Below are 470,328 nucleotides of genomic sequence, written 5' to 3'. Positions count from 1 at the left end.
CGCTAAGCATCAACTTCGGCTCAGGACATGATCTCAGAGTTCGTGGGTTTGAGCCCTGCGACAGGCTCTGTGCTGACAGCTCAGAGCCCAGAGCCTGCTTTGGATTCTGTGTCTCCCTCTCTCTCTGCCTCTGCTTGTGCTTTATCTCTCTGTCAAAAATAAATAAACATATATATATATATATATTTTTTAAAAAGAATGGAGAGACCAAGATGGCGGTGTGGAGGGAGACAGGCTGTGATGGCCTCAAATACCACGTGGAGGACCTTGGACTTTATCCTCCAGGCTGTGGGAGAGTACTGAGGGTCTGTGAGGAAGGGGTAGGCCTCAGAGGAGGGTTCAATGACCACTTTGTCAAGGAACATGAACCCACATGAGGGAATAGCGCAGTGGACCTATAGAATGCATCCAATGCTTTCAGGTAGGAAAAGCAAGGGTTCACTCATCTGCCCATCTGGTTAAAGGGACTTCTTCACTTTGGTAGGAAATAGCAGCGAGACCCAACCCAGGTTATTTAGAACTTTGATTCAGTGTCTTCTTTCTCAGAAACGAATTCAACATTTTCTGTTTTTGTTTTTATTTTTTTTGTTTTGTTTTTGTTTTTGCTTTTTTTGTTTTTTGTTTTTGTTTTGTTTCAGCTGTGGACTTGAGACTGGAGCTGCTGTCCCTTTCAGTTATTTGGTCTGTATCTTTATATATTCCCTGCCCCCCCCCACCCCTTCCTTCACTTCCTCCCTCCCTCCTGATGAAGAATTTTGGGGTGATAGTGGGGTTCGTGGGGTCCAGAGCCAACGGCAGAGAAAGAATTCTTGAAGACATCTTTGGTGCAAAAAGGTGATTTTATTGAAGTCACAGGGACAGGACCCGTGTACAGAAGAGCTGTCCTGGGACCCTGAGGAGAGACTGGTTATATACCATGGAGATGGGGGAGGGAAAGTCCGGGGGAAGTTTCTAGTGAGACTTTCATAGGCTAAAGAAGACTCCGGAGGCTACCTGAGGCCTAGCTATTGTCAAGCTATGGTTGTTTTTCCCTCTAGCGAAACATTAGCATTAAGACAGCAGGGAGTTTCTGGAGAAAGGTTTTACTCTGCCTGCCTCAAGTATTTGTCAATGGGCTGTGTGCAAGTTATAAGGAAATTTAATTCTATCTGCCTTTTCCTTCTTGCCTTTGTTCCCCACGTCACTATGGGGGGGATGATGGAAACTTGGGTCCTGCAGGACGAGGATCTCTATCAGTTAACCCTTTGTTTCCCCCCTTTCCTTTGTTTCTGGGCAGCCGGAAGTGCCTGAGGAATAGCACACATATCCCACCAGGTTGGGGGCGGGGGGGGGGGGGGGGGGGGTGGTGGTGCGGTGTTTGTGGCCTGTCAGCTTGCCTTATCCCTTCCTTCATTCTACCTTGCCACTTTCCTTTCTTCCTGCCTCCCTCTCTCCATTCTTCCCTGTTTCCCTTCCCACTTCCCCCTTCCCTCCCTCTCCCCACCCCCACCTCCTTTCCTTCCACATTAACTGCCCATTAATAAATGCAGGCAAAAACGCATTAGTAATTCTTCCTACTATGGCCTGTGTGCCTTCTAGTAAAGGCCTGTGCCTTTTCCTGAAGTTTCCTGAAATCATTCATCCTTAGATGAGGCCAGCTAGGCTGAACTCCTTTGTTGGTAAAAACAGAAGAGAGTAAAGAATGGAAATAAGCCTCAAGCTGGGAATTAGCCCTCCTCCTCATAGAATTAGGTTATGGAGGGCCCCAATATGGGGAAAATGTGGATCAGAGTTTTGTGGTATAAGCCATCAATCAAATAGGTAATCAAGAGGCAGACTTTCAATCTTGGCTCTTCTCTCAACACAGTGTCTACTGCCATCAGTTAACAGGTTGGTCTTTCTTGGAGACAACATTGGTTTGGTTAGCAATACAGGGACCTGCCCCCCCACCCCCACCCCGTCCCCCACCACCCCGGCTGCCAATGCTGGAACAGTGAGGCTGCTCCCCGAGGTCCAACTTTCCCTTCTACTTCTATCCTCAACTTGCAATTTTACACCTGTCTGTTTGCCAGGCCCAAGAATGGGGTCGTCATAAGGATTTGCCGGCCACAACAGATCTTAAAAAGCAGAGTCTCATTATGTCAGAGCTAGAAAGGGCCTTAGAGATGAGCTTCACATTCATTCAGGATATTTTTAGGGAACACCTGTTTGCCAGGCTTTGCTCTAACTTCTGGCCCTGGCACTCAGGGGAATAAAGAATAGGGCGCACTGTTCTCTGGATTTCCCTTTTTGTCTTGGCCACTAGAGACATTCTGAACCTCTTCTCCATTGAACAGAGCCCACTGAATTTTTCAGAAATTCCACTAAATTTTCGGGTCTTTCAGTTATCTACTTGAGACAGGTCTTCTCATTTAAAATTGTTTCATTTGTGTCTGTATGTAGGTTTTCCAATTGTCTTATTCTCCTTCCCTCTGTCCTTCCATCCCTTCCTTCCTTCCTTCTTACCTTCCCTCCTTCCCCTACTATTCATTGCCTACTATGTGCCAGGCTTGGCTGGGGCACTGAGATAAATTAAGTGGCTTATAATCAAGTAGGAGATAAATAAAAAAAGAGGAGTGACTATGGAAAAAGAGTCAGGTGTTCATTGGAATGTGAAAGCAAAGTCTAAACCCCTCCCCCACAAGACTCCTCCCCCCAGATTGCAGTGGCACTTTGACTTCATGAAAGTTCCATTCAGTTAAACTGTCCTTTGGCCTGTCAAAGCCTCTCAACACTTGCATCCCTTCAGAGACACAGCACTGGCTTCTCTCCGTGTGTGTCTGAAGGTAGTTTAAAACCCGAGGCTAAGATCTATTTTCTCCAATGTTCATCATTTCCCCCCTTCTCCATGTGGTTTTTATGGGGCTTGCTCCACTCTTCAGTATGAATTTCACATTGACTTGGGGTCAGAAGTTTTCTAGGGGAACAGAAAAGGAACGGAAAGGGAACAGGTAGCCCTTTCTGTAATACAAGCGTGAGGAGAAAGTTACTTTGAGGAATTGGCACAAAGGTGGATTTCCCAGCCAATTTGTGGCTGAACAGGGCCTGGAGGGATACAAGGACCCATGTAGATCATCCAAATCTTGAGGTCTAGTTACATGCATCTATTAGGCAAAAAAACAGTAGGACGTCAATCTAGTGTTCTTTAGGTAAATTTTTTTTTGATCTACTTCTGTACTGCAGAGGTGTTTACTGAACAGCTAACTGAGGCTAAATTTAGAAGTCAGCTTTAAGTAGTTGGACTAACCTCATGCTTTTGATGTGATTGGTCAGAATCATTTTCAAGAGAGTACCGCTATCCTTAGTTTTCAACAGCCCCAAAAGAAGGTCACCTTGGAGAAGTGGTTTTCAATGGCCATTCCCTCAGAGACCATGCTCTCAGCCCACCCTCAAACCATGCACATACCTCATATACCCACAAAGCGTCTCTGACCTGTCCAATGTAGCTCTTGCTGGTTTTCACAATCCATTTCCAAAGCTAAGCAAAACAAAGAGATCACTCTCTTGGCTGATAGGAAATAGTAGTACTACGTTTAGAGAAAAAGCCAAGGAAATAAATATATGGATTTCTTACTCCATCTTCCCCTACTACTCCCACAAGAACTCAATCAAATTCTAGAAATTGTTAAAATTTTAAAAAGTCAACGATGAGGTGAAAGGTAGTGACCAAGATTAAGCCTTAAGAAAATACATCCAAGAGCCCAGAAAGTATCTGTTGTGAGTGCTGAATGCCCAGAGTGCCAAGACCCAAAGCAAGAGTGGAGGGTACAAAATCTCCATTCCCTATTTAGATTTCCTTCAAAATTCAATAAAGTAATAAAAGGTCACAAATGAGATTTAACACGTACCTTAAAAGACCCCCACAAACAGCAGTGGGAAGGGAAATACTATGAATCCACATGACTATTAGGTTTTATGGAGAAAAGGAGATTGGGTGATGGGACGGCATTGGGCAATATTCTACCAAGCTTCTGAGTTAGATTTTGTGACATTTTTTCCTAATCATATTCATAATCAGAAGTTGGTCAGATCTCTCCTTTTCCCTTCTCTCCACCTTGCCATTTCTCTTCTCTCCTTGCGTTTATTTCTCTCATGACTTAGGGACAAGGTCTTTGGAGTGAGCTGGTTTGGGCTTCAGTCTTGACTTTGGCACTTACTAGCTTTGTGACCTTAGGCAAATTAATCTTGTTTGGCATGTATTTCCTCTTCTGGAAAACAGGAATGATAATCTTTGTCTCACAAGATTACTGTGAGCTTAAATGGAGCTATTATATGCAAATCCTTCATACTTGTTGGCACCTGTAGGCTCTCAATAAATACAGGTTTTCTTCCTAGAAGAATGGCTTATTTCCAAAGCTAAGCCTTGTACTTGTGCCCTCAATAATCCTGTTCTTTTCTGATTTTCCTGTTCTTTCCTCCTCTCTTACATCTTCAACCTTCCTAACTTCTTGAGACTTAGTGGTTCCCTCCCTGTGACTTGGAAGTTGTGGGAAAGGATCAGTCAGGCAATGAAATACCTGTGCATTCTTTAGAAAACTTGGATCCAGAGATGGCTAGAAAAGGATTGGTTGCTCTGGGGTCCATTTGTCCATCCATGAGATAAGGCCATGAGAATGGGTAAGAGCCTTCTACCCAAGCATGAGGAGAAAGAAAGACTAGAACCTTAAGTCACACCAAAGGAAGAAGCAAAACCAGCAGGAGTTAGTAAAGTAGGGGTAGGGGGAGAGACGCAGAAACCAGAGCTAGGGCTAGAACAGGGTGGGAGATTTTTGAGAAAGAAGTAGTAAATAAAGCATTCGTGTGAGGTCTGAAAAGTGTCCACTGAGCCCGGGCTTGTCATTTAAGAAGTGACCTGTAACCTTTGCCAGAACATTTTCAGTGGTAGAGGAGAGAGGGGCTTGGTTGCAGTGAGCTAAAAGGGGCAGTTAAAGGGGTAAGCAGAGGCGATTTCTTTGGCAAACTTGGTGGAGAAGATGAAGCAGTTGCATGGGAAGGTGGAAGACCAGTGGGAACTTTGCTTTTTCCACAAGTGTGGATAGCAGCACTGGGCACAGTTTAAAGCTGTACAGAGGGTACCTGTTGAGAGAGTTTGAGAATACCAGGAGAGAGGAAGCTCTGGGGAGAGGCAGGGTCTCGGGTCAGAAAAAGGGGAGAGAGGCTGGATGTGGAGAGCTTTGGTGGTGGGCTAGCCTCAAACATGAGGATAGATTACATTCCTTGAAGGAAATGGAGTGAGGGTGGACGCGGATTTGGATACATTCATAGGTGCAGGGAATCTTGCCTGAGCCTTTTGAGGGCTTTACTTTCCTTCTCTGAAGTAGGAAGACAGAATGTCTGCTGAGGGCAGGAAGCTGGGGATGTGATGGGGATTTGGTAAAAGTGATGAGGGTTTGGAATAGCTGTGGTGGGATATGAAAAGGTTGCCTGGGACACTGAGATCCCAAGAGAAGCTGCAGATCCTGGATGGTGACTTTCTCAAGCAGTGCTCAACAGCACAGGGGTAGGAAGCAAAGAGAGGGAGAATGTTTGGACTGGTCCAAAGTTGGATACGGGACAGTGGTGGGGCTGGAAGATAAGAAGGGGCTAGGGCATTGAGGATGTCAGGAGGGGTTGGGAAGGATTCACTGTGAATCTCACTATGAGTCTTTCCAGAATAGGAAGAGAAGCCACCGAGAGAGGTGTGGCTGGGAGGGAAGAAGAGGAGTACAGGGTCAATGAGACTGAAGAGCTGGTATAGACCAGGGAAGAATTAAGAGTTGGATGGACAGTGGGAGATGGCGGCCAGAACTTGGGATTTAACATTTCAAACATTTCAAACATTTTAGGGGTTGGCAAGGCCCACACAGAGGGTCTGGCTGTTGGAGGGATAGAGTTCAGGCTTTTCCAGCATACCTTTATTAAGCTTGCTTATTGTTCAAGCCAGTACCATAACCACACTTGTCTGCACCTTAATGGAGAAATCCACTTGTCCAAGAAATCTTTGGTAGTGGGGGGCAAGGGCGTTCAAAACACTTTCCTTTCCCCCTTGCATTTAGGGATTCTGAGTATGAGTCCCTTTGTCTTTCTCTCTTCTCTTCCTTTTATAACATTGAGTAACTTTTAAAAAAGGTCACCCTGACAATTACAGGAAGTTTACAGACTTTTCATATGTGAGGATATTTTCCTTTATCTTAATTCTTAGGTTCTTGTCCAGCTGGGCAGGTCCAAGGTTTTGCTTCTGGCTATGGTTGTCTGGGACAACAGAAAGAATATCCTTCAAGGGCAAGCACAATCTTTCACGTAGGTGACAGAAGTTGGCTTCTTACCTGTCATAGAGTTGTTGTTGTGTGGTTTGACCCTCATCCTGTCGCTGGGACTGTGATTCATTGCTGGATTCTCAGGTTCTGCACTTTTTTCAGGGAATCTGCTGTTTCCTGTAAGCAGTCACTGCAGAGGAAGTATATGTTTTTGCTAAAATTTCCCCTTGTGGCCGTTTGCTCTTTCCTCAAAGCTTGCAAATTGAGAAGGCAGAGGAATTGTAAATGAGTTCTGAATTTGGGCCAAGTGGAATCCAAATCCAGACACCATGGAGCTTCTGTGATTCTTCCATAAATAACTTTCCCTTTCTGGTATGGTAGAATGTTCCCTCAACTGGAAGGACAAGTCATGTGGGCCTCAGTGTCCACTATGGTCTGAGAGTGTGGGGTATGATCTCTTGTAACCTTGATGAGCTATGGTGTAGGGGTATCTGAGCATACCTGTATACTTTTATCTATTTTATTTAAGTAGATATTACAAAGGAATGGGCATCTTTGATAGGTTCAAGAGTAGGTGCAAATACTTCATTAGAAAGGAAGTAAATGTATCCTCCCTAGGCATCCTTAATTCATGTATGTCCTATAATCATATAACACTAGAAATTAGGAACAAAGGAGTCTTGTTACTGTGACCTGTTGAATGAATCTGCCCTGTGGTTTATAATTGCATTTTTAGTGTTGAATGCAGAGAGAGTCTAGTTACTGGTTTCCTAATGCCTTCAGCAGGCATTAATCAACTACAGAGGCATTGGCAATATAATCTCCTTTTCTCCTCCTGAAAACCCTTCCTCTTTTTCCCAACATTTTGGATTCCAACAGAAAGTAGTTTGAAAAATCAATGGCTCTGTTTTAGTTTTGTTCTGGTTCTGTTTCTGGAGTGGTTTTGGTACCTGGTTTTCTTTTGGTTTCAATATGGTGAGAATATGGAATCTAATTTTTTTTTTTTTAGCCCTTTTAGCTTCTGGAAGGACCTGGGATATGCCCTCTACTATATGTCACTTCCTGTCTCTTTTGTGCTCTCTTCCCTTTTCCTTCCACATTTTGCTGAATATTCAGGGCATGAAAGTACTGGAATTCCTTCATAATATACCCTGGTCAGGGGTGAGCTCTTTACCACCACGTTAAATTTTGCTTACGTTGGACCACCATCAGGCAAATTTGACTTTAGTGAGTTTTTTCAATCAATAGGACCCAGAAGATGCCAAGGCCAGAATGGTCAAGGTTCTTGCTATCCAAAATATAGACCATGGGGGGCGCCTGGGTGGCGCAGTCGGTTAAGCGTCCGACTTCAGCCAGGTCACGATCTCGCGGTCCGTGAGTTCGAGCCCCGCGTCAGGCTCTGGGCTGATGGCTCGGAGCCTGTTTCCGATTCTGTGTCTCCCTCTCTCTCTGCCCCTCCCCCGTTCATGCTCTGTCTCTCTCTGTCCCAAAAATAAATAAAGAACGTTGGGAAAAAGAAAATTAAAAAAAAAAACAAAATATAGACCATGGCCAGTCACGTCGGGGACATTGTGTAGGAGTTCCTTAGAAATCCCCAATCCTAACCCCAGCCCAGACCTAAGAATATGCATTTTATGAATATATATACTCAGGTGATTCATACACATGTTAAAGCACAGAAAGTACTGACTGAGATGGCATGTTAGAAACCCATTGGCCCAGATAGCATTTTTTTTCCTTTCACCCTGTCTGATTCATGACTGCCAGAGTTAGTCTGCTTCAGAGGCTGTTGGTCTTTGGTTTTTGTTTTGTTTTTTTTAGTTCAGAGAGGGAGAGAAATGGGGACCATTGGAAATCTGTTGAAGGACAACAGAAAGCCCTCTTGGAGGTACTGGAATTATGGGAATTTGTCCCATCTGCTTGGTGTCCCAGTCTGCCATCTTGCTGCCAATCTCTTGTGAAGTGCTTGGATGTCACTCCATCCTGAGAAAAGAAAAACATGTAGGTAGAAAAAATATATGACAGCTCTGGCTTCCATCCTAAGATTTATAGATGCCAAATGCAGCCTAAGAATGGTAATTACCAATGGGTTTTCAGGATATGAAGGATAAATCTGTTTTGATAACTCTTATTAATTACATATTAGCACATTCATTTTGGACAGCAGTGTCGGGAAACTATTAAGAGAAATAACATTAGTGTGTTTTGTGGCATTCTGGCTATAGGCAGGACATTCTGTCTGTGGTCTCCTCCTGAGGCTTGGGTAAGTGATGACCTGGGATGGAACTAGAAGAGTCTTTCAGCAAGAAGCCTTTCTCTTCTGTACTGCACTGTAATGTGGTGAGATGCACTGACTGTGACGCTTATGATTCAGAAGGTGAGGACACGGTGATCCGTCTCTTAAATGAAACCCACATCACTTTGGTGGCCATAAACTCAGATAGTCCTTGTTAGTGACTAAGTGTTTGGGGGTATGTGAACACATACAAAAACCTTGGATTGAATATTTTGAATGATCATTTGTCATCCTTTTGAAACATCCATGTTCATTTCATGGGCATCCATCACTCCCCTCTCCACTCCAGGTTGATGAGTTGAATTACATGCAAATATACCTGGATTCTTTGTCTCTCAGAGACATGTTCCCTCAAATGCCCACACTGGCAGTAATGGGGGACTGGTAACAGGTTTAAATCAATGAGGGACTTCTTTTATCTCTCTCTATTGTCAAATTGCTTACAAAGAGAAGGGCAAAAGACTGAGGAATCTCCACAAATCAAAATTACAAACCTCAGGTCTTATCACACATACTTACACAATTTCAAGAAAGAACAGTTCTTCATTAGTTTAAAAACACATGCTCAATATTAAATTTGAGTAGCATCAGGGGGAAGAGAAGTAACAAAACACCTGCAGTCATGTCTGTGCAAAAATAATATATTTTAGTTTATATTTAGCTTCTCCCTCTCCCAGATTTATCTACAAATACATATAACGCATATAATATTTATATTGTTTTAAAAAAATTTTTTGTTAATGTTTTTTTTTTTTGAGAGAGACAGAGACAGAGCACAAGCAGGCGAGGGGCAGAGAGACATAGAATCTGAAGCGGGCTCTGAGCTGTCAGCACAGAGTCTGACGTGGGGCTCGAACCCGCGAACTGTGAGATTATGACTTGAGCCAAAGTCAGATGCTTAACTGACTGAGCCACCCAGGTGCCCCTATATTGTTTTAATAAAAATGTTACCATGGTAACATACTTTGCCTGCCTTTGCATTTAGCAATGCATTACATTTTCTCACATTAATAAATACCCTTTGCTATGATGTTTCATGGCTGCACCCTATGCAGTTTAGATTTCTCCAAGAAATGGGGATAACAATAGGTATGGGTCTAATTAAAATGAGGAACAAGAGAAAAAAAGCCTCTTAGTCCCAGGAGCATTGCATTTCACTAAATTCATTTCTCCTGGGAAATCATATGACTGAATGGCAATTTGGTTTCTTGTTTTTGTAACTTGTTATGACTACACATGTAAAGTTGCATACACTTGACTCCATCTATCATTTTTGGAAATGATTTGGGGCTCCAGACGTTTTCTTGTTACCAAGATTCTCAGATGTCTCAACCTCCATCTGCTTTCCATCTGCTTCTTGAAGTACCTGATGGATGCATATGCAAAGCCTAAATTATGTAAGTGGATACGGAGTAGGGAGACAAACTAGCTGAGGAGAAAAAGCATTCGTTCTTCCCTATCTCGGTTTGTAAAAATGAGCCGCCCTTTTTGTTGCCCGCGTTTATTTTGGACGATGGCTTATATAGGTGATCTGAAAGTTTGCGACTTTATGACTTTTAGGATATGCCAGATAACCTTCCAGAAGCAGAGCTGGTATCATGAATCTCCCCAGCTGGACACACGAATGTGGTTGCTAACTTCCCAGTGGAGAACTTCAAAGTACATGGCCCGGCACATCATGACCCCACCCCTGTCCGCTCTTATTTCATGATGCTTCCCTACAATAATCTTGCAATCCATGGGTCCATTCGTACTGGGGAGACTAGCTCCTATGGGTCTGGGGAAATCCTTGACAGGCTTCCTCCTCCAATAGGACCCTCCTTCTTTTTTCTTCCCCTTGTAAATCCCACCCATCCTTACTCAAGATTCAGTCCTCCATGTAGTCATGCAGCCTTCTGGACTTCCCAGCTCATGAAGCTTACTGCCACAAGTGGGAGTCTCTTGGCTGGTATTCCTCAGAGGCTTGATTGCGTGTTTATCTGTGCATACTTGGTTATATGCCTATGTGTAGGGACACATCCCCAAGAAGAGCAATAACCTTTTTCCATGTACAAGTCAGATTTCCCATAAGTTGACCAAAAAAAAAAAAAGCTTTAGAATATATTTCTTTTGCTTTTCACAGAAGCCACTTAAAAGCCTCACAAATCACACTGAAGTCATAAAGGTGGGAATGGATTCTACATCTTTTGAATCGGCCATGGCTGGCCACAAAATGAATTAGAATCTCCGTGTTTTGTCTCTCTTGTCCTCAGAAAGACTTGTACCCTTCACTTCAACTGTAGTCTCCAATCACAATGAAAATGTAATAGGATGCATGTGGGCAGGCAGAAAGGGAATAAAGCACAAAATATGGCAATAGTGTGAGCTGATGAAGAAAGAAACCAGATTCAGAAACATGGAGCTGGAAGCAAAAGTCTCCTCTTCTCCTATCCCTCCTTCCCTCCTCTCTCTCCTTGATTTTCTATCATATATGCTCAACACTACTTTGTAGTTACTTAAGCCATATATAATTTTACATGCCTCTTAAATTTTTGTGGGTGTCTTTGGAAACAATTTGTGTAGGGGCAAATTTGCCCATGAGTATTTCATAACCCAGTGTAAATCTGCAGAGCTAAACTGTAAGACTCTAATAAACAGGGCCATGCTATTTATTTCCTAGTGTTCCCAGTAGTGCCTGGTACTGAGTCCTTATGCAAAGTAGCTGCCCAGTGTAATAGACTAACATACCTAACCTGTATGTAGAACATACCTATATGTCCTGCCAGACGCAAACCTATAAAGGACCACACACTTCCATAAGGAATTTCTGCCTTCTTTGGGAAAGGTGGGCATAGGGGCAGTTAATTGGGAAACCTTACTAGCAGAGGCTCCTTTATAAGAGCGGAAACATAGGGCCATCCCCCCTCCCCCCCCCCCCCCCCCCGGCAACCCTGTCAAGTCTTGTGGTGGTGCTTGTTATGGGTAGGATGGGGAATAGCTCTTGACAAGATGAATGGATTGTCCTATATGGATGGATGGCTAGGGCCTCTATAAGGGAGTGAGGGAGGAGGGAATTAATGTTGAGAGCATAGACAATCACTATAGATAATGGAGGAAGAGAAGAATCCAGAGGCCCAGTCAAGAAAACTAGAGGCCCTTTGGGTTTAGGGAGAGGGAAATTCTTTTCTGTCTTCCAAGTGTTGACAACCTCAAACTCTCCCCTTCTTGTGAGCACCGGTATTCAGTGGGTGTAAGAAATTAGTATCTGCATTTGAGATGCTCCCTACCTCCTGTATCCAGGCCTCTGCTGGCAGCCTTCCCCTCTAGCAGAGCACTTGGGGTCCTCTCCTTACTGCTTCCTCCTCACCCCTTTTCTTAATGGACAGTACTTGCCGATAACTATTTCTGTGAGTGTGAATCGCTCTCCAGCTGTATTTTCCCCCATGCAAATGCAGACAGATAATAAACGTTGGGAATAAAAGAGAGCTTCCTATTTCTCTGGTGTACTCTTCTGATCTTAGAGATGTACGGAGACGCCCCAACGTCACATCTAATAGCGGTACTTCCGGGGGTGGGGGCAAGGCCAGACCTCCTTCCCTACTGCCTGAACACATTGGAGCAAGAGCTGTTCAAGTGGGGTTTTCTGGACTCACAACGGACCAAAGTACAGGCAGATGGTTAACCGTGGTTAACCTGCTGACTTTGACAACATGGGCGTCATCTGAATCATCCAGACGTCAGTTTACCCAAATTATTTGGAATGCTCTCCACTCAAAGCTTTAGGTGGGGGACACCTACGCTTCTATTCCCTCCAGAAACTCTTCCTGGTTAAAAGGAGTCAGAAAAATTGCCTCTCCCTTATTTTCTGAAGGTCATGGGATTGGTGTTACAGAGCAGAACAACTACGGACATGTGTTCTCCACTCCCCTAAAATGTGAACCTGACGGCTAGTAGCGGAGTTCCTGATCTTCACACGGCTTCTAAAGCAGCAAGTGGTGCTTCTGGCTGCTGCTTTCCCCTGTGGGTCTCCATCATCTTTGGGGTCAGCTCTTTGCTCCCGGGCCTAGTTGGCAGCCTGTCCTAGGCCTTGCCCCTGCCTGGAGCCCCAGCCTCCCAGCTTCCTGCTGTCCCTTGGGTTCCCGGGCTTCCGCCTTAGGAAAGATAGGAACTCCACAAGGACGGACACTTGTTTCATTTTCATACCCACCTGGGCCCAAGAAAAAGCCAGTGTTCAATTAATACCTGCAGACTTGACTTACTTGCGCTCCCTGCACAGAGCATTTCCTTTCTGATGTTAATTTGTGACATGTTCACCTAAGACAAACCCAGTCCAGGATTCCTCCATTGTGTGATTGGTTGACTTACACAGTTTCACTCTCCCAGTTTTCACGACCTCTTAAATTTCTCAAGGTGGCACAAAGGTCTAAAGCTGTGTTCCCCCTTGGCCCACCAGAAGGCTTACTGCCAGATGATTAAAGAAAGGATTTGGTATTTTGGTGAACTCACTCTCCTTCCAGGAGGAGATACTGATCCAGCTCAGCTGAGACAGACGAAGCCTCACGGTGGCTTGAAGCCAGGAAACTCCACTGACATCAGAACTCATGGGGTCCCAAGTGTTATAGGACATATTGCTGGGTGTTGACACCCACACCTTCCCATTTGCTAGAAGATAAGGAGGTCTGGAGTCATCTGCTTACACTGGTATCCAAGGGTGGAGGTGAATGTGACATTGTGGACACAAAAAGAGAAAAGCAAAGCTGATTCCTACCCACTCTCTCCCCCAAATTAAGAAATGATGCTCATGTCAAAGGATAAAGGGAAGCAGTCTGGACAGCTGAAAGGAAGGAGAAAGGTGGTGGGCAGTCACTTTCACTGAGGACCCACTCTCAGCTTCACACTCAGCTGTGCTCTTTGACATGAATTATATAATTGAACTCTTGTAAGAACTTGGCCAGGTAGAAAACTTATTTCCATTTTACAGACACAGAAACCGATGTCCAGAGAAAAATCTATGGGCTTGTCTTAGGTAGACACGGCTAGTAAGTGGCAAAGTCCCAGTCTTTCTGGCCCCAGAAAGTTTGTGTTTTTTGCACACTCTCATATTGCTTCTGTGTCCTGACTAAGGAAGTAAAAATAGTATGCGGTGCTGTGGGGTTGAGAGAAGCAAATGGACATTCTGGAGACAAAAATCAGATTTTACGCATAGCAACGTTGGGCTTTCAGTTTTTTCTGACACTTATTACCATATTTTCTGCCCTGAATCCCGTGGGATCTCCTCTGCAGAAGTGGATCAGAATATTTAGAAATAGCGACAACCTTAGGGGACTAATTCAGAATATAGCAGCTACGTAGGCTAGTGAAAAAATGTATCAAGACTTCAGAAATAAAAGTAGTATATATTTCCTCTGAAAAAGTAATAAAAAGGGCTTTGGATTGGTGACTTTCAGCCTCAGTTGGTCCTCTGCAGTCACTAGCAGCCTCACTGCCAAATATTTGGGATGGAGCTTTAGAATGACTAAAACAGATGATAGTTTCTGTAACGTTTCCCCACAAACTTTAAAAGAAAATTGTCATTAGACATTTTATGATTGACCTTCTTTTGTGTTTTCACCATTTACTAAGTCTGGGGGAAGATACAATGTTCGTGTCAATGTCTTCGTGATCGAATTCCAGAGAACAGGAAAGCTGTGGAGATGAGCCCTCCGGGTTTTCTGCTCCGGTTCTGATTGGTTATGGGGCATTGTGGAACGATGGAGGAAGGGGAAAGAGGGTATATTCTCCCACGAGACTGGAAAGTCCAGCTCAGGATCCTGATGGACGTGCCCCAGAGAAGGAGGATGTGAGGAAAGGAAGGAGGTCAAGTGCTAGTGCCCACCAGGGAAGCGAACTTGGGTTGGGAGAAATGGGGTGACCAGAGCAGCCCTCTGGCTAAGCTTGAGCATAACTGGCTGCCCTGAGGCAGAAGAGGTGATGTGGTGAGAGAAGGTCCCGGTGAGACAGGTAGGGAGAGAGCCGACCCTGAGTCTGCTTCTTTGTAACTCAGGCCCTGGGTCATCCTGCTTCCCAGGTCAAGGACTCTCTCCTCTGGTGACCACATCACCCCCATTCCAGGGTCTAGTGCCTTCCCAAGCCCATCTAAGGATTTTCCGTAAGCCTGGAGTTTCTCTAGCTCTTTCCTTTCTCCATTTTTCCTGATCTGGCCACATTCTTTCTTTCACTTTCCTTAGTATCTTTTAACTGTTTTTTTTCTTCTCTTTTTTTTTTTTTTTTTTTTTTTTGCCGCGGTCACCCCAGAATGAAACAGTGCTACTTTTCTGTGTACCTGAAGGCTTGGGGTTAGTGGGAGAGATTTTAGCACCGCATGGACTAGTATGCGACATGATTCATTAGCCATCCCTGGCTGCGGGGCTGTTTTTATAGGTCTCCTCTCTCCCTAGGTCTCCCCCACCATTGCTGCTAACTAACCTTACTACCTCCCCATTTCTTCCAAGATCCCAGGCCCTTCACTGCGGCATCTGCAGACAGCTCCAAGATTCTGGTTGCTTTATTGAGCAAAGTAATTTAGCTTTGTTTGGCTTAATCCTCACCCATCCAGACCAGCTCACGTCTCACATCCCAAGGGCCCATCAAACTGATATCTCAACAGAAAAACTGTCTATGGGGAGATGGATCACGCTACTTCCCAGAAAGCAGAAGCGGTAGAAACTTCTGGTTGTTTTTTTTAGATAGAAATTGTTTTCTTCCCTTGGCATTGAGAGCGTGTGAGTGAGAGGGAGTGAGAGGAAGAAGTGTATAGGGGCTGGAGGAGTGTGTACCCAGCTCCCAGCTCTGCCCATGTCTGAGGAGCCTGCAAATCCTGTGTTAGGTTTTCTGTTGGATTTATTACCTTTGCCCCCAGAGAGGCCAGTGGCTTGGTGGTGAGTGTGCCGCTTATTGAATAGGCCACTTGGGAAATTTCATGGAACTGGTGACTCAAGACTGCAGTTCAACATGACCTTGGGCGAGTCCTTGACAAATAGGAAAATGGACTTTCCAACACAGCAGTCTTTATGACCCTTTCTGCAAGAGGTCTCCCTCCTTCCTCAGGCCTCAGATTGCACAGCCTGGATACTGCCTCTTGCATCACTCACTACACCCCATGGCTGGAGCTGAAATGTCTTTTGACATAGTGTGTGTGCACCTTGCCGGCACGGCCTCAGCAGTGGTCACTCTACCTATATAGAGGAGAGTAAAGTGAGGGGCTGTGGAGTTTTGGCTTTGTTTTTCTTCTTTGTGGCCTTGTCCACTTCTGCATCTATGGCCAGCCTTCCTCTGCAGTAGCATTGCCTTTCCTACTATTTCATAACCTACCACTCAAAAGTCAGGTCCTCCTACCTTTCTTCCCATTCCCCCCAGGGCAACTGGCTGTTTAATTTGCCACCCAAACAGGATTTGGTTTAGTTTAGTAAGATGTCCAGTTCTTAGAGACAGTGATAACTCCTGCCTGAAAACTACCCTGTATTGACCAGGAAGGGCCAACATCAACAGCAACCCCCAATTGTCCTTTTGTGATGCGGGATTGACAAACAGGGCCTTGGGGAGGAGACATAATTTTTGTCCATCTAACTCCTCCTGCAGAACAAATGGCTGAAAATCAAATCCAAGGCTAAGTTAAGAGATTCCACCCCTCTCTCTCTTTGGGGCAAATATCACGCACGTATGCTATTTGTTCATTGTCATTTCATTGAACCATGTACATAGTTTCCTTTCCTGAGAAACAAGGAACTATCTAGTGAACTATCTAGGACTTTACGTGGAGAGTGCAGCTATAGCTATAAAAGGCCCAAAGTTAGAGGATATCTCTACTGGGAACTATCAGTGGGTACCATTTTCTCCTTAACCCTCAAATCAAGACATAGGGACTCCTGTGTGTAAGAGATGATGCAGATTAGATGAGAAAGTGTTGAAATATTATTTGGTTGTACAACAGGACTGAACATTTGAAATCAGGACTGTTTTGGAAAGTCTAACATTGTGGGTTAGACTGCTCTGGCTCTAGTGCCCTTCCAAATCTCCTCCCAGTGAAATGGGTTCTTCTGATCTCAGTTCCCTGATTATTTATCTGTTTACTCTCATGAGGTGCTGGGACAAACTACACACAATACTCCAAAGCCTGTCTACACTGACAGTTAAATGCAAGTTCCCTACATGTTGTTGGTGTTCAATGATTAAAAATTTTAAGAGGTTTTTGGCACTTGCTATTGGGGTAAATTATAAAATGCCCCTCCTTGATCTTCCTCTCTTCCCTTCCACAGCCTGTGAATTTTGGTTGTTTGTGAAACAAGAGTCATTACTATTGGAATATTATTTAAGGAGACACGTGTCAATGCCATTCCAAAAATGGTACCCATTTATACCACTACTTAAAAGGGTGCTGTGTTACATGTCAGAATTAGTTAGCACCACCAGACAACTGGCTTTCTGGGAGACATGATCAAAGCAGGGAGTGATCAGAAGGGCTGAGGTTGTGCTGGACATCTTAATCACCAACATCACCAGGAGGGTGGGGTAGATTCTGGGGCACTAAGCCCAGAAACAGATTCCCATAACTTGAGCTTCAGTTAGGTGGGCAGAGCTTTTCTGGGAGGCCCAGCAAATTCTCATCATGAAGGTAGAAATTCAGGGTCCAGACAGACTGGCTATTATTATTAAGAAAGCTCATTCATGTTTCTCATTCATCCATCCAAAGTTCTTTCAATTGACATGTATTTTGTTCCTTCTCTGTGCTAGGCACTAGATTTACACTAAGGCTACATAAAAATGGTTAAAATTTTATCCCATCCTATAAGGAGGTCTACTAGACATGACACTCAAGTTGAAGCAGAATGACAATGGAATACAAAAACACCATCCTAGAGACAAACTACGTGGAAGCTGTGTAATGTTGGGGCAAAGCTCCTCACCTTGCTGGGGTGGGGAGAATCAGGACAGGTGTCCCAAAGAGAGGGTTTCTATATCTGGATCTGGCCCAACAGAGTGCTGGGTGAGTGGAGTGGAGATCCACTTTCCGGCAGAGGGTACCTGCTACTGGGCTGTACTGCCCTGACTTGGCAGTGGTTAGGTCCCTGGCTTGTGCCAGTTGGGGGATTGGAAAATAAGAACAGAAAATCTGGAGAATGAGACTGGAGAATCAGAACGGGACCTCAGAACACAGGGTACAGGGAGGAAACCCAATTTTATGATGTGGGGCACACAGAGATCTGGGTTTGTGAACCCGTGGCCGCAAGATCCCTGATTTCCCTGTTATTGCAATGGACACATAAGATGCAGTGGGCTTCCCTGAGGGGATGTGTGGGAGCTCAGGGATCAGTCCTGGGGTTTAGAGGTCAAGATGACAGCCAAGGGGATCCCAGGTGTAAGGCTGTATGTTTAACATCATGAATAGGCCCCAATCCCCTGTCAGTCTACAGGCAAGAAATTTAAAGCTAAGCCCTGCCAGATGGGTGGTGTAGTCAGAAGGGGCAAGAGGGGAGGACTGAAGCAACTGAACCATTTCTTTCCTCAGGCCAGCCTTGGTTTGGAGCTAGACTAGGGTGAGGTACTGGCCTTGGATAGACCCAGCTGTGTCAGGGAAAATGGACAACTGGGGAAGGGGTCCAGATGAACTGAGAGGTTATTTATGCTAATGTTCTGGGAAACTGTGAGCTTTTCTGGTGAAGAATTAGGCCATCTATAAACAGTCATGCACAAATGCATGCTTAGTGTTGTTGCAAAGATGGACAACAAAGTTGAGCAGTAACAAAAGGAAGACTTGTCAGGGTTTACCCAATCAAACTGGGAAATCCTCTGTGCATCTGACACCAGGATGTCCCTGACTCTTGCTGCACGTCTCTGCTCAGGATCCCTCCTGGAGACAGTGGACGTCAGGAGGCTATCTTTGGATCCACAATCGTGTGCTTTTTTACCTAGATTCCTGTAGACGCACCTCATTCAGGGAATCCTTTTCTGCCTGTACCTTATGCATGTGACAGTCTGGCAGTGGTCTGAGATCTGGATCCAGAGCCTTGACTTAAGAGAACTAAGCCTTTGAATCCCAGTTTCCATTCTAAATGCTCTTTGATTTGCCTCTATATGCCCACCCTTCTCAGGGGCATGTGGCCCTGGACCCCAGCTTGCTCTAGCCTATCTCTGATCCACACTGTGCTCCTGGTTATAGCTTTACCCATGGTATGTCTCAAAGCCAAAGTTAAATCTCTTCCAGAAGAAGATGTCAATATTCAGAGCACAATATTGTATACATGGCCTACACGAGTAACTTCTGGGGAAAAGAGTTTTAAGAATAGTAACTACCTTTAGGGTGAGATTTGAAACTCAGGGCCAGAGCATTTTTTTTTTTTTTTTTAAACTGTGGGTATGTTTTCTGAGCACAGAGGTATGGACAGCTTGTTGGGAGCAGTGTCAGGTTCATAAAGTCTGAAAACATTTGATCCACTGATTCAAACAAAATGCCATATGAAATGGCATTTCTCTCTATGTTCTGAGACTCCAGAGGTGGTTGGCTTCATTCTTGTTTCTTGTCCCGTGTGGTCATTTCCTTACTGGCCTCAGGTTATGCACTTGGGCATTTTTAAAGAAATCAAAACCATGCCCAATCTTCCTGTCATGTGATTGTTCTTTCACTCTTATTTTTTAATTGACCCAAAAGCTTTCCTTTCAGACCATATTGGCCTCACATGGCAGAGATGCCCACAAAATGCTAAATTAGCTGAGAAAGTCCCCTGACCTCTGATAAGGGCCATTTTACCTTGTACTCTAAGTATAAATTACTCTCCATTGTCAGACCTTGGTCTTTTGGGTTATTTGACTACCGTGACTAAATATGTATATATATATATATATATATTTCAGTCCAAAACTTTCAAAAGTGGTAAAAACATTATGGTGAAAACAGGGAGGATTATAACTGCAGTTTTGCAACTAATATTAATGCTCCGACTTAAAATATATTTTGCTATGCCAATTCAATAGTAAAAAAAAAAAACACTTAAGAAATTCATGAATTTTTTTGAAGGAAGAGAAATTAGCGTTTTTTAAATATGCAGAGTCCAGACCAGTTCAGCCGATGTGGGCTACTGATGAGCTAATATAGTCAGTATGCTCTGTCATTGGGTACCCTGTGATGCCAAGTGCTGCTGGGTTGATCCCTGTCTTATGCTGGCAGCCCCAGGGAATGTGAGGAATAGATAGCACATCTATATTTAAGTTATATTTAGGGCATATTTAGCCTGTAACAGAGACGCTTGAAGAAGAGCTTTCCCTGGAGATTAATTGCCAGCTGGTGTTGATGATACTTTGGGCTCCCAAACACCTCCGGGTGGGCTTTTATTTCCAGGAAATGGCTGGTGTCTTAATCATGACTTCTTATTTTGCCTGCTAAAATAGAATTTATATTTGGCAATCTTTATTTAATATGGTTTCTCTTTCGGAGGCCAGTCAGTCTGTCTTATTTGGAGAGGACTAAAACAGCTGACACAGTCTCATTGGGGTGGTGAAGGACCCTTTATGAGGACTAATGTAGCTCTTCCTCATTCCCTGAATGTAGAGGAAGTCCTAGTTCAGAGTAATGGGTCTCCTAAGAACTTCCCAGCAGTTCATGAAAGGGCTTGTCCTTTGGAAGGGAGGTTGTTTCAGAAAAATACCACTTGTTGAAATTTTTAGGTACAGAGAAATTTACTTGTGGGGAGATGTTACCTAAATATCAGAAAAAAAAAAAAAAAAGATCTGACAACCCTCAAAGCCAGAAAACAAAAAATACAGGCATGACTCTTCTGGTTTCCCCAGAGACAAGGCTGTTACCGCTCTAAATGAGGTGATGGGTCTAGCTAGCTCTAACTGTAGACAGTTGCCGGGCTCTTGAAGAACACCAAGGCCAACAACAGAAGAAAAGCCATCAGCCCCCCTGTGCTGACTGTTTACCGTTGGAATCCGTTCTGATTGGTTGGTGCCCGTACCATATACCAGTTGTTAAATATTTTGAACATCAGCTCCACTTAGCTTAGAAATGATCTGGGAAAGGAATAGCATTTTAAAGGATGTGGATGGGTCAGAGGTGACACTCTCAGATGGGAACGGTCCCAGTTCTGGCAGCACTCGAGGAGGAGGAGGAGGAGGATAGGATGGTGAGGGGGAATTGACTGGACTACCCAAATTGGGTACCATAAATTTGAGCCTTCACAAGCCTTTCTTACAAAGTCCATATGTATAAAATACATTGACACATGGAACACAGGGAACAAGAGTGGCCTGGAAAGGTATTTGGGGTCAAGATCCTGGAGCTCATGGGGACAGTGAGGCCAGGGGAGTCCCTGGGTGAGCTGATGAACAGAGCTGGGGTGTGCATCCAGTGGTCAGACAGAGTAAAGCTGGCCTCCCTGGAGGCTCTGGGTGATGGCGGGCACAGCCCGAGTGTCCTGCCATCTCAGTCACTTCTCATCCTTTCTGGCACCAATCCCAGGGAGCTGGCCCAGTCTGGAATGTGTCTCACATAGAGGCATGCCCAGATGAGGCCCCGCTCCCCTCCAACCTCCTGCTCACCACATCCTTCTCATGGCCCCCAGTACTCGTCTGAGAGTTCAGAATGGACCACATTTTGTAATTCATATGTGCCCTTGTTTTGTCCGTGCTGGGAACTTGGAGAGAAGGTCAGATTTGCCTTACACTGTGGTTATGGTATACCACTGTCATTGTACTTTCAATAGTTTTGATGTGTGAAAAAATTCAAGCATGTGCATATTTGTGTTTTTCCTATCAGATTCTCTATGTTACCCGTGGGCAATGTAACAGAGTTTCTGGAAACAATCTGTGTTTGGCTTTAGGATGCTCTGTGTGGCTTTTTCCTGGAGCAGATTAACCGTCTACTTCTCTTTTGGGGAGTGATATTTAGTTAGATTTCATTCCTTGATGGCACACCAACACAAGGGGTAGTGAATGTTTTCCTCTCAGTAGATCACAAGGGCGTTAAATGAAAGTAGGTGCTATTCACTAAGTTCTATTTTATCTCTTATCTTTTGGTATGTCTTAGGTTGACTACTTCTGATGATGTTCTTTGGGGTTAATGGCAAAATATCATGCTTAATGAGCTAGCAAATGCTGCTGGTTAAGGACTTTCAATTTTTTGCATGTATGTCACCAGTTTTCATTAATATGATGCTTCAGTGCTTTATGGAAGTAAAGGCTTGAAGACTCATTCAGTTGTCCGAAAGCCCCTTGAAAATTTGGTTGGTGCTCCTTTGGGAAAAAGATAGTTAACCTCCTGTAGAAGGGTCAAAGTACATAGGGCTGGGGCTAGATATGGAACTCTGAGCAGAGGGTCAGTGCTAAGGACTCCTTGGCATTAGGCAAAGAGAAGTGCAGTAGAGATGGCAAGGGGTGTGTGTGTGGGTGTGTGTGTGACTGTTTGAAGCAAACACCTCGCCCTGTCACCTCATCTTGTGACTTTTTTTTTTTTTTTTTAATCCTGGTAGAGGTATACTTCATGCACCAAAAGGCAGAATCTGTGTGAATGGCCTATGAAAAGAGAGTTTGTTTTTTTTTTTTTTTTTTCTCTCTGCACTGGGATTTCAGGTAAAGCCTTAAAGTTGGGGGCAATGGGTGAAATAAATAATTCTGCGTTTATCCAGAACGTACCAAAGAGAAACCAGACATGTGTTTTTTGGACACATGTACCTATCACCCAAATTCTTTCTTTTTTTTTTTTCAACGTTTTTTTTTTTTTTTTATTTATTTTTGGGACAGAGAGAGACAGAGCATGAACGGGGGAGGGGCAGAGAGAGAGGGAGACACAGAATCTGAAACAGGCTCCAGGCTCTGAGCCATCAGCCCAGAGCCCGACGCGGGGCTCAAACTCACGGACCGCGAGATCGTGACCTGGCTGAAGTCGGATGCTTAACCGACTGCGCCACCCAGGCGCCCCAATTCTTTCTTATAAATTGGAAGGTTGGTATTTATTGGGTGAACTATTTTGAAGGGAGTTTGCAGGAGTAAAGCTGCTATGGGTCTTCTCCTCAGAGAAGGGACTATAGCAGAGGAAAAGAGAGGAGAGGAGAGGAGAGGAAAGGAAAGGAGAGGAGAGGAGAAGAGAGAATGTTGTTCTCATTCATTAGCCAAAAGAAGAGAGCCCAATAAAACTACCAGAACTTCTCACAGACTTTGGTGTTGTCTGCTAGAAGGGGTGAAAATGTCAACATTCCCTGGCTGAATGCCAGCTGGGGTTCAGAAACTCATTAGCTTTCCTATAGAAGAACAGAGTTCTCTAGAAAGGTTGACAGGTGTCCCCTGAAGAAGTCTAAAGATGAGAGGTTGGCTGGGGAAACTCAAAGTAGGAGGGCGAGAAGGGCAAGTTCAGGGGCTGAGCAGGCTGTACTTGCAGTTCTGAGGGACAAGAATGTATCCCCAAGGCATCAGGTAAATGTGTAAAAGGATCAAGGCTCAAGTTGTCTTGAAAGGATGCTGTCTAAGAAGGCTATCTGTGAGGGTAAGGGGACCTCAGAAGCATACTGCCAAGGCAGGACCTGATGGGGTCATGGGGCTTCAGCCTGGGGAAGAATTGTTTGGGTTAGGGGATGGTGTCACAGCTAGTCCCCCAGGTAGCCTCCAACATGCCCATAACTGCTACGCATAAAATAGAGCCAGTATTTATATGATGGAGGCACTTCAAGAGCCAAGAGAGAGCACTGAAAACAGCACCAATTAAGTAAAAATTCCTTTGATCTTTTGCCTTTCATTCCTCTTGTGCTTGGAGAACCCAGAAGCAGGCACTGGGCAGAGTGAGGTGGAATAGGAGGTACTGCAAAGAGAGAGAGCCAGATAATGACTCCCTCCCAAGATGCTGATTCCCAAACCTGAAATCAAGCCCAAGCTTAGCGAAGAAAGTTTTAATTGGACGCAAGGTTACAGTTTTGATTTAGAATGGTCTGGATTGCGTTTATTAATTTCTGAAGACAGGGCTATTTTTTAATGGTTGCAATTGACTGGAAAATGATGAATCTGCCCCAAACATTGGTGGGAAAAAACAAAACCATTTCCTGATTATATCATACCCAGTCACACCATATACAAGCCTGATTTAAAAAAAAAAAATCTGCATTTCAGATATACCTACCAGTGAAGCTTACTTACTGTCCTTAGCTACATTGGCTTCATTCTAAAGATCTATCAAGATAGTGGTAGTTCATCTCCACACTGGATATTTAAGGGTAGGCAAGAATTCACCTGAGGGAAACAAAAACATAATGCTTTCCAGGGAATGAGTATCATGGAAAGACTGATACCAGACCATCCTGTCCTCTCCAAAGCGAAGAGAAGACTCTTTGGGCTCTGGCTGCAGTTTTTTGCAAGATAGTTTTTAGCCCTTCTCCATGGACCTACATGGTTTCCTTACTCTCCATTGGGATGAATAATCTAATTCTTGCTGAGCCTGATTTCTCTATGGGAAGACTCAGATTGAAGGGTCAAAAAGATCAGATTGAGCTCTTATGGACAACCAAAGCCAATGATGCCTTTGGGAACTTTTCTGACCCTTTCCATTTAAAACCCCCAAGAAGAATCCAGAAACTCTTTGATTATCTGTATTCATATTAAGACTCGAAAACAAGCAAGGTTTTGTTTCATTTGACCAAGAATATTTTCTTTCTTTTTAGAGGTCACTTTAGGAGTCTTAAAATTAAGCACAAACAAGAAATAAGGAAGCCTCAACAGCTTCCTTCATGAATGACAGATCAATAATCATTTATGCTAATGGTCTTGGATGGGTCTCTTCCTTTCCCACAATTTGTTCTAGTTGGCCATATCTCAACCTGAAGACCATTTTCCTTGGTGTATGCTGGCAGCTCCATGTTAAAGTCTCAAGAGAGTACTTTCCAAAGAATAGTAAGGCATTGCTAAGATCCCCAAGGACTTATTGGCACTGTTCTTTGACAGTCCTTTCTTACACAGAAGACGAAGCATTGCTTGAGTCATACTTCCTCTTTGCGAAGGCAGATGCAGGAGAAACAGATGAGCAGGGTTTCAGATGTGAGGAATCCTGGGTTGTCTTTCCAGCACAGTCATGGACTTTCAACAAAACCTGAGGCTCAAAGCCAAATACGTTGTTAAGTAATCTAAAGCCAGAGGGCGCTATTACACAGAAGACGTTAGAGCTTAAGTTGTCTTTTTTTTTTTGAAAGAAGCCAGCTTCTAATACCCAACTTCTAGTTTAAAAGGGTTGTTTTTTTTGTTTTTTGGTTTTTTTTGGTTTGTTTGTTTGCATTAATTTCAAATTCGACCCCTAAAATCGGGCTTATGTTGATTTTATATTTTTTCTTCTAGAGCTAGTCAGATTTCTCATTACTAACACAATATTTTAAATTGCTCTTAGATTGAGTTAAACTTTTTTTTGATGGTATGGGAAAAGCATGGGAAATATTCTCCTGAATCCCCAAAACAGAAAAACTTAGCATTTGGAAGAACCATAGCAATGTGTGCCCAGTAAAGACAGTGGATGAAGGTCATTGGGCATCTTGATGAGAAGTCCCTGGTTTTGTAGGAACCATAAGATGAAACTTCCATTTTTTTGTAATTGGAATTTCTTGATTGAGGATTCAGTTGTTTTTTTTTCTTGTTCTTCAGAAAACTCAACCTTGGTTCTAAGAGACAGGATTGGCCAACTCATCCCTATATTTGACTTTATCCGATGATGAAAATTCCTACAGCAAATGTCTCTTGTTTGGCCCAAATTAATACATCTCCTTTACTTTTAAAGGCAGGGAGTTAGGGCTGTTACTCTTGTTTTAGACAACCAAGAATGAGAGGGAAGTCAAAACACATGGCCTTTAGTGAGGTCTTGTGAATAGGGATATCTCAAATGGCCAACAAACCAGGGCAAAGGTCACCGAAGACAGACACCATCCTGGACTCATGATGAGCTCCCCACATCTCCTTGCTGGGATCAAAATCTTGCCCTGACCCTGAGGCTTGCTTGGCCAGCTAATAATTTTCTCAGATATTTTAATTCTTCTGGGAGGGTAGACAACGATTGGCATGTCCTCAGACACTCACTGGGGCAGTCCCCTTCAAACAGGAGACCACCTGGATTCACTGTCCTGCTGGCTTTCTGAATGTCAATTGTCATACTTCCTGGGAGCTTTTTCCCAGCAGGATTTAATGCCGGTTGAAATCTTCCCTGTGTTCATTATGTTCCTCTAGGGGCTGTGTCTTAGCTGCTGGCTGTGGCTTCTCTTCTCTTGTTAGAGGTCTCTTGATTGCTACAACACAATCAGTTCCTTTCATTTCACAGTGCTTGCTTCTTTTCTGTTCCCACTAGCCCATGGCTGAGGTATACAGTATGCCTTGATGTCACTTCAATCAGAGTAGTGATAAGTAGGGACATATGCAGAGGTTTACGTTTGGAGAACTTCAGAAATTTTTCTTTTGGGTGGTCCTTAACCACCAGGAATCATAAGTCCATACAGAGGCAGAATTTCAGCTCTTTTGATTATGTGCTTCGGAGACTATCCCACACAATTCTGAAACAACCAATCAGTACAATTAACCACTCCTTTGCAAGGAAGCATGAAAATATAATCATGCCTTAAATAGTATGGTTACAGTGTCACCTTGTTTTCTATCAGCAAAGAGGAGGCATTCAGTGACATCTCAAAATAACATCCCCTGGCATTGATTTTTAAGAGCTTACAATTCAGTGCAGTGCGGTTGCAAACAAATATTCATTAGGTTTCTACTCTGAGCAAGGAATTATGCTAAATACTCTATGGGACTCAAAGATGAATGAGGAAGGATGATAAAATAGAGTGAAAACACATGAGAAGACCTAAAAAACTTCATAAGAAATTGAATTGACCTGAGGGGGAAAATATGTATAAGAGAGAGAGAGAGCTGTAGAAGAATTCTTGTACAAAAGCACACTGGAATAAATATTCCTTATGAATCTCCTTCTTTGATGAGAAGCACTGATGCTGAGAAAGACAAAAAAAAAGAAAGATCCAAAAAGGAAGGAGGAGCTATTGCCTGTGTGGGAGCATCAGGCATGAGAGAAATGCCTCAGGAAGGGAGAGAAGCAGGGAAGCACTTTTTGTTCAAGATGGTGGGTTGGACACCCATGTCTAATGTTGCTCCCTCCTGCAACACCTCTAAAGACTTACAGTGACTTTTAAGGGGCATAAATCTATAAAGATGGGGAGCATGCCACCCCTAATACCTGGGGCCCATGAGTAAGAATCTGAGTAAGAGGTCACGGCATATGTTTAAATATTTAAAAGTTATAAATCAAGCTAATAAGCTGTTAGAGTTTATCCTCTTGCCTTGACCAATGTACCCTCATAATGACAACACTGAACGTACAAATGTGTATTCCTGCCACATAACTGCAGACAGCGCAATTTGGGCAGTGGTGCACACACTTGAGCATGGCAGTATGCATCCAGGCCCATTCTCACCCCTTGCAAGAGCCCTCTCTTGACCATCGCTCAGGTCTAGGATGTACACGTTGGAGATTCAGCCTGCTGGATGGATGGAGGAGGAAACCCTGGCAGGTCCCAGGCATGTCCTGCAGACTCCTTGGAGAGGGAATTTGGGGGCCCTGCATACAAAGAGTATGATCTCAAAGGGAAATAGGAAAGAGCTTGGGTGGACATACCTCTTGCTTCAAAGAAGCTTTGCCTCCTTGGGATGGAAGCAGCTCAGCTCAGTTAACTCACCCAGAAATTTCTGAAACTGGAAAATGAAAAGGGTACAGAGTAGCTGACTTATCAGATACCAGCAGGGAAAGGAAGAACCAACCTGGTTTAACTATAAAATCCTCGAAACCTCTGAAATTGGGAAGAGGGTGGTGGTTCAGGGACTTCTAGAAGTGTGTATTTCCTATAAGAAAGAAGGGTTGCATGCTGTTTATGAAGTGAGGAGATCCCTAGCTTCTCTCTTCTTACTCCGTACTTGTGGAGCAACCACTCTTCCTTCACCCAGGAAAGAAACTAAGCTTTATTATCCATAAAGGGGGAAAAAGGGTCTGTGGACCAGGAGCAGCCAGGCATAATTGAAGGCAGGGTGCCAGAGTGAAAATATGGGGGTCTAGTTGAAATACGTCTACGGACAACAGAGACCCCACTGCTAGTTTCATCCTTCTCCGTTCTGTTTATGAACACTGGCATCCAGGCAGAAAATCAGAAGATCTTCTCTGGAAAATATAGTTGGGTCTTCACAGTCGAGGTGCCCTCCTCCTCTGCTCAGAGCTTCTAGTCCACAGGAACAGACAACCAAAAATTAGCAGAAGTTTGAAGTAGACTTGTAATGATAAAAGCAATACGAAAAAAACATTCTGGAAGAAACTGTGAGTGAAAAACACTTCAACCAAAAAATATGCTCTAAGAAAGTTTTTATAAAGGATCCAGCACCCACTGCATGAAGAACAAACTGCCAGAAAATAGTACTTTGAGAATATAAAAAGGCTTCTGAAAATGAAAAGCTTGATGTTAAAGAAGAAAATCCAATAAAGGGCCAGAAGAGAACACTGAAAAACCTCTTCAGAAAATAGAACAAAATGGCAAAAATATAAAAAAAATAGGAAACAAAATAATAAAACTAGCCTACATGGTCTAATATCTGAATATCAGGCATTCAGGAAGCACAGTAACAAAGAGAGTAATAGAATATAACCCACTAAATAATGTCAAGAAAAGTTCCCAAATGGAAAGACCTGAGTTCCCAGATTGAAAAGCTCACAGTATCCCAAAATATAAATGATAATAGATCCATACTGATGTAACCCATGTAGAATTTATCTGAAGTCACTGTAGCATTGGAGAAAATTCTACAAACTTCTAGGAAGAGAGAGAAGGACCCCCCTCCCCCCGGCCCCACACACACACCCAGGGAGAGAGAGAGAGAGAGAGAGAAGCAATAATAACAACAAAACCCCCCAAATGAAAAGCACATCTCATGCAAAAGAATCACAATGACCAGATCCTTCTTAGAAGGAACAGCCACACTGGAAGCTAGAACATATTGGAGTCATAGCTATAAAATTCTGAAGGAAATAAAAATTTCCAATAAAAATTTTTGTACCCAGAGATGCTATTAATGAATTGAGGCCAGAATAGATACATTTTCAGACATGAGGTCCTCAGAATTTTACTTCTCTATATAGCCCTTCTTGAGGGGATAAAAAAAAGCACCAAGAAATCAGAGGACATGTTGTGTTAGAGACAATGCTATGTGTCCCCTTATCCCAGCACACAGGAAGACTACATATCCCAGCATCCTTTGCAGCTATGGAGCCATATGACTGAATTCTGCCTACTGGAATGTGGGAGGAAGTGAGGTGCCCCCCTACCCCCACCCCCCAACTCCCAAATCAGGTCTGGCCCATCAGCTCTGGATATAAAAATATCAGAATGATCTTCTGGCTTCTCCTTCCCTTCCATGGTCACTTTGAGACCTTGTGTTCCAGGTGCTCTCTGGTGGAGAGCCACCTGATTTGCATTGGACTGTGACATGAACAAGAAGTAAAGACTTGTTGAGTCATTGAGATTTAGGGTTTGTCTTTGTAGCAACTAGTGTTGCAATTTCACTCATAGAAAGTGGGTGTTGAGGTAACAGGAGCTTGGCATTTGCTTAGTGGTTCAATGGTGAGTAACAAAGGAACTAATGTCAGAAATTAAGAAATGGGGACCCAAGTCACACAGTGACAAACATTTGATAAAATGATCACTTGCTGTGATGTGGGAGCTAGTGGCCCAAGAAGAACAGATTACAAAGAATTGAAGCGTTGGTGGGATCGGCCACTCTGTGATCCATTTGGCAAGGAGTTGCCAGTGATAGATGGCCTTTGGAAATAACTGACGGGTGTGCAAGGAGAAATCACAAGGAATAAAAGGGGTACAGAAATTTGGGCCCAGAAAGCCATTTTCTTATAAAGCACAAAAGATAAGTGACATAGACTTACAGTAAAACTTCTCAGATAAAGTGACTTGGGCATGATGGTCCCATTCAAACCTGATGGCCTCAGTGTGGCGTGGTGGTCATTGAACTTGGAGAGGAACGGGGAGGGAGGGAGGAGGAGGCAACGAAAAGGGTCTCTGTATTGGAGGCACCACCATGTTTAGAAAAGAACTTTGGGTACTCTTGTTGCCTATGAATCTGATTGAAAGTGAATACCTCAGAAACTCCGGAGGCTCCTGAGGGAACTGTGTTGCCAAAGAAACCAGGAATTTGATTACCCCCCTCCCCCCAAAATCTTGAACCATTTGAAAATAATCCCTGCAGCCCAACCTCCACAACCAGAAGAGAGACTTCGCAGACTCTGTATACTTTCCTCCCGAAGGGACGCGCCTCCCAGCGCTCTGGTCAGATGGGAGAAAGGAAAATAAAAACCAGAGTCACTGAGAGAGCAGAGGAGAGGGTCACAGAGAGTAGCCACAGACGTTCCTTCCAGAGGCATCCGCAGGGCCCCATCCACAAATCTGCCTTGCCTCGGAGTGCCCAGAGGGATTTCAGAATTACTCCAGGGCAGTGATTGTTCTTCAACTTTTTTGGGAGGAGGACTTTTTGTCTCCAAGTTACCCTTTTATTTTGGTGTTTCTACAACCGGTGACTTTTGTTTTTACTTCGTACTTGTGAGATCAACAGGGCCAGAGCCAGTGGAGAGTACTGCTTTGGTTGTCTTGTCTACCTACTGGAAGAACGCTGAAATGGTTTGGTGCTCGGATGGGCAGACTTGGCAGACGTAATGCTAGGCATTTCCCACACCATTTCTTCTTCCTGGTGCACAGGAAGTCTACCTGCCTCGACCCCCCTCGTAGTCATAGGTCAGGGTTCCTATGACTGAGTTCTGGCCATTGGGAGGCAGGTAGAAGGAATGTAAACCATTTCCAGGCCTGGCTCTGAATAATCCCATATACACTCCTCCAGCTCTCTATTCCCCTTCATGGGCAACTTTGGAAGCATGTGTTAGAGACGGCGTAGTTAAAGAGTGCACGCCCATACACCATAAGCGTGGCCACAACTGAGCGACTATGTGACCCGACTGTACAACCATGAGGATACAAATGCACTGTGTAAAGCTTGAAAGGTCAAGGTTTGTGTTTGCCAGCACTTCTTACTCTCATACACGTGCAACATTGATACTGAGAGTGGGTAGATGGCAGCAAAGCCATGTGAGACCCTCAGGACGAACGGTGAGAGCCACACATAGGGGACCACTGGTCTAGCTAGGGCAGGTCTGAGGGCTCTGAGAGGCCTCCGCCCTAAGGTGAAACCGGTAGAGTATCTGATATGAATGCTATTCAGGGGACCTAAGACTCTGCTAGAAAATTCGAGTTTGAATTACTGGTGAGAATACAGAAATTAAGGGGTGTGAAAAATAATTCACTCCAAGAAAAAGCAAGATTTGTGTTTACCAAAGGAAAAAAGAGTTATAGTCTGTTACATGCCTCACTTATAAATAGCATACAGAGTCATGATTTTATAGGCACCGACATGACCATGTTGGACAAAAGGGGATGGGGATGGAAAATGTGTGACGTATTGGTGAGAGAAGGGGAAGAAAGGGGGAGACTTATTTTTCATATCCAGGAAGCCAGTAGAAAATGCCTAAAACTCCCCAAATGCAGATACAGCAATAATAGTACATTACTTAGAGATATGCGTGTTTTCATACCGAAAGAATCGATTGAAAACAATCCCTTCTGAAATAACAGTCACGTCAGAGAAGGAGAAAGAACTTTAAACCATTTTCAAGGGTTAATTTTGTGTGATAGTTGCCTTAATGGTAGCCATTCTTCACGCAGGCTATTAAGAGAAACGAACCCGGTTTCTGTAGAGGTATTAAATCCTACCTTCCTGTCCCCCACCCCCAACCCCGACAATCCAATGCCTCATTACCCCGTGTAGCTACATTGTCCCAATGTGTGGTCTGCACAGGTGGCTCAAGAATGATGCTCCTATCCACAATTTCTTCTCTGATAAACCAAAAAAATCACAACTGTTATTCTTTCCTTTCTCTTCAGACAATGTTGCCTATCTAGTCACGGTGGATCAGCACACAGAAATAATTTTTGCTGTGGAAAATGTGTTCCCCGGTTTTCTTTCTCTCCCTACTTTTATTAAGTCAGGGGCCCACAGATTATGGCCCAAGGGCCAAATCTGGCCCATCACCTCTTTTTGGGTGGCCTGTGACCTCGTGTGGCTTCACATTTACCTCTCCTCCATTCACAGATATAAAGCATAAAAGGGGTAGTGAGAGGGGCGCCTGGGTGGCTCAGTCGGTTAAGCGTCTGACTCTTAATTTTGACTCAGATCATGATCTCACTGTTTGGTAAGTTCAAGCCTCGCACTGTGTTGGGCACAGGTGGCACGGAGCCTGCTTGGGATTCTCTTTCTCCCTCTCTCTCTGCCCCTTCCCCACTCGTGCTGTCTCTGTTTCTCTCAAAATAAAGAGAACTTAAAAAAAGAAAAAGTGGTAGTGAGACCAGAATCAGAGACTTTTAAATAAAGAGGACCAGGAGTTTTGTCTAGAAATAGAGGAAGTGCTAATCAATTAACTTCTCGAAGACACAGTTGTATTATCTCCAGTGTGTAGTACAGTGCCTGTCACAGAGTGATAGTAAATGCTCATTGGCTTTCCATTCTAGCATCCGACACGTAATAGGCTGTTGGCAAACATGTACGTGCATGTCTGAATGAATGGGGGAACAGTAAATAGGTATCACTGAGCACCTGATACATGGGAAGCATGATGGGGGATGGCATATAGAAAGTGATTCTTAGAATTCTTAAAATTTCATCAGATTACAATATTTTGTGATGATGGTATTAATACACAATTATCAGTTAAATTGTGTGGTACAGACCAGTGCCTTCAAATTGGGGTACTCGGATCCCTGGGCATCTCTTTCCTGGCGTTGAAAAGCTGTTCTTTCCCATCGTCCCCTTTCCATAGCCCATTTTCCGCTGCATCTAAGAAAGATAAACACGTTACCGTTTCCAGTTCTTACTGTGACCCATGGCTTTGGGTTATACACCCCGCTCCCCTCCAGCCCTGGGCCAGGGCACAGTCCATTTGAAATACTGACTTGAGGGAAGAGTCTCTTAATTGGTGAAATTAAAGACCACCCCCCAAAGCTTCCTCTCCTTTTATGTCTTAGGTGTATTTCTGTTAAAGACGAAGCATGGCATTGGAAATGGGGGATATTTGGGCCCCTCCGGTTGTATTCAGCAACCAGAAGTACATTGACTCTAGGCCATGGACCTGACTTTCATGTAATTATCTGCTCTTTTATCACTGTCCCTGAGAAATGCATAGCTGTTGAGAATTTGATGAAGATAGAGCAAAGAAAATATTGATAAGAAATAATAAAAGCTAAACATGGCTCTCTCCCTTGTGGCCACTCCCCCAACAGATTTCATGTAAGGGGTCCTTCTCAGTTGTTCTCAGTGCTTATCCCTGGGACAAGTCATTAGCTGGAAAGAAAGGCACCTATGAGTAGCCCAAGCAGAAGCGATCAGTGATGGTTAGTTAAAAAACAAAAATGTAACTGAAATATTTTCAGAAGCTATCAGATTTTCAAATTACCTTGGATAAAGCTTGTGGATCAAACTTTTGTGTGTCTCCTTTTAGTTTATGATAATCCTGGCCTGCTTGTCTTACTTCAACTTATAAAATGTTTCATTCTGTCCATCTTCCTGATAAGAAGTAGAAAACAGGATGGCAGAAGCATTGGTGAAACGTTGAAGCACATGGTCTTTTGTGGAACAGAACTTTTTCTTTGCATAAATCATGTCCAATCACAATGTCTGATGACATTAATGGTGTTATTTCTCAGCCTCACACCTTACTCTGTTTTCATTTTCCTGTAGTGTGTTCTCTATGTTAATTGAGAATGTTTAGTTTTTCTATAAAAGGCGAGACAACAAATGGGATGGATAAAACCCACAAGTGTATAAAGCAAAGCAAGAAAGCTAGTAGTAGCTTATGAGATATGGGCCAAATTGATAGGACACGTTTGGGATAGATAATGGGCAAACAAAGAGCTTGTGAGGCACAGGCAGAATTGGTAAGTGTGTTAAGTATAGACAGTAAGTAACCTGTAAGGTGTGTTGAAGATGGACTAAGTGGAATGTGTGACAGAACAAATGTGCGTTACTTACAGATACAAAGACATGGGAAGACCAAATTATAAATAAAGAGGATGCCACTTCTGGGCATCTTGAAACTGGCCATCCACCGGAGGTTCCCAGTATGGTCCTTTTCTGGCCCCACTTGTGCTCTGCCCAAGAAACTCAGCCAAAACCCAGAGCTATCGAGCAGGCTAACTGCCAGGCTGTTGCCATAGCCAGGCATCTGTGTTCTGAGTCTCTCGGATGGTGTTTGTGTTGGCTCTAGGCACTTTCTGCCTGCTAAGCCCTCTTGTTCAAACCTCAACTCTGGTTTTCATAAACCCACCTTCAGTGGGAGATACTGATGCGGGAAAGACAAGATGGAAATGTTGTGCGACCCAAGATTTAGGTAGTGTTGTTTTCACATCCTGGGCTGCAGGACACTTGAGCCTTTCTTCCTGGGCCCCTTCCTGCATCAAGAAATATTAAAATTATATTTTCCTACGGCATTGGAAGAAAGACTAACATAATCCAGGCTGGATTATACTCTTTTCTTCTTCTTCTGATTTTAAAAGAAGTTACAACAGTTTTGTGGGCCCCAAAAGTGTTGGGGGCCCTTAAGTACTACGTCCAAGGTGCCCGAAGGAGAAGTTGCTTTGGTCCATCTGCTTGTACCCCATGCTAAGTGTGTTAGCCTACCCCATGTCTTTTTCTTGCTTCTCCTTGTGCTTCAACTTGATCAAATCACAGCTTTGTGGGATTCAAGTATTTTAATTTGAATCTTTAATGTGATTTTTAAGGTTTAATGTGAACCTTTCTGTTCTGTGACCTTTGAGATAGCTTGCCTGAGAGCTAGTTGAGAGGTAGTTGGAAACTACCATTATGTCAAGGTAATTCCCTCCATGACATTCCCCAACGCCAAATATCTGCATATGGTATACACATGCATACCCTCCTGCTTTTTCCCCTGGGCTCCCTTCACAAAGAGCTTCTTATTTTTAACTATACATTAAATTTTGAACTGTTACGAGTTAATGAAAAACAGCAAATCGACTTATGCTTGACTTTATAACTTATAAAAATCCATAAACCAATGACATTAGATCTGCATAATTATAATCTTGACAACCTTTAGTAGTTCATCCTACAGTAGTGTAAGCTTACCATTGCGATTTGTGTCTTTTTCAGCAAATTGTGTACATGAATGCATTTATTTGGATAAAAAATGAAGTCAGAATTGTTGTCTTCTCCTGACAGTCTGATTTGATTAACTTGATAAGGAGGACTGGTTTTGCTAACTAGGTTATGTGGCAGTTATTTTTCATAAATTGAGTGAGCTAAATACGCAACACCAAGGTTTTGACCATATATGTATTCTATGAATATCACATATATGTAATCAGAAAAGCATATTGAAATTAACATGTATTTTCATCGCATTTTCCAAGTATGTTGGATTAAACAAGATAACTTAAAAAAAAAAAATTCCAATGTGAACGTGGCATCTGTCTTGGTGTAAACTGTTTCCCTCTCTGCACTTGGCCATGACCTAGCTTCAGTGTCTTCTGTGGTAGGGAAAATGACTACCAAAGATGTCCACATGCTAATCCTTAGAAACGGTGAATATGTTACACTACATGGCAAAAGGGATTATACAGATGTAGTTTAGGTTACAGACCTTATGGTAAAGAGATTATTCTGGATTATTTAGGTGGGGCTGCTCTAATCACACAAGCCTTTAAAAGCAGTGAACTTTCTCCAGCTGGGGACAAAAGAATGTGACCAAAGAAGACAGAGGGATTTGAAGCACAAGAAGCATGTTACTCACTGTTGTTCACTTCAAAGGTAAAGAGAACCGTGATCAAGACTCTAGAAGCTGAGAGAAGCCTCCTGCTGACAGTCACCAATGATACCTCAGTCCTACAACCAGAAATGACTGAATTCTGCCAACAACCTGAACAGGTCTGGAAGCACCTTCTTTTCTGAAGCTCTCACTGAATTGCTGAAGCTGGCCGACACTTTGATTTGGGTCTTGAGACCCGAGAGCAGAGGTGCCGGCCGAGCCCATCTTACCTACAGAACTGGGACATAACAGATTTGTGTTGCTTCAAGACACTAAATTGGTGATCATCTGTCACAGCAATAAGAGCAAAGGAATATATATCGTTCTAGCTTTCAAGAGAGTGCCACGCCTGCAGCTGGCCTGTTTATTGCTAATTTTCTATTCCCTCCGGGACAGTGGTCCTTACTGAAAAAAAAATGCAACTCTGTTTCAATCTCAGTCTTATTGTTATGCTCTAGTAGCATTTCTTTGAAATGAAACCTAACTCAAAAAGATTGGTTTTTAAAAGCCCTTTTAACTATCTCTCTATTATCTATCCATTTATCTATTTATTTATTTTAGTGACCCAGGTGACTGGACAGGGTAATCATGGAGGGCTGCCTGGTCATAGAAGACCAACAGCTACGGCTCTGGGAAATGATCCCTTGACCCTAGACTCAACATAATGTAACAGAGGACTAGTTCCTTCATAAGGGACTGGGACACTACATTATTAAACAATCTTAGCTCCCAGCAGGTTATACATACTTCAGATTCCAGAAGAATATTTGGGAGTTCTTTACTTCAGGTTTGAGTGTCATTCTTGAGTCCATTGCTGGTCCACGGTGGGAGGGAGGATTTGTGAGTGGTTCCTGTTTTATGCAATTCATTCCAGGCTTCTCTGTGGCCCCAAGTCCTATGTCCTAGGTCTTGTGGGCAGTCTCTTACGTTCGGTTCTCTTACAGTGTACTGGGAACCTATCCCTTGTCTTGATCCCTGCTTGTAGCCAGTACTCCTCTATTGATTTCCTTGGTCCCAGGATCATACCTCAGGATCCCAGGAGCCTCCTAAGCCACTGTCTAGTCAGTCCTATAATATTCTCCTCAAAGAGAACAAAGTGGTGACAGTGAGTGAGTGAGGAGCAAGCAGTAAGGTCTTCATATCCTTTGGGTAGAGAAGTGAGGCAAGCAGCCCTTCCGTATCGACACCATGAAACTCCCATTTCCTAATCCCAGTGAATTATTCTCAAAGAGTCCTACTGTCTTGAGCTGAATGCCCCAAAGCTACTAATAGTATTCTAGCTTTGTTACATGTCATGACCCAAGACAAGAATTGGGAGGTAGAGAACAGAACTGCGAGTGGTTAAGGGAGTGTGGAGAGAGAGAGGCCATGTGGACAGAGAAGAACAGTGATCTTCAGTTAGCAGAGGCAGTCAGCCCATGGCAACCCCAAGGGAGGAAACTGGGGGGATAAATGTGCTGACTTTACTCTGCTTCCTCTACCTTGTATCTCCTGCAGGGACTCCCTAGTAGCTATACTCTAGCCAGAAGCTAGAGTTAGGGAAAGTTAACCCTTGCATGTGATCTACCCACGTTAGCTTTGCAAGGCACAGAGCAGCTTGGAGAGTGGATCTGGAGGTACAATGGAGCATATCTAGCATCTCTGAATAGTATGGTGCTAGAGACCACACCCCAGTTTGACTCACTGGGTAAGACCTGAAGTCCTGTAGGAGTAGGGGTTCAGAGGCCAAGAGAACAGGGGTGCGGTAGTGGCTATGCTTTTAAGGAATCTAAAAGCCTTACTCCAGAGTGCTAGGGTTGAAGAAACTGACAAATGGCATCACAAGTCACGGTCCTGGGGCATTGAGGGACATCCTGATAACTACCCCGATTCCAGAGGACATGTCTGTGTTAACTTCAGTGAGACCCTCATTTAGGACTATGGCACTCAGGTCCCCTGAAAACTGTGTGTGTGTGTGTGTGTGTGTGTGTGTGTGTGTGTGTGCGTGTGTGTGTTTGTGTGTGTGTGCGTGGACAAGCATGCATACTCACAGCAGTCAACACTGGAAAGTCAAGGTGCGGAGGGTACGAGACACCTTTTAGTAGTATTGTCTTATTCCTAAATATTTTACTCTGGGAACAGCCCTGGATCTATAGGAGCTGGTTTCTCACAGCTACATATGTACTAAACGACACTACCCCTTAGCTACAGCTGAGTGATTCAGGAATGGGTACCTGGCCTATGTCAAGGCAGTTTGAATCCTTTCCTAGTATCTTGCTAACTGGAGGATAAAAAATAAGCTTTCTAGTCCAGGGGAAGAAGGCATTATTCAATGGGACATTCAGCAACTGGCGGATGCCCCATTTCCTGCCACATAGGAGAAGTCCTCCACTTTGAGAACAAACAGTCTACCCAGGAGAAGCAGAGGCAAGACAGAGTCCAGGAAGTGCTCAGTTTCAGTTGCTCTTGACTTCCAGCTGCACCTCTGCCTTTGCCACTTGATTGTTCAATCCTTTAGTAATGTAAGTTGCCCCACTATTCTTTTAATAAATATCTTTCCGTGGGGGCGGGGGAGGCGGGCTCAAACCTTGCTTAAAGTTAAAGAGCCCTTTCTAATAGAGCTGATAGAGCGGATAGGTCACACTGATCCCACCACGTGGGGAAAAGATTTCAGTAAGGATCAAATGTAAGGAAGTCGGAAGCTAGAGAGATCCTCGTGGACAGGGGGGCAAGATGAAAAGCCTGATTAAAGCTTGGACTCAGAAGGACGGGGAGGATTCTTTGTTGCAGAATATTCCAGGCAAGGAGAACAGCATGTGCAAAAGGGTGGTGGTCCCGACTGCAAAGATAAATTTCCGTGGCAAAGAATAGTTGAAGTCAAAATGTGTGCAGGGGGAGACAAGGTGGAAAAGGAACTTAGCTGTTGAGGACCTTGAATGCTAGGGGAAGGAGTTTGTGGTTTTTGAACATGGAAGTGGTATCCCAGAAGCTGTATTTTAGGCACATTGACCCGGTAGTGTGCCAGGTGAGCGGAAGGGTGTAAGAAGTGGTGTTAAATGGCCTGATCATCCTGAGATGGCCAAGGGCCTGGACCAGAGCAGTAGAGGTGGGAATGGAGAGGGAGGTGGGGGGGGGGGGTGTCGTTCGCCTCTGTACCCTTCACATTCCTTTGCGGAGTGACTGGCATCTAGTAGGTGCTCCCCAAATTCTTGTTAATAAGTAATGAGTTCTAGTGAAGTAATGTTATATCCACATTATCATCATAGGCTCTAATAGCTATGTACGTAAGACTAGAACTTTAAAATAAACTGTATTGTTGAATTATTGAGGACACTTGGTCTGGTTATTTTAGCTGTCACTGAATTTCAGTAGAACCTGAGGTAAATTAATTAGAGCAATACCTGTGCCTTATTGTTGAGAACCAATCATTCCCTTTATTTTTTTTTTATTTGTATGTTAAATATTTTTAATGTTTATATTTGACAGACAGAGGGCGCAAGTGGGGGAGGGGCAGAGAGAGAGGGAGACACAGAATCTGAAGCGGCTCCAGGCTCTGAGCTGTCAGCACAGAGCCCGACGCGGGGCTCGAACCCACAGACCGCGAGATCATGACCTGAGCTGAAGTTGGACACTCAACCGACTGAGCCACCCAGGCGGCCCCCAATCATTCCCTTTAGATCCCAGCAAAAAATCAGGTGCTGGAGGAAAGCTTGTTCACGTGGCTTTTAGAAACTTGCTTTCCTTGCATGTTTGAAATCTACTGAGGCCATTCTATTAAAGAATCATCATTTCATAAGAAAATACAATAGCTTCAGCCACTTAAAATGTTAATTGGTATTCTACAACCAAAACATTTATTAGTCTGATGTAGAATATGAAATTTTCCTTTGCCTTATAACTTCTCTTTAGAGAAAATGGCCAAAGAGCCTTAGTAATGATGCAGGAAGACAGAGCATTAAAATGCCTCATATATTCCACGGGTCTCCTATCTTAAGTACTATGTTTTCAGTACTTCATGAATCTCTCTCCTTTTATTAAGTGGGAGACGCTGTTCTCCCACTGTGCGTGTCTTCATTTTTTTTTTAATATGAAATTTGTTGTCACATTGCTTTCCATACAACATCCAGTGCTCATCCCAACAGGTGAATGTTCGTGTCTTCCTAACTTCCCATTCACTGATGTCATATTAGTAGCTTGAAATTCTGGTGGGATTAGCAAATAGTGTAAATCAGGTCTTCTGGGGCACCTGAGTGGCTCAGTCAGTTGAGCATCCGACTCGTGATTTTGGTTTGGGTCATGATCCCAGGGTCGTGGGAGTGAGCCCCACATTCTGTTCTGTGCTGAGTGTGGAGCCTGCTTAAGATTTTGTCTCTCTCCCTCTGCCCCTGCCCCCACAAATAAAAAAAAAATTAAGTCAGGTCTTTTATTTATATTCTTGGTTGTCTAGACCCAGAGGCTGGCGAACTATGGCCTGTGGGCCTTCAATCTGTTTTTGCAAATTAGGTCTTAGTGGAATACAGACCCATCCATTTAGTTTTAATGTTTATTCATTTTTTTTTGATAAAGGCAGAGTGCGATTGGGGAAGGGCAGAGAGAGAGGCAGACACAGAATCTGAAGCAGCCTCCAGACTCTGAGCTGTCAGCCCAGAGCCCGACGCAGGGCTCGAACCCACGAACTGTGAGATCATGACTGAGCCAAAGTCAGATGCTTAATCGATGGAGACACCCAGGTGCCCCCAGGCCCATCCATTTAATATGCATATTGTCTATATGGCTACTTCCAGGAGACAATGGCAGAGTTGAGTAGTTGCAAGAGAAAGCATACAGCCCACCAAGCTTAAAATATTTACCGTGTGTCCCTTTAACAAAAGTTTGCTGATCTCTGGTCTGGAGTTAAAAAGTGATGAGGTAAATGCTAATAATCAAGATTAAACTTAAGAGCGGGCTGTGTTCATGGCAGAGAGAGAGAGAGAGAGAGAGAGAGAGAGAGAGGAGGGAGAGAATCCCAAGCAGGCTTTGTTTGCACTGTCGGCGCAGAGCCTGACGCGGGGCTCAAACTCACAAACCGTGAGATCGTGACCTGACCTGAAATCAAGAGTCGGATGCTTCACTGAGTCACCCAGGCGCCCTGACTCTTACAATTTATGATGAAAGTACAACGTATAATATACATACCTCTTTTTCTTTTTTTTTGGAGAGCCAGTTGTTAAACACTTACGAGCATGTCTCTGGACAGACCTGGGAAAGGTCAAGTAGGTCGTTTAGCCTCTCTGAGCCTCGGTGTCCATGTCTGTAGTGTGTTATAGTAAGAAGAAACTAGTATTATCCACTAGACAAGGGATCAGCACATTTTTTCTCTACAAAGAGCCAGCTAGTAAACATCTTTGGCGTTGTGGGCTAGCATGTGGTTTCCCTCACAAGGACTCAGCTCTTGTCACCGTAGCACGAAGGCAGCCCTAGAAAATGTATAAATGAATGGGTACGATTGTGTCTGATACAATTTTATTTAGCAGGCAGCGGGCTGGGTTTGCCGCTGAGCGATGGTTTGTTGGATCCCGTGCAAGATTATACGCTTCTCGAGAGTGGGAACTGTATTTCTCGTGATGAGACTTGTGTCCTTAGAACTTGGCACGGTTCCTGGCACACATGGCAAGAAATCAATAAATACGTGTAAATAGAAAAACAGCCACGAAAATGAAGCGGCGAATGCCACCTGCACCAAGACGGTTAGTGCTCGCCAACAGGATGCTGAACAAAAGAAGCCGGAGACAAGAGAGTGCCTGCTGTATGCATCCATTTCTACAAAGTGCAAGAGCAGGCAAAACAGAACTCCCCCTTCCAGTCAGGATGGGATAACAGACTGAACTGATCCCTCCCACCACAAGCAATGGAAAAAAAGCAGGTAGAATGTATGATTTAATGATGTATGACCCTGGGCCAAGAGGGCAGCACTGGTCTGTGGTCTCTGAGAATAGGGGAAAGGAATGAGGCATCCAGACACAGCCTGATGGTCTTTCTGAGTGCTGGACACGGGGACAGGAATTTTTTTTTAATGTTTATTTATTCTTAGAGAGAGCTTGTGTGCACAAGCAGGGAGAGGGGCAGAGAGAGGGAGGCATGGAATCTGAAGCAGGCTCCAGGTTCCAAGCTGTCAGTACAGAGCCAGACACGGGGCTCGAACTCACGAACTATGAGATCATGACTTGAGCGGAAGTTGGACGCTTAACTGACTGAGCCACCCAGGTACCCCCAGGGACAGGAATTTGGAAGTGCCGATGTGGCTGTAATTTGGAGAGGAGGGAAGTAAGTGAACAGAGCCCCAGAGAGTATCTTCGTGTTTCTGGCTGGGCGCTAGCCTGCACCTGAGTGAGAGGAGATGACCCTAGGCCGCGGAAGGAACCATACCATCTGACTCAGCAATTCCTGTCTTGGGCTGCTATTGATATTCGTGCACAAGTTTTCTGTGGACACAGGTTTTCACTTCTCTGGGATACATACCTAGAGTTGGCATTGCCGAGTCCAATGGTAACTTTATGCTTGACAACACGATTTGCTACGGAACTAGTTTCCAAAGTGGCTCCACCCCCTTGCCCGCACCTGCTATTGTCTGTCTCTTAGACGGTAGCCATCCTAGGGGGTGGGAAGTGATCTCTCACTGTGGCTTTGATGTGTATTTGATTTTTTTTATTTCCCTGATGGATAGTGATGTTGCGTAATTTTTCCTCTGTTTATTGGCCATCCGTAGATCCTCTTGTATCACCATCTATTTTTAAAATAAAGTTTTATCAAAACATAGCCATGCCTTTTGTTTACACATTGTCTAGGGCTGTTTTTGTGTTACAAACACCAAGCTGAAGAGCTGCAAGGGAGACCATCTGGACTGCAGAGCCTAAAATCCTTCTGTGTGGCCCTTTATGGAAGGAGTTTCCTGACCCCTGCCCTAGACCACAGGCCTGAGCGATTGTAGGGTTTAAAACCCCATTTCAGTTTTCCAGTGACTGGTTATTTTCTGGAATGAAGCATGATCAGTGCTACAAAATGGAACGTCCTAGGTAAAGTGGCACAGCTGGTCACCCTGGCCACTGCACAATACATGTTTGCTGAATGAATAAACAAAACAACTGCTTGCCACTTTGAAAGCAAGCATTATGGAAAAATACTCCTAAAACACAAAAAAGATTGTTACCTAAGGCTTTCTCTTCCTGGATTGGAGTGGAGGGTCTGTTGAAGCATAAAGAAAAAAGAAAGATCTAAAGGAGAAACCACAAAATAGGTAAATTGGAGGCCACCCCCAAGAGTCACAATAACCCTTGCAATATTAGAAGGTGGGACCCTAGCTCTGTGGTCCAGTTGTGTCATTAGCCTTGACTCATGGATTAGTTTTCTATTGCTACATAAACTCCCACAAACTTAGTTGTTTAAAGTAAGACCCGGGGGAAGTTCTTTGGAAACAGCCAAATAACAGTCTCTGAGAGTTTTCTCTATAGAGAAGCAATGGGGACATTAGCAAAAATTGTCCAAATTAACTTTTTCAGAACTCTGTAAAATTAACCAAAGGCTTGCAATGATCTAAGGAGAATTCAAGAATACCAGCTAATCTTGGCATGAACAGTGAACTGTAGGCATTTTAAAGTGCCCTATTTCCACCTTCCATTCCCAAGCTCCACGGAAGCTTTGAAAACCAACAGCTTTGCAAACCTTGTAACTAGGAATACCTAGTTACAGCCGGAAGCCTCACCTCCACTTGAAGGGGCTGAAAAAGTTTGGAGGTTTCCAAGAGTCTCTCCCCAGAGAACTGTCACTATTTGACCTGTCTGGCAGTTCCCTGAAAAAAAAAAAAAAAAAACAGTCAAAGTATTTGAATAGAACATTCCTCTAAAGATACAGAAATGGTCAAAAGCCCATGAAGAAATACTCAGCAAAGGGGCGCCCGGGTGGCTCAGTCAAGTGTCTGACTCTTGATTTTGGCTCAGGTCACAATCTCAAGGCCCCTGTGGGGTTCCATGCTGAGCTCAGAGCCTGCATGGGATTCTCTCCGCACCCCCTCCCCCTGCCCCTCTGTGTGGCCCTTTACAGAAAAAAAATTTTTTTCAGAGCAGCACACACGTGTTCTGTCTCTCAAAAAACAAAAACAAAACAAAAACCCACAGGGAGATAACACTTTACCTCCACTAGCCAGACAATTAACAAATGCAACTCCCCCACCACCAGAAAAAAAAACCACAAAAGACACAAAAACAAGGGTTGGCAAGGATGTAGGCAAATTGGAACCCTCACACATTGCTGACAGGGTTGTAAAATGTGGCAGTCACCATAGAAAACAGTTTGGTAGTACCTCAAAGTTATTCTTTGACCCAGCAATCCCAATCTAGGTATATACCCTAAGGGAAATGAGAAGCCATGTCCATGGGAAATGTGTACACAAATCCTAATAGCATTTATTCATAATAACTAAAAAGTGGGAAACATCCAAAGGCCCATTAACTGATGAATGGATACACAAAATGTGATACACTCATACGATGGAATATTATTCAGCCCTAAAAGGGATAAAATCCTGATAACACGCCGCACCGTGGGTAGATCCTTGAAAACAACATGCTACATGCAAGCAACCAAATACAAAAGGTCACATACTGTAGGATTCCACTTACAGGAAATAGCCAGAAAAGACAAATTCATGGAAACAGACAGTACATCAGTGGTTTCCAGGGACCAGAAGGATGGAGAGGACTGCTAATGGGTACAGAATTTCTTTTTTGAGTGAGACAAATATTCTGAAATGAGACAGTGCTCCGGCTGCCCATCTCTTTGTCTACTGAAAACTCTTGAATTGTACACTTCAAAATGGTGAATTTTATAGTGAGGCATGTGTCAATAAAGCTGATAAAGCAAGCACCCATTTATCCGCTCTCAGTGCTGTAGGTCAGAATTCCGGCACGGATGGCTGGGTTCCAGCTCAAATGAAGCTGGTGTTTGGCTGTGTTCTCACCTGGAGCACGGAGTGCTCTCTCAAGCTCATTCCTGTCGTTAGCAGAATCCAGTGTCTTCCAGCAGCCGAACCGAGGTCCCTGTTCACTTGCTAGCTGCCGGCAAGGGGCTGCTGGCCACTTCTGCAAGCCCCGGCCTCCCTTGTTGTGTCCCCCTCCATTTTCAGGCCAGCAGTGATGCTTGATGGAATACTTCCCGTGCTTCAAGTCCCTGACTTCGGTTCCCAGCTGGAGAAAAATTCTGCTTGTAAAGGGCTCACATGACTCGCTGGGTTTCTGTCTTAAAGGTTCGCCAACTTGGTGCTTGATGTTTTAATTACACCTGTAAAATGCCTTCAAGGCAGGACCTATAACGGTGTTTGAATGAGTACTCAGGACGCTAATATATTTGCGTGATCTTTAGAATTCTGCCTACCACAGCCCATATCTGTGGTCATTCTGCTTGGGGTGGAGGTAACCGTGACCCTTCATTTACCTCAAGGTTCCATGTTGCTAAAATTGTGTCCAGCATTTTGATCTCTCCAACTGGCCCATCTGTTAGGAATAGTTCACACGAACATCGGGTGTTGTTCTGCTCCAACCTTGGCCTCAAAGGGTCAGTGTGATGCCTTATGTGAGTTGAAATACCTCTGTAGGAGGGTCCACTGGGGGGCTACCAGTGGTGGATCTGCAGGCCGCATGGCCGGTGATGATTCCAGCTATCGTGGGGTTTCTCCTCTGGCGAAGGGCGAGCTGGGGAGGAGTAGCATCCAGCCCTGTCAATGCCGGTGATATTGAGCCGGTGTCCTATCTTCCTCTTTGTGATCACTGCCATTTCAGGCTGGTGAAAACCCCAGGCTTAACCTTCAGGTACTGAGTGTACACAGTGGTGTGGTGGAGGTTGTCTGGAGGCACTGGTGGGGGCCATAAGTAATAACTTATGATAAGAAGCATCACATGGATACAGAGAAAAGAGAAGTTACATTTTTCCAGCACAGGATCAAAAGAGAGTAAACCAGAGGCCTGGGTACTCTGTTTTGTTTCTTTTATATCACTCCCTAAGAGGATACCGGCAATATGCGATAAATACGCACGGAATGAGGAACTGAGTGAGGGCTATTTCCAGGGCCTGATTGTGCCTGGTCTATAAAAGTGCAAAGGCCTATTTCCTTTTAAATTGTTCTCTTGGAGTCAAAATGCAGATGATCTCCTCCAGTTTATGACTAATAGTGGATTTCATTATTCATGGGTTAGCACAGTCCCTAAGTCTGCAGAAAGTTACAAGACCAGGGACACATCAATTCTGCTCCATTCGGAGCCCGAGAAAGATGACTGATAGGCGGGCCGGCTGCTCTCCAGGTCCTCACTCCCAAAGCCTAATCTTTTCATACAGATGCTGAACAGGCCTTGGGCAATTTGAGTGAGGCTCCCAACGAATCTTTTCTCCCTCAGAATAATCAGATTTTGAGAATGTGCTATAGGAAAGAGCTGTCACGTTCCATTAGGTTAGCTCTGTGACTTGCACGGAAATTGTCAGGTAACTCAATTGCCGTAGTCCAATCATTTACAGGCATAATTTAGTTCACTTAGAGTTAATGATTAATAACATGTCCTATTTGGAGCTGTGGAAAGCAAGCAAGGAACTGTGGTGCATCTGATAGTTCACAGGGGCTGCAGAAGCAGACTGCTAGGGTTAGAATAGGCACCCAAAGACCGTGATATCAGAGGAATGCTTATGATTAATTTAAATTATACAATGCTCTATAGTTCACAAAGCAATGTCACTTGTGGTCTGTCTTGATTCTCAAGGCAATGTATAAGGTCAGTATCATTATCATCTCCATTTATAAGTGCAGATACTAAGGATCAGAGGCAGTGCCTCATTCAAGGTCACTTGGCTGGTTTGTAATAGAGTAGAATGAGAAGCTGAAATTAAACTCCCATTATGGGTGGAATTGTGCACCCCCTCAAAAGATATGTCCCAAGTCCTAACTCCTAGCACCTCAGAATGTGACCTTATTTGGAAATAGGGTTGTTGCAGATCAAATTAGTTGAGATGAGACCATACTGGAATAGGGTGGGCCCTCAATGCAATATGACTGGTGTCCTTATAAGAAGAGGAGAGAGACACAGAAGATACATGGCCATGTGGAGACCCAGAGACACAGGGAGAAGGTCGTGAGAAGATGGAAGCAGAGACCAGAGTGATGCGTCTACAAGCCAAGGGGTGCCAAGGATCGCTGAACATCACTGGAAGCTAGGACAAGCATGGAACAGATTCTCTGTCACAGCCCTCGGAGGGAACCAACTCTGCTTGGGCTTGCAAGCCTCTAGAACCATGAGAAAGAAATTACTGTTGTTTTAAGCTACCCTATTTTTAGTACTTTGTTATGGCTGCCTTGGGAAGCCAATATGGATTGTAAGGATAATAAGTTTCCATTTCTCTAGACCCTGGGTGTGGCCCAGATGCACACTAGTATGGAGTCTTCTAGAAACTCTTTAAGATGTATTATTATCAGTGACCTTTTTGTGACTTAATTGAGTCAAATAAGCACAGACGTGGAGCTGGGAGCCCAGCCCCAGGCCCGAATTTAAAACTGTGTCCTGTGCACGATGCCCCTGAGCCACGAGAGTGTCCAAAACGTTTGTGGCAGTGTTGGGGCAGTGCTCCTCAACCCTTTTGGGCTGCTCCTTTATTTGGGTTCTTCCAGGGACCACTGACTTAGTTTGAACTCCACCACACTAACTTGTATCCTTTTGTTATGAATAACCACAAAACAGTGCCTGACCCCCAGAAAAAGCTCAGTATTTGTTCTTTGGGGAACAGGTAATAAAAGCTCCTTAACCTGTTACAATCCATTGAAATTCACAAAGGATTTTCACATCGATTCTTTAATTAGATTGTTTACAAAAATAGCTTGAAGGCCGCTTTAAGTGTGTTCCTGTCTTTTTCCTTTCTTTCCAACTTTTTAAAGAAGATTTTGCCATGTCATCAACCAGATAGTAAGCTTCTAGGAGGGAATGGATGTTTTCTTTTCTTTCTCCTTGAATGATACTGGTTCTTGAATGGGTTTCACTGGATCTAGACTTATGGTCTTGAAATGATCGCCCAGACCATTCTGAAAATGATTATACAGAATGAATTGGAGAATCTCTATATAAAAATTAAAAATAGAACTCCCAATTTTTATCTCCCAAATCATAGAAGCCATTACCAACTCTTCCTGAATGTTGCTGTGATCCATTTAAAAATTCTTTCCCTGCTTTACTAGACTGTGTGGTGATCCCAGCCGTCACTATTCCCTTTGGACTATGAGACTCGGGGATAAGGAGGGATCAGCCTTCCAGTTCAGTGCTCTGTAGTTCCTGGGGTCCTGGAAGATGAGAGTGCTCTTCCCAGAGTATCACAGGCTAGGACTGCCTTTCCAGAGTCCATGACATGCCATGGCCATGTTCTTATCATGTTCTTGGGTGACCACTAAATTCCTACCCATTTTAGCATCTTATTTATGTTCAATTTCCTCCCATATTAGTTTTCATGATGTTTTTGTCTGGCATAGATGCCCCAGGCAACTTATTCAAAGTTGAGGTAGGGAAGCCTAAATGGACCGTTTCAGATTTTTAGTGACACAAGAGATGTCCAGTATAATTCCACTAAGTAAAAGGAAGTGGCTAAAAATATGTGTAACAGGATCCCAGTTTTTAATTTTTCTTTCTGCTATTACAGAGGTGTGACTTCGAACAAGTTACCTATCCTCCATGAGTATCAGTTTTCTTAGATGTGCACAATAGCATGTACCTCGCAGGGTTAATGGGAGGGTTAAGAGTGGTGCATCTGACAATCTTTAACAAACTTTGATGAGTTATACCTTGTGTTAGTTTACTAGGAGTGTCACAACAAGTACCATAGACTGAGTGCCTTAGACAAGAGAGAGTTCTTTTCACTCACAGTCCTGGAAGCTGGAAGTCCAAGACCAAGGTGTCATAGGGTTGTTTCTTTTGAGGCCTCATCTCCTTAGTTTGCAGAAAGCCACTTCTCCCTATGTCCGCTCCTCACCTCTCTGTGTTTGTCTGTGTTCTGACTTCCTCTCTTTATAAGGAGACCAGTTGTATAGGATTACGACCTCATTTAATGTAATTACCTCTATAAAGGCCCTCTCCCCCAATACAGTCACATTCTGAGGTACCGGGGGTTATGGAGTGCTGGGGACACACAACTCAGCTCGTAAGCATACCTCCTGCACAGCCCACAGTCCACTTCCACGAGGCTCCTGCCGTCTTCTTCCAGCACCTGCGGAAGCTAGTTCCTTCTGCCTGGAGCGTCAGATCAGCCTCTTTGTCAGGTCCAGCATCCAGCCCTTCCTCCCTTCTGAAGTTCAGCTCAAGTGTAAGAATCTTTAGGAAGCATGTTTGGATCCCAACCTTAAGGAATTCATCTCTCCCCCTCCAGGACCCTGAGCTTTTCTCTTGCATCTGTATCAGAGCAATGCTGTCCCATATTTACTTCTGCATCCCCATAGGCCTAAGACAGGATCTGGCACATAGTAGGTTTTCAGGAAATAACCAGGTGAACTGCACTGAATGCCAGTTAGTGATACCAATGCTTTCTCTTTGTCTGACAAAGCTGAGAAATGCCTTCATTTGACTGGTAATGGAGCATTCTGAGGGGGACAGACCGGAGCAAAGAGCACGGTCCCAATGAGCCATTAAGACACATGGAATAAATAAGTTCATTGATCTTCCTTCTTGTTTATTTCATGTCTAAGAAGCCTATCTTAGGGTGTGTTTGAAGCAGCCTAACATTCATGGATGCTGACATGAATGTTAAGTGACTTTCCTGATTTATAGATAGACTTTGAATTTTTAATCAATATAGGAAAAGCTATTTTGCCCAGGAAGTCTGGTGTATCATGTGGAGTGATTATTTAAACTGCTTGTGTAGGAGGATAAATAGTACAAAAAGGAAAGTCTGCTGTGAAAATGTGCAGAGATTATTTAAGCAGGGCTGTGTTTTTAAATGTATGGAAATGCATACACATACATTTTTTTCTGTCCCAACAATTCAATTTAAAATGGACTTCCTCTGGATACTGAGGATTATGGCACAACTAAAAGAGTGGCTATGTGGAATTATCCTCACCTCAAGGACATGCCCTTACTCCCACCAGCTCAATTACAAACATGTGAGCTCTTATGAAATCTTAAAGCAGGGGCGCCTGGGTGGCTCAGTCGGTTGGGCATCTGACTTCAGCTCGGGTCACGATCTCGCGGTCTGTGAGTTCGAGCCCCGCGTTGGGCTCAGCGCTGGCAGCACAGAGCCTGGAGGCTGCTTTGGAGTCTGTGTCTCCCTCTCTCTCTGCCCCTCCCCCACTCGTGCTCTGTCTCTCTCTGTCTCTAAAAAATGAATGAACGTTAAAAAAAAATCTTAAAGCAAAAAGCATGCCTCACACACTTCCCTTTTCCAGGCAAACCTGAAACAACACCAAGCCAGGTGATAGATAATCTTCTGTTAACAGCTTAAGCAGTGAAAGGTCCAACATACTTGTACATAGCCTAGAGAGTTCTGTACTTTACAGCCTTTACAGCTGAGATGTCTTTTAATTTTTTTAAAATTTGAATTCCAGTATAATTAACTCAGTGTTAATTATAATTACTTATTACACTCAATTATAATTACTCAATGTTCACTGTGATTAAGTGTGGTCATTAATCCCCATCACCTATTTCACTCATCCCTCCACCCACATCCTCTCTGGTAACCATCAGTTTGTTCTCTATAGTTTAGAGTTTGTTTTTTAGTTTCTCCCTCTCTCTCTCTCTCTCTGTCTTTTCCCTTTGTTCATTTGTTTTGTTTCTTAAATTACACATATGAGTGAAACATATGGAGTTTGTCTTTCTCTGATTGACTTTTTTGCTCAGCATTTCTCTCTCTCTTTTGGTGCAAAAAAGGTGGTTTTATTAAAGCACAGGGACAGGACCTAAAAGGTGGTTTTATTAAAGCACAGGGGGGGCGCCTGGGTGGCGCAGTCGGTTAAGCGTCCGACTTCAGCCAGGTCACGATCTCGCGGTCCGTGAGCTCGAGCCCCGCGTCAGGCTCTGGGCTGATGGCTCGGAGCCTGGAGCCTGTTTCCGATTCTGTGTCTCCCTCTCTCTCTGCCCCTCCCCCGTTCATGCTCTGTCTCTCTCTGTCCCAAAAATAAAAATAAAAAACGTTGAAAAAAAAATTAAAAAAGAAAAATAAAGCACAGGGAACAGGACCTGTGGGGAGAAAGAGTTGCCAGAATTATACTGTCTGGATCCATTTGCAATCTTGTTGCAAATGGCAAGATTTCATTCTTTTTTTACGGCTGAATAATATTCCGTTGTATATATACCACATCTTCTTATCCATTCATCTATCAATGAGATGTCCATCTTTAAAAAAAGAAAACAATTTTACCACTAATGGGCAACTTTAAAAAAAATCCTCTGTTCCTTATGCAAATTCCTTATACAAGTTCAGTAAAAGGTGTTAGGATGGATGAACATATGCATTGAAAATTGAGATTTTTTTCCAGCAAACTTCCACATTTTCAGAAGTAATTTAATTTTGCTCTATTCTTTTTCTTTGATGACTTCACCATCTACCAGCCTTCAGACAAAGGCTCGTAAGGGGTGCACTTGACACCCCCTCTCTTGTCTCCTACATCCTGTGAATAAGTCCAACAACTTTCCTCAAATCTGTTCTCTCTGTCCCATTCCTTCTGCCCCTGCCTCGGATCATCTCCTTTCATCTAGGAAGAGAGTCATAGTGGCTTAAAACACAAGATAGAAGTGTTTTTCTCTGTCATTTAATGACCCAAGCTGGGATGGGGCCTCTTCCTCCGCAGGGGCTCAGATTCCTTCCATTTTGTTGCTCTGCTATCTTTAGATACTGTTCTCATCTGTACGGCCCAAGATGGCTTATCATCGAGCCTAGATTCAGGAAGAAAGAAGGGAGAGATGGGAAATGAGAGGGTTTATCCCTTTCTTTTGAGTCAGGACCAAGAGGTTTCACATGTAAGTTACACTCACATCCCCTTGGGCAAGATTAGACACATGGCCTCCCTTCACTGCAATGAGATGGCTGGGAAATGTAATCTTCATTCTGGACATCTTTATGTCCAGGTAAAAATTTATTTTACTTACTTACTTACTTACTTAATTAATTTTCTTCCAAGATTTTATTTAAATTCAAGTTAGTTAACATACAGTGTAGAATTGGTTTCGGGAGTAGAATTCAGTGATTCATCACTCACATATTAAACAAGCCCTCCTTAATGCTCATCACCCGTTTAACCCATCCCCCCCATCCACTTCCCCTCCAGTAACCCTCAGTTTTTTCTCTATAGTTAAGAGTCTCTTATGGTTTGTCTCCCTCTCTGTTTTTCTCTTATTTTATTTTTCTTCCCCTCCCCTATGCTCATCTGTTTGCTTTCTTAAATTCCACATTTGAGTGAAATAACATGGTATTTTTCTTTGTCTGACTGACTTATTTCTCTTAGCTTAATACACATTCTAGCTCCATCCACATCACTGCAAATGGTAAGATTTCATTCTTTTTGATGGCTGAGTAATATTTCATAATATATATATTCCAGTGTTTATAGCAGCACTATCAACAATAGCCAAATTATGGAAAGAGCTCAGGTGTCCAGGTAAAAATTTTAATCTTTATGTAAGAAGGGAGAAAGGATATTGGTGAGCAGTTTGCAGTATCGACCTCAACTCCTGACTGGCTTCTTTGCTTTCTGCCTCACCAGATTTCCCCTTTTCCTCAACTCACACCAAAGGTACTCTGACCATATGTCTTTCTCTTTGAAAGTATTCAACAAGCTCCTTACGGCCTGTGGACAAACTCTTACCCCCCAACATGGATTGAACAGTTTTCTTCATATGCTGGTTCCTGTCTACCTTATCTTCTAGTTCTGTCATCTTTGCACCTTATTCTCTAACAACCCGGAACTTGAATAACATGGTGTTTCATGCCTCAGTGCCTTTGCACTTGCTGCTTCTTCTTTTAGGGATTTTCTTCCAACTGACAAATTTCTAGTTGACTTTGAAAACCATTCTCAGAGGTCATCGGGGAGTCTATTAACCTTCCCTGTCACACCCTTAGCCAAGAGAATTAATTGGTCACTTCTTACACCTCATACTATACTGTTCACTTTTGGTCCTTAATATATTATTTAGTCATCTATCACCTCTTCTACCCTATGAGCATTATCGGATTCACCTTATATTCTCAGAACTTAGAACAACATTCGCCACAGCATAGTTCAATAATTGCTTGTTCGCTCTTGACTGAATGAATGAATGGGAAAGTGACAGAATGACTGCATTACATCAGTCCCGATTTAGCACTCTTAACCTTTATATGCGGTCTCTTTCTTTTGGTTAATTTTTTTTTTTTTTTTTACGGTTTATTTATTTTGGGGGGAGAGACAGAGAGAGAGGGACAGAGGATTTGAAGCAGTTTCCATGCTGACAGCAGACAGTCTGATGCAGGGCTCGAACTCATGAGCTGTGAGATCATGCCCTGACCTGAAGTCTGATGCTTAACTGACTGAACCACCCAGGTGCTACATATATGGGGTCTTCTTTCGATAAAAGGTACTATCAAGTACTTACTCTGCTTGAGGTTCACTTATTTTGTGTTAGAGTAGTAGCAGTTATATCTAATTTAATCTTTATAAATAGTTCTATGAGGTAGGCATTATTATGCTTATGTTACAGATGGGAAAGTGAGGCACAGAGAACTTAAGTAACCCACTTCATTTCTTTTTTAATTTTATTGACTATAGGGAAAGTGGAGGGTGGAAGAAAGTGGAGTAGGCGTTTGGAAAGTAGGTTGGGCTGGCAGCTATGGGACTCTCGTCCAGTTCTATAATGAATTAGTGTGAGTGTCCAGGGATATGGCCCTGTTCCGCTCTGGCTTCCGTTTTCTCATCCATCATAAGAGGGCTTGGCTCAATGATCTCTAAGTTTCCTTCCAGATCTAAAAGTCAGTGATTTTCTTACTTTTCTAATATAACAAGTTGAAATGTAACCCTCCTCCACACCAATATGCTACATGCACACAGCTGTGATTTTGCTAAAAATGGACACTTTCTAAATGTTAAAACAGTACATGGTAGAGAATAGTCAGTTCAGAGCCAACAAAACCGACTCTGCCAGAGGACTGACGCTAAAGTAAAGCCCTGGATCCCACTCAGTATCAAATCTTCCCAGAACAGAGGATGTGACTTGGCATTGCTTTCACTGGAGCTTTTTAAAAGGGTACATCCAGATATATTTAACCACCAAATAAATTTGGATCTGGGAGTATTGCAATTGAAATGTAGCTACAAATATACCCCGGATTCTCTCTGTGACATGAGTCCACAGTGTAGGAAATTCTATACAACTCCTGTGTGTGTTGACAAATTCCGTGTGTGTCTTTTCTTGAATTATATCAGAAATCTTGAAAGGTCTATAATACTATCTCCCAGCTTCCCTACCTGGGTTCTGAAACAATGAAAAGAAGACAAACTTGTTTAGCAGGTGGAGATAAATGTATCTCCTTTGTGGTGTCCAACTCGATATTGGAGAAAATGGCTTCTACTGGTGGCCAAGGCAACTGTCTACCGCTGATCCCTAGAATCAGGCAGATATGAACCCAGACCTGCTAGATTAGGATGAGCCTTTTCCCAGCAAGTGTATAAGTTAAGCATTCTGAGTGTTTCCTTATAAACTCACTATGGAGAAACTGCTAATTATCAGCTAAATCCCGTCTTCCTGTACAATAATACATTCCCCGCTTTTCAGTTGGGCATGGTGGCTCCTCAGAATAAAGACTACATTCCCCACTATCCCTTGCAGCTAGGTGTGACCCTGTGACCCAGGTCAAGGGGGATGGTGTGGTGGGGTGGCAATAAGAGCAAGTCTGCTCAGTTTCTAGAAGAGTGATTATCTGAGCTTCTCTACCCAGTTTTCCTCATCCCTTCTGCCAAGACTAAGGAGCTGGAGTGTCCATTTGGACCACGAAATGGAAACTGAATTTTGACGATGGCATACAAACTAGAAATGAGCCGGGGGTCCCGGAGACTTCATAGAAGCCCTGGACTACCTATCTTGTACTTTATGTATGGGACACAGAGACGAACTTTACCTTGTTTAAGCCACGATTATTTTAAATTTCCTGTCACTTAGGGCTGAGTCCAATTCTTTTTTTTTTTTTTTAATTTTTAATGCTTATTTATTTTTGAGAGAGAGAGAGAGAGAGAGAGAGAGAGGAGAAGGGGCAGAGAGAGGGAGACACAGAATCCGAAGCAGGCTCCAGGCTCTGAGCTGTCATCACAGAGCCTGACACGGGGCTCTAACTCACAAACTGTGAGATCATGACCTGAGCTGAAGTCCGATGCTTAACTGACTGAGCCACCCAGGTGCTCCAAGGCTGAGTCCAATTCTAATTGATATACTCTCCAATCAGATAAATCATTCCATCGCCTTGGGTGCTAAGTTAGGAATGGGGTGACTAAGAGGTTGGGGAGCAGCCTAGAGTGTTACATTAATTTACGTCCTTCCACATGGGTAGGGAAGAAGAGTTCTCCTTCTGACAGGTTTACTCATTCGACAATTATACACCATCTGCTATGTGCCAAGTACCCTAAGAACTTTACAACTATTATTTTTCAAAGTTTATTTATTTTGAGAGAGAGAGAGAGAGAGAGAGAGAGAGAGAGAGAGAGAGCACGCAGAGAGGGGCAGAGAGAGAGAGAGGGAAAGAGAATCCCAAGCAGGCTCTATGCTGTCAGTGCAGACCCCGATGTGGGGCTTGAACCCACAGACTGTGAGATCATGACCTAAGCTGAAACCAAGAGTTGGATGCTTAACCAACTGAGCCACCCGGGCCACCCCACAACTATTAACTTACTTAATCCTCACAGCAATCCTATCAGGTAAGTATTAATAATATCCCCATTTCACAGATGAGGAAACAGAGACGCAGAGAGGTTAGGTAACTTGCTCCAGGTCACATTGCCTGGAAGTGAAGGAGCTTGGAAACTAACCCAGGAAGTCTAGATCTAGAACTCATGCTCTTCACCACAAACTAGGCAGTTTCTTTTGAGGGACAGACACAGACCTTCTTATATTTCTCAAGTTAGAGATGTTTGCTTTTAGGATAGACGGAGAGGTCAGAAAAATAAAGAATTATGTCAGTGGTCACCTGAGAGGTCTGTCTGGTTACCCTTTCAGCGGGATGGGTCCATCCCCCTAGACTATCGTACTAGCATTATGGTGACTCAGTTACTCTCTGTCATCAGTCCTCTACCACCTGTGGCTTCTGCCTTTTGCCTTCTCGGTGTGCACACATTTCTGTGCACCCTATTATCCAGTAACGATATTACCTTCTCCATAAAAAGGATTGATGGGATCAGCCTGTTATCCTCCAGTAATGCCCAGTCAGGTAAGGTGTTTGCACCAGTCACTGTCTTTGGATGGTCCATCTGGTGACCCCCTCCCCAGGTCACCAAGAGTGCTACAGGCTATGCCGCCCCCTTACAGGACTCTGCCACACAGTTTGCATTCAGTTTCTTCAAGCAGGAGGCGTGCCCAGCAGAGAGTTTGGACATGCTGTCCTTGTTATCTTTTCCTTGTCAGTCTTTCGCTTTATAAATGAAGCCAAAGACATAAATGGGATATTTAACGTTTACTCTTTCTTTTCCTGCATCTCATCAAAAGAAGATGGAATGAGCTTTAGTTACTTACTAGTAATTTAATCAATACAGGTGGACTACATTTTAAAACAAAGGCTAAGATTTTGCTAATAATCTTTATCTACCTTAGTTTTCTATTGCTGCATCAATAATTAACACAAACTTAGTTTAGAACAACATCCACATACTATGTCACAGATTCTGTAGGGCAGGAAGCTGGGTATAACTTAGCTGGTTCTTCTGTTCTGAATCTTACAAGCCTTAGGTCATGAACAAGCTGGGATCTCATCTGGAAGCTTGACAAACGAAGATCCCTCAGGTTGTTGGCTGAATTGGTTTCCTTGAGGCTATAGAATTCATGGGAGCTGGCTTCTTCACAGCTAGCAATGGAGAGAAAGACTGCTGCTTTGAGCCTCTGACCCCTTAGTCCTCTTAATGGACTCATCTGATTAGGTCAGGCCCACCCAGGATAATCTCTCTTTTGATTACTTAATTGAACTGTTAAGGAATTTAATTACATCTTCAAACCCCTTCACTTTTGCCATATAACATAACTTGATCACAGTTGTGATAGCCCATCACCTTTGCCATGTTGTGTTGATTAGAAGCAAGCTATAGGTCCCACTCACACTTAAAGGGAGGTGATTATCTAAGGGCGTGGGTCATTGGGAGTCATTTTAGAATTCCACCTATCGAACTACCCATATGGAATCCTTTCAATAGCCCATGCACCTGGCTCTCTCCCTCCAAAATCTATTTGTCATTCCTTTGCTCTCCTTTTCCTATAGGTTTATTTACTTTCTGAGACTTGCTTTATTTGTTACTTACTATTATATTGCTAAGATTCATATGTGTTGGTATGTGCTTTTATAATCTCTTTACTTTTAACTGCTACATAATATTCCATGAAATGAATTTTTTCATAATATTCATTTGCTCTCATGTTAATGGGTATTTGGGTTGTTTTTAGTTTCTCTGCTATTGGAAACAATGTTGATGTGAACATTTTTTATAGATATGTAAGACTCTATTGTCAGAATATATGTAGGAGTGGAATTTCTGGGTCATGAGACATGACTGGTCAACTTTAGTAGATTATGTCAACTTTCCCAAACTCACATTTCCATCAGCAGCATGTGATAGATTCATCCCCAGTACTTATCATAGATGATTTTTTTACATTTTTGCCCAGGAAAGGCATGGAAATTGGTGCCCCATTCTGGCCTCGATTTCCTTCCTCACTAATAATGTTCAATGTCCTTTATATGGTCACTAGCCAAGCGTTTACTCTTTAGGGAAATACTCTTCATGTCTTAACCCGTTTTTCTATCATTTGCATTACTTTAGTATTTATCTGTAAACGTTCTTTTTAGATATTCAGCTTGCTTTTCTTGTCAGAAACATAAAGGAGTTGGCTTCTGAGGACAATGGCTTCTGAGTTCCTTCATCTGTGAATTAATAATTGGTGTTATGCTCACTTCTCGAAGCTGATGCAAAGAGCCCATGGAAGAATGTACGTGAAAGCACTCTGCACATGAAAAATGAGGTAATAACTTGTTTCAGGGTAATATAGGCCTGATAACTGGCAAGTATGGAAACATTCAAATTTGCTTTTTTAAAAATGTGTATTCATTTTGAGAGAGAGAGAGAGAGAGAGAATGTGCAGGAGTGTGGGGGAGGGACAGAGACAGAGGGAGAGCAAGAATTCCAAGCTGGCTCCACACTCAGAGAGAAGTCCAACACGGGGCTTGATCTCACCACTGAGAGATCATGACCTGAGCCAAAATCAAGAGTCAGACGCTCAACTGACTGAGCACCCAGGCACCCTGGGAAGCATTCAAATTTGAACTGGGAGGCAGTATAGTGTGTTGAAGAAGCACACAGACTTTTGACCAGATTGTCTGGGTCCAAACCTTGACTCTGGTTACGAACAGTGTGACCAAAGGAGACTTCTGTAACTTCTATGTCTCAGTTTTCTAAGGTATCAAGTGGGGATTTTAATAGTGTTTACCTGACAGGGATTTTTAAGGAGCAAATAAATATAGCTAATACTGAGAACAGTGTTCAGCACATAATAACCACTATATTAATATATATGGAGAGCATTATTTCATGTGGATTTCCAGGTCCTGCTGGATGCTAGGGCAGTGCTCTGCTTAGCAAACTGGGGAGAATCACTTTCACACACACCCCCCCCCCCCTCCGATATGTGTGTACTCTTTCACTCTTGACTCATTTCTAACAGGTCAATGTGGATTTTTTTTTTTTCTCTCATGGATAACTCTTTCTTGAGTAGTGGATTAGTAGCTGATGGAGAAGTAAGTCAGACCACTGAAATGCACACATATCAACATAATACAAATAACATATAATAATAATAATACATCATATAATTCTGTCTCTAAGCTCTCCTCCAGCTTTCATAGCCCGTGATTCCGTAAGGAATGTTGAATTACTTTTACCAGACTACCCAAAGCTGGACGATAAGGCATGATAGGACTTAAATTGCTCTGCTTTGTTGAGTCTGAAATTATGTTCCGAAGCAACAGTCATTGTGTATGTAAAATGGACTGCCAATTATTTGAAGAAAGAGAAGTAATATTGTCCTGCATTAGCTGTCTTTCTTTCTCCATTAATAAAATTCATTTGCTCCCATTTGTTCACCTCTCTTTTGTTCTGCCAGGCCTTTTTTAATCCATAGATGCTTTTATCTGCTGCAGACAGACTGAAGGAGTCTGATTCTTCTAGCGAATATATTTTTAGCATCAATTAAAGCTTATGTCGCCTGCTTTTCTGAGCAACTGGCACCCTGCATTGTTCAGAACCACCTGCATTCAGCCTTCAGGGAACTGTACTGCTTTGCTAATGGCTGAGCTATCAAATGGCGGCATAAACACTGCAGGTTATAAGCTGGAGAAGGTAGCTAATTATGCTAAACAGGAATATTAATAATGCAAGATGTGCAAACAAAAACACTCTTACCAATGCATCAAGGCATGATTCCTCTTCTCCTTTTCCTCACTCCGCACCTCTACTCATCTGCAGGACATGATAACAACAGAAAGTGGGTCTCCTCCAGCAGACCCTGGATCCTGAAAAGCAAGAGATGAAACTGACAGTGAAATTACCCATTGCAAAAAGAGAAGCACCATGTCGGCTTCCGTTGGAGCTGGACTTTTATGAGGGGTTTGAAAACAACAGAAGCGTGTTAACTGGTAGAGTTTCTCATAGTGACTCAGGCCAAAGGTCGGGGATATTGTCAGGTCTTGTCAGAGATATTCTAGGCTACTCCTCTCCAGCCCAGAGCAAAGGAAAGTTTGATATGTGGGCAGGTAAGATTTGGATCCGTTGTGAGGAACAAATTCTTCTTTCCTGCTCTCCCAAGTAAAAGGATCTGAATACATGTCGTTCTCAGGACGACCTGTCAGCTGACACAAACTGGATCTCTTAGACCAAGTCCCTATATGAGTCTTAATATGTCATCGGAAGGCATTCTGCTTATCTACTGCTGTGTAATCGACTACCCCAAAACTTATCGGCTTAACGTAATCTATTATTATCTGCTATGGTTCTGTAAGTTGACAGGGCTCAGCTTGGCAGTTCTTGCTTGGCATCTCTCATGCAGTTGCTGTGAAATAGCTGCTGAGGCTGGAGTCATCAGAAGGCTCAAATGCACTGCATGTCTAGGATGACTTCCTCACTCATAGGTCTGGTGCCTGCCTCTCCAGCTGAACAGCCTAGATTTCCTACATGGCAGCACAGCACGCCAAGAAAAAGGAGTGGCCTGGCATAGCACCACTTCTGCCACATTCTATCAGTAAAAGCAGTTAAAGGCCAATTCAAACTCAACAGAATGGAGCGGCATGTGGATACAAAGAAGGCAGGAATTGATGGTGCCATCTTTGGAGACAAGGTACCACAGCAGGTGCCTACACCTCGGGAGGTCTCCCAGGAAACTTACCCTTTGGGAAGCACAGAAACTTTCACTGCTGGGGCTGGTGGAGAGACCTTCCCGCTTAACTACTATTCATCCTTCAGCTCTTAGCTGAAACACCAGTGTCCCCAAGATGCCTTTCTAAGGCCCCACCATTAAATTAGATTCTCTTGCATGTTTCCTTCATTTCATTTTATCACAGTTTATAATTGCTTCTCTCCATGATTATTGACTTAATGTGTGTCTCCAACACTGGACTGAAGATCCCATGAGAGCTGGCCATCACACTTGCATTGACTTGTGGGGCCTAGCATGGTGCTAGCTGTCAGTGAGAGCTCAAGAAACAACTGCAGTGGATGAACGAATGGATACGTGGTGAACGTATCTGGTTTTCCCATTTGGCTTCAGTGATTCACACGAAGTTTCCATAAAAAGGAGTCAGAACGCCCTTTCATTAATTTGTGACGTTTTATTTTTTTTTAAATTTTTTTTTTTTTCAACATTTTTTATTTATTTTTGGGACAGAGAGAGACAGAGCATGAACGGGGGAGGGGCAGAGAGAGAGGGAGACACAGAATCGGAAACAGGCTCCAGGCTCCGAGCCATCAGCCCGGAGCCTGACGCGGGGCTCGAACTCACGGACCGCGAGATCGTGACCTGGCTGAAGTCGGACGCTTAACCGACTGCGCCACCCAGGCGCCCCAATTTGTGACGTTTTAAAACCAATATATACTGAGTACCACGTGGGTACTAGACACAGCACCGGACCATGGGGGTAGAACCCAGGACAATAAGGGAGAGGTGAACTCTGCCTTCAGAGTCTATAGTCTATGTGGGAGGGCAGACAAATAAACATACTACTACAATCCAAGAGAAAAGTGCCAGAATGGTAGGGTAGGGTAGTGTTCATAGCGTGTGCTGTGTTTCCCGCCCCACCCCCCACACATGCACACACACACACACACACACACACTCCTATGGAATTTCATACATAATTTCAGGGCCCGTTGATTACTCCTAGTTTAGATGCTGTAACATTAAACACACTGCATTTATACTTGCAGTGGTATTATTTTGGGTTTATTTAGAATGACTGGGGAATGTCCTTCTTTGATGAGAAAATTAAAAGTAAACTTGCTGCATTTTAGATGTTCATAATAATGGAAAGCTAGAGTTCACACCAGAAGAACTGGGCTCATCAAGGGGTTGAAAAGTTTGCAACATGTTCCCAATGTCAGAGCTAGAAGTTAGGGTTTTTCACTTTTGGACCTGCTTGCATTTCAGATCATGCAAGCCAAATTTACTTTTGAATCTACTCTGTTCATAGTCCACAAGTATTTGTCTAAATGTGAGTAAAATACAGAGCAGTTGCAACATTGCCCATTGCAAAAATGCCGAATTTTATTGTGTCAGGTCAGCTGCCTATCCCACTCTGAGAACAAGAGTGAACTTCTAACATACTGGGATAGAGAGTATGGATTTTGTTATCAATGTTAAGTGATTGGAGGGTTTTGAGTGGAAGAGAGGTATGGTCAAACTTACATTTTAAGGAGACATTCTTGCTTCTGAGTGGAGTTTCTTCAGATTACAACAGTTTAAGAATAAAGCGAGAAGACCAGTCAAGAAGCTTCTGCAATCGGCGAGGGTAACATGAAGACTGCAAGCAAGTGCCTCGAATAAGAAGGGATTTAAAATCCTGTCATATTTGTATTTCTAAAAGCCAAGGGGGTTTAGGTGTTTGGGAATGTGAGAGGTGCCTTCAAATACAAGACGGGCTCTCATGTCAAAGATGGATTAAAATTATTCTGAGTCCCCAAAAGGCAGACCCGTGCATGGAAACCACAGGGCATGAGATTTGTGCTCAGAATAAGCAAGCGTTTTCTCTCAGAGCTGCACAAAGATAGAAGGGCCTTCTGGGAAGTCTGGGAGTTCTCATCCCCAGCACTGGATGAGCAGGGCCCATGCTCATGGTCCCTTGGAGGACCCAAGGGAGGAGATGGGGAGCATCTAGGAAGGATGTTGAACCAGATGATGCACAGGCTTACGCTGAGATTCACTGATTTTGGAAACTCATAAATGTAGCAGGATTGAGAGCTGTGCATATCCTCATTTTGGCATAACACCACTAAGATAGAGAAAATTCATAGTTATGTTCTCTATCTTGAGACTTTTAGAGAACTCCCATTTTTTTCTTTAATCTTTTTAGAGAGATGGTGTAAGGCTCTGGGTCTAAGTCCAGGCTCTGGGTTTGGGAAACCGAGCTCAAAATTCTCTGTCCCCACTTGCTAACCACCTGAGTGTAGGCAAATAATTTAATAATTTAATGTCTTTTCATTTATCTATTGAATGGGGATAACATTGCCTATTTTCTATGGTTGCTATAAGAGATCATCTGTACAAAGTTCCCAGCACCTAGTAGGATTTTAATACATGGGAATCAGAAAAACCAAAAAAAAAAAAAGCCCCCCCGCTCCCAAAAGCAAAATATTTTCTTGTGTTAGCAAATGGAAAGTAGTTATTATGTGCAGGAAGTGGGTACTATGAGTCACAGTGATGGAAGATGGGCAAGCGGACATGCTCACTGATTGAATCAATGGAGTGCCAATTCCAGGATATTATTCATTTTTCCCTTCAATTTGATGCATCTTTAAAGATAACCATTTATACTAGTTCTTAAAACACTCTGAGAAATTGGCAACGGTTTACAGGCAATGATGCATGGTGCTCAGAGCTTTCTCCAGACTGGTACTGGGAAGCTAGAGGGAGTAATTGGGACTCTTCCATGAGCGCTGGTCTTCCCGTGAATAGCGGGGTGGGGTGGGGGGGAGATTGGTCTTCAAATAAGTATGATTCATGGTTTAGCAGAAAAACTGCCAAGTTCCCCATGAAAACTGAATAGCAAGTCAGTTCATTATACACAGTTCCTATATATACTGTAGTTTATTGATATTATAATCTGTTCCCAATGAATGCAATTAACAAATCCATTTAGGAAGGAGTGCATTAGGAATTTTGTTTGCTTTTGTTTATCCTTTAGGTGCCTGAATGATGTTTTGCAAATGAAACCTGCCTCCCTTCCACTACCTTTGGGTTTCCGTTCACTTCTACACATCCAATACCTGTTACTGTGCCCAGCACACTGATGGTTCTTGCTAATATTTGCTGACTGATTGGAACTGTCCTCATTATGTGTCTCTGGGCGCCTTTGCCCACTCAACACAGGGATGCTCAGAAACGGGTTATAAAGTTGTCTTTATGTGTATATCCACTATACCCATTACGCATGCTCCCTGAGCCCAGCAGCTCTGGTTCTCAACTACTGCCAACCTTGACACACAGCCTCCATAGCTCTTTATATCGACAATGAACGACCCATTCACATCAATGCAATAGTGTGAATAATCTGCTTGTGCATGTGACTCTCTGTTTTCTCAGGGTTTCCTATAAAGCCCCCAACCTGAGAAGAGCAGATAACTTCCCCCATGCTCTTAAGACAGTGACAGGGAGCTGGCAGACGTGCTCTTAATGGCTTTCTAAGATAACCTTTTTTTTTTTTTTTTTAACATTTATTTATTTTTGAGAGACAGAGGGAGACAGAGCACAAGTAGGGGAGGGGCAGAGAGAGAGACACACACACACAGAGTCTGAGCTGTCAGCACAGAGCCCGAGGTGGGGCTCAAACTCACAAACCGTGAGATCATGACCTGAGCCGAAGTTGGACGCTCAACCGACTGAGCCACCCAGGCGCCCCCTAAGATAATCTTTTGATCCTGTTACTATCACCATCCATCCCTACCCACTCCAACCATCCTGTGTAAAGTGAAGCTGCACTTTTGAAGGGAGCTCACCCAATAGTTTATTGACATGGGGAATCTGGGCCTCATGGGGAGTGGTGTGGCGTTCTCATATCTCCAGATCCAAGTAACATAGAGGTCATAGAAGCCAAGTCAACAAAACTGTCATAGGGTTTTGTGGGGGGGGGGGGGGGGACAGTGGGGAGGTGTGCTTCAAGAAAGGGAGACTGACAGTTCCCTGGCTGGATGCAGGCTGAGCTCTGAACCATGGCAGCCATTCTTTGAGGCTGGAGTTTAGGAGGCTTCCTGAACATAGAGAACAAGGCTTAATTACAACCTGGAAAATTCTGGAGGTAGGAGGCAGATGGTATAGCCTGCAACAGCTGCAAGAAGAAAAAGGAGGAGAGAATATTTGGCCTACCTTTCTTTGCCACAGAAGGTGGTCAAGCTTGAGCCATTGTTTTGGGCAGTGTGCACCACTATAACAGAATATCATAGACTGGGAGGCTTCACAGAAATTTATTTCCCACAGTTCTGGAGGCTGGGAAGTCCAAGATCAGGGTACCACCATGCTTGAGTTCTGGTGAGATCTCTCTCTCTCTCCAAATGGCTGTCTTTTTGCTGGGTCCTCACATACCACAGACAGGAAGCAAGCTCTCTCCGGGCTCTTCTTATAAGGGCATTAACCCCATCATGGGCGGTTAGGGTTTCAACATATGTATTTTGGTAGAACATAAGCCTGATCAGGGAAGGGTGATTAGTGGAGGCAGGAAAAAGGAGAGGGACAGAGCTTGGCATTAGATACGAGGCTCAAGTTTTGTTTTGTTGGACAGGACTTTATAGTATCTGAAAATTAGTTTTTACACCTGAAAGGAGATTATTCATGAGACCCGAGAAATCAGAAAGCCACAGTTTCTGCCTGGGATGTCATCAGAACGTGCAGAAAGGATCCATCAGAACATGCTGGAAGCAGTGGAAAGAAGAAAATAAAGCTGTTGTTATTTGTATCCTTACCGAATTCATTCATTAAACTGCTTCTACGTGCAGTGTAGACATTACTGAAGAATTGATAGGCAAGAGGGAAGAGAGGACAACATCACACACAGCAGATTGCCCCAAGCATTACACATGCTTTTCCTCTCTGTGGAGTGGGTGGTTCTCAACTCCCTCATGGTGCTCACTCTCTTTTCTCTAGCACAAACTTGCATACCTTTGCATGCAGGCCCCTTAATGATCCCTGGTGTGAAGGGCGTGACATCAAGGTTGGCATGCATGGGGAGGCAGTGGACATTCTTTTTAAAAAAAAATTTTTTTTCAACGTTTTTAATTTATTTTTGGGACAGAGAGAGACAGAGCATGAACGGGGGAGGGGCAGAGAGAGAGGGAGACACAGAATCGGAAACAGGCTCCAGGCTCCGAGCCATCAGCCCAGAGCCCGACATGGGGCTCGAACTCACGGACCGCGAGATCGTGACCTGGCTAAAGTCGGACGCTTAACCGACTGCGCCACCCAGGCGCCCCAAGAGGCAGTGGACATTCTTGCACACTTCCCCCAGACTTTCTTTTGCCAACAATAAACCTGTAGCTAGCTTTACAGATTGATCTCAATCTAATAGAATACACTTCCATTTAGGTTAAAGTAAGCAGGTGTTGTGCTCAGAAAGGAGACCAAAGACAATTTCTTAAGGTTATTCTGGATTTCTGGATTCTCAGTGAAATGACACTCAGTGGGGTATCTCAGTTGTTAGACATGAAAAGTTCACAGTGACATTAGGTATGTGCTTTTTATACCCTCTTTCCAAACTCCAGGTGAATTTCCTATTTTAGGATATCTTCTCTCCTTAATTTAAAATTGCTGAACTCTATCCTATTCAGTCAGTGTGAAGGCTGTGTTTTAGTATCACCACACAGTAAATCAAGAACGCATTTGTTATTTATGAGAAAAAAATAAAATAAAATAAAATAAAATAAAATAAAATAAAATAAATTGCTGAGCTCTAACATTATTATCCAGATGGTTTTATAAAATGATTTTGAGTTCTCATTTGCTTTTAGTAGATGAGCTCATTTGGATACGAAAATTTAAAAAATAACCTAACAGTATCAACTAACACAAGTGACAGTCATGGGTCTTTCTATGGAAATCACAACGAGATCGTACATGATTGGGTAGTGTTAGATCCATCCTTCAAGATGGCCTCTTAACAGTATGGTTGTAGTAGAAGCTAAAGAACAATAGCATTTAGTATTTCTAAATTGTGATGGCCTTCTGACACATTCTACTCCAGTCCGTCCAGGTGTGTAATCTTTGAAGTCAGAGATGTGTAATCCACCAGTAATCCTGTGGATTATATCTGCAAAATATATTTTCAACCAATTCTCTTCTCCCCACCTCCATTGCCACCACTTTAGTCTGGGCACCTAAGTGGTCTCTTTGTTTCTAATTTGCTTTGTTTCTAATCTAATTCTTTGATCCATTCCCCACATTGGAGCTGATGTGATCAAACAGCAAAAACAAAAACAAAAAACAAGTGGGTTACGAAGGTGAATGTCTCTTCTTCAATAACTAATAAATGAGAGTGGGGGAGTACAGACCAGCCAGGAATGTATCCGGTTGAATAAATGTTAAAAATTCTCTCATTCCTTGTGCATCTCTCCAGATTTGGGAGTATAGGTGAGAATGCCCAGGCCCTTGTTGGCAGAAAGGCTCCTGGAGGATGCTTAATAGGTTAGGAACAGGCTGGGCTGAAGTCTCCCCTCTTCCACATTAGAGCTCTTTTTCCCTTTTTTGGTAGATAAAAAAAGTCCTGTTTGGCTCCGAAAACTATTGTTGAGTTTGTACCAAAGCCATGTTGCCCATGGGCTGCTCCCAGACATTGGCTGGCTGTGCATGGCAGAGATTAAACAGGCCCATTCCCAAGAGATGTAGGATTCCTCCGATGAGCAACCCTTGGCTTCAAGACACCCCCATGGCCTTGCCTAACTTTTCTTAAGCTGGATGGCTATCTAGGAAGCATCCACCCAACCTTGCTTCCTTCCTTCATGTAGAGTCAGACCTGCATCATGATCTGATGGCTCTCTCAGCCTTTCCCGGCACCCTTCCGATTATCCCTCATAGACGTTCCCCCTAATAAATTTCTTGCACATTTAATCCTGTCTTGGTGCCTGCTTCTTGGAGGACCCAGAATAATGCACTGGTGCACAGGAGATGCTTGATAAATTTACTCAGGAAGTAAATGGGAAAACTGAATTAAAATATGATGCTTTCCTCACTTTCCTCTTTCTGGTCCTTTGCTTCTCTGTGCCCAACTCCTTGTTATAAAATAGCTGCATCTGAGGAGAAGCTTTGAATCATCCTCCTCTCAAGCCAGATGACTTTGGCACCTAGGACAGTTTCTAAGGTGATGGAATCATAAAATTGCATGTAAATTCATTAAAAATACTTTTCGTGGTGTTCTTGAAGGGGTTAAATTAAATCAATATAAAGACTTTAACACAGATCCTGACACATAGTAGGTTCATTATATATATAGATAAAATGTGGTGGACACATACCAGAGGGTCTCATGCATCCATCTGAAGCAACACAGTAAATGTACATACATCAGCAAAGATGAATCACAAATTACATATGTTGATTAACAAGAGGGCTACTAGTTGGATCTACTGTTTATATTTGGTTGGAGAATTCTGAGTGCCTATGGTAGGCCCAGAAGCCGGAGTTCTTATTCCTTATGATATTTGACTATGAAACGGATTTTGGGTTGCAATCAGAGTCATGGTGGCAGCTGACACTTTCCATACACTCAGCTTATGTTCAGTAACTTGCTGAAGATCACAGAGCTAGTATAGGAGAAGATGGGCTTGTCTAGGGTGGTAGGGTCGGCAGTGATATGAAGATGGGACGTGAGGCAAAGAGGAGGCTAGGGTTAGCTGGAGCTCTCGCGAGTACCATGTTGCCCTAGACCCCAGTGGGGAGTCATGGCTGCTGGAGCCAAAGAACGCTGGAGTTCTTTCTCTGCAGCACCTCGAGGCAGCATCCAGTGGCAGGCAAGTGTGGGCTAAGTCCAGAAACCCAGCTGTTATGTAGCTTTACCATTTAGCAGTGTGGAACGTTGGGAAGATACTTTACTACACCATGATCTCTTCCAAAAAATGGAAAAGTGCTACCTATTCAGATGGCAGTATGAAATTCCCATGAAATGATACACGCGTTCTAGTTTCTGTGCTAACAAACCTTCCCAATCATAGTGGTGTAAAACAGCTCACAATCCATGAGTTGGGAATTTGAGCAGGGCTCTGATAGATGATTATTTCGGTCCTTCTGGCAACCGCCTGGGGTCACACTGGTATTCAGCTGGTGGCTAGCTTTCTCTGGAGGGTTAAGAGGGCTTTATTCACATGCCCGGGGCCTTGGTGGGGATGGTTGGAAAATTGCACTCAGCTGGGCTGCTCACCCTCTCTGTGTCATCTCGAGCTCTTCCAAATGAGCTATCCATCAGGGTAGTCTGATTTCTTAAATGCAGACTCAGAGCTCAAAGAATGAGCATCTATGCAAATAGGAGACAGAAGCTACTAACTAGTCTCTTAAGACCTGGGCTGGGAAACTGGCACATCACTTCCTCCACATTGTATTAGATAATCACAGAGCCAACCCAGATTCTATGGAAGGGGCCATAGAATCCACCTGTTGGTGGAAGGTGTCAAAGAATTTGTAGCCATCTTAATACACTACATTATGTAGTGTAGACTGCGTGATTATTAGGAGTGTAAGCTCTGAAGACAGAGTGTTTTGGTTTCACTACTTCCTACCTGCATAGTGGACATATTACTCATAAGAATCCTACAGCTCAGTTTTCTTGTCTGAAAAATGCTATAAAAATAGACTATCCCTTCTAATGCTCAAAGAATCTCTTTGTTTCCTATCTTTGAATTATATTACAAAAACCTTGAAAGGCATCAGACTCCAGAAAAGGGAGAACAGAGAAGAAAATAAACTTGCCATTTAAAGGTTTCTCTCACTACCTAGGAAACCGCTCCTAAGTAAAATGGTGTAAATCAATTACCATTTATTTATATAGAAAAATTCCTGGGCATTCCCGGACCCCCAAAATCACCTCTTTTAGGCTTTTCTGGTACCTTTTCTGGTACCACATCTTGCTAACAGATGCACAAAACAAATTAAGATAAAGCACAGATGCTCACAGACACAGTTCATAGCCCTGTGGGGGCTTGATGCTGAGATGCTGAGATGCTGTGTGGTTCCCAAGAAGGAGCCTGGCATCTCCCCTCTTGCTGCTGGGGGTGAGTGATGCCCCTATAAACAGCTTGCAGCAAACAAATGCTGAATGCTATTTTTGCTTTATGCTTTTTTTATTCTTTTGTATAAGCGAAAATCCTCTTCAGATTTCTTTCGGTTAGCCAAAACAGGTGTTAATATAAGTCTTTCTTAAAAGCAAAGTGGTGTCAGGCAAACTTCTGGAAAGCGGACGTACCTGTACTTAAGTGTATTGAGACTGTTCATTGTGTTCTTCATACCAGGCTAATTATCATCCACGTGTTTCCTCATCAATTGTCACAAATACTCTAAAAGGCACTGACTGTCTCCATGTTTTGAAATGAAGAACATTTGAGACACTGAGACAGAAAAGCTGGTCTAATAGCACACTGCTAGCAGGTGGTGGAACAGGCATTGCTCCAAACAGAAATGTTTTCCTGACTTCAGGTTCTGTTTGTGCAACAGCGAGAACCTCTCCCCAAGAACTGTTTTCCTTACAACACATCCTGAAGGGTTTCAAGGGCTCTCACCTCTAAAAGCCAACAGCCAATTATCTGAGCTGGTAAGGGAAGGTATTGCAATAAGCTGGAAAGCATTTTTCCTCTCATAATCCAGTATATTCTAACTTTTTTAAAAGGCTGCATGTACATCTTGATGATTACTTTTATCTTGGGCCCATGATCCCTGATCGTTTAAGAACTCTGACATCCTATTATTTCATAGGCAGAGCAGCTTAAGAGAGAAGGGAGTTTCACAAAGTTTCAGAAGTAAACTTCTACGGGCACTTGGACACAAAATGATCATTTTCACCACCCATTTATGGCAAGTAATACTGATTTTATATTTATATTAGTGACATAAATGTTGCTTTAAAAAATTTAATGTTTATTTTATTTTTAAGAAAAGGAGAGAGCAGGGGAGGGGCAGAGAGAGAGGGAAACAGAGGATCTGAAGTGGGCTCTGAGCTGTCAGCAGAGAGACCGATGTGGGGCTCAAATTCACGAACCGCGAGATCATGACCTGAGCTGAAGTCGGATGCTTAACCGATTGAGCCACCCAGGTGCCCCATAAATGTTACCTTTAAGTAAATTTAAATACAAATGTCAGTGAGTTTAAGAAAAACAAATCATAGTAAGATGGTGAGTGGCTGGGGCACACATTAGGAATTTTTAATTACTGAAATTCGGGAAATACTGGTGCAGTAAAGATATCCACTAGATATTGGGGGTTAGGGTAGATATTAAGATCTAAATGGAGAGAGGGATAAATATAGAAACACTGTATATGAGAGTCATGTTCAGTCCTGAAGCTGCTGATTAGTTGCCAGACTTTGAGCAACTTCTATAACATCCGTTACAGACATCAATCAGTCTTCTTATTTGCAAAATTACAGAATTGATTTAATTTATGCTGAAAATTCAGTTTTTGCTCTACGATTTTGCAACATTTCCTCTCTTCTTCCAACAGACCATTTCTTTATTCAGAAATGAAAAAGAGAAAGCAAATTTGGATTGTATTTTTTCATGCGTCTAAAAAAGTAGATGACAAGGCTTGTAACTCAGCACCTTTTCCTTAGAAACAAAATTTAAAATAGCATCTAGAGTGGCGATGGTATCTGTGAACTTCATTTTTCTTCACTGACTTTCAAATATATTTCTGTGAGCATCATCAGTCCCTCATCATAATTATATCTTCAGCCAACATCATAAAATATGACCAATATTATCTATCATCATTATTCATTGAAATATATCATCAAATACTGTTCCAATCCTCCAAAATTACACTGCTGGTAATATTGTTGTGTATGTCACATTCCAACAAATTCGTGAAAATTCAAAATAGATATATATTCTGTATATCAAATTCAGAAAACTTTGTGTAAAAATATGTGAAGGAAGCATCCTAAATGCAGAGACATTTCTTGTTGAGGCCAGACAGTCACTGAGATGCCCAATCAGCCCTCAAGTAGCATCTCTCAGCAGTCACTGACCTTGGAGTTGACATTTTCCCAAGTGGACAGGCTCTGAGTTATCGGAAGCTTTCGCTCAGCTCATCCCTCAAGTCCCATCAAAGGGGCTGGGGGCGGGGGGAAGACAAAAGACAAGAGGAAAGACCAGCCACCGCATTCAGACATTGGATCATCTCCCAGCCATAGGACTAGTTTTGGAGGCTGCACCTATGTTCCAGTCTTGACACTCAGAGGTAGTACGGTTGTGAGTCCAGAGCTGAAAAGAACCAAATCATTTCTAAGATGACGACGCTGTGCCCTATAGAAGTTAAGTGGCTTACTCAAGGTCACAGGGTGAGGTAGTAGCAAAGTCAGGACAAGAACCCAAGTTGCTTGCCTCCTGTGAGTTCAGTGCTTCTCAATTTTTATTCGAAGTTTTGAGCAGGGAGAGAGTCATAGGAAGATACATGTCATATCAAGTCCCTACTGTCTCCTGGCCTGACTGGCACACAACCAGTGTTGCCCTGACACTTGAAGTCTATCCAACTGGTCACTGATACTGCCACCCTTTGTTTTCTTGAGAGTTCTTAGAGATGCAGTTGTTCCCTATGCTCCGAATGACTGTTGCAAATGAAAAAGGGCCAATCTGAGTGCCAGCTGTGATGCCTGCAGAAACTATAGAGCTGGCCCAGACAACACAGATGTGTGGTGTCCCCCAGGCTCAGCAGCCTGGACTTCCCGCTGTGGGCTACACAATGTACTCATCATTCTAGCAACTGTGACAGAAGAGGGTTCTTAGGAGAGCTAGGAAGACTTTTCCCGGACGTTTTCTAAGAGTTTCTACAGTTGTCATTTATTTTTTCAAATAATAGCTGAATACCCACTCATTCCTTGACCCATTTCCCATTTATGCATTTATTCAAACATTCAAGAAATATTTACTGAGCACCTCTTAGATGCTATCATCATGATAATTGCTAGCATCATGCTAGCAACATGGTTGTCATGTATATACATCAGTAAATCAGACATGGTGGCTGCCTTCAAGGCGCTCTGTCTATTAGGGGAATCAGTCATAGAACAATACCCATGTAATGAAGGGCTATGGGTGCTACAGGAGAGGAAGGATTTTCATTGGCTTCACGTAAGCTTATTTCTGGACCAATCACTATAATCAAGGTTGTGTGGTATTATGACTGGCTACACTTGAATAACATGTCCATGGCTGGGAGACTGATAGCTCTCATCAGAACCACATGTTTGTTTTAGGAAAGAAGAATTCCCCAAAGATATGAGGGTTGGATGCATGCGGAGGGAGGAATGTTGTTATCAGAAGAAGGGGGAAAATTGGTTATGAATAGGCTAAAAGAAAGGATATACCCTAATCTCTGGTAAACATTTCCCACCCTACTTCATCATGCCAGACATGTTTTTCTTAGGAGCAAAAGATTTGCAAAATTAGAAATAAGGTTTATTTAACATATTTTCAAATGGCAACACCAGTGAAAATAAAAAGGCTCCTACAAAGTTAAGGAAAAATGAATTTTCCTATAGCCATGGTAGCAAATGGCTACCAGGGCCAGTTTTAACCTGTTCCCATAGATCAAGGCAACAAATTTCAGTTGAACATTCAGTTAATGGTTAATGAATTAACTACTCACGGTTAGTGCCTCACTTCTAAAAGTCAATCAGTGATGGACTCACTCTAGTATACACATCAGGACTGCTAACCGACCAATAAGAATCGTACCCAAGTAACTCTGCTTCTATAGGTTGTCAACCCTTTACTGAAAGTCTGCCAAATTCTTGAACTCTGTGCTGCATCCAAACCCAATATAACATTAATGCTCTGTTTTGCTCAGAGAGACTGGGTCCAATCAGCTTAACTCCCTTAGTGTAGTGAGCAATAAAGTATTACATACATACATTATCAAAGTCCACTAATGTAACACTTCACCAATTTGAGTGAAGTCTAGAAACCTTACTTCCCGGTTCATCCCTTTGCCCTCCCCTATCAATAACGTAAGTGTCTTAACTATTTTTGCTACATACATTGAGAACCACATTAGACAGTGGTAAAAAATTTTGCTTCAACTATCAAACAATATTCAGAAAACTCAAGAGGAGAAGGAAATTCTGTTGTATTTATCATATTTTCTCTCTTAGTATGTTCTTCCATACTTCCTGATAACCTATGATACATTCTTTAAAATTTGCTTTAACCATTCTTTTAGGGTAGGTCTGGTGGGGACGAATTCTTTTAGTGTTCCTTCATCTGAGGATATCTTGATTTCCTCTTCATTCTTGAAAGATACCTTCTCCAGATGAAGAATTTTGAGTTGACAATTCTCTTCTTTCAGCACCTGGCAAATGTTGTGCCACTTTCTTCTGGCCTTCATGATTTCCAACGAGAAATCCATTGTTCTGATTGCTTTTTCCCATACTGATAATGCATTGTTTCTCTCTGGCTGTTTTCAAGATTATTTTTTTGTTTTTAGTTTTCAGAAGTTTTGACCATGATATATCTTGGTGTAGATTTCTTTGAGTTTATCTTATCTGGAATTTACTCAGAGTAACTTATTGAATATGTAGTTTTACAGCTTTTTCTTTTCCTTTGCCAAATTTAGGAAACTTTTAGCCATTATTTCTTTGAATACTTTTTCAGCCTGCATCTTCTTTTCTTCTCCTCTGGGACTTGGTATAGTCCCACATGTCACTGAGGCTTTATTTTTTCAATCTTTTTTTGTTGTGGTTGTTGTTCCAATTAGGTATCTTCAAGTTCACTGATTCTTTCCTCTGTCCCCTCCATTCTTCTGTTGAGTCCATTCATTGAGTTTTTTATTTTGGTTTCTGTAATTTTCAGTTCTAAAATCTGCATTTTGTTTTTCTTTGTATCTTCTAATTCTTTGCTGAGAATTTCTGGTTTTTAATTTGTTTCAAGCATTTTCATAATTGTTTGTCAGAGCACTTTTATGATGGCTGACGGACAGTCCTTGTCAGATGATTCTAACATTTGTGTCATCTTAGTGTTGGCAACTGTTGATTGCCTTTTCTCATTCAGTTTGAGATCTTCCTAGTTCTTGGTATAAGTGATTTTTGACTCAAACCTGGACATTTTGGGTATTCTATTATAAGACTCTGAATCTTATTTAAATCTTGTATTTTAGTTGGCTTCCACAGATGTGATGGTGCTGCCTCTTCACTGCCAAGCCGGGGTGGGAGTTCAGGTTCTCCCCTTCCTTTCTGTTGACCCCAAGGGGTTGGGGATCTTTGTTACTTTGTTGCTGCAGAAGTGACACTCCAGACTGAGTTAGAAAGGCCACCCAGCTTCTATCAATCTCTGATGGCACTTACTCAGAACCTTCAGCCACTAGGTGAGAAGCTTGGATACCCTAAAACTGCCCTGCAGAGAGAATATATGAAATGACTACATAGAAAGGAGAGATTCCTGAGGATCCCCAGCTGCTCCAGTGTCCAACTGCTTGAGTCTTCTTAGCCCAGGTACCAGACATGTGAATGAAGATGCACTCAAGATGACCCAGCCCCATCACCACCTGACTGCAACTTCATTAGAGACCTCAAATGAGAACTGCTTAGCTAGGGTTTCTCAGTCTTGTGCTGGGTACTTCCTTGTAGGGGCACTATACCGTATTTAGCAGCACCCCTGGCCACTGCTCACTAGATGCCGGTGGCACTTTTTCCAGTTTAACAACTAAAAATGTTCCCAGAACTTTCCATCTACTTGCTAGATGGGATGCTTCCTGATCTATGCATTGTTTAATAAATCCAATTAGATTTTCAAATTAAAAAAAAAAAAAGTCTCCAGATGTTTGCAAAAGTCCCTTGGGGAAAAAATCACCCCTACTTGGTGAGCTGCCCCAGCCAATCCCCCCATATTGATGAACAAAATAAATGATTGTTTTTAAGCCTTTGTTTGGGGTTGTTTTACAGCAATAGATAATCTGAGGGGTGTGGGGGATGCAGAACACCATCTCCTCTATAAGCTATCTGATGCTATCTGAAGAGTTGGATTCTGTCAGGGACCTGATCAATAGTCTGTTCCTACTATCCCTGGAATTTTTATTATGGGCTATCTCTGGCATCTAGATAGGAATTTATCATTTATAGAAGGATCTGTAGAGAATTATAATTTAAAAACACACATATCCTTATACATAAAATATACACAAGGCGATTAAATGAAAATAATAGGAAAAATTGGAAATCATTCAGGGAAATGGTCAAGTTATTGTTTTAGTAAGTAGAAAGTGTTTGCTGATTTCATTTTTTCCCCTTATCTTTCTAAAAACTAAGAGAAAGAAGCACTTTGGAGTTTTATTGTAAACTAATTTGTGAGTGCTACATGTGTGTGCGTTCCTAAATTCTAAGAGGAATTTACAACAAGGAATCTTAAATGAAGGACATCGAAAAATGTCATCAACACAGTTTTGTTTTTATGTAAGTTACAGAAAAATTCCCCCTATGGCCAAAGACCTGACACTCCATCATCACTCAAAGGAAACATTTCTGTCAGAATGAACCTGACGTAGCTCAGGTATTTTTGCTGATTTAGCAAGACACCAGGATAGTACTTAGAGAAAGCAACGAACCAGGAATATAACTTGAATAGTGTCCCGTTGATCAACAGCCTTGTTTCTCATGAGTTTAAAAGTTTCCTGTTTAAGACTCATAGTTCTTAAAATCCGTACCATACATATAAATGATTGCTTGTTTTCCTTTTTCGTTTCTTGGCAGGTAGCAAATCCATGAATGGGATCAAGTTATCAATCAGCAAATTAAAAAGGAAAAAGGGATGCGGCAACAAAACTCCCTGGATTTCCACCACTACCTTCTTAGATGTTTGAGGATTCCGTCCAACAAGTTTGACTCTTGCAATTGAAATAATGGTAAAAGATCATTATTAGCGTTCCTAATGGCTGATAACGGGTCAGGGGAGACCCTAAATATCTTATGTCACTCCAGGTGTTTTTTTCCTCAAGGTAAGGAGTGTAAATCTAGATTGTGGTGGCAATACACTGCTTTCTTGAGGACAAACATCTCTCAAAAACAGCACATCTCTTGAGACAGCTTTTGCTGTTGTCTTTAAGGGATCTGTCCTCTGCAGTAAGTGGCTGCCATGGGGCGGGTAAGTTTTATTTGGGGGGATGTTTATTTATCTGCCTGATGACTCCCCAAGAAATCATCAGAGGTCCTTGCGTGTAAGGACCCAGGACTACTGGCGTGCTAAGGATGGGAGGCAGCCTCAGGAAAGGTAAGTTGCCAACTATGACGTGCTGAGGCACTGCCACAAAATCAAGCTGAGTTGAGGATCTTTATTATGAAGACACATGTACCTCTGTCATGTACCTCTACTTCTTCAAGATTTTCAGTTTTTAACAATTAAGCTGCAAACAGCTTCTAGTATCTGAATATCGGATGTACTGACATAGCCTAAGGAAATCATGTGTTGATAGAGTCAGTTTCTTGGTTCCTAGCAAATCCTGAATCACCTTTAATCACTAGGTCAGCCCAGGGCCACTGAGTGGTGCAAGTGATTTGTAAGCCTATACTGTGAGAGTACATCCTGACTCTGTTTTTGAAAAGGCTTTCATTTTTTTAATCTGTTGTTTTGACTCCTTGTGATGGCTTCTACAGTGTGACCAGGAAGCAACTTATCTGCAAACCACAGTCATGAAGAGTGAGGTCTCTGTTCCTCCTACAGAAGTAGCTCCTTGGAGCAGTTTATTAACATGCTAACTTCTAGACAGATCTTAATTCTTCCTGAGAACTCAGAAATATACCAGGTCACTTTCAGTCTGATTTCAGCCACTTTGGAACTTAAAGGTTTGGGTCCACATAGAAAGGGCACTGACTGGATGGATAACCCTTTCAAATTAAAGTACACTGATTAATCATGGATTTGAATCTCAGTAGTTCCACAACGCAGCTGAATGATATTGTGTAAGATCTTAACCTCTCTAATCTATGGTTCCCTTTTATGTACAATGAAGAAAAAAATAATACTTTTTCCTCTTATGGTTGTTATATGAATTAAATAACATAAAGTTTGTAGCTCAGATTCTGGCAAACAATAAACCCTTGGAAGATACTAGCTATTGTAATGATTGCAAATAATCATGGGGGGAGAATCAAGTTCAGTTTATTACAGCTTGAAGAGCTGGTAAAACAACTCTTGTTTCTTATTCTAATTGTAGATAGCAAGAATGCTTTGGGATAATATATAACTTTAACTTGGAATACCTCAGTGGATAGAAAATAAGGCAAGGTCAAATTTTAATTTTCTAAGAATGATTCCAACATGGTATAAATTATGGATTAAGTATAACTTTTCTAAGGGTAGAATATGATAAGAATTTATTAACTAGAGACACATACATTTCTATCTTTTAGGTGCTCATTAGAAAATAGTCATTTTAGTATGTCTAGGGTGCCCACTTTTCTCCAGACATCTCAACGTACAGTGGGACTTGTCCCTCCCACATGTGCTACAATTGAAACTAGTCCCTGCATCAGTTTTGGCGTAAGCAGAATCCCATGGTTTATTCTTGCTATTTTGGACTGTGACTCATGTCTTCTTGTTCCTTAAAATTATTGTTGCAGGGTTAGATTTCCTGAAAATTTTGCTTGTTGAGCTGAGTGATAGTCGCCTTTTTAGTTCCTGTGAATAATGTTTTGTTCCCCTGAAAAATGTAAACCCCCAGATAAACTGTCTCATCTGGAGAAATTTCAGTGATGATGAGAACACTGTGGTCTAGCAGAAAGGGCAAGCTCTCTGAAGTCAGCTAGATATGGGTTTTGGTCCAGATTCCACCCTGTCCAGGCTGTGTGGTCACGGGCAAGTATCTTTCTCTCTCTGAGTCTCTTTCTTCACCTGTAAAATGGGAAGACACTACATTACTACATGCATGCTTTGCATGCAGTTTATAGTAAAAGCCCGACATATGTTGTCTCTTATTAAAATTATAATTACACCCTGGACTATTGTAATCTGGTAAAGTTGCTGAGACCATGTTATGCTACAATCATAGTTATGAAGTAATGAGCACAGTACCTATTTCCAGGGTAGGAACTCTCTAAATGATAGCTGTTAATATTATCAGTAGTTTGCTCCTTGCTTATAGACTCTTTCAGGGTTGTGTTGAGTCGCTGTGTGAGGGAAGAGGAAGAAGGAGGAAGCCTGATATGTCAATGTCACCTCTCTTAGGACTTTGAACAAGGTCATCTCAACTCTCTTGCAGGAGTTCAGTGACAGTGATAATGATAATAATGAGGATGAGGACAATGGTGGCTCGTATTCACCGGGCACTTACTCTAAGACAGACACGGCCCTCAGCGCCTTCTCTCATTTGTTCCTCCTGACAAATGTGTGAGGTACAAGCCTGCCTCTCCCCAGAACACACTTTGAGCTTCAGGTACAAGGAGTTTCTTTGGGGGATAATCTCAGGAACATGGTGAGGGACTGGGAAATGACACCAGGGAGAGAGGAGGCCAGGAAAGAGTGAGGTGAGGAGTGGATGCTGCTGTAGGCAACTGGGGTCTAGAAGCACAACTCTCGCAGTGGGTCACTGGATGTCACAGTAAGCAAGGCCCCTTGCGCATCTATTCCTTGGGGCCTAGATCACTGCACCCTAACTACTGGGGACACAGGGCCATATTATGGTCATTGATTTAGGGAGCATACTATATCTTGGAGGATAACACCCATCTCACAGGGTGTTATCTCCAGTCTGGTGCTTCAAACTGTCCAGTTGCCCTGATGGTGTGGGACTAGTGATCCTTGCTTAAAAGCTCACTGGCAATATCCTTTGCTGTAAAGTGAGTTAGTTGGTCTGAAGTGAGAGAATTATTTCCCTGACAGAGCCCCCTCTTTTGAGTCCAGGCTAGGGAGAAGCATCACATTCTGTGTCTTTATTACCTACTGTCAGAACTCCCAAAGGAGAACTTGGCTTTGCAAGACTCAAGCAGCTGGCAGCGTGTTAGGAAACAATTGCACAGGTACCTGTGGTGGGGAGGGGATATGAATGCAAATGAGAGTTGGAGGGGCAGAGGGATAGGCACAGGGTGCTCAGCCAAGACAGGGGAAGCTCGATGCTGTTGGTAGAGGCTCCCAAAATAGACTGCAGAGGAGGGGCACTACTTGTAAAAGGACAAATCCTGACGCCCGGGGTCCAATTAAAAGAATTCTTACAACCAGCACTATTCTTGAGCCAAAGCCAAAGCACTGCCCCACCAAAGGAAAAATTACAGAATCCATCCTAAAATTTGGTTGCAGAAAGAGATCATCTTGTCCAAATGTTCCATTTTATTTAATAAATGAGAGAAATGGGATGGGGAAGATGGAACCGCTGTCCATTTCAAGCACTTGGGAAAAAACTGGGAGTGGAAGGAGTTTGTATAGACATGAAATCATCAGTTTGTGAGGTTTCCTGAGTGGGATGAGGCTCACAGAACAGAGGACAGAGATCAAACAAAGGCCACACAGAAGGAGGCTGGGTCAACAGGAATAAAGAATGCTTGGGACACCAGGTGGCAAATGCAGATTGTTGTCACAGATTGTTGTCCTGTGCTGTGCACAGGGACATTAGGGAAGCCAGCAGCATCTAGTGCATCCTGTGGACTGGGAGGGATGGGGGAGCCTTTCTAGGGGAGGTTAGGACAGAAGTGAGTCTTGAGTGACAGTCTGAGGGAACAGAAAGAGCCTAGATGTGGACTCAGCAGGACTCTGCCCCACCACTGACCTGGGATGAGTTATTGAACCTTTGAGCCTCATCTCTGAGAGTTGTAACACCTTCCTTATATTGTTTAGGTCAGGGGGCTGGTGCAGAGATACAAGCTGTGGCTGAAAGTGTAAGGGAAAGTGGATGATGGGCATTGAGGAGGGCACCTGTTGGGATGAGCACTGGGTATTGTATGGAAACCAATTTGACAATAAATTGCATATTAAAAAAAAAAAAAAAGAAAGTGTAAGGAGCTCACTCAGCATGCATTCCAACTCCTCTATAGTTTGCCTCCCTAAAAAGCCAGAAACCACGTTCCCCAAACTTCCTGGCAGCCTGGTTCAACATGTGACCCAGATGCAGTCAAGCATTTGCACCTTCATACAAATAGGCGGCAGGAATGAGTAACGTGGCTGCTGCTGGAAGAAGCAGCCGCTTGCAGCAACCGCAAAGGTGGGGACATCCAGTTCTTCTGGGATCACTGGGGTAGAGCTTCTGGTGTCTGGTTCCTAGGCTCCCAGGAGCCAAATGACACGCAACAGTGATTCTGCTCCAACACTCCTATGATACAGTTGGCAGTGCCCTGTGAGCCTTCCAAACTGGGCTTTCTGGCCCTCCTAAAGCTTGTGTTGTCTCCTAATATCTTATAACAAACCCCTTTCTGCTTTATCAGCACAGAGTATACTGTTTTCTGCCAGTAAGAAGCCAGACAGATGTCATCCTTCTCTCCCAAATCCAGGCTGTCACCAACTCCAGTTAATGCAGTATTTTCAGCCCGTCCACTTCCCTCCTTCCCGTCTGCTGCTTCCCTGGTTCAAAGAGTTACCATCTCTTGCCTAAGTCCCATGCACAGGCTTTTCATCCACAGCCTCCCAGGGCTGAGTATCTCTCTAAGCTCAGTATCACCCCTACTCCAATTCGTTCTCCACACTGACACCAGAGACATCTTCCTAAAGTGCTCATGACACTCTCAGTGCAAACCCCCCTCCCCACCCACATACTCTAAGCTTCAGCCACGTGGGGTCACTTTCTATTCACAGACTGTACACTTGGTTCTCTTATCACTAAGCCTGGGTGCATTTGCTCTTTCTGCCTAAAGCACTCTCCTCTCCCCCACCAGAACTTTTACTCGCATTTCAGGTCTTAGGAAACATTTCTTGACACCTCAAGTTCAAGTTAGGGGCCCTTGTGCTTTTATAGTATCTCCAAAACATATTGTACATGGTGCTTATTTATCTGGATTCCTTCCTGGACAAAAAGCCCTATGAGGGCTGGAATCTTGTCTGTTTAGTTAACTATGCCTCCCAAATCTGAGACACAGCCTGAAATACGTGGCCACTCAATAAGAACGAATTAAGTAGAGAATGGCACCAAATGCCCCAGAAAGGTCTGAAGTATAAGGATTGACCATTGTCCGTGAGTATTGGCAACCCGGAGGTCACTGATGACCTCAGCAGGGGAAGTTTCAGAGAAGTGGCAGCCAAACCCAGCTCCCGTGGGAGCAAGGGGGACACAAATATTGGAAGGCCATTGGTTTGTCACATCAGGCCTCACTCTGTAGCTGACCAAGTTGTTCTGATGATGTCAGTGGGCAGGACAGGCAATGGAAACAAGAAGGCATCAGACCTACAAACTGTTCAAATTTTAATTTTTTTTTTAAAATAAGAACAACAATAACAGATTATAGTTAACCTATAATAATGAATCCAGTCTGGATTGTATTCAGCTTTGTAACACAGTCATAAAGTATCATTTTTCATATTATTTGAAGGAGGCAGAGAGTCCTGAAGACAAAAGTGTTCAGGGCCCCTAAGAAGTGGTAACGCAGCCCTGAGCAACTTTGCTGACTTTCCAATCTAGTCCTGTTTCTGAGATTCATTTGTCACGAACTAGGTCACCCTCTTTCTTCTCTCGGTCTTTGGTTCCGCCCCTGGATCTGGTTCTTCCTGGGTTGGTTTGGATGGGGGCAACCATATCCTCTGATATCTAACAGACTGTGGTTCAGAAAGGTCTTATCAGAGGGCCCTGACAAAGGAAAAGTGACACTGTTTTTCATGATTTTCACAAAGATATTGGGTTCAGCCTTTGGGCATGTCTGTTTCTCTTTCTGCTCAGGGCTAATGAAGCCTGTAAAGATACAGTAAAGATACAGTCTTCCTGGAACTGTTGAGGGAAGACCCAGCCAAAACTCTGCCAACACAGTGCAGTGTCGGGCGGTAAGTCCTGACTTTGCTCGGTGAAGTCGTTAGTAACTTCCATAGATGACTGGATGGATGAAGTAACCCAGGGAAAATAAAAAGATTCCCTGGGTGATGATGACTTCCACTCCAAGCTCATTAAGAGGAATAAAGAAAGCTTAATCAGAAAACATGCTAACTTGCACACTCCTTTCCCAACAAGGTAGGCTTTGTTCTAAGTAGAGGTCTAATTTGCTTTAGACAACGCGGAATATCAAACTGGGAAATTTCTCAACTTTACAAAAATCTCAGCATCTAGAAGAGGTAAAGTTTCTGTGAAGCCCATGCTCAGTATACAGGGAGTTGCAGACAGAGGTCAAAACAAAGACTGTCTTCCAAGGCTTTTCCTTTTGCGAACCATCTATAGCTAGGACACGAGATCCCAGTTTGTGGGAAATGGAACTAAAAGTATGCATGCTCCCACCCTACCCCATTCTATGGCTCTAGAGCAAATGTTATGTGTGCTCAGAGATTCTGCAGGTAGAGTTTATCATACGAAATCATTAATGCATTCATCCTCTTAAGCTCTTTCAGAGCATGGGATGCTGGTATTGCAAATGTGAATAAAACTCCATCCCTGCCTGCTTTGCTGGCACTTTTTGTAGCCTGACGTCTTACGCATTTACTTGTTTATGTCTCTCTCCCCTCACTCCTTGTGCCAATACAATTGTAATCTCTATGAGAGTGGGGACTTTTCTCTTCTGCTCACTGCTCTGAATTTAGTGCCTAGAACAGTGACTGGCATTGCTAGATAAATAATTATTGCGTGACTTTGCTGAATGAATGAATGAATGAATGAAAGAAGTTATTTTATAATAATTTTTTTTTTTTTTAATAATTCTTAATCCTGAGCAAACTGCTAAAACGATAAGCCCATGAGCTCCATTCAAAGAAGTTTTTATTACCATTCCCTAAGAATTTGGCTTGGAGAGCATTTATAAAGATGCGGTAAAGTTAACATGGAAACACCAACACTGTTCTTCAATAAAAACTTCACATAAATATGTAACAGGCATTGCAGAGCTCTACATGTACCTCTTACAGGTTATTCATTTTGAGGAATTTGAGTTTCATGTGAACTAGTAATTGTCTTTTGTAACTTTTAAATATAGCACTTGCCAGCTCAATAATGTAATTCACCTTTTAGCTGTTTAAAGTAGTAGTTCCTTTGTGCAAAACTAGATCCCTTCCTGGGAAAGATTAATCTGTTTGCAATAATCTCTGCACATGTTCAAAGACTGGTTGGCCTGTATTGACATTTAAAAAGAAAAAAAGACTTGAATTCTGAAACAAATCAACAAAGTCTCCAGGAATGAGCCATATGGCTTTGTAAAATAATCTGATAGATGGAGTTCAGCCTTAAGAATAGCAGGTATAGAGGGGGGCCTGGGTGACTCAGTCGGTTAAGTGTCCTGCTCTTGATTTTCGCTCAGGTCATGATCTCATGGTTTGTGAGATCTAGTCCTGTGTCAGGCTCTCGGCCGACAGCACGGAGTCTGCTTGGGATTCTCTCTCTCCCTTTCTGCCCCCCTCTCTCTGTCTCTCAAAAAACAAAATAAAACAAAACAACAACAAAAAACAGGTATAGAAAATTACCATGTGGAGTGACTGCCTCTTGATGCCTGGGATTCTATTATTGAAGAGTCATTCCTTTGGGGCTCAAACGTCCTCTTAATCTTTTGAGTTTTCCCATATAGAGAACAAAGATGCTCTAAGCCATCATTTGCTAACCATATACCTGGAGGAACCTGACAGAATTATGAATTAATGAAGCGGGGGAATGTATGACACCAGGGAGTTGAGGCGGGTGGTGAGGCGGGGTGGGGGGACCATGAAGTATAGATGCCTATGCTACCCAGTTTCTAGCCAGAAACACCTTTAGACTTTGTATTTAGAAGGATGGCTCTCCATCTGCAGATGGGAATGGGATGGGGATCGGTGGGGTTGGTAGTGCTTGAAGCTAAGTCTGCACAGCAGTTTAAATGAAATAAACACAACATCCATTTATCACATCAAGGAGTGGGGAGAAAGTTACTGATGGAAATTATATAGAACAACAGCTAAAGCTTCCCTACGCTCTATCTTGTTGCTATCCCTGGCTCAAGCCCATTGTTGTCCTGTGAGAACTGGGCCCAATATTTTACTGTTAGAGCAGCTGCACTTTCTAAAGAAGCGAAAAATCCCAATTTTTATGGGAAATGTCCTGGCTTTGCTGGTGATGGTTTAGGTCAGGGAGTACAAAAAGACCACCATGATAAGGTAACATCTGAGTACAGTCTTGAGGAGAGAGAATGTGAACCACAAGCTAACAGGGGTAAGAGTCTCCCAAGGAAAAAAAAAAGAAATACTCAGCCCTGCAGTAGGGGTGTGTTTGAGAGTCAGCGAGTGGCCACTGCGTCTGGAATGGATGAAATTGGGGGAAGGATGGAAGAGACAAGGGCAGAGGAGAAGCAAGGCAGGGAGGTGGGCAGGCAGAACACGTAGGTGCAGACAGGTCTAGGAAGGCCATTGATCAGGCCTCGATGGGGGTAGCACAGGAAGCCACTGGAGGGCTGTGACCACAAGAGTAGCATGAACTAACTTGGGGGTTCTAAAGTTAGAAGTGCTCTGGCTGATGCTGGGGAGAGAATAGTTTATAAAGGAACAAGAGAAGAAGTGGGGGGGGGGGGGTGGAAATCAGAAGACATACTGGTTTGGATGAAGTTTTGCAGCGACAATGTTACCCAGGTTACAGTGGCTTTAAATTGAAGGTGGTTTCTCTCTCACTCCTAAGTCCAGAGGTTTGAATCTAGAGGTAGGTGGTAGTTTTATTTACCAAGTCCTCAGCAACTGGAAAACATTCAAACTCATTGCTCTAAGGACTCACCTGGGGCATGAATGCAGATAGAAACGACTAAACATAAGAGCGCTTCTCTGCAGGCTAAGGAGTCATCTGTGTAACAGGAAGCAGGATGAGGACAAGATAAAGTGGGAGCTACAAAGGGTATCTTCTAGCTCTCTCTTAGAAAGGGACCCAGAAATTCCATAGACATTTTTGTTTACGTCCCCTTGGCTACACCTAACTCTAAGATAGATTAGAAAATCCACATTTGGAAGACCAGGAACCCAGATAAAAATTCTAGCAGTACAGAAGTGGGGGGATAGATATTGGGAGGGAATGAACAATTTTGATCATAGGCTACTGTTGCAGTAATCCCGGTGAGAGATGATGGTGATGGAGGTTGTGAGAAGGGGTTGACTTCTGGATATAGTTTGAGGTAGAGGCAAGAGGATGTGCTGTTGCACTGGATGTAGGGTGTCAGGGAAAGAGAATAGTCAAGGATGATGAAGGTTTTGACTTAAGAAACCGAAAAATGGAGTTACTTTTAGTGAGCAGGCTTAAGAATAATCAGGAGTTTGATTTTTGGGAAAGTTGGTTTTAACACCCAAGTGGAGATGTCAGAAAAGCAGTTGGATGTACAAGCCTGGGGTTATAGAGAGAAGTCTGGTTTAGAAATAGAAACTTGGGATCTGTCTGTATAGATATGGTATTAAAAGCTATGAAACAACAAAATCACCTAGAGAATGAGTGTAGATAGGAAAGAGGAAACAGAAGATACTACGCCCAAGGCACTCCAAAATTTAGACACTGGGAAGATGAAGAAGTGACTAGTAAAGAAGGCAATCAATCAAGAGAGAGGGCTCCTTAGAAGCCAAGAGAGTAAGTATTTCAAAAAGCAGTAACACACCATATCAGATTCTGGTTGAATAAGATGAAGATTAATAATTGAGCATTGAGTTTGGCAACATGAAGCTTGTTGGTTATCTTGATATGAGCTGTTTCTTTGACATAGTGAGGAAGAAAGCCTGCCTGGAGTGGATTCAAGGGAGAATGAAATTAGAGAAGAGAGTAAATACAGAGTTTTTTTTTTTTTTCCTCGTGGGACATACCTATAAAAACCATCAAATAAAGGAGATAGTAGTTGAAGGAGGGTGTGGAGTTAAGTTTTTTTGCTTTTTTAAAATGAGATTTATTGCAGTATGTTCTGTATGTTGATGGGAAAGATCCAGTGTGGAGGGAAATTCTGAAGATGCAGGAGAGAAGGGAAAGAGCTGAGGAGATGAGAGGAGATGGTGCCCAGTGCACAGATGGAGGTTTTGGCTTTAGAAAGGAGCACAGACAATTCACCCAGGAAGGAAGGCAGATTACATGGGAACAGATGCAGGTAGGCAGTCGAGGCGGTGGTGGGAACTAATGGAAATTCTCCCCTCATGGCTTCAATTTTCTTGTTGAAATAGAATTCACACTCATCAGCTGAGAATGAGGAGGAGGGTGAAGGAACTGGGGTTTGTGGAGAGAAAAGAAAATATGAAATAGCTCTGCAATAGACTGATCTGGTGAATGGACTACGGAAACGTGATAGGATTGCTGGGCAGCACTGGACTTGAGTTACGTCAGCGGTCATAAATTTAGTATGTGAGCATGGGAGGAGGTAGAGTTGGATGTCAGCAGAGTTGGGTGTAAGCAGAGAGAGAGAGAGAGAGGGCAGAGAGGGGTGATGGGGGAGGGAGAGGAGGGGTTAAGGAGAGGGGTTAAGAGTACATTAAGAGTCATAAGGAAGAAGAGGAGACCATACAATGTAATCTGCTCATGGGATCCCTTGATGGGATGGGGTGAAGGACAGTGTAATAGAGGTCTTGGATTCAATGGATCAACCATAGCCTTCCTCTGAAAAGTTGACTAAATGTGCAAGATAGACATTGCTGCTTTTTGACATATTGTGTTGGAGTATGCTAAACTGCAATTAAAATAACCCCCCAAATTTCAGTGGCTTAGAAAACAAAAAGCCATTATGATAGCATTCAAGTTGATGTCAGCTTTCTTCCACAGTCATTAAGGACCCAAATTGATGATGCTTCTGCCAACTTCAACACATGACACCTGGGGATCATCTAAAGCCTTGCCACATCAGTCAACCAGTAGTGAAAAAAAAAGCATAGAGGGACAGGTGTGATGGGCTTTTATGAGTCATGCTGGGAAGTGGCATATGTCATTTCAATTATAGTCCATGAAAGATAACTTAGTCACTTCTCTGCAGGGGATGCTGAGAAATGAAGTCTACTAGCTGTGTGCCCAGAAAGAAGGAGAGAATGGATTTTTGCAGGCAATCACTATTTTCTTTCAAAAATTTTAATGTTTATTTTTGAGAGACAGAGAGAGAGAGAGAGAGAGAGAGAGAGAGAGAGAGAGAGAGAATGAGCACAAGCAGAGGGGGAGGGGCAGAGAAAGAAAGACAAAGAATCCAAAGCAGGCTCTCTGCACTGTCAGCACAAAGCCCGACATGGGGCTCGAAACCACGAACCATGAGGTCATGACCTGAACTGAAGTTAGACACTCAACCGACTGAGCCATCCAGGTGCCCTGCAGGCAATCTCTTTTGTAGTGAGCAATCTCTGCTATTAGCCCCTATGGCCAGCATAATTCTTTGCATAAAACATCCATACTCACTACGGGAGAAAACCCACAATTTCATCTAGTTGTTGCATCTAATTCAAAGTCTAGGATCTCTAGGAGATGCTCAGACATCTCCTTCAGGTCCGTATATGATTCCTCAAGGTCCAGGACCCTTCAAACTAAAAGACAAGTTACCTATGCTCCATCTGCCCACCCACTATGTAAAGAGGACAGGATAACCTCAATAAACATTCCTAAAGCAGTCCCTGGTGCACAGCAATGATGGAATCCTGTTGAGGAGGTAATGGAAAGACCCTCAACCCCTAAAAGAAAATGTCTTCATAGACTTTGGGTTGGTCCCCTACAAGGAACTTTCTTGTCCATTGTTCTCAGTGGCCCTGGGCTCTGCCTTCCTGGAGAATATTCTTGTCCATTTTCCTCATCTCTGTGTATGGAGTGGATATTGTAGAGTATGTTATTAAGAGTTGTGTGCCTTTGAAAACCCACTTTCTACTGGTGCGTGAGAGTAATATTATAGACATAAGCTTGTGGTTTCTGAGCAATAGAATTTGCTCAAAAACTTGACAGGTTTCTGACTTATTTCCAGTCAGTTTAATGCGGTAGTAAATAAGCCTCCAATTCTTTTATAGACTTGCCCTAAAGCCCTCCTTGTCCTCATGGAATCTACATTGATGTCTGAAATAGGCTTGAGTAGCAAGGCAACATCCTTGGTAATATCTTTGCCACAGGGGTTGTGTCTTGTTCTTCTTTCCTTTTCTTTCTTTCTTTCTTTCTTTCTTTCTTTCTTTCTTTTCTTTTCTTTTCTTTTCTTTTCTTTTCTTTTCTTTTCTTTTCTTTTCTTTTCTTTTCTTTTTCTTTCTCTTCAAATCTTATCTTATAATATTTGAGGTCCAGAAACCGTCAGTTTTCCCAGCCCTCAGAAGCCCTGAATTTTGAAAGTCTTTTTTACCCCATTCCACTTTAGCTGGCCAACTAGTCAATTCTTGCCCGAGTTCATCTCCTTCTTGTAATACTTTGCTAAAAGTAAAAAACAGCAGCCAACAAACACTAATATTATTTCTCTTTCTAACTGCTTTCTGTTGAGCTACAGACTTAATAGACTCTTGGCTCTTGGTCTGCCTTCCAAATTATCATAGATGATAATTTTATTTATTTTTCCCCATGGATAACACAGGGCTCTAGCTTTCCAGCTTTTTTTTTTTTTGCTTTTGTTTTTTGTTTTGTTTTTTAAGGGAGAGAGAATGTGAACAGGGGAGAGGGGCAGAGGGAGAAAGAGAGAATCTTAAGCACACTCCATTCTCAGCACGGAGTCTAACACGGGGCTTGATCTCATGACCCTGGGATCATGACCCGAGCCGAAATCAAGAGTCACATGCTCAACTGAGGCAGCCAGATGCCCCAGCTTTCCAGCTTTTGATATCCATTTTCTTCCTTCTGTCTGAATGTCAAGCTAATACCGTGCATTTTAGGTGCTTGTTATGACACTCACTTTTAAGTACTGATTTCTCTGTTGATTAGGGAAGATGGTAAACAAATAGACGCCTAAAATTGGGTGGCTTAAATAAAAATGTGTTCCTCTCCTATGAAGGGAGTTTAGGTCTGCAGCTTGACTGGCATAGTTTTTCAGGGATTCAGACGTGATGGTGAGTCAGCCATCTCCCTCACACGGCTGCCAAGGTTTCCTTGTGGTCGCCTTCTCAGACAGCGATGGAGATAAAATCCGTGTAGAAAAGACCAGATGAATGCGTGATTCTTTCTTCTATTAGTTTTCAAGATAATGAGTTGGTCTCCCAAATCCTTCTCCAAATATGACCTATTATTTGATAAGAATAACTATAAATTAGTGTAAAGTTAAATATATTTGATAGAGTAGCAGTCTATTGTAGCCAATATCTTCATTAAAACTCAAACTGTCCCATTTCTTGCCTTGGGGAGACACTTCAACTTGGTTCCTTTTAACATGACCCTTATAGGGTAACAACATGTTCCAGGATCATCTTGTATATTTCTTGACACAGTCCTGAAATAAGTCACATCTCTAAGAAGCCCTTAGTTCAAATTGTATTCTGGGCATTAAGGATGCTCAGTGCTACTGGGTTAGGTTTTTGTTTCCAGAAATTTTCAATGGCCACATCTAGGAGCAACCCACTGACATCATGTACACCCAGACTGTGATCTTGAAATGAAGGTTTCTTGAATATACATACATATATATTCTTAAGTATAAATTTGAATTATGTCAATATAAATTAATTCAATTCAAATTTAGGACAAATGAATTGTTATGTAATTTCTTCTAATTTACATCTGTCTCTTCCTTTTTCCATACTAAGAATCCCTTTTCTCTAGAACACAGGTAATGATAGAATTAGAAGAGGCCATAATTATTAATTTGTTTTATCCTACATCATACACAAAGTTTGTCCCACGATACCAATTTCAATACAACACCATCAAAGGATTGTTGAAAACAATTTTTAATTTTTTTTTTTTGAGAGAGAGAGAGAACAAGTGGGGAGGACGGCAGAGGGCAGAATTGAGATGAAGGAGAGAATGCTAGAATCACCTGGGAGAACTCTGTTCACATTCTATACATTCTGACCACTCCGACCTTCTAATTCAGACATCAGAAATTTTATTTGAAGGACAAAGTTAGATGAATTATTGCTAATGTAGTATGAAAGCATATGAAGATCCAATCATATTGTTGTCTTACTACTTCTAAGAAAAGGTATACTCATTATTCTTGGGCCATGGGACAAAGGTTGCTGGACTTATAAGGGCTGAGCTCTTCACAGCCCCCAGAAAAACCTTTGCTCTATCGTGAGATCTCTAGTAGGCCACGAGGAAGTAACAGGCAGAGGACAAGAATGTGGCAAACTTAAAAATTTTTTTTAAGTTTATTTATTTTGAGAGAGAGAGACAGAGAGAGCAGGAGCTGAGTAGGGGCAGAGACAGAAGGAGAGAGAGAATCCCTAAGCAGTCTCCTCACTGTCAGTACAAAGCCCAATGTGGGGCTTGAACTCACGAACTGTGAGATTATAACCTGAGCTGAAACCAAAAGATGGATGCTTAATGGACCGAGCCACCCAGGTGCCCTGAGAATGTGGCAAACTTTAAGTCAGAGACAGTTTCAACCATGTTGGAGAGGACTGAGCAGGCACAGAGGGTGACAGCCTGGCCACCATGGAGCACACGAGCATCAAAGCTGGACACTCAAGTGAAGGGCCAGAGCTGGACAGCAATATCACGTGGAGCCTCAGGGCCTGGATCCTTCACTATTTTTCCAGCATCATATAACCTCCAGTAGGGGTGAATGAAAGAGCCCCAAGAATGACTGAAGCTTTCTCAAACTGAGCACCCCCCACCCTTATCCCCAGGCCCTCTGAGAATCACGGATGTAAAAATTCCAGAGTCTCTTTCTTAAGAAAGGAACTTTCCTAAGAAGGGCCCTTTTGGCAGGTTCTGAGTTCCAAAGTTTTCTCTAGTAACTTTGGAATGGCTTATGTTTATTAGATGCAGTTTTCCAGGTACACCTAGATTCAATCTGGAAGAGACCTCCAGCCTCATGGAACCCTCACTTCACAGATGAGACAAACTCAGGATTTGGCCAAAGTTTCATAGCAAGAGTGTCGTTTCACTAGGACTAGAATTCAGGTCGCCTGCCTCCCATCCCATTCCTACATCCATCACATGCTTTCCACTTCAGTAAAGGTAACTTGATCCAGAAGCACAATTTATTTCTAACCCCCTGCTATGAAATGTTAACTGCTTCTCGGTTTCCATTCAACTTATGAAATCACATCGTGAATGTACAATGGGAGAAATTCAGCAGGATGAATTCTTTACTTTTGGACCCCCTACTGTTCTCACATATATTACTACAACTCTCAACAGGGAATTTGAGTTTCGAGGAGACAGTGAAATAAATCCTGTGGAGTCATTACATCATGTACAGCCATTGCGGGATAAACATCCACGGAACACACAATGCCTCTGGCAGGCTAACAGCTTGTTTTGAAAGAGGCTTGTCTTTAGAAAAAGATATTGAAAGGGAAAACAACTTACTTTTGTTTTTGATTGAAAAACAAGGCAAATTTAAAATGTGTTAGTGTGTGTCCTTATTTGTGTCTGGTAATTTCTTGCAAAAACCTCAGTCATTCATATATAGATCTGTAGTGGCACATCCCAAATGACTGTCAGGGAGTTTGGGTCTCTGAGACATTTCATGAGAACACACATGGAGAGCTACAGCCTATGCCTCCCTCTTGGAGTGTCATTTTGCCCATTTACCGTACTAAAGGCTTTGGAGGTCCTTTTATTTAATCCATTTGCAAAACCTCTTTGGCTATGGAACCCCTGTTAATTCTTTTCATTTAATACCCTTAGAACTCAACTTCCAGATAATACTCTTTGGAAAGTGCTGGTTCATGATGACTCTCCAGGAACTTAACACTCCAGGAGGGGCATTTTGGGTCACAATGGCTCTCTGTGGGGGTCTGATAAACGTAGCTCATGCTGTGAACCCATCACCAAGGTGACCTTTGACATCAGCAGATTCTCTTATGTATGTCACAATGCGACAGTGTCTTTCAACGTCTGTTTCCAATTCCTGCATGTTTGAATTACTCTTAATGAGTATTAGCTATTAACCATGGTTGAGACCTAGACCTCAGCAGAGACACCCCTGACCCTCCAGCTCCTGCTTTCATGCTGACTCTGTCACCATGGCAGAAACCTTAGTATTTACTCTGTGTTAACAAGATGTCCTTCCCCCAAGCATCAGGAATTCAGTCCATGGAAGACTTGGATGCTCACAGATTACTTTATCCTTCCTTGCTTTTTATCCCTCTTCATTCTCTTCTCCAGCCCCTCAAAGGCCATCTAATTTCTCCTCGATATATGCATGCAATTTTGGAAACTACTTTGTTTTGACATTGTCCTTGGGAGGACTCCCCTTATACCCCAAGTATCAAATACGTAACGAAGTGTTTCCACCAAACTGATGGAATATTCTTCCAAGAAGAATTCTGATTACATGTTCCCATAACATCATTATTGAAACGACATATATATAAAAAGAGAGGGAAGATGCCAATAATAAGTGCTTGCTCAGTGCATGCAAGTTCCTTTCTCCCTTCCTCTTTCTGTTGGTCTGGAAGTGCCACAATCAACTCTGGCTGCCCAACCATGTGAGAAGCTTTTAAGATACATCTGGGCTCAACTTTTAGAGATTCTGATTTAAATGATGGAATCCATGCATCAATTTTTAAAGCACCCCAGGCTATTCGATTGTAGACATTAAGGTAGTGTTTCACTGATTCAGAACATGGAACCGATGAAGGTGAAAAATGCCATCACTTACCAAATTATAAGAAAACAGAAATATTGAAAGATTCCACAGGCTGCTAATGTACCTGGTCACTCACAGCTTCTATTGAACTATCTATCTGATCATCCATAGCTCTTCAAATACAGCTTTCCTACCAGATGCTCAGAAGTGCGGGACAACATAGGGATTTGTCTCAGTTTTTACCCATTGAACTTCACTCTAGTGAGAAGGGGAAAATACATCTGTAACATTGGGGCACTTTCTTTACAGCTGTCACTAGTATGATTTTACAGTTAAAATTTTATAGCCTGGGATGAATATTCAACCAGCTTCCACGCACCCAGTGCAGGGCACTAGACCACGAGTAGTTGACTGTTAGGGCCATTCCTTATACCAAGTATTTTAACCTGGGCTTCCTTAGAAGCACAGCTTAACGCAAAGGGCTGATTCCAATCCCAGAGATCAGTAGTGAAGGACATGGAGAAAACAGAAGGGATATAAGGAGAGCTAATATGAGGATTTGTTAACAAGCAGGCTGCCACTAGGTGTGACTGACTGCTCAATTCTAACCCAGTGGGAAACTGATGAGCAGTATCCCTTGGTTATCCATTGCGTACGGATGACTCACCCAGAGTCTGGAAGGGACAGGACTAGAAAACTAGGGACGAGAAAGTCTGGGAAGAGGTATACAGATTGGCCCATAGGAGTGTGCACAAGACATGCAGATATAATTGCCCACAGAAAACACCTACTTCAAAGGGGTGTCTCAACAGCCAGAGGGAAAGGCTGACTCGTGCTGAGTAGGTCAGCCAATCTGTCTCATTGATTTGCCTCTGTGCTGGACAATGGGCCCAAGAACAGAGTGGTCATGTGGCAGAGACAGAGGCTTGTACAGGCTCCCTCTGACCTAGCTAATGCTACTCTTACATGCCTAACTTGCCAGGAGAAGAGACCAAGGAGATCAGCCAACCTTTTGGAGCAGGTGGATTATAACAGACATCTTCCATTCTGGGGTGACAGAAATGTGTCCTTTACTGGAATTGATATTGAATCTGAATATGAGTTTGCTTTATGAAGAGTTTACACATAGTTGTATTGTAACAACTATGGGCAAACAAAGGCAAGGTAAATAAGGACTCAGACTCCTCAGAGATGAAGGTCAATGTCACTTCACTAGTTCACCAACCCACACCAGTGTCCTCTTGGACGCTCAGACAAGAATAATTTCCTAAAGCACAAATTTGATCATGTCATTCTAGCTTAAAACTTTTTAATGGCTGCTTATTGACCTTACCATAAAAGTCCAAATTATTTATCTTAACTATGACACTAAGATTTAACTTCTGCTTCTTTCCATGCTTTATCTTTTGCCACTTCCTTCCTCACGGTCAGGCTACGACAACACTGAACTACTTTCATTTCCTTAAAATGGAGCCAGGCCTTTCTATTTGCTGCCCCTTAGCCTGAAATACCCTCTACCAGTTGATTAATGCCTACTCAGCTGTTAGATCTCAGAGGAGGCAGCAAATGTTCTTGGACGTTTTCCTGGATGCTGTAAAATTGAGCTAGTATTGGTCATGCCCACTGACCCTTCTTAGCCCTTGCTGTAATACTCACTATGTGGTATTGTGTATCCCTGGATCCCCTATTAGACTATAAGCTTCCCATACTCCAAGCACCTAGCAAAAATTAGGCACTTGACAAAAATGTTGAAAGAATGAACGAATCAAGTGTTTTTCCTTTCTCTCTTTTAAGTTGTTTACTATCCCTTATGATATCATTTAAAAAGATGGGTGTACTTTTCTTCCCCTCACATGCTTCTCCAACGTACTTAAGAAGTAAATGAAATGGAATCGAACAGCATGAAATTGATTGAGAACTTTACCAGGGGTAAATTTTATATCGCTGGGCTTAACCTCTTATAGCTATCACGTAGGATGAACAGACTAAACTGCATATATAGACTATATGCAGTAAGTCAGAACGACAAACGCCACATGATTTCACTTATATGTGGAATTTAAAAAACACAACAAACCAATATTAAAAAAAAAAAGGCAGAACGGACGCATAAATAGAACAAACCGATGGTTGTCAGAGGGAAAAGGGTGGAGGGAATGGGAAAAAATGGGTGAAAGGGAGTGGGGGGGGGGCACAGGATTCCAGTTATGGAGTGAATAAGTCACAAGGACGAAAGGTACAGCACAGGGAGTATAGTTAATGGTATCGTGGTAGCGTTGTATGGTGGCAGATGGCAGCTACGTTTGTCATAAGCGTAGTATAACATATAGCCTTATTGAATCACTATTTTGTACATCTGAAACCAAGGTAACACTGTGTGTCAACTATACTTCAATAAAAGTAACTTGCAAACCATTTAGCATTCTTAGTTTTTATATTTCAAAAATCCGTTGTGATATTTTTATCACAAGAGTGGTTGCAAAACTGATCATGCTGTCTCTTGACCATTCACCTCACTGATGGCCTTGAGCTTTATGTGGTATCATAATAATTAGAATTTAGACTTCATAGTGACTCTCAGAGAACAGCAATTCAATATGGTCGGTCCCTGCTCTGCTGTTAACATGGGGTCCTCAGGAGAGAGTGGCAGTCAAGGATCTGCCCCATGTATCTGTAATGTGCACACACATGTCCCATGAAATTAGAGGGACAAAACTCCCCTGCATCTTGATCCAATGGGGATCAATCAGATTTACTGTAAGAGAGAGAAAGACCAAAAAAAAAAAAAAAAAAACCCAAAAAACCCTGCTCGAACAAAATGGAAACAAAGTCTATCTAGCATGGTGTTCAGAGTCATGGTTTTGGGACTCAGATATTTGAGTTGAAATCTTGTTCTGCTTTTAGCTTCTCCAAACTTCAGTCCTTTTGTGTACAATGGAGATAAAAACATCTACTTTGCACATCCTGTGGGGGGAATTAAAATATTGGATGTAGAGTCCTCAGCACATGGTCCACTCTCATTGTTCTCACGGAGGCTATCACTGATGAGTTCTCAAGAAACTGGGACAATAAGGGAATCTGATCAAAAGAGGTTCAGAAACCAGAATATTTACAAAGGGATTGGCAGGGCTGGGTGGGGCAGGGGCAGTGAAGAGAAGGAGGGGGTGAGAGGCAATGAGGGAAGTGGCGGCCATTTTCTCTAAAGTAGTTTTTATCAAACCACAGCTTCCAATCTGGGGGTCAGAAATCTAGGCAACCTAGGAGCCAGCAGTGCAGAAATGAGTTGTGATAAGCTCAGCTATATTATGGAAAACATTCTCAGCAAACTGCAGGAGAGACATAGCAGGAAGATCCATGGCTAATGTGCCGCTTTTACAGGACTTTCACAACTCACTGGGACACATGGGGACGTTGTGTGCATTTGCCTACTCATAAACATATAATAAGCACAGTGACTCACTTGTCAAGCAGAAAACTTGAACTTTTACAGTAAATCATCTCCTTACAGCCAGCCTGGAGTCAATGGGAGGTTAATTTATCATTAATTCATTTCAACATTCACCCGGTAAAAAAATGCCACAGATGGAAAAGAGTTAAACGGGCTTTGGAACTTTTCTTGATGTAAGAATTCATAGCCATAAATAAAGTATACTAATCTATTTCTTAGGCTCACGCACGAAGGTTTAAATGATCAGTATAAAATTAGTGCTTTATTATTCCCCAAACACTTTCATATCCAGTTTTTCATTTGTACTGAATAGTAAATACCATTAGATGGGTAGGCGAAATGTTATCTCCATATTAAAAATGAGGAAACTCAGTCTCCGAGAGGTTATCTGGTTTGCTCAAGGTTTCACAGAGCTAGTAAATAAAGGAACAAAAACTCTAACCCCAAACCAACAAAAAGCCCCAGTGGACATCATGGATGCTGCTGTCACGTTTGCTCACAACCCCGTGTGCCTCGATTGATTTTTATTATAGATGTTTGGCAGGCAACGTTGCAGTACAGGAATTTAGACGTGGGCCTACGTTCAGACATCTCATGGATATTTCCCTGATTTAGCCCGCGAGGAGAGTGTGACTATAAGTGAGAAATGGAATACTTGTCTGTTCCTCATCCAGACATCCTTCTCCACCCAGCTTTGTGCCCCAGAGGCTGACCTCATGAGCCACAGCAACACAATTCCTCACCTCTGGCTTCCTAGCAGTTCAGTTTGTTGAATAGGGAGCTCCTGCAGGAAACTGGAAGGAGGGGAGAAGAGAAAGGTTTGGGTATCTGTCCCTTCCCCCAGCTGCTATTTGGAGCCTGTATCCTTAATAAAGGTCACAGCTTCAGGCCAGCCACACTCTGCAGACAGCCCTCTGCGCCTCCAGGTTTGGGAACCAGCCCCTGCTTTTGCCCCTTCAGCTCTAGCGGTGTCTTTGTCTCTGACCCTTCCCGACATTACCTTTCAGGGTGCACATTGTGGAAAGTATCTGTCCTTGATGCGGAGGAGTCCAATTTCTCCCCTTTCAGAAATTAAATAAACTGGGGCGCCTGGGTGGCTCAGTCGGTTAAGTGTCCGACTTCGGCTCAGCTCACCATCTCACAGTTTGTGGGTTCGAGCCCCGCGTCGGGCTCTGTGCTGACAGCTCGGAGCCTGGAGCCTGCTTCGGGTTCTGTGTCTCCCCCTCTCTCTGCCCCTCCCCTGCTCATGCTCTGTCTCTCTCTGTCTCAAAAATAAATAAAAACTGGGGCGCCTGGGTGGCTCAGTCGGTTGGGCGTCCAACTTCGGCTCAGGTCACGATCTCGCGGTCCGTGGGTTCGTGCCCCGCGTCGGGCTCTGTGCTGACAGCTCGGAGCCTGGAGCCTGCTTCGGATTCTGTGTCTCCCTCTCTCTCTGCCCCTCGCCGGCTCATGTTCTCTCTCTCTCAAAAATAAAAAAATAAACATTAAAAAAAAAAAAAAAAAACACCCAAATTGGATAAACCTATATCCCTTTCAATCGAGAATAATGCAAGGTGTGTGTCTGATGTCACAGGTGTATCTGGACCACACAGTCTAGAAGGATGCAGTCTCAGAAACAGACTCTCCTCCTTCCCTCTCTAGATAACCGCATTCTGACTTTCCTTTGAGAAGCCACCCTCTCTTCCTCTTTCAGTCTCCAAAATTAAGATGTGACCGCCCTACACTCCAGGAGCAGGCATGGTCTATGAGAATTGAGAACTGTATACCTCTAACCGTAACGACTGCTTTAAAGTGAGGAACAAAGTCAGGGGAACCAGAATCATGATTTTTGCCAAAAGTATCAGGAAAGAGACTCTCTTCCCACTGGATTTTCTAAGCTGTGGAGCCTAAGTCTGGAGGTTCCAGGAACCATCTTTGACATGATATAAAATCTTCTAAAATACAAAAGGCAGAACAGGAAGATGGCAAAAAATGTGCTCCTGGCAACATGAGCTGAGCATCTGAATTCAGCCATACCTGAAATTGCCCCTGGACTTTTCTTCTCTAGACCAATAATCTTTTTTTTTCCCTTCAGACGGTCTGATTTGTCACGGGCCTCCAAAAGAATCTGCGGTAGAGGAAAAACTCTTGACCTGGGAGATGTGAACCTTATTCCAATCTCTGTCGTGGAGAAGCTGTGGGATCTTTGGTAATTTATTTTACCTCGCTGGGCTCAGATTTCTTATCTATAATAGAAGAAACGTAGTAGATGTTCTTCAAATGCCTTTCTAGAACTAAATATGGAGGAGGAGAAACAGTGGCCAATCTTCTAACTCAGGTAGAACTAGGAAGGAAGTTAAGTCTTGTTCCAGCACTTTCAGGATAGTAGAGGGGCCGACCTGTTCTCAGTCCAATCAAGGCTACTGCAGAGAAAGACTATACCCAGCCCTTGTTAGCCACATTGATATTCCTAAGAGATCCCATGTCGCCCTACCCCCTTCAATTCAATCAACCAAGCACAGCACGTAATTTTCATATCTCTCTTCAAATCTAATCACATCAAATGACCAAATACATATTCAGTGCCTACTATAAGCAAGATGTGGTTATAGGTGTTGTGATTATTAGCATTCTGTCTTTATGTGTATCTTCCTTGGAAGAGACTGAATTCATTTTCATCAAATGAATGCCAGAGAAACAGATGAGCTTTGGAGAAAAGAGGAAGGACACTTTTGAAGAGTGTTTAATCCTCCTTATTATCCACCCACCCATCCTTCCAGCACCCAATGACCAGGATATTGTTTCTAGGCTCTTCACAGTAGCTCGGTTTTCTGCTGTTGTTTCCCAGTGGATGAAACTTTAGCTTAAGTAAGCTAGCCTTATGTAAAAAATGAGTGTACCAGCATAATCCTACACAATTTGCCAAACATTTGTTGAGTTGTGAGGTCACATTTTTACAGACTACATTTGCATGTGGGAAAGAAACTTATTCTCCTGCCCTGGAAACTCCATTCCCACTGATGGTGGGGAAAAACACTTAAAATCTGTACAAGGTATTTCAGTCTCTGCTGGCTTATGCAATCTCTTAAAGACTTGTTTAGTATCTTTTGGATAAACAGTCAAATCCAATAAGACTCCTGTTGCCTTTAGGACTCCTTTTAGATATCCCACAGAATGGCACCTCCCATAAGGTGGCTCTTGGGAGGAAAGGAAAGCTTACCTGTCCTCTCTGCAGAGGGGGAAGGGGGGTGATGTCTACCTGCTGGTCCTGGTGCTGGCTGCTCTCTGGTCCTCTCTGGCCTTTGAGAAGATGTCCTGCCTGTCCATCTGGCATCTTCCTGATGGTCAACATGACTTATGATCTGACCTAGTGGGGGTCTAGTGTTCCCCCTAACCTGTGTCCTCACTCTATCTGCAGGTCTTCTAGATCTTAGCAGTCTGCTCCATCCTGTCCTGGGTCTAGGTTATCCACCTGCATACATCTTCTGCCACAGAGATCACATTTCCCCCGTGGTGATCCATGGTAGACCCATCGGCCCTCCTCACTCTTCCGTACCCTCCCACCTCTAGGAGCATGTGAGAATGCTTAAATACCCTCCTTGCCCCTGCCCCATGAGTCTACCAATCCCCAGGTATCTTTTTTTGCATAAGCATGGTATGCCCCATGTCTATTTTCCCGTTTCTTGCTGTTTTCCCATTTTGGTGTGGGAGTTCCCTGAAGGTGGTCCCCTCCCTGGTCCCCAAAAAGACTATGGAGCAGAAACCCTCTCTGTTTCTGACTTTTTTCATTGACCTCTCCAGGTGTGATGTCAGGGACATGTCCTCTCTCTTGCTCTAGCTTTCTCTACCCTATGGCTTTCTTCTGGAATCAGACGGTATATCTGCTTCATCTTTCTGTCCAGTGAGACATCACAGAGTAGTATTTTCTTTCATGAACTATGACTTTTGGATAACTCCTTCCTTTTTCCTGGGCAATAAACTGGGCTTTAATGATGGAAGGGCATTGAGAGAACATCACTTATATGGGAATGGAAAGTGTAATCACTTTAATATCTTCTAAATATGATTCCTGCTACATCTAGAATGTATAGAGCTCTATGCTCTTTTCCAGGAAGGGACCTAAGCATTGGTTTGAAGGACACACAGAGGTGAATAAAACATGGTTTCTGCTCTCAAACAGCTTTTGACCTAGTGGAGGGGATACAGGTGAACACCACTAGCTAAGGCATGGCAAAGAACCCACATGTGTCCTCACCACCATGCCATGAGACCAGAGAGGGGAAAGACTGTCCAGCTTCCTTAATCTGACAGCTTTCAGTCTAATTGCTTCTTGTCAATTCCACTAGTTGGAGACGATAGCCAGAAACCTTTTCGGTCATGGTTTTTGAGTCTTGATGATTTCTGCCTCTTAGCAGCCACAGGTTAGGACTGAACTCGAGACTAGAAGGGACCCACAAATATACCCCTTGCCTATGGATCGTATGCCAGTTGTATCCTTACTGTGGGAGAGGTTGTACCTTTTTTCTGGGTAGGGGTAATTGATAAAGAAGGGCCTGGGATACGGCTGCATTATATTAGAGCAGGAGTTCTCAGAAGTATGGCCCGCCTACATCAGTTCCTGGGGAACTTGTCAGAAATGCCCCACCCCACCCCTACCGGATCAGAAGCTCTGGGAATGGGGGTGTGAAGGAAAACCCTACCCAGTTTTTCCCTACAGTATGTGTTTTGCGTGTCTTTTTTTACTACTCACACAAAACACTCCACTTCTGACACTTCTGGTCACCACACGTGTGGGAATTTTTCTCCACAACAAACAATTCTGCGGCACGAGCTTGGTGTCCCGCGATGTAACGCAATTCTGATGCTGTCTACCTGGAGACAGGGTCGGATCCCACTGGTTGAGGACTCAGTTCTCCACGACTGCTTCCACCCACTTCAGATGCCAATTGCAAGTGGTAGGTTTCAGGTTACCCACAACTTCTGTCTGATCTGACGACAAAGCAGGCTCCCATAATCCCTCCTCGGGTTCCATTCATCTGCTAGAGCTGCTCACGGAACTCTGGGAAACACTTACATGCACCAGTTTATTAAAGGAGGTGATAAAAGATACAGATGGACAGCCAGGTGAAGAGATTCATTGGGTAAGGTCTGGGAAGGTCCCAGGTGCAGGAGCTTCCATCCCTGCGGAGTTGGGTGTGCTATCCTTGCAGGGTGAATGTGTTTGCCCACCTGGAAGCTCCCTCAACTCAACTTTGGGGATTTTTAAGGGGTTTTCCTCAGGTAGAGCATGATCAATCATGCACTCCATTTTTAACCCTTTTCTTTTCTCAAGACAAGGGGGGGTGAGGCTTAAAACTCTAACTTAAAAAAATATTTGGTTTTGAGCGAGCAAGAGAGAGAGCGACAGAGAGAGATGGAGACTGAGCAGAGGAGGGGCAGAGACAGAGAGGGAGAGAGAGAATCCCAAGCAGACTCTGCATCATCAGCACAGAGCTCAGTGCGGGGCTCAAACCCACGAACCTTGAGATCGTGATCTGAGCCGAAACCAAGAGTCGGACGGTAACCGACTGAGCCACCCAGGCGCCCCTGAAGATTCTAAACTTCTAATCATGTCTTGTTCTCTCCAGTGACCAGTCTCATCTATGCCCCATCCACGAGCCCACCCAATCATCTCATTAAAGCAAGACAGTCTTATGACTTAGGAATTCTAAGACTTTCAGGAGCTGTATGTCAGGGATGGAGTCAAAGACCAAGTATTAGAAACAGAGATGCCCCTAGGACTTTTATCACTTAGGAAATCCCAAGGGTTTCAGGAGCTCTGTGTCAGAAACCCCGTCGAAGACCAGCTATGGATGTCTTATTATAAATCACAATGTTGTAGCAACACAGCATTCCATTTTAACAAGTCTTCCACATCACTCTATTGCATGCAAAAGTCTGAGAACTGTGACTCTAGTCTCTAAAACTGTGCAACTCAACACCTGGACCCAGGGCCTGGCAGCATCAGCATCACCTGGGAATTTGCTAGAAATGCAGTGTCTCAGTGTCTGCCTCAGAATTATTGAACAAAGATCTTTTGAACCAAGATTCCCAGATGATTCTTATAAACATTAAAGTTTGAGAATCATTGCTCTAGTGATGGGACGTACAATCAACCTGTCTTATAGGTAGGTCATAGGCAGACAGGATTTTTTAGAAGAAAAGTATGCTTCTTTCTTTCTGTTCCAGCAGGCCACCTCCAGTCAAAGCTTTGACATCTGAGAGGCAATGGTCACACTAAAACCCAATTGTGCACACACAAAAAAGCAGCTTTATTTTGCCTCACTGGTCTCTTCTTCCTTCTGAGACACCAACCTGCTGAGTAGCAGGGTACAAAAAGTTATTCTGCTTGTGAATTAAAAATATCTCGACCCCTTCCTGCATAAACTGTCTAACTGGTTTAACTCAGCTACTTTGGGGTAAACACTCAGTTTTACAGGTAAGTTCCATGTACCCTAGCTCCTCCCATGATGGCTCTGGAGTGGAAAAGGCTTACATGACCTTGTGATGGCAGGGGTGAGGCCGGGTTAAGCTGCTCATATGGCATTCTATGCCAATCAGAAAAAAATGCATCTTCCTTAAGACACTTTTCTTCCAGTCATGCTGATTCTGTTAGAATACTTCGCTGCCAATGCTCCAAAGCTGCCATAATAAATGTATAAATCCACAATGTCTGTGAAATGAACGGTGCCCCTCAGACATGGATTTCTTGTGCAGTGCTCAACCAGCACAACTGTACGCTAATCTCTATTTGGGTACTACACTGATATGCTTCATAATGAATATGGGATTTCTCCCAGAGGATTGCAGATGTCTGTGGGGAAAGCAGATTGCTAGCATTGACTCTTCCCTCTTACCAACTCTGGAAGTTCCCACTGCTCCTCAGGTTGTGAGGTTGAACATTTGTCTCTGACATATTTATTCTAATTTTTCCTTGTCTCATCCCCAGGGCCAGTGGGGTCAGGATGCCAGGTTTTTCTATTTTTTTGCATAATAAGAGCTTCGTTTATATCATAACTTGCTCTCACTTCCCTTATAGGAGACTCCAAGTGTAAGTCATCTAGTTTGGTTCTTGATATGAAAAGGAAGCCTGAGGAGTTTCAAAATTCGTTTCTTTCTCCATAATGTCTAGCTTTTGACACTCTGCTCACTAGTGACTCACAGATAATACTGACTTCCTTTTTCTAGCTAAAATTCACCCTTTTTCTGAAGTGTGAAAACACATCGCTTTAGTGAACGGGCCCCTCAAGGCAGCAGCATTTATTAGATTTGAAAATATATCAGGAAAGGTCTTACAAAAATTGAATTATTTTACCTTTCTCTTGCAGAACTTTATTGAAGCCTGTAAAAAGAAGCTCAAAGACTCCAATGTCTTGATTTTTTTTTTTTTTTTTTTGGTAATTCCCTTATGTGAGAGCCTTGGTAGACATTTTCTGAGTCTCAGGGTTGCAACAGGAAACAGTTTAAATGATTATTTTGCTACCATTTAATAACAATGGCCAGTAACTTCACCAGCTAGACATGTCCTCATTGCCCTCTCCATTATACATCTTCAGCCCCGCTTATTCAACAATCTTACAGTACCCTCACTTCCACGTTCCACATTCCAGTAAGACCCTTTGGGGTTCTAAGAAGGAAAAAACCCTGACTCAGATTGATTTAAAGAACAAGGAGGTTTATTTGGTTCATGTAACTGTAGTGTGCAGAGGCTCATCACATCATAGGACCCAGGTCCAGTGCTCTGCAATTCCCTGAGTTCTTCTTTTCTTCCACGTGATGGATATTTCATAACCACAAAATGGCCATGAGATTCCAGTACCTTAACTGCCTAGCACATCATCCAGAGCAAAAGCCAGAGCCCTTATCCTAGCATTACGAGCAGGTTAGGTCACATGCCCACCACTGAACCCACTGAATCGTTGGTCCAGGGCATTGGGCTGCTTTGATTGGCTTAACTCAGGTGCATGGCCCACTCCTGAAGCCAAGAACTAATGGATTTTGAAGGGAATGTCAGACGGTTTCTACTCAGTCTTGTCAATGAGCCCTGTGCCCCAGGATAGTCAGGGAGGCAGCAAAGAGCCAGTGAGGTTACACTGGTAACATGACAGCTTAGGTAACATCCGTGGTGATTTGTTAGAGACTGGAAATCGAAGACCACTCCTCTATTTTCTTAGCATGGTGTGAACCTCCCTGATTCTGGTATGAACCTGAAAGAGGAGGACAGCCCAGTAATGACTGAGATGGAATTTCCTATAGCTTGGTGGTATCTGGGCTGGGAGTTGCAATTAAATTCATTTAAAGAAAAGGTAGCAATTCATATATAAATTATATATAAATATACATATATATTTAGCACTGAATCAATGAACAGACTCATGTCATTGAATAGTCTGCAATACCATCAAGTCAATTTTCTTTTTTTTTTTTTTAATTTTTTTTTAACATTTATTTATTTTTGAGACAGAGAGAGACAGAGCATGAACAGGGGAGGGGCAGGGAGAGAGGGAGACACAGAATCTGAAACAGGCTCCAGGCTCTGAGCTGTCAGCACAGAGCCCGACGCGGGGCTCGGACTCACGGACCGTGAGATCATGACCTGAGCCAGAGTCGGACGCTTAACCAACCAAGCCACCCAGGCGCCCCGATCAAGTCAATTTTCTAACATCTTACCAAAGATTTGGGGAATGAACATCATAAAATTTCTTATAAGTAAGGAATGATAGATGGAAATCAACATGACACGACCTGCTTTTATGGATTTAAGATGAATAATATGTCATTGATAATATCTGTATCTGTTTTACTTTAACAAATGTAAAAAATGTTAATTAAGGCTTTCTAAAAAGGACACTCTCTCTCTTCAAACTTACTTTCCCATATAATCTTGAAAATTTTCAACCAAAATCCAAATCGTTACAAGGGTTTCAGATACTGAACTCTAGGGCTAGGACAAAGTAAGAAATTGTACCATTCTTAGTTCACTCCATTAACTAACTTATCATTTATTCACTCAACAAACAATTCTGATTACTAGTGAGAACACCCTTAATAGTAGTCCTTTCAGGGGTCAGAACAAGATTTGTAGAGCAAGAAGGAGAATCTCCGCTTATCTTAGACCCTGCTTTGCCTTGGCAATCCTTTAATCCGAGGAAGACTGGGCAAGTGTTACAATGAAGTAAGTAGGTCTTCCTTTCCCACAGTCCCTTTGAACACAGATATCACACTTTCCCTTCTTGGATGAACTGCCAGTGATGCACCAAAGGCATTACCCTGAAGACTTAAAATGGCTTTCCTTAGCATCAGCAAGTGTCATCTCCATGAATGGGTGAATGGCATGAGAGCATACTTTTTAGGTATATATATTGAAAAACACTGACAGAGCCTAATCGATCTGGCCCTCACGTGCGTCCTTGCAAAGATTCATGGTACACCTCTCTGTGGCATTTCTACAGAGGCACTTTTTAGTCCATTATTTCAATCCTTTGATGTGATATAATTAACTGTGAAATGAAATCAGGGTTTCCAAGTTCATCCATTTGTTAGTAAGTGTCAATAGTCTTGGAGCCAACACCATAAATTGTACAATAATTTTGAACAGGATTCTTTTGGAAGGATGTTTACAAGTTCAATTACATACCCGAGGGGGATCAATGAAATGCCAGGAACTCACGTTAATATTTTTCATAGCACCGGCAAGTCACATCATTGTAGAGCAAGATTTCTTGGTTGTATTTGATTTGAAATTAATGGAGCACACATTTCCTCAATAACAAAATTTATATTTTTATTCTCAGAGCTTGCAGCGAACAATACGGAGTCTTCCCTAGCTTGTTTTTTTATTGGCTTGCTTTCGGAACACATAATTGCAACATTATTTGAGAAATCATAACCTATTTTCTAAATGTGTAAAGATTCACTGGTGTTTCATAAAGGGCTTAAGAAAATTATAGGCAGAAGAAAAACAGATTAGAAGCCATTATGTGTTTAATGATATGTAAACGCCGTTAAGTTATGACTGCCTTACTTATCTTTGGGGAGGTACAGATGTAAACGATTCAAAACAACAGATATATTTTTAGTGCTGAGATATCACAACAATAAATTTGAAATTAAAAGTCATACAGATATTGAATTACCTCTTGAATTTCCTAGATAATAATCTTATCATAGTAGACAGAACTGCAAACTTCTGATGTCTCAAATGTGTTACATGCCTATGTATGTGAAGGGTGGCCAGGATTTTCTTACACGGGTAAGACAACTAAATAAGTCATCCACGTTATACCCACAACCCTGCAGTAATTACACAGCGTAGCCTGTGTTCTCTTACATGTAGGGTGAGCAATTTTGAGCAGCTGGAAAAAAAAAATATGTGGAGTTTAAACCAAGTGAAATTATCTGATGATTATTGAGCTTTCCAGGAAGCACAGAAACAAGTCATGTGAACTGAATTTCAACATTTCCCCCCTTCATTTCCAATTTATAGGGGATATGTCTTGTGTCTTGGATAGAAAAACCGTCACATTATGGTACTCTGCTCTTTGGGGGTGGCGGTCAGCCCAGAGCAACATACAAGGTTCTAACTAGAACATGATCGACACCTAGTGGCCACAGGCAAGTCCTCTGTGGGATTTGTCTTGGCCAGCAACACATGCTGTAGCAAGAAAAGGATCTTTGGAGGAGAAGGAATCCGAACTCCCACATAGCTCCCCCTCAACCAAGTTTGACCCAATTTTGCCATTGTCAGCTTGTTCCTGCAAACAAGGGGCGTTCGGCGAATGCAACTAAATAACATGAACTTAATCACCTTGTGCTCCATCTTTAAGCTGTATGAGAGGCCAAAAAAAATAAAAGAAATGAATGGTCATTTTTTTTTTTAAGTTGAATCCAGTCAGGTGTTTATTTTTTTTTTTTATTTTTTTATTTTTTTATTTTTTTTTTTATTTAAAAAAAATTTTTTTTTTCAACGTTTTTTATTTATTTTTGGGACAGAGAGAGACAGAGCATGAACGGGGGAGGGGCAGAGACAGAGGGAGACACAGAATCGGAAACAGGCTCCAGGCTCCGAGCCATCAGCCCAGAGCCTGACGCGGGGCTCGAGCTCACAGACCGCGAGATCGTGACCTGGCTGAAGTCGGACGCTTAACCGACTGCGCCACCCAGGCGCCCCAGTCAGGTGTTTATTTTATAAACAAAGAACAAAACAGGATGTTCCTGCTTTCTTTTATCTATTTATTAAAAAAATTTTTTTAATGTTTATTTATTTTTGAGAGAGAGAGACAGAGTGTGTGTGAGCAGGGGAGGGGCAGAGAGAGGGAGACACAGAATCTGAAGCAGGGTCCAGGCTCTGAGCTGTCAGCACAGAGCCCAATGGGGGGCTCAAACTCACAAACTGTGAGATCATGACCTGAGCTGAAGCTGGACGTTTATCCGACTGAGCCACCCAGGTGCCCTGTTCCTGCTTTCTTCCCCATCAGTTATTCTTCCCCATCGGTTTCTGCCCAGAAGACGTAAATAAAACAACTCAGTCAGAACTGGGTTTTTCCAGAGTACTATTTTCCAGAATAGTCTTTGGCTGCAACTTCTGGCTGAGGGAAAAAGAAGGGAGTAGAGATAGGCAGAATCTTAACAATGACCCCTTGACTGCTGATCTAGTAAAAAGAAAATGAAAACACCCACGTGGCACATCATTTCAGAAATTAAAGAGGTAATACATGTTCTCCTAGTTGGTATTAGACATCTTACATAATAGTACAAACATGTGCTGAAAGATCCCAGGAATTTTTGTTTGTTTGTTTTTGTGAGATGGGGCAGGTTGTTGGGTGTGTGAATATGTGTTATTTGTATGTGGGTGTGTCTGTTGGAGGAACAGCCTACTGATGCATGGCAGCGTTCTCCAATGGACCTAGACAAAGACGTCTATTATCACAGAGGCCTTCTTGAGTCAGGGTGTTGTTGTAGCTGTTGTGCTTCCATAGCAACCCGTGGACCGGGTTAGCCAGCCAAGAACAGGGGCCCATGCATAAATGACAGATTGATGGCAGTGGTGGCTGGACTAAAAGAAGCCCAGGGCAAGACAGATGCGTTGGAAAAAGAAATGCCACCATGCCATGCATCACAGATTCTATTTTAAAATTGGCATTGTGTAGGGGTGCCTGGGTGGTTCAGTCGGTTAAGCACTGACTTTGGCTCAGGTCATGATCTCACGGTCCGTGGATGTCAGCCCCGCGTCGGGCTCTGTGCTGACGTCTCAGAGCCTGGAGCCTGCTTCAGAATCTGTGTCTCCCTCTCTCTCTGCCCCTCCCCCGCTTGCTCTGTGTCTTTCTCTCAAAAATAAATAAACATTACAACAATTAAAACTGGTGTTGTGTAATTCAAAATGAATAAGTTTGCAAGGTCAACGGAGGTAATTGGTAAATAATTGTTTATCTGATCATAACATTAAAGAATGGAAATATAACATCTTTAGGAGAATTTATGGCTTAAATTGCCAAGAGGAAATGGAATAAATGACGTTGGGGAAGCAGATTTGCCAAGGTTGCCCCTAAGCAGATGATGCTGTATCATTTGATCCAAATGAGGTGGTTATTTTTGGTATCTTTTAACTTCTCCTTCACCCGCAAAGCTTCTTCAGACTAGGTAGGAATGGAGGTTTTAAAAACCTGTGCTCAGTTTGCTCACTGGCCTGTCTCAGATGTCTAACTTTAGAGTTCATGAAAATAAAAAATAACATTCTGAATAAGGAAATGAAAAGGGAGAAACTTAAACCAATTAAAGACGGACACCTGCCCATCTGTTCATGGTGACGTCACAGAATTGTGAACTGCCAGGAGCAGGCGCTGTTGAGAATGTGCCACAGAGCCAGGAACAACGGAGACCCTTAAGTTACCTTAACGGATGTGCGTCGCCACCCGGAAGAAGTAAAGAGGGCAAGGGTGTGCTGCAGTCAGCCCTGGTCAGCTCACCTTGCTACATTCCTGCCCCAGTGTCCTAAGAACTCTTCTGTCTCTCGGTGACAGGGTTTTGGAGTGATGGGGGTTCAGAGCTGATGGCCAGGAGAGAATTCTTGAGGTGTTTTTGGTGCAAAAAAGGTGGTTTTATTAGAGCACGAGGACAGGACCCATGGGCAGAAGAGCTGCGCTGGGGTTGTGAAGAATGAATGGTTATATACTACGGAGTCTGGGGAGGTAAAGGCAAGAGGAAGTTTCCAAAGGGATTTTCATATGCTAAAGAAGACTCACAGGACACTGGAGGCCTAGTTATTGTCAAGTGAAGGTTGTTTTTCCTTCTAGCAAATCATTACTATTAAAACGGTAGGGGGTTCCTGGAGAAATGTTATACTCCCCCTGCCTCAAGTATTTGCCAATGGGCTGAAGGTTAGAAAGAAATTTAACTTTACCTACCATTTCCTTCTTGCCTTTGTCCCCCATTATCACTATGGAGGGGTGATGTTGGGGCTCCAGGAAACCGAGTCTATAGGTTTCTGGAGATTAGGCTATGGATAAGATTGCCTTTTTTTCTTGTAATTTACTAAGATACTTGTAAACTGATGGAGACTTATGTCCTGCAGGACTGTGATCTCTGTTAACCATCTGTTTTCTTTCCTTTCCTTTGTTCTTGGGTAGCTGGGAGTTCCTGAGGAATATCAGGCATATCCCACTTGGGGGTGGGGCTTGGAGGTGACTTAGGGGGTGTGGGTTGGGCTGGGGGGTAGGATGAGTGGGGGCGGAGTGGTCGGGAGCGGGGCAGGAGGGGTTGTTTGCAGGGTGTCAGCTTGCCTTATGCCCCCTCATCACTGGGTAGCTGTCCACGTATCTTGACAAAGATGAGAATAACTAGTAATAATGAACATTTAGAGATCTCATCACAGTTTTACAAAGTGTTTTTCATGCCTACTTGTCAAAAGCAAGTGTTACTATTGCCCCCGCAGTCTACAGAGACTGAGCCTTAGGGAGAGCATGAAAATTCTTTAAGGTCAAACAGTTCGTAAGTGGATGATGGGTGGCATTCCAATCTGGGTCTTCTGCCAACAAAGTCCCAGGAAGATAATAGTGACAAGGTCTTTCTCCTTCCAGACAGACTTTCCGTTCAATGGAGGACTGTAATTAGGAATTTAAAAAGCTTTTCAAAACTGAAGGGTTAACTTTCCAATGTTGGGACTGTAGGTGATTGGAGATCCTGTCTAGAGTGCTTTGCCCTGAAACCAGGAGAACATCCCCCAACCATGGGCTCTCCGAGACTGGCCTGCTCTGACAGGATGGATAGGCTGCTCGAAGATTTTGGCAGCTTGGTTCATTTTTAACTTACCCTACAACATTCTAAATCAATGATTTCTGTTGCTAATCATTAAGTAGGACATTCTTATTAAGGGTGCCACGGATTTGTATTTGCCGCATCTCTTTATATAGCCAACTGAGGGAAAGTCCTGACCGGCTCTTCATAACAAATCATCTTAGCTACTATCCATGTAACTGATTATATTGCCAGAGGTATTCATTAATAAAACAACTCTCCTTTTTTCCCTTATTCTGATATAAGTCCAATGACTCTCCCGAATAACTCTTCAGGCATATATATCTTTTGCATCCCTACAGAAAGAAATGGTCGAAGTGTTAAGAACAAACAAACCAACAAATATAAAGGAGGAAAAGCAACTCTAGAGGGAAGTCAAGATCTTGGGGTTCAAGCCTGGCCCTGCTTCCAACCTAACTGTGTGATCTTGGACAAGACACTTAATTGGCATTTGAGTTTCCAGATGCGGGCAACATTGTTTCTGGACCTCTTACTTTTACAAGTATTCACGTTACAGGCTGCCAATAATTTACCAATAGTTAATTAACAGTCGAAACTCTTTTAATTACTCTTCATTTTAGTGGTGGATTTTTAGCTTTTAGGCATATGTAAGTGTATCTCAGCATGACCAGACAGAATCTACTAATTCTCCAGAGACTTTATGACCAGAAAAATGCAAAGAACAGAGAGTACGCAAACAGCCTCAGAGCAAGATGGCTTTCTCTTGTGTACCTGAACCATCACTGAAAACTTTAATAGAAAATGTAGACAGTATGTGCACTCACTGATTTATTAGTGTGTGTCTACAACCTCATTACTGAAAAGATATTAGTCGGGTTTTTATTGTTGTTGTTGTTGTTGTTGTTAACAGGTAATGTGAGGGCATCAAATGGTACCAAAACATTTGTAATCAGATCATTTTGCAGGGAGGAGGAGTAGAAGGACAGATCGGAAGCAGAGAGGGAAGAGAAAGAAGAGAAGGAGAGAGGAGAGAAGGGGAAGTGTCTGATAAAAAAAAATCTTTAAAAAAAAATACTTTGGTTCATAAAATTGTTTACCTAATGAATGCTTACTTAAAATTAGGCAGAGTGATGTCCACAATGAGAAAATACAAATATAAAAGAATACATTGTATCAAGATTCTCTATTCAAAGTCCAAAAAGAAGTCCCTGAATGTAAGATTTAATGCAATAAGTTTCTTTGTTGTCTATAATAGGTCTTTTCGTCTAGACATTAAACTTCTGATAATTTCAAGTATGTTGTACTTAACTGTAAACTTTTTAAAAACTATCATTTTAAAGGAGTAAAGAAGGTCTCTGAGCAGCTGAAAGAGCTTTCACAGAGCTCATAGATTTACATCACAGAAGAGGCCTTCAGACTCTTGTTCAGAGCCCATTTGCTTTTTGTTTATCAAAAGTCTTACAGTCTTAATGACTAGGTTTCCAAGTTGATGCAAACTTCCTAAGACTTCATGAGACCATTTCTTCTGTAACCCCAATACTTAACACAAAGCCTAGTATAAAAAGAGCTCAATAAATATTTGTTAACTAATGAGAAGGTTAGAAGCAGTATTTAGTAGTTGGGGTTGTTGGAGACAGGTACATACAGTTGGGAAAAAGGATAGTTGATGGTCTGAAATCCATAGAATGACTGAGAAAAATCATGAAAAGCAGACACAAAGCTCACTGATTTAAGGACATAGAGTTCCATACATCTTACTGACCTCTGAAAGGTTATAGAATATATTTAAAAAAAAAATCAATTGCCATCAATAATAACGATCCTGAGTCACTAGGATAATATTAAATTTTGTTTAATACTCATTAAAAAAATCTTCTAAAAGATTTCCATTGAAGAAGATTAGAATATTCAATTGGAACACCTACTCCCCCCCATGCTAGATTTCCTCTTCAAAATGTAAACTTGATGATATGATACTGTGTACCTAAAAAAAAAAGAAAAAGTCTTCACTTCTATTCCAGGATGTCTAATTCCACGGTGTCTCTGGTAGACATAGAAAGTATGCTTTTTCTTTGCCCTTGTGAGTTATTAAGCTTCCCAGTACAGAATTTTAATATATTCCACATATCAGCTCTTCCTGTTTCAGTTACAAAACAGTACAGAATTGGATCAGCAACACAATTTAAACTTGTTAGTGCCACCGTGATTCTATACATTGTGTAAGTTGGATTCCCGGACTTGTTGTGGTCAAATATATGTTTATCAGGGTTCACATCATGCTCTAAAACGCTGCGAATCAGCAGCATCACATGAAAGGGAGTGAAACACAGGACGAAAGTCAACGTGATGCTAATAAGTAGTTTTATGATTCTCTTCTTTTCGTTGTTTTCCGTGGCTTGATTATGCTGCACAGCTTGGTAGACTTTCTGGTTGCAAATCATTATAATGACCAAAGGTATTGCATAGCCTGTACACGTCCTAAACAAGTTCAAATTGATTTGCCATTTCTCCAAGGGGTATTTGTCATAGCATAAAGTAAAATTAGACTTTTTGGCCTCACAGTATTCTATAGTCGTTTCATCTTTCCACAGAATGATACTGTTGAACATGGTTTCCAACACCCAGATGGACAGGCTGACCATGAAGGCAGATCTTCTTGTCCTTAGAAAAGAAAACCTCAAAGGGTGGACAACTGCTAAATACCGGTCAACGGCGATGCAGGTGAGGAATGCTGTGCTGCTGTAAAAGTTCATGTACATGAAGAAAGCATTCCCTTTGCACAGAGCATGGGAGAACGTCCAGTTGTCATTATTCCAAGTGTAATCAATCCATAGAGGGAGAGTTGATGTGTAGAGCAGATCTGATAGTGATAAACTGAAGAGGTAAATTCCTAATTCATTTTCCTTCTTTGCTTGCAGAAAAGACACACACAGAGACCCAATATTGGCTGGAACACTGGCTATAACCACAAAGATGTAAATAACTGGAAATAAATAGTGATCGAAGTAGTGCTGTTCTTCAAGGCATGTGCTGTTCATTTTTGTTTTGTTTGTTTTGTTTTGCTTTTCGTTTTAAGGCAGCAGTTGCATTTGGTCTGAGAAGGTCAGTAGCAAGGCAAAGCCTTGCCTCCTTCTAGTTTGTTTTTAACATCTCATTCTTTTACTAAAATTTCTCACTTCTTCTTTGCTTTCCAAAGTTCTGATTAATTCGTTAGTGCTTTTAAAGGGTGGATGTAGACTGATTTTCACAAAGATACCAGTGGTTGGAAGTCAGAATCCAGCCTCCTGGCAGTTAGCGCAAATGGTCATGGATCTTAATGAGAAGGAGTCCACGTTCTCGTTATCACAGAATGCTGATGAAGAATCCCCAGCAATCAACTGGGTCATCCCTCGGTGTCCACAGAGTATGGTCTCCAACTTGTTTTTCTTTGCAAAACTCAGAGGAGATCGGTGCACATGTGAATACAGAAGGCTTTGTTTTCACAGACACTGACATCTCTTTTTAAATGCCTTTGTTTCTGTAATGAAAGATGAACTAGAATAGTTTAGATGTTTACTGGGTATAACACGATTTTGAAATAATCCTCTTTTTTTTCACTGCTTGCAGGTAGCAAAAACGTATTAAATTACAATGAAGGCATTTAAAAAGGGGAATTATTTAATTGACTGCAGTGAAGGAAATCAAGCTGAGAATTTTTTTCTATTTCCAATAAGAATTATCCACAGGGTGACAGATTAGGGGGAATGCTATTTCTCACTGGACATGATCACAAAACTAACGTTAAAAAGTCATTTTAGGAACTAATAAAAAAGATGGAAATTTAATGATTTGCTTGAAATCAGTAAATGCTTTGGAGTTGTATGATAAACTGTATAGTTATATGATTTCAAATGTTGAGTTTTGCATGCAATCTAGGTATAAGGCACCTTCAATATCAGCTTATTGGCCAAGAATATGTTGTCACGAGAAATTTAATAAAGTGAAACATTTTAAAATATAGCAACTTGCTAAAACTTCATAAATAATTAAACCATGCTGCCTCTTATGTTTTTCCCTTTGCTTCCTTTGGTGGGCACTTTATCTTCCTCGTACTTTTGTGAGAGAGAGGGCAGAATGTTCTTAATTCTGGGTAACATCTTGGCATCATCACTGTCTGCCTTTTTACCTGATTGTTTATTAGCTAGTTTCTTTTTAAAGGCCTGATGTTATAGATTCACAAAGGAACACAGACTCCATTCTTGTCTTCACAGTGGAGTAGAGAAGTGCCTTTGCTAGTGAGGCCTGTTGCTGCTTTGGATGATTTATGTGATGGGGAGCTTCAGAAGATTTGCCTTCTTGTTGTGTGCTGTGGGGCCTCGATAAGACCCAAAGTCCCCCTTTCCAAGTGTCAGTGAGCCCTGAGCACAACAGAGGCCTTGTCACCACAAGCCACAAGGGTTCTGCTAGCAGAATAAACATATGCAGAGTACATCTTTATACAGCACTCTTAAAAGAAAGTGGAGAACTAAATTTCCCGAAATCTCATTGTTTTCCCACACCTAGAAATATGAACACAATGTGAAAAAAACCACCTTTTAAATCAATAGGTGAAACTTCCAGAGAGAAAAAGAAAACTGTGATGGAAAAAAAGAAAGTGGGAGCTGAGATCGGGAAGGTGAGCGAGCAGAAAACTCTGAATGTCCAGGAGGCATATTTGGATCAGAAGAACTAACTAGGGCCTCTGAATGCAGGGGAGCTAGAGACACAGCCCCAACCCACACAGGCAGGAAGTGGCCCTCCGCCACCCCACGCAGGTTGGAGTCCAGGAGCCGCTGCCCACAGGCAGAGGATGAACTAGAAAATAAACAAAATAAAATAACAAACTGGACAGCCATCTGCAGACAGCAGAGAAAGTTGGCAAGTTTGCTGTCTCAGCTTTGTTTCTCTGTGGGGCTATGATGGAGAATCCCTGAGGATTCACGGCCTCCGGCTGGTCCGCACTTGGGAATGGGGCCTGAGTCTACACTATTTTTTTTTTTTAATAAGGTTTTAAAAAAATGTTTATTTGTTTATTTTGAGGGAGAGAGAGAGAGAGCACGAGCAGGGGAGGGGGAGAGAGAGAGAGACAGGGAGAGAGAGAGAAAGAATCCCAGCAGGCCCCTCACCACCAACAGTGTAGACCCTGACGGGGGGCTCGAACTCACGAACCGTGAGACGATGACCTGAGCGGAAACCAAGAGATGGATGCCTAACTGACTAAGCCACCCAGGCGCCCCTGAGTCTACACTATTAGTTTGGTCCTGTAAACTGCAGGCCGCCATGAACTAGCACCAGACCTATGCGCTCACCTTTATCAGTCATCAAGGAAATACAGACTAAAACCTCAAGGAGGTACACTCCACACCCGAAAAACAAATAACCCAGTGAAGAAATGGGCAGAAAACATGAATAGACACTTCTCTAAAGAAGACATCCGGATGGCCAACAGGCACATGAAAAGATGTTCAACGTCGCTCCTCATCAGGGAAATACAAATCAAAACCACACTCAGATACCACCTCACGCCAGTCAGAGTGGCCAAAATGAAGAAATCAGGAGACTATAGATGCTGGAGAGGATGTGGAGAGACGGGAACCCTCTTGCACTGTTGGTGGGAATGCAAATTGGTGCAGCCGCTCTGGAAAGCAGTGTGGAGGTTCCTCAAAAAATTAAAAATAGACCTACCCTATGACCCAGCAATAGCACTGCTAGGAATTTATCCAAGGGATACAGGAGTACTGATGCATAGGGGCACTTGTACCCCAATGTTTATAGCAGCACTCTCAACAATCGCCAAATTATGGAAAGAGACTAAATGTCCATCAACTGATGAATGGATAAAGAAATTGTGGTTTATATACACAATGGAATACTACGTGGCAATGAGAAAGAATGAAATATGGCCTTTTGTAGCAACGTGGATGGAACTGGAGAGTGTGATGCTAAGTGAAATAAGCCATACAGAGAAAGACAGATACCATATGGTTTCACTCTTATGTGGATCCTGAGAAACGTAACAGAAACCCATGGGGGAGGGGAAGGGAAAAAAAAAAAAAAAAGAGGTTAGAGTGGGAGAGAGCCAAAGCATAAGAGACTGTTAAAAACTGAGAACAAACTGAGGGTTGATGGGGGGTGGGAGGGAGGGGAGGGTGGGTGATGGGTATTGAGGAGGGCACCTTTTGGGATGAGCACTGGGTGTTGTATGGAAACCAATTTGACAGTAAATTTCATATATTAAAAAATAAAAAAAAAATAAATAAATAAAAAAAAATATAGAGCCGATTTTTATCAATAAAAAAAAAAAAAATAAAATAAAACCTCAAGGAGGTACAACTAGGAACCCACCAAAATAAATAAAATGAAAGAGACAGAAGGCAACAATATTGTGGTGAGAATTAGAGCTCCTGGGACTCTTCTGTCCTGTTGGTTGGAAAACTGCTTTGGCACTTGTGTATATACCACACTTATATACGGTTCGGCGATTGCTCTTCTAGGTGTATGGCCAACAGAAATACATACGTATGTTTACCAAAAGGCACGTGGTAGAATGAGGATATCCACAGTAGCGTTATTTGTAACATCCCCCAGTGGAATGGCCACTAAGTAAATTGTGGCATAGTAACATAATTGAAATCTATACATCAGTGAAAATGAACACATCATTGCTGTATCCAATAACACAGCTGAAGCTCAGAAACAATGCAGAGTGATAGAAAAAGGCAGGCACAAAAGAATATGTACTAACTGATTAAAAACTAGGTAAAGTTAATCCATGCTTGTCCGAAATCGGAGTAGTGGTCCACTTATTAAAGGCTTCCTATGTGCTGGGCACCACATTAAATGGCATGCATGTTTGTTACAATTTATCCTTTACTACAATTCTGCGCTATTTATTAAAATTGAGCCACACATTAACTAATTAGCCCCCGAATACCTATCTAATCTTTTGTACAACTTGGCTATAATCCTAGGTTGGAATGCTAAATAAAGCCTCTTGACTCTTAACTATTTTGCCTTCTACTTTTTACATAAAAATGCCTTAGAGGGCACCTGGATGGCTCAGTCGGTTAAGCGCCTGACTCTTGATTTTGGCTCAGGTCATGATCTCGGATTTGTGAGTTCCAGCCCGGCATTGGGCTCTGCACTGACAATGTGGAGCCTGCTTGGGATTCTCTCTCTCTCTCTCTCTCTCTCTGCTCCTCCCCCACTTGCTATCTCTCAAAATAAATAAATAAACTTAAAAAAAAAATACCTTAGAAATTTGAGGTATTTTTGTAGGAATGCAGACCAGCTTTGGTGAGAAAGAAGAATATTTTCTATTTTCTATTGAAGTTTCCAGCACTGACAGATTAGGACAAGTCTTTTAGCCATAAAAACAGATCTAATTAAAGAAAATAATTTGTGAAAAATCATTTCTGTAAATTAGATAGAAAGTAACCACATGTCTTCTAGAAAACATCACTTTCACATTGTCTATTAGACTACACAGGCTTCAAATAAACTTGTGAAAATCACCTTACATCATGTCCTCACACTTAGTGACAATGTGTTGTTATGTGCCCACAGATTTCAAGGGTTTCTTTTCTATAACAGATAACGTAGCAGATTCACTCAGACAGGCTTTTATTTTTACTGCACTTGATTTGAGAAAAGATGACTAAAAGGAGCAAATATTCTGCTACCACACTCAAAAGAATCTCCCAGTTCTTAAGAGTCATGAGGCTGAGTTTCAAAGAGTCTATTTTTCACTTCCGGAATCCTCTGTGAATTATTTCAAAGTTGAAATTAATTGTCTTTCCCCACTCATAATGTGGTAGCAAAGAAACTGAACATCAGACCGATTGTGAGATAGAGACCTATGCAGCATGATATGTCTGTATTGTTGCAAACAGTCATATGGAGTTGAAGGCGGCATCTATCTCGTCAGTTCAGATGCAAGAAGGAACACTAGATATCATACCACCTGCAGGCACAGCTGGACCAGCAAGGGAACGAACGCAACCCCACTAGCTTGCGAGTAGTTAATCAGCACTACCTTAAAGATAGAATTCCCAAATGTACCTAATGCAATCTCTAACAGAAAGCATAAAGATATTTTTCAGAATTTAAATCTCTTGAGATGGAAAAGACCTTTGGTGGGGACCAGGATCAGAGCAGGATCAGAGCACCTGTTAACGTGACCTCATGGGCCTGTAGTCAGCAGTGTCCACCTTCTCAGGAGACCTCTGATAACATGACCTCATGGGCCTCTACTGAATGGTGGCTACCTTCTCAGACCTCTGATGATAAGACCTCATAAGCCCCACTCAACAGTGCTCACCTTCTCAGGAGACCTCCTCTGACTTCAGGGGCCCCCAATGAATGTTTGCCTTCTCAGGAGACCTCTGCTTCACGGGCATGGCTTCACGGGCCCCCACTCAACAGTGTCCAGCCTCTCAAGAGACTCCTGCTAACATGACCTCACAGTCCTCCACTCATGAATGTCCACTTCCTCAGGAGACCCTTGTCCCAAATTTTGCCCTTCAAACCTCTCACGTGCAAGCCACTGGGGAGTTCAGGACTGAGGAGGGTTAGCTCCCCATTTTCCTAGCTGGCACCACACCAATAAACAGCCTACCTTTCTTCACTTCAAAAGCTCCGTGACAGTTTTAACTGACTTGCTGCACATTAGGTGGAAAAACTCTGGTTTGTTTTGGTTACAGAGGGTCATATTAAACATTTGTCAGAAAAAAAAATCAGGTGCTGGTTATCTTGGGGGAGGGGCCGAGTAATGACTGGAAGAGGGCACGAGGGGGCCTTCTGAGAATTTGTAACGTTTTGGCTTTTGATATGAGTGTTGATTCCGTGAACAAGTTCGGTTTGCAGACACTCAATTCATCCAGCTGTACACTCAGGACATGTGTCTTTTTCTGCATGTATACTACACTGCAATTATAAAGTTAAAAAGTGGAATCAAAGGCTGTGTGAGATGAGATATAAAGAATCCTGACAACCAACCAACAACTGTATTACCTTCAGATGGAGCATAGAGGCCTTCCTGAGAACTGACAGGATTTTACTTCTTATCTCATATATAAAAAGTAATTCATAGAAGCCAAAACAATAAATAATTTAAACAATATGAAAATGAATTCACCAAAAAAAAAAATTGCTATATGAAAAAACGAATATTCTAGGCACCTGGAAGAGTACATACAAATTGTCCCTTGAGGAAAGCTCAGCCTAGGCTTCTCTGTGAGGAATTCTCCCAGAACAAATGGATGGTTGCCAGAGGGCAGGGGCAGGATGATGAGCAAACTGGGTGAAGGGGAAAGGAAGGCACCGGCTTCTAGTTATGGAATGAAGGAGTCGTGGGGGATGAAAGGTACAGCTTAGCAAATACAGTCAGTTGTTTCGTATATAGTCAGGGCTGTGTGGTGGTGACGGATGGTAGCTACATTTGCGATGAGCACAGAATCATGTACAGAGCTACTGAGTCACCATTTTGTCCACCTAAAACTAACGGAACATTGTGTGTCCGTTATACTTCAATAAAAACATTAAATAAAAAAAAAAGAATTCTCGGGGCGCCTGGGTGGCGCAGTCGGTTAAGCGTCCGACTTCAGCCAGGTCACGATCTCGCGGTCCGTGAGTTCGAGCCCCGCGTCGGGCTCTGGGCTGATGGCTCAGAGCCTGGAGCCTGTTTCCGATTCTGTGTCTCCCTCTCTCTCTGCCCCTCCCCCGTTCATGCTCTGTCTCTGTCTGTCCCAAAAATAAATAAAAAACATTAAAAAAAAAAAAAATTAAAAAAAAAAAAAGAATTCTCACAGATAGAGTTCTAACAAATATGAGCTCATTAAAACACACACGTGCGCGCACACACACACATTTGACCACTATGTTTGAGATTCAACAAAAATGAGAAAGATGAGTAGCAGATCCACAAAACCTTAAGAGATAGATTATACAATCAATTTACAAATCTATTAACAAATTAATAGATACACAACACAAAACAAGTGTGTTTAATAACAAATAAAGAAAGGAATTTGAACACATGAGTAGGGAGGAAGAGACTTCAAAAGACGGGTAGGCATATTTTTGGAGCGACTGGGAAAGGCTTTCCAGAAATGAAAAATGTAATAATTTAACTTAAAAAATTAATACGGAGATTAGCTTCAGCTGAATAAAAAAATTAATGTACTGCAAGATAGATCTAAAGAAATAATACAGGGGGAGCCTGGGTGGCGCAATTAAGCCTCTGCCTCTTGATTTCAGCTCCGGCCATGATTTTCAAGGTTTGTGGGATCGAGCCCCATGTTGGGCTCTGCGTGGAGCCTGCTTGGTATTCTCTCTCTCCTTCTCTCTCTCCCCTCTCTCACTTGTGTCCTCTCTCTCTCTCAAAATAAATAAATAAATAGACATTAAAAAAATAAAGAAATAATACAAAATTACCAGTGTGAAACATATGGGAAAATACCAAAGAGACATGGAAGATAAAGTGAAAAGTTCAGGATATGTTTAACTGGCATTCCATAAGGGATAGAAGAAGAGAGAAAATAGGAAAGAGGCAACGTTCGAAAAGATAATCACTGAGAGCTGTCTAGAACTGATGAAGGACATGGATGGAATCCTCAGATTTATGAAGTCCAGCAAATTCCAAATAGGATTAAAAACAAACAAAGATGGAAATCTACATTCATGTAGACACCCTGCAATGAAGCTGAGGATCCAAGAGTAAGAGACAGAAGGCCAGAGAGAAAAAATGGTGCACCTACAAAGAGTAAAATTTACAGAGACAAAGGACTTCACAGAAGTAGTAACAGAAACCAGGAGACAGTGGGTTGATAGTTCCAAACTGCTATGAAAATGTATGTAATCCTATAATTAAATATCTGACAGAACTAAATTTCAAAACCAGGGCAAAATTAAGGACAATTTAAGATAAATTACCAGTTGGGGTGCCTGGATGACTCAGTCGGTTGAGCATCTGACTCTTGATTTCAGGTCAGGTCATGATCCCTGAACCCGTGTTGGGCTCCGTGCTGGGAGTGAAACCTGCTTAGTATCTTTCTTTCTCCCTCTGCTCCAATCTCTCTCTCTCTCACACACACACATAATAATAATAATAATAATAATAATGATAATAAACTACTACTGACGAAATTTACCCCCAAAATCTTCATTAAGAAGACCTTTAAAGGATGAAAGTGAAGAAGGAAAATGATCCTAGAAAAAAGTCTGAGATACACAAAAAGCTGAATAAGCTACTAGGATGGAACTCTGATGCTACACAGTGTCCCATCTATCACCAGGCTCACATGTCTGGGGAGAACACCTCAACCACGAAGATATCCCTCCTTGGGACCAGGATTGAGAGATTGAGGGGTGCCCCTTCCTCCTCTATCCATCCATTGTACAGTGACATTTCACATATGATACCAAGCTCTGTAGATAATAGTTGTTAAATTAATTTGTGCGAATCTGAGGGTTTTTTGCTTCTGAGATTTTAATGGAATACGTAATTCTCATCATTCATACATTTTTTTCAGACATTATTTTTACTGCTTTTAATAAAATTATGACAAAATTGTTTTTAGAACCACTGCTGAGAAATGTGGGCAAGTTGCTAATTTTGACAAATCCCAAAAAAAGATAATCCCCAGTGCATTAAAATATATCTGTTATTAACCAGCTCCTCAAATAGTACAAATCATTGATGACAATCATCAAAAGATAAAATGTTTTCCTACAGGTTATAGGAAATACTTGCCTTCCTTGATCAGTTTACTAGCTACTTATTACGACTACTATGTCTCAGACACTGATGGTCACTTATTAAGTAAGCATTATTACTTAATATTTATTAATACTAGAAATACTATTTCCAAATTTCACATTATTTCTGATGATATAAAAGGTATCATGAGACCATTGTACTAATGAGGAAATGGGTAGTTCTATAGCTGGGAGCTGGTAGATTTCCTCACAGCCTCTTAATTCAGTTTGCCAATATGATGTTTCCTGAAAGGGAATGGAGCATAAATATTCCTCTTTTGTGTATCAATAGGTTTACCTAACTATTTCTAAATGTCAGTTCTGACACCCTTTAACCACTGCTCAGAAGTGGGGGAACCATGTGGCAGCCTCATTTCTCTTTGTCTTATAAAGTTCTGCTTTATTGCATTTCTGTAGCCTAAACTTGGTAAAAGATTGTGAGCATTACTGACAACCGTCCCTGAGTCGTTATCTACTTAAAAATATTATTTTATTGTTAAATCTTACACTTACCCATGTTTCTTGAGGAGATGATTTTGTCGACCGAGGAGCCAGATAAATCTGCTTGCACCGAGATGAGAAACAACACTGTGAAGGGACAGGAAATTACACTTGTGTTTCAACATAAAACAATGAGGAAGCAGCATCTTAGTAAGAAGGATGTTCATTATTCAAGTTTGACCAAAGACAGTCTCCTAAATAGTTTAAAAGCTGTTTTTGTTTCTTACTTATGGTAGTATAATTTTCATGACTGACTCTCCTCTTCGCATCTTAATTACAATGTATACTGATACTCGGTGTGTTTTATTTAATAGAATACGTGCTAGACTTTCATGTAATCACTCACTCATTCATTTAGTCTGTCAACACATACATCTATTACATTCTTAGGACACTGTGCTGGGAGTGATTTAGGACCTGGCTATAGCATGCGAGAAGCTCATCACCTAGTGAAAGAGAAAGGCATGTTCAGGGATCACCATGATACAACGGCAAAACTGGGTAAGTAGTACTCCAAAAGAGGTCCAAAAAAAAAAAAAAAAAAGAAAGAAAGAAAGAAAGAAAGAAACAAAAGAAAGAAGAAAAAAAGAAAAGATGAGTTATGGGAATGTGTGACATAGGAGAGGATGGTCTACATGGATTCAGCATGATGCACTTCCTGGGAGAAAAGCAGTTGAGGAAAAGTGGGTGTTGGGTGTATAATGAGCATGTTCCCTTGCTTAATCCTGGCACCTTTGTGAAATCTTTTTTTTTTCCTTTTTAAGGGACCAACAGGATTAGCTATATAGTATTTTATTGTAGATATTTTTTTGTTTTTAATTTTTTTTAATGTTTATTTTTGAAAGGAGGGGGAGGGGCAGAGAGAGAGGGAGACACAGAATCCGAAGCAGGCTCCAGGCTCTGAGCTGTCAGCACGGAGACCAAAGTGAGGCTCGAACTTGTGAACCGTGAGATCATGACCTGAGCTGAAGTTGGATGCTCAACCAACTGAGCCACCCAGGCACTCCTCTTTTTTTTGTTTGTTTGTTTGTTTCTTTATTTATTTTGAGAGAGAGAAAGAAAGAAAGAGAGAGAGAGAGAGAGAGAGAGAGAGAGAAAGAAAGGCACCTCTATTGTAGATCATTTTCTCTGATTGTCCTCTTGGAACAGAAGGCCGGGAGTGCTAAAAACCATGCTAAAACCAGTTGGCTAACTGGCTTAGGTAAATCAATAATTCTATGTAACATGGTTGTATGAGAAAGACATGAATTGTTCTAATGAAACCTCATGTAGCACGTTACATGCTGACATTTGCTGCCAAGTCTATAAATGCTTTAATATGAAGTGAAATTAACTCCCAGAACTTTTGAGATATAAAAAAGTCAGAGACATCACATATGAACCTGGTTCTCATAAATCTTTATTACAAATGAAGGGGAGGGGTGCCTGGGTGGCTGTGCCGACAGCTCAGAGCCTGGGGCCTGCTTCAGATTCTGTGTCTCCCTCTCTCTCTGCCCCTCCCCCATTCGCATTTTCTCTCTCTCTCTCTCTCAAAAATAAATAAACATTAAAAAACTAAAAAGAAAAACAAATGAAGGGGACAAATTATAAGGATAGAATTAATGTGGGATGGATGTGACTTAAAATTAGAAACTATAATCATGACAATCTGAGTCTGTTTCCGTAAAAGGACATTAGAGGATGTTCTTGGTAGCCTTTTTTGTTTGTTTGTTTGTTTTCTACACAGAAGTAGAAAAGACGATCTTGTGATATAACCAAGACTTTTAATCTTGGAGTTATTCAGGACGTGACACAAATATAATGGGATTTTCTGTGCTTCCTTTATAGGTTTTTCATGGAGAATAATAAAATTAAGAACTCACATTTATAAAGTACATGAGAGTTTGCCAAGTAATTTAGCATATAGTAAATTAAAACTTCAGAATACTTTTTATTGAAATAATGACAAATTTAAGTATAATCTGGAAAATTAATAACAAATACCTTAAGACTTTACAGAAATGAAAGTATGATTTCAGTTTACTTGTGGCTCTACTCCACAATTCTCATTTTTGTTTGGTTTTACACATCTGCTTGTCTGTAGCTTCTGTGCACAGGTACGCCACGGCCCTCACAATGTCTTATTTTATCTAAATAGACTACACTTCTGCTTTTAGGGAAAAGGTATATTCATATTCATGTCTAGTATTTATATATGATGCTCTTCAGAACAAAAAGCTATATAGTCATGAGACACAAGAAACACAATCAAACTTTCACTTCAGATTAAATAGGAGAAAAACTGTAGGTCTCCTGTGCTAAAACGTTGCCTGTTCTACACCGTAAGACGCTGAATGACTTATAGGAAATGTGCTTCTTGTTTAGTCCAGAATATATGGCAATACGGTGTTTTCAACCACAGGGCTATCTCATAAGCAGTTGGAAATTTCAGAGCATCGAGTCTCTGGGACATTTTAACGGCTACAAGGTGGAAAAAAGCCACGTGGCAGGTGTTCAGAACACCGCCTTGAGGGGGCTGGTGTTCCTGGTCTGCCAGGCGTTTGCTCTTCTGAGGCCAGCCCGAGCCAGTGGCAGGGCACTCTGTCTACCCATGGGGAACAAGAAGAGAATGTGGTTCTGCCTGGTTCCAACGTCTCCACAGGGCAGACAGCACAAGAGCCTAATCTGCTGATGAAGGGTCCTCTGCTTGGCCACATGGCCTGCCTGGTGCAATTTCGCGAGCTAAAGCAGCCAAGTAGGCATGGCAGGGTATGTTCTGAAATACTGCTGTGTTTTCCCAGCCGTGTTTCCTTTACTGCCTCCACCCAATGCAATGAGCTATTTTGCATTTATTGCATCAGAAGAGGAATTTTTGGCAGAAGAGTAAAGGGTCAGGGGGAGAAAGACAGTCCTAGGTTTTGAGTTTCAAAAATATGTCTACAGCTTAGGAGACTGGAAAGGACTGAGGCCCAGACAGTATGCTTGGGAGGGTACCTATAGAGACAAAGTGGAGCCTCCAAGAACAGGAAAGGGGCTGCCCTGTGGGGGTGGGACTTGGTTGTGAGAGAGGAAGTTCTGAGAGCTCAGATGTGGCATCTGAGACAGGGACTTTGCAGCCTGACTGCTTTGCACCCCTTCCCCAGCAAGCCCTGCAGTGGGGTGGGGTGTCAGTCACTCCAGATGAGCTATACAGTCTGGGGAGAAGAGTGACCCTGTGGCTCAGGTCCAGGGTGAAGTCCAGGTGGCGAGACACAAGGGTGTGTGTGGGACAGGCTGGAGGCAGCCTCAGCAAGATCCCCTGTGCCCAGTGTAGCACATGGGGAGTAGAATCATTTCTGGAAGGCCACGCAGGGCACACAGAAGTGACGGCAGGCCTCTGCCCATGTCACGGGGCTGCCAGGGGCCCAGTGTGTCACACAGGCAGCTTTGCAGCCATAGATGAGGGACAACTCCAGTTGAGTCCTGCACGGCCTAACTACTGAAGACCAGAAGGGAAGGAGGGCATCTTGGGAGAGGCCAGCGTTGATAGGGGGTCACCTTGAGATACAAGAGTGGAGCTACCACCCTCAAGCATTCACAACGTGAGAATTCCCTGGACCTCAGCTGGCGCTGTGGGCGGAATTGTGTCCCTTCACCCCTCTGCCAAAATTCATATGCTGAAGCCTTAGTCCCTAGTACCTCAGAATGTGACTGTATTTGGAGATGGGCCTTTAAAGAGGTGATTAAGTTAAAATGAAGGGCCCTAATCCAATACAACTGGTGTCCTTATCAGAAGAGGAGACTGGGATACAAAGAAACACCAGGGGTGCATGTGCACCCAGGAAAGACCACGCGAGGACACCGGGGGAAGGTGCCATCTTTAATTCAAGGAGAGAGGCCACAGAAGAAACCAAACCTACCAGCACTTTGATCTTAGACTACGCCTCCAGAACTGTGTGAAAACGAATTTCTATAGTTTAATCCACCAGTCTGGGGTACCGTGTTGTGGCAAATACAGGTGGAACCCAGAGGAAGGAGAGGTTGGACCCTGAATTAATTGCGATTAAGTTTCCACTGCCCTGGCAGAATGGGGGATTAAAACACAATTTTAGCTGAGTTACAAAAGATAGAGAATGTTCTGTTTCTTGCATCTGTGGTCCTGGCCTGAGATTGGAATCATTTGCCTCCACGGGTCTCTAGATATGGTTCTCGGATTAGCAGCATCAATGTCATGTGACTCATGTCACATTTGAGAGCTGCGATGGTCTGTCCGTCCCCAGGCCCAGGGCATCAGGAGCTCAGGTGGGAGTCCAGCAATGTGTGTGTTCTAAAGTCATCCAAGTAGTTTTGATGCTCCCGAGTTTGAGACCAGCTGGTGTCCGGGATGGGTGTCTGGGCAAGAGACTGGGAGGGAGAGAACAGAACCCCTGAAAAGAGGGGAGTGAGGAAACCCCTCTGTTTAAATTCCTGCCTTTGGTTACTTTAACCCTAATGTCTCTTCACCAGTAATTAAATTCCATTTTGCATCATTGTACCATCAGTTTCTTTGGCTCCAGCATTTTTAAAAAAATTTGAGCTAATACAGCCTGTCATTTCAGACTTGTAAGTGCTTTTGACTTCAGTGTCAAGTCAGACAGGCTTAAGTATAGTAAGAGTTAAAATGGAGATCTGTTACTAAACTGAATACTAGAGGCTTTAATATCTTAACTACCTTTTTAGAAGATCTAATATGTATTTCTTGGCGTCTATAAATTACATAATTAACTTTTAATGGCCTTTACTATGTCCACTTATTGAAATAACTTAACAAAATGTTAAGAAGGATATTAACTAACTCCAAATAGTTTCCTCTGATGTATTGTGGGTGTGCAAACTGCTGATTAACTTAATTTTTGAAGGCAGGGTAATAAGTATACATCCTTGTGGAAACTTCTGTTTCTGTTGAGTCTGCTTATGGTAGGGACAGTCAGCTAATAGTTTAGGATTTAAGATCCAAAAAGCATTTCATGAATCCAAGTTTAAACAAGGCCAATATATTCTAATATTTAAGGAAGTTCGATCCAAAGGATAGGGAAGTGAGGTACAGATGATTGGCAAAAACTTGGGTCAGCTGGGGCTGAGGGGTTAGGGACACACAGGAGGGAGGATGTGCAGCCAACTTGATTGGAGTGGGCTCTATGGTATCAGGACTGGTGAAGACAGGTCCTGTTACCCAAATGTGCTGGTAATAAAAAATCCATAGAACGCACAGAGCAGAGATTATAGTGAAAATCCAAGATAGAAATACTTGCAATTTTACAGGAAATAATGCTAGAGTCTTCATTCTCCCTGGTGCTTTTTTAGAGGCTGCCAAAATATCTTTGCAAATGTGCAGTAATTGAGCACATCCCTTATGGTGTTTTATAATACCCATTTACTTAATTTAATTCACCCAATATTTGTTACTGCAATATTTAATACTGTATCATATGAGTGGTTTGCTAATATGCATCATGAGTATGTGTGGTGATTTTAAGCCATGTTCACAGATTCTTTTCTCCCCTCCCCTTTAGTGTGGGCTAGACTTTAGCAACTCACTCTTGGTGAATAGAATAAAGCAGAAGTGATGGTCAGAAAGATCTCGTGACTTCCTCCTCACTCTCTTTGATCTGAGGGAAGCCAGCTACCATGCCGTGAGAAATTGTCTACTTGGTGAGTCCCTGAGTGTGCCATCTCGGAAGTGAATCTCAAGCCTTCAGATGCTTATGGTTCCTTCTAACATCTTTACTGCAATCCCATGACAAATCTGGAGCTAGAACCACCCAGCTAATGTGCTCCTGATTCCTGACTTACAGAAGGGAACAGTGAGAAACACTGAATATTTGGTGCTTTAAGCTACTGATTTTCAGATAATCTGTTACACAGCAACAGACAGTGGAGGTTTCATTACACGGGCATGATTAAGTAAATCCTTGGCCAACTGGTGATTAACTCAACCTCTAGCCCCTCTCCCCTTCCAGGAGGTGGGGAAGTTGGGCTAAAGTTTCTAATCCTCTAGGCTTGCCCTGGGTATTTCTGGTGATCAGGCCTCATCCTGAAGCTTTCCAGGGGCCATAAGCCACAGGTCATCTCAATTGCAGGAAGAGGATACTCATCACTCTGCAGATTCCAAGGGTTGAACCTCTATCAGGAACCAGGGACTAAGACCAAAAATCATAACCAAAGATGCTTCTATTACCTCTTTCACTCAGGAAATTATGGGGGGTTTTAGGAACCCTGTGTCAGGTACTGGGGGCCAAATATATATTTCTTACTATATCACAATACCCCAACCACATTAAAAAGGACAGAGGTGGGGTAGACAGTTGGTCATACCACTGACCGCGGGACTCAGGGTGGCAGGCAGAGAAAGAAGCATCTGGCCTGGCCCCTGGAGACGAGCAACAACTGGGGAGGAAGGATGTCAGGCCCAGGTGAATGCCCCGAGGTTGAGCTAACCTCTAATTCCAGTCCTGGCCCCTGGAATTACAAATAGAAAACAGAGACGGAAGCCCAGGCTAAGCCAGTAGGGTCAGACGAGAGTCATTTGTCACAGTTCATGTTTTCATAGGGCCTCTTTTCTGACCAGGGTCCACTCTGAGTACAGTGGTAACTTGGTTAAACCTCTCAGTTCCATTCTGTTTTCCACCCCCCTCCCTGCCTTTCTTAGATGGCCTGGACCCGCCTGCTTTATTCCTTCTGCAACCCAAACATGATCTCTTGAAAGATTCTGTGGCTAATGCATTTTAACAACTTAAACACGTGGGCCAAATCCCCCGGGGGGGAATTGTGGCAGCAGCTGAAAGAGGTATTATTTTGAACCTTCAGATTAAATATTCTTTCAGAGAATCTTTCCACAAATATTTGTTAACACTTATTAGGTCTATTATGAATAAACATTGCCTGCCATAGCATAACACTACGCTGCTGTAATAGAAATTATAATGAATCATACACCGGACTTCCCCTTTATCAGACTTTAGAGTCTTGTAAAGAAGATACCTGAGAGATTAGATGAAGCGAAGGTTACTTTAAACAGATAAATCGAGGGAAAGGAAAGAAGGAGGGACCATTGAGATGGATCTTTAAAAATGAGAAGGCTTTACACATTTAGATATGGGAGAAAGGATATTTTCAAACCATAATAGGATGAGGCAAGTCACAGAATAGAGCACCTGTCGGGTGTGTCCTGGGAAGAGCAAGCGATTACCTTTAATACAGTCTATTAAAAGAGATGGGGAACTATTTTTTCCGATTTCCAGTCTTTTGGACTTATGTGCACACAGTTGTGAATTCTCAAAACATGCAGTGGTGTGTTGTGTATGCAATACATTTTCCCTTGGACACTAAAGTATATATTTAAATTTTCTGAAGACAATTCTAAATTCTCCTTACGACTTTGGTTGTAACTTTATTGATCAGGGATCAACCATACGTTCAATATACAGAACTGGTGTCCTTAAGAGATCTGGACACACACAGAGACATCATTAACTTGCAAGCACAGAGGAAGGATCATGTGAGGACACAGAGGGATGTGGCCACCTGCAACCCAAGAAGAGAAGCCTCAGAAGATACCAGATCTCCCCACAACTTGATCTTGAAGTTCAGGACTGTGAGAAAATAAATTTCTGTTGTTTAAACCACCATTTTGTTGTATGTTGTTATAGCAGCTTTAGCAAAGAACGGATATTCTTCAGCTTTATCTTTAGCCGCAGAGGTAGATATTTACTGAGTGTGCCTAGCCCAGGGCCCAGGACATACTAGATCTGTTCTGTCCAATACAGGAGCCGCTGACCATATGTGGCTATTGTGCACTTGAGATGTGGCTAATACAAATTGAGACGTGCTGTACATGTAAAATGCACTTAAGGTTTTTGAAAACTGAATATGAAGAAAGAACATAAACTATTTTATTGATATATTTTACATCAATTACATATTTGATAATATATGGATATTTGGGAATAAATAAAATAGATCATTAAAATGGATCTCACTTGTTTTGTTAATATTTATTTTGAGAGAGAGAGAGAGTGTGTGTGTGTGTGTGTGTGTGTGAGGGGGGCAGGGGCAGAGAGAGAGAGAGAGAGAGAGAGAGAGAGAGAGAATCCCAAGCAGGCTCTGCACTGCCAGCTGGAAGCCAACACAGGCCTGGATCCCACCACCGTGAGATCACGACCTGAGCTGAAACCAAGAGTCAGATGCTTGACTGACTGAGCCACCCAGTGCCTCAAATTGACTTTTTTTTTTTTAATGTGGCTACTAGAAAACTTCAAATTACATATGTGCTTTGCCTTATATTTGTTGGACAGCATAACACTAAATGTTTTAAAAAATCTTTTGAGTGGTGGGAACCTCTGGCACTGTTATTTTCTTCGTGCTTAGGATTTGGGATCAGGTGGATTCTAGAATTCTTCCCCTGGCGGCAGTGCAGAAAATGGTACTGACGATCCAAAGAACAGCCATATCACCAGTGGAAACATCGGAGGACAGCAAAACTTCCTGGAGTTCTCTTATTTGAGCAGATCCACACAGTAACAACAACCAGTGGAAGAACCGGGGGTGGTGAAGTTGAGATGTGCATTTTAAAGCGGGGGGAAATGCAGACACAGAGGCTGAGAACTCTTGGATGATTGCCTCTGCTCTGGATTGTAACCTGGAGTGTTAGTCACGGTTCTTTGCTGTGGGCAACAGCACCACCTGTGGCTAACTTGAGCAGAAAATGAAGGACTTAGAAAGCCTTCAGGATGCAACACAGAGTTGCTTGCTGAGGCTGCCCAACCAGGCTTGTGAAAATGGGCCAGAGCCAGAGGACCAGAAAGACCACTCAGGTCACCGTGCCTGAGCCGTATGTTAGGACGCCACTTTTGATCGTACTGTTCGGGGCACTCGGGGCTCCTCTGATGAGCCTCTGTGCCGCTGCCTCCACTGGACTCTGACAGGGTCTGGGGTGCTTGGCTGTTCATACATCTGTCTAGCTACCCTTACATGATCAAAGTCACAGGCTCAAGGCACTGGCTGAGGGACACTGCAGAGTTCTCACTGCTGGGGGCAGGAAGAGGGAGGATCTGGCTCCTTCCCTCCTGAAGGAGGGGAATCTGCCTCCCACCAAGACTCGCACACTGGGGAATCAGCCATATGGGGTATGGGCTTGAATGACTGTCGATAACAAAAATAGGAAAAAAAAAATTCAGAGTAGTACAAAGACATGAATAATCTTTTCCTCCAGAATTGTCTTAGTTTTGTGGAGAGCAGTCAAGTTACAAGTTATACTGTACTTAAATCTGTATGCCATTTATGTCATTTATATGATAAACACTTCTGTAGCATGTAGTATATGCTAGTCACTTTTTTTAAATGTTTAGTTTTAAGAGAGAGAGAGAGAGAGACAGAGGATGAACAAGGAGGGGCAGACAGAGAGGGAGACACAGAATCCAAAGCAGGCTCCAGGCTCTGAGCTGTCAGCACAGAGCCCGAAGTGGGGCTTGAACTCATGAACTGTGAGATCATGCCCTGAGCTGGAGTCGGAGGCTTAAGTGACTGAGACACCTTAGGTGCTCCTATGGTGGTCACTTTTCTAAGTGCTGTATGAATATTAACTCAGCTAGCCTTCATACCAACTAATTACTATCATCATCTCTATTTATAGATGGGTAAACTGAAGTCCAAAGATGGAAAGTATCTTGGCGAAAATCACACAGCTGGTAGGTGGTATGAGAGATTTGACACTATGCAGGCTGGGACTCGAGGGCTGATTCTAACCACTATGCCACAGTATAGCTCTTTGCTATGGCAGTTTTTATGAGTTATCCTTAAGAAAATGTTTAGTACACAATATATAATTTATTCCATTATGTCGATTCTGTCCTATGAACTATTGTTATTGTCTTCACATAAAGTCCCGAATTAAGAGAATTCCTATACATTTTTTACACTGATCAGGGTGATATTATGAAATGCGATCAAGCAACATATGTCAAAGTGGAAAAATCAGATAAACAGCAGATGCTACAGGACAGTTCATGAAGAGAATATACTTCATACTCTTTTATGCCCAGGAGATTCTACATTAAGGAATGTTTCTACTTTCTTTTGTAAATAATCCTTTTTCCTTATCCCTTTATATGATTATTCAGTGATTTTTTTAAACCAAATTTTTATTTTTTTGGTATCCAGACATTAAGTGATACTTAGACCTCCAAGTTCTACAGGAATCTACCCATGCTTTGTATTAGAACTTGTAAAGTTTCACGTTTTACATTTAGAGCTTTATCCATTTGTAGTTTATGTGTGGTATGAAGCACAGATCTCAAATTTGATCGTTTTCCAAATAGTTATCCAGGCGTCTCCATACATATACACATATATGTTATATACATTAATATATGTATAATATGTATATGTGTGTATACATATGTATATATATTTTGTGTATATATACACACATATATGTATATATATTTTTCAAGTTTATCTGAGAGAGCTTGTGAGCCAGGAGGGGCAGACAAAGAGGGAGAGAGAATCCCAAGCAGGTTCCATGCTGTCAGCACAGAGTCCAACAGGGGGCTCCATCCCGCCAACCATGAGATCATGACCTGAGCCCAAATCAAGGGTCGGATGCTTAACTGACTGAGCCATATGGCCCCTCCATATGTTTTAAAAAGTTCCATCCTTACCCCAGTGATTTGAGGTACCATTTTCACAGTGATTTTTGTTTTTAAAGATTTACTTTTGAAAGAGAAACAGATGCAAGCAGGGGAGGGGCAGAGACAGAGGGAAACACAGAATCCAAGGCAGGCTCCAGGCTCTGAGCTATCAGCACAGAGGCCAATGTGGAGCCGGAATCCAGGAACCATGAGATAATGACCTGAGCCGAAGTTGGACGCTTCACCGACTGAGTCACCTGGGCGCCCCCAGTGATTTTTTTTTTTGTTTTAAGTTCAATTCAACTAATATATTTTGAGTACCTTCTGAGGTATGGACACTGCATTCAGGAAGTACAGAGAGGGAAAAGACTTGGCCTCTGTCCTTCAATATGATGGCTGAATTCAGATTTCCAAAAGTAGAGCCGTTTTCTAAGGCGAGACAACAGACTACTATCAGACTTTATCAATAACCTTTCAGTGAAAGGCAAAATCTCTCATCTTTCTCAAGAGACCGTCTGATTTTGATCACATTCGACACTTTCAAAGAATGAGAGATTTTGCTGTGACTCAAGTACAGCTGTGATACTCAAAAATACTGTCCTTTAGGAGAAAAAGTCTTCACTTTCAAAACTCACCTGAAATTTGAGAACTGAGAACACCACTTCTCCTCTTGTTTATCTCACACCACAAAAACCACAGGAACAGGGGGAGCTGAACACATGAACACTTGTCTGAAAAGTGCTATTTCCCTTTATCTTACCTCCTGAGCACATCTGACTGCTGTGTCCTGAAGCCCAAGAATCTCTCTTCCTTGGCTCAGATTTAATTGCTTTTTTATTAGAAACTCTCTTTTCCAATGGTGTCCTGAATATACATTAGAAATTTGAAACTGGAGATATTTTCTGTGGTAAGGTAAAATTACTTTGGTATATGGACTAATAGGAACTAGTGATATGTCCTAGGGATGAGAACATGTTTTCTGTTAAATATTCTGTTTCCTCTTCTACAGATATCACAAAGTATACAAATATTTGTGGTGTGCTCTACCGTGGCTTGCATCCACTGGTTTTCAGATTCTGGCTTAAACTACTGTGTTAGGGGGCGCCTGGGTGGCTCAGTCGGTTGAGCGTCCGACTTTGGCTCAGGTCATGATCTCACGGTTTGTGAGTTCGAGCCCCACGTTCAGCTCTGTGCTGACAGTTTGGAGCCTGGAGTCTGCTTCTGCTTCTGAGTTTCCCTCTCTCTCTGCCCCTCCCCTGCTCACACTCTGTCTCTGTCTTTCAATAATCAATAAACGTTAAAAAAAAAAATTAAAAAAAAAACTACTGTGTTAGATGGGGTGGATCAGAGTGAGTTCTGGGAAGGTCAATCTATGGAACCTGGGTAGTTATGGTCTTCTATCACAGAATGGATAGAGAAGGTACAGTTCAGGCATGTGCTGTATTGGGAAAAGAAGAAATAGAAAAAGAAAAAAGTGGCCCATGTATACAGGACCATATAATTTATCATCCAAGCCAGAATACTTTTTTAAGTTTATCTATTTTGAGAGAGAGGGAGTGAGAGAGGTGGGGGGAGGAACAGAGAGGGATAGAGAGAATCCCTAAGAGGCTCTGCACTGTCAGTGCTGGGCTGGATCTCAGGAACAGAGAGATCATGACCTGATGTGAAATCAAGAGTCAAACCCTCAAAAAAAAAAAAAAGAGTCAAACCCTTGAACCACTGAGCTCCGCCCCCCCACCCCTCCCCCCTCCCCGGGGATGCCCCAAGCCAGATCACTTTGAGGGTGAAAGGGGCACTATTAACATTTGTTAGAACAATAGAAATAAGCTGGGACCGTCCTTAGTAAACCAAAATAGATCTACAGTAATTTAAGAGAAACAGCAAGCATTGCTATCATGCACTGAGAAAGGACGGATGGCAGAATGGCCTGACAACTGCATTTTTGGGATGGCACAGATGGGAGATTTTTCCTCCTAGTATAATTGTGATCATGGAACTTAAGTTTGTAGTTAAGGGGAAAAACAATCTGATTCCAAATAGGACCCTATAGATGAAGGCTCACATGTCCTATAGTCTTTGGATCTTCTCTTTGCCATTTTGGGGTCTCCAGGGCTTGTGTAGATACCGAAAACCAATTCCATGGGTATGCGAAAGGCAGATTTGGGATCAGAAATGCTTTCTCTGCAGCCAGTCTCTTCAGTTTGCTCAGATACCAAGAAAATCAGAAATCTCACACTGACGCTGCAATGGCAGAATCCCAGGACAATTCACAACTTCCCTATCGATTTTGGGTTATCTGCCTGGAACCATGTCAACGGGCTACGTAAGGTACTTGATGAAGCTAAACGCCAAATATACGTAATGATTACCAGAATGGAGAACCCTGTCAGCTAACGTTAGCCAAGTGTGCAACGCATTCAGCTCGGATTTACCGAGCGCCTATTACCTTGTATTTCGTTTAATCCCATGTCCCCCGGCGGCTGCTCTTGTTTCATCTTACGCAAAAGGAAACTCAGGCTCAGAAAGCTAAGTGATTCGACCAAGGAGACAGACACCTGAACTAGGACGTAGTGGGGGCTTCAAGCTGGGTCTTCAAGCAATCTCTTGCTTTGCCATAGATTGGCATGTGGTGAATGTGCCCCGAGATGTTAAGGAAGGTCCAGTTCTCTCGGCTGGCTTTGGACATCCATCTCCCCTGAGCTAACGTGCCCCAGCAGGTGAGGCCGGAAGAGGCGCAGGGAAGTGAGTACACATGAAGGCCACACTCCACAGGGCCGGAGCAGACACTCTGGGTCAGCTATCTCCCAGCAATCGCCCCCGACGTGTGGCCCGCACTCAAGATGGCGGCGCCGGCGTCAGCAGTCTCCTGCCCTTCTCCATCATGGCGACGACAGGACCCGCCTCCCGAGGCGCCGGAGTCATGTGACCCACACAATGGCTGAGCGCCTACCCCAGGCTTCCCGGCAACGCGGAGAGAAAGCCATGACGGCCGCCGCGGGTTCGGCGGGCCGCGCCGCGGTGCCCCTGTTGCTGTGCGCGCTGCTGGTGCCCGGCGGCACGTACGTGCTGGACGACTCCGACGGGCTGGGCCGGGAGTTCGATGGCATCGGCGCGGTCAGCGGCGGCGGGGTGAGCGGCGGGCGGTGGGATGCGCCGGCGTTGCCAGGGGGGCGCCCCATAAGCCCCTGCGGCGCAGCCTGGCGTTTCGACGTACTCCCGTCGCGGCCCGGCTGCCGGCGGCCGCCCGTCGGCCAGAGGTGCGGGCGCGTGCGGGGTTGGAACCGCGCCTGCTCGTTTTAGATGAACCTCTATGTAGAGACAGTTTTAATAGACGAGGATCCGGAGATCCACCGAGTGACAGGTGTCGATAGTGACAAGGCTGGGGCTCGCACCATCACCCTCGTACAAGCCTGGGCTCCCTTTGCCGTGGAGAGGGCATTCCTGAGGGTCGCTCCAGAAATGGCCAAGGATCCGGGGAGCATCTCTCTTTCCAAAAGGATGCTTCAATGCGGGTTGGGGAGTCGGACGCCCTGGACCACTAGTGCAGCGGGCAGTTGGCTAGCTTCACAGGGGCCAGTGCACAGTATGTTTGTGTTGGGAGGCAAGACAGGTGCCTCAAGGCCTCTTTAGGAAGGTAAGAGGCCAGTCTGAGACTTGTTTTGTTTATAATGCTAGACTATGCTAGTATCAAATGGTAGTCTAGGATTGTTTAGTGTTGGGGGCTTTGTTTATTGGCAGTGGTCAAGGCCCAAGGTGGGGTGAGTTGCCCGCTGGAAAAGTCGGTGCCTATGTGTCTCATTAGTGGCTATTTTTGTGTGCAGGGAGGGGGAAACATTGGGCCAATAGCCAGGGTGGCTTCCCACCTTTAGGGTGTGTAAGAATCACCTGTTATGGTTGTTAAAATGTACTCCCCATTCTGTAGTTCTGGATTGGGACCTGAGAATCTGCATTTCAACGAATACACCAGTTGATTCTCATACTAAGTATTGAGAGGCTTTTTTCTTTTAAGTAAATTTAACTTTAGAATAGTTTTAGGCTTGCAGACAAGTTTCTAAAACAGTACAGATTTCTCAAATACGCTGCAGCCATGTTCTGTTATCAGCATCCCACATTGGTAAAGTACATTTGTTACCACCAGTAGTGATAACATGAAAATCCATACTTTCATATTTTATATTTACTTAGTTGTTTCCTAATGCCCGTTTTCTGTTCCAGGATCCCATCCAGAATATCAGCTGTGTTTAATTGTCATGTCTTAATCCTTTCTTGGCTGTGACAACTGGGATGGGTTCATGTTACCTGGGCATTGTGTAAGACTTACGTGAAGGGAGACGGGGCCATTCCAGCTTTGTGTAAAATTGTGTGGGCATAGCTGGTAATTGTCTGAGATCCCTGGTCCTGCTGACAGGTGGCCTCTTGGCCTGGGAGCTTGCTTTAGTAGCATGATTGTTCTTGGCTCTAAAAATTTCTGTCACATGCCCTTTGTAACCTTTTTCCTGTCTTTGTTTTATCCCCTTCCATTGTACCCCAAATCACAGCTAGAGCTAATTTTATTTGATAATGTTAAGGCCTAACTCTTGAATGGGTTGTTTGTTGGGTTGAGTCAGACGGAGCTTGTATATTCAGATGAATTCAGAACTAGCTTGATTGCTTGCTTGCTGAATGGATGTTTTGTACTGATCTCAGCTTCCTGATAATCAGTGTTGTGACTGGACTCGCCCTTATGACTGTTACTTTGGTTGTAAGATGTCCTCGGCAATAATCATCAGGAAACTTTGAAAAAAAGGGGAGGTGCTATTGACAGATCCTGGCAAGCACGTGGCACACCTGGGCCACACAGCAAGATTGTGGGGGAGGAACCCCTGTGTGGCTCAGTCAGTTGAGCTTCCAACTCTTGGTTTTGGCTCACGAACCATGAGATTGAGCCCCTAGTTGGGCCCTGTGTTGACAGCCTGGAGCCTCTTGGGATTTTCTCTCTGCCCTTCCCTCTCACGTGTGCATGCGTATGCTCTCTCTTGCGTGCTCTCTCTCAGAAATAAATAAGCTTAAAAAAAAAAAAAAGATTGTGGGGAGGGGGAGAGAGAGAGAAAACACCTGGGGTCCTGCTTTTATTGCGGCTCACTCATTGGTGAATTTAAAACTTAAGGGGGGGGGGGGCGCCTGGGTGGCTCAGTCGGTTAAGCGGCCGACTTCGGCTCAGGTCATGATCTCGCGGTCCGTGCGTTCGAGCCCCGCGTCGGGCTCTGTGCTGACAGCTTGGAGCCTGTTTCAGATTCTGTGTCTCTCTCTCTCTCTGACCCTCCCCCGTTCATGCTCTGTCTCTCTCTGTCTCAAAAATAAATAAACGTTAAAAAAAAAAATTAAAAAAAAAAAACTTAAGAGGGGGAATTTAAAGTACAGGAAGAAAAAGAACAAGCAGCCTAAATGGTCAGTTACTGAAGTCAACCAAGATCTTTAATATTTATTTATTATTGAGAGAGAGAGACAGAGACAGTGTGAGCGGGGAAGGGTCAGAGAGAGAGAGAAAGACAGAATCTGAAGCAGGCTCCAGACTCTGAGCTGTCAGCAAAGAGCCCGACGTGGGACTTGAACTCAGGAGCCATGAGGTCATGTCCTGAGCAGAAGTCGGATTCCAACCACCTGAGCTTCAGCCCAAGCCCCTCAACCAAGATCTTTAAAACAAAGAAGGCTGCCCCCACCACGCCCCCATAGCCAGGCTCTTTATCTAGATGTGTGGCCCGCAATGTGTTTATTTGAAATTGCCATCTTTGAGGAGGATGCCCTTAGGCACTTGCATTCCAAAAAAGAAAAAAACTGTCAAGGTATACACTACGATCCATCTTGATGCTAAGGCATCGGAGTCAGTGGTAACCCAGGATAGCTGAGATGTTAAAAGTCGGGGGTAGGGCACGTTGTAACCCAGAAAGTACACATCTAAGTAGGATTATAGTAGCACTCCTATAATAATTATACAGATAGTAGTCTGAAATCCAGTCTGTAGCCATTGTCCCAAGCTTAATGGGTCCTCCCCTGAAACCAGGTCAGTGATCCTGGGGCTCTAGAAATGCATTCAAAGATTTGAGTAATAATTGTGAAATATTTAAACATCTTTGGCCATCTTATGTAAGTAGGTTTATCAAATAGGCTCTTCCAAATATGCTGCATCCCCGCCCGGGAATCTCAGATTGGGCTATTAAAAGTCCCTTAAATCTGGGTAGCCAAGCCAAGGACTAGCCTTCAGACTTCACTTATAATACCTATAGATTTGGGCCAATTCCTCTCTTTTCAGGGTGCCTGAAATATCCTGAGGCTTTGGCCTCAGGGTACTATTAAAGGTCAAGAAGTGGCCTTCCTTACCTGGTAAGGCTGACAGGAACATTTAAAGAGTTTAAAATAGCCATGTAAAACACCTGATGTGACTTCATTACAGTGTAGTTGACAAGGAACTTTGGTTATTCCTGTGACATAACATTCTAAGATAATAACTAGAATTATAAGTGATAACAGACCAGCACATAGTAAGCCTCTAGGAATTTCATATGATTTCTGGAACACTAACATCAGTCACACATATTCATACAAATTTAACCTAAAGAAGGTTTTCCATTATTTATTTGACAGTGCTTTTCGTGTAGTTTAACATAAATAAGCCTAATTAGTTTAACAATCCCTTTTTATAAGGAGAAAGAACAAATCTGAGATTGTTCCAGGATCCCCCGGAAAATCCTAAAGTTAGTTCAAGGTTAAAAAGACTTCATTTAGAATTTGATTCTGGGAAGTTTGTCAGAAATACCAAAAGGTTTTGAAACACTTGATTACAGGGGCACCTAGGTGGCTCAGTTCATGGAGCATCTGACTCTTAATTTCAGCTCAGGTCACAATCTCACGATTTGGTATATTGAGCCCCGCATCAGGCTTTGCTGGCTGCTTGGGATTCTCCCTCTCCCTCTCTCTCTGCCCCTCCCCACTTTCTCAAAATAAATAAGCATTTGAAAAAAAGTAATATACTTGATTACATAGGATCACAGATTGTGGTGAAATGTTACTTAGTTATCCATTTAATCAACTTTAACCAAAATTACAAAAGACTTTATAGGCAAATATGAAAGTTACATACTTGTATATAAAAAAAGAAGTTCTTTTTTTTTTTTTTTAATTTTTTTTTTTCAATGTTTTTAATTTATTTTTGGGACAGAGAGAGACAGAGCATGAACGGGGGAGGGGCGGAGAGAGAGGGAGACACAGAATGGGAAACAGGCTCCAGGCTCCGAGCCATCAGCCCAGAGCCCGACGCGGGGCTCGAACTCACGGACCGCGAGATCGTGACCTGGCTGAAGTCGGACGCTTAACCGACTGCGCCACCCAGGCGCCCCAAAAAAGAAGTTCTTTTAATAGAGCAGACTCATTTTCTTAAGTGATCAAAGGGGTGATAAAGACAAAATGAAGCACAAGAAATTATTTTGATAAAATACAGAATCTTTATTTCCTAGGCAGATTACTTAAAAGGTAAAAACCTTGCATAGTTTTATTAATAACAGCACTTTTATTTATTTATTTTTTTAATGTTTATTTAATTTTGAGAGAGACAGTGTGAGCAGGGGAGGGGCAGAAAGAGAGGGAGACACAGAATCTAAAGCAGACTCCAGGCTCTGAGCTGTCAGCACAGAGCTGGACGTGGGGCTCGAACTCCTGGACTGTGAGATCATGACCTGAGCTGAAGTTGAATGCTTAACAGACTGAGCCACTCAGGTGCCCACAAGAAAACTCTCCTTTTAGTAGATGAAAGAAAATTAAGCTGTAGTTTTCAGAAGTACACTATTTATTAAAACTCATTTAAAAAAATCTTTATAATTTATTTCATTTTTAGCTAGCTTGCTACACAAGGTAAAATTCTTTCTTCCTCTCTTATTCTCTTTCCTGTGCTTTCTGTATCCATTTAGTTTGTGTATGTTAGGACAAAATTACTTCCATTTGCCTTAACAAAAATGCATCTCCACACTTCATATCTTTTCTTAGCTAAAATACATGCTACTTGTCTTGCCTAGAGATGTTTCCCTTATTTCTTGTACTTTTAGTTACATATATTAGGTAGAATTCTTAATTCTTAGAAACTTTAATTTTTACTGAAAACTAGCAAGTAAGGAATTGTGAACTTTACTAGCCAATATACTCTATACTGGCAAATTAATACATTTCATAATTTCTAGAGGCATATACCTTTTTTTTTTAAAGTAGCAGTTTTTCATGATAGCACAGGACATGTATACTAACAAATCCAAAAATCTTTAGCCTGTTATGAGAAACCAAAAGTAGATAAATCTGTGTTCAATAATAAATGTTTCAATATTTTATATTTGGCAATGATCTATGTAGTTAATGAATTTCCATCATTGAACTTGCAAAACTCTAAGGTTTCAAGATACCAAAAAGATTAGAGTAACTATTTTTAAGTACACACAGCCATAAAACATAATTGTTGAAAAGTAGATGCCTTGGCAATCAAAGCTGGAGTCAGACGTTTGCATTATAAAAAGAAAAAGCACACTATTGGGGCTTACACTAGAATGGATAACCTGGTCTATAGTTGATCACAGATCTGACCTGCTTTGCCAGCTGGGGTGGGGTGGGGGGGACAAACCTTTTCCCTAACCCAACTTACTCTTCTTGATTTTTATGCTTTTATTTTCTCATGTTACCACCTTACTCTAAGGTGCTGGCGTGTTTCAGGGTAAACTGGACTAATGGGCCAATGTGTGTGTTCCTTACTACAACCATCCTTCTTTTTATTTTTGGGGCCTAAACTTAAAATAGCCAATATTTCATTAAATGGGGCCCATCTGTCTTAGTATCTTTACTTGTGGCATTAAATCCAGTGTTTAAACTTGCTGAAAAATGGAGACCTTTGGTTATTTTATTAACTCCGTTTAAAATTAGTAAAATGAGGAGAATTGTTTCATAACTCAGAGTAGGATACTCTCATCCATTCAGTAGTGTCCCTTTGTGTAGTGAGGTGCTCATCTTAGATGCTTCATAAATATTGACAGATGAAAATGGTTGTAACACGATATTTGCACCCCACTTTAGACTTCTGTATGGAGTCCCTGGTACCTAGAACAGTTTGTGGCAGTAGTGTTTGGAATGTTCTCATTTAATATTCAGATCTGATAGGGAAGGCAGTATGGGGCAGTAGTTAAGGGCATGGGTTTAAGGGGTACCTGGGTGGCTCAGTCAGTTAAGTGTCTGACTTTGGCTCAGGTCATGATCTCACTGTTCGTGAGTTTGAGCCCCATGCCGGGCTCTGCCCTGACAGCCCTGAGCCTGCTTTGTATTCTCTCTCTCCCTCTCTCACTGCCCATTCCCCGCTTGCACTCTCTGTGTCTCAAAAATAAATAAATATTAAAAAAAAAAAAAAAAGTGGGTTTAAGAGCAGATTGTCAGGGGTCTGTTCTGGGCCCTGCCATTCACTGTACAGCCATGGGCAGGCAATTTAATCTCTCAGGGTCTCAGTTTCTTTTCTGGGGAGACCGTGATACCTGGTGGGAGTATTGTGAAGATAGATATAAAGTGTTTGGGATGACATCTGGCATGTGGTTGTCGCGTCAGTGTCATCTTGTTTGATCAATTAGAAAGGAGGAAGTTATCTTTACAGAAAAAACTTATTTGGGTGTAAAATGTCTCAATAAATTGAGAACTTAGCCCGGGTCAGCTATGTGCTAAGGCTTCTTCCTGGGCTGCTTGTAAGCAGCTCCAGAGCTTTTTCAGGGTCTGTGGTTGGTAATTTGTTATTCTTTGGCTATACTGCTCTGAACTGACTATTGCCATTGACCCATCTCTCTTATTCACTTACAACACCTTTGTGTTGAGAATGACACAGGCTTGCAACAGCATAACGATGTGGTGTGTTTGTTTAAAGTTGGTGCTCCCTGTGTTAAGGATAGAAGTGCATAGAGGGCAAAATGACCTCCAAACAGGGGGTTCTGTTTTTAAAATTTTCTTAAATGTTTATTTACTTTTGAGAGAGAAATAGTGTCAATGGGGGAGGGACAGAGAGAGGGAGACACAGAATCTGAAGCAGGCTCCAGGCTCGGAGCTGTCAGCACAGAACCCAGTGCAGGGCTGGAACTCATGGACTGCGAGATCATGACCTGAGCCGAAGTTGCACGCTTCACTGACTGAGCCACTCAGGCGCCCCCCAAAACACACCGTTCTAATGACATGATTCAGGGTGGGAAACATTGTTTACCTCTGATCAAGGATAGGTTATCGTGCATAGACTGTGTTCATTCACTTAAAAAGTACCTACTTTAGTATTTGAGTCTCTGCCATTCTGTAAGAATGGTGAGAACAGTGACTATATTTTTAAAAACAATTTGTATAATGCTGGTCATTTATTGAGAGCTTACTGTGTGCCAGCTACTGTGCTGTGTCCTTTACATACACCTTGTTTTAGCCTTAGAATAGTTGAAGCAGTTCTAAAGAGTAAAAAAGCCTACTTTACAACAGTTTGCCCTTGGTCACATAGCTTCTAAGCGATGCAGTCAGGGTGCAGGCTCCCTCTGACTCAGAGCCTCCCATATTCTGTGCAACAAACAGTACCATAAAAGATGCTAAATAAATGTTCGCCGAACAAGAGAATAAATGGGGATATGAGCTTGAGTAAGACATAGTCCCTGTCCTCCAGGAACTCAGAGGGGAGACAAAGAAGTATGGCAGTGAGCAGGGGGCCGGGGTTAGGAGAGTTAAGGTGGAGATGTAGACCTGAAGCCAGAGACACACCTACATCACATCAGTGGGGAGGGGTGGAGAGGGGCCTTCCCTGAGGAGGGTGAATGGAATTGGCCGAATGAGGGTGTGGAATGCATCCCAGACAGAAGAAAGAGAAGTGGTTTGATCTACCCAGATAGTAGGCATGAGAGTGGTGCTGGGTAAGGTGTCCAGAGTTACGATCCAAATAATTAAAGGATCTGGGTATAAAACTGAGAATTTGAACTTGATCCTGAAAGCTCTTGGTGGAGGGGAGGTCTTGACAGGTTTAAACAGTGTACTTTCATGGTTAGATTTGCATTTTGGGAAGATGATTCTGGCAAGTAGTGTGGCAGCTAGAATACAGGGAGGCAGACAGGAGGCTCGGAGAACCTTTAGGCTGTTGTAATGATTGAGGACAGCCTGGATGAAGGAAATAGGGTTGAAGTCAGGGGTTGGATTGGAGAGGATTAAGGAGGTCTTGGTGACTGAAGATGGATGGGAAGTTGGTGAAAGGTAGCCCTGAGTTTATGGTTCTTTACTAAGATAACAAATGCAGGAGAAGGAACAGACTAAGGAAAAAGTGCTATGTTTGGTTGGGGATGCGTTGAACTGGAAGTGAATAGAGGGTAGCTCCATGGGTCTGCGTCTCAGTGGCAGGGGCTGTTGAGATTGTGGGTGTGAGGGAGAGAGATTAAAAGAGCCACTAGAATGTCAGCGGTAACACACATGAGAGTAGGAACACAGAACATTGAGTATAAAAGTATCTTGCCCTTGGTGTCAGTGGTTTGAACCTAGAGCCTGTCTGGCTTCTAAGCCTAGGGACATGCCATTCTTTCATATTAAAACTTATTTCTTTTATTCCCCTTATGTATATTGCTCCCCAAAAGATACATTATTGGTCCACTACTGGTTTTGTGAGTTCTTTGTTGAAGCAGTCATTGCCCATCGGTTAGATGTGATCGTGTTCATCCCTGCATCCTCCACCTCTATCTTTCCATACATTCTGATACCAGTCTTGTGTGAGGTTTCCTTAGTATACCTTGGCCTGGGGATCATTGTGTGATCATTCTTTTTTTTGTGTGTGTGTGATCATTCTCAATAGGAATGCCACTTACAAATCTCCGGTAAAGATGGGAGAGTATTGGTTCCTTTCAGCATTGCTGCTTAATTTCCTGCAAGATGTTGAAGGAAAAGGATTACTTGTTATTCATCCTTTCCATGATCCCAGGGTTGTGGGATCAAGGCCTGCATTGGGCTCCATGCTGGGGCTGCAGCCTGCTTAAGATTCTCCCTCCCCACCCCCCGACTGTGCCCCTCCGTCCTGCTTGCATGTACTGTCTCATTCTCTTTCTCTCTCTCAAGCAAATAAACAAACAAACAAACAAACAAACAAATAAATAAATGATAGAGAACCTAAGTTTCTAAGTTTCATTTCTTCTAATAATCACTCTCTGAGTTAAGTTCCTCGCGACAAATTTGTAATCACGAGGTTCATCATAGAATTAACTTACCTTCCGGCAAACCCGCATCTCAACAGAAGAGAAACATGCCGTGGCTTCGAACCTGTGTTTTAGCTGTTGGGCAAACAACAGCCTTATTCGCCTAGCGATGGGCAAAATAAAGGCAGGTAAACAAGTAACCTGGGAAATGACTTTCCTCAGCTCAACTTTGCCCACAAGCTGGCTAAATACGGGCATGCCAGGTGGTGCATGTCGGCACTATGAAAACCTGTTCATGATTGGATTTGTTTTATTCACACTTTTGAATTTTTTTTTTTTAGGCAACCTCCCGACTTCTAGTAAATTACCCAGAGCCCTATCGTTCTCAAATATTGGATTATCTCTTTAAGGTAATGAAAAAATAATTATTTAATGGCACCTGTGATATGTTTGAAGCTATGGTGAATTTCAGCGGTAGAATTGGTCACCTTCACATTTCTAGCTTTAAAAAAAAATGGGAAATTACTTTTGGATTAAGTGGCTGTTGATTTGAAGTTGGTCTTCTCATCTGTCAAACCAAAGGCAGTAATTAGTCACTGTCATGTTTTGTCCTTCATGCGGTGAATCACAATGTTAACACTCCTCCTTCTTTCCCCAGCCAAACTTCGGTGCCTCTTTGCATATTCTAAAAGTGGAGATAGGTGGTGATGGGCAGACTACAGGTAGGAGATTTGGGAAATGGGTTTATTTTCCTTCAGCACTTTAATCTCTACGTAGCTAACCTTAGGGACTGTGAATCAGAATGTAAACGATATCAACATTTTTGATGTTGATCATTGCTTAGTACATTCTTATTGTTCCTCTTTTACTCTACTTAAAAAAATATTATATCAAAATACTCACTTTTCCCATAAAATGGCATTTGGACTTTAGATGGCTTATTTAGTTGAATTAATTTGTAGCAAACAAAACCACAGTTTTTAAAAAAGCTATTTTCACGAGGCAGAGCATAGAGACAGGAGTTTTTATTGAGAAATTAAAAAAAAGAAAGCTTTTACCATAGAAAGCATGTAAAATATTATTATGTTATTAGCTTTAAATAAATTTGTGGCAAAAATATGTCATCAGTATTTCAGAGATGCAGCTTTTTTCTCTTTTATTTTTTTATTTTTTTAAATATGTTTATTTATTTTTGAGAGAGAGGGAGAGACAGAGCGTGAGCAGGGGAGGGGCAGAGAGAGAAGGAGACACAGAATCCGAAGCCGGCTCCAGGCTCTGAGCTGTCAGCACAGAGCCCGACGCGGGGCTCGAACTCACGAACCGTAAGGTCATGACCTGAGCCAAAGTCGGACGCTCAGCCGACTGAGCCACCCAGGCACCCCAGCCTTTTCTCTTTTAAAAACAAAATTATTTTTAGCCACTAAATTTTCAGTCTTCACTGTCACCATTTTGATTGACTTTATGTAGAACATGTAGTCAATTAATGTACAGGAAGAAGAAAATTCTCCCGATGATGATGCAGCTTATTATTTACAGGCCAGATTCCATTGTAGTGAACTTTACAGTATTGTCTCTATACATGTGTTCCTGTTGGTGACTCGGGAGTAACTTTTGTTAAAGAGATATGTCTCTGTGGTGGCATTAGTGTTTAATTAATATTGAAAGCAAAAAATGCAAATCACAAATGAAAGAAACCTCTATAAGGAAAACTTTCCCCAAGTTATTGTAAGAGGACATGTATTTTATTGTCCACCCTTTGATGCAGAATTGATAATGACTGGCCATCTTCATTTGCTGAAGTGAAATTCTTCAGGTAGTTCTTGTGAATTCTGATGTTTACCTTTAAGAGGCAAGGCCCCACTCCTCGTGAGACCCTTCCTAACAAGGGCAGATGTTTGTGAAATGTGGTGACATATGAGGACAGATACCATGATATCAGTTATCTACCTTGACACACTATGGAGGTTAGGATAGAATTTTCTTACAGAGGGGTTGTGTAGATGTATACTCATCCCTTTTTTTTTTTTTTTTTTTTTTCTCAAAGCTCTGTTGTCTTGGTATAACAAGGCACATTATAGGCTCAAGGCCTGGGTGGTGAGAATGGGGCTAAGGAGCTCAAGATTTACATTTAGGATGGAGAAGTTAAAAGCTGAGGTGATCTGAACTCAAAGTTGGACATGGGGACTTGAAAACTCCAGACAGACCAGACCAAAAGCCCAGGGAAACATAGTCCAAGGACTCTTCAGTTACATGAGTTGATAACACTTCTCCTTTTAACCCTGCTTATAATAGAAAGTTGTGGTTTTGTTTTTCAAGACCTTTATGATACTTAGAATAATGAAAAAAGGTGAAATAATACACTTTGATCATGCATTGTCAAGTTATCTAAGATTATTCTTATTTGCCCATATCAGGATTGGAACCGGAATACACCTTCTCTGAAATGTGTGTGTGTATAGGGGAGAGTGGCCCTAGGAAACACCATTAAAGGGTGGTTTCCTTTCTCTTTTGCTCTCTCCCACACAGATGGTACTGAACCCTCCCACATGCACTATGCATTAGATGAGAATTATTTCCGAGGATATGAGTGGTGGTTAATGAAGGAAGCTAAGAAGCGGAACCCTAATATTATACTCATGGGTAAGAAGTGAAGTTTGTAATGCTTTTGCAGTCTGTTTAACTTTCAAATTCTGAATTATTTATATGGAGTTACTCTTAATACTGAAGTACTAACCATGTTAATACTACCCTTATCCTACCAGCCGCAAAGCCTGTGCCAGGCTTGATCCTTTCTTTGCCTTTATATTTTAGGTCTGCTCTTTGTATGTAATACCTCTGGAGTAAGGCATTACTCTTCCCATTTTACAGAAGCAGTAGGGGCTTAGGTTATGCCACTGACTTAGGTCAGATAGTTAGTAAATGCCAAATTCAGATATAGAACCCAATTCCATTCTTGTGATGCTAAACTAATTTCCTCAACAAAATTTCTCATCAAAATTTGTAAAATTTTGGGGCAGAGAGAAAATTGTCAGTAGGCGTTATAGTGCATCCCAGCTCTTTGCGAAATTATGCATTACATGCGGTAGTAGGTGACATTTCTAGAAGGCGTACACATAAAGTGTATGTTTTGAACCTCCACAGTGTGGTGGGCACTGTTCTAGGCATTGGGGATACCCAACAATCCAGCCGCTACCTTCTGCCCTTTCGGAGCTTAAGCTCTAGAGGCAGCATTGCTGGAAGATTTCTCAACTCGTACTACTGCATTCACTTTACAGGTTTCGTGTGGCAGTGCACAGACCCGTAAAATATTGCAGAATACACAGTGATGACATCCTTGCATAGTTTGAAATGAATTTGATTTTTTGAAACAGGCTTACCCATTCAGCCTTGTGAGTGAGATCAATGAAAATTCATTTTATAGGCTTGATTTCAAGTCATTTTCAAGGTGATTTTCAACAATCAAAGGACAAGCACGAGTTTTTCTAAATTAAAAAAAAAAATGAGGAGTCAGTGTGTTCTTTCTAAATGGTCTTTTGTAAGAGATTCCAGAAATGTTGTGAGCAGTAAAAAAAAAAAAAAAAAAAAGCATCATTGACTTCAGCACGTACTCCCCCATTGGGCTGCTTTCATGGTCAGTTCTCATTTAAATGTAGAAAATCTGGCATGCTGAACCATGTTCTAACAAAGACTTACACATGGTGGGCCTATAGAATGTATTTGGCATTTCATTGTTTAAAAATGTTCCAGCATTTTAATGTCACATTTTTTATGGGATACACACTTAGGCATTCATTCCTCCTGAGTTTAGAAAAATAAGCATTTTGTTCTTTTAGTTTTGAATTTTTTCTGTGGTGAACTCGATTGTTTTCATATGTGTATATATATATAAACAATTGAGGAACTTAACGGTTGAGCTTATTTTGATATGTTAGTAACAAAATTAGGATGTAGAATTGTAATTAGTGCTTGTCTACTGTTCTCATTTTCTTCCTTAAAAATAATAATTAGGGTGTTGGAAGAATGTGGGCTATTTGATTTATATCATACCACAAAGGGGTATTTTCCTGTTGAGACATTGGCATTTATATTGATAATGATGACAAACTAGTTTTGTTGAGTTTGATTATCTGACTAGTTAGTATTTTAAGGAGACTTAAGTTTTAAGAAGATGTACTAGTGAAAGAGGAATTTGTATTATATTTAACCTGTAGGAATACTTAGGCATAAGCCTTTCAGAAGAACTCCTTGATTTGATTTCAGAGGGAAGAAATTGTATATTAAATATCCCTATAGCAGGCAGTGGGCATGTTGAGTTAAATTGTATGTTACATTTCTTTCCATGGGTAAGTATCTTCAAGAGAGTGTGTTCTTATTTCTTTTTCTTGAAAGAGCATTTGGAATTATGGAACCAGACTCTAGGGCTCAGGAAGGAGTTCCTGAGTTCATAAACTGGAAGGGATTTTGAGAATACACACAAGATATATAAGCTTTCCTCTAATAAGATCTCTATTGCCTTTTTGTTTACCCTGTGTTCTTTTTGGTTTCTTTTGCCTTGTTTTGGATGGTTGCCAGCACTGTAATACCCACCCCACCTTTACCTTTTCCTTCCTACAGGGTTGCCATGGTCCTTCCCTGGATGGCTGGGGAAAGGTTTCAACTGGCCTTATGTAAATCTTCAGCTGACTGCCTACTACGTCATGACCTGGATTGTGGGCGCCAAGCATTATCATGATTTGGACATTGATTATATTGGGGTTGGTAATGTATTTAAACCTTGATTAACTTTTGGACTTTATTTGTAATTTCTTAAAGCAATTTGATTCTGTGGCATTTTGTTACTAACCATTTTGTGGTCATGAGACCCAATTTGTTCCTTTGGCATCTGATAACAAATTAAGTATGTGACCTTTTATTCCTCCTCTTTTCCCATCCAAATTCTAGCCCCTTTTGAAAACTGTACTGAGTGTATACCTTCTCTGAACTTTTTCTTTCTTTAATTTTGATTTTGATACTACTCCAGCCCCAGTTCTCCTTCAAAGCTTTCCCTCCTTTCTCTAGTTATTCAAGAATACCACACTTACTATCTGGTTAATGATTAATCTCATTTTGCTCTCTGAATCTCCTGCTGTTCTAAACCAGACGGTGGCAAACTTTTTCTTAGTGGGTCAGAGACTAAATATTTTAGGTTTAGTGGGTCAAAGGCAGTATTAAGGATATTATGTAGGTAATTATATAGCCCTTTAAAATGTCACCATTTAAAATTGTAAAAACCATTTTTGGCTTTTGGGTTGTAAAAAATACAAATGGTGGGCTGGATTTGGCAGGCTGGCTGAAATCTGCCTACCCTGTCTTACACTGTTATTTAACACCTTATAATGATTTAAAAAAAATGTAAAATCTGATGTCTTTCCAGCTGGTCTGTTGGCAGGCTGGAGGCACTGTACCTCTCAGAGCCCTACACGTACATGTAGTGGTCTCCATACATGTTTGCATATTAATATGCCATATGTCAAAATTGATTTTAAAAGTGTTCAGCAGTCAGAAAGCAATTATTGAGCTCCTACTGTGTTGCAGACACTGTAACTGTTGTATTCTAGGGATATCAAGATTAATAAGCCCTTAAGGAGTTTAGTGAGAGAGAGAGAAACTGGGTGGAGAAATTGTGATATCACAAAGGACATGGGAATAAGCCCAGGGTTGTAGGGAGCCAGAAGCAAGGATATACTTTGTTTTTTGTTATCTTTCTTCAAACTATAATTGGAAATTAGTTTGTATTTGAGAACATTCTAAAATGTCAGGGTATTTTTTACTTTGTAGTGAAACTAATTGTAGATTTGGATCTAAGTAGCGCTTTATTATGGTAAAGTCACACTTGGAAAATGTTTCTGATAAAGAATGGGTAATTCACATCTCTTTTAGACTTATGTGCTGTGGTGAGGAGATTCTTTGATAAAAAATACTTTCCTGTATCACTAGAGTAAAATGAGTTATAGTGCCTAGACTCTAGGCCATCTCTGTTATTAATAGTTTTCTCAGATGCAAAACGAAGGTCTTGGATGTTCTCTTTCAATTCTAAAACCTCATCATGATTCTAAACCAGCGAGAGTTGTGCGTCTTCCTTTTATCTATCCTCATTAAGAATTTGCCTTTGTGATGTAGCACATCACTGTGATCTTATGTGTGCTAAAAAAAATTACTTCTACGATGTACTTACAATACTTGGCTTTAGGTGTACTGGTGGGATCTTGTAAGAATTATTACAACACTCCCCACGTCTGTTAGGTCTCCAGTACCTAATATAGTCCCTGGCACGCATTACATTGTCAGGATTTGTTGAATGATTGAATGGATATTTCAGTTTTAGAAATCACTGGAATAAGTGACTTTTTGAAAAATATCTACCAAATATTCAAGGTTTTAAAACATATTTTAATTGTAAAAAGTTATGTTGTCTTATAACATGTCTATAAATTCAAGAACAGAACATTCCATAAAGTACGAAAAATTGCTTTTTAAGAATTTTTTTTAACTTTTTTTTTTAATGTTTATTTTTGAGAGAGAGAGAGAGAGAGAGAGCGCACGTGCGCGCACAGGGAAGGGGCAGAGAGGGAGGGAGACACAGAATCGGAAGCAGGCTCCAGGCTCTGAGCTGTCAGCCCAGAGCCCGATGTGGGGCTTGAACTCATGGACTGCGAGATCATGACCTGAGCTGAAGTCAGAGGCTTAACCAACTGAGCCACTCAGGCGCCCCAGAAAAATTGCTTTTTACATTATGTTAAAGATGATGAGAGCAGTGGTGTCTGAGTGATCATGTCTACGTTCTGACACTTCACTTTCAGTTCAGACTCTTTGACTTTCTGTTTTGCAGATTTGGAATGAGAGGTCATTTGACATCAATTATATCAAGGTCTGTACAACTTTAAATCTTTTTATCTTTAAGTTTTTGGTAAATAATTCCCTTATGGTACCATGGAAATTAGAAGTAGGAACGCTGTATTTTTTCAGCACAGATGCTTGTTTTGCTAGTTCTGACATAAAATTTGTGCAAAAACGTAGTCATGTTTAAATTCCTGATTAAAGTGTCTATAATTCCCTGTGAACCCCAAGTTTCATTGTCTAAAGAGTTGTGTTGAATTTTCCCATTTTAAAATCTATTATTTGTAGAATTATGATGATTATTATAAAAACAGCAGCATCATTTTAGACTTTTAGGACTTAGAGAAATGTAGCTTCTTTTTGTTTCAACTGAGCAAAGGAGGCGAAGATGAAAAAGAACAAAGACCTTAGTTTGGGGTCTTGTAATTGCATCTCAGGGAGCACAGATTCTGGAGTAGCCAGAAAAGCGTCTCACTCACTTTTCTGGGGAAAGCAAGGAGTTTTTCTGAGAAAGAAGGAAGGGGTAGTTACATGATGTAGATAAAGAGGAGAAAAGAGAAAACTGCTAATTTGGTGCTGAGCGGTTGAGCCACTTCTGATGACTATGTCATTGATTACTTTGTTGTGCTATTACAAACAAAACTATCCCTAGAAGGTATGAGTTAATTTTGCTGCCCTCATATGATCTGAATGCCGGTTGCTCTGTTGAAATATTAGGAGGAATTGCTTGTAAGACTGTTGCCACTTCTGGTCCAGTTCAAGAGTTCATCAGGTGGAAAGGAAAGTGGAACTTGAAAATGGGGCCTTTTATGTCCAGAAATTTTATATAGTTCCACATCCAATATCAAAATTTCCAGTATGCAGTCTCATTATTATTTTCTGTGGAATGCCTATTCTATTGGAATGTTCTATATGTTTCTATCTGTGATTAACAAATAGGTGGCAACTAACATTTGCAAAATATGTTATTTTTTGAGTCACTTTTCCTAAATATTTGCCTCCACTTAATTCTCACTCCCTTCCGTACAAGGTAACTACTATGATTGCTATTTTTCAGGAAAGGAAAAACTGAGAATAATGACCCTCTGTCACTGGGAAACTAATGGCAATTTAACTTTTAAGGTGGAGATATTTTTTAGTTTACTTTTCAGTTCCATTTGTTTGTGTTTCCTCCAAGAAACACAGTTTTGTGGTTATATTTTGTTTCAGGTAAAAAATTCTTTAAGTGTCTTATGTTTTTATTTTTTTAAATGTTTTTATTTATTTTTGAAAGAGAGAGACAGAGTGAGTGGGAGAGGGGCAGAGAGAGAGGGAGACACAGAATCTGAAGCAGGCTCTAGGCTCTGAGCCGTCAGCACAGAGCCCAGTGTGGGGCTTGAACTCATGAGCTATGAGATCATGACCTGAGCCGAAGTCAGATGCTTACCTGACTGAGCCACCTAGGGGCCCCTAAATGTCTTATGTTTTTGAGCAGGTAATATCCACTAAATTTCTTTCATTTATTCCCCAGCAGGCATTGACTCAACTCCAGGCTTGTCAGGCCTTCCCTATGTACTTGGAAGATAAAGATAGAAAAAATACTGTTGCTGCCCAAGAGGGGCTCACATTTGGGGACTAAAGAGTCCCACGTGGACAACTGAAATATCAGTCCTAAGGTCTCTAGAAGGATAATGCCCAGGCAGGGTTGTCAGAAGGTGCAGAGAGGAGATGACATTCTGCTTGGGTGGATTAGAGAACTCTATTAAAGGAGGTGACCTGGAGTTGGAATCTTCAATATGGGATGGACAGGAACTCCCCTTGTTGCTAGGGCAGGCGTGGACACTGCAAAGAAGTGAAGATTGAGAGTACAGGGATTTGGGGGAGGAGCAAGGATGAAAGGTGGAGTAGATGAGCTGGGGACTCTGAGCCTTGCACAGCCCAATGTGTTCACTGGGAGCAACGGTGCACTTCACTCTGTAGCCATGGGGTTTGATGGGGTGGCTTGCAGCCAGGGACTGTAACTCAGGGTCAACTCCAGGCTGCAGGCGTTATCTATCAGTGTAGTGGTGAGAATGTGGTGGAGGGGGCGTTGTGGGGTTATGGGAGGTGGGGCAGGGGGCTAGTATAAGATGGAGGCTCAAGGTTAGTGAAAAGCTGTGGCTTCTGGGAGCACAGGGCTGACGAGAGCCGCAATAGCCCCGAGTGGAAGACAAATTAGTGCGTGTGTCCTGGGTGACCCTGCGGTTGGCACAGCTTCACGGCAGGGTCTTAGCAGTGAAGGTGAGGAATTGTTTGTCTATCCAGATTTGACATTTCACAGCTTATGGTTTTTTCCTTGCGACTATACATGTGTCTCTCTAGTTGTGTCCGGTTCATATGAAGGAAGCATTAAGAACATTAGAATCTGGTTTCCTTTTTCTTTTAAACTAATGATCTGCAGCTATGGTGGTGGTTTTATTTATTTTACTATTAAGGGTCTGTTGTGGATTCCATTAAAGTCAGAGGGAAAATCCCTCTAGAACATTTTTACCTCTTTTTTTTTTTTTCTTTTTACATTCCCACCAAGTAAATTATCTTAATGATAGTGCTTTTATTTTCCAAAGGAGGCACATTTCTATTGAGAAATAATATGGACACTGTCATCCAGGATGCTGATTTTCGAAGATACTTCAGCTGTTGTGGTTGTAATTCAACAGCTATAAACACAGTTGTGAACTTCTCTGCATTCTGTTTATCTTCCCAAAAGGTGTTAAGAAGGATGCTGAACTATCAAGGTCTCCATCGAGTGAAAATCATAGCAAGTGACAATCTCTGGGAACCCATTTCTGCTTCTATGTTGCTCGACACTGAGCTCTTGAATGTGATTGATGTTATAGGGTAAGGACAGTTTTCCTTTGAAAACTTGACAGTTTCTGATTGCTTGCTTGGGATACTGACTTTGTTTTTGCTTTTCCTTCCCACCTGATTACATTTGCAGAGGTAGCTTTCTTGTATTTACTTAACTAAAGCATGTATAACTGATACTTCATTCCTTTTTCTTTGAAATATACATACAGTTGACCCTTGAATAGCACAGGTATGAACTAAGCCAATCCGCTTATGTGTGGAATTTTTATGATACTGTGAATGTATTTTCTTTTCCTTATTATTTTCTTAATAGCATTTTCTTTTCTCTAGCTTATTGTAAGAATACAGTGTACAGTAAATAGAACATACAAAATATGTGTTAATGGCCTATGTTGTTGGGTCTTCTGGTCAACAGTCTATTAGTAGTTAAATTTTAGGGGAGTCAAAGATTATACTCAGATTTTCAAATACACATGTTGGGGGGCAGCATGTTGCCCAAGGTTCATCTCTACTTTGGGATCTTTCTATGAATGAAATGTATTGGTACTTTACAAATATTGTGTTAACGTTTGGGGTAATGAAGCATGGCTTTGTTTAGATTAAGGGGCAGGGTAGTTTTTAAATTTTAGAAATTACAAATGGCAGACTTCCTGTGGTTGGGAGTTCTTCCATGAATGAACACTTATGTAAATGGTACGGCATGAACCCTGACCATGGCTCTTGTCATGTTTCCTCAGCAGGGTGGCGTTGACCCTGCTTCTTAGTCCAGCTCTGCCATTTAGTCCTCTGGGTCTTGGCCTTCCTGAGTTCCAGCAGTAATTTTTTCTCTGTCTTATTTATTTGCTTCTTTCCAGTCTTATTTAGAAATAACTGATGTACATTACTGTGTAAGTTTAAGGTGTATGGCCTGATGATTTGATTTACATATATGTGAGATGACTACAAAGGTTTGGTTAACATCCATCATCGCATATAGATTCAGTGAAAAGGGAAAAAAATTTTCCTTATGATGAGTGTTCTTAGGATGTACTTTGTTAACGACTATGTATTGCACTCAGTGTTAATTATAGTCATCATACTGTACATTACATCCCTAGTACTTACTTATTTATAATTGGAATTTTGTACCTGTTGACAACCTTCCTCCAATTCCCCCTCCTATCCCTGACGTAGGAGTATTTAAAAAAAATTTTTTTTTGACATTTATTTATTATTGAGAGACAGAGACAGAGCGTGAGCATGGGAAAGGCAGAGAGAGAGGGAGACATAGAATCCGAAGCAGGCTCCACGCTCTGAGCTGTCAGCACAGAGCCCGACGCGGGGCTCGAACTCGCAAACTGTGAGATTGTGACCTGAGCCGAAGTCAAGACACTCAACCAACTGAGCCACTGAGGCGCCCCCCTGACCTAGCAGTATTTTTTAAAGTGAATTTGAATTTTGTTTGTCATAACAACATATAACATTTGAAAAATAGAATACACATATGTGTGAAATTGGTTCTTTATTTGGTGTGAAGACTGCTTGACATGTGTCTTTTTGTTTTGAATGAAGAATTTTGAATGTACACAAAGTAAGCAGAATAATATAATGAATATCCGTGTTCCCATCACTCAGTCTCCATAACTGTGACCCATGCCTAGTTCTCCATCACACATACCTGTCCATTCTGTTACCTGAACTTGGGTTCATCTGTTGGTGGCTGTGGGGCCAACAGACACAACCAAGCTAAAGAATAGGGAAAGGAAGGGTTTTATTTGTAAAGTAAAGGAGAAAAAGTAAAGGAAAACACCTGGAGTGTTTCCCAGAGCGGTGTCTCCTGGAACAATAAAACCGGGGAAATTTTAGGCTAAGGGTACCTACGTATTCATGAAGGGACTTGTACTATGAGTCATTCAGCATGGAATTGGGGCAGAAGTCATCTTAAGATGACAGAGTCCAGGCCTCAAAGGTCAGCATCATCACTTCTGGGTATCTGAGTGCTCAGAAAGGTTTAGATCTTGCAAAGATAGCTCAAGAATGTGAGTCAGGTCAGTCTTTGGTTTTGAACCAGCACTGGGAGATTTACCACTGATTCCTAGTTCCTGATGTGATTAGGTTATCTCCTGGTCTGATAGTGGCTGTTTGTTCTTACGTTTTTTTTTTTTTGTTCCCTTAAAATTGTTATCTACTGGCATCTATTGTTCTGCAATTTCAACATATCTCAGGAAGTTCTGTAAGAAACAGGCTTTGGGCAAATAGTGCTGGTCAGTCAGGCATAGATCACAAGATGGCTGGGGGCCCACGATGACTTTTCTTACAGTCAAGGAAGATTGTCTTGTCTTTTTTTCCTCGGGGACCCCAGCTCTTTCCACTTACAGTTCCTTTCTTCCTTTTCCCACATTATTTTGAAGCAGATTCCACACACATGTTATTTCTTCCATACATGTTTTAAGACGTATCTCTGAAATAAGGATTCTTTTTTTTTTTACCATAAGCAATAATACCATTATTACATCTAAAAATGTCACAGTTTTTTGATATTATCAAATACCTGTTTTTGTTAGTTTATAGTTCTATTTGATCGAATCTGGATCCAATTTAGATTCATACACTGGGATTGGTTGATATTTAAGTCTCTTCTAATTTTTCGGTTCTTACCCCACCTTTTTATTCCCTTTCATTTGTCAAAAAAAGCTGGATTGTGTGACCTGTAAAGTTTCTCACAGTCTGGATTTAATGGTTTCATCCTTTCAGTTTGGTTTAACCTGACCATCTGTTCTGTTTCCTGTTGGAAATTGATAGAAGCATGGTTAGGTTAGATTTAAGCTTTTTCTTTTCTTTTTTTTTTTTTTTTGGCAAGAAAAGTAAGACGTATTTAAACATTTCATACATTGAAATTAGAATATAATTTTTGCCTTTATTGTTAAAACTTTTCATAAACAGCTGAAGCGTTGAGAGGAAAGAAAGTTGTATTGATTTTGAATATATTTGGCTAGGAAAAAATATTTAAATGAAGATAATGGGTTTTACTGTATCGTCATGAATAAGTTGGATGTTTAATTCATTTTATCTTTATTGATGTGGGTTTCTAATGCTACACAAACTCCTTTGTGCAGTGCTTTAGCTCTGCTTTATTATTTTCTAATTTTATTGCACTGTGGTCATTTAATGCTGAATTTGTTTTTCCAAAAACTTTCTCAGGAACTTCTTTTTGTATTATTATATTAGGATGTAGTCTCTATCCGTATATAAGAGTTAAGTGTATATTCTCTACCTTTTCTACCTTACTGATTGCATTGTTTAGATATTCTGTATGCTGATTATTTTGTTCACTTGACCATCCAGGTTTACCAAGAGTGTTAGTTTCGTCTCACTAGTGGGTTTCAGTTTCATGCGGTTTATGCTTATGAAAGTTGCTGCTGTGTTATTTGGCACCTAGGTATTAATAAATGTCTTCTCTTCATTCTGGTTTGTAACAGTTGACCCTAGAAAATGTCATTCTTTGTGGTGCTTGGTTGGCTTACTAGGAAAAACATGTGACTCTTGATCTCAAGGTCATGAGTTTGAGCTCCACGTTGGGTTTAGAGATTTTAAAAAAAGAAAAGGAAAGACAATGCCATTCTTTGCTTCATTATGCTTCTTGGATTGAATTTTGCTTTGCCTATGACTAAGAGACCTCTGTGTTCTTTTCATTTATATTTGCCTGATCTGTCTTTGCCCGTAATTTCATCCTTTACCTTTCGAGGTCATCTCAGGTTAGGTGTGTTGCTTGCATTATAGCATAGATTCAGATTTTGCTTTTTTTGCTGCCCTAAAAAATCTTCAGAGTTTAATGAATAGGTTAAACTCATTTATATAACTGAAGGTTTTGTTTTCTATCCTGCTACATTGTCTTTTGTTATTTAATTATTTAAACTATATATATAATCATATAAAATCTTGCTCTGTGATTTGTTTTCTTTGCACTTCTAAAAAATATTTATTTATTTATTTTGAGAGAGGGGAGTAGGGGTAGGGGAAGAGAGGGAGGGAGAGCGAATCCCAAGCAGGCTGTGTGTTGTCAGCATGGAGCCCAACGTGGGGCTCGATCTCACAAACTGTTGTATCGTGTCCTGAGCCAAAATCAAGAGTCGAACGCTTAGCCGAGCCACCCAGGCACCCCTTGTTTGCCCTTTTTGAAGGAGGTTTCTTTTTTGTTATTTAGCAAGGTTTGGCTTTTGGTTCTATTGATTGCATTTGTACTGACACCTTTATACCAGTGGGTCTCAGCTGGGGATAATTTTGCCTCCCAGAGTACAGGTGGTAATGTCTGGAAATATTTTTGATTGTTCCTGGCATGATAGGTGGAGCCCAGAGATGTTTCTAAGTATCCTCCCAAGCACTAGATAAGTTCCCCACAACAAAGAATTATCTGACCAAATGTCAGCAGTGAAGTTGAGAAACTGTTTATACTAATCCTCTTAGTTTCTTTTAGTTATTATGTATTGGTTTACTATACACAATGGGAAAATTATTTCATAACTTTTTCTTTCTCCCCTTCTCACACCAACAGTGGAATTTTAATTACCAAAATTTCTTAATCTTTGGGCTTTTACATGAGCTTAAGCTTCTACTATCTTGATTTGTGAGCTGCAAGCTGTAACCTTTAACTCCCAGCCAATTGGCAAGCTTTATTTACATTTCATTTTCTTTTCTCTTCCTATTTTGCATCCACTATATTAGTTATACATTATCAGAACATGTAACATTTATGTACTACTCAATTACTCTTTCTTTTAGTATATAGTTCTGCCATTAGGCATATGCAGTGTTCACCTTCAAGTCTTTTGCTGAAGTTTCTTCCCTAGATTCTTGGGTGTCCCAAGCTTAATATTTACCATATTTTTTCAGGAAGTGCTAATGGAAACAATATTTCTTGATCTCTTACATGTTTATTACTATTTATCTGTGGCCTTTATATTTGAAGGACAGTTTGGCTAGATATAAAATTCCTGCCTCACATTTTTTAAATACTTGAATGTCATAAAATTTACTCCATTGGTTACTTATGTAAAATGTTGCTGCTGAGAATTCTGATGCTAGACTTCTTTTCTTTTCTTTTCTTTTCTTTTCTTTTCTTTTCTTTTCTTTTCTTTCTTTCTTTCTTTCTTTCTCTTTCTTTCTGTTGTTGTTCCCCCCTCTCTTGGACCTCTCACCTACTCAAATGCAGAAGAAGCTGCTGGTGGTCTACCAAAACCTATCCTGTTCTTCCTGGGCCCAAGGCAAGATTCTTATCATTCTTTGCAGTTAAGATGTGGCAATCTGATTAAGTTCCTGGTGATGAAATGAGAGCAAAAAATGATAAGAAACACCCCAGGGTTCTTATTCTAGGATATTGGTACATTCTCTTCTATCCGTTTTCCTTCCTACTGGCTGGAATCTGTGGCAACCAGTTGAGCGTGGAGAAGATATACGAGCTGCTTCCACCAACCTTGGCTCTCAACTAAGGATGATCATATGGAAGCAAAGAGTCTGAGGCGTCTAAACAGTATTACTTATTTTTTTTGGTATAAATACTCTGTTTTGTCCCTGAGAATTCCATATCTTTGCACCATGGAAATAGTGAACAAAAACAAAAACACCCCCTCATGTTAGTCATTGAAACTGTCTCCAAGAATAGAAAATATCCTTTTGTAGATATGCTTATCTTATATGCCAGTATAAGGAATTACTTCTATTTCCATGGTGGGATACTTGATACTATAACTTGATCCCTTGGATCACTGAACTATGTCAGACATAACCATCGCTAGCTTCCATGTGTTAGGATATCATTTACATGGTTTTAAACTGTTTTCATAGACCAAAACAGGTTGTGGTTTAAGCAAGATAGGTGCTTATTTCTTAAATAAAAGTATAAAACGGTATACTGGAGCACAGAGCAGCTCTGTTCTATAAGGTGCTCTCTAGTTTCTGTGCTTCTGGCATTTAGTGTATTATCCTTGTTCAGACTTTTTGTTTTTTTTCCCTTATAAATGACTTGTTACAGTTCCTGTGGATCCAAAGAATATTTTCCCTTAACTCTAACGTCAAGTAGTTATACACTATTTACCATTTCTAGGTATATAGTACATGCCTTTTCAATATCTGTATTTAGGTGTTTTCTTATTTCAGTAAGATCCCACTCCATGACTTTGATTATGCCTTTGGATCTTGTTTCCATATTACCTTTGTTCCATATTTATCTGAAACCATTGTTACCTCTTTATTTTGGCTTGATTCTCTATAATTTTATCCTTGCCATCCCCTGTTTTCCTTTTGGTGTTTTCCATTTCTGTTCTATCTTGTGTTCCATTTCCTAAAGTATGCTTTTTATAATTATTCTATAATTCTCTCACTTTAGTCTCATGTACCTCTGTTGTCTAATAGCTTCATTTCCTTAAAATTTTTTTTAATAAAGTATAACATACATACACATGCCTACATCCATACGTAAAAGTACATAAATCCTAAGAATATAGCATAATGAATTGTCACAAAGTGAACATACCCACGTAACCACTACCCAGGTCTAGAAATAGAAAATTATCAGTATCCAAGTAGCTCTCTCCTTAGAAATCTTTCTAATCATTAGCTCCTCCTTTGGTCCCAAAGGCAACTGCTAATGTTAGCTCTAACACCATAGACTAGTTTTGCCTGTTTAAAAACTTTATTTAAATGGCATCTTAGAGTATCTTATTTTGATCAAAATTATATTTTTAAGATTAACTCATGTTGCCAGGTATAGATGTAGTTCATTTTCATTGCTGTTTTGCGTTCAGTTGTGGGAATATACCACAATTTATCTATTCTTTATAAATGGTCTTTGAATTATTTCTAACTTTTGGCTATTGTGGCATAATGAGATTTTGCTCAGGAGTTATTGATTCTGTGGCTGCTACCTCCATAGGAAGAGTAGATCTCCCTGCCGCATTCATGTTGTACTTGGCCTGCATCACATTTATAAATTCTTGTTTCGTACTCACTGTGCTTTCCGGGGTCAGCTCCCTCTGGGCCCCATTCTCCCTTCTGCCTGAATGTTGTCTCTCTCTCACCCTGGGTGTTCTTGTCTCATTCAATTTAGACTCTCATTCAAGCAGCTTATTTTCACAGTGAGGCTCTACCATTCCAGATAGAATTATTTGCTATTTATCTCTGACATTGTTAAGGGTTTAAACCTGTATTGTCCAGTACGGTAGCCACTAGCCACAGTTAGCTACGGGGCACTTGAAATGCAGCTAGTCTGAATTTAGGTGTGTTGTAAGTATAAAATAGACACTGGATTTTTAAAGCTTGGATGTTTTGGGGCGCCTGGGTGGCTCAGTCACGGTTGAGCGTCCAACTCTTGATTTTGGCTCAGGTCATGATCTCACAGTTCATGAGATCCAGCATCGGGCATCGGGCTCCATGCTGACAGTGTGGAGCCTGCTTGGGAAGCTCTCTCTCCCTTGCCCTCTGCCTCTCCCCTGCTTGTGCTCTCTCTCTCTCTCTCCCTCTCTCCAAATAAATAAATAAATAAATAAACTTTAGGGGTGCCTGGGTGGCTCAGTCGGTTAAGTGTCCGACTTCGGCTCAGGTCATGATCTCACAGTTTGTGGGTTTGAGCCCTGCGTCGGGCTCTGTGCTGACAGCCCGGAGCCTGGAGCCTGCTTCGGATTCTGTGTCCGCCCCTCCCCCTCAGTGCCCCTCCCTTAACTGTGCTCTCCATCTCTCTTAAAAATAAATGCATAAACATTAAAAAAAATTAAAAGCCACGTTTCCTTTAAAAAATAAAGATTTGATATTTTAAAAATGTAAAATGTTATTCATAATTTTTTATGTTGAATCATAGTATTTTGGATCTAGTGGGTTTAAACAAAGTATATCATGAAAATTTCCCTTCTGCTTTTTTAAATGCAGCTGCTACAAAATTTAGCATAATGCACATATCGCCCACCTCCTATTTCTGTTGGTTTAAAGGGTCATGGTATTGTATTTGTACCTCTTAGTGAATTCACTGTTTTCTATTTATCCCCGACTGAATGACTTCAGCATACGAAGGCATTCCCGGTTTCACCAGCTGCCCTCTGACGCCTCCATGGAGGCTAGGGTCTGCTGCTTTGGGGCGCGACTGCCTGCTGTTCCACAGTTTCCACACCACACCTGCTGACCCTGGGTCAGTCCTGATGCTCCAAGACTCCTGGGGATTCCCTGTCGCCCACTTTTGATGAGGACGTTGTCTGTGGGTTTTCCCCTTTCCCATATCTGGTTGGTCTGTCTGCTTTCAGGAGGAGTCCTGGGGAGTTTCAGAAACTCCACCATGATCCACGTTGTCCACAAGTCCTAGTTCTCTTTTAATACAAATGTGTTCCCCTGTTAGGATAACTCTGATTTACTTCCAGTAATCTTAATTTTGTCATCTGAAGTTTGAAAAATCATGCCGTGAAATGACCAGAGATTTTTTGCCTAGTTACATACATTAAAAACTATAAAGAACCTTTGCGTTTTGTCGAACTAGTGATGGGTCCGGACGTTGGGAGAGACCCAGTTTTTAGTATCATTTTTTTTCCCCTGTTTTGCTCAGATCATGTAGTAAATTACTCAGTTTTAATGTAACAGTTAACATTTTCTGAATGAGGGATGTAATACCTATTTCTGTAACTTTAAAAGATACTTTTTTCAGATTATAAAAATAGTGCATGCTTACTATAGAAAATTTGGAAAATGTAGAAACCTGTAAAGACAGACTTAGAACTTACACAGAATCCTAACATCTAGAGATCATTAGTAACATGATAGCATATTACTTCCCAGGTTTTTACTTTTTTCACAAGTATAATTGGACCACAGACACACCAAGAGTACATTTGGTTGAGGGACAACTGAATGAGTCTTAATATTAGTATGTGGCTGAATATCATGATCACAGAATGAAGCTCTGGGATATAAGAATGAAACTAAAATGCAGAACTCTGTTAAAATTATATTGTTCCAAAGATTAGTAACAGATACTGTTATAAAGATTAGTAACAGACTTACCGTGTTTGGCATTGTAGTGCCAGAACAATAATTTCCTAATCCTGTGAGGTACTAGCTTGCTCTTGAGGTCTCTGTAGTGTATGTTTACACAACCGAATTAGGTGTGTGTTTCCAGCTGAGTTCAGTGACTCTGCGACATCTTGGTAGTGCCTCGTTTTTCTTGAATACTTCTTTTTATGTCCCCTGTTCTCTGTTACGTGTTCTTTTCTTCCTTATGAAATCCTGGAATGCCAAATTAATGTTGTTCCATAATTCATCTTCAGGAGGTAGAATGAATTCCCAAATGAGACTTTTTTTGTGACAGATTCGTGACCTACATGGAATTAAATAACTAAAAACTAAAACAAGTCTTGACCATCATTTCTTTAGTGTAATGAATACTATGATACCAAACTTAATTATGATGTAATCCAGTCCCGATTATTCTGCTTGTATTGTTATTAAATTTTTGGTAAATAATTGTTGTCCTAAAAAGTACACGCTCATGTCCCTAAAATTATGTAGCTAATATGCTCTCTTGTTCTTGTGTTGACTGTTAGTCTATTTTCTACTTCACATTTGAGATTTCTCAATTGCTTTTATTCAATAATCAGTAACTTCCAAAATCATCATTAAAGCAGTATTTTACTCTTAGAATAATTAACATACGTTTCTACTTTGACTGACTTTTCTCAAATAATGGAATAAGGGAGGGGTCTGTTACTCTGGGGATGGGTTACTCAACCTGTGAACTTTTGAGATTTCCACTGGATAATTCTTTGTTGTGGGGACCTGCCCTTGCATTATAGGATGTTTAGCAGTACCTCTGGCCTTTACCCGCTAGATGCCAGTAGCAAATCTTGCCCGCCTCTGCCTTCTCCACCAGGCAAAACCCCCCGGGCTCAGAACCACCACTGCTCTGGGAGAATGATTTGTAGTTTAACCGAGGTAGTTTTTTCTTTTTATTCAAGAACGAACTCTCTGGACTTTTGTTATGTTTGATTTTTTGTTTTTGCCTAGGAATAAATAACGAGCTGTCTTTCTCTTTGTCTACTCAGGGGTAGAAGTAGGGGAGGAGGTGCTACTTTATAAAATGGATTCATTAGTCTTATTTTTGACTTCCTTCTTACTCCTTCCTTTCTACTGTTCCGAGCTCTCTACTTCCCCTGGGAATCTGAATTCTGTCTCCAGCTCATTCATCTCTTGGAGTGTCCTAGGCTGTGGTCTCCTCTGCTGCCTGCATCTGTCTATGTGCTTCCATCCATTTTATGGTTTCTAGAAACAGAAATCTCTCACCCACTGATGATCTTCCTTCCCATTCTGCCTGTTGTTATAGGCTTATCGCATTTTAAGGGCATCCTGAGACACAAGAGTGGGAAGCAGATGCTTCCAGTTGGTGTGACCTCTATCCATAAGCTGCCCAGTGATTTAAAATAGAAAACACTGGTAAAGACGTGTTTTTTCTTTACTCAACAAATAGATATAAGTGGCATGTGCTGCCTTTTCCCATTTCCTCCCACCCTTTTCTTTTCTAGAGCTCATTATCCTGGGACCCGAACGGTGAGGGATGCGAGGTTGACCAAGAAGAAGCTTTGGTCTTCTGAGGATTTTAGCACTTTAAATAATGATGTGGGTGCAGGCTGCTTGGGTCGCATATTGAATCAGAATTACATCAATGGCTACATGACTGCGTAAGTTATTGAAAACTTTTAAACGTTTTTATTTTGAAAAATTTCAAAAACACAATAGGTAGAAGGAAAGTACAGTGGGCTTCCTATTTCACAGCCTAGATTCAGTGGTTGTAAACAGCAGTTTCATCTATACCTACATGTACACCTAAGCTTGTGATTTTTTTTTTATATTTAAATATTGTCAATATGTATCCGATAAAGTCAGACTTACTGAGATGTAATTGACAGTAAGATTCACGCAGTTGTATGGTTTTTGGCAAGCCACGTATACATTTTAATGAACAATTATAAACTCCATATGTCATCACCCTTCACCCCTAAATATTTTAGCATGTGGCAATACCTGGGTCCAGAGCTTCCCTGAAATCCACAGAGTCACACTTTCAGGGTTCAGTACCAACCACTAATCGACATCTGAAGGAGTGGGCAAGCTTCCATTGGCACTTGCAGACGGCACGGAGTCCTAGTAGCGCGAGAGCTGAGACCTTGTTCCGTACGCTTCGCATGCGTTAGTAGAGTGACTCCTCACAACGATCACGTGGGCTAGGCACACTTACTATCCTCATCTTACACATGAGGAAACTGAGGTCCAGAGAGGGTGAGTGGTGGAACCATGGTTTGAACTCAGGCAGTCCGACACTAAGCATTCTCAGTCGTAAAACTCTATAGCAGCTCAGAGTCAAGTTCAGAAAATTATAGCTTGAAACTGAGGCATTAAGAAGGCTGACTGTCAAAAGGAAAACAGGTATGGACGAAGCCTTTATTTGTGTTTGACTCAAATTTGTGACATGTCTCGTGCTGATAAGGTGTGATTCATCTTCTGGCTGCACGACTGTTCAGTAAGAATCATACACCCAAAATACACTTATGTTTTTTAATCATGTGCTTCACCGTGAAAAATACCTAGATGGATCCAACACTGGATTTTTCACAATGTGAATGAATTTAGGTGACTTCTGTTTTCTTAGTTTGGGTGGTCATTTTTTGGTTCTTTACATATATTTATATAAATTCTGATAAGGTGTTTTTACTACAGTCTTCTAGACCTTTACATTTTGATCACAAGCTCTTTTGGTATTTCTCTTTTATCAAACAAACTTTTCAGCACAATTGCTTGGAATTTGGTGGCGAGTTACTATGAACAGTTGCCTTATGGACGATGTGGGTTGATGACTGCTCAGGAGCCGTGGAGCGGGCACTATGCTGTAGAACCCCCCATCTGGGTCACAGGTACGGTTCAGATTCCATTTCTTCCTTCCCACATTTCTCTCTAGGAGACAAAGCAGGAGACGAGAGTATATAAACTGTGTATGGGGGCATGGAATATTGCTCAGTACATTTTCAGGGCCAGCTTTGGAGGTACCCAGTAAATACATATTGTGCAAATAAAACTTGCTTGAAACCATAAAGCTGATTAGTTTTTGAAATGCACTATTAATTCTTTAACCTTATTTTTTGTAGTTGTATTACGATGGGTTGAATAGAGGTGAACAAAAGTTCAGAAAGGATAACTTTATCTTACTCTTGAAAAAAAAGACTTAGTATTCTCAAATTGACAGTGTAGTTCATTTATTATTACCAGTAACTCTAACTACGGTTATTCTTACTACAATTGTACCATTTAACTGGACTAATTAGTCAAAAGTTGAAACGTGAGATTGGCAAGTATTTTCATCTAAAATAGTAAATAGCTTGTTAGATTCAATCAGACTCAAGTCAGTAGACAGCTTTACTTATTTATTCATTTATTTTTATTTAATTAAAAATTTTTTTTAAATGTTTATTTTTGAGAGAGAGACACACACACACAGCATGAGCGGGGGAGGGGCAGAGAGAGAGGGGGACACAGAATCGGAAGCAGGCTCCAGGCTCTGAGCTTTCAACACGGAGCCCAAAGCGGGGCTCAGACTCTCAAACTGCAAGATCGTGACCTGAGCCAAAGTCAGAGGCTTAACCGACTCAGCCACCCAGGTGCCCCTATTCTTTATTTTTTTAAAGAAACCCTTTTATCACTGTTTGTGTCTTACTGGGTCTTTTTCTGCTTTACTGTAGCCCATACCACTCAGTTTACTCAGCCAGGTTGGTATTACCTGAAGACAGTTGGTCACTTAGAGAAAGGAGGAAGCTACGTGGCTCTGACTGATGGCTTAGGTAACCTCACCATCATCGTTGAAACTATGGTAATTCTTTGTTGTTTTTATGAGATTAACTGTCTTCATATTGGAAAAACAGTATAAAACACAACTAAACACCTTTAAAAACAAAAAACAAAACCCAGCTTTACCGAAGTGTAATTCATATGTGATAAACAACATGTAGGTGAAGAAGAAACTTCTTCCTATACCGTCTTAGGTTCAGAAGCTGGGACCCCAAAAATTAAACTGATGAACCCCCACAGAGTAACAAGAGGAAAGAAAACAGTTTATTTGTGCATGCACCTTGCATACGTGTGCGGGATACTCTGATGAGTAACTAGGAGGGGTGGTCAGAGTTTGGGCTTGTATTCCTAGATTAGTAAGTAATGGATAGGGGACGAAAGGACACTTAATGGAAAATAAGTGCCTTTTTGGAAAGATGAATGGGTTTTCTGGAGAGCAAGCAGGAATGACTGTGGTACTGTTTGTCTGTACCAGACCGCGGTCTTCCCCCTGCCTTTAGGGCTGTAAAAGTCCTCTGTGGAAGGGACTTGGGGTAGGTTTTATTCCCATTCCTCCTCTTTGGGTGTAGATCCACCCTGAAGAGGAATTTTTGGCAGCCTTATTTCCCAGAGGAAAATAAGCTTTAGTAAGAGCTTTGCTTTTAGTAAGCTAAGGGAAGCTCAGAGAAGACTTTTTTCTGGCATCTTTTGAATCTCAAATACTTTCAACTTTAAATAATCTTTATACCACAGTGGCATAGTTTATGGTGGCATAATGTGATCCCCTTCAAACACATACTTAAAATGCACAGTTTTACCAGTTTTGATATGTAAATGACCAGTAAGCCATTGTCACAATCAAGATAGAGAACGTGTCCATCAGCGCCCCAAAAGAATACTCGTATCACTTTATAAATATTCCCTCTGTCCTGTGACTTCCCTGATCATTGCTTTTTGTCACTATAGATTAGTTTGCATTTTCTAGAGTCGTGTGTCAGTGGATTCATGCAGAATGTACTGTTTTTTGTCTTGCTGCTTTCACTCAGCATAATTATTTTGAGATTCAACCATGTTGTGTGATACCTATTGCTAAGTAGTATTCCGTTGTAAGGACATACGGTAGTTTGCTTATCTATTTACTTGTTGATGATGTTTGGCTCGTTTCTACTTTCTGGCTATTACACATAAAGCTGTGAACATTTGTGCACAAGTTTTAAATGGACATAGAGTTTTTGGGGGTAAATACATAGGAATGGAGTGGCTGGGTAATAGGAGATGTTTCTGTTTAGCTTTATATAGGAAGCTGCCAAACTGTTCTCCAGAGTGATTGTACTGCTTTAAATTGCCATCAGCGTAATAGGAGTCCCAGTTTTTCTTTATCTTTGGGAATGCTTGCTGTGATGAGCTTTAAAAATGTTAGCTCTTAATAGGTATGATGTACTATTTCATTTTGGTTTTAATTTGCATTCCCCTAATGACTGATGATGTGGAGCCTTTCCTGTGCTTGTGCTTCACGTATCTTCTTTTCTTTTGCCATTTTTGTTTCTTTCTTATGGTTGAATTATATCCTTTACATATTTTGGATACAAGTCCTTTACAGATATGTGCTTTGTAAAGATATTTTCCCAGTCTAGAGTTTTTCTTTTCATTTTGTTAACAGTGTCTTTGGAAGGGCAGGAGTTTTTAATTTTTATGGAGTCTGATTTATCCATTTGTACTTTCGTGGAACATGCTTCTCGTGTGGAGCTAAGAAGGTTTGCATACAGGTGCACATCTGTTCTAGTACCATTTGCTGAAAAGTCTGTTCTTTTCCCCACTGCATTGCCTTTTCACCTTTGAAAAAAAGTCAGTTGTCCATGTATAGGTGGAATTATTTCTGGACTCTATTCTGTTTCTTTGACCTAGCTATGTATCTTTACACTAGTACCGTGGTTACTCGTGTGTGTGTGTGTGTGTATGTGTGTGTGTGTGTGTACAAACAATTCCTAGTAGCAGGTAGTCTTAGCCCTTCAAATTTGTTCTTTTTCAAAGTTGTTTTGTCTATTCTCGGTCATTTGCATTTCCCTGAGAATTTTAGAATCAGCATGTCAGTTTCTACCAAAAAAAAAAAAAACAAAAAAAACAAACAATACCCCCAAAAAACCCAAAAACCAAAAACCACATACAAAAAACAAACAAACAAACAAACAAAAAAACCCTGCTCAGATTTTGATGGGGATTGTCTTGAATCTTCACATCAGTTTGAAGATAATTGATATTTGAACAACATCAAGTGTTCTAACTCTTTAACAAGACATATCCTCAATTTATTTAGGTTTTCTTTAATTTCTCCAAATAATACAGTTTTCAGTGTACAGGTATTTCATATCTTTTGTCAAATTTTGACTAAGTCATGTTTTCAATTCAATTGTAAATGGCAGTTTTTAACTTTTTAATTCAATTAGTACCTAGTATAAAGTAATACAGTAGATTTTTGTATAAAGATATTGTTTTCTGCAACATCACTAAACTCACCTATCGTTCCAGTAGCTTTTTTGTGGATTCCATTGGATTTTCTTTGTAAATGATCTACAAATAGTAGAAATAATTTTACATCTTCCTTTCCAATCTGGGTATCTTTTATTTCCTTTTCTTGTCTGATTGGACTGGCTAGAATCTCCAATACAGTGTTGAATGGAAATAGTGAGAGCATATATTCTTGGATCTCAGGAGGAAAGCACTGAGTATTTTACCAGTATGATGTTTTTCATGGATAAACTTTATCAGGATAAAGTTCACTTTTATTTGTAACTTCTTTTGAAAAAAATATCAGGAGTAGATACTGGATTTTGTCAAGTAGTTTTTCTACATTTATTGAAAACATTGTTTTTCTTCTTTTTTTTAAAATTTAGTAAAATAATTATATTAACTGATTATTTAATTGAAATTTGATTCACATACTATGAAATGCAGGCTTTAAGGTATAGAATTCAGTGGTTTTAGTACATTTACAGAGTTGTGCAACCATTACTGCTATCTAATTCTGCCACCCCAAAGAGTAACCTCATACCCATTTGCAGTCGTCCTCCACTCCCTCCTCCCACGTCCCTTGGCAACCACTATTTTACTCTTTGTCTCGTGGGATTTGCCTGTTTTTGATATTTCATATAAGTGGGATTATATAATATATGATCTTTTGCGTTTGGCTTCCTTCGCTTAGCTTAGTGTTTTTCTGGTTCTATATCAGTACCTCAGTATAATTCATAATATTCCGTCTTATGAATGTGTCACATTTTGTTTATTCATTGATCAGTTGATGTATATTTGAGTTGTTTCCAATTTGTGGCTATTATGAATAATGCTAAGATTAACATTCATGTGTATGTTTTTCTGTGGACATGTGTTTTCATTTCTCTTGAGCATGTATGTAGGAGTACGATCACTGGGTGAAATGGTAACTGTGTTTAACGTTTTGAGGAGCTGCCAAATTGATTTTCAAAGTTGCTGTACCATTTGACATTGCTACCAGCAGTAGGTGAGGCTTCCAGTTTCTCCGCATCCTCCCCAACAATTGTTATTGCTTGTCTCTTTGATTCTAGCCATGTTGGTGGTGTGAATTGGTCTTCATTTGTGTTTTACTAGTGACTGATGACATTGGGTCACCTTTTATGTGTGTATTTGCCATCTGTATTTCTCCTTTGGAGAAATGCCCACACAGACCCTTTGCCCATTTTTAAATTGGGATGTTTGTCTTTTTGTTTTTGAAATATAAGAGTTACTCACATACTCTAGATAAAAGTCCCCTTATCGGATATGTGACTTGTAGATATTTTCTCCCATTCTGTGGGTTGTTTTCCACTTCCTTTTTAAAAGTTTAAATTTAATTTTTAAAAATTGTAGTGTAGGGGCGCCCGGGTGGCTCAGTCGGTTAAGCGTCCTACTTCGGCTCAGGTCAGGATCTCATGGTTCACAAGTTCCAGCCTTGCATCTGGCTCTGTGCTGACAGCTCGGAGTCTAGAGCCTGCTTCGGATTCTGTGTCTCCCTCTCTCTCTGCCCCTGCTCCACTCATGCTCGGTCTCTCTCTCTCTCCGTCTCAAAAATAAATAAAAACATGAAAAATTAAAAAAAAAATTGTAGTGTAGTTGACATATTATATTAGTTGTTTTTCACTTTATTAATGGTGCCCTTTAAAATACAAGAGTTTTAAATTTTGATGAAGCTGAATATATCCATTTTTCTTTTAGTTTTATGCTTTTGGTGTCCTATTTAAGAAATTATTGCTTAATCCAAGACATGGTATTTATACCCATGCTTGCTTCTAAGAGTTTTATAGTTTTAGCTCTCACACTTAGGTCTTTGATCCATAATATTTTTTAAGTAGAGGGTTAGGTATGTATCTGTAACTTCATCTTTTGCAGGTGGGTATCTAATTGTTCCTTCACCATTTGTTGACTGTTCATTCTCTATTGAGTTGTCTTGGCTCCCTTGTTGAAAATCAGTTGGCAATAAATGTGAGGGTTTTTTCCTGGACTCTTAATTCTATTGCCTTGGCCTGTGTATCTATCCTATGGGAGCATTATGTTGTCTTAATTACTATAGCTCTATAGTATGTTTTTAAGTCAGGATACATGAGTCCTCCAGCTTTATTTTTCCACATTGCATGGCTCTTCTGGGTTCCTTACTTTTCCATAGAAATTTTAGTATCAGCTTGTCAATTTTTGCAATGAAGCCAGTTTGGAGTTTGATAGGGATTACGTTTAACCTGTAGATCATTTGGGTAGTATTGCCACCATGACAATATCAAATCTTCCGGTGCATGAGTATGGGACATCTTTTCATTCATTGACATTTTCACTTCTTTTAATGATGTTTATAGGTTGCAGGGTATAAATCTTGTACTTCTTTTTGTTACAGTTATTATCTCTGAGTATTTTATTACTTTGGTAGAACTGTAAATGAATTGTGTTCTTCGTATCATTTTCAGAGTTTTTGTTGCTAGTGTATAGCAGTACAGTTGAGTTTTACATATTGGTCTTGTATCGCACAAGCTTTTATGCTGTTTTCTTAGTTATAATAGTTTGTCTATATGCAGAATTACGTCATCTGCAAAGAGAGAGAGTTTTGCTTCCTTCTTTTCATTCTAGGTGCCTTTGATTTTTCCCCCTTGATTAATTGTCCTTTTGTAAATATTGAATAGAAATAGTGAGAATATGCATTCTTGTACTGTAGCTGATCTTAGGGGAAACATTTTCAGTCTTTCACCATTAAGGTGAAAGCGTAAGGTTAGCTGTGGTTTTTTGGTAAATATTCTGTATAAGGTTGAAAAACTTCCCTTCTATTGCTAGTTTGTTGAGTGCTTTCGTCATGAAAGGGCATTGAATTTTAGTAAATGTTTTCTGAGTCTATTGAGATGGTCATGTGTTTTTAAATTTTATTTTATTGATACAGTGCATTATGTTGATTTTTGTCTGCTATACTAGCTTTGCATTTCTGGGATAAACTCCACTTTGTCATCATGTATAATCCTTTTTATCTGTTGCTGAATTTGATTTGCTAATGTTTTGTTGAGGATTTTTTTGTGTCCAAATTCATTGGAAATACTGGTACATAGTTTTCTTATAATATCTTTGTTTGGTTTTGATAGAATGGTAATACCCCATAGAGTGAGTTGGGAAATGTTCCTTCCTTTTATATTTTTAAAGAGAATTTGTGAAAGGTTGGTATTAATTCTTTAAACATGTGGTAGAATTCATCAGTGAAGCCCTCTGATTTTGGGATTTTCCTACAAGAATGTTTTGGTTTATGGACTCTATCTCTTCATACAGGTCTATTCAGATTTTGTGTTATTTTTGGAGTCAGCTTTCCTAGTTTGTGTTTAGAGAATCGGTCTATTTTATATATGTTACCTAATTTGTTTGCATATATTTGTTTATAGTATTACCTTGTATATTACCTTTTTACTTTTGTGAGGTTGTTAAAAATGTTCCTCTTTCATTCCTGATTTTAGTAATATGTCTTCCTTTTTTTCTCTTGGTTCAAAAACCTAAAGGTTTGTCAATTTTGCTCATCTTTTCAAATAAACAACTTTTGTTTATGTTGATTTTTTTCTCGATTTTTCTCTTTATGTCAGTAATTTCCACTCTAACCTTTATTCCTTTCCTTTTGTTAACTTTGAGTTTAGTTTTCTCTTTAAAAAAATATATTTTTAATTTTCTTAAGGTAGAATATTAGGTTCTTTCTTTTTTTAAAAAAAAAAATTTTTTTTTAACGTTTATTTATTTTTGAGACAGAGAGAGACAGAGCATGAACGGGGGAGGGTCAGAGAGAGGGAGACACAGAATCGGAAACAGGCTCCGGGCTCCGAGCTGTCAGCACAGAGCCTGACGCGGGGCTCGAACTCACAGACCACGAGATCGTGACCTGAGCCGAAGTCGGCCACTCAACCGACTGAGCCACCCAGGCGCCCCTCTTTTTTTTTTTTTTTAAGTGTATTTATCTATTTTGAGAGAGACAGAGACAATGTGAGGGGAGGAGCAGAGAGAGAGGGAGACAGAGAATCCCAAGCAGGCTCCATGCTGCCAGCACAAAGCCTGATGTGGGGCTCAAACCCACAAAACTGTGGCATCATGACCTGAGCTGAAACCTAGAGTCGGAAACTTAACTGACTGAGCCATGAAGTCCCCTGAGATATTTCTTTTTTTAATCTAGGTATTCAAAGTTATGAATTACTCTGTAACTAGTACTTTAGCTGTATCTCTTCAAGTTTTATTATGTTACATTTTAATTTTTATTCATCTCAAAGTATTTTCTAATTTGTGATTTCTTCTTTGACCCATTGCTTATTTTAGGAATGAATTAATTTGTACATTTTTGTGAGTTTTCCTAACTTTTTGTTACTGATTTTTAATTTTATTCTATTGAGATTTGAGAGTATACTTTATATGATTTTAATCTTAAATTTACGGAGTTTTATTTTATTACTTTGCACATTATCGTGGAGAATATTGCATATGTACTTGAGAAGAATGTATGTTGTGTTATTGTTGGGTAGAGTGCTATTCTATAGCTGTTTGTTAGATCTAGTCGGTTTATAGTATTCAAGTCTTCTACTTCCTTGTTCTCTCTGTTGATAGTGGTTAATTGAAGTCTTCAACTACTATTGTTGAATCATCTGTCCTCTTGTTTTGTTTTATATATTTGGGCTCTTTCTTATAGGTGCATATGTGCTTATATTTTTCTGATGGATTGATCTTTGTATCATTATAAAATGTCTCTCTAGTAACAATTTTTGTTTGTTTAAAAGTCTGTTTTGTTTATTACGACTCTAGCTATTCTTGTGGTTTCTGTTCATATGATACACATTTTCCCCTCCATTTACTTTCAGCCCCTTTGTATCTTTGAATCTCCTTTTGATAGCATAAAGTTGGATCTTGTTTTATTTTAAATGTACTCTGAACTTGGGGCCCCAGGGTGGCTCAATCGGTTAAGTGTCTGACTCTTGATTTTGGCTCAGGTCATGATCTCACGGTTTGTGAGTTCAAGCCCTGCCTCAGGCTCTGCACTGTCAGTGCTTGGGATTATCTCTCTCTCTGCCCCTCTCCTCATGCTTTCTGAGTCTCTCTCTCTCTCTCTCTCTCAAAATAAATAAATAAACTTAAAAAGGTTGTCAGTGGAAGACATCCAGTGACTTCTTAAAAAAAAATGTACTCTGAACTTTTGATTGGATTGTTTAGTCCATTCATATTTAATGTTAATATTGATATAGTTGGATTTACATTTGTCAAGTTACTTTTTGATTTTTATATGTCTCATTTTTGTTGTTCATCTGTTCTTTCTTAACTGTCTTGTGTATTAAGTGAATATGTTCTGGTAACATTTTAATTCCTTTAATTTTTTCACTCTATTGTAGTGAGTTACTTAGTTAATGGCTATTCTAGGGTTGTACATCTTGACTTATTAGAATCTACTTTAGATTCATATTAACTGATTTCTAGTGAGATACAGAAATATTATTCCTATATATAGCTCTGTTCTCCTTCCCCCTTTTTGTTCTGTTATTGTATGTATCATACTTCTATCTGTTACAAGCCTAACAAGACTTGTTATAATTACAACTTTATATATAAGTCTTTTAAAAAATCTGAGACTAAAGGAGAGAAATGATATATTTATTTTAATCTTATTTACCATTTTGGTTGCTTTTATTTATTGCTGTAGATTACTGTGGATTTGCCACCATCTGGTGACATTTCCTTATTCTCATACAGTCCTCTCCCCTCTGTGGCTACTTTGTGCTATTATTGGCAATTATATCACATTTCTATATTTCATAAGCCCAACAATACAATTACATACATATTATTTTATGCAATTGCTTTTAAAATCAGTTATGGGAAGAAAGAAGAAATAGGCAGTTTTGCTGGCTTTTATAATTGCATAATTACCTTTGCCAGTACGTTTTGTGGATTTGAATTACTATGTGTGATCATTTGCTTTCAGTCTGAAATACTTATTTTAAATTTTGGCAAGGTTGTATCTGGTATCAACAAATTCAGTGTTTGGTTATGTGGAAATGTACTTTGCCTTCAGTTTTTGAAAGATGATTTTGCTGGAAAAAGGATTCTTGGTTGACTGGTTTTCTGAGCATTTTAAATGTGTTACCCTTCGTTGTTTCTGATGATGAATCCACTTTTAATCTTACCGAGGGTTTCTTGTAAGTGGTAAGTTTTTCCCTTTCTGCTTTCAAGATTTTCTTCTTTTCTTTGACTTTCAGCATTTTTACTGGTGTCTGTGTACAACTCTTTGCTTTCACTCGTAGAGTTTGTTGAGCGTCTTGGATCTGTAGATTGTTTTTCATCAAAGTTGGAAAGTTTTCAGCCATTTTTTCTGCAAACATTTTTTTCTGCTTCTTTCTCTGTCTACTTTCCACTGTCCCATGGTGCATTTGCTGGTACTTACTGGTCCTACAGCTCTCTGAGGTTCTGTCATTTTTCTTCATTTCTTGATCCCCTCCCCCGCCCCGCTTCTTCGGGTTGCACAATCTCCATCAGTCTGTTTTCATGTTCTCGAATTCTTCTGCCAATTCAGATCTACTGTTGATCTCTCTAGTGAATTCATTCCAGTTCCTGTATTTTTCAACGTCAGAATTTCCATTTGGGCTTATAAAGAATTTTAGTCACTTGATCGATATCGTCCACTTGATGAGACATTGTGATTATTCCTCCCTTCACCGTTCTTATTTAAGCCCGTTTCCTTTAGTTTTTTTCAAACTTATCTATGGACTACTTCGAAGTCTTTGTTAAATCCAACATTTGCTTGTTCTCACAGCCACTTCTGTTGCCTCCTTTTTTGTGTATGAGTCACATTTTTTTTGTTTCTTTGAATTTCTCATAATTTTCTTTTGAAAGCCCTACCTTTTATAGATATGTAGCAGCTCTGAGTCCTGGTCCCCCTTCCCCCCTGGTCTGTTATTGTTTGCTTGCATGTTTATTTAGTCTTTGGCTGGAGTATTTTAGTGAGGTTTATTTCCCCCTGCACCATGAAGCCCCAGGTGTTGCTTCCTAGAGGGTGCAGCTATGGACCTGTGCAGGATCACCCTTCCTAGAGGGTGCAGCTATGGACCTGTGCAGGATCACCCATAAAAGACATAAACTTTTGTCTCTTTCCTTTATCACACCTCTCTGTTAATTGCTGGTAGATTGCTCTATTGTTTTCAGCCCTGCCCTAGGACTTGAAATAGCTCCACAAAGGATCCAGTCAAACCCCAGTTTCTTTGCAGAGGTGGTGTCTGAGGTTAATGTTTAGGTTTAATCTGACCTCAAAAGGGTTCTTCTTAGTCGTCTGTTTCTGTGTCTTTCTGTAGCAAACTAGCTGGGCTGTGGTTAAGCTAATGTATCCAATGAAGGTGCCAGTCTCTTCTTCTTTGCTTTCCGCCAGAAGCCCTATTATTTTTGAGAGCATCATTACCAACTATAACTGCTCTGTATTAGTTTCTTCGGGGAGACTTTCTAAGTTCTCGGTTTCACAGCCTGTCTGTCTCCCTGCACAAAAATCTCTAAGCTGAAGTTTAGAGCTGGGATGCAGACAAAGGTGTTCTCTCTTTGTAACACTGCTGCTTTAGGAACACAGGGGGAGGGGTGGAGGTTTGGCACCCTGGTACTCTCAGTATCCCAAGGTGAAGCCACGAATGGGAGCTGTGCAGAGGAAGAGAGCACCCCCACACCCCAGCCCCCAGCCTCCTGGCCATACTTGCTGCTCCTTAGCATTGGCATCGAGTAGCTGAGGGGGTGGGGGATGAGAAATGCTGAAACTCCGCTTCTCCCAGGAAGCTCCTGCAGCCTCAAGCTGTGAGCTGGGAGGAGGAAGCCCTGTGTTCTTGGCTATCCCTACTTGGCGTGCAGTTTCTGTCGCTTGGCTAACAGAGAAGGGGACAGAGTGGATCGTGGTTTAAATGCCACGCGGGTTCTTGCTCTTTTTACTGAGAGTAGATTTTCTTAAGTAAATGTTTATTTGTTGCATGCCCTTAGGATCATTTCCATTTTTTTCTACAAATCCTTTCCACCAGTTTTGCTGGGGAGCAGCTTTGTGGAGCTCCCCACATTGCCATTCTGGAAGTAGAGCTCTGCTTCCGTTTTTTAGATGTGGTTTCCTTTAGCTCTTTGAACACATTTAAATACCTGATTTAGTGTCTTTTTTTTTTTTTTTTTTTTTTTAAATTTTTTTTTTTCAACGTTTATTTTATTTTTTGGGACAGAGAGAGACAGAGCATGAACGGGGGAGGGACAGAGAGAGAGGGAGACACAGAATCGGAAACAGGCTCCAGGCTCTGAGCCATCAGCCCAGAGCCTGACGCGGGGCTCGAACTCACAGACCGTGAGATCGTGACCTGGCTGAAGTCGGACGCTTAACCGACTGCGCCACCCAGGCGCCCCTAGTGTCTTTGATTAGAAGTCTAGTACGTGGCAGGTAAAGCCGGGCTTGGTCAAACATGGTTTCTGTCGAGCACTTTCATTCCTTCGTGTTGGCCACTCTTTCCTATTTTGTTTTGTTTTACAAATCTCGTCATTATTTGCTGAAAACTAGCCATATTATATAATGTAATGTGGCAGCTGTAGAAATCAGATTTTCTCCTGTCTAGCATTTGTGATCATTGCTTTTTATCGTTGTTGCCGCCGTTTATTTGCTTAGTGACTTTCCTGAACAAATTCTGTAGTTTGTGGCTTTATCGCGTGTGGCCACCGAAGGCTCTGCATAGCTACCTTGGTGATCAGCTCATACCGTGCAGAGGTTTCCTTCTGTTTGGAACTGGCACGTCTCCTGGCCTCTGCCCGTGGGCCACGTGGGCGTGTTGGGGGGCACGCGTCTGTGCTCAGGCAGGCAGTGTACCAGTCTGCGGTCGCTTGGCTTCATGTTTGACCAAAGCTTCAAGGCCGACCTGAGTTTCCCAGTGCAGCCATCGGGGCTATTCAGGTTATCCATATCTTCTTTAGGGAGCTTGGGTTTCTGTGTCTTTCAAGAATTTTTTCCATTTCACTCAAGTTGTTCAGGTTCTGGGCATAAAGTTACTGAAGTTTTTCCCTGTGGTTCCTCTAATATGTATATAATTTGTATTGATGTCACCTTTCTTACTGTTGATGATGGCAAGTTGTGTTTTCTTTTTATCCTGATTTCCTGATTAGTCTAGCTAGAAGTTTATCAATTTTATTGATTTCTTGAAGAATCAGCTTGTGGTTTCTTGATCATTCTCTCTCATTTTTCTGGGTTTTGTTTACGTGATTTCTCCTTTGATCTTTATTTTTTTTTTTCTTTCTTTTGCTTACTTTGGCTCTTAATTTGCTCTTTTCCTACTATCTCCGGGTGGAAGCTGAAGTGTCATATCTTTCTTCTGTAATCCGTGTTCAGTGCTGTAAATTTGCTCCTAAGTACTCCTTTCGTGGCATCCCACAAATCGTACGTTGTATTTTTATTTTGATACAACTCAAAATTCTTTCTAATTTCCCTTTTTATTTTTACTTTTTCTTTGAAACATGGCTTATTTAGAAGTTTGTTATTTGGTTTCTAAATATTTTGGAATTTTTCTAGAGGGTTTTCTGTTATTTATCTCTGATTTCATTTTCTCGTGTGGTCAGAGGACATATTTTGTGTGACTTGAATCTTTTTGAACATTGAAACTTCTCTCATGGCTGAGAATATGGTGCTCCCTGGTAAATGTTGCACGTGCCCTTGAAAAGGATGTGTGTTCTGCTCTTGCTGGGGGAGGTGGTCTACAGATGTGAGTCCAGGCCAGCTCCTGGTAGTTGTGCAAATCGCCTCTATCCTTGTTGCTTTTCTGTCTAGTTGTACATCATCTATTGAGGTTGAGGCATTGAAATCTCTAACAACAGTTGTAACTTTTTTATTGCCCACAAAGCCTGGCCTTCTGCTTCAGTGCTCTGGGATTGTTGAATCCCCTGAAGTGGAATTATGTCTCATAATTCTTTTGATCCCAACCCATAGTAGCGACTATTTTTAGTAAAAAATGATGTTGTCAATTTGAGAACTGTTGGTTGTATGTACTTACTGAATTTAGTTGTGTATTTGAAGGTTATGTTAAGATGAGATGCCTTTTCGGTGAAAACATACAAGCATTTGCTTTTCATTTGATGCATTTTACGTGGAATACCATTATAATATAAAAATTAATATAAAATGACTCTGCAGTTTAGCTGTGAATTTAAAGTTTATTTCAGTCAAAATGCCAGGGAGCTTTACTTCTGACTAGGCATATTCAATAGACTTTCAGTACAGGTTATACTAGAAAAAAGTCTTTAGCGATATGAAGTGAACTCTTATTTGTCACCTAATATGTGCTATTCTATTAATCTTGGGCCTTAAATGTTTAGTTTTTTTTTCCCTCTATAATAGCTTGTATATCATTTGGGTTACTTACGTGATTTTTTTTTTCTCCTAGAGCCATAAACATTCTAGGTGTATACGGCCGTTTCTGCCTTATTTCAATGTGTCGCACCAGTTTGCTACCTTCCTTCTAAAGGGCTCCTTTGTAAGTAAATATGTGGGACTTTTATTTTGGTTTTGATTTGAGAATTTATATATTTTATCACAGGCTAGCCCTTCTCAAGTGAAGTCTTATGTATGTTACCAGCAGCATTTGTACATAAATGAATAGAAGCAGTGGTGTTTTCTGTCTGCTAACTGGTTTTAGTCAAACAGCGTGGAAGCCACTAGCAGGCAAAACTCTCCATGGCTTTGAAGAACACTCACCCAAAGTCACTTGCAACAAAGTTGTTCTTGTTGGTAGAAGCATCAATTATGTAGTCTAGGGAACTTTCAAACTTTGATCTTTTCAGTATTCTGTACAAAGAAGCAACAACAACAACAACAATGTAAAAAGACACAAGATTCTTATTATTTCTACCTATTGTTAGATTTGAATACAGAAAATACAGTGCCTTTTCTGACTACTAATTACGTAAGAATTGTTCTATTAATACAAGAAAATTCCTAAAAAGCATTTTACACAGGTACAATAGTGAGTATTTTTGAAGCAAAGGCACCAGAATCTTTTTAAATGTTTGCCAAAAGTCTGTAGTATTTACAGGACATAAAGTATTTGCTTGAACAATTTCTTCCTACTTTCAGAATGTTGCTATTGAAGACTTGAGGTAGGTCTTTGGCAAATAGAAATAGAGTGTGCATTATCAGCGCTTCATTCTTGCTGGTACTTACTCATTTTGGAAATCCTCAGAGGATATGATGAACCACTCAACTATGCTTTTTTTGTGTGTTTTCTCCTCAGAGTGAAATACCAGAGCTACAGGTGTGGTATACCAGACTTGGAAAACCATCGAAGAGATTTCTTTTCAAACAACTGGATTCTCTATGGGTAGTTTTCAAATAAATTCATATATTTTAAACATTGCAAACAGTAAAAGAGAACAGACATTTGATTAATGAATTAAGAATTTTTAATTTTATAACTGATTTTGTGGCTTAAGTATAATAGAGTTAAAGTTGTTCCCAGTTGGTGTGAGTGTGAGTGTGTGTGTGAGTGTGTGTGTGTGTGTGTGTGTGTGTGTGTGCATTTATAGAAATCCTTCTCAAGGCATAATAGGAGTGTGTGTGTTTATAGGTGTGTTTGCTCTTAGTATCTAGTTTGCCACAGTGAATGGTACCCCCATCCCTTGGCCGCCCAAGTCACAAAATTGAATCTCATCTGAGGCCGTCTTTTCCCACCTACTCTTTCTTTATACACCATCATTGATCAAGTATAGAGCATTCTATCACTGACATGTTTTTCTTACACGATCCTTTCTACTCCATTCCCACTGGCTACTGCTTATTTCAGTTCCTTATTTCCTCTCTCCTAAGATTTTGGAAACTACCTTCTGTTTTCTCAGCCTCCAGTCTGACTCTGTCCGGGCCATCCATCACACTGCGACTAGAATCCAGATCTGGTTTTTGTCAATCCGTTGCTTAAGTCCCTCAGTGATTTTTCCTGTGAGTTGACCTCCCTTAGTGTAGCACATGACCCTCGTTGTCACCTCATGGGGTAAAAGACTGCTTTCGTTTCTCTACGCGTGTTCTGCTAATGTGGCCTGTACTCACGAATCTTCTTGCATTTTTCAGAGCATGGCATGTCACTTTACTCACCTCTGTGACTTTGCACATGCTTTTTCTTCCTTCAAAACTCAGCTGAAGTGTCGCTTCCCCTGAAGCTTTCCCTACCAGTCTTAGGTCACGGCCGTCTAGGCACGGGTGCTTACTTAAACACTTTCCTCACCACACCGGGCACGTTGAGGATTGGAGACCTGCCTCATTTAGCTTTTTATCTCAGGTCCCTGCTACTGTGCTTAGCACATGGGGGGTCCTCAGTAAATGTTTCAAAGAACGAATTGGTCCAAGTAGGCACACTACTTCACGTAACTGACACAAATCTACTTTTCCTGGAGACTGTTAATGTTCTGTGAATCAGTTAGTCACCATCAGTGATTGAACACCGGTCATATATTAAATTCTAAAAATGAACAGTCTGCTTTTTGTACAATAAATTGCTAGAAATAGGATATTAAAATTGATTTTCCCCCTAATATAATATCATTTGGGGGGTATACCTGAGCCAGAATATGGTGTTACGTATTTTATAGGTCTGACCAACAATTTATTATTAAAGCAAAGATATGCTATAAACCCCTTTAATTCAAAGTAGGAAAAAAAGCTGCTCAAATTTCACAAAATGGGCATACATCTAATGCCTACATTCATTATGCAGAGGATTCTGGTGTCTTCAGAGATCTACATTTAGCATAGAACAGCTGTGATGTAGGGAGTGTTTCTTGAAGGTCATGCCCGGAGCTAAGCACTTTATAAACATTATCTTATTTAATCCTCACAACAGCCCTAGGAGGTATGTATTTCCCCCCCTCATTTTGTGGAGATGTGGCTTAAAGAGATTAAGTTGCCAAAAGCATAGATGTGACATAAACCTAACTTGCTAATTGAAATATGTATTGAACATGAAAGAAGCAGGACTTGTTTTTCTTAATAGTAGAAGGTTTTTTTGTGCTGAACAGCTGGTTAAGCTGTTTATGGACTTTTCCACCTTAGTAAACTCCTCAGTACTAAATAGGCAGATCTCTTCTTTACATACATGTATTGAACACACACAGGCTTTGAGAGCTTGTAGTCTAATGGAAAGGAACAGACTAATAGAAATAGGTTTTGCTGTTGTCTAGTCATTCTTCCCTCCATGTAGTGAAATTCTTTTAAAGTCCTACCTACAAAGTAGAATTTTATAAAGTCTTCTAAATAACTTAAGAAAAAGATCGCAAAGACCTTGGTATTGGATGTATCCTTCACAAGTGGTTATGAAGTTGTAACAGAAGTGAGTTTGGCTCTTTTTTTTTTTTTTTTTTCCAAAAAGTTATTTGGCCCAGATGAGAGGAGCCCAACGCAGCTGGCCTTGACCTCCGCGTTTTCTTTTCTCAGCTTCTCGACAGCGGTGGCGCTTTCACGCTGGAGCTGCAGGAAGACGAGCTCTTCACCCTCACCACTCTCACCACCGGGGGCAAGGGCAGCTGCCCGCCGCCTCCAGAGTCCCAGCCTTTCCCGCAGGTGTATGAAGATGATTTCGATGTTGGTGAGTTTTTCATTTTTTGCTTGGTTTTTTAAAACTAAAGCTTAACCTACCTAACCAGTAGCGGGTGGATTTCTATGTGTTGAACTCGTGCATGATAAAGTGGCTGTAAAATGTAGCTCTAAATGTCCACGTGGTAACTGAGACCTCATTTTTGTATTACCTCAAGGTGACTCTCGACCTGAGGACCCTGTAGTTTTCAGTGCCAGAAAAAACGCGTAGAGGTCAATGTCAGAATGAGAGCTATAATCCTAATTTGGTTTCGGTGAAGCCTGAGGCTTATTACCCTGCCGCTTCCCTGTTAGCGGAAGCCATTCCTGGCATCCTCCTGTAGCCCCGAGGTCAAGTGACTTCTCTTTCTTCAGTGTCGGGGGCCTGATGGCTGAAGGCAGCAGTGCTCCCCTTGGCTACTTCAGCTCATCGTCTGCCCTGCCCGGGAGTTTTATACTTGCACTCTCCTGCTTTTCTAGGAAGAGCTGTCCTAAAGCTGTTGGAAAAGCTTTTGATTTTCGGTAATTTAGCAGAACTGCTGGACACGTGAGAAGGCCCGGTCATCGTGGTGATAGCCCCAGGTCACTCAGTAGGTGACGGAACTTGTTGATTAGTAGACGTGCAGCTTGTGGACCTCACAGGCAGGGTCAGCTGGCTCTCGTATTTGCTCCTAAGATCTGTGGCTGTAGGAGAGACACAGGCAGGGAGACTGCCATTGTGAGAGAGTGACTTGACCCTCCTATCGCCGCAGGGCTGCTGTTTCCAGCGTGGTTGGTTGGAGACTCCTGGTACCCCCTCCCGATGACCCCGGGCCACTGCCCAGCCACAGGGTCTCATGTCCCTTTCTCAGCAAGTGATGTCCTGGTTAACTGCAGGACGATGCCCTTTGGACTGTGTACTGGGCTCCTCTCAATTGTTTGCATGACATGGACCACGGGGACCCCCAGGGTTGCTTGGTGCCTTGTTTTCTTGCAGTTCTCTGAAGTGGCCTCTTAGATGAATCGGCGAATTATGCCGCCAGGCATAATCCTGTTGCTTTCCTTTGCTGACTTCTGTGTCGCAGAGGTAACTGTTCTTGCCCTCAGTAGATGAAGAGTCTGAGATATGGCCTCGTTAACCAGAGAGAAGTTCCCCTGGCACCAAAGCTATTCTGTGACCTGAGGAATGAAGGGCAGTTTGAAACCTTCAGATCTAAAATGTAATGCTCTGTTGACCACAAAATAAACTAAAACCTAAAGTTAAACTGTAAGTCAGGCTGTAGCACTACTTTATATGGTTCTTAATTTCTCAAATGATGAATATGGAAGCATTTAGAAAAGCATGAAGTGTGAAATAGCTGTAAGATGATGACCACAGTTCCTCTTCTATAGCCTTCAGCATTGTAAGACTGTAATTTAATAAAACCAAGAACAGATTCATAGTGTGGACCCAACTGTTTTTGCCTCATTTTAGAAATAGAAGACAATTTGTAATTTGTAAATTCTGTAGTTGATACGGTGAGCCTTTTCTAATCTCTCAGCTGATGACTGTGACCCGGGGTTTAGAAACTTGTTTGACAGATGCTAGAAATAACAAAACCATCTCTTATTGAGCCGTTGCCGGATGCTGGTTTATGTACACACTTCACATACATTCTTTCATTTAATTCTCTTGTCCTCATGCCCACTTAGAAATGAGGGAGCTTGAGAGGCACCTGCGTGGATCAGTCGGTTAAGCGTCTGAATCTTGATTTGGCTCAGGTCCTGATCCCAGGGTTGTGGGATCAAGGCTGGCATCGGGCTCTGTGCTGAGTGTGGAGCCTGCTTAGGATTCTCTCTCTCTCCCTCTCTCTGCCCCTCTCTCCTGTTTGTACTCTGTCTCTCTGTCTTTCAAATAAAAAAGAAATCAATCTCTATTAACCTAAACCCTAAACTTCCACTTGTTATTAGTGTCATTTACTTATTTAGGACTTTTCAAAAGTGTTTTAAAATGTGCTGAAGTATCAGCAGAGATTCTGTGAAGACTTTGTACTAAATGGAGAATTTATTGTGTTCTGAACAGATTACCCGTTTTTTAGTGAAGCTCCGAATTTTGCAGATCAGACTGGTGTCTTTGAATACTTTACAAATATCGAAGACCCTGGAGAGCATCGCTTCACGCTGCGCCAAGTTCTCAATCAGCGGCCCATTACCTGGGCCGCTGATGCGTACAACACTATCAGTGTTATAGGAGATTACAAATGGTATGTAAAATTGGTGTGCGTATGTAGACCTGGCTGAAATAACCTCTCATGTTGTCGAATATGTTCTGAAGTGAAGACTTTTCAACGGTCTTCCTTGTGTAAAATCTAATAAGTGTGTGATAATTGCTGAATATCATGACCACAAGCCATGGTTATGATGCCTCAGTGTCCTTCCCTCAGATTTGCTCAATTTAATAGTGATTGTTGCTGGAACAGATTGATTTTAGTATAAAAATTGCGGACTTTTGGACCCAGTTATAATTGAAGATTTATTTATAAATAGACATTGTGATTTGTGGGGTTTTTGTGGATTTGCTGGAGAATTCATTTGTTGATCTGGGGTTGCCACCTGCTGGATCCATTGTAGACTTACACTGTTTTAGCCTTCCTGGAAAATCTGTTTACCTGGTGACGGTAGATGGCAATAGTGAGAAGCAGATCGGCCTTTACTGTCATTCCCCCTCGCCTGCCCTAGAGTACTACGGAGGATTGGCTGTCTCTGAACCCAAACTCTTATTTCTGGCTGGGACTCTAGAAATATCGAGAGACTCCTTAATTATAGTAGAGAGATGAGATCGAGCACCATCCAAAGAGTAACCGAGAGTATTCATAACTTTGAAGATTTTATGTATTGAGATGGCAGTACTCATCTTTCCTGCTGCAGTGGCTAAGGAGGTGGGGAGAGGTGGAGGGGGAAAGTGGGGAGAGAGGGAAAGAGCCACAGGGTCTGAGAGAGAAAGAACCAGGAGAGAGCAGTGATGCCTGTCGAGAGGCATCGTGTTCATCGTTCTTAGCCCTGCTTTCATTGTGTGATTCCCTGCTCAGGAATCTGCAGTGACTCTCTTCAGCTACCGAATCAGATCTCATCGTCTGTGTCTGACTTCCAAGACCTTTTCACATTTGGGCTCATCCTGTTTATTATGTACTCTTTCCCAGTATTTCCTCCTGGATTCAAAGTAGCCAGGTCTGTTCAGAGATTCCCCACAAGTCCCATGCTCATTTCTTTTCTTCTGGCTGCGACTCCCTCTAACGTGGGGAAAGGAGGGAAGGAAAACTGGGTCGTACTTCCCACAACTACCTGTGGCAGAGCTATCATCCTCCCCACCTTACAGATCAAGAAACCAAGACTTCCGGGTAACATTTGCCTGAGATCCTATACTTGTAAGTTCTAGAACTAGGGTGAGAGGCCAGGACTGTCTGGTACCGTAGCTCATCTCTTTGGACTACACCTCACTGCTTCGTTTTAATCGTTGTCTTCTTCCTAAGACGAGCAGGGGATGAGTGTGGTTTACCTATAGTGCTGTTTTAGAAACTCGGCTCTCAGTGTGGGCACAGCCATCATTTCTTCAGGACCGTATTTGTGGTGGGACTTCCCCTCTCATACTTAGGTTTAGTTGAGTCCCAGCCCAGTGATTTGACTATGGAGGGTAGGCTTTCCTGAGGCTACTTGAGACTTTCATCGTGTTAGTGAGCTTTGGTTGGGGTCTGCGGACGGCCCACCAAATGACCTCTCACTGCACACATCCCAGCTTTGCATCCCTTTGGTTAAGTTTGCTTAATGCACAGGCTGGTTTTTGTGCCCTTAGCACGACCAAGAGGTTGTGGCTGTGGAAGACCAGACCACGCTTTTATTCTCCTTCATTCGCCGTAAAATTGCTGGCAAGTTCTGCCTGGGGAATCTCTATTCTGGAATGTGATGTAAACAAAGGAGGTTAGATCTTCTCCCGCCCTGACTCTAAATAGAGTAAGTTTGTGGTGCTGTAACACATTCACACTTCTGATGAGTCAGAACAGAGGTAGGGGATGTATGGAGCACTTCTGATCCTTAGTAGTTTTCCTGCTGGTGACAGTCTGTAGAGAGACCAGCTCCCTCTGCTGGGGAGGATGTACAAGAGAGACTGTGCTTCTGTTAACTTTGCATTGGACTTTTCTGTAAAGTAGCCCAGCTTTGGTTAGACGATTCAACGTGGATTTTCCTGATTGTTGTGTGCCTGTTGTAGCTACTTCTTTTATATTTTTCATTACAGAGTAAAATTTTATTGTGCAAAATTCACTGATAAGAATCTGAGAAGTGTAAAAGCCACATAATTCTAGATCTAACTTTCCCCGCTTCCAAAATACATTTCTTGACATTCTTAGTTTTCTTTTAGGTAAATTGCTTGCCTTATTACTTGGCTTTGTGCATGCTTGCTTTCCTGTTCGCAGTTCAAGTTTGAGTAGGAGGTAAATTATTTTCAGAGATCATTTTGGCTTGGGGTGGTTGTATCATTGCAGAAGGCATCTAGTAGGGTTTATAAAAGAAGCCTGGAGCAGAGCTCACTGCTAAAGCTGTAGTAGCTGGTTGGCTGAATTTCCTCTCCTTTGATGTGCCCCTGTTGATCAGTGATGCCGGGCCAGGGTTTTACTGTCCCTATAGGGACAGGGATGCTCTGTAGGGGAAATGGCTCTCAGAGTAGGATTCCTGAACCAGTGGTGCCGGCATCACCTGGGAATTTGCCAGACGTGCAGATTCAAGAGCCGTGTTGCAACCCACCTGAGTCAGAAGCTGTGGGCTGGGGCTGACAGACTGACTTTCACAAGCCCTCCAGGCAATTTCAGTGCTGCTCAAATTTGAAAACCCCTGCTGTAGTGTCAGGAGAGTTGCCTCTGTCTTTGCAGAGAAATACCTTTAGATCTTTCTTCTGGGGTTTTTAAGTCTTGCTCGAGTTAAAGGTAAATATTAGCTCCAAAGTGTGTTCTCCTAGGGGCTCCAAGCTTTTGTCTTCACTGCTTCTCTTAGCAGATGGAAATTTAGTAAATTTTTTTTTCAGAATTGTATGGAAACAGACCTTTTATGCATTCCTATGGGGAAAAAAGCCTTCTTTTAACATTATATTCTTAGGTTGAGAAGTTGTTTTATCATAGATCAGAAATGTGTTCTTTTTTTTTTTTTTTTTTAAGTTTATTCACTTATTTTGAGAGAGAGAGAGAGAGAGAGCGGGAGGGGCAAAGAGAGAGGGAGAGAGAGAGAATCCCAAGCAGGCTCCATGCTGTGGGTATAGAACCTGATGCGGGGCTCGAACACATGAACTGTGAGATCATGAGTTGATCTGAAAGAGTTGGATGCTCAACAGACTGAGCCGCCCAGACACCCCAAGAAATGTGTTCTTAAGAGACTTAAAAACCGTAAATACTATTTTCCAGTAACTCATTGAAAGAGGCAACGAAATGGCTTAACTTTAGTCACATAAAACTTAAAACTGTTATCAGTGAAGATTCTTTTTTTTTTTCCCCATCAATGAAGATTCTTGAAGCCCATCCCTGCCACAAACACAGACTTAGCAAGTCACATATTCACCTCAATTAGAAGTTTGGAGGCATGTGGCTGTGAAATGACACATTTGTGCCTTACCTGGAGTGGCATAATACAAAGTGCTAATGAACAGTTTCACTCTGCAGGTCCAACCTGACTGTGAGGTGTGATGTTTACATAGAGACTCCTGAGAAGGGAGGCGTGTTCATTGCGGGAAGAGTAAATAAAGGTGGTATCTTGATTAGAAGCGCTAGAGGAGTTTTCTTCTGGATTTTTGCAAATGGAACCTACAAAGTTACAGGTGACCTAGGTAAGTGACTTCTTCTGCATGTAGTGCATGACTTACTCTGAAATATGCTGTGAGCTTCTTACTGTGTGATGAGAGAGCTTCATCTCTAGGTGCTTGGACATCTATTTGGGAAGAGATTCAGCACATTTGAGCCAACACCAAATGATTCAAAATCATAGAGTTAATGAGAGAGGCGGCTGTGGAAAAGAAGGTTGTGTAGAGCTCTTTCTGGTGGAGCTGAGCTAGGTGGTCAGGATAGGATTTGCATAGCCTGGGGTGATGTGGACGGAGTGGGGAGAGAATGGTCAAGAAACACCCTAAGTAAAAAGCAAGACTATAAGAATGTGCTGGTATGCTTAGGGAAGTAGAAGGAGAGGGGTTGGTCTGCTTAAAATGGAGATACCCTGAGGGCGCTTGGGTGGCTCAGTAGGTAAAGAGTCTGACTCTTGATTTCCGCTCAAGTCAAGATCTTAAGGTTTCTGAGTTTGAGCCCTGTATCGGACTCTGCCCTGACACTGGGGAGCCTGCTTGAGATTCCCAATCTCTCTCTCTCTCTCTCTCTCTCTCTCTCTCTCTCTCTCTCTTTCTGTTCCTCCCCCACTCATGTTCTCTCCTTCTCTCTCTCTCAAAAATAAATAAACATTTTTTAAAAATGGAGATATCCTGTTTCCCAATGTAGTTAATAATTTGACACTTTTCATTCATCTTAACAGCCCTTGTCTTATGTAGAATAGCATCTTATTCAGGAGAGGTGCTTAGAGTGTGTCCATGTTGAATTCTGTCTAATTCACTGTGGTGTTGGTGCCCCCTGCTCTGTGGAAACAGACTGTATTGGTGCTGCCTCTTCTGGATTCTCAGTCTCTTGACTTAGTCCTGCATTAGTGAAAAAAATCTTCTCTCCTGTAGTTTGTTACTCTTTGCCTCTTGCTAGGTGGAAAGGGCTCCACAAGTAATGAAGAAAGAGTGGGTAATAAGGACACCAGAGTAGGAATTGCAGAATCATAGCATGACCCATCTAGAACATTCCTCACTGATGTTCCAAACCAGAAGCCAGTCCAAACCAGAGAGCTTAATCGATTTTCCCCAAGTCTCAAAATGAGTTGGTGGTAGAGTTAGAACTAATGATTTAAATCTGCGTCTTTAGTCCCCCCGTTCTTGTGTTCTAAACTGCCCACTCAACATCTCATCCGCTTTCTCTCAGCCATTCAGATAGAATATATCCCCAGATTAACTGTTTTCTCTCTCTAATTCTCAGTTCACGCTCTATCTATGCAAGCAGTTACACTAGCTGGAAATCTTACGGTGACCTTTGACTACCACTCTTTTCTCTTTCTATCCAGTCCAATCAAGTATAAACCTACGCCTGAACTGTAGAAGCCAACACATTATACTGGGGATGGTTTGTAAATTTATTTCACTGGTTCTCCTGTGAGCTCACATATGATATATGTCTCAGAGTAGGCTCCCAGTACGTGCTTGTGGAATGCGTGCCCGAATGAAGGATGTTTTGTTTTAAATCAGTAGTAGACCTGGAAATGTGGATCTTTGTTAAGGCTTTTACTTTACTGCATACACATGCCTCCCGAGAATCCCCACTGAGCTATGTGATTCTGTGATTTAGATTTTAAAAATATATCAATTAGGATCATCTTTGTGTGTTGCAGCTGGATGGATCATATATGCTCTAGGACATGTTGACGTTACAGCGAACAGATGGTATACGCTCACATTAATTATTAAGGTAAGGATTGCTGATCAGAATACCTGGAGGGAAAATATTCTTTTCTTGTGCTTTTCTAGCATTTTCTGTCCTCAAACGAGAGGGGGAAAAGTGCGATAAATACAGTGATGGAAATAGGCAGAGAATCTGCTGGGATACCAGCAGACTCTAGGGCGATAGTATATGTCAGGGTAAACCTGTATGAGAACCATCAACTCTTGACTTTATCACCCCACGATTTTTTTAAATTTTGGTTTTGTTTTTTTCAACTCAGGAGTAGTTGGTAAATAGTCAATAATTGATTTATTTTTTTTCCAAGTTGGCCTGAACCAAGATTATAATTGGAGCTTATAGATATAAGCAAAATCACATGAATTTATTTTCGGTGGTTGAGACTAATTTGGTTTTCAGAGAAAGGTACAATTTTTTAGAAGTTGGTTTCCATGAGTATTTTTTTGTCATGGAAGGTACCAGATAAATCGTAGGATAAGAATGTCTAAAAATACTTGTCAAAATTGCCGAGTGATCATGAGTTCTTGATGGACACGCATTCAAGGGACGTGTAGAAAATTCTTCTGTGTAATATACTACTGCTCTCTGCCATTATAATTCTGTCATAATTTGATTTAGGTTACAACAAGCAGTAGAATACGGAATTCAGATAACTTTTTGAAATTGTTCTCCTCTCTTGCCCAGCCACCAAAAAATGATACAGTAACATTTTCCAGGCAGTAACAGTAGGCTTTGAACATCTGGTTTGTGTGTGGCATAGTTTATTTAACTCTGCCACACTCGATGGCACAACTTTGTTCCCCGTTCTTTCCTCTTCTGGTGATTGGAGGCAGGATGGGCTGGCTTTCCTTGCAGGTAGAGGGGAGGGGTCTTTTACATGCCTCCTGGGGTGCACACGTGCTGGTGTTTGTTCAGGCAGATGTTTAGAAATGGAATTATATTTACAATCTTGACAGATACTGCCCTATTGCTAGCCAAGCTGTATCCACTTTTATAGCAGTTATAATATATTACCTATTTTTAAAGATTTTTTTCAAACTAATTGACGTGATTTATATTTCCCGGATAATTAGGGAGGTTGCACATCTTTCTATGTTCATTGGCTATTTGTATATATTTTTTTTCTCTTCTCTGAAGTTACCCATTCACATTCTTTCCTCATTTTCTTACTGTGTTTTCTTCTTCCGATGGATCCATATGAATTTATGATATATTTTGAGTAGTCACCCATTTTCTTTCTTTTTTTTTTTTTTTACATTTATTTTATTTTTGAGAGGTAGAGAGAGACAGAGCACAAGTAGGGGAGGGGCAGAGAGAGAGGGAGACACAGAATCCGAAACAGGCTCCAGGCCCTGAGCTGTCATCACAGAGCCCGATGCGGGGCTCGAACTCACAAACCGTGAGATCATGACCTGAACCGGAGTTGGACGCTCAACCGACTGAGCCACCCGGGCGCCCCTATTTTGAGTAGTCATCCATTTTCTGTTACTTACGTTACAAATATTTTTTGTGTCTTGTGTGTTTTAATTTCTAATGGTATGTGTTGCAGATAGAAGTTTTAAATTTTGGTGCTGTCAAGTATTTCACTTTTTTTTCAGTGCTTTTATGTTTTATTTAAGAAAGGCTGCACCTTTCTCACGGTTAGGAACATTTCTTTTCCTCTAAACTAAACAAAGTTGAGGATTTTTTTTTCCTGTTGGAGTCTTTAATACATCTGGAATTTATTTGTGAATCATAAGGGGAAGATCCCAATATAATTTTTTTAAACGAATGGATAGCCATCATCATTTATTACCACAGACCGTCCTTTTGTCTATGATTTGAAGGCTAACTCTTTGATGTAACAAATCATCACATGCGCATAGGCTTCTTTCTGAACTTTGTTCTTTATAGTGCTTTGTCTTTCCTTATCCAGTATCACTCTTTAAAACACTTGATTACAGGGGTGCCTGGGTGGCTCAGTCGGTTGAGCGGCCGACTGCAGCTCAGGTCATGATCTCACGGCTTGTGAGTTCGAGCCCTGCGTCGGGCTCTGTGCTGACAGCCTGGAGCCTGCTTCTGCTTCTGTGTCTCCCTCTCTCTCTGCTCCTAACCCACTCGCATTCTGTCTCTGTCTCTCTCAAAAATAAATAAACATTAAAAAATAAATAAATAAAACACTTGATTACACAGTTTACCCCTTTACTTCCTTCAGGTTCTTTCCTGACCACCTTATATAAAATAGCACCCACCTCCTTTTGTGTCCCTCCCCACCCCCACCCCCACCCCCACCCCCGTGCCAGTTTATTTTTCTTACCTCCTGACATCACACAGATTCTGCTGATGGTTTTTGCCCTTGCCTCCTCCCTTCACTAGAAAATGGCTCTTTCAGTGACAGGCCTCTTTCACCAAACACTGCTGGCTCTCCAGCATTCCTGGCACGTTTGCCATCAGAGCAAGAGCCTGGTGAATTCTGGCGAGTGAGTGAATGGATGCCCCCAAGGGCAAGTCCCTCATGATTTCTTTTTCCAAATTATCCTTTGTAAATTAAAGAAAAAAAAAGTATATTTATTTCTTGTATGTGAACTTTTAAAACATCTTTTCGATTCCATGAAAAATGCAGCCAGTATTACGTTAAATTTATACATCAATTTGGGCAAAACCAACTTTTTTTTAGAATGATGTGTTTCCCCCCCGCAAGACCATGAGGACAAGGACAGGCTGCATTTGCCACTGTGTCCTCCAGTTTTATTTAGTGGTTCTTGCATACTTCTTGTTAGGCTTATTTTTAGCAATGTTTTGAATTTTTTGAAACCATGAAAGGGATTTAAAAAATAAATGTCCTTAATTTTTCTCAGGTGCTTTGTAGACAGGGGTAAGAAAATCAGAAGGGCTTGTTGGAAACAGGTGCCTTCTGGGCCCCTTCTTGTTCCTTCCTCCTCACCCCATGCGTTGTCCTGTGCCTCTGATACAGTCACTCTGAACTGTTCGAGGTGTATCTTCTGGTATCTCTTTAATCAAAAGTGATTTGTAACTTCTAGAAATTAGCTCCGGTCTCACCACTGGAACAGGCGGGGGTTTTGCAGACTTAACACCCGCGCCACCCCCAGCCCCACCGTCTCTTGTTCCGTCGGCCGGGAGCACCCGGCTTCCCTGTCGCGTTTCAACTCTGGGCACTTCGAGGCCTCCTCCCACTCTGCAGTCTGGTCAAGCCCCCGTCTCCTGGTTGAGTTCTTCACACGCCTTGTACCGCTTAGCTTTTCTTTATTGTGTGAGTTGGTGGGTATGTCTCCCGCTAGAGCGTAAGCTCCATGGAACGGGGACCTTGCCTTTCTTGTTCATCCTAAATTCCCAGTCCTTTAATAGCACTTGGCAAATAGTTTTTTGCATGAATGAAAAGGCAAAGCAAAACAACATCTTGTTCGATGGTCCATTTTCCAAATTACAGCTAAGAGGAGGATTTTTATACTTTTTTACTTAAGTCTTTCATTGGTCACCTACATGCCAGGTACTGGCATTAGCGAAATTATGAAGGTCATGGTTTTCCAGTTAAAATAACCAGTTGTCCCTCAGCTTGCCTCTTCCTATCGTGTTTCTCTCCCCACTGTAGATCCATAATCACAGACGATGACAGCTTTACCGGTAACAGATCTGGTTTGAAACTAGCCCACAGGCTGTGTATCAGACTGAAAGCACTGTGAGGCCAGCTTCAGTGTTCGTCTCCTCCTTTTACCATCCCCAAGACCAGCGTTTAGGAGGATTTTATATCATTTTGTCCTTGGCCCTCTTTCACTGCTTCTCAGCACTACTGAGGTGGTGGTTAGAGCGATAGACTGTAGCCTTACTATGTTCCACCTGCAAGTGTTTTATGTTGCTCAGGTTTTGTTTTCCCGTCCAGAATATCAGGAATATCCATAATATCACATCCTTCTTACAAAGATCAAATGAGATCATATATATGAGCGTTTGGTACGGTACTTGTTACATGGTAAGCACTTCGTGACTCGAGTGAATATTCTTAGCAGTAGGCATGTTTGAACCAAGCAGAGCAGCATTCATATTTCCTTGCTGATGCATCCTGACTCCCCGAAAGCTATTTCATTTCTTTGAGCTTCTATTTCCTGGTCTGTAAAAGGGACATAACTTCTGTAAGGTTGTTTGGGGTTAAATGTGTCTTATTCTTTCATTCCACACATTTCTATGAAGCACCTGTTATGTGTCCTTTTCTAGGTGGTAAGGGATGCAGCAGTAATGAAGACACACACGGTTCCTGCTCTCCTGGAGCGGGTATTCTCTAGGGCAGGGGTTGGCACACCCTTTGTAAGGGGCCAGACAGTAAATATTTTAGGCTTCGTGGGCCACGTAGTCTGTGCAACTTTACTCAACTCTGCTTTTGTAGTGAGACAGCAGCCACGGACAGTAGATAAATGGACGCGTGTGGCTTTGTTCCGATAACATTTTATTTATAGAAACAGGTGGCTGGCTTGTGGGCCCTAGATGGCTGCCTCTGGTTCTAAGTCGGTAAAAAAAACCCAAATCAGCCAGTCACATGGTGAAGACAAAACGGGACAGTGAGGTGAATGAGCTCCACTGTCCAGAGTGTCTAGGTAGAGAGGCGAGGGAAGTGCTCTCGGAGCTGGTGAGCTTTGAGCTGAGCCCTGCCCGATGGGAAGAGCACCTTGAGCAGAGGACCCTGCTGGTGACAGGCCTCGTGTGCGGAGCAGCCCAGCGGCCAGAGGGCAGGGGTGGGGAGGAGGAGGTGATGTATGCTTGCGCGCTATGGCTACGTATTGGCTCAGTGTTAATACCCCCCGTTGGCCGAGCAGCGGAAGGTGTTCAGTGAGCACCTTGAGAGCTGCGGGTAGCTGTGCACGCGTGTGGCTGTGCACGCGTGTGGCTGTGCACGCATGTGCTGGTGGGAATATGTGCGGCCCTGAATGTGGAGTTGGGCGGCTATGATTCAAGTTGTAGCCCTGCTGGTGAATCTGATTTTGACTTTTAATCTCACGTCTCAGTATCTCCCTCCGCAACATGAAAGGGCGAAGCGAACACCCATTGAACTGCAATTCTGTGACCTAAAAACAGGTTTTCTTTTGATCCGTAGCCCAGTGCTTTGGATCGTTAGCTCTTCACCCTTTGAAATTAGCTACTTTTAAATGTTCAGCTGCAGCTGATACGCTCCTAAACGTGCTATAATAATGATGACAAGAGCTGGCATTTATTTTCCCCTGTGTGCCAGGCACTTGGCTAGGTAGGAATGGCCGCTATCCGAGGGAGTTATTTTTGTCTTTCTGTGTCAGTGACCAGTAAGTCATTCATTTCTCTGGACGTCTCCCTTCTTACGCCTGACCTTCTCACCCCAACATCAGTTTAACTGACGGTTCCTAGTTTTATAACTTGAGGGTGGGCTCTCCATATGACTTTGAGGTGATAATTTGTACACGGGACAAAACGGACTTAGGTAAACGGAAGCTTTGGCTCCGGTAGTCACGTCCGAAAAGCTGGTGGCCGTTAGCCACAACACGTGAGCATGCACATACTTGCAAATTACAAATGTTTCTTTCTTTCAGTGGGCTTTTGTTTAAAACTTTACAATGTTAGGAAAAGTTTTACATTTCTGTTGGTTTAGAGCATTTTGGTGGGGGACAAGGAAATATCAAGGTATTTATTCCTTGTGCTTCGGAAACTAGTTACATAAGTAGATAAGAATTTCCTCAGAGAATTTTTCCAGTATTTCAAACTTGCGCTCAAACTTGTGGAATTGTGTTTTGCCATGGTCTTAAGTGAGAAAGATGTTCGCTTCACGGAATAGATTGGCCACACATATTAAGAAACAGACCTCAGAGGATCATTTTCATACGTCTTCAAGGGGTACATTTGTCTTTCCTCCAGGGCCGTTTCTCCTCTGGCACGTTGAATGGCAAGTCTGTGTGGAAGAATATCCCTGTGAGTTTCCCGAAGAATGGCTGGGCCGCGATTGGAACTCACTCTTTTGAATTTGCACAGTTTGACAACTTTCATGTGGAAGCCACAACCTAATATTCACAGAGCACCGTAGAACACTCCTTGGATTTTCTTTCTTTCTTTTTGGTTTTGGTTCAGAGCCAATTCTTGCCTTGATGGATCAATACATGAGCCTCTTGGAGACTAAAAATAGTGAAGAGTAAATGGGGAGAGAAGTATATTTTTGCTTGATCTTCTGGAAGATATTTTTAAAACTAATGCCGAGGGGAAACACGTGAATCTGTAACATTACCCGATATGGCCCCTAAAGTTCAAGCTGTACAGGGGTCCTGTTGTTAGGGGTGGTTTGGGTGGTTCACACCTTGAAGCCTTGGCTTTAATGCTGAGCTCGCTTTCTTCATCTTGTGTGCAAGGGCTCGTGCAGAGGGCAGTGACTTGATCTTCACAGAGGTGGACTGTGTGTCTGACTGAGCTGAGGGCCTCGTCTGGAGGTAATGCCGCCCCAGAGGGAGCTGAAGAACATTGGAAGTGCTGCTTTTTGAAAACCACTTCAACATATTAATCTTACACTCTATAAAGAGTATTTTTTCTTTTCCTTTTTACAGTGATGCTTTTGAATTATAGATGAGTGGATGATTTGAAAAATGCCTCATTAATAAACTACCTCTAAAGCTACTTCTGCAGTAATAAATATGAGCAGATTAATTGGGTTATCTGCAGTTTTTAAGTCTTTTAGATCCAGCTTTTAGTCGTGTAACCCTTAAAACTCTCTGAGAACATCTTCCCAGGTGGCTGGAAGGAAGAAGAGAATCCCACCTAGCCAGTGCTGCACGTGGCTCTCAAGGTGATATTGTAGCAGTTTTCTTGTGTCTTATCTCATTGTGCCGTTCGTGGTCTGTCTTGTGTGTCACTGATGACAGACTAAAACAGCTAACGAATTATTTTGTCTTTGCTCTCGGAAGAAGGGGAACACTAAGCTTCTGCTGGTACATAGAATTGGATCATTCTCTAATATTGTGTGATTCGATGCATTTATTTCATTAAAGTACAAATGTGTTTGTATTTAAGTATGGGGAGCATATTTCTCATGCAGTGTAATTGATATCTAAGCATTAATAGACATCCTAGAAACAACTCCCATCATTCATGTCGATAAAGTAAATTCTGGAATTCTTTATAATGAAAGTTCAGAGCTTCACTGGACTAATTCTGCAATTTTGGAATTTGTAATAGTTCAACATAGGTGAAATTAACAAAGTTGTGTATTTCTATTATAATAAGACAAGAAGGTAAATATTAGAATAAATCAGATTACAGAGAAAAATTTTAAATTAAAACCAAGTCTTAAGTGATTTCCATTCCGGTCTCTACATATGTTTTTAAGTTAACTTTATTGTGGCAGAATTCACATACGATAAAATGTTCTCATTTTAAGTGTACAGTTCAGTGAGCCTTGGTAGGTGGAAATACCCACAAAACCAACACCCCAACTACGATGTGGAACATTTCTGTTACCCCCAGAAAGTTCTCATGTGCACCTATAGTAATTTCCTCTCACCCGCACCCGTCTCAGGCAACCATCGATCTGATTTCTATTGATGCTGATAAATTTTCCTTGTTCTAAAACGTTATAAAAGTGGCATCATACACGATGTAGTCCTTGCTGAATGGTTTCTTTCATTCAGCAGAATGCTTTGAGATTTGTCTATGTTGCTGTTTATATCAACGGTTTGCTCCTTATGTCAAAGAATATTCCATTGTATGGTTCTGCGACCGTTTGTCATCCCCTTCTCCCACTTTCTGGTGTTGCAAATAAACCTGTCACGAACATTTGTGTACAAGTCTCTGTGTGGACGTGTGTTTTCACTTCTTAATAAATACCAAAGAGTGAAATTGCTGGATCTTTAGGGGAGTGTCTGTATAACTTTATATGAAGCTGCTAAGCTGTTTCCCACAATGACTGTATGATTTTACACTCCCAGCAGCGTGTTTGAGAGTTGCAGTTGCTTCCCACTCTCGCCAAAGCTTCATGTTGTTACTCTGCCTGATTTCAGGTGTGTGGGTGTGTGGCAGTGCATGAGACATTGAGCATCTTTTCACGGACTTCTGTGTCACTCATGTATTTTCTTTTGTGAAATGTCTGTGTACCTTTTGCTCATTTTAAAAATTAGGTTTCCTGTCTTATTAAGAGCTCTTTGTATATTTCAGATGCAATTTTAAAACTCAGATATATGTTTTATAAATTGTTTTCTCCAAGTATGTATCATTTCAAGAATGCAAAATTTTGATTTGGAAGTGCAGTTTATTTTATTTTTTTCCTTTATGTTTTTCCGTTGTTTGTTTGGTTGGTTTTTTTTGCTTGTTTGTGGGGTTTTTTTTTTTTTTTTTTTTTGCATCCTAAGAAATCTTTGTCTATTCTAAATTCATAAGGATCTTACCCTTTTTTTCTTGTATAAGTGTTATACTTTTAGTTTCTATATTCAGTCTGTGATCCATTTTGCATTTTTTTTGGCATATGCTGAGAGGTGTGAGGTTTGACATTCATTTTTTTTTTCCTGTATGGATATTCAGTTTTTCCAATATCATTTGTTGAAAACACTATCCTTTGTGAAAAATCAATTGCCTATCACTGTGTACCTCCAGAAATAAATTCTCCATTCTGTTGTATTGATCTGCATAGCTGTCCTTAGGCAAATGCCACACTGTCTTCATTACAGTAGCTTGAGAGTCAGTGTGGAACTCCGTTTAAATCCTCCCAACTTCTTCAAAATTGTTTTGTCTAATCCAGGTAAACGCGAAGTTTCCATATATATTTTAGACTCGCCTTGTATATTTCTGCAAAGAGCTTCCACGATTTTTATTTGGGATTACATTAAAATTACAGATCAATTTGGAGAGAATGGATATCTTTGTAATATTGGCCCTTCAATCCATGAACATGTTCCATTTCCACATTTTTAGGCTTTCCATAATTTGAGCCATTTCTGTAGTTTTCTGTAGGGTACAGGTTTTGCACGTATTTTATTAAATTTATTATTTTGTGATTTTTTGATGCTGTGAATGATATTTTTTATTTCATTTCTCAGTTGTTTGTTGTGTGGATCACAATACATTTCTACAACACACATATTTCAGAATACACTTGCTTTTCTTCTGTTGACCTGCAGTCCAACCACACTGCTAAATTACTCATTCTACTAGCTTTTTTTTTTTTTTTTTTTTTGTAAATTCTTTAGGATTTTCTACCTACCACTACCACAGTGTCATCTGTGAAACAGATAGGATTTCTTCTCTTGCAATATGTCTGCTTTATTTCTGCCTTATTGCACTGGTTGGGACTTCAGAACAACATAGAGAAAAAGTGGGAAGAGCAGACATTCTTGCCTTTTCGTGATCTTAAGGGGGAAAATGTCTCACCATTAAGTGATTAAATGATTTTTCTCCTTTCTTCTATTAAGGTAGTACATCATTTTGCTTGATTTTCAAATATTAAAGCAACTTTGTGTTCCTGACATGACAAGTGGGGTTTATCTCTTCGTTTATATATTAGTGGATTTGATTTGCCAATATTTGGTTAAAGGTTTTTATGTCTACATTTATGCAGAATGTCGGTCCAGTTTTTTATTTTTTTGTTTGTTTTTCTATTTTTGTCTGGTTTTGGTAACAACCTCATAAAATCATTTGGGAAGTGTCCCTTCCTTACCTCTTTTATCTTCTGAAACACTCTGTGAGGTTCTTCTATCTTAGACTCTATCACTGGTATCAGTCACAGTCCAGGACAGAAGCCACACCAGAAAAAACGACGTTATTAACTGGTAATGGGATTAACTACTAAGGGGTAATGAGAATTCCAAAGGTTACAGAAATAGCGGGTATAGAGACCGGCCACTTATCGGCAAGGGCAGAGTACTCAAGGAAGGGGCAAATTTGGACGAGGGCTTCCTTGCAAAGCTGAGACTCGGTCTAGTAGAGATAGTGTGGCTGTGGATGGCATAGAAGTTTGCGGAGATGCTGAATCCTGGTCTGACAGGCAGGAAACCACCCTGTGGGTGTGTGAGGAACATAGACAGGCTGCCTCCCGGGCTGCCCCTGAAACTCCCTAGAAAGTTAACCCTTTGTGGTGCTGGTGAAACTTCTGGGAAACCACGGGGGGTGTTGGGGAACATCACTGGAGGGTGAATACCACTGCTCATCCCAGCCCTCCTGGAAGGGGTGAGTCACAGTGTGCCAAATGCTCCCAGTGGCCACACACCACAGGTGCAAGGAGGGAAAACACCCTGGGACAGGACGCCAAGCTCCTCCTCCAGCACGTCTCTGCTACCCAACAAGAGAGACATGTTTCCAGGGCCCAGCTGCAGTCTCACAAAGCAGGTCAAGAAGAGGGATTGGGGACTGAGAAGCCTTAACAGAAGCTGGGCTGTTCCAATTTCTACGTTTTTTCTGTTAGTTTTGGCCATTTGCGTCTTTCAAGGAATTTGTCCGTTTCGTATAATTGTCTAATTTATTAGACATAGACCTGTTCATAATGTTTCCTTATTTTATTGTCTATAAGGTGTTCTTAATATGGCCAATCTGTGCTTTCTCTCTCTTTATATTTGTTAGTGTAGTTAGATTTTTGTCAATTTTATTTATGTTTCAAAGAACCAGCTTTTGGTTTCTTAAATTTTTTCCCCATTGTTTCTTTGTTTTCTATTTCTTTGATTGCTGCTTGTACCTCTGTTTACTTCTGTTTACTTCTGTAAAGTAGTAAACTTTCTTCTGTTTACTTAGGGTTTTAATGTACTCATTTTCTGGCTCCTTAAGATGTAAGCTTAGATGCTTGGGTCGCCATATTTTTTTTAACACAGACTTTCAATACTATAAAATTTTGTCTAAAACACCGAGCAATACCTCATGTATTTTGATATGTCATGATGTCTTTTTTTTTTTAAATTCAGTTCAAAATGTTTTCTCATTTCCGTTTTATTTTTATTTTTTGACATTTGTGCTAATTAGAAGTGTTTTATTTCCAAATACTTGAGGATTTTCCAGATTTTGTTGTTGTTATTATTGATACTTAGTCCTGTTGTGGTTAAAGAATACGCTCTATTGGATTTCAGTTATTTTAAAGGTATCTAGACTAGTTTCACGATGCAACTTATCTTAGTCAATGTACCCTTGAAAACAGTACACATTCTTCAGTGATTGGCTGTAATGTTTTCCAAATACTAATTAAGTCATGTTGGCAGATTGTGTTTAAGAATTCTGTGTGTAGGGGCGCCTGGGTGGCGCAGTCGGTTAAGCGTCCGACTTCAACCAGGTCACGATCTCGCGGTCCGTGAGTTCGAGCCCCGCGTCGGGCTCTGGGCCGATGGCTCGGAGCCTGGAGCCTGTTTCCGATTCTGTGTCTCCCTCTCTCTGCCCCTCCCCCGTTCATGCTCTGTCTCTCTCTGTCCCAAAAATAAATAAAAAACGTTGAAAAAAAAAAAATTTAAAAAAAGAATTCTGTGTGTTTACTGATTTTCTGTCTACATGTTCTATGAATTACTGAGAGAGGAATATTAAAGTCTCCAAATACAATTGCGTGATTTCTGGTTTTGCTTTCATCTTTGACAGTGTGACTCTTCTGGGGCTTTTAGAGCTTTTATAGGGCAGGTAGAATACCTTTCCACCAGGGCTAGTATAGCCCCATTTCCTAAGGCAGGGAATTGTCCCGGGGCTGAAAGAGTTCTTTCCACCAGAGTTGTTCTAATCTTGACCATTTCCCATTCTCCCTGTGAGAATCCTGATATTTGTACAGCTAACAGGACCCTGGTAACTGTCCTTTCCCTGTTTATTCTTTGCCTGGCTCATGGAGTTTCATGCTATGATGATGTAGCTTAGTCTAGAGCCAAAGACACGGACCTGTCTGCAGATTTCTGGTCCTCTTTTCCTACAGAGCTTTCTTCTTCCTATGAGCTGCATATCTCAGCCTCCTCAAACTCAGATTTTTTTTAAAAGAAATTATTTATTTTTTGAGAGAAAGAGAGAGGGAATGAGTGGGGCAAGGGCAGAGAGAGAAGGAGACAGAGAATCCCAAGCAGTCTCTACGCTGTCAGCACAGAGCCCATTGTGGGGCTCGAACTCATGAAACGTGAGATCATGACCTGAGCTGAAATCAAGAGTTGGACACTCAACTGATGGAGCCACCCAGGCACTCCTCAAACACAGATTTTATCTTCACAGCTCTATAAGCCCATCCTCTGTATTTACCCCCCGTGTACTGGAATCTAGTAAATGCCTCCAGACAGAAACTGGGGATCACAAGGTTCATCTCATTTGTTTCCCTTCTTTCAAGGATCACAGTACTGGGGTGCCTGTTGTCTAACTCCCTGAAACAGTCTCTTTGAGCGAAGATCCCGTCCAGTTCCAGAAGTTATTCTCTCGTGGCTGGAGATGGACCTCTCAACCCATTCAATTTAATATTTAGCATGGACCTTTTCCAAAATCCTTTATTTAACATTAATAATTTGAACCACATCCCATTATGACTTTGGTGCTGTTTCAGGTGGTATTTTGCTCTTCTCAAGTAGCTTGTGGCTCTTTGGGTAGAAAAAACTGCGTCTCCTACTTCTCCATTCCCTGGTTTGGTGCTCAGTGAGGGTTTTACTTCTGATCAGGTTGATGTGAAACACTGGATTTGTATGTGGTTACTAGTAACCATGAATTGTATTCATTGAAACAGACACAGCAGAGCCTCTAGATGAGAGTGCTTTGTAAATTGCCAAACGTACTTCACCTATTGTCTTCATCCTTTCAGGCTGCTGTCACAAAATACCACCGCCTGGGTAGCTTATAGACAACAGAGACTTCTCACGGTGTCCTCACATGGTGGAGGGGGCTAGGGAGCTCTCCGAATCCTCAAAGAACTGTCGTCCTATTCACGAGGGCTCTACTCTCATAAGCGAAACACCTCCAGAGGCCCACATACATCCCCATTCCATCACCACGAGTGTTAGGATTTCAACATACGAATTTTGAGGACACAAATAATCAGAGCACAGTACACCAAAAATACCACCTGGGGGAGCACCACCATAAGAGCATTGAACACGAGTCTGGAAGTTTGAGCTGAATGCCAGATTTGCTACTTAATTTAGCTTTGGTTGAACCATACAAGCCTTGTAAGCCTTCTAGAATGGAAGGAGCTGTCTGTAAAGCAAAGAACCTAGGCTGGTCACCAAGACACCCTCCAGCTCTTACACCCAAATTCTGTAACTTGCAAATCTGCATTTCTTTGTTTAATTCAAATCTTGCTTACCTGAAGAGGTAGCTTTGTTTCTACATCAATAATGTTCGCCATCGTTTCTCATGCTGAAGATGAGCGCACAATGCCCTGCACATTTTCACTCTGGCGAAATGGCCTCGTCAAGTGAAATCATTTTGCAAATCATATTTTACTTCATTTTAAAGTAATATGGGTGGGCTGTATACCAAATTCCATTCTTCTAGGTATGTGATTTGCTTAAAAAGACTGTCTTTATCACTCTCACAGAACTATTCATAATATTTTTAAGCTATCATGGTGTCCAAACAAGAGGTAATCAAGAGGCGTGTTTTAGAAAGCACAGTGTTCTAGTTTTTGCTTATAGGTAGATTCTCACACTTGATTTTTCTTGTCTTGTTAATATTCTACTCTCACTTCAAAGAAAGCTTGCTTTTCTTTGTATGTCAGAAGTATTATAATTTGATCATATTCTTCTGAAGATAGCCCTTTTCGCTTAATTCAAGCCCATGACTGACTTGAAACTTTTAAAATGCATTCTCCTCCCCCTCTCCCTCTTTCTTTTGCCTCCCTTTCTTCCCTTCTCCCTTCTTCCTTCCCTCCTTCCCTGCCATCTTCTCTACTCCCCTTCCTTCACCAGTAAAATTGAGCTTGATGTTCCAGAGAATTGATAATTGTTACTCAAATAGGAAAAAATGCAAATACTTTGAGGGATTGTAGGGGGCTGTTGGACAAGAAATTGGAAATGATTTTGCTCTAACAAGATATTTATAGGTTTCACATTCCTGGGGGTGGAAAACATTACAGAAGTAAGTGATTTCAAGATTATACCGAAAAGACAGTTTATTACTCTCTGCATCTGTTTAACAGATTGCACTGATTAATGTTTTTGAATAGTGTGGTATGTATTTAACACAACGTGGGAAGTGTTTCTAAGCCCACGTTAAAGCTTTTATGTGCAAGGTGGTACCATGTGCTTTGGGGATGGGCTTGGACTTTGGTATCAGTGCTATTGCTGTAGCGGATTTACTGCTGTGTTTGATAACAAACAGGCTGTCAAGCCCCTCGATTGGAAGACCCCACTAGACACAGGCAGAGGATACAATTTCCTTGAGTGTAGGTAAATGGCACGAAAACTTAACTGTGTGTGGATGGCTCAGTGTGGGGCACACAGGGGCATCTTCCCGGGCGGGGTTGTTCAACTTCTGGCCCTGAAGGCTCACAGGACTTCTCACCTACTTCTGATACTGTCTGATGGGGATGGGAATTGGTCAGATTGTTTGCAAACGGAAGGATTCAGGATATCTCTACCCACCTGCCTCATTTCAGTTGCTCTGCTGGCTATGTGCATGGGTACTCCCTAGGTGTAACCGGTAGCAACCTCAGAAGAGTCTGAGAATTCACTGCAAGACTAGATGAGCTGAAGGTCAGTCTCTCAGGTAGAGCGTCCTGTTGTCCGTCCAGGTCACAGGACCTCCAGAGGTCTCTTTCCACACACCCCCTGTGACAGATCTACAGAGACTCTAATTATTTTTGCAAATAAAACCACCCAAGATGTCATGACGGTTAATTTTTTGTGTCAGCTTGGTTGGGCCATGCTCTCAGCTATTTGGTCAAACATTATTCTAGATGTTTCTGTGAAGGGGCTTTTGTAGAAGAGACGAACATTAAAGGCAGTAAACTGAGTAAAGTGAAATATCCTCCATGATGTGGGTGGGCCTCATCCACTCAGTTGAAAGCCTCATTTAAAAAAATGACCTCCCTGGAAGCAGAGGTGATTCTGCCAGCAGATTGCCTTTGGACTCAAACGACAGCTCTTTCCCGGGTCTCCAGCCTGCCAGCCTCCTCGGCAGATTCGGGGCTTGCCAAGCCTCTACAATGGCGGGAGCCAATTCCTTAAAATAAATCTCTCTATATTATATATCCTACTGGTTCTGTGTGTCTGGATACAGATGGTTTTATCCTGGAAATGTGTCTTGGAATTCTTAAACAGAGGTAGATAGAATTTTCTATTTGGGGGTACTGCATTACATTTCCTAATAAAAATGTCCCTGAGAACACAGAGATTTTGGGCTGGTTTTTGTAGAGGATCGAAGAGAACATGGGATCTTCGATAATCATAATTACTGAAAATCTTCAGTAATCATAAACATTTGTGAATGTTGAATGAAAAGCTTACAATTAGTGTAACCGTGATGGCATGTTTTTTAAAATGTTTAGACAGAGACACGGCACGAGTGGGGGAGGGGCAGAGAAAGAGGGAGACACAGAATCTGAAGCAGGCTCCAGGCTCTGAGCACAGAGCCCAACGCGGGGCTCGAACTCATGAGCCGTAAGATCATGACCTGAGCCGAAGTTGGACGCTCAGCCGACTGAGCCACCCAGGTGCCCCACCATGATGGCATTTTTCCCTCTGGCAGGTGTAAAGGGTGTAAGAACCACTAACTTTAATCCTCTAAAAAGAATGCATATGGCTTGCTTGCTGGGTTATGGTGATATTTAGGTAGAGAGTTTGTTTAAAAAACTGACTTTTGAAAATTCCTCTTTTGCCCATTTCAGTAGCATTTTACTCCTACATTGCTGTTCATGAGAGGAAGAAAAAGTGCCTGCCCTTTCCCATTTAAGAAGATGTGCTGGAAAGATAAATTTACATGTCACTGACCAGAATTTGGTAAAATGCTAGCTGGAGTCATGAGAGAAAGTATGAAGTAGATCTTTTCTCTGGGCACCACGAGACTTCAAATGAAATTGGGGTTCAGTTTCGGAGAAGAAAAGGGAACACGAATGTCAGGGCAGGTAACGACCAGCCTCTGCCACAGGCACCTGGTTTTGTTAATGTTATTTACAAGTTCAATCCATGAAGGGCGCCCGGGTGGCTCAGTGGGCTGAGCGTTCTGACTTCTGCTCAGGTCACGGTCTCTCGGCTCGTGAGTTCAAGCCCCACATTGGGCTCTGTGCTCTCGGTGTAGAGCCTACTTTGGATCCTCTGTCTCCCTTTCTCTCTGCCCCTTCCCCACTTGCACTCTCACTTTCAAAAATAAATAAACATTTGAAAGAAGATGAATTAAAAAAAAAAGTTCGATCTGCGGAAACTTTGGCTCATTTTCAGTACTACTATCTTAAAGCCCGTAGACCAGAAGCATCATTGTTTGGGGGGGTGGGGGATCCCTCTCCCAAACACTCACACTTGTTCTTACTGGAAGATGTGAGAACTGGCAGGGACTTGAGACATAATCTGGAACAGCGTTGTCCTTTTGCAGAGGAAGACAATAGAGCCCGGAGAGGCGAGTTGACTCGCGTGAAATGAAAATGCCCTGGGAAGGCTTCTTGGAGCCGGAAGTCAGCCATCTCAGTCTGCCTCTGCCCCCACCCCGCCGATCCCTGTCATTTCAAGTTTAGATCAAAGTCAGAACCTTGTCTGGCCCTTCAGTGCTGCGTTGTGTCTATCCATGAAACTTAACTACACACACCTGCCATTTGGGCCTCCGCAAGCCAAGTAAGAGGGTACACACCCTTGCTGTACCCCTCACGCGATTTCTTTCTCCGCAGTGTGAGGATCATTCCCCATCTCAGCATCTTGAAATGACGACAGCTGGCATTTATTGAGAATTAGTTTGTAAGCTCCGTGGAAGCAGGGATCAGGTTTGATTTTATGCACCCCTGTGTCCATCGCGCCTAGCATAGGCTTCGATGCGTAATACGTAATACAACAGATGAAGGGCGGCTGGGTGAGTGGAGTGTTTACGAGGTGGCCGACACTGTGCCAAGCACTTTGCGTGGGTTATCTCATTCCACCCCCATAATAACCCCACGAGACAGGCAATACTCGAAACTAGGATTTAAAAATGTGCCCAGGGATACAAACCCAATAAGTGTCAGGGACCATGCTAGTCTGTTTGACTCCATCCTGAATTACCAGGGTAGCTAGAGGTTTTGGGGGTTGCCGTTATCACACGAGATGTATAAAACTGTTAGATTAGAGATGGGGAGTTTTAAAAGCCTGACCAGCTGACATGTTATCCAGTACTCAAGGTAAGTTACTTAGCCTTATAAAAAAAATGGAAGAGTAAAACAGGAAAAGGCTGGCCTGTTGGGTTAGCCAAAGATCATTGGATATATTCTGGGGGTGGGGGGGGGTGAAGTTGAGTGGAGAATAGTTATTCAATAAGTTTCTATCCTCTCTTGTTTGAGATGTCAAGAGACTTTGCTCTGAGCTGTACATTCAATTTGAAAATGTCATTCTGTGATGTAATCACATCTAGATCATAGATGAGAGGCACTGAGATCTTACTCCCAGGCTTCATTTCCATGATGGTGAATTTGTGCAGGAGGAGAGCAGTGAGCTACCAGAACCGTCTGTCTGTGGTACCTCTGCCTCAGGCACTTCTCCTCCACCTCACTGGGAGAGAAGTTTTGCATGTTTGTGTATGAGGGTTTTTGTTTTTGTTTTGCTTGAGGCTTTTCTAATGCCAGAACCCTGGGTCAGGTGGTGAATATACGATCCAGCTTCTCAGACCCGTACAGAGAGACTTAAGCCATTGGGTGTGGAACAGAATCCCTCAAGCACACCCCCGGGACTGACCTGGTCTAGGGGTCAGGTCTTTGAGTGGTGGACGTGGGTCAGAGGCCACATGGCTGCATGCCTTTATAGGTTTTGTTTTTTCTCTCCCTCCATGTTTCTAGAGCCTAGCTGTTCTCAGCCTTGGGTGCAGTGGAATCATCTAAGGAGATCTGAGCTATTGATGCCCAGGTTCTACCCCAGAGGATATAATTTAATTGGTTTGGAGAGGGGTCTGTCACTGGTACTTATTTTAGAAGCATCCAGCTGATTCTGAATGTGTAGTTGGGGCTGAGTCATTTTTGTGGCCTCCCATGGCTCTTGCCCAGGCAACCATTGTTTTTTCTTTACTTTTTCCTCCTCCCTGTGTTCTGACTCATCTAGCATGAGGGCTGCTGATTATACTGGATGGCATTTCTAAGACTGTCAAAAACACTGGATTCGGTAGGGAGGGTACGGGAGGACGCCTTCTAAGAAAAGCACAGAGTGAAGTGTATGGAACAAGGGACTATTTTTTCTTTTCCTTTTAAAAAACTTTTTTTTTTTTAAGTATTTATTTATTTATTTTTGAGAGAGAGAACACAAGCAAGGGAGGGGCAAAGAGAGAGGGAGACAGAGGATCTGAAGCAGGCTCTGCACTGACAGCAGAGAGCTTGATGTGAAGTTCGAAATCATGAACCATGAGATCATGCCCTGAGCTGAAATCAAGAGTAGGACACTTGACCCACTGAGCCACCCAGGCATCCTGGGACTGTTTTTCTTTTTAATTAGAAATTAATGAACAACTCTAAGGAAAGAAATAATAAAAACTAAGTAAGTGTGAACTGGAAAAGTTTTATAGTTTTTCTGTAACTGGTAAATTGGAGTGCAGATTATCTCCTAACAAATGGAAAAAATTAGGCCAAATGAATGCTTTTTAAGAAAAGACCTTCATAATACTGACTCAAGAAGAACTGAAGACAAGAGAATGACCAATTATCATGAAGGAAATTGAGCCATTTGCCATGAAACATCAGGCGCAAACTGATTCCACGTTTAAATTCTTGAGGATCTGATGGTTCTTAGGCTGTTCAAAATGTTCTAGAGCAGAGGAAAAAAAAGTAAACTTCTGAATTATCTGATAGGAAGCAAGCACAACATTGGTATAAAATAATGGGTGAGGACAGCATTTAAAAACAATTAGCTAAGAATCTAGTCTTCCCTCAGAACATTGATAAGAAAATCCCAATGAAAGTATAAGCAAATAGAATCCATCAAGGCAGAAAAGGATAGCTCCATGGCCAAGTGAGGTTCATGTTCACAAATCAAAGATGGATCAATAGTGGAAATCTGCTCGAGGCACCTGGGTGGCTCACTCAGTTAAGCGTCCAAATTAGCTCGGGTCACGATCTCCTGGTCTGCTTCAGATTCTGTCTCCCTCTCTCTCTGCCCCTCCCCCACTCACGCTCTGTCTCTCAATGTCTCTCAAGAATGAATAAATGTTAAAAAAAATTTTTTTAAACAGTGGAAATCTGAGAAAGTGACTCTCATGTGATGGGTAAAGGAGGGAGAAAAATACGTTGATTTCAATAGAAGCAGCCAAGGCATGTGATATAAGTTAATATACGTTCTGGATAAACAAAACAGTAAAACAGTAGTAGATCATATTAGGGACATTTCCATGGGTTATTTTCATTATGCTTAGTGGTGAAATACTAGAACCAGTTTTTGAAGTTAGTAATAGATGACACGCCCACAGTAACAACCACTCTGATTTAACAGACGTAACAAGAAGTTTACAGCACCAAATGAGCCGTGTTTTCTGTGTTCCAGGCAAATCATTTCATCTTCCCAAAACCCTGCAAGAAAGAAACTATTATTCCCATTTTACTCAGGAGGAAATAAAAGCACAGAGAAGTAACTTTGCCCAAAGTAACACTGCTGGGAAGTGACAGAGCTGGGATTAGAATCTTTGGCCTTCTAGAAGGGAAGTTCTGGATAATAGGAGATAGAAATGGAGATTGGAAGATACTTTGTAACGATGGCATTCCCTTTAAATTTCTTAGTAAATTAAGCTATACTCCAATTATAATTCCAATAAGATTTTCTTAACTTGAGAAAACAATTCTAAAGTCCCTCTGGAGGAATAGGTATTTGAGAATAGCAAGAAAAAAAATGATCTGTAAAGAAGTATAATGAGAAAGGAGTTAAAGTTGTAATAACAGTGAGCACGGTAATGGCCTGGGCACAAATGAATGGAGGACATGGAACAGGGGTCGGCAAACTGAGGCTCGTGGGCCAAATACACCCAGGCCCGTCCATGTACATATTATCTACAGTTACTTTCAATGTGTGAGGGCAGAGCTGAAGAGTTGCCATAGAGACCATAGGGCCAGGAAAGCCAAAAATATTGACTGTCCGTTCCTTTACAGAAAACATTTACCCCTTGGCATGGAGTAAAGTCCACATTTAAGTGTTTGTGGATGGCATTTAAAAATCAATGGGGCTATTTGATTATTGCAGTTGTCTTATTTCTTGTGCCCCCACAATACACACATACATGTTGCAGATAGTAAGTAATAAGTGTACAGAAAGAGAAGATAGCCTTTCTTTTCTTCTTGTGGGAAGAGGCACCCTCATGTCGCCAGAAAGTCAGACGACCTTTGTAAAGGGCTGAGTCAACTCCCTGACTTAGCAGTCTTGCTTTGAGAAGAATCTGCCAAGGAAGGAGATAATCTCGTGAAGTTAACCAGAGGCAAGCCAAGCACCAGAGTATTGCTATCAGGCTATTGCTCTTTTTTTTTTTTTTTTTTTTTAAGTTTATTTATTTATTTTTGAGAGAGAGAGAGAGAGAGAGAGAGAGAGAGAGAGAGAGAGAGAGAGAGAGAAAGCAGAGGAAGGGCAGAGACAGAAGGAGACAGAATCCCAAGCAGGCTCCAGGCTGTCCGCACAGAGCCCGATGTGGGGCTCGAACTCACGAACCATGAGATCATGACCTGAACCCAAATCAAGAGTCAGACGCTTAACCAACTGAGCCATCCAGACACCCTAGGCCACTACACTTAATTGCAAAATATTGTAAGCAATCTAAATGCCCACTAGCCAGGGACCAAGGAAATAAATGATGGTACATTTATACCGTGAAATCCCAACCTGCCTTTGAAAAAGAGAGACATTGCTCAGGGACAGTATCATATGGTGATTGAGTCCACAGGCTTTGAAACTAGGGTGCATAGGTCCGAACCGTGATTCTTACCATTTACTAGCTATGTGATCTTGGAGCGTAATCAGTTTTGCCATTTGTGAAATAGAGATAATAGCAGCAAAGTAGGCATAACAACAGAAAATAACCTTCGTGGCTGGGGTTTTGCAAGAATTGAATGAGTCAATACGATGCCTCCTTGTTGTTCTCAATGAATAGTCGATACTATTATGTTTGTGGATCAAGACCGATGACCATGGCATGACATTTTAAGTGACAAATTAAGGTTTTGAAAGATCAAGTACATTACAATCTATTTTATATAAAAAAGCGGTCTACATGTGAGCACACACGCATAAATGATAGAGGCAACCACAGAATTTTCCAGAGTCTGTTCGAGATATTAACAGAAGTCCTCTTTGAATGAGATGTCAGTGATTTTACTTTATTTCCACTGTCTTATTTGTGTGTGCGTGTGTGCGTGTGTGTGTGTGTGTGTGTGTGTGTGTGTGCATGTTTATAATGTACCACATAGAGTTTTTTTTAAAAAGTTATTAAAAAAAACACAAAAGGGGCGCCTGGGTGGCGCAGTCGGTTAAGCGTCCGACTTCAGCCAGGTCACGATCTCGCGGTCCGTGAGTTCGAGCCCCGCGTCAGGCTCTGGGCTGATGGCTCGGAGCCTGGAGCCTGTTTCCGATTCTGTGTCTCCCTCTCTCTCTGCCCCTCCCCTGTTCATGCTCTGTCTCTCTCTGTCCCAAAAATAAATAAAAAATGTTGAAAAAAAAAATTTAAAAAAAAAAAAAAAAAAAAAAAAAAAAAAAAAACACAAAAGGCCAGGGTTTAAATTCCCTCCTTTTATTATTTTGACTTAAATAAGACACAGCCCAGTCCTGGAAGGCAGGGCACCAAGGTCCCTGGAGAGAAGCTGGGAGTGTCAGCCGGGCTTGGAACACTGGACCTCGGCAGGGAGCTGGGGTCTCCCAGCAGGAGTCAGGCACCAGCTCACATCACCATGGCAACCACATGGAAAGTTGACAAAGTAGTTTCGGGAAGAAAGCACCTTTCTTTATCATTAGGGGCATAAAAAGGAGAAGCTTCTAATTTTTGTATTTTTGACAACACTCTTCCTTCGTCTGTCAACAAGGCCCAGAGCAAGCATTCCAGTCCTTTTGACATAGGCTCAGACAACTAGTGAATGATCTGACATGTCAGCTCTCTCCGCAGACAGTTCTCTTTGGCAGATTTTTGCCGTTCTCATGACCTGTGGACTCTGGAGCTTATTGTTTAATAAACATGTTGGACATGAGGCATCCAAATGAGTGGTACTCTCTTTGAGACAGAATTAGCAAATCTTCAAGTTACTTGGAAGGTGCTTTGGAGTCTGGGTGGGAGGGTGATCCCCACTTCTGCAGCTCTGACCCATGATGGTTTAGCTTCAGCCCGGTCCCTCTGCTGGCAGGTGTCCCTACATGTCTAGAGAGATGTGTTTATTGTAGGAGAGTCATAATCACTAGAAATGAGTTGTTTTGACGCCCAAACGTGCCTTTCTTGAGCTTCCATCAATTGATTCTAATCCTAGGGCAGCATTAACTCCCCCCAAAGTCTAATTCTTGTCCCACTTCAAAGCCCTTCAAGTAGATAGAGGTCACTGTCATGGACTGCTTTGGAAAGGGCTATTTATTTACTGTCTGTGATAGGGTACTTCAGAAGCTCTCAGGTTTCCAGGTGTGTGGAGATAAAACAGTCACACACCCCTTCACCGTCTTGTTTGAAAAGCTGAGATAGTTGCTCCTCGTCACCCTTACCATGTTCCTTTTGACCTGGCTTCGCTTCAAAAATCAGGACACCCACACGCACTGTTCATGGGGAGAGGCTATTCCTTCTCCTCTCCTCTTCAAAATAAGGCATGAGAGGCTCCCCCAGCCATGGAGAGTCTGAACCATCCCTCTTCCCTCTAGTGTGGGAGCTGACAGTCACACAGTGGGATGTCTACCCCGCTAAAGCCCTAGTGCTCTCGGAGTATGGAGTCAGGGACCAGAGGGAGAAGACAGGGCCCGGATGCAGCCCAGGTGAAGTTGCCTGACTTCCCCCATGAGCATGGGATGGACGTACTCTGTGGTCTAGAGCGTGCCCCAGAAGGGGTGGCTGGCTGCCCGACGGGTCTCCCTGCCTGAGAGTTGCCTCCTGGGCGAGGGGCCTCTGCTCTTCTCAGGGGGTGCTGAGGGAGGTGGGTACAGGATACATCTGGAAAGGGACCCTGAAGACCCACGCTCTCTCGCGAGAGTCCGCAAAGGCACTCCTGAGAGTCCATTCTGAAGCCCTGTCCCATGAAGGGGACTGGTGTCCCATCAAGGTGACACAAACAGAGGCCGCTAACAGAAAGGAGCTGGCGCTTGATCGTGGGCAGCTGGTGGGCAGCTGGGCCTCCCCGCTGTCTTCCTGCCCTGACAGCACAGCAGTAGGAGGCGGAACAAGAGATGGAGGGAGTGTGTGGCCGCTGCAGGGTCGCAGGTCTGGCCTGCCTTGCGGGGAAGACTGTGAATCAAGTAAGACTTTGAAAAGTCAGAATGAAGAGCATGTCTTGAAGAACTGGAGTTATACTGTTCTAGTAGTTGTGAGTGATCAGAAAGTGAGGGAAATGGGCTGAAATCTTGCTAAAATCCTCTTTTCTCCAGCGGGTCTGTAGGTTGCAAAGCAGACCCTTTGGGCAGAGCAGTTACTGGCGAAAATAAGCATGTTCTACGTTTATACCGCCAATGAGGGCGACCGCCAACGAATCAGTCAGCTTCACCGGGTATGCTTCTAAACAGCTGGTGTCCCCTGCGCCACCATGAAGGCTGCTGGGAGGCTGGATCACCTTGCCATTTTTAGAAAGTTACCAAGAAGACACCGGGTCTGCTGAATAAGGCTGTGAAGAGATAGCTCTCTACTTACTGTAGGCATGTGGCATAGGGATTGTGTGGGACAGGCCTGAGGGCTTGTGATGAGTGGGGTCCTTGTCCTGACCAAAGGAAAGATAGTCTTAGGAATGTAAAATCGAGGTGCCCAGTCAGCCAGCTATGAATGAACCGTGTCCTTTAGACCAGAAAATCATAATGGATTGGATGAACTTAGGAGTATGGGAAGTCAGAAAACCCATCCTTCCATCCTTCCTAACTTCTTTCTTTCTTTTTCTCTTCCTCTGTCTCTCCCTCACTGTGCTTCTCCTTTGTAGAATTTATATCAAGCACACAAATATTTGTTTAATTTCTGTTGATTGGCTGCCTTTTCTACTAGACCCTAAAAGTCTGAGAGCACAGCCCTGTCTGTTAGGCTCAGCATTCTGTCTCCATTACCAGCCCAATGATGGGCCCGTGGCAGGCACTCAATCAATATTTACTAAATGAATGAGTACATGAACACTCAATGGTGGTCATTAAAATAATGTTCTTTAAATTGCTGGTTTTATTGTAAGCTAAATTTCCTGGTCTTATTAGGCTGTGATCCAACTTAAGATCTCGATTCCTTCTTAAGTGCCCACATTGTCATGTTCTGCACTGTTTTGACCACAGGAGTTCCCTCCCAATTGGAATTCTGGGGGTTGTCTGAGGGGTTCAGGAGAACTGTGCCCAGCATTCTCCGTGGACCCCCCAGCCCCTGTGAAATGTTTATTCTCCTGCCCCAGCTCCTGGTAACCCTCTCCAGCGGGCATGGCTCCCTCTTTTGGTGTCCCTCTCTAACACCCCTATTCCAGCTTCGGGAGAACATGGATTGCCCTCTCCCCTCTGCTTTTCTACGTTAGCCTGGGCAAGCTCTTCCTCTCATTGCCGGAAGCACACGAGAGACCCACAGAGAACAACGTAAAACCACCATTAGTGTCAGTCCTCCCAAAGTACTCACAAAGCTTCCTGGGCATCTGAAGAGAAAAGGAATCATACGCTTGTTTGCCTTACCTTAATCTAACATCTCTGCTGAAAGGCACACCCTCTTTGCATTATTCAATGAAGCAGTCTCGAACATCAACATTTACTTTACTCTACTGTATATATGTCTTTCTCAGGGGCAACAGGTGGGAACCTGCTAATACATATTTTTCTAAACCGAAAAAAAAAAAAAAAGTAAATTCAGAGCTCCTTTTCCTAGGAGGCAGAAACCATCTGCAGCATCCAAAACTTTCGGATCTATTTTCAGTGAGGTCTACCCCCATTACCTTATTATTCACAGTTGTGGTTGTTGTTGTTTTGCAGGACAACACTCATTTGGATGTTACATTCTGACGCTTTGTTAGAAACCCAGTTACTGCTTTGCCCTTATACTTGTTTATTATTTATCCAACATATACCGATTGTTGAACATTTACAAAATCCCCCTTCCATGGATTTTATATTCTTAGATTTTACATTCTTAGAGAGGGATGAGCGTATTTTTTTCTGTAAATGGTCAGCAAATATTTTGGGCTTTCTGGACCATAGGCTGCTGTGGTACAACTATTCAGTTCTGCCATTTTAGCGCTCAAGCAGCCGTAGACAAGATATAAATGAACAGACGTGGCTCTCTCCACTAGAACGTTATTTACAAAACAGGTGGCTGGCCTGGGTGCCGTAGCTTGCTGACTCCAGTTCTAGGCAATAAAACAGATATATAATATGGCAGGTATGACTAAGTGCTAAAAATAAAAATAAGACATGGTGAACAGCAGGGGACAGATCATGTAGGGATTTATGCTGAATGAGATTGGAAATCCTTGGAAGATTTGGACAGAAATGGTCTGTCTGATCTGACTCCCAGCTGCAGGGGAGCTGGGACACATTACGGAATGGGTAAGACACTTGGAAACTGGCTGGGAGGTTATTGCAACGATCTGGATGCAAAGGGATGGTTCTTGGTACCAGGATGGCAGTAATGAGGTGGTCAGAAGTGGTTGCATTCTAGATAGATTTAGAAGGTCTGAGAAAAAGGAGGTTCAAGGGCGACCCTTAGACTTTAGGCTGAGTCATTGGAAGAATGGCCTTTCCATCTTCTGAGCTGAAGAAGAGAGAAGGAGGGGCAGGCTTTGGGCAGAAGACTGAGTCCTGTTTGGGACATGTTGTATTTGAGATGCCTTTCAGACACCCAAGCAAAACTGTTGAGTAGGCGGTTGGATGTAGGCCTCTGAGATTGGGGAGGGAACTGGGGTTATAAATTTGAGAGTCACGACAGCATGTGGGTGGTCCTTACAGATCAGCGAGGGAATGAGAACTGATATAGAAGACAGGTCTTGGGTTGATCCCTAGCATGTTCTGGCACTTGGAGGTCAGGGGGAGGAGAAAGCAGCCCAGGACACTGGGCAGCAGTGGGGCAGCATGGCCAGAGAAAGGCAGGGAGAGTGGGCTCAGGTGGAGAGTGTGACGGGCCAGCAGGATGCTACTGGTGGGGTGACAGGGGTGCAGGCTGAGATCTTTCGCGACGAGATGCTGAGGGCTCTGGGGGCGCCTGGGTGGCTCAGTCGGTTAAACGTCCAACTTCGGCCCAGGTCACGATCCTGTGCTTTGTGGGTTCGAGCCCCGTGTTGGGCTCTGTGCTGACGGTTCAGAGCCTGGACCCTGCTTCGGATTCTGTGTCTCCCTCTCTCTCTGCCCCTCCCCCACTCCGTCTCTCTGTCTCCCCAAAATAAGTAGACATTAAAATTAGATGCTGAGGGCTCCGCATCTAATCTAAGCTCTTCCGGGACGCACCTTGCCTTTCATTTCCCCCGGCGGATCCCTGCTGCCGCTGTCAGAGAACTCCCAGGCCATCACTCTTTCTAGCTCCCTTCATTGCCAGACAAGTTGCATTTTCTTTGTGACGTGGCAAGTTGGGCAGGCAAACTGCACCTTCCAAATTGTCCATAATCCTTGGCTAAGCTGCTCTCTTTGTACTGAAAAAAGAAGCCAGCAGAGTCCGAGAATGCTCTCTGGAACAAAGAGGAAAATGTTTTCACAAAAATACGGGCACATCCTACTGGCCGCTGACCCCTGTCCCGGTTCCCTGGGGCAGGGTGGAACCTCCTCGCCGTCAGCCTCTCTACAGGGTGAAAATGCAGCTTCCGGAGAGGTGAGGGCAGCATTCTGCTTTCACATGTAGGCAAAAGCACCAGGGACTGTCTGTCACGCGTGGGCCAGCGTGTGAGTTAAAGGGCAAACACGGGGCAGAAAGAAGATGGGCAGAGGCGACAGAATGGGCAGGAGGCCCGAGGAGGCCAGCGGAAGGAGAAAGACCAATGCAGAATTCGTGGGAATGGAGGGGGCGGGCTTTTTGTGGTGCAACGTCTTGAGTGTCTTTGACCTAGAACTGGCCCCATGTTTAAGGTCATGGATCCGGGAAACCGGCCCCTTCCTTCCTCTCTCCTTTTTTTGTCACAGCAAAGATGACACCTGGCACTCCGTGCTCGCATCTGCTCTTGCCTTTGTTCTATTTTTTTTCTACTCTGTTCAATTTGGGTGTTTGGCGTGACCAACGGAGGTTTGAAAGCGACACTCCAGCTGTCCCATGCCCACTCCTACTGAATTCTCTTGAAATTCCTCCTGCTTGGCATGGCTTTCTCTAGTCCCCGCTAAGCAGAGTCTTGGGCAAGTCTCTGTTTTGACACGGAATCATGCACTTGGTGCTTCCCCCCAACAGTCTTGTTGGATTATTGAACATCTGTCTTCTAGGCTTCACATCTGGTGGTTGATGGATGGCCAGCTGTCCCTGAACGGAGCTGAGATCATAGAACGGATGGGGCCTCTGCATGGTTTGGATCCCCAGCCAAGGAACACACAGGTCTGCCCTGTGTTTAACACATTTCTGGCCGGGAAAGTCCTGTAGATTAGTGGGATACCCATAACATTGGGGTATTTTTAAGTCATCCCGTGCTTCTATTTGTTACCAGGCTTTATCAAATCCAGAATACAGCCTTTGTTTATTGTCCTGGCTACCAGGTAGCAAGTCATGAAAAAAGTAGGCAGAGGAGAAAAGAAGTACCTATGTAGGTGGTAGAAAAATGCATTATTTTCATATCTGCTACCAGAAATATTCCCAGGAATGGAGTTATTTTAGGAAGGTGTCTTGACAAGTCATTTGGGGATGGAAGGGGAGCCCCGAGGGCCTTGAAGAGTCAAGACAACCAAAGGAATTCTGAAAGTGCTGTGCACATGATATTAAGACTTGGGGAGAAGGAGAAGAGGGGAAGCAGCTGGAGAGGGGGGCCAGAGACCTGTGGAGTGTGGGTGTCTCTCTTGTATTAGGGTTCTCCGGAGACACAGAACCAAGAGGATATGGACATATAAATTTCTGTGTATGCGTATCTTCATCTACTTACCTACCTACCCATCTATAAAGAGATTTATTGTAAGGAACCGGCTCATGCAATTGTGGAGGCCAAACAACCCCATGATCTGCTGTCTGCAGACACAGAAAAGCAGGTAATCTAGTTCGAAGGCCTGAGAGCCAGAGAACTGATGGTATAGATTCCAAGTCTGAAAGTTAAAACCAGGAGCACCAAAGGCAGGGGAAGACCAATGTCTCAGCTCAGTCAAGCTGAATTAATCCAGCCTTCCTCCACTTTTTTATTGTATTCGGGACCTCCCAGTGGGGAGGGCAATCACTATACTCAGTCCACTGACTCAAACCCCCCTCACAGACACAGCTAAAAGTAATGTTTAACTAGAAATCTGAACATCTCCTGGCCCAACTAGGTTGACGTACAAGATTAATCGTCACAGTGCCTGTGTTGGTAAGGAGCTCAAGGAATTTTCTGCACAGAGACCATGACACTTTCTTTGAAGGCTCTGCGTTTTAGTAATGCTGGTCTCCCAGTTTGCTGAAATCTTTAGTTGAGTGTGTTGTGCACACTAGTGTTTGCTTTTTCTAAGTGGTATGATTGTGTGTGTGTGTGAGAGAGAGAGAGACAGAGACAGAGACAGTGACAGACAGAGAATCATTTGTGTAGATGGAAGGAACTCAGGCTCCAGGGATGTTTGCTGTGTTGCCGAACAGGGTTGGATGGGGAGATAATCTGGAGATGAGTGATTTCAGCAGAAGCAGGACCCTGTATCAGAGGCAGGAGAAAGGCAAGAAACAACCAGGAAGCTTTTGGATAGTTGAAATGAGAGTTAGGGCCACTCTAGTCTAGAAGGTAGGGGGCATGGTGGTGCCGGTGACACGTTCCAGAAGAGTTCTGGAGGCTCCATTAACTCTTGCTAAAATAGCAAAGCCTGAGGCTAATAGATTTAAAGTCTGACCATCGCTGCCCTCTACTCTCAGCAAAGCAAACAATCTGGACGGTGCCTGTACTTTATTCTTCCCTCTACTTCTCCTCTTGTAACCGAACCAGTGTGAGTTGGCCCAGTGGTGAGTCACAGGTAGAAACCACACCAGGTGAGTTGCTGCACCAAAAGGAAACTTTATTTGCAGCAAAAAAGGAGATTAGGGGAATAACTTCCAAAGCCATGACTCCCCCAGTGAGGACGAGCGGGTTTCTTTCACTTAGGGTCAGGATGAATATTTGATAGGGAAGCCTTGTCATCCTATGTAGAGGCAGCCAGAAGATCATGCATGTGCCTGAGGAAACATGCCTATACATACATTCTATGTTTTGTACATGAGGCTTGTGCTCCTCCTTGGGCAGAGATTTCAGTATTCTAATGAGGTAAAGGTAACTGTCGGTCACTCCGTGGCTCACTCCGTAGTCCCTCTGCACAGGCGTGGGTTTTGAGGGGGCGGCATCGAGTTCAAATTGGTCTGGGTGGTCTGGGCCAGTGGGAGCTTTTCATCTGGGCAGTCATTATTGCTTGAGGGGTATTTTGGGTTTCTGTCATGGGATGCAATGCCCCTTGAGTCTTTTGCCCGAGGTAAGAGACAGCGGGAAAGAAGACCTTAAGGAAAAATATGGGACAAAGGCCAGTGGGTACAAGCAGATGGGCAGTAAAGGCCGGTGACAATCTGTTGATAGCTTCCTATCTCCTTTATCAAAGGCACTTCAGTCTAATTTCAGCAGACAATATTGTGAGGGATGAGGAAGTAATTTTCTGCAGTGGCTTGGGATAGAAGGCCCTTTCAGTAGGACTTTTATTCGGGGGCTTAGAGGAATAATTCAATAAAGTCCACCTGGTTTACACAGAATTTCTAAGATGCTGGCTGTATAAGATGAATTATATTTTCATGCAAGTTTCTTTTTTTAAAATGTTTATTCATTTATTTTCAGAGGGAGAGAGAGAGGGAGGGAGGGAGGGAGAGGAGAGTGGGGGAGGGGCAGAGAGAGAGAGAGAGAGAGAGAGAGAGAGAGAGAGAGAGAGAATCTCAAGCAGGTCCAAGCTGTCATCACAAAGTCTGATGCAGGGCTTGAACCCATGAACCATGAGATCATGACCTGAGCTGAAATCCAGAGTCGGACACCTAATGGAATGGGCCGCACGGGTGCCCCAATTTTCATGTAAGGTTCTGAATGGCCAAAAGATAAAACACAACTAGTGTTTTCCTGAAGTCTTAAATGCCTTTGCACATGTGAATTTATCTTTAATATCACAAAGTACTCTCTCTGGAGTGGGTCGACATGAACCCCTTCCCTCGTCCTCTGTGGTGATCACTACTCAGCGTCAGCTGCTAAACTTGAGTCACCAAACACTAATCACGTAAGAAACGTATTAGGGAGGAATCCTATAAAATTGTGTTTCCAGAGTGGAAAAAAAAAAGTGCAAATTTTAAATTCACAGTGAAGCTCTCACAGCTATTTCGGATGCAATAAAAGTCCATTTTAATAAGTATCGCACAGTTTACCTGTACCTATTAAGTGCATTTTAGAGATAGGCAAAGTGAAAGCGTAATCTGCTTTTAAGCATTCTCCTAATACGAATGACCCAAGTGAAGTATTTGGGCATGCTTGCACTGCTAAACGAGGCAGAAAATTTTACCAAACTTTGTGTTATTAATATTTCTTATGTGTTTGGCTCTGTTAGTAATGAATCATGCAATGTAAGTGAAAATCCTTCTGCGGGGTTGGGCGGCCAAATAGACCTCTCTCACCTCTGTCTCTAGTTCTCTGTTCCTGGGCAAACCACTTCCCTTCTCTGGGCTGCAGGTGCCTTATGTGTAAAAAATCTCCGTTAATTAATCCTATGAGTATCATCATTCAAGTTAAATTAGATAATACGTACAAAGAACTCAGCTCAAGAATGCGTATACGAAGTACTCCATAAATGATAGCTATTATTATTATTATTATTAGAAACTTATAGTATTTAACTCAATGCTATTGTTTTTAGAGTCCAAAGTTCTATTTATTTTAACCATTTAAGGTGGAAATTTTAAGTAAATTTTGCTCTTCCTGCCTGTTAGACTGAAATTTATTTTTTAATTTTTATTTATTTATTTTGAGAGAGAGAGAGAGAGAGAGGCAGAGAGAGAAGGAGAAAGAGAATCCAAAGCACGCCCTGCACTGTCAGCACAGAGCCCGACTTGAGGCTCGAACCCATATACTGTGAGATCATGACCTGAGCCAAAACCAAGAGTTGGACATTTACCCCATTTAACCCACTGAGCCACCTGGGCACCCCAAATTTTATTGCTAATGTGAACACATTATATTGTTATATTATATTATTATATTGTTATAATATTATTATAATATTATATATGATATATATAATTATTATAGATATAAGATTTATAATTATTATATATGTATAACCATTATAACATATTATTATAATATATATTATATTGTCATATGTTATTATATTGTTATAAGAACACATTACAATGGAAATTTAAAAAAGAAAAATGATTTACTCATAATCCTCATATCCTAATAAAACATTGCTTTTCCTCTCTTTGGATTCCCTTGCTCATATGGAGGCACATTTTGATGTTATCGTAATTCGTGTTCATAGCGCTATTCTATAGTCTGCATTTTCATAAAATGGACTTCATTTTTTATAAGGTCTCCATAATTGTAATTTTTAGTAGCCATATAGCTTTCAGTTGAGTCTGGGGACCCTAATTTCACAGTCTCTGTTTTCAGTCATTTAAAAAAAAATATTTATTGGGGCACCTGGGTGGCTCAGTTGGTTGAGCGTCCGACTCTGGCTCAGGTCATGATCTCATGGTCTGTGAGTTTGAGCCCCGTGTCGGACTCTGTGTTGACAGCTCAGAGCCTGGAGCCTGCTTCGGATTCTGTGTATCCCTCTCTTTCTGCCCCTCCCCCGCTCATGCTCTCTCTCTCTCTCTCTCTCTCTCTCTCTCTGTCTCTCTCTCTCTCCGTCAAAAATAAACATTAAAAAAATTTTAAAAAATGTTTATTTATTTTTAAGAGAGAGAGAGTGAGAGACAGATCACAAGGGGGTGGGGGTGCGAAGAGAGAGGGAGACACAGAATCCAAAGCAGGCTCCAGGCTCTGAGCTGTCAGCGCAGAGCCCAATGTGGGGCTCGAACTCACGCACCATGAGATCATGACCTGAGCTGAAGTCGGACGCCCAACTGACTGAGCCCCCCAGGTGCCCCTGTTTTTAGTCATTTTGATCGCTTCTAGTTTCCATAGATGAATATCTCTTGAAAAAGGAGCCAAAGGATTCTGGATTTGGAGACTTGGAAGAGGTGAGTCCCTTTGCTTGGCGCGGGTAGGGCTTCATAGCTGAGGTGTTTGGGGATGGAGGACTGGGGCTCTCGCACGTGCTTTTGGAGAACCAGCAGCAGTGGGGGTGAGGCCGGCCGAGATCCCCAAGGAGGAAACGTCGCCAGGCTGGCTACACAAGGCTGACTCAGTCTGTGTGGTAGGACGCGGAGGGGGACCTTGAGTTTGCCTTCTGGATTGGTCTGCTCAGTTCGGTAGCTAAGAGAAGGACCAGGCAACGCTCAGAAGTTCCTTCTGGAAGGCAGAAGCTGAAGTCAGTATGGTGAAGGCAACCTCTGTGTGATGTTGTGATTTATAATAAGAAATGTGTGTATTTGGTCTTTGTTTCAGCTTCTGGCACAGAGCTCTGAATACCCTTGGAATTTCTGAAGGAATGAGAGTGATTAAGGTCTCTTTTGCTATGTTAATGAGGTGACTTTTGGAAAGCCCCTAGGTCACCTGGGGAAGGGGGCTGGTTGCCAGAAGAACCAACCGTGTGTTTAGAGGATTGGAACTTTCAGTCCCACACCCCTGGCTTCCAGGAATGGGCGAGGGGCTGGAGGTTGAATAGATTGCCAAAGGGCAATGATTTAATCAACTGTCTCTAGGAGTAAAGCCTCCATAGAGGGGCGTGTGGGTGGCTCAGTAGGTTAAGCATCCACCTCTCGATTTTGCCTCAGGTCATGAGCTCATGATTCCATGGAGCCCTGCGTTGGGCTTTGTACTGTCAGTGCAGAGCCTGCTTGGTATTCTCTCTCCCTCTGTCTCTCTGCGCCTCCCACACGCGCTCTCTCTCAAAATAAATAGATTAAAAAAAAAAAAAAGCCTCCAGAGAATCCCAAAAGGACAGAGTTTGAAGAGCTTCTGGTTTGAGGAACCCTTGAAAATATGGAGAGAACGTTCTCCGAGGTATGGAAGCTCTGAGTCCTTTCACTCCTCTCCCTATGCATCTTTCCGTCTGGCTGCTGATTCACATCCTGTACTATCTTTTGTAATAAACTGATAGTCTTATGAGTGAACTGGTTTCCTGAGTTCTGTGAGCTGCTCTAGCAAATTACTTGAACCCAAGGGGGGGTTCCTGGGAACCTCTGATCTACAGCCAGTTGGTCAGAAGTATAGGTGACCAGTTGTGTTGACAACTGGCATCTAAAGTGGAGAACAATCTTGTGGGACTGAGCCCTTAACCTGTGGGATCTGATGCTATCTCAGGGTAGACAGTGTCAGAATTGAGTTGATTTGTAGGACACCTGGCTGGTGTCTGAGAATTGCTTGGGGGCGGTAGGAACACCCCCCAGCCCCACCCGCCCCAAACACAAACTGCGATTTGTACGAGAATGTACTCTCTTTCTGCTACTTTCTGTGAGCTCATTTAATCTTATAAAGTACTATTTACGCTATAAAGTCAGTTAACATTCCAGTTAAACAGCTGGGGAAACTGAGTCATAGGGGGTGTAAGTCGCCTGGGTCAACAGTTGCCATCTTGTTGGCATGCCCAGCTCCACAGGACTTCCCTGAGTTGAGAGCTGAGAGCGGGAGAACCCTGTGGGTGTCCATCTGGGAGTCACGTTAACAGCCTTAGACCAGTAAAGGACCAGTTCTGCCCTACAGTTAAAACCACAAACTTGCCTTTCCTGCTGGGTAAATTGGGGCACTGCAGAGCAAGCTGAGAGGAAATGGCTGCCAGTCGTATTCTTAGGAATGTTTCCCTTGAGTGCGACGCCTCTGAATATAACAACCCTGCATGTGTGCATGTAAAATAGTTCTACTCAGAGGATCCTGGACGATGGGCTTTGTAGCGGTTTGTGGCAAGGAGAGCATCTTAGCTGCTTTTCTCCAACAAGGACTGAGTCCAACACATTGTTGGATCATTACTACTCGGGATTTGTCGTTGCTGTAGTTCATACGAGATATGAAAACGTATATAGCTTAATTCAATAAAAAGACTGCATTTTTCACTTATTACATTGGCAAATACATATATATATATATATATATATATACATATTATAAATGTTATTTTATATACAATAGGTGATGTGTAAAACAGCACATATGTTTTACGTATTTATAAATATTAGGTATGTTTATATATGTTTAAAATATAGTTTTAGGGACAAATATGTGTGTGTAAGGATATTTGTTACTGTTCTTTATAATAGTGAAAAATTAGAAATTGCTTAAGGAGTGCCTGGGTGGCTCAGTCGGTTAAGTGTCCGACTTTGGCTCAGGTCATGATCTCACAGTCCATGAGTCTGAGCCCCGCTGTCAATGGGGAACTCCTCTGGATTCTCTGTACCCCTCTTTTTCTGCCCCTCCCCCACTCACACATATGCTCTCTCTCTCTCTCTCTCTCTCAAAAAAAGAAATTACTTTAATGTCCAGTGATAGAAGACTTGGTAAAGAAATTATGGATACTCACACTTCGGAATTGAAGCATTAAGAAAATATGCTTGCAAAAAATGTTTAATGACAGGGGACACTGGCCATGATTAAGTTTGTAAGGGTGATATGTAAGATAAAAATTCCACATTATGCTTCCAGTTTTGCAAAGACAGTACAAACATTTGTAAACCACAACTGGAAATAAATGCATAAAAACAACAAAATGAAAATGGTGATTATTTCTCAGAGGTCAAAACAGGGGTCGAGTTGTTTTCCAAGAACCTGACAAACACACATGGCAAACATTTGTGCGTACGGAGTCACTAGAGAAAACCCACACCGTGTAGATTTTCCCTAATTTATCCCAATTTCCAAATTTTGCCCTGTTGTCAGCTGAGGCAATTTCATTCTGGCTGGGAAATAAGATGCTGTGGGGATTGGAGGATGAGAAAAGTCAAGGGTTTTGTAACTTAGGTTTCTTTTTTTTTTTTTAATGTTTATTTTTGAGACAGAGAGAGACGGAGCATGAATGGGGGAGGGGCGGAGAGAGAGGGAGACACAGAATCCGGAACGGGCTCCAGGCTCTGAGCGGTCAGCACAGAGCCCGACGCGGGGCTCGAACTCACGGACCATGAGATCGTGACCTGAGCCAAAGTCGGATGCCCAACCGACTGAGCCACCCAGGTGCCCCTGTAACTTGGTTTTCTAACTAGAGCCTGCAGGTAAGCTGCTGGATGAAGGGAGAGTGCAGGTGAGTCAGGCAGACATGGAGGGCAGCCGAGGTGTGGTGGAAAGAGGGCCCCGAGGCTTCAGGTCTGACCTGGCCACCGTGAGCTCTGGGAGCAGGACTTTGCCTGGTATAGAGGCTGGATGGACCCACATTCAAGTCCATGTCCAAAGTTACCTATGTGACTTAATCTCATGAAATCTCAACTCAATTGTAAAATGACCACGTTACTGGCCGGTAGGGAAGCGTTAATGACACAATGTACCTAAAAACGGGAGAAGGAGTCTGGCCCGTACCGAGGGCATATAACCAATGTCCAGCTCATGACCTTCCCTGGTCTGCATGGTTGCCTGTCAAATCAAGGAATTAGAATGGATAACCTCTAAATTACCCTTTCTCTTTGAAACATTTACGGTGCTTAAAAAGCCTTAGGCAAGGAGAATTTAATATTTCCCTAACTTTTATTTATCTTCCTTTGGCAAAGAATGAGTTATCGCAGTGCGTGCGTATACATTAAGGAGCCAAGGAGCAGGGTTTGAAATTCAGCCGCGGGAGCAGAGGCTCCTAAAGGAAGCCAGAGTGGGCGGTGGTTCTTAAGGTGAGGGATGACAAGGAACAGGTGACTGGGTACAGGTGCCTTGGTCTCCTGCCCTTTCCTGCAAAGATACATATCCAAGGGCTCTGTGTTTTGTTTTCTCTAGAGCAGTGGTTCTCAAGCTTTATTGCAAATTACAGTCACCTGGAGAGCTTTCAGACCATCCCAAAGTCTCAGAAGCGCCTCACACCAATTAAATCTGCGTAGAACCCAGGCTTCAGTGTTGTTAAAGCTCCCCAGGTGATTCCAAGTGTGCACCCAAAGTGACGATCCCCACGCTGTAGTGAATGGAGGGCCCGGAAACAAGTGTGAATCCCACATGTCAATTCTGACCACTGAGTGTGACCTCAGTGGTGCAGCGATGCATGTGTGAAGGGACTAGAGTAACATGTCCCCTTCCAAATAGTGACATCTGTGTCACATAACAGTGTTTGTAAATGTCTGGGGCCAAAATAAATAAATAAATAAATAAATAAATAAATAAATAAATAAATAAATTTAAAAAGTCGCCAGTTTGAGGTCTGGTTTCTCAAGAGCACACCATGGAGCTGAACAAAAGGCGGGCTGTCGCCGATGTGATGGTGCTTCTTTCCAGGAGGACACATCTGTCGTTGGGATCTTCTCGTTTTTAAACCAAAGCAGATACCCAGGTTCTATTCCGGCCCACTGAGTATGACGGACATATTGAAAACATCCTCCTATGAAGACAGGAGGAAGGGATAATGTAAAAATACAAGGGCAAACATACAGGGAAATTTATGAGGAATTCCAAAAATTGGTCTCCAAAAGAAGAATGCATGTCTGACATGAACCTCAGGACCTGGAATCCTTTTGGGTCATTTCCAGGAGACAGAAGAGCCGTCCTTCTAAAGTATGTCCACTAGATGGCAGCATCACCATGGTAAAATATACTGGCCTTTCTTGGCATAAAGGAGGGATTTTTTAATATTGAACAGAGGTTGGAACTCAGATGGTTTTATAGATATGAATATGCTGTTAAAATATTCTAAATTATAGTATATATATCTGATATATAATTCTTAGTATTATTGTGTAAATTATATTGGCATTCTCACTATAATTCATACCATCATTAATTATATCGTGTGCTGTTTAAGCAGCTTTAATGTTATGGCTAGAAGTCCTTTGCTGGCTACCACTACCTCTTCTTGGCTAATCTCAACTTTTGTTTGGCTAAAACTACATTCTTCAAAGGGCAGGGAATGTTTATTTATTAAATGGCTTTCGTCTATAGCATGAGCCAGCCAGCTGTGATCCTGCTAATTATGGGTCTGTCATGATTTTCACTCCGTTGTATGATGTAGTCAGTTTCTTCTTTTTCTGCCACGATTTAATATCAACTCCAACTCCATTTGTGATGTTTTGTGGATGCAATATGGTAAATCATTATGTTTCGACCTGAGTGCCAGGCCACATGTGAGCTGTTGGCAATACTAAACAAGACTTTGGTGGAGGTTACATGCTAGTGGAATATACCATGACACGCGTGTAAAGTACATATTTCAGTGCAAAGGCAACTGTTGTTTTTACAAGTCCTGTGAAGATTTAGACTCTTGTTCTGTCGATCATGGAAAGTTCTTTCGGAAATGGCATGGGGATTGGGAAAAGGGTTGGACCTAAGAATATCAGAGGTGGCTTTACAAATTTAAGGATTAGTAGGAGACCGATGCCAGATGTGTTCGTTGGGGACTAGGGGTGTGCTGCAGCTGTCCACTATTGTCACCATCTGTTATCTTTAGGATACATCCCCCCAGCCAAGACAAAGTCGTTTAGAAATATGTAGAGAGTCTGGTTAATTTAGTTAGCTCAATAAGTGAATACACACACAGGCTGGTCCACAAATGGAACAAGCCATTGTGTGAGGCTTTGTAAAGCATTTGATGGTAAACAAAGCATCTTCAAATATATCACGTGTGTACCCTATGCCCAAGAAATGCAGCCATCTACCCCAGTTGCCATAGCTAGCCAGGGAAGGCAGAATTCAGAAGTAGAATGCTAAAACATGTCAGGTGCACGTCAGAGGTATCCAGTGAGTTGCTACTTTACAATGGTGGCTATTTACTAGAAGCCTGGCTTTTGGTAACCAGGCATCGTAGTCTTAGATCATGATGTTTCCGGCTCAGTAATTTATGACTTGAGATCTTCAGATGATTCCCTTAGTTCCAGCTTTGGGTGTGTGTGTGTGTGTGTGTGTGTGTGTGTGTGCGCGCGCCTGATCTTCAAATTCTGCTCCTGGGGTCTTTGTGCATATGCCCCACCCGTGTTTTATTTATTTTGCTTTTATTTTATTTATTTGAGGGAGAGAAAGAGCACATGCGTGCAAGAAGGGGAGGGGCAGAGGGAGCGACAGGGAGAGAATCCTGAGCAAGCTCCACGCTCAGGCTCGAGCCTCACACGGGGCTCGATTTCATGACCCCGGAGATCATGACCTAAACCAAAACCAAGAGTTGGTTGCTTAGCAGACTGAGCCACCCAGGCGCCCCTCCACCTGAGTGGAAGAGGGTGTGACTTTTTAATCTGTGGTTGGCAGGACCATACACAGAACCAGCTTTGTTACTGGCCAGGGTGTAAATTAAGCAACGGGCCCTTTCTAAGATGAGATGTGAAAAGACTGTACGTTGTCTGATTAGCCTGGAAAAGGCTTCCGGTCAGCCAGGCCTGGGAGTGATGCTCATTTATAGCCTGGGCAACGGGAGGTCTCACGGTCCGTGGCTGTGAGAGAACACTGAAATGTTAAAAGGAAAAGCTGTTGCCCGTAATCTTATAAAACAGGCTTTCTGTTTCCAACAACAACGAAAACAAGCAGACAAACAGAAAAAGAAAAGCGTGAAAAAGTCGGAACAGCAAAACGATGGAAGAGTGTGGGTCAGGACCGGGCAAGGTGCCAGAGCTTCCCATAAAGGAACAGATATATTTAGAAAGTGGCAGCACCTTTTGACATTTGCTAAGTGATTTTGATGATTGACTTTTCAATTGGGTTTCTGTAAGTAAGCGAAGGAGGGGTTACCAGGGAAAAGCAATTTTCCCAATGGGAGTATAAAATCCTTCAGCCTAATGAAATGCTTTCTCTGGTTTAGAGATAACAACCCACTTTTGGGTTTTATGCCTAATATTGATTCTTTGTGTATTTTTTATAGAAGCCTTGATGAAATTCAGTTAATTGTATTTTATTAGAGTGAGAGGTTGTCTTTTTTTTAATATTCTCCAGTCCTCCTCACTCTTGACTCTTCCTTCTGTCTCTCTGCTCCCTATCAATAGTTTAACTTTGATGGATGATTTGTGACAGTTGGAAAAAATAAAATAAAGCTCTCGCTCTACCTTTGTGATCTGCTTCCAGTCTTTCCAGCTTTTGCAAAAGCTCTGAAAAAGCCAAGTTTCTTTAAGCAGTAAAGATGCTGAAATATGGTCATTAAATCCTGATGGGTTTTTCCTTCTGCATCCCATAATTTTAAGGAGACCCAGTTTCTGAAATGCTTGGATAAATGCAGAAAGTATAAGAAGGTGGAAAGGAGGTCTCAAGGCAGCTTTTGAATCTGTGGGACACTGAGATTATTTACAAACACTGCAAGAGCTCATAAATTATCAGGGGCTGCCGTACTAAGCAAAGCAGACCCAGGAACAGAACATGGAAGGTTTGGGGGTTTGAGCAGCTTGGTGGCTGGTGATGGGGGCTTCTGTGGCTTCCCCCCGATTACGTCTTGGGTGTTTTATCTGGCGAAAGCATTATCCTGAGAAAACTGCTTTTGCTCTTGGGCAGTAAGGTGACTTACTTCTCGGGATAGAGGGTCTCATCAAAGAACTTGGACAAGAAGAGTTAGTGGTTTGTGGAAACTGTTATCTTTATTGACTGGGGTGGGCAAGGAAAGCAGAATTAAAATGAGAATTGAAAAAGGTTCGGATTGATTTAAACCCAAAGAATAGTGAAAATGAAAAATAAGAGAGAGGCAGGATATTATAGTGCTAATAGTTCTGCCCCAGGAGACTTGGATTTTGGTCCTGGTTTTGTGACTTAGAAGCCATGTGTCCTTGGGTAAATCACTTAAATTCTCTGAGCTTCAGTTTTCCTGTTTGTGAGATGGCGTTTTTTTTTTTTTTTTTTTTTTTTTTTTGGGGGGGGGAGTTGCTCATTATGGGCTGGGGGAAGAAAATCACATGTGTTATCTAATTTAACCATCTCAAGAACCTTATGAGGCAGGAAGTATGATTGTTATTCGAAGATACAGATAAGGACACTGAGACACATCGGAGGTTGGACATTTCCTGAGTCTGTGACAGGGACAGGATTTGGAGACAGGCTGTTTAAGGCTAGTGTCTGAAAGAACTGTGTGCATGCTGCTACCACAGAGCCAGCCTGGAGACATCATCCTTGCCCCACTTACGAGATCGTGGCACGATCTGGTAAGTTAATACTGGTGCAAAGTGTTCTATAAAATAGAAAGTCACGCCAGTGGAAGGTGGCACTGTTTTCCATTATCAGTAGGCTTCCTAGTGTTAGATGTGGTGAGTATGCCCGAGACCAGACTCAAGGGCAATGAGGCTACTTTGCATCGTGGGTGCACTAGTTTCCCAGGGCTTCTGAGACAAAGCACGGGAAGCCACGTGGCTGAGAGCAACCCACTTTTATTGTCCCGCAGTTCTGGAAGCCAGACATAAAGGTTTTGGCACGGCCACGCTCCCTCTCAAGGCATGAGGATGTTCCAGGCCATCCTCCCAGATTCCGGAAGCCTCAGACGTCCCTTGGCTTGTTCCTCCGCCCTGTATCTTCATGTCCTCGTCTCCCTGTGCATGTCTGTGCCCAGATTTCACCCTTTGTAAGGACAGCAGTCATGTTGGATTAGGGTCCACCCTAATGATCTCATCTTGATCGTCTGTAAAGACCTTGTTTCTGATTAAGGTCACACTGACAGATACTGGGGATTAGGACTTTAATATATATATGTTTTCTCTGAAGGTAGTGGTGGTGATGGGGATGTAATTGAACCCGTAACAGTGAGAAAGTGCAGGGATGGGATATGGAGTCAGCCACACCAGAGTCCAAATCGAGCCTCCACAGTTGACGAATGCACTGCGGCTGTAACAGATTACACACGTTCAGTGGCTTAGAACGGTATATGTTTACTATCTGAAAGTTCTAGAGGTCCAACATCTGAATGGGTGTTCCTTAGCTAAAATTGAGGTGTGAGCAGGGCTGTGTGCCCGGCGGAGGTTCCAGGGAGAATCTGTTTCTTGCCTTTTTCAGTCTTCAGGAGCTGCTTGCGCTCCTTACCTCACAGCCTGGTCCCTTCCTCCGTCTTCAAAGCCAGCAAGATACTATCTTCAAATCTCTCTTGGAATTTGACTTTGGCCTTCTGCCTCTCTCTTCCATTTTTCAAGGATCCTTGTGATTCCATTGTCATTTTAAGGAGCCTTGTGATTACCATCTGGATAATTTAGTATCCTCTCCCCATGTCAAGAATTATTCTGGGGGAGTTATTCTGCCTCCCACAGTGACTATCCTAAACTCCCTCTGTTACTCAGGAATCCTCATGGTTTTATATATGTTGTTGAGAAGGTTGAAGGAAGGCATTCTCGTGACGAGCTCGGGGCCAGTGCCCAGCACGGAGTAGCAACTCATTACCTGCTAGCTGCTGATACAACATGCATGCAGGATTTTAATGGGAAGCTATCTTTGTAAATCCTTTGGGGGACCTGGGCAAATATTTCCGAGGTTTGTATGGACCCAAAGCAAAGCATAGGTGTTCTGTTTTCTGCGTGATCAGTAACGCTACATGTCACTAACAGAGCGGGGCTGGCACCTCATTTGCGTGGCCTACATTCCCTTCTTTTGGTTTGCTTTCCAAATCAAGTGGCAATTGATACAGATTATGCATGGGAAAGACGGCCAATTTAAGTTGGTCATCTTAATATAGTGGACTATTCCATTTTAGGCACCTCAGTGTCTTAAGACATTAAAAATTTTGTTTTTAATGTTTACTTATTTTTGAGAGAGAGAGAGAGAGAGAGAGAGAGAGAGAGAGAGAGAGAGAGAGAGACTGTGCTAGCGGGGGAGGGACAGAGAGAAGGGGAGACACAGAATTGGAAACGGGCTCCAGGCTCTGAGCTGTCAGTACAGAGCCGGCTGCGGGGCTCCGACTCACGGACCGCGAGATCGTGACCTGAGCCGAAGTTGAACGCTCAGCCGAGTGAACCAGGCGCCCCTAATGCCTAATATCTAAGACATTTTAATGGCCACTGTAGCACTTACTCAATCACCTCCCAATCCCCAGCCCCGGTTTAAATTATTTTGGAGTGTTTAATGTATCTTATAGAGGCAGCCTAAAGCCATACCGATAGAATGGAATAATAAAAAATTATTGTTTTTTATAACTACAATAACAATATAAATAATTGAGCAATACTCCATAGTTTTACAAAAGGCTTTCTCATAGGCTATCAAATAAATGACTGATTTGATGGTTCTACAAGCATCCTAGCGTGAGGTTGGAGGTTGGCGCACTGGCCTCAGAATCAGACTGACCTGCTTTTTATTCCCACCATCACCCCTTACGAACTTTGGGATCCCAGCCAAGGCGTAGACCCTCTCTGGGCCTCAGTTTCCTCATCTGTTAAGCGAAAGAAACATTGTAGTTCCCTCATGGGGTTGTAGTGAGGATCCAGTGAGAAAAGAGCCACAAAGCACCGGGTACAGTGCTCGGTGCCTCTCCGTGACGATCAATATCGGCTGCCATTGTCACTATTATCGGAAAGAGGTGTTGAAGCCGAGCTCTACCAGTTTTTTAAAAAAAAAATTTTTTTTTTAACGTTTATTTATTTTTGAGACAGAGCATGAACGGGGGAGGGGCAGAGAGAGAGGGAGACACAGAATCGGAAGCTGGCTCCAGGCTCCGAGCCATCAGCCCAGAGCCCGACGCGGGGCTCGAACTCACGGACCGCGAGATCGTGACCCGGGCTGAAGTCGGACGCTCGACCGACTGAGCCACCCGGGGGGCCCCGAGCTCTACCAGTTCTAACTGCAGCTGTGCCTTCGAGTTAATAGAGTTAATAGAGTTAATAGAGGCTACAGTCCAAAGTGAGACCCACAAGCAAGACTTACAAACGGAGGCGAACAAGTCTTGGGTTCTGACTCACTGTTGGCCACTGGCCTCAAAGAGGTTGGAAAGATAGATGCATGGGTGGGGGATGAGGAAGGAGATAGGCGGAGCTGTGGTGGGGTGAGCATCTCCGACAGGGAGAAGGGTGGGAGGATTCTTCTCGGGGCCAGAGGGGCTGCAAGGAATTCACCCAGAGAATGTAATATGTGTCTCTGGCAGTTTGGGCAACATGATGTACTGGTGTGCGGCTCATCTCTAGAGGCCAGAGTGAGAGAGGCTGGCTAGCTAGTTGCTACAGAAAGAAGTGAAGGAGCAATTGCCACTGCCTTGGGGCCAGCTGCCCTCCCTGCATTTCTCTAGGTAGTGAGTCTTGTGGAGCCGGCGGGGGCTGTGCTGGTGAGCAGTGGGGCTGTCTCAGATCTTCGATCTTAGATGTCTTAGATCCTGATCAAGATGGCCGCCAGCAGGGGTGAGGTCCTTCCCAACTGGGAGGAAGCAGAGGTCTGGATCTCTAAGTACCTGCCGGAGGGGAAACATTGATCTAAGTCAACAGAACTACAGGAGAGAAATGCTCACCTATCGGGTGAGGACACCATGTTTCAGAGACGCAGAGAAGTACTCCTGGAGAGAAGTGGATGCTAGGTCATCCCAAGATGAGACACATTTCCTTCTCTCCCTCCCTTACACTCTGATCCAGGAGGGTCATAAACCATGATTAGCAGGTTTGAGGAGAAGGGACGAATGTGCAAGGTGGGAAAGGAGAAGTCAAACGTCATCTTGCCCCAGGCAGGCAGCCAGCCTGCTCAGCCAGGTGTGAACACGGAGAGGTTGTGAGTGAGGGCATAAAAGTGGAAAGTTTTATTTATTCCTTTGGACCCAAAGATATGAATTACCCGACCAAGACTGCTCCGATTACAGTTGACCCTTCAACAACATGGGTTTGAGCTGAGTGGGTCCTCTTATACAGGGAGTTTTCACAGTACAGTAAGTATATTTTCTCTTCCTTAAGCTTTTCTTAATCGCATTTTCTTTTCTTTACCTTACTTTATTGTAAAAATACAGGGTATATAATATATGTAACATACAACATCTGTTAATCGAGTGTTTATGTTATCGGTAAGGCTTCCAGCAGATGACAGCCGATTAGTAGTTAAGTTCTGGGAAGTCAAAAGTTATACGTGGTTTTTCCACTGTGTAGGGGGTCAGCGCCTCTAACCCCTGTGTTGGTCAAAGGTCTGCTGTACTTCAAAGTGTCCAAGGGATCCTGACACTTACCCTAAATCTGGTACAGGGGCCAGAGAAATCTAGTCCCGGGTGTCTGGGTGGCTCAGTCAGTTAAGCATCTGACTTCAGCTCAGCCCATGACCTTGCCGTTCGAAAGTTCGAGCTCCGCCTCAGGCTCTGTGCTGACAGCTCGGAGCCTGGAGCCTGCTTCAGATTCTGAGTCTCCTTCTCTCTCTGTCCCTCCCTCACTTGTACTCTGTCTCTCTGTCGCTCTCAAAAATAAATACACATTAAAAAAAAGTAAAAAATATAAAGGAAAGAAAAAGCCAGTCCCCTGGAATGAACCGGAAAAGCCAGTGAAAGAAAGAACCGAAGCAGCTCTTTGATTATGTCCTACAAGTTATATTTGAGAGACGTAGTGATTTCCTCATTATTTCCGATAATAACCCTAGGGGGTAAGTATTACTGTGAGAAAGGATAATGTCTCCACAGATGAGGTGATCAAAGCTCAGAAGGCAGGACTTGAACCCTGGATTCCTGATTCTATTTCCTCCACCACACCACTCAGCTCCCTCATCCTGGCAGCGGAACCGAAGTCCGTGAGGACCCTGGAGCCAGGAGCCAGAAGCGGCCACTGGAAGACCTGGATATTACATCACACTGTCTTGAATAGTAACTAAAGGGAAGCAAAAACACAGAATCTTTGACCAGTCTCTCCTTCCACATCCTGCGGCGTCCATCTTGCTGAGATGATAGGAGTTGGCATGACTGAAGTCTAGGAAGCAGCCAGGTAGGGGGTCACCTCTGATTGTGACAGATTCTGACACAGAAGCCTACTATCAACCTTGTATAATTCTGTCAAGGGCATCCAAAGAAGAGGAATATGTTTAGCTCAGAAACAAACAGTTAGGGAGGCACATCAGGTCCATTGGTGAGAGAGGAGGTAGGTTTGTTGCCTATGATCCCGGAGGTGAGACGCAGGAAAGGGGGTTGAGTTCACAGGCAAACAGACTTGGGCTCAGCAAAATACCTAGAAGTCACTGTGTTCTTCGTGGAACCCCACAAAACAAGGAACTCAGCAGTTCTCTTTCACCTCTGACTTCTTCTCCACGTCTCTCCTCAGACCTGGTTTTTTCTGCTACCTCTCAGTCCCTCATGAGGGACCGAGGGTGGGAATGTCCTTCTAGATGACAGTTTTGGGGGCAAAAGGGGATAGAGTGTAATTTGCTTTCCTCTCAGGGGGATTACAGAAAAGAGGACAGGTTTTGGAATCACACGCCATTGGTTCCAACAGGGGCTCTGCTGCACATACGTTGGGGGACTTTCGGCCAGTTTTTTAAACTCCCAGACTTAGTTTCCCCATGTGTAAAATGGGAAGAATAAACATCACCGGCATCCTAGTGTAGTTGTGAGAATTAAATGCTTATCACGGCCTGGCACCTGACGATAGCAGGCACTTATGGGAAGATGGCGGTCCCAGAGGGCACTCAGGATTGGTGTCCAGTTTACAATGCTTAGAAATATTGAATAGAACTAAATGGTACATTCCATTCAACAAGGCAACATTACAAGTCCAAGTACCTAGTGTTGTTATTGTTTTTAAGTTTATTTATTTATTTTGAGAGAGAGAGAAGGTGTGAGTTGGGGAGGAGAAGAGAGAGAGGGGGAGAGAGAGAATCCCAAGCACTGTCAGTGCAGAGCTCGGGCTTGCAGTCACGAACCGTGAGATCGTGAGCTGAGCTGGAGTCTGATGGTTAACCGACCGAGCCAGCCAGGCGTCCCCCCAAGTACCTAGTGTTTTTAAAGAAGTGCTTTGATCTTAGGCATTGATGATTCTGAGCTTTGCTGTTAATATTGTTTTTTTTTTTTTTTAAATCAAGTTCTTTTGTGCCAACGGAGAAGTGATAGTGTATCTCATAAGAAAAACCACCGAGGGAAAACTTAAATTTTATATATTTGTTTAGTTCAACGTAATTATTTATGGACCCGAACGGGGTTTGAATTCCCATTTGGCTATTTCATTAGCTTTATGACTTTGGACGAATGACTTAACCACTTTAAACGTGTTTGCTCTCATAGAAAGGGAATTATTGTAATGGTTAAATGTAACGAAAATACATAGAGAAAAGCCTAATGGCTGCTGTGGTCTGAAGGTGTCCCCTCAAAATTCACGTATTGAAATCCTAATCCCCAAAGGTGGTGGTTGTTAGTGAGGCCTTTGGGAGGTGCTGAAGTCATGGGTTTAGTGCCTTGCGAGGGAGGCTCCACAGAGAAAGAACAGTGTCTCTTCCACCATGTGAGGACACAGTAAGAAGGAGCCAGTTATGAACAAGAAAGGGGGCCCTCAGCAGCAGGCGGCCATGCTGGTGCCTCCATCTTGGTGCCTCCAGATCTATCAGAAACAAATTTCTGTTGTTTTTAAGTGACTCAATCTGTGGTATTTGGTTACAGCTGCCCAAATGGACTAAGACAATGGAATGTTTTCAAAACATATTATGTTTTCAAAACAATATATTTTCCGGTAACAGATTTATTCATTGTTCACTTTTAGCTGTTGAACAACTGGGTTGGGAGTCATCAGTGTGTCAAAGGTACAGAGTTGGAGAACCACTAACCAGTGGTTCTCCAGTAGTCAGAGACCAGTAATCAGTGGTATTCTGGTCTCTATGGGTTTCCTGTTGCTGCTGTAACAAATCACTACAAACTTGGGGACTTAGCACATACTTATTCTCTTAAAGTTCTGGAAGCCAGGAGTCTGCAATCAGTCTCACTGGGCCAAAGTCAAGATGCTGGCAGAGGACCAGTTCCTTTTGGAGAATCCAGGGGAGAATCAGCTTCCTTGCCTTTTGTAGTTCCTGGAGGCCCTTCTTGGCTTGTGGCCCTTCATCCATCACTCCAATCTCTTGCTTCTATCAACTCTCTTATTTCTGTGGTCCAATCTTCCTTTTCTAAGGATTCTTGCAATTATGTTGGGCCCACCTGCATAGCCCAAGATCATCTCCCCCTCTCAAAGCCCTTAACTTGTTCACATCTGCAAAGTCCCTTTAGCCATTTGAAGTAATGCTCACAGGTTCTAGGAATTAGGATGTGGACACCTTGGGGGACCTGGTAGAGGGCGATTCTTGTACAGGTTGGAAGCTTCTTTAGGAGCGACCTGTGGGCACTTAGAATCTGTGACCGCAAATGAAAAACAAGAGGGAAAAAATGTACTTGTTAAAATGAAAGCATTTTCCTCTTCTTCTCCGCCCTGGGCGATCGTGTTTCATCCCAACTCAGCAAACCTTTTATCTGTAAATGCATTGTCTTGGGGTTACGTTTCATCTAATTTGTACTAATCCATGGGCTGGTTGAGCCACTCTCCTACTTTTTGGGGGCGTTCCCCCAATCTTCTGACACATCCCTTTTTTTGTACTTGCTTGCCCCAAACTGACAGGCCTATCACATTTATACAGCAGTTTTCTATCAGCACTGTTCTAAACACTTTGTATATATTAACTCATTTAATGGGATATTCTATGATGAATATATATCCTCATTTTTCAGATGGGGGAACTAAGGAGGCACTGAGAGATGTAACTTGCTCAAAATCTCAAGTGGGCATTGAGAGCATGCCTGGCTGTAGAACCCACACTTTAAACCACTAAATTCCACTACCTCTGTGCAAGACATTCTCACCAAATGGTCACTGTCTTCATAGAGCCCAGAAAGAAATGTGTTGGAGCCTGCTCCTATAGTTCTGTTCTGCTTTGTCTCAGAAACAAACAAACAAACAAACAAACAGCAAACAACAAACAGCAAACAACAAACAACAAAACAGAGAGAGAAAGGAAAGGAAAGAGACTGAGAGAAGCTCTCATTGACTTGATCTAGAAGTCGCCCCAGCCCATGGGTATGCAACATGCACGTGGGTGATACCACAAGCAAGCAGTTCGCATATTTCATCGTCCAGCAGTTAAGCTAGTGCCAAGCAGATGTTGATAGAAAGATTTCGGAGAAACATCATAAAGTGATGATTAAGCTAAAAAGAATTTGAATGGTAAAAACTTAGTCTTAAATCTATAAATTTATGACTACTCTGTGCATTTGTGTAAAAAAATCAGTCTTAAATCTGTAGCCGTGCCGAGGACTTGGAAAGACAGAATGGGTGGAGTGGGGAGAGGTGATGGTGTTTGTCCCCTCCCGCTCCCCCACTTTGGCGGACCTCCACTCCCAGTGTAGAGGTGATCACTTTGGCGGACCTCCACTCCCAGCGTAGAGGTGATAGGAAGTACAGGATGACAGACTGCACGGTGGGTAACAGTCCAGGTTCTGGGCCAGACTGTCTGTGTTCCAATTCTGAAACTACCTCTTATTAGCTATGTAACCCCGACAGTGCTTACTGAACTTTTCTGTGCCTTAGTTTACTCAGTAGAAAATGAGCCTAATAATAGTACCAACGTTAGGGTTTGTTAAATGGGCTAATACCCATAAAGTCATTTGTCTCCCATGTAAATACTCTATACGTGTTAACCGCTATTATTGTCCCCTTATCATACATAATAGTCTTGGGAGAATTCCATGCGTCTGGGAAGAGGGAGATGTTTTTGTTTGGATGGAAATCATAAGGGAGTCACTCATTGTTTGAGAGAAGGAGGATATAATAAACTGTCTTAGTCAGCTTGGGCTGCTATAACAAAACACCACACTAGGTGGCTTAAATAACATTTATTTCTCAGAGTCTGCAGGCTGGAGGTCTGAGAGCTGGGCACCAGCACGGCTGGTTTCTGGTGAGAGCCTTCCTCCAGGCCTGCAGATGACCATCTTTTCACTGTGTCCTCACAGGTAGAGAGTGAGAACTCTTTTTTTTTTTTTTTTTTTTTTTTTGGTTCAGAACTTTTATTTATTTATTTTTTTTCAATATATGAAATTTATTGTCAAATTGGTTTCCATACAACACCCAGTGCTCATCCCAAAAGGTGCCCTCCTCAATACCCATCCCCCCCTCCCCTCCCTCCCCCCCTCCCTCCCCCCCCCCCCCCCCCCACCATCAACCCTCAGTTTGTTCTCAGTTTTTAAGAGTCTCTTATGCTTTGGTTCTCTCCCACTCTAACCTCTTTTTTTTTTTTTTTTTCCTTCCCCTCCTCCATGGGTTTCTAAGTTTCTCAGGATCCACATAAGAGTGAAAACATATGGTATCTGTCTTTCTCTGTATGGCTTATTTCACTTAGCATCACACTCTTCAGTTCCATCCACGTTGCTACAAAGGGCCATATTTCGTTCTTTCTCATTGCCACGTAGTACTCCATTGTGTATATAAACCACAATTTCTTTATCCATTCATCAGTGGATGGACATTTAGGCTCTTTCCATCATTTGGCTATTGTTGAGAGTGCTGCTATAAACATTGGGGTACAAGTGCCCCTCTGCATCAGTACTCCTGTATCCCTTGGGTAAATTCCTAGCAGTGCTATTGCTGGGTCATAGGGTAGGTCTATCTTTAATTTTCTGAGGAACCTCCACACTGCTTTCCAAGTGGCTACACCAATTTGCATTCCTACCAACAGTGCAAGAGGGTTCCCGTTTCTCCACATCCTCTCCAGCATCTATAGTCTCCTGATTTGTTCATTTTGGCCAGAGAGTGAGAACTCTTATCTCTCTTCCTCTCCTGATAAGGGCACTTATCCCATCACAGGGCCCCACCCTCATGACCTCATCTAAATCTAATTTCCTTCCAAAGGCCTCACCTCCAAATACCATCGCACTGGGGGTTAGGGCTTTAACATCTACATTTTAGGGGCACACTGACATTTAGTCCATAATATTGGCAAATGGAAAAGTTAAGAAGACAGTTTCAGACTGTGGAAATTGCTGTGAAGAAAAGGTTTTATAAGAATGGGCTCATTTGTGCCTAGAATTGGTGGGACAGGGAACCCTACTCCAGTTGGGTGGCCAGGTAGGCTGCTTTGGCCAGGATCTGAGAACAGAGAGATCTGGCAGGAGTATTGAGGCTGTGGCAGCAGGAGGGCAAAGGCCTTGAGATAAGAAAGAGCTTGAGTGTTGGGGAGACAGCAGCATAATAAGTCCAGTGAGGCTGGAGGAAATGTATAGGGAAGCATGTGGTAGGAGTTAATGTCTGGGAGATGGGCAGGGGCTAGTGTGTGAATGACAGGGAGGGGGGTTGAGTCTAAGCACGGTGGGAAGACATTGGAGGATTTTAGCCAAGTGGAGACATGCTCTGATCTGTGTTTCAAACTTGATGTTGTTGTGCTAAGTGTTGTAATTTACGATTTGCATTATTACTATGGATAGACACATTTATTAAGTACTTACTGTATGCCAGGCATGTGTTGACCACTCTGCACACATGTGATACGGAGTAAACTGGAAATTTCAACAGAAGCACTAGGACACTTTGGATATGAAATTCCAACGTGAGATGTCAGAACATATGCAGATGTTTAAAGGTGCAGGCATTAGATGGTGGGAAAACCCCCCCGTAGGATATAAAAGGGTAAAGAGCGTGGGTTTGTGAATAGGATTTCTTTGGAGGCAGCTGGTGCCAGATCCCTCCCAATGTACCCCCCCCCCCCCCACTTAAAGGGCTTCAGTGAGACCACTTAGAGAGTGGGTTGTCTGCTTGTCATTTGGGGGGCATGCTGAGATGGGGTCTGACATGGGAGAGTGGGCAGGAGGGAGGAGAGGCGAGGTGAGGGAGAAGGTGGTAGGGAAGTAGGTCAAAGGTATATGAATGGTGAGCTGGAGGTGCAGACTGGTCAGGGTCTGGGGTCATTTAAAAGGAGATTGCCCCAGAGGATCATGTAGAGGGACTGAGTTCCTCATGGGATGGACACTGGCTTGGGAAAAGGAGAAGATCTGAAGACAAGTCAAATGTGATTGTTGTCTAGAACCGCACCTTCCAATTTCTGAATTGAGACTGTATTTGAGATGTGATTTGAGGACATTTATGATCTAAGGTGCACGTGTTACGGGCCGTGCTTCAGACAGACTTCTACCAAGTACAAAGAAACAACATCCCCCCCCCCCCGCCCCCCCTTCCCCCGATGACATCATAAAGGGAAGTGTTGAGTTTTGATTCTAACCCTTGAAAACCTCTCCAACGTTACTGGTTATAGATATTTTATGGAAACTTCTCTGAGGTGGGTAATCTCATTCCCATGGAAAAGGTGAAGCAGTTAAGGCTTAGAGAGTTTCCACTAATCAGAAGGAGGCCATAAAATTCGGAGGGAACCAAACAGGGTTTGAACCCAGAGCTTCTCTTAGTCGCTGCACCATGCTGCTGAGGAAGCAATAAAGGACCCTGCCATGGCAGTCTGACCGTGAACTGTTGGAAATAGCTCATGGGTGGTGGGTTTTGATTTTTTTTTTTTTTTTTAATAAAGAAGGCCAACACATCAAGCTGAATTTTTCATCTCTCGGTTGAAGATTGGCAAAGCTCCCCAGAATGAAGCGGGACTTTGGACCCACAGTTCAGGGTATCTTTGCTGGCATGTTACGAGAAGGCAGAGCTGAGTCTTCAGGAAGACAAGGAACGTGGGGGTGCTGCTTTCTTCCCACCTCCCCCCCCCTCCCCCCGCCCCGGCCCTCTTCCCCTGCTGGTTTGTGCTCCCTGCTGCTAGCTTCAGAACTCGAAGTTCAGGGCCAGTCCTGGGGGCTGTTCATCAGGGTCTTCATCTTGTGGACAATGTGCTGAGCTTTGCAGGCTGGGGGAAGTTCATAAAACTGCAGAGCCCTGCTGGAGAAGTGAGGAATTGTACTTTTCAGAGGGGCTCTCAGGTACCCCTGAAACATGGCCTGTCAGCCTCTCCCTGCTGTTCCGTTACCTTTCTCAGGGAGCGTCCCGAGACCAGCTCCATTTGCGTGCACCACCAACTCCAGTAAAGCCGTTGTGAAACACCCATTGTTAGGATCATGACTATCAGATAAATAAAATACTGCTGTATATTCAAGCATGGCCTTTACAGCATTATATTAAAACAATAAATCAAGTATCACGGACTCAGCGTTTGAGCCAGCTTTTATTGCATTATTCCATTCTCTCCATTATCCAGCTTTAAAATCCCTCCCCCTGCATTTATGATTTTGAAACATTACATCAGTTATGTCCCCATGGCACTTTAATCTAATCCAAAACTTTAAGGGGGTAGGTAAGTGTTTAGGACAGCGGGCCAGGCTCTGATCATTTTATGAAACCGTTGTTTTATAGAAGAACATTACCTTTATTACCACATTCTATGGTGTGTTTGGGGGGACAATCTGGTTACAATTACAAATAGCATTTTTTAAGACCTGCAGTAGAAAGGCCAGCCATTTGAAGATGAGATACGGCTTCCTCAATGGGTCGTAGCATATTGGTGCAAGATGTCAAAAGGAAGCACGTCGATACCTCAGCCTGGCGCTTCTCCCCGGGGATTTTACGCTCACTATTGGTGCAGGTGGTTCCAATGGAAACACCTGACTTGGTTCTGAGCCCTGAAGTTCTGTTAGTAATTCGTAGCACAATCGTCACCTATATCAAAGAGAGCCTTTATGTACTGGCTAATGCGGTTTGTTAAATTCACCCCAAACGAACTGGATGCCATTAAACCTTTAGAGTAATGGATTCTTTCTTACAAGATGGGAGGTCAGACTCCTGGGGGAGGGACTACATTCTGCCCCTTTGCTTCCCCAGTTCTCAGGGAAGAAATGGGTGTCTGTTTCCATCAACTTCAAGCTGGTACCAATATCCATGTTTGCTGTTCCTCAACACGCGTTCCTTTTATTTACTTTGTCTTGCGGAGATAGTGCATAGATAAAAATGTCTTTAAACAATAACCCCAACTATGTCAGTAGGACACTGTTTAACATTCAAGTGGCCTGTCTTTCATATGAGCCTCTGGGAAGCCAATAAATGTCAAAGAAATGTCAGATTATGTATGTATTTATTGGGCCCATAGTGCGTTTCTGAGGAGGCTTTGTGGCATTTGGTTATCCCATTCTTTGAAGGCATCACACAGAGTAGGTGCCATAAATACATCAAACGAATTTCAGCATCCACCTCTGTATACTCCACGGTCCAGCACTAGAGTGCGCGAGGTTCTTCTCCCTTGGGGGTTTGCTTTGCCAGATGATTCTTTTAGCTCTGATATCAAAAGTACGTGGGCAGACATGTCCCCACAATCAGTAAAGGCCCAAGTTTGGATGGTGTTTGATGTTCCTCTCCCTTTTGGTAGAAACCTTTTAATGTTGCATGGAAATAAGCTGCCGGGATTTTTAGCAAATGCTTGGTGGGCGAAGGAAGGTAGGCAGGGGAGTGGGCGCTGTGGAAGAAAAGTGGGATGACCATTGGCATTAGCAGCGGGTATGAGCAGGGCTTTCAAGACCCCTCTGGCCCCTACTAGGAAGATGCATCTTTCTCTCTGCACCTTATACAGGAAGACCCCTGCGTGCCCCTGCGTGTCTCGAGGCAGCGTGGCCTTCGAGAATGGAGTTGAATTCACAGGCAGCCAGCTTGGATATCTGTCTTTCTTCTCTTTAGCAAAACTGGAAGCGAATGTGGCAAACTTCTCATGAAAAAGCTGCATCAATCTGAGAAATAAATTATTTTTTGATTCCTCTTCCTACACCCATTCTCTCAAACGACCTGAATTCTACAGCCCCAATTTTTCCTCTTCTTTAAAAAAAATTTTTTTTATGTTTATTTATTTTCGAGAGAGAGACACAGAGTACGAGTAGGGGAGGGGCAGAGAGAGAGAGGGAGACACAAAATCTGAAGCAGGCTCCAGGCTCTGAGCTGTCAGCCCAGAGCCCAACATGGGGTTTGAACCCATGAACCGTGAGATCGTGACCTGAACCGAAATTGGACGCCTAACCAACTGAGCCACCCAGGCACCGCCAATTTTTCCTTTTCTAATCTTAAGAAACCCAACGTTTCTGAAGTGCCCACCATGTGACTGGCATGGTGCTTAGCCATTCACACTTACGTTATCTCTAGATAGGCCTGCAAGGCACGTGGAGCCTGTGGTGCCATTTGACTCATGATAAAACTGAGGGTCTGGTTGGCCTACGTAACCTAACCTGCTCAGTGCCAAAGCAAGGGTTTGAACCCAGGTTTTTCCTGGCTTCCCACCTATTACCTCAGGGCAATGCCCAGAAGATATCTGCTCCTGACTTTTGGGGCCGTTCTAAACAAATATAAATACCTGGGCAGTGTATTCAAAGCTGTTCAGTTCTGAGGTCCATCCAGAAGCAGAATCCTTACAGAGGTCTTTAAACCACACCCCCTGTTTGCCCAACAGGTTTTTTTTTTTTTTTTTAATAGGAGATGGAATCCCAGTCTTTTTACCAACACATGTTATACAGAAGAGGCAAAGTCAATCATTAGTCAATGCATTTGAAGGCAAAGAGGATGGGGAATGGGGTAAGTTGAAATTGAGAAGAGTTTGGCTAACTCTAGTAATTCCGTTATATGTTACTTATTTGAAGCCTTAAACAAACAAACAAAGCAGAGTCTTGAATGTACAGATTATCCAGGAAGAGCATTAAACACAGTGATGCCAAGAAGTTAAAGGCTGGGCATGTCCTGTGTGTAGAACACACTAAAAGATTTCAAAGAACTTTTTTAGACTGTCTCTCTGGTAATAAAAAGAGGGGGGCTGAAGCTACATATGGGCAAAGTCATGTTTGTAGAAGAACTTTGGAATTTTGCGAAGAAACTTCTTTGAAAGGAGACTCAATCAATTTAGTTTTATTGTTAGAATCACCCTTTACTCCCCCTTTGATAAACTGCCCTCATTTGTTGTTTCTCTCTCTTGTCTATCATGAAACGGTTTTGCAGTTGAATCCACCTGCAGATTGTTCTTTGGTGTGGCCTCCTCCAAGAGCGCTCAACCTCTTACCCGGCAGGCATTCATTCAGGCCCTGAGCTAGACATTTGCTTATATGTCCTCCTGAGATATTCCTCCCCTCAAGAATTCTAGTGACCACGCTAAAAGGAGCATTCTTCACCTAGAAGACAAGGGATATTTTCTGGCCTTTTCTCTGGAATTGCACTAATGGCAAATTTTGTGCCAAATGCTCAGTGAAATTGTTAGACTTAGAAGAATCTTAATAATTTGGACCTCACCGATGTAGAATGTATTCCAAGTCAGACATGTGCTTGAAAGGTTACATTCATTGCTATGAAAAACTAGGCTTCATAACACATGCTTGATTTCCCCCGAGAAAACATTTTTGAAAGTCCATTTGACACCTATTTCCATATCAATAATCAATGTGCTGCTTACTGATAATTTAAATCTGATTATTAAAACAAATCCAGAAGGAAATTGACTTGCCAATGTGTAGTGATCCTGTTTTGGCTAGAATATATAGTTGTGCTTAATAAGCTTGCGTATCTTTGAATATCCAGTAATTCAGGACTTTTTCTCTGGCCAGTCTTGGTCAGAATTAATCTAATTAATGAGATTTTTCTGTATTTCAGTGTTGACAGCTTCCTTTTCATATATTTAAATTATATTCAATAATTTTTATTCCTAGAAATAAAAACAGATTACACAGGGCTTTTGGAAATATTGACAAATGACAAGCCTGTAGTGTTTAGTAAGGAAAATTGTAGTTTTTAAAAATGTTCATTTTGTGAGGGAGAGAGAGAGAGAGGGAGAGAGAGAGTGAGTAGGAGGGGCAGACACACACACACACACACACACACACACACACACACACACAGAATCTGAAGCAGGCTTCAAGCTCTGAGCTGTCAGTACAGAGCCCGACGTGGGGCTTGAACTCACAAGCCATGAAATCATGACCTGAGCTGAAGTTGGATGCTTAACTGACTGGGTCGTCCAGGCACCCTGAACGTTGTAGATGTTTTGAAGCTCATTTCTTCATCTTGGCCAGTATCACAGGTTCATGATGGTTGATTTTATGAGTCAACCTGACTGGGCCATGGTACCTAGATAGTTGGTCAAACATTATTACAGATGCTTCTATGAAGGTATTTTTGTTTGATGGAATTAACATTTAAATTGTTAGACTTTGAGTAAAGCAGATTACCCTTCGTGATGTGGTGGGTCTCATCCAATCAGTTGCAGACCTTAATAGAACAAAGATTGGTCTCCAAGCAAGAAAGAATTCTGCCAGCAACTCTTCCCTAAGTCTCTAGCCTGCTAGCCTACCTTGTAGATTTTGGACATGCACCTCCATGATTACATAAGCCAATTCTTTAAAATAGATCTCAACCCCACCCCCCAAATATAAATACATCTATAGATTTAGATATAGCTCTAGTTCGTTCTCTGGAGAACCCTGACTAAAGAGGCTTCTCAGAATATTAACTGTCTGAGAAAGTACCCAGCATCATGCTTGGCACGTTTTAGAAAATGATTGTTTTAAGCTTTGTATGTGTGGGGAGTTGGCCGGCTTTAAGGTCTGATGCAGAATGCCATTTAATGAAGTTTGTCTCTATTTTCTGTTTGATGCTTGTATCGTATTTAGCACAATGGTAATGGTGAGTAAACATATGCAAGAATTTTGTAGAACACCTGGATGAGAGAGGGCAAAGCAGTCCAATGGCACAAAAGCAGAGAGAAAATAAACTTTTATTTTGTGGCAGGATTCCACGCACAGAAATGGTTTCAGGCAGTTTCTAAATGTCACGCTTAAACTAGCACATGTGAAAAGTGGGAGAGAAGAGGTTGTTGAACTTAAATAGAAGATGTTAATTTTTTTTATGTGATTAAAGGAACTTTGGAGTATTTATACAAGCACAACTGGCCTCCAGTGGATAGTTCAGATAATAAGAGAAATTCTAGTTTTTGTGCAATAAACTAATAAAATGTGTAATGTTCGTTTTATGAAATAGTATTTTTTCCTTCATGAAGGTGATGCATTAGAAAACATAGACAATTTGGCAAATATAGAAAGATACAACATAGGGTGGGAATCACTTTTAAAAGATGATCATTATCCATATTTTGGGGTATTTTCTTTCAGTCTCCCCCCCCCCCCCCAGTCTTTCTTAGTGTTTGGAATTTACATGGTTGTATTATGTTATTATATATAAAATCATTTGTATTTCTTTTTTTCTGTTTATATAAAATAAACATTTATTGAAAATGTGTGGAAGTGTTGCCACTTGTCCAAGGAGAAGTTAACCTCCCTAGAAATAAGAAAAAAGACTGTAAAAATTTAAAAAGAAAATCTTATTACTGTTAGAACATTTTTTTCCTTCCTGGGTAGTTGTTCGCATCTCTGCGAGTTTCTCTGGGCTATAAAACCGCAGTGGTATTTCAAAGGGGAGCAGTCCAGACTAGTGGTCAAGTGTCCCAATTCCAGAGCCAGACAGCCTGGTTCAGATCCCAACCCTGCCGCACCCCCGTGGAGTCAGCTTGGGTGAGTTTCCTCATCTGTAAAATGTAGATTAGAAAACTGCCTCTCTCATAATGGTTGCAAGGGTGACATGAAAACATGGGGGAAACACTGAGAACAGTGCTTAGAACGTAGTAAATTCTTAACTGATGATCGCTCGTTACTAGATGACACGTGATTGTTTCTAATTACACCATGAATACAGTTTGCAAAGACATCAGCCCCTGCTTAGCGAGTATAAGGTAACAAGTGCTTTGCACACATATCTTATTAATACAACCACTCAGGGGTGCCTGGGTGGCGCAGTCGGTTAAGCGTCCGACTTCAGCCAGGTCACGATCTCGCGGTCCGTGAGTTCGTGCCCCGCGTCAGGCTCTGGGCTGATGGCTCGGAGCCTGGAGCCTGTTTCCGATTCTGTGTCTCCCTCTCTCTCTGCCCCTCCCCCGTTCAGCTCTGTCTCTCTCTGTCCCAAAAATAAATAAAAAACGTTGAAAAAAAAAAAATACAACCACTCATTACAACAGTTCGTGAGCTAGGCACGGCCATGCCCATTTTGTAGATGAGGAAACTGAGGCTTGGGAAGTAACTTAGCTTTGCTGAAGTCTAACAGCTGGTCAGTGGGAGGATAAACCACTGATTGTTCAGACCTCCTTGTGGCCTTTAAAACAAGGAAAATGCAGGTGTCTCCAGTGTCACCTGTGCAGGTGTGAGAGCAGCCCCAATTGGAGAAGGACGTGGAAGGGAAAGGAAAAGGGGGAATTTTAAAGAAGTTTGCCGTGATCTGCAAGTTCTGAGAATTCACATAAAGAACGGGAGTGATTCTGGACTGGGTTTCAAGGGGCTGCACAGTCTTGTGGCCCCACTACTCAGACTAGACCATGTGAGTTACAGATTTTTGATCACAGTGTTCAAAATCTTTCCCATTAAAAATAAGAAACAATAACCAAAAAGGAGAGTGTGTGTTCTCCATGAGGAATTGCAGCAAAGGAAGACACATTTTCCTTCTTCAATTTTCTCTAGAAAATAAGTCATTGTATCTGGGAATGGTAGCGGAGAATTCGAGTCTGTTCTATGCACGATTGTGTCGTGTGCAAACAGCTTGTGAAAGAAACACCCAGGGTAATTTATCAAGGAAACTGCTTTTGACTCCATTCTTTTCCCTGGGGTTTATGAAACTTCAGCAGGTGGCATTTTGGTGTTTAGCATGACAAGCTCCTGAAATTGCCACAGCTAGCAAGGAGGGGGGCTGCTTTCGCATATGAAAGAGAAGGGCGAGAACCCGAGACTCACATGGATTGAGCCTTTTAAATGCACGGGGTCCTGGGCTAACCGCTTGAACATACACTGAAATTTATATCGAATTTCACACATCCAGTTTAATTGTCTCAGCGTTCATTCATTAATTCAGCCAATATTTATCGAGTGCCTACCAACGAGCAGATCCTAGGTGAGGGGCTGGGTTTACAAGGTGAGCTGGTGGAACTGGTGAGCAGGATAGCCACGTGGGTCTCTGCCGAGCTGGAGGGTGGTGTGAGCAGGCGTCCCTCCCTTGATGGGGTTTGCAGCTGCACCGCAGACATAGTGGCGTAAAACAATACCCATTTCTCATCCCACTGCGTCTTAGGTCAGAAGCCCCGCAGGGCTCTCCCGGCTCTCCGCTCCGCTCCGGGTCCCCTTCCCAAGCTGTCTCGGGTGGCGGCAACCTCGTCCGAGGCTCTGAGGAAGCATGGGCTTCCAAGCACATTCAGGCCACTGGTAGGATTCAGTTCCTTGTGATGCAGCACGGAGGGCCCCCTTGCCTGGCTGTTAGCGGGTTGCTCTCTGTCACTAGGGCCACTTGGAGTTCGCAATCAGGGACCATCTCACATACCCCCCTCCCACCTCATCTCGGCTGGCAGTGAGACCCCTCAAGTTAAATCCCCGTCCCTCCTTAAATAAACGACTCTCCCTCTGGGGGCAACTGGGTGGCTCGGTCCGTTGAGTGTCTGATTTCTGCTTGCGTCATGATCTCGTGGTTCATGGGTTTGAGCCCCACATCTGGCTCTTGCTGTCAGCTCAGAGCCCGCTTTGGATCCTCTGTCTCCCTCTTTCTCTGCCCCTCCCCAGCTCACGCTTTCTCTCTCTCTCTCTCTCTCTCTCAAAAATACAGAGATGTTAAAAAAAATAAATGACTACTCTGCTACCGGCGACAGAATATTCTCTGGCCTACCAGTTAACGCTCAAGTTAGGCTCACCCAGATAATCTACTTTTTTGATTAACCAAAAAGAAACTGATGGTTAACCTTAATTACATCTGCAAGTATTCTCTTTGCCATTTAGTGTCACGAGTCACAGGAATGATCTCACCATATCTGCAGGACAAGGACCATGGGGGTAATAGAGTTCTGTCTGCCCCAGGGGATAGATATTTTCAGCAGTTCCGTTAACACTGTCAAGTACATTTTTGCTTCTTTTTCAGTTCCGATTGTCTCCTAGTTTCCTGCTAGAGCCTGAATACCTTGTATGTTTTCTAACAAATCTCTGGAGCTGATAGATGGGCATAGGTGCCCATGCAAATGTGCTACTCAGAGTCCCTGCTGCAGAGAAGGTCATTGACTGATGACTTTAGCCCCGAATCCTTCCCCACTTCATACAAAACTTTGTTTTCCAAGGGCTGCTCCAGAGAATGTTCCACAGAAACCTATTTTGGCTCATCATTTGAGGACTCCCTTTCAGCCTGGTTGAAACTTTCTAGAACGGTCTTGCTGTCTGAGATTTTCGTATCAAACCCCCTTCTTCTCTCTCTCCTTCACAGGGCCCAGACCCGCATTGCAGTCTGATGGCTTTCCTTACCTCCTCTGGACTATCCTGTTTTCCTCATAGGCATTTCCCCCAATAAGTCTCTTGCATATCTAATCCTGTATTGGCATCCACTTGCTGGAAAACCTGAGTCAACGCAAGTGTAGAAATGTCCCAGCTAACAGGTAGTAAGATGGGGTTCTGGGACTGGCTCTCTTACCACCAGGTAGCAAACAGGATATCGTTCTGACTGGGTTGTGGGGGGGGGGCAGATGGCCCCCCGGCACTAGGCGGACCACTACAGACTGAATCGTATTCCCTCCAACCTCATATGTTGAAGCCCTAACCCCCAATGTGACTGCATTTGAAGATAAGGCTTTAATGGGGTAATTACAGTTAAAGGAAGATAAGGGCAGAGTCCTAATCTGAGAGGGTTGGCAGCCTTATAAAAAGAAAATGAGAGACAGATTCTTTTTTTTCCCCCGTAACTGACTGACAAGTCTATTCAGCCGGACGCTCTTTACTCTTTCCTGTGAAAAAAGGTTTCTTCCCTGAGAACGAACTGTATACTGGAGAAAGGGGACATTTTGAGGACACTTGGACATGGGGTCTGAGTTGGTGTTGCTACTGAGAGACCAAAAGCATCGTCATGGCCCTCTGTTACAGTAAAGGCCTGAGGGGGCAGGTACTAAATGATGTCCTGGATAAAGTCTGGCTCACCGTGGCCCACGGGCTCCATGGGCGTCTTCAGTGGTCATTTCCATAGGCTCCGTCTGGGCTGTTCCAGCCAATGGCTGAGCACAGAGGCCACATGGATGCGGTCCCATTTCTGCAAGATGTTAAGACTCCTCTGACTGGCGACATTGGCTTAAGGACGCCCGGGCAGCCCGGGCTGCAACTTTTGTCAGACCCCATGACAGATGAGGACTGTGCACTCAAACCTTCCTTCTTTTCTGTCTCCTTCAGGCAGGACAGACCTGCCTTGTGGTCTGATGGCTCTTCCTGCTCCCCTTCCGTTTTCCCTCCCTGGCACTTTCCCCAATAAGTATCTGGCGCATCTAATCTCCTTTTAGCATCTGCTTCTGGGAAAACCCAAATGCGATAGGGCTTACAGGCAGGGCCGTATTTATGCACATGGCTGAACGTGCTGTTCAGTTGGAGTCTTGCTTTAGGGGCAGGTTGCCGGTCACACCACGTGCTCTTTTAATTACTACAAAGCAGCAGAGGGGCGCCTGGGTGGCTCAGTCCGTCAAGCGTCCAACTCGTCGTTTGGGCTCAGTCACGGTTCATGAGTTTGAGCCCCGCATCAACTCTGTGCTGACAGCGTGGAGCCTGCTTGGGATTCTCTCTCTCCCTCTCTCTCTCTCTGCCTCTCCCCTGCTCTCTCTCTCAGAATAAATAAACTTAAAAAAATTTTTTTAATGAAAAAAATATAAAGCAGTGGAGTAACATGTGTTCTTAAGCCAGTAGGGCTGTGGTCATGGCAGGAGGTGATAAAATGCCACCTTTCCCCTTATATATGGGCTTGACAGCAGCTTGCTCAAAGACCTATGCCTGCTCCTTAGCTATGCGGGTTTTGCCGAAGAAGGTCTGTCAATATCTGGGAACGACTCCTTATCGGGACATCTCTTTTCCTCAGGTTGCAGCAAATCAGACCCTTTTCCCAGGGACTCAGCACCGATCTATTTCCTTCTGAAGCAATTCGTGATCTTTCTCTCTCCTCCTGACAACGTAGCTCCAAGTGCTGAGTTCGTAAACTAGTTTATAAAGAGACCTGCCCCTTCTCTTGCTCAAAGTGATTTCTCCAAGTTCAGGATGCAGAGCTGTTATTACCTAGGTCGTGGGCATGGCTTTTACCACCAACTATTTTGTTTTATGAAGCTATGGTCCTGTTTTTCCTGTTTTTTGTTTTGTTTTGCCTTTTTTTTTTTTTTTAATGTTTAAAAGGAACCACACACATGCACACAAAAGGAGTTAAGACAGCTGAGGGTTAGGAGAGGAGGGTCTGTAGAGTTGGAGTGGCATTCTGGTGTTTTGGGAAGACGCAGGTTCTGACCTCAGCCCAGATGTCCACTGACCAGGTGCTGGGTGGTGAGTTTTGTAATGCCTACATGCCTTCATTTTCTCATTTGGAAAAGAAAATGATAATGCTACAAGGATTGGGGAAAAAAATTTATGTGGGAAGCTCCATTTATAAAGGAACCCCAAAATAATAACCACTGGAAACCAGGAGGCCAGAATCATCGTGATGGCTGGAGAACCCCCCGGGGGCAGCCAAGGGGGCTTGACCTGTAGGGAGTTTTTAGCGTGTGTTAAATAAATGGGAGCTAATATTTAAGCTTGCATGAGTCCTATGATCCATTAATTTAGAGGTATAGACTCCTAAAAGGCAGGCATTTGGGATCCACCGTGCCAAGGACAGGACTTGCCCCTAATGAGCACTTCATCCATATACTGAATGGATGAATAGATAGCAAGGAGGTTGAGATGAAATCTACCTGGCAACTCAGGAAAGACCTCCAGTGGAAGAATCCATTCATTCCCCGCATCTGTGTTCTTCTTCCCAAAACATGAACAAAAAGGAGGCAGGGATGGCTTTGAGAGGAAGCCATTTGCATGCTCAAGTTCTCACCCCTCGGCAAGCATTTTTGAGCATCATCAAAGCGCCATCCCCCGGGCTTGGTGGCCGGAAGTGAAAGCAGGGTAAGACTCTAGCCATGTCTCCAAAGAGCCGTCAGCCCAGTCACGGAGGGAGGCGATGGCAGGTTCCCCTGGAGTCCTACCAGCGTAAGGAAGGGCTGGCGCAGAAGCCTCCAGAGGGGGATGCCCCTTGCAGTTTCGTCTGTGGGGTCGTAAGGTGAACACAGGCAGTTTAAACAGGGAGCGTCCCCCTGAAGGTTCAACTCTGTGACTGAACCTGGCTGTGAGGGCATCAGGGAACTCTTCACACGTGACGCAGCAGTAAAAGTACAGAAGGTTAAGTTGTCTCCCAAGTGAAGGAGGTAGATGCAGCAGGCAACGCAACTCAGGCACGGTTATGACTTTCACCCACCAAGTCTTAGAGAAAGGGCTGAGCTTGGGGATATGTCACGTGGAGTCCCAAGTTGGCACACCCGTGTGTCCGAAGCAGTAAACACTTGGCAGAGTGGAGCCAGTGTCTCCGATCGACTCTACCTCCAGAGACTCTCTTCCAGAACCGGAGTAGAGATGTCCGAGTGGAGACACAAGAGGCCGCCGCTCAGCTCTCAGAGCCATGGACGGACAGTTGGGCTCCGTGGGGTTTATTTCTGTACTGGGTTGTGGGTTACTTTCCCTAGTTCCACAGCAGGAGGCACGTGAGAAATTGCTCGAAGAAGCTATTGGGTTTCCCTGAGCAGTCCGCTTCGCGCCCTTTTCCAGCTGTCAGGGGGACTCTTCCTCACGAAGGCGTCTGTCCCTGCGTGTGCCGCTTCTGGGCCACTCCGGGACTCTGCTTTCTGCGTTTCAGGACAATGTGTGCACGAGGGAGCCCCATTTTACTTCCCAGGTAGCCCGCCGCTGTATTAAGAAAACCATGAACGAATCCCTGCTTTGCTGTAACAGCCTGCCCCTCCCCCGCCCCATTCCCCAGACCCTCTTCGGCTGAGTATCTTTCTTTCTTCCTTATACGTCCTCCTCTCCATTTCCTTGAGTCATTTTATTTACCCTATAATCATTTTCTCTACCAGTTAATAAACTCTGCTTTATTTCTTTTTTCCCCTATTCAGTGGGTAATGTGGTTTCGATGAATTTTCTGTCATTTGCCTAAAAACGGTTATTAAGTTGTGCGGTAAGAGTGGCACGGGCTTCATCCATCGAGAAGGCTCCAGCTGGGTTCCAGGGGGCCTCCCCGCTATCATCTCATTTGTTCACCCGGAAAGTAAGTGGTGGCGTTGGAGCTCTCAAAGGCCATCGAACACAAGCCTTACCTTGCTGCCTTCACGCACGACAGGAGCCCCACTGCGTGTGCCCGTTCTGATCCTTACCTGACTCACAAGGGTCACTTGAAGCCCGTCCAGGGCTGCTGGGCTCCAGTTGCTGTGCACTTTATTTATTTATTTATTTTTTATTTTTTAAGACATTTTTAAACCTTTATTCATTTTTGAGAGGCAGAGAGAGACAGAGCATGAGCGAGGGAGGGGCAGAGAGAGAGGGAGACACAGAATCCGAAGCAGGCTCCAGGCTCCGAGGTGTCAGCACGGAGCCCAGTGCGGGGCTCGAACCCACAGACCGCGAGATCATGACCTGAGCCGAAGTCAGATGCTTAACCGACCGAGCCACCCAGGTGCCCCATCTGGTTCAGTTTTAATAGCTAAACAGTACCTCATCATACCAATGTAGCCTAATTTCCTTCACTGATTTTCCCGTTCTTGATAGTTTAGGTCGCTTCCAACTTTTCATGATGTATTCAAAAATGGACTGAGCTAAAATCTTTATGCACGGTCTTATTTTTTCCTTAGCAAAACTTCTTCCAAGTAGAATTATCGAGCCAAACAAGGCATATTTGTGAGGCTTTGAGAACATCTTGCCAAATTATTCCCTCCCCACCCCCCCCGCCCCCCTCCCAATCCCTGGATAATTTGTGCCAGTGTCCACATTCTCCAGTAGTCAGAGTATGCCCGTTTCTCCTTACCCTGAGATTTTGAGTAGGTAAGAATTTTGTGGTCCTGGACAGGCTTTTAGAAAGACAGCTAGCAAATGTTTGGAATCTGGAAGTCTGCATCTAGCTCTGCACGATGATGGGTGGGTCACAAGTCTACAGTATGGAGTTTGGAGGCCCCCATGTCGTGCTTGGAACCCTACCAGCAGAACTATGCATTCTTCTAAACTTGCCCAGAATTTCCTGTCTCACGTTGCCTTTTCTGTGGCCTTCCTTTTGTCCTGACCACCTTTATTTCTGTACATACACCTTGTACTGGGTCCTGTGCTCATCTCTTCTGGTCTCGGATTTTCTGTACGATGCTGCTTCTCCATCCTGACTTAACTTCTCTAGGGAGAAGAATATTCTGTAAATTCAACCTTACCTGGCACCTGACAATGTATACAGTAGGTGATAAATACCTCCTGACTCAGCCTGACTTTCAGGCTAGACCACAGCCTTATCCTGTAGCTATTCTTAGTGGGTATTTATAGGGTGTTGCCCAAGTCATAGAAAAATGGCAGTGTGGAGGGGAGGAGTGTTTTCATCCAATTTCTAGAAAATAAAACCACATATGGTGCTGGGGGAGCCTTTTCCTAAGCCTTCTGAGAAATGCATCATGTTCTTTATTATCCCCTCAAGGAGTCATATAGCTTGTTATTTTCAAGCCGTGTTACATGGAAAATCGAAGCTCAAATCAACTTTGCCTCTTGTTGTCTCTCAGTTCCAGTCTCTTGATTTTATTTCCTGAGCTGGAGTCCGTAGGACGAAGGACGGGTTCATAGGCTGAGTGGAGACAACAGGCTGTTTACCCCGGGGTTACTGATGCCCAAGGAGGGCTAGCCTTCCTCCCCGTACTCTATCCCACCCAGATGTACTCTTCCTCAGCCTTTGATCAGGCTACCTTAACTTTAATGCTAATGCCCAGAGCGCTTGGAAGTCTGGTCAAATAACTTCTCCCACTTTCTCTAACAGTGAATTATCTTTCCATGTCATTGAGTCTTGACATTACTGGGTGGGGTTGAGAGGACAGTTCTGTGAGCGATAATAAAAGACAGTTAAATCGGGATGGGGTTTATAATTTGAGAGTAATTTGATGTAGTAACAGCAGCGTGAGTCACATATGGAGGGAGAGTCGAGAGCAAGGGGCATGGAGACCACTCACACCCATACCTCGCCGACACTGGCAATTGCCTGTGAGGCGTAAGACTCCATGGGAAAGTGGGGACAGAGCCGAAAAAGGGAGGAGAATGGCAATCTCTCAGGTCAGGCTTTGGGATCAACAGATTGACCAAAGTTTGTGATTTATTAGTTGGGAATAGCCACACTCAAGCGCTTAGCATTGATGGATATTTTTCTCATTACATTTCAAACATAGAAAATGGTCCTTTCTGAATGAGAAATCTGGGGCCATTTTAGTCATTAGTCATTTGAAACTTTCTCTCCTGGTGTTACAGAGAGAAAAAAAAAATGACAAGAACTAAAACACATTCCTTGCTCTGAATTGCTTATATAGAACAAAATGAAATGCTTAAGTTCAGTAACTCCATTAGTCTGGTGGTTTGCCTCTTTTTTTTTTTTTTTTTTCTTTTCTATTTCTGTTTTAGCGGCCTATTGTATTCAAACCTTTTATTATGTGGGAACAAAAATAATTGAATGCCTACTGTGCTGGGTACATATGTGTATATATTAACTCTTCAGTGGGTCCCTGTGGCACCTATAAAATCTAACTGTCCCATGATCCAAGGAAGGTGCTCAATTAACATTTGATTATTAAAATGAGTGGACTCAAAGAATAACACCTCAACTCCACACGAATGGAGGAAGATATTCTGAAAATCCTGGGGAATTTCAGTGTTGATTTACCTTTGGGTGTGTCAGCATCGGACACATACACTCAGGATTCGTCCTGCCACAGGCCTGGTTGTAACCTCAGCTTAATTTGAGGCTACTCTTAGCAGCAGAAGACATACAGTTGGGTAGTCTGCAGAGAGCCTTTGTCCTTGAGGGAAACCAAAATATGCCACTCCAAAATATGTCACTTTGGCTTAAAGATTGTTTTGAGCCAAAGGCAATTGAGAAGAAGCAGATACAAGGAAAGCTTCCCACCTTCCCTCTATTTGCCTGAAAGCAGGACACAACTTTTCAAGATTGTCTCTCTCTCTCTCTCTCTCTCTCTCTCTCTCTCTCTCTCTGCCAAGAAGGACCAAAGTTAACCACAGGAGACAACTTTAGCTCCTTATCAGCCTGGAGATGGCACCAGAAGAATCTATATAACAAACTGTACTAAGTAGCTTTTAACTACCATTAGTTTCTAATCTATTTACCTTAATACAGTTTACCACCCTTGGAAACCTAAAATTATTTTTCTCTGTCTGATCATTTCTTTACAAATGTATTGTTCTTTGTTGGAGCTGCTCCATAAGCCTGAATTCTAAGCCACTTTTCTGAGTGACTCATCTCTGAGTATTCTCACGTGTTACCTATGTAATATACATGTTAAAACACTTGTCTGTTTTTCTCTTGAGAACCTATCTTTTATTACAGAGCCCCAACTTTATAACTGTAGTAGTTTATAAGAGTCATAGATGCAGCCATAGCATCTGGACACTGGAGCTTACATGGGCTTTATTCTACACGATCTCATGTGTCTTTTGAGCAGTAATAGGAAGTAGGAGTTATTTGCTCACTTCCCATAAGGAAATTGAGGCTCAGAGAGGCTAAGGGACTTGATTGAGTCCACTCGGGATGCCACACTATCAGGTTTGAACTTGGTGCTGGACTTTTGACCTCACCTACCAGTTCTCTCTTTATTCTGGGACAGCATTGAAAATTGGTGAATGGCAAGTTTTAGGGGGCTGGTCTATTTACCAAGGGCTCATGGACAAACACAACGAAGAGTCGTATGTCTTTGGGTTAGATGTCAGCTTGTCTGGGGTACAAACTGCTCTGTGTGAAAGGGACTTGAAATTATTAAAATCTCAGAGAATATCCACAAATGAACTTGGCTTTCACACACACACACACACACACACACACACACACACACACACACACACTCATCACCCCTTAAAGGCACAACAAAAAGCAAACAACTTATTTAAGCTTCAAAGCTTATTTTAATCATTTTGATAGAAATGTTTACAAAACGAGGTCAAATTTATCCTGTCTTCTTAAACAGATTATATGAGGTTAAGTCCTAAACTTTGTGATGGCAGGAATTGTGTCTATTTCATTCATGTTACATCCTTAACACAGAGTAGGTATTCTATAGACATTTACGGTATGAGTCAACGAATAAACAAGAAAACCCCCCCACATTTCAATAGAACATAAAAATTTAAAGAAGTTAGCATGGTTTGGGTGGCGATCTCTTTTTAAGTCAATGAAGAGCTCTATGTGTTTAGTTTGTCCGGCACCTTCATTTTACTTTATTTTTTTAAAAAACTCATTACTCTCATTACTTTGCTCTGGAGCTGCATAGAAGCACTTTCTCAGCCATAAATTCCCAGTTGCTAAACTCAGCTAGAACCAAGTCAAGTGCTTCTTCAACTCCATCTGATTTGTGTGGCCTACAGCACCTTGGATTATTTTTCCAAGTAAAAGGAAACCATTTGCTCGCTGACAATCCACTAATTTAAATACACCTTCAGGTATGGATTTTCCATAAACCTGGTAACCAGCCCAGCCGGTTTGGCTTTTAATTCCGAAATTTACTGGCTCTTGCTAGCCATTTGCAGATACGAGCTTATTCTTAATTGTTCATTTTTATTCTTACCCCAAACATAGTAAATCTTAATAGCCGTGCTTCCAACATTAAGGGGGAATGTGGTAGCTGTAGAGAAAAGTAGTCAAAAGCACATTAGATTAGCAACAATATAATAATGTTTCCAAGCTGCTCATAAGAGCTTATATTGACTTTCAGAATAATCGTACAGAGACGGTTTTTGAAAGGACCCTCCAGATGGATACGTTCTCCCCACCTCAAGATTGTCATAACATGTTTCTTCTTCCATCTCTGAGTCATTCAGAACTGTGAAAATTCTATTTTTCCACTTTAATTACGGAACTGGATGAGAATGTATTCTGTTGTTCGGCAGTATTACTAACGCACTCTATTTGTTTATGGCTCTTTGAGAAAGCCATTTTAATAAGGTCAGATTTGCAATTTAAATGAACTTTAATATTTCTTGCAAAGGCTGGGGCTGCTTATTTATGCGAGGGGTGAACACAGTAGAAATTTATGGCTTGAAAATATGTTCTCCTGTTTTCTTTTCCAAATGGTGCATCTCAGGTGATAAACGTTTTCAACTATATTTATAATTTTTTTCGCGAAAAGGGCAGAAAATCCGAATCAGTGAAATAAATCATGACTCTAAATGGGGTTGTTAATACTGTGTTTTTCTGCTTTTGCCATTAAAATATCTACCCCAAACCCCTATTGTATGCATGAAAAAATATCACTCATCTGCAATCCTGTGGGTGAACTCTTTGTTCTGGCGCTCCTATACCACACAAACAGGCAAAACCACAGCATAACACAACGAAAATTATCCTCGAAACCTTAAGGAGTGGCCATTTATTGAATTATGCAATTGCTCTTGATGAACAGAACTCTAAGTAAAGAATGGAGCCTCGACGTTTACCTATCGGAGGATCTGTGACTGAGTGTCAGGCAGGCCACTATATACCATATCCCTGCAACTCAGGGATCAGGAGCAGCGGGCTTTAGAGGAATTCATTTAATTGGCTGAGAAGTTTTTTTTCTTGATTGGGGTGATGAGAGCTGGAGAAAGTGTTTCCAGATGATCTGGTGGAAACACAAAGACCAAGACAAGGGTGAGAAGATCTAAGTGTAGCTTACGTCGTAAATGCTTGTAGGCACCCACGTGGAAAATAATTTGACTACATAGGGTAGGATGACTTTTACGTACTTTCTAAACCAACTTAAGAAGAAAAATGAGATGAGTTGTATACTTTGAATTCTGTTAGCTTCAAAGGTTCAAGTGTATCTGCAGACATGAAAATCGGTGGAAACTAAATCTTTGTGAAATTCCTTCCTCCCTCCCTCCCTCCCTTCCTCCCTCCCTCCCTTCCTTCCTTCCTTTCTTCCTTCCTTCCTTCCTTCCTTCCTTCCTTCCTTCCTTCCTTCCTTCCCTGCCTTCAATCCTGCCTTCCCTGCCTTTCCTGACTTCAATCCTGCCTTCTTCCTGCCAACAAATTGCTAAATTCAGTTTCATCTGTTTGAGAGGCTTAGCCTTCTCTTGAGTCAGGTAAGCTTTAGGCTGCCATCTGGTCTCCTTGCCTGTCCAGCCAAGCCTCGGGGAAGACGAACCTCAATGACCACTTACATTTCCTCACCTCACACTTGTTCCTCACGTTACATCCTTCCCACGCCCATTTCTGACATTTTGTTAAAACTCTTCTTGCCGAGTCCAGCAAGACCCCCACAACTAGAAAGCCAATGAACACGCTCTTTCCTTGGTTTGTGTGACTTCTCTTGGGAATAGCCCTGCTTATATCGGTTGCTTTATGCTTGTGCTTCTCTTCACTTAGAAATCTTGGTTTTCCTCATGTATCTGTGGCTTCTTGATCTCTCTCAAGAGTGCTGAGAGCCTAAATGCTCTGTCTTCTACAGTGCTCTCGGCTCCTCTGCTCCTCTTACCCCAAATGCTTTTCTTAGTAACGTCATCTGTACTCATGGCTTTAGCTATCACTTACAGGGAACATGAGACATAGGGTCTTGTAGTGTCCTGAGCTGGGCTGACATGGTGGTTCCCACTGGTTTCTTTGCTTGCCACCTCCACGAAAGGTCCCTAAATCCATTCACCCAACCAGAAGTTGGAGTCATAGACCCTTCTGCTTGCCCATCCCATAGCCAATCAATACATCTTCACTTTCCAGCTCCTTAAAATGCTCTCAAATGCATCTCACTCTCTATTCCTTCTGTACTTGTCTTGGTCCCTGTTACCTATTATCTGGATCCCTCCCTACCTCCACTCAGGCCTCATTCTCAGAGCCATGTTTTATGCTACACCGAGAGACAATTTCCTAAAATATAATACCTGGTCGTGTCACTCGTAGTCGCACCTCTAATGGTCATCTAAAGGTTTTGGTACAAATTCCAAGTTCCTTGACTATCTCTTTGTTATTGCTTTCTTTTTAAACATCACCGTCCAAGAACGCACAAAGAGCTTGGTCTGTACAATACTTTAGTCTTTGGAGTTTGTCAAGATATCTTTTTGTGGGTTTGTACAGAATGAAATTCTTTATTCGACCAGTGTTGGCTTGAAAAGAATAATTTTATCTAACTGTTTTTATTGATCAAGATTAGACTTCGCCTTGATTTTTTAATCTGGAATTTAAATTTTTCTTCAAACCCAGGAGATTCAAATGTTGTCTTTCTTCTTATTTTCTTCTCCTGTATCCTATTAGATATACACTAGATGGTTTCATTCTCTTCACTACCTATTTGAACCTCTTGTTGACATTGTTTATCTCTTTCTATGCCTGCGCACATTTCTTTCTAGTTCATTGATCTGTTGTTTAATTTGCCCGTTGCGTCTTGGATTTCAGTCTCTGCATTCATTTCTTTCAGTTGCACTTGATTTTTTTAAATCCATTTTTTAAAACACAATGTCTTTTTCTATCATTAAGGTTTCTATTCTTTCTTTTGTTCTCCTTAATGATTTTAAGAATACTAGGTTTTAGTATTTAGGTATCGCAGGCATTTCTAATTCTTGGAGTACTGATTCTACTGTTTGCTACAACTGCTCATTCTTCTTAGGATGGTATATATCTCCCTTTGATTTTTAAATTTTGATTGTGAGCTTGTCTTCAGTGGAGGTTTTTCGCCTGGGGTGGTCTTATGTATTTGAGCTATGGGAATATTTCCTGTGGGAAAGGTTTGGATTTTTTTTCCCCCTGGACCCAGAAGTTTCACAGTTTCATGAAAAGTTTTGATGTTAATTTCTCAGCTTGAACCACGTATCTAAAGTGAATTTGGATGCTGCACCTGTCTTAATTCAAGCTGGGTGGTATGACATCCTAAGATATTTTTCTCTACCCAGAGCTGGTATGGTGATAAAAAAAAAAGAGAAGGGGCAAGGGTGGATTTCTGGAATAGAGCAAAGTCTACTATAAAAGCAGGCAGAGGTTTAAGAAACAGGGAGGGGACAGAGAAAGGTGTTCCCAGAGACTGAAGGAAGGCCAAGGGAGAAGAGGATTTCAGTAAAAGATGTGAGTTCCACTGGGTTAAATTTAGCACATGTAGAATTTCCAGTTAAACTCGTCCTCACCAATTAATTCTAAATACTGCTGAAGGCTGACTTTTTACGATCTGCCTTTGTGTAGGCTCCTTTGTGGGACCTTTCGTATGCTGGAACACCGTAAACTACATGAAAGACATAAAGAGTGCAGCTGTCCACAGGATTTGGAAACATCAGTCAACAGGTCAACACGGATGACAGAAGTTGCGTGATTAAACTATTCCTCCTTGAAGGCATTTCTGCCAGTTGAATTAAATTCAGACTGAGTTTGACATTCAAGGCCTTCGCCTGTAATGTCACTCATTTATATTCACGAATGTTCCACCATCACATCTGCTTGCTTATTGACCTCTATGGGGGCCCAGACTGAAGGCCAAGGTCCCTCCATATAGCAAAGCCTTCCCTGTCTCAACTTGCTGAGTGTTCCTTTAAATAGTATCTCCTTGGGTTGCCTGGGTGGCTCAGTTGGTTCAGCGTCTGACTGAAGCTCTGGTCAGGATCTCACAGATTGTGGGTTTGAGCCCCACGTCAGGCTCTCTGCTGACAGCTCAGAGCCTGGAGCCTTCTTCAGACCTGTGTCTGCCTCTCTCTGTCTGCCCCTCCCCCACTCAAGCTTTGTCTCTGTCTCTCTCTCTCTCTCCCTCTCTCAAAAATAAACATTAAAAAAATAAACAAATCCCACACCCTTTGTGAAGCTTTTCTAGATTTCCCTAAACCAGTTATGATTTCCTTATCCCCTGAATTCTCATAATCTCATGTTAGCAATCCTCATCACCCCTGTTTGACCTTACATGTTTTTCCCTTTCCCTCTCCCACCCTCACTTTTACTTTCTGGAGGGTAGACTCCAGACCATCTTCACCGTTGGGACACCCTAGTGTCTAGAATCATGACATGACAAAGGTTTGATACATGGCTGATAAATGAATTTATAGAGGAGTATGAAGGTGATGTGCTTTGTGCTTTAACCTTGTGACGAGGTCTGGGATCAGAGCAGTTGATGCATGGAGGGTGCCAGGGTGGACCTTCAGCGTGTCCAGGAAGCTCTGTGCAGAGGCCACACACATCACTGTAAAGACAGCCATGTTGAGACCAGGGGCTTGGGCTCTGGGAAGAGAAGGACTTGAAGATTTGATTGAAGGTGAAGGCTATACACTTTGGTGTCAGAATGAGGGAGGATCAGTTGAGACTTTCTGTGTATCAGTCGCCGTGAACATAAGCCCATTGTAGGTCAGATGGCCAGAGGCAGAGAAAATATACACACTCACATATCCATACTTACTGTGTCTATAAACGTAATTTTTAAAAGACGCACACTCCATACATCTCAAAGCCTCCTAGTAAGAGGTTGAGGCCCCATATCTGAAAAATCCCGTATTAGAGGGAAGCCAACCTTATTCAGAGAAGCATGTGGAGCAGCTGTGACCAAATGCCTGTTGTAGCCTGGTCTTGGCAGTAAAGGTGTGTTATTGGAAACCTTACCACTTGCGCCCACCAGGATGAGTCAGCAACAAAGTGGTCACATGAGCACTGGGCAGACGTAGCCTGCATAGTTAGGAACAGTGATTGAACAATCATTGAAGCCTCCACAACTCACTTGAGTCTTGATGTAATTCATGGGAAAACTGTTCCTTCCACAGGAGTGTCCAACCGATGGCTCTACCTTTTCTCTCCTTTTGTATTTTGTCTTTCCTTATTTGGAGACAAGAGGGACATTTGGATAGAAATTGTTGATATTTATACTTAGATCTTACTGTCTGTCGAATACCCTCGTCAGCTGCAGCGAGGGTGAGGGCTCATGGCCAGGGATAAATGAGAAAGAGCCATGATGACACAGGATGGTCTATGGGCCAAAAGTCACTAGGGTACAGCTTTTGGATATGTTCAGATTTTAAAACAGCAGATTTATAGCCCTAATTATTTACTTTGAATTCATTTGTGTTCCTAGAGCCCGCAGCATCTGGGTGGCACCGACTGGCAGTGGGGCACATTGGCTTGAATGTATTTGTGGTGTAGATTATTTGCCTGCGGGGCTGAGTAATGAAAAAATTCCAGAAATGGAGGCGCAGGGTGGATCTGAAGGAGCCCATGAAACCCTGAGGTTTTTTGCCCACATGCAGTGACACATGCTCGTTGACCCAGAAGGGCATGTCTAACCCCAGCTTACTGGGGTAGCTCAGAGTCAGTGGAGACACATAGCTGCTTCATAAAAGCTGCCAGATGAGGAAAAAAGGAATTGCTTTTTAAACGACTTGATATATTTGCTGAGATCACAGAAGTTCAGGCCAGCAACAGATGTATTCACCTATCTTTTTAAAAAGAGGGATGATCCCTGAGATCACCTCTAGGAAGTTTAAGTGCATGGAGAAAAATACCCAACACATCTAAGAAGTAATGGAATCATGAGTGAATAAGCAGCTTGGTGTTGCCACAAATAAATCATCCAGAATGGGTCTGAAAGCTATTTAAAATTCACAGTGGAGGGGAACAAAGTCACTGCAATACATCTTGATTTTAGTAAGGCATTGGATGCCACGTCACAAAATTTTGCTCATGAAATTAATTGACACTGGTGTGGATACGAACACTGTCATAGCGATTGATAATTTTTAGGGGGTCTGTAAACAAGGCAGGGTGATGAATAATAGTGTGACATCCAGCCAGAGGTAGTTGATTAGTAGGGGTGCCAAAGAGATTGGTGTTAAGCCTGATCATATGCAACATTGTTATTAATGGTTTCAAAGGGAAAGTAAAGAGAATGTTAATGAAATTTGCAAATTATACAAACCGGGGTGGTGCTGGAATAAATCCAATAAGAATGATGGATAGAATTTATTCCAAGAGATATAGACAGGTTCAATATATGGGTAATAAACAGCAAAATGAGATTCATTTTCAAAAAATGCAAACTAGGATAGATCAGGGGAAAAAATAAAAGAAAAAAATGATTCCTATAAGGGCACTAAGAATTTACTTAATTTGCAAGATGCTTCAGGGTCCTTTTTAGCGGGGCACCAACCTACCTCCCTACCTCTCTGTCTGAGTCATCTTTTCCTTTGTTGCCATCCCCTTGCACCTTGCTTCGCAATCCCCTTGAATGGTCTGTGCTCTTTGATACCTCTATGCTTTTGCAAATACTGTTCCTTTTGAGCAAATGCCTTTTCCTTTTATTTCTGTGTGTAAAATCTGATGCGGTCTTCAGGTCTCTTACTCATCGTTCATCTTCTTTGTAGTATGGTTCTCTATGCCCCCGAGAACCACTTTGTCCGCTCAATGGCCATCTTGCTTGGTAAACGCTTTTATTGGGACTCTTGCCTTACCGCATTGTGACCACGGAGAGGGAGGAAGGGCAGTGGCTAAGCACATGGTCTTCAGGGTCAGAGCCAGGAACCCAGCCTAAGTGCCACATCAACCACTTATGGGCTGTGTGACCTTATTTGAGTTCCATAGGCCTTTCCAAGCCTCTGTTGTTCGGGCTATAAAGTGGGCATTGTCTTAATCAGTTTGGACTGCTATAACGGAATATCATAGACTGGGGCCTTTAACAACAGACACTTATTCCTCACAGTTCTGGAGGCTGGATTCTGAGATCAGGATGCCAGCATGATTGCATTCTTCATGGAGAGAAAGAAAGCGAGATCTTGTCTTCTCTTTCTTTTTATGTTTTTTATGAAAAAAATTTTTTTAAATGTTTATTTATTTGAGAGGGAGAGAGAGAGAGAGAGAGAGCAGGGGAGGGGCAGAGAGAGAGGGAGACACGGAACTCAAAGCAGGCTCCGGGCTCCAGGCTCCGCACTGTCAGCACAGAACCTGATGCAGGGCTGGAATTTATAAATTGTGAGATCAAGACCTGAGCCGAAGTTGGATGCTTAACCAACTGAGCCACCCAGGCACCCCTTGTCTTCTCTTTCTATAAGAACATTAAACTCATCATGAAGGCCTCATCCTCATGATCAAATCTAACCTTAATTACTTCCCCAGAGCTCCACCCCAAATACCTTCACATTGCGAGGGTTTCAACATATGACTTTTGGAGGGAGGGACACAAACATTTGGTCCATAGCAGGCATTTTGCAAGGATTTAATGACATATATATAAAAGAGTCTGGCCAGTTCATAAGCTAGTTTTCACTGGCAAGTATGATTGTTCTTAGTAATAATGTTTGCTTAAGCCTTAAAAAAAATTTTTTTTTGAGAGAAAGAGATCAGAAATGGGGAAGGGGCAGACAGAGAGGGAGACAGAATCTGAAACAGGCTCTGTGCTGTCAGCACAAAGCCCAATGTGGACCTTGAACCCATGGACCGTGAGATCATGATCTGAGCAGAAGTCAGATGCTCAATCGACTGAGCCACCCAGGCACCCCGCCCTTTGGTTTTTTAAATCCATGAACTCTTTGAGGTCAGGAAAATTATTCTTATTCTTTATACTCTTCCTAGTCCTTCATACAGTACCTGGTACCTTGCAGGGCTTTGAACCAGTGGGCCACACATTGGCATGAGTTCTTTCTGAAGCTATTGGAGCTGTTCCTTTTGCTATCTGTATTTTGGGTTTAGTAGAGAAATGGAGGAATTAGATAATTAAGCCCCTTCCCAGTTCTTTTTACAGGTGTTTCCAGGAAAAGCACTGACATTTCACCTGTGAGTTAGGTACTGTTTCAAACATCCGGTAGAGATTTCCCAGCTTCTTTCTAGTGGGATCATGTCTGAAGGAGTAGATCAAGTGTGGGCCAGATGGAACTAGTGGATGGGCTGGGGAACAAAAGCCACGTTAATGGTCAAATAGATAGTCTGGGAAGCAATGGGGGTGAGGTAAAGGCATTGGGAAGAAGGAAATACTGCCGTTATCTGATATGTGGGGCCTCTCAAGGTGGGAGCATGACCTTGAAACTTCATAAGTCTTGAAATTAACAGTTTTGACAACAAAGAAAAAGAGTAACATGATGCCAACATGCCTTCTGACTGGTAGAATCCCTCTGGCTTTGGATTAGTCATTTTGGGTGAAATTCATGGTCCTTACATGCATCGCATTACTGAAAATATAGATATGAGATCCCAGGTAGGTTGCAGCCAGCCACTTCCTGAGATAACAGTGTGCATTGTTTGACATAAAGATATGCTAGAAACTACCCCAGCTTGCCCATATTTGCTCATCAATTCCAGCCACTGTCCCCACACATTTGCTAGAAATCTGGTATTAGTTAGTCCTTGCTGAGTAACAAACAGCTCAGCTAATGCTGTGTGATAAACACAGGTTTCAGTAGGTCAGCTGCAGTTTTCCCGATCCAGTTTAAATTTGGCTGGGCCAGGCTGGACTCCAGCCAGGCTCATATCTACTCACGTGGACTCTTCGGGTATGCTCTTCTCATGGGAGATGACAGGACCATTGGAAATTGAATCAAACCACACGATTCCATTGAAAGCCTCTCTCAGCTAAGGAACATCAAAGAGACAGAGAAGTATACATAGCTTACACCACTGGGGGATACTGTAGTTACATAACAACATCGATGTGTAATTCTATAAAATAGAAGAGAATGAAGAATCGGAAACAATAATGCAAGAAATACAATCACCACCCCACTTCTCATCTGTTGTTCATGCTCAATTAACTGGTGATAAAGTTTCCCATCCAATTCTTATCCTCTACCAGCCACAACCACCAACTCCAATCTAACCTCTGGATGTGACTCTATTTTTGAACCTTTCTTTAATGACACCATCCTCCAGCTACGATGGCACTGGCCTCATGGACTGTCTGTGTCTTCACGGAAGGCACTTGGAACCCAAGGACCCCTCTTCAACTGCCCTTGCCACCCCTATCTTGGAGAGTCTCTGGGTTCAGATGGTAGGGCTAGAAAGAAGCTGTAATTTCTCGTTAGCTCTGGTGAACTACCACTCCCCCAATTGACACTGAAGAACGAGGTACATATTTTACAATGTTTTTAAAAATGTTCATTTATTTGAGAGAGAGAGAGAGAGAGAGAGAGAGAGAGAGAGATATGGAGAGAGTGAGTGAGAATGGGGGAGAGGCAGAGAGAGATGATCCCAAGCAGGCTCCACACTGTCGGCTCAGAGCCCAACATGGGGCTCTATCTCACAACTGTGAGATCATGACCTGAGCTGAAATCAAGAGTTGGACGCTTAACCAACTGAGCTACCCAGGTGCCCCAGAAGGTGCATATTTTAATCAGAGTTTCCTGGACTATCTTTCAGCACAACCTGGCATTACTTAAATAGCTCTTTCTGGTTAAGTCAGGCTGATTTCAAGGAAATGTTCTCAAACTTGACTTTGGATTCAACATCGAGTACAGATTGAAGAAGAGGAATCAGTATTTCAGAGGAATAGAATGGTATTTAGAAATAGGAGTTCAGAAGACTTTCTAAGTTTTTAACTTACTCCAAGTTCAAAGGTTTAGCCTCTACTAGTTGGGAGGCCAAAAAATAGAGGCTGGCACTCAGTTGGTGGGCAGGAAAATCTATCTGTTTTGATCTAGGACCCAGGGAGTTCAGTGATCCCTGAGAATTTCTCTAAACTCATTATGTTCTTTTCTCCCCTTCACCCTTTGTGGTCATGCTCCACTGACCTCTGCTTGTCCTCAGACCCACCAAACATCCACGCCTCAAGACGTTTGCAGGTGCAGTTAGTTACCTCTGTCTTGAATATCCTTCCCTGACTTGACTGGGCTAGTTCCTTTGCCATCTTGTTTCCTCCACTTACAGGCTCCCTTCTCAGAGAAGCGTTTCTGGTTTACCTGTGTTATATAGTTTTTCTAATTGCTCCTCACATGCACTTCCCACCCTTCTCCACTCTGTTCCGTGTTCTGGGAGACAACACCAGGCTTCCTCCTGGGATCAAAAGTCAGGGGTTGAGAGAGGTTCAGGGTCCTTATTCCTTGAGGTCTCTCTCTGATGAGTCCCATGGGTGCTCTGTCATCTCTATCAGAAGCCACGGTCAACAGGATCTTTTCTGCAACTTCAGAAATCTTCCTTCCCCTGCTCTGTTGGGTTGGTAAGGGTAGATTGCTGGTTTTCCTCTCGCCTGCCCTGCCAAAGAATTTCACCACTCCTGCTACTCTTTTCAACCTTCCTCACGCTTTTTAAGCAAGTAGTCTTTCTCTAAACTTTCCTCAATTGCTCTGATTATGTTTTCCATCTGCTATAGTACTCTATCCAAATACCTCCTTGCCCCCATTTTTTCCATTCCTTTCTTTCACACCTTATCTTCCCCTTTATGAACTTTTATGTAGTGTTAAGTTTTATTTGTTTACTTGATTAATACATGTGTCTCCTCCTGATGGTGAGTTCCATGGAGATAGGGACAGGGCTTTATTCATCAGTATATAGTCACCACCTGGTACTTTGTATCTGGCTCAAAAATGTATTTGTTGAGTGGGCAAACAAACAAACAATGAATGGATAACAAGACACTAATCAGGTTGCCAGAGAAGAAGTGTTATTAATTGAGCAATTACTATTTGGCAGGTACTATGCTGTGTGCTGTCCACACATTACCTCTTTCACAGCACCCTGTGGATAGCTGAGACGAATGTCAGTGTTATAGAAACGAGGAGACTGGACTTCTGGGAGGTGATGTGGCTTTCCAGGGGACACATAGCTAGTAAGTCGTGGCTCCAGGATTCAAACCCAGTTCTGTCTGACTCCAGGTGCTATGGATTTAATCACTGCACTGAACTGGCTGGGCACTCGCAAGTCGTGTGGGTTCCAGTAGCCAACCCCAATCTTCTGTTTGGCTCCAGTGGAGAATGTAACCAGTAGCTGGATCAAAACTCCTGGTCCCCCCAGGGCTGCCAAATGGACTGTTCAAGCACATTCCGACTGTGCAGCTGATAGAATCCCCCATCATTTATTTCTCTCTTGTCAGTGAATAATAGAACCTGGCTTACGGAGGTCATGGGTAGTTCTCACCTAGTAGATTCTGTCTCCTGTCTATTCTGTGTGTACCAAGGATGTATTTAATGATTTGCTCTTATGTATGTAGAACATGTGAAAAGAGGTTAATTCCATACCAAACAGAACACCTGTCAAGAAATTAGGGCCTTAGTTTTATAAATCCCCAGCCTCTCTTTGATTATTGCTGTAACTCATGCAGACAGCAGATAATCTCTAAATTATACAGAGCTTCATGATTAAAATATTTTGCCCCTTTTTAATAGTTTGAGAAGAAAGAAGATGTGGCTTTGGAGGCGTGGTGTCAAATTAAGCAGTAATAGAGCCGCAGAGGAACATAATAAATATGCATAAAGACACTAAAAAAAGCATTTCTAATAGGTCCATACCATAGGAATTTGCTATGTGTGAAATTGAAAGACTTCCTAGGGAAAATCCTTGGCCCATTTGCTTTTAAATTCACTTTTTATGCCCTTTTGTTAAAAAAAAAAGTTTTAAGCTCCATTATTCCCTTGCAGAGGAACCTGATCAAAGGAACATTCTTGGAGCTCTAGAAAACCTTTGCTGAGGGCAGGTACCCACCAAGCCCCCTGCTGGCCCACAGTTAGGGTGGAAGACATCGTTGCTCTGGTTTTACCTCTAAAGACCAAGGCTATCACCCCAGGTATAATCAATCAATGAGAAGAGCTCAGAAATAGTTATCGAGGCCATCCGGGCTAGGCTTAGCAGGAGAGAGAACTGAAAGATAGCAACAGGCCTGGGAGAGCTCATAATTCAGCCGGGGACACTGGATGTCCATCTGTTGTGAGGCGACGTCCCAGAGATTTGTTCAAGGAGCAAAATCTGGGGAGTCCAAGACTGACAGCAGACTGCCAATGGGGATGACTTTTCAGAGCAGGTGGGTCTTACACCTGGCTGTCAGAGATGATCTGGAGTGTCAGGAAGGAAGGCAAGGGCTCTTCAAGTGGAGCATGTCGCCCTTAGAAGTTTGGAAATGGATCTGCTGTGAATAAAGCTTCTTGCTGTGGTGAGGCCAGCACAGGGGCTATGAAAGGGTGTTTTCAGAGCTGGTCGAAATCCTGATGCCACTTTAGCTGTTTCTGAGATGCATGTCTTTGGTTTTGCCTGCAAATCTCAATTTTCATCTTCCTAAGATATCTGGATGGGAGAATGTTGAAAAAGACAGTGGAGACTGAAAAAAAGAATTTTACTCTTCAGGATATTCTGTCTGTTCTAAGAAAGCCAGCAAATTTGTGTGTGGTTCAACCTTTTTGCCCAAGATTGATCACAGTAGTGAAATTGCTTCCGTGGAGAGACAAAGCTTCCAGAACTTTTCTGCATGTTATTTAAGTATTTGGTAACTTTATACAATTTCAATAGCTTCATAAGTTGAGGTGGTGTGGTGGATTTATTTAATGTTTTCTCCATCTTAATTCAAACATTAACGTTTTAGAAAAGTGTCTTAGACTACTTAAAGATCTCCAAAAATGTTGTCTGGGTTCTCCTGGTGTCTGGGAATTTGGGCTATATAAAGGGCAACTCTGTAAACAGACTTGACTATCAGATAAATATATCCTCATTTTGTTTGAAATCTTTCATGAAGGAGGTTGATTTTCAGCCTTTGTGAGTCAGATCACATTTTGATAGCAACAAAGAAAACAAATGAGCTAATATGACCCCTGTATTTTTCATCTTGCAAACCATGAGCTGAACTTTTACAGTTAATGTCTTGCTGAAGTTTGCCCATTTTCTTTTTATCCAGAGGCAAAGAAGTGAGAAAATAATGATTTATTGAGCAACTTCTACATGCTCTGTGCTAGGGGGTTTACAAGTGATTTCTTGTGTAGTTCTCAGAATGACAATCAAGGGCAATACTACTTTCATCATCTACAAAATGGCATAATAATAGTGCCTATGTCTCAAAGATGCCATTAGGATATAATGAGATAATGTCTGTACAGTATTTAGCTTAATGTCTTCCTCGTAGCTATAACCATTACTATTATTATTATTATCATTTTAATTTTATTTACCTCACCAATGTTATCCAATCAGTAGGAGCTAGGATAGAAGCATTCTTATAAAAAAGCCAAAAATGATTCGTATCTGTAAGTAAGATGGGGAAAATTAGCTTACCTATTTATTATGTGCAAGAAATAGGCTTATCTTTAAAGGCTTCTTCACAATTCAGTTGGATTTGGGTGAATCCGAATTTAGCACGTGTTTACGCTCAGACCTTGGTTTCTAGTATGATTTTCCAGGAAAAGGATCCAGGGCTCTTTGGAGCAATGGCTGATTCTAGGTCTGGGAAGGAAATTTACAGGACCAGCCGGGGTCATCTTGTAGTGTTAGAAAGTCAGAACATGCTCAAAAACAAAAGCAAAACAAAACAAAACCAAAAATGAATCCCCACCACAATGATGGGAGTATGTCAAGGAGACATAGTAGCCAATAGAAAGAACCTCCAATGGCCCAATCTGGAACAATATGAATAAGAAAATAAAATACTATTGAATTATAACCCAAAGTATAAAATAAATATCCAGTAGTCCGTATTGACATAAATGATTGAATAATTAAATAAATGGAGGAGAAGAAAAAACCTGTACAGAAGATTAATTAAAAGATTAATTAAAAATAATTTATGTAGATTCCTTGTCCTCAAGAATGTGGAGTACAGCTCCCCACTCCTTAAATGCAGTCTGTGCATAGTGACTTCCTTCCAAAGAGCACAATATGGAAATGGGGAAAAAAGAATGATTTTACAGAAAGTAAACTTGACAAAGAGTACCTCCGCCAGGTGGCCAAGGTCAACAACATCGACAGTGATAAGTCACGTTAGTAGGAAAGATGTGAGAAAACTGTCACTTTTCCTCTGTGGTCTTCCTTCCAAATACCTGTAACTCCAGTGTAATCATGAGAAAAACATCAAGCAAACTCCAGCTGGGGACATTCTATGAAATACCTGATCAACACTACTCAAAACTGCCAGGGTCAGCAAAAACCAAGTCTGAGAGACGATTACTGCCAGGAAGAACCTAAAGATACATGATTAAATGTAATGTAGTCTCCTGGATGCTATCCTGGGAAGGTGGAGGAGGAACCTCTTGGGTTCCATAGCTCTTTCCATGTCAGACATTGAGCTGGGTCACCAAACATCTCTTGGTGCTGTCTTGCTAAAACTGGCTGAATCTGGCCTGTGAAGAGCTGGAAAGGGCCAGCTAGTGGGTCTGATCTGTGGTGAGACTCAAGTTCCCAGTAGGAAGGTTATTCTTTTGCTTGAGAGCCTCTTTCCACAAGGGCTCGATTATAGGGAGACAGATCAATAGGGACACCCTTGAGAGGGAAGAGAGGTACTATTAATAGTTACAAGGGGAGAACAAGAGGAAGCCAGGGCTCTCCCAGGCAAACCTGGATGTATGATCAACCTACATATCAAAACATTCACAAGACTGGGAGAAAGTTTTGCCCCAACCATGCTGTTTCTGTGAAGATCCTTTGGATGAGCGAATGGACTCTTTAACCATCCTTTCCCTTTTTTCTCAGAACTCTGCATATATCAATCCCTGCCTATATTTGCCTGACACTTACATGTAAATGATCTTGCATTTGCCCAGGTAGTTCAGTATTGAATATTCTTGTGTTGAATGTGAAAACAAAATGGACATCTCTTGACAACTGATAATTTTCTTATTTCCTAAAGAAGTTTCAAAGAGTAAGCACTTTGAGGATAAAATGGTAAGTGGTTTGATGTGTGGGGATGAAGGAAGTTCAGCAAGCTTAACAGGAGGAAGGAAATGAGTCCAGGAAAGGATGCTGGTTCTCTCTTCTTCTGTGCTGTTCAACTTTCTGGCACTTTTAACTTGTAAGGCACTGGTGTAATTTTCTGCTAATTCACAAAGTTCCTACACAAAGCTTTCTTTATCCAGTTCCACATATTACAACCCAATCAGCCACATTTCAGGGGCTGCAATTGATAATTAGCCATTATCCTTCTACATGTCAACATTGAAGGGAGCTGGGTGCCAAAGATAAGGATAAGCTGAACTGACAGAGTGCTGACAAGCCTCAGAGGTGTGTGGAACGATAACAGCTTTGCCGATTGCCCTCTCCAGTGGTGAGGCATATACCAGGTTGCCGAAAGCAAACTTTAATATGGAAACTCCTTTTATTCCTCATAAAATGCACTAGATTAGAGGAGAGTGAAAATGGTTGTAAAAAGTGAAGTGCCTCCAGGCACTGCTCCTGTGTGAAAGCTCTCTCCCCATAGGTTTGTTATCTTTGACACATCCTGATGGTACCTGACTTGGAAATTAAAGTTGCTGGCAGGCAGGACAGTTTTACTTGAAGCTTTATGTGCCTTAATCAATGGATCATTGAGATATCAGATGACTGCTATCTAGATAGCATCTAATATACTTGTAGAGAGCTTAGGTGGGTCTTGATTTCAATAATTTAGGATTTTAGGTGGCTAAGTTATATATCTCATTTTAGAAGACAGTGCCGTGGTTAATTTTATGTGTCAACTTGACTGGTGCCCAGGCATTTGGTCAAATATTATTCTGGGTGTGTCCGTGAGGGTGTTTCTGAGTGAGATAAACATTTAAGTTGGTAGACTGAGTAAAGCAGATTGCCCTCCCCAGTGTGGGTGAGCCTCATCCAATCAGTTAAAGGCCCGAATAGACCAAAATAACTGACCCTTCCACAAATAAGAGAGCAATCCTCCAGTCTAACTGCCTTTGAGATGGGACATTGGGTTTTTTTTTTTTCCTGCCTTTGGACTTGAATTGAAACATCAGGCCTTCCTGGGTCTCAAGTCTGTGGGCATTCAGCTCAGAATTATATCATTGGCTCTTTTGGGTCTTAAGCTTGCTGTTCGCAGATCATGAGATTTTGTTGGCCTTCATAATAACATGAGCCAATTCCTTATCTGTCTATCTATCATCTATCTATCTATCTATCTATCTATCATCTACCTACCTATCACCTACCTATCCATCTATCTTTCTTATTGCTTCTGTTTCTCTGGAGAACACTGGCTAATACAGATGATGTTAGTTTGCTAAGGCTGCCATAACAAACTACCACAGACCGGGTGGTTTAACCACAGAAATGCATTTTATTACAATTTTGGAAGCTGAAAGTCTGAGATCAAGATGTTGACAGGGTGCCTGAGTGGCTCAGTCAGTTCAGTGTCTGACTTCGGCTCAGGTCATGATTTCATGGTCTGTGAGTTTGAGCCCCACGTCGGGTTCTGTGCTGACAGTTTAGAGCCTGGAGCCTGCTTCGGATTCTGTGTCTCCCTCACTCTCTGCCCTTCCCCCTGCTCATGCTCTGTCTCTCTCTCTTTCAAAAATAAATAAGCGTTAAAAAAATTAAAAAAAATTTTTTTGACAGAGTTGGTTTCTTCGGAAGGCTTGCTCCTTGGCTTGTATGAGGCCACCTACTCCCTCTGTACAGTTCCGTGCCCTTATTTCCTACTCTTACAAAGATACCAGTCATATTGGATTAGGGTCCACACTAAGTGACCTCATTTTAACTTAATCACTTCTTTAAAGACCCTGTCTCCAAATACAGTCACATTCTGAGGCACTGGGGTTTAGGGCTTCAACATATGAATTTGTGAGGAGAGGCGCAATTCAGCCTATAACAAAGACACTTTGTATGGATTCATGAGCTTCAAAGTCAGGCCTTGACGCTTTAAAAGTAAGTACTGGAAATGGCTTACATAGAAAAAAAAAAGAGAGAGATTTTTAATCAGGGGGATTATGAGGCCAAACAACCTTTTCTTTAAAAGTCTGTGCTATTTTCCTTAATGGAAACAGTTGAAAGGATAAGGGTGGTTGAATGACTCTAGAGATACAGCAAGCGAGGAAAGGATATAAAAAAATTGCCTTTAGATTCCTAAATGGTAAGTAGAGAAATTGCAGCAGATTGCTCGAGGGCATCTCAGCTTGGAAGTAAAGGCTTTTAACTGTGTAGCTTCTCTGTGAACTTCCTGTCATAAGATCCTTCTTAAATGGGACACATACATTAACCTCTTGTATTAGTTAGGACTCCTCAACCCAAAGGTGACAGAAAGCAAACTCAGTCTGCTTATGGAAAAAAGGAAATTTATTGGCAGGAATCTGGGTATTTGGGGGAAGATGAGAACAATCAGGCCACAGGAAAGATAAGGAGACCATTAGCCTTAGAAATGACTACAAGCAGGTATTCAAATGACATTAAGGCTTTCTCTTTGTCTCTGAATTTTGCTTCTTTCTGTGATTGGCTTCATTAATGTCTGTCTCTTTCTCCCTTTGCTTCCTTTCTTTCTCCCTCTTTCTCCACCAGATTAGGGAATACCCACCAATAATTCCAAAGCTTTACATCTTTGGGCCTTACCTACCCAGAGAATCATGCATTCTCTTTGAGATCTAATTATACACTCCTGGGAAGGACTCTGGTTGGCTCTGATTGGCTCATACGGTGGCAAGTATCTGCCCCAGACCAATGAACTGTGACCAGCGGGCAGGGTTTTGTTTACAAAATGGCTGCTTTCACAGTGGGGGTGGGAGGGAGGAGGTTACCAGATAAAGGAGAATGGGCAAACAATCCTAGTGTTATCCTCTACACCTTGTGCTCCTAGTTTTTATGCCTTTTAGAAAAATGACCTTTAGATTATTGATGGCTTCATATTGATGGGACTCTTAAAACTTTTGAATGAAAAATTCAAACCATAAACAATTCGATTTCTACAAATTAGGAAACATTCTGGCATAGCTGTGATGGATAGTCAAGACACCTGTAAAGTTTCAAATTTTGCTAAAACCAAACTAAAAAAACCCAAATCAGCAGCAGTAGAGTATCTATTTTTCAAGGAGCTTTCAAAAAAGAAAAATGGAATTAAATATTTGTGGAAACAACATCCGATGTCTGTTAGGGTGACATATGAATAGATGCCCATATGTTTTGTTACCTACTCCAGGACAGGTTTGAAAGTAAAAAGGAGGCACTATTAATAATTATTCGAGGAGACCATGAGAACATAGTCACTCTTGCTTACATTACCCATCTATCTCTTCTTCCAAGTTGTCTACTTTTCCCATTAGAGCCCTTAACATATTAATCATAGTGATTTTAAATCCCCTGTGTAATTCCAATATCGATGTCATATCTGAGTCTGGCTCTGATGCTTGCTTTGTCTCTTCGGACTGTTTTCTGTTTCCTTTTATAGCATGCCACGTAATTTTTGGCTGAAAGCCCAAGGTGTTGGTTAACAGAATCAGAAGTAAATGGGCCTTTAGTGATATTTTATGCCAATTTGAGAAGGCATTGAGTTGTGTTTAATGTTTGCTGTAGATCCAGGCGTCAGAAACCTCAAAGTCCTCTAGTGACCTTGTTTTTATCTCCCTCATTGGCTTTGGGCTTCTCTAAGTACTTCAGAGAGAGTCTATGTCTTACAACTCTTTCGGTTGCAATCCACTCTTTATACTGATCCCTTCTGGTCTGGTGGTCAGGTATATGGGAGGTGAAGCATTTTGTAATCTTTTGGTTAAATCTCAGTTTTTTAGCAGGCTTGTGTCACAGGCCTGTGACCTTCATGAGTGTTTCCCAACCACTCATGACCTCCTCCCCATTCCTGACTAGCTGAAATAGGATGACTGGAGAGAGAAAATGTCTTACCCCCAAGTGGGATACACCTCTGGTAGTCTTTTCTCCTGGCTTTTTCTGTGGAGAGTATTGACAATGGCTATCTTCCCCCTTTTCCTGTCAGAGCTATGAGGGGATCTTTCTTAGATCTTCACCATGAGAATCTAATGGGGCTCCAAGAGTAAAAACCCAACAATGTGTCGGGGCCCCCTGAAGGCTGTGGTCCCTAAGAGTTCCTCACTCTGATGCCAGTGCATCTAGCCTCCAGCAATTTGTAAAAATTACCATTTAAGTGTTTCTATCAGTTTATGGCTCCTGTGGCTCCTGTTGCACGTAAACAGATCCCTGCAGTGGCTCTCTGGATCCACCCATCTCTTTAGATTTTAGGTCGCGGTTTGCCCTGAAACCTCAGTTCTCTGATGGAACCATGACAAGTCATTGATTTTCAGGCTTTTCAGATCTTTATGGTTGTAAAGAGAAGAAGGACAGTTTCCAAGCTCTTTACATGTTAGAGCTAAAACCAGAAGTCCTTGAACCTAGAAGTCTTTATATTCTCATGATAAACTATGTATCTAGTGAGGACAAAGTAAAGACATTTTTTGACATGTGAGGATTCAGGGGTTTTACTACCCAGAGAGATAATAAGAAAAACATATATATTCTGGAAAAGTTACAAAGGAATTCAGACTTCTGTTTCTCAGAAAATGGAGTAGACACACTTTCTACTTTCCCTACTAAGTACAACTAAAAATCTTAGACATTAAATATAAAACAAACATAAGAAGACATTGAAAGCTGAAGAAAAGAAAGCAGGCCAGACTCTTTTTTTTTTTTTTTTTGGCCTTAAATATCTCAGGAATTGAAGAAATTGGCAGCCCAGCAACACAGATGGGAGAAGACAAAAATAAAAGTCATGACCAAAGCCTTCTCTGTCTAGCAGAAGGTCCAGGACGAGGGCAGTCCAGTAAGACAGAAAACTTTTAGACAATAAATAAAGCATGAAACTCTTAGATTTATTTTACATTGATGCACATGTTATAAACCTTGACATTGGCCATATAAAGTTAATGACATGTTGGACTGAGGGGTAAAGGAGACAAAGATTGGGAAGGTGTGAGGAGACACTAAGGCAAATATGGGGGTCCTGTTCCATCACCATCACATATTGTCTAAAGTTAATGGGCCAAGATATTGTGTAAAGCCAATGGTTCAAAGATTCAAAATGCGTAAGTAAGATTTGTGAATATAAATTAGAGAATAAAAAATATGGCAGAAATACAGAAGACACAGTACTAGAGGCAGCGTGAATGAACTCAATCTCTCATTTTCATTGCAGAGAGTCAATATATCATGCTTAAAGTTAGCAAATTAAGAAATACAGTGTATGCACCCACTTAGTATTGTGGAAGTAAGCCCATAAGAATTACACAGGGGCACCTGGGTGGCTCAGTTGGTTAAGTGTCTGACTCTTGATTTCAGTTCAGGTCATGAACTTGTGCGTAGTTTTGGTATGGAGCCCTGTGTCAGGCTCTGCACTGACAGCATGGAGGCTGCTTTGGATTCTCTCTCTCTCTCTCTCTCTCTCTCTCTCTCTTTCTCTCTCTCTCACTCTCTCTCTTCCCCTTCCCCATTTGTGCATGCTCTCTCTCTCCCTCTCTTTCTCTTTTTTTTCTCTCTTTTTCTCAAATAAATAAAAAACCTTAAAAAAAAGAATTATACAAAAGAAGGAGTTATTACCTCTGAGGAATGGAACTCTTGGTTGAAGAGGGGGAAAGAAAACTTAGTTTTTTTTTTTTAAGTTCATTTATTTATTTTTACATAGAGAGAGAGCACATTTGAGCAGGAGAGAGACAGAGAGAGAAGCAGAGAGAAAAGAAGACAGAGAGAATCCCAAGAAGGCTCCACACCATCAGCATGGATCCTGATGTGGGGCTTGAACCCATGAACCATGAGATCATGACCTGAGCTGAAACCAAGAGTCAGACACTCAACCAACTGAGCCATCCAGGCACCTCAGGAAAACTTAGTTTTTAGCTTTTGAGCAGGTCTAGTAATATTTGAATTTGTATTACTACATGGATATATTTCTTTTATATTTATATTTGCTAGTAAGTTATTAAAAACAGAAATGAAAATTTTTACATAAAGACTTCCAAGGTCCGGGAGACATTTATGAATTAAGGCCTAAGTCAAAGTACTTGACCAGCAGGTTTTTGGAGGCAAGTTTATTATAAGTTTGCAGATGCTCTAGCCCTAAAAAAGTGAGAGTAGGGTGTATATTCTGGTTTCAGAGATAACCCGAGGATTTGAAACTCCTCCCATATTCCTCACCATATATATCAATATATGTAGTAGCTAATCAGAGCTTCATATCAGGCTCCCAAGAAATCAGTCTTTTGAAGGCTCATGATTTAAGCCAGAAAACGGATCTGCTGTTAGGAATTGAGATAAGTGTCAGGAAGGTTTGTTGGACTCTAAACCCAGAGAAGGCAAAGGCATGTCTTGTCTAACTGTGGTCAGCTGCAGGGCGCTTAGGTATTTCATGGTCACTCCTAGTAATGATTAGACAAAGAGACACACAAAGAAAGTGTGGAAGTGACATGAATGGGAGGGTAGAAGTTTAGTTTCACCATCTAGTCCTGTGAGAGACCCAGGACACTGACTCTACACTACTTTTGGAGAGAAGACAACTGATGTGTGACATGCATTAAAGTGCTCCCAGCAAAGCTCCATGAACCTGTGTATGGGGCAGGTGCTTGCAGCACAGGGGTGCAGTGGAGGGGTGGAGGTAATGAGGATCCCATCGCAGAACCTTTTTTGAAAAATGAAAGTTTTCCCACTTGGTTGAGCCTTACTGATCTTAAAGACCACTTAAAATTTGCATTAGCAGATGTTTGGAAGTTTTCTGGTGTGTCTGGAACCATGACGAACAAGGAGACATGTACTAACTAACACACATATACATGCACAAATGCAATGTGCACAGAGCCTCATCTTGGGCAATATTGGGGTTCCTGAAGAGACTGTATGTTGACTTTGTCCTTCAAATTCTACAACTCAGAGTCACAAAGAGATCAGAGTCTGTCAGTTGCAGTACTGGACATTGAGAAGTGAACTTGAGGCCCAAAACCAGCCTAACCAGATAAATGACCCCTCCTTATGAGGAAGAGGAGTAAGGGGGTGGGGAGAAGGGCAATGACTTTCCCCCCTGTTCTTCCAAAAGGGAAGACTTTTTCTGTTTTAAGAGCCTATAGGCAGGTGTAGGGGAGGAAAATTTTTCCTAAACCCTATTAGGGTCCCTGCCTGCATCTGAAAATAAAACTGACAAAGACAGATCAACAGGAGAAAAACATTCAAATGTTAATGTATATTTAAACATCCATGGGAGCCCTCACAAGAAAATGAAGATCTGGAGAAGTGACCAGAGCAGGAAGCTTTAATATCCGTTAGACAAAAAACACATATTTGTGCAGAATTGACAAGACAAAGGGATTGGGCTGGGGGTAGTAAATGGTGAAGAAGTAACCAGGAAGGTAAGGGTTAATTTAACCAAGTTTGTACAGATTTCTTGGCCCCAAATTCCCATCTCTGGTGATAAGAATGTCTTCCCTTCTCCTTGTACAGGCCACATACGTTTCCCAGAGGAATTTTATGACTTATTTCAGGGAAGAAGGGCAGCAGATGGTGGGAGAGGTCAGAGCGAAATTCTTGCTTCTGACATTTAAAAAAAAGATGCCTTCAACTTAAGATATTTAATATGCCAAGGTGCTACACATTTTGAAGTAGCAGGTCCTGAACCCTAGCGCAGGAACTTAAGGAGAGAGACTGGGTCTCAGAGCCAGCAGATGGCTGTATGATGTGCTTCAAGCCTACCTATGTCTTGTACATAGCCAATATGTTTGAATCAGCTCTGTTGACTGGTAAAGGATATTCACGTCTTTCCCCACAAAGGCAATTTCTTTTTTTAAGTTTATTTTATTTATTTTGAGAGAGAAAGGGAGAGTGAGCATGCACATGGGCACAAGGGGAAGAGGGATGGGGAGAGAGAGAATCTCAAGCAAGCTCTGTGCTCTCAGCACTGAGCTCAACATGGGGCTCTATCTCCGAACTGTGAGATCATGACATGAGCCAAAATCAAGAGTTGGACGCTTAACCAACTGAACCACCCAGGAGCCCCCAAAGGCAATTCTTAATAAGAGAAAGCTGAATATTTTATTTTATTTTAATTTTTTAAAAGTTTATTTATTTGTTTAGATCAAACAAGCACGAGTAGGGGAGGGGTAGAGAGAGAGGGAGACAGAGGATCCCAAGCAGGTTTTACACTGCCACCACGGAGCCTGATATGGGGCTTGATCCCTTGAACTTTGAAATCATGACCTGAGCCATAATCAAGAGTTAGACGTTTAACCAACTGAGTCACCCAGGTGCCCCAAGAGCTGAATATTTTAAAAATGATAAAGGCTAAGCCAGGATCAGACTTTGGAATGTTTTGCTTTTTCACTCCCAGCTCAAATCAATGAAACCCTAGACAGTTAAAAAACAAGGGTGCCCTCCCATCTTTTTATTTAAAAAAACATTTTTTTTTTAATGTTTATTCATTCTTGAGAGACAGACAAAGCATGAGTTGGGGAGGGGCAGAGAGAAAGAGGGAGACACAGAATCTGAAACAGGCTCCAGGCTCTGATCCGTCAGCACAGAGCCCAGTGCAGGGCTCGAACTCACGAACCGTGAGATCATGGCCTGAGCCCAAGTCTGATGCTTAACTGACTGAGCCACCCAGGCACCCCAGCATTTTTTTATTTTTGAGTTGTTGCCCACCACCACCAAGAAATAGATAGAGCACCTTTATTTTTACATTTTAATCTAGTAAAGAAAATGTAATCAGATAGTAATTGTTTGCTTTATACTACTAGATTTAGAAGGTCAACTCCCCCAAAATGTAGTGTAAAACCATTAATTAAATGTAAAAAAAAGAGATTTCTGTTGGCTTATGTTATCCTATTCAAGCCTTTTCTACCCCTTTAAATATTAATGACTTTTGTTAATGATGGGATGGTTATAAAATAATATGTGTTAGCATTTAGGACAGAAAAAATTATTATTGAGAATAGCAATGGTAAAGAAATTAATCTTAAATATCAACCCTAGTTAGCTGTTAGCAGTTTACTCAAATGGTGCCTTGAGAAGGATTCTGAAGCTGCATATGGGATTGATAAATTGTGCCTGCCAAAGCCAGGAAGGGGCGGTATTAATACTATGTTATTATTGTCATCTCTGTTTTGGGAGAACCCCATGAAACAATTGTATCAGCCATTTCCTGACATTGAATTCCATATCAGTTTCCTCATTTGTAAAATGACAATTAGATTGGATAAGTGGTTTTCAAACTGTGGGATAAAAGTTTCACTGCGATGGGGGTGCATTGTGGAAGCCAAGGGAATTATTACTGGCCTCCTATCCCTCTTTTAGCCACAGCTCATCCATTTTTTATGTTTTCATGTTTTACGTATTGGCTTCCATATCAACATTTGCTTAAACAAGTGTTCTTCATGTAAAGAGGTTAGAAAACTAGTGGATCGCTAATATTTCATCATTTTTTTCTATGATTTATTTTCTCCATGTCCTTCCCCACCCCCCACCCCCAACCCCAGTAGAACTGGGTAAGCCAGAAAAAAAAAAAAAAACTTCTCAGAAATATAGCATATAAGTTGGGTCTTGAAGGATGAGTAGGAGTTCACCATGAAGGGTGCATTGATGTGAATGTGTGGTTATTCCAGGATAATAATATTTCTTTTTTAATTTTAATTCTATTTTATTATATTTGCTTTTTGAGAGATAGAGAGAAAGGGTGAGACAGAAAGAGAGAAAGGGAGAGAGGGAGGGAGAGAGAGAGAGAGAGAGGCAGAGGACAGAAAGAGAATCTTAAGCAGGCTCCATGCTTGGCATGGAGCCTGATGTGGGGCTCAATCCCACGACCCTGGGATCGTGACCTGAGCCAAAATCAAGAGTCAGATGCTTAACCGACTAAGTCAGGTGCCCCAGGATAGTAATATTTCTAAATGATCCATAAATCAAGGACCAAAGAGCAAAGATTAAAATTCAGAGAGAGCTGTGAGTAGCTTCCAGGGTGGCCCTCAGTGGATGGCCACAGTATGGGGCATTTGGGAAAGCCTAGAGTCATTATCAGACAATGACTCAGGCTGTTCTAAGACCAGATGTATAAAAAACACAAATTTATTAAAGTACAGAGGAGATGATTAGTTGTCAAGTCCTGGATTATTCAAAACTCCTTCCCCAAATTCATGAGCCAAACTGGTAATCAGAAGACTATTCAGTGAACCTGAGATAGCTGCTTTTGACGGAAAATTCATCCTGGCCACCGGAAGGTCTGCTGAGCCTCCCTGGAGTACGCGACAGTCCACCTCTCTCACCTGCCCTTTCGGTGCTGGTTAAACCCTCACCAATTATTGCCCTGGACACTCCTGACACATGGAGACTATCCAGTTAGCATCACGATTGCTTTTGAAGGTTTCTGAGCCCCTATAGTGAGATGGCCAGTTTGGTGGGACTGCTGGCAACAGGTGCTGACTTTCCCACCCCTCACTCCAACAAGGGGGGCTTGATCTCTTCATTCAGGAAGCACCTTATTGCTTCTCTGTATATGACTCTCAGTCTTTCATGTTGCCCTCTTCCCCCCCTTTTGTGAAAAATCAAAAGTTGGCTCTGATCAGCTGACATGTTCACTTTCCTCTTTTAGGAGCCTGCGTGCCTCAGTCCCACCTTCTGTGCTGGCAGAACAGAGATTGCATCTGACAGTGGCTGGAGGGTATCGCTGCCCTGCTTGTTCTTGGAATGGCTGAACACTCTTCTCTCTCTCTGGAATGGAACAACGGCTCTAATTTGAGTGGTTAAGCCCATTTAAAGTCAGAGATGCAAACTCTCGCCTTATAAATTTTGATGGGGCCCCCTTTTCAGGGAGCTGTGTGCACCATATGTTCCAAGGTATAATTACACAATTGTGGAGTTTGGGGTGAAAGCAATAACTATAATTTGAAGGGGAATAAGGCAGAGTTTCAGTTTTGGCAAGGGGGCTTCCCTGATTGAAGATGGCAAATGTGGCTGGGCGCGTCTAAAGGGGCTGCTTCCACCAGGAATCATGCTCAACCCCCAATTACCGCGGGATGTGAGTGCAGACATTCGCTGAATCTTGATTTAATTTATTACTCTTGCTATTCCAGGGACTGTGCTGATGCCGTGGATACACAGACACACATTGGCTCCTTTTCTGTTTCCCAGCCTCTAACACTTTGCCAGGCTGCCCCTGGCCAGTCTGGGGTTGAAGTTAAGGCCAACAGGTTGCTAAAGGGTGGGAAAATTCTTACTGACTGTAGTGGGCACATTAATGGCGCCCCAAAGACATCCCCATACGAATCCCTGGAGCCTGTGAATGTGTTATAGCTGGAATTGAGGTTGTTAATCATCTGAGCTTGAAATGGGGGAGATTATTCTGAATTATTTAGGTGGGCTCAATGTAACCACAAGGGTCTTTCTAAGAAGAAAAGAAAGGCAGAAGAGAGACTCCAAGTGATATGACGTGAGGAAAACTGGCCATTGCTGCCTTGGAGGGTAGAAGGGAGTCATGAGCCTGGGAATGTGGGTGGTCTCTAGAAGCTGGAATAGAGCAAAAAACTCTAGACTCTTTCCTAGAGCTTCTAGAAAGGAACATAGGCCTGCTGGCGCCCTGGCTTTAGCCCATTGAGACCAATTTGAGACTTCTGAATTTATAAACTGTGAAACAATAAATCTGTGTTGTTAGAAGTCACCAAGTTTGTGATGATTTTCCTTAACAGCAATAGGGAACTAATACGCTGATGCACTTAACTAATTCTGTGTGAGTTGGCCTCTGCCTTCCTTGGGCTTGGCAGTCAACAGCTGATTCTTCTTATGGGGTTGCTTTCCTATACTTTCTTCCCCCAGAGAATTCCTCCTCCTTTCCACAGACCCCCCACCCTACCCCTCAACGCATACCTTGACTAGCGGTTCCTTACCCGTTTTTCCCTTGATATGGTGAATGCTTGTTCTAGTTGGTTATTCAGGGCTCCTTCCTCGGATCTTAGCATTTCAAATGTCGTTTCATGAGGTCTTCATTATCAGTCACCCTTTTGAGCCCTCTTGCTAGTTCTTTTTTTTTTTTTTTTTAACGTTTATTCATTTTTGAGAGACAGAGTGTGAGCGGGGGAGGAGCAGAGAGCGAGGGAAACAGAATTCGAAGGAGGCTCCAGGCCCTGAGCTGTCAGCACAGGGCCTGATGCGGAGCTCACGCTCATGAATTGCTAGATCATGACCCGAGCCGAAATCAGATGCTTAGCCAACTGAGCCACCCAGGCACCCCAAGCTAGTTCTTTTTCATGTGGCTGGGATATGGTGAACAGGAAACCCTCATGACTCCTCAGTACCACCTTACATGCAGGTACTAATATGCTCTTGTCACAGTTAGGGAAAAGGAAGCCCGAAGAGTTTATTCATTTATTTTTTTTCAAAGCCACGCAGCCAGTAAGTGATAGAGCCAGACCAGCATGCTGAGAAATCACACGCAAGCTGCTCCCTTCCTAAGGATGCCCCGTCCTTCCCCGACACGTCCCAGCCCTCTCTGTTCCTCACGACCTCATTCAAGTACCTCCTCCTTAGAAATTTCCCTGATGGCTGCAACCTTTGCTACGTTTCGTCTTCTGCCTCTCTTCCGAACTTCAATCACTGAGTGTGGCACGGACAGCTTGCCAATCGCTTTATGTGTATTAGTTTGACCTCCCGAGTCAGAATGAAAATGCCCATAAAAATGCAAACACCTCCCCAAGAACAAGTGACAGCTTGCAGCTCCGGTGCTTCCCAAATCCAAGCAGGACCAAAGAGGCATTTCTTGCTGCCGGAAGCCTGGGACCCAACGAGACGTGGCTCCGATGGGACCGCACACACCCAGTCGCATTGCCAGCGAGAGCACTTCTCTGGGCCTCTAAAACGTCTGTCTTCCGGTTAGCGTGACTTTATAATTTTCCCCAAGAAAAGCTGGTAGTTTTCTTGGAAGAGAGAAACGGTTTGCCTCAAAGAGGCATTCAACTCTCCAAATTTGCCGAGACGGAAAACTGCCTGGATATTTAAAGTCAAGTCCTCCTGCCCCCACCTTCTACTCAGGCCAAGGGCCTCCTGTGACGGTAGTGTGAATCAAAACACCACGGGAGATGGCATCTAAGCTTCACAGCGCCTTCTAGCAGGTCTGGGAAATACAAGCCCCTCGCCTGGCACGGGGGTGTTCCCTGCAAAGTGGCCTGGTGTCTGGAGAGTTGACTCCTTGCAAGAATCTTTCAGATCTCTCCTTTTCTACAAGCTTCCTGCTTCTCTTCCCACGTTTCCCCTCCCAGCAGGGAAACAAAGCCATCAGAGGGCACCTGCTTCCCATATAAACCCCCGGCTCCCATTGCTGGAGTACTGTTCTTGTTACGACAGAGGAAATCCCTCCTCTCACCTTCAGCCAATCTCCCCACTCCTACTGTCTTGCCAGCTGGATTCCAGGGCCTTCTCTGGAACTTCCTGTAACCTGCTCATGGCGTTCCTCTTATCCACGCCCCCCACCCCAACGCTCGAACTAAACAGGCCTCATCACTTCTTGCTCTTCTTATAATAAAGGCAGAAGACCGTCACATGGCCAGTGAGGTCCTGTGTGGTTGGTTTGCCTCCCAGACTCATTTTATGCCAAGACCCTCCTCGCTGTCTGGGCTGTTGCTGATTTGGCCTTCTCTCAGTTCCTTGGACACACACTGGTCTTTCCCTTGACAGCGCTTCTGTCCTCTCAGCCTGGAAAGTTCTCTCCCCACTCCACTCCCTCCCGCTTAGTTAATTCTTACTTCCTTCAGATCTCAGGGCCACTGTTGCTTCCTCTGAACTTCCCTGCCTGGGTAAGGTCCTCCAACTGTTCCTATAACAGTGTGGCTGCGTAGCATTTATTTGAGTCAGAGGTTACATTTTTTTGGTGCTTCTTTTATTCATATCTCCTTTCTCCAATACACTTTGGACTTCTCCAAGGCAAAGATTGTACCTGTGCCTAGTGTTGGTACATTAACAGTGTTCTATTAATTAGTCTGACTTATATTTATTAAATCCCTCTTCTATGTTCTATCAATTATAACTTCCATGGGAAAAGCCATAAAAGATGGGGAAGATCCGGGTTTTTGAAATCTGTAGAAGGATCTACAATTTGGAGGGTCATCTTACAGAAAAATAATAACAGATCATGGATATAAATTGCCTGTAGCCCCTGGAGAGAGGCCCCTGCTACTTGGGGTCCCTGAAGCGTAAGCTTCATTAGCTTTATGATGAATAGGCTTCTGCACAGAGTATGGCATTCGTTCAAAAGTGACTCCTGGCCTGGGTTTGGCTGCTGAGAGAGGAGAAGCTGTGGGATGGACGTCTGCAAGGAGCAGAGCAATGTGATCCCTGGGCACCAGCTCACTGGGGATCATGGGTCAACTCCTTTTGTGACCGGTGGTATCCCAACCGGGCCCCTGGGCACACTGACCTCCCCTCTGAGTGAATGGGCAGCAGGAGGCAAGATGCCAAAGCCCTTCTCTTTTAAGAGCAGCAGCACTACTCGCTGGTGGAAGCCAGAAATTCAGAGCATGTGGTAGCCAGGGCCCCGTTGCCAGGCTATTTCTTCCGGACTCCATGACATGGATTTTCTTAATAAGCCCAAGGAATAATTCCCCGTCGAGTAAAGACACCAGTTTTGTTAATCGCTTAGCGCTCTCTTAGGCAGCCCCCCCCCCCCACTCCCTGTTTCTTACACTGAATGTCCCCCTCTCTGCTTCCGATGCCTTGGAGAATACTTCCTCGCCTTCCTCCTGATACCCCAGAGCCAGCCTTGACCCTGTCACACACCTGAAAGGGGAGTTCAGAAACAGTCAACCTGGCTCCCAAAGGAAAGGGCTTGGGACCAAATGAACTGTGTCTGCCTCCCAGTTCGTCAATTTCTTGTTACTTAACCTCTGAAATCCCACATTCTTCATCTGCATCATGGGACCAGAGCAACTCCCTGTAGGTTTATTTTTGATTTGCCAAAAGCTATAATTTAAGTTGTAAACATTTTTTTTTTTTTTTTCTTTTTGGAGCAGACCACTATTTTGTCTTCCATGATTTCTCAGGAGCCACAAATGAATGAAAAGTTGTATGGCTTTCTTAGAGGATTGTCTCTTCCTTTCCTTTCCCCGGTTTATGTGGAAATAAACAGAAAGGAGACATGGAGCACAGAGAGAAGGAGGGAGGGACACGCACACTTTCAAACAGCTAGTTCTTGCACCATACTGGAAGAACTGGGGATTCCCATGGACGATAAAATGCATCTATGCGGCTCTGCCAGTCTCTCTCCAATGAGCAGGCAAGTAGGCAGGTGTGTTTTTCATGAAGTCAGAGGTGGAAGCAACATAGGAGCTGCTCCAAGCTGCAGTGGGTGGCTCAGTGTTCAAAATTCTCTTATATGGATCTAATCTGAAAATGAACGAACATCCAGCACTGGAGATCATGGGTGCCGGGGCCACGCCCTTGTCCAGGTGACGGGCTTTTTGCTCTGCAGTGTTCACAGGCTCTTTCCTGCCCACTCTTTTGTACCTTTGGGGTCACCGACAGGACAGACGTTAATTGCTTTTTAATTATAATTACAGATAAGGTTTCCTTTGGATATTGTAGTGAGTTGGATGGTGACCTCCCCACCACCATCTCCCCTAAAAGGTATATCTGTAGTTTAATCCCCGGAACTTGTGAATGTGAACTTATTTGGACAGAGGGTCTTTGCAGATGCAATTAAATTAAGGACCTCAAGAGGAGATCATTTTGGATTATACGGGTTGGACCCCAATCCAATCGCAAGTGTTTTTAAGAGATGCCCAGGGAGGATGTCAGGAGAAGAGGGAGGTGGATGTTGGTGGGGATGTAGCTACAGGCAAGGAAAGACTGCACTCACAGAAGCTGGGGAGGCAGGAAGGATTCTCCCCTAGCCCCTTCAGAGGGAGCAGGGCCCTGCCCGCACTTTGATTTCAGACTTCTGGCCTCCAGAACTTTGAGAGAATGAATTTCTGTTGTTTTAAGCTATCAAGTCCGTAGTAATTTGGTATGGTGGCCGTAGGAAACTAATAAAGTTACATCTCAAGCTCCAACTTACACTTTATATTTCCAGATTTTTCAGCCTTATTTTTACCGGCTTATGGTGAATGTGCGTGTGTTAACAAATACAAATAATACCAAAAATATCTGTTTTTATCATTTCATTTGTATCAATCTCTGTTCATAAAGGTTATTTTCTCAATACTGCCTGAACCCAAGGGAGAGCCATTACAAAGAGTGCCCTGAAGCAAGCAGATGTTCCCAGGAATTGAGGGTTGTGTTGCCCAAATTTCTATATACCATTCTATACACGCGGAAACATGCTGATACATGTTAGTAATTCCTATTTGGTAACTATCTCATAAATCGAATTCTTTTCTGTGTAATATATCCAGCAATTACTTACGCAAGTAGGAGTCTATGCTTTATCTGGCGCATATTTGAAAGGTTTTGGCTTAGCTGGACCAGAGAATATAGCTTTTATGATGTTGAGATCAGAAAACATAAGCTGCTTTTTCAAGGGGATGTGTCTATCAAAGTCAGGGCGTGAGACAGCACATAAGACCCTTCCTTTGCCTGTCAAAAGCAGCAGAGAAAGAATGGTGATAAATCATTGTAATAACAGTGGCAGTGGACTGTCAGCTCGGGGAGGGAATCCAGATGAATATCCCTTTCCAAGCCATCAGTTTTAAGCAAATGAGAGGCCTAAAGCACAGAGTAAAAATAACTGTTGTAAACCGAGAGAATGACTCCAGATACAGAAGATATTAACTGACGGGATTCCCTTTTTTGTACTTTCTCTTCAAGGATGTCCGGACACTGTACAACCTCTTTAAATCAAGGGTTTTACATTTGCAATTTCTTTTTAGCTCCGACAAGGGCCATGGTTGAAGTTTCTTATTTACCTTTGTCTCCCCGGTGCGTGGCACATGGTAATAATAAAGGTGATGACAGTGATCGCAAACACTCGTTGAGTGTTTATTTTTTGTCTGGCCCTATTCTAGGTGCATTGCATATAATTTGTCTTTGCAACAACCCCAGGAGGCAGGTGCTACCACTATTTCCATTTGCACATGGGAAAACTGGGGTGCAGAGAGGTCAAGGAGCTTGCCCAAGCCTCACAGTTGGTTATGAGCAGAGGTTCATGTGACCCCGGGTGGTCATATTCCAGAGCCCCTGACCTTTGCAGCTCCAGAACGATCAGCAAAAGCTTCGTGAATAACAACAATAAATTCACTCTTAACTTAGCACTCACTGTGTCTGCCACTGTTCTAAGTCTTTTGCACGCATTAACTCCTTTGCTATCGGTGTGTACTTATTCATAAATAATTTTTCCAGCTTTATTGCCCCTTACTTGACATATGACTTTGTGTAAGTTCAAGATGTACAATGTGGTGATTTGATACAAGTTACATTGCAAAATGATTACTGCAATAAGATGAGTTAACACATCTATCACTTGACATAAGTACAATTTGTGTGTGTGTGTGTGTGTGTGTGTGTGTACATATGGGTGGTGAGAACATTTGAGATCTATTTTCTTAGCAACTTTTAGGTATATAATACAGCATTTTATTTTACTTATTTATTTATTTATTTTTCAATATATGAAATTTATTGTCAAATTGGTTTCCATACAACACCCAGTGCTCATCCCAAAAGGTGCCCTCCTCAAGACCCATCACCCACCCTCCCCTCCCTCCCACCCCCCATCAACCCTCAGTTTGTTCTCAGTTTTTAAGAGTCTCTTATGCTTTGGCTCTCTCCCACTCTAACCTCTTTTTTTTCCCCTTCCCCTCCCCCATGGGTTTCTGTTAAGTTTCTCAGGATCCACATAAGAATGAAACCATATGGTATCTGTCTTTCTCTGTATGGCTTATTTCACTTAGCATCACACTCTCCAGTTCCATCCACGTTGCTACAAAGGGCCATATTTCGTTCTTTCTCATTGCCACGTAGTACTCCATTGTGTATATAAACCACAATTTCTTTATCCATTCATCAGTTGATGGACATTTAGGCTCTTTCCATCATTTGGCTATTGTTGAGAGTGCTGCTATAAACCTTGGGGTACAAGTGCCCCTCTGCATCAGTACTCCTGTATCCCTTGGGTAAATTCCTAGCAGTGCTGCTGCTGGGTCATAGTGTAGGTCTATTTTTAATTTCTTGAGGAAACTCCACACTGTTTTCCAGAGTGGCTGCACCAGTTTGCATTCCCACCAACGGTGCAAGAGGGTTCCCGTTTCTCCACATCCTCTCCAGCATCTATAGTCTCCTGATTTGTTCATTTTGGCCACTCTGACTGGCGTGAGGTGATATCTGAGTGTGGTTTTGATTTGTATAATACACTATTTTAAATACAATCATCATGCTGTATATTAAATCCTCAGAATTTATTCATCTTATAACTGAAAGTTTTATCCTTTGGCCAATATCTCCCCATTTCCCTCACCCCTGACCCCTGGCAACCACCAATCTTCTCTTTGTTTCGAAGAGTTTGGCTTCTTTAGATTGCACATGTAAGTGAGGACATCCAGTATTTGTCTTTCTCTGACTTATTGTACTTAGCATAATTCCTCGGGGTCCATCTATGTTGTTGCAAATGGCAGGATTTCCTTCTGTCTTATGGCTAATATTCCATTGTGTGTGTGTGTGTGTGTGTGTGTGTGTATACATATACATATATATATATAGTATGTATAATAGTGATTTCATTTCCTTCCACCCAGAAGTGGAGTTGCTGGGTCGTATGGCATTTCTATTTTTAATTTTTTGAGGCACCTCCATACTGTTTCCTGTAGTGGCTGTACTAGTTTACATTCCCACCGGTAGTGCACGAGGGCTCCCTTTTTGCCGTATCCAGGCCAGTGCTTGTTATTTCTTGTCTTTTTGAAGATAGCCACTCTAACAGGTGTGAGGTCAGAGCTCTTTGTGGTTTTGATTTGTGATAAGTAATCGAGTCATCACTGATGTTTACTGAGTGAACATATAGGTACTTTTTAAAAAAAATCTCTAATTTACTGGAGATAAGAAAACTGAGGCACTGAGCAGTTTAGGAAATTCTCCAAAGGTCATAGCTATTAAGGGGAAGGAGATCTGACTTACAATTGCTGGGTCACCTGGGGAGTCCCTGGGCTCTGGGACCCTGACCCAGACAGATCTGAAGGAGTCACGGAAGGTTCTTGGTCTTGTCATAAGAATGAATTCAAGGTCAGATACGAGGCACAGTGGGCAAGCAACACAATCGGGAAAGCTTATTAAAGGGAAACGTATACTTGAGAGATGGGGGAGGCAAGGGAGGGAGAGAGTGAGAGTCAGAGAGGGTGGGGGGAGAGAGAATGAGATACATCCTGGCGGGGTGGATTTCTCTCTCATCAGCTGTTGTTAACTAGGGGCAAAATATTCATTACCTGGAGCAGGAAGCAGGCTTTCTGCTTTTTCTTCCTAATTTGGTCACCGCTTTCCTGTCATGGCATCTGCCATCTTGGGCCTGTCTGGTTTGATCAGGCTTCTTGTAGAGAGCTGCCAGCATAGGTCTCTGACCTTCCAGTTAGCCAGCCATGACTTCCTCATTGTTGAGCTCCAGATATCCTGCTGGAACCTAAGTGCCTACTCTAACACTACTTACTGTCTGTGCTCCTAACCACTGAGCAATACCAAATCCTACATGAACAAATCATGAAATTCATCTTCATGGGTATGGGGTGGCGGCGGGGGAAGGCATTTGTTGAAAAGAATCATTGCCGCATCTTTAAGGCAGTTTACAAGTAACCATTTGCTGTAGTCAACTAATAAGCAACCAACTCAAGAACTTTTTTATTCATTCATTGAAGCAGCTTTTTCAGAACCTAAAAGTGACTGCATAGCAGTGCTTTGCTACTCAAAGTGTCGCTCTCAGACCAGGAGCATTAGCATCACCTAGAAACTCGTTTTAAAAATTCACATTGGTTAACATACAGCGTAGTCTTGGCTCTAGGAGTAAAACCCAGTGATTCATCCCATACATATGACACTCTGTGATCATCCCAACAAGTGCCCTCCTTAATGCCCATCACCCATTTAGCCCACCCCCTCCCCACCTCCCTCCAGCATCCCTCAGTTTTTTCTCTGTATTTAAGAGTCTCTTAAATATATATATATATATATATATATATATATATATATACCACATCTTCTTTATCCATTCATCAGTTGATGGACATTTGGGCTCTTTCCATAGTTTGGCTATTGTTGATATTACTATAAACTCCAGTGCTATAAACATTGGGGTACATGTGCTCTGGTGAATCAGCATTTTTGTATCATTTGGATAAAATCTTAGTATAGCGCAATTGCTGTAGGGTAATTAATTCTATTTTTAATTTCTTGAGGAACTTCCATACTGTTTTCCAGAGTGGCTGCACCAGTTTGCATTCCCACCAACCTGGGAACTTTTTTGAAAAGCAGACCCTCAGGCCCATCCAAGACTCATTGACCCAGAATTTGCATTTTAATAAGACCCCCAGTAGAGTCAGTGCAAATTGAAATCGGAGAAGGGCCCCTCTGGATCAAGGTTCTCAACTTTGGCTGCAAATCAGAATCACCTGGGGGACTGAGTGTGATTTAATTGGCTTGGGGGGTGTGGCCTCAGCAAGGGGATTTTAAAAGCCCCAGGTGATGCTAATGTGCAGTCAAGGGTAAGAACTTGGGGACTAGTGCAATGGTTCTTAATACTGGCTGCACATTAGGTTCATCCGAAATTTTAAAAATAAATCTCTGGGGTTGATATTTTTAAAAAGCCCCTAGTGATTCCAATGGGCAGCCAAGGTTTAGAACAAGTATAGGAGACCAAACTTGAGTTTTTTGGCCTTGCAATTATTCATTTAACAGTTATTTATAGCACTTTTTAATAATACAGGCAGGGAGGTGGGTAGAGGGCTATGCAACAGTAACCAGACACAGTCCCTGAGCTCAGGGAGTGAGGTGGGCAAGTTACTTCTCTCTGAGTCTCAGTTCTCTCATCTGAGGGAGTGGTATAGTGGGGACTGTCTCTATCACTTTCTCACCTTTGGCATAAATTCCTGTCCACACACCTAGCTGACTTCAGGCTTCTAGAGAGGCCACCGCTGATTGGATGAGGGTGAACACCTGATCGAGAAGTGGCCAATCCACGGGCTGACCAAAAGCCTAGCACTTGTGCTGTTAGCAAAGTAATGGTTTGTTTGCTGTGTTCTTGGACCAGAAAATACTGTTTCCTAGAACTAGAATTAGGACTGAGAAAATAAACAAAGTTTGTGAGAACTTGTTTGCTCCCCAGGGAGCTGACCTTTCTGAAAGAGCCTTTCCCAGGATGCCTTGCAGGAAGGTGTAGCACCTGTGAGTAGCCAGCCTGGAGCTACCTGGAGGACAGGATTTGGGCGTGAATGGGTAAGGATGCACTGTGGCTTGCTGGTCTGTTTCTTGAGGTTTTCATAGACTCCCAGTAGCTATGTATTGGAAAGATGATTAGCCTTCACTCTGAAACAACATGCTGGTAAGCATATATTGTCTACTCACGGTCTCACATGATATTGGGGATGTTTAATTCCCTTTGGCTTTGCCCAGAAAATGGGATTTTCCACTCATTCCGAGGAAACTGGTGCCAAGGAGGCATCTGCTCAAGTTCACCTGGTAAATCCAAGTCTGCCTGATATCACAGCTGTGCTGTTTTCATGATTTTTGATTTGTCCTTCGCTCTCATGCTTTCTACAGATGTTGCTCAGGAGGAGTTCCTCAGGACTTCTTTTTCTTGATAAGGTAAGTTTTTGGAAAAGTAAGAATGTGTGCATCATCGTTATGACTTAAGAGATTCCTCTGGGGTATGTTTACCTATTACTCTGCAAATTTTCCTAGAAAAATGAATTACCTTAAAGTTACATGAAATTAGGATCAGTTTTTGCCCATGTAAAATTTTTTCTTAGTCTTCTCATTTTTTCCCCTCATAATGATATCATATGTAGGGATCGGAGCCCGCCTGTGTGATTTGAGGAATAGTAGAGGTTGATTACTTAATGGATTGCCATAATTCCTGGACAGTTTAATCAAGGCATTCTATATCTCTGTTAATGCTGATGTATTGCATTGAAGGTGCATCTGTGTCATAGTTAAATTAATTTATTGGGCAGGGTTACCAGCTAATCATTGAGAGAATGGATTACTAGACAGATGAGTTTCAATTAAATAGAGATATGCTATCCAAAATGGTAGCCATGGCCACATATGACAGTCAAGCACTTGAAATATGGATAATTTGAATTGAGATGTGATATAGTTGTAAATCACACATTGGATCTTTGTAACAACAACAACAACACACAAGAATGTGAAATATTTCATTAAATGTTTTTGTATTGATTACATGTTGAAATGACAAAGTTTTGGATATGCTAAGTTGAACAGAGATCTTATTAAAAACTGATTTCACCTGTTTCTTTTTACTTCAACGTGGCTATTATAAAATTTCAAATTATGTGTGGTTCACATTTGGGCTTGTGTTATGTTTCTATTGGGCTATGCTATCCTAAATATGGAGAGTGGCCAGCCCTTGAAGAACTGATGTTTATGAAGGGGAGCATGGTATAACCCAGTAAGGGGGTAGAGAAGCAAAAAAAAAAAAAAAAAAAAACTGTAACGAAGAAGTGTTAGAAATTTGTCCTTTTTCACATTTTGCTACGAGTACAACTTAGTCCAAGAGACAAAAGGTAACTTACCTTGCCCAAGCTACCACTGTTGCAAATGCAATCTGGTAGTGGGATATATGCCTATGTATTTTCCCTCTATATCTGCAGTAATGGTAACTCAGCCACCAGCAGAATCTAGCTGACACCCAGTTGATGGTTGACCAGAAATCCCGTACCTTTCTGCCGGCCGCCATGGTACTCTGGAGCTGAAAATGGGTGTTGAGAACACAGTCTCTCAGGAGGCTCTGAGAAGGGCTTGAGTGAAATGGGTTTGCTGTGATGTGACAGATGGGCTCTGAGCGGCTGAGTCAAGACTGGGAAGCTCAGGCCTACCTGATACTGGTACATCTGGATCTACCCTTGAGGTCGGGCTTAGTGATGGCCTGGTCATGATAGGCCTGCTTGGAATGGGTTTAAATATTGGCTCTGGGGTGCCTGGGTGGCTCAGCTGTTTAAGCATCTGACTCTTGGTCTTGGCTCAGGTCGTGATCTCATGGTTTGTGGGATCAAGCTCCGCCTTGGACTCTGTGCTGACAGCGTGGAGCCTGCTTGGGATTCTCTGTTTCCCTTTCTCTCTTCCCCTCCCCCACTTGTGTTCTCCCTCTCTCTCTCTCTCTCTCAGAATGAATAAATAAACATTAAAAAAAATAAATATTGGTTCCAATTTCTTGCATGTTCCCTGTAGTCTTCAGAACTGCCTCTTAGGGTTGATCTGGTTGGAGTCAGAAAACCCCACAGTGAATCATCTATATATACCCTAGTCTCTGCAGTTCGAGATATGCTTGGCTGATTTTCAACAGGGTGCCAGAAGCCTCATTATGCTTGGTTCTATCAGCAAGGTGCCATGTATTCTCACAAGTATGAAGTTAGATTATTAACATACAGATATTCTCTCCAAGGAGATAAAATGTACTGAAATTTGCTCCTGTAGTATAAAGATGAGCCAACTGTTATTTGTACCAACCTATGACAAATTTTTAAAAAATTTTAGATGGGCTTCTCAGTCTCCAACTTTTTTGTTTCAGTTGGGTAAAGCAAGGACCATCTTACCAGCACAGTATAAATTTACTTGCTACTAGTTTCAGTTATCTATTGCTGTGTAACAAAGTACCCCCCAAAGCATAGTGGCTTAAAACAATAGCCATTTCATTTCTTAGGATTCTGTGCACCAGGAATTTCGTGAGGTCATAGCAAGAACAGCTTGTCTCCATTCCTTGATCAGTTGAGATGGGTCAAAAGGGGCTGGCCAGGATGTCTTGACTACAGCCATATGACTGGAGGCACAGTTCTTGCTTTCAGCTGGATTTAATGGTTTTCTTCAACACGGTCTCTCCACGTGACTAGCTCAGACTTCCTTACAGTATGGTGGTCTCAAAGCAGTTGAACTTATTACATAAGTGGCTGGCTTAGCCCAAGCAAAAACGGAAGTTATCGGGCCTCTTGATGTTTATTCCCCTATAAAGAGAGAAATGATCCTTGACATTCGGGAGCTGACCAGGCACTATCACCTAAACCTAGGTGTTGCTAGGAGCTGTCCTGCACCACCTGGTGGACTGTGCTTTTTTTTTTTCCCCATTAAATATAAACATTTTCACTGAAGACTGAGATCAATCAAAGTCATTCTGTACCCAAGATGGAGCAAGACAAAGGAAAAAGTCCACTCTGTAGTCATGTCCAAAGGCAGACAAAAACAAGAACACTGTGGCTTATATGAGCGACTGCTGCTTCTTTACTAATTAGAACATAAACTTTATTCCATTCTTTCTGCCTTCTAGATAAAAATGATGAAGATACCCAGTCATATAATTACCCCTGCTTCCTGACAGCATCCATTCCAGGGCGAAGCCCCACTTCTTGGAACCGAAGCCTGTTTCCGATTCTGTGTCTCCCTCTCTCTGTCCCTCCCCCGTTCATGCTCTGTCTCTCTGTCCCAAAAATAAAATAAACTCTGTTTAAAATCACCTACCACAGACCCAGTCTCTACAATAAGGCCATTCTAACACCCTCTTGTTGAGACACTCCATGGCTCCCCCTGGTGTGCATTCTCTCTCATTGCAGCCAGTCAAAAAACCCAATTTCATTGGACGGCAGGTTTTACCCCTCCTGGTAGTCTTTGGCTAGCACTCCCAAAGGGTACAATGTCCCTTCCGTTGCATTATATTGGTTAAGGCAAGTCACAAAGCCGCCTCAATTCAAGGAGAGGGGAAACAGACTCCTCCTTCTTGTGGTTGGAGCAACGGGGGATACAAGGGACTGTGTGGCCATCTTTGGCAACAGAACTGTAGCACGTTCATTCATACTTTACAGAGAGCGGCTGAATCTTGAAAAATGTATGTGGGACACTGGCATTGCCACCTGCTTGAGCCATATTCGGTGATGAGGACTTGTTCAGCTAATAGAAGGATTCAGCCTCTCTTTACACTTTCAAAATATGACCTTCCTTCAGTGTTTTTGTTTTTGAAATAAGGGACGCTGCCTCCCATCTTTTCCTTCATCCAACGTGCTCCGCCCCCCACTGACCTTTGACAGCAACTTCTTGTTCTGGGGCAACTGTTGCCCTGCTGGTCACCTTCTGGAACCCTGGGACAAACGCCTTCGCTGGTTGTGTTGCTGTTATCCCCACTGTGCCTTGGAGAATTGGTGGGACCAAGGCTGCTTTCCTTCCACAGCTCCGTCTGTCCCTCCCAGGCACCACCAGCTACAAGGTTGGTGTATGAAAGAGATTTCAGCAATGGTGACGTGTAGCACAGAGGGAAGGCTGTCAGCAGTGTGTGGCAGCTGGGCACCCATGTGGCCCTGGGGGGGGTCATCATCGTTCACCTCTCTCTCCTGCCCTCCTCCCCCAGTGGGAGAATGGACGCTTTCCGATAATTTCCCTTGTCGCCCCCTTTAGTCTACGTACAAACAGCAAGCATACATCATGAATCACCCCAGGGTGAACTATGATAATCTGCTCGTGTAAGACTGTGGGTGTTTTTCTCTTCTTTTTGCTCATCTGTATTTTTCTACAATACAATATTGTTTTTGTAATATGACAAAAAACCCCAAACAAAACCAAGTCTCTTTTTAATTACAAACAAAAGAAGGGGATGTAAACAGAGAACCCTAATGATTCAGGTGTTTGGAAAGACTTTCCCCAGGAGTCTGAAATTTCTCATTACTTTGTGTTTAACCTTGCCAGCGAGTGTTTAGAATGTAGTATGGAAGGAGACAGTGCATTTTTTAATGTAAATGCTTAATGACTTTTTCAATACTTTTCGGACACGTGGTCAGAGAGCAAGTCCTAACAAAGACATGAGGTGTTGCCCGACTTAGTAATCAATGTAGTTAGTGAGCAACTTGAGGAAGAAAAGAGGTGACTGTGTTGGCTGCCAGCAATGGCAGAGATAATACTCTGGAGACTCAGAAAAAACGGCATCGTAGGAGTTGTCTGTGGAGGCAAGATAAAAATGAGGTCATCTTATAATAAGATCCTGCAGAGACTTCACCGTGGACAGAGTTCTATAAAGCCCCAACTCAAAACAAATTCTCCTGGAGACGAGAGATGTCCTGCTTCTACTGCTGAATGCCTTTTCCTAGCACATGGTCATTGAACTTCAGGGTGATGAAATGAGAACACAGGAGCGATTAGTACACATTCTGTCGGCACAATAAAAAGGGGCATCATGACGGTTTCCTCTCAAGTACCTTGCTTTTGACTCACTTTGTCACTCATTTGCTTTTTCACTTGCAGGTAATGAGGTGGAATGAAGGGTGTAAAGGCTAAGGATGGAGGTTTCCTAGTTTAGGAACTCACATAGGCACCTACCGCGTGCCTCGTCCTGGGCTATACGCTTTCCCACTGCTGGGAAAGACTTACGACAGCAATAATAACAACAACCATTTTTGATGCCTGTTGCGTGCCAATGTTGTGCTGTGTCCATTAGGATATTCAGGCCTTAAAACAACTCTGGGAGGTTCAGGCCAGTCCTATTACCTCTTCTTTTCTAGATACAGTGGCTGACACTCAGGAAGTAATTTACCCAAGGCCGCATAGCTAATATGAACCCATTCTAGGACATTAAACACAGCATTAGGGTCTCTTTACCCTCAGTCTTGGGGTATTTCCATTAACTTCATTGTGGTATCTCCTTGATTTTGATTATTAAACGTGCTTTGTTGTTGCTGTTGTTTTTGTTTTGCTCTGAGCAAGTGATATTTGCTGTTTTCATTTTGATTTTCTACTTGGGAGCCAATCTTTTCCTGGTGCGAATGTGGTAAACAGATTACGATGATTACAACAAAATCCTCCTATAATGCTCTTAAGTTTTCCCTCATCCTACACTGATCTATTAAATATCTAGCCTCATGCAAACCTAGGCAGTGATTCTCTCTCATAAGTGTTTTACTACTTATTGAATTTTCTCTTCTTGATCCTTGGGGCCCATGTTGTAAAAGAGCATCCACAGCAATCCGTTAGTGGGAACAAAACCCCTGAAGGTATGAAGGGCCACGCCATTTGGTATTGGCCTGACATTTTTTTTGTTTTCCCCTGGAATTCTCTTCCATGAATGATGCAGTTTGAAACAAATTCCCTCATAGCGAGCTATCTAGGGAAGCTCAGAGGAGAGCAAAAAAACGATGAAATGTTTTCAAAATAAGACCCTGGAGGAAGAGGTAAGAAGCCAAACATGTTCAGCCTTGTGTCAAGAAGACGTAGGGGAGAAATAACTATAAACGTGCATGCTGATGTAGCGGACAAAGTAAAAGGCAATTTGCCTCATTACAAGGGAGGGCAAAAGAACTAGGAAGGGGGCTAAGTTATGGTAAGGACATTTTAGCTTGAAATATGATACTCACGCATACTGAGGTAGCTTACTGAAGATTCTATTTCCACCCATTATCACTATTGGCGGTTTCCAATGTATTTGCCCCATATACGCACACTTTTGTATCAGGTTGACTGTGGCAGCACATAATGACTGGCGGTGGGATGCAGGGAAGGGGATTCTTGTGTAAATGGACAACGACGGTCTTGTCTTGTACCCAGCTTGAACAACTGAGCAAGGGTCAATGTTTGACTGGCTTGTCACTCCTATTTTATGGCTATAGGGCCATTGTCATCTATTTGGAAATCTATTGTGCTTCTGGCATCATCATCATCATCATGATAATAATCATAAACATTTACTGAACGCTTCTGAAAGTCAGGTGTTGGGCTAATGAGTGCCTCCCATGCATTTATTCATTTGCTTCTCACGATATGCCTGCGAGGTAGGAGTTATTGTTACTCGACACACCCCTGGCACTGGTTTCCTCACCTGAGAAGTGTGTTTCATAGTCATGGTGCAGCTGAGGGCATGAGGAGTACAGTAAAACCTTGGATCGTGAGTAACTTGCTCCGCGAGCGTGCCAAAGGTGAGCAAAACTTTCTAACACATTTTCACTTGATAAATGAGTGATGTCTTGCAGTACGAGTAGTACGTGACGCAGGACGTCCCGTGATCACCACTGAGCCAATGGTTCTTGAAATTCTCTTTGATACACGAGTGCTTTGGATGACAAACATGTTTCTGGGATGAATTATGCTCGCAAATCAAGATTTTCCTGCATTTAGCAAATAAAAGCCAGGTGTGCTACGTATCTTACAATGCGTGGGGCGATTTCTTGAAGTTGGCCAGCTCAGAATGCTGACAGAATAGCTCTAGAGACCATGTGAGCTCTAAAGAAGTCCCCAAGTGTCTGAGAAGCCTCTCAGCGCAGCTTTAAGGGGGCGTGAGCTCTTTCCTTATGATGGGGCATTCGGACTCTTATACCAATGGCAATAACTAAAGTGTACAAGCAGTAGAGGGTGATTATTGAAGCTTAAGGGGCCTGGGTTTTATCTATGGTGTCCAGTGATTCTTGGTCCCGACAGACCTCAAGAATCTTCTGGAAAGCTTTGAAATATACAGATTCCCTGGGCGCCAGCCTTGGAGATTCTGACTCAGTAGGTCTGAGGTGGACAGATAGCCCAGGAACCTTTTTGTTGTTGCTATTCTACGAGGGGATTCTAATGATCAGCCACTGGCCCCACTGCCCTGCTTCAGTCCATCCACTTGCACGTGGGGCTGTGAGTTCTTGGGGTTGCAGAGCTGGGCTTAGCACCCAGGTGTCCTGCTTCCTTCTCTCCCACTGCAAGACTCTGCTCCTTGCTTGCTGCTGCTGCTTTGTGTTGGGCCTTCCTAAGGGAAGAAAAAGAGAAAGTGAGAAAAGGACATCCTGCATTTCTAAGATACACCAATGGTTGCGTGTAATTCCCCCTCCCCCCATGGCCTCCACTGGGGGTTGGCTGTGCCTTTAGGTTGCAGGCCATTATGTTTTATGATGATTAGTGCAGGTCCAAGATTGATCATGAGCACAGGTGGAGTTTGCACCCACCCAGATAATTAGGGAAGCTCTCTAAATAAAAGCTGTAGCTCGAATACTTAATTATTAGGTGGGCTTGTGACTGTCAGGGAGTAAAGAGTTTACTTTTTAAGGGGTTGAGATGATGTCAGGAAGAAGAGTCAAAGGAGCCCTTTCAGCCGGGAAGTCAAACTGATGTCCCATTGGGAGAAGCCCAGAAGAAGTTGTTTTAATTTTACCCAGCACCTTCTGAGCTCCAGAGTGGCTGAGGGAGGAGTCCTGGTTGTATGAGCCTGTTTGTATAGAGGTGTGTTTGTGTGTGACAGCTTGGGGGAAGAGTTCACCTCATTTTAGAAATAAGGAAACAGAAACCCAGCAAGAGGTTAGACAACCTGCTTGGGTCCAGGGGCAGAGCTGGGATTTGAACCACAGCTGTCTGACCGCCACGCCTGAACTCAGACCTGCCGCGCTCCCTGGCCACACAGGGAAGGTTGTGTTGAGCCAGGGCAGCCAGAAAGAGCCCATCCAGGGGTCAGAACCCTCATGCTAACCTGAAGGTCATTTTCCCAGCCCCAGGCTTAGAACTCCATTTTCCGTTTTCATTCTCCTGGCTTAAATTCGGGCCTACCTCTGTCTGCTTCCGGAATTGTACCCACCTGCTCACCCTCCCCACGTCCCATACCCAGCTTAGCAGGGGTTCTGGTGCTCACCCCAGCATGCACGTGGGCCCGGTACCTCATCTGCAGCTTCCAGTCTGGCTTCAGCAGGGCAAGTGGGAGCTGCCAGCCCAGGGGTTCCGCGCCTCCAGATTTGCCTTCTCTTGTACGTGCACCTGTTCGGGAGACATGACCGAACGGACAGATGTTTGCCTCTGAGTCCCAAAGACCTTGGGCCTAAGGGAAACCAGTAGCAAAGTGAGATGCCCAGCTTCCCAGTTCCGGAGCCTGGGCTGAGGGGAGATGGAGGGAAAGGAAGGGCCGAGTTGGCAGCTGGGGCCGGGGGTGGCTTACGTAAACCCCAGTTAGGTTTGGAGGAGTTAGGATAGAGTCAAGTCCTCTAGTGCGGGGGCCACATTTCCAGCAGAGATTCAGGAGGTGTCAGTCCCCAGGACAGAGGTGACTGTGCTGGATGTCCACGAGGCGGACTGATCCCACCAAGCCCAGCGTGGCAGGGCACCCGCAGGGTCATCCTCCCTCACCGAAGAGTAAGGTGTCAGAGGCAGAGGGTCCTAGCCTCACAAAGGTCCCCAGACGCCAGCGTGACGTCAGAGCATCACGCTTCTGGGAGAAGGCAGGGGACATGGGAGATAGTGGGACCCAAACAGGCCTCGAAGTCAGGAACAAGGGCTGATGCTGCATTGAGCAGTGCAGACTGAGGACAGGTGTAGACCGAGGACGGGTGTAGACTGAGGATAGGAGCCTAGTTGGAGACGGGCGGGGGGTGGGGGGGGGCATGTCCTGACGCCGGTGTGGGCAGGGCATGAATGAGGTCCAGCCAGCCTCTTGTAGAATTTGCAACAATACCCTGGCCCTGCATAACCCCTCCCCCCCCCCCCCCCAAAACATAGCCACGACGCTGGGGGGACGAAGGGAAGGGAAATCCGGATCACGGGTTGAATGAGATTTCCTGCTAAAGCAATTAAGAGGATTCAAAAAAGTTACAGTTATGCTTTTTTTCCCCCCCCAAGCACGAGATTCTGAAGGGACAAGCCTTGCACTTTCATTGTTCCTGGGTTTTCTGCAGCCCCTGGAGCCCTTTGACTTCTGGGGCTGGGGAAGCAGAGAGACGGGTTCTCTGGATTCACATCCACCACCTTCCTCTCCTCCGGCCGCTTTGAGTGCTTCCCTGCCCCCAGGCAGGTTGCCGCCTCTGACAGCCCAACTTCCTCCTTTCGTGGGCCCCTAGGATTTAATCTCTGCGGGTTTAGCGTTAGTTTTGTCACTCCGATTTATCTGGTGGGATCACAGCCTGCTGCTCCTCCCTGAAAGGTACAAAAGCTACGGTCTATTAGGAGATGGAGGAGAGAGCAGTGACTTGACTGCTTCCGTCTGTACAGCCGAGCAGCTTAGCATTTGACTGATAGGTGTGTAAGCAAGAAAATACCGTGGCTGGATCCCCATGCTTCTGAGGAGTCCGATGACATACAAGATGCTGTGCTGTCAGTTGTATAAGTTCAGTTAAATTAATTGGTATCAATTCAATTTTTAATTAATTAACTAATTAATGATTCAAATCTGTGGAGGACCCATCGTGTGCTGGGTTCTGTAGCACTAATGCCCTAGAATCATCCATCCATCTATCTATCTATCTATCTATCTATCTTTCTTTTTTTTTTATTTTTTATTTTTTTCAACGTTTTTTAATTTATTTTTGGGACAGAGAGAGACAGAGCATGAACGGGGGAGGGGCAGAGAGAGAGGGAGACACAGAATCGGAAACAGGCTCCAGGCTCCGAGCCGTCAGCCCAGAGCCTGACGCGGGGCTCGAACCCACGGACCGCGAGATCGTGACCTGGCTGAAGTCGGCCGCTTAACCGACTGCGCCACCCAGGCGCCCCGATCTATCTATATTCTATCAGAGGAAGTTTCTGGAAGCAGCCCTCCAGATCGGCTTTGTATTTAGATTCTGACTTGTGCCTATTTCTCTCCAATTCAACCATATGAATCTGCAATATAGGAATCTAGTAGTTTTCTTCCCCTGGTAGCTTTCAATCCCGCCTTTAAAATGTATTAACAATTGCTATCGTTTGTTAGCACTAATCTGTGCATATTCTGAATGTGGCACTTCCCTTATATTATTTCATATACACCTCATAAAAAACTGGTAAGAAGGAATGATCATTTCAGGAATACCCAGGAAGAAAGTGATTCTCGGAGAGGTTACTGTGCCCAAGGTGGCACAGGACGTAAGTGACAGCCAGGACTTGAACTTTGGCCTGCTTTACTCCGTGTCCTAAGCTATACTGAAATGTACTGAGTCCTTACTCTGTGTCTGGCACTGTACCAAGAGATCCGACTCCCATAATCTTACTCCTCAGAACAGCCCTATGAGGTGGCTCCCATTTTACAGATGGAGGAACTGAGGCTCAGACAGGTGATAACTTGCCCGTTGCTGGAAAGTAGTGGACTTTGAAACTTGTTCTTTCTGATTCCAGTACCACCTGTGTTATATATCTACAAGTGTACAGGTAATTAATTATATCCAAGTGGAAGGGAAAGAAATTAACATTTATTGAATGTCTTTTTTTGTACGAGGGCATATATTACTTTTTTCTAAAACAGCTCTAGTAGGTGGAAATTATCCCCACTTACTGATAGAGCAGGCTCTCTGGGCAGGTGGATTTTTAACTCACTGTCATAGAGCAAGTTAAGTGTGAACTTGATACTTTATCTGGTCTATTTTTCCCCATTACGTCATTTTGCATCCCAAAGAAATAAAAACCCACTTATAAAAAATCATTTTATGCATTAATTAGTTTTAATTCCTGAAGGACTAGCAAAGAAAAACATCTATGACTAGCACTAGGGGTCAATTCACTTAACTCATTGAATGCTTGGTGCTTCCCACTGTTTCTTTTTTTTTTTTTTAATTTAACATTTATTTATTTTTGAGACACAGAGCATGAAAAGGGGAGGACTAGAGAGAGAGGGAGATACAGAATCTGAAGCAGGCTCCAGGCTCTGAGCTGTCAGCACAGCTTGAACCCACAAACCTGAGCTGAAGTCAGATGCTTAACTGACTGACCCACCCAGGCGCCCCTCCCCGCTGTGTTTCTAAGCATCTTTTACTTCACAAACATGAGTGAGTTGTGACACTTGTAATTCTTGTTAGGTTTACTTAAATAAGTGAGCATCTTTTCGTGTGTCTGTTAGCCATCTGGAGGTCTTCTTTGGAAAAGTGTCTATTCATGTCTTCTGCCCGTTTCTTAACTGGTTTGTTTGTTTTTTGGGTGTTGAGTTTGATAAGTTCTTTATAGATTTTGGATACTAACCCTTTATCAGAGATGTTGTTTGCAAATTCTCCCATTCCATAAGCTGCCTTTTAGCTTTGTTGATTTTTTCCTTTGCTTCGCAGATGTTTATCTTGATGAAGTCCCAATAACTCATGTTTGCCTTTGTTTCCCTTGCCTCTGGTGATGTGTCTAGTAAGAAGTTGCTCTGGCCGAGGTCGAAGAGGTTGCTGCCTATGTCTCTTCTAGGGTTTTGATGGTTTCCTGTCTCACATGTGGGTCTTTTAGCCATTTTGAATTTATTTTTGTGTATGGTGTAAAAGAATGGTCCAGTTTCATTCTTCTGGAAATACAAATCAAAACCACAATGAGATACCACCTCACACCTGTCAGATGGCTAAAATTAATAACACAAGAAACAACAGGTGTTGGCGAGGATGAGGAGAAAGGAGAACCCTCTTACACCGTTGGTGGGAATGCAAACTGGTGCAGCCACTCTGGAAAATAGTATGGAGGTTCCTCAGAAAACTAAAAATAGAACTACCCGATGACCCAACAATTGCATTATTAAGTATTTTTTCAAAGGATACCAAAATACAGATTAAAAGGGGTACATGCACCCAAATGTTTATAGCAGCATTATCAACAATAGCCAAACTATGGGAGAGCTCTAATGTCCATCAATTGATGAATGGATAAAGAAGATATATATATACATACACACACACACACATATATATACACACATATATGTATATATACATATACACATACACATATACATGCATATATACACATATATACATATGGCATATTACTCAGACATCAAAAAGAATGAAATCTTGACATTTGCAATGATGTGGTTGGACATAGAAGGTATTATGCTAAGTGAAATAAGTCAATCAGAGAAAGACAAATACCATACAATTTCCAGTCATATGTGGAAGTTAAGAAACAAAATAGATGAATATCTGGGAAGGGGTGGGGAAAGAGGACAGAGGGAAACAAACCACAAGAGATTCTTAACAATAGAGAACAAACTGAGGGTTGATGGAGGGAGGTGGGTGGAGGGTTGGGCTAAATGGGTGATGAGCATTAAGGGGAGCACTTGTTGTGATGAGCATTGTTGTATGTAGGTGTTGTATGTAAGTGATGAATCATTGAATTCTACTCCTGAAACCAATATTGCGCTGTATGTTAACTGACTAAAATTTAAATTTAAAAATAACAAACAAAATTGGGCGCCTGGGTGGCTCAGTCGGTTGAGCGTCTGACTTCAGCTCAGGTCATGATCTCACAGTCTGTAAGTTCAAGCCCCGCGTTGGGCTCTGTGCTGACAACTCAGAGCCTGAAGCCTGCTTCAGATTCTGTGTCTCCCTCTCTCTCTGCCCCCAACCCACTCACATGCTGTCTCTGTCTCTCTCAGAAATAAATAAACATTAAAAATAACAAACCTAAAAAAGAAATACTGAAAAGAAAAAAAAATAAAGAAGTGATTTTTATGGTGGAAGCAATGGAGATAGATTGTCTCTTGTATGCAGGACATATCGTACTGCCCGTGGCTTGAAAAATGCTGTCTGTGGGCTTATCATGTGCCTAAAGAGATAGTGACAATGATTTTTACGGTAGGAGCACCATTGTAACTTAAGAGGAAACAGACAATAAGGGACTGCCCCTGTGGTAAAAATAAGTCATGGCTAAAAATGAAAGAGCTAATCCAGGCAAGGTGATGAGAAAGATAGAAAGTATGGAAATTGTCCTGTTGGGACAGATAGCACCAGACTCAAACACAGGGGTCAGGAGCCAGAACTTCACATGTGTATTGTGTGTCTGAAGAACACTGCTCAGCAACTTCTCGTAATCCCTCTGTCGGAGTCATGTCTCCAACGAAAAATTGGGGTGCAGGGGCACCTGGGTGGCTCAGTTGGTTAAGCATCCAATTTCAGCTCAGGCCATGATCTCACAATTCGTGAGTGCGAGCCCTGCACTGGGCTGTGTGCTGCCAGCGTAGATCCGGCTTCCGATTCTTCCCCTCTCTGCTCCTCCCCTGCGCTCACACATGCGCCCTCTATTTCTCTCTCAAACATAAACATTTAAAATAAATAAATAAAAATTGGTATGCAAATTTTGCCGTTATAGTGTTGAAGGCTAGAATGTCTAGCAGAATGTTAGGAATCATGAGTAAGTCCCTGAGAATCTAGGAGCCCAAGGGAAATTTAGGAAAGTCACAATTTTTTTTTTAAACCTGACAGGATCCTATTTTAAAAAATTATGCCTTGTGATGCAGAGAAACAAAAGCCTAAAAAAAATTAGATTGTTCTATTTAGTTTCCTTTTTTTTTTTTTAAAGGAAAAGCTTGTACTTAGTGACTTTAATCAAATACATTCTTTTTATTTGTTGCTTTCTTTTATTGGATTCTGGAACAAGCAGAAGCAAAGTGTGTGTGTGTGTGTGTGTGTGTGTGTGTGTGTGTGTGTGTTGGTGGGGAGTAGGGAGGCTCCATGTTATTGCCACAATAAATATTACAGTGCAAAATCCCGCCAGACTATTTCCTCTAGCGAGAGCTGTTTGAGAGTGTAATAAGGCTTGGTGACTGTGAATTCATGCCTTGTGTATGTTATTGTAAACTGAACATGGCAACAATACATTGTCTTAATGGGTCTGGAACTGGCAGTGAATAAGAGAGGCAGGCTAGGGAAGGGGGCCAGGTACAATAGTAGCCCAGAGACTGAGAGATGCCACCAGTTTGTCAGGGAGGCCGTCTTCAGTCTTTATACTGTGCAAAAGAGGTCCCTGCACCGGGTCCTCATGCTTTAGATGGTCCTGCTCTGGTCCTTTTCCAGCTGTGTCCTTCCCCATTGGGCACAGCGCTTGAGAGGCAAGGGGATGTGCTTACCCAGAGTCCATATCCATCCCTCTAGACCATACTTCAATAACAGTTTCTTGCCCAAATAGTCCACTCCCACTTCTGGGATCTTCTTAAAGTCCATCCTCCAGAGGGGAGGTCACTGTGTTGATAGGAATCCCTGGGTCCCTGTGCTGGCCAAGGGGAAGCTGTTTATAGAGGTGTGGACATACCTTAGATCCTGGGTGGGGTGTCCATACAGGCACACATGAGGTGTAACAGGTTGCTGGAGAGAGAGAGAAAAAAAAGTGGGGTGGTCTCTGAGCTGAGGGCGAGCTGTCAACTTCCCCAACATCACCACCATGTTCTGTTATGAAACTCCAAAGGGTCTGAGACTGGCAAAGTTGAACTGGATCTCTAGGTCATTATGATGGCACACTTGTTAAGGTGGAAGGGTAGAACGTGTTCTAGATAGCAGTTTGCTAGCTTAGTTTATAATGCCGAAAAGGCTGTAAATGTGGTGTATGGACCTTCACTTGTCTTCCTGCCACAGGCCTCGCAAATACCAGGTACGGGACTGGCAGAGCCTGGCTGCACTTGAAAGGGGATATAAGACTGAGAATTTGGTCTAGCGTTAGGTTGGAAATAATTGGACGTCCCCAAAGATGACTTACCAGTTCTGTGAGAAGGACAGAATTAAGAGTGTTGATGTCAGGCAGAGGTGCAACAGACCCCAGCTCTCTTTTGGACCTCTCCTCTTCCTCTCCCTGGCTTCTCTGCATCTCTTGGAGATATAGTCTGGTTGGACAGAAAGCAGATGTAGTGGAAAGTATATTCAGAGCTGAATTGATGGGGAATCTTTCAGCACTGCCAATTATTGGCATCAATTTCCCTATTAAAATAGTGATATTTACTTCTGGGGTTCTTTTGAAGATAAGATTAATTAATGTAAAGTGGTATAATGTAAACTAGTCTTCAAGTTGAAGAGCTGTTCAACCCAGGGCCCCTCCCTTCTCTTTCTGCTTTGATAAGAATAAACTTTCCTGTGTTTTATTTCCTTGGATACTTAACAAAAGTCTTATTTAATATTTTATATAATTCTTACTAATGACATAACATGAATACTCTCAGGAAAAGTTTTGAAAAGTGACTCCTGGAAATAGTGCACTTTAATGCCACAGAAATATTTTGGGGCAACAGGGTCCTTTAATTCTCACTCACAGAGTGACCAGTGCCCATCTCAAAGGCTTAACTATGTTGAGATGCAGGTTTCATCACTCTGGTGTTATCTTTGACATATCAACATTGGCTTCATCTCAGTTATTGGATTTTGATTTATTTCCAGAATTACCTGGACTGAGTTCAATGCCAGAGAGTATTTGGAATGATGGACTATCACATGGACTTCATTTTCTTGAAATGTCGCATGCTCTAATGTTCCAATTTTTCTCAGCAGACAGTAGTGTGATGGTTAGTTTTATGTGTCAACCTGACTAGGAGACAGTACCGAATTATTCAATGAAATGCTAATCTAGGTGTTGTTGTGACTGTATTTTGTAGCTGTGGCTAGCATCTACAATCAATTGACTTTAAGTAAAAGAGATTGACCACAATAATCTGTGTGAGGCCCATCCAATCAGTTGAAAAACCTTAAGAACAATCAGGTTTCTCTGAAGAAGAAATTACGCCTCTGTCTGTCTGTCTATCTATCTATCTATTATCTAATCTTCCTTCCTTCCTTCCTTCCTTCCTTCCTTCCTTCCTTCCTTCCTTCCTTCCTTCCTTCCTTCCTTCCTTCCTTTCTCTCTCTCTCTCTCTCTCTCTCTCTCTCTCTCTCTCTCTCTCTCAATTGGTTTCCTTTCTCTGCTAGAACCCTGACCAATACAAATTGGTACCAAGGTAGTTCTACAAGTACAGAATCTCAAAGATGAGTTTCTGAATTGATTCCAGCTTTTCTGGAATTGTTTTTCTAATCTGGCAGAGTCCGGCTACATTTACAAGGGGATATAAGATTGAGAATTGGCTCTACTGTTAGACTAATGTGATTAGACTGTTTACATTTAGAGGCACTAATAATGCCATTTCCTGTGGTAAAGAGGGCACTGGTAGTCTGTGGCATGATGTGGCAATAGAGGAACACAAAATATCATCATTGGATACTCCTAATCAAATGGGTATAAAAGGCGAAGTTCTGGGTAATTACATTTGATTGCTGCTTCAGAATATTTTAGTCAAATTAAGGAGTATAATGATCTTGGTTGCTTGCTTCTAACTGGCCTGGAGAAACTAGGGAAACACAAGGATGAACTCAGAGGTGTAAATTCCTAGCTCAAGTTCTGCAAACACGTCCTGAAAGAAACACCGATCTTCTATTGTTGCAGGACTGAGATTTCTGAAAGCCAAACTCTGAGTCTTATCCTATGTGTAGCGTTAATACAACAAACACTGAATCCCAACCTCACAGAGTTTCTTCTGTTAAAGTGGGCCCATTGGTGGGAAAGAATGGGATCCTGAAAATTGAAATGGGATGTATCAGGAAACCTCAATGAACCTGAGGATACTGGACCCTTAAGTTCTGCTGGGTGTTCTTTGCCAATAGTACCTCCCCTTCCTTGTCTGAGGACATTAGCACTGCTTTGTCCGAAGAATCTGTAATAATCTCCCTGATGTGATTCCCTGGCAAGACACTGCCGATTTTCTTCAGGACATACTCCATACCCATCTTTGCTTTAAAACTCTAATGAGACTGAAGTTCCAGGGGGTGAGGTGCAAAGCGTGATGCATGAGGAGATGCAAAACATACCCAGAGAACCTCACGATTTTTCCAAATCATATGGACAATAATCTGTGACATGTGTCAGGATGCATAGTAAGGGAGCGGGGTATCGCAGAAAAAAACATAAAGTTGGGTCAGGCTGAATTTACTGATATGCGTTCACTAAGCAAAACTCCTGGATTCGGTTTTTTAGCCTGAAGTTTTAGGAACCACTCTAAGTTTGTTTGTTTAATTGGCTGAAACATGGACCGAAAGGTTGTCTGCTCTAAGCTGAGGGGCGCCTGGGTGGCTCAGTTGGTTCAGCGTTCGACTTGAGCTCAGGTCATGATCTCATGGTTCGTGGCTTCAAGTCCCACATCAGGCTCTGTGTTGAGAATTCAGAGCCTGGAGCCTGTTTCAGATTCTATGTTTCCCTCTCTTTCTGCCCCTTCCCTACTCGTACTCTGTCTCTCAAAAATAAATTAATTAAGTTGAAATGGCAGAACTGCCTTGCTGTACTATTCAGGAAGGTTTTTAAAGGCTTAGGGAGATTGGAATTTTAGATTAGATTTATCATCTAAGACCCACTCATCCACCCTGGGAGGACCTAGGGAACACACCTGTCATTACAACTGTGAGAAATAAATTTTTGAGGGCAGTCTCAGCGTCCTTCATGAGCTCTGTGGTTGCTCTTCTCTTCAGGTCAGAATTTACAGTGGGGACTGTTGACACCAAAGAAGGAAGCAGAATAATCTGACTCACAAAGAGGTATGGTGCTGGCTAGATGATCACAGTGTCCCTAGAAAAAGAGTAGATAGACATTCTACCGAATTCTCACTTGATCTGTACAAGTGGAAGTGTTGCAGGTTGAGGGAACAGGAGTCTAACTTGAAGCATAGAAATAGTTATGCATCAAATGGTGCCCTTCCTAAATTTGTATGTTGAAGCCCTAATTCTCAATGAGACTATATTTGAAGACAAGGTCTTTAAAAGGGTAATTAAGGTTAGTTTTTTTAATGTTTATTCATTTTTGAGAGTGACAGAGTGTGAGCAGGGAAGGGGCACAGAGAGAGGGAGACACAGAATCTGAAGCAGGCTCCAGGTTCTGAGCTGTCAGCACAGAGCCCAATGCGGGGCTTGAACTCATGAACCGTGAGATCATGACCTGAGCTGAAGTCGGACGCTTAACTGACTGAGCTACCCAGGCACCCCTAAAGGAGTAATTAAGGTGAAATGAGGTCATGGGGTAGAGCCCCAATCCAGTATGACCTGTATCTTTATAAGAGGAGGAAGAGGGGCATCTGGGTGTCTCAGTCAGTTAAGCTTCTGACCCTTGATTTTGGCTCAGGTCATGATCTCACAGTTGGTGAGACTGAGACCTCGAGATGGGCTCTATCCTGATAGTTGTGGACTCTGCTTGGGATTCTCTCTCTCTCTCTCTCTCTCTCTCTCTGCCCCTCCCCACCTCATGCTCTTATGCTCTCTTTCTCTCTCTCAAAATACCGTCAAAATATTTTTCTCTGAGCACAGAGAAAAGGCCAGTAGAGGACAGAGAGCCATCTGTAAGACAACTAGAGAGGCTCCAGGAAAAACCAAACTTGCTGACCCCTTGATCTTGGGTCCCAGAGCTGTGAGAAAATTTTGGTTGTTCAATCATCCAGTCTGTGGTATTTTGTTGTGGCTATGGGAGTAAAGTAAGACAGAGAGTCATGACTCCTCAGTCAATCACTGGACTTGAGCCAATTAAGGCCAGGTTAGAAAGGAACCAGCTACACTTGCCAAAAGTGAATACTTCTAATTTAAAAAAAAAATTATTTATTTTTGAGACAGAGAGAGAGACAGCACACAAGGGAGGGGCAGAGAGAGAGGGAGACACAGAATCTGAAGCAGGCTCCAGGCTCTGAACTATCGGCACTGAGTCTGATGCGGCGTTTGAACTCACGAACTGTGAGATCGTGACCCAAGCTGAAGTCAGATGCTTAACCTACTGAGCCACCCAGGTGCACCCAAAATGAATACTTTTTTTTTTTTTTAATGTTTATTTATTTTTGAGACAGAGAGAGGCAGAGCATGAACGGGGGAGGGTCAGAGAGAGGGAGACACAGAATCTGAAACAGGCTCCAGGCTCTTAGCTGTCAGCACAGAGCCCGACGCGGGGCTCGAACTCACAGACCGCGAGATCATGACCTGAGCCGAAGTCGGCCGCTTAACCGACTGAGCCACCCAGGCGCCCCCAAAATGAATACTTTTAATCTTTCTCCTGGACTTCCCTAAAGGGATCTATTGTCTTTTACCAGAATAACTGCACTGGGTAAAAGGAAATAATCAGACCTTTCAGGGACTACTGGACACTTGCCCTGAACTGATAATAACTTCAGAAGACTCAAAATATCGTTGTCGTCAAAAACAGTAGGACTTATGGAGATTTGGTGATCAATGGAGTTTTAGCTCAGATTCATGTCACAGTGGATTCACTGAGTTGCTGAACCCATACTATGGTTATTTTTTCAATTCTGGAATGTATAATTAGAAAAGACATACTCGACAACTGACAGAATCCACACATTGGTTCCCCGACCTGTGGAGTAAGAGCTGTAATTGGGGGAAGTCCAAGTGGAAGCCACTAGAACTTATGGTATCTAATAGCGAACTAAGACATTAGTGCCACTAATCAAGGACTTCAGAGACACAAGGTCGTGATTCCTGCCACTCTCCACTCAGCTCACCTATTTAGACTGTGTAGAAGACAGATGGATCTTGGAAAATGACAGTGGATTATTGCAACTTAACCAGCAGCTGCTGGTGCAGATGTGGTTTCATTGCTTGTGCCACTTAACACACCCCCTGGTAACTGATATGCAGCTGTTACACAGGCATATGCTTTTTTGTTTTTTTTAAATATCTGTTAGTAAAGGCAATCAGTATCAGTTTGATTCCAGCTGGCAAGGTCAGCAATACACCTTCACTGTCCTACATTGGGAGAAGATAAATTCCCCATCCCTATGTCACAACTTCAGGAACCTCAATCAACTTTGGCTTCCACAAGACATCGTACTAGTCCATGACACTGATGCTATTATGCTGGTCAGTATAGACCCTTTGGACTTTGGATCAAAGCCTTGCCATACCCTGTGGATAACTACTCTTTGGAGAAACAGCTTCTTCTTGCAGCTGGGACTTAATAGAAACTGAATGCTTGACCAGAGGTCACCATGTTTCCATGTGACTTGACGAGTTTCCATGTGTTCATGACAGCATAATACACTTGCTATTGTCTGATCTGCCCAAGCCAAGATGGATGTGTACAGTGGCATTCCATTTTCAAGCGGAGGTGGTATATACAAAAATCAGACCCTGAAGTTTTAATAATTTACATGAGGAAGTGACCAAATGTCCATGGTTCCTATTTCTACTATTACTGTCTCTCTCCAAACCTGTATCTATGGCCTCATGGGGAGTTCCCTATGAGCAGTTGATAAAAGAAGAGAAACAATTTTGATGTACATGTGGTTTTGATGTACATGCTATTCAGGCACCGCCTAAAAGTGGACAGCTGCAGCACCACAGTTCTCTTCTAGAACATCCCTGGAGTACATGGTGAAGGGAAATCTCTCAGTGGTTTCTCATCTTACTTGTAAAGAGAAGTGGCCAGAGGTGTGAGTTTATATCAGTTCATGGGCTGTGGCCAATGGTTTGGCTGGACAGTCAGGGATTTGGAAGGGAAATATTGGAAAACTGGTGATGAGAAGGTCTTGGGAAGAGGTATGTCGATGAATATCTTTGAATGGGAAATAGAGTGAATAGATCTCTGTCCTATGTGAATGCTCACAGAGGAGTAACCTCTTCAGAGGAGGGTATTAATAATCAAATGGGTAGGATGACTTGTTTTGTGGCTACCAGTCAGCTTCTTTCCTTGGCCATCTTTCCCAATGGGCTCGTGAACAAAGTGGGTATGGTAGCAGGGACTGAGGTTCAGTAACATGAACTTCTACTCACCAAGGCCAATCTACTACAGCCACAACTGCGTGCCAATCTATCAGTAGCAGAAACCAACGGTGAGTCTCTGATATGGCACCATTCCCAAGGTGATCAGCCAGCTACTTGGTGGCAGGTTGATTACATTGGACTGCTTCCATAATGGAAGGGGCAGTTCTTTGTTCTTACTAGAATAAACATTACTCTAGATATAGATTTGCCTTCCCTGCATACGGTGCTTCTGCTGAACTACCATCTGTGGACTAACAGAATTCTTTATCTCCCATAATGGTACTCCACACAGAATTGCTTCTGATCAAGAAACTCCCTTTGTAGTGAATGAAGTATGGTAATGGGCCCATGATCATGGAATCCATGAGCTTTATCATGTTCCCCATTATCCTGAAGCAGCTGGTTTGACTAAAAAAGTGGAATTGCCTTTTGAAGCCTTAGTTCAATGCCAGTGAGGTGATAATACCTTGCAGGACTGGACCAACGTCATACAACAGGCTATAGGTACTCTGAATCAGCATTTAATACATGGTCCAGTTTCTCCAAAAGCTAGAATTCATAGGCCCAGGAAATGAGGGGGTAGACATAGAAATGGCACTATTTACTATTACCCCTAATGATCCACTAGCAAAAATTTTATTTTCTACCCCTGGGACTTTATTTTCTATTGTTCTGGAAGTCTTAGTTTCCAAGGAAGAAACAATTTCCAACCGAGAGACACAACAGTGGTTCCACTGAACTGAAAGTTAAGACCATCATCTGGCCACTTAGGTCTCCTTATGCCTCTAAATCAACAGGCAATGTTGTCCCATGCTGGATGGGTTCCTTGATCCTGATTCCCAATGTGATTAAAGTAAATAGAAAACTACAGGGACTGAATTCAGGCAGGACTAATGGCCCAGACTTTTCAGAATGAAGATTTGGGTCACTCCACTAGGCTAAGAACCATGACAAACTACGGTTCTTGCAGAAGACAAAGAGAATATGGAATGAGTCGTGGAAGTAATCATAAATGCAAGCTAAGACCATATGACCAGTTGCAGAAACAAGGACTGTCATTGTTAATATTTCTTCCTAATTTTTTACGAATATATTTATGTGTATGTATGCCTGTATTAATATATATATATATATATATATATATAATATTTTTGTTTTCTTTCCTCTCTTATCCCCTTATCATCTAACATAAGATGTATTAATAATAGTTAAGCTTACATCACAGTGTTTAAGTTATGGAATATCAAGGAGAAGTACAAATGACACCCCAAAACGTTGCGTCCTCTTCTGGGGAAAGGGTTAGTGCATTTTCAGTTATATATAAGGTCATTGGATCCTGTGAGGTGGAATTATTACTTGTTTTTGTCTTGATTTGGAGGTAAAGTATGGTTGAAGGAGGTATGAGGGGGTGCCAAATTGATAAGGAGGGAACTGTAGTAGTTTTGCATACCAACTTGGTTAGGTTATAATACCCAGTTATTCAATCAAACACTAATCTAGGTGTTGCTGTGAAGGTATTTTTATATGATTAACACCTACAATCAGTTGACTTTCAATAAAGAAGATTATAAGGTAGATGAACTTCATCTAATCAATTGAAAGACCTTAGGAGAAAAGCTGAGGTTTCCCTAAGGAAGAAGAAACTCTACCTCTGGATGGGAGCATCAGGTTCTGCCTGAGAGTTTTCAGCCTGCTGGTCTGCCCTAGAAATTTAAGTCCAGTCCCCACATTGTGTAAGCCAATTCTTTGAAATGTGTGTGTATGTGCGTGTGTATATGTATTAAATATGTTTATATATTATATAATATAAATATGTGCATAATACATATTATATCTATCCAACTCATTCTATTTCTGTAGTAGAACCCTAATACAGATAGAAAACTAAATATGCAATGAGATATATATCACCAAATACAAAATTATATTAAGCAAAATGCTAGGTAACGAAAGCATAATCCTGAAAACCCATGAACTTCTTACACTTCATCCACCTGGAAGAAATGGAATGAAACGATTTTTCTGGCAATTTGTCACCCAAAGCCATATCAATTATAAGAGCTGTGTTTTATTGAATGTCTATTTATATAAGCCAGGCACAAAGCTGGGGACTTTACATTTATTTATGATTTTTAAAAAATGTGACCAAGTAAACATCATTTCTAATTTATAGAGTATGAAATGGTGTTTCAGAGAAAGGGAATAACCTACCAAGAACGTGCTTGTGAAGGCAGTGCAGGGACTTGAACTCAGGTCAACCTGACTCCAAGGTCTGTGCTCTCCGTCAAAGAGATGACAGTATCAGCCTAGAATTCCTAGAAGGTAGCCCTGTGTATGTGGAGTTTGGTAGTAGCCCTCATGGGGACAAGTGACAAATGACAACTTCATATACCATTCTCCGTGCTTGGGAAATGAAACAAGATGGTGTGTCAGCCTTTGGACAACTCGTGTGCAACCCGCTTAGTATAATAACCATCCAACTCTATGATGGGGGCAGAGAAAGATTCCAGTACTCATGCAGTTGTGTGTCCATTTGAGACAAGCCGAGGTGACTTATGTTTTCTTTCTTGGGACCGTGGTTGAACACTGAAGCTGAAAGTCATAAAACACCAGAACAGGCCAAAGAATACATTTAGTGAAACCCCTGGTTTTCTAAACCTAAGGTTCTTGGTTAGAATATTTCAGTCACTCCGAAATTTCTAATCCTTAGGATATTTATAGACCAATAATCAGGGCTGGGAAAGTTGAAATTTACAAGTCAAGTTGACTTCAGTTAATGAGGCACCTCTGGTATCACAAAGAGAACATTGGACCAGGAGTCGGGAGACCAAGACTGAACATCCAACTTTGGGCCTTACTAAACACTGTCTCCTTGTCCGGGTTACTTAATCTTCCCAATCCTCACCGACTCCATCAATAAAATGAGTACGAAATCCCCACATGATGGCTGTGGGGTTTTAAATGTGCTTAAATGAGAACACGCGGGTTGAAAATCGTCTAGCGTAATTCATGGCGTGTAATAGGTAATCAATCAACGCTTTGCACAATTTAGCAATCGCTCCCCTTTTCAGGCATACTAATTCTCTGTTGTCATTGTAGAGGTCTTAATGGGAGAGTAATTCCAGGCACTCATCTCCTACCCAGGAAGCCAAGAGGATGGACATCTTTCCACTCCAAATAGGCCCGTGAACCTAGTTCGCCTCTCTTCCCTGGGACATCGCATCCTGAATGAATGATGCAAGGTCAGGAGAAACAGAGATGACTCATGTTAGGAGCAGTGGCACCTGAGGCTTTCTGACCAAGCTCTTCGAGTTATGGGGACACTGCAGGGTTGTTTGCTTCTAGTCTCATGTCCTTGTGGAGCCTCCTGGTTTCCTGCTCTTTCCGAAGTCTGATCTTCCAGCTCTCACGGATGATGTTAGCAGTAGCACCCTCCCACCATCGATATTCTGAAGAATTCTTCCTTTGCTAATAAGTTGGCTGTGGTTGGCTTTTATTTCTTGCCATTGGGATCCTGGCTGACACACATGTGAAGAACTGATATGAGAGAAGCAGTAGACTAGGGCTTATAGTCCTGTTTGCATATTTCATTAGGTTTGGTGAGTTTGCAATCGTTGGTGTGGGTGTAAAATTCCAATTTACTTCTCTAATGAACTCTTCAACGATTGACCTGCTCCTAATTTAGCTGTACATTATTATAGCTAAATGTTGGTTGCTACGAAAAGACCTTGTTTTGACCTCATAAGAAAACACCATTCAGAATCAACTGGAGGAAAGCAAAACACATGGCCCAAAGTCAGGGAAGAAATTCACTGTGTGTGTGTTTTAGGGCTGGCTGAGTCCTTATTACCATCTCTTTCCTAATACACTAACAATCTCTTGCACATTTGACCACTGTTTAACATGATCAGACAAATATTATTTTAAAAGGAGACATTCTGAGTTAAAAATGACCCTCCTTCTTGGGTGTGTTTTGTGGTTTCTGCGGCTGGAGGTTACAATAGGCCATTTGATTAATGAGCTGTTTTATTGGGATGCAAATAATGCATAATGTCATAAGATCCATATGTTGTACATTACCGAGGCATAAAACCTACCTTGGCATGAAATGGAAAATTTAAAGCATCTTTCTTGAAAAAATATATCATGCTAAACAAAAAGCACGTGGGTATTTCTGGTATTTATGAAACTGGTGAATGCTATTCCAGATTTGCTTAGGTTTAGTGCTAACTCTGATCTTCTGTGTGTGTGTGTGTGTGTGTGTGTGTGTGTGTTCTGTATTCATCAGAAGTACCTTTATGCTTCTGTTCCTTCTCGGTCTGTTCAGAATAGTTGAAAAGAGCCAAACAGCTGTTTCTGATAACGCACAGTAGCTATAACCTGCGTGGGTTAGAATGAAAACGGTAGATACTGGAAAAAAATGTAATTATAATAAAAACAGCCTTTGGGATTGTAGCATGTAATTGCCTATGCATCACCAGAGAGGAGGAGCATGAGAAAGATATGTAGACACACAGTCCAGTGGATACAAATTTCAGAGAAATAAAACCCTTTGGGGGTATAGAGACTAACAAGGTGGTGGGTGTGAAGTGTGTTGGAGCCCTGAAGTTTTGGTTGATATTGGAGATTTCACCCTCCCTGAAACACTCATAAGGCCAGATGAGACCGATCAGCCAACTTTCCAGACCTTCACATGGGTAACTACTCTTCCACCTTCGGCTTCTGCTCAAGTACCATTTCTCAAAGGGCCTTTCCCCAGTTACTCCCTGGCTGCCATGGTCACTCTTATTCCCATGATGTCATTTTATTGTCTTTGTGAAAACTTTTACTGCCTGAATCACCTTGTTTACCTGTTGGTTTACTTATGTAGTGTCTGCTTTGCAGGAGAAAATAGGCTCCAGGTCAGATGGGTTCACAGCTATAAACTCTGGTCAGTGTCTGGAACACAGTAAATGCTCAATAAATATGTATGGAATGTTGAATTTAAAAGTGAGGATAATAATAATCCTTCTCCCTTGTAAGGAATTCTATAAGGCTTAACTGAGATAATGCTTGTGAACTTGACATGATAGTACCAATGCAGAGTATTTGGCAACTGTTAGCTAGCATTGTTATATGTATATTAATTAATATATAATTAATATAATTATTTAATATACATTGATTATATTGTTTATCATATTACAGATATTATATATGATTTATCATATTTCACATTTTATATATCATATTATATACATTAATATATTAATTAATTAAGGTGTAATATAATTATACAATTATATAAATTGTATATGTTATATAAATTATATAATTATAGTATATAAAATTAACATATATTATATAATATATCACATATAATTAATATATTTTTATATCATAATAATATATTAATTTTAATTAATAATTTAAATATAATTTAAATAAATATTATAATGACATAATGTATAATTAATATATGTTAATATATATTAGTAATGGGCAGTTGGCTCATGTGATGGTCATGAAGGCTGAGAAGTCTGATGATCTGCCATTTGCAAGCTGGAGTCCTAAGAAAGCAGATAGTGTAAGTTACAGCTCAGTCCCAAAGTTCTGACAACCAAGAGTGCCAATGGTATAAGTCCCAGTACAAGGGCAAGAGAAGGCCGTGTCCAGCTCAAAGAGAGAGAGAGAGAGAGAGCCGATTTCCCTTTCTTCCACCCTTTTGTTCTATCCAGGTCCTCAATGGACTGGATGATACCCCCCGCCCCCCACCATATGGGGAGGGCAATCTACTTAGTCTACCAATTCAAATTCCAGTCTCCTTAGAAACATCCTCAGAGACATACCCAGACATAATATTTAACCAACTATTTGGGAACAGCATGACCCAGTCAAGTTGACACATAAAATTAACCATTACAATTCGGATGCTATAGAACCATACAGGAGGTTGATTGATGCTCATGGGGAGTGATTTAACTTGGCTCTGTTATCCTGTAATTTATTCACCTAAAAATTTGGAAAGTAAAGTTTCACAAACCTAGATCAAGAAAATTACACAGGGGCACCTGGATGGCTCAGCTGGTTAAGCATCCAGCTCTTGGTTTCGGCTCAGGCTGTGATCTTGGGGTTTGTGAGTTCGAGCCCCACATTGGACTCCATGCTGACAGTATGGAGCCTCCTTGGGATTCTCTCTCTCTCCCTCTCTCTCTGCCTCTCTCCTGTTTGTGCGCTCTATCTCCCTAATTAAATAAATAAACTTTGAAATAAAGAAAAAAAACAAAGAATTAGTTGCACAGATTATTAACATTCTCTGTCTGCTATAGCAGTGAGATTATGCCTACTGTCGGAGAATTATGACTCCATCAAGAACTGGTATGCTATAACAAACTCAGCAGGAAAACTCTACAGGAAAGAAGTTGAGTTAGAAAGCTCTTTCAGATTGTGTGGTGTCTCTGGGTCACTGGGTTATCATTAGGAACCTTAATTATTTCTGAGCTTCATTTATTTAAGTGCTTTCTTAGAAATTTCTGGCTCAATGTAATTGCACTTACTCTAGCTTATTTGATGGCATTATACTCTGCACCTTTAATAAACCTGCTTTATTAGGAAAAAAAGATACATCAAATTTCTTTTATTTACACAGCACAACATATGTAGGCTTTATTCTTAAGCTTCCTATAGATAGGGTGATGAGATATGCGATCCTTCTTGACTGAAGTTCCACTCTTCAAGCAAAGTTGTGGATGTGTTGCTGTTTCTTTTCTTGATGATAGAATTTTACTTTCTAGCCAGGTTTATCTTGCCTACCAGAAGGTCAGGGCATGGGCCAGTCCCAGCTGGGGAAGGACTGTTACTCCTGTGAAATGTCTCCTTGCTGGTTCACTGCACACCAGGGCTCCTGTTCACAGGTATTGATTTTTGCACAGTAAAATTCTGATGGCTTCCTCAAAGGGGCCAATTTTTTTCAGATTAACAGCTGCTCTGTTAATGTCAGAGGAGCTCGGTGGCTAAAAAAGGTCTTTATTTATGGATGTCAAAGAGCATGTCTCAAACATCAGGCCTCTCAAATTCAAAACAAAAGGAGTGTCATAAATGGAAAATTATAGTTTATGTGAACTGTCCTCTTTGACTATAACATACTTTAGGTAATAAAGTCAGGGAATACAAAGACAGTAGATGTTCTTGTCATTACTTATGTGGTATGTTGACTTTGTACTATTTCCACATGGATGCTAAAAATCTGTGTTTAGTGTTCTTTTAAATTTAATTGTATTAACGAACCAAGCAATGACTTGGCTATGTTTTTATTTTTATTTTTCCTGTTGTAGTAGGAACAAAGAGACAAGTAGGCACAGATCATCATTTCTATTTCACCAGACCATTTGTAGTCTAACGTGAGTCATGGTGGAGATGGGATCTGAATGGACCCCAGATATCAGGGCTGGACACAGACTTCCTATTTATCAGAAAACTATCTACTTTTCCTGGAAGAAGACAGTGAAAGGGCCCTTTGGCTTATAGGTTGATCCGGTGTATCTCTTTTTGAATGAAAAGAAGAGATCACAACTGCCCCAACCAAGAAGACAGGGAAACTGCCCTACTATATAGAAAGTTGGAAGACATTTGCCACCAGCCTGGGTTACCTGTGGTTCTGGATTGAGAAGCCTGTGTGTCATGTAGGGTTGTCTCCCACAAGCCTTCTGATTTTCAAGGTTCCACAGGGAGTGCTCCCATGTAGCTATCTGTCACCTCTCTCTCCAACCTCTTCCCTGTAGCCTAATTCTTCATTTCTGAAAATTAATTAAAAAATCTTTTTTAATAAAAAAGTTTATTTTTGAGAGACAGAGAGAGATGGAGTGCAAGCAGGGGAGGGGCAGACAGGGAGGGAGTCACAGAATCTGAATCTCCAGGCTCTGAGCTGTCAGCATAGAGCCTGACGTGGGGCTCCAACCCACCAGACGCGAGATCATGACCGGAGCTGAAGTCGGACACTTAACGGACTGAGCCACCCGGATGCCCCTCTGAAAATTAATTTTTATCAGAGTAATGCAAGCAATAGGCTAAGAGTCACATATTAAAGAGCCTGTGATGGAAAACAGCTGCAGACAGAAATGCAGCTTGAAAACATGGAGGGCATGGGGAAGAAATACCTTGTTCTCTCTCTCTTCCTGTCTTGTGTCTCCCGTGGGCCAGTACTTACCAGAAACGGGAGCCTGGGTGACGCATTCAACAGGGCAGAAGATGACTGCATGGAGAACCAACGAAGCTGGCAAACAACAACAACAAAAAATACCCTAATACCTATGCGGAGTAGCTATTGTGAGACTTACATGAGGTAAAGCTGAAAAACACCAGGAAAGTAACTGGTAGGTGGTGGGTCCTCAAATACACATTTTCCTCTCCCTTCGTTCCCCTTTCTCATTGATCAGAATCTGCTTTAAAAAAAAAAAAAACGATTTGTTTAGTGCATAAGCTGTAAATGTCTTAGAAGCATTTTAACAAGGATGAGACTAATTCAAAGCATTTAGGATATTTTAGTGTTAGTAACTTGTGAGTGGTATTTTGACGGGGTGGGTGGGCAGGAGGGGGCTTGCCTCCATCTCTTGTTCGCACCCAGGGGCAGCTGCTTGTTTAGTTTGCCCTGCCTTGTGTGGTAAGGTCCTGCCTGCTTTGCTCCAGGGCCCCCTCAGCTTTGCCTTTAGGACTCAGTGCGCTGTTCCCACAGAAAGGTGCTGTAATCCGAAAATGCGGGTCGTAAATCTCTCTGGAAGCCGGGAAGCCTGGTTGTCTCAGACCACTGAGCCACCGCATGCGGCCGCTCTCGCTGCAATGCATGCACCTTTGCATTCTCCGGCACGTTTGCCAAAACCACGTGCCATTTGGTCAGTGCCCAAGAAATGACTTTCTACCCTCTGAATCTTGTTTCCCACCCGTACTGTCCTTGATGCTGTGGGTTCTGATGGGTTGCCGGTGCCCTTTATTCTTTGCTATTAACTTCTCCCTGCCTCTCACTAATAACGCTTCAGTGGATCCCAGGGAGTTTCTAGGTTATGATTGGAGCAGTTGTCTGGTCCAGGGAGTCATGACATCCTTCTGGCAGAGGAAAATGGTCCTGTATTGCAGGACCTGCCTCAGTCCCTGGAGGCTGAGCTTTGACCTTGCTCAGGGAAGCTTTTCTGACCTCTGGAAGGGGCTGACCAGCAGAGAGTGCCCCTGAGAGCTGGGCTGGGCTTCCCGTTGGGATCTGGGACAGCCCCTAACCCCACGAGTCCCGAGGAACATGATTTTCTCTCAGGGCTCCCATCTACCCTCCACTAATCTACATCACCCAGTTTCCTCGTTAAAGTAAAAATCATCAATGTGCTTTTAATGTGGCTTTTTGTGTTTCATTTCCTTTGTTGCTTAAAAAATGTTTCCAATGAAACATTTTATAAGATTTCTATACAGTGCATACATTTTGAACATTTTGTTCCTATTAACATAAAATATTATTCTCATTTCCTCTTGTGTTGGGAAGAAAGAGGAAAAAAGTATTCTAAAAATTAAAAATAATTTCTTTGCTATTAAGGAGGTATGAATGATTTATGAGCATAATAAAGGCAAGTCTCTTTGGTCAACATTATGAATTTGAAAATAAAACTTCTTTTCAGATTTTTGAAATGGCTTCGATGACAGTCGGCCCTAAAATAACAAAGGAGACCAGGTTATAATGGGAAATTCTTTCCCTCTGCTTTTCCTCTCTGGGGGACATCGTGTGCTCTCTACCCTTGGGAAGCAAAGTGGCGTCATCCCAGGGTAGAGTCAGGGAACGCGGTGTCGAAGAGGTTGTTTCCAGGTGCATCTGTGGGTCATCTGCATCTGTACAGAGATGCACTGGAAAATCCCCTCTGTCATTTTTATATGTCCTTAAGGGTCATATCTAGTTGAGTCTTACCAAAGCCACCCATGTTGGCTGACTCGCTCCGGGTGACACGGGGTCCCTTGGTTCCTCCCACGTGCCGATCGCTCAGTAGCTCTGGGAAATGACCTAAAGGACTGTGTGTTCTCAGGGTAATTCCCCTGAAGCTCCACCAGGTCTGCCCGTTAAATCCCATGCTTGCCAGAGGGAGGGGGTTCTGTATTTGGTTTTTGGTTCTGCGTCTCATGGTTCCCAGCCCATTGTCCCAGTTCTGCAAAGTAGGCTATATATTAAGCTGGGGATATCACCAGGGGAGGCTGGCAATTGCAAGGGTCCTCTTGAATGGCGTTTCCTAGGTGAATTCACCCTCGTTTGAGGTCAAGTGGCTGGCAGTGCATGCTCAGAAACCAGATTCTCTTAGTGTATTAACAATGTGCTGGGGAATGGCCGTATATCAACCAGCTTACGGGGCTGAGGAAGAGCCTGGCCCTCCAGTTACAATAGAAATACCACCTTTTAAACACTTGCATCGATGCCAGATCATTGCAGGGAGAAGGTACCCGCTTGGTGAGACCTAGGAAGACTAGTGGTGACATCACTAAGATGCTAGCTGCTGGATGTTCAAGTTCTAGGCAACTTACTGAGAACCCAGTTTAGGGAGGGCTCTGTTTGAGACACTGGGGATACAGCAGAGAACAAAGCAATCAGAAATCCTTGCCCTCAAGGAGCTTGTATTGTAGAGACTATTTGAGCCCAGAGGTCTGGGTAAATCACTCATGCACACATGCTTGGATTTCTATTTTCTCTCCTCAATATCTCACAAGTTCACCCCCGAAGTGAAGGCATACTGAGGCAGTCCTTTGGAGAAATAACCTAAAGAAAGGGCAACGTGGTGAGAAATGTCTCTCCACGCCTTCAATTTTAACCCAGAAAATTCTATGTGTGGGAATAAGGACAAGGTTTGATACTTTGTTATGGTGTTCTCTCTCCCCCAGTCCTGCTAGCTACAGAAAAGGTCTTGTCAGCCTGCTTAGCAAATTTAAAACTGAAAGAATACGTGAGAAGGGACAGACCTCAGACAGAAAAAGGAGAGAAGCCAAATCCATCTTCAGGATCAAGAGTGCGTGGTGTTGCAGAGAGAGGGTTTGACTCGCAATATCCGAAACCGTGGTGAAGGAGAGCAAGAGAAGTGAAGACAGGAGGGAGGGTTTTCAAAATGGCTGTGTTCGATTATGTATTGAATTTCCTTTCATGCTTTTTTTGAATGGAATTACTTTTGAACTACTTTCGATTACTAGTCTGCAAAGATTAAGCCATAAAGGGCCCTAGGATTTATTAAAGTTTGTGAATTCTGGGTTCTGCTTTTAACCTGATTATTCTTAAGTCCTTCAGTCTGCTGGCCTCATATTTTCCTTTCACATACAGTTAAAAGAGTATGATCCCCCTTTCCACCGACCTGCAGGAAGTCTGCTATCCACTCCAGTATTTTTAAGGTTCCAAAGATGCGTCAACTGCCTGTCATCTCCCACTCCAACATTCTAGCTCGATTCTTCACTTCTTCAATTCAGTTTTTAATGAAGTAATGCATGCGCTAGTTTGAAACTCAAATATTCAATGGATCAAAATGCAAAACAGAAGTCCTCAACTAATTGTTCCAACCAATTGTCCAACTCCTTTCAGGCAACCATTTTCAACTCTTCCAGCTCTTGCTTTCTTATACAGTAGAAACTTGGATTGCGAGTAACTCGTTCTGCGTGTTCTGCAACACAAGCAAACATTTCTAATGTATTTTAGCTTAATAAACGAGAGCTGTCTTGCAACACGAGTAGTACGTGACGCCAAACATCACATGATCACAACTGAGCCAACGGTTCTTCTCTCTCTTGCTGTGGGATTGTGGGTGATCGTCGATGCAATGTCACCTTTCCGTAAAACCCTCAAAAGCGGGTAAAAGCAAGTGTCATTGGATAGGTTTCTTGTTAAAGTTGCACGAAAAGAAAAAGATTCCAGTGAGCCAGGAGTGATTCTGTTAGTGACAGTGAAAGTCGTCCTGCATGATAACCCTCCTCTCTCGTCTCCCTCACAGCAGCCATGAAGGTTTTCAAAGGTAAGGGCAGGTTAATTTGTTTATTTTTCTTTATATTTTGTATTTTATTTATTATTTTGTATTATATTACAGTATTGTAATCATTTTTATATGAATATTTTTGGGTTATGGAACGAATCATGAGAGTTTCCACTATTTCTTATGGGAAATTCACTTTGAAATACAAGTGCTTTGGATTACAAGCATATTTCCAGAATGAATTATGCTTACAAACCAAGGTGTTACCTTCTTATTTCTAAATAAAATGCTTGCTTTATCATTTATTAAATTATTAACTTTAGGTGTTAGGGACGGATATTCTGTTACGATGGGTGTAGGTTTAACTCTCATTCTTCTACATCCCCCCATCCTGCCCACCTTCTCTTCCTATGTTCTATTTGAATGATATAAAGTATTTTTGATCAAATCAGCAGTCAGGATTGACATTATTATGACTATGAAAAATATTAATAACCAAGAACTGTGTCATAGTTCTATCTTCTTTCTTGTACATATTGTTTTTTCCTCGAGTTAGTATTTTCCTCGTTTTTTATTTGCTTATTTTTGTGTGTGTGCTTCTATTTAATATTTTTCATGCTGCATTGTATTTTCTTACACATCCATTATTTTCCAAATGGTCAAATAAACAAAATAATCTATCAACTAATTCTTTTTCCCTGGGTTCCTCTCTCCAAATGCTTCCTCTCTTGGTTTCCATTTGGACAGTTGCTTCTCAGGCCTGCTGCTCTCATCATGGATTTCCTTTTTTGTGTCTTTGTGTTGCATCCACTGTTTCCAACTCATTCTGCATTTGCCCCCTCACTTGAAGGAGGGAGCACATGCTCCTATACTTGTGGGAAGTTGTTCATAGTGATAATTATGTGTTTAAAATATTGCCTTTTTGTTTCTGGTCTACCTTCATACTTAGTTGATCATTTGGGTATATAATGGTAGGTTGCAAATCATTTTGCCTCATAATTTTGAAATTATTTTTTCCATCGCTTTCTAACCCCCAGATTTGTTAAGAAGTCTGATATTATTTCATTCCATACACTTTGTCAATGACCTTTCCTCCCAACCCCAAGGAAATTTACAAGATTTGTTTCTTTTACTTTCTGGTGCTCTGATATTTCTTAATGAAGAGCCTATGTGCTTGCTTTTTATCGTTTGCTGTGCTGGACACGGTGTGTTGTTCTTTCAGTCTGGAGAATCTCACATCCTCTGGCCCTGGAAAATATTCTCTGGTATGAATTTGAAAATAGCTTTCTCTCCATTTTTCCTTCTGTTTTATTAATCTATTGTTGAGTTTCCTGGGCCAATACTCTGAGTTTCTTATCTTTTCTCTTCATAGTTCTTTTGATTTTATTTGCTCTACTTACCAAAATGTTTCTTAGTTTTTATCTACCAAACTCGTTGTTACTTTTTTAAGAGTTGGGGGTGTAGAGAGAGAGAGGGAGAGAGAGAATCCTAAGCAGTCTCCACACTCAGCATGGAGCTCAACGTGGGGCTCTATCTCACGATGCTGAGATCAGGATCTGAGCTGAAATCAAGTGGTGGATGCTTAACTGACCGGGCCACCCAGGCGCCTCAGTGTTACATTTTTTATTTTGACCAACAGTTTTCCAGTTTGTTCCCCAACACTTGTCTATGCAGCATCCCATCTTCCTCTTATATTTGCCTCATCTTTTCTTATCTCTCCACTTTCATTCCTTCTGCCTTATTGACTAAGCTCATAGTTTTCTTTTCTTCCTTACTCCTCCCCTTCCTCCTTTTTCTTTCAGTTGTGGTATTTTGGGTTCTTTCCAAACGTTGAAAGTTGTTGCCGTGTTTTGGGTTCTTTTCATGTTGGATGCCTTTTCCAAATGTCTGATTGTCTTTTCACATTTAATAGTGATGACTAAAAGCTGATTAGAAGTGCTGAAAGGGGCGCCTGGGTGGCTCAGTCGGTTAAGTGGCCGACTTCAGCTCAGGTCATGATCTCGCGGTCCGTGAGTTCGAACCCCGCGTCGGGCTCTGTGCTGACAGCTCAGAGCCTGGAGCCTGTTTCAGATTCTGTGTCTCCCTCTCTCTCTGACCCTCCCCCATTCATGCTCTGTCTTTCTCTGTCTCAAAAATAAATAAACGTTAAAAAAAATTTAAAAAAAAGTGCTGAAAGTGGGGACTGGACATATTCATAAGTAATTTTCAAGATACTGGGATTGGATGCTACCTGTAGAGCTGATATCAGTAGCTGGCAGCTTTTTATTTGGGGATTGTAATTTTCCCAAAAGAAGACTTTTCAAATCTGCCACCTATAAGGGCTATTTCTAGAAGTAGAAATTTCACTTAAACTTCTATTTTCAACTGTTGACCTCTCTCTTTCCTGGATTTTGACTAATGTCCTGAGTTTCCCCTGTTTGTCTTTTCCTGAGAATGAACCATGGGTCCTGTGTGTGTGTGTGCGCGCGCGTGTGTGTGCGCGCGCATGTGCGTAGGTGATGGGGGGGGGGGGCTTCATGAGGTGAAGGAGGAGACAAGGAGCCAACCCTTCCACAAAGGGACTTTTGACTCTTTATGGGCTGAACTGTGTGTCGCCCAAATCTATGTGTTGAAGTACCTCAGAATGTGATTCTATTTGGAGACAGTTTTAAAGAGGTAATCCAACTGAAATGAAGTCATCAGAGTGGCCCTAATCCAATATGACTAGTATCCTTATAAGAAGAGGAAATTTGGACACAGGCAATTACAGAGGGAAAACTATGTGAAGACACATAGGCAGAAGACGTCCATTCACAAGCCAAGGAAGGTGATCTCAGAAGAGACTGATTCTGCTGACACCTTGATCTTGGACTTCTAAACGCCAGAACTGTGAGAAAACATATTTCTTGTTGTTCAAGCCGCTCGTCTGCGGTATTTTGTTACGGTAGCCCAAGCAAGCTAACGTACCATGTTTTCGGCCCTGTTCCACATCCCTAAGTTTGATGATGCCTGTTTCCTTCAAATTCCGTTCTTTTCAAGGTCCTGTGGGACGAACTGGCTCGCATCCCCTCTGCAGGCTGCCACCCTTGTATGTCACTCACTGTGCCTCTCTCCATCTGCTTTCTGTCTCCCTAAAATTTGTGGAATTATGAAAATTTCTTTAAGTGTGCCTCCTACTGTCTTTATTCGTTAGAGTTTTATACTAAAAACAAAACAAAACAAAACAAAACATCTTTTGCTGCCATTTTAGTGGTTTTCGAGAGAGGGAAGAGTTATACTTGCATTTTAACCTAAGGCGAATTTCTAAAATTCTAGAACCTTTTAATCTAGCAATAGCAATAATCAACATGTTATGAAACTGTCATTCTTTTTAACAAATTACATACATACTGGCACCCAATTTGTTGGTTCTCAGCTCCCAACGCACGCTTCTTTGCCCTATTTCTGATACTGGAGCTGTATCCTGTAAACATTTCTGGTTTACCAGATGGCTTCATACTAGGCTTCATCAATAGGGGACTTCGGAGGGACACTGCAGGGGGAAGGAGTTTTTCTTCCAGGTTCCCCTGTTCGTTTATCTCCGGCTCCTGTGGCGTGAGGCTGCCAAAGGCATATGGGGCAGCCATGACACAAACACTTCAGTGAGTTTCACAGACACCCATCTGTGAATTCCTAGTGAGTCTTGGGGGCCTCCTAACGGGGGCTTCCCCGTGAGTCCCATCACGGCCCAATAGGAAGTTTTCAACTTGCCAGCACAGGCCTATGGCACTTCAATGAATTTCTTGCTATCCAGTGGGCCCCAGTCACAACTTCTCAAATGGGATCTGAATCTCAGCCTGGTGTAGTGGGATACTTTTTCTCAGATTTTTCTCTTTTTGGGGTGCTCTGTCTCAGCCCTAGATGTAGTGGCTCTCTCCCTTACCTGCTAGTCTTGTATTTTTTAGAGCAAGGGTGTGCAAAACTTTTCTGGAAAGAGCCAGCAAGTAAATATTTTAGGCTTCACGGGCCATGGGGTCTGTATTACTCAATGGAATGTTGTAGTGAGAAAACAGCCACAGACAGCACACAAATGAACGGGCATGGCCAGATGGGCCACAGGTCCACTCCTCCTTCCCTATGCTCCTTAGCCCATAGGCATCAACCCCCTGTTACTAGTGAACAGTTCTTTATATGAAGTTCTCACTGTTCAAATTACTGGTGTGGTTACTTCTGACCGGACCCTGATTGATATACCACATTGAAATTTTAGGCGAGGACTTGGCTCGTGACTTGGGCCAGCTGAGAGTGTTTGCTCTGGATCTTACAATTCTGGTCAGTGTTAGAGAATGAATGAGAGAAGGAGTGACTCTGTGGCAGTCTGAAACAGTAAAAATAACAAGCGGGTGGATATCTTAGGCAGGGCTTTCTTACCTGCGTGCAGACAAGACTTGGGGCAAAGCAGAAAAATCTTCTCTTCTTGTCAGTCGTAAACTTCAGGTTCATAAAATGTTCCCTACCGTTACCTACTCTATAAAACTTTCACGTTTATTTTAAAATAATTTCCCCGAGATCTTCAGGTAGAATTGACACTCTAGGGAGATGCAGGGCGTTTTTTCCTGGGGCTCACTCTCCCCTAGGCTCAGGATGGCAGTGCTCTTGGGGAGCACGTGTCAAATGCTCTTTGGAGTGGTAGTTTCACCGCCTCCCCAAGCTTTTCTTAGCCAAAATACATTGCAGTTGATTAGTTTTCTGCTTTCGAAATTGCTGTCAAGTTCCAGACTCATCTCCCTGAGATTATTCCCATCATCTTTCTTGGAGGTTTGGGTGTCTGCAAATTCTTCAGTGACACATTTACAGGCTGTCTTTTGCTTTATGCTCACAGATGGCTAATCACAATGACACCGTGTATTTTACTAGTTTAATTCTCAGAGGGTAACCTCTTTTCCAAGATTTTGTTTCTCCATGCATTGCCACTACCAAGAAAATGTTCCCTGATCACAATGGGACAGAGAACACTTACCCCAAGGCTATCCCAAAGACAGGGCTCTGGGACTTCCTGAAAATCAGAACCTTGCCTGAGATGTTTCTGCCAGGTTCCCTATGGCTTTTAACTCACGTGATGGGTTAGGGAGAGAAGTGAAAGGAAAAAGCATGCTTCCAGGCAATCCTGGGGTAAAAGCAATAGCAGTTGGCAAAACCTTTGCCCTAACTGCCTATCAATTTTTCTCTTCGTTATGATACAAGCAGGAAGGTTGTAAGATCAGCTGTCGTAAATGATGAGCTAAGACAGAATTATGAGTACAGGATGCCTTATTGCTGGTATCATACTGAAACCTCTGAAGGGAAAACAGGGGAAAGGGAAAGAAACATTTTTCCCCTTGCTCACGTAAGGCTTGGGATGGAGTATGAGAAGGCGCTCCGATCACCAGCTGAGAGCTTTCCACTGCCCCTCCTTCCCATCCCATTTTGGATCAACCAATCCTCTCTTGTAGACAGAATACAGGGTCCACATGGCGCCTCGCAAGGATTCAAAATAGGTAAGGTCGTCCTCTGGGTTAAGCTATAAAACTGACTTAGATCAGTGTGAAAAAGTGCAAAGTCATCTCAGAAATAAAATGTTTTCTAGGCTAAGACAATGATGAATGGACTGTAGGCACCGATGCAGGCAAAGGAAGAAAAGGCTTTGCAGAAAGAAGTTGAAGAGAGGCAGTGCCTGTCCAGGTCCGTTGTGCAGGAGAGACACTCCACCCCCAGCCCCTGTCCCCGAGGAATCAGGAGCATCAGCCATTATCATCTTTATACTCACCCTTCGCCACATTTGATCTTTGGCAAGTCAACTTCTGCTCATGGTCTTACTCCCTGTGTGGATTTGTCTGCAGAGAGAGAATGGCTTGATCCCCAAACATCCCTATCACATCCACTTGACAGCTGTTGTCTCATTGGAAACGAACAAATTAGCAACATGGTGGCTGCCAAGTTGGTTGGTATCTGAAACTTGGGGTGCTAACAGATCAGTTATGTGCCATGTTGGATAAGGAGCCCCAGTGTGGGACCAGCTGGGCTCCTATGGCACTTGTAAATAGTCCTAAAAGACGTCCGAACTTTTTTCAGACGGACATTTTTATTATCTAGAAACTTAATTCTAAGAGAAAAAGTTGATTAAATTGCAGCCATTAAGAGACTCAGAACACTACAATGATGACGATCAGGAACTTCAGGTTCAGACAACACGGGCTCCAGGTCTGGTCCTCTAGCCTTTCTTCATGATGTCCATAGGCACTTAGTGGGGTCTCTGTGTGCTCAAATTGTTTCACCTATCAAGTGAGCATAGTAGTACATAATAAAGTATTTATGTAACAGGTTTGTTGTGAGCGTTAAATGAGATTTGCCCGTGAAATATTTATTGCAATGCCTGGCACTCAGTAAGGGATCCATAAATTTTAGCTGTCATCACTGTGATTATTATTAGCAAGTATTTTTTTCTCCTTTTCAAGGATCAGAGTCGTATGTTACTGCCAATCAGAGTTTAGACCAGCCCAAGATAATCCGTGCTAAAAAGACCCAGTTGAAAGCACGTTTGACCAGGCACTATTCTAGTATAAAATAATAGTAAGCAAAAAAATAAAAAAAATACATATTTATTTAACAAAGAATATCGAATCTAATTTCAGAGAGTAATAAAGGAAATGGAGGTAAGGGCTGCGAGAGGGTGATGGCGATGACGGTAGATAGTGTGACTCTACGGGTCTTAGATCCAAGAAGTGGTAGGAGCTGGATGGAGTGAAAGACCCTGAGAGAAAGTGGCAGCAGAGGCTGAGAGCCAAAAGATGAGGTCAGCCCTTTATGCTCTGCAGCAAACATTCAGGAAGGGGGTACAGCTGATACAGCCTGGGGGAGTGAAAGAGCTTGGGATTTTTAGCAATAGAAAGAAGGCCAGTGAGGATGGAAAACAATGATGGGGGATAGGCAGGGGGCAGGTTTGGGAGGGAGGGGTTGCAGGCTACCGTAGAGGGGAGGGTTTCAAGCCTAAGGCAGAAGGAATGACTGGGTTTGAGGCAGTGCAGCCAAGGCTGGAGTGAGGAGAGTGGATTGTCATGGGGTAATGTATCCCCTAAGGGCAGGGAGACTGTCTGGAAGTTAACAGCTTGGCCAGGGAAGAGAGAATAGTGGCTTAGGCTGGTGCAGAGAGAGTGCAAATGGAGAGAAACGGTTGGATGTGTTTTGGAAGGAAAACTGATAGGACTTCCTGACAAATCAGGTGTGGGGAATAAAGGCCAGAGAGAAATCAAAGACGATTGTTGGATTTTTGGCTTGAACAGGGACGTCAAGGATTGTCTCATTAAGTGTGGGTGGATGGACGGGGACAAAGTGGATTTGGTGGGGAAAAAATTAGGTTTATGAGAAATAAGTTCAGACTGTTAGATGTTGTGTCAGATATTTAGGTGGCCTTTGCATGGCATGTTTGTGCTTTCTATAAAGTTTAAAAAACCCAAAATCCTATTTCAAGGAGCTCTGTCATCCTAAGAGCCCTATACTGGGAACTGTTCTTCTGTTCAATCCTTTTGTTACACATGAAAAAAAAATGTTACGTAGCAATGAGAGTTCCATTGTGACTTGGTGGTGGAACTGGCCCCGGCACCTGAGCTTACTTACTGATCTACTTATTTCTGATGAGTTATTCTGTTCTGAGCTTCACACCAGCTCCAAGATCGTCTCTATAATAAGAAGAGTCTCAGGAAACCCTAAGCCTAAGAATGTCTTTTGGATAAAACAAGGATCTTGTTTTCACGCAAACGTGGCCTCATAAATGAAGAGACGTAGAAATGGATGTAGAGCCAAGCTGTGGAAGCGAAATAGATTTTCTGAAACACCAATAGTTTCCTAAGGGATCGTTTGCCCATCTGGGTTTATTGGGACTGCCAGGAAGAAAAAAAAAGAAAAAAAAAAAAAAGAAAGGTCATGTGATCATGTCCAAAGAGTACGCCGTGTCAGTTATGAAATAATTATTTAAATGGTATTATTTGGATACTGTCTGAATTCATATTTTTCTGCCCCAGGGATTGGGAGGGGTCAGGGAAGCCATTAGTGATTGCTGAGAAACCCATACTACGCATCCCAAACAAACCTGCACACAATGTCCCATAAAAATCTCATTACTCACCCTGTTCTCCCTGAATCAGCATTCTGGGCACTGTTGTAGATATCCTGTAAATTGCACATTTATAAATTACTCATTTATAACATCTGTCGGAAGGCAGCTATAGCAGCAGATAATCTTTTCCCTGTAGCCTCAGCTCTGTAGCAGCTTGCTTTCGGATTTTGCTTCGATCTTTTTTCAGGGTCCCGGAAGACTTCAGACCTGTTGTTGACTGGCTCCAAATTATGTGGGAGTGTTCCAATGAATCCGGACTGCCTCTTTGACCCAGTCGTGGAGGAGGCTGGAAACCAGCCATGTGCCAAGAATTAGATGTTGGGAATGAAGAGGTGAAAGAGACAGTCCCTGTTAAAGATGGCCACAGAGAGCTAAGAAAATTAGTGAAGACAGCACAGCATGCCAAGAAGTGCCATCGGGATTTGCACAGAGTATTGGTGAGAATGGAAGAAGCATCTAACGCCTCCTGGGTGACACTCCAGGAAAAAGAGGTGGGGAAATGCTTTAAAGTGACACCAGAGAACACTCACACACTGCTGGTGGGAACGTAAAACAGTGCAGCCACTTTGGAGGACAGTCTGGCATTTCCTCCGAAGGTGAAACACAGAGTGACCCAGCAATTCCACTCCTCGGTCAGCACCCAAGAGAAATGAAAATACAGGTTCACACACACACACACACACACACACACAAAACTTGTACGTGAATGTTCAGAACAGTATTACTCATTATAGCTGCAAAATGAAAACAGCTCAAATGTCCCTCCCATGATGAATGGATGAATTAAATGTGGTATCCGTACCCTGGAATGTTATTTGACGTTAAAGAGGAAAAAAGTACTGATGCATACTACAACGTGCATGAAGCTTGAGAACGTTATGCTGCGTGAAAGAAGGCAGTCACAAAGGATCAAATATTGTATGATTTCCTTTGGGTGAAATATCTAGCATAGGCAAATCTGTAGAGACAGGGAGTAGATTACTGTTTGCCTAGATCTGGTGGAAATGGGAGCATTGAGGGGTTATGGCTGAGGGCCACAGGGTTTCCTTTTCAGGTGGTGCTTTGAAATTGATTCTGTAATCGTTGTACAACTTGGTGAATATACAGAAAGCCCTTAAATTATACACTCACATAGGTGAATTGTATGGTATATGAATTCAATCTCAATAAAGTTGTTAAAAACAACAGTGACACCTGAGGACCGGTAGGGGAGAAGGTTACTGGGCAGAGTGACAATAATGAGCAAATATACCCCATCAGCAACCCCCCCCTTGACTCTACTGCCAAAATGTGTCCCCCCAGATCCTTTTAACCTTCTCTATTCCCACCACTACCCTCCTGATCCAAGCCACTGGTATCTACCTGAACCACTAAAGTAGCCTCATAACTACTATACCATCCTTCTTCTCCGGAGGGGCTGAAAGTGTGGGGAGCCCATTTTCCAGAGGCCCTGCTTCGGGGCTCCAGACTGCCCATGCCCCTTCCCTAGGGCCCCTTCCCTGTTTCTGCTGAGTATCCAGCTGATCCCTAGTCGCACTGTCTTCCCCTGTGACACTCGATCACGACTGAGAGTGGTTTTCTTTGTAGCTCATGTCACCTGCTGAGGTTCACGTATGTCCTTTCTTGCTCACTCTCCGGCTCCTTTCTGGAAGGCAAGCTCCCTGCAAGCAGGGACTTTGATTCACAGCGGTATGTGCGGTGCCTCGTTCAGTCTCTAGTACACAGAAGCTTCTCGTACTCTTGCTTGCTGAGTGTGCGAAGACGAGGCAGGACGAGGACAGGGCGTTGAGGGCCTATCTCGCACCGTCCGTGGTTGGAATGCCACGGGGCACTTGTGGGGGTGGAGGGAGGTGAACGGTGAGGTTGCTGGGAAGATGGGTCCCACAGGGCTTTGCTATTTCCTAGCTGTGTCATCTTAGAAAAGGCATTTCATCTCTCCAAGCCTCTCTGCTTCTCCACTTTACAATGGAATTTTTAAAACCCATCTTGTGAGGGTTGAATGTGTACATTACATGAAAATCCTGAGGAAATTCGTATATCGAACATTGAATATTCTCATGTGCCCACAGGGGCTAGGCCCTGAAAATTCAGAGATTAAAAAAGGTGTGTTCTCTGTCCTTGAGAAGCCCATGTCTGGCAAGGAAGACAGACCCACAAGAAGTCATAAAAGGTGTCTCACATGATTGTTGCCTCAAGGCCTCTCAGCCAGAGTGCCTGACTTCCAGTCACTTCTCATGACAGGGTGCCAGTCTGTGTTGTGTCTTTATTAGCACTGGGACCTCCTCAAGGACAGTGGCAGGCCTCCACCTCTTCCACAGGGCCTGTGGGGCCTCCTCGGGATCCAGGTACTAAGGAGGCCCAGCCTGCCTCTTCCCTTGAATGGGGGGCTCGGCTTGTCTTCAAAACCAGGGGATCAAAAATCCCAGGTCTCCCGACCTTGTACCCTGAGTTACAGAAAACATTTCCTTTTATGACAGGAGAGCTCTTTATTCTCCTTGCATCGCCTTTCCCGGATGCTTATTCAGTCAGGCGCCATTTTGACATGACTCTGCTTTCTAGGCGTAGGTTCCTTCTGCCCTGCCTTTTCACTGCATCACTTCTCCTCTTGCAAACTTTCTCTCCTTTGCTAAAGTCTGTTGTACCCAGCCTTCATGGTCTTAAAAACCAACTGCTGGGACTCTTTGTGACTGGGGACTCAGGTTCTCAGAGCTTAGCAGTGCCCACAGAAATGTCCTCTCTGCTCCCCAGAATTTTATCCACGCCCTGTAACTGTTTGGAGGCACAGTCCGCGGCAGTGCGTGTTTCTCAGCTGCTTGTGACATCAGGTTGGGAACTCCCTTGGGATGCCAGCCTTTGTCACCTCATCACTTGGTGTGCCTGGCAGAGTGGACAATGGTGTATGGGATGGAGGTTTGATGGCTTGGAGTGACAATAATGTCTTCAAACCTACCCTCTTGCTCTCGTTTGGGTCTAAGTAAAAAATGCCAAATGAACAGCCTCTTCTCGGCCTCCCTCAAGCCAGCTGGGACCAGGCAGCAGCCTTCGGGGTGGCTAAGGAGGAGGAGGTGTGTGTTTTACTATCATACCTCCAGTCTCCAGTTTTCTCAAGGGCTTCATTTCTTTTGCTTGACTGGGGGAGCTGAGTGTCGAAGTAGAGTGCATTGTTTCCCCTGCTTCCGATTCACCTCAGGACTAGACTGGCAGCTGTGGGGCACCCGGGTGGCTCAGTCGATTAAGCATCTGACTTCAGCTCAGGTCATGATCTCACGGTTCGTGAGTTCCAGCCCCGCGTCGGGCTCTGTGCTGACAGCTCAGAGCCTGGAGACTGCTTGGGATTCTGTGTCTCTGTCTCTCTCTGCCCGTCCCCCACTCATGCTCTGTCTCTGTCTCTGTCTGAGACAGAGTAATAAACTCTGTCTGAGACAGAGCAATAAACACTAAATTTATTATTTACTAAAGTAAATAAACACTAAAAAAAATAAAAATTAAAAAAAAAAAAAGACTAAACTCATTCTGGTGCTCAACTGGAAGTTTTGAAGAAAAAAAAAAAAAAAAAAAGACCGGCAGCTGTGTCTGAGAAGAAGAAGGTGCTGGTGGGGATGGAAGGAGAATGAGGGGTAAGTTTTGATTAGAAATAAATGGAAAAAATGAAAAAAAAAACTGAGGAAATGCATTATTCAAAGATTTACAACATGTTTGCTCAATAAACCTTTATTTATTGCCCAAAGTCTGATTTCTTTTGGAAGATTACCTTGGCAGACAGTCTATAAGTAACGGCAATGCAACAGAATTGGAAACTCGAGGCAAGGGGAGCCTTAGAAAGTAGTTGTCCATCTGTGTGAACTTTAAAAAAGTTTTTTTAAATATTTATTTTTGAGAGACAGAGAGATGCAGAGAAAGAGAGAGACACTGAATCGGAAGCAGGCTCCAGGCTCCGAGCTGCCAGCACAGAGCCTGAGGTGGGGCTCGAACTTGTGAACTGTGAAATCATGACCTGAGCTGAAGCCAGAGTCGTAACGGACTGAGCCACCCAGGGGTCCCCTGTGTGAACTTTTAAACAATTTTTTTTTTTTTTTTTGTGGGGTTGGAGGGTGATGCATGGAGGAATTATTCCCTTTGAAAGTCAGCAGGAATGCGATCGTGCTGTCCTGGGTTTGAGGCTGCTACCGTAAAATCTTCATCTTTCACCTAATTATGCCTGCTTCTGATAGCAGCTCTTGGGTAAAAAAAAGTTTTCTCCTTATAACTACACATCTGACTGCACATTTGTCAAAGTGTTGATCAAGGGCTCTTTCTTCTTTTAATAAATGTGATGTATCCATTCCAAAGCATTCCTTCTATAATTAATAACAATAAGATCCAGTACCTGTGGAGAGCGGAGACATTGAAGAAGAACCAGAAAAAATACAAGATGGTATCAGCAGCCTAACAGCAGTGCTCTCGGCCTTCTCTGGCCCCTGTGCAGATTGCACCTGCTACCCAGAGATCCCACCTGCCTGTGGGGGGCCCCTTGCTCCCTTCACGCTTCCCTTGGTTCTTTATTTTAAAGGAGAAAAAGTTGGATTGCAGTAAGAAGATAGATCCCATTTAGGGGGGATAAAGCTAAGATAAAATATTATACTTGCAAAACAATAATACAAGGAGTGTTATTTGCCCTGGACACTAGATTTTTTTAAGATTTGCTTTTGAGAAGGAGAGACGGAATGTGAGCGGGGGAGGGGTAGAGAGAAAGGGAGACACAGAATCTGAAGCAGGCTCCAGGCTCTGAGCTGTCAGCACAGAGCCGGACCAGGGGCTCGAACCCATGGGCTGTGAGATCATGACCCGAGGCAAAGTCAGATGCTCAACTGACTGAGCCACTCAGGCACCCCTGTACTTTTATGTAATGCCAACAGCTACCTTTTGTAGCTGGTGCAACACTTATACCATTTATAATAATAATCATAGCTAATATTTAGTGAAGCTCTCCCCCGGGGTCATGTGCTGTTCTGAGGCACTTCATGTATTTGATGGACTTCTCCAAAACACATATGGTAGGAGACTTGCCACATATTTTATATAAATTAAGTCAACTCTGGTCCTTCTGCTGCATTTTGCTTTGTGGGAAAGTAACTTGTTAGTATCTCTCTCCTTCCCTCCCTCCCTCCCTCCCTCCGTCCCTCCCTCTCTCCCTTCTCTCTCTCTCTCTCTCTCTCTCTCTCTCTCTCTCTCTCTCTCTCTCAGGTCTTAACAGGACCTAAAGTATTGCAGGAGAAAGGGGCAAGAGTTCTCTGTGCATGAAACAGTCTGGGGTCCTTGATGAAGACAGTCACTGCTTGGTCACTTGGAGACCCTTAAATCTGGACAGCTCCACTGAGGGTATCTAGATCTCAGTCTATATATTATATGGATTTATATACATTATGTTTCACCAGAGAAGCCTGACTAATACACTGTTCTTTGTGAGACCATACCTGGAATAACAAAGTCTTATTTGGAGAGGTCTCCAAGGAAGTGGGAAGTTTGCTTTTTTTTTTTAGATCATAATGAGAACAGTTATTGCCTTTTTCTAGGGAGAGCCTAGTCTTCAGGAACCCAAACCTGTTTATCTCTTGGGGCAAGAACAGGAAATGGTTCTTTCATTCCTTTAAAAATAACCCCCATGTGTAGGAAAAATAACACTGCTTGCTCAGTGCTTATACTGCTATCCACACAGTTTGTCTCTTGTTCTCGCAATTTCTCACTGGGGAAGGGATGAACAGGGTGATCATTTCCTTTTTCAGATAAAGAAACTGAGGTCAAAGAGAAGTCAGGGAACTTCTCCAAACTGATCCAACAGGTTGTTCCTGGTAAGGTCAGGATTTACACTTGACCAGGCTGACTCCAAGCCCATCCTCTGGGTATTGCTGTGTGTTAATCTCAGTGTGCAGAAGCAGACTGCCTACGAGCTTCTAAGATAGTTTTGGGTGACCATACTGGCTTGGCCACCTCCAAAGTGCATGATGTGGGATACGCTGGGTGGCCTAACCCATCCCCTTCCCGGTGCCCACTGCCCCCCTGGTCACACTAGCTTTCTTTCTGCATCTTCTTTCTGTCTTCATCTTGGGTGCTTTGCCCTTTCTCTTCATTCTGCTAGAAAAGCCCTCTCCAGCACATTTTATTGGCTGGTCTGTCAATATTGAGCCCTCTACCTAAATGTCCCCACCTCCGGGCACCTGGGTGGCTCAGTGGATTAGGCATCCAACTTTAGCTCAGGTCATGATCCTGTGGTTCGTGGGTTTGGACCCCCCATCGGGCTCTGTGCTGACAGCTCGGGGCCCGGAGCCTGCTTCGGATTCTGTGTCTCCCTCTCTCTCTGCCCCTCCCCCACTCACACTCTGTCTCAAAAATAAACATTAAAAAAATTAAGTGTCCCGCCTCTGCCCCAGAGCCCCTCCAACATGTCACTCTGTAGCAAACCGACTGCTTCCTCCCTTCACAGCACTTATTAGTGCTTGAAGTGATGCTGTTTGTTGGTTTCAGTGCTTATTTTGTATGTTTCCCTACTAGAATGTCTGTTCCTCGCGGGGCACCGTGTCTTTCATATTCAGCACCGTATCCATTCAGTGCTTGGTCCATACATAATGCATGCCCCCAAAATGTCTATGAAATTCTGGACTCACTGGCCCCCAATTTATTTTCAGGTGTAGTATCAGGATGGTATTGTGAACTTTTGGTATCATTGCTAGAAATCGAGGGAATACGCACGTCTTGGTGCATCGCCAGCTTGGTGCTTGGTGCTCGATAAATAGTAGCTATTCTGGTGATCATTGGCTGCTTTTCTTTTCACTACCCAAGGGCTTGGAAAAATGTTTTGCTGAACGCAATCTTGGCAGCAAAGAGGTCCCCAAAGCATTGCCTTGCCTGCCCTCAGCCTTGGGGAAAATAAATCACATTTTCTATTTAAGGGTGATGTAACATCGCCACAGAAGAAACTTTATCTGTTTGGCCCTATCCATCATTTTTCTCTCCCCACCCCTCCCTGCCTATCCCTCCCTAGGAAGGCGCTCACATTTACCACGTGTGCCCTACCCACTGTGTTTCTGTCTGCCTTGGTGACTGATCTGTAGCTAACAGATCAGCTGGGATGGCAGCGTGGCCGCTGTCCCCTTCCGCCTCTGATGGAAGGTGCGGTTGCTCTGTAAATCATCGCTGGGAGCTGCAGTCTGGGTCCGCCGGGGCGCAGCTTCAGCCGCGCTCTGTTGAAGAGGCTGTCGTGTGCACTCTCCTTCAGGCAAGGTGGCAGCATTGTCATCTGCCCCCAGGATCAGGGCCAGCGCGCATGTGTGTTTTTGTGGCCCGTTCCGCTGCCTCCTTGAACTCTTAAATCAAAACCTGGCACAGCACAGAGGTCAGGAAGCCAGGGCTTCCAGGGGTCTTGGTTGGGCCTTTTTGTGACTAACGACAATAATAAAAGGATTGAAAAGGGATCTTTGAACATATTTTAGCAGAGAAAATTGTCACACGTTGTTGGGAACTTTCCCTTCCTTCCTCCACTCCATCATGAAGAATCACGTCATTTGTGGGATCTCTGGCAGGGCCACCGAGAGAACCCAGCCACGCGTCCTGACGACGACGACGATGATGAAGATGATAAGACCTTACCGGGCGCCCTGCACCATTAATCACTTTCCATACAGTGGTATTTAATCTTCCAGGAATAATGGGCTAAGGAAGCAGGTCAGATCTTCTTTGGTGGGAATGCATGCAAAGCAGGAGTCCTGATTTTGAAATCTGGAAAGTACTGGGTGGAAGGGGTAGCGTTCAGCCAGTACCTACCCCAGCTTCAACCCTTTCACATAAGGTATGCCATCTGCCAACCTTGCAAATTAGGTCGCCTCTTCCCTACGTTTTTACAGGTGAAACTGAGACTCAAGAAGCCTTAGCAGCCTGTCCGAGATCACACCCAGTTGCTAAGTGGCAGACCCAGGATTTAAATCAGATTTGTCTGACTCCAGACTCTGGTTACGGATCGAAATGGTCTGAACAGGGTCCGTCTTACAAGTAGGCAGTCAGATGGGAAGTCTGCCTGTTAGAAGTTTTTCCTTCAAGCCTTAAACTTTTCTCCTATTCCTAACGCACAGGCAATGCACTCGCCACGCACCCCAGTCTGAGGGTGGAACCAGACAACCTCTGCAAAGCACCATGAAGCCGCGAGGATTGAACTATTCCAAGCTTTCACTTTATCACTATTCCAGCTTCTAAACTTGTCATCTTTATAGTCCATTGAATTAATAAGAGAAGCGGATACTCGTTGACATTGACAGAGCAGGACACTGCATATTATATAAACTGCTCTGTGCAACCACATCTGATTGCTGTAGAGACACGAATTCATACTTTTCACCATCGTAACCCATAATCGTAACCCAACATCCATTCAAATTAAGGCGCTGTAACTCTTTTTAGGAGTGGAGAAAAAAATTCTTGCTGCTTTTTACTAGTTGATTTATTGTTACATGACAATATTGGGTATATTAAATTTTAATATTGGTGCTGTCTTTTTCACCGTAAGTCTTGTGCTGAGGTGCTCAGAAATTATTTCATTTTAAAAGGGACATTTATTGCACCGTATAGGCAGGTAGGTAATTCCTTCCTCTGAGAAGCTCGTGGATTATTCTCCTTCTGAGGTGTGAGAACTTTTGATTTGCACTTGCTGTGCTGTTTAAGTGCAAAGGAAGGGTGATTTACTGTTTCCACTGGCATAAATAATGTGCCGTTTGTTTCTGCATCATTTTCCAACACCCACTATTGATAGTGCCTCGCAGTTTACCAGGCAGAGAATTCAGCCTTTTACTGTAAATGTCAGGGAGAGAGAATGCAAAAACAGCCTTGGATTTCAGCCTAATGTTCCAGTGGGTCCCCAGTCGCACTGGAAAGAGACAATCCAGTCATGGTGGGCTAGTGCTACAAAGCACCTGTCCTTTCCAGTTCATTTCTTGGAACCATTAAAACCCTTTAGGGAACAAGGCAACCGTCTGATCCTTACAGTAAGACCATTCCCAGGATAATTTATGCTTTTACCGAAGATGAGGCATCTCTTCTGTTCTACTTCTCACCCACCAATTTTCTCCATGCTTCCCTACTCTGACCTTTTTATTTTTATTTTTTATTTTATTTATTTTTTTTTTTAATTTTTTTTTTCAAAGTTTTTTATTTATTTTTGGGACAGAGAGAGACAGAGCATGAATGGGGGAGGGGCAGAGAGAGAGGGAGACACAGAATCGGAAACAGGCTCCAGGCTCTGAGCCATCAGCCCAGAGCCTGACGCGGGGCTCGAACTCACGGACCGCGAGATCGTGACCTGGCTGAAGTCGGACGCTTAACCGACTGCGCCACCCAGGCGCCCCTACTCTGACCTTTTTAAACATATGTGCCAATTTGTGACAATATTATGGGGGAACTCTGGCATAGCACAACTTCCTGGGATCTCCACAAAACAGATAAGACAGGACCTGTTTGTTCCTGACCCAACGTCCATTTTCTTTTTCTTCCTTGGCCATCAAAGCTGATTTTCTTTGGCGTGGCAATATGTTTGCCCTAGATATAAATTTCTCAGCTCCTATTACAACTTCAGGTGACCATTCTGGCTAATGAGGTGGAAACAGAGGTTATTGGGCAGACACTCTGGAAACCAGAACTGTGAGGCAGACGGTTGGTATGGGCTCATTTTTTGCCTTTCTCTTCTAACTTCTATTTCCTGTTCGATTGTGGACAGTTGGCTGGATCTCTAGTAGGTCTCCATATTGACAGAGGAGGCAACCTTCAGGTCTTGTAATAAGGATGGGGGGACAGAATCCAAGGCACCTGATGACTTAATGTAGCACTATGACAATCACATACCACCTACCTTAGGACTTTTCTAAGCGAAAGAACACATAGCTACTTTATTTAAGCAAATATAGTCATGTCCTATTATGGGCATCTGGGGGAGCCAGTCGCCATATTGTGAGGACACTGGAGCAGTCCTATAAGGAGGTCCACATGGTCAGGAACTGAGGCTTCCTACCAACAACCAGCATTGACTCGTCAGCTGTGTGAGTGGACCATCTTGGAAGCAGATTCTCCTAGCCCAGTCAAGCTTTCAGATGACCGAGACCCTGGCTGGCAACTTGCCTCTGACTTTCACGAGAGACCCCAGATAAATGTTTATGGTTAGTGTAAGCTGCTACAGCAATATATAAGCAATACAGATTTTAGCATTAGGTGTGTATTCTTACGTACATATTTTAAAGCTGATGTTATCAAGTGAGTAATGCAAACCACTAATATTCTGAAACCCTATAAATGAAAATATCCACAAAGGCATTTAAGTGCCTCCTCTTTTTAAGGCATCATAGTTAAATATGGTGGCAGACTTAATCACTTTTTAGCCACCCTTATGAATACAGTCGATAATTCTCATGAATTTCACATTCCACTACACAGGCCATTTTCTTAACTGACCGTATGTCAATTCAGAATTAGACTAAAAATCCCATATTCTACTCCCCTGCTTCCTCACTATTGTGGCCCCCCTGCCTTCAGTTCTGAAAGGCTGGAGTGACCCTTTAAGCCCCAGATCATAGAGGATTGAAGATTCCCAGACTGCTTCCCTCCCCTTAATGATAGTATCTCACAGGGAAAACTAGCCTTTGGAAAGGAACATGACTTCCCAATTTCAAGTTCAATTTAACTTGGTGGGAATGAAACTACCTTCCCAATTTACCGTGAGATCTGCGTGGTTAGCTGCCTGAGTTCTCTGCTGATGGGCCCCCAGCCCCCTTCCTGATTTCCATAAACACTTACTAAGTTTCCAAACACCTGGCTTCGTTTACAGCAGTCAGAACCTTCCTCATAGAGCACGAACCCCACCCCCCCATCCTGAAACTTCCGTGATCTTTAATCTCTCACACCCCACAGTGACCCCTGAGCCCTGGAGGAGGTTGTCAGCTGAGCTGCAGAACATAACACCTAGGGTCTAGTTTTCCTTGAGCTAGAGCCTCTTTTAGGTTAGGTGCAAAGCTTCGGGACCCGAGGTGTATTGGTCACTTAGTTATGATTCGCTATCACTTGTTTGCCTCTTCCTAGACTGCGGAGCATTTCCGGGAAAGCCCCCACTCGTCATAACATCAGGGATGAAGGCTGTCGTGTCCACAGGGGGATTCATTAACCCGCATTTCAGACCTGCTTATTCCAAGATTCCATTTGTGACTCCATTTGATTGATAAATATCAAGGGCTTCAGCAGGGTAATGGCAAACTGTCCTGCTGAATTTACTCAAATCCCCCTGATTAATCCTGTCTGGCTGCCCAAAGCTATCATTATCACTTACATGCTGCCTTTTAATTTGGATTTTATTGCCCTCCTCCTTCTCTTCTGCCCTCTCTCTTCCTTTTGCTGTCCACATGCTTGCAGGTTAGAAGTTGAAGCCCCTGACTTGATTCTTGTTTGGTTGGATCCTTCCTTCCTCTCTTCCTTCCTTCCTTCCTTCCTTCCTTCCTTCCTTCCTTTCTTTCTTTCTTTCTTTCTTTCTTTCTTTCTTCTCTCCCTTCTTTCTTTCCTTCTTTCCTTCCTTCCTTCCTTCCTTCTTTCCTTCCTTCTTTCTCTCCCTCCCTCCCTCCCTTCTTTCCCTCCCTCCTTCCCTCCTTTCTTTTTTATTTTCTTAAGGCGTATTCAGTTCTGTGCAATGAGAACTTCAGAACCCAAAGAAGGAACCATCATTGGCTCAGCTCTATGCCAGAAGCATTTAGAAACTGTATGGGTATCCCCATTTTTTCCCCCTTTTAAAGCTATCTAGGTGTGTGCCTTTATAATAACACCTTCAGCCAGGCAGACGCAGTTGAGTGATCTATAAATAGGGTTTGGGATTGACTGATCAATCAGAGCTTCTCCTGCTGTAAGGAGGGACTAGTGCACCTGTGTTCTGGTCTGTGTTCACTTGTCAACCTCAAACTTGAGCAGTTTGGAGACAGGTTTGATTTTTGAGGCTTTTTCTTTGGTTAGGGGTGGGGTGGGTGGAGGATGAAGAGGAAAGTCTCATTAAGATATTGTTCTACTCTTGCCAAACAGGTAGTATAAAAGGACTCACTTGCTAGATACGGCCATTAAAGGGTGACTGCTTATTTTTCTTCTTTTCCAAATGGGCAGCTTATTTTCTGCTCGCATCCTATGCCCAAGGTAGCAATCTGAAAGCAGCTTGAAGTCAATAGCAGCGAGCAATTCCAGTGTAATTTGTGCCCAAGCTCAGCTTGTGTATTGCAGCGACTCCACTCAAGCTACTATCAACTGACCATGTGAACACACACACTTACACATACAAGTACATGTGCAGATGTATATTTTTTCTATCCAACTCTCTCACCTGTACCTTCTCTTCATTGTCAGAGGAAACAAGCCTGAACACACAATGGTTTTGGCTGAAATGAAGGTATTTGCCCTTGCTACGTACAAATCTGAAGAGATAGGAACCTTGAAGTAACAGGGTTGCTCTGCGGTCCATCTCTCCTGCCTCCGTGAGAGTTACCAACCTCACGAACCGGGTGGGTGCAGAATCCAGTAGTCAGCCCGTGGGAGAGAACGCGGTGGTCCTCCCAGCTGCGGCTAAAAAGTCCTAAGGATCAAGAGTGATCAATAACACTTTTTCTTTTCCCCTAGGTAGGCTTTTCTTCCTATACATCCTTCCAGTTGCCATTTTGGGCATCTAGGTTTGCAAGCCTTTGTCCACGTCCACTGGGACATCCGTGTTTGATTTGGGGAGAGAGAGACGTGCTGGGTGAACCTTTGTATTGATTCTAAAGGTCTTCCTGTGTAATACTTACAGACAGCTCTAAGGGCCTGCCTTGAATAGCTGCCCTTTATAGAACAAGATAATGCTGCTGATACCCTAGGAGCCCTTTCTCTTTCAGGAGCCACGATGGGGTACGCTGAGCTGTCTACCCTCATCTCTGCCCCAATAATGAGTCACTGCTCAAAGTTAGGCATACAGGCAGCATTGTCTTAAGAGCTCCAGCTAGAAGACCAATGTGAGTTGGGTGTGAATCCTAACCACCCCTTAGTAGCCGTGTAAATTTGGTCAAGGTTTTTTGTTTTGTTTTGTTTTGTTTTTTGTTTTGTTTTTTTTTTTTACATCTTTCTTAGCTTCAGTGTCCACATTCGGAAAAGTCAAGTTAGTACCCCATTTGTTGTGACAAAGTTTAAATGGAATCATTCATTAGATAGATGAAGAAAGAAGGCGACTATGGGGTGCCAGGCACTTTTCTAGGCGCTGGGAATAGAGGGGTTAATGAGCCAACAAATTCTGCCTTTGGTTACCGTGGTTACCAACTGGAGGGTAGCCGCATATGATACATAAAGGAGTCAGGACATGAGGTCATTACAGAGAGTGAGCAGTAGTATGAAGAAAATAAAACTCATAGATGTGTGAAGAGTAAGTTGGGAGAGGTGGGGTAATTCTACACTGGATGGTCCTGAAGGTTTCTCCAAGGAGGAAGTGAATGTAAACCCATGTAGCCCAGCGCCTGGCAGGAGTTAAGAGCACCACAAATGCTGTTCCATTAAAATATGTATATATACAATTATTTATGTCTGGGACAGCCAGTGGAGTTTGCAAGCTGATATTCTGGCGTTACGATCATCTCCCCGGCCCTCTTTTCTTCAGCCTCCAAGCAATGGAGAAAAACAGTAAAGCAAAGTACTTGGAGAGGTCTTTGTCGTTCTTCAGGTACAAATAAGACATTGGCCTTGCTAGAAATCAGAGAATGGGCAGTCCCTGGATTGAATGTGCATATCCAAATTATCTTTGACAGGAGGCTTCACAGGAAGAGGTTTCCTTCCCGGATTCTGTGATATGCTGTGATTCCCTGGGTGTAAACAGAAGGGAGTTGAAATGGACTCATTCGGTGATCGTGAAGTGGGTCTTCCACTGTGGCTGCAAGAGCACTCAGGATATTGTCTCATTTGTGAGGAGGGAGAGCCGAGAGGCAGAGATGCCCAGGGAGACATTGAGACCCACTCCTCCAGCCCTGTTTTGGTGAACGGCTCCATTATTTAGCCCATAGAGGAGCCAGGAACCATGGTGTCTGCGTGAGACTCTCTCTCTTGCATTCAGGTGGTCACCGACATCTCCAGGGTCTCCCCCTTTACTGTCTTACCCATTCTGTTTTCTCTCTCTCCACCCCCACTGCTATGGCCTCTTCTAGGCTTACGTCTACTCTCTCCCTCTGATCCTCTATAGGCTTCACTTGAAACTCTTTCCTCTAGTAGTTTTAAAAATGTTAAGATCTTTAGGGCAAAAACAAGGCCGCTTTCTCTTTTGCCTACTCTACAGTAGTGATTCCTAAGTTATGGACTGAGAACTCCTCGGAGCAACGGCTAAGGAAATATTGCAAGAGATCCTTGGATCTGTTGTCTGCGGAGTGGATAAGTAAGTGCCTTAGTCTGTTTGGGCAGCTATAACAAAGTACATAGGCTGGGTGTCCATAAACAACAGAAATGTATTTCTTATATTTGGGATGCTGGAAGTCCAAGATCAGTATCAGCACGACGGGGTTCTGGTAAGCTTCCTCTTCCGGGTTGCAGATTGCACAATTCTCCTGTCCTAACAAGGTGGCAAGGGCTAGGGAGCTCTGCGGGGTCTCTTTTTTCAGGTAATAACCCCATTCACGGGGGCCCCACCCTCACGCCCTAATCACCCCAAAGGCCTCACCTCCTAATACCTTGATCCTGGGGAAAGAGGGTTTCAACATATGAATTTTCTGGGGCGAGGGGAAACACAAACGTTTATTTCATAATAATAAGCTTCAAAAATAGACGTTTAAAGATTTTCAAATATATGTAAATACCATTTTGACAATAAGATGCACATTTACTCAGAGTTGCCGAATTGAGTTTTTCATTGTATATTTTTAAAATCAATAAGTGCTAAAAAGGGATCTTTTCTCCCTTAGGGGCCCACGATAGCATTTTCATCTATAAGTGGGTCTTCGGCCTTGAGAAGGAATCTTGGCCATCACTGAGGTGAAGTACAGTGACGGATGTGTTGGGGCACCTGGGTGGCTCAGTCCGTTCAGCGTTCCGACCCTTGATAGTGGCTCAGATCATGATCTCACGGTTTGGGAATTGGAACCCAGCATCTGGCTCTGTGCTGACAGGGTGGAGTCTGCTTGAAATGCTCTCTCTCCTCCCCCCCTCTCTCTGCCCCTCCCCGACTCACACTTTGTTTCTTTCTCTCTCTCTCTCAAAATAAATAAACTTAAAAAAAAAAAAAAAAAAAACCAGACTGATGTTTCATTTGGCACCTGCTACAGCCCGCGGTACTCCGTAAATGTAAACACCGGGTCAGACCAGTGCCCTGTGTGTGGGTTCGAAGAGGGACCAGGGGATGCTGCCCTCCAAAGCACTCGACAGCACTAGGGTCCCTGAAGTAGGTCGAGGGACATGGAAGCCAGCTTTCTGGCTTCTGCGGTCCTCATGCCTCAGGTGCAGAGGGGATCATCGAATCCGGATCCCATTCAGGCAACACATTAGTCTTGGATGTTTGAGCGAGAGCAGTGTGCCGAACGGACACATCGGGCCTTTAGATGGCAGTTGTCACCAATTTGTATGCGTGTGAAGGCTGTGTCGGAGCTGTTTCCGCCTCCGCTCGCTCTGTTTATGCAGCACGAATGTCTGGAACACGCAGTCGTGCTGCCGCTGCTTATCAGATACGCCATCCCAAGGTACCACAGGGAATAGCTTCATTATTAACATAATAAGAGGGGAGCAGCCTGCTTGTGGAAACTGCGTATTTCTAGAACTCGCCTTTGTGTTACGTGCCGGCTGCTAATTAGAACCAGGCTGATGGTGGCGGGGCATCAAAGGAGGAAACGATCCAGGCGAACACCACGGAATGTTAGGACGGCGGGCTGGGGGGCCTGGGCGGTTCAGAGTTTGCCTGCAGAAGAAAAGAGGTACGAGAAATGGACCCTAAAGGAGAGCTTCCTACCAGGGGTTCCTTGTGGCCTGAGAAATGAGTGAACACACGCTTACCTCTGGGGAGACGCTGCCTGTGTCTGTCTGTCCTTCCTGTACATCTGGTCAGCGCGGGAGGGGGCCGTACCTGGGCTCTCTGATGCAGCCGGGAGGGTGGACCTGACTTAGCTTCTCAGAGGAGCCAGAGAAGCAGTACCAGGAGGGGAAGGGAAGGCCATTTCGCCCCCTCTGGATCGTCTTTGATACTTTCATTACTGTGATCTTAAAAAAATTACACATAATGCAAATATAATATTGCAAATACTCAAGGAATTCCCAAGTGCACAGATAGAAAATGAAAAGTCTCCCCATGTCCCCACTCGATCCCACCTCCCCCTCCAGGGATGACCATGCATATTAGTTTGTGGTGTATCTAGAGCCCATCTACTCACCTACACAGCGTTGCTTTTTCCAGTGACCGTATCTTGAAAATCTTGCCGTGTCGTGACATGTAATGCTAACACAGGCTGACCTAACTCGTTTGTCATAACCGCTGCGTAGTATTTCAATGACATATGTATGTATTGTAATGTGTTTGATCATTCTTTTATTCACAGCATTTCTTAAGCCTTTGACGAAAAGCCTTAGTAGGATTCTAGCCCTGTATATTTTCTTTGTTTTTCTAGTTTCTTCTCTTCCTACATTTCTTGAATAATGTGCCCCCCGCCTCCACCATTTCTGGAAACAGTGAATGTACCTTATATGGCCAAAGGGCCTTAGTTTTTATTTTATTTATTTTTTTAATGTTTATTTTTGAGAGACAGAGAGAGAGAGAGAGAGAGAGAGAGCACGTGAGCATGGGAGGGGCAGAGAGAGAGGGAGACACAGAATCCGAAACCGGCTCCAGGCTCCGAGTTGTCAGCACAGAGCCCGATGCGGGGCTCAAACTCACGAACCGTGAGATCATGACCCGAACCGAAGTCAGATGCTTAACCAAATGAACCACCCAGGTGCTCCCAACAGGGCCTTGGTAATTACGGACTTGAGATGGGAACATCATGCTGGATTATTTGGGTGAGCTCGACGGTGGGAAGGGTGCTAGAGGGTTCAGTGAGAGAGAGAGGTAAAAACAGTGAGAAGATTGAAACAGAGGTCGTGGTCATGTGGCTGTAAGCCAAGGGATGCCAGCGGTGTTTGGAAACTGGAAGAGACAGGTACCCACTCTCTCCCGGAGCCCCCAGGAGAAACCAACCTTCCCCGCACACCATCTTGATTTTTGGACTTCTGCTTTTATAAACCACTACCTTTACTGTGGCAGTGTAAAAAAGCTGTGGTAACTTTTTACGGCACCACTAGGAAACAAATATACTTGGCTCATCTGGCTGTATTCTTTGAATAACTGATCGTTACCATTAAAGATTTTTTGGGGGGGGGGAGAAAAAAATCTTGGCTATCATACAGATATAAAAATGAACATGGGCTACAGATTTTATTTAACACACGAGGAGACCAGACGGATGTTCTAACTGGTTCAAAAAAGAACCAAGTAATGTGACTGTCTCCTGAGAAAGAGTTGTTGAAACAGGAGCAAACAGGGGCCCACCTGGTTTTTGTCATTCGAGGAGGGAGGGAAGCCCGTGGAACTTCTCCCAGGTGGGACAGAGTTCGCAGCCTGGTGGTGGTGAATGAATCTGCCCGAGGGCTCAGGCCGGAGCTTTAGGCAGGAGCTGGGAGGCAGGAACGGGCTCCTTAGCAGGTGGGGGCGGGCTGGTCTTGGGCCAGAGGGTCAACCTGTTATATGGGAGAACTTCACCAGAGGGGAGGGTGCTGGTGGTCCAGAGCTGGTCTGTGGGAAGGGGGCCGCGGAACTGCAGGGAAACTTCCCAGAGAATGAGCACCCCAGGCCTCCGACAGATTGACCTTCGGCAGCCGCACATTCACCCAAATATAAATAAGCGAAAACTGAGGTGGGTTCTCCCCTGACAGCCTGGAGTCTGCTTGGGATTCTCTCTCTCCTCCTCTCTCTACCCCTTCCCTGCTTGCGCGTGCTCTGTCTCTTATATACAAATGTTTATTTAAAAAAAAATTTAAAAAGGGCCACCTGGGTGGCTCAGTCAGTTAAGCTTCCCACTCTCGGTTTCAGCTTAGATCATGATCTCAGGGTTCGTAGGTTCGAGGCCCTCATCGGGCTCTGTGCTGACAGCATAGAGCCTGCTTGGGATCTTCTCTCTCTCTCTCTCTCTCTGCCTCTCCCCTGCTCTCTATCTCTCTCAAATAAATAAACATTTCAAAAAAAAAAACTTTACAAAAAGAAGTAAAAGGAGGAGACATGATCAATGGAGGTCTGAAGAATGTGCACATACACTGAACACCGGCAAATGCTTAAACTTCGAAACACGATTGTTCTACAACCTGCTCTTCTCACTGAACCGTATACTGTGGACATCTTTCCTTGTCAGGGGACAGGCATCTGTCTCTTCCTCCTGGTAACCGTGAGGGATTCCGCTGCGCACATGCCCCAGAATTTAATTCACTATTTTCTTACCGACAGGCATTTACATTGTTTCAAAGTTTTCACTACAGTCAAAAAAGAAAAGCTTTCAATATGTCTTCTTGTCAGTTTGCTTAAAAACAATGGGCACACGCAGAGAAAATTCTGGAAGGATTGACACTAAAATATTTACTCTAGTTGTCTTTGGAGGTGGGGGGGTTTATAGAATGTTTTCTTTCTGCTTTACTTATTGCTGTACTCTTTGAATTTTTTTTTTCTACAAGCATGTATCATTTTTTCGTAATTAGAAAATGCACACAGAAAGAGCTTTCAGTGTTGGAAAGAGGTGCAGCTTCATTGAAATTGTTAAGCTGTCACTGACATTCTATTAGATGCTCAGGTATTTACATGAGAGACATGCTTTTGGCGGTCTGGGAAGGAGAAGCAGTTGGCAACTGTTGTTGCAGGGCCCAGGTAAAGAAGAACAGGAGTTTTTTTTTTTTTTTTAAATGTTTATGTATTTTTGAGAGAGAGAGAGTAAGAGAGAGAGGGGGAGAGCACCTGAAGCAGGCTCTGTGCTGAGAGCAGAGAGCCTGATGCAGGGCTCGAACTCATGAACCACGAGATCATGACCTGAACCAAAGCCAGAGGCTTAACCAGCTGAGCCACCCGGGCACCTCTGAGAGCAGGTGCATTTTAAGTGACATCTTGCCCGGGCTGGTAGGCATTTGCTAAATGGGGAGGGTGGCAGGATCTGAAGAGAGAGATGGGGTTAACTCACATTTTATTAACTTCGAGGCACTCACAGGGCAGCTGGGCTAGACGGAGTGGCTGGTTTCGCCTGAGTGGCCCGTCCCGATGTGAGGATTCCCTCCACCTTTGGTTCTGAGCCAAGACGCGGCGGGGGAGGGGAGAGCTGCTCTGACCAGGTCTGCAGGGGATTCCTGGGAGAAGGGGAGGTGGCCACCCGGCGCCCATAGCACAGATGCTTCTTCTAGAATGAGTATTCCATCTAAAGGGGTTAATAATTTAACAAGCGCTCTCCAAATCCTAGAGCTAAACTCCTTTTCCTACAAGCTGCGGTACAAACTGAACGAGAGCACAGTCTGTGCGACCAGTTTTGTTTTGATGAAGGGGCTGCCCCCCTCCGCTAAGGGTGATGTGGAAAAGCAAGGCTCGGGTTGGGGGGATCCGGAGGGGATCTAGGGGAATCTAGTGCCCATGGGGTCACTCAGGAGCCACAGCCTTGTGCCAGGGCTGGGCACCTTTGCTGGGGAGGAACCCCAGCTCCAGCATCTCTGAGATTTGAGGCTGCCGGAGAGGTGACATTTCATTTCCTCTTTTAACAGAGGATTTGTGACATTCGGGGAAGGGGCAGACACCCCTCACCCAGCTGGAAGGGAGGGCCACAGGGGGAAGGCATCAAACACCTCCACAGCAGGCTTTTTCGGGGCTAAAAAATACCAGCAAACTCTGTGGCAAACAGAGGCGAATAATAACCATCATTTTAAGATAGCAAGATTTGGCCTTCGGGCCCTTTGCTTTCTCCTGGGTGCTGAAAATAGTCCTGGAAATGGGACTTCATGGATGGTTCTGAGCATCCTGCAGCTTCAAATAGCAGAGCAGTCTGCCCGGTGGGATGGCCCTTTAGCCTGCCCATCACCTTCTTTGTTTTGTTAGCACTACTGGAAAGAAAAAGGGTGAAAAATCACTTGAACAGTGAACAAATTCCTTTTCTGACATGCGTTTGCCCAATGGGGTCCTACTGAAAGCAGACCGCTATCAGGAGCATGAAGAAAATACAGCAATTAACATGAATCTAATACAGTGTTTATTTCAGAGCAAAAACTCAAAGTCACGATTTCAGAGACTTTCCCTTTGATCCCACCTCATTCTCAGTGGGGATGTTGCTGATGGTCTTTGCAGAAACTTTCGAGTACACAGTGTAACTAATGGTTGTACAATAGACTTGGTTTCGGAGGCGTAACTTAAGGGCAGCGTTATTCATGGAAGAGAATGAGTCAACCTAGGGTGGAAACGCCCTTCTGGAAATAGTCGTGGCCATTTCCCGGGGAGTGAGTACAGATCAAAGCTCTTCAGCAGCCCTCTGGCTACAGAGCCGGAAGCCCCTCTATGCTGAGCATGGCTGGGTGCTAACCTTTGAGACTTTGCAGGAGCCCATGGAGGAACAGCACTTAAAATCCCCGCTTGGGTGCCTTCCTAGGATCCCGATGGCAGCGGCAACTTGGGGGGCATTTGCCCACCACTGAGAGGCAAACCACCCTCTCCACCCTGCCAGTCCCCAATCCTCCAGCTCCTTGGTGTCTGTCAGAACCCAGGTTATAAAATCGCTCCTGCTGTCTTGGTATTTTCCTTGCTTTCTCTGGCTGCGCTGGCTTCGCCTGTCTGTTCTCCCTTCTTGCCTAAAGAGCTGTCCAAGCAAATGCCCTAATTGTAATGAATCACTATCCTAAATAACAGCCATGTGGTATTGTAAATGACAAAGGTCTTTGGTATTCATTTTTCAGGTTTGAGACTCAGCAGCCCTGTGAGATCGGCGGGGTGGCTATTACTATCTGCATGTAATATATGGAGAGATAGAGGTTCACCAGAGAGGTAGTGGGGTTAGCCCAAAGCCACACAGCCAGTGGGCAACAGAGTAGGAAAGCAAATCTGAGTTTGTCTGACTTCGAGTCCACTGTCTATGTCCCTGGTCTAAACAATGATACACCATCTTACATTTCAATCACGCTGTGTCCTTTATAAACACCTTCACCTTACAGGACCCTACAACCAGTGGTCAGTAAGGAAACTAATTCAGAAAAAGAGAACTTTGATGGCCAAGGTGGAAGAGCTAGACAGCAACAGAATTAGGACATCAACCCACTTCTAACTAAGCTACCGGCTTGTTAGAAGCTGGTTGGTTCTTGCTACCTGGCTTCCCATGAAAGAAGTAAATGTTACCAGTGCCTTTGTGGGTGCACTGACTGCATTTCTTTCTTTCTTTTTTTTTTTTTTAAAGTTTATTTATTTATTTGAGAGGGAGAGAGAGAAAGAGAGAGAGAGAGAATAAGCAGGGGAGGGACAGAGAGAGGGGGGACAGAGAATCTGAACCCCAATGCAGGGCTCGAACTCATGAATGAACTGTGACATCATGACCTGGGCCAAAGTCCAATGCTTAACTGGGCCACCTAGCCTCCCCCACTGACTGCATTTCTTAGAATCAAACATGTAACTGGAAAGAGAGGCTTCTGTATGACATAATCATTGTGGCTATCATTTATTGAGTTCTTACTATGTGGTAGGCACTGGGGTGTGAGTGTGTGTGTGTGTATGTGTGTGTAAGTCCTCATCTAATTTAGTCTTCATCACAAACCCATGCAATGTGTACTGTATTTATTCCCATTTTACAGGTGAGAATCTAATAATGTTGAGGCTCAGGGAGGTTGAGTAACTGCCCCAGGACACACAGCACTAGTGGCAATATTTGACCGCAGGTTTGTCTAATATTTTACTTACCAATACACGGGTCATTTTCTGGTCTCACTGTAGGCTCGAGAGGAAACTGATCTATGCTGGATGCGGAGAGCTCCCTGTGGCTGATCCATTCTCAACAATGCTACCTGGTTACCTAACTATCATGAACGTCACCCTGATCGGAACCCTCGGACAGCTCTCACTGCTCACCAGATGAAGTGTGAAAAGGACCCAGGCTTACTGAGTGTCAGTTCCACTGCTTACATCAGCACAGCTAACCCCCTGACAGCCTGTGAGGGGAGATTTTATTCTTGTCCCGGGGACCAAGAAGTGGGAACTTAGATATGTTATATCACCTGCCCCCGTTACAAAGACAGTGAGCACTGGGGCCAAGGTTTGGACATCTGTGTCATCCCAACCCTCAGAGAAGGTCTCCAACTTGACCCAGACCCTGTCTCCCACCGTTATGCTGGTGCCTCCGTGGTAGGCACACAGTAGCAAGCCCTTCATGATTTTGGACTCCTACTGAAGGCTTAGAGGGAGCGAGCGTCGGAGGGTGTCCCAGCTTCTTCCTGCATCTCTGGTGACACCTTCACATATTCCACACCCTAGAGCCACGGCTAAGCCCCCACTTCCCTTGTCCCAGCAGAGACGTTCTGCCCACACCTCAGAGTCTGAGGTCTCACCGAGAGTGATAGGTTTTCACACAAAGACCTTTCCTTTCCTTAGCGTTGTTCTGAAGCAGCTGCAAAGAGGAGGCGTGTTTCATTTGGTTGCATATCGGTTGCTGTCATCCGTGGCGCCCGGGCAGAGCTTTTGGCACTTGCGGAGAGAGAAGGACATGGAACTCCCCTCCACGCTGGCCACCTCATGGTTTTGGAACAAACAGGAAGAGAAATGATAAATATTTCAAAGCTGGAATGCAAGGTTTACAGCAGCACAGCCTTACAAATATACTAACACCGCTGCAAATCTCCTCTACGAGTGCGTTAAGGTGATTCATAAGAATAGAAAATTCATCCTTGTCAGCCAGGGTTGAGCAGGACGGATTACCTGTGGGCCCACTATTACACCTGTTCTTAGTACTTCCAAAATCACAGCTGACATTTATTTCTAATAAGTCATGGTGAAAAAGGCGAGATAGTTTACCTGTGCTAGAAGATAGAAAAGTATTTTTTTTTTTTTCAAAAACCATATCATTTTTTTTTTGTGGGTTTAAAATAGATAAACCACCCAGGGAAGGGGATGTTCTATAAAAGCACAAGAGAAAGTTTGCCCTGGGGAATCAACAGGACGTGATGATAACCGGCCATTGCTAGGGTGCCTTTTTCCTACCAGGCTGCTTGCAGCTGCTGTCCACAGAATGAAAAAGGATAACGCCATTTGTGGCTATAGGTGCCAGGGCCAATTAAAATCACCGTTTCTAAAAAGTGTGCAGGAAGGCTTTTGGCCAGGCAGTTGCCGAATAACCAGGAAAGGGTGTGTGTATACGTGGGTGTGTTTGTAAGGGTGTATGTGTGTTTGGGAGTGCTCCCTTATCTTGACCACCTCACAAAGAATCTTCCTTGGTTTCTTTCTCAGTTCCGGCTCGGCTCTTGGCTCGGAACCATACCAGCCCAGCAGGCGAATGTACACCCTCCTACGTTCTTAACTGGCTTGCTGGGAAGGTGAAAGGAAAGGAAGGCACAAACTCCAAGTCCGAAAGCATGCAGGGGTGGTTGAGGAGCAGGAAATGGACCCCCTTCCCCACCCCCCCACCCCCCCACCCCCGCATTACTGGTGGGACCAAATGATTGTGTTTTCTTTATGCCCATAGACATAGCCATTTACCAGCAATTTCTCCTCCAGGTTTACTTGCGCATATGGGAAAAGAATACATAATGTCGTTTGTATTAAAGACTACAACCAAACGAAATGGCCAAATGGAATGGCTAAAGAAATCACGATCAACTCATACAGTGTCTTGGCCAGGGACAGGCAAGGAGCCTTCCTATCCTACTTCTTAGCTTTTCATTTGGGAAGCCTCTGAGGTACAGATTCTGCCCCAGCCCCCAGAATTCCCCGGCAGGTTTGAGCCTCAGTTGCCCACTGTAGTGACCCTGCGTGGCGCCTTCAGCTCAACAACACGCCCTTCCCTCCTTCCTTCCCTTCCTCCTGTCACTTCCTCACTCTCTCCCTTGACAGTTTCCTGAACCACCTCCCCAGGAAACTACGAGACGATGTCATACCCAGCTGTCCTATCCTTAGGGACGTATTCGCAAGTGATTTGCACCAGAAACCACAGCAGGGGCGTTTCTCGTGTCCGGGACATGAACACCACGTGGGGTCCACCATAGCCTACCCGAGAAGACTCCGGCCACCCTCTTGCCAGTCCCAGCTCGTGTGGTGTCAGATCTGGTTGGCACCGAACTGTCTTCCCAACAGCTGGCTTCTTATTTTAGCTTAAACGAGCTCCTGCTTGTCAAGGTCTCCTGCTCTTTCAGTCTGGCCTCCAAGTCAACGCTCTATGTGCACCTTTTGTGATGTGAACCTCTCTTCCTCGGAAAGGACAGTCAGGTGAAAGAGAGGGTGTCTCACTTGGTTCAACCTCTGACTCCTGATTTTGGCTCAGGTCCTGATCTCACGGTTCGCGAGTTCGAGCTCCGCGTTGGGCTCTGTGCTGACCGCACAGAGCCTGCTTGGGAATCTCTCTCCCTCTCTCCCTCCCCCTCCCCCAGCTCTCTCTCTCTCTCTCTCTCTCTCTCTCTGTCAAAATAAACATTAAAAAAAATCAAGTGAAAGAGAAAAACTAGGCTTAAGCTCAAATGTCATTTCTGGATCTCTTGAGGTTCCTCTTGGCGCTGAAGGAACAGGAGGGCAAAGGACTCCACCCCAATGTCATCTGGTGGGGGGGGTGGTCTGCGTCTCATGACAGATTCAAGCCTTCCCACACGCCTGTGTTCTGTGAGAGGTGAGGCTGGGATTTGGTGCAGAGAGTAAGCCATGGAATCTAGGCCCAGGCTGACGAAGAACACTTCCTACAGGTGCAGAGAACAACAACTGAGGTCCCGCAGGACGTTGCCCAGGCGACTTGGAGAAAGCCCCTGGCTACCTGAGAACTAGTGAGAGAAAGCAGCTAAGGGCTTCCGCAAGTTTTTAAAACCTCCACTCAAGCCACTGTCAAGGATGGCCTCACAGGTGTCTGCTGAGCCCCTGTCACAGGATGAGAGGCACGTTTCTCCGGAGAGCTTCCCCCAGTGGCGATTCTTGGGGAACATGGCAAAGGTAAATACTCAGAACCCAGGGGGCAGGTGGTTCTTTAGACAAGATCATGGAGGATGCTGGTTGGTGTGGCTCAGAAGCTTCCCGACCTGGTGGTTACCAGTGCGGAAGGGATCTCTCCTCTCCCTTCACCTCTGTCTTCAGGTTTTAGAAGCTTTGTACTCCAGGGGCCTTTTTTTGGTGGCAGAAAATGGAAGTCCTGTGGCATCACCATGGCTCAGAAGTATGTGAACAAGGCTGCTGCCTTACGAGGTGGGGAGTGCGGAGACGTGGGTTCGAAGAGAGCATCAGGATGCTCGGGGATCGGTTCAAAGAGAGAATCAGGATGCTCGGGGATCTCAAATCTGGATGCCTTGCTCCCTCCTTCCGTGCTGAATCCTGTGTGTATGAGTGTGAGTGAGGCTTTGTGTAAAAAAAAAAATGAAGGATGGGAGGGAACTTTCGCTTTGACAAGGACAAATTGCCCCTGCTGCTCTCTCTTCCCACTGGGCCCTCTCCTGTTGTTTAGAAGCAGGAGAACGAGAACACAGTGTTCTACCTCTGCAGTTGTAGGCTCATTTGTTAATTTGAATCCAGTTGCTAAAAAACAGGCACCCCTAGGGGACACTTGGGCAGCTTTCAAGGACCTTGCAGCTTTGTGCCTTTTCACTGGTGGCCTGTGCTCTCAGACTTTCTTGTGTTCTCTTTTTTGTTCTGTAGTTCTCTGTTCCTTGCTTTTCCGTTTCTTTAATATGTAAGTTTTACTGCAACAATGGACTGGCAGAGAAGCTGGGGTTTGCAGCTTGGTATTTGCAGATGGGCGGAAACCACCCCGGGCTTCCTGTTCCATGAAAATCTAGATGCCCTCGAGAAACAAAATGAACCAGAAGTCAATGGGGTCTTTGTGGAGAATCAACCTGTAGAGAGCACAGATTTTCTGTTTTGACATCTTACCACTCTGACCTTGCCTTATTCCACATCACCCAGGGGAGGCAGAAGAGTCTAGCATCAACGGTATGGACTTTATCAGCTACATGTGTATTTCTCTTGGGGAAATATTTAACCTCAGTGTCCTTATAAATATGTAAGACAGTAATATCTTTCCTGGGTAGTTGTGAGGATTTAATGAGATAACGTGTATAAAGTACTTAGAACAGTGCGTGACACAGAGGCATTCGAGTACCATCAAATATCGATATCATCGAATATCAGGTGTTAGTTGATGCTACTCTTTCTTTGCTTTCTATTTGGCATATATTGTCTTTCAATTAATTATTACAGAGACTCCATGGTGTTTTTTCTCCCCAGTTTCTCTACCATGATATCTGATGGGCATCTTGAACGTAAATCATCTAAAACCTACCTCTGGATCCTTCCTTTATTATTCTCCATCTCAAAAAATGACAACCCCATTTTTTCCACCCCACCCCCCCTTTTCCCTTGTGTCCTGTATCCTCTTCCTTTCATTATCCGTTATCCAATCCATCAGCAAATCGTCTTGGCTTTACTTGCAAAATGTATTTGGAGCCCCGCCCCCTTTCCCCACGTCCACGTCGGAGCCCTGGTCCTGCGATGTCAGAATGGCTTCCTACCTGTTCTCTCTGCGTCTGCCTTGTTGCCCCTCCCCCAAGTCTATTCTCAATAAAGCACAGTCGATTCACACCCTCAGGTGGTGTCCCATCTCAGAGAAAACTGTATTTTCCTTACCGTAGCCTAAGAAATCTGTATACATGTTCCCCTCTTGAGTTCCCCTGCACAAATCCCACATAATTTTTTTAAAACTTATTTATTATTGAGAGACAGAGAGAGACAGAGCATGAGCAGGGGAGGGGCCGAGAGACGGGGAGACACAGAATGTGAAGCAGGCTCCAGGCTCCGAGATGTCAGCACAGAGCCTGACGTGGGGCTCGAACTCACAAACTGAGATCATGACCTGAGCCGAAGTCGGACGTTCAACCAACTGAGCACCCAGGTGCCCTACAAATCCCACATAATTTTACCTCTTTGTCATCGTGTCTTATTACTCTGGCCCTGGGTCATTCCCCTCCTGCTACCACACTGACCTGCTAGCCTCTTCTCCAACACACCAGAGACTCAACATCCACTGCTCCCTTGTCTGGAATGCTCTCCTCCACATCTTGCCTTGAGCTCCTAGTACCCTGACTTCTGAGAGGCCTTTCCTCAAATGTCTCCTTCCCTGTAAGACCCCCTTTGGCCACCCTATTTAATATCATAGCCCCCCCCCCCCACTCTTTATCTACCTCTTGTGATTTACTCTCTACATAGCATTCATCACCATGAAGCCTATCTTTATTTTCTGTGTCCACAGATAAGATGTAAGCTCTAGGAATTTGTGTGTTAGGGGGGTGGGGTGGAGAGGAATTTCTGTCCTGCTCACTGTCATATCCCCAGTACTTAGAACAGCATCTGGCAAATAGTAGGCACTCAATTAATCTTTAGTGAAAAAATGACTACGTTGATTTACAGTTTATAGACTTGACAACAGAATCTCTGAGAGCTCATGTAATTTATATCACTGGGCATCAATGAATACAAGGCCCATGTGAACCCTCCTCTGCTCCACTCTCAATCCTGGTATTTTACATTATACCGTTATCACTGTGATTATCTATCTATCTATCTATCTATCAATTGAGCAACCGATCGAATGATCCATGTATCTCTCTATCTATCATCCATCCATTTACCCACCTATCTGCATATATGTATCTCTATATTCTTTTTTACCCTACTGCCTCTATAGTGAAAGAAAGAAATAAATGTTATGGACTGAATTGTGTCCCCCTCCCCCATATTCATATGTTTAAACCCTAACCCCCAGTGCCTAACCCGCAATGTGATTGTATTTGAAGACAGGGCTATAGGGGAGGAAACATGATTGTTCCTCTCCCCTTCTAAGGTCTTTGCTGAGACTCCTGCAATAAAAGATAAACAAGAGAAAGACAAACAGAACTTTGTTAACATGTATAATTCATGTATACATGAGGTACCTGGGAAGAGTGAATAACTCTAAGGTTTAGAATTTAGATTTAAATAGCATCTTCGGCCAAAGATAAAAGAAAGAAAGGTGCGTGGAAGCCAGTTATGGAAACCTTGCAAGAGAGAGTAAGATTTGTAATGCAGATTTAAGCCAGTGCCTTCTCCACTGATATGGTCTAAAGTTGTCTCTAGGGATTAGCCTTTAGGGAGGAGGGGAGGGACACCTTCATAAATTATGTCCTGCTTCAAAACAAATAGAGGGAAGGCAGAGAAATTTTCTTATACCTGCTTCTTTTCAGTTGCCTTCAGCTCAAAATAATCCTTATGCCAAAGTGGTTTCTTTTGCCACCCTTCAGGGCCTTTAAAGAGGTAATTAAGGATAAATGTGGTCATAAGAGTTGGGCCTTAATCCAGTATGACTGGGATATGAGACACCAGGGATACGTAAGCACAGAGGAAAGGCCATGTGGGGACACAGAGAGGAAGGAGCCATCTGCGAGCCAAAGACAAAGGCTTCAGGAGAAACCAAACCCGCTGACATTTTCATCTTGGACTTCAGCTCCCAGAACTGTGAGAAAATAAGTTTCGGTTGTTTCAGCCACCCAGTCTACGGTACTTTGTTCTGGTAGCCGGTGTTGACGAAGCTAGGGAGGCAGTAAATCTGCGTGCCTACTATGCGCTTAAAAGAAAGGAAGGGAGATTAAATAGTCTAGAGAAACAATAGGCTTTGATTTCCATGATCAAAAAGAACCACACGTGGGTAGCTTGAGCCAATAAGCATTCCACAAATGCATGTTTGTGGAATCCACGTGCAAGTGAAATAGAAAGGGTTGGAAGGTAACCTGGAAGTGGTTGCTCTCGAGCTGCCACGTATGTCTTCTTTAAAGCATGGCTGGGAAATTCACAACACATGACGAAAATCCAGTTCTCTCTCCCGCACATTCGTGTGTCCTGTATCTGTGATTCATGACGCCTGTCCTTTCAAATGCAAGATGGCAGGCTGTGGGCTCCTCTCCAAGGTACCTCTAACTCAGTCAATATGCTATTTTCTGGAAAAGAATATTTATCGTTTTAACAGCTGTACTTCTACCTTCTTGGATTTAAAAAAAAATTACCTGCATTCACAAATGACTTCCAGGGATTGGAAAGTAGAGCGTTGAAATTCCCAATTTAAAATATTCTACAGGTTTTACAAAACTGTCCCCAAACCGCAGGAGTTTTCCATTCTGGCTACCTCCGTATCCCTGGAAGGTTTGGGGAAATCAATAGCATTTGTCAGCATCCAGAGTTTGCCTGGGGGTTGGTCCAAAATTGTGTGTGTTTATGGCAACGCCCAGTGAGGACCAGCCTCCTTTACGTACCTGCTGGCCCAAGGAGAGCCAGTACCTACGAGATTCAGAACTCTTGGCAAGTTCTCCTTTAGTTTTCCTGAAACTATTTGTCTTCAAAGAAAGATTTGCTTTTGAAGGGTTGCTGATGATATTGCAGCGCTAAGCTCCCTGGGTTATTTGTTTTTGAGATTGCATATAAACTACTAACATTATTATGACACAATTACCAGTAAGTAATCATCCAATTGCCATAAACATGTCCCTCTCAAAATATTGCAAATTAATATTCATGCTTTCCTCAAATCCACCATTCTGAGCTAATGCGTGCCCACGTAGTTCATCAAAATGTATATATGTTTTTTTCCCAGTGAAAGGAAGACTTATAGTTCAGTTCTTCATCTTGAGGTATGGGAAGATTGTTTTGATGGTAGCATTAGTTGCTCTGAGAGACAGTTTCCCTGTGAAACTGATGCAGCCACGAGAAATGAACTATTGCTTCCAGGGAAAGCATTTGCACTCCCTTAGAGCTGTATTGTTCACAAAGCCTTGATAGTCATTCAATCCTGGCAGCTGAGAAGTCACGGCAACTACATGAGCATATGTAATTGTCATATGTGATGATAATCGTATTTGTAATTCTAAGAGTTGACGGGTTGGTCGCTGCGGAGTGGAGATCCTAGAATCTCACCATGAATAAATCGCTGTAGATTCCTCTCCCCAAACCTCATGAATCTACAGAAAGCAAAGAAGTCCCCAAACATGCTAGGATGTAGAAACATGAAATGCACAAAGATGATTGGACAGTGAAATCTGGACCGAAAAAGTAATCCTAAGATGAGTTAATAGATTTTAAAATTGAATGTAAGCAAACTTAATTTCACTGTATACAAAGCATCAGATAGTGATACTGTTTTCTGCTAATCCAACAGGTTACATCAATGGTGATAATAATATACTAGCTAAGCCTGAGTTGATTCAAATTAAGGAAGTGATTCTAAAGCCCTGAGACAGATTTTTGTGTATCAAACACATATCTATAAATGCTTACACACCGTGGTGTGCCGGGCTGGTGAATGTTTCACAACTGGTTCTCCGAAAACTGAAAAAAGTCCTATTTTATAGCCTGTTTCAGTTTCCGTGGTATAAATACTCTCACCATGGCTGACTTCAAACTACCATCACGATATCACTGAGCACAGACTTGGGAAGAAATGTGAACAACTGGCCGTGGTGAGCCAGAACGCGATGTGTCTAGCCTAGGGCTGGCCGTGCAGCTAACTACAAAATCGTGGAGACAAGTGTACTCAGTGGGTCACGTGACTTTGAAATTAACAAGTCTGAAATAAAATGTAACACATGTTGCTCTGATATTATATAGAGGGTCACTGGGCTAAAGAAGAGCGTTGAGAAGGAATCCTAGCCCCAGCACTGTGATTGTGCTACCCCCGTCCTTCTGGAGGTAGCGAGACTTTGCGCAAATGATGTGGGATATGAAGTGCCCCAGGCCGGGGTTTAAATCTGCTCTGCTACTCCATAGCTGCAAATCTGTGGATGAGACCGTTTCTCCTAGCCTTCATTTCTTCATTTGTAAATGGCGATGCTAGAAGCCTCCATGGATGGTTATCCTGAGGATTAGTTATAAAGCACAAATCTTCTAACAATGGGCTTGGCACATGGTGGGTTTTCGATATTCTTCTATTCTTTATTGGAGATAGTTGGGTTGCATTATATTTTAGGTTTCTCTCAATGTGTAAATCTCAGAAAAACGTTCTATTATGTAGATTTTATTGGACAAAAGATGTTACAGTCCCAGGCATTTACAAAGTGTTTAATAAATACTGTTACTGGATGGATGGATATTTGAGATTCATATTATCTATTGTTTCTTCTCAAGCTAAAAATCTGTGAGAGGCAACTTTGACTCTTTTCTCTTTTTCCTTTTTTTAAAAAATGTTAATATTTATTTACGTTTGAGACAGAGAGAACAGGGGAAGGGCAGAAAGAGAGGGAAGATAGGGAATTCGAAGCAGGCTCTAGGCTCTGAGCTGTCAGCACAGAGCTGGACGCGGGGCTCGAACCTACGAACCGTGAGTTTGTGACCTGAGCTGAAGTTGGACGCTTGACCGACTGAGTCACCCAGGCGCCTCTCTTTTTTCTTTTTGTAAAACAATCATTCTCCATATTAAATAAGTTACCAGGTATTGACGATTTTTATCTCTTAAATATTTTTTTAAAAACCTGTCCCTCCCTCTTTATCTCCCTATGCTGTGCTAGGTCAGTTCATCATTATCTCCTAATTGGTTCTCTGCTTCCTGTCTTGAACACCTCAAAACCATCCTCAACAAGATGGTCTGTCTCCAACCCAACATTCTAAGCAATTTGAGGACAGAGATTTATTTAACTTATTTTTGTCTCAAAGTCCAATATAGCTCCTGGCACAAAATATATGCTAAATAAATGTTTATTTTATTGCATAATGAATGATCCAACTTTGGGAAAAGTAATTGGCGTAGTTTTTTTGTGTGTTGGAAATTTTCTTCCAAAGTGGCCTCACCTATGTTTCCTCATGTGTTTTCTCATATGTCATCAACTTTGTAGACCTTCCTACACTGTAGGACTTGTGTTTCAGGACTGTGTACGGATCTAGATATTTCATGGCACTGTTCCTGCGCTGTGAAGCAGGGTATGCTATGGCCTGCCTCTGTTCCCCGGGCCCTGGCTGTTCCGGTGCCATCTGTAACTTTCCTGAGGATGCCCTTTCTCTCCCTTGGACTCTTTTCCATTCAAGTGAGGCTCTTTAGAGCCAGAGGTTACTGACAGAGCAATTAAAGTTTACTTCCTTAAATTAGTGCAGATTGGGCTAAATTTTACAGGGTCAAGGTTGAATACACTGAAACTTTATGTGACTTTAGCTGTCTGGAGTGGATTTCCGTGAGCCTGAATGAAAGCCAACACGTAAAGACAGAATTCAAATTAGGTGCTTCTGTTCCTTTTCTTTGGATGGTATCTCTCAACGTGTCAAAATAATGCTGTAAAGGTGAAAATTCCAGTAAAAGTAGAGGAAGAAATTAGCATAAGTGAAAGATTGACAGTCACTCACTTCTTCCAAATTCTGAACATCCAGAATTATTAAATTTGAGATTTTTACTGTTGGTTTTACACACACACACACACACACACACACTCACGTACACGTACATTCTTCCTGTCATTTAAGTAATCTCTGCACCCAACATGCGGCTCCAACTCACGACCCCAAGACCAAGACTTGCATGCTCTAATGACTGAGCCACTCACGAACCCCCTTCCCATCATTTAAAATTTTCCTTTAGTATAAGAAGTGACCACTTTTTTTTAAACCCAAACTGCTTTGGTTTGGAACAGACTCATGGACTTGAAGTTGAACTTTAGGGTTACACACCCATAGTTTGAATCTGGGCTCTGCTGCTTATAGGTGTGTGCTACTTGAGTAAATCACTTAACTTTTCTGAATTTCAGTTTCCTCATCCAATATCAGTGGTAAGCATGAGGTTTTGGTGAGATAACATATGTATGCCCTCCATCACGGAGGGTCTTGAATACAATTGATGCCCCAATAAATATTAGCTTCTCCATTTTCCCAGTGAGATTAGGGCACTCTGTTTTTACTGCCTGAGACTTATCTTCATTTTCTCCACTCGTATAGACACCAGGCTCCCATAGATTTTCCCTTCTTGTTCTTCCATAGCCCTTACGTGCTTCATAACCATTAGACTGTTAAACTGTGGTGTATTTCATTGTTGTGAATCGCACCACTGGTCTGTGTCTGTGTGTTGGTGCTTATGTACCTTCTCTTCTCAACCAGATTTCAGAGGTCATGTTTATTTATTTCAGTATTGTCCTAGAGGATTTAACAAACAAACCAATCGGTTTCAGGATGCGCTGAAGTGGTATTTGATTGACTTTAAACTCTGAGAGGGGACCAGTGAGTGATGAATTAACACTTCGATTTCTGAATGTCTTTAAATAAAAAAACCATCCATTCTAAATCATTTCCACCCGATGGCAAAAAGCGAAAATATCAAATACGCAGAGGAATCTCTTCCAATTCATTGGTTCTGCTTCTAAGATTTTTACTATATAAAACTAGAGAATATTCTGTTTTCATTTAGTTGTTCTTTAGACAGCTCTGTGCTAGGAACCAACGGACTGAAGCAAATGGAACACCCCTAATATTTTTTGCTACCCATTTTTGCCCCATTTATGCTGTTTGTGTTTGGAATCAAATTACTGCCATCAAGGAAACCGCTAAGAGGGTCTGCAATAACACGGTGCTATAACGGGTTTGGATTTCAAAACAATTATTTGCTAATATGGGACAATGCAGTCACCAAGAGCTGTGGAGAGACACAGCCGCCTTCTTTTCCTTCAACCTGACATTTTCTTGATCAGACTTGACATGGCAAGATCTCAGATCCGATATATTGGAGAAAGGATTTGGCACCGTTGGCTAGAGTGGGCAGAAAAAGGGAGCCAGGAGCTGAAATGATTATTCAAGGTATGGCAGGAGCAGAGTTTTCTGTATGCAAGCCAAATGAAATTATTAAGGCTAACCTTCTCACTCAGCACTTAATAGGTAATCAATTTTCACTACCAACAGTGGAGGGTAAAAACCAAGGAAGGAATAATAATGCTGCTTCTTTACATTTGTGAAGGGCTTAGAGGGTACAAAATGATTTTACCTGTATTATTTCATGGAGTTTTCACAGCAACATGAAACTGACCAAGACACTCATGCATACATGCCTTCATTCATTCATTCATTCATTCCATAACACCTATTTGGTTAAGTATTTTTGAAGCCATCAACTATATGCCAGACTGTGTGGTGAGCACTGGAGAGAGAGTGGAGAATAAAGCAGATAAAGGTTTTAGTGTCCTCATTTCAGAAATGAGGAAACAGATGCACTAGGAAGTCACATGAGCTCTCGAGGTCACATGAGAACATGCCAAGCTTGGAACTTAGTGCAGTGATCTGAATCTTGGTCCATAAACATGGTCATGTGGAAAATGGAGCCTACTCTATTTTCTATCACTCAACTTCCATATCAAGTTCCTGTCTCCTTGGGCCGATGAGGAAGTTAACATGAGATCTGTTGTCTACTCCCTCCTGGTTCATGTGAAAATTCCAGGAGCTTAGATATTTCCATGGCATTGGGAAGGACCTCTGTTCATTTGTGTGGTGATACCACCAATATTCTTGTCTGCTTAAAGACATCATGAAGGCAATGCTGTTCTGGGACCTACAGCCTTCCTCCTTTGGAGCCAGAAAGCATTGTGTAAATCCCTCTGTCTTCTACATTTCCTTCCCCACTCCTTCCCCACTGCTTCTCCCAATGTCCTAATCTCAGGAAAAGCCTTATCCTTTCATGTTTCTTTAATATGTCTTTTCTGTGCCTCCACTTACCCCCTCACTCTTAGGCTTGAAGATTTGGACACAAAAGCATCTGTGTCCATGGTATAGCTTACCTCATTCTTCTGCTGAGGCCAAGAACACACAGCCAAACACCTCTCCAAATGGGAGGAAGAGAAAGGGACCAATGAAGGCAGAAATCGTCATACGCTTTAATCCAAAGTAATTTAGTGACATACCACAGGAGGAGCAGATCAGGACAGAGCCCTGTGGAAACCGACCAGCATGTGAATAGCCTATTTTCCTATGATTAGGGCTACAAATGAAGAGAAATCTGAAAATCAGCCCTGGAAGACACTGGCCCTCTCCATGGAGTTGAGGAGAAAGCCCCTAAAACTCCCAGCTCAGTTCTGTAAGTCAAGACTGGGAACATGTGAGCAGCAGAGAAAGAATTCAAAGTAATTAACGGGATCGAAGGCCCTGCCTTACGGTTTGAAATTGAAATAATAAAACGTGCATAGTTTTCCCAAGCAATTATGAACTGAAAAAGATGAGAAGTGCCAGCAATTCAGAGCAAAAGGATGAAATGAAATAAGCAACGGGAAACTTTATATGGGAAGTAGCTGGAACCCATTTTCACAAGGGAAAAACTTTTAGCCTTTGCGATGATTTCCTTTCAGAAGAAAAGAAAGTCAGTTGTGCAAAAAAATTTAAGAAAAATACTTAACATGATGTGACATGCCCATCCCCAGACTTCACAGCCGGTAGGGACATTTGAGAACACATTAATAATAACATCCTGATTACGATGGTTCTCCTCCCTCTCGCTGTTTTGGAGCACTTGAGCCAACAATGCCTTTTTTTTTTTTTCTATGAACAATAAGAAAGGGAAGCTTCCATTCCTATCGGGTTAAGTTATAAACCAACTATGGGCCATACTTCCCAGAGGCACAGGGTCCAAATCTGGGTTCTGTCCAGTCACGACAACAGTTGTACCTGGGATAGTCCTGCACAGGCCCACCAGACGGGATGTAGTAAAATGAGGTAGATGCTGTGGCGGCGGAGTGAGGAATTTGCTTCTATTATTTCCAAAGAGACCGCGCCTCCAGTTTGAGACTTTTCCCCGGGGCATCTTCAGTTATCGGAGAGAAGATTCGTGTAGGTCTTCTTGGCTTTTTCCTCTGTCTGTCCCTCACGCCTAGCATTAGAAGACGGCAGCAGAGATCGCTCTCTTCCCACCGCTGGGGCTCCTGTCCTATCTGCCTGGCAGGACACAAATGTTCACCAGCAAAGGCAGGGCAAAGTCCTTTGCAAAAAGCATATTGATTTCATTCAAAGGAAAATAAATTCACAAACCGTACGACTGTATTCATCAGTTCATTTGGGGGGAATGTGATCTGGGCGGCATGAAAAAATAAAATTCCCAGTAGCGGGTATCATTTGTTATCTCTTCCATATGCACAACTGTAATGCTCGCGAGAGGGTGAACACTGCTGAATCTGACAGCTGCCTTTCCAAGTACCCTTGCTTAACCCACAACCACTGTGTGGAGCTGGTCCAGGGCTCCTACTGAGGCTTTTTTTTTTTTTTTTCCATGTAAACCACATACTCCAAATCTCTGACCCAAAACACCTGCATGGATCCTGCCTCCGTTTCTCAGTTCATTCTTTCTATTCTGGCCCTCAGCCTCGCTTCATACCCTGGTTCTGAAACTAAAGAAACTCATTCTTGCCAGATTCTACCTAGAGACGTAAAGGTGAGTGTGTGTGTGTGTGTGTGTGTGTGTGTGTGTTTGGGGATATGGACTGGGTGACCTTCTATTCTTCCAATCACTAGGAAAAGAAAATTCACCCTAGTTTGTTGTGGTTTCTTTTCTCCTCCACTTTTCCATTCCCATACTTATTGTCCAAAAGGGTGTTCAAATTATGCAAAGTTACTAACCATAAGTTTATATAAAGCCCCGTGACAAGGTAACAAGACATGTGTACATAACACATAAAATATTATTTTTAAACTGTTCAATTACAACAGAATACCTGACTAAGCTGACATAATAGTGGGGAATTATTTTTTTAATGTTTATTTATTTATTGAAAGACAGAGAGAGAGAGAGAGAGAGAGAGAGAGAATCCCAACCAGGCTTTGCACTGTCAGCCCAGAGCCCAATGTGGGTCTTGATCCCACGAGCCGTGAGATCATGACCTGAGCCAAAGTCAACAATCAGATGCTTAGCCAACTGAGCCACTCAGGTGCCCCAATAGTGGGGAATTATTATACCACCTGTTGAAAAGGAAGGTGGATGCAGGCTTGGTTAATTCAGCAGCTCAGTGATGTCTGGGCTCTTTCCCCTACCCTCTTGTCTCTCGTCTTGTGGCTATAAGCTGTAGCACCAAAATCTCTACCCTGTGATATCTAAAGGGACACATAAAGGAGATACTTTCTCCCACATATTTCCATTTTCCAGGAGAAAAGAATCTTTCTTAAACAGCATAGACTTCTGCCAGGTCCCAGTGCCCCGAGCTAGGTCATGTGACCATCCTAATCAATCACTAGCATATTGGAATGGGTTTACTTGAATGGGTTTATGCCAGTTAAGATCCTTACCCTGGGAATGAGGCTACTTCCCTTGAACACACTGTCGAGACTATGTGAATAATACTGGGTTTCTTTCAGCAGGAAAGAAGTATGACACGGCCACTGGATGGGCAAACAGCATGATGTGCAAAAGTGCATAGTTGCGGCATGAGAGTCTTACTCAAAAGTATCTCTAAAGAACAGAATGAAAGAGAAATCCTCCCAGCGGGCAGGACTCTGAGCCATACACCTGACTATTCACTTTGCCTGGAAGGAGACATGGCAAGTGGCATGCAGCTAGGGTGATTCCTGGGCAGTGGGTGGTGCTTTGGCTAGTGGTCCAGGACTTGGAACAAACAAGGTTAGAGCATCAGTGACAAGAACGTCTGGGGGATGAGATATGTGGATGGACAACTCAGAATAGGCACAGAGTATGAATATATTAGTGCCCATCTGAATGCTACACAAAGGACGACTATTGAAGAAGGGGCTTTTAACGATCATGTGGCAACAAAACATGAATGCCTAACCTGCCAACAGCAGAAACTAAATTCACACTCCTGATATGGCTCCATTTTTTGGAAGGGACGGCAATTTGTCCTCGCTACAATTCTTCTGACAGCACTGCCTCGTGTGGATTTTTGAAGTGCCTCATTTACCATAATGAAATTCCACACAGCATCTCTTCTGACCAAGGACCCACATTAGAAGGAAATAAGTGTAGCAATGAGTTTATACCCGTGGAATTCATTGGCCTTATACATACCTATAGGTATACAAATGTAAGCATACATATACTTAATTCATTGGTCTTATACATACGTGTTTATCACTCCAAAGAAGTTGACCTAATATAGCAATAGAATAGCCAATTAATAACTTGGTCATAACACTGATGGTTGAAAACACCTTTACAGACAGGGGTGATATTCTCCAAGGTGCAGAGCATGCTGTGAACCAACATGTAATGTATACAATATAATACCTTCTCATAGGCAAAATACATAGATTGAGAGCCAAAGGGAAGATGTGATAGTAACTCCTATCACTGTTGCTCCTAATGATTCAGTAACAATTCAGGTTTGCCTCCATTCTTGCAATTTGGGCTCTATTTTGGCAGTCTTCGTTCCCAAAAGAAGGCCTCTTTTTCCAGATAAGTAACAAGACTTCCATTGAATTAAAAACTTATACTCTACCTGGCCCTTGGGCTACTTATGCTACTGAACCAATAAGCAGAAAAGGGATTACTATCCTGCACTTGCTGAGATGATGATCTGATTACCAAGTGGCACTAGAGTTGCCAGCATGTAATGGAACACCAAAAATAAACTGTAATATAAACTGTGGACTTTGGTGATTATTATGTGTCAATGCAGGTTCATCAGGTGTAATATATATACCACTCTGGTGGGGGATGTTCATAACAGGGGAGGCTGTGCATGTGTGGAGGTGGGGAGTGTATGAGAAACATTTGTACCTTTCTCTCAATTTTTCTGTGAACCTAAAACAGCTCTAAAAAGTCATGTCTTTAAGAAAGGTTAATGGAAAACTACAGTCACCTAATATAGACAGAGATCCTTCATGAGTAAAGGCTCACATCACCTTGACAGGTAAAGCACCTGTTAGCAGAGGTGCCGAATGAGGGCAAAGGGAATATGGAATGGACAGTGAGAGAAGTAGGTTACAAAACCCCACTACGACCATGTGACCAATGTGAAAACAAGGAATGTATTACATAAGGAAGAGTTATACATATTTTAGCTATTTGATACTTCCTTGTTTTGGTATGTTTTCATTTATTATTACTTATTATAATTATTCATTATTGTTTTCACCTTTTCCATTGCCCCACTGTTGAGCATACAGTTTCTTAATTGTAACATATCCATATTTTGATATTTAAGGTTATACGTTACTAGAAGAGGAATAAAGATTACCTACGGAGAAATAAATTGAATCGATCTAAGACACGTGTCTTCCCTTTAGGGGGAAGAGTAAGTGCATCTTCAGTTTTACAAGGAAAGGTTGCAAGGCAAAAGCGTGATGTTGTTATTACCTTTACTCAAAAGTTACATACGGATAAAAATGGTGCACAGCATTGCTGAGAAAACAAGAGTGGCCTGTGGCTGATTATCTGTTTCCTTTGAGTTAATGATTTCATTTCATTTGGATACATAAAGAGAAGTAGGATTGCTAGATCACATGGTGTTTCTATGTTTAATTTTCTTGAGGAACCTCCATACTGTTTTCCATAGTGGCTGCACCAATTTATGTTCCCAACAGAATAAGGGTTCCCTCTTTTCCACACACTTGCCAGCACTTGTTACTTCTTGTCTTTTTGATTCCAGCCATTCTGACAGGTGTGAGATGACATCTCATTGTGGGTTCGATTTGCATTTCCCTGATGATTACTGATGCTGAGCACATTTTCATGTACGTCTTGGCCATTTGTATATCTTCTTGAGGCAAATATCTATTCATGTCTATTGCCCATTTAAAATTTTTTTTCTTTTTTAAAAGTTTATTTTTGAGAGAGAGAGAGAGAGAGAGAGAGAGAGAGAGAGAGAGAAGTGGGGGAGGGGCAGAAAGAGAGGGAGAGAGAGAGAATCCCAAGCAGGTTCTGTGCTGTTAGTGCAGAGCCTGACACGGGGCTCGATCTCACGGACCCTGAGATCATGACCTGAGCTGAAATCAAGAGTCAGACACTTAACTGACTGAGCCACTCAGGTGCCCCTGCCTGTTTTTTTAATTTATTGTTGCTGTGTAGAAGCTTTTTAGTTTGTTGTAGTCCCCCTTGTGTATTTTAACTTCTGTTACTTATGCTTTGGTGTCAAATCCAAAAAATCATTGCCAAGACCAATGACAAGGAGTTTTTCTTTGTTGTTGTTTTTTTCCCCCTGAGGATTTTTACAAGTTCAGGTCTTACATTGAAGTCTTTAATCCACTACAAGTCAATTTTTGTGAGTGGTGTAAGATAGGGGTCCAATTTCATTCTTCTGCATGTGAATATCTAGTTTCTACAACACCATTTATTGAAGAGACTGTTGTTTCCCCATTGAGTATTCTTGGCTCTCTCATCAAATATTAGTTGGCTGTATATGCACGGTTTATTTCTGAGCCCTTGATTCTGTTTTATTGGTCTATGTGTCTGTTTTTATGTCAGTACCATATTGTTTTAATTAGTATAGCTTTTTGATATAGTTTGAAGTCATGTTTCATGCCACCAACTTTGTTCTTCTTTTTCAAGATTGCTTTGGTTATTTGTGGTCTTTTGTAGTTCCACATGAATTTTAGGATTATTTTTGGTATTTTGTGAAAAATGAAAGATGCCATGGAATATCTGTTATCAACTCAGCAACAACCCCCCCCCTCCCCCCAAGGTATATTCTGTGTCAGAGAAGAGAAGCTGGGAACTACATTTTCCTTCACTGTACAGTTCTGCAAGTGAGAGGAAGTCATACAAGACATGCAAGGCAGAATATTAGGAGAGGCCATTATGATTCTGTGGCAGTTCCTGTCCAGATATGGGGGAATATATTGAAGCTTCATAGCACACTCTTGAAAACAGCTCTCTTTGCTGTTATAGACTGAAAAAGTTGGTGGGGGATTTCCAGAGGATATGGAAAATTCCAAATGTTTTGCAATGAACTCTTGAGAACCTTGGTGTTTCTGGCTGATATTGCCTGTGGTGGTTTCCATGATCTTTGCTCTCCAAACTCTTCCAACTGTTAGGTAAGCCCCTGATTTTCAACATTGGAATCTTTAATTTCTGGAAAACTAAAATGGTTTCTGTTTTCTTTATCTAATTTCAGTTGACTTAAAGGTCAATGAAAGGTATAACTACTATATTATGAACTACTATATCTATTTTGTATGTGTGTGTGTGTTTGTGTGTGCATACATGTGTGAAAAAAGGAAAGTAAGAGAGACTTTATCATTTTAAGTTATAAAATAATATATCACTACTGTGAAAAGTGAATATAGAAATCTAGAAAAGAAAGTTTCAGTAACTTCCTTCTTTTTCCAAATCGTTTCTCAGTTTTAGCCACAGTTAAAATTTTATATTTTTGTGGCTCCTAGAATTGTTCTATGGATGCAATTCTATCTTTTGAACAAAATAAAAATGGGTTTATGCTGTATATATTGTTCTAAAGTTTGGTTTTTGGAGGGCGCCTGGGTGGCTCAGTCAGTTAAGCATCCCACTTTGGCTCACGTCATGATCTCATTGTTCATGAGTTCTAGCCCCACGTCGGGCTCTGTGCTGACAGTTCAGAGCCTGGAGCCTGCTTCACTTTCTGTGTCTCTCTATCCCTCCCCTGCTGGTGCTCTCTATGTCTCTCAAAAATAAATAAATAAACATAAGAAAAATAAAGTTTGCTCTTTGGGATGAGACAGTATTTCATAGAGATCCTTCCACATATGCACACGTAGTTGGTGCTACCTTGTTGTTTTTTTAGTTTAGTATTCTATTGAATGGCTGGGCCATCATTTATGTAGCCCTATTTACCACTGATGAGATATTCAAGTTACTAAATGTTCCCTTATTATAGATAATGTCATAAGTGACTATTCTTGTGGGTATATCCTTGCATATCTGCCTGAGTATTTTAGCAAGAGAGTTACTTAGAAGTAGGCTTGCTGGGTGAAAGGACTCACATATATCAAATTGTGATGCATTTTGCCAAACTCCCTGAAGGAAATCTCAGTTTGGCTTGCAAAGATGATTGGAATTTCTCAAATAGCCTGAAATCATACATCAGACAAATTCCTACTAAAACCACGAAAAGGGTTTTTGAATTTGATACGTAACATGCTACTAACCAATAGCAGACTACCTCTATTCAGAAGGAAACAAATTTTTGAGGATCCTTTATATTTCCATTGAAGGCTGAAGAGCCCCCAAGAGGAATAAAGGTAAGTTTACTTCTGATCTGAATTCACCAACACTGGCTCTGTGGCTTATGCCTAAAGATCATAGTATCAGTCATTTTCCAGAATGCATCATGGACTGTGGCTGTGTTAGAATATGTTTGTTTCCAGCTTCTTGCTTTTATATTTGAACTGAACCATTCTTGAGACCATTACTCCTCAAAGGAATGTTGGACATCCCAGCTGGTTAATATAGAAGTGATCTGAATATATAACACCAAAACTTATTAGTAAGAAGTGGGTGGAATTCAGTTCAGTTGCTCCTGTAAGCCTCATCCAAAGTAGCCTGATCCCTTGGGGATGGAAAATTTGAGCCAGAAATCTCATTACCAGATTTTTTTTTCTCATTAGGTACTTGCTGGCTCTAACTAGAGTCTGGCTAGTCCCAAAGAACCAGGATATAAGATCCAGATTTGAAATGAAGAGGAGTTTTAATGTGAATGAATGGGAACTGGCAATTATCGAATGCTCACTCTGGCCCAGATAGTTTATATAGTGTGTCTAAATTAGTATCCACAACAACTCTATGTGGTAGCTGGCCACAATCCCATTTTTCCAAAAAGGAAACTGCAGCAGAAGGTACAGAGGTAAATTTGACCGACATCATCCAGCTAGTCCCTGACTGGCACAACTGGGTTCAATGTCAGGTCTGTGCAGTACCGGAAGCTATGTATCCCCATTCAACCATCATGCATCCTTCTGCCCTCCTGGGACTCTTGTGTGACTCAAAGGGAAGAGATGAACTGGACACAGGAATGATGAAATTTGGGACTGTGTTTTACGGTTTATGTTTATCATCTCTCTATTGTTTAAGTGAACCGCTATCTTCCCAGGATAAATTATGTTGACTTTTGAAAAGATCTTTTGTAATCAGTTTGTTGGTGTCAGCGATCCATGCCCGGATATCTTATTTATTTAAAGCAGGATTTCTCAAACTCAGCGCTATTCACAGTTTGGACGGAATAATTCTTTGTTGTGGGGGGCTGTCCTGAGTCCTGAAGGAGGTTTCGTGGCGTCCTTCACCTCTACCACGACATGCCCTAGTAACCTCTACCCGAGACATGACAGCCAAAAACGTCTCCAGACAGTTCTCCCATTTGAGAGCCACTGAGTTAAAGCAGAGAGAGATCAGGAGAAAAAAAGAGAGAGAGAGAAAAGAAGTAAAATTTGTAAAGAACTGCTGTCAGGTTCCTAGTATCCAGTGCATAAGACTAAACAGATTGGGGAGCAGGGGAGCATTTTCAGCATGAAATGCAGAAAAACAGGTTTACCTTGACTTCTTGAGCACAAATAGGAAAGATGTATGTGCACTTAGCAAAAATGTAAAAGTGTTATCCGTATGGGGACTCTGGATAGGTGTAATCGCTCCGGTCTGCATCACCATCTCTCAGGGAAGGAAAAGTAGGTAAACAATCTCAATTTCTAATTATTGAGCTGTTTAAAATAATGTGTCTAAAATACTGTGTTAAGCACAGGCTTAAAGTTCGATGTGCATTTCTTTTTGCTCCTAAGGATTTGCTGTAATCTTGGATCTACCCTGAGAGTCTTTAACTGTTTCGTGCCCAGCCTACTGGGAGAACAGGGAAATGGGCATACATGGCTGGTGGCTTCTAGGGAAGTAACATGGTGGAGTGGGAAGAACACTGGGTTGGCCAGACATCTGAATTCTGGCTTGTGGCTGTCCTTATCGAGATGTGTGCCCTGGGACGACTCATTTTAACTACATGGGTCCAATTATGTAAGAATGAAAAACCAACCCCCCAAACCGAGCATGCCCTCTCCTGTGTCAAGTTAAGGTGTGATAGATTGATTGCATTAATGTCCCGATCTCTTTGCCCACATCTAGACCCTTTGTCCTGTCATTTTATAGTCCCCCCACTCTGATTCTGGACTCGGCCATGTGGCTTGCTTTGGCCAGTGGAATATTTTCCGACTGGATGTAGCAGAGGGTGAGAACGTGCTTGTCTGTTCGTGACTATGTATGCCCTCTGCCGTCACTGTGAAAAAGACACATCCTGCTCACCCTAGGGGAATGAGAGATGCATGGAACCAGGTTTCCTCATCTTTCCAACAGAGGCCATCCTAGACTTCCCAGATATGTGAGCAGGCTCAGCTAAGATCAGGAGAGAAATTGAGCTGGCCACTCCAGATGTGTGAGCCTTAGACATTTATTGGTTAGTTGTTATACAGCATCACTGTGACCATGGATAATGGATACATAAGATGTGTGGGATAATAATTTCAGGAGAAATGGGTCTTTATTTAGGAAAAGACTTTGATGAGCTTTCTTGAGTGTGGAGGCTGAGTCTACTCTTACCCCGAGGCAGCGTCTAGAAGGAGAAGGTGAGAGAGCAGGGGGGCAATTGTGAGTGTCTGAGGGAAGCCTGAGAGAAAAGAGACAGAGGATAGAGAAGAGGGAAAAAGAGAGAGATTTGGGGAGAGTGAAAGACAAACAACAACACGGGCGCTGTCCTGAGAGGACTCAGTCAGCAGCGGTGAGGCAGGGAGGCCTGAGAGTCCAGTTACAGTGGTTGGTTGTTCTGCGGGCTGATATCACCATCCTAGGGTAAGTCCAACCTCAAGTAAAAGTCAGCTACACACACCCTTTTCTCTGCACTGTGTTTACCCCAAGCCATCATCATCAGATAGGAGTCATGGGACAGGCCTGAAAAATAGAATCAGTCCGAGTCCCTCCCTGCTTACAGCCTTCCCTGATCACCACCTCTTCCCCCTGGGCTCCAGTCACCTGGGCCACTTTTTGGCCCCGGTTCCTCTCTCCTCAGCGTCCTCTCCCTGCGTGCCACAAACACCCTCCCCCGCTTGCTCATGCGCCCTTGGCCTGGGTGGCTCCCTCTCGGCCTTCAGACCTCAACCTACGCGTCTGCTTTTCAGGGAGGCTTTCTTCAACCATCCGGCCTCCGAGAGGCTCCTGGCGGTGCACCATCTCTCTTCCTACTTGCTCTTACCACCATGACGTGATCACTCTCACTGTGTATCCTGGAAGCATGGCTGTCGCTGCCATTCAATCTTGTGCTCTCCGAGGGGACAGACCATGGCCGGGTTGCTGGCTTTTGTATACTTCGTGTCTAACGGTGTGTGTCACCCAATGGGGAACCTGGTTTGTAGCTAGTGAGGAAATGAATGCACGAGCAGTCTCATGTGAGTGGTTCTCCGGCAATGGCCAGAAAGAGGCACAATGGGCTTGGCGTGTCAGGAAGGGACAGGTCATCTATAGGAAGGGAAACCCTAATCAGACCCACTTCTCTGTGGACGGAAACTTAGCGTGAGTGCTTCCAGGGAGCCAGCAGAAGAATCCACCGGAGGGCACAGGACAGAGCGCCCATTGACACAAGAGCCTGTCATTTTTATCCAAATGTTACGTGAATGGGCAACCTCAGAAGGGCGGAAGAACTGGGGATTCCCAGTGACGGACATACGGACCTCATGAGGCTTTGCATTTGGAAAGTGAGGGTGTTGGGGGCTTAGGCTAGGTGCTTGCTACAACCCTTCCAGCTATAGGATTTTTTGCCACCACCTTAACATGGTGGGGACAAGACAGAGGGGCCGCTATAGGTGAGCAAGAGATTTTTACAGATTGATGGAAAGCAGGCAAGGGTTAAGACTGGTGAAATCATTTCACAGGATGGCGGGTGCCCTGGGCAGATGTTCAGCCCTGTGCTGATCTTTCCCTCTGCAGCACTCCCTCTGATGAATAAACTGGCTCCTTTCTCTGGCTGGCACTCAGTGCTTCCCTTTGTAAAGGAAAGAAAACTCGATGCGTGCCAAATGGTAGAATGCATTTGTAGCTCGACTATATGATATTTAACTATGATGAATTACTCAGGCTAACGTAAGGTTGGCAAACCTCAGCTGTGCATCACACGCTCCAAAATGAAATAGAAATCAATGAAGCAGCTAAATGCCCCCTTAAATGCCAATCCCCTTTTCTGTCTAAGCTCCCTTCTAATTCTTTCATGGAAATAAATGTAAGGAATCTTCATTATATATTCAGTTTCCGAATCCATTTTGCTCATTAGGCTGAAATAAGGGGTAGGTGAGGGTTTATTAGGGAGTAAGCATATCTGATAAGCATTAAATTACTTCTGATGGCTTTATGTATTTAATAGTGTTAGCAAATTAGCTTGGTCTTTGATCTAATGGAGTTGATGTTGATGAGGGCTGTGGATTTAACCCCGCATGTTAAACAGAATGCTGACCTGGGGAGCAAGGCGGGGTGACTGCAGAGTCCATGCCTGCTTTTCTCTCTTGTCCTTGGAAATGTTTCCCTTGTTGCTGGTTTCTCTAATTGCCTCCCTGTACATGACTCCCTTCCCCATTATCTCTAATCCTGTCCCTGAATGTCAGTCTTTGCGCTCTCAGTTGCCTCCTGCACGGTTGTACCTGATCATGTTGCACGGAATCAACGATCAGACTTTCCCTCCCTTATTACCTGTTCCCTTCCAGACTCCTCGATCTGCCACATGTCCCGCCATCTTCCTGGGACTCTGATTCAAAATCTTACTGTTATCCAGTTCAGCACGTACTTTTTTTTTTTTTTTTAATGTTTATTTGTTTGAGAGAGAGAGAGAGAGAGAGAGAGCATGAATGAGAGAGGGGCAGAGAGAGACGGAGACACAGAATGTGAAGCAGGCTCCAGGCTCTAAGCTGTCAGCACAGAGCCCGATGTGGGGCTCAAACCCACAAACTGTGAGATCGTGACCTGAGCCAAAGTCAGACGCTTAACCGACTGAACCACCCAGGCTACCCATCACAGACTTTTAAAAACTGCTCTTTATGAGCCTAAATGTCCATCAACTGATGAATGGATAAAGAAATTGTGGCTTATATACACAATGGAATACTACATGGCAATGAGAAAGAATGAAATATGGCCTTTTGTAGCAACATGGATGGAACTGGAGAGTGTTATGCTAAGTGAAATAAGTCATACAGAGAAAGACAGATTCCATATGTTTTCACTCTTATGTGGATCCTGAGAAACTTAACAGAAGACCATGGGGGAGGGGAAGGGGAAAAAAAAAAGGTTAGAGAGGGAGGGAGCCAAAACATAAGAGACTCTTAAAAACTGAGAACAAACTGAGGGTTGGGGGGGGGTGGGAGAGAGGGGAAAGTGGGTGATGGGCATTGAGGAGGGCACCTGTTGGGATGAGCACTGGGTGTTGTATGGAAACCAATTTGACAATAAATTTCATATAAAAAAAAACCTGTTCTTTCTGAGTTGTCGTTGTTTTTAGCTCACTCTCATGACTCACTGTGACACTGCCTCTTGATGCTCTTGGTGAGGAGCGTGTCAGGCTCTGGGTTAGGTGCTGTGGACACAAGGGTACAAGGCAGGGTTCCCCCCTCTCGGAATCACATAGTCTAGACAGGAACTAAATATGTCAACAGATAATTATAATCTAACAGGCATAAATGATTTATAAGGCTCAGAAAAGGTCACCTAAGAGTAGGAGTGAGGGAGTGAGGGAAGGCTTCAACAAGATGACCCTGGACTTGACCTGGAAGGATGAGGTCAAGTATGCCAGGTGTTAGTTACAGGTGGCAAGATGGCCCTGGTGCAGTCTCTAATTATCTCTATAGTGTGCATTACGGCTGTAGCATTCTGAGTATAGGGGGAGCCCTCTGGCTTTCAATTATCTCTGTGGTTTGCACTATGTCTTAAGCATTTTGAAAATAGTAGATGCAATCCCAACTTATCCCATCTTTGGTCAAGTTTCCTCCACTTTTGGGAGGATAGAGTCACAAGTCAGGTGCAAGATACAGAAGTCACAGTTCTGGCAGGAAAAGGACAGTCCCAAAGAGACTTTCCAACGCAGAGAATATTTACAGAGGGGAGGGCGGGGTTTAGGAAGCACCCAGTACTATGAAGAATATGGAAGTAATATAAAGATCGCTCATCACCTCAGGTCTCCAGAGGCAGAGGAAACAGGGTCTAAGGAAGTCAGCTGCCCACTTTTGATATAGAAGGTGTTGTCATAGATGCAGCTAATCTCAAAACCTCACCTGAACAAGAAAGGATAGGACAAGAAGTATCTACGTCCAGTCTTTCTCGTCTCCTGCCCCCGGTTGGCCAAACCCAAGCAGAAGCCGGTGGAGCAAAGGGGCCCTTTGTGACGCACAGAAGTCAGCTTCCCAGGGCACAGAGCAGGCAGACAAGGCAGAGGGAGAATCTCGTGGTGACAGTGGGGCGGGAGAAGAACGAAGACTAACCAACACTCAGAGAACACTTTTACCCCAAGTAAATGAGCCCCACCTCCAACTGGCTTGGCCATCATTTCCTGAGAGGCAGTTCCCATTTGTAACTTTTAAAAGAGAAGTGAAAAAGGACTGGTAGGAACAGGGTTGTGTGTAGCCATGCTAAGCAGAAAGGGGGGTTTTTCTTTACTCAAAGAGAGAGAAAAGAATTAATCTCTGTGTCAAACTTACATGGCCAAGATGGCTGGCTGCCTATCTCATGACTATTCTCCACTCTTCTTTAAACATACTGGCTTTATTTGGTGAGGCAGTGAGCCCAACTAAAGGACGGCAGTTCTCAGTGACTCTTGCTGAAAGGGGAGAATGAGCAAAGAGCAGAAGTCATCACATCGACTTCCAGGGGGATCCCTTTGCGTGGCTTACTTGGCTGGGAGGCACCCCCTTTCACTCATTGCCCTTCCTTTCCTTCCTACCTCGAATCATGGCCTGTGTCCATCTTGTGCCCTTGGGGATGGATACATGCCCTAAGGATGGTGGGGCTCAATTCTCTCAATCCATGCTCTCTTTCTATCAGCCAAACACAAATTCTAATGACTACACCACATTTAGATGAGTCAGATACAGGCACGACCTCCTGGCGGGGCATAGGACTTGGCAGCAAAGTAGCCATGTGAAGTCTTTGATCGCCTTGCATGTAGCAAGTGCTTGTTGTTTTGTTTTTGGATGGGGTGCATGTTCTAGCAATAATTTCCTCTGCGTATGACAGATGCATTTTCTGAACCACAAACTGGACTCTTCTGACAAGCACGAGCACACTTTGCGGAACAACAGGAAATAGCACTGGACATTAGGACCAGCACAGAAACGAGTAAGAGGCATACCTTGTCCATTTACAAGTTAATTCCTCGACTCGGAGATTGTGCGACATTTTGTTCCTTTGAAGAGTTCTGGTGAGTCTCTTTCCCAGGGGTCTGCAAACTCCTGGCCTGTGGGCCAAAGCTGGCCTGATGCCTGTTTTTGTAAACACAATTTTATTGGAACACCGTACCTAATCGTTTGACGTCTGTCTGTGGCTACTTTTGTGTTATGGTGGCTGACTTGCTGTTTGGCCCTCTACTGAAACAGTTTGCTGACCCCTCCTCTTGTCTCTCATGACCACATTTCACGTTTTGGAGCCTTGAGCTCATTTGAGTTTTGGAGATGATGACTCAGTAGCTTAGGTTCTGGAAAACAACGGTATGAATATTACTGCAAGTTCCTGAGTAATTATTTCCTCCCACCCCCACCCCCAAGGAGGTATCAGAATATTTCAAGTCAATCAGTTACCCTGCCAACAATGCCTTAGCCGTAACTGGTAATCATTTAGGGGTTTTGGGAAACTGATTCTGGTTTTGGACAAGATTAGGGTATACAGTTGCCTTGAGGCAATGTATTTGAAAGTTGTCATTTTCTACCAGGCTACTGTTTTAGGACAAAGTACTTGGAAAGGTGAAGGAGAATGGGCAGAGTGAACTCATCTGGGGTCAGAGATCAGTACCTAGCACATACCAACCCTTAAAGCCTGATGGAGCCTGATTTGTTCTAATTTACCACCAATCCAAATAACAAAGCCCTAAGTTCTTTTAGGACCCAGGTTCTACCTGTTGGGTGATAAACTATTCAAAATGTCTCGATTCATTGATCAGATCTGAAACCTGGCTTCGCCAATTAATGGCTGTGTGACCTTGGGCAAGTTACTTACCTTCTCTGTGCCGTTTTCTTTTTTTGTAAAAGAAATATACAGGAAATATAATGGGAAATATAATAGTAGCTCACTATCAGGACTATTAGAAGGGCCAAATGAGCTGCAAAGTGTACGTATATGCTTAGAACAGAACTTGGTATATTTTAGGCACTCACTACATGTCAGCTATTATTGTTGTTGTTTGATTCAATTTCCTTTTAATCTCCTCAGGCCTCCGGTGTCATGCTAGCTCATGCTACCTAATGTAAGATATTTCATTAGGCAATGTGGGATATGCTCATATGCTATTCATTTCGGTATTCGAAACCCAATCAAGCGCATTTTGCTAAGTAAAGTCCTGTTCCGGGTCTCCCCTCTTTAAAAGTTATGGCTGTGTGTTTATAAAGTTGCATGTGTATCTATTCATTAAGTGAACCCACAGTTTCAGTTAACCTGGGGAACAGAATATTGATTTAAACCATACTTTAGGAGGCTTATCTATCACTTTGAACAAATAAAAACCTACATGAGATTGAACTTCACTGCATGAGACAGGAAAAAACAGACTCCACTGAATACAGCCTGTGGTTGTAAGGCTGAGTTCTAGAGGTATCATCAATATATTGGGTTCCTGCTTTCACTTTTTAATGATCTCTGTCAACTCTGATAAAGATAGGCTCACGTTTATTGCTGCAGAATTTACCCTGTCCTGTTACTTTTTTTTTTTCTTAACACAGTGAGTATACCTTCAGCCTGTCTCTATCCCAGCACTGACATGTCTACCTTCCAGATTTGTTAACATTGGGGAAATAATGTATTTCCAAGAAATTCTGTCTTATTTTGACTGTGGGTTTTGAGCTTTCTCTGTGTGGAGTTCTACCTTTTTCCAAACCACTTTCACGGGGAGAAAAAGCTTATGAGTCCTAAGCCCTGAATTTACCAGCTCCATCTTGCTCCGCCTTTTTAAAAAAATCTTTCTAATGTTTATTTATTTTTGAAGGAGAGAGGGGCAGAGCATGAGCGGGGGAGGGGCAGAGACAGAGCGAGACACAGAATCCGAAGCAGGCTCCAGGCTCTGAGCTGTCAGCACTAAGCCTGGTGCGGGGCTTGAACTCACAAGCCGTGAGATCATGACCTGAGCCGGAGTTGAACGTCCAACCGACTGAATCATCCAGGTGCCCCTTGTTCTGCCTTCCTTTGTCAGCTCCAGGGCACACAGCTAGATAGTTGGATCGAAAGCTTTCTTAAAGGGGCGCCTGGGTGGCTCGGTCGGTTAAGCGTCCGATTTCAGCTCAGGTTGTGATCTCACAGCCCTTGAGTTTGACTCACGCCTCGAGCTCTGTGCTGACAGCTCAGTGCCTGGAGCCTGCTTTGGATTCTGTGTCTCCCTCTCTCTCTGCCCCTTCCCTGCTCACACTCTGTCTCTCCCTGTCTCTCAAAAACAAATAAACAAAGAAACAAATGAAAAAAAAAAAAAAGCAGCTTTCTTAAAGTTTATCCAGTTTTGGAGCCAATCAGTCCTGAAAACAGCCTCTCCGGGCTGGTGGCAGAGGCTGGTGCAGACTGTGCCTCGTTTCCTGTCCCTAGAATGCTTTCTCCTATCCTTTTAGTAACAGACCCCTGGCTCACATGCTCATCTAACAAAAGACTCTAATTTGCTAGCCTCCTTTCAAACCGGGGGTAGGAGCCACACGGCTTATTTCTGGCTTACCGGCGTATGAGCAGAAGTGAGGCATGCCAGTTTCACGTTCTACCCCAGATAAAGGTCATGGTCCCTCCACGGTCATCTCCCTTTCTGGCGGTCGGAATGCACCAGCAGCTGGAACAGCCACATTGGACCACAAGGTGGGAACAACCCACTGAGAACACGAGACAACCAGGCGGAAGGAGCCTGGGTCCCTGCCAGCCCACAGCTGCCAGCAGCCCAGGGCTCAGCAAGTTCAGATCATCCCAGGGAGAGAAATAAGCTATTTTGTTTAGCCCACTGTTATTTTAGCTCTTGCTGGAGCAGCTCAACTGGTATCCTCACTAATGTAGAATTTGGGATTCAGATGCACGGTGCTACCACGGTAAGACAGACTATGAGGCGTGTTCTTCACAGTACTGGGCGGTAAAGACACAGATATTTCAGGCCAGAAAATGGGTGCTACTTGGCGTGGCCTGGAAAAGCATTTGCTTGCAGCGTCTCAGAAGGCAGGCCTGATGCTCGCGGAGTACATGACTCCAGTAGAGTCTGTTGGAAACACTCAGGATGTTGGTATGGGTTGGATGACTCTTCTTGCTTTGTGAACGGCCACCAAGAGACTAACTCAGAGAATGAAGGAATTGCAATAATGGGAAACGACACTACCCCGAGCCTTTCTCAGGTGTCTCCATAACGGCTGCTGGCCAGGCAACGGGAGCCATCCCGGCTGCGAAGGCAGATGACGGCACTGTCTTCCCACCCAGAGGCTTTTGTTCTAGGTGGCCTCAAGACAGTCACCATAAGGAGGAGAGAAGAGGGAACTAGGCAGAGCAGATTGAGCACAGGGGCCAAGATATAAACAGCAGAGCTTTTCACACATGAAAAGCAGGTCCAGAGGAGGCTTTTGGTTGTGGTTACTTACACTTGGAAGTGTCTAGAAGCAAATACATCTTGACAGTTTTGAATAATGGTATTTCCAAAGAAATTGAAACCCTGGTCTGCAAAAGTAGGTGATTATTCAGCCCCACATTTTCTTATACATACTATGAGGAAAGAGACAGCAGCCCTCTACAGCCCTCAAGAGAGAAACACTCCCCGGGATCCATTTAATATGAGGCCACGGAGGACCTTATCTATTGTCGAGGTTCTTTCTCCCAGAAAACCAGGCACGGCCAACGGGCCTATCCGAGGATCTTGTTTCACTGTCCAGCTGGATGTGAAAATCACTATTGACACGAGTTGCTTTGGTTTTCATTCATTCCTTTTCTGAATGGGAGTTTTTATTGCCCTTGTCCTGACTCTACTCAACCCTGTTGCTATGGAGACAATAACTTGTAGCTAGCTCAGACTGTGGGCATGCACAACAATCCTAATGGGGAGGAGGCACAATACTGAGAGTCACTACATTGGAGCTGCATTTGGGAGCTGCGCACAACTTTCGGCTGCCTCTCTTGGGGATGATGGTGTTCCATGCCTGGGAGGAAGGGAATGCATGAGCATCTGGTCGGCCAAAAGGTAAGCTTGTATCAGAGAATGCTGGCTTCCTCAATATCTGTTGCCTCCCCCACTTGTTTTTCTTTCAAAGTAGAATTTCTAAGATTGACCCCAATGTGTGGCTCCTTGGCTAAAGGTTACATTTTATGGCTTCCCATGCGGCCCAGTTGGCTGCTTGACTGGGTTCTGTCCAATGGTGCCTGAGTGGGAGATGGGGGCCCGAAAAGGAATAGGCATATTCTCCCCTTCCATTCACCCCTTCCTTCGTCTCTGCTGGCTGGGATGTGACTGTGATGGAAGGAGCTGGGACAGCTACCTTGGACCATGAGTAGATAGAATCTGCATATGGAAGGTGCGCAGCATCGGAGGTAAGGCACCCGGTTCCCCCACACGGTGGAGCCCGAAGACAGCCCGGGACTGCTCTGCATGGACTTCTGTATGAGAGAAAAAAGCCCCTTGTATCTTGGCCTCTGTTTCAGCAGCTGAAATGGGATCCTAACCAGTTCAACAGAACACCAGTCCTTCCGAAATGGAGCTTGAGGAGCTGACTTCTCCGCCCCGGATCGGGACGGTGGGAACATTGACAGTGGCCTCTCAGATCGCCCTGCTTGCCCCCTGCATGTTTCCCAGTGAGGACCGCTCCGGACGTCCGGCCGCCCGGCCTGTGGCCCCGCTGCAGTGACAGCGCGCCTGGGGGTGGTGATTCTCCGGCCTCGGATGGAGCGGCTGCTGGGAATGCCTGGTGTAGACGCTGCGCGCCCTGCCTGCCGACAGGCACCGTCTGTCCGAGCCGCAGCGATACCGAGAGCTGGCAGGCCTGGAGCCACTTAATTGAAAAGAGGGCTGTGACCTCCGACTCCGCTGGAGGCGTCACCGCAGCTGCCGCGGTGCACCTGCCGGCCGAGCAGGGCGGCCTCGTGCTCACGGGCCCCGCCTCCGAGCTGTCCGAGCCGCCGGGTCGTCCACACAGCGTGGCGCCAGTAGTGGGCTGCATCGCGGGCACCGTCTCTGCGCACGCGCTTCACGAAGGCGCAAGACGCCTTTGGTCTCAGAGCTGGAGGGGCTGCGGTGAGTTCTGCAAGCTCCTCCTGTGGGTGTGGAGAGTGACGTAGGAGTCAAGGCAAGGGCTTCGGAAGAGCATCGTGTTTCCCATCGCAGGTTTACATTTTCCTCCTAATTGCGTCGGGCTCTGCAGTCTAATGGTGGAGAGAGGGCTCTAGAATCAATTGGTTTCGGGGGCGCCTGGGTGACTCAGTCGCTTAAGTGTCTGACTTCGGCTCAGGTCACGATCTCGCAGTTCATGACTTCCAGCCCTTGCATCCAGCTCCATGCTGAGAGCTCGGAGCCTGGAGCCTGCTTCGGATTCTGTTCCTCCTCTCTCTACCCCTCCCCTGCTCATGCTCATGCTCTGTCTCCAAAATAAATAAACATTTAAAAAAAAGAAAAAAGAATCAATTGGTGTCCTGGCTCTTCACAATGTGACCTCAGACAAGTTACCTCTGCTCTTTGACCCTTCATTGTATCATCTGTAAAATGGGGGTTTTTGTGCTGAGAATGGCCTGCCTGAGCGCTTTTACTTAGGGTGAGGAAGCTCTCAGTAAGTGTGGAGTATCGCTTGATATCTTTATTATGATAACTATGCACTTCACCAGGGATGCAAGTAGTTAATTACAAATATCTTTCTGTTACTAAAACTGACAGCCAGAAACTCCTGATGATGATGACAGATTTATGAGGGAGGGGGGTGTGCAGGGCAGTAAAACAAATACCTTTGACATGATTACCTTGGAAGAAAGGTGGCAGAAAAGAAGTGTGTGCTCAGGCAATGAATATTTATTAAATACCAAGTTGGGGCCAGGCCTTGTTCTGGGTGGAGAGAAGGCAGCAGACCACGATGCCTGTTTGCTGGGGACATATTCTGGTGGAGAGCCATTCAGTAAGCAAGTAAACAACCATTTTGGAGGTGGGTAACCAACTTTCCTGAACTCAAGCTCACCAGTAAGGTGGTCCAAAACCCAAATTTGATTTCCAAAAGTCTGATCTCTGAGGCTTTATGCTACTCTCTGCCCCTTGACCCCTGTCCCTAGAAAACTCACTGGAATCGACGATCATGGGAATCTCTGTGTTACAGTTCATTAAGGAGCCAGCATGCACCCAGTCTCTTTGTTCCAAGCACCTGACAGACTATTTTCAGTAGCACAGCACACTTAGAAGGCTCAGATCACAGTTTGATCCCCAGCTCAGGCTTCTATGAGCTGTGCGACCTTGGACAGGTTATGCAAGTGCTCAAGGGTCAGTGTCCTCATTGGTGCAAAGTGGGGGCAATGGGACTGACTTTGGACAGTGTGGGTACATGGTTCTGCTGACTCCCTAAACCTGCCCAGTGGACGTCAGCCTAAGTGCATTTTAAAAAGTGGGAAAGAATAGTGCGGCTCATAATAGAAGCACTTAGCTCGAAGTGAGGTTCTGTCTGCGAAGCGTTCCTGGGCTTTGGGGAAGGAGACGGTTGTGCACTGCCCTCACTGCGGGGCGAGCAGGGGCCGGGGCCAGCTAAGAGGCTGGACAGGGGTAGATGCAGATGAAAGCAGGGTGGCATCTAAGTAAAAAGATTCCAAAAGGGGATAGGGATTAGAGAGCTATTAAATGGATGGAGGGTTCACAAAAATAGTCTTTTGGAATAAATGGAAGCTCATTCAGACAGTGAGGGACATAATTAGAACAGAATTTGGGAAGGGATGTGAGATCCAAGGTCCCCACCTACTTGCTAGCTCACCCTTGGATGAGTGGAGCTGGGAAGGGCTACCCGCCGATGGTCACCAGCCCCTTCGGGTTGGGCCTGCACATTCTTATCTAGCTTTGCGATTACTCAGTTTGGGCCCTGAGCTTCACTTCTCGGGGTTCAGACATGAACATCCAAGCCCATGCAGTCCTGTTGACTCGTGTGATTGAATGAAGGTTTGCATTTATCTAACACATTCGTGTTTTGTTTTTGCATTGGTACAAGCCTGTCAACTATCCAAATTCTACTTCAGTTCCCTGAGCTGGCTCAAAATGGCTGTTCCCGAGGGGACAGAATAAAATAAGGAGAAAGGGAATGGTCTCAGGGTCCAGAATTCAAGGCATGGCCATGTCACTGACCAGCTGTGTGACTCTGGGAAAGTCATGCAACATTTCTGAGTCTAAGATAGGCAACACAGTATCTACTTTGTAGGATTATGTGAGGGTTTGAAATTACAGATCAGTGCCAAGCTCAGTCCCCAGTTTGTAATAGGCACTTAATAAATAGCGGTTAGTCTTAAATTTAATTGATTATATAATACAGGGCAATATGAGTAGTATTCTGTTTAGGATCTATTTTATTTTATTTTTTTTTAGCTTTAAATACCTGTCATTTGAAACCTTAAAAATCAGGCTGTCAGTAGTCATTGTGTGAGTCCAGCTAAGGGTAGAATTTGTTCAGTTTTTTTTTTTTTTTCTCCACCACAGTTCTCTTTATTTTTAAGCAAATGTTATTATTTTTTTAATGTTTATTTATTTTTGAGAGAGAGAGAGAGAGAGAGCATGAGCGGGGGAAGCACAGAGAGATGAGGGGAGACAGAGGATTTGAAGCGGGCTCCATGCTGGCAGTGGTGAGCCCGATGTGGGGCTTGAACTCACACCTGAGCCAAAGTCGGATGTTCAATCGACTGAGCCACCGAGGTGCTAGTAGGACCACTTAGGTCAACAACAATTCACTCTACTCTGCCTTGGTTTCCCCATTTGTCCCTTTCACTGTCACCCAAACATAATACGAGAGCAAGTTGCAGCCTCGAACATATTATGAGGACTGAGAGGTAGGCATCCATTGGCATCATATAACGACTCTGAAATTTTAAATGAGCCATTTTGGTGGCTGATTGTTGGAATCAGCTCTTTCCCTGCCTAATAGTTATAACATTTTCCATCATGCGCTGAATGCTGGGGTAAGTGCTCACACGCACCTTTTATTTAATCCGAGCTATAACCTGAGTGATCTCTCAGGCTGGAGAGGCTCTGGGCTTTTCACAGGTCGCTCGGCTAGTAAATGGCAGAGCACGTGTGTCCCTGGGCAGCCTGGCCCATAGCCCTCTTCGATATGGCCCTGGGGGATTTTGGCGAAGGTCCCCTTTTCCACGATGTGGTTAAGAACCAGGGGTCTGCCACATCACTCCTCTCCCGTTCCAAATAGGTTTTGAAAGTGCCATTTACCGCGATACCCTTGTCCCCCACAAAGCAAGGAGCCATGGGCGCCAAAGTCAAAAGGAGGCAATGGCGAGGGGTGGGAATAATACACGCTCCCATTTCTCTCGGGCACCGCAGGGAGGAAGACGCGGCTGCTTCCCACGGTGCTGGTTGCTCTGCATGCTATCTGCACAGGACAATGGGCCCGTCCGGCTATCTGCTCCAGTGACAGCCAGCCAGTCTTTTCAGGCTAATCACGCCTTTCAGCCCCTCTGTCCCCAGATCTCGGCCTCCCTTGCCTTCCGCTGTGGGAGAAGGGAGATGGAGGGAGAAAGCCTCTGGCCTTTAAGTGTCTGCACAGGACGTCTGCGTGGAGTGTAGTGGTGAGATAAGGGCTATTTCAGGCTGTGTCTCCTGCTTGTGTGAATAGCACATGATTGATTTCAGAAAGGGAAATTTATTTCCCTGCAGACATATTTTTATCATTTGCTTGAATTCCTTGATGCCTTACTCACCATATGTATAGAAGAGTCAGGTCTCCTTCAGAGGGGGAAGGAAGGGAAAAATGGATAACACTTTAAACCTGAAAAAAAAATATATATATATATATAAAAGGCACTGCCAGATAAAATGTTCTGTGACCTATAAGCTTTGGAATGGGTCAGAGGGATTATACTGAGGCTGACATTTAGAAATGATGAGATCCGTTGGCTGCTGCCTTTGCATGGAGCGCGCCAAAGTACCTTCCAGAGCTTTCCTTCCGGGGGAAGCCTCCGTGAAACCCCACTGAAGGGCAAGCACTTGAACCCCAGGGGTGAGAGCTAGACTTACCGGGTCACTTTGCGCTGACTTTTACAGGGTGAGATCACTTTATTTAGAGGGACCCATTCAATTCAGTTAAGCTCTCAAATTTATGCCCTCCTAAAAGAGAAGGCTTAGGAGAGGCTAATATAAATGGAAATGATTTCAGAGGGAGTGGCAGAGAGGAGGGAGCACGGTGGATGGTGGACAGGGTCGGAGGTGTGGGTAGAGAAATGGGAATTTGTATGCAATGAATTTCTTGGACACAAGCATTTCTTTTTCTTCTTCTTCTTCTTCTTTTTTTTTTTTTAATGTCTGGTGTTTCACATTTGGGTGGGAACAGAAATGCCCACTGGGACGGGTTAGTTCTGTGAGATTTAAAACTTGGGGCGATTTCCGGGACCGCTTAGTTACCCTGGAATAAAGTTAGTGCTTTGGTGATAACATCGACTGCGATGTGAGCGCCTTGGCATCCAACCCTGTGAACGGGGTGATAAGATCAGGCAGTTTTCAGACAATAGTCATTTGCGTGGGTGGAGGCCCAGCAGGGGAGCAGAAAACCATCTCTGGCTGGTGTTTGAAGGTGTTTTTTTTTTTTTTTTTACTTCTATGTGAAGACCAGGGCATCTGACATTCTGGGAACGTGCTTCTCCAGAGAGGCCGACCTGTCTCTGGGTTGGCAGGAGGCTGCCTGATGCCCCAGCTGGGCTCCTTCCCCAACTGCTCTCCGCTTCTCATCTGGCATCCTGCTGGGAACTGATCCGTTAGGACTGATCCATGGCTCAGCCTTCCTCCGGAAGGGGGTAGAGGTAGTTCAAAAGCGTGTCTGCACGAGAAGCGCACAGAGAGAGCGGGGAGAGGGACTGCACATGAGGCAGATTAATTGCATAATCGAGAAGCCGATAGTCAATAAAGGTGAATGCAACCTTATGCATCTGAGACTGACTATTTATAAAGCAGGGGTGATTTAAACATGTCTTTGAGGGTGAGATGTACACAGTCCGGTTCAGCTAAGTGCTGTTTAACCGGTCCCCTGGCCTTTTAATTCCAAAGTAATTATTTTGGGGTTTTGATTTTATTCAAACGGCATGCAATTTTCCTATCTTTCGATTCATTCTTTCTGGCCTCTAATCCCTCCTTTATCTTGTTAATCATTTTTATCTCTTTCTTTCGTTTGCTCCCTCAGATTGCTCTGTTTGTACAGGTTGCAGAGGACTGATTCTCTCTGCTCTTGGGTCTGGTGACTGTCCCTTGTGGTGGACCACTTTCTTGCCCTCTCCTGGATTCCATCCTCTGTACCTTTTCCCTTTGCTGACTTGAATCTGTATCCTTCTGTTGTTATAAACTGTAATAAACAGCTTTTCTGAGTTCTATAAATCCCTCTAGGGAACCAAGGGTGGTCTTGGCGGGGGGGGGGGGGGGGGGGGAAGGGAGGGGCAATCTCTCAGTGCAGGAAGATACCCAATTTCAACTCCATGCTGTGTGCTTGGTCTCCCTGTGGGTGTTATAATTTCAGCATTTAATTCAAAATATTTAGTTCTTATGTGTACTGTGATCTCTGTAGGGGACAACTTTCTTTTCCAGGGCGCTCACGGTGTTGTGCATATGCTAGTTTGAAGGAAGCGAGCAATGTTATCTGGCTCTTCTGAGATGGAAACAGGATTGTTGCCAGGTATATATGCACCTCGATTGGCCTGTTTGCAAGCCCTCTGATTTCTTGCCTTGCAGCCCCTGTGCCTACTTCAGATTAATCCCAGCTTCTAAGAAATGATCCTTTCTTGGTCACTGCTTACCTTTTTTTGGAACACTCTGAGCCTGGCACATAGGTTTCTAGGACACTCTTGATTTTTGTTTATGTAAAACCCCTTCAGCGCTTTAGTTTTTTTAAAACAGTTATATTTCTTGTTTTTTTTTTCTGATTTCCTTTGTGGCTCCAAGATTCAAAGCCCTAGACTTTGAAGCCCAAGGGCAGGCATAATGCCAGTTTCTCCGTGTGCACCAGTACCCAGCACAGAACCTGGCACCGAATCAGATAGTCGTTGAAGTCAGACGATCATTGAGCTGATCTGAAGACATACTTTAGAACACCCTATTCCCTGTAAAAGTGGAACAGAGCTTATCCCCTAAAATCTTGCTTCCTCTGAACGTTAATAATGAAGCAAGCAGGTAGAGAGGTTCACTGTCTTCCAAGTCCCACGAAAATAATCCTGCATCCTTCGGTTTTCTCTTTTATAAATTAAAGGATTTCACTCCTCACTGTCTTATGTCCAGTTGTGTGATCTTGTTAACCATCCCTTTCTGAGACTCTTCATTTACTGCTTTATGATGGTGCAAAACTGACATTCAGATGCTTCAATAAGGAGCTGATGGTAATTGGATGTAACAAGAGTATTACTTTAAGTGTCTTTTGAAAGCATGTAAGAAAACCTGTTTCCTTCCTTCCTTCTTTCCTTCTTTCCTTCCTTCCTTTCTCTTTTCTTTTCTTTCTTTCTTTCTTTCTTTCTTTCTTTCTTTCTTTCTTCTTCCTTTTCTTTCTTTATTTCTTTTTTTCTTTCTTTCTTCCCCTTTTGCTAGGGGAAAGGGTTGGCATCCAACCCTTTTTCATTTTAACTTTTTGAGTCATAACTGACATATAAAATTGTATGATATTTAAAGTGTACATCACAGTGATTTGGTATATGTATATATTGTGAAAAGAGTCCCCCAATCTGGTTTTTTTTTTAACACATCTGTCAGCTCATACATTTATTTTGTGTGTGTGTGCGTATGCGTGTGCGTGTGTGTGCGTGCACGAACATTTAAGTTTTACCCTTAGCAAATTTCAAGTATACAATACAGTGTTATCAACTCTAGTCAGCATGTTTACATTATAATCTGAGACCTTTCTCCTCTTATAACTGAAAGTTTTTGCCATTTTTCCAACCTCTCCCTATTTTCCCTGCCTTAGAAACCCACTTTCGACTAGCTTAGGCAAAACAGATAATTGGAAGATGTATTCGAAAAATATTATAGAAATTTACAGAATCAAAGGAAGACTAGAGAATGGCTAGACTTTCCCAAATGAAAAAACCTTTTTGTTGGTAGCACCAGATCTCCTATTTCTAGCTCTCAAGAATTTGGAGATTGTTCTCCCTAGATTTGATTTAAATAATTGGAGGAGGTCCTCTGATTGACTGAGCTTGAGTTATGTGCTTACTCCTGAGCCCAACCTTCTAGCTAGGAATATGGGACCCTCTGATAGGCCAGGGTTGGATCACATGTTTCTCCCTTTGGACAATGCCTGTTATCAGAGACCATGTGACGGAGAATCAGTTATTATAATTTTTACACATAGTGGATTTTACATCCCTAATTATTTAGAAAAAGGTCATAGCATATGTTTTTCTTCAGAATTCTGAGTTGTTGACTCAGTGATATCTATGTTTCACAAATGTTGTCTCCTTCAAAGTTATAATTTAGTTTAGTTATTCTATATGTTATATGTTATATTGGCCGAGTGGATTTCTTTTAGCTCATCCAATACTCTTCCAAAGAACTGAAAAGAAAAAAAAAAAATCCCCTACAATTCCTCCAGGATAATTTGATGGGCATTCAGCAGTCTGAAATACTGTGTGTTCATGCAAACTCCGTTCTTACTGCCATCACCCTATTGCCTGAGTTGGAGAAAACTTGTCTGCCATTTCTCACAAGGACATTTTGTGGGTGGAGGACTCCGTTAACACTTTGTTTGCTTATCACATCACTTGATTTATCTGAGGGTAGAAGGAGTGAGGTAGAAGGTTTGACAGGCAGTGACAGCTTGGCCAGTCAGGCTCAAATACCACTGGATGAGGACAAACCCTTAGCCAAAGAGACCTTCCAAATACCATCAAAAGGCAGGAATAAACCATGCAGACAGGAATGAGGCTCCCATCCAAACATTACAGAACCTCTGTCACACTTGAACAAACTCAAAACACACACGCGTATATGGATATATCCTTTCTCTTTATTACTGGTAACCAGAGAGCTAAGGGTGTAAGTTTAGCATCACACAGACTCCAGTGTTGACAACTTATTTTTACAGGGCAGCCTTGAGAAAATCCAACAGAGGTAAACCAAAGGAGGGGGAAAATCATAAAGGAGGTGGGGGCGCACAATTTAATCCTTGCTATTGGCACTCACTGGCTTTTAGAACTCACTCCCTCCCACCCCATTTTCCACTATAAGTTTTTTTTTTTTCTGATAAAAAAAGAATAAAAACAGCACCGGCTGAAAGGGATACTGCAATTCTGTGTGTGTCGAGGTGCGGGGAGGATTTGGATTAACGTCTCAGGCAATGATCTTGGGAGCACTGGAGAGTGCTGGAAAAGCAGCGTGCTGTTGATTTCTTCGAGGTCACCTCTTTCTGATGAAGGAAGCACACAGGCTGTGTTGGTAATGGCCTAGAGCATGAACCTCCAGGCTTTCTGTCAACACCAATTCAGTGAACTGGTTTAGGATTTGCCTTGCCTATTACAACAATCATAACCTGTTTTGGCTTCCCATGGCCAGCTCAGAACTGTGGAAAGAGCACTGAACTTGGAGTTCAAAATCTGGACCAATTCCTTGTGGGTTTTTTTTTTTTTTTTAATTTTTTTAATGAGACGGAAGCAGAGTGCGAGTGGGGGAGGGGCAGAGAGACAGAGGGAGACACAGGTTCTGAAACAGGCTCCAGGCTCTGAGCTGTCAGCACAGAGCCCGACGCGGGGCTCGAACCCACGAACTGTGAGATCATGACCTGAGCCGAAGTTGGACGCCCAACCAACTGAGCCACCTGGGTGCCCCACCTTGTTTTGTTTTTTATTGGCCACTGACTCAAGATCTGGGGAGCCTTACTCCCCTTCTCTGTAAAAACCAAGGGAATAATAGCCTTTTTCATGTAATCACTGGAATTGGGGGCAGCCGTGCACAGGAAATCACTTTTACGATGTCCGGAGCTTTACAAATGCAGGTGGTTATTGTTACTATTTGTGGCCTGTTCCTTTATGTCAGTTCCAACTCTGATAAGAAGATATTTAGCAGCAACTTCAGCTGAAACTCTGCCAGAACCCCTTACCTTTTGTTTCTCTGGGGTAAATGATTTTCTATATTACACCTAAAACATCTAGAAACACGGGAGACCATTCAGATTGTGAGAATGGGCAAACCCCCTAAGGAGGTGAGGTAGGAGTGTGTTACTTCCCGCACATTGGACAAAACATTTGTTGGTTTATTCCAGTAGTTCTTAACCGGGGAGGATTTTGACCTCCCTCACCCAGTGCCCCTTTGGTAATGTTTGGAGACACTTGTAATCGACAAGGCTTAAGAGCTGCTCCTGGTAGAGGTCAGGGACACTACTAGATATTCTGTAACACGCAGGACAGCATCTTATCACCAAGAATGATCCAGTCCAAAATGTCAATAGTGCTGAGGTTGAGAAACCTTCCTGTATTATGAGGAGACATTTTCTTTTTCTTTTTAAAGTTTATTCATTTATTTTGAGAGAGAGAGAGAGAGAGAGAGAGAGAGCGCACAAGCAGAGGAGGGGCAGAGAGAGAAGGAGAGAGAGAATCCCAAGCAGGACCCATGCTGTCAGTGCAGAGCCCGACATGGGGATCCATTTCAGGAAGTGTGAGATCTTGACCTGAGCCTAAATCAAAGTTGGAAGCCCAACCTACTGAGCCACTCAGGCACCCAGACGTTCTCCTTCCTTAGGATTCCTAGAAGGAAAGGTTTTGTCAGTTGGCAAGCTTCTTGAAGGTCAGTGGCGACAACCATGTCCCTATATATTTCCTATTTTCCTATCATCTCTGCTATAAAATACTTACTTTTTAAATGATAGCCTAAATCAAGTGATACAATTAACATGCAGTTTTCTCTCGACTATCATGCTGAAAAATATGGATGGCTAGTAAGACATCCACTTTCGTATACCTACGTCATTTGCAGTGTCTTTAAGAATTTTTATGTGACCCGTAAGGGTCTAAAAATAAGGAAGCCTTAAAAGTAAACATGCTCTGCCTTTATTTTTATTATTTTTTATTAATTTACTATATTTGCTTGAGACATTCTTAATCTTTTATATAATTCAGATAGAAATGTGATGTCTCTAGTAAGAATTATGAAATTTCTTATTGAATAACTTTATTTCAGAAAATATGCCACCATCTTAGATTTAATAGTAATGTCAATTAAAAAATTATTTTGAAAAAATTTAAGCTTTACAAAAAATCTGCAAGATGACTCTTGCATATCCTGTATTCAGATTCCCCACTTATTATTAACATCTTATAACATTTGCTTTGTCAATCTCTCTCTTTCTTATTCTCTCTGGATGCACCCACACACATAATTTTCCTTTCACACACATAAGTGTTCTTTCCGAAGCACTGGAGAATAAGTTACAGACACGGTGCCCCATTAATTGTAAACACTTCCATGTATATTTCCTAAAAATGTAGACACCACTTTATAACCACAGTGTAGACCACAAATTCTGAAAATTAATGTTGATACATTACAACTTTCTTAGGTACAGACTTTAAGTGTCACTGATTGTCCCAACAATGCCCTTAATGACAAAAAGCCAATTTGGAATCATGCATTGCATTTGGCTTTCATCTGTCTTTGGCCTCTTTCAAACTGGAAGATTTCCTCTGTCTTTTATTGTTTTCCTTGACCTTCTCATGTTTTTGAGTACAGTATTTTGTAGAATGTCCCTCAGTTTGGTATCGCCTGGCATTTACTCACGATTACATTCAGGTTTGCAGTTTTGGAAAAACTAACACGAAAAGCGATGCTGTATTCTCAGGGCTCCCTATTATGCGGCACATAATCCTATTTTGTTCCTTTACGGGTGATATTCAGTTGGTTACTTGGTGAAGGTTGTAACTGCTAGGTCTCTCCACTAAAAAGCAACTACTTTTCCCTTTATATATAATAAGTATTTTTTTGGGGGGGGAATACTTTGAGACTGTGTAGATATACTTTGCTGTATTAAGATTTTATTTGTTAGTTTTAGCCTTCATTGAATGATTTCTGCCTGAATGAATGATTATCATAATGGGGGCCAAAAGGTATTTTGTCTAATCTATTATATTTTTTAGTTGGCTGTAGGAAAGGCCCTTTCTCTTCTCCTTATTTGTTTACTCATTTATTTATTTGTATCAGTAGGGACTCACAGAGTCCTATTTAATTTAATGTGTGATTTACAATTACTTTAGTTTATTTAATCTCAAGATGTCTCAGATTGGCTATGAGAACCTGGTCAGGCTGACTTCTGTGTTTCTTTGACACCATGTTTCGAGGCCTTCCTTAGCTTCTGGACTCATTTGTACTTTATCAGACCCAGCTGTAGAATCAGCCATTTCTCCAAGGAGAATAACATTTAGAAACCATGATCTGGACACATACTGTGCTTGTTGCCCCTGGGATGTCATTGCTTCTAGGCCCTAGCAGCAGACATGGTAGAAAACACCCATTTCTCCCTTCCTTTCCTTTCCTTTCCTTTCCTTTCCTTTCCTTTCCTTTCCTTTCCTTTCCTTCCCTTCCCTTCCCTTCCCTTCCCTTCCCTTCCCTTCCCTCCCCTCCCCTCCCCTCCCCTCCCCTCCCCTCTCCTCTCCTCCCCTCCCTTCCTCCCTTCCTATCCTTTTATCTATCATTATCATGAGTACTTCACACAATTACCTTCAATTTGCATCTAATCCCCCAAAACCCAAAAGAGTCATTCTGTTTTTTAAATTTTTATCTGTGGCTCCTTTCTCTGACAGTGAAAACCTGCTTTCCATTAATTCTCAGTATTTTTATTTATTTGCTCAATCTTTCTGTATGTATCCAAACTAATCCAATCCAATCCAATCCAATCCAACTATTCTGGCTGCTGCCTTGGTATGCTGCTTTTCCACTTGGCCCCCAACTTGCTCAGTGACAGTAACTTTTAAGGGGCAGTGAAGTTCTGATTTTAAGAGAGATTATAGATTTTCCTTCCCCTTAGAAAAGGAAGGCAAGGACTATTCTGAGAGTGTGGAGACTATGGTCATAGCAAGACTAGATGCGTCATGTTATGGTTAGCCCCGGGCCTAAAAAATGTACCCATTAAAAAAATTTCCCTGTCTAAAGGAGACTAAAAAGACAAAACAATTAAATGTTATGTTTGAAGGGCACCTGAGTGGCTCAGTCGGTAAAGCATTCGATTTTGGCTCAGGTCATGATCTCATGGTTCACGAGTTCCAACCCCATGTTGGGCTCTCTGCTGACAGCTCAGAACCTGGAGCCTGCTTTGGATTCTGTGTCTCCCCCTCTCTGCCCCTCGCCCGCTCTCACTCTGTCTGTCTCTCAAAAGTAAATAAACATTAAAAAAAAATGAAAAAAATGTAATGTTTGATATCGCGTTGGATTCTGGATCAAAAAAATTCTTCAAAGGATATTTTGAGGACAGTTGGTGGAATCTTAAAATGAACCATTACTATATGATAATATTGTACCAATATTAAAAATCATGAGTTATATTGTGGATATGTAAAAGAATGTCCTTGTTCTTGGAAAATATACACCAAAGTAGTTGGGAGTAAGTGGGATGACATACACACCATATTCTGGAAGGTTCAGCAACAGTAATAATATGTACATAAAAATGTGAGTTTGAATCTTGGCTCCCTCACTTAGGGAGGGAGTGAATGGAGTGGGAAAGTGAATCAACTTTTCTGTTCTTTTATTTATATATATATATATATATATATATATATATATATATATATATATTTAAGAGTGAGAATGCTAGCATGGGAGAGGGACAGAGGGAGAGAGAAAAAAGAATCTTAAGCAGGCTCCGTGCTCAGTGCTTAAGAGCTCAACCCCATGATCCTGGGATCACAGCCTGAGCCAAAACCACGAGTCAGACGTTCAACTCACTGAGCCACTCAGGCCTTCCAACCTTTCTGTTCTTAATCCCCTCATTTGTAAAATAGAGATGTTAATAATTCCTTGTTCTTGTGGTTTTCTTGGGGATTAATGAAAGTGTGTGTAGATACGTGACATTATGCTGGACACTGAGTTAGTGCTCAATGAACATTTGTCAAGCGCAAATATATGAATGCTATAGTCAGTATTCATGAATAATCCTCATAATAATGTCTCTTATTTTGGACATTGCTGGGACACATTGTTACAGTTAAAAAAAAATGCACACTCTCACTTCTTATTTGAACATTCTTGGGCCTGGTGGATCATGTCCCCATCCCCAGACTGATGAGGAGCCTGCATTTGGGATGGAAGGGGGGATCTCTTCTCTAACAGAGGCAAGAAACCGAGTCTACAAGGTAATAAACAGCCACCACAATTGTCAAAGCAATCTTTGGGGAAGGTACTCCCATTGACACACAAGGAGAGGACGTCCTGGAGGGAACAGTCATGTGCTTATTAAGTAACAGAGCCAAATTCAAATCTTGCTCAGAACAATCTCACATGCCATTCTGCCAATGGCTGTACTATTCTTGAACTGATTAATATCACGTATAGTTTTAGCTTTTATTACCTCTTACGGGTAAGAAATACTGCCAGTTTACTACCTGCTGAGCTAAGTGCCTCCTCTGTGCTTTGAGCAAAACCCTGAATTCTAGAGTCCTGTGGTTTCAGTGTATCCATTTTTTTGTTGTTGTTCAACAAAATTGTATCGATATCTTCTATATGCTAAATTAAATATTAATGAGCATTACGTAAATGTGAAGACAGAGTGCATTCTTTTTAAATGGTATCCACTAGCCTTTAGATGCTTTTGTAGATGTCTAGGCTACAGATTGCATGGGATTGAGCAGTCAAAGTGAAGTGTGCACATTCCCTCCTCTACACCTTGCGAGTGCTATTCTTATCACCTGGGACACTCCTTTGGCCCTACTCTTTTCTTTTTTTTTTTTAATTTTTAAATTTTTTAAATGTTTATTTATTTTTGAGAGTGAGAGAGACATAGCACGAGCTGGGGAGGGGCAGAATGAGGGGGAGAGAGAGAGAGAGAGAGAGAGAGAGAATCTGAAGCAGGCTCCAGGCTGTCAGCTGTCAGCACAGAGCCTGACGTAGCACTCGAACTCACGAACTGCAAGATCATGACCTGAGCCAAGGTTGGAGGCTTAAGTGGCTGAGCCACCCAGGTGGCTCTGGCCCGACTCTTTTCAAATGGATCTCCTGGACAAATTCCTTGATGTTTATTTATCAGAAATAAGACATTTATTAAGTGCCAGTTGCTATTTAGGTGACAAAGATAAATGCTATATAGTGTCTACTTTGATGAGAATATACAGTCTAATTACACTAATTATTTTCCCATGTCATCACAGTGAAACTTGGCTTTTGGCTGTCCTAGGCATGTCTCTATCTCCCATTGCAATTCACTTCTTTCTTTGAGGCATTTCCTTGACCACATTTGTTTTTCTTATCTTCTAGCATGGAGTGTGGAACGATGTCTTAACTTTACTCTCAGTTGGTTTAGGTATGAAAGTCTCTCATTCCCCAACATATCCATGGATGCATTCGTCCATCACCCATCCATCGACCCATCGATCCATCGACCCATTGATCCATCACCCATCCGTCCATCATCCATCATCCATCATCCATCCATCCATCATCCATCCATCCATCATCCATCCACCCATCCGTCCATCATCCATCGATCGATTGATCGATCCATCCATCCATCATTTGCATGTTTAGTTCGATTTATTGAGACTTTACAAAATGCCCTATTTTATCATTTTCAGTGAAAGCTAGAAAAAGGACTAACACATACCTCACTTCTCAACTGGGCAAAACACCACCCCCCCCACCCCTCCCCAAGGGTGGGGTGAGGAGCATCTGGAAACGTCTGGAGACATTTGGTTGTCATGACTGAGGAAATACTACCGGCATCTGGTGGGTGGAGGCCATGGACACTGCTAACAACCCTTCAATGTGCGGGACGGGCCCCACAACAAAGAATTGTCTGGTGGAAAATGCAGAGGTTGAGAAACCCTAATATGGATTCTTAACAACTCCTAGAATTGGACAGAGTCCTATGTTAATCTCAAAGATCACCCTAAATCTCTCCAGAAACAGATAATATAGAATCTGGAATCCTCCTTCCCTGGAAGCTATGAAACTCTGGTTATTGTAGTTTCTCCTCACAGCACCTCCGAGAGACAGAGGACATTCCTGTTTTACTGATGAGCGACTCTGGCTAGAAGAGGTTAAGTAACTGTCAGAAAAAGTGTTCGCTTTTCTTCTTTCATGAAGTATAGCAAAGAGGTTATTGAGTTTTTACTGAAAGGCTTACTCTGGGCTGCTGGGTGTCAGCACCAGCATTTTTGGAGGAAATTCAAGTCCTCTCTCTATAGAGCTGTCAAGCAATGACTCGTCCTTAAAGGTGGGCCAAAAGTTCCCCTATAGTTTTTCAATTATGTGAGAACAACAGCTAAGGAGTTATTGATCTCCAGGGTACGTGCTGGCACAGGGAGGTGAGCATTAGCCAAGAAATAAGACAACTGTGGTCACTGGTCATTTTTCCCACTTCCACGAGGCTTTGTACAAATCCCACTGCTTTTGTGTGTCTGCTCCGTGCAACTTTTCCTTGTTGTCCTTATCAGGCTCCGAGCTCTTCCCTCCTCCGGGGCACTCAGCTGACTCGTTCACCCTTTGCCAACTCTGCTTATTTATATATTGCGTGGCTTTGTATGGGTGTTTTTGCCGCTTCATTTGTGCTTGTTTTGTACTTACAGCCTGATTGCAAGCTTCTTTCGGAGCGGCACACTGAGAACTGCTGTCGACCAACAAACACTCCGTTGCAAAAGAGACTCATCTTCCAGTCCATTCCTTCATTTACTCTATACATGTTTCCCTGTGGTATGAAAGGAGAGCTTTCCTTTCAGAAACCAAAATGGCATAAAGTGAAAAAGCAATTACCCTTAATTTACATGGGAATATTTCCGAGCATTCTCAGACCCAAAAAATAACCTCCCTTAGGCTTTCCTCGTAGCCTGGGACAATCTTGCTAACGGATGCACAAAATAAATGGAGATACGGCGCAGATGCTCACAGGCAGTTGAAAGGTCTGGCGGCTTCAGGCTGAGATGTCGTTGTGGTTCCCGGGGAAGGAGCTTGGCGGCCGCCACTTCTGCTGTTGGAGGTGCACACTGCCTCCATCGCGCCTCTGCTTGCCGCAAAACAAATGCTAAATGCTTTTGTCACTTTTTTTTTTTTTTTTTGAAAAGCAAAAATCCTCTTTGGATTTCTTTCAGTTAGTGAAAACGGGCACTGACTAGGTCTTTCATAAAAGCCAGGTGGCCTAGGGCGCCCGGGTGGCTCAGTCGCTTAAAGCCTCCGACTTCAGCTCAGGTCATGATCTAGCGGTTCGTGAGTTCGAGCCCCACGTCGGACCCTGTGCCCACAGCTCGGAGCCTGGAGCCTGCTTCGGATTCCGTGTCTCCCTCTCTCTCTGCCCCTCCCCTGCTTGTGCTCTCTCCAAAATAAATAAACATTAAAAAAAAAAAAAAAGCCAAGTGGCTTGACGTAAACTGTCAAAATGTGGGGATGCCTGTCTATCCTGAAATCATTTACCAAGTATTTAGTGTATTCCATGTATCGTGCAAAGGGAATGTAAAAGTGAAACTATTAAACACTACAGAATAAAAGACACAGTGAGGATTAAAGGGCACATACAAATGAATTACACAGCACAGTCCTTGGTGCCCAGCTACATGTGCTCTATAAATATTATTATTACTATTTCCCCCAACACGCAGAGAAGTGCTATGCAAGCAGTAGGTGTTTTGTACATGTTTGTTGTGTGATCGAAGGAGGGTACGCTGGGACCCAGACTGTGCGACAGGATGCTGACAAGTGTATTTGTAGCCCTCAGCAAAGACTTGGGGTGAGTAAACATTCTTACAGATGCATCATCTACTAGCTGAGCTTGCTCTGGGAATATCTGACAGGGAAATACATTTTTACAAGTGAAGTGAACCGCGGGGTCGGCTCGGCGAGGAGGAGTCGGATTCAAACGTACTTCTCAGCTCTCAGTGTAAATGGCATTTGATTCCCTGGGAAATCTGCCGGCTGCTCTTTGCCAGGTTCAGATTCCACTGCAGGGCTCCGGAAAGCAAGATTTACCGTGTATTTTATCAGAGAACACCCTTGTAATAATAATAGCTCTAGTTGTGGAAAGAGGGGTCAGGGAAGCCCAGTAAACAAGCCTAAAACGTCAAAACCCACCGTGAGAGCAATAGACTGTTAAATTCGGCAGAAAAAAAAATTGTTTCATGTGGACCTCCGTTCGAGATGTGTTTCCTCCAGGTATCATGAGTGCTGAGGGTTGAGGGAGGATAAAATGTGAGATCCTAGCTCTCCCCCAACGGAAGGATCCCTGTGGCAGCGTCACTCCACGCTGGACATCGTGGGTCCTGCCTTTGCAAGAAGGATGTCAATTGCCAAGATGATGCATCGCCGTGCAAGGTCTGCAGACCCTGTGAAATGGAGATAACAAATCTTGGCCTAGCCCAAATTACCGAATGCATGTTCAAGTCAAATGATACTCTCTCTGTGAGGATGCTAGGACTCCTGAATTTATATTATTGAGTTTGGACTGTTTTCTCAGTTTTAGACTCATATTTCCAGTCTTGGTTCGACCCGACCCGTCAAGCATGACATGTCCCCAAACAAGCTCTTCCATTCCCACCTTTGCATTCCTTCCCTATGAAAAGCTTTTACACAATCTCCCTTAGGGGAAGGCTGTGTTCTTTTCTCCATCACCAAGCACATACATTATTGGTCCCTAATGCTGTTCCTTGGTTTATCCACAGTGGGTTCTCACTTGCTGTCTGTTGAGTAAATAGATGCATTCAACTCGTTACCAGCTATTTCCAATTGTATCTCATAAGATCTCTTCGCTCCGTTGCTTCTTTTGCGTTCCTATTGCTGCTATCTTTTTTGGAGACATCATCACATCCCATTTTGATTATTGCAAGGATCCCCTCGCTGGTCTTCCTGTCACTGCTAGCGTCTCCATACTTCTGCCTGGCCTGACCTCTCTTCTTGGTTGTCTACCTACAAAACTATGTACCCTTCCCCAGTCTTTGCTCAAGGACTCCAGTGGCCACACGCTGCCTAGAGGATGATATTAGAAGTCTCACTGTGCATACAGAGCCCAGGCTGTGTGTATGGAAGGTAAGACTGGCTAAGGCTAAAAATCCTGGCATTGCAGTTCTAGGCCCACCTTCCAGAAATCTCTCTACCTCAGCCCCACTGGGCTTCATGCACCCCCTCTCCAGCTCCATTTCAGGCTATTTCATACCTCATGACTGGCAAGTGCTCCAATCTATATTTAATATTTCTTTCCTCTTTATCTTCATTTGGTGAAATCCCAGCCACCCTTTAAGACCCAGCTTAAATGATATCCCCTTCCTAATCAGCAAGTAGACTAGTTACTCTTTTCTTTGATTTACTGCAAAATTGTGTCTACGAAACCACTCAGTATTTATCTCAATTAATTTTTTCACAGTACATTAACTCTAACGTTCATGGCTCTATTGTTTACCAAACTGCTTGGCCTTGGACAAACTCCTTAAGTTCCCCGTGCCTCTGTTTCCTCCTCTGCATAACGAGGGCAATGGAAGCCAGTCCCTCAGAGGATACCGTGTGGTTTCCATGCATTGCCCAAACGGAAACTTCTTAGAGCAGCGCCTAATGGTCATTCAAGAAATATCAGCTATCACTTTCGTTTTATTTGAACCTCACGACGACCCTAGAAAGTAGGCGCTGTTATTATTTTATAGATGCAGAAACGAAGGTCCAGAGAAGTTGAAAGAGTTGGGATAACCGGGAGGTAGAAGGGCCAAGGTTTGGAGCTGATTTTGTCACCGCCCGAGAGCCGAGCTTCCAGCAGCCACAGAGTTGCTGCTGCACAGGTTGTGCACTGTGGTTGGAGCGGAGCCCTCTGTTCCAGTGTCTGCCCTTAGCGGACTGGACACTCAGGGAGCACTCGCCTCTGTAATGTCACTACCTAGTGTGGCGTCTGCATGCCGGAGATACACGATGAGTGAATGGTGAATGTCTCAATGAGATGACTGTGCGTCTTAGCGCTGGGGCTGGCATCAAAGGGGGATGCTGGGAGCACAGCGCCATCAGGAGTGTGGCTGTGTTGTTTGGTTCCACCGTGCACGTGCCAAGGGGCAACTGGACCCCATGAGAACAAGGCAGGAGGGTGGGACGCTGAAGGAGTCGTGGACCCTTTTCTTTTTCCCCTGTTTTCTTTTTTTTTATTAAAATTTTTTTTTAACATTTATTTATTTTTGAGACAGAGAGAGACAGAGCATGAACGGGGAAGGGTCAGAGAGAGAGGGAGACACAGACTCTGAAACAGGCTCTGGGCTCTGAGCAGTCAGCACAGAGCCCGACGCGGGGCTCGAACTCGTGGCCAGTGAGATGGTGACCTGAGCCGAAGTCGGATGCTTAACCAACTGAGCCACCCAGGTGCCCCTGTTTCCCCTGTTTTCTTGACGGCTGCTTCCAGAAGCAGCGATGGGGACTTGTATGGTGTATGATCCCAACGAGGAACCGTATATTGTACACACACACACAAAATCATCTTGTGATTTGCAGTCCAAGAGAAATGTGCACATTTGCCTAAGGGTTTTCACCCTTCTGTTGCTGCCCTGGCAAGCAAGCAGACAAGAGAGGCCTGGCTTTCCGCTGTCATGGAAATCCTCATCCCCCTCCCTACCAACGGATGCTCCAACCTCCCGGCCTGTCTGGAAACTTCCCCCGCTTCTATCAAAGCACCTCCTTTCTCTGTCCCCTCGGAGCTGTTTCAGAATGACTCAGCACAATCCTCTGGTGGGTTCCAGAGACTCCAGGCCTCTCCTTTTTCAGAATGTGGCCGCGGAAAGATGCCAACAGTAGCCAGCACATTATTTGTAACGGACCTATTCGTGCAGGTGCATGTTACCGTGGGCGGGGCAGGGGTGGAGATGGCAAGGGGGGGGGGAGTGGGGAAACCCAGCCTCCAGAGTCTCTCTGTATTTTCCTGTCTCTCCACATCTCCCACGACCTCTCGGTTTCTCATTCTCAACGTGACTGTCTTCCGAATTCTGCAGACCCAAGTAAGGTGTGAGCGTTTTTAGACTCTTGTGCCAAACCAGGCCTGAATCCTATTTCCTCACCTCCAGAGGGCTTATTGAGAAGAATAAATCATTTTTGGTCTGCACGTTACCTTTGAGTTTTCTTTTGAAATCCCCTGTGTAATTTTGCAGAGTTCACCTGAGCGAAGGGAGCCTCTGGCATTCTTATTTGGTAGCCTCTTTGCCGTTGCTTCTGTATGGGGATACAGCAAATAATTTAATTTTATCTCTTTCTGTGCATTGCTTTCAAGTTTTCCACCAAAGGCACCTGCAGCTTTTGGTGACTGTTGTAGGACTTAGCAGACGCGTTCATTTTTCATTTTATTCACCTCAGATGCTAGGTGGGATAAACACCCTTGTTAATATTTGATTCTTAAATAATGAGGCTATGGCTGCACCTATTAGCCTAATTTTTCTAATTTTATCCCTTATAAAGATGATGGATGATGTTAATGAGAGCCTTTGCTCTTCATCATTCAACAAAGTTTTCATACGGAGGGCAAGATTTCTTTTTTTATGTTATTTCTGGCTGTTAAGCATCTAATACGGGAGACATTTCCTCAGCAAAAGCCTCAAAGAAAAACATCTTTTAAATTTTTTTTTTTAACGTTTATTTATTTTTGAGACAGAGAGAGACAGAGCATGAACAGGGGAGGATCAGAGAGAGAGGGAGACACAGAATCTGAAACAGGCTCCAGGCTCTGAGCGGTCAACACAGAGCCCGACGCGGGGCTCGAACTCACGGACCGTGAGATCATGACCTGAGCCGAAGTCGGACACTTAACCGACTGAGCCACCCAGGCGCCCCGAAAAACATCTTTTAAAAATAAAAGTCGTGGAGGAAGTGGGAGAAAAAGCCACGTGACCCAGTCCAGCTCACGTCTCAGACATTCGGCTCTATTTCCAAACAGAGGAAAGCTCCAGGCTGAGCCTGCACTTAAACCCCAAAATCTTTAATAAGGACCAAAGCTTCAAGGTTGCTGAGGTTGGATGCTTTGGTGATTGGAGGACGCCGACTACACCAGTCATGACATGTCTCCTAATGGAACTGTCAGTGAGAAGACACACCTCTGAGGCCAGGCTGAATGAGGAGCGAGAGTGTGCAATATGGACTCCTACTCTCCCTGTGTGTCATTTATAGTTGGCCCACCTGGTATGACCCACCAATGGAGGCATCCGTGTGCTGCACCAGGAGCTGCCCGCTTGGCATTGGGGTCACCCCCCCCATGAGTGGTCTCAGGTTTTGAACATAAGGTTAAGTGCCAGACACGAAGCTGGGCACTTGCGAGACACCAATTCTTTGAAATGAGTTGGTATCGTTATAAGTGCTTACAATAGCACCTGGCATGTGATCAGTATTCTGCGGATGGGGTTATTATTATCATTCTTGTGTGTCACAAATTCTCACACAATACTGAAAGGCTAACTTTACGATTCCCTCTTCTACTTATAAGAAACCTGAGGTTTAGCGCTGAAAACCAAAGATGAGGGCACGGCAAAGGGTCTCAGGGCCAACTGGAAAGAGCTCCCAATGGGCAAAGGAAGGATGATGGGAGCAGTGAAATAAACAATGTAGTATTGGATTTGGCCCAAAGTGCGAAATGAGTATTTGTGAGTCTAAACTGGTATGAACGACGTAAATAAATAATTGAAGGAATAAATAAATGGGAGAGAAGAGACAAATCTCCTGTACAGAAGAATTGCAAATAATTTACACAGATACCCCCCTTACTGGAAGTGCAGCTAGAACCTTCCTCACCACCACCACCTGTGGACTGGGCTTAATGCCTGCTTTCCAAACAGTAGGGGGTGTGGACAGTGGGGGGAAGTGACGCAGGTGGAGAAACCTGACAGGCACCGTCTCAGCCAAGAGATCAAGGTTTGAACATCGTCGCAGATAAGTCACATTAGTGGCATGCACCCTTGATGTGATATAATAAGAATGGCACTCCACTTCTGTGGTCATCCACCTTAACCCATAATTCTAGTAGACTCAGGAGAAAAGCATCAAATATGCTCAAATTAAGAGGCATTCTGTAAGATGCCTGACGGCATTCCTCAAAACTGTCAAGGTCATCAAATACAAGGAAAGCCTGAAAAACTGTCACAGACCTCGGAGGCTAAGGAGACACGACTCCTAAATTTAATGGGATATCCTTGATAGGATCCTGGAACGAATAAAGGTCATCAGGAAAAAAAAAATACCAGTGAAACTTGGGTAAAGTGTGGAGTTTACATAATGGTAATTTACCAATGTTGCTTTTGAGTCGTAGCAAATATACCACGGTAATGTAAGGAGTAATTGTGCATGGAGTATATGGTAACTGTTGTATGATCTTTGCAGTTTTCCTATAAATCCAGAATTTGTCTGAACTTAAAAAAAAATAGAAAATAAAACTTATGTAAAATATGTTGTATCTTGTTATATGTAAGAGCATATATAACTTGCTATATGGATATAAAACAAGTTAGGGTAAGATTGCTTAGTTAGAGTCACAATTGATTAGTATCTCACAGGGCAATTAGCAAGGCCATTGGGTTTTTTTGTTTTTTGGTTTTTTTTTTTTTTGTTTCATCGACCAGAAATTATTTGCATCTCTCCATGAACAACTCTGAAATGTAACTTATGGTCCTGTGGAAGTAGTAAAGTAACCCAGTCAATAGAAAGTTGAGTTTAGGACTGCAGAGAACAATGGTGAGGAATCTTTTGTTTATTTCCAAGTTTGGGATATTTTTGCTGAGAGTTTCTCTTCTGTCCTCAGTGATTATAAATAATCTTCGAAGATTATTCTTGATCACACAAAGACGCTGCTCTCTTTTATTTGACCTGATTATTTGCAAAGATATAGCAAGAGTGTTAATTGACCATATAGGGACCCTCGAGTTTGTTTTGCCAACCCAGAGCTATATATAGATGCCTCAGTGGGAATCAGATTCAGAGAACTTAACCGGAGTTCCTTGGTTCCTTCGTGCCAGTCAAGAGGGGGGTGCGAGAGGGAGACACAAAGCAAGTTCCTCAAAACTAGTAAGTACACTGTAAGACATAGGAGACAAAGCAGAGTGCACTTTATGTTTGTGCCTCTGCGATAAAGAAACATGCAATAAAAAGTGTTTTTTTTTTTCCCTCTTTCATAGCTTCCTGTTTTGCTGTTGGTGAGGCTGCTGTAGAATCTCATGGAAAGCGAAATCCAGAAAAAAACCCACTCAGCTCACCTGAGTCAACTCATTGCCAAAGTTGAATGCCCATAAAGATAAATGATCATCTAGCCATGGGTGGCAGGATATTCGTGCTTTATTTTCAGTGGATCTCCACAAATCGGAACACACACAAAATTTATTTCCTGTGTTACGTAATTATTGGCCTAACTCTAAAACACATTTAAATATTATCAAAATTTAGAAGTGCATTGGGAGAAAGAAGTAAGTGTGTGCAAATAGAAAATCAATTGACAGGTGGAATTTACCAGAGGACAGCATTGCTGGTGCGTTCCCTGGTGGCCGCGTGGCCGCCCTCAATGTCACAGCCAAGACGGGCATTTCGTTAAGTATTGTGGCTGTCGATACAGGTATTCACTCAAATTTACCGGGCTTTGCTATTTCCTTTGTGCCAATCTTTCCTGATCTATTTATTTATTTATTTATTTTTAAAATGTTTATTTATTTTTGAGAGAGAGAGAAAGAGAGGGAGAGTGCAGAGTAGGGGCAGAGAGAGGGAGAGAGAGACAATCCCAAGCAGGCTCTGTGCTGGTAGCACGGAACCCAACACAGGGCTCCATATCCTGTTAGATCATGACCTGAGCTGAAATCAAGAGTCGGACCCTTAACCGACTGAGCCACCCAGGCGCCCTTCCTGATCTATTTGTCTGCATTTACTTGATGGGAATTGGCTCAACCTACTTTATACGGTAGGTTTCTTTTCAGTTTAGAATTCGCTGAAGACATACCAGCCTGACATGAGTTTTTACAGAAACACTATACAGTGTGGGGGCTTCATTTACTAATACAGTTATTGCTTTTGTGGCCTGCTCCATATCAATGTTCACAGATACCAGTCTCTTTCTTTTTATTCTCGTGATTTTTTATCTTTTATTTTAAGGTAGGTGAGAAATCCTTTTGGATTCTAGTACATGATATTCAGCATTTAAATAAACAAAACTCTGTTCTCCCACAGAAAACCACATTACTATCACTTTCAATACAATTGAAAAATAAAGGTATGGCCCTTCTATTCCCCCCCCCCCCACACAATTCTCCTTATAGAATTGGAATAAATCTTACGCACTTGTGCCTGATACAACGTTGACATATAAATTATTTCAGGGTTAGGTTTCTACTTATTTGACGCTAGCAATGAAATCAAAAGGCACCCCAACTACCCTTAAATCTTGTCTTTTTTGACACATCTTTGGAATGGTAAGCGACAAGAACAGACTTCTCTAAATACAGTCCACTCCTGGTGAAAAGAAGTTTCCAGTCCCAAGACGGAACTACACAATCAGCCTCCACCTGGGAACCTCCCCGCACGTGGTTTTCAATGCCTGCATCTGAGAAGGACAGATGATAAAGTCTTCCCCACCATTGCCAAGCCAGGGAGGCATTCAATCTCTCTGCTGGTTCTACCCTAATTAAATGTGGACCTCATGTAAACCACAACCCAGACTTTTTATGAATTCAGAGTATGCTGGCTTCATTATTCTTGTCAGGCGGCAAAACCAGACCATGACAGATGAGTTTCTGAGCATTTGCTGATTATTCATCTACAAAACATAATAGTTTGATTCTTTCACTTAGGGCTATTTACAGAAACAGAAGTTGATTAATTGAAGCATCGACACTGGGTAAATTCTCATTCTCTCTCTCTGTCCTGAATCCACTCTTAATGTATCTCAAGGAAATCATCATTAATAATACATTACCAAAGGAGGAATACGGTGACTCATTCCCTCTCGAGAAATTATATGATATCATTAATCTCCAATAAATATATAAGTATTTCCTTAACTCCATTTTATCTTTGTTAAACACACGCTCGCGTATTGTTAGAGATTGTACTGAGTTCCAAACACATGATGTGTCCATACTTACAAGAATTGCGAATCAGGGAGACAATGATAGTAATATCGATAGCAATAATAATATCCAACATTTATTAAACACCAAGTATGGATAAGTAATTTAGATTTGTTATTTCCAATCCGAACAACTCTAATAAATGAGCATTCTTATCTCTATTTCACAGAGCAGGAAATGAAGGCACAGAGAGATCAAGTGATTTATCCATGGTCAAAGCACTACTCAATTACAGGGTTAAGATTTAAACTCAGATATAATTGGCTCCAAAGCCTGTGCTCTTAATCACTGCCTATATTATACTGTGGATGAATCAGATTAGACCACAAAGGGGTTGGGTTGATGAACTGATGGCAGATAGGCATAATATATTAACCGTTTGGGTCCCCTACTGTTTTCAAAGATTATCTCCTGACTCAGCATGGCTCCCCACTACCACATTCACAGGGAACAACAGATGGTTTAATTCTTGAGCCACCTCTGCCTCACCCCCATGAGCTCCACGTTCCACAATCTGAAAGTGCCAACTTGAAAGCCCTAAACATGGGATCTGTAGCTGCAGCTTCCTGCTCTGTAAAATGAAAGAGGGGAATTTAGTCCTTCTTGGTTATTCTACTTACGGAACATTGGTTCTTGTTCATCGGCGGAAACTTCTAATTCAACACAAGTTGTTTAACAAGAACCACTGGAGTCCTGCATGGTTCACAAAACATTCCGTTGACGTGGACCCAGGCCTTCGGCAAAATCCTCTGAAGAATTCTCCTCGTGGCCTTTAAAAGGTTACGATTAGGAGCAAGGAAACTTAAGGGATGGCTACAGACCTTCCTTTCTTTCCTTGATCCATTAGCACAATACGTGCCAAGGGGTAGAGCGTCTGTAGAGCCAGGCCAGATGGAAGTGAGGGAGAAAGAGTTTAGGAATTGGTTTTTTATTTTTTTTTTTTTAACTTAAATCCAGGCTAGTTAACATGTAGTGTAATAATGGTTTCAGGAGTAGAATTCAGTGAATCATCACTTCCATATAACACCCAGTGCTCATCCCAGCAAGTGGCCTCCTTAATGCCCCTCGCCCATTTAGCCCATCCCCCCGCCCAACACCCCACCAGCAACCCTAGTTTGTTTTCTGTATTTAAGAGCCTTTTATGGTTTGTCTCCCTGTCCGTTTTTATCTTATTTTTGCTTCCCTTGCCCTATGTTCATCTGTTTTGTTTCTCCAATTCCACATGTGAGTGAAATCATATATTTGTCTTTCTCTGACTGACTTACTTCGCTTCGCATCATACACTCTAGCTCCATCCACGTCGTTGCAAATCGCACGATGTCATTCTCAACGAGTAATACTCCATTGTGTATATATACCACATCTCCTTTATCCACTCGTCAGTCGATGGATGTTTGGGCTCTTTCCATATGCTGGCTAGTGTTGGTAGTGCTGTTATCAACATCGGTGTGCGTGGGCCCCTTGGAATCAACATTTTGTATCCTTGGGACACAAAAAGGAGTTGTTTAGGAATTTATTGCTCAAGAACCATTGTTTCTTTCCACGGGGCTGCTAGGTATGTACCGTGAACCTTTTTCTGACATCTGCTCCCGGGAGACAGCCTGATTTGGAAGAAAGTACACCAGAGTGAGTCAGGAAATCACACTCTGTCTCTCACTAGCCTTGTGGCCTTGGGTTCATTGTTGTGCCCTGCGAGCCTCAGTTTTCTCATCTGTCAGATGGGGTTCCTACCTCACAACCCACCTGAGGCCCATTGATGTCCCATGATGTGTGTGACGACGGTCGTTTTCTGCCAGAAGGGCAGCCGACAGGCAAGAGGTCTTTGATTTATGAAAGAGTAAAGTTCCTTGGCAGATTTTGCAGAACTTTTGACACTTTAGACTCCAAACTTTCTCATATTTATGTCTAAATTCTAGTAAATCCACATCGTAGCATCTTCCTTGGGCTGCCCGTCTTCCATTTAGGGGGTTGGGCCAAATTTTTACCCTCTGTAGCTCCCTGGTATACTTAGCAACGAGATAAGTGTGGTTCTATCAAGCTTTCAGGAATAAAGCGATGCCACCGTTTAATTTAGCGTTTAATTATAATACCCTGCCTCCCTGGCAAGTTGCTGGCTTCCCCCTAAGTAAACCGAGTGGAAAATGTCTGTTACTGTTTTGCCTTGAAATTCAAAGTTTGTTTTCTTATGAATTGTTCCATTTAGTTCATTGTTCAATCTCACCACCTGGGCTTGAAGAGGGATAGAGCATGAAAAATATCTGGGTGATACAATAAATACAGGTCTCCATATACACCAAGGTCAGTCCCTGGGCCTCACGCTTCCTGGCCTTACCTCTGTGCCACTCCAGCTGAGTCAGCTCCTTGGGCTCCTTGCCTCTATTACTTTCCTGATGCTGCTTGAACAAATTACCACAGACTTAGTGGCTTAAAATGACACAAATATATTCTTCACACATCTGAAGTTTAGAAATCCAATCTGGGTCTCACAAGGCTAAAATCAAGGTGTTAGTAGAGCTCCCCTGCTGGAATTTCAGGGGAGGGTATGTTTCACTGTGTTTTTAAGCTTCTAGAAGCTGGATGCACTCCTTCACTGGTGGCCTCTTCCTTTATCTTTAAAGAGAATCATCCCAGCTTCTTCCTCAGCATGTCTTCTTTACTCCCTCTGATCCCCCTGCCTTCCTTTTATTAAGACCCTTATAATTACTTTGGGCCCTACCAGATAATCCAGGATAATCTCCCCATCTCAAGATTCATGATTCATTGCATCTGCAATGTTCCTTTTGCTGTTAAGATAACATATTTACAGGTTCCAGGGATTGGGCTGTGGACATCTTTGGGGCTCCTGCCCAAGGCCGTTGGGTGCATTGAGGACTCTACTGCTGTGTCTCTAATTTGCCACTCATTTGGGATTGCTTGACCTCTGCTCTTATCTCTCTGCAGATCAGACTCCCAAGCTGCCCATTCTCTTCTAGCTTATCTTGGACATCCAGTTTATCTTGGCAGAGGAAAGAGTAGCTGTCATATCAGTTGTCATGACAATCCAGCCAGGAAGGAAGTAACATAATCCTCATTTTACATATGATGAGAGTTACGTACAAAGACGTTCACTGAGGTCCTCACATCTGGTCAGTGGCAGAGCTGGGATTTGAAGCCAAGAGTCTGTGCTTTAACTGCCAAGTATCCCATCTTTCCATCAAGTAGAGTTACTACCCACTTCCTCTGTCCAGAGTAGGAGATACCCCAACACCATTTAGCATTAACCCTCTGCTCTGGATTTTATCTCTTTCCACCTCCTCTGGGAACTGAGACCATTATATGCTGCTTCTATTTTGGTGATTTCTTCATCACGTTTATCTCATCCTCTTCAACTTACAAATGTGCTCATCCAAAAAATATTTTCTTCAAAATTATCTCGACTTTTCCTTTGTTTTACATGATATCCGTCCTTGAGTTGACCATATCCCTGAAAAAAACATAAAAGCCATTCTCTACTTTATTCCTTAGTTTCCTGCAATCTAGTTGATGCAAAAAAGTTCCCACCTTTCCCACCCCCTTTGCAGAATGTCACCATGTGGGGCCACACATCCCATCTTGGAACCTTTTCTCTTTGTCTTCCTAAGACACTGCGATCTTTTGGTCCTTCTACTGGTTTTTCCGTTCTGTGGTTGGCTTCTTTCCCTCTTGTGAATCTTTTCTATCTCCTTCACAATTCCATCATCCCCCAAGAATGCAGCCATCACCTCAGTCCTGGTGACTCCCCACACTTGATTTCCAGTGCTGAACTTGAGTTCCTCATGCCTCCTCCCTGTCGCACATGGTCCCTGAAGTCCTGCCAACTGTTCAAACATAGTGTGTGCAGATGTGAGCTCATTCATTCAGCAGGATTATTTGAATGGCTGCCCCATGCCAAGTGCTATGTTGGGAATGAGATGTAGACTTTAAGGAATCTAGTGGGAGAGAGACCAGGCTACATCATTGTAATGCAGTTTGGTACGATGCATAGTAGAGAGATGTGTTTAGGAGTACAGGGGGGCAGAGAGGGAGGTCCTTATGCCACCATCCAATGAATACATATTGAAGGGAAGGAGGAGTAAAGTTTAGAAGTCACAGTGTCAGCGAGAAAGGTCCCTGCCCTGGCGGATGGGTTGAAGGTCTCTTGGAGGGCTGAGGGGAGGTCTCTATGAGGGGTTTTCTGTTTGCTGGGGCGGGGGGGGGGGCTGTCTTGAGGCCTCAGGTAGTAGGAACTTCATCTGCCTGCCTTGCACTTCTATCTGGCTTCATTTGATACGTATAATCTTCTTTTCTGACCCCGTTCATGTTCAGATCAGCTCTGAGGAATGGTTTGATCAAATTCACTTACACTCGTGTGTCTTCACCTATTAGCTTTTATCCCTAAAAGTCCCCTGGGAATATTTACAGAAAGCATTCTACCCTCCTGGGGAGAATCCAGGCTTTTGAAGATAGAGAAAGCACGATTTTTTTTAAAGAAATGGTGGTCCTTCACCCCTGTACGAAATCCGACTTGCCTACCCATGAAGTTGCTCAGCCTGGCCCAGGTGTGACCTGCTTGGAAAGGCCTCAACATCTCTTCCATTTAGCAAACTTTATTCGGCGGTTTATTCTGTGCCTGACACTCTCTACCGTGGGAGTACAAAAACGAATAGCCCGCTTCTGGTGTGCAATCCAGTAGGGATTAAGAGCAGAGAGGAGCAAAAATCTGACCTGAGATGATGAGCAGAATTTGAGAATGAATTCAAGAAGGCGAAACATGTCGGGAGACAGTGTCCCCTTCCTTCCCAACTTTCCATGAGGTCAGGTTCTCAGGGGTTCTTGGGGACCTGAGTATACGTGTGGGAATGGGGGAAGGGTGGGTTACATCATTGAGGCTGAGTGCGCCCCTTGCCCCTCTAGGGAGCCAAAGCTCCAGGATGTCCTCTCCCTTCCCACCCCATTGGTCTGTGAAGTACTTCAAGCTGGGACTGGCCTTATTCTCTTTGTGTCCCCCACTCACATTACCAGCTACATAAGTGCTTAGTAAGTATCTCTGGGGTAGATGAATGAATAATAAAGTGGAGGTTGTAACTACTTTCCTTGCCTCTGGGGCATTGTAAGACATCATTAGTTAATGTGTGCAAAGAGTCGTATGAGCCTTAATTATTAACATTATTTTATCTGCCAACCGCCCATGGCTTACTTTCTGTGTATGATATGGCAATTGGGCCTGGAACAAAATTACCTGCTGTCCACTCCCAGCTTCCAGTCCTGGATTTAATAATTCAGACTATGGAGGTGCTGGAAGGGTACGAAAGGGACCCCTTCCCCAGAGTGCATACAGATGAGGGGCACAGCAGCCATCTTTCCAGTGCTTCAGGGCTGGGTTATGAGGAAAGGGGTGGGGTCTCACCCTCAAAGAGGAGCCGAGAGAACGTCACTGCTTCCCTTGTTTGACTTGCCTTTTTCTGAGTTGGTCCAAGGACAAATCGATGTCTGTCTTTCTCTATTATTCAGGACTTTATTAGGAGGAAAGTAACTTCAGGCTTCATGTGACTTTTTCCTCTGCCTTAAACATTTATTCAGCCCGAGTCCTTTTCTACTCTGTCATCCCCTCAAATGAGAAATGCTGGAAAACGAACTCCAAAGATCACAAGGCAGTTAAGAAAGTCACAGAATACATGATGGTGACTTGGAATTTCTGCGTCATTGATGAGAACCGTATTTTGTTAATTCGTCAAGAAATCGCTCTATTATAATGCAGAGTTAAACGTGTTCTCTCATTTCCCCATGGTGAGATGACCCTAAGGAGGGGTGTGTGTGTGTGTGTGTGTGTGTGTCTGTGTGTTGAGATCTTATCACCAAGTGGGTTTGGAAACCCACCTGTGAGTTATTAAATTTCCCAAATTTTCTTTTGGAGGGGAAAAAATATTGGTACTATATATTCTCTTTTAATAGTCTCTCTCTCTCTCTCTCTCTCTCTCTCTCTGTCTCTCTCTCTTTCACACACACACACACACACACACACACACACACAAGCGTGCCTGCGCACGCATAAAACACACACACAGCTCTGCTTAGAAACTCATTGGGATAATAAGATCTATATATAGAAAAGTTAACTGTCCAAGATCATGACATTAATTAGCAGATCATTGGCATGGCTAAGTAGAAGTGGGAGTTTATTCACACTATCATGGGATTCACACCAAAGGCTGGCTGGGCAACTGGACAACTTCCTCATGGAACTATGCCCCACTTCTCCATTCCTGCCTCCTTTTCTGTAGCTACACTGCATCTCCCCTACTTCCCTCTTGGATTCTCAACCAAGCTTGACCCTCTGAGGTGCTGGTAACTGACTTCTGGACTCTCGGTGGACCCCTTCAGCTCCTGTGACTCACATCTGGTGTCATTTGTGTCATCTATTTGTGTCATCACCGGGGTCTACAACTCAAATGCCTGCAGGGCCTGGCAGGTCATATGGTGGACCAAGTGTCCCGGGTCAGGAGAGTGTTTGGTAACTGGAATGTGCACACCCTGTCTAAAGAAAGCACCTTCTTTTGGGCTCCGGCTGATCCCAGCTAAACACCGCTAAACGATGAGAATTCAAGCCCGGGGTTGCCAATGCACCAGCAATTTCACTACTCAGTTATCAATGCGAAAGCTCCCCAGTTTGAAACCATTGGCACCTAAATTAAGAAAACATTGTGTAGACCAAACAAAATTCATCTTAGAAGATCCTACCTGTAGGCTCCCCTTTACCACTCTGATATTTTGCATCTGGGAGTGCAAAGTCTAGTAGCCCAGACAGAATAAGGGTACAGGAAGTCTCTTATCTGGAAACCATCTGAAAGGACTCAGTGGAGTTAAATAGGAAAGAACAATAGGAACTCAGTCCCTGAGAAGCCTCTTTACTCAGATAAGAAGATTTGCCAAGCGGCCTCTGATATCACCCAGTCCTATAAGACCATCAATGCATCTTCCTAGTACCAGGTGGTCATTCGTGCTGAATTCTTGACCCACAGAACTAGAGATCTGAGGAGTAAAGTTACCAATAGATTGTGCAGCAGAGGAAGCAAGCAGTACATGGAGTCTTGGACTGTTGTCTGAAAGCAGCCATGTTTTCGGAGAGGTCTGAGGAGTTCTTATAAAAGGCAAAGGGCTCACCTACTCTCATGTGCCTTCTGCCCAGAATGGGGATTGCAGATGACAAGTTGGGCATAAAACATGATCACTGCAGGCTCAGCGTGTCTGTTGATGTGACACACGACATGTGTGGCTGGGCCTTCTTATTTTGGAAAAATCTGTCCTTGCGATGCCAATGCCTTGCTATCATCTAGGTTTACATCACCATTTTGGAAGAACTCACCTTGAAATATTATATATTTCTGACTTCAGGCATTTTTTTTTTAAGACAACGAACACTTCTGATTTTCAAACCAAACTTACAGTGTGGAAGGTCACACCTGGAATAAAAAGGACACAAAAAATAGAGGACATGGGCTGTATCTCTGCTCTAGTGGTCATGAGTCCCTGAGGCTGATTGTACCCCAAATATTTTTGACAATTTCATAAGACGCAGTTTATCTTTAAATAACAATGACTCAAACTAGGGGCCCTGGGGGGGGTCTTTCTGGTGAAGTATGCTACTAAGCACAAATTACGCAAAAAATAAAAAATGAAAACCCTTAGTTTCAATGAACTGATTTGCCTTTCAGACATTCTTTCCTATTTTTGCACATTGAGAGCAACTTACATACCTTCACACAATCAACGCAATTAGTTGTGTTTAGTGAGATACATGAATCAGAACATTCGTTGTCGAACTGATCTTCCTTCAAGGTGAAGGATAGCCTGTGACCTATAGAACTAACTTTGTTGAAATGTCATTCTGAATCAAGTTGAATGAGTTATAATGTGTGTATTTACAAGCTCTTCCTAGCTGGATGTTATTCTCCTCTCTCTCTCTCTCTCTCTCTCTCTCTCTCTCCCTCTCTCGCCTCTTCTTCTCTGTTAACGTCAGTATCATGTTAGGATTTTAATGAAACTGTGAACTTGGACAAGGAGCTTAGCTGTGGCTAACCTAAGTAGAAGGAAAATTGGCTGACCCTAATTAAAAAAGCAGATTATAGGTCTATGAGTATTTGGTCGGTCCTTGACAAAAAGCGGTCTCTCCCCTCGTTAGTCATTAAAGGTCAGGAAGCAGAACAGACACCAGATGAAAATAAGAGGAAAATCCCAGTTCTAAGAGCCTTAAAATGGAAGGAAAAATGAAACACCATTTCTTTTTGTGGCTTATTTTTGCCTAATTATCCAAACGGCGTACTTAGTCACCCCCCAATTAAGGGAATGTTTCCCTTAATGTCTTCCATGTCGCTAGAAGGGATCACTGAAGGTACCAGGAAGCCTTCACTGTGGGTAGACCTCGGTTTTCAGGCATGATAGTCAATCTTTGTATTTTTTATTTTATTTTTTTAAGTAGGCTTCACGCCCAGCATGAAGCCTGACAGGAGACTTGAACTCACCACCCTGAGATCAAGACCTGAGCTGAGATCAACAGTCAGACACGTAGCCTACCGAGCTACCCAGGCACCCCAAGAGTCAATCTTGCATCAAGATGTATCTCCGTATCTCCTTACAGACCGGAACCACCTGCAGGGTAGGAATAAAAATGTGAGTTTTCTTTTCAGCGTGAAGAGCCCAGGCAAACAGTCAACGCTCCGTGTAGTTTTACTGGATCACATGACAAGGATAAAGTGAATGTCCCTCTCTTGGTAGATAGGAGGCTGCGTGCTCTAGATTTGCCAGCCCGTGAGTTCCCACCTGCACGGCTGCGGGACCTTGGGGACCCTCTCCTCATGCTCCCTCAACCACCATCTGTCACTTGGCTCTGTTTCCACCCCCCCAAGCTGCTCAGCACGTGTTCGCTTAATCTCGTCAGCTCTCATCTGCTTTGAGGTCCACTGGCCACAGTCCTCTGAGGCACCTCTCAAAATCCCACCTCCTGGGGTGTGAGCACCCCTCACTGTTCCTTCAGGTGCTGTATTTATCCCTCTGTGACCAGCCTGGGCCCACAGGGTGACTCCCCTGCCTGTGGCCCACCGGGAGGGAACAGTCCCCTCACCACCTCAGTGAAACAAGCTCCTGGACATTGGAATCGGACAGACACGGGTCCAAAACTCAAATCTACCACTTAGTAATTCAGAATAAGTTATGTATCTCTTTAAGCCTCAGTTTACTCAGCTATAAAAATGGGTGGGGACACCTGGGTGGCTCAGTCGGTCGAGCCTCTGACTCTTGACTTCGGCTCAGGTCATGCTCTCTCGGTTCCTGAGTTCGAGCCCTGCATTGGGTTCTGTGCTGACAGCATGGAGCCTGCTTCGGACTCTCCCACTCCTTCTCTCCGCCCCTCCCCTGCTAGCTCTCTATCTCTCTCTCAAAATAAATAAAAATAAATTAAAAAAAAAATGGGTCATTTGTAGCACTGGGTACACGGGTAGTATGTGTATGAAATTAAAATCAAAATGGGGGCGCCTGGGTGGCTCAGTCGGTTGAGCGTCCGACTCCGGCTCAGGTCATGATCTCGCGGTTCACGGGTTCGAGCCCCGCGTCGGGCTCTGTGCTGACTGCTCAGAGCCTGGAGCCTGCTTCGGATTCTGTGTCTCCCTCTCTCTGCCCCTTCCTTGCACATGCTCTGTCTCCCTCTGTCTCTCAAAGATGAACAAACGTTAAAAAAAATTTTTTTTAAATGCAAAATATATGTAAAGCACTTTGTAGGATGATTAGCCTATTTAGTAACCATTCAGTAGATATTAGCCACCGGAAGTGTTAGCAACGGCTGTTGAAGTCACCGCAGTATCCTTATTGGTGTCATAAGAAACTATTTCCTCTTCTATCCTGTGCTATTGAGCACCCCGTTCTACACCAGTCTCCCAGGAAAAATTTTTCTCCTAAGTACTTCGGTCTGTTTCTATAGCCACTGACTACTTTGACATTTGTCCACTTGCACATGGGGCTCTCTGTTTACCAGTGATGGGTGCAGGGGAGGAAACTCGCTAGTTCTCTTTTATCTATATATTTATAATTTTACCACTTGAACACTCATTTGCTTTTTTTTTTTATGTGAAGCTACAGTGAACGCTCCTGTTACTACTTAAACACATGTACAAGAAAAAATATTTTTCTGACTCTCTAAGCCAGCCAAGCACACTTTTTGGTGATATATTGGGCCCCAATGGCTTTTTCTGATTAAAAGGCTCATGGCTTATAGTGAAAGGCTGTAGCTGTCCGCATTGCAGTTATTAGCGTATAAATGCTCATCTCTGTCATGGTTATGTATAATCATGAAATATGCTACCATCTAAGTAAGAACGTGCAGTCGACTGGGTTACAGAACATTATAGCATCTTACAGGAATGTAACATTTATGGTCGAATAGTCTTTTTCAATAGAAGCAAGTGTAATAATTTCCCCCTGAATACTGTCAGGATAAACAGAGTTGGTCAAGGGCCAGAAAGAAGTGCATTGGCTGGTCCATGAGGACAACCTTAGCCATTCCCCCGCTGGTGTTCACAGACCTCATGTATTTAAGCTTTAAAAATTGTACCTACTCCGACATATGAAATGGTTTGGAAATTTTTGACTGAATCAAAAATCCAGCTTTTGATCTACTGACCAATTCAAAGATTTCCTTTTGAAATTTAGATTTTTGGAATGTAAAGAGGCACACCTTCGCATCTTGCCCCAGGCATCCCCCTGGAAATTGTGGGTGGTGTCTCATCTCTGATGTAGCTGAATTATCTTACGGGCAGGGTCTGTTTTGTTCACCCTACCTTCAGTACCTGTGACTTTTAAATTAGCCATTCTTTGAAAGAAGTCATGGCTTAGTGAAGATGGTGACGGAGGCGCTGTTTATCTCTGAGGACTTTTCTTTCCCCTCTGTGCTCTCCGCCATAAGCCTGTGAACTTGAGCACCCCTGCCAAGTACCCCTGTGCCTTTGTTCCCCTTTCTATCTCAGCGGCTTCCACCTATGGCATCCAGACTCAGTGGTCCACCTGTGGCATCCACACTCAGTGGTCCACCTGTGGCATCCAGACTCAGTGGTCCACCTGTGGCATCCACACTCAGTGGTCCACCTGTGGCATCCACACTCAGTGGTCCACCTGTGGCATCCACACTCAGTTGTGTCCGTGTCCTGAACATTTGCCATTAACAAGGAGCAGAGACCTTACCACGAATGGATGAGAGTCTGATTGGTAAACTTTCAGGCATCAGTCGGCCTCATATGCAGATACGACATGACGATGTTGAAGGCACACGATGATGATTTTGAACATCGGGCCTTCTTAGAGTCTTAAAATCACACACATTTGTGGTGGTGCCGAACATTGCCTTGTTGTGTTCATAAGGCAGCTGAGTTAAACTGTCCAAATGCAGCACCATTTTCAAATAACTGTTTTCAATTATGGATAGAATTGAGTGTTTTAATATTATGTAGGCGTGGGGCAATCTGAGTACTTTCATGCACAACCTCTTTTACATATTTGACTCTAGGTTGCTTCTTAACAAAGGGTCTTGTTTTTATTAGCAACATTAGTCCACGTCAGTATGGGGACCAGCGTTGAAGCATTTATTAGTTCTCTCTAAGACACTGCTAATAGTTGAAGCAAAATAAACCATGCTACCTTATTTTATTTTTATATTAATTTGTTTCAAATCTATGTACATATTTTTAGTAAAAATATTTTAGCGTCAGATTCTGCCATAAGTAATACAGGTTTCCAAATAGTGGCTTAAATAGAAGTTTGTTTCCCTCTTACATAAAAGAAGCCTAGTGGTAGTATCACAGAATTACTTTGTCATTTCCATGAAATCACCTACGGTCCAGAGTTTTGTCAGCTTACTGTTCCACCTGGCATGAAGCTCCCATACTCATGGTTTAAGGTGGCTGCTGGAGATCCAGCCATCACAGTCTAACTTCATGCAGTAGAATGAAAGGAAGAATAAGGGTGCAGGCTTCCCCTTAAAAGCGCTTATGGAATGCCCCAACATCTTTTAGACTCAAGTGTTACTGGATGGAAGAAACTCAGTGACACACCAAATTCACTGATGTCTACACCACATTTCAGACAAGTCTGGGGAATGTAGTTTCCAGCTGTACAGCAATGTTCTCTGCTAGAAATACAGATTGCACTACAAAAAGAGAAACGCTATTAGTAATGTATTCATTTTCTATTGCTGGGTAACAAGTCATCACCAATTTAGGGCCCTAAAACGATTTCCATTTATTATTGTGCAGTTTCTGCGGGTCAGAGTCCAGTCATGGCACGACTAAGCTGGGTTCTTTGCCAACGGTCTCACAAGGCTGAAATCAAGGTGTTAGCTGGGCTTCATTCTCTTCTGGGGTCTCCACAGGGAAGCACCTGCTTTGAGGCACTCTCAGGTTGAAGGGCCCCCTCGTTGAGTCAGGCCCACGCGGGACAATCTCTATTTTGATTAACTCAGAGTCAACTGGCGATACACCTGATAACGTCTGCAAGGTCCCTTTATCTTCGTCCTAGTCTGCTGTTTAGAAGCAAGTCACAGTCCCGTCCACCCTCGAGGGGAGGGATGACACGTGGCAGTGACTCAATGGGGGTACGTCCACCACAGATCTGCAACTGGGGATACTGCTACACACCTGTCTATGATTCTTTTTTTTCTCTTTTCTACAATCTTCCATTAAACAGTGACATGCCAGATTCAGAAAAGAATTGCCTGAGAAATTACCTCGTGGATTTATGCAAGATGTTTTAGCGACTCATGGCTGCATGAGCAGGATTTAGGCATTGCCAATTAAACTCATGCTTATCGTTCACTCAGGGTATTAGTTTGTCTTATAATTTCAACTCATGCTTGTAATATTTTATAAAGTGAGCTCTTTCGAATTTGTTATTTCACAATGAAATGAAAAACTATTTTTGTCATTTAATCTAAGTGCGCGTTATATTTTAGAAGTGCCGGTTCCCCTTTCCATCCAAAAATTATAATTAAAAACGTGTCTCGATGTCAAAACAATTTGAGAAACGCTCGCCTTGGCAATCCAGGTGGGTTCTTCAGGAGAGGTGAAGGGTGGGTAGGAGTCCAACTCTGTCCATCAAAGGAAGTCTCTTAATGGCTCTTTCACTTAAGGGGACTATTTAATAAGATCGCGGCATCTGAAGCAATAAGGCTCCCATTAAGAACAAGCAGTGTATCCATAGGTCTCCTGGCTCGTGTCTCTACCTAACAAGAACTTGTAATAAAGAAGAATGCGAAAGCACCCGAGCTATGAATATCGATATTAAAACACTTGGATAAAAATGCTCATGTGCTTACTGAATGGACAGTCTTTCTCAGAAGCTTTTCCATTTGCTTCACAATTCTAGTAGCCTTAGTCACCTGGCTTCTTTGTCCTTAGGAGAGAAGTAATGGAAAGAAATGAACTACCACAGGTTGAGAGACCCCAAGAGTGCCAAGAAGTGACCTCTCTGGAGAAGACAGAACAAACACAAAATAGAACCAGAAGTTTTAAAGCACAGAATTGTGAGGCCATCGAGGTCAGGGACATATGGGAACATGTGTTACTACAACCATTTACTGTGTAGTGTAAACTCTACACAGTTTACAAATAAACACCGTGATGACCTTGGGTTATCCAAAGTACTGAATACCTTTGAAAAAGTTTCCAAAGGTAAACTTTTCCTCCCAAATCCTTTCTCACAGCGTTGCACCAAACCAATGACTGTAAGGTACGTGACAGAGGAGTTTAAAATAGTAAATCCTCAGTGATGTTAGATATTATCACCTACAACTGTAACCATTGTCATGGCTTTTCTTGTTACCTCCTGGCCTTGATAATCCTCAGTCCTAAGCCCTTCCACTCTGTATCAGCATATCCTGATTCCATTCTTAGGCTACAATTAACCCAGGAGTTTAATAACAGTTAGGGGTTCATATTGCCCCTGCTAAGCCACTCATACTCCTATGTCTGTAAACAAAAGTCCTTAGGAAGGTTACTCTGGATATAGGGCCAAACCACTTCAACTTTGAGCGCCTTGTGCATTGTCATTACCGAAGCTGCTTGGTGATTGAACACTTATTTTTCTAGGTCTGACATAGCTCTATGCACGGGCATACAATTCAAGAAATAAGTGTGCAAGGACAATAGGTTGCTATGGAAGCTGATATCACAATGCCCAAAGTCATCTAGCTCTAGACACTGATGTATTAACGAGATGTTTTAGCAGTTAGCGTGCCCTGGGAGTGTGCGTGGATGCAAGGCTATGTTCTTCTCTTAATACTTAACGCAGGAATCTCATTTTAAGGGAGTTACTTTGCATGTCATCATGTGAGATAAAATGAAGGTGGCTATTTTCACTATGCATCTTTTTTTTTTTTTTTTTTTTACAAAAGAAAGCAGATATTGCAAACGTATCACTTTATTGTTCTTGTTATATATCCTGTGGGTTTAAGAATAACGGCTCCATTAGAGTCTTACGTATCTCCTGAACCAGGCAATGGTCAATTATTGGCAACAATCACATTCCCCACACCTACCTAATGGCTGGTGGCCCACACTGTAAATTAAATAAGAAACCTAGAGCAAGCAGAAAACGTGGACCCCTGCTTTGGCTAATTTAAAAGGTGTTTCATAACATTAACCCTGCGTGGAGAAATCCCTGCCAACTGCCATGGTCTTATAGAAATATGTGTGGAGTATGGATTTCAGTTATGGGTGCTGCATTTTGAGACCATCGTTAACCATCTGGATAGAGACCAGGGTAATGAAGGAAATGGAAATCATACTGAATTATTGAATCAATGGTTGAAGGAAATGGGATGATCTTCCTTGAAGAAAGGGACATTTGGGGGAAGACTTAATAGCTGTCTTTAAATATTTGAAGGTCTGTGGGAAGTTGTTGACATAGTCTGTTTTAAGGGGTCCTAATAAGAGCCATGGTTAGGGATTACTGATGTTCAGGCTCCATATGAAAAAGGATCTTTAAAATAATCAAAGCTCTCTAACAAAGGGACGGTCTCCTCTTCGAAGAATTAAGTGTTCCTTCTTTGGAAATGTCCAAGCAAGCCCTGATGAATGTGGTTGTAAATGGATTTACTGTATAGCCGGGTGAGTTGGACTAGATGATATGTTAAATTTCTTCGATCTCAGGATTCATCTGTTTCCCCCAAGTCTCTCATGTCTTGCTTTTGCACCGTATCCTTCAACAGGAAACACTTTGAGCAAAGAAATGGACAGACGCTGACACTAACACTTCATTCATTCAATAGCCGTGATTGTGTGCCTGGCACGTACATGCACCTCTATTTGGGAGAACCGCATGGAGGCCCTGAAGGCTTGTTTTTATAGGTCGGTTCTACACCATGACACCGGACGTTTGTTTTTTTGTGTGTGTGTGCATTGTGTGGTGGAAGGGAAATCAATGAAAGAATGAGTTAAGATAATACCAAGTAGTATCTTGGAGTTGTTCAGGCCAAGAACGCTTTTGCCTTCTATCAGATAGTACAGGTCACCTGCGAGATCTAGCCTGGAGTCACCTACTCTGTCTTATGGTCTTATGACCCCCACTTAGGTTCGGTTAGTGCATGAGGTTGATGGCATGGTCTATACAGTCTTCCCAAAGAAAAAATTGAAGCTGTACGACATTTTGGAATACATCCTTTTAGTTCTGGTAGCCTAATTTCAAGCATTTTGGGGTGTAGGGTCAGTTGTGTTTTAATCAGAAAGTCAATTCCAGGGTGACCTTCCAGAATTGAGAGTGTCAGGGAACAGTTGTGCAAGAAGGGAGTGGAGCTGAGCATCTGCCCTAGCAACTGAGTAGGTTTGCTATTTAGTAAGGGCAACTTCACGTTTGGTGAAATCTCCATCCGTGGCCTCAGGCCAAATGCTCTGTGAGTACCTACTGAATGTTAATTGGCAGAAGCGATTTCTTCAGAGGCAAGTTCAGATTCACTCAGGCGTAATCGGCTTAGCAATTTTTCCATTTGGGCTCCACAGAGACTCTCTAGGATGCCATGGCGATAGGGGAGTGGGATTGTGTTACGGTTAACTTTGTGTTCCAGTCCTCGTCTTTTGGCTTATTATTGGAAATTGTAAGAATTTCTGGGGGCATCACACAAATCAGCCTACCAAATTTTCTTAGATTCCCTTCAACTTTGAAAACACCATGTATTTTATGCAGAACATTTTGGGAGCTTGAGAAACTACAAAATAGTAACAATAAATTTAAACTTAGTAGTAAAAGTTGGACAATCTCTGCTCAGACTTTATTTATTTATTTATTGTATTTATTATTATTATTATTTTTCTACCCACTGCCTCCACTCCATTGTCACCCTGGGTTAGGTGCTTGTTGGGTCCTGGCTATTTCTATCTGGAATGTTACACTAACCTTCCAACTGCAATCTCCAACTCACACCAGCCTTTCCTCACTCCAATACCTCTTTTGTTGTTGCTTTTGTTTATTTTTTTAATATAATTTATTGTCAAATTGGTTTCCATACAACACCCAGCGCTCATCGCAACAAGTGCCCTCCTCAATGCCCATCACCCACTTTCCCCTCTCTCCCGCCCCCCCCCCCCCCCATCAACCCTCAGTTTGTTCTCAGTGTCCAAGAGTCTCTTATGAGGGAGGAGAAGGGGGGAGAGTTACAGAGAGGGAGGGAGGCAAACCATAAGAGACTCTTGGATTCTGCTCAGATTTTAGGAGAAGAGATGGACATACATTGAGAAGTTACCTGGAGACATATGCTGGACAGAATGAAGCTTGAATGAAACCAAGAACAGCCCCATAGTCTCACTACTCATTTTGAACGGAAGAGAAAGGAGGCGAGAAATAGGCTGACGCCCTGTATGCTTGGTCGTTCTGTTGGCAGAGGCAGTAAGAAGAAAGGCTGACTTTGCTCTGTTCATTCCTTTTAACCGACTGCATAGCCTAGGAAGCCATAGGTACCGCGTGGGAATGACAGGTTGAAAGTGTTCTTGGTCCCTGTCAGGGAGAAGGAAGTGTGGCAAAGAAAACTTTTACAGCCTGTGTTATTTGAACCTAGGCTGCATTTTTGACCCCAGTGGGGGGTTCTTTCTCCCTGAGAACTGCCGGACTCCATCTTTGTGGGTTGACCATAGGCAGCTTGCCCCAGTTGCCCAAACCAAAGTCAGCTCATGTCAGTCCATCTCGTTTTCAGCTTTGTGTAAAGCCATTCCCTTTGTTATTTTTGACACACATTCTTAGATTAGATCCATATGTTTATTAATTCCAAGAGAAATCCTTTGGAAATCAGATCTGGGCAACTTATGACTCCCCAAACCCTGGAAAGATTATGGAAATCTTTTAGTAATAAAATACAATATGCAGTTATTCTAAAAATTTTTGCTCACTTATCTTCATAATCATAAATTATTTCATACCTAATTACAAATAGGCAGACTGAATAATTGTCTTCAATGAGGGATGTTTGACACTGAGAAAATATAGCCTTATTTTATAAACCTTTTAATGTTCAGACTATAAATATGTCACCGCTAAGGAGTACTGCATCTTTAAGTGTATTAAAGTCACTCTTGTGTAGCCAAACATAATGGGATTTTTAAATGAATTATAACTAAAGTAGTTAACAAACAACTTTTTAAACTTTCAACATGTGCACAGCTATTTGAAATTGCCCTTTTCATATTAAATGCCCCAACGTATATTCCATTTGGAGCTGTTTGGCAAAAAAAACACACAAAGTTATACTGGTGGAAGCCTTTTCAAGATATAGGTTTAATGGAAAAAATAATTTGATAGGGAATTTGATACGTGTTCTCCCAGGGAATCACATCAATGCGTTCTCGGAGTGCTGTTTGTGTTTGGGAGGGTTTTGGAGCAAGAGTGGTTGGTGCACGTGCGTTTAATTTAGCAAGAGGATTGGCCATGTGTTTGAGATCTCAATTCACACCATGAACAGGCTGGCCAGCCCTTGGAAAGTAAGAGTTTACACATTTATCTACTTTTCATTTATGTCTTATGTGTCTTATTTCATGATTCTTATGACCGACTGGAATGATTGGTTTATATAAGTCTTTGGTTGACATTGAGATTGGTTCCTAAATTCCAAGAGAGGAGGATTTTTTTTTTTTTAATCTGTTTTGGTCATCACTGTCTCCTAGGAAATCATAGGAGTTCAAGGAATTTTCATTTTTATTTTTTGAATGAGGGAAGGAACACGCATTCATTAAAGTCTTACTTCTTAGGGTTTGGAAGTATAAGAGCAAGTAAAAAGCCTTGGTTTTTGAATAACCTACTCCTTAGAAGAGAGAATGCTTCCAACAACTTGTAAATCTGGACAGCTTAAAATAAAAATGCCGTTTAACCAAAGCACCATTTTTTGTTGCTTTGGTGCTTAACAGGTAGTAACGTGACTTAGTATAAGACAGATGAAGCATCTGAGGACAGCTCTCTTGGCCTGGTGGCTCCAGGGGTTTGTTGAATAGTCTTGGGACCCTATTCAAGCATGGGCAGAAAGACCCCACAATTGCAAATTTATGGGAAACAACTGTGCTGGAAAGTTCTATTGATGATGGAGCGAGGGTGCTGCTTCCATCCGAAGACAGACATCATGTTCAGCATCTCCGTCAAAACTTGTTGAGATGACACAGTCCTTCCAAGTGACATGAGGCACAGTACAAATGACCCTACTATGGAATCTCTCTGGAGTGTCTGAGCCCTGGTCTCAGAACAGAAAGCTTTCTATCAAATTCATTGTAACACCAGTAACTAAGGTTCCTTGTGTGGGTCCTTCCAGGTTCAATGTATTCCAAACCAAGACTGGAGACTTGGTTATAATCTATGTAGATTCTGGGCCAGACAAGGACAAATTGTTGAATGTGGGCAGTCTACAGGTCTCAGCTGTAGTTCCCACGAGCTAATGAAAGCTCAAGCCTGAAATAAACGAGTCAATACTATGTCCTTAAGCACTATTCTTTTCCAACAATGAAAAATAATCTGCTACATGAAGGAAAACTTTTGTCACTAGGAACTTGCTACAACAATTTGAACAGATAAAACAAGTTTCTCCTTTTCTCCACCTTCTCTCATGATTCTCTAAATTCAGGGTGTGAGTGTGGTAAATATGTAAATATGTCTATAAGTTGGTTGATGATAACAAGACTCTCAACTAAGGGAGAGAAATCTAACTGAAGTAAAAGAGAAGGACCTAAGTTGTCTCTCCCCTTCCTCTACCCATGCAGTTAAATAAAAGCAGGATATTTGTAATGGCCATTGGGGTTTCCTTCTCACCATCACCATCAGGAAATATAAAGCTGAGATGAACTGAGTCTCATGCTTTTCGCTTCATCTTTATGCTATTACTTTTGAGAGTGTGGTTATGCTGATAATAAAACGCGTCTCTTGGCCCCAGTGGTGGTGGGAGAGAGTATTCCATTCCAGCCATCTGAGATCCTAGCTTGTTATCATGGATTAAAGAAAGGTTACAAAACAGAGCAGAGTTAAACAAGCAAGGAAAGGGGTACTAGACAGGATAGTTTTCTGCTGGTTTATTTCAAAGAAGGGCTCCATAGGGACATTTCTTTATTCAAGGGAGTTTTGCTTAAAAAAATGTGTGTATATATATATATATATATATATATGTATATATATGTATATATATATACATATATATATATATACACATACATATATACATACACACATATATGTATATATGGATTTTCCTTTTCCTCCATAAACTTTGTCCTCTTATCTCATCTACTCATTTCCAATAAAGTTGATTGCTGCTGCTATCCTTCAGAAGAAGCTGGAGACCTCTGCAGACTTTTCCTCTTGCCTTATTTATGATAGCAAGAGCCTAAATAGACAGAGGCTGTCAGACTTATCAGTGAGAAGTCAAGAAGAGTTTATTTTAAGCTGTGAAGAATGCAAAAGCCTTTTTTTAATTTAATAACTGAATATTTTCCTTCTTCCCAAACTCAATGGATAGGAAGGGATGTGAATGGAATTCAGTGGGTCAATAGGGGTGAACACTCCTGAAGAATAAGTCATACCAGCTATTATCACTTTTATGTGTGTGCACACAAGCTCACTGGGAAAAAGAAGCATATAAATCAAATATCATTGATGAGTGATAATTCACCATATACTGAAGTTTTAACAAGAAAAAGTCTGGAAAGGGGGTGCAATTGGGTTCCATGGAAAGCTTCCATTGTTCTGTGGGAACTCTGGGACAAAAGACCTGGCATGAGCCCTCTCTTTCTCATGTACATGGTGTGAAGGGCAAACCACTCCATTCTTCCCTATCACATCCTTATCCCTGTGAAATGGGAATCTCCAAGGCATAGTGATGAACACTGAGTCAGTCAAACAAACTTCTGTTATTTCTGACAGTGTAGGATAGGAGTCAGGAGCATGAAGTCTAAATCCAGAGTGCTGGCTCCAAATCCCTGGCTTTGCCATTTACTGGAAACTAACCAGGAGCACCTATAAGGTGAGAGATAATGATAGCTTACCCCTGGAACAAAGTAAGCACCCTATAACTACGAGTCATTGATGTTATTGATATTATCATCATCCGCTTGTTCATCCAGTTCTGAATTCAGGAAATGGTCACCGAGTGCCAGCTCTAGGCAATGCCCTATGCTGACTTAATCTCTACTAGTAAAAATCAGTAGACCTTCTCTTTTTCGGAAATTCCAATATGGTGTGGGGAGGCAATGTATAGAAAAGTATGTTTTAATGAAAATTTCAGATCATTATAAGTGCTAGTGATAAGGTATAGGTGTGATAAGGAGGAGATGTGACAGGGTAACTTTGGAGTGTAAGTGGGCATTTCTTTGAATCAAGGTGTGACGTCAGCCCCTTCTGAGGCCTGAGACCCATGTTAATATGCAGTTGTGTTATTTTTCCCCTCAAAGGGGTTCCTCTGAGTTGTCTAAGCTGCACACAATCTGGATATGCCTCTGTTGAGCATTGATAAATGACAGACCACCTTCTTATATAGCAAGAAGGGCCCGTCCATGTCCAGACCCAGGAGGAATGAGTGTCTTCCAGGTAGAGGGGTCCACATGTGCAAAGCTCTACAAAGAGCTCTACGGGCTTGATGGACATCAAAGAGGCTGGTGGGGCCAGGATGTAGTGAGGTGATGTCAGAGAGGTAGCAGGAGTCAGATCCCCGGGACACTGGTTAGCCAAGTGGACAAACTTGGAGTTTTCTCTAGGTGGGTGTTACGAGTTGAGTCGTGTCACCTTCACCTCAATAGGAAAACAAAAGAAAAGGTATGTTGAAATCCTAAGCCTCTAGTACCTGAGAACGTGACCTTATTTGGAGATAGAGTCATGGAGTTAAAAAAGAGGACATTAGGGTAGGCCCTAAGCCAAGATGACTTGTGTGATTATAAAACGGGGACATTGGACACACAGACAGGTGTATGTAGATGGAGGATGACTGAAGACCCAGTGAGAACCGCACGTGAAGACAGAGCGTGGCCGAGACGCAGCTACATGCTGAGGCACACCAAAAATTGCCAGCGAACTTCTAGAAGCTAGAAGAGGGAAGGAAGGATTCCCCTACAAGCTTCAGAGGGAGCGGGGCCCTGCCAACACCTGACTTGAGACTTCTAGCCTCCAGAGTGGAGAGACAATAAGTTTCTGTCATTTTAAGCCATCCAGTCTGTGGTACTTTGTTTCTGCAGCCCTAGGAGACAACTATAGATGGGCAGGCATTGGCGGGTGTTAAGCCAGTGAGTGACACACTTTATGCTTTTATAAGATGCCTCGGTAAAGAGTACATTGAAAGTGAGCAGAAGGAGGGAGACCAGCCTGCGACTTTCGGGGATCCTGGTCTTAGATGATGGAGGTAGATGACTTAGATGGCTGGCATGTAGATGACTTAGATGATGGCTTAGATGACTGCGTCATGGCTGTGGGGGTGGAGAGAAGTGGACGGTTCCTGGATGAATTTTGCCAATCGGCACATGGAATTTGCTAGCGGACTGGATGTGTGGAGTAGAGAACGAGCTCAAGGATGGCAGAGTCCCTGAGAGTCTCCTCTCCAACTTACCTATAACGTGGCCTGTCTTTTGGCTGAGAGTGCCTCCGAAATCCTCGCTCGCCAATTTCATGGCACCATTTCACTTAACAATCTCTTGTTTATTAACTTTAATAGTGTTGTAGCATTTAGTTACCATGCGATGAGGCTAGCTATTATGCCAGATGGTTCCACAAATAATTATCTTCATTTGGACGGGAGTGCTCTATTTATTTTTGCTGATTATTAGCGCAGTTTTTGAACCCATTAAAGCCTTCAAGCTCTACCAATAGGCACTAAATAAGGCCCCATCATCCTGAAGAAGAAGAATTTAGCATGTGGTAGTTGAGCTACTAAACTCTCCCCAGCTACACTACTGTTTCAGTCATTGAGAGTTTAACGGAGGAGAAAATCAGAATGTATTGATTTCATCTTATGTCCCTTGGAGGAGGCATTCCAAGTTGTTTTTATGATGTTTTGAGGCACACATGACAGTGCCTCTTAGAGTGTTTGAAGAAGCCCAATTCCACAGGATGAGCCCGTAGCCAGCTTTTACCTGGGGTCTGGCTCTACATTGATATAAAGCCCTATGTTAGGGCGTCGAGGCAGAAAAGATGGGACAGCTTTCCTCCCTCCTGGGAAGTGTGTGTCCTTGGACCACAGACCACAGATCAGATTCACGGATTGCATTTCCCCTGCTGACTCCAAGGACTTCACCCTCACTTTGTTGAAACCTGTGCACATTTGCTTATAACTCCATTTTACAGTTGTATATGTGAAAAATCCAGCAGAAATAGCCCCTTCTGGTTTTCAATCCCCCGAAGCCTGCTGCCAGACGCCTTTTCCCTTTACTTCTTCCCACGACCATTTCTTTTCTCTTCTCTCTCTTTCTATTAACTTAGATCGGGAGGTATATATTTTGCGAATCATGGGTATTAAAGATTGTAGAATCTTGACCAAACAATGTTTTAATGATGAGCCTGTGTCAAGTGGTCGTAAGTCAAATTTAGTATGTGTTTGGAGGCAAAGACATACTGTTGGAATGGGGCATGGGATGGGAGTAGCTAAATGAGATGGGAGTAGCTGGACAAGATGGGAGTAGCTGGGTTTTCCTTCTGACTTAGAAAACCTCTCTGACCTTTAGATTCTTTATCTGTGAAATATACAGATAATGATCCAGATAGTGAAGGTCAGATGAAGTAATGTATGTGAAAGGACTTTATAAGCCCTAAAGTGCTAGATATATGTGACTTAGGATCGTCTAGGAACTCCTACTAGGAATGTCTAAAATAAAATAAGAGACCTCTAGGCGCTGGAAAGAACTGCAACACTTACTGTTAAGTAAAACATAACAAAGCAAAACACCACAGAGCAATATTCTTGGTGTGATTCGCATTAATGCGAATTTGTATACGATCAAAACAAACCATAGGAAAAATGTGTGTATCTGTGTTCACAGATGATTGTCAGTGTGTAGAAACATGATGGGAAGGATGTGCACAGACTGGTGGTGTTGCCCACGCAGGAGACACATTTCTCTGTGGGGAAGGAACAGGCTGGAGGCGGTTAAGGGGAGACTTTTGCACATTGTACCCCCATGTGGTAAAACAAGCATGTTTTTTGTGTTACTACATTTACTTTAGTAATATAATTGTACACTATTATTAGAATTAGAAGTAACATAGTACTTCTGTATAAAATAAAACCAAATAAAGCCTTTTTTTAAAAAAAAATTTTTTTTTAACGTTTATTTATTTTTGAGACAGAGAGAGACAGAGCATGAACGGGGGAGGGGCAGAGAGAGAGGGAGACACAGAATCAGAAACAGGCTCCAGGCTCTGAGCCATCAGCCCAGAGCCCGATGCGGGGCTCGAACTCACGGACCGCGAGATCGTGACCTGAGCCGAAGTCGGACGCTCAACCGACTAAGCCACCCAGGCGCCCCCCAAATAAAGCCTTTTTAAGGTAAAAAAAATACCAGTAAAAAACTGGGGGTAGCAGTGGAGATCATAATACTAAAACTCCTCTTTTGCTATTTATCTGAGTCACATTTTTCATTCCTCTTCTCAGTCAGCAATAAATATTTCTTCAAAGGGCACCTGGCTGGCTCAGTCAGTGGAGCATATGACTCTTGATCTCAGGGTTGTGGGTTCCAACCCCATGTTGGTTCTTAAGTAAGAAATTACTTAGAAACATAGAATCTTAAAAAAAATTCTTCTTCATCACTTGTAAGTTATCCACTGTACTAGGTACTGGGCATTGCCCAAAATATAATAAAATATCCTCCCTGAGTTGTCATTACAGTAAACCCTTGGTTTGTGAGCATAATTCTTTCTGGAAACATACTTGTAATCCAAAGGACTTGTATATCAAAGCGAACTTCCCAGAAGAAATAATGGAAACGCAGATGATTTGTTCCATAACCCAAGTAAGTAACCTGCACTTACTTTTGAAAACCTTCGTGGCTGGTGTGAGGGAGACAAGAGAGAGGAGGGTTATTGTGTAGGATGACTTTCACTATCACTAATGGAAATCATTGCTATCTATTGGCTCAGCGGAATCTTTTTCTGCATGGGGCCATTGTATACGCTCGCATGGATGTTGACTACAGTAAAGTATTAATAAACTCTTGTTATATACTGTATTTAATGTAACTGGCAATAAGGCAGCAGAGGAAAGTGTCTCTATCTGCAAGGAGCCTGACCTAGAATGAAGCTAAGCATTCCTAAGCTTACTCTTGAATGGAAAAGCAGAGGACTGTCCGTAAGTGCTTTGGAGTGACAAAAAATACACTAGTGCCCGTTGTGGGCACCTTCCAATGTTCTGAAAAATCACTGTTTTCTACCAAACACTGCGGCCTGAGACCGAGCATCCGAGCATGCGAGATGATCACCCACAACATCCACAATCCTGCAGAGAGAGAGAGAGAGAGAGAGAAACAGACAGACAGAGACAGAGGTAAGAACCATCGGCTCAGTTGTGATCATGTGATGTCTGGCGTCACATACTAACATTGCAGGACATCGCTTGTTTATCAAGTTAAACTTTATTAGCAATGTTTGCTCATCTAGTGGAACACTCACAGAACAAGTTACATGCAATCCAAGGTTTTACTGTATTTACAATATTTAAGTTCTGGGGAAATTCTGGATTATAAGGGGACCAACCGTAAGATTGAAAGATCCTCGATAGGATAAAGAGAGAAGTATATTTAAAGACTTATGGCAGACTCTCTTGGTGACCCACTCAGTATTTATTTCGACCTCGTTTCCCGTAAAGAAGATCTCAGTTTTGTTCAGGCAGTGATGTGCCCAGCTGTCTGTTAATTGCAACTCAATGCATTCCTAGCTGATATAGGAATGCATTAAAAATACCACACTTGAGTATGATTCAAAAAGTAATAAGTGAACAACACATTTAAACCCACCTTGACATAAGTCATCCCCCAACGAATCTGGTAAACTTTTATAGAATACTAATGTGAAACCTACATCTGCATATGTCTCTGACAGGAAGTTGGGAACCAGAGGGCCACATGCTCAGACCTAGCTCTGGTGCTCAGACAGATTCCAGTTGGGAAGGCTGGGGAAGGGCATACACGGAACCATGTGGAAGAACGAGGCTGTGGGCAGGGCCCCAGAGGGGCTGTCCACTGTGGTACGATTGCCAAATATTTTCCAGTCTTTTCCTTTACAGGTAGGGTTGCCAGACTTGAAACATAAAAATACAGGATGTACAGTTAAGTTTGAATTTCAGATAAGTGATAAGCAATTTAGGCGTGTAAATATGTCCCATACCCTATTTGGGACATTTGTTCATGACAAAGACACACAAATAGGTGAGATCAAGTGAGCGAATGCGCTGGAAACAAGACCTTGGGTCTCCAAAAGTAGGTTCTCTTGCTTGTCAATGGGTTTTCCCAGAAGAGTTGGTTTCCTTCTCTCAGTCTGTGTGCTTTGATTTTTTTTCCCATCATCTGTGCTTTCTCCATATGTATATAAAGGTAAAAAAAAAAAAAAAGGAGTCGTGACACATGAGACTCAGGCCCACTGTGGATTCTTTGGCATGTTTTCTTTTATTTGCTCTTGAAATTTGGGTAGAGGCTGAAGGAGAGAGAGGGGATGGCAGGAGCCACCAGGGGAAGGACGCACAGAGAAGGGACTGGTGGGGCCCCGGGGACTTCAAATCCAACCCTGGCCGGACGTCCCAGCTCTTGTGCAGAGCAGCTGGCATTCACCGAAAATTGAATGCCACCATAGTTATCAGATAAGTCACCCATCAGCGCTGTGCCTGATGCAGTTCGGCTCCCCAGACCCTTTCCCATAAATCTCCGCCTCAATTAGAACGAGAAGAGATATTCAGCTTCAGATTTCTGCCAGGCTTTCATTAATCCTCTAGACACCGGCGGGATCTGTCTCGCTTTCTCCTTTTCTTTGCCAGCGAAATGACACTTAGCGGAGAAGGTAGCTCTGAACACGCTGGTACATCCCTGACAAACTTTCATAAATATGCCCAGCTGTTTCTCCAATCTCGGCTCCGTGTAGCCTGCAAATCACTGATTAATTTGCACACAGCTGCTACGGATTCTGGGGAGACAAGCTCCTGAAAAACATTCAGCGTTGCCGGTATTAAGCCTCTAATTTCCTTAAGTGAAAAGTTTCTAAAGCTGTTTAAATTGTCTGAGGAAGCTGTGAAGGCAGGACTCCTGGGCTTCCTCCTGGCTTGTCTGACAGCCTCACGGCTGTGCAGAAAAACCCACTTAACTGTTGAGTGCACGCGTTGCCCCGATAGTCTCAGAGCCGCCGAGCCTCTGCTTTGCTTTTTTTTTTTTTTTTTTTTTTTCTTGAAGGATTATTGGACACCTGTGTTGTGCAAGGCACGAAAGGAGACAGGGCATTGTCATGGAGGGGACCCTGAGCTTTAAAGTTGAGCAGACCGGGATAGTAAACCGTCCTTCTCTTCTTCGCTAGGGCCTTACGATATGTCCTTTTCTGGAATAACGGAGTCTACATCCAAAGGCTCCCGGGAAGATTTAATGAGATAATGTATTCAACAGGAACAATTTCAAGTGTTTTCCTAGCCTGTCTCCTGCCCTGCCCGAAGGAAATTTTGGGTCCTCTTAGCGGCTTTGTTTGTGCAAATCGGGATAATGGGTGGAGAGGCAGTCAGGAAAGGTCTAGAAGTTGATCTGCAAGGACACTGGCGAGGCCAGAGATGTTCTCCTAGAAGTAACTTGTAACTGCAGGCAGAGGAGAGGAAGAGACAGGGTGCCAGAACCGACTGAATGCCTGAGAAACCTTTTGGGAACTGGGGAAGAGAGGGCTGATGAGTATCTCCTGTGCTCTGCCCTGTGGCATAAGGGGGAAGAGAAGCGGCGGGGGAGGGGGGGAGGAAAACAGGTTGCTGTGTGTTATAAATCAATCTTCTGGTGTTGTTCAATGCTTTTTGGATGTTGGAGCCACTGATGAGTTGTGGACACGGAAATGATGTGGACATACTTTTGCTTTCCGGTCATTCCCAGGCAGGGTAGAAGATGAGCTGGGGGAGGGGAGCCAGGCAGGAGGTGGGATATCAGAAGGATAGACTGGACCGGACCAGACCAGACCAGACCAGACCAGGCTAGGGAGGCGATGAGCACTTACTAGTGACTGGGTGTCTGCAGGATCTTCTGCACTATCCTGAGATGGCGGGGCGTGAAGAGAATTGGGTCTTTCCTTTTACAGGTCTCCTAATCCAGGATACTTTCTCCATTCCTCTCCGCCGGGCCACATTTGTCTCCTTCTTTAAGATCCAATTTGGGGGGCGCCTGGGTGGCGCAGTCGGTTAAGCGTCCGACTTCAGCCAGGTCACGATCTCGCGGTCCGTGAGTTCGAGCCCCGCGTCAGGCTCTGGGCTGATGGCTCGGAGCCTGGAGCCTGTTTCCGATTCTGTGTCTCCCTCTCTCTCTGTCTCTCTGCCCCTCCCCCGTTCATGCTCTGTCTCTCTCTGTCCCAAAAATAAAAAAAAAAAAAAAAAAAAAATGTTGAAAAAAAAAAAAGATCCAATTTGGGCCTTTCCACCTCCTGTGTCTCCCCACCACACTCAGCTCCACCATTTCTGAAGTTCATATTTCTGAGTGACAGACTGTTCCACAATGTTCATACCTCACCCCCACTGTTGAATTATTTCCTGGGCCTCACTCTTCTTCCCAATTAGACCATGAGCTCCTGGAAGGCAGTTGTTCTGTAACTCTTTTTCTTTCATCCTTGGTGCTAAGCCCACTGCTAAAAACAAATAAATAGCTGTATGGGATTGGAAGTAAGTTGGATTTCATGGAGTACCTTACAGGACGACTGACACAAAACTACATCTCAGAAAAATGAGACACATACACAGATAAATGCTGAATTTTCCACGAAAATGGCAATCACCCTGCATTGTCTTTGAAGAATTAGGCAAATCAACTTAGTACAATATAAATAACAGAGCAGACATTTATAATTGTTCTACTGCTGAGCTAAGCAACACCCCTCCTAGAAGCAACTAAAAGAACAAACAAGTCACTGTTTGCACACACTCATGTGAGAATTGCTCCTTTTTAAATTGAAGTCTTGTCCAAAGAGGCTTTAATTTATTAACACAGATGGTTTAGGTGGTTATGTATTTATTGAATTTCTATAATCTCATTTCTCCAAAAACCCTGAAATGATGCCTAGAGAAGACTTCACCTTACTTTAAATAAGATTTTGTTGTTGTTACTTGATTGCACAGGCTGAAGTAAAGGAACAGAGTCACTAAATAGAAATAAAAAACCCTACATGTCCCAAGAGTCACAAAGGTGAAGTCTATGTTGACAGTGACAATGAGAAAATGCAGAGGAGGAATGTGTAAGAGAAAACAAACAGCTCATTTGGCAATCATCGAGGGATTTAATTTGTGTATGCTTTTCAAGAAATGAATTCAGACAACTTAGAGAAAAAGATGTTCAAATAATGAGGTTGGTGACTGGCAAACAGTTATTTCCCATTTCATGTGGACAAACTGAGGCCCTCCCAAAAATGATTCCATTTGGAAATAATCAGCTTAAATACTTTTGGTTCGTTCACTGAAAGAATTTAGCTTTAAGAATATTTATCATGTAAAAACTTACAAGGTCTATATATGAGAGAACTTCTGGTCCTATCACAGAGGAACTATTTGCTTTGAAGAAGGGTACCCGCCCCCCCCCCCCCGCCCGCCAAAGTTCCTTTAAAACCCAAAACAGTCAGTGCACTTGAATTCCTATTTGGTTTTTAGATATTTGATTTAACCCACAATTCTGTCAAGAACCCTGCAATTGCGTAAAAACATATTGAAATGGAGGCAAAGCCAGGCCAGTTCAGTTTCAACTTGAATTAGAAGTGGCCAAAGTGTCTGAAGGGTGCTATTTCTTCCAGATCAGCTTATATTTAACTTTATTTCCTTACAAAATGGGGAAAAAATTTTTTTTGACTTTGTGTGACTTTCCATCACAGATATATATTCTTAGGTGCGATTCAGCTTTATCTTCTATTTTCTTATCTGCCTAAGAAGATGCAGTTGTTCAAAACCAATTTACTTGGCTAATTCTTTCCTCTGTCATCTTTGTAATTATTTCCGATAGGGCCTTGGCCAAACAATTCTTTCTCCATCATGTGGTTTCATCTCGGCTGAAAGTTTGTGTCCGCAGAGTCTGTTGTTATGGCAACAGCTGGGCTGTTACCAGCTCAATATTATGGTTTTACTGCAAGAAAGGGAAAAGAAAAATGAGCCAGCGTGGAGGGGAACATGCAGCCATTTCCATATATCTGTTTTGAAGTAATTTATCTTACCTCCTTTGTAATCATTAATTCTTTTTGCATAATTCTCTCCTTTCAAGGACCTTGCGTTCTACTAAATGGGCCATCTTATGCACATTTGTAATTTAATTAATATTTATTGAGAAGGGACCATGAGGTGTGGTCTGGCATAGGCACACAGATTCACTGATTTGGGCATGCATTCCTTGAATATGTATTGAGCAACTACCCTGTGCCAGGTAAGGTTTTAGGAGCTGCACCCAGCAGTGACTGGATCAGACGATAGCCTGGCTCTCCGAGAGCCTACATTCTCTTGGAAGAGACAGGCAATGAACAAGTAAATGCATACATGAGATGCATTCAGATGATTATATGTGGCATGAAGAAGATAAAATACTATGACAGAGTGACAGGGGAGCATTGAATAGGGCACTCAGGGCAAGCCTGAGACTTGACGTTGGAGCTGATGTCTGAATAATAAGGAGTGGGACATGTGAATGTGGGGGAGGCTTCCAGACAGAGGGACAGCAAAGTACCACAAAATAGAGGCATGAAATTGCTTGACATGTTTTTCAGGGAGAAAAATACCCCAAGAATCTGGACGGTGGCGAGCAAGGGAACGAAGCAGGAGGGGAGATCTCAGAGGCAATCAGGGGTCTAGTGATTGGTGGTGACACCAGGGTTGGCTTCATGGGTGAATGAAGGACCTCGTGATCAGAGGAGCCCAGCACTTGACTTAATGCTGTGCTGTCGCTGCCTTGAAGTTCTTAATGATTTTATATTTGAACTTGTGCTTCTTAGATGAAGTCTAATGAGACAATGGAGCATGTGTGTGAGCAGAGGCGATATGTGTCTGTCTGCTGTTTCTTACCAGCCACTTGCACACAGCATTTGTGGTGACCCATGAACACAGAAGTCCAGCAGACCCAGCACGTGTGGGAGTTCAGCAAGACTCAAAGTGAGTACAAGTTAATCGTGTTATATCAAGCGATTTAGAGCGTGGGGCACTAGTAGCCCATGCACTCTGTCTGAACCAGAAATCTGCTTGAACACAGAAAAAAAGTAATGGCTTTCCAAGAAACACTAAGGACCTAAGAACCATCTCCTGTCCTTTCTTACTCGTATTCCTTCCCTGTACTGGCCAATTGTTGCCTTTGAAAATCATAGAAGGAAACAGAAGGAAAAGGAAAGATAGGGCGACTCATTTTCCTTTGAGTCCTTCCTTGGTCACCGATAAGCCAAAGGTAGATGGGTGTTGGTAGAATGTGCAGTATCTAGAAGTGAAGTAAAAACACTTAAAAGTTAGTTTTGTGCAGAATTTCCACCATTCTGGTAAGAATGAAATATGTATACATCTACGAGTTACTGAATACATATTGTGTAATTTCTGTGATGTCACATGCCAGTTAAATACACTTACATTTACATTTAATACTGGTATTGCATAATATAAAGGTGAACAGTAAAATGCATGCTAATAATTTAAAATTTCCATCTTCTGGTACTGACAATGACATTAGATAGCAAGTAAAAAAAAATCATGACACACTGAGAGATTGTGGGAGAAAGGAAACAGTCTTATATCTTAGTGCATTTAACAACACACTTTTCTTCCTACTTTTTTGAACAACGGGTGTCTTAGACGATTTGGGCTGCTATAACAGCCCCTATTCTATAATCATAGACTGAGCAGCTTATAAACAACATAATAGTATGTCCCACAGTTTTGGAGGCTAGGAAACTTGATATCTGGTGAGGACCCGCTTCCTGGTTCATGGACGGCCATCGCCTTGCTGTGCCTTCACATGATGGAAGGGACAGGAGAGCCCTCTGGGGTCTCTTTTACAAGGACGTGAATCCCATTAATGAGGGCAGAGACTAATCACCTCCCAAAGCCTCACCTCCTAATACCATCACTTTGGGGATTAGCATTTCAACATAGAATTCTGTCAGTCCCTCATAGGGGGCCATCCATTTTTATTTTTCACTGGACTCCACAAATTAAATGTCCAGCCCTGGTGATAACTAAGTCACATGGGAACAGATATTATTGCGTATTGGAACTTGGGGAAATTACGTAGCATTTCCAAGCCTCGGTCTTCTCAGTTCTCTCATGGATATAAAAATACCCTACGAATGGGGTGGTGATGAAGCTCATCGCACAAGATACTGTACATTTGTCACTGGGCAGAGTCCTTTATATTTGGCAGGCATTTGAACACTAGTAATGCAGGTCTCATAAACATACCCTGTAAGATATGAGGTTCCATGCAGATATGAATTATCTTAGCTTGGTGGAGATAGGAAAGGCCTTCTCCATGAAGCAATTTCTACATCTTCATAGAGAAATTCTTGCTCTAAAGGAACTCGAGGGGGGAGCATACCGCTGATATATCCCATAATACCTTGGCTGCAGGAAAGCCCTTGACAAATTATTTCATGTTCTTTTGTGGAAAAGAAGAAACATAGGCTAGATGGTAAACTGATAGATGTGGGTCAGTTCGGCAACTTTATTCGGAGAGTTAGATTAATGGATTATGGCAGGCTGAAGAGTGGATTCCAGCAATACGCCAGAGAACTTTGCTGTTGGCTCTGTTCTGTTTAATATTTAATTCATGGCTTCTTGGAGGACACATCAAGCATTATTACCAAATATGTGACTGATGCTACATTAGAAGGAAGAGGTAAAACTTTGGTGACTAATGCACGATTCAAAAACATTTTCTTTGAAACCTTTTTAAATGCTTATTTGTTCATTTTGAGAGAGCTAGAGAGCATGAGCAGGGGAGGGGCAGAGAGAGAGGGAGACAGAGAATCCCAAGCAGGCTCCACACTCAGCATGGAGCCCGACACGGGGGCTCGGTCTCACGACTGTGAGATTACGACCTGAGCGGAAATCAAGAGTTGGACGCTCAACCAACTGAGCCACCCAGGGGCCCCTCAAAAGTATTTTCAGAGATTGGCATCCTGAATCAATCTAATAGGATGGAATGTAACACGGTTTAAGTTAGTTAGAAGCAATATGAGGGGATGGACTGTCCTAGGCTTGCAAGAATATCCTGTGACAAAGGGCTAAGGGTCAGAATTGGCTGTGAGTCATTCAGTAAAGTGTGTATATTTGCTTAACAGCTATTAAGCACCAGTCAACCTGCCGGTTGCTGTGAGAAATATGAAGGGCCTAGAAACAGGGAGTACAACAGTGAACATGGCAGTTACAGCACGACCCAGTCACGGCAGTGAGTGAGGAGATCAGGCAATGCAGATGACAACCAAACATGAACTGCATTCATTATTTTGTTGGAATCACCAGATCATAGACTTATTATATAGCCCTATTTAATACGGGGACCAAATATGGGCAAGTTAAGAAAGAATATTGCAAGCTGGTGCAGCCACTCTGGAAAACAGTATGGAGGTTCCTCAAAAACCTAAAAATAAAACTACCCTATGACCCAGCAAGTGCACTACTAGGCATTTATCCACAGGATACAGGTGTGCTGTTTTGAAGGGACACATGCACCCCCATGTTTGTAGCAACACTATCAACAATAGCCAAAGTATGGAAGGAGCCCAAATGTCCATCGGTGGATGAATGCATAAAGAAGATGTGGTATATATATACAATGGAGTATCACTCGGCAATCAAAAAGAGTGGAATCTTGCCATTTGCAACTGCGTGGATGGAACTGGAGGGTATTATGCTAAGTGAAATTAGTCAGTCAGAGAAAGACAAACATCATATGACTTCACTCATATGAGGACTTTAAGAGACAAAACAGATGAACATAAGGGAAGGGAAACAAAAATAATATAAAAACAGGGAGGGGAACAGCACAGAAGAGACTCATAAATATGGAGAACAAACTGAGGGTTACCGGAGGGGTTGTGGGAAGGGGGATGGGCTAAATGGGTAAAGGGCACTAAGGAATCTACTCTTGAAATCATTGTTGCACTATATGCTAACAAATTTGGATGTAAATTTAAAAAAATAATAAATAAAACAAGTTAAAAAATAAAAAAAAATAAAAAAGAAAGGTTCAATAATGTGAAGATGTGAATTTGATTGACATCTCCATGTAAATTTAGTGCACCTGTAATAACCGCCCTCCCCCCAAGTAAAATACTATTTTTATTAAAAAAAAAAAGAAAGAATATTGCAAGATGCATCCAGAGGAGGGTCTATGAATAATGAAAATTTTAAAACTCTGTCACATGAGGAATGAATGGCTGATTGAGGGTTTCCTATCACTATTCCTATTATAATCAATGATACCTTATATAGAAGAAAACGAAATAAAAAACGATCTCTGAGTCAGCTAATATTGCATATTTAGCCTGGCAAAAGCACTTGGGAAATGCTCAATTGCTACCTTTAAATATTTAACAGACTTTTATGTGGAAAATAAAATTAGGTTTTCTCTGTGTTGAATCTTACTTAGAACTAAGACAAATGAGTGGATTTATAGGAAGATGGATTTTGGCTCAATGTACAGAATGCCTTTCTGCTGAGAGTTGATCTTTCCATAATTGGGATTGTCCTTTTTGGGCCTGAATGGCCATTTTTCAAGCATGATGCCGAAGTAAAGATTGAACCATACAGCTTCTATGGCTGCTTCCTAAGCTACAATTCCATAATGTTGTTATGGAATTCCTTGCGATTAGACGACCATTTTGGCCCCTCCTGTGTGGCAGTCACTTCACTGGGCACTCCAGAAGTTATGCAAGCACTCAGAAAACATTCTGCCTTCACCAAATATACTTTTTGTCTTCTTGACCGGCCAAAATATTTAACCAAGAAAGCTATCCTGAAGACATTCAACTTGAGTTAAAATTTGAATGAAGCAAGGACTTTAGTTTCAGAAACGAATGCGGAAAGTGATAGAATATAGAAATGTTGAGATAGAACTGTCTTATAAAAAATCGGCAGATATTTAACTTAACCAGGGATGGAGGTAGGTCATGAGTTGTCTACCACAAAGTGAGTGTGTAAAGTTGAAAAAAAAAAAGCGTTTAAAATATGTATTTCCACATGCCATGTTGGGTACCTTGAGGTGATGCAGAGGGGGCAGGAACTGTGAACATGGCTTTGGGGACGTTGTCTTCCAGATGTGCCCGGTGCTTACCATATTCTCACCCCTGTCTGAGTGGTTCCTTGCACCTAGGTCACTATTCTTGGCATCACATGACCCTGACATCTTGGCCACAGCTAATTGGAATGAGGACAAGTGCAATGAGGAGAGCAGTGTGGTCTAGATGGGGGTTGGTATGAGAGCTGTGGTCAGCACGGGAAATGACCAGTTGGCCCCAACAGGTGTTTTCTCTCTGTAAGTGTGAATATGAAACATGCAGAGGAGCCAGCGCAGGAGGATATGGCAGAAACCAAAACACATGCAGAGGAAGGGCAGGGAACAGATTCCATGACGTAGCAGACAGTGACATGAAGATAGTGAGAGCAGAGGAGAACCAGTAGAGCGAGACAGGAGCAACTGAGGCGAAGGCAAACATTAGGTCATGTCAAGATGCCAGAGCATTAGATACCCCAGCAATGGGTGCCAGGAGCTCAGAAAACAATGTACACATACCAGGGTATATAAGTGTCAACTTCTGTGCTATATATGAAAACTCTGGTGGAAAATCAGAGAAGGAAAGATCATGGTGGTCTTGGGAGTGAGGGAAGAGGTGAGATTTGAGCTAGGCATGGATAGAATTTGAATTGCCAAGGATAGAGTAGGTGGAAGTGGGAACAGGAAGGGTCAGGTGTGGGGATGCAATGAGCATCATTACTAAAAGATGGTACTTGGGAAAATTGACGAAGTATACCTGTGCCGAGGGAGGGCAGAAAGGACTGATTTCCCGGAATTCATTGCCCTCTTTGAAAATGTCAAAATGGCCTCCGTGGGGCGCCTCCACAGTGAGCACTGTTTTCCAGAGAAGGCTAAGTTGCTACTGGGGATGAAGCATCAACGCGGAATCCCTCCTGCATGCCCTCTGAGTCCTCAAGGTCTTTTCCACAGTCACACTGAGCTCGAAGCTTCTGCATTCACCTCCACTGTGACAGGGTGAAAGGCTTGTTCTGACTGACGGTTTAATACTCTCTGCCGAGAAAAGTGTAAATTGTGAGGGTGATTTGGGGGACTGTGGACAGCTGACCGTGGGACCAGGGTAGAGGGCTTCTAATCATTTTCTATAAATAGCTGAACTCTTTCCAACTGGTAATGATTTTCTGTCTCTCTCGGCAAAGCCTGAACTTGAACCAAGAAGCGAATTGTTCTGACTCTTTCCACAGGTCCTCTGACTAAACACAAAGTGGGGTCAATAATCAGAGTGGGATGGTTCCAGAGAAGAGCATTGTTTTCTCTCGCCACTGATGAGTTTTAAATAAATTTTATTCCTAGTCTTTAAATTAGGGATTCATCAGAGATCCGGGAGAGGTGTAGTAGACAGAGTTTCAGATTCTCTGCTGCCTGCCGAGGGTTGGGGAAAGGGGCTTCTATGTTTTCTGAATAGGAAATTTTAGCTGAGGGTCAAAATGATGGAGCCAGATCTCAGCAAATGCACAACACTCAACGCAAGGCCTGGTTTATTAAAATCCTATTAACTGGCTCACAAACTTCCCATTTTCACAAAAACTGCCAAGTTTGCCTGTTGGTTTATTATTCATACGTGAAGAGATGCTTTTTGGAGGAGCTCACAAATATAATTTCTGTCTGCCAATCAGATTGAAGTTTTCCGACAAAGCGATAAGCACAGTAGAATTCAGGGAGCGGGTTCAGATGTGAGGTGGAAAATGAAAACTGAGTTATGTTTCTGTGGGTTGCCTTGTGTGAAGCAGCCAAAGAGATGAGGTGGGTTATAGAATGTGAAACTATCTGTGTAATCCTGACAAATAGGAGGAAAATGGGCTCCCAAACTCTGTTTCAAGAGCAGATGAAAGGCTTTGGTATACAGGGTAGGAGATTAAGCCAGGAGAGCTGTAACCACTTTCCAGCATCGGTAGGATGTAACCCACCCAAAAAGCTTAGTCTTCCGAATCTCACATTTTTGCCATGGGTCTTCTAGAACATTTAAGACTTTAGGTTACATGATGAGTGAATCTGCATTCTTACTTAAACCACTCTTAATTCCAGCATGTTGAGTCCAGGGAAGAATTATGGTGGAAGACTGGTCACAGGAGATAAAGTGGCTCTCTGTAATTGCAAACTACAACACACCCAGGGGTGTTGGATCAATGGGCGTTCCCTGGGATTTATTGATAGGCTAGTGCAATCGACTAGGAAGGGTTTTCATCTGCTTAGAGAACTGGAGGAGGATTTGGTGACCTCAATTCTGGTCCTAGCTCTTCCTCTGGAGTGTTGCATGAGTTTGGTTAAAGGAAACTACCTTTGTGCTTTGAGACAAAGCATAAATGACAATCATGACAGTCAGAGGCCCTTCATTGGAGGGCTGCTACCTGGGTCCTTCTTGCTTCCTGCCACAAGGTTGAACCTGATTGGCAAGCATTGTAGGAGCTCGGGTACCCAGCCTGTGTCCTTCCTTTTGGAGAGGACGCTTGTCACCCAAACTGTTGGGAGTGTTAATTATTGACAGCTCACAGCTCTGTCCCTCCCAGAATTGTCTCTGGCTCACGGGTGCTGCCTTGCCCAAGGTCACGTCCCTTCTCCAGGTATAGCCTTTATCCAGTGACTTTTGATACCAGGATACGATGGCCCAGGCTTTTTACCTCAATTCGAGACAACTCTGAAGCGCCATGTTGGATCCAGAACTCCTTATGGAATCAGTGGAGGCCCCAACTTCTCTCTCTGCCCAATCTTGCTTTGTTACTGCCCCTCCCCCAATACACCCAAGGGAAGATCCAGAAATGCCTTCCAATATAGTTTCTTCATGTAAATCTCTGCTTCAGAGTCTATTTCCTGGGAGGACCAATCTCAGAGAGTGAGGGTCTAGGATATTGTTATGACTTATTTATTACAGAGCTGGGTCATTGTTTTTAGGTAAGTTATTTAATTTAATTTGAACTCTTAAATGATATTACAAGAGGCCTTGAGAGATGCTTATCCTAAGGGGTCATGGGTTAGAAAAGGCTTAGCCACGCTCTCATGTAATCTCAAGAACCAGCATGCAGCAGCAAGTAGACAGATTTTGCCTGGACCTGAGAACTTTCTAGAACTTTAAAAATCACACCCATCACCTATGTGTCAGGTTTCTGGGACGAATATAACTGCTTGGTTATGGACTGTTATGCCATCTTTTACAAAGCACTTCTTTTCTTTAGCTGCCCTGGCTGCTATGGAGCTGCTAAATGCTGCCAGCGTCCTCCCCTCCCTCACCCCTGCTCTAAACCATTCTAACCCCTGCTGTACTCTGCTTCTTCCCCTCCTCCACAGAAAAGTTGGGGAACTTTATGTTCTTTTGTCTCCTCTTACCAAAATAGTTCTATACTGAGACAACATGCTGTTTCCAGGGAGACAATGAAAAGCAAAAGTTAACTCAAAGAACTCGAAGAGAGGTGCTGATTAAGTACATGAGATGCCTCTGTTTCAGAGGAAGGCAAAAATATCACTGAGGTGTTTGGGGGATAATAGAGATCTTTTAACAAGGCCGTGATGAATATTCAAAGCTCTTCATAAAGCTGATATGTATTTATTTAAAGATTATCATCATGGAATAATATTTACCATCCGGGAGCCTATTACACATTAGTTGGGGAAAAAAAAAATCAGTACCCGTGTAGGTGCAAGAAGTAAATTATAGATGATACATTTCCTTACCATCGATCTTTGCATAGAGTGGAACGTGACCCATATCTTCCAGTACCCATCCATCAAGTTAATACCTCTTGGCATTTATTGTAGGTCACTATTTTATTCTCCCTAGTTGCTTTTATTTCTTTAGTGCTGCAGAAGTGTTGGACTTTTTGGAAGAGATCAAAGATAATCATCATTATCCAACACTTCGGTGCTCCTTTATATTTAAATCGGGACAGGGGGATTGTGTGGTACTGTTAGATACAGTCTATCACTATGATAACCACTATCGACACGGCAACGTGAGAGATCGCAGGCACACAAATCAGCATGTGAGTGGCCCAATGGATGGGGAGGGAAGTGACAGACAAAGGTGAAGTTTGGAGTGTAGACTAATAGGAAATGAGAAATGCAGACGACAGAGCAACAAGTTCTCAGTCGCCATGCCAAATCCAGGCAAATGCACGAGGAAGAGGCAAGCTTCTCAGCTCCTCCAACAACTGCTTCTCCTAAAATTACAACAAAATGACACAATCCTGCACCCAAACGTTGAATTACTTACTAGTGATAAGGGAGGCAGAAGAAATAATTTCTTGTATCTTCTTTTGGTGTGTGTATACTTAAATAATAGCTATTGTTCATCTGACCAACTGCCCCCTGCCCCTCGCTTCCCCAAATAAAGAGGCCAGTTTACATTCCAGGAAAAACAGTGTGGCCAGTGGCCACTAGAGAGCAGCAGAGATCTGCTCTTGGGCTCTGTTCTTGCACGGAATACTCTCTACGGAGGACTTCAGTCCACCAAGGTTACCTCCTCTGTTCACTCAACCACGTCAGAGAGATCGACTCTGTTGTGTAGAGAAGATATTCCAGTCTAAGATCAAGACTGTTCCCAGATTAAACTCCCTGGGTTACCAAAGAGAGAGTTTAAGCTGTAAAACTAAACTGTAGACTTTAGTGTTCCCCTCAGTAAAATGGGGATAATAGTACCTAACTCACAGAGTTGTTGTGAGCACTAAGCCCAAAGATAACTAGCACTCAGTAGTCACTCCTCAAACAATGCCGTACCCCATTACCAAACTAAAAATTTTTTTTCTATGTGTCTAAACTCTTTTAGAGAGTTTGGGATTAGGATTTCTTCAGATACCTGGTCTAGGACAGATTTAGTAATCAATCTTAGTTCTGGTTCCTTTTGAGCTCAGAGCGGGTTCACAGTGGGCCTTCCCAGGGTGCTGTAGCTGCAGGCAATCACTCTCAAATAGCATTTCACCGATGAAGAAGACGGGCTGCGAAAGATGATACAGTTAGTTAATGACAGAACTGATGTGAAAAGGAATTAAGGTCTTAAAGAATGTGATATTCCTAAATGCGATATTCCCTCTTGAAAGTAGAGGAGGTTGGTTTAAAACAGCAAAATTAGAAAATATGGTTTTATGAACTTGAAACCTCCAGTGATCACTTTAACTGCATATGCATAAGCGAATTAGAAGTTTTAGGGTCTTGCTGTTTCCAAAACATTGGTCCTCAAGAAGGTTAATATTATCGCAACAAAGGTGAATTCCAAACTGTATATTCATTTGAATGTTCCGGCGAAATAAGCAATTACTGAGCCCCTGTTCTCGAGATGGTTTTGTGCTGGATTCTGTGGGAGATTCAGAGTCTATGGAGGAAGTGGTCCGGGATCCAGCAGGCCAGCCACCGTGTCAGTGATAAACCCAAGACACTTTCCTGTACCTATTACTCTCTGGTGGATTTTTCTGCAGAGAAAGGTAGCTGGGAGATGTAATTCACCAAAGTCTTCTGAAGAGTGAGTCATAGGGTTAAGACTAAAGTCATGATGCTAGAACGATCTTTCTTTTTATTCACACTCTGAGGAATGTCATAAATATCACCAACTATTGACTTTTCACTACCTGTTTTCTCTTTTTCTCTGGTTAATGATGCATTCAACTCGGCTTAATGGACAAAGTTACTCACTAATCACCAGGATAGACAAATAAACAAAAATGATCTACACTAAAAGCGTAATGTGGGGAAAATAAATTCAGAGTTTCGGTTGAATTAAGCTAAATATAAGTCAACCGTGGGATGTGGCAGGCAAGAGAGAGAACGCATCTGACATTGCTAATGCAGTCTCTGGAGGGAGGGACATGTTAGGGCAGTGGCCTTCAGTGTTATTGGAGTCACTGATTTCTTTGAAAATATGGAAGCTACGAAACTCTCCTTAGAAGAAGTCATGTACATACAAAGATTTGAATAGACTCTTGTGGAGTGAATCTTATTTGACTGCCATGTACCATCAGTATTTAATTTCATATTCAGCAATTCCTATGTATGAACACTGTCCATGCCCATGAAAAAGTAATCACTCCTCTGTTCTCTCAACCTCCCTAAGTGTAGGTGTTTCATGCAGCACAGAGACTCTAAATGACTCAAAGTAAAGAGCCTGCAGGAGAGGATTACGCCTGGGATTTCAGGGCGCCTCATATGGCCGGCTTTGCAGATCAGGCTTGCTTTACACACAAGGTCAGCAGAGGCAAGGATGGATTCCAATAGCCACAAGCTATAGGTGTAACCATGAGACCCAGAAAAGTTGAGGTTAAAAAGATGGGGTTAAAAAGATGGTTCCATTGAAATTTAATGAGATGCACACTGAAATGTTTAGGGGAAAATGTATGGATGTCTGCCACTTATTTGAAATACATCAAGAGGTAAGATGGGCTAGTGGATAAGTAGAAGTCAACTAAATAGCTACAAAACAGGCAAATGTAGTAAAATGTTCATGGTGAAATCTAAATGGTGTTCACTGTCAAATTTGTCCATTTTTCTGTGTGAACATTTTCCTATTAAAATTTGGAAAAAAATAAAATAATTTGGGTTTCACTCAACCAGGTTAATCTCAATGGCAATAACTAACTGAATGAAAATCTTCCATCATTGTGGTTATTTCCAGGAAATCAAACCTGCAATGCAGATCGCACTTGCCATTAATCTTTTTGGAACCTGTCTCACTCTGTTCTTTGGTTCTGTGTGGCAGTCATTCATTAGACAATCCAGTTTTCTAGAACAACGGTTTCTCCTCAGGTAGGCTCAGAGATGGGAAGTGGTACATATGGAGGATGTTTGCTGATCTAATTTTCTGGTGGGCAAACCATGGTGCAACTACGGTAGAAAGATCAAATGTTCGTAAATGGGAAGTGTTTCTATTTGCTTTTTGACAGCCTACAATCACTTGCTTTTAATCAAGATAAGTAAAACCAACCAATTCCACATTTAGTAAATTTGTCTCCCCTTTCTTGTACCCTACACATATTAGTCATATCATGTCTATACTTAGGTCTCGTTTGTAAACGGACTATTGGTTCTTTCATATTTCTCTGGGTTTCCGGGCAGAGGCGTATGAGGTTCTGTCCTCCCTGCCCTGAAGCTTATCATCATCATGTTTAATTTTTATTGCATGTAACAGTAAAATATAATCCTTTGTTATTGAACTGAGACCATAAATAAATCTTTTTTTAGCTTTATTTCATGGCACAATTTTAAACATTTCTTTGCCCTTTTTTTTTTTAGAGATAAATTAAAAAAAATTTTTTTGTCGGTCAGTTTTTTTGAGAGAGAGAGACAGAGAGTGAGTGGGGAGTGAGAGAGTGACAGAGAGAGAGGGAGACACAGAATGCGAAGCAGGATCTGGGCTCTGAGCTGTCAGCACAGATCCCGACGCGGGGCTTCAACCCATAGACCTGAGCTGAAGTCGGACGCTTCACCAACCGAGCCACCCAGCCGCCCCTAGAAATAAACTTTAAACTTACGGAAGAGTCACAGAAATAATGGAGTTCCCATGTATTATATTCTCTGTGTTCCTTAGTGTTGACGAGTTCAGTAACTAGTATGCACAAGGCTTAACATTAGGAAGTTAACATTGGTACGATACTGTTAATACATCTGTGGACTTTGTTTTTATTTCATCAGTCTCTCCACAAATGCTCCCTCTCCCATGTGGGGTCCAATCCAAGATCCCACGCTGCATTTAGTTGTTATGTCTTTTCCGTAATCTGTGACTGTATCTCAGTTCTTTGTTTTTCATGACCTGGAGACTTTAAAAAAGGATGGGCCCCTTGTTTTCTAGAATTTTTTTCTTTTTTTCAGTTTGTATCTGTCTGATGTTTCCTCATGATAACTGAGGTTACCTGTTTGGGGCAAGAATAATACCACAGAAGTGATATTTTCTTCTCAGTATATAATAATTCAGGGGGTACACGATGTTGTCATATCTTATTGGCTGTTGATGACTTCACACTAGGGTCATTTGGTTATCAGGGTCTTTGTCAAATTTTTCCACTTTTAAGTTGCTACTTTTCCCTTTGTAATTAATAAGTAATTTAGGAGGAGATAGCTGGGGACTACACAGAGATCCTCTTTCTCACCAGGCTTTCTACTCACTCGTATTAGCCTCTTTTCTTGATTCTTATCTATAGTGTCATTATTGTGTTGTCCCGTCTAAACGAGATTTCCTGTTTCCATTGTTCTTTTATTTATTTGGAATTCTACTGATTAACGGGAATTCGAATTAATGATTTATTATTAATTGGAATTCCATTGCAAGGAAGAGCTGACCCATCTTTCTCATTCATTTATATATATTCATATACTTACATAAGTATGGACTCACAGATCTTTACATTTATTCTCTGGGTTAAAATCCATCCCTATCATTATTTATTTTGATGTTCAAATTGTCCCAGATTTGAGCACTGGGGGATTCCTTCAAGCTGGCTCTCGTGTCCTTTAAGTACACTCTCCTCATCATTATTTGAGAATCTCCTCACTTTCTGGCACCACAATACGTTCCAACATTTAGCTTGGCATTTCCTTGCTCCAGCTCTGGAGCCAACCAATTTCCCAAGGAGGTCTTCTTCCTGTTATTGAAGAATGGCATTGAGAAAGTAAAGTCTGGGTCCTGGGTGTGCTCATGGCCAGCAGGTGCCATGTTTCTAGGCCCTTTCTGCCAGCAGCAGTAGAAAATAGAACATATACACATCTGTATCTCTACCCAGAAGTATACATAAAACCATAAATTCAAACTGATCCCTCTGACTCAAATTGATCCCTCTGACTCAATCTGCTCTACCGACATTCTTCCAGCCTTCCTTCTTTAATCTTTAATTTGTGACTCCTTTCTGATAGTAGAAAATCACATTCTGATTGCCCATAATATGTTTTTTATTTGCCCCACCCTAGTATACACATGATCGATACTGTATACTGTTTACAGTTGCTAACCCAATTCCCTGAGAAAAATTTACCACGTAAAACACAATTTTATGTTCAGTGCTATTTGTTTTCGGCCTTACGGTATGTAGTCAAAATGCTGTTTTGTTTGTTTGTTTGTTTTTTGTTTGTTGATTTACTTGAGAGAGAGAGAGAGAGAGAGAGGAGGGGAGGGGCAGAGAGAGAGGGAGACACAGAATCTGAAGCAGGCACCAGGCTCCAGGCTCCGAGCTGTCAGCACAGAGCCTGATGCGGGGTTCGAACTCACAAACTGAGAGATCATGACCTGAGCCAAAGTTGGATGCTTAACTGACTGAGCCACCCAAGTGGCCCCTCCTGCTTGGTTGTAATTGTTTATTTATTAGGTATGTGCAACATAACCATGCTTTTCAGAGTAAGAGTTACGCAAAAAGATGCATTCAGGGGATTGGGATTCAAGCCCACCACTTGTTCTCTGTTCCCTGTTTTTTCCACTCATTGTCACCCCCATTCTGTAGGTACTAATCTTAATAGTTTCTGGTCTGTCTTTCTTATATTTCTTTTTTTTTTTTTTAAAGAGAGTTCTTGTTTTTTTTTTCTTTTTTAAAAAAAAATCTTTAAAGTTTTATCTATTTATTTGGAGAGAGGGTGTGTGAGAGGGTAAGGGGCAGAGAGAAGAAGTGAGAAAATTCCAAGCAGGTTCTGTGCTGTCAGCGCAGAGCCCGACGTGGGGCTCAGTCCCACGAACCATGAGATCATGACCTGAGCCGAAGTCAAGAGTCAGACACTTAACCGACTGAGCCACCCAGACACACAAGTCCTTCTTCTATTTCTTTCCCAAGAGGTGCATGCATACATTTATGTTTTTATAAGCTTTCTTACTGAATATACGTCATATATATCATATATATAATATGAGAGATATTAGTTATTGTGTGTGTGGTATCTTTTCCAAATATTTTCTTTGTTCTTTGACTTTTCTTCATTGACTATTCTGTTTGGAACGGCAGTGCCTCTCGGTTTACAGAGCACTGCCTCATACTTTTTAATAGCTGCATGGCACTCCAGTACGGGAGCGTACCTCAGTTTACTCAACCACTCTCCAGGGTATGGTTTTTGTGTTGTTGTCAACATTTGTAACTTAGAAATCATGCTGTAATAAATAACCTTTAGAATACGTACTTGTGTATGGTCGGAGGCAGGGTTGCAGGGTAATTCCCTAGACGTGGGGTAACCCAGTCCACATGCAAGTTCACATGCAAGTTCATTAGGTGTTGTCAGGTTCCGTGCGTGTGTATTCTCACGGGCAGCGTTTGAGCATGCGCATTTCCTCACAACACTGCTAACACATCCGTTCTTACACATTTGATGTTTGTCAGCGTAATAGGCAAGAAACGATATCTCAGTGTTGTTTTAATTTGCATGTCTCGAATTGGGAGTGAATTTTAACATTTTCTTTGTGTGTAAGTATCACTTTGATATCTTTCTTGTGAATTGTTGATGTCCTTTTTCCTGCTTTGCTGTTAGGATTTTAATCTTTTGACGTTTTTAAGATTATCTATCTATCTATCTATCTATCTATCTATTATCTATCTATATATCTATCTATCTATCCATTTTTAATATTAGGGTTCTTAGTCATTGTGTGTGTGGTATCTTTTCCAGATATTTTCTTCCATTGGATCAATTGTCTTTTGACTTTGTTTTTGGTGGCTTTTCTCTATGCATAACTCTTAAAAATTCTATGCAATCACAATTATTTATCTTTTCTTTTATGGACTTTGGATTCTGATTAACAGTTAGAAAGCCTTCCTCTACATTGAGGTTAAAGAGGGATTCATTCATGTCTTCTTGGGAGACTTGTACCATTTCTTCTTCTTTCTCCCCTCCCCTCTCTTCCTCTCCCTCCACCCCCACTCCTTCTTTTTCTCCTTCTTTTTGCATTGAGATCGTTGATCTGTTTATCCATTTGGAGTTTTTTCTTCTGTATGGTGTGAGTTTTACAACTTTTTCTAAGTGATTGCACAACTGTCCCAGCACCATTTATTTAAAAGTCCATCATTGTTCCGGTGATTTAATGTGCCACCTTTGCTGTATGCTAAGTTTTCACTGACATTTGTGTTGGTTTCTGGACTTGGTATTTTATTCGACTGGCTTGTTTATATATTCATACACCAGTCCCGCTCTTTTTTAGTTACAGACACCATGTAGTATGGACTCATGCCTGGCACGGCTAGCCCCTTGTTATTTTGTTCAGCCGACAATAAAATTTCAGATCTTTTCTCCTTTTCTTTTTCCTTTTGGTTTTCTTAGTCTCAGTTAATGCTCTTTATATTGAATTCAATTTTCTTATGTATGACTACCACATTACCTTCTTTTTGGTTAAGTTTAAGTTTACCTACACGTATTCATTTTTTTCCTTTTATATTAAAGAAAACATACTAATAATGCAATCACAAAAATAAATAGTTCAAAAAATATTATTTAAAACAAAACAAGGGGCGCCTGGGTGGCGCAGTCGGTTAAGCGTCCGACTTCAGCCAGGTCACGATCTCGCGGTCCGTGAGTTCGAGCCCCGCGTCAGGCTCTGGGCTGATGGCTCGGAGCCTGGAGCCTGTTTCCGATTCTGTGTCTCCCTCTCTCTCTGCCCCTCCCCCGTTCATGCTCTGTCTCTCTCTGTCCCAAAAATTAAAAAAAAAAAACAAAAACAAAAAAAACACAAAACAAACAAACAAACAAACCAAAAAACAAAAAACAAAAACCAAAAACAGCAACAACCAGTCTCCCAATCTCTCTGTGCTTATTCTCACTCTGTTTTCATTTATCATATGGAACTTCCTTTTGTCCTTTTCACAATTTTTTCTTATATTTATTTTTATATACTAAATACTATAATGAGATCACAATTTCTTAATTTGATATCAAGAAATGGGAGAAATAGATGGACTGGGCTTTTTGTTTGCTTTTTTAAATTACTTGAATATAAAAAATAATTACTGGGGCACCTGGGTGGCTCAGTCGGTTAAGCGTCTGACTTTGGCTCAGGTTATGATCTCGCGGTTTGTGAGTTTGAGCCCTGTGTTGGGCTCTGTGCTGACAGCTCAGAGCCTGGAGCTTGCTTTGGATTCTGTGTCTGGTCTCCCTCTCTCTCTGCTCCTTTCCTGCTCATGCTCTGTCTCTCTCTGTCTCTCAATAATAAATAAACGTTAAAAAAATAAAAAAAAATAATTTCTTTACTAACTGATGATAATGTGAAAAAATATAAAGATGTTAGAATTCAGCATATGGGCTGTGAAACAGATTTCACTTCAGATTTTCTTTTAAGCTGTTACATAAAACAAAACGAAGCCATTATTTGATGACTTTCAATCATATAGTAAGTACAGGCCTAGCTCTTCTTTTTCCTTCATCCCAATCATCTTTGAACAGGAAAATCCCAAGACAGTACCATATATTTGCTTCTTTGAGGGTTATAGTTTTTCACATTTAGTTCAACCTTAGTTTCCAGTAATTTTTTCCTCCTCATAATTTGGAATATAGTCAATTTTTAAAAATTTTTTTAAATTTAAATTTTATTTTTTTAAATTCTCATCCAAATTAGTTATCATATAGTGCAACAATGATTTCAAGAGTAGATTTCTTAGTGCCCCTTGCCCATTTAGCCCATCCCCGCTCTCACAACCCCTCCAGTAACCCTCTTTTGTTTTCCATATTTAAGAATGTCTTATGTTTTTGTCCCCTTCCTGTTTGTATATTATTTTTGCTTCACTTCCTTTATGTTCATCTGTTTAGTGTCTTAAATTCCTCATATGAGTGAAGTCTTATGGTATTTGTCTTTCTCTAATTTTGCTTAGCATAATACCCTCCAGTTCCATCCACGTAGTTGTAAATGGCAAGATTTCATTCTTTTTGATTGCCGAGTAATACTCCATTGTATATATATACCACATCTTCTTTATCCATTCATCCATCGATGGACATTTGGGCTCTTTCCATACTTTGGCTATTGTTGATAGTGCTGCTATAAACATGGGGGTGCATGTGTCCCTTCGAAGTAGCACACCTGTATCCCGTGGATAAATGCCTAGTAGTGCAATTGCTGGGTTGTAGCATAGTTCTATTTTTAGTTTTTTGAAGAACCTCCATATTGGTTTCCAGAGTGGCTGCACCAGCTTGCATTCCCACCAACAATGCAAAAGAGATCCTCTTTCTCCGCATCCTCGCCAACATCTGTTGTCGCTTGAGTTGTTAATGTTAGCCATTCTGACAGGTGTGAGGTGGTATCTCATTGTGGTTTTGATTTGTATTTCCCTGATGATGAGTGATGTTGAACATTTTTTCATGTGTCGGTTGGCCATCTGGATGTTTTCTTTAGGGAAGTGTCTATTCGTGTCTTTTGCTCATTTGTTCATTGGATTATTTGGTTTTTGGGTATTGAGTTTGAAAAGTTCTTTATGGATTTTGGATACTAATCCTTTATCTGATATGTCATTTGCAAATATCTTCTCCCATTCTGTCAGTTGCCTTTTAGTTTTGCTGATTGTTTCCTTTGCTGTGCAGAAGCTTTTTATTTTGATGAGGTCCCTATAGTTCATTTTTGCTTTTGTTTCCCTTGCCTCTGGAGACGTGTTGAGCAAGAAGTTGCTGCGGGCAAGATCAAAGAGGTTTTTGCCTGCTTTCTCCTTGAGGATTTTTATGGCTTCTTGTCTTCCATTTAGGTCTTTCATCCATTTTGAGTTTTTGTGTATGGTGTAAGAAAGTGGTCCAGGTTCATTCTTCTCCATGTAACTGTCCAGTTTTCCCAGCACCACTTGCTGAAGAGAATGTCTTGATTCCATTGGATATTCTTTACTGCTTTGTCAAAAATTAGTTGGCCATACATTTGTGGATCCATTTCTGGGTTCTCCGTTTTGTTCCATTGATTGGAGTGTCTGTTTTTATGCCAGTACCATACTGCCTTGATGTTTATAGCTTTGTCGTATAGCTTGAAGTCTGGGATTGTGATGCCTCCTGCTTTGGTTTTCTTTTTCAAGATTGCTTTGGCTATTTGGGGTCTTTTCTGGTTCCATACAAATTTTATGATTATTTGTTCTAGCTCTGTGAACAATGCTGGTGTTATTTTGATAGGGATTGCGTTGAATATGTAGATTGCTTTGGGTAGTATCGACATTTTAACAATATTTGTTCTTCCTATCCAGGAGCATGGAATCTTTTTCCACTTTTTTGTGTCTTTTTCAATTTCTTTCATAACCTTTCTATAGTTTTCAGTGTATAGATTTTTCACCTTCTTTGGTTAGATTTATTCCTAGGTATTTTATATTTTTTGGTGCATGTAAATGGGATCGATTCCTTGATTTCTCTTTCTGTTGCTTCATTGTTGGTGTATAAGAATGCAACTGATTTCTGTGCATTGATTTTATATCCTGCAACTTTGCTGAATTCACGAATCAGCTCTAGCAGTTTTTTGGTGGACTCTTTTTGGTTTTCCATATAGAGTATCATGTCATCTGTGAAGAGTGAAAGTTTGACCTCCTCCTGGCTGATTTGGATGCCTTTTATTTCTTTGTGTTGTCTGATTGCAGAGGCTAAGACTTCCAATACTATGTTGAATAACAGAGGCGAGAGTGGACATCCCTGTCTTGTTCCTGACCTTTCCCCATTGAGGGTGATATTAAAAACTGAGAGCTTTCCCCATTGAGGGTGATATTAACATTGGGTCTTTCATATATGGCTTTTATGATCTTGAGGTATGATCCTTCTATCCCTACTTTCTTGGGTTTTTTGTTTTTCAAGAATGGATGCTGTATTTTGTCAAATGTTTTCTCTGCACCTATTGAGAGGATCATATGGTTCTTGTCCTTTCTTTTATTGATGTGATGAATCACATTGATTGTTATGTAAATATTGAACCAGCCTTGCATCCCAGGTATAAATCCCACTTGGTCGTGGTGAATATTTTTTTTAATGTATTGTTGGATCCGGTTGGTTAATATCTTGTTGAGGATTTTTGCATCCATGTTCATCAGGGAAATTGGTCTATAGTTCTCTTTTTTAGTGGGGTCTCTGTCTGGTTTTGGAATCAACGTAATGCTGACTTCATAGAAAGAGTTTGGAAGCTTTCCTTCCATTTCTATTTTTTGGAACCGCTTCAAGAGATGAGGTGTTAACTCGTCCTTAAATGTTTGGTAGAGTTCCCTTGGAAAGCCATCTGGCCCTGGACTCTTGTTTTTTGGGAGATTTTGATTACTAATTCGATTTCTTTGCTGGTTATGGGTCTGTTCAAATTTTCTATTTCTTCCTGTTTCAGTTTTGGTAGTTTATATGTTTCTAGGAATTTGTCCATTTCTTCCAGATTGCCCATTTTATTGGCATATAATTGCTAATAATATTCTTTTATTATTGTGTTTATTTCTGCTGTGTTGGTTGTGATCTCTCCTTGTTCATTCTTGATTTTATTTATTTGGGTCCTTTCCTTTGTCTTTTTGATCAAACTGGCTAGTGGTTTATCAATTTTGTTAATTCTTTCAAAGAACCAGCTTCTGGTTTCATTGATCTGTTCTACTGGTTTTATTTTGTTTTTGTTTTTTTTTGTTTTTTTGTTTTTGTTTTTGTTTTTGGTTTCAATAGCATTAATTTCTGCTCTAATCTTCATTATTTCCTGTCTTCTGCTGGTTTGGGTTTTATTTGCTGTTCTTTTTCCAGATCTTTAATGCGTAAGGTTAGGTTGTATATCTGAGATCTTTCTTCCTTCTTTAGGAAGGCCTGGATTGCTATATACTTTCCTCTTATGTCCACCTTTCCTGTGTCCCAGAGGTTTTGGGTTGTGGTGTTATCATTTTCATTGGCTTCTGTGAACTTTTTAATTTTCTCTTTAACTTCTTGCTTAGCACATTCATTCTTTAGTAGGATGTTCTTTAGTCTCTAAGTTTTTGTTACCTTTCCAAGTTTTTTCTTGTGGTTGATTCAAGTTTCATATTGTTGTCATCTGAAAATATGCACGGAATGGTCTTGATCTTTTTGTACTTGTTGAGGGCTTATTTGTGTCCCAGTATGTGATCTGTTCTGGAGAACATTCCATGTGCACTGGAGAAGAATGTATATTCCCCTGCTTTAGGATGTAATGTTCTGAAATATCTGTTAAGTCCATCTAAGCCATTCAAAAACATTGTTTCCTTGTTGATTTTTTGATTAGATGATCTGTCCATTGCTGTGAGTGGGGTGTTGAAGTCCCCTACTCTTACAGTATTACTATCAGTGAGTTTCTTTTTTTTTTTTTTTTATTTTTTAAATTTTTTTTTTTTTCAACATTTTTTATTTATTTTTGGGACAGAGAGAGACAGAGCATGAACGGGGGGAGGGGCAGAGAGAGAGGGAGACACAGAATCAGAAACAGGCTCCAGGCTCCGAGCCATCAGCCCAGAGCCTGACGCGGGGCTCGAACTCACGGACCGCGAGATCGTGACCTGGCTGAAGTCGGACGCCTAACCGACTGCGCCACCCAGGCGCCCCTCAGTGAGTTTCTTTATGTTTGTGATTAATTGATTTATATATTTGGGTTCTCATATATTTGGCTCATAAATGTTTACAATTGTTAGGTTTTCTTGGTCTATAGACCCCTTAATTAAGATATAATGCCCTTCTTCATTTCTTGATACACTCTTTATTTTAAAGTCTAGATTGTCTGATATAAGTATGGCTACTCCGGCTTTCTTTTGTTGACCATTAGCATGATAGATGGTTCTCCATCCCCTCACTTTCAATATGAAGGTGTCTTTAGGTCTAAAGTGGGTCTCTTGTAAATAACATATAGATGGATCTTGTTTTCTTACCCATTCTGTTACCCTGTGTCTTTTCATTGGAGCATTTAGTCCATTGGTGTTTAGAGTGAGTACTGAAAGATATGAATTTATTGCCATTATGTTGCTTGTAGAGTTGGAGTTTCTGGTGGTGTTCTCTGGTCTTTTCTAGTCTTTGTTGCTTTTGGTATTTATATACATATATATATATATATTTTTTTTTTTTTCATTTTTTCTC

General features: G+C 42.8%; 2 protein-coding genes and 3 long non-coding RNA genes across 30 annotated transcripts; 3 read left to right on the top strand and 2 right to left on the bottom strand.

Annotated features, from left to right (window-relative positions):
- Positions 1-2,463: 2,463 nt before the first annotated feature.
- Positions 2,464-123,094, bottom strand: GPR65 (G protein-coupled receptor 65). 17 transcript variants are annotated; one of them, XR_009264685.1, is made up of 7 exons: positions 122,850-123,091; positions 59,145-59,254; positions 44,469-45,359; positions 43,215-43,301; positions 42,663-42,726; positions 6,324-6,444; positions 2,464-3,496 (listed from the first exon to the last, which is right to left on the bottom strand). XR_009264685.1 is itself a non-coding variant. In XM_058739939.1 (2 exons), exon 2 carries the CDS (start codon positions 113,597-113,599, stop codon positions 112,574-112,576), a length of 1,026 nt encoding a protein of 341 aa, XP_058595922.1. In that variant the 5' UTR covers positions 113,600-114,078; positions 122,850-122,961; the 3' UTR covers positions 112,398-112,573. The 17 variants fall into 17 exon arrangements, 1 of the variants encoding a protein (XP_058595922.1); XR_009264688.1 differs by lacking the exon at positions 43,215-43,301 and having other exon boundaries at positions 122,850-123,089; XR_009264681.1 differs by lacking the exons at positions 43,215-43,301; positions 44,469-45,359 and adding an exon at positions 40,652-40,766 and having other exon boundaries at positions 122,850-123,085.
- Positions 123,095-136,362: 13,268 nt separating this feature from the next.
- GALC (galactosylceramidase) lies at positions 136,363-287,767 on the top strand. Of its 9 annotated transcripts, none has more exons than XM_058739928.1 (17): positions 136,363-136,591; positions 145,989-146,057; positions 146,306-146,369; positions 148,174-148,287; positions 150,262-150,401; positions 152,516-152,554; positions 155,249-155,379; positions 165,879-166,034; positions 167,140-167,264; positions 168,087-168,214; positions 181,101-181,190; positions 181,947-182,033; positions 184,136-184,286; positions 186,315-186,495; positions 189,934-190,097; positions 191,741-191,817; positions 286,703-287,767. In XM_058739928.1, exons 1-17 carry the CDS (start codon positions 136,397-136,399, stop codon positions 286,847-286,849), a joined length of 2,058 nt encoding a protein of 685 aa, XP_058595911.1. In that variant the 5' UTR covers positions 136,363-136,396; the 3' UTR covers positions 286,850-287,767. The 9 variants fall into 9 exon arrangements, with proteins under 9 accessions (XP_058595911.1, XP_058595913.1, XP_058595914.1 ...); XM_058739930.1 differs by lacking the exon at positions 286,703-287,767 and adding an exon at positions 264,493-264,546; XM_058739931.1 differs by lacking the exon at positions 286,703-287,767 and adding an exon at positions 236,850-237,003.
- Positions 287,768-296,851: 9,084 nt separating this feature from the next.
- On the top strand, positions 296,852-299,427 carry LOC131517602 (uncharacterized). The gene is made up of 3 exons (XR_009264680.1): positions 296,852-297,498; positions 297,823-297,867; positions 298,899-299,427. It is a non-coding gene; the product is annotated as an uncharacterized LOC131517602 (long non-coding RNA).
- A 4,864-nt stretch (positions 299,428-304,291) lies between these two features.
- On the bottom strand, positions 304,292-305,993 carry LOC131517601 (uncharacterized). Its single transcript, XR_009264679.1, has 2 exons — positions 305,867-305,993; positions 304,292-304,993 (listed from the first exon to the last, which is right to left on the bottom strand). It is a non-coding gene; the product is annotated as an uncharacterized LOC131517601 (long non-coding RNA).
- Positions 305,994-352,097: 46,104 nt separating this feature from the next.
- Positions 352,098-353,994, top strand: LOC131518266 (uncharacterized). 2 transcript variants are annotated; one of them, XR_009264980.1, is made up of 3 exons: positions 352,098-352,470; positions 352,556-353,172; positions 353,696-353,994. It is a non-coding gene; the product is annotated as an uncharacterized LOC131518266 (long non-coding RNA). The 2 variants fall into 2 exon arrangements; XR_009264981.1 differs by having other exon boundaries at positions 352,556-353,302.
- Positions 353,995-470,328: the final 116,334 nt, after the last annotated feature.

Source organism: Neofelis nebulosa, chromosome 7 (genome assembly GCF_028018385.1).
Source record: "Neofelis nebulosa isolate mNeoNeb1 chromosome 7, mNeoNeb1.pri, whole genome shotgun sequence".
Classification (NCBI taxonomy): Eukaryota; Metazoa; Chordata; class Mammalia; order Carnivora; family Felidae; genus Neofelis; species Neofelis nebulosa.
The sequence above is the reverse complement of the archived record's forward strand: the minus strand, read 5'-3'. Positions and strand labels throughout refer to the sequence as shown.

Excerpts from the sequence above, each read along its gene's own strand:
- GALC (XM_058739928.1), top strand. The coding sequence starts at position 136,397 with ATGGCTGAGCGCCTACCCCAGGCTTCCCGGCAACGCGGAGAGAAAGCC. Across the intron at positions 166,035-167,139 it reads ATCAATGGCTACATGACTGC|CACAATTGCTTGGAATTTGG; the intron begins GTAAGTTATTGA and ends CAAACTTTTCAG. Across the intron at positions 182,034-184,135 it reads AACAACTGGATTCTCTATGG|CTTCTCGACAGCGGTGGCGC; the intron begins GTAGTTTTCAAA and ends TTCTTTTCTCAG.
- GPR65 (XM_058739939.1), bottom strand. The coding sequence starts at position 113,599 with ATGAACAGCACATGCCTTGAAGAACAGCACTACTTCGATCACTATTTA.